This window comes from Pleurodeles waltl, chromosome 10, assembly GCF_031143425.1.
Source record: "Pleurodeles waltl isolate 20211129_DDA chromosome 10, aPleWal1.hap1.20221129, whole genome shotgun sequence".
In the NCBI taxonomy this organism is placed as follows: domain Eukaryota; kingdom Metazoa; phylum Chordata; class Amphibia; order Caudata; family Salamandridae; genus Pleurodeles; species Pleurodeles waltl.
Genome location: NC_090449.1, coordinates 838,439,323 through 839,016,038, shown reverse-complemented (window position 1 = coordinate 839,016,038; position 576,716 = coordinate 838,439,323). Strand labels below are relative to the sequence as shown.

The 576,716-nt window shown below is 44.1% G+C and overlaps 3 protein-coding genes across 5 annotated transcripts; 1 reads left to right on the top strand and 2 right to left on the bottom strand.

Annotated features, from left to right (window-relative positions):
• Positions 1–99,542: 99,542 nt before the first annotated feature.
• ZDHHC3 (zinc finger DHHC-type palmitoyltransferase 3) lies at positions 99,543–176,539 on the bottom strand. Of its 3 annotated transcripts, none has more exons than XM_069211516.1 (7): positions 176,254–176,539; positions 168,975–169,301; positions 159,175–159,299; positions 156,197–156,293; positions 126,740–126,821; positions 116,878–117,008; positions 99,543–100,233 (listed from the first exon to the last, which is right to left on the bottom strand). In XM_069211516.1, the coding sequence occupies exons 2-7, from the start codon at positions 169,275–169,277 to the stop codon at positions 100,075–100,077; spliced, it is 897 nt and encodes a 298-aa protein (XP_069067617.1). In that variant the 5' UTR covers positions 169,278–169,301; positions 176,254–176,539; the 3' UTR covers positions 99,543–100,074. The 3 variants fall into 3 exon arrangements, with proteins under 3 accessions (XP_069067617.1, XP_069067616.1, XP_069067614.1); XM_069211515.1 differs by having other exon boundaries at positions 176,379–176,538; XM_069211513.1 differs by lacking the exon at positions 176,254–176,539 and adding an exon at positions 176,004–176,127.
• Positions 176,540–176,943: 404 nt separating this feature from the next.
• EXOSC7 (exosome component 7) lies at positions 176,944–247,681 on the top strand. Its single transcript, XM_069211517.1, has 8 exons — positions 176,944–177,128; positions 187,598–187,699; positions 193,305–193,399; positions 202,334–202,499; positions 211,476–211,546; positions 237,907–238,030; positions 245,351–245,506; positions 247,479–247,681. The coding sequence occupies exons 1-8, from the start codon at positions 177,072–177,074 to the stop codon at positions 247,581–247,583; spliced, it is 876 nt and encodes a 291-aa protein (XP_069067618.1). The 5' UTR covers positions 176,944–177,071; the 3' UTR covers positions 247,584–247,681.
• Positions 247,682–249,748: 2,067 nt separating this feature from the next.
• Positions 249,749–421,948, bottom strand: TGM4 (transglutaminase 4). The gene is made up of 14 exons (XM_069211512.1): positions 421,898–421,948; positions 410,788–410,967; positions 377,002–377,108; positions 353,376–353,508; positions 346,476–346,594; positions 333,224–333,331; positions 320,806–320,980; positions 320,371–320,509; positions 299,915–300,018; positions 293,240–293,491; positions 285,970–286,260; positions 281,942–282,108; positions 254,009–254,145; positions 249,749–251,279 (listed from the first exon to the last, which is right to left on the bottom strand). Exons 1-14 carry the CDS (start codon positions 421,911–421,913, stop codon positions 251,138–251,140), a joined length of 2,070 nt encoding a protein of 689 aa, XP_069067613.1. The 5' UTR covers positions 421,914–421,948; the 3' UTR covers positions 249,749–251,137.
• Positions 421,949–576,716: the final 154,768 nt, after the last annotated feature.

Sequence of the window (576,716 nt, the reverse complement as noted above, 5' to 3'; positions counted from 1 at the left end):
ATGCCTGTCTGTGCCAGTGTTGAGGTATTTGTGGTCTAGTTGTCGTTGTGTGGTTATGGGTGTTTTGGTGGTGTGTGTGTTATGCTGTATGTTTGGCACGTATCTGCTTGGCTTTGTGTGTGTATTGGGTACTTGGCATTGACGTATTTTGTGTGTGCCTGTGTGTGGTATTTGCTGTGTGTGCGAGGAATGTGTGTTATGTGTGGGCGTGTATCACTGCCATTTCCTCCACTCTGTGCTAGGCGTACTTACGTTTGTCGTCTTCGTTGGTGTCAGTGGCCCTGGAGGTGATACAATGCTGGGAAGACTTGCAGTTTGTTTGCCATGGCGGCAGCGGGGGGTCTCTTTTTGTACTTTCTGTTTCCGCCAGGTTTTTCGTCGCAGCCAGTCCGCCCTGGATACCCTGTTGGTGTGGTGACTCAGAATATGGTGAAAAATGAACATTGGCTTCCGCCAGCCTGAAGTTGGCTTCTGCCGCCGGATGCTGCTCATCGGTGGTGGCGATGAGTTGTCTGTGTTGCATTGGGTTCACCTCCTTACTCGTTATATGGGGATCTGCACCACCACCCTTGCAGCAGTCAAAATACCACTGACGGTGTGACTGTCAGGTTACCACCAAACTTGGGATGAGGGCCTAATTTTCATTGTGGGAATCTTCACAGCAACTTTATCCAGTGGCTCTGAAGCTATGATACCTCCTCCTCCACTGAACTTCTACCTTCTCAGACATTTTTGTTGAAATTTCTTCCAAATCTGAAGGTAAGCACTGACTGAGCCCTATCCACTTCTAGTACCCTGACTCGCAGCCATATTTTTTTTACTTTGACTAGGTCTCATACAACTAGATGTCTGCAGTTGGCACTTTGATATTTTAAGTGCTAGTTTTTACCTCCAGTTCTACTGATTTTTGTCATTTTGGCATAAATAATTTATAAAAATTTACTCTAATGCTAAATTGGTGTGGGATTTTTCTTGTGGTGCATTTTCACTTTATTGTTGTTTGTATGCTGCATAAAAACATTTTACACGTTGCTTCTAACTTAAGCCTGCCTATCTTTGTGTCAAGCTACAAGAAGGTTAAGCACAGGTCAATTTGGTGACATTTGTGGTTCACCCTGACAGAGACTGTGACTGTTCCTTGAGCAGGGTTAACACCCCACTTAACCAACAACCCAATTTCTCTCATGCATGCAACTTTGGTAGACTGCCTGTCTCCCTGTTTAAATTTGTTGGGAGATAAACTGGGATTTCAGCAGGTGAACCCTGTCTACTTTCAGTTCAGCAAAAGTGCAAATCTAGTGTGACAGATCCTCCGGCCCATTTTCGCACAAACAACAACCAGTTGGGGCTTGCTTCTTCTGTCAAGGTGGGAGATGTAGCATAGAAGGTAGTATACCCAGATGATGTTTCAAACATTTCTCCTTTATGTACCTAAAATTACCTTGGCTGAAATATACTTGCTCAGCTAATGTTCGATAGCCATTGATCGTCACCCAGGCATGGCTATGACCTGCAAATCTGGCTTATCTTCCACCAGTGAGAGTCTTTTAATTGGCCACCAAGCCTGTATCTTGAAGACTGCATGACAGTCCAGTATTTGCAAATGATCCCTGAAGGAAACTCCTAGCTGGCGATGTGTCTCTGTGCTGCGGTTCCAGCCAGAGTAGATGGTTCAAAGTGTTGGGGGTGGCATTCCTGATCTTGTGCGAGCAAGCTATGTAGGCTCCTTGCCTGGACAGAGATGGCTTTAATAGGCCAAACTCTAGCTAGATCTGTGCTGCCAATTCTAATTTGGGATGCCGAACATGATTCTGTAGATCTGGATTAAAGTACTGTCCAATGTTTTAGACTCCCTACCTCTCAGCTGTTTATTCCCATAACGGACTGTTGATAATATTTTGAATTTGGTCACTGTAGGAAAGTACCATCTTTCTTGGCATGTTACCCCAGTTTGTGGCCTAATGTGTGTGTTGTCAGTAGTGCTTAACTGTGTCACAGAAGTTCTGCTAACCAGAACGTCAGTGCTTATGCTCTCTCTGCTTCCAAAGTAGTCACTATAGTTTAGTGACTTCATTTACCACTTCCAATTGGCACACTGGACCCCCCTTATAAGTGCCTAGAATATGGTACCTAGGTACCAAGGGTATTGGGGTTCCAGGAGATCCTTATGGCCTGCAGCATTTCTTTTGCCATCAATAAGGAGCTCAGACAAACCCTTTCACAGGACGGCCACTGCAGCCTGCGTGAAATAGTGCACACACTATTTCACAGCCATTTTCACTGCACATACAAGTCACCTATATGTCTAACCTTCATTTACTGAAGGCTAGGTGCAAAGTTACTAAGTGTGAGGGCACCCTTACACTAGCAAAGGTCCCCCTACGCTGTCCACAGCCAATTCCTCAGACTTCGTGAGTGCGGGGATACCATTACACGCATGCACTACATATAGGTCAATACCTATATGTAGCTTCACAATGGTAACTCCTAATATGGCCATGTAAGGTATCTAAGATCATGACACTGTCCCCCCATTCCAAATCTGGTATTCAGGGGCCAATCCCATGCATCCTGGGGGCTCCACTATGGACCCCCAGTACTACCAAACCAGCTCTCTGAGGCTTCCACTGCAGCTACAGCCGCTGCCACCTCACAGACAGGGTTCTGCCCTCCTGGGGTCTGAGCAGCCCAGTCCCAGGAAGGCAGAACAAAGCATTTCCTTTGGGAAGAGGGTGTTACACCCTCTCTCTTTGGAAATAGGTGTTACAGGCTTGGGAGGGGTAGCCCACAGAGCGTCTGGAAATGCTTTGAAGGGCACAGATGATACCCTCCTAGCAAAAGCCAGTTTCACTGGTTCAGGGACCCCCCCAATCCCTGCTCTGGTGCGAAACTGGACAAAGGAAAGGGGAGTGATCACTCCCCTGTCTATCACCACACCAGGGGTGGTGCCCAGAGCTCCTCTTGTGTGACCTTGGCGTTAGCCATCTTGTTTTCCAAGGTGTGGGGACAGTCTGGAGATCTGAGTGGCCAGTGCCAGCAGGTGACGTCCGAGACCCCTCCTGATAGGTGCATACCTGGTTAGGTGGCCAATTCCCCTCTCAGGGCTATTTAGGGTCTCTCCTGTGGGCTCCTCTTCAGATTAAGCTTGCAAGACTCCTCCAGGATTCCTCTGCATCCTCTGTTTCAGCTTCTGACCATTGGATCAAACGCAGACTGCTCCAGGAACCGCTGTAACTGCAACAAAGTATCCAGGATGACTCCTGTGACCTGCAACTTCAGATCCAGGCAGCATTTGCAACAGTTTCCAAGGCGAGCAGGCTCTAAGGACTTCCTGTTTTTCACCCTGCACCTGAAGAACCAACGTAAACTCCTGTGGAGTGACGGATCACTTCCCTGCTCCTGCAGGCACCTTCTGCGATGACAACTGGTTGTCTAGGACTCCTTTCCTGACAACGAGCATGCTCCCTGGAACACAGGTGGTGGACCAACACAATACAGACTATCCTAAGGTCCAGCTATCCAAGTTTGGTGGAGGTAAGAGCTTGCCTTCCCAGTTTGCGACAGTACCTCTATGCACCACGTCATCTCCAGCTCCTTGGGCTTCTGTGCACTTCTTCCAAAAATTCTTCATGCACAGTGTAGCCCAGCCATGTCCCCAGCACTCCATCCTGTGATGCACAACTCGCTGAGTTCTTCTCCGGCGGCGTGCGACCTTCTTTTGTAGTGCTGCAGGAACCGCAATTTGCACCTTCTTTGTCCCAGTGTCCAGGGAGTCCCATAGGTGCTGCCTGGTCATCTGTGGGTTCCCTCCAGTGTTGGGAGCCCCCTCTGCGTCCTCAGTCAAAGTTGAGGCCCCCAGGTCCTTCCTGGGTTCAGGCAGCGCCATTTTGATGCAAACCATGACAATGCTTGAATACAAGGCTTGTACGAATTCAGCGCTGCAATTTGCCTGCATGTCTACATGGGACATCTCTTGCATCATGCAGGAACCCGCAGCCATCTTCTGTGGTGCTCTTCTGCAGACTTCTTCTAATTGGAGAATCCTCTTTTGCACCATCTTCTAGTTTGGCAGGGGCTCCTGTCCTTGCTGGAATCGTCTGTGACTTCTGGACTTGGTCTCCTCTCTTTACAGGTCTACAGGTCCAGGAAGCCACCATTTTTTTATTGCAGTCTTGCTTGGTTCTTGCAATAACTCTTATCACAACTTGTAGCGTGTCCTGAGGAAACTTGCAGTTCTTTACTCCAACTCTACTGGGCTCTGGGGTGGGATGTTTTACTCACCTTTGTGGTTTTCTTACACTCTCAGCGCCCCTCTACACACTACACCTGCCTCGAGGGGGAATTTATGATTCACATTCCAGTTTCTTAGTATATGGTTTGTGCTGCCCGTACGCCTATTGCATCCTATTGCATTCTATTGTGTTTTCTGCTGTTTGTACTATTCTGTGACTATTTACTTACCTGATTTTGATCTCTAGTGTATATATTGTGTATAATACTTACCTCCAGAAGGAGTATTGCCTCTAAGATATTTTTGGCCTTGTGTCACTAAAATAAAGTACCTTTATTTTTGGTAACACTGAGTATTGGCTTTTATTGTGTATAAGTACTGTGTAACTATAGTGGTATTGCAGGAGCTTTGCAAGCCTCCTACTTCGACCTAAGCTGCTCAGCTACCTCTAACAGCCTATGCTGCTAGAACACTGAATACATTTCACTAATAAGGGATAACTGGACCTGGTATAAGGTGTAAGTACCTCAGGCACCCATGACAAACTAGGCCAGCCTCCTACAGCCACCGTGAGGAGAGGTTCCTAAGTTGAGTATGTCAATTTGGATTTTAAGTTGCTGAATGTCACTGCCAATGCCATACCTTTTCTTGTAATCTCTTGTTTTTTGTGTGGCGCATTGGCCCCCTTCTCAATAATTATAACCAGATACTTATAATTGGCCGCCGGGTTAATTTCAGTCCGCCCTAAATGCAAGACTCTGGGTTTTTTCCTTCTGCAGTTGATGGACATTGCTTTGGTCTTCTCAAGATTGACTTCCAAGAAATTGCCTACTGCGTAAATGTGTATTGCATTTAGGAGACACTGTAGACCCACCTGGGTGTGGCTGGACAGGACAACGTCATCAGCATACCAAAGGCTGTAGAGTGACCTACCCCCCAACCTAGGGATGTGTAAATTTCAGCAATCACGTTTCTGCATTAAATCGACCATATAAAGATTAAATAGCATGGGAGCAAGCACAACCCTCTGTTTTAGTCCTTGGTAGTTGGAATTCACCTAGACCGATGCATCCCCACTACCAGTTTCACCTGCACCTAGCTATCTGTGTGGAGTAATATAAGCAGGCCCAGTAGGGGTTGCAGATTGATCCAGAGTTTAAGGGGGTTATTACAACTTTGGAGGAGGTGTTAATCTGTCCCAAAAGTGACGGTAAAGTGACGGAAATATCACCAGCCGTATTACGAGTTCCATAGGATATAATGGACTCGTAATACAGCTGGTCGTATATCCGTCACTTTACCGTCACTTTTGGGACGGATTAACACCACCCCCAAAGTTGTAATAACCCCCTAAGTTTTCTCCAGAGCCTGGCCCACTCGATGTTGTCAAATGCAGCCCTGTAATCAATAACGCAGAGGTGGAGTGGCTGCTTGGAAGACCTTGCATTGTGTTTGAGCGTTGTTATGGCCAGAATGTTGGTTGATGCGCCTGTGCTTACAGAAAACCTGATTTGATTGAATGGAATAATTGCATTTACTGATCCCCAGGCTAGTAATTCTTCAAGCAACATACCTGCAAAGTATTTTGCCTCAATGTCGATTAGAGACCAGGCGGTAATTTTGGGGTGGAGATTTGTCTCTGTTTTTGTATATCAGGGAGATGACTGAGCCTTTCCCAGATTGTATAATTTCTTGAAACAAAGAATGGCTTCAAGGTCACTGCCTAGTATAATGCATTGGTGTGGAAGAGAGGTGGTGAAATGCTGTTTGGCCCGGGGTCCCGATCCTCCCTCACTGTGATTAATGTTGCATAATTTCTAGGGTTTACTGTTAATCTTTCCCGTCATCTATGATGTAACTTAATCACACGTTCAATTAGTTATATGAACTTTTCAGGAGGATTTACCACCTGTGTTAATTTAAAACAGGAATTTACCACCTATATTAATAAAATAAGGAGGCCTCTTGTCCCAAGACCATTTTGGTTTTATGGCTAACCTCTTAAATGTTTTGAAATATGACAACAAATCTTGGCTGCCCTGTTTAAATCAGTGGATTATGTCGTTCCAGTAGTGCTATGGACCAGAAGGCTGCATTGTCACCTAAATATTTGATTACAAATGTGGCCTTAGATTGTTCATCAGGTAATGTAGATGGCTGACAAAGCATAAGCAATGTGTACTGATTCATGAATACTGCATATTATTAAGATCCATGTAAAAGGGTTTGGGTCAGTACAGAAACTGCTGATGGTGCAATTACTTGAATGTGCATCAAAAGTTTCCACTCAAGATACTGGCCCCGAAGGAAGCCTGGTGACATTCTGCTTGAAGTTGGGGAAGTGAAACGAACTGGGAACCCAAACACTGAAGGACATAAAATTGGTCTAGGACTGAACTCTGCCAAGGGGTTAGGATTCTAAAGCACCTCAGAGAAATGACTCTGTTCTAAAGCCATATCTTGTCTTAGAGTTTGATTCCCATTCTGAAGGGCGAGAATCATTTGTGCTAGTTTTTCTAGGGAGACTCATGAAGAATTAATGTTGCTCAGGCCTAAGAAAATCGTGGGTCAGTTCTTCGGTCAGAATGTAGACGTCTTGATACTAGTAGGACCAATGAAAAATCTTGCCAAAACTCTTCTTAACAAGAACCCTCATAAGTCACCTACTGTGATTAGCCACCTGCCTGCACTTTACCCAATCAGGGTGATATTCTTTCAAGTGATTTTATCTTATACTCTCCTCTGAATTTGCTGACCTATCCATTAATATCGATCTCGCAACATCTTGATACATTAATTTACCTGTCCCCCTGCAGCCAGCAGTAGCCTCTTTTTTTTGTCTGTTTTGGTGATATAGACTTTAGTGTACACACCCCTCAAGGTAAAGTGAAGTACTTTTTGTGATTCTGCCATTTTCAAATCTAAGTATTCCCATTTCGTTCACCTTCCTGTGATAGACCCATACACTTCATATTCAGTGAGTCACTAAGGGGCCATCCATAGGCTCTACAGGAGCGTCTGCCGCTCCCAACCCACCACTCCGCCAACAGCAGCAGCTGCAAAACGTTCACTAGAAAACGGTAATAAACAAGGTTTATCATTGTTTTCTTGTAAAAGAGGCAGGCCACGGGCTGTGACAAGTACGGAGGGGGAGTGCAAAGCACTGTCTCTCAGTGCGCATGTTTGTTTGGCCTGCCGTCTTGGGCCGGCCAAACACACATGCGCACTAAGCTCTCTCCAACACTTCAGCGCTAGCACTGCGTAGCCAGGTTGGAGACAGCAGGCACAGACTTGCACTCTGCCTCAGAGCGCCCTGGCTGGCACTCCGTCCAATCCTAACACTGCTTTCATGCTGCCAGCAGCGAGAAAGCAGCGTTAGGAATGGAGGCATGGCAGACTGGGAGCCTGTGCCTGTAGTCGAGGACTGAGGATCGGCGCAGCACGGCAAGAAAGGTAATTTTGTTTTTTAATAATTACATTTTCATTTTTTTTGTCTACTCCCCCCTGCACCCACCATGCACCGTGCCGCCCTGCCCCTGCCACAACTCGGGCTCTGCAGTTATTGAGCATAGAGTTGAGCTGCACAATCACTGTTGAGACACTCCTTTTGTTTAGACCATCTTCTTGCTTGAAGATGTTAGTGTTGGATCACTTTTGATATGTGAATATCAAATGTTGTAATCACACAACCCTGCCTCTGTAAAGAAGAGGCTCTGAGGTCACAGTCTTCAGTACAAGTTGGAAAGCCAAACATTCCTAGAATATGTCTTTTCTATTTCATTTAATTTTATTGAACCCTAACAAAAAATGGTGTCCAATGTATTCTGTAATACAGGGTTTTCTTTCATGAGAACATTGCCTTGGATCCTTTCTTCATTCACGGTTTCTGTTCGCTCCAGAGCTCGAATATGAAGCAGGATTATCTTACTGGTCTAGTTATTTTTTTCTCTTTGCTACCTGTGATACAGAAGAAAACGTCTGTTGTAGCTCATGTTCTCACTGTGCAGCAGAAGCAGGATTACCAACATTGTTCTCTATTTAGACCTTCCCAATTTGCTCCCTAAATGAGATTTTGGCATAGATGCAAGATATCTTACCCTGCTCTTGTCAACCCTTAAGTTTTAAAAAGCTTTATTAAGAGAAGAGATGGAACATCATGACAATAATTAACTGGAACATTTTGAAAATGTATAAGTATAATGAACATTATACTAATGTAAAAATCACAAAGAAATATAGCGCAAATAGCTAGGTTATGGAATAGTAAAACATAAGCTTATTTTAAGGGGTTTAGGAGTTTTTCTAGGAAAGGGAAGAGAAAGGGAGGAAAGGGGTGAAATTACTGGAACCACTTTTTTAGCAGATCAGCCTAACAGAATTGCATATATAAAAATAATCAATTGAACATAAACTAAAAGAAAATATCAGAAAAATGAACACATGAAATATTGTTAAAACAGAGACTTCAATAATGATCAAGGAGGTTTGAAATTGTGATATGGTCAAGGTTGAGAAGAGTAAGAGCTAGTATAGGTAATGTTTAAAACGGTAGTAAGAGGTCACCAAAGTCACTTAAAAGAATATATTCTGCATAATGTCTATCCAGTTTGTGATGATAGCATACTGCACACCACCAGATTTGGTAAGATGTTTTAGCTGTGCTTTTCCAAAAAATGGTAATCTGCTGAAAAACAATGGTGAGTAAAAGGTCCAGTAATTTAGAATTAGAGAAATCTGATTTCCAATCTTCGTGGAGGCTACCAAAAAAAAGAGAGATATGGATAAAGGAATGGAAACATGAAAATGTGGTTAATTTGTTTTCAAGCCCTATGTCGGAAAACCAAGGTGTTGGGGCATACAAATAACATGTGTTTTAGGTCACTTACTTCAAATGAACATGACCAACATTTGAAATTATCTCACCTAAAATAATGAGACATCAATTGTGGAGTAAGATAAAGTCTTTGATAAATAAAACATGCTGTCTGCATAGGAGTAGCCATACTAGACATTTAGTGAATTTTAAACCATATTTTATCCCAAAGAGAGGTTTATCCCTTGTGACAGAAATCTGAATTTTAAGGAGTTAGGACAATTACATTTAAAATTAAATTGGGGGAAGGAGAGCAGAGTACCATCATCAAATAGACCGCTAATCCAGTTAATGCCTTTATGTTTTCATGTTTTCCAGAAAGTAGGTCTATTATTTAGTTTGATCTACTTGTAACACTACATGGGTAATTAGTCAAATGAGATGTGATTTAACAATGTACCAACAGGTCCGGAGGGGAGCTCTCAACACAAATGTCAGACAATTGGAGAAGATAAACAAGGATGTTGAGAGTACTGGGCAAGATATTCCTGAAAAGAAAAAGGAGAAATAAGAGACTGTGCTATAGATACCCAAAGTGGTGTGAAAGGGGATGAGCCATGAAATGGACAAAAAGAGGCTTGACTAAGAGAAAAAGCCTTATGATATTTTTGGAGGTCTGGAAAATTCTGTGCTCCATTGCTTTTATGGTGTCTGAGTTTAGAAAGAGAGAAATTAGATTTATTTCTATTTTCTAAGAACTTAAATAAAAGTGAGTCAATTTTCATAACATATATTCCTGGCCTGGCCTGGAATAACAGAAAAAGTATAAATGGGGGTGATCATAATTTTAATGGAACTCATACAGCCCCACCAAGATAAGAAAAGAGGGTTCCAATTGGAAAGAAGAGATTCAATTGTATAAAGAAGGGCTGTAAGAGTAAGGGAATTAGCAGAAGAGATAGAGTTGGTGAATCAAATTCCTAAGTATAAAATTTTAGTAGGAGCCCAGGCAAAGCCACAGGAGCTCAAACACTGTTTAGTACAGTATTTATTCAGTGATACAATGTCAGTTTTATCAGAATTCACTTTATAACCAGAGACGTGAGAGAAGGAAGAGATATCTTAGGCAAGAACAGTTAAAGAGGTTTCAGGAACAGAAATGAGAAAGAGAATATAATCGGCATATGCAGCTAATTTTAACTGGTGCAACTCACATTGGAAATTGGAGATCAGCGAGTTTTGATGAAGTTTTAAAAGAAAGAGCTCCAATGCCAGAACAAATAAGAGGTGACAGGGGACGACCTTGTCGGACACCTCTTTGAAGTGTGAAATATGGAGAAGTTAAACCATTCATCATAACTGAAGCCTTTGGAGAATCCTACAGTTTGGATATGCAGGAAAACATTTCATGTCCAAAACCATACCACTGTAAGAAAACTCTAAACATAAAAGTCCAGTTAAGTTTATCAAAGAATTTTAAGGCATCTATAGTGTTGGCAGCTGAGGGGAGTGAAGGGTAGAGACTTTAGTTAAGACATTAAAGAATAGACTAGAATTATCAGAGCCCTGACCCCTTTTAATAAAACCAACTTGCTCTGGACTGATCAATTTGGGTAGAAAGGATTCTAATTGCAAAGCAAGAAGTTTAGCAAAAATCGTATAGTCCAAATTAACTAGAGAGATAGCCTGGTAATTTTTACATAAGGTGGGATCTTTACCTTATTTCAGAATGAGGCAGATAACTGTTTATGAAAAGGTGCCTTTGGGGGGATTAGCTAAAAAGGAAGAAAAGTGATGTAATATTTAGGTAGTAATGTGGAGGCAAAGTGGGAATAAAAGTCTACAATAAAACCATCAAGTCCAGGAGTTTTACCTTTCTTTAAGCGATGAAGAGCAGAAGGCACTTCAGAGAGTGAGATATCTTGTTCTAGGCAGGATAAATCAGGTGGAGAAATAGAAGGCTTGTCAAGAGTTTGAAGACAAGAATCAATATCATAATCAGTAGGGTGTTTTGGGGGTGTTAAAGAGATTTATTAAAAGATGTGAATCCATGTAAAATATCATTGTCCTAAATGATCTGGGAACCTGAGCTGGAATGTAAAGCTTTCACTTTTGTACAATCTTTCCGTATTTTGAGATAATTGATGAGAAGTTTACTAGATATATTATGACCACCGTAACAGCAAACACTGCTCTTATGTAGATATGTAGAGGCGTCTTTAGAGGAAATTTTATTAAAGTGAGGTTTGGCTGTAACCAGGTGATGGAAGATATTAGGTGCTTTGGAAGAGTAATAGAGATTTATTTTTCGTAGAGGCATAATCAATAATGAAGCCATGTACAGTAGCCTTAAAGATGTCCTATATCGATTGTGGTGAGAGAAGAGGGTCGTTATGAGTTTGGAAGAATTCAAAAGAAAATGCACGGAAAGAGGAAGAGATGTGGGTGTCTGTCAATGAGGTATTATTAAATCGCCATTTATGAGGTGGTTTATGAGGGAGCAGCAAGTCAAAGTTCACTATCACTGGGTTGTTAACTGAAATTACTGTTGGAGCAATTTCTCCATTAAGCAGATGTTTAGAAAGGTGTTTACTAAGAAATATATGGTCTGGTAGGGTGAGAGAGTCAAGTGATGAGGAAAAAAGTGTATTTACGGGTTGTTGGATTACATAAACACCAGGAGTCTACTAATTACCTTTGGGAGGTGAAAGAACAGAATTGTTTGTGCATTTTATGAGGGATGAACCTAATTCGGGATTGTCAATATAAAAAAGATCAATAATTTGATTACAGTCATTGGCTAAAAGAAAGAATCCATCATCAAATTTGAGACATTTTTTAATATGAGGCAAAACAAACAGTTGTTCTGAGTACGGCCATAGATATTAAATTCAGTTAAAGGAATTTTCTTAACAAGGAGCTTAGTAACAATGTAGCTACCCTCATTATTTGTTTCTTGTAAAAGAACAGAAACATCAACGTGCTTGTTACAAAGAATAATAACACCATTTTTCTTGGTTATAGTGGGGGAAACAAGCACAGTGCCCAAACCATGGACTCTTCAGTTTATGTGCTTCTAAATATGCTCCAAATGAGTTTCTTGGACTAGCACTGTATAAGGGGTATATTTTGCAAGATGGGAGATAATTCTCTATTGCTTTATAGGATTACATAAACCATTAATATTCCAGGTAATAACTCTGAATTGTAGTAAATTGAAACATTTAAAACCAAAAAGCTGATGCAAAAGAAATATTTATTTATATGGGGGTGGTTAAGAAAAGAATGGGAAAGAGAAGAAACGTGGCGGGAAGACATAAGGACATAAAATTGCAAAAGAAGATAGTACAAGCCAAAAACATGGTGAGTGAGGAGAGTATCTGTTTGGGATGATAAACAAGGAAGGCGTGGTGACAGCACATCACAAAGACAGATCCAAGGAACCACGAATGGCACACCACCATGAACAACAGGATGGTGACAGCAAGGCAATAAACATCCTGTAATGAGAAAAAGTTATTACTGAAGACAAGGAGAAAAAAGTGAGATAAATCATGTAAAGCTATATTACAAGGAATGAGAAAACAATAGTGTATATAAAACAAACACACATCAAGTTGAAGCAGAAGAGACACTTTCTGATAATTCAACAACTAGAAGGAGCAGCAATTTCCATGGAAGTGGGTGCGCTATCCTGAAGAAAGTTCTTACATTTCCCTGGATCTGTAACATTAAACGAGTTATCCTTATAGGTGACCTTGAAAGTACAGGGATGAAGCAGACCAAAACGGGCTCCCATGCTTCTGAAGGGTGGATGAAGAGAAAGACATTCTTTCAGTCTATCAGAGGTAGCATTGGCAACATCTTGTGTAAGAAACTACTTATCACAAGACCAAATATGTTGCTTAGTAGATTTGCTAGTTTGTAGGACTTTGAGAAGATCTATGTATTCCAAGAAAAAGATGATAATTCCTCTAGGTTTCAATGAAGGAGATTATTTACACCCTCGTCTATGAGCACAATGTATGTTGAATTTGGACGAAGAAGGAATGTTTAAAATTTGTGGAAAGAAAGTAGTGAAGATATAAACTGTGCCATTGCCCTCAAAGTCCTCAGGGCGACTATAAATAGGGAGATTATTGAGCCTGTTTCTATTTTCAAGGTCTTCAGCATGTTGTTTAAGGTAGGTGATCTCTCTCTGCATGTCAGTAATCTTGAACGTCTCATCCTGCAGTTCACTAATCATTTGTTTCGCTTTCTCATGTCTAGATTTCATGAAAGACCATCTTGCACTCAAAATCTGTGTCCTAATATTAGCTTCTTCCTCAAATGGGTGCAAAGCATGCATTTCGTCTAGCACAATTTCCATAGAAATGGAAGAGGATGATTTGTCGGGGGAGGTAGGGCCATGTTTAAGATGCTTGGTAGAGGCTGTCTGTTCGGCAGTAGAGTGAGATTTAGGAGCAGTAATAGACATATTGACCCTCATCACGACTTCAGCAGTCTTTTCCAAAGACAGCTGAAGCCGCCAGTGATGAAATACTGCCAGTGCTCGCGGTCTTAAGACCGCCCTAATGACTGATCTCTGAATTCTGCCCAAAATCGGGTGGAATTCTGAGACCAGTTGTGCTGGGGGTCAGTGGTGCAGAGGTGGTACTGCCACACCAAAAAGAGACTGCACACCATATTACAACCCGTAATACGGTGTGACGGTGTCCAGATGGTGAGGCGCTGCCGGAAGTGCCAGGACTCGTCCCCTCCCAGACGACCTCCTTTATGGACGAGGTAAGTGGATCGTTCGACAGGGGAGAATGTGTGTGTACGTATCTGCGTGTGTGAGTGCCTGTGTGAATGTTGTGAATGCAGGAGATGGGGGCGTTTGTGTCTGCGTGTGTAAATGTCATGCATGCGGGATTGGGGTGTTTGTGTGTGCGTGTCTGCGTGTTTGAGTGCCTGTGTGAATGTTGTGAATGTAGGGGAGGTGGGGTGTCTGTGTATGCGTGTATGCGTGTCTGCGTGTGTGGGTGTTTGTGGATGGGGTGGGGTAAGTGAGTGTTTGTGGATGGGGTGGGGATGAGTGACTGTGTGTGCGTGTGAGTGTTTGTGGGTGGGGTGGGGGTAAGTGAGTGTTTGTGGATGGGGAGAGGGGTGAGTGCGTGTGTGCAGGTGTGACCGATTGAGTGCATCAGTACGATTGAGCAGAAGGGAGGGGTGAGTGCATGTATGCATGTGTGTGTAAGTGGACGGGAGGGGAGTGCGTTTTTATGTGAGTGGACTGGGAGGGGAGTGCATGTTTGTGTGAGTGGACGGGGGTAGGGGAGTGTGTGTAAGTGTGAGTGGACAGGGGAAGGGAGTGCATGTTTGTGTGAGTGGATGGGGAGAGCAGGTGAGTGCGTGTATGCAATGCAGGGGGATGTGAATGTATTTATGCACTGGGGAGAGAGGAGTGAATGTATGTATGCGCTGGGGGAGGGGGGAGTGAATGTATGTATGCACTGTGGGATGGGGAAGGGGGATGTGAATGTATGTATGCACTGGGGGAAGGGGGAGTGAATGCGTGTGTGAGTGAGGTGTTTGTGTATGTATGTTAGTGTGAATGGGGGTGTATGACACGAGTGCATGGGTGAGTGGGGGTATGTTTGTGTGTGGGAGCATGTGAGTGGATGTGTGCGGTTATGTGGATGTGTGCGATTGTATCCTGTTGACAGGAATGCTTATTTCTGTTGCCAGGGTGCAAAACCGACAGATTTTTCTAGCAGTGCGACCGGTAGAAAAATGCTGGCAGTCTTCCACTTTGTGATACCACTAGCGGTATCACGCCTTCCGCCCTGCTGAATGTGCTCACCTCCAACCCGGCAGAACACTGTAATGTGTCAGGATGGGTGGAGGCTCGGCAGTTTGGCTTTGGCCAAACCACCAGACTTTTAATTTGGCAGTATTTTTCATTAGCCCGTCAGCGGTGACACCGCCACAGACGCCCTGGTGCTCTTCAGACCGCCAGGGTCGAAATGAGGGCCATTGTTTGAAGACATAGAAGTTGCCAATGGGTTATTGGTTTGCATTGAAAAGCAGTCTAAAGGAAGTATAATATATGGCTTTGCAGTGAATTTAGGTTTCCTCAGTCTCTGCATCCAAAATGGAGGAACGAATTTCAAGAAGAAAGAGCACTAAAGATATAGTCCTAATGTACTATATATACAGTATTTATAAGGACAGCAGTAAAAGTGCTAAAAGTGCATGAGAGGGAACACCAGTCCAAAAGGATGTAAGTCTTTTAGGTGAGGAACAAATGTTGAAATCTTTCCGAATGGAAAATCAAAAATTATCAGGTATTATCAGTCTATGATGTGATGGAAACATGCTGAGAATACCTCAGGAGGAAGAAAAGCTCTGTCACATGGCCAGCAGGGGGACAGAAACAGCACTGCTGAGATTAAATCAAGATGGCTATCCTAAGATGACAATTCTGCCCAGAAAACAGTGGTGAGTAGTATCAAAAGCTGCACCTCAGACCGCCAACAACATAACACCAATGTCCCCACCTCAGGAAGGGAGCAAAGTTGAAGTGCAAAAGAGCATGGAACTGAAAAAGGTTTGCATCACTTGGAGCTCCCTCAGGCTGTGGCTGTCCTCCTTGGGGTCATAGCTAAGCCCCCGCTCATGTCAATCGTGACCATGATAGACTTGGGATGATCTCTACATCATTTTAGCAGTCAACACTGACTCTTGTTGGATTGGGATTAGTTATTTACAGTTAATTACAGAAATTGGGCTACAAATTGATTATCTTCAGTCTCAGTCACTCCACATACCCCTTGTCCAGATGGCATCTGATGTTGTAGACGTCGTCACATTACCAAGGTCATTGTCAGATCATCTTGCTACTAAAGGCACAAACAGTCCCACAATCAGGCTTTGCTGATATATGTGCCCCCTTCCAATAAGTGGACATTTCTGTCTGCGAAATATTCCTTCAAATGTACTTTAAATCAGACTGTGCTTTACAAAACCAAAGCCTCTTTGACCTATAAAATTCTGCATAGCATTGCTAACTTCTCTGGAGAGAGCTCAATGGCAGTTTCTGACCTGGCCGCACGTCAGACTCTGCTTGGTATGATCTCCAACCGTGTCATCTCACGTGGCCCCATCAATCTACTGATGTCCACCATTGTTTCCTTCAGTGAGTATCTTGTCTTTCAAACAGCCCACTACGTTTATTGTGTGGCACCCTTTGGGTCTATCTGACTTGCAATGTAAACGATAGCTCACTGTAAACATTTGAGCAGGGAAAGGAAAAGTAACCAAAATTGTTGTGTAAGTCTCTTTTTGTCCAGCACACCGGCTCCCAAATAACAGAGAACACCATAAAGCGGGAAATCAAGAAAAATACACAGGTAACATTTGCAACATCATAAAAAGTAAAAGCGTTTCTTATTACCATGGGGGAAGACACAAGCTTAGCTAATGAGTTTCGAAAGTGATAGCGCGTCCAGTCCTTATAAATTACTTGTGCTTGGACACGCTGGAGGTCGGTGAACCTTTTAACCGAGTTGGGTTCTCCTCATCCAAAAATAGTCGGGTCACTCAAATCAATAGTCTGTAATCATTATAATCAATACCCAATACTAAATTAATAGATCAAACAACACATTTAGGAATCAATAACAATCGGTATTTCGACGCACCATGACCTTTCAGTCATGAATAACCACACCAGTTTATTAGAAGTTAATGAATGTATTTCCCTATATTAACAAAGCTAGCATGATATATGTGAGTCTCAAAATCAAATGGTATACATATACGAACATTACTAGCTGTCCATAGCGGCGGAAGAAACGCAATCTTCCCAAAATCTGGATTATAATGCACTCGGTTATACCAATACAAATCACTAATATAAGCAACTGAATTTGACTAATTGCATACATCGGTCAGCATAACAAGATTTCAATTTAGCATGGTGCATCAAGTGAATACCTCAACTAACCTCTAATTAGCATTGGCATGTGGGGCTTCATGCAAAATGAATTCAGTCAACACAAATTTAGAAAACTCCTAGCTTGGGCCCTATCAAAATAAGCAGTTGGTACCTAGGAAGGAAAACACAATGCATAATACAATTATCCTTTCATATTTACCAAATACAATCAGTATTCATGAAAAGTCTTCGTCCTTCAGGTATCGGTTCGATCAGCATGGGGCAGATTTTAAAGGGGGCAAAGTTAAGGGCAAGTTTCCTTGCGGCAGCAAGGAGAATGGGGTAAAAGTTACTGCATGGGCAAGACGGGGCAAATTAAAGTTAAAGTCTCTAGGGTGAGAATTCTCAAAAGTCTCTTTCTCTGGAATAGAGAAAAGGGCATCAAGATGTCGTCTAAGATGGCGTCTGGCATTTGGCTTCAAAAATGGCATCAAGGAAAAATGGCTGACTTCTCTTTGTCCGGTGGGTTTAAGTAAGAAACATTCCAATTTCTTCAGGGTCTTCCATTGGAGGGTTCATAGGGTGGCTTACTTTTGACCAATGAATAGTGTCTTTCTCCTAGTACTCATTTATGCATAAGGTGTCCTTGGAGCCTTGGAACACAAGTCGCAACAAAGTTTGCCAATTAATTTTATCTTAGTGCCTTTATTGTCTGCACCTGCAGGAGCTGACCTTGCATCAAAGAGGATGAAACCAGCCTAGCACGAAACCTTGAGATAAGTGTATTAGTCATCTCTACTGGAAAAATACAGCATTAAAGTAAAATAATATGTCTTTGTTAATACAAGTGAAAACCACGCAGTTAAATATGAGACCAGGCAACTAGGCCAAATCCTCTGCTAAATTTAAGCTAAGCATATAACAGTTTCAACAAGAAAATCATAGAATATATTTGCAATTATGACGGATTACTACATTTGTCAATTCTTCATGATTAATTAAGCCCGTTTATAATAATGGCGAACTACCCCGTGGGCACAATTTCCCACGTACATTATTTTTCTTTGCTAAAATCACACCACCTTACACGATTTTGGTTACATAATATATGAATATTTGTTAGTCCTTCTTTTTCTGCGTCATCAAAAGTACGGGGCCCGGTATTTCGCAGAAAGGTGTACACCAGTCACTTGCCATTAGGCTGGCAATATTTGTCTTGTTTACTTTCAGCTTAATAACTTAACATTCTTGGCATTCGGCTGTCACGGTGTCCATAAGTTGGGAATACAGGCAAGCACGCCAGATGCACTGGCGCACACATTCCTGTTTTGATGTATTTTTCATTCATTCTATATCTGAAGCAGCTGGTTGGCCTTTTCATGTGTGATCGCTTCTATTAATTGGTCATTGTCCATGCAGGTTGTGGATCTGTGAATTCAGTCCAAAAGCAAGTGGCTTTCTCTCAGTCTCTTGAAGGAAGTGGACAAGATCGGGAAGAGGACTTTCTATCACTTTTGCAATTCACATTGCTGTGATTGGCCGGCACCACTAATCCCCAAATGTATGGTACGCAACTGACAAACTACGTACCAACCATCTTGAAGACGAAGCTCCATAATGTATGTTTAGGGGCCATTTTAAATACAATGCTAAGGGCATAAGTCAGTTTCCCTCAAGCAAGGCATGACTGATGCAGACAAAATTTACCATACAGCAAACAATCCTTCAAAGCGCAATTTGCTGTGATATTGGCCGACCTTCATAAGGACTCGAATTCTTCACTACAGGATAGTGACCATCGGTGCGGGATTGAAAAAAAGGCGCACGTCATAGATAATATTCAAGCTAACAAAATAGTTGGGCACAAATTAAAAACAGAAAGATTAACAATTTAGGGCTCGTACATCGCACAATGTAAATCGCCACAATGGAGGCAGAATTCTATAAAAACCAATGAGCGGCCACCAAAGAGAAGCGTCAGTATAATTATTCTCAAGTAGGTGTTGCCACCTAGTGGACACAGCTCAAAATACAGCATATCATAGATATATTTTTTAATGGTATTTCGTATTATCAAAAAATACATTATCTATGGGGGAGTTCGATTACAGGTCATAGACAGAGCAGGCTTTAAAATAATGTTGGTAACACCATGTTAAACTTTATGCATAATCGGTCCGAGACAAGGAGCTCGAGGGACCTTAAAAAATGACACCGGCTGCGCAAGGTCATGCATGTCGATTCACCAAAATGCCACGGGTAGTCTAAGTCATATCACATCACATACCCGCCGTTTGCTCCAGTGCCTTCATAGGAAGTGACAGCATATGATTATTTTGAAGTATAAAATAACAGAACAGATACTAACACAGATCAACATCTATTTTATTTAGCACCTATTTAAATTAGGGCGCTCGCATAATAGGAACATAACATGTTGTTTTTTATGATGCATGAAAACATCCACGTTTGTTCAAAGAGGAAACACTGGGAACCCAACATATTTAAATCACAAAGACACGAATTATTGGTTCCTCTAGGTATACCCCAAGAAACAGGGTCAGACTGGGAACCAAAAGCAGCCCTGACAATTTTGTCAGACTGATGACGCAGAAATGAAGGTTTTACATTTATTAGCGCTTAAACGTAGTGTTGAAATAATCATGTGTGACTTTAACCGAACTAATAAAGATTGTACGGGAACAAAATGTGCCCTTAGAGTAGTTTGCCAACATTTATAAGCGTGCTTTATATAACGTAATGTATTAGAAGTGCACTAATCCGACATAATCGTAAACGTATACCACGATTTGCTTGTTTGAAATGTTTTAGCTTAGCATATATGACTTTAGTGGAGGCTTTGGCCTAGTTGCCTGGTCTCACGATTTAGATGCTCGTATTTTTCCAATGTGCTAATAAACGTGTATTTTTGCTTGAAGCTGTACTTTTCCACTGAGATCGTTCACATGCTTATCTTAAGGTTTCGTGCCAGCCTGGCATTTTTCTCTTTGCTCCAAGGTCAATCTGCAGGTGCGGACAATGGAAGCTCTGAAAGTGAGTTAATTGGTATAAAATGTTGCAACTTGCGTACCCGTCTCCAAGGATAATGTATGCTTAAGTAAAAGCTTGAGAACTGTTGTTTTTGATTGGACAATTTGAAGCCAACCTATGAACCCTCCAATGGAAGACCCTACTGGATTTGAACTGTTGTCTATTTAAACCAGGTGCACGAGAGGAAAGTGGCCATTATTGGACATCCCGCCATTTTGTAGACTTTGCAGCTACTATGGCCCATCTTGCTACGACGCCATTTTGAAAGAGACTTTGATGCTTTCTCTAATCGAGAGAATGATTCTTGCCCTAGAGACTTTAACTTTGATTTGTCCCTTTGCATGAAGTAATAGTTTATCTTGCCGCCGTGAGGCAACTGCCCCGTCCACCCCTGCCCCTTTGCCCCGTCCCATGCCGATCGAGAAACGGTACCTGTGAGACGAAGACTTCCTTGAATGCTGATTGTAATTGGTAAATATGAAAAGAAATTGTACAATTGCATTGTGTTTCTTTTAGGTAACCAACTGCTGATTTTTGATAAGAGCCCTAGCTAGGAGTTTTCTAAATTAATGTTGCTAAATTGTTTTTGCATGAAGTCCCACATGCCGATGCTAATTTGAGGTTAGATGAGGATTCCTTTTGTTGCACGATGCAATTTGAGACCTTGTTATGCTGACTAAATGTATGCAATTAGCCCATTACAGATTATAGTTTTAGTGATTTGCATTGCTATCATCGAATGCCTTGTTATTCAAATGCTGCATAGATTGCACCTGTTTCGTCGTTATGGACAGCTATTAATGTTCATTTATGTTTATCACTTGGTGTTGAGACACATCTATATTGTGCTAGCTTTGTTAATATAGGGAAATAAATTCATTAACTTTGAATAAACTGGTGTGGTTATTCATGACCGAAAGGTCATGGTTCGCCAAAATGTATTCTGGATTAATTGTTAAGTGTTATGTTGATCAGGGCATTGCTTATGTCCGTTATTGATTATTGATTTGATTAAATTGATTGATCTCGGGTGAAGAGAGTCCCACTTAGTCAAAAGATTCATCGACCCGAAGAGCGTCCAAACACAGGTAAATTATTAGTACGGAACGCTCTATCAGTAGATGGTAGCAGAGGATGGTTTAGGCTTTTGGGACCCCACTCGAGACATACATGGTGTTGAATTAACGGTTTAGACTTTTGGGACCCCACTCGAGACATACATGGTGTTGGATTAACGGTTTCGACTTTTGAGATCCCACTCGAGAAGTTGAATTAGATTTTCTTGGGTAAAACAGATTGACAGAATGATGATGGGCTAGGTCCACCGCGACTTTCCCGGGATCTCGGAGCTTGCGAATGGAGAGAACGGAGGTGTGAAATCAGCGTTGGCGGTACTAGTGATGGTATGAGTGAAGTTAGGATTTTGCGCTTGCACAGCTTATTGCCGCAGATTGTGTGAAAAGGTTGCAAGGATTTTAGAGAATAGCGGAGGTGCGACTCCGAGTGTAGGAGTAGGGAAGTCGTCGAACTTCATAGAAATAGCGGAGGTGCGACTCCGAGTGTGAGAGTAGGGAAGTCGTCGAACTTCATGTGCGTGTGGCGCTTTGTGCAGAAAAAGGTCCACGTGGTTGTTGTTGTTGAGACGGGCCCTGTGAGGTCAAGAGACTCCGGAGTATGTTGAAAAGTGTATGAGACACTTGTTTTATGTTGTGGTCTGGTCGGTTTAGTAGGTTGATCGGGCGTGGTCAACGAGTCGGTACGTGTGTTAAGGGAGTGAAAGAAAACTTTGACTTCGGGCTCTGACAAAATTCTAAGTGCACTAGAATAGATCATTGACAAGTTGAGAGCAGAGTCTGCGGGTCAGATTTGCTTGCGAAAGTGGGGACCGAGAAAGATGGAATAACTGCCGAGGCTAGTGAAAAATCCCTAAGGTCCTGAAGCAATTGTGTTACCCTTCCTGTAGTAAACCGACAGATCTGTTTTATTATACATTTTTTGGTAGCTCGCGATACATGCCAGAAGTTGTTACGAGAGGAGCTGAGTGAAGGAGGATTAGCCGCGAGGCTTTGTCACCCGCAGAGTGTGTGAGTGTGACGTCACTAGGAGCCGCGCTGGGATAGGTTGGTTGGTGAGAAGGGTCGCGCACGGATTGGACGCAGTCCGTGGGGCTCGATTGGAAGGGGAAAGGCAAGCGAAGAGTATTCCGGGAATTAAAGTCACTTATTGATTACAAACTTTGTGAAATAAAAGACGAGAAAATGAAATTTTTTAAAGCATTAAAGAGTGCGATGAAGGGGGAGTCTTACATTAAAGCGAGCGTAGGAGAAGAGACGCCACCCGAAGGTACACCAGCTTACATTGTAATGGAGGAAAAAGGGGTAGCTCCGTGCCTTTGGCTAAAGCAATGGCACAAGCTGACAGAGAAACATGGGAGCGTAGCGTTCCCGGTCCATGGGACATTCAATATAAGGATCCTAGAGAATTTGAGATTCGCGATGTACGACATGAAGGTACCTCCAAGGCCAGCACAGTTTGAGGCTCTAGCGATTTGGGAACTAATGGCTAGACAGCAACAGCAAAATAAGTTCGAGACCAGGATAAGGAAGGTAGAAAAGACACTAGCGGACGCTAGGTGGGATAATGCACAGAAGGTGTGGAGGTCAGATGTATTGCAGGGGATAAAATTGTTTCCCGCAATTACTAAGGAAGGAGAGGAGACAGGTAAGAAAGCTACCTGTAAGACAAACAGGAGGTGTTCCAAGGATAGAGAGGACGAGGAAAAGTTGAGAAGAGAAGAGGAGTTAGAGGATGAGGAGTTAATCATGCAATTGCTGAACGACCGTCCACCACCTTATGCAGAGAGTGGACAAGGTCCAAGTACCAGTTCTGCCCCTCTGGCACCGGTACAGAACAATGAAACTCCGGGTTCAGAAGCGTCATCGGGATCTAAGGACCCGAGTTTACTGTTCACCCCGCAGATACCGCAGGTTAGGAGAATATATCCAGATGTGCCCATGTTGAAAACAGCAGAAAATTATCAGCCGCAGGTCCCAAGGTACTGCAGCAGTGATAACAGTACGGGAATGATTCTAGATCCAACCGTAATGGGAGGACAGAATGGTCACAACCCAACATTGGCACAAGCTGAATCAACTCAGTTTTTGATGCCCCAAAAGCAGATGCAGGGGGGAAGCGCACATGCTCAGATGACGGGGAGTCAGACGGGCATGCTGACAATGATGACCCATAGTTTGGGAATGAACATGTCTCAGAACATGGGGAATGGACAGAACGCAGATGCGATATCCCTACCCATTACTGTAGGTCCACCGGTACCTTTGTATATACAGCCTAATTCAGGTATGAGCAGTCAAGGATCAATGGTGCAGAGCGGGATGGAAAGGAGGTGCATACAAAACACTCCAGAGACAACTCCGATAGCGGCTCTGCCAACTGGATCTGGGTCCTTGATGGAGTTTAGTCCCATATGTGCTCAGTCAACAGTGGTGAGGTCGAGTCCCCCACTGATGATACCGCTATCATCGAACACTGAAAAGTTGCCGCAACCATCAATGGCAGTCGATATGAATGCTACACTGATGGGGTTGAATGCGCAACAGCTGACACAGTGGTTCAACAGTCTGAATTCCACACAAAGCTCAGCCAGTGGGAAGGGAGAAGACTATTTGAATAGGGTCAGGTTGAACATGGAAGCACAAGAATTGGTGGAAGGGACTATGGGTGTGAATAGGTTAGAGTCCTACTCGGAAGAAGAGCTGAGGTATCTATGTCCCAGGATTACGAGAGAAGTGAACAAGGTACATAGAAGCTTGCAAGAAATAGCTGACAAAAACGGGGTTGATAACGAAACACTTGAGCAGGAGCTACAGGTTGGATTTCAGGACCACGGATTTTGAACACATGAGGTCAGCAGGCATGAAGGCGCACCTTAGAGAATTGCTGCAGAGTGCACAAGTGTGGAGGTGCTTAGACAAATGGGAAAGCAGATGGGTAAAGAGAAAGGAAAAGAGGAAAGACAGTGTTCCAGAGCTCAACGAGAAAAGACCACAGAGTAGTGATGCAGTAACCATGTTACCAATGAGGGAGACAGCAGGGGGAAAATTAATACATGTACCATGGCACAGAAGTGACATTCAGTCTTTTACGGATGATTTTCCCAAACTGAGAGAGAAACCGATTGAATGGTATCAACAGACTGATAGGTTTGTGAAGCTTGCAAAATGTCTCTGGGAAGACCTGAACACTCTCTTTGAGATTGTGGTTCCGGCAGATTTGTGGGAGGATTGCAAAAGAGCTGTAGGTTGGCCGACAAGTGAACCAGAGAGAGACAGGGATACGGGTGCACCATCACCTACGGTGATGAGCTTGTACTATAAGGTGATTGAGCATTTGAAGATGAAGGTTGCCGCGAAAAATGTGGATTGGCAGAAGATCGATCGAACTGCCCAAGAGGCTAAAGAGTCGATTCATAGTTACTATGAGAGGTTGTTGAAGGCGTTCAAGAACTACAGTGGCACGGAAACAATAGAGGCGAAGGACATGCTTCATTTTGTGTTTAGATTTGTGGAAGGGCTGAAACCAGAGATAAGTCAGATGATAAAGTCGCATTTGATTTGTTGGCAGTCGAAACCTATTGATGAGGTGTTGAATTATGCGAAATACTGTAGCGACGAAATTGAAGTGAAACAGAAAAAGTTGAAGGAGAAAGTGATGATGATGCAACTTAAAGCAGCTCAGACAGGTCTGCAAGGTTTGCAAGGGTTCCAACAGCAGGTACCGCAACCGCAGCCGCAGTTGCAGGGAAATATGATGTTTCAGCCACAGGCGAGAGGCAGAGGCAGAGGAGGTTTTGTGAATAATGGTCCGGATTTGAACACTGTTGTGACTCCGAATGGTGTGCAGGCATTGAAAAAGGTGATGCCGTGTCACGTGTGCGGAATTGTCGGACATTGGAAACGCGAGTGCCCGATGGTGGTGCAGGAAGGTGCAGGTGTTGGTCAGCAAAACAATGATGTCAATGCATTTCAGACAATGAGGGGACCGAAAATGAGAGGTCCAAACCCAAATTTTCAGACCATAAATCAGTTGCAGGGATTACAACCTATGCAGCCGCAGCAGATGCAGATGCCCCGTATGCAGATGACGCAAATGCAGCCAATGCAACAGCAGTTTCCCATGGTACCTAATCAGCAAATGCAAATACCTTTGGCACCAATGAGTCAGCAGCAAGTGATGGTTCCTCCACAGGTCTCGGGTCAGGTAATGAATACAAATGGCACCGTACAACAGTTCCCATTACACAGTGAGAGTGGAATAAACAATGTATGGGAGAGTGAAAGTTCAGGAGAGGAGGGAGATTGTGTGCTTGCGGCATCCTTTGAAGTTGATCAAAAGGGTCCATATGTAGAGGGAAAAGTAATGGGTCATCGTGTTTCATTCTTGGTTGACACAGGAGCCACACGTTCAACTGATAAGAGCATTGAAGTACCAAATTTGCCACTCTCAGGGAGAACAGTTCAAGTGGTGGGAGTAGCAAACAGGCACCTGACAAACCCAATTACAGATCCGGTACCAGTCAGCATCGGTAACTATCAAGGGTTACATAAATTTGTGGTATGTGACTCAAGCCCGATAGCACTGTTAGGGTGAGACCTATTGTGCAAGTTGGGATGTTCGATTATGTGTTCGAACGAGGGAATTAAAATTCAGACGAGCAGTGATGGGGAAGAAGAGGACAGTGTAGAGGGGGATGAGATGGAAACTGTCGATGAAGAGTATCCTCTGATTTGCCTTTTCCCGATGATAACTGAAGAAGATATTCCAGCTGAATTACGGGAAACAGTCGGGAAAGAAGTGTGGGATATGACAGGGAAAGAGGTGGGATTGATGAAAGGAGTGGAACCAGTGAAAGTGACTGTAAAGCCCAATGCAACCTTTCCCCAGACCCCACAATATCACATGGCAAAAGACACCCTCATGAAAGTTGCCCAACTCATTGACGAATTTGTAAAGCAGGGAGTACTGAAAGAAATGTTAAGCAGTCCATGTAATTCACCAATCATGGGACTAATAAAGCCGAGTGGAAAGGTCCGAATTGTACAGGACTTGAGGAAAATAAATGACATCATAATTAAATGTTGCCCTGTCGTACCAAATCCAGCTGTGATAATGTTTCAAGTCCCTTGCGATGGTGAGTGGTTCTCAGTCATCGACTTGTCACAAGCATTCTTTTCGGTGCCTCTTCATGAGGACAGCCAATTTCTCTTTTGTTTCAAATTCTTAGACAGAGTTTACAGATGGTGTCGAATTCCTCAAGGGTTTTCTGAGTCACCGTCAATATTCAACCAGATTCTAAAGAAAGACTTGGAAGCGTTAGAATTGCCATTCGAGTCAACCCTAGTACAGTACATCGATGACTTACTGATCGCATCTAAGACAGAAAGTGGCTGCACAGCCGATACCATTGCTCTGTTGAACCATTTGGGAAGGAATGGACACAAGGTGTCTCCTTCCAAGTTGCAGTTCTGTCAGAAGAAAGTGAAATACTTGGGTCACCAGATAGAGAAAGGGTCACGGAGAATAATGAAGGAAAGAATAACGAGTGTACTTCAAATGAGTCCACCAAAGACAAGGAGTGAGGTGAGGAAGTTTTTGGGGATGGTGAGCTACTGTCGTCAGTGGATCCCCAACTTTTTAACTTTAGCGAAGCCTTTACTGAAACTGACCCAGAAGGATGCCTTGGATCAAATTGAGCTGAAAGGAGATGAGATGGATGCTTTTATTGAATTAAAGGAATGCATGTGCAGGGCTCCAGCTTTAGGTATGCCTGATTACACAAAGCCTTTCACATTGTTTTGTCATGAGCGAGATGCATGTTCTTTGTCTGTCTTGACCCAAGCCCATGGTGGCGTAAACAGACCAGTAGCGTATTTTTCAGCTACTTTGGATCCGGTCGCAGCAGCACTTCCAGGGTGTTTGCGCGCCGTAGCAGCAGTTGGTATCAGCCTCACTCAGAGTGAAGGAATAGTGATGGGACACCCAGTAACAGTCATGGTCCCTCACTCAGTTGAGATACTTTTGACCCGCTCCCGAACGCAACACATGACTGGAGCAAGACTCACAAGGTATGAAACGGTAATTCTGGGCTCACCGAACGTGCAGCTGAAAAGGTGCACTACGTTGAATCCAGCAACCTTGCTTCCTGGTGAAAATGCTGAAATTGAGAACGCTGAAGACGTCGAGCATGACTGCCTTCAGGTGACTGAATTTTGCACAAAACCTCGACCTGACATTAAGGATACTAAGCTTGATGAAAATGACCAAATTGTTTTCGTTGATGGTTCATGTCTAAGAGATGGGATGGGAATTTTGAAAGCAGGATATGCTGTATGTACTGTAACAGGTGTCTTGGAAGCATCCTGGCTCCAAGGAGTCTATTCTGCACAAGTAGCAGAACTTGTAGCCCTTACAAGAGCATGCCAATTGTCTGCATTGATGAAAGTCACCATTTACACTGATAGTCAGTACGGGTTTGGAATTGTGCACGACTTTGGACAACTATGGTCACAGAGAGGTTTCCTGACTTCTTCAGGATCCCCAGTGAAAAACGGGGAGAGAATAAGGGAATTGTTACACGCCATTCAAATGCCAGCCGAAGTTGCAGTGGTAAAGTGTAGTGCTCATACAAAAGGACAGGACTATGTCTCTCTGGGAAATGCATATGCGGATCAAGTCGCAAGATTTTGTGCCTTGAACTGTATATTACACAGAGATGAATGGAATTCAATAAGTGAACCAGAACTCGAACCAGCTGAAGCATTTGCCTTGAAGGTCGTAGATACAATGGATGAACTAAAAGCATTACAGAATAACGTCAGGGAGGATGAAAGAGATTCCTGGATTAAATCACAATGTATAAAGAGACCAGATGAGTTATGGGTTTCAAATGAGGGAAAATTTGTTTTGCCAAATGGTCTGTTATCGCAGTTAGCGCGGTTCTATCATGGGCAGGCTCACCTAGGGAGAGATGCCATGATAAGATTGTTCAAAACTAATTGGTTTAACCCCAGATTCCGTCAAGCTGCAGAAGCAGTTTGCCATCGATGTGTCATTTGCCAGCAGATGAACCCAGGGAAGGGAACGGTTGTGAACGCGAGCCACATTGGTAGGGCGAGCGGCCCGTTCAGTAGGATGCAGATGGACTTCATTGAGATGCCTGTGCATGGAGGTCTGAAGTATGTGTTGGTGATTGTGTGCATTTTTAGTCACTGGATTGAAGCATACCCCACACGTAGAAATGACAGCCTTACAGTTGCAAAGCTATTGCTGAGGGAGTTAATACCACGTTTCGGATTCCCGATCTCTTTAGAATCAGATAGAGGAAGTCACTTCAATAACGAGGTGATAAAGTTACTTTGCGCAGCGCTGAACATTGAGCAAAAACTGCATTGTAGCTATCGCCCTGAAGCCTCAGGACTGGTGGAGCAGATGAATGGTACACTGAAATCAAGAATGGCGAAAATATGTGCATCGACAAATTTGAAATGGCCTGACGCGTTGCCTTTGGTGTTAATGTCAATGAGAAACACCCCTGACAGAAAGACTGGATTGTCTCCGCACAAAATTCTCATGGGCAGGGCTATGAGACTTCCTGCAGTTCCCGCAAACGCGCTTTTGAATATTACAGATGATATGGTGTTAGACTACTGCAAAGGTCTGGCTGACGTGGTTCGATCTTTCTCTCACCAGGTGGAAGCGACCACCTTGCCACCGATTCAAGGTCCAGGACACACACTGAAAGCAGGTGACTGGGTCGTGATAAAGAAGCACGTGAGGAAGTCGTGTCTGGAACCCCGTTGGAAAGGCCCTTTCCAAGTGATCCTGACGACAACTTCCGCTGTGAAGTGTGCGGGAGTTCCCAACTGGATTCACGCCAGTCACACAAAGAAAGTATTGTGTCCCACAGATGAGGAAGTTGAAGCGCTGAAACTGCCAGTGCCTGAGAAAACAGTGCTGAGCGCTGAGACAGAGCAAAACCGAACTGAAAGCGAACAGGCAGAAACAGGAGAGAGAGAGATGTTCTCTGAGGACGAAGCAACAGACACACTTGGGGAAGACCAAGGAGAAACCTCAGACAGCGACGAAGCAGCTGAAGGTGACAAAGAACCTGAAGCAGCTGAGGGTAGCAAAGAGCCTGAAGCAGCTGAAGGTGACAAAGAGCCTGAAGCAGCTGAAAGTGATAAAGAGTCTGAAGAAGGTAACGGTGACGAAGGGCTCGAAAGAGGTGAAAAAGCAGGAGAGCCTGATCAGAGGAGGGCTTTCCCAGAAGCAGACGGTACAGAAAAAGAAAAAGAGAACGTGATTGATTCCCCAGAAGGAGGGGATAAGGCAGAACAGAACAAAACTGTTCCAACTTCTTCAGAAAAGATCGCAAGTCCATCAAGTGGACACGGTGCAAAGAGGAGACTAAGTATATCACCAGTAAAACAAAGAACTAGAGAAAATTTGAACGACGGAGAAAGGCCAAAAGTGAAAGAGAAAAGAAAGGAAGTGTCTGTCGTGGTACCAACCTCAAGTGAAGGAAAAGACTTGGCCAAAGAGGAAAGTACCAGTGAGGCAGAATCGAAAAGAGAAGCAAAATTGAAAAGGAAAAGGATACCGAACAGGAGATATTCCGGTCCAGAATGGGCCTATGCAGTCAATGACGATTGGACTGACGAATTTGTATCTGTAAGCCTCGAGAACGAAGAAGAAGAGATACCAATAGAAAAGAAAAGTTTTATGGACAGTGTTGATTGAAAGGGTGATAAATGACATTGCTTGCTACAATCTAAAGTGATACAACCAGCTGAGACATTGCTAAACCGGATGAGACGCTTGCTGAACTGATAAAAGACTGAGTTATTGCCGAATTGAGACAAATGCTGCTAACCGATAAGTGATTGGCCTTCTTGAAGAAAACTGTGTGAACATTGCGCTCGTTCAGCTTTGTAACTGAATTGCTAAATAGTTTCTTTATAGGTGCTTCTAGCTCTCTGATTCTATACAGATCATGGCTACACAAAACAGTAGAATGAAATATTGTAAATATGCGTGTATAGGCTTGATAATTGCATGTGTACTAATAATAGTGGGAATAGTGCTTGCTACACGTGGAAAGGGTGAGAATGAGAAAATTGATGCTTCTACTTTTGCTCCTGTTACTTTCACTGAACTAACCGCATTGAAAAGACTAGAATTAGATGAGAGACACTTGCATGATAAGAAGGAACTTTCGTATAATGCTTTCTATCGCTTGCTAACAGAATATGTTGAGACTATGGATGCGAAAGATTGTTATGTGTGTACACAGATACCGACATCAGTAAAGGAAGGGGTGACTTATCACCACATGCCTCTTACATACGGGATTACATGTAGTATAGTAACTTCTAGATTTTATGGTCAAACTAACATACAGTATTTTTACTCAAATTATGATGTTACCTTTGCATATGTTCCTATAATAGCGCAGCTAAGCCAGATTGCTAAAGATTGGGATGCTAAAATAATGAGGGAATTTTTCGAGCCAATGCAACCTTTTGAAACGGCTCACGCTCATAGGGAAAACCTTACCTGCTCGCTCTCTGCAGTAGAAATAAGCTTTTTAGATCGCACAGATGATAGAAGGGCACAAATGAATGCGAAATTAGAAAAGGAGCTAAGTAAGAGGACTTCAGTAGATCATTATGATTTTGCCGCAATAAAAACACAAGGGAGAATAGCTTTAGATGCTTGGCATGTAGGGAAATTTTGTATATATCGAGGTGAATCTTATTATGACAACATTTTCGTAGGAGCGAGTGAGTGTAAACATACGTTTATCTTTAAGGCCAAATGGACATTCATGATGAACGGACTTGACCCTGTCATACCAGGTGTATATTACATTTGTGGGTATAATGCCTATTATCGTCTTCCGAAAGGATGGTGGGGGAGATGTTATTTGGGTATAGTGTTCCCAAAGGTTTATCAACTGGATGACCTATCGATGATTCCAAAGACATCTGGATCCCATCGTATCCAGAAAAGAGAGACCGCAGCTGCTGTGGTAGGTGATATATTTGGAGCCATGATTCCTTCATTGGGAGTTGTGTTGAATTCCATCAAAATAAGAAAGTTGTCTACTATAGTGGATAACATGTTGACAAAGTTTTCAGGTGCTATAATCCTGATAGATGCTGAACTTGCAGCGGAAAGAGCTATGACTCTTCAAAATAGGCTTGCCTTAGACATTCTTTTAGCAAAGGATGGCGGCGTTTGCAAAATGCTTGGTGCGCGCCACTGTTGCACGTATATTCCAGACAATAGTGTGAAGATTAAAACTATGCTTGCTAATCTAACAAAAGAGAGTGCAGATTTGAAGGAATTGAAAGAACCAGGAGTGTGGGAGAAGGTTGGAAAAGGACTTGCATCAGTGGGAAATTGGCTTGGTGGAATTTGGAATGGAATATTACTAAAAATAATACAGGGAATATTGATAGTAGTGATTTGTATATTTGGAATTTGGGGAATAAAAAGGTGAATAATAATGATTATGGAAAGAATTAAAAGAAGGAAGGAAGAGAAAATGATGAAAAGAATGGCAGAAGAATACAAAGCGAAAACTAGGGGAACTAAAAGGAAAAGAGAACTGACAGAATTTTAATGGAATTAAATTTGTGGAAATAGTTTGTGTGATGACAAGTAGTCATCAGAGGAGGGATTGATGCCGCAGAAATGAAGGTTTTACATTTATTAGCGCTTAAACGTAGTGTTGAAATAATCATGTGTGACTTTAACCGAACTAATAAAGATTGTACGGGGACAAAATGTGCCCTTAGAGTAGTTTGCCAACATTAATAAGCGTGCTTTATATAACGTAATGTATTAGAAGTGCACTAATCCGACATAATCGTAAACGTATACCACGATTTGCTTGTTTTAAATGTTTTAGCTTAGCATAACTTTAGTGGAGGCTTTGGCCTAGTTGCCTGGTCTCACGGTTTAGATGCTCGTATTTTTCCAATGTGCTAATAAACGTGTATTTTTGCTTGAAGCTGTACTTTTCCACTGAGATCGTTCACATGCTTATCTTAAGGTTTCGTGCCAGCCTGGCATTTTTCTCTTTGCTCCAAGGTCAATCTGCAGGTGCGGACAATGGAAGCTCTGAAAGTGAGTTAATTGGTATAAAATGTTGCAACTTGCGTACCCGTCTCCAAGGATAATGTATGCTTAAGTAAAAGCTTGAGAACTGTTGTTTTTGATTGGACAATTTGAAGCCAACCTATGAACCCTCCAATGGAAGACCCTACTGGATTTGAACTGTTGTCTATTTAAACCAGGTGCACGAGAGGAAAGTGGCCATTATTGGACATCCCGCCATTTTGTAGACTTTGCAGCTACTATGGCCCATCTTGCTACGACGCCATTTTGAAAGAGACTTTGATGCTTTCTCTAATCGAGAGAAAGAGACTTTAAATGATTCTTGCCCTAGAGACTTTAACTTTGATTTGTCCCTTTGCATGAAGTAATAGTTTATCTTGCCGCCGTGAGGCAACTGCCCCGTCCACCCCTGCCCCTGTGCCCCGTCCCATGCCGATCGAGAAACGGTACCTGTGAGACGAAGACTTCCTTGAATGCTGATTGTAATTGGTAAATATGAAAAGAAATTGTACAATTGCATTGTGTTTCTTTTAGGTAACCAACTGCTGATTTTTGATAAGAGCCCTAGCTAGGAGTTTTCTAAATTAATGTTCCTAAATTGTTTTTGCATGAAGTCCCACATGCCGATGCTAATTTGAGGTTAGATGAGGATTCCTTTTGTTGCACGATGCAATTTGAGACCTTGTTATGCTGACTAAATGTATGCAATTAGCCCATTACAGATTATAGTTTTAGTGATTTGCATTGCTATCATCGAATGCCTTGTTATTCAAATGCTGCATAGATTGCACCTGTTTCGTCGTTATGGACAGCTATTAATGTTCATTTATGTTTATCACTTGGTGTTGAGACACATCTATATTGTGCTAGCTTTGTTAATATAGGGAAATAAATTCATTAACTTTGAATAAACTGGTGTGGTTATTCATGACCGAAAGGTCATGGTTCGCCGAAATGTATTCTGGATTAATTGTTAAGTGTTATGTTGATCAGGGCATTGCTTATGTCCGTTATTGATTATTGATTTGATTAAATTGATTGATCTCGGGTGAAGAGAGTCCCACTTAGTCAAAAGATTCATCGACCCGAAGAGCGTCCAAACACAGGTAAATTATTAGTACGGAACGCTCTATCAAGACCAGCCCCCGGTCGGGGGTGGATGTTTGGGAGGAGGAAGCAATGCTTCTTTTGTTACCTGGGGGCGATATTGCAGCAGTAACAAAACAAAACTCCACTGCTGAAAAACCGGCTCCCACCCTTTCAACCTACCGGGAACACCCGCTGCCCGCTACGGCAGGTCAGGCCCTGCCAAAAATAAAATATGCTGGTAAATAACAGAAAAAGACACATAAAAACAACGGCGGCTTTATCCACCTGTATTAACATAGACTATATTTTGAATGTGACGCATCTCATTAACGTATTCCTTATCAAGGTAATACATTTTCATGATAACTTGTAAGGCATTATAAATCCATGCTATCATAGAAGTGGTGTTTTTTTTAATTCAAACGCAGTCTACATGTTTTTACAATAAAGGAAACTGGGCAGCATGTTGTTTTAAATTGCATTACATTTTCTAATCGATTTTTATTATACTCACTAAAGAGCACACTACAGTACTGATATTAACATAATTAAAGTGTAATGCTCCAAGTTGCAGTTGGGGCTGCAAAAAGTAAACCATGCGCACCAGGGCACAGATTATCTTTCTGTTCTTGGCATTGCCTTTGCTACTTCTGAGGCCAGGGGTCGCAAAGGCAGTGCCAGGGGTCGCAAGGTGCAAGCCAGTGGTCTCAGTTGCAACCCCTGGTGATCCCTAAATGACGTCCATGAGCAGGATTACTGTAAAGACCCGTTAAGAGGGAGACAAATTGTTCTGTAAGATACCTAGTGGAGCATTAGTATTTTTTCTGTATTTTTGTGGTATTAATGCACCTGGGTCAGAGTGAGGCCATATGCATTCCTTTCCCAACGGAAAGAACAACGTGAGGATATGATGCTAAGGCCAGAGCTGCCAACTTTGGAGCTACTGACCATGGTCGAGTCCCGGAGTTGGTTCAATCTACTTGGTTTTTTTTGTTGTTGTTTTTTAGCAAATCACTTAATTCCCCATGTGCCACAAAAATATATCTATATATACATATATATTTGCGTAGTGCAACAGAGGCCCAGGGAAATCGCTCCAATACATTCGAGCCTAGTTCGTACTATATAAAAAGCTGATAACACTGCAAACAATAAAAATAATGTAAGAAACAGAAGAATCGGATTTTTTTTTTTTTTTTAAACCTCTGGAGTAAGAATCTTGTTCAGTGCCTGCTGATGCCAATAAGTGAACTTTGCCTGTATCTGTTCTTCATGATGTCATCACCCAGAGGTGTAACAGAGGCCCTCGCAGCCCCTGCAGTGCGGGACGGGGGCCACCAGGTGTATCCATACCGGAGGTCCCTACTGGTGCGCGTGTGGGGGGACCCTTCAGCATCTCTTGCGGGGTGCCCCCTCAGATTTTGTTACGTCACTGTCACCACCTTAATTTGCTCTTCTTCAGGTTATTCTGATGTTCCGTAAATTCTACTTCGGATTTCCTGCAGTTCATCTACTCTAAACTTTTATTATCGGCGGGGGCTCCTTTTCTTTAACATCTGATCTACTGACCTCTTTGCTATTCATGTTTGCTGCTTGAATTAGGAATACAAACAGACCACACACTAAGCATTACTTTAATATAGGCTTCAAGTAGGATGAAAAAAGAATTAAGGGAGTTGATTAAATCAGGGTAATTAAAATTATATTCTTGTCATAGCATACCACTCCACCGGTGTGTTGGCTGTGAGCTCTGTTATTGAATACAATCATATCACACAGTAACAGAGGGGCACCTAAAACAAGCCAACCCTATTAGCTTTGCCAATGATTGTTAGTAGTATCAGATAAATGATTAACAACAATGATTTTATAGTGAATAATTAGAAGTTAAAGGGTATAAATTCGGAAAACATGGCACTGGGAATTATACATTAATAAGGTCTGTGGAGGAAGTAGTGGTCTTCGGACTGACTGTATCACTCCCATTATCTCTTCATCACTTATCTCTGAGGTCCCTGAATCAGACACGTATGTCCTTTTCCTCCCATCATCTTTCTGAAGTGCAGCATCTGAATATCCCAAACCTCATCTCATTTTCAGCATCCTTTTCACTCCGTCCAGAATGTCTCCTTCACTTCACGATCTCAAGCAGGCACACTTACAGGTCACTTGTTCTAGAAAGGAGATTGTCTTTGAAGTGGAAGGGTGTGGTATTAGAACCTGACCCTTTCTGTGCACCAGCAAACTTCCAAATGAGGCAGTCAGGCAATGGAATCGATGAAAAGGCTGCGAGGCCCCTACCCACGTTTCCAATGATCCTTCCTATCAAGTGATAGAGCGAACCGTAGTAATAATTTACCTGTGTTCGGACGCTCTTTAGGCCGATGAATCTTTTGACTAAGTGGGAACTCTCTGTACTCTTAATCGATCAGTCGCATCAAATCAATAATCAATAACGTACATAAGCAATACCTTGATCAACATAACACTTAATAATTAATCCAGAATACATTTCGGCGAACCCTGACCTTTCAGTCAGGAATAACCACACCAGTTTATTGCAAAGTTAGTGAATTTATTTCCCTATATTAACAAAGCTAGCACAATATATATGTGTCTCAACACCAAATGATAAACATATATGAACATTAATAGCTGTCCATAACGTCGAAACAAGTGTAATCTATGTAGCATTTGAATCACAAGGCATTCGATAATGGCAATGCAAAGCACTAATACGATAATCTGTAATGAACTAATTGCATACATTTAGTCAGCATAACAAGATCTCAAATTGCATCGTGCAACTTTAAAAGAAAAAATCCTCGCAACCTTTTCACACACCCTGCGGCAATAAGCTGTGCAAGCGCAAAACCCTAACTTCACTCAAACCATCACTAGTACCGCCAACGCTGTTTCCACACCTCCGTTCTCTCCATCCGCAATCTCCGAGATCCCGGGAAAGTCGCGGTGGACCTAGCCCATCATCATTCTGTCAATCTGTTTTATCCAAGAAAAATCTAATTCAACTTCTCGAATGGGGTCTCAAAATGCGTAACCGTTAATTCGACACCATGTACTTTAATAGTACAGGGTCCCAAAAGACGAAACCGTCCTCTGCTACCATCTACTGATAGAGCGAACCGTAGTAATAATTTACCTGTGTTCGGACGCTCTTTAGGCCGATGAATCTTTTGACTAAGTGGGAACTCTCTGTACTCTTAATCGATCAGTCGCATCAAATCAATAATCAATAACGTACATAAGCAATACCTTGATCAACATAACACTTAATAATTAATCCAGAATACATTTCGGCGAACCCTGACCTTTCAGTCAGGAATAACCACACCAGTTTATTGCAAAGTTAGTGAATTTATTTCCCTATATTAACAAAGCTAGCACAATATATATGTGTCTCAACACCAAATGATAAACATATATGAACATTAATAGCTGTCCATAACGTCGAAACAAGTGTAATCTATGTAGCATTTGAATCACAAGGCATTCGATAATGGCAATGCAAAGCACTAATACGATAATCTGTAATGAACTAATTGCATACATTTAGTCAGCATAACAAGATCTCAAATTGCATCGTGCAACATATGGAATCCTCATCTAACCTCAAATTAGCATCGGCATGTGGGACTTCATGCAAAAACAATTTAGCAACATAAATTTAGAAAACTCCTAGCTAGGGCCCTTATCAAAATCAGCAGTTGGTTACCTAAAAGAAACACAATGCAATTTTACAATTTCCTTTCATATTTACCAATTACGATCAGCATACAAGGAAGTCTTCGTCTCACGGGTACCGTTTCTCGATCAGCATGGGACGGGGCAAAGGGGCAGGGGTGGACGGGGCAATTGCCTCACGGCGGCAAAGTAAAACTACTATTCCATGCAAAGGGACAACTCAAAGTTAAAGTCTCTAGGGCAAGAATCATTAAAGTCTCTTTCTCTCGATTAGAGAAAGCATCAAAGTCTCTCAAAATGGCGTCGCAGCAAAGTGGGCCATAATAGTTACGAAGTCTACAAAATGGCGGGTATCGAGCTGGTAATGGCCTCAAAAGGGTGGTGGTGTAACTTTCTTCTCGTGCACCTGGTTTTTATAGACAACAGTTCGAATCCAGTAGGGTCTCCATTGGAGGGTTCATAGGTTAGCTTCAAATTGTCCAATCAAAAACGACAGTTCTCAAGCTTTTACTTAAGCATACATTATCCTTGGAGATGAGTACGCAAGTTGCAACATTGTCTACCAATTAGCTCACTTTCAGAGCCTCCATTGTCCGCACCTGCAAGTCGACCTTGAAGTAAGGAGAAAATATGCCAGGCTGGCACGAAACTTTAAGATAAGCATGTGAACAGTTTCTGGGGAAAAGTACAGCTTCAAGCAGAAATACACGTTTAATAGCACATTGGAAAAATACGAGCATCTAAACCGTGAGACCAGGCCACTAGGCCAAAGCCTCCGCTAAAGTAATGCTAAGCTAACGCATTTCAAACAAACAAATCGTAGCACACGTTTATGATTATGTCGGATTAGTGCAATTCTAATACACCACGTTATATAAAGCACGCGTATAAATGTTGGCAAACTACTCTGAGGGCACATTTTGTCCCCGTACAATCTTTATTAGTTCGGTTAAAGTCACACATGATTATTTCACACTATGTTTATGCGTTAATAAATGTAAAACCTTCATTTTCTGCTTCATCAATCCCTCCTCTGATGACTACTTGTCATCACACAAATTAAGCCCACAAATTTTATTCCATTAAAATTCTGTCAGTTCCCTTTTCCTTTTAGTTCCCCTAATTTGCGCTTTGTATTCTTCTGCCATTCTTTTCATAATTTTCTCCTCCTTTCTTCTTTTAATTCTTTCCATAATCATTATTATTCCCCTTTTTATTCCCCAAATTCCAAATACACAAATTATCACTATTAAAATTCCCTCTATTATTTTTAACAATATTCCATTCCATATTCCCCCAATCCAATGTCCCACTGAAGCAAGTCCTTTTCCAACCTTCTCCCACACTCCTGGTTCTTTCAGTTCCTTCAAATCTGCACTTTCTTTTGTTAGATTAGCAAGCATAGTTTTAATTTTCACACTATTGTCGGGTATATAAGTACAACAGTGACGTGCACCAAGCATTTTGCAAACACCTCCATCCTTTGCTAAAAGAATGTCTAAAGAAAGCCTATTTTGAAGAGTCATAGCTCTTTCCGCTGCAAGTTCAGCATCTATCAGGATTATAGCACCTGAAAACTTTGTCAACATGTTATCCACTATAGTAGACAACTTTCTTATTTTGATGGAATTCAACACAACTCCCAATGAAGGAATCATGGCTCCAAATATATCACCTACCACAGCAGCTGCGGTCTCTCTTTTCTGGATACGATGGGATCCAGATGTCTTTTGAATCATCTATAGGTCATCCAGTTGATAAACCTTTGGGAACACTATACCCAAATAACATCTTCCCCACCATCCCTTTGGAAGACGATAATAAGCATTATATCCACAAATGTAATATACACCTGGAATGACAGGGTCAAGTCCGTCCATCATGAATGTCCATTTGGCCTTAAAGATAAACGTGTGTTTACACTCACTCGCCCCTACAAAAATGTTGTCATAATAAGATTCACCTCGATATATACAAAACTTCCCTACATGCCAAGCATCTAAAGCAATTTTCCCTTGTGTCTTTATTGCAGCAAAATCATAATTATCTACTGAAGTCCTCTTATGTAACTCCTTTTCTAATTTCGCCTTCATTTGAGCCCTTCTATCATTGGTGCGATCTAAAAAGCTTATTTCTACTGCAGAGAGTGAGCAGGTAAGATTTTCCCTATGAGCGTGAGCCGTTTCAAAAGGTAGCATTGGCTCGAAAAATTCCCTCATAATTTTAGCATCCCAATCTTTTGCAGTCTGGCTTAGCTGCGCTATTATAGGAACATAAGCAAAGGTAACATCATAATTTGAGTAAAAATACTGTATGTTAGTTTGACCATAAAACCTAGACATTACTATACTACATGTAATCCCGTATGTAAGAGGCATGTGGTGATATGTCACCCCTTCCTTTACTGATGTCGGTATCTGGGTACACACATAACAATCTTTCGCATCCATTGTTTCAACATATTCTGTTAGTAAGCGATAGAAAACATTATACGAAAGCTCTTTCCTATCATGCAAGAGTCTCTCATCCAGTGCTAGCCTTTTCAATGCGGTTAGTTCAGTGACAGTAACAGGAACAAAAGTAGAAGCCTCAATATTCTCATTCTCACCCTTTCCATGCATTCCAAGTACAATCGCCATTATTGTTAGTACACATGTAATTACCAAGCCTATACACACATATTTACAATATTTCTTTCTATTGTTTTGCGTCATGATCTGTATAGAATCAGAGAGCTAGAAGCACTTATAAATGAAACTATTTAGCAATTCAGTTACAAAGCTGAGCGAGCGCAATGTTCACACCGTCTTCTTCAAGGGCCAGTCACTTGTCGGTTAGCAGCATTTGTCTCAATTTCGGCAATAACTCAGTCTTTATCGGTTTAGCAATGTCTCAGCTGGTTGTTTATTTCACGTTATATTGTAGCAAGCAATATCATTTATCACCCCTTCAATCAACACTGTCCATAAAACTTTTCTTTTCTATTGGTATCTCTTCCTCTTCTTCGTTCTTGATGCTTAGAGATACGAACTCGTCAGTCCAATCGTCATTGACTGCATATGCCCATTCTGGACCGGAATACCTTCTGTTCGGTATCCTTTTCCTTTTCAATTTTGCTTCTCTTTTCGATTCTGCCTCACTGGTACTTTCCTCTTTTGTCAAGTCTTTTTCTTCACTCGAGGTTGGTACCACGACAGACACTTCTTTTCTTTTCACTTTTACTTTTGGCCTTTCTCCGTCGTTCAAACCTTCTCCGGACCTTTGTTTTACTGGTGATATACTTAGTCTCCTCTTTGCACCATGTCCATTTGATGGACCTGCGACCTTTTCTGTAGAAGTTTGAACTTTTTCGTTCTGCTCTGCCTTGTCCCCTCCTTCAGGGGAATCGATCACGTTCTCTTTTTCTTTTTCTGTATCGTCTGTTTCTGGGAAAGCCCCCTTCTGATCAGGCTCTCCTGCTTTTTCACCTTTTTCGAGCCCTTCGTCACCGTTACTTTCGTCAGGCTCTGTATCACTTTCAGCTGCTTCAGGTTCCTTGTCACCTTCAGCTGCTTCAGGCTTTTTGCTACCCTCAGCTGCTTCAGGCTCTTTGTCACCTGCAGCTTCTTCGTCGCTGTCTGAACTTTCTCCTTGGTCTTCCCCAAGTGAGTCGGACTCTTCGCCCTCCAATAATATCTCTTTCTCTCCTGCTTCTGCCTGTTCGCTTTCAGTTCGCTTTTGTTCTGTCTCAGCACTCGGCACTGTTTTATCAGGCACTGGCAGTTTCAGCGCTTCAACTTCCTCATCTGTGGGACACAACACCTTCTTTGTGTGACTGGCGTGAATCCAGTTGGGAACCCCCGCACACTTCACAGCGGTAGTTGTCGTCAGGATCACTTGGAAAGGGCCTTTCCAACGGGGTTCCAGACACGACTTCCTCACGTGCTTCTTTACCACGACCCAGTCACCTGCTTTCAGTGCGTGTCCTGGACCTTGAATCGGTGGCAAGGTGGTCGCTTCCACCTGGTGAGAGAAAGAGCGAACCACGTCAGCCAGTCCTTTGCAGTAGTCTAACACCATATCATCTGTAATATTCAAAAGCGCGTTTGCGGGAACTGCAGGAAGTCTCATAGCCCTGCCCATGAGAATTTCGTGCGGAGACAATCCAGTCTTTCTATCAGGAGTGTTTCTCATTGACATTAGCACTAAGGGCAATGCGTCAGGCCATTTCAAATTTGTTGATGCACATATTTTCGCCATTCTTGATTTCAGTGTACCATTCATCTGCTCCACCAGTCCTGAGGCTTCAGGGCGATAGCTACAATGCAGCTTTTGCTCAATGTTCAGCGCTTCGCAGAGTAACTTTATCACCTCGTTATTGAAGTGACTTCCCCTATCTGATTCTAAAGAGATCGGGAATCCGAAACGTGGTATTAATTCTCTCAACAATAGCTTTGCAACTGTAAGGCTGTCATTTCTACGTGTGGGGTATGCCTCGATCCAGTGACTAAAAATGCACACAATCACCAACACATACTTTAGACCTCCATGCACAGGCATCTCAATGAAGTCCATCTGCATACGACTAAAAGGCCCGCTTGCCCTACCAATGTGGCTCGCGTTCACAACTGTTCCCTTTCCTGGGTTCATCTGCTGGCAAGTGACACATCGATGGCAAACTGCTTCTGCAGCTTGACGAAATCTGAGGTTAAACCAATCAGTTTTGAACAATCTTATCATGGCATCTCTCCCTAGGTGAGCTTGCCCATGATAGAACCGCGCAAGCTGTGATAAGAGACTATTTGGCAAAACAAATTTTCCCTCATGTGAAACCCATAACTCGTCTTGTCTCTTTATACATTGTGATTTAATCCAGGAATCTCTTTCATCCTCCCTGACATTATTCTGTAGTGCTTTTAGTTCCTCTATTGTATCTACGACCTTCAAGGCAAATGCTTCAGCTGGTTCGAGTTCTGGCTCACTTATCGAATTCCATTCATCTCTGAGTAATATACAGTTCAAGGCACAAAATCTTGCGACTTGATCCGCATATGCATTTCCCAGAGAAACATAGTCCTGTCCTTTCGTGTGAGCACTGCACTTTACCACTGCAACTTCAGCTGGCACTTGAATGGCATGTAACAATTCCCTTATTCTTTCCCCGTTTTTCACTGGGGATCCTGAAGAAGTCAGGAAACCTCTCTGTGACCATAGTTGTCCAAAGTCATGCACAATCCCAAACCCATATTGGCTATCAGTGTAAATGGTGACTTTCATCAATGCAGACAGTTGACATGCTCTGGTAAGGGCTACAAGTTCTGCTACTTGTGCAGAATAGACTCCTTGGAGCCATCCCGCTTCCAAGACCCCTGTTACAGTGCATACAGCGTATCCTGCTTTCAAAATCCCCATCCCGTCTCTTAGACATGAACCATCAACAAAAAGAATTTGGTCATTTTCATCAAGCTTAGTATCCTTAATGTCCGGTCGAGGTTTTGTGCAAAATTCAGTCACCTGAAGGCAGTCATGCTCGACGTCTTCAGCGTTCTCAATTTCGGCATTTTCTCCAGGAAGCAAGGTAGCTGGATTCAACGTAGTGCACCTTTTCAGCTGCACGTTCGGTGAGCCCAGAATAATCGTTTCATACCTTGTGAGTCTTGCTCCAGTCATGTGTTGCGTTCGGGAGCGGGTCAAAAGTATCTCAACTGAGTGAGGGACCATGACTGTTACTGGGTGTCCCATCACTATTCCTTCACTCTGAGTGAGGCTGATACCAACTGCAGCTACGGCGCGCAAACACCCTGGGAGTGCTGCTGCGACCGGATCCAAAGTAGCTGAAAAATACGCTACTGGTCTGTTTACGCCACCATGGGCTTGAGTCAAGACAGACAAAGAACATGCATCACGTTCATGGCAAAACAATGTGAAAGGCTTTGTGTAATCAGGCATACCTAAAGCTGGAGCCCTGCACATGCACTCTTTCAAGTCGACAAAAGCATCCATCTCATCTCCTTTTAGCTCAATTTGATCCAAAGCATCCTTCTGGGTCAGTTTCAGTAAAGGCTTCGCTAGAGTCGAGAAGTTGGGAATCCACTGGCGACAGTAGCCCACCATTCCCAAAAACTTCCTCACCTCCTTTCTCGTCTTGGGCGGACTCATTTGAAGTACACTCGTTATTCTTTCCTTCATTATTCTCCGTGACCCCTTCTCTATCTGGTGACCCAAGTATTTCACTTTCTTCTGACAGAACTGTAATTTGGAAGGAGACACCTTGTGCCCATTCCTTCCCAAATGGTTCAACAGAGCGATGGTATCGGCTGTGCAGTAGCTTTCTGTCTTTGATGCAACCAGTAAGTCGTCAATGTACTGTACTAGGGTTGACTCGAATGGCAATTCTAACGCTTCCAAGTCTTTCTTTAGAATCTGGTTGAATATTGACGGTGACTCAGAAAACCCTTGAGGAATTCGACACCATCTGTAAACTCTGTCTAAGAATTTGAAACAAAAGAGAAATTGGCTGTCCTCATGAAGAGGCACCGAAAAGAATGCTTGTGACAAGTCGATGACTGAGAACCACTCAGCATCGCAAGGGACTTGAAACATTATCCACTCGGCTTTATTAGTCCCATGATTGGTGAATTACATGGACTGCTTAACATTTCTTTCAGTACTCCCTGCTTTACAAATTCGTCAATGAGTTGGGCAACTTTCATGAGGGTATCTTGTGGCATGTGGTATTGTGGGGTCTGGGGAAAGATTGCATTGGGCTTTACAGTCACTTTCACTGGTTCCACTCCTTTCATAAATCCCACCTCTTTCCCTGTCATATCCCACACTTCCTTTCCGACTGTCTCCCGTAATTCAGCTGGAATATCTTCTTCAGTTATCATCGGGAAAAGACAAATCAGAGGATACTCTTCATCTACCGTTTCCATCTCATCTCCCTCTACACTATCCTCTTCTTCCCCATCACTGCTCGTCTGTATCGTTATTCCTTCGTTCGAACACATGATCGAACAACCCAATTTGCACAATAGGTCTCTCCCTAACAGTGCTATTGGGCTTGAATCACATATCACAAACTGATGCACCCCTTGATAGTTACCGATGCTGACTGGTACCGGATCTGTTATTGGGTTCGTCAGGTGCCTGTTTGCTACTCCCACCACTTGAACTGTCCTCCCTGAGAGTGGCAAATTTGGTACTTCACTGCTCTTAACAGTTGAACGTGTGGCTCCTGTGTCAACCAAGAATGAAACACGATGACCCATTACTCTTCCCTCTACGTACGGACCCTTTTGATCAACTTCTAAGGATGCTGCAAGCACACAATCTCCTTCTTCTTCTGAGCTTTCACTCTCCCATACATTGTTTATTCCACTCTCACTGTGTAATGGGAACTGTTGTACGGTGCCATTTGTACTCATTACCTGACCCGAGACCTGTGGAGGAACCATCACTTGCTGCTGACTCATTGGTGCCAAAGGTATTTGCATTTGCTGATTAGGTACCATGTGTAACTGCTGTTGCATCGGCTGCATTTGCGTCATCTGCATACGGGGCATTTGCATCTGCTGTGGCTGCATAGGTTGTAATCCCTGCAATTGATTTACGGTCTGAAAATTTGGGTTTGGACCTCTCATTTTCGGTCCCCTCATTGTCTGAAATGCATTGACATCATTGTTTTGCTGACCAACACCTACACCTGCACCTGCACCTTCCTGCACCACCATCGGACACTCGCGTTTCCAATGACCGACAATTCCGCACACGTGACACGGCATCACTTTCTTCATTGCCTGCACACCCGTTACAACAGTGTTTAAATCCGGACCATTATTCACAAAACCTCCTCTGCCTCTGCCTCTAGGCTGTGGCTGAAACGCCATGTTACCCTGCAACTGCAGCTGCGGTTGCGGTACCTGCTGTTGGAACCCTTACATCCCCTGCAAACCTTGCAGACCTGTCTGAGCTGCTTTAAGTTGCATCATCATCACCTTCTCTTTCAGCTTTTTCTGTTTCACCTCAATTTCGTCGCTACAGTATTTCGCATAAGTCAAGACCTCATCAATCGGTTTAGACTGCCAACAAATCAAATGCGACTTTATCATCTGACTTATCTCTGGTCTCAACCCTTCCACAAATCTAAACACAAAATGAAGCATATCCTTCGCCTCAATTGCTTCCGTGCCACTGTAATTCTTGAACGCCTTCAACAACCTCTCATAGTAACTATGAATCGATTCTTTAGTCTCTTGGGCAGTTCGATCAATCTTCTGCCAGTCCACATTTTTCGCGGCAACCTTCGTCTTCAAATGCTCAATCACTTTGTAGTACAAGCTCATCACCATAGGTGATGGTGCACCCGTCTCCCTGTCTCTTTCTGGTTCACTTGTCGGCCAACCTACTGCTCTTTTGCAATCCTCCCACAAATCTGCCGGAACCACAATCTCAAAGAGAGTATTCAGGTCTTCCCAGAGACATTTTGCAAGCTTCACAAACCTATCAGTCTGTTGGTACCATTCAATCGGCTTCTCTCTCAGTTTGGGAAAATCATCCGTAAATGACTGAATATCGCTTCTGTGCCATGGTACATGTATTAATTTTCCCCCTGCTGTCTCCCTCATTGGTAACATGGTTACTGTTTCGCTGCTTTGTGGTCTTTTCTCATTATGCTCTGTAGCACTGTCCCTCCTCTTTTCCTTTCTCTTTACCCATCTGCTTTCCCACTTGTCTAAGCACCTCCACACTTGTGCACTCTGTAGCAATTCTCTAAGGTGTGTCTTCATGCCTGCTGACCTCATGTGTTCAAAATCTGTGGTTCCAAAATCCAACCTGTAGCTTCTGCTCAAGTGTTTCATTTTGTCTATGTCAACCCCGTTTCTGTCAGCTGCTTCCTGCAAGCTCTTATGTACCTTGTTCACTTCCTTCGTAATCCTGGGACATAGATACCTCAGCTCTTCTTCCGTGTAGGACTCTAACCTATTTACACCCATAGTCCCTTCCACCAATTCTTGTGCTTCCATGTTCAACCTGACCCTATTCATATAGTCTTCTCCTTTCCCACTGGCTGAACTTTGTGTAGAATTTAAACTGTTGAACCACTGTGTCAGCTGTTGCGCATTTACCCCCATCAGTGTAGCATTCACATCGACTGCCATTGATGGTTGCGGCAACTTTTCAGTATTCGATGTTAGAGGTATTATCAGTGGGGGACTCGACCTCACCAGTGTAGACTGAGCACATATGGGACTAAACTCCATCAAGGGTCCAGATCCATTTGGCTGAGCCGCTATAGGAGTTATCCCTGGAGTGTTTTCTATGCACCTCCTTTCTGTCCCATTCTGCAGCATCGATCCCTGACTGCTCATACCTAAGTTAGACTGACTATACAGAGATACCGGTGGACCTACAGTAATGGGTAGTGATATTGCGTCTGGGTTCTGTCCATTTCCCATGTTCTGAGGCATGTTCATTCCCATACTATGGGTCATCATTGCCGGCATGCCCATCTGACTCCCCGTCATTTGGGCATGTGCGTTTCCTCCCTGCATCTGCTTTTGAGGCATCATAAACTGAGTTGATTCAGCCTGTGTCATTGTTGGATTGTGACCATTCTGTACTCCCCTTACGGTTTGTTCTAGAACCATTCCTCCACTATTGTCACTGCTGTAGTACCCTGGCATCTGCGGCTGATAATTTTCTACTGGTTTCAACATGGGCACATCTGGATATATTCTCCTAACCTGCGGTATCTGCGGGGTAAACAGTAGACTCGGGTCCTTAGATCCCGATGACGCTCCTGAACTCTGAGTTTCACTGTTCTGTACCGATGCCGGAGGGGCAGAACTGGTACTTGGACCTTGTCCATTCTCCGCATAAGGTGGTGGACGGTCGTTCAGCAATTGCATTACTAACTCCTCATCCTCTAACTCCTCTTCTCTCCTCAACTTTTCCTCGTCCTCTCTATCCTTGGAACACTTCCTGTCTGTCTTACAGGTAGCTTTCTTACCTGTCTCCTCTTCTTCCTTAGTAATTGCGGGGAACAATTTTATCCCCTGCAATACATCTGACCTCCACACCTTCTGCGCATTATCCCATCTAGCATCCGCTAGTGTCTTTTCTACCTTCCTCATCCTTGTTTCGAACTTATTTTTCTGTTGCTGTCTAGCCATTAATTCCCAGATTGCTAGAGCCTCAAACTGTGCTGGCCTTGGAGGTACCTTCATGTCATACATCGTGAATCTCAAATTCTCTAGGATCCTTATATTGAATGTCCCATGTATCGGGAACGCTACGCTCCCATGTTTCTCTGTCAATTTGTGCCATTGCTTTAGCCAAAGACACGGAGCTACCCCTTTTTCCTCCATTACAATGTAAGCTGGTGTGCCCTCGGGCGGCGTCTCTTCTCCTACGCTCGCTTTGATGTAAGAGTCCCCTTTCATCGCACTCCTAAATGCTTTAAGGAATTTCATTTTCTCGTCTTTTATTTCTCAAAGTTTATAATCAATAGGTCGCTTTTATTCCACAAAATTTGTAATCAATAGGTGACTTTAATTCCCGGAATACTCTTCGCTTGCCTTTCCCCTTCCAATCGAGGCCCACGGACTGCGTCCAATCCGTGTGCAACCCTTCTCTCCTACCAACCTATCCCAGCGCGGCTCCTAGTGACGTCACACTCACACACACTGCGGCTGACAAAGCCTCACGGCTAGTCTTCCTTCACTCACCTCCTCTCGTAACAACTTCTTGCATGTATCGCGAGCTACCAAAAAATAAAACAGATCTGTCGGTTTACTACAGGAAGGGTAACACAATCGCTTCAGGACCTTAGGGACCTTTCACTAGCCTCGGCCGCTATTCCGTCTTTCTCAGTCCCCACATTCGCAAGAAAATCTGACCCGCAGATCTACTCTCAACTTGTCAATGATCTATTCTAGTGCACTTAGAATCTTGTCAAAGCCCGAAGTCGAAGTTTCTTTCACTCCCTAACACACGTACCGACTCGTTGACCACGCCCGATCAACCTACTAAACCGCCCAGACCACAACATGGATCAACATACTCCGGAGTCTCTTGACCTCGCAGGGCCCGTCTCAACAACAACAACCACGTGGACCTTTTTATGCACAAAGCGCCACACGCACATGAAGTTCGACGACTTCCCTACTCTCACACTCGGAGCCGCACCTCCGATATCTCTATGAAGTTCGACGACTTCTCTACTTCTACACCCGGAGTCGCACCTCCGCTATCCTTTAAAAGAAAAAATCCTCGCAACCTTTTCACACACCCTGCGGCAATAAGCTGTGCAAGCGCAAAACCCTAACTTCACTCAAACCATCACTAGTACCGCCAACGCTGTTTCCACACCTCCGTTCTCTCCATCCGCAAGCTTCGAGATCCCGGGAAAGTCGCGGTGGACCTAGCCCATCATCATTCTGTCAATCTGTTTTTTCCAAGAAAAATCTAATTCAACTTCTCGAATGGGGTCTCAAAATGCGTAACCGTTAATTCGACACCATGTACTTTAATAGTACAGGGTCCCAAAAGACGAAACCGTCCTCTGCTACCATCTACTGATAGAGCGAACCGTAGTAATAATTTACCTGTGTTCGGACGCTCTTTAGGCCGATGAATCTTTTGACTAAGTGGGAACTCTCTGTACTCTTAATCGATCAGTCGCATCAAATCAATAATCAATAACGTACATAAGCAATACCTTGATCAACATAACACTTAATAATTAATCCAGAATACATTTCGGCGAACCCTGACCTTTCAGTCAGGAATAACCACACCAGTTTATTGCAAAGTTAGTGAATTTATTTCCCTATATTAACAAAGCTAGCACAATATATATGTGTCTCAACACCAAATGATAAACATATATGAACATTAATAGCTGTCCATAACGTCGAAACAAGTGTAATCTATGTAGCATTTGAATCACAAGGCATTCGATAATGGCAATGCAAAGCACTAATACGATAATCTGTAATGAACTAATTGCATACATTTAGTCAGCATAACAAGATCTCAAATTGCATCGTGCAACATATGGAATCCTCATCTAACCTCAAATTAGCATTGGCATGTGGGACTTCATGCAAAAACAATTTAGCAACATAAATTTAGAAAACTCCTAGCTAGGGCCCTTATCAAAATCAGCAGTTGGTTACCTAAAAGAAACACAATGCAATTTTACAATTTCCTTTCATATTTACCAATTACGATCAGCATACAAGGAAGTCTTCGTCTCACGGGTACCGTTTCTCGATCAGCATGGGACGGGGCAAAGGGGCATGGGTGGACGGGGCAATTGCCTCACGGCGGCAAAGTAAAACTACTATTCCATGCAAAGGGACAACTCAAAGTTAAAGTCTCTAGGGCAAGAATCATTAAAGTCTCTTTCTCTCGATTAGAGAAAGCATCAAAGTCTCTCAAAATGGCGTCGCAGCAAAGTGGGCCATAATAGTTACGAAGTCTACAAAATGTCGGGTATCGAGCTGGTAATGGCCTCAAAAGGGTGGTGGTGTAACTTTCTTCTCGTGCACCTGGTTTTTATAGACAACAGTTCGAATCCAGTAGGGTCTCCATTGGAGGGTTCATAGGTTAGCTTCAAATTGTCCAATCAAAAACGACAGTTCTCAAGCTTTTACTTAAGCATACATTATCCTTGGAGATGAGTACGCAAGTTGCAACATTGTCTACCAATTAGCTCACTTTCAGAGCCTCCATTGTCCGCACCTGCAAGTCGACCTTGAAGTAAGGAGAAAATATGCCAGGCTGGCACGAAACTTTAAGATAAGCATGTGAACAGTTTCTGGGGAAAAGTACAGCTTCAAGCAGAAATACACGTTTAATAGCACATTGGAAAAATACGAGCATCTAAATCGTGAGACCAGGCCACTAGGCCAAAGCCTCCGCTAAAGTAATGCTAAGCTAACGCATTTCAAACAAACAAATCGTAGCACACGTTTATGATTATGTCGGATTAGTGCAATTCTAATACACCACGTTATATAAAGCACGCGTATAAATGTTGGCAAACTACTCTGAGGGCACATTTTGTCCCCGTACAATCTTTATTAGTTCGGTTAAAGTCACACATGATTATTTCACACTATGTTTATGCGTTAATAAATGTAAAACCTTCATTTTCTGCTTCATCACAAGCAAACTGAATAATTAAACGTTAGGTTGCACTGGTTCATAGAGTTTTTAAGGTGGAAAAGTGACGTAGGGGGAGATTGTTAGAAGCAGGCAGCCTCTGTCACTACCTTAAATACTGATCAAGCCCCCTTCGCCGATAAGTAACATAATCTGAGGGGAAGACTGTAAGAGAAGGACCCAGGATTTATCATAGACCCTCCTACTCCTATCAATATCAAATATAAAATGCTAACGACTATCAGTTAACCTGATGGGATGAGATGGGTGATGTGGCAGAGGCAGTAAGGGGATCTGCTTCCAGCATCCCCCTGACTCCCACATCCGGCCAGATCAATTACATTGAAAATACACTTTTATTTTTACTACTGGGGGAGCTTGTCTCCACCCATACTCATCCAACCGTGCTCTATTCATAGTTGGCCTTTGTTCCCTCTAGTCTTGTCCTTCTCCCAAGCAGGAAGTAGTGCCCAGTGCTTAACAATGCAGGTTAGTTAGTCCCCAGGGCCCCAGTACCTCCTTTGCTGTCCTAAGTTGTTTTTTTGACACCACATTTTGTGTAGAGGATGGTGGGACAATTGCTAATGAACAAAAGGATTAGGGGGCTGCATAAGGCACCCGAGGGGGGGGGGGATCTCCATGTGGAAAAGGAACACATGTATGAAGGAGGAAAAGCCACATGTGAGATGGGAGAGGGGCACGAGACAAAAGACGGATGACAGAGTGATGTGAAGCCTGATATGGCTGAGATGAATGTCAAGGGACAAATTCAACAAATACGTTATGTGGAATTAGCAACAGACTGATTGGGAGTGGGACCAAGACATATTAGGGAGAAGGAAGCAAGCGGGACAAAAAGTAGGAGAGAAAGGCCCAGGACACACAATGAATGACCATAGAGCAAATACGTTATTCAACAGGTAAGAGAAAGAGAGGAGGCACACTATGGATGAAAGAGGGGCTCACGCATTCACAGAATTACACAAGGGAAAAAGATACAGGCCAGGTGAAAAGGAGATGACGAAAGGGAGATGAGTATGAAGCACAAAATGATTTCTAGACAAAGTCCAGATGCATCAAGAAATACAGTGCAAGTCTGATGAGAGATGAAGTAGGAGCCGGGGCGAGAGAGCGGACTAGTGCACAAGATGGACATTATTGAGGCAAAAAGACACAGGATGGGCAAGAGAGAGAAGTGAGGCGTGAAAGAATAAACAAGGACTACAGTGCATCACATAACTATTGAGACACTGTGGAAATAAAAAAGTGGGACAAGGTGAGGAGGAGAGAGGGGATCATGTCTCAAGATGGATGAGCAAGGGGATCACGGCAAAAGATAAATGAGAGTGGTAACTGGGGTATATCACAGATGAGAGAAGAGAAAAATGGCGGAAAGGTGAGAGTGAGAACAGAGTTGCAAAACGGTTGAGGAAAGGGAGCTACACACAAGCTGGATGAGAAGTAAGTGAAGTACAAGATGCAGAAGACCGCAGAGTGAGTTATAAGATGAATGAGAGAAGGGGGCAAAAACAAAATGAATGAAAATTTTAAACACGGCGCAAGATGGATGAGATGGTAGAGTCAGGAAGGGGATGAAAAGGGAAGTGGGAAAAGAGTGAGTGAGAGGAGAGGGCAAATCACAAGTTGGGGACAATAGTGAAAAACAGCAAAATATGGATGCTAGTGGGAAGCAAGATGAAAGATCTACGAAAGCGGAAGGTTCTCGAAATAGTTTATAGCGGGACGTGATGGATCAAATACACTAGTGAGAGGACCAAGACATCATGTGGGTAAGAGAAGCAGCTGGGGTATATGACAAACCAAACCGAGGCACAAGATGAATGATACAGTGGACTAAGGGACACAATGGATAAAATATAGGACGGTTACACATGATACATGAGGAAGGAGATCATGACACACAGTGGATGAGAGAGAGGTAAACCTCAATGCCGGATGAGAGAGTGGAGAGGAAGAAAACAAATGGTTGACGGAGCAAGGTGCAAGATGGATGAGACAGTGGAGGAGACACAAAAGGTGTGAGAGGAAAGTGGGGAGTAAAACAGATGAGATCGGGAACCAAGGGACATGAAGTGGGGTGGGTAAGATAAAGGACTGTCAAATACGATGATTGAGGGAGGAGATGAGGCATCAGGGATACAAGCCAGACAAGAGATGGATGAGAAAGAATATTGATTAGAGGGAGTAATATGGATGAGAGGGGACCGGGGCACAAAATAGGTGAGAGAGAGCGAAGCAAAGTGCAAGGCAGATGAGAGCAAGACCCAAGGAGAAGGATGAATGGGAGCGTGGACTGAGGCATATACTGGAAGGTGGAGGAGTCATCGGGCAATGGATGAAAGAGGACACTGGAGTTCAAGATGGGCGAAGGAGGGACCCCCAGGATAGTGTGGATAGTGAAGGCAGTGGCACACATGATGAGGGAGAACCTCCTGGTGCACAGTAGAAGAGCGGAAGATCATAACTACAAGAAAGATGAAAGAGGGGATTGAGAAAAACACAGATGTTAGAGGAGAAGTGCACAATGGATCAGAGAGGGAGCTGAGTCACAAAAAAGGGAACACAAGCAAATGATGGATAAGACTGATGACTTAGGCAAAAGACAGGTGAGACATAATACAAGTTAGACATAGTGACAATACAGCATCCCTGGTCATATGACTGATTAGTATAAGGTGGATGGAAGAGCAAACCCAGGCACAAAATGGATAGAGAACTCATTGAAGTACATAATGGGAGATAAGGAGGCCTGAAAGAAGAGTGTGAGAGAGGAAAGCAAGGGTCAAGCTCGATGGCAGATGGAGTGAAGTGGAAGATGGATACAACTGGGGTTGAAAGAGGCTTGATGAGAGAACTGGGTGAGGTGCAAAAAAAGAAGAGAGAAAGGTTACTAAAGGGCAAAATGGTTAAGCAATGGCACTGTAACACAAAGTAGATGAGAGAAGGGTTTGGGGGGATATAATGATACATAAAAAGGAGGAGACCAAGGGAAAATGGTGATAGAGCGGTCCGTACTAGTATTTTACCGGTACTTTGGACGCTCTTTAGGCCGATGAATCTTTTGACTAATTGGAACTCTCTGTACCCTATATCGATCAATTGCATCAAATCAATAATCAATAACGGACATAAGCAATACCTTGATCAACATAACACTTGACAATTAATCCAGATTACATTTTCGGCGAACCCTGACCTTTCAGTCAGGAATAACCACACCAGTTTATTCAAAGTTAGTGAATTTATTTCCCTATATTAATAAAGCTAGCACAATATAGATGTGTCTCAACACCAAATGATAAACATAAATGAACATTAATAGCTGTCCATAACGTCGAAACAAGTGCAATCTATGCAGCATTTGAATCACAAGGCATTCGATAATGGCAATGCAAATCACTAATACTATAATCTGTAACGAACTAATTGCATACATTTAGTCAGCATAACAAGATCTCAAATTGCATCGTGCGACATAAGGAATCCTTGTCTAACCTCAAATTAGCATCGGCATGTGGGACTTCATGCAAAAACAATTTAGCAACATTAATTTAGAAAAACTCCTAACTAGGGCTCTTATCAAAATCATCAGTTGGTTACCTAAAGGAAACACAATGCAATTTTACAATTTCCTTTCATATTTACCAATTGCGATCAGCATTCAAGGAAGTCTTCGTCTCACAGGTACCGTTTCTCGATCAGCATGGGTACCGTTTCGATCAGCATAGGAGGGGGCAAAGGGGCAGGGGTGGACGGGGCAATTGCCTCACGGCGGCAAGGTAGAACTACTACTTCATGCAAGGGGACAAATCAAAGTTAAAGTCTCTAGGGCAAGAATCATTTAAAGTCTCTTTCTCTCGATTAGAGAAAGCATCAAAGTCTCTCAAAATGGCGTCGCAGCAAAGTGGGCCATAATAGCTACGAAGTCTACAAAATGGCGGGTATCGAGCTGGTAATAGCTGATAATAGCAATAATGTCTACTTTCTTCTCGTACACCTGGTTTTTATAGACAACAGTTCAAATCCAGTAGGGTCTTCCATTGGAGGGTTCATAGGTTAGCTTCAAATTGTCCAATCAAAAACGACAGTTCTCAAGCTTTTACTTAAGCATACATTATCCTTGGAGATGGGTACGCAAGTTGCAACATTGTATACCAATTAGCTCACTTTCAGAGCCTCCATTGTCCGCACCTGCAAATCGACCTTGGAGTAAAGAGAAAATATGCCAGGCTGGCACGAAACTTTAAGATAAGCATGTGAACGATCTCAGTGGAAAAGTACAGCTTCAAGCAAAAATACACGTTTATTAGCACAGTGGAAAAATACGAGCATCTAAACCGTGAGACCAGGCCACTAGGCCGAAGCCTGCACTAAAGTAATGCTAAGCTAAAACATTTCAAATGGGCAAATCATAGCACACGTTTACGATTATGTCGGATTAGTGCAATTCTAATATACCACGTTATGTAAAGCACGCGTATAAATGTTGGCAAACTACTCTAAGGGCACATTTTGTCCCCGTACAATCTTTATTAGTTCGGTTAAAGTCACACATGATTATTTCACACTACGTTTACGCTCTAATAAATGTAAAACCTTCATTTTCTGCTTCATCAATCCCTCCTCTGATGACTACTTGTCATCACACCAAATCAGGCCCACAAATTTTATTCCATTAAAATTCTGTCAGTTCTCTTTTCCTTTTAATTCCCCTGGTTTGCGCTTTGTATTCCTCTGCCATTCTTTTCATAATTTTCTCTTCTTTTCTTCTCTTAATTCTTTCCATAATCATTATTATTCCCCTTTTTATTCCCCAAATTCCAAATATGCAAATTATCACTATTAAAATTCCTTCTATTATTTTTAACAATATTCCATTCCAAATTCCCCCAATCCAATTTCCCACTGAAGCAAGTCCTTTTCCAACCTTCTCCCACACTCCTGGTTCTTTCAATTCCTTCAAATCTGCACTCTCTTTTGTTAGATTAGCAAGCATAGTTTTAATTTTCACACTATTGTCAGGAATATATGTACAACAGTGTCGTGCACCAAGCATTTTGCAAACGCCACCATCCTTTGCTAAAAGAATGTCTAAAGCAAGCCTATTTTGAAGAGTCATAGCTCTTTCCGCTGCAAGTTCAGCATCTATCAGGATTATAGCACCTGAAAACTTTGTCAACATGTTATCCACTATAGTAGACAACTTTCTTATTTTGATGGAATTCAGCACAACTCCCAATGAAGGAATCATGGCTCCAAATATATCTCCTACCACAGCAGCTGCGGTCTCTCTTTTCTGGATACGATGGGATCCAGATGTCTTTTGAATCATCGATAGGTCATCCAGTTGATAAACCTTTGGGAACACTATCCCCAAATAACATCTCCCCCACCATCCCTTTGGAAGACGATAATAGGCATTATACCCACAAATGTAATATACACCTGGAATGACAGGGTCAAGTCCGTTCATCATGAATGTCCATTTGGCCTTAAAGATAAACGTATGTGTACACTCACTTGCTCCTACGAAAATGTTGTCATAATAAGATTCACCTCGATATATACAAAATTTCCCTACATGCCAAGCATCTAAAGCTATTTTCCCTTGTGTCTTTATTGCAGCAAAATCATAATTATCTACTGAAGTCCTCTTATGTAGCTCTTTTTCTAATTTCGCCTTCATTTGTGCCCTTCTATCATCTGTGCGATCTAAAAAGCTTATTTCTACTGCAGAGAGTGAGCAGGTAAGATTTTCCCTATGAGCGTGAGCCGTTTCAAAAGGTTGCATTGGCTCGAAAAATTCTCTCATTATTTTAGCATCCCAATCTTTAGCAATCTGGCTTAGCTGCGCTATTATAGGAACATATGCAAAGGTAACATCATAATTCGAATAAAAATACTGTATGTTAGTTTGACCATAAAACCTAGACATTACTATACTACACGTAATCTCGTATGTAAGTGGCATGTGGTGATAAGTCACCCCTTCCTTTACTGATGTCGGTATCTGTGTACACACGTAACAATCCTTCGCATCCATAGTCTCAACATATTCTGTTAGCAAGCGATAGAAAACGTTATACGAAAGCTCCTTCCTATCATGCAAGAGCCTCTCATCTATTTCTAATCTTTTCAATGCGGTTAGTTCAGTGACAGTAACAGGAGCAAAAGTAGAAGCCTCAATATTCTCATTCTCACCCTTTCCATGCACTCCAAGCACAATTGCCATTATTATTAGTACACATGTAATTACCAAGCCTATACACACATATTTACAATATTTCTTTCTATTGTTTTGCGTCATGATTTATATAGAATCAGAGAGCTGGAAGCACCTATAAAATAAAACTATTTAGCAATTCAGTTACAAAGCTGAACGAGCGCAATGTTCACACCGTCTTCTTCAAAAGGCCAGTCACTTATCGGTTAGCAGCATTTGTCTCAATTCGGCAATAACTCAGTCTTTATCAGTTCAGCAAGTCTCATCCGGTTTAGCAATGTCTCAGCTGGTTGTTTGTTTCACGTTAGATTGTAGCAGGCAATATCATTTATTACTCTTTCAATCGACAGAGTCTATAAAACTTTTCTTTTCTATTGGTATCTCTTCTTCTTCTTCGTTCTCGATGCTTAGAGATACAAACTCGTCAGTCCAATCGTCATTGACTGCATATGCCCATTCAGGACCGGAATATCTCCTGTTTGGTATCCTTTTCCTTTTCAATTTGGCTTCCCTTTTCGATTCTGCCTCGCTGGTACTTTCCTCTTTTGTCGAGTCTTTTTCTTCACTCGGGGATGACGCCCCGACAATTACTTCTTTTCTTTTCTCTTTCACTTTTGGCCTTCCTCCCTCGTTCAAACTTTCTTCAGTCCTTTGTTTTATTGGTGATATGCTTAGTCTTCTCTTTGCACCATGTCCATTTGATGGACCTGTGATCTTTCCTGAGGAATCTTGAACCTTTTCGTTCAGTTCTGACTTGTCCCCTCCTTCTGGGGAATCAATCACGTTCTCTTTTTCTTTTTCTGTATCGTCTGCTTCTGGGAAAGCCCTCCTCTGATCAGGCTCTCCTTTTTCGAGCCCTTCGTCACCGTTACTTTCGTCAGGCTCTTTATCACTTTCAGCTGCTTCAGGTTCTTTGTCACCTTCAGCTGCTTCAGGCTCTTTGCTACCCTCAGCTGCTTCAGGTTCTCTGTCACCTTCAGCTGCTTCGTCGCTGTCTGAACTTTCTCCTTGGTCTCCCCCAAGCAAGTTAGTCTCTTCGTCCTCAGAGAATATCTCTTTCTCTCCCGTTTCTACCTGTTCGCTTTCAGTTCGGTTTTGCTCTGTCTCAGCACTCAGCACTGTTTTGTCAGACACTGGCAGTTTCAGCGCTTCAACTTCCTCCTCTGTGGGACACAACACTTTCTTTGTGTGACTGGCGTGAATCCAGTTGGGAACCCCCGCACACTTCACAGCGGTAGTTGTCGTCAGGATCACTTGGAAAGGGCCTTTCCAACGGGGTTCCAGACACGACTTTCTCACGTGCTTCTTTACCACGACCCAGTCACCTGCTTTCAGTGTGTGTCCTGGACCTTGGATCGGTGGCAAGGTGGTCGCTTCCACCTGGTGAGAGAAAGAGCGAACCACGTCAGCCAGACCCTTGCAGTAGTCTAACACCATATCATCTGTAATGTTCAAAAGCGCGTTTGCGGGAACTGCAGGAAGTCTCATAGCCCTGCCCATGAGAATTTCATGCGGAGACAATCCAGTCTTTCTATCAGGGGTGTTTCTCATTGACATTAGCACTAAGGGCAATGCGTCAGGCCATTTCAAATTTGTCGATGCACATATTTTCGCCATTCTCGATTTCAGTGTACCATTCATCTGCTCCACCAGTCCTGAGGCTTCAGGGCGATAGCTACAGTGCAGCTTTTGCTCAATGTTCAGCGCTTCGCAAAGTAACTTTATCACCTCGTTATTGAAGTGACTTCCCCTATCTGATTCTAAAGAGATCGGGAATCCGAAACGTGGTATCAACTCCCTCAACAATAGCTTCGCAACTGTAAGGCTGTCATTTCTACGTGTGGGGTATGCCTCAATCCAGTGACTAAAAATGCACACAATCACCAACACATATCTCAGACCTCCATGCACAGGCATCTCAATGAAGTCCATCTGCATTCGACTAAAAGGCCCTGTAAAGAAATGGCTCCCTGTTGCAGTTACCCCCCACTTTTTGCCTGATACTGATGCTGACTTGACTGAGAAGTGTGCTGGGACCCTGCTAACCAGGCCCCAGCACCAGTGTCCCTTCACCTAAAATGTACCATTGTATCCACAATTGGCACACCCTGGCATTCAGATAAGTCCCTTGTAACTGGTACTTCTAGTACCAAGGGCCCTGATGCCAAGAAAGGTCTCTAAGGGCTGCAGCATGTCTTATGCCACCCTAGAGACCCCTCACTCAGCACAGACACACTGCTTACAAGCCTGTGTGTGCTAGTGAGAACAAAATGAGTAAGTCGACATGGCACTCCCCTCAGGGTGCCATGCCAGCCTCTCACTGCCTATGCAGTATAGGTAAGACACCCCTCTAGCAGGCCTTACAGCCCTAAGGAAGGGTGCACTATACCATAGGTGAGGGTACCAGTGCATGAGCACTGTGCCCCTACAGTGTCTAAACAAAACCTTAGACATTGTAAGTGCAGGGTAGCCATAAGAGTATATGGTCTGGGAGTCTGGTTTACACGAACTCCACAGCACCATAATGGCTACACTGAAAACTGGGAAGTTTGGTATCAAACTTCTCAGCACAATAAATGCACACTGATGCCAGTGTACATTTTATTGTAAAATACACCACAGAGGGCACCTTAGAGGTGCCCCCTGAAACTTAACCGACTATCTGTGTAGGCTGACTAGTTTTAGCAGCCTGCCACAAACCGAGACATGTTGCTGGCCCCATGGTGAGAGTGCCTTTGTCACTCTGAGGCCAGTAACAAAGCCTGCACTGGGTGGAGATGCTAACACCTCCCCCAGGCAGGAATTGTCACACCTGGCGGTGAGCCTCAAAGGCTCACCTCCTTTGTGCCAACCCAGCAGGACACTCCAGCTAGTGGAGTTGCCCGCCCCCTCCGGCCAGGCCCCACTTTTGGCGGCAAGGCCGGAGAAAATAATGAGAAAAACAAGGAGGAGTCACTGGCCAGTCAGGACAGCCCCTAAGGTGTCCTGAGCTGAAGTGACTCTAACTTTTAGAAATCCTCCATCTTGCAGATGGAGGATTCCCCCAATAGGGTTAGGATTGTGACCCCCTCCCCTTGGGAGGAGGCACAAAGAGGGTGTACCCACCCTCAGGGCTAGTAGCCATTGGCTACTAACCCCCCAGACCTAAACACGCCCTTAAATTTAGTATTTAAGGGCTACCCTGAACCCTAGAAAATTAGATTCCTGCAACTACAAGAAGAAGGACTGCCTAGCTGAAAACCCCTGCAGAGGAAGACCAGAAGACGACAACTGCCTTGGCTCCAGAAACTCACCGGCCTGTCTCCTGCCTTCCAAAGATCCTGCTCCAGCGACGCCTTCCAAAGGGACCAGCGACCTCGACATCCTCTGAGGACTGCCCCTGCTTCGAAAAGACAAGAAACTCCCGAGGACAGCGGACCTGCTCCAAGAAAAGCTGCAACTTTGTTTCCAGCAACTTTAAAGAACCCTGCAAGCTCCCCGCAAGAAGCGTGAGACTTGCAACACTGCACCCGGCGACCCCGACTCGGCTGGTGGCGATCCAACACCTCAGGAGGGACCCCAGGACTACTCTGATACTGTGAGTACCAAAACCTGTCCCCCCTGAGCCCCCACAGCGCCGCCTGCAGAGGGAATCCCGAGGCTTCCCCTGACCGCGACTCTTTGAACCTAAAGTCCCGACGCCTGGGAGAGACCCTGCACCCGCAGCCCCCAGGACCTGAAGGACCGGACTTTCACTGGAGAAGTGACCCCCAGGAGTCCCTCTCCCTTGCCCAAGTGGAGGTTTCCCCGAGGAATCCCCCCCTTGCCTGCCTGCAGCGCTGAAGAGATCCCGAGATCTCTCATAGACTAACACTGCGAACCCGACGCCTGTTCCTACACTGCACCCGGCCGCCCCCGCGCTGCTGAGGGTGAAATTTCTGTGTGGACCTGTGTCCCCCCCGGTGCCCTACAAAACCCCCCTGGTCTGCCCTCCGAAGACGCGGGTACTTACCTGCAAGTGGACCGGAACCGGGGCACCCCCTTCTCTCCATTCTAGCCTATGTGTTTTGGGCACCACTTTGAACTCTGCACCTGACCGGCCCTGAGCTGCTGGTGTGGTGACTTTGGGGTTGCTCTGAACCCCCAACGGTGGGCTACCTTGGACCAAGAACTGAACCCTGTAAGTGTCCTACTTACCTGGTAAAACTAACAAAAACTTACCTCCCCCAGGAACTGTGAAAATTGCACTGTGTCCACTTTTAAAACAGCTATTTGTCAATAACTTGAAAAGTATACATGCAATTTTGATGATTTGAAGTTCCTAAAGTACTTACCTGCAATACCTTTCGAATGAGATATTACATGTAGAATTTGAACCTGTGGTTCTTAAAATAAACTAAGAAAAGATATTTTTCTATATAAAAACCTATTGGCTGGATTTGTCTCTGAGTGTGTGTACCTCATTTATTGTCTTGTGTATGTACAACAAATGCTTAACACTACTCCTTGGATAAGCCTACTGCTCGACCACACTACCACAAAATAGAGCATTAGTATTATCTATTTTTACCACTATTTTACCTCTAAGGGGAACCCTTGGACTCTGTGCATGCTATTCCTTACTTTGAAATAGCACATACAGAGCCAACTTCCTACAGGCCCGCTTGCCCTACCAATGTGGCTCGCGTTCACAACTGTTCCCTTTCCTGGGTTCATCTGCTGGCAAGTGACACATCGATGGCAAACTGCTTCTGCAGCTTGACGAAATCTGGGGTTAAACCAATCAGTTTTGAACAATCTTATCATGGCATCTCTCCCTAGGTGAGCCTGCCCATGATAGAACCGCGCAAGCTGTGATAAGAGACTATTTGGCAAAACAAATTTTCCCTCATGTGAAACCCATAACTCGTCTTGTCTCTTTATACATTGTGATTTAATCCAGCAATCTCTTTCATCCTCCCTGACATTATTTTGTAATGCTTTTAATTCATCTATTGTATCTACGACCTTCAAGGCAAATGCTTCAGCTGGTTCGAGTTCTGGTTCACTTATCGAATTCCATTCATCTCTGAGTAATATACAGTTCAAGGCACAAAATCTTGCGACTTGATCCGCATATGCATTTCCCAGAGAAACATAGGTGGTCATTCTGACCTCGGCGATAAAAGGCGCCTACCGCCGGTCAGAAATCCTCCATAATCCCGCCGCGGTCGCGGAAACCCGCCACGGTCATTCTGACCCGCAGAAGGCAAACCTCCGAAAATCCGACAGCCACAACAGACCGCCAGACCAGCGGTCGGCGGAAAAGTGGAGGTGACAAAACCTCCACCGTCACGCCAACAGAAATACGCCCATGCCATTACGACCCACGAATCCACGCGGCGGTCTTTCAAACGCGGTATTCCATTGGCGGGACACACCGCCGCGGTCAGAATACACACAAACGAACAAAACTCAGCCACATTGGCCGATTTGAATACAACACACCTGATACACATACACACACCACTCCCACACACACAATACAATATAAAACACACACCCACATCACCCACAAACCCCTACGACCAAAAATTCTGAAAGAAGGCCAGAGCGAGACACCACCATCCACAAACTAGCAGCCACAGCCACTCCACACCATCACCCACACACTATCCACACACAAAACAACACACACGACCACACTCAACACACTCAACTACACATACTCCACCCCACACATCATACACACCACCCCATGGCACCCCAAAGACACCCCCGCTTCACAGACGAAGAACTCAGGGTCATGGTGGAGGAAATCGTTCGGGTAGAGCCCCAGCTGTTCGGCACACAGATCCAATACACCAGCATTGCCCGGAGGACGGAGCTATGGCAGAGGATTGTCGACAGGGTCAACGCTGTGGGACAGCACCCCAGAAATCGGGAAGACATCAGGAAGCGATGGAACGACCTACGGGGGAAGGTGCGTTCCATGGTATCCAGGCACAACATCGCCGTGCAGAAGACTGGCGGAGGACCCCCACCTCAACCCCCACAATTTACAACATGGGAGGAGGAAGTCTTGAACATCCTGCATCCTGACGGCCTCGCAGGAGTCGGCGGAGGAATGGATACTGGTAAGTTGAAGCTTCACTACTGCTTCCCCCCCACCTGCATGCCAAATCATACCCCAACCCTCACCCCCATCCTCGAACCCCACCCTCACCCCCACCCCCATCCTCACCCCCACCCTCACCCCCACCCCCATCCTCACCCCCACCACCATCCTCACCCCCACCCCCAGCACACCTATTCCCTGCCAATGTCTCACCATCACAACCCACACATCCAAAAACCTAGGCCTGCATGCGTCCACTAAGCATGGACACCCATCACCAAAGCATGCCCAATGCATATACACATCCCCCCCACAAGCCACCCTCACCAAAGCACCCACACACGAATGCCAGCACTTGGGGACACGGGAACCCACAGATACACCCATATGCCACACATTGAAACTATAACCATACCTCTATACCCCTGCAGGACCCGACCGTCAACACACCGCCGCGGAGGGCCCAGAATTCTCCACACCCCCCACCCAAGAGGCCGTCAGCGATGACAGCAGCTCTGTCGACCTGGACACCGATGACCAGCCCGGACCATCGGGGACCTCTGGACAGTCGGTTCCCCTCACACAGGCCCAGGCCACTACAGACCCAAACCCCTCTGGGAACACCAGCACAGCTCCCACCCAGCGGGCCCATGCCTCTGTCTCCAGGGCGCGTCAATCTGCGGTGTGTCTACCACTACAGGGCACCCAGGATAACCCACCACCCCAACAACAACAGGGACCTGGGGGCAGTGGTAGTGGGCACACCGGCCAGGGGGCAGAGGCCCAGGGAAACAGGGCAACTCGGAGGGCAGCTGTGCGACAGGGGGGGGACGGGCCCAGGGAACCCACTCTCCACGAGGCCCTCACCACCATCATGGGAGCATACAACCGCTCCCAGGAGACGATGGCGACGGTACTGGCCCGGTTCCAGGAGATCCAGGTACTGCAGGAGGAACACTATCGGGGGTACAGGGAGGACATCAGAGCCCTCACCTCCACCCTGGTTACCATGGTAGGGCTGCTGCAGGACCTCATCAACACCAGGACGGACACTCAACAACACCCAAGGGCCCCTGCCACTAGCCTGGACCAAGAACAGCCAACCACCTCCGCCGGCGCTAGTGGACAGGAGGCCCCCGCACAGCAGCAGCCCACCAGACCCCCACCTTCTGCAGGAGAAGAACCACCCCGCAAGAGGGCCCTGAGATCTCGCAAGAAGACAGAGTAGGATGTCAAGACCCCCGCCAGCAAAGGATACCACCTGATGTCATCCCACTGTCCCACATTGTCACCCTGTCCATCCTTGAACTGCCCATGCTCCATCTCTCCACAGGCCTCTGGACAATGCACCTGTGTGACTGTTACTCTGGACTCTGCCATGGACATTCCTTCACCATAGCCCCCACCCACTTGAAACCACCCATCCCATTTTGAGCACTTAAATAAACACCTATTTTGCACAAAACTATCTGGAGTCTGGCTGTGATTTCAATATATTGTAATTGACATGACAGTGCAAATATGTCCTTGTACATAGTGAAGTCAACAAACAGCTGCCACAAAGCTGTAGTCCATGGGGAAACGAAGCACAGGACTCGTAGTGGGGACCACAGATCTGAAATAGGGAGGGAAAAGCCACAACTCAGTCATCATACACTGGGGCAAATAGACAGGCAGCAGAGATGCAGGAGACTAGTTCACATTTACTAAATTATCTTTGAATTGTTACCTGTGTCCTATTGGAAGTACTGTTCAATGATTCTGTCCCTGTTGTCTGTTTCAGCCCCGTCGTCTTCCTCCTCGTCACTCTCCTCAGGTTCCACCGCTGCCACAACACCACCGTCTCGACCATCCTTCTGCAGGAAAGGCACCTGGCGGCGCAAAGCCAGGTTGTGAAGCATGCAGCAGGCCACGATGATGTGACACACCTTCTTAGGTGAGTACATTAGGGATCCACCTGTCATATGCAGGCACCAAAACCTGGCCTTTAGGAGGCCAAAGGTGCGTTCGATCACCCTCCTAGTACGCCCATGGGCCTCATTGTACCGTTCCTCTGCCCTGGTCCGGGGATTCCTTACTGGGGTCAGTAGCCACGACAGGTTGGGGTACCCAGAGTCCCCCAATAGCCATACACGGTGTCTCTCTAGCTGTTCCATCACGTAAGGGATGCTGCTATTCCTCAGGATGTAGGCGTCATGCACTGACCCTGGGAATTTGGCATTTACATGCGAGATGTACTGGTCAGCCAAACACACCACCTGGATGTTCATTGAATGGTAACTTTTTCTGTTCCTGTACACCTGCTCCCTGTCTCTTGGGGGAACCAAAGCCACATGGGTCCCATCAATGGCACCAATGACGTTGGGAATATGTCCAAGGGTGTAGAAATCACCCTTCACTGCAGCCAATTCGCCCACCTCAGGGAAAATGATGTAGCTCCTCACGTATTTCATCAGGGCAGACAACACTCTGGATAACACCTTCGAAAACATGGGCTGAGACATCCCAGAAGCAATTCCCACTGTTGTCTGAAATGAACCACTTGCCAAGAAATGGAGTACTGACAGGACCTGCACCAGAGGGGGAATCCCTGTGGGTTGGCGGATGGGGGACATCAGGTCGGGCTCCAGCTGGGCACACAGTTCATGTATAGTGGCACGGTTAAGACGGTAGGTCAGGATAATGTGGCGTTCTTCCATTGTCGACAGGTCCACCAGCGGTCGGTACACGGGAGGATTCATCCGTCTCCTCGCCAAACCCAGCGGACGGTGCCTAGGAAGGACAACATGGAGCACACAGTCAAGCAACCCACAGGTACGTAACCACAGCTAGCACAGTAAACGATTCCCTATGCAGTGAATGGCGTGTCTGAGTGGCTATGCAAGGCCTAGGCCTGTGTGACGCAGTTGAAATTGAGCCATGTGGACCCTCGAAATGGCGGCTGCCTGACCTCTGAAGTGTGACAATGGGATGTGAGGTCAATGCGCTGGCGTGGCACACCGCGGCGGGCGGCGGGCGAAGACCGCGGCGCGAAGCCGCATTGGTTAACATTGAAGCCTATGGGTTTCAGGAGCCAATGGCGAAGGGCGCCGGCGGTGGCGGTACGCACCGCCGCGGTACGCACCGCCGCGGACGTGACCGCCATTTTCTATCTACTTATCCACTTGCGACTTGAACTTTCACAGGAGAGGACCTATACTGCAAGTGTTGCTGTGACCTCGGTCTGGAAGGGACAATGGCTGCTGCGCCTGGGGAAAGGGCCCCTGCCTTCACTGGAGAGGAGTTGGAGAAACTTGTGGATGGGGTCCTCCCCCAGTATGCGCTACTCTACGGTCCTCCAGACCAACAAGTGAGTTTAATTCAATCTGGATTTGGGGCCACTGGCTGGCTTGGGGGCCTGGCGGGGGGCCTGGCGGGGATGGGGGGGCATGTTGGGCCTGGTGGGGGGCCTAGCGGGGGGCCTGGCGGGGATGGGGGGGCATGTTGGGGCTGGCGGGGGGCCTGGCGGGGATGGGGGGGGCCTGGTGGGGGGCATGGCGGGGGGCCTGGCGGGGATGGGGGGGCATGTTGGGGCTGGCGGGGGGCCTGGCGGGGATGGGGGGGCATGTTGGGCCTGGTGGGGGGCATGGCGGGGGGCCTGGCGGGGATGGGGGGCGTTGGGCCTGGCTTGGGGGCCTGGCGGGGGGCCTGGCGGGGATGGGGGGGCATGTTGGGGCTGGCGGGGGGCCTGGCGGGGATGGGGGGTATGTTGGGCCTGGTGGGGGGCATGGCGGGGGGCCTGGCGGGGATGGGTGGGCATGTTGGGCCTGGTGGGGGGCATGGCGGGGGGCCTGGCGGGGATGGGGGGCGTTGGGCCACTGGCAACGAAAATGCAGACAAACTTGAACGTGGTATTTCTCCCTCCCTGTACGTGTCACATAGGTCCGCGCCCATGAGAAGATCGGGATTTGGCGTGCCATCGCCAAGGAAGTCCGGACCCTGGGGGTCCACCATCGACGGGGCACCCACTGCCGCAAGAGGTGGGAGGACATCCGCCGCGGGACCAAGAAGACCGCCGAGTCTCTGCTGGGGATGGCCTCCCAACGTAGGCGGGGTGCCTGCCGTCAACTGACCCCCCTGATGTTCCGGATCCTGGCGGTGGCCTACCCTGATTTGGATGGGCGCGTGAGGGCAGCACAGCAGACACAAGGGGGTGAGTACAAGCATTATCTACTCTGTTGTCGCGCAGTGGAGGTGTCTGGGTGGGGGAGGAGGGCTGTGGGTCCCCCTAGGCCAGGGCGATATCTGTAGGCTGGGCACTCCCGTAAGCCCCTGTGTCCCCAGCCACCACCCTCAGTAGTTTGTCAGTACAGCCATCCCTGGGCCGTGTCATCCATGGGTGCAGTTGTCAACTCTAGGCGTGTAGGGCATGTTCCACGGAATGCGTAGCGGACCCCAAGTGCGCAACTTAGTGCAGGGGGCATCTGTGTCTGTCATGTCCGCTAACTGTACCGGAGATCCATGTACTCAATATCCCTTTATTTCTCTCTCCCCCCCCCTTTTTGTTTGTCTTTCTGTGCTTGTGTGCATCAGCATCATCAGGCGGAGGAGAAGTGGCATCGGGGCAGGAGGGAGCTGCATCTCACATGGCCCAGGAGGGCCATGCCACAGAGTCAGACTGGACCAGTGAGACGGAGGGCGAGGGGAGCTCCACAACGGGGACGACTGGACCCTGCAGCGACACGGACACATCCTCGGAAGGGAGCTCCCTTGCGGGGGTGGCACCATCCGTGCCCCCCGCCATTACAGGTACAGCCGCCACCCAGCGCACCATCTCCGCCCTCCCAGCAGCCCCTCAGCGTTCGCCCCGTGCCCGCTCTGCCAGGAAGCCGGGTATCTCCTTCGCCCCAGGCACCTCAGGCCCTGCCCCTGTTACCCCCGCTGCCCTCAGTGAGGAGGTCATTGACCTCCTCCGAACGCTGATTGTTGGGCAGACTACCCTTTTGAATGCCATCCAGGGGGTGGAGAGGGAGGTTCATCGCAGCAATGCGTACCTGGAGGGCATTCATTCGGGTCAGGCTGCCCATCAGCGATCGTTCCAGGCTCTGGCCTCAGCACTGACGGCAGCCATTGTCCCTGTCTCCTGCCTCCCTCTACTAACTCCCTCCTCCCAGTCTCCTGTTCCTCTGCCTGTCCCACCCACACCATCAGACCAGCCTGCACACACCTCAACACCCAAGAGAAGCTCATCCAAACATAAGCACCACAGATCACGCAGACATTCACACACGCAACATTCCGATGCAGACATGCCAACAGTCACTACCACCTCTGTGACCCCCACCTCCTCGTCTCCCTCCTCCCTCCCTGTGACGTCTACACTCACACCTCCATTCACCTCACCATCAGCCAGTGTTTCCATCACCAGCACACCCTCCACTCCAGTCCGCACACGTGCAGTCACCACCCCAACTGCCATTTACACGTCCCCTGTGTCCTCTCCCACTGTGTCTGTCACCCCCTCTTCCACACCACACAAACGCAGCCACCCACCCACCCAACAGCCATCCACCTCACGACAGCCTATCCCTCCTGCACCTGCACCCAAAGACAGCAAACGTGACTCACCTACAACCACATCCTCTCCCTCCACTCCCATTCCCACTGTACCTACCAGTCTCCATTGTCCCAAGAAACTCTTCCTCGCCACTGCTAACTTCTTTCCTGACCCTGAGCCCCCCCCTCCTTCTCGTCGGGGTAAGAAGAGCACCTCAGCCACCACCAGCCCTGCAGCCCCCTTGACAAGGGTGCAGGGGTATTGGAGCCCACCAGCCCGCATGTCTGGATCTTCGCCCAGCAGCAAGGGGACAGCCAGCCCACCCCCTGGGAAGAGGAGCAGAAGGCGGAAGGGGCGCCGCAGGAGCCCGGCTTCTACATCCCCCCCGGACACCACCCAGAGACAGTCACCAGCCACAGCTCCAAAGGGAGGAAAGGGCCACAGACTCCCGACTAAGGAGGGCAAGGGCAGCAAGTCGGAGAGGTCAGGCAGCAGGCCTGCTGCCCAGGAGGAGCCCACCACCCCCATAGCCGCTGCCCAGGGAGGACCCAGCCCAGCTGGCCAGGAGGGCCCCACCACCCACAGCCCAGGTGGGCATTGAAGGAGCACCATCCCCGCTGCCCAGGAGGGCACCACCAGGCAATGAGCAGTTGGCCATAGACCGGCCGCCGTCTCAAGCACCGCTGAACTGGGCCCCGCCGTCTCAAGAACCGCTGAACTGGGCCCCGCCGTCTCAAGAACCGCTGAACTGGGCCCCGCCGTCTCAAGCACCGCTCCGCTGGGCCCCGCCGTCTCAAGAACCGCTGAACTGGGCCCCGCCGTCTCAAGAACCGCTCCGCTGGGCCCCGCCGTCTCAAGAACCGCTGAACTGGGCCCCGCCGTCTCAAGAACCGCTGAACTGGGCCCCGCCGTCTCAAGAACCGCTGAACTGGGCCCCGCCGTCTCAAGAACCGCTGAACTGGGCCCCGCCGTCTCCAGCACCGCTGAACTGGGCCCCGCCGTCTCAAGAACCGCTGAACTGGGCCCCGCCGTCTCAAGAACCGCTGAACTGGGCCCCGCCGTCTCCAGCACCGCTGAACTGGGCCCCGCCGTCTCAAGCACCGCTCCGCTGGGCCCCGCCGTCTCAAGAACCGCTGAACTGGGCCCCGCCGTCTCAAGAACCGCTCCGCTGGGCCCCGCCGTCTCCAGCACCGCTGAACTGGGCCCCGCCGTCTCAAGCACCGCTCCGCTGGGCCCCGCCGTCTCAAGAACCGCTGAACTGGGCCCCGCCGTCTCAAGAACCGCTGAACTGGGCCCCGCCGTCTCAAGCACCGCTCCGCTGGGCCCCGCCGTCTCAAGAACCGCTGAACTGGGCCCTTCAAGGCAAGACCCGCTGAACTGGGCCCTTCAAGGCAAGAAGCGCTGAACTGGGCCCTTCAAGGCAAGAAGCGCTGAACTGGGCCCTTCCAGGCAAGAACCGCTGGCCCTTTGGCAGACGTGGCAGGGCAGGATCTGTCTCGGGCAGGGCTGCAGGATGTCCTCTGGCCAACATGCCTCCTCCAGTGGCAGTGGGGTCTGTTATGGACTGTTTGGACTGTGGCTTTGCACTCCCCAGGATGGCCCAGTGGGCAGGCCACCCACTGTATGGACTGTATGGACTGTGGCTTTGCACTCCCCAGGATGGCCCAGTGGGCAGGCCACCCACTGTATGGACTGTATGGACTGTGGCTTTGCACTCCCCAGGATGGCCCAGTGGGCAGGCCACCCACTGTATGGACTGTATGGACTGTGGCTTTGCACTCCCCAGGATGGCCCAGTGGTCATGGAGTCCCCTCGTGGATCTGGCGTCGTGTACTCAAGTGGCTGAGGTGCCCCCCCTTCCCTTCCCCCTGAGGTGCCTGTCCTATTTTCTTTCTGATGCCCCTGCAGTGTTCTCTCCGTGGAGTTCTTGTCGTGGGACTGGGCCTTGCCCCTTTGCACAGGACCCCTGTGGTCCACGGACAGTGGTTGGACTACATTTAGTAGCTGTATATATTTTGTACATAGTTTATTTATTTATTGGGATTACTGGTGTCCATATTTCAATATATCTGCCCGTTTATGATCTCTTCTTTTGGTCTTTGCATTATTTCGGGGGGGGGGGGGTTTGTGGGTTGTGACAGTGATCTGTGGGAATGCATTGATGTGTGTGTTGTAGTGGGTATGGGTGGGTGGGTGTGTGCCGGTAATCTTTTCCCTCCCCTGTGTCGTAGGTGCAGTACTCACCGATGTCTTCCGCGCCGCCGGGCGTGCTCCTGGTACATGAGCAGGTATAGGAGTGCGGGGATGACCTGCAACTCGGGTTCCATACTGCCGGAATCTCGCGTGGAGTGCGTAGAGGTGAGCGTTTTCCCGTTCGTAGTCTGTTTCCGCCGTGTTTTTATCGGCGGTGCTCCCGCCCCGGAAAAGGTGGCGGATTGGTGGGTCGTGATAGGGTGGGCGGTACATTGTCTGCCGCCTGGCTGTTGGCGGGGACCGCCGCGCTGTTTGTTTGTTCCGCCGTGGCGGGCGGAGTGTTAATGCGGCGGGCTGTGTTGGCGGTTCCCGCCAGGGTCAGAATTGCATATTTTGGACCGCCGGCCTGTTGGCGGCTTGGCCGCCGCATTATCACCGACCGCCAGGGTCAGAATGAGGGCCATAGTCCTGTCCTTTCGTATGAGCACTACACTTTACCACTGCAACTTTGGCTGGCGCTTGAATGGCGTTTAACAATTCCCTTATCCTCTCCCCGTTCTTCACTGGGGATCCTGAAGAAGTCAGAAAACCTCTCTGTGACCATAGTTGTCCAAAGTCATGCACAATCCCAAACCCGTATTGACTATCAGTGTAAATGGTGACTTTCATCAATGCAGACAGTTCACATGCTCTGGTAAGGGCTACAAGTTCTGCTACTTGTGCAGAATAGACTCCTTGAAGCCATCCCGCTTCCAAGACCCCTGTTACAGTACATACAGCATATCCTGCTTTCAAAATCCCCATCCCGTCTCTTAGACATGAACCATCAACAAAAAGAATTTGGTCATTTTCATCAAGCTTAGTATCCTTAATGTCCGGTCGAGGTTTTGTGCAAAATTCAGTCACCTGAAGGCAGTCATGCTCGACGTCTTCAGCGTTCTCAATTTCGGCATTTTCTCCAGGGAGCAACGTTGCTGGATTCAACGTAGTGCACCTTTTCAGCTGCACATTCGGTGAGCCCAGAATTATCGTTTCATACCTTGTGAGTCTTGCTCCAGTCATGTGCTGCGTTCGGGAGCGGGTCAAAAGTATCTCGACTGAGTGAGGGACCATGACTGTTACTGGGTGTCCCATCACTATTCCTTCGCTCTGAGTGAGGCTGATACCAACTGCTGCTACGGCGCGCAAACACCCTGGGAGTGCTGCTGCGACCGGATCCAAAGTAGCTGAAAAATACGCTACTGGTCTGTTTACGCCACCATGGGCTTGAGTCAAGACAGACAAAGAACATGCATCACGTTCGTGGCAAAACAATGTGAAAGGCTTTGTGTAGTCAGGCATACCTAGAGCTGGAGCCCTACACATGCATTCTTTCAATTCAACAAAAGCATCCATCTCATCTCCTTTCAGTTCAATTTGATCCAAGGCATCCTTCTGGGTCAGTTTCAGTAAAGGCTTTGCTAGAGTCGAGAAGTTGGGAATCCACTGGCGACAGTAGCCCACCATTCCCAAAAACTTCCTCACCTCCCTCCTTGTCCTTGGTGGACTCATTTGAAGTACGCTTGTAATTCTTTCCTTCATTATTCTCCGTGACCCTTTCTCTATTTGGTGACCCAAGTACTTCACTTTCTTCTGACAGAACTGTAATTTGGAAGGAGATACCTTATGTCCATTCCTCCCTAAATGGTTCAACAGAGCAATGGTATCGGCTGTGCAGCCACTTTCTGTCTTTGATGCAACCAGTAAGTCATCAATGTACTGTACTAGGGTTGACTCGAATGGCAATTCTAATGCTTCCAGGTCTTTCTTTAGGATCTGATTGAATATTGACGGTGACTCAGAAAACCCTTGAGGAATTCGACACCAACTGTACACTCTGTCTAAGAATTTGAAACAAAAGAGGAATTGGCTGTCCTCATGAAGAGGCACCGAGAAGAACGCTTGTGACAAATCGATGACTGAGAACCATTCAGCATCGCAAGGGACTTGAAACATTATCACAGCTGGATTCGGTACTGCTGGGCAACATTTGACTATGATGTCATTTATTTTCCTCAAGTCCTGCACGAGTCGGACCTTTCCACTCGGCTTTATTAGTCCCATTATTGGTGAATTACATGGACTGCTTAACACTTCTTTCAGTACCCCCTGTTTTACAAATTCGTCAATAAGTTGAGCAACTTTCATGAGGGTGTCTTGTGCCATGTGGTATTGTGGGGTCTGGGGAAAGATTGCATTGGGCTTTACAGTCACTTTCACTGGTTCCACTCCTTTCATCAATCCCACCTCTTTCCCTGTCATGTCCCACACTTCCTTTCCGACTGTCTCCCGTAATTCAGCTGGAATATCTTCTTCAGTTATCATCGGGAAAAGACAAATCAGAGGATACTCTTCATCTACCGTTTCCATCTCATCCCCCTCTACACTGTCCTCTTCTTCCCCATCACTGTTCGTCTGTATTGTTATTCCTTCGTTCGAACACATGATCGAACAACCCAATTTGCTCAATAGGTCTCTTCCTAACAGTGCTATCGGGCTTGAGTCACATACCACAAACTGATGTACCCCTTGATAGTTACCGATGCTGACTGGTACCGGATCTGTTATTGGGTTCGTCAGGTGCTTGTTTGCTACTCCCACCACTTGAACTGTCCTCCCTGAGAGTGGCAAATTTGGTACTTCACTACTCTTAACAGTTGAACGTGTGGCTCCCGTGTCAACCAAGAATGAAACACGATGACCCATTACTCTTCCCTCTACGTACGGACCCCTTTGATCAACTTCCAAAGATGCTGCAAGCACACAATCTCCTTCTTCTTCTGAACTTTCACTCTCCCATACATTGTTTATTCCACTCTCACTGTGTAATGGGAACTGTTGTACGGTGCCATTTGTACTCATTACCTGACCCGAGACCTGTGGAGGAACCATCACTTGCTGCTGACTCATTGGTGCCAAGGGTATTTGCATTTGCTGATTAGGTACCATAGGTAACTGCTGTTGCATTGGCTGCATTTGCGTCATCTGCATACGAGGCATCTGCATCTGCTGCGGCTGCATAGGTTGCAATCCCTGCAACTGATTTACGGTCTGAAAATTTGGGCTTGGACCTCTCATTTTCGGTCCCCTCATTGTCTGAAATGCATTGACATCATTGTTTTGCTGACCAACACCTGCACCTGCACCTTCCTGCACCACCATCGGGCACTCGCGTTTCCAATGACCGACAATTCCGCACACGTGACATGGCATCACCTTCTTCATTGCCTGCACACCCGTCACAACAGTGTTCAAATCCGGACCATTATTCACAAAACCTCCTCTGCCTCTGCCTCTGGCCTGTGGCTGAAACGCCATGTTTCCCTGCAACTGCGGCTGCTGTTGCGGTACCTGCTGTTGGAACCCTTGCATCCCTTGCAAACCTTGCAAACCTTTCTGAGCTGCTTTAAGCTGCATCATCATCACCTTCTCTTTCAGCTTTTTCTGTTTCACTTCAATTTCGTCACTACAGTATTTCGCATAATTCAACACCTCATCAATTGGTTTCGATTGCCAACAAATCAAATGCGACTTTATCATCTGACTTATCTCTGGTCTCAGCCCTTCCACAAATCTGAACACAAAATGAAGCATGTCCTTCGCCTCAATTGTTTCCGTGCCACTGTAATTCTTAAACGCCTTTAACAACCTCTCATAGTAACTATGAATCGATTCTTTAGCCTCTTGGGCAGTTCGATCGATCTTCTGCCAATCCACATTTTTCGCGGCTACCTTCGTCTTCAAATGCTCAATCACCTTATAGTACAAGCTCATCACCATAGGCGATGGTGCACCCGTCTCCCTGTCTCTCTCTGGTTCACTTGTCGGCCAACCTACCGCTCTTTTGCAATCCTCCCACAAATCTGCTGGAACCACAATCTCAAAGAGAGTATTCAGGTCTTCCCAGAGACATTTTGCAAGCTTCACAAACCTATCAGTCTGCTGATACCATTCAATCGGTTTCTCTCTCAGTTTGGGAAAATCATCCGTAAAAGACTGAATGTCACTTCTGTGCCATGGTACATGTATTAGTTTTCCCCCTGCTGTCTCCCTCATTGGTAACATAGTTACTGTATCACTGCTCTGTGGTCTTTTCTCATTGTGCTCTGTAGCGCTGTCCCTCCTCTTTTCCTTTCTCTTTACCCACCTGCTTTCCCACTTGTCTAGACACCTCCACACTTGGGCACTCTGCAGCAATTCTCTAAGGTGTGCCTTCATGCCTGCTGACCTCATGTGTTCAAAATCTGTGGTCCCAAAATCCAACCTGTAGCTTCTGCTCAAGTGTTTCATCTTGTCTATGTCAACCCCGTTTCTGTCAGCTGCTTCCTGCAAGCTCTTATGTACCTTGTTCACTTCCTTCGTAATCCTGGGACATAGATACCTCAGCTCTTCTTCCGTGTAGGACTCTAACCTATTCACACCCATAGTCCCTTCCACCAATTCTTGTGCTTCCATGTTCAACCTGACCCTATTCATATAGTCTTCTCCTTTCCCACTGGCTGAACTTTGTGTGGAATTCAGACTGTTGAACCACTGTGTCAGCTGTTGCGCATTCACCCCCATCAGCGTAGCGTTCACATCGACTGCCATTGATGGTTGCGGCAACTTTTCAGTGTTCGATGTTAGAGGTATTATCAGTGGGGGGCTCGACCTCACCAGTGTTGACTGAGCACATATGGGACTAAACTCCATCAAGGACCCAGATCCAGTTGGCTGAGCCGCTATCGGAGTTATCCCTGGAGTGTTCTCTATGCACCTCCTTTCTGTCCCATTCTGCAGTATTGATCCTTGACCGCTCATACCTAGGTTAGGCTGACTATACAGAGGTACCGGTGGACCTACAGTAATGGGTAGTGATATCGCATCTGGGTTTTGTCCATTTCCCATGTTCTGAGGCATGTTCATTCCCACACCATGGGTCATCATTGCCGGCATGCCCATCTGACTCCCCGTCATCTGAGCATGTGCGTTTCCTCCCTGCATCTGCTTTTGAGGCATCAAAAACTGAGTTGATTCAGCTTGTGTCAATGTCTGGTTGTGACCATTCTGTCCTCCCCTTACGGTTGGATCTATAATCATTCCTGCACTGTTGTCACTGCTGTAGTACCCTGGCATCTGCGGCTGATAATTTTCTGCTGGTTTCAGCATGGGCACATCTGGATATATTCTCCTCACCTGCGGTATCTGCGGGGTGAACAATAAACTCGGGTCCTTAGATCCCGATGACGCTCCTGAACTCTGGGTTTCACTGTTCTGTACCGGTGCCGGAGGGGCAGAACTGGTACTTGGACCTTGTCCATTCTCCGCATAAGGTGGTGGACGGTCGTTCAGCAATTGCATTATTAACTCCTCATCCTCTAACTCCTCTTCTCTTCTCAACTTTTCCTCGTCCTCTCTATCCTTGGAATACTTCCTGTCCGTCTTACAGGTAGCTTTCTTACCTGTCTCCTCTTCTTCCTTAGTAATTGCGGGAAACAATTTTATCCCCTGCAATACATCTGACCTCCACACCTTTTGTGCATTATCCCACGTAGCATCCGCTAGTGTCTTTTCTACCTTTCTCATCCTGGTCTCAAACTTCTTCTGCTGTTGCTGTCTGGCCATTAGTTCCCAAGTCGCTAGAGCCTCAAACTGGGCTGGCCTTGGAGGCACCTTCATGTCGTACATCGTGAATCTCAAATTCTCTAGGATCCTTATATTGAATGTCCCATGTATCGGGAACGCTACGCTCCCATGTTTCTCTGTCAACTTGTGCCATTGCTTTAGCCAAAGGCACGGAGCTACCCCCTTCTCTTCCATTACAATGTAAGCTGGTGTACCTTCGGGCGGCGTCTCCTCTCCTACGCTCGCTTTAATATAAGACTCCCCCTTCATCGCACTCCTAAATGCTTTAAAGAATTTCATTTTCTCGTCTTTTTATTTCACAAAATTTGTAATCAATAGGTGACTTTAATTCCCGGAATACTCTTTGCTTGCCTTTCCCCTTCCAATCGAGCCCCACGGACTGCGTCCAATCCGTGCGCGACCCTTCTCTGCAACCAACCTATCCCAGCGCGGCTCCTAGTGACATCACACTCACACACACTGCGGCTGACAAAGCCTTGCGGCTAGTCCTCCTTCACTCACCTCCTCCCGTAACAACTTCTTGCATGTATCGCGAGCTACCAAAAACTAAAACAGATCTGTCGGTTTACTACAGGAAGGGTAACACAGTTGCTTCAGGACCTTAGGGACCTTTCACTAGCCTCGGCCGCTATTCCGTCTTTCTCGGTCCCCACGTTCGCAAGCAAATCTGACCTGCAGACCTACTCTCAACTTGTCAATGATCTATTCTAGTGCACTTAGAATCTTGTCAAAGCCCGAAGTCGAAGTTTCTTTCACTCCCTAACACACGTACCGACTTGTTGACCACGCCCGATCAACCTACTAAACCGCCCAGACCACAACATGGATCAACATACTCCGGAGTCTCTTGACCTCGCAGGGCCCGTCTCAACAACAACAACCACGTGGACCTTTTTATGCACGAAGCGCCACACGCACATGAAGTTCGACGACTTCCCTACTCCCACACTCGGAGCCGCACCTCCGCTATTTCTGTGAAGTTCGACGACTTCTCTACTTCTACACTCGGAGTCGCACCTCCGCTATCCTCTAAAAGAAAAAATCCCTCGCACCCTTTTCACACACCCTGCAGCAATAAGCTGTGCAAGCGCAAAACCCTAACTTCACTCATACCATCACTAGTACCGCCAACGCTGATTCCACACCTCCGTTCTCTCAATTCGCAAGCTCCGAGATCCCGGGAAAGTCGCGGTGGACCTAGCCCATCATCATTCTGTCAATCTGTTTTACCCAGGAAAAATCTAATTCAACTTCTCGAATGGGGTCTCAAAATGCGTAACCGTTAATTCAACACCATGTACTTTAAGAGTACAAGGTCCCAAAAGACGTAACCATCCTCTGCTACCATCTACTGATAGAGCGGTCCGTACTAGTATTTTACCGGTACTTTGGACGCTCTTTAGGCCGATGAATCTTTTGACTAAGTGGAACTCTCTGTACCCTATATCGATCAATTGCATCAAATCAATAATCAATAACGGACATAAGCAATACCTTGATCAACATAACACTTGACAATTAATCCAGAATACATTTTCGGCGAACCCTGACCTTTCAGTCAGGAATAACCACACCAGTTTATTCAAAGTTAGTGAATTTATTTCCCTATATTAATAAAGCTAGCACAATATAGATGTGTCTCAACACCAAATGATAAACATAAATGAACATTAATAGCTGTCCATAACGTCGAAACAAGTGCAATGTATGCAGCATTTGAATCACAAGGCATTCAATAATGGCAATGCAAATCACTAATACTATAATCTGTAACGAACTAATTGCATACATTTAGTCAGCATAACAAGATCTCAAATTGCATCGTGCGACATAAGGAATCCTTGTCTAACCTCAAATTAGCATCGGCATGTGGGACTTCATGCAAAAACAATTTAGCAACATTAATTTAGAAAAACTCCTAACTAGGGCTCTTATCAAAATCATCAGTTGGTTACCTAAAGGAAACACAATGCAATTTTACAATTTCCTTTCATATTTACCAATTGCGATCAGCATTTAAGGAAGTCTTCGTCTCACAGGTACCGTTTCTCGATCAGCATGGGTACCGTTTCGATCAGCATAGGACGGGGCAAAGGGGCAGGGGTGGACGGGGCAATTGCCTCACGGCGGCAAGGTAGAACTACTACTTCATGCAAGGGGACAAATCAAAGTTAAAGTCTCTAGGGCAAGAATCATTTAAAGTCTCTTTCTCTCGATTAGAGAAAGCATCAAAGTCTCTCAAAATGGCGTCGCAGCAAAGTGGGCCATAATAGCTACGAAGTCTGCAAAATGGCGGGTATCGAGCTGGTAATAGCTGATAATAGCAATAATGTCTACTTTCTTCTCGTACACCTGGTTTTTATAGACAACAGTTCAAATCCAGTAGGGTCTTCCATTGGAGGGTTCATAGGTTAGCTTCAAATTGTCCAATCAAAAACGACAGTTCTCAAGCTTTTACTTAAGAATACATTATCCTTGGAGATGGGTACGCAAGTTGCAACATTGTATACCAATTAGCTCACTTTCAGAGCCTCCATTGTCCGCACCTGCAAATCGACCTTGGAGTAAAGAGAAAATATGCCAGGCTGGCACGAAACTTTAAGATAAGCATGTGAACGATCTCAGTGGAAAAGTACAGCTTCAAGCAAAAATAGACGTTTATTAGCACAGTGGAAAAATACGAGCATCTAAACCGTGAGACCAGGCCACTAGGCCGAAGCCTGCACTAAAGTAATGCTAAGCTAAAACATTTCAAATGGGCAAATCATAGCACACGTTTACGATTATGTCGGATTAGTGCAATTCTAATATACCACGTTATGTAAAGCACGCGTATAAATGTTGGCAAACTACTCTAAGGGCACATTTTGTCCCCGTACAATCTTTATTAGTTCGGTTAAAGTCACACATGATTATTTCACACTACGTTTACGCTCTAATAAATGTAAAACCTTCATTTTCTGCTTCATCAATGGATAAGAGAGGGGTGAGAAGAATAAGAAGAATGAGAAAGGGGAGAGAGGCACAAGATGGATAAGAGAAGGGACCTAAGCAGAAACCAAATGAGAAAAGAAAGCAGGGAACAAGTGGAGTGAGAAATGGAGTTAGATGCAATTAAATAGACAACAGACTAAGTCATATGGCCAGTGAGAGTGGAGTAAACAAAGGCACAATGTAGATAAGAAAGGGGACTGTGCCCCATGAAAGTGTATGGGAGAGGAAGTGGCATTACGGACTGAGGTGCTGACTTTGGAACTGGGGAACCACGTTTGTGACCCAGCACTGGCTCAACATCCTGTGGTTTTGAGAAAATAACTCGATATCCTTGTGCCTAAAAAATGATTCTAACCATGTGTAATGTAACTGGTGCTTATATAAAGTGCTCTAATTCCCAAAGCTCCAATGCACACTACATACAATTGTCAAAATAAGAAAAATAGTATACAAGGAGAGATAAGAGTGAGGTACAACTAGGTCTGGGTGTAATTTTAACTATTCCAGCGTAATGTTGGTAATTTCGCATCGTGAAATTGCTGAAGTAATTACAGAGATTATGCCATGATGCCACATCGTGTTGCCATATAGGTAAAATCATACCACAAGAAGCACTGAAACAATGAGTTAAACAATTACATGAACACAATCATCTTTTGGCGAGCCTGATCTTGTGAACATGATCAGAACGTTAAGCATTTCCAACTCAAGTTTTTTTTAACATGGGTGGTCACTTGTCAGCATTTCGGGGAGATGTTTTATTCAAGCGCCTTGGAAATTAACTCAAAATGCATTCTTGAGTAGATACTTTACACAAATGATCATTCTGTTAAATATTTTGTTATTTTTTAACAGGAAGGAAGTGTCACAGAGCCTGGGAGGTTATTGTACATACAATAACAACTTCCTCCTTCTGTAATGAGGACTCATCCCTCTGCTTAGTTCAACTCTAGGTCACTTTGAATTTTGATTTTAGAGGGAAAGCATCACTCTCTTTTGGACTGCAATTTCCACTGCATCTACACTCCTGTAATCTTCAATAATTTTTTTTGAAAAATCAAGTCAGTTCAGCACAGCACTTTGGAAAAAGTGTGTTTTTTGAGGGAGGGCAAGCACCCCAGTATTTTTTTTTTCCTTTCCTTTTTTTTTTTTTTTTGTGGGTGGGCTAAAGTCGTAGAGTTTGGACTGGTGTATGGGGCTCATGAGATTTTTTTAAGGGAAAATATTTGCACTTTTCGGAAGATGGAGGGGTGGATTTAAATATACTTTGACTCTATTTTCTTGTGTGGAGTTTGCAAATTTTGTACTGATTTGTTTATACTTTTCCTTGGATGTTGTATTACTGGTTGTGGCCTAGTCTGCCTTGCGTTTGACTAGCTGCATTTTTGATGTACTATCTTTCACATTCTGAATACTGCTGTGCTAGATGTTTTAAAAATATATATATTTTAGGGGTGTGGATGGCTATGAATCAAATACAAAATATTATTTGGTTTACAGTAACCATAAAATCATACAAACATATGTTGAAATCAACCAGTGAAGTGCATAATTTCTCTTTTCCAAAAATTACAATCAGGAATGTGTGCAAATAACTATCAGATGATCAGTAATAGAGGAATACAACAAGCAAACTTTATCTGTCCTTATTTGCTCTCCAATATCTAGCCACTAAAATATTAATCTAAAACTTGAGATCACTTAACCTGAGAACAATTATATTCCTGCTCCGTCCTCACTGGCGGAGATAAACAACTATACAATATCAGCAGATAGTTAATCATATGATAAAATGCAAAACCTCAATATATAAAATTATAAACACTTTTATATTTGAACTTAAAAGAAAAAATCTAAACAAAAATCACTAATCAATAGATCTTTAAACACATGGAAATTCGACACTACACTGTTGTACATATTAAATCAGTCTGGAGCACTTGTAAATAAGCCAAAACCTCTTTACATTTCCTGATATCAAGAATTATCAAAAGAGGTAAGAATAACTGAATTATTTGTACTTTATAAAGCTCACAAAAAAAACGTGTAGTTGCGACTGCGAAGTGATTGAATTGCATGGAAAAGCTATCAAATCTTTCGCAACAAAGACTTTAGAAGGGTAAAACACCAAAAAGTGGGCCTAGCCCACTCTAAATCTAGCCAAATAATATCTCTGGTGGTGTGGGACGTTCAGCAGGTATGGCTCAATGTGAGGTGTTGTACAGAGGGGGAGGTAAGCCGCCACCATCCTTTTTTAAAAATCACACTCCCATCTTGTACCGACTATCTAGTTTAACAGTTCCCTCTTCAACAGAGGTCTAAACCTAGTTTCTCTAGACATCGGTTTAAGGAACAGGTCGGAAATACCAATGGCAGCCAGTTCACTTTTGACAAACATGCCAATTGATCTTATGTGCCTCTGTTAAATTTAGGCAGTCAATGATTACCATTTGCGTCAGCACTGCTTGAGGTCTGGACCAAATTGACAGTCAGAGTAAGGTTGGTGCCATCCTTACTGCGTCACCAATAAAATGTAAACCTAACACGTCATGCAATATAGTGGCAGGTATACCGGAAGGAAATGACTTTAGTCTTAGCAGAAAGTTTTTTTCCCTATTCTGCAAAAATACAGGGTCAATATACCCCCACACCAAAGCCCTATAGGTGACAATTTTCAGGTCTGGATTTATTTGCAGAAAGGCCCAGATTGGTCATAAAAGCCACAAAGCTGTTAAGGAGTATCTGGAGACCCCTCCCCATTTGTGCCATTAGGACGCAATCATCCACAAACATGAGTATGGGTAACTGTCATGTCACCATCCTAGGCGGATGAGCCGCAGCTTCGATCAAACACTCCTCAAGGCCATGAGGGTGCCACTACACAATTTTGCCCGAGATCCTTCCTAATCTTTATGTAGGAGGTGCCCTCCCCATTTGGCACGTACCTGACCCTGCCTTTTACATCTGAATGCAACTGGGCAATGAGATGAAAACATTTCGGATTAGCACCCTTACTTAACAGCATGGTCCACAGCTTCCCCCTTATTGAAAGCTGCATTTAAATCCATGAATGCTAACAATAGACAACCATCTTTGGCAACCACGCACTTACTCATTATTAAGTGCAGATTCAGGCACTAATCAACCATCCCTAGTCCCTGCTGCAAACCATATTGTGCCAGTCTTAAAATGTCTTTCTCATTAGCCCAGTTTTATAGTTGGTTGAGCAGGACTCTGCCTAATAATTTTGCTGTTGCATCTATTAAAGATATTGGCCGATGGCAATGCGGGTCGCTTCTATCTCCCTTTTTAAAGATATGCACAATTGTCGCCCGTGTGCTGGAACCCTGGGAGAGCTTTTGAGGGCTTGGCAAAGACTAGAGTGAGCTTGCAAGCAGGCATTTATCAAACCACGTGTTTGGTCTCCGGGGGCGTCGGCAGGTGCATGCCGTTAATTGCTCCCTTGCCTCTTTACAGATTTTGGAAACACCACCTACAACAGCCCTCGGATCCAGCTTGTCACTGAAAGAGAGCTCAAATTGGGCCCTTCGATTCACCACAAGTTGGACTAGGAAATCTTTTGGGTTAACATCCTTCCACTTCCATTGGACCCTCTGTTCCTAGTGTGTTTAATTGGGCAAGCCATCCTACCCACCAGTGTCAGGGGCAACTCCACATTTAGACTTAAGACCAACGGATTGTGGTCACCAATTGCACAATTCAAAATCCGGAAATCTAAAACCTTCCACGAACAGAGCTTGGACAGAGCAACGTATTCAACGATGGAGCCACCACCTCCCCTGCAAATGTTACTTAGTGTAAGATCTCACATGCCACAATATCTATTCCAAGGATAAGGTCATAGGCCATAAGAAACCTGTTCAGTTTATCGCCACATGGGTTGAGAACAAAGAGTGAAATGTTAGAAAAATCTTTAGCCACTAAGGGCCAGATGTAGCAAAGGGTTTTTCCCATTCTGTGTCAATGGGAAAATGTGTTCGTACATATGGCCTTAAGTTACAAAACGATCATCTGCCTATGAACAGTCTAAGATTAAAATCCCCACCCCAAAGTATTACATAATCCTCCTTTAGACTTGATAGGAACACGCTTACAGTGCAAGCCAGTGATTGAATTATATTAACATTACTGCTAATAAAACAAATTGTGATAAAAATTTATGAAAATTACTAATAGTGCACAAGGCAATAAACAGCAAATTATTTGAAAATATTGTGAATCCACATGGGTCTTCACCATTTTAGCTGCCCAGGTTGTATGTATTAGGATTAAAAGCTCACCACTATGATGCCATGGGAAGATGAAATTGCAGGTATGATCACTGATAAAAAGCCATTTATGTGAATATTAGATTGCGACCAAATTTCCTGGAGCCATACAATCTGGTGTTTTGCAATTATAGAGGCCCAGTTTCTATCAGCCAATTTACTACTGATGCCTGCAATATTCCAAATAACAATGGTGTCATGTTTGCGGCACTGGTGTTGTCTTGTACTGTCAAGGCCCATCAGGCAATAAACCACCTCGATCACCTTTTTAGTTAATGGGCCAAGGAGTAACTGAGTATTAGTTCCCATATCATGCCCCCTAACTTCAGGTCGTAAGGTATCTTGAAGTTGACCGTTTATTGATGGATTGAATAAACCATGTAAATTGGATGAATCAGAAATGCTGTCAATTGATTCTACATGGTGTCCAAGTCCCATGGATAAAGTTCCTACAGGCTCTGTCGCAGACCTCCTTGACAGTCAATCAACCTCTTTCAAAACAGTGAAACGATTGTGTACCACTATAGTAAACCCCCTGGTGTCTGTTGGCTTGCACATGGGTTTTGACTTATAAAAATAACCCAGGGGGACAAGCTGAATTCTTTCACGGCAGCCTTCGAAAATTACAGTCTGTCCACTATATATCCCATTAGTCTTGTGTCACGAACATTAATTACCACACAATCTCCTGGGTCCTTTTTACAGGTATAACCCAACCAATGCACCCTCCGGACCGCTATTTCTCCATTTGCAAGGACATTCCGTGTGATGCATCTAAGGGTGGTGTTCAGCCAGTGGATCACCTTGTTCTTCATCTGTTGGTCTGATTCTTCTTGGGCTGTGTGCAAAGGTGGGGCATTCTTCACACAACTACATATGGCTTGCACTTCCGGGAAGAGCTGTAGTGTTTACAATTTTATTTTTAGGCTCTTTCTGATGAGGCCGACATTCCAGGTGCTGCAATATCAAACTTTCCATTATGGCCCTGATCGGGCCAACACTTAAGGACTGGGTTGAGGTGACCAGATATGCCAAATTGGCGTGTGGATGTTCTCTCATTTTAATAGCTTCTACAATGGCAGTTGTCACCAGAGATGTGGATTCTGCAAAGGAGGAGTCATGCCTGGTAGGCGTGGGCGGATCAGATGGTTTAAATTGCGAATTTATAAGGAGCTCCTTCCATGTCCTATCAATGCTTTGTAGAGCAGCTGTCAGGGGGACAATAACCTGACAAGTAATCCTTTCAGACAGGAAGCTTCCCCACATAGGCTCAGTAACTTTGTCTCTCCCTTTTGCATTGCTGAATGCCCCTTAATCCCCTGCAGTGCTTTTGACTCTGGAGCCCTTCCCGTATTCACTGGTTGAGCTGCTTTCTTACGAGTCTTCCAGTTCCTCTTAACCTCTTGCCCTGTATGTAAAGCAGCTTTTTTCCTTTTATTGGGTGGGGATGTTACAATGTCCCCATTGGAGGCTTGATTAGTGAGATGCTGATACCGCTCCTGTTCGATGGAAATATCCGTCCTCCAAGGACAGGGTTCTGCAAAGTCGGTCCTAGAGAGCCTGGTCCATGCCAGATTTTTAGCATATCCACATTTAGAAAAAAGGTGTTTCAGAAATCTACAGTTTTCTGAATATGGATATGCAAAAAATTTGGCATGGAACCGGCTCTCCAGGACTGACTTTGCAGAACCCTGCCCCAGGAGGACACAACAGTTCAGTGGATCTGCGGCAGTTTCCCTGAGCTCGTTAGTTTTCCCACTCCCACGTCAGGACTAATAATTCAAGTCAGTTGTTAGTGGGCTAACACTATTATCGTTGCAAGGTTGAAGTGTCCAAGATTTCCTAACAGCCTACAGCCTCTCTTCCACAGACTCAATTACAGAATTATTTGCCGTCATGGCAGTGGTCAGGTAATTAGTAATTGAGCGTGGCCCTTGCTTGCAAATGGCATTCGCAACAAAAGCACTGGCTTTCCTCTTACCCATAGCTCCTTATCGTCAGAGTCTGGCAGGAACCAGCTGTCAAGTGACAGATACCTTGCATCAAATGGGGTGGCCTGCGGGAAAAGGCAAGTGCTAGGCAGTGAAGTGCAGGTGTGCTGAGGACAAGGGCCTCCTCCTGCCCCTGATAATCCTGGAACTTGCAGTCCCCTGCTCCGGCAACAGGCATCCCACACCAAGAGAAGCGTCAATGCACTATAAAGTGCAAGGCAATAGAATGCACATGCGCTAAGGACATAGGTTATTTTTGTCGACATATCCCTGTTGTTGTCTTAGGGTGGCTCCTGGAGTCCAGACCCAAGTAGCCAGGCATTTTCCTTTGTTCGCAGGTTAATGTGTTTGCCTACCAGTTTTTTCTAAGTTTGTGTGAAATGCCATCAGGCTCTTTGTGGTGGGGGAATCTTCAAAGTTAATTAATTTTCATTTTTTACATTGCTGATTTCATAGTGTTGATGAAAGGGAAGTGGCATGTTTAGGCCCTACCACAGCGGTCCCCTGGGTATGGATGGACACTATCAATTACTTAATTAATGTATTCAATATTTTTGCCTTGCACCCCCCACTTCCCATAGGACTCTCATGGCCCGGGATGGCCACAAGCAATTATTTCATTAATTTCTATGATTTGTCCCTGCAATCCCTGTCCCCGTAGGGGTTCTACGGCCCAGGATGGACACCAGCAAGTATTTCATTTATTTATTCAATATTTCTTTGCACCCTTGCCTCTCATATGGTTGCACGGCCCTTGATGAACATCAGAAATTATTTAATTAACTTATTTGATTTTTCCCTGCTCTCCCTGCCTCCCACAGGCATCCTATGGACCCTTGTTGGAGGGACGCAAACTAGCACTTTCCTGTGTAAAGTCCTGAAAACATATGCAGTTTTATGCATGGTCTGGGTACACTATTGTTTTTGTTGAGATGATGATTTCACTTGTTTTTCGTTTGCTATATTAAGATTGCTATATCCACTTTTCATTTACAGGTACACAAGACATCACACATGGTTCCAATACTGAGAGAAGTCTGTGAATTAGTTGACAGTGACACCTGAGTCGTCCTCTGCTAAGTGCTTCTGCTTGTGCTAAATGCAAACTGCTGGTGCTAAGACGATGGTGCAGAAGGAGGAGGTTTCTGCCAGGAAAGGGGCAAGTGGGGAGAAGAAGCCACTTGTTGCCACCACTTGTATCAAACCTTTATCCTTTTTCAAGAAACACGATATACATGCTGAACCCTCCTCTGGGCAGGAAGAGGCTAGGAGGATCCGTCCTGCATAGGAGGCACCAAGACCAAAACCTAATCCCATATCTCTCAGTATTGCAGTCATGGAGAGTAGTGAAGCTGAAATGTAATTTTCTCAGTAGCAAACCAAATCATTAGAGAAAAGTTGACAAGCGGAGCCACAATCAGCAATCCATCTTAGGGAACTAGGAGCGGAACAGGAGGTTGAGCTCCTTGCAGAGCAATATGTTGTTCAGAGTGCTCTTCAATCTTGGGCTTCACGATCGCCAGCAAGAAAAAGAACAAGCATTTGCAATGCAATGGGTCTCGCATTTGTTTGAGTTAGAGCTGTTCGGGTTGTGACTTTATAACTGCCTCATATTTGGTCTTTCCCTGACTTATAATTCCAGTGGCCCTACATATAAATAAAGAACTTCCATTTACTTTTTTCCTCTATCTGCAGCTATAAATGAAAATGTTGCCATTTAGCATCTTAATTTAAATCTGTCCTGCAAGTTCCTATAGAATACCACTTTCACCACCCCAACCTCGGTTGCTGACTGGTAGGACAATTCTCAAACAAAAGACACAAGAAAGTAATTGAAGAGTAACAGGAAAAATCAATTAAAAGGGGCACCCAAACATATCAAGAGTGTTCAAACAGTCATAGAGTAATAAGGATGTCAAATTGCCCTAAATCATGGTCATAATTGCAATAAGGAGAGATTAACAAAACATATACAATTATGGTACAAACAAAATAGAAATTTTTACCTGAAATAAACTTTTGCCATTAGACTGTAATGCTCAAAAAAGCCCCTAGGTGACACCGCAATGAAAACTGTGTGTACAGAGAGGCATGATGCAATGTGCTTTGCATGCCATCAGGCACACAGTACATATTGTACAAACTGGAATTCACTAAATGAATGTGCGCAGGCGCAGAGCGCTCCCCTTTCCGTGCTTTCTACCGAATGTAAAACTCTTTTATGTTCTTGTTTAAACACTGTCGTTTATAACAAACGCTCCCAATGCAGCAATATAACCTGATTTACAAAGTTTAAACACTTCTATATGTTAAAGAAACATTTTTATTTTTGAAGTCTATATTTTTTTAAGTGTTTATTGCACAGTTTATGCGCCAAACATTTTCAGAGCTCGGCTTGTGCATGGGTCATTGAGCCCAGTCTGACCCTCGGCTGAGCTCGCCCTCTTAATTTGCTGGTTTGCTCCTGTCTAATTCCAACTACATTGCCACTTGTACACCTCTACCTCAAACTTGGGCAGAGCAACAGAATACGTGCCCGTTGACCAATATTTTCTGAAGCAAACACACTTTTATAGTATTTAAAGTTGTGAAAAGCGTACTAAAAGACTTCTAATCTCTGCCCTCATAAGAGGCGGTATTTGTCTGCTTTAGTTAGAGGTGAAGGGTAGAGATAGCATGCATGAGAGAGTGAGGCTAAGCCAGGGAGAGAAACAAAATCAGTGTGTGACTGCGTGAGAGAGCACCAGAGGGCGCAAAATGGAGGGAGACAAATTAAGGCGCAACAAGAAAGAGGGACAATGAGAGACAGAACATGGACAAAGAGAAAAAAAGAGAGGGAGGGAATGAGTAAACAAGAGAGGCAAAAAGATAAGGAGAGGGACACCAAGAGAGAGAACATGAGTGTGTGTGCGGGAGAAAAGTGGAGACAAATTAAAGAGGCAAAAAGAGAGACAGATGAGAGGGGCGCAAAGGGGAATGAGCAGGACAATGAAGGCACAAGTGAGATAAAAATAAAACAGAGGAAAGAGAGGGCACTAGAGAAAAGGATGCAGTGAGGGGGGCAGTATGATATAGGAAGAACACGAGAGAAAGAGATATGTGAGACAGGCAGGGAATTATCAAAAGTATAATAACAGACACAAACTAGGCATTTATTTTTTTAGAAAACGTGCACTTCTTTATTAATAAGAAGCTTTGTGTTTGTTAGGTGCGTGCCTAGACAGTAACTCAGTTCTTACGATTCTTTCTGGACCCGGGTACCTATTGCAAAGTTGAACAAAGACCCCTGTTTCACCACAGTTAACAGGGACCTTAACTGCCTCTTTAACTGCCCATTGGCTGCATCGCTGTTAGATGGGACAGGCTTTTCAGCGATAGCCAATGAGATCATAGGAGGTACCTCGTGGTAGTTTTCAGATTATGCAGCTGCATTCAGAGCCGGCAGATGAAACGCATAACATTTAAACTGTTAAGCAAAATGGGGGTTCAGGGTATTCACTTTATTCCTGCAACCTTTATAATCAAATCAATGAGTTACCACAAGTTACTTATTTGGGCAAAATGCGACGCAGGCTCGACCCTAAAAACTACCATCCCCATCTTCTCCAAGCCCACGTCTGATGATCTGGACATGGACTGGACATTGATGGAGTCCAAGGCGACCCAAAAGACACAAGGGAAAAGGAAGATTCACGAAAACCTTGCAAGTGAGCAAGGTGCTGACGATGAGTTTGTGATCATCAATGGCGAGAGTGCAACAAAGGAAGTGCAGCCCACTTCTATTCAACCAGCTTGAAGGCATATGGCTACATTCACACTGCCAGCCTACGTATTTGCAAGACTCCAGAAACCTGCAGCCACCACTAGCACCCCTTTGACAGTCACAGCACATCCTACAGAAAGGCAAACAATAAAACCAACCAGCTTTTACCTCCAGTTCTTCAGACATTGGTACAATAAGAAAACTCTCCTCCCTGTTTGGGACTTCTATATTTAGCCAGCATGAGGATAGCCTTTCAATGTGCTCCGACTGTCAAAAGAAAGTTCATTGTGGTAAGCCATATGGTCACTACACTGCCCCATTTGAATGGGGTGATGAAGAAGAAGAGGATGCCAGCAGAAGCATTACATAAAGCAGCCTTGTGAATTTCCTCCAGTGTCTAATAATCACCCTTATCAACCGCAGCATGGCCCAAGGCACAGGGGGATACAGTACTGTATCTGATGCTGGCATTCATAGGCCAGTTTTAGAAATAGTAGCACAACAAAAACATCCTATTATTTAGGCTATATTTATCAAGGAGTCGCTGTACCACCAAAATCCAAAAAGGTCAATTTCTACAATGGGAAATAGGCTAAAATGTTAGGGCTTGACCTTCCTACCATTAACATTTATGGAGGAGTGAGCTTTCTTGAATTTGAGGAGGCCTCTACTGACAGTGTCTATGCCAACACTGCCTCATTACCTGCTGCAATTGGTTGGCAATGGTATGAAGCAGATTACTGTTCAGTCCACCTACAGAATGACAGACATGTGGACCAGTTGTCCATCAACCGCTTACGTGTGCAACTCTGCAACACAACACTCCAACAAAACATACACAACAACATCAATGCCATATGCAAGTGGCACAGATCTCGACACAACCCTGTCACCCACTCCAGCTCCATCCACCTCACCCAGCCAATAACATCACACACACATATACACGCTGTCTCACACACACACACCACTTGCAGCACGACAGGTACAGGTCCCCTTGCAATGTGCACACATGGACACAGTTGAGAGGTGTGAATGTACCATCATTGTGGTGCTAGCATTCAATTGCCTATGAATACTGGCACCATAATGACAGCTGTGTATGGGTGTGATGTGTTTTGGACCAGTGTGTCTCCACCTGTGTGTGACACACTTTTGTGAGTGTGCTGTCCAGTTGTGTCGAGTGGGAAAAGGGAGTGGAATGGGGGAAAAGGTCTGTTTTCACTCCTTCCCTCCCCCAATCCGCCAAGTCAGACTTGGAGGTCAGACTGCCACTTTTTCCTTGGCGGAAAGGCAGATCCAAATCTGCTCAGCAGCAAGTGTAGCTGTAGTCAACCCATCAGCCACTCTTACCTATGGCAGCATCGACGGCGGAGGGGATTCCTTGGTGGAATCGGCAGGACTCAGGCAGGCTTTCTTCTATGGGACCGCCAACATCTAAATCTGGCAGGTGGACTGCGAAGGCGGCGGGTGGGTTTTCAGTTAGAAAACCGACAGCGGGACTGTTTCTCACACCATCTAAACCAGGCCCTTGGTCTCATGATCAACATCTGTGCCTCACAGAGGTTTCCAGCAGGTAGAGGATGGTGTTCAGGGGCCCCACCAGCCCTGAGAAGAAGAAAAAAAAAATAAGGGTGCGGGGGCTGAGGCCAACATGGTAATCTCCTGCATTACCACTCTCAGATAGACAAACGTTCGGAAAGTGAAGCAGTCAAATGGTATCTGAGACCTTGGCGCAACAAATAAATAGGCAAACAGGGATTCCAACAATTTATTTATTCAGGGGACCACCGTTCACTACCAAAGTCTTAATTACATTTTCAACCTTGAAACAGGGATGGTGTGGAGTCTTGACAGCGCTCAAATAGGTTTGTGTTGGTGATGCACATCTATGCAACTCTTTTATGGGAGTCTTCTCCCTCTGATGTCGAGCATTGTGCAATGCTACTGCCACACCATGCACACACTGGAAAATGTAGTTGTAGCTAACTAGTGGAGGATGGTAAGGAACAGGCACAACTAGAAATCAAACTGGAAGCTAACAGCTATTCTGGGGATCTGGATCGGACTTGGCTCAGCCTTCGACTCACTCCAACAAAATTGCCTTGGCACAACAGATCACATGTTAATTCCTACTACAACAGCAAAGTGAAAAAACAATTAATTACAATGAAAACTGATTAAAATAAATCTATTCCAGGGAGTTGTTTAATAACCCAATGTTGAAAATGGCCTTTGTGCAGGGTTTTCCCCAATCTTTTCCTTCTCCTATTTTTTTTAGATCTGTTTTGCTGGTTTATTGTCTCTGCGTACTTTACCACTGTAGATCAGTGCTAAAGTGCAAGTGCTCCCTGTATAAAATGCATTGGTGATTGGTGTATCCATGATTGGCATATTTGATTTACTGGTAAGTCCATAGTAAAGCACATCAGAGGTGCCCAGGGCCTGTAAATCAAATGTTACTAGTGGGCCTGCAGCACAGATTGTGCCACTCACAAGAGTAACCCCTTAAATATGTCTCAGCCCTGCCACTTCAGTGTCTGTATATGTGTAGTCTTGCACTGCCAATTTGACTTGCCAGGCCCAAACCTTCCATTTTACTACATTTAAGGCATCCCTATGTAGCCCCATGGGCAGGGTGCAGTGTATTTAGAAGGTAGGACATAAACTGGTGTGTTGTACATGTCCTGAAAGTGAAATACTGCCAAATTTGGTTTTCACTGTTGCAAGGCCTATCTCTTCCATAGGTTAACATAGGAACCGCCTTTAACTATCTTTTAAGTGCAGTTCCCCATTGGGAGCAGGTAGAGATATGGAGTTTGGGGTCTCTGAACTCACAATTTAAAAATACATCTTTTGGTAAAGTTGGCTCTTAAATTGTGAGCTTGAAAATGCCACTTTTAGAATGTGAGCATTTTCTTGCTTAACCATTCTGTGCTTCTGCCTGCTTGAGTATTCTACGTCTGGGTCAGACTGACAGTTGGGCTGATGTGAATTCCCTCTAGACAGTGACACAAAGGGAGCTGGGGTGTAGCCTGCATATCCTGATGAGTCTCCTGGGCTAGAGAGGGGAGGAAGGAGCTGACACCTGAACCTGAAAGGGCTGTGCCTGTCCTCACACAATGCAGTCTCCAAACCCCTAGAGTGTGTCTGGAGTCAGGCAACAGAGACTTTCATTTGAAGCTTGCCTACTTCAAATGCAGAAAGGGGTATAAGTAGTGAATGCAAAATCCCAGACTTTTAGAACACTTTTGGACCAAGAGGAACCTCTGCCAAGGAGACGAGCTGAAGAGCTGGAGAAGTACTGCCCTTTGATGTGCGTGCTTTGCTGGGTTGGCCTGCAGTTGCTGCTTCTGCCTTAAAGAGGACAAAGACTGGACCTTGCTGTGTATCCTGCTTGTGAAGTTTCTCCAAGGGCTTGAAGTAGAGCTAGCCCCCAGTTGGAAGTCTCAGGGATATCAAATACTTCAGATTCATCTGCCTTCAGCACTGGGAACTATTTGTTTTGTGCTGCAACAGAAGAAAAACCACTGCGACTACACCACTGCCTGCACCATGATCTGACAACGCCACATGGAGCCGTGCCCCCAGGTCGCACTGCAACGCTTGTCTCATCAAAACCACTGCCTGACGCCGTCACCAAGCCGCTGCTTGACCAGTGGGCACCACACTCTGCATTGTCTTGCTCACAAAGTAGCCTTGGCATCCCAGACGACGACTTCAAGGGTCCAACAACCCCCACACCGACCTCTGGGACAGACATCTACAATGCCACACTCCGGATCTCATCGCGAGGATCACAACGCCCTGCATTTCCAAGGTACTGTTTGCCGGTCTTCCAGACAAAGAGACAAAGTAGCCAGTCTGCTGGCACCCTGGACTGTTGGATTTGTTGTTCACAACACCATAACAGCCGTAGACGGAGCTATCGACTTCAAGGAATTGTATTTTTAAGTTAATTCTTGCAAAATTCATATCTTTATTACAGTATGTGGCATTTTTCTCATTTTGGTCTTGTTTTACAAAGATAAATATTGTCTATTTTTCTAAAACTGGTGTGGTGTCCTTTTGTAGTGTCTTCACTGTATTACTGTGTGTTGTGTGCAAATGCTTTACACATTGCTTCTGAGATAAACCTGACTGCTCGTGCCAAGCTACCAAGGGGGTGAGCAGGGGTTATCTGAGCTGGGTATCTCCCTTATCCTCACTAGAGTGAGGGTCCCTACTTGGATTGGGTGCAAACCAACTGCCAACTAGAGACCCCATTTCTAACACCCAATATAAGTAGAACAAGAATACAATGCACCTATCAGAGAAAAGGTTAAAGAAAATGGTAGCTGCACCTAAGTGAGGACAGGTTTCTTCTTAATATTTAAATTATGAGTAAAACATTCACTTTTTTGTGTGTCAACTGTTATACCCAAAATAATACGTTTTTCCAATTTCTTTAGGAAAGAAAGGGTTGTCTCTGAGACTGTGGGGACGAATCAGGAAGGATAGAATGGAGAGTAAAAACATAACACACCCAAATGACACCGGACACCCACAGACCGCGCATGATTTTAGACTACTAATTCTACAATTCACAATTGAAGGATGAATGGTTTGCTAGACGAATGGAAAATTAACACTGGCATATTTAAGCCCATTTTCACACAAATGAAAATCAGGAGGAGAGTTCAATTTGGTCTTCTCCTCCGTTAGATCTTTCAGGATTAATGGATTTACTCTTATGTGTGGATAGGGTACTAACAGCATTGTAGCTACATCAATGCTATCCCTACTGTTGATTGAACCGCCACATTGCTTCATACAGGACCTTTGACATAACAAAAGACAAAGGCAGTCGCTATCCACCTTGCAATCTCCAGCTATAGGGAGAAGCTTTTTCACAGATAGCCAAAAGTCATAAATAGTCCATTAGTTTCAAGTGTCAACTCTTTCCTATGTAGCAGTGGAAGCATCTATGGATGGCTACCTTGATAGGTTTTAAAAATAAAATACTTCAATGATAGTAATTTGTTAAGGTAGAAATGCTACATAACCTTGGAGACAAACTTGGGATTTGTTTGCAGGTTTATTCAATGATTGTGAACCCTCAGGAGGGGCTCCTTGGTAGTAAAGGCTTGCATCTCACCAACTGTCATAGTGAAGGTGGGTGCCAGAAAAAGTACTACTTTCCACAAAATATTCTTGAAATCTACCCTATGAACGGTCAGGCTCTTGATGAATTGAAACAGTACTACATAAGCTCTCATGTGATAGTTTGTAGCTACACCATTGGAAAGGCTCTGAACAAACTCTTCAGAAACCTTAGACTATCCTGTGGGAGAAACAATGATTTTTGTGCAGACTGCCCAAACCAATTATTTTATGAAACATGACTCACCAAATTATATACAAGACTCGATTTTGATAGATGTGCATGGACCAAAAGATCAGATGTGGTGGTAAATATACTGCATGAGGTCCTTGCATCAATCAACACCAAACACAAAACCTACACTATTTAACTTGGTATAGCTTGGTGGTCGAAGCTGCTTTAGCCAAAGCGAGAACCTGCTAACGCTCTACCAGAAGTCTGGATGTGCTAATTATACATATTCAGGAGCTCTGCTATCATAAGATGAGGTTATTTGAGTGATTGCTGATGATGAAAGCAGCCGATGAAATAGACACGAAATAGGACAACACTAGAGGCACTTTGACTGTGAAGTTAGTGATGGTTCCTTTGACTACTCAGACACTATCGGTGTTGACGTTTCTGCTGGATTTACACTGCCCTGTCATACGATTGAGGTTTGACCAGCCTTTTGGAGACCTTGGTAAGACGCCCCACTAAAGTGAAGTCCAGAACTTCAAAAGAATGCACTTTATGAGACTCATGGCATTTAGAAGTCCCCATTTGGAAATGTTTATATGCCTCGTTCCATGGTGCACAGGGAGCACGCCTCACTAACTGATCCCTTGAAGTGGGGTATCCTTGGATGAAGATTTGATGAGGAAATACAGGAGATGCATCTCCCTAACTTTCGGGGTCTTTGTAGAGAATTTAAGGCAGACTTTACTGTGCTTGACCTTTTGGTTATAGTGAATGCACTACCAGCACACTTCACATGAGCCATCAGCAAACATCCTCTTTGCACAAAGCCTAAACAAGGCTATCAGAGTTTGTCATGCTGGAAAACGCTTTTATCGCTGGCCCAAAAATAACTTTCATGCTGGAAAAAATGTTTCTGGGGGATCGTAAAAGAAACCCATAAAAAAGATGAAGAAATGAATGCACAAAGAAGAATTAGCTCAAAAATACAACACGGTTCAACACAAGTTCAACACGGACTCCATTCGTACACGACAGGCAGTGGAAATCTGAAATGTGGTGGTCTCTATGGAGAGTAGACTTTAGAGCACATTGGCCTGCTTCGCTGGAGTTTAGATGCTTGTAGATAATGCAAGTTTACTAATAGGGCTTAGCAAAAAAAAAAAAAATCCGATGAATTGCAAAGGAAGCAAGAGCTCTTTTCCGATTGCTGAAAATGTTTTCTTTCACTACGTATCAGTGCTTAAATAGCTCTAAATTTCAATGATAGGGAATTTATGTTTCTTCATTACTGTGCTCAGGGGTGCCGTGTAATCTTCTGGGTTGTAGTTATAGTAATCTGGGATAAAGTACTCTATATTTATTGCTTGGGAAAGCTTATAAAAAGGAAAACTACGTCCTCTAGTTAGTTTAAGAAAGGCGGCTATCAATGTTCACCTCTCATTTTTCATTATCACCATCATGATTTATTTCGGATATTAAAATCAAACATCAGTACAAAACAACACTCAATATTATAGATTTTAAAAAAAAGTAAGAAAAAAAGATGCATCCTTAGTTCTGCATACAATCACTTTAAACAGACATTGTGTTTTGTTTGTGAAATTCTTAATTTCCAACAATACTTCTTTGGAATAAATTCAGGCCCCGGAGCAAAAGCAAGGTATAAGCCCACACATATTTTAAAGGATCATACAAGAAAAAAAAATCAAAGCCAGGCGGATAAAATTAAAGAAATTATTATTTGTTTTAAATAAACCAGGTCCCTCAATTTACACATTATCCACCAGTGCTACTGACTCCAAGCTTTAATGGAAAGCTCACTGATTAGGATTGGTCACGGAATAACTACAATTTGTGGGAACGGTATTGAAAGGGAAAGTATATTTTTTCAATATAGGTAACAAGCACCCTTCCCAATCACTCTACACTAAGACACTGTGCCAGCCCTAGGGCACCAGCTGAATATACATGCCAGTAATTTAATTATACAACAGGTAGAAATGAGAACCTACATTTAAAATACTTTCACACAACGTAAATAACAGTGCCTTTATTGCCTGATTTATTAAACAACCTCAAATGGCTGAAAGGCGGAGTTGGCAACATTTGTACGTTTGACTAAGTCAGCAATGAGCATTTTGCTCACCAAGCTATTTTGTTTTCATCAAGATGTGATTCTGCTTCTGCTTAGGGATTAAACACATTTAAGGTTCCTATCATTTGTTAGAGCAGCACATGCAACATCCTGTTTGGGCATATACTAGGGAGGATGCAAATAATGGGAAGGCCTATATTTCTAAATGCCCAGTCCAGAATTAAGTAAACAGTGCTAGTTACTTGAACTATTGTTGCCTCATGCACGTTCCTAATGATAATATATATTTTTTCACTTCAATAGTTCCACCACCACACCGTCCAAGTGGAAAATGTCCCTAGGTTTGATATGTGATCAACAGCATTGATCTCTAATTATTGGCTAAGTTACTCTGCCTTTTGGTAATGTTTCTAACAAGCATGGTCTTGAATTTTTTTAAACTCACATTGAGTTACAGAATGGGTTATTGTGAATTTAAAATTTTTCATGGGATCACTCTGCGCAGCTCAGTTGCAAAAATGAAGTGCGGTAATGCTGGAAACATCCACTTAATAAACACTCCACAACAGTAAGAGGCTGGAAGGCCAGTCTCACTGATAATGCCTTTGTTTCGAGGTCCAATATGCTGCAAAACAGAAACCCTTGTGAGGGCATTTTAGAGGATTTATTTGTCATGGGTCACTGGAGCAAGGAAGAAAACACCACCTTCTAGAAGATGGGCATTCAACAATAGCCAATGGAAGCAGGAGTCCGGTATGTACGATATCCACATGCGGTAGGTTAACATGAAACAGATCGAAATAGGAATCTGTTAAAACAGTGGTTCCCAACCTGTGGTCAGGGTCCGAGACTGCTTAGAAAATTAAATAATACTATCAGATTAGGTCCCCAGCTTTCAGCAATGATTCAGTGTGACAGTGCCAATAATTATTCAGTTGGGGGGTTCCTGGGTTCCGGTAATGATAAAGTGGAGGTCCAAAGAAGTCAAAATGTTGGGAACCGCTGTAAACAGTCAGTGGTAATCCAGAAAAGGAGATAGGTTACTGTCCTTGCAGTTTAACTTTGGATAACACTGCTCTAGAAGGATATCTCACTCTACATTATGCAATTATTTAAGGGCACTATCATGCAAAGTCGTAGAAGTAAGTAGATCAGGAATGTTGCAGAGATGAAGTCTACATACAAAGAAGGAATCAATGGGTTTAAACAATTATAGCGACACTCAGGATCTGAGATGGGGCAAACCTACAGATGATTACCAACTAATGCCGATAGAAATAGGCAAAACAACCAGTGGAGAAAGGACTAAGGAAGGTAAAACAATGTAGTATCTTGAATGCAATGGAAATTGGTGCAGGCTAGGTGTCATGAAGAAATGTGCGTCAACATGCTGGGCAGGATTTGATGAACTGCTTGCTTCAAACTATTGAATGCTACAATGTAGCACATAAAGTATATTTATATAGTCCTACCAGGACTGATGTATTTCTTTATGCATGCTACAAGACTGCTGTACAGTGGTGGAAATGTAGGGGCACTTTGTTAAACAAGGGAAAATCAACTGCCAAAAGGAATGCTTTGTGTTTGGTTCCTATTAAACTCCCAATTGTATGTTACAAGTCTGGACGAACCCCATGTTTACAACACTAAGAAAGGTAGAACACGGGGCAGCCAGAAAATCTAATTTCATTGCTCATTTTCTCTACGATTCCTGGCACTAACTACTGCATATTGCCTGGCTCTTCAAAGCTTGCCTTATCCTCTGCAGTATCCTCACCACCCACCTGCAGTTCGTGGAGATGTAATTCTTATGTGCAAGTCAGTCTATGACTCCCCCCCACACATTTGGCCTCTTCCGTCACCCGCCACATAGCATAGAAACTCTTAAATACCTTTAATCCACCTTGAGCCCTGAGCAGACAATGCCCTTTAACTGAGCACACATTTGTGGTATTCAAAACAGGAGTGGACCACTGCAGTGGCACCTTCTTTTGACCACAGTTCCTCAACCACTCCTCAAGAAACAGAGCTCTGCATTCCGCTCAACGAATGAACCATAGAACTGCTGCTGAAATGTCTGCCTCATCACTCAGTTCCACAAAAAACGTCAGATCACGCACCTTGAAATCTGCTCTGCAGAATATGCACAATGGCATGTTCCCTGTTACTGTCAGTACTGCGGGTTCACGTTAAACTTTGTACTCCATAGTGGAAGTTGTGCTCCTGCTCCATAAGACCTGTTTGAACCTTTCAGGCAGGGGAGGCGTCTTTTCGTATATCAAGTAGGTCCATGTTCAGTTGTTCCATGCTCTGCAACTAAGGTACAGTGTACAGAGCTAGGATTGGCATTAGGGACCTAATCTCCGTGGTGGGATATCACAAAAGGTAGTAAAAATCAGCTATCATTAGGCTATTCCTATCAACAAAATAACAAAGTCAACACTTGGTGCCTGCACTACGTGAACGCAATGTATCTATTATTATTTCTATAGTGAAACCCTAGCTGTGAACAACAGTGGACTGAACATTACATGGGGGTTGAGAAACTATCATAGATCGTACACACCATGTGGGGATTACACAAATGCACTTTATACACATTTAGGCACAAGGCGATTAAGTGATTTGCTCAGGAAAAACATGAAGTTGGGTCTAGTGCTGAGGGCGGGATTCGAACTTGGGTCCCCAGGTTCCTAAGGCAGCACCTCTGCATGTTTATTAGTCCTCAGAAATACACTCTAATTCTGACCACTGGAATGGTGTACTATATTTGACGGCTATAAGGTATCTAGGTGTCGTGCGTGGCTAACAGAGCTGTTAAGATCGTGTAAGATAGTAAATCACTTTGTGCGATAAGCATACTGTTTTCATTCTTTTGTCAGTAACCTGCAGTTGTATGAGATGAAAAAAACTTTATTTTATCTGACTTCCATGTGTTTCATAAAAATTATTTGAAAAAATATATATTGAAAAAAACAAAAAACGTTTTGAATTGGTTGACAAACCAGCAGGTATGTTTGAATAACTCAATACTTGAAGCTCCTTTACATGCTACAGTATTTCTTCTACAGGTAGGCACATTTCTGCCTAACTGTATGCTTTTTCCTAATGTACAACCACACTGTGCATTTTTGTTCCTGACTGGTCCAATGCATCCTGATTTACTACTAAACCTATGAAATACTATAGAACATATAAAATGACATACATATGGGTGAGGAGTGTGAGTATGTATCACACTGGCATTGTTATTTTATTAATGATTGAATGGAATGCACGGTTCTTCGAATTTCTTTCAAGTTCGAATAAAATATTTTAAAAAATAACCTTTTTGCCTTTCAGTCCCAGTATTACTGCTAACGATGAGGAGATGCAATTAAATTATTCACCATTCTTAATTAGGTCTTAATCAACTCACATTAAGGTCAGTTAGGTAGCAAGTACATTGCAAACGCAGTAGAGATGAAAATCAAACAGTGTAACAAGAGCATTGCCCTTACTAGTATGACTGTCACATGCCCTCAATATTATGATTGCCATATTGGAAAAGCAGAGAAAACCAAATGCTGTAAACCAACTATTAAAAAAAATATACACAATATTTGTCTGTATGGGCATTTCAGTGACAGGTGAATGGGTATAGCTTTTCATTTCTTTACACATTCATGAAAATTAGTAAAACATTAAAGCTGGAACATGTTTTTTTTATTTATTCCAGCAGCAGGCTGTTGGTCTTGTATTCCTCAGACCACATACTGGTACTGGTCGGTCTTTCCTTGGTCTGGTGTAACAAATGGACTGAGCCATGATATAGAAAACGGGTGGCCAAATACTGCTTTCAGGTTCATCCACTTTGTTTTTTTAGCCCATCTTCTCTCTTCTTTTTTTAATTGTTCTATTCCCTGAAATGAAAAACATTACACTTTAAGCGAAGCAAGTTTTAGCTGTTTCCCTGTAGAAAAATTAGATGATTTTTAAAACAAGTCAGTCGTGCCTTAATGGGTAGAAAAACCGATGCATGATACTCGCCTTAGTATAGTAAATCTTGGGTAACATAACATTAACAAACGTACAACTGGGCCGTGGCTAAGCCAGCCAATATGGCGGATCCAAATCAGTAATACTCCGCCATGGGCCCTTGTAAAATCCTTTAATCCCATTCTGATGGCAACATTATTAATCTACATTAGCCACCTACATCAGCCACCCTGTCGTACCCGGAGGGCGGCGGTGAAAGATCTGGCCGGAGTAGCGACTACTGCCCTTGTCCGATGCCCCTGATACTCGGGCTAGGGGGCGGCGTGCGTCCTACTGCGATAGGGACGTGCCAGGCTGCTGTAACCCACATTCTCCCTGCCGCAGTCGGCAGTGTGTGTAATCCAGTGGCAATGGCCCCAGAGGGATGCAGATGGGAGAGACGTGGCTGTGACGGGGGAAGCATTGCCACCAGCTGTGGTGACAACAGGCACCTGGACGGGGCTACAGTGGCCAAGGCCATGCGTGGCATGGAGACTGCCCCATTCTGGAGCTGCCAGGTTTGACTTCAACCTGAGCTCCAGGGAACTGCTGTGGCCTGACTGGCTGCGCCACACAGGTGCTGGGGCCCGAAAGGGAGAATGGGATGGGGTCCTCGAGCCTGGCCCTTGATTGGGACAGACACACAGTGCCAGACTGGATCCACGAGAGCGTCCCCAACTGCCAACAGGACGTGGTCGATCCAATATTGACTACTAAGTATGTCTGCCCCCTCTTGCTGCAGTGACGAGAGACTCGCAGCCATTACTGTGCGACCCCCGCCTGGGTCAACATACGGTTGCTGGTCCAAGCCTGGAGAATCCTGTTCTGCAACACACAAGCCCTTGCACCTTGAATTTGTTCCAGCCCATGTGGCAGAAGGCCGGAGCCCAATGGGGCCAACACTCGGGGTGCTGAGAGCGGTTAACATCTATAAGACTACTTCCCTATGACCGTGTCCCTCAACTCTCCCACCTCCTGACACACGATTGGACGGTGACCAGAATGAACCCCTGGAGACTTTTGCAACCTATAATGGATAGACAATGACCTCCCACGCTAGACCCACCTCACCCCCCAGCTATGACAAATGTGGTAATCATGACAGTGCAATGCAGACGCTACCTCAATGTCGGCAAATTAGACCAGGTACTAGCTGCAATTCCACAATCCAGACTGTCCATGGAGAGACAGCTGGAGACACGGACGACGAAGCTCAGTCTTCTACATAACAATCACCGCAATCTGGTAGACAAGGTATTCGAGGGAGAAAAAAAACAAAAAACTTTAACCGAAAGACATCCCAGGGTGGCGGAACACCAGGCGGAGCTAAGGGACCTCTGAGGTCACGTCCAGCAACTAGAGATGCGAGCAGATGACGCTGAGGGATGTTCCCAAAGGGGCAATATCAGGATAATTGGGCTGTCAGATGGGGCGGAAGGACAGGACCCCCTGTCCTTCCTCAAGACTTTGTTCAGATCCTTTACTCCAAGCTCGGATCTCATGCCCTTCTACACCCTGGAGAGGGGCCACAGGGGCCCAGCCTGCCGGCCGCCCCAGGGCACATCCTCCACCCCATTCTCACCAAGCACCTTTATTTCCAAGACAGGGATACTATCCTCTGGGCAGCCAGGGAGGTAGGCCACTGCAATACGAGGACAAGGCTGTGATGTTGTTTCCTGACTATACGAGCTGAACAACAGCAGGTTTCCTTTCTGGCAGTCAAGTGCTGCCTTTCAGCAACTGGGACCCCAGTATTCATTACTCTTCCAGCCTGCTTAAAGATTATCGTGAAGTAACAGTCACTTCTTCACCACTCCCACAGAGGCTGCAGAATGGGTGGATAAACTGGAAGATGGCACAAACACACGCAGCATCAAGACCACCCCACCTATGACGGCATCGTACAGCCGAACCACGAAAAGGACAATCCCTCAGAGAGCAGAAGCCACCTCCTCAGACTTGGAACAAATTATCAAGGAACAGAAGGGGGCACTGACCTTCATATAATACATGATAAGCATTCTGCATATTATGCTATGCTTCCCACCACCCAGCGGCCTACGCACCGCCTTGCCAATGATTTATAACACAGAGACGAATGGTCCAGATCCCCATGTGGATGACTCACCTCCTTCTCCTGCACAATAGCACTTCCTACGTCATCAGTACGAATACTTGCAGACACATGAGTGGCCCCCGAGCAGACTGGTTTCATAACCCTAGCCACCTGAACCCCCTACTGAGACAGTTGACACTGTATATGTAGAGTTTGGGCACCCCGCCTGTTGTGAAGTGCTCTCCTCGTTGTTTACGTCACATACATAAGCCCACCTTCTCTACACATAACCTCCCCACTTAACTTGGCTACACACTGAGAACCCCTCACACAGGCACAGGATGGTTTTGTTGGCAGGATCGGGCATGGGTCCTAGGATGAATAGGCCTCCTCTTCCCTTTCCTGCCCCTCATGCAACCTACACATGCACACAACCACGAAAGTCTGCTTCCTCACACTTAACGTGAGAGGTATGCACTGAGCAAGGAAACGATACGCAGTCTATTCATATGTACTCTGCCATAATGCCAACATAATACTCTTACAAGGGACTCACTCCTCTATGGAAGAACTGCAAAGATTACGCCGCTGCTGGCACAGGATCATCCATGCCACTACCTATTCCACATATACCGGTGGGGCACTGATATGGGTGAGGCTAGGTCCCCCTTCCTTTCAGGAAACAGGGGTTACCATTGACAAAGAGGGTCGATTTGTACTATTAGAGGGTAGATTTGATAGGAAGCCACTACTGATTGGCAAGATCTACGCTCCCAATGTTGACCAATGTTTGGGAGCGACTGGCAGAACTCCTTGCCTACAAGACATATCTTCCTTGGCTAATAGGGGAAGACTACAAAAGTGTTCTGGACACGGCCCTGGACAGATCTCACCCCCCACCCTTACTCTGCACACTTTCTTATTGGCAAACGTCAATTCCACACATGGGTGGAGCGCCGGTACCTCGGGGACATATGGTGCATGCTATTCCCCACAGTTAAATTCTACTCCTTCTACTCTGCGCCTCATCAGTTTTATGTCTGCCTGGAGCATTTTCTGGGCTCTAGCACTGTACTCCCCATTGTATGCCACTCTGATTATCTAGGCAGAATAGTGGCGGATCATGCAGCAAATGTAGTGGACCTGAACTGGCTACCCTCATGACCCCGGTTCCTCTCTGCTCCTTCAACATGACACGCTGGATGACCCAACCTCCTGTGATGCACAAGACTCCCACATACAGCAATATTTTGCGGACAATCACAGCACCACCGGAAGCCGTGCAATAGAGTGGGATTCTTTCTAGGTCATCACGTGGGGTATATACATCAGGGAAATAACGGGAGTTCGCAGGACACAGGAGGGCACGATAGGAGAGGCATGGCTGGCTGCCTTAAACAGACATGTCGATGACCGCACAAACATAACCACACAGCGTATCCAAGCGAAAGAGGCTTTTGTGTTTCAACTTCACAGCACATGCAACCAGGACCCACCAAGAAGGTGATAAGGCAGGGCGGTTGCTGGCCTGGTTAATGTAGCAAGACACAACCCCTGCCCCCCCCTACACCTACCCTCCATGATCAGCGAGATACCCTCCTTGTCTGGAGAGAGAGTCCCACGGGCAGGCAGTAGCGATACTCCAAGAATTTACCCAATATTTTATGTATATATTTATATATATATTACAAAACATACAAGATCTGTTAACACAACACAAACAACAGATCAGACACCCAAATTCAGCATCGCTCAATCTAGCAATCTGGCTCCTGAAGTCTTAGAATTCGGACATTCAAACCTTACACAAGAATGTATGGAGGTCATTAAACAAGCTAGAAAACCTACGACAAGACATTGTTACGCAAACAAATGGAAAAGATTTGTTTACTACTGCCACACTAATCAGATTCAACCACTACATGCCTCCACAAAGGACAATGTAAGCTACTTATTACACTTACAAAAGTCTAATCTAGCATTCTCTTCCATTAAAATACATCTCACTGCAATATCTGCCTATCTGCAGATTACACATACAACATCGCTTTTTAGAATCCCAGTCATCAAAGCATTTATGGAGGGACTAAAAAGAATCATACCCCCAAGGACACCACCAGTACCTTCGTGGAACCTTAATATTGTATTAACACGACTCATGGGACCACCATTCGAACCCATGCACTCTTGTGAGATGCAATACTGGACTTGGAAAGTAGCCTTCCTAATAGCTATCATATCACTTAGAAGAGTAAGTGAGATACAAGCATTTACTATTCAAGAACCTTTTATACAAATACATAAACATAAAGTGGTTCTCCGTACAAATCCCAAATTCCTACCAAAGGTCATATCACCATTCCACCTAAACCAAACAGTGGAACTCCCAGTCTTCTTTCCACAATCAGATTCAGTAGCCGAAAGAGCCTTACATACATTAGACATAAAGAGAGCACTAATGTATTACATTGACAGAACAAAACAATTTTGTAAAACAAAGCAATTGTTCGTAGCCTTCCAAAAACCTCATGCAGGTAATCCTATATCCAAACAAGGCATTGCCAGATGGATAGTTAAATGTATTCAAACTTGCTATATTAAAGCAAAAAGAGATCTACCTATCACGCCAAGAGCACATTCCACTAGGAAAAAAGGCGCCAAAATGGCTTTCCTGGGGAATATACCTGTGACGGAAATTTGTAAGGCAGCCACCTGGTCTACGCCTCATACATTCACTAAGCATTACTGTGTATATCTGTTAGCAACGCAGCAAGCCACAGTAGGACAGGCTGTATTAAGAACATTATTTCAGACAACTTCAACTCCTAAAGGCTAAGCCACCGCATTTTGGGGAGATTACTGCTCATTAGTCTATGCACAGCATGTGTATCTGCAGCTACACATGCCACCGAACGGAAAATGTCACTTACCCAGTGTACATCTGTTCGTGGTATGAGACGCTGCAGATTCACATGCGCCCTCCCACCTCCCCGGGAGCCTGTAGCCGTTATTAGTTGAATGAAAATTGTAAATTTGTAAATAAATATTATTTTAATACACATTATGTACATACATACCTACTCTATTGCATGGGCACATCTAGTATACTCACAACTCCTACCTCACCCTCTGCGGGGAAAACAATTTAAGATGGAGTCGAAGCCCATGCGCAATGGAGCCGAAAGGGAGGAGTCCCTCAGTCTTGTGACTCGAAAAGACTTCTTCGAAGAAAAACAACTTTTAACACTCCGAGCCCAACACTAGATGGCAGGATAATGCACAGCATGTGTATCTGCAGCTACACATGCCACCAAACATATATATACACATATATACACAAAGCCCGGCTGCAGTTCAACTGATGAAACTCACTGACTTTCTATCACGGATTGATATTCCATGTATTCCCGCGGCCACAAGGACAGAATTAGCCTCAATCCTGGTTCAGGAGGTCCGCCAGGCCACTAAGGAATTGGCCCGCAACAAATCCCTAGGCCTAGACAGCTTGCCACTGGAGCATTACTCCACCTTCGCATCCAAACTGGTACCACACCTGGAGGCATTATTAGAGGAGGCTCTACAGCTGGGTACCCTGCCCGGATTCGCCCAGGAGTCCCTGTTGACCTTGGTTCTCAAACTCCAACCAAGACCCATCCTCGCTGAGCGCCTCCCAGCCAATAGACATACCAGGAGCAGAATATAAAATACTAGGCAAAATCCTGGCAGGCCGCTTTTCTCAGATCATTTCTACTCTGGTACACGAGGACCAAAATGGCTTTGTCCCTGTGCAGACCGCTTCACAAAATCTTTGCCCATAGTCCAACATTCAGGACCAGGTGCGTGACTCATTCCACCATGCTGCAGCACTCATCTTGGACGCGGAGAAAGCATTCTACACATCATCTTGGGACTACTTGTTCCAGGTACTGGCCCACATGGGAGTCGGGAAGGGACTCCTGGCATATACCCACCTTCTGTACAATAGCCCCTCCTCTCGAGTACGGCTGGGTTTCTTCCAACTCATTCCCCATCCAAAGGGGCATACGGCAGGGTTTCCCACTATTTCCCCTACTATTTGCCGTGGCAATGGAACATGTGGCGATCCACCAGCATTGGGAGTGCAGCTACTAGGGCATCCTGCTGTCAGACAGTGTGCATGTGGTCTCACTATATGCTGATGACATGCTAATGTATCTCAGGGACACACAAATGACCCTCACCCCACTGCACAGCACAATGGAGGAATTTGCAGTAGTCTCTGGCCTCCAAATCAACTGGGCCAAATCCACAGTCTGCCCTTTACATTCAGGTGCATCACAGCACAATGTTGTGCTAGGCCACAGGCATCTTTGAGGGAGCCTGGAGGCGGTCCGCTACCTGGGAGTACGCCTCTACCACTTGCAAACGGACCTATATGAGGGTAACCCCCTTAGGGCCCTTGCTGGCATCTGTACACAGATGACATTCTCGCAGTCTTTCCCTCATTGGTAGGATAGCACAAGACGCCTATCCCTCTGAAGCTGTTATATTTCTTTGCAAATCTTCTGCTGGTCCTCCCTTGTGCCTTCTTCAAAGAGCTGGACACACTGTTGGGCTTCCTAATTTGGGGCACGCAACGTCACCGAGTGTCCCTCTCGAAACTGCAACTGCCATCGGATCGGGGCAGATTAGGAGCCCCTTCCTTTGCGGCCTAGTTGTTATCAGCACAGCTACAGTGGCTTTTGTGCTGGAAGGCAGGCTGATAGATAAGTGAGGCCACAGGCCCCGTAGCCATGATCACGATAGGCAGCTTGCTGTTCCTCAGGCTGACACCTGCCTCCCCCTAGCCCCTACATGTGGCAACAGCACAGACCTCTATGCTCCATATCCACTGACTTTCCCAAGACAGACCATGCTACACACCAAATATCCCACTGGTGGGCCTTCCTCTCTTCCCGAGATATTACACAGCACGCCTTCTAGTAACATGGACTGCGAATGCCCTTAGCACAATGGGGGACCTATAGTCAGACAGTCATTTACTCATTTGACCTGCTAACCACAGACGCCTTACCACCTGGAAAATTCCTCACTTAACAAATGCACAACGCGCAACTCCATCTGGACAGAATGGGGGCCTATAGATGCTGAGCCTCCACCACACCCAGTCATACAGACAATATACACCAAGGGCCCCAGGCGTCATCTTATATGTGGCTCTACAGAGCCATTAAAGACATCTTAGACACCACACTGACCCCACTCAGACTCCAGTGGGAGATAAAACTGTACAGGGAATTGAGCGATAGGGAATGAGAGATGGTGCTGGCACACCCCAAGAGAGACTTCCCTAACTCACGCTTCAAGAACATTTAATTCCACCCACTCCACAAGGTGTATCTAACTCAGCCTGCTTGAATAGATATTACCCTGCTATGCAACTGACATGCCCACGTGCCCCCCCTCCCCCCTAAGAAGGATGTGGATCTCCTCACATAATGTGGGCCTGTCCGATGTTACACCAATATTGGTCCACAATCCATGACAGTGAAGGAGGTGACAGAATTACACGACTTCTACACATGGGAAGCCTTTGCCCTTTGTATCTTCAAGCGTAAAAAAACCTCACAAAGTATGTTCCCACTCTGTGGCACTAACACCCCTGCTGCCAATCTGTACAATTACTTTGCACTGGTGGACACCCTCCCCACGCCCAGTAGAGGCTGGGAGAGGGGACTTGAATAAATTGGGTGTATTGGAGGAGTAAGCACTGGATAATGAAGACAAGTGCTGCCTCTGCCGCGTCCCATCTCCAATCACTGGCTGGAGATCTTTGCCCACTTCTGCCAACATCCCGGTGACGACACTGTCTCCTTGAGACAGGACACTCAATGCAATTTAATACTCGCAACAATCTCCCAAACCCATCAGTACAACTCTCCTCGCATAAAACAGAGATGCAGGATTACCAGTTCATATAGGCGACTCCCATCTCCCCCCAGACCCAATGGCCTGATTCTCAGGCGCCCCTAGGCTGAGTGCCCTTCTCTTCCATCCTTGTTACCTGAAAGGCATACAACACCTCTCCCTATTGGCAGCATCCGAGGATGCCCACGTATTACAGATACCACCAGACAAAGTCTTCATTCCCGTAACTGTATGACAGATGATGTTAATTCTGTTTCTACTTTGTATGGCTGATGCGTTGTCAACAGGCAGGTCGCTCCCCCCATCTGCCACGCAGCCCCCTGTGGGTTGAACCTCCGTTACCACTTTTGCCGCCTGACTACTCGCTCCCTTTTTTTAATCCCCTGAGCTTGTGCTTCTGTGCCACTTGTTTTTTTCCATTCTGTGCCCCTGTGTTTTGCTTTCTGTACCCCTGTGCTCTGTTGTCCCTCTCCCGCCGTCTTTTCCCGCCGTTTTTTCCCCGGGTTTTCCCCTGGGTTTTTCCCCGGGTTTTTCCCTTGCTGCTGAGCCCCTGCTGCCCCGCCCCTTCACTCCCATTGGCCGCCCCGCTCCCACCTCCCAGCTGCTCCTCCCTCCCTCTGCCCTCATATGGAGGCTGCGAAGTGGGCGCGCAGTGGGTGCGCCTAAGGCAAGCCCATCTGCGCCCGTCCGCGCCTGGACCGCACCCAGCATCAGAACCCCTGGAACCTGCACCCCCCGCAACACCAGACTGCACTACGACGCAAGCACCCTCCACGCACTCAACACCAGACGAGACCACCCCTGCTACCGGGCCACCCCGAAACGCACCCAGGGGCCTTTCATCTGCCGGAACTGCAGATTCACCAGCATCCAACCCTCCACACCACCAGCCAGAGAACCCAACCACCTCCGCTGCATCCTCCTCAACACCCGCTCCGCTCGCAAGCACGCCATCGAATTTTGGGACCTCCTAGACTCCACTGCCCCTGACGTTGCCTTCCTGACGGAGACCTGGCTGAACGCCACCTCAGCACCAGACATTGCCATAGCCATCCCACAGGGCTACAAGATCTCCCGCAGAGACCGCACCAACAGAGTGGGAGGAGGAATCGCCATCATCCACAAAGACTCCATCAAAATCTCAACGAACACCGATGACGCCCTCACCACTGCCGAGCACATGCACTTCCAGATCCACACCGACCCCAACACCACCCTCAGAGGAACTCTCATCTACAGACCTCCCGGACCCCGCCCACAGTTCAGTGACACCATCGCTGACCTCATCAGCACCCACGCCCTCGCTTCCACGGACTACATCCTCCTCGGGGACCTGAACTTCCACCTCGAGAACAACAACGACGCCAACTCCATCGCCCTGATCGACAACCTCGGACTCAAACAGCTAGTAACGACACCCACTCAGGCCGCTGGACACACGCTTGACCCCATCTTCTCTGCAAGCCCCTACGTCTCCTTCAACCACACCACCGAACCACACTGGACCGACCACAGATGCGTCCACTTCACCTTCAGAAAACCCACCACACACCACCGCACCAAACAGCTACCACGCCGCTGCTGGGGCAAGGTCACCGGGGACCAACTGACTACCGCCCTCGCCCTGAGACCACCCACCGACCCAGACACTGCCGCGACCAACCTCACACAGTGGATCAACGACTGCGCCAACACCCTCGCCCCTCTCAAGACCTTTACAACCAACCACACCAACAAGAAAGCCGCCTGGTTCACTGAGGACCTCCGTATCTCCAAGCACACCTGTCGGAAGCTGGAGAAGAAATGGCTCCACGACCGAACACCAGACAACCACACAGCCCTCAAGAGTGCCACCCGCAGACATCACCAACTCATCAGGACCGCCAAGAAGACTGCCTTCAAGGACCGCCTAGACAACAACGCACACAACACCAAAGAGCTCTTCAGCATCGTGAAAGAACTCTCCAACCCCAGCTCCATCACCAACGACATCCCGCCATCTCAAGACCTGTGCGACTCCCTGGCCACCTTCTTCCACCGCAAGATCACCGACATCCACGACAGCTTCAACCCCGACCCCCCCTCACCCACCACTGAGTCCACCACCCCTGCGACTACCACTCGCACCAGTCGCCTGACCGTCTGGTCCAGCGTCAGCGACGAAGACACCATCAAAACCATGAACTCCATCCACTCCGGATCCCCATCGGACCCCTGCCCTCACCACGTCTTCAACAAAGCCAGCGCAGCCATCGCGCCCCACCTCCGGAAAACAATCAACTGTTCCTTCGAGACAGCAACCTTCCCAGAAAGCTGGAAGCACGCCGAGATCAACGCCCTTCTGAAGAAGCCCAAGGCGGACCCCAAGGACCTCAAGAACTTCCGTCCCATCTCCCTGCTCCCTTTCCCGGCAAAAGTGACCGAGAAAATTGTCAACAAACAGCTGACCCGCTACCTCGAAGTCAACAACATCCTGGACCCATCCCAATCTGGTTTTCGCAGTAACCACAGCACCGAGACCGCCCTCATCGCCGCCACTGACGACATCCGGACCCTGATGGACAAAGGAGAAACAGCTGCCCTCATCCTCCTGGACCAGCAGCCTTTGACACGGTCTGCCACCGCACCCTATCAGCACGCCTCCATGACGCCGGTATCCAAGAGAAGGCCCTGGCCTGGACCACATCCTTCCTCTCCGGCAGAACCCAGAGCGTCCGCCTCCCACCCTTCCGCTCCAAAACCACCGAGATCATCTGCGGCGTCCCACAGGGATCCTCCCTCAGCCAGACACTGTTCAATATCTACATGGCCCCCCTCGCCCACGTCGCACGACAACACAACCTCAACATCATCTCCTACGCCGACAACACCCAGCTGATCATATCCCTCACCGAAGATCCCGACACCGCCAAAGCTAACCTCCACCGAGGAATGAAGGCCATAGCCGAGTGGATGAAGAACAGCAGACTGAAGCTGAACTCAGACAAGACGGAGGTCCTCATTCTCGGACCCACCCCATCAGCCTGGGACGACTCTTGGTGGCCCACGTCACTAGGCACAGACCCGGAACCCACGGACCACGCACGCAACCTGGGGGTCATCCTCGACTCCACTCTCTCCATGACCAGGCAAGTCAACGCCGTCTCCGCGTCCTGCTTCAACACCCTCCGTATGCTCCGCAGGATCTTCAAATGGATCCCCCTCGACACGAGAAAAACCGTTACACAGGCCCTCATCACCAACAGACTCGACTACGGGAACGCCCTCTACTCAGGAACTACAAACAAGCTCCTGAGACGACTCCAACGCATCCAAAACGCCTCGGCCCGACTCATCCTCGATGTCTCCCGCCGCAGCCACATCACAATCCACCTGAGAGGCCTGCACTGGCTCCCCATCAACAAAAGGATCACCTTCAAGCTCCTGATCCACGCACACAAAGCACTGCACAACACCGGACCCACCTACCTCAACAACCGACTCAGCTTCCACACCCCCACCCGAAGCCTCCGCTCAGCCAACCTCGCCCTCGCCACGTTCCCCTGCATCCGAAAAACCACCGCCGGCGGCAGATCCTTCTCCTACCTCGCCGCCAAGACCTGGAACACTCTCCCCACCATCCTACGACAGACCCAGGACCTGCTGGCCTTCAGAAGACTCCTCAAGACCTGGCTCTTCGACCAGTAGCACCACCCCTCCCCAGCGCCTTGAGACCCTTGCGGGTATGTAGCGCGCTTTACAAATGCAGTGATTGATTGGTTGATTGAATAAAACAAAAATACTAAATAAGAAAAAGAAAAGAAAAAGAAAAAAAAAGCCAAACGCACAGTTGGGTCTCGTTTTTCATTACAAACATATTTCCGGGTGACTTAAGGAAGCAGATATTGCTTTCACAATTGAATGCAACTGTTTTTGATGGAAGCACATAACAACCTAAAGGAAAAATCAGTTTTGTTTAGATCTCTTCCAGAAACACAAAAGTATGCAAATGCACACAACAACAGAACAAATACACTAACGCCACAAAGAATCCAACAATTACATCTACAGTTAGGCAACCCACTTTACAACATGAAGGCAACTTGAAAGTACTCAACAGAGGAAAGAGAAAAGTGTCAAAAACCTCTGGGTATGGAAGTCGGATAGGAGGCAGGGGTTAGGCAGGCTCTCCATGAGGTGGAAGAGCAACAGGAATCAAGAACCTGAAAGAGGGTATGTGTGAGTGGGAACCTGGGTACAGAAGTATGGGGCAAGCGAAAGTGTATGTAAAAATCTCTGGAAATATTTTTTTACATCACACTATTGCGTCTTCTTTTGCTAGATGTTACAGCAGTCTCCTGAACAGAATCTTCAATCAGGAATTAAGGAACGCTATTGGTTTCAGTAGTGGGAGAATGCCAGCTGCACAAAGCAGAACAAGAGTCTGAGCAAGAAGGTTACTGCAGCTGGTGGGCCTTTTAAGACTGTTGTAGGTCCTATACTTGCATGCTATTAGGAGCTATATAAAGAATCTTCAGTTTTTTCAGTAGAGACCTGCTGGTTCCCCTTCCTGAGAGCTCTCAGTAATGAGAAGTGGAAAATAAATTTGCTATCCGCTTCGCAAAAAGAAATTAGGAAAACACTGAGCAAAGAGAAGATTCAAACATGCCACTAGTTTCAAAGAATCAGACGGCCTGAAAATACACTAAACATTCTTTGAACGAAGACCCAGAATCGAACTGATCACTCAACACTGCAAATAATGTGTGGATTGCTGAAGAAAGGTCTGAAACCTGCCTTGTGTGATGGAATGAAACCAAGACTAGGCTGCAGTATTTGTCTTCGCCATTATGAGTGAACCTTTGAGTGCATCCTTCAAATACTTTTGCCCACTGTTTCCTGTGCCTTCTCAGAGTGGTAGAACCATCTGCCTAAGGAATTAAGCAAGATATCTGGATGTAACTAGTAGCCTGAAATTATTTACTGCATCAGCTTCTAGATGAAGAAAAGGGAGGTAAGCCAAGTTAATGTATCTCTTGGGCATGTAAATTCCTGGTGAATGCCACAGATGCCACCTTAGCGCTTTCCAGGAGTGCTCCGGCACAGTTAGATTGTGCCTCTGTAAAGTGCATAACAAAGCATGATAAAGTACCACCTGGCAGCGGTGGTCTTAGAATTAGGTTGGCATCTTTGTCTACAATAGTTACAGTATGTCAGCAGAAATGCAGATCCATGGTTAGAGCACTTTAAAAGCACAGAGCAAGCCTTACATCCAAGATGCAGTTTCTCTTTGGATACAGAGGCATGAGCAAGTGCAAAGGATAGGGGATGTCAACTTTCTTATTCAAATGTCATTCCAAAAGTATTTTTTGTGAGGAAGGTAGGGTGAATTCTAAGGGATACTCTGCTTGCTTAGCAAACAAGAATGCAGTCTTCAGCTCATATGGGCCCACCCTCTAATGTTTATGCATCAGTCTAACAAACATGAACACCATCTATTCCAACATTAAGTCACTCCAGCCCCTAGGGACTCGGGCGCTTTACCCATCTAGGAGGTGACATGTTTACATGTAATTCATGTGAATGGCAAAGCAGTCTATAACTGGGAGAGCTTCTCACCTCAAAGACAAAATTAGAGCTATCTGGGAAGGGGTTCTCACCTAAGTGAGAGTGGAGATGGATGTTCGGGCTTGACAGTCCAGAGTTGTCGATCCCTGCATAGCTGCTTAGTACCAGACACAATCTTCAATTCTCACATGAAAAAGGGAAAGGATGGTATCTTTGTTAGTCACTAGCACTCACCACTGGTACAGGCAACATAACACTATGAAGGGTGCCTTGAGTGCCACGAGTCACTGTAATGAACTGGTCAGAGTGTTTTGTTGTTAAGGAAGCAGTCCACCATCTGGTTGATTTATTGATGTTACCCTCTCAGAAGAAAGGAAGATATTCACATGCTGGAGCGCAGACCTATCCTGATGAACTGAAACCTCTTACAAGGCACCAAGAAGTAACTGAGGTAATTCACACAGAACTTAAAATGGAGCCAAAACAGCTTCTCTCTTTCATGCTGATCTGATGAAACAGTGATCCACGTACAAATCAGGGCTACCACACAAGCATGCCATTATCTTGATAAAGTCCTAGGGCAGCACTGAGATCATTCCTTATGGAAGAAGTATATCCTTATCCCCTTTCTGTGGGCGAGATAAAATCCTGAAATGTTTGAGCCTTATGGCCTCCTACGGAAGCTGTTGGGAAGCCGACTGAGAAACAGATGACCTGGATGAAGGCAGCTGTGGGAGCTGTAAAGCAGGGTGTGTTTTCCACACTAAGAAGATAGATACTCTTATTAGGACTACTGATGGTTGTAAACAATAGTCCCTCCCCTCAAAGTGGTAAGGACCACCTAAGGTAGCACACAGAGAGTCCCCAAGAAAGTCATTAGCAACCTGGTTGCCCTTTCCATTAAAGCCATTTGTCTTGGAGTGTCTGTTCATACTTAAAAAGGAGGAGGTTCCCGTCAGAGGTTCAGAGCAAAAAGTCCTTCACCTTATAGGTGGTCTTGATTGCAGCACTTGTAATGGACTCTGAAATTTGGCAGTAAGCATGCCAGGTTTTTCTGTTGCGCACTCATCAGTGGATGTTATTCCCATCAACTGGGCCCTTTCCTGGGCCTCTTGTAAAATATCCAAAGATTATACACTACACATGTCAAACATGAGCAACATAGATCTCATGGTCATGGCAATGTTGATGAGAAGGTCCAGGACATTACCAGTTTCTGCTAAGCAGTCTCCTTGCATAAGTCTGATTCCGGAGAGGAGGGGTTGTTGCCACCAGCACAAGGAGGCCATCGTTTTCCAGCAAGGAGGATGGAGGTCCTCAAAGCACTGTTCTTCCAAAGACTTGGCTATCTCTCCATGCCAGTTACTGGTTGCATTTGGGTAGCAGGCTCTTGTACCACTGTCAGGATCAGTGCTCAGATCCACCAAAGGTGGTCTAGGTGAAACATTCTTAGCATTATCATGAATGATCCCTGTGAGCTAGGTGGAGTGGTTTGGTGCAGATCTGGGCCCTAAAAATGTATCAGTCAGTGGCATATGTAGAGACAGACTGACAGGAGCAGGGGATTGAGCTAGGGATCTGCATAACTCAGTGGGGGCTGTACAACATTGTGTTTGGTGGGAATAGCACCAGAGTTTGCAGAAGGTCCAATGGAATTTGAGGGTGTTGATCAGCATCTTTGGCTTCCGGATACACAATGAGCCTTAAAACAAAGAAAACAGAAAAGATAAATTCTAAGCTCTAAGTGGGGTTCAGCATGGAGGTAAACCTCCACTTGGGTCAGAGGGACGTTGGGAGGGATATCTCACACATTGTGATAGATATAATCCAGGGCAGATGGATAATATAGGTTTTGCCCGACTTCCAGGGAATGCACTTTTCTTCAAAGACAGGAAATCTAGGGCAGAATACAGAAGAGTCTATCATGAGGACAGACTCTTAAAAGCTCTGAGCCAGTGTATATGCCGTGGAGACTGGTGTCCTCAAGTGCTTCCCTAAGATTGGGTTTGACAGGGAGCGTGGCATGGTTATGTATGCTTGAGCTCTGTGTAACCCCAGTGTTGTTGTGACCTCACTAGAGTGCAGATGTTGGGCAACTACTGCAAACAGTGAGTGACACAAGATGCAATGCATAAAGCTGAAACAGTGTTAAATAAGCAACCCAAGATGAACATTTCCTAATACTGAACACTACTGTTTTACTGTCTAAGAACTAATAGCAACATATTCTTACTGGTTTGCTACAGGGCAGTGGAAATTTCAGTGAGTGAGGACATGTATCAAATTACAGGAAAATGGACCAAAACATTATCACTAAATGTCTGTAAAATAGGATTGCTTCTAAACAAGAAAAAATATCCTAAATAAAATATGTAAAACAGAAGCCATAGGAGGTTAATTATTGGTGGTGCGTAGTGTACTGGTGGGAAAGACAAGGTATGACCGCAGGAGACATTTGTTTTCTACGATTAGATACAAGAAATTCCATGGCAAGGGAAAATTAACTACCTATATATAAGTACCAGGATGATTTCTAAGGGTTACATGCAAAGTTAAATAGAAGATTAGAGACCAGTCACTCAAATAAAAAGCAAAAAGAGTATTGGCTCAAATATGCCGTGTTAATTAATTGGACGGAAGTTAAGAAAAACACTGGATGGGATTCTGAATACACACAAGAGCACCACGCTAAAAGGTCACAATCAAAATGAAAGTATGGACACTATAGATTTGCTTTCACAAATGCCATGTTGTTAAAAAACAGTAAGTTGTAGCAACGTTTGTCAATAGGTACTACAAATGGTTACTGATTCGAATTGTCCACAACTTATCCGGATATATGAATTAGAAACTAAAGTCTGTGTGAACGCACTTAACAAATTTCTGTTCAATATGCTGTGTAAAAGTATTTCACAAAGATTTGATCAATGCCTTAACACAACAATAATTTTAAATGAAAACAGACTATAAAATAACAAGTAAAGGGAGAAAAAACTATGAAAAGGAGCAATACACTTACTGTTTCATCAGTACAAATGGAGTGCACCTGTGTCCCAAACATAACAGATGTGAAGATGAGGAAAAGAAGTCCCTCAAAACATAAGAGGATAAGGAGGATTACTGTTGTTGGTGGGGAGAAAGAACTGCATTCTGGGGAAAAAAACATAAGATGTAAACATAGGGAGCATAACATTATAGTCAAAACTGTAACATAGGTTGGTGGATGGTCCAAATAACTGAATTAAAAACAACTTGCCGGGGTTACACTTTTATTAAGTTTCTCAAACAAAGTAAAAGCCTTCCATAATTCGCTATATTCAAAAACTATAAAGTAAGGTGTAGGAAGCTGGCCTTGTGTGTGGTGAGAACCTATGGTGTTATCACCTTATACTAGGTCCAGGTATCCCCTATTAGTGAGGTGTAGTCAGTGTCTAGGAAGCCAGGCTCTCTAGAGGTAGCTATGGATGAGCAGCCAAGGCTTATCTAGGAGACATGCAAAGCTTATGCAATACCACTGTAGACACACAGCACTTACACACATGAAAGAACCACAGTGTTACAAAAATAAAGGTACTTTATCATGGTAACACAAATACTAAAAGACTATATAGGCAATACCCCAACTGGAGGTAATTAAACACATTACATGTACATTAGCAGTCAGGAATTAGCATAAGATGCAACAGAAAACAGTGAAAGAAATAGTTAGTAAAAAAAGGACCTGGGGGGGGGGGGGGGGGGGGGGGAGGGGGAAACCAAACTATATACTAAGAAAGTGGAATGCAAAAGTCAGGCCCTCGCCCAAGGAAGTAGAATCGGTAGAGGGGAGCTGGAGGAACTACAAACCCCAAAAGGTAAGTAATAGAGTGCCTCCCAGCGACCAGGAGAAGAGAGGTAAATACCTGGTTCTCCCCAAACCCACCAAAAGGACTTCAGAAAAGGATAATGCCAAGACTCAGACAAGACTGCAAGCAACCAAAGGTGGATCCTGGAAGAGGAAGACCTAGAAAGGAAGGGCACCATGTCCAGTTCACTTTAGAGTGTCTGGAGATGGCAGGGGCCACTACCCACCTGTCTGTGGATGGAGGACCAGGTCGATGATGGGCAAAGACAATCAGCAGTGCAGCACTGGAGCAGCTGAAGAGTCCCTGAAGTGATGCAGTCGAAGTTCCATGCCAGAAGAAGGACTGCAGTCGGTCAGTGGTGTGTAAAAAACACCAAGAAGCCTTGGCAAAGGCAAATGCTGTGGAAGAAGAAATGCGTAGCTGCAGGGGACCAGCAAGGTCCAAGAGCACCCAACCCAACCCCTGGGTGACTCTCAGCAGTGAGGAGAGCCACAGGGAGAAGAGGCAGCCCCCACAGGCAGCAAGCACAGGAGTCACGCTGAGGCCCACACAGCACACCTTGGAAGGAGTCCACGCGCAGGAGCAGCACGCAGAGGGCTGTGCTTCGCAGGGAAGAGTGCTGGGACTTCCCGGGCCTGAAGATCCCTTGGAGGAGATGCCAACAAGCCTTGGTAGCTCCAAGAGACGCGGTGCAAGGGAGTACTGTCCTGTGTGGAGAGGCAATGGCTTACTGTCTCCCAACTTGGACAGCTAGTAGAGAGGACGAAGTGGACCACTCCAGACCACCACCCGTGATGCAGGATCCACGCAGCTCTGGGGGAGTGGAGATCCACGCAGCGGTAGTCATTGCAGTTGGTGCCTGCAGATGCAGGGGAGTGACTCCTTCACTCCAAGGGAGATTTCTTCTTGTGCAGATTGAAGACTTGTCGCTCTGAGAGGATGCACAGCCGGAGAAATGTTACAGTTGCTGAAAGGAGCTGTGGAAAATGTTGCAAGCAGAGTCGTCGCAGTGGATGCAGACTGTTGGTTCCTGGAGGGTCCATTTGCAGTTACAGTGGCCAGAAGTAAATGATGCAGAGGAGTCCTGCTGGAATCTTGCCTGTGGAATCTGAAGACCCATCCTGGAGGTAGACCCTAAATAGCCCAGAAAGGGGGATTGGTCACCTAGCAGGATGACCACCCATCAGGAGGCGGCTGTGATGTTACCTGCCTGTCCTGGCCACTCAGATGCTCCCAGAGGCCTCTGCCCATCTTGGATTCAAGATGGCAGTATCAAGTGGCCACCTGGAGGAGCTCTGAGCACCACCCCATGGGGTGGTGATGGACAGGGGAGTGGTTACTCCCCTTTCCAAAGTCCAGTTTCCCACTAAAGGAGGGACAAGGGGTCCCTGGGCTGGTGCAAACTGGTTTATGCAAGGAGGGCACCAAATGTGCCCTTCAAAGCATACCAAGCAATGTAACCCCTATTTCTAAAGGGAGAGGGTGTTCACTCTCTCTCAAAGGAAAACCTTTGTTCTGCTTCCTGGGCCTGAGGTGACCAGGTGAAGCAGGAGGGCAGAAACCTGTCTGTAGGATGGCAGCAGCACAGGCTGCTCTGGAAAACCCTGCAAACTGGTAGGAGCAAAGCTAGGGGTCCTCTAAAGAGCCCCCAGAGTGCATGGAATCATACAACCAATACTGGCAACAGTACTGGGGTATGATTCTGACATGTGTGATACCAAACATGCCCAAGTTTGGAGTTACCATTATGTAGCTAGACACAGTTAGTGACCTATGTCCAGGACATGGGTAAAATGGCTTCCCCACACTTATGAAGTCCAGGAAAATGGAGCTGGAATTTGTAGGGGCACCTCTGCTCATGCAGGGGTGCCCTCACACACAGGTACCTGCACCCTGCCCTCTGAGCTAGGAAGGCCTACCATAGGGGAGACATATAGTGACCTAGTGCAGTGACCTGAAGTGAAAGGGTGCATGCATATTGTCATGCAGACTGCAATGGCAGGCCTGCAGACACATTTTACATGCGCTCTTATGGGTGGCGTAATACATGTTGCAGCCCATGGGGAATGCCCAGTGCCCTAGGTACTATATAGTGGGGACTTATATGGGGGCACCACTATGCCAAATGTGGGTTGTGTGATGTCCAAAAACAAACAAATTTAGAGGGAGAAAGCACAGTCACTGGGGTCTTGGTTAGCAGGATCCAAGTGAACACAGTCAAAACACACCGACAGCAGGCAAAAAGTGGGGGTAACCATGCCAATAAAGAGGGTACTTTCCTACATAAGGCATATTGTACATAAATAGTAAATCTCACTCCCTGCAGAAAGTGAGTTACAAATGTACAGCTTCACTCGTCCTTTACCAGTTTAATGGATAAAAAGCCTCAAAAAATGCAACACACCAAAAAAAAGAAATTGCATAATTGAATCTGCAAAAAACAATTTTTTTAGGAATATTGGAAAAACACTAACCAGCACTACCTTATCAGCCTACACATTAAATAAAAAAATGGTACACATATCAACATGTGTGGAATGGATCTTTCTTTAATGGAAACACAGTGATGGAAGGATTGCTTGAATGAATCTCGTGCACTGGTGACTGCTTAGGTTGCATTTCAGTACATCACTTTTTGCCCACTATGTCACTCCAGACAGAGACCAGCCATATGCAAAGCAGCGTTGATCATGGTCAAAAAGGAACAGTCCAGTCTTAAGTGCCACCTCAGGTCCCATTAAGAAGGGAACACAAGCAAGCACAGTCCAGTTTCAGCCTACGTAGGCCATGTCTGAAAGTACATAGGCCTCACCTGCTCTTCTTGCAGTAGACTCCCTACATGTGATCAGTGTGCCCAGACGTGACTTCTATGCTCTCTGTGCCACATAGTTCAAGCCATAAATCAATGATGAGGCCTACAGAGGCAGACAATATCTTGGAGGTTTGTAGCTGATGCTGACAGATTTCATAACCTCTTTCAGTGGGACACAGGGCAAGTAAGGGCTACTGGGCCAAAAAGAGGCGGTTGAGGCCTTTTATCACTGATATTTTGGGGCCTGACCTACTATGAGTCCTGAGCCACTGGGTCAAGGACCCCCTTTAACACTTAATTTCAGTAGTAGAGAAGATCGAGCAGTCCAAGGCTCAAGACTCAAAATATAGCAACCTCAACAGAAATAATAACCCGGCAGATACTTGCGTATGAAAAAATTTGTATTCATTTAGTGAAAGTGAAACACAACATGCACAAGCAATACAAAAAGTGATTCAAAGGTCGTCACTCCAGCCTTGTCAGAGTAGGTCCCACTAAGAGTCCAAGTCTTAGAAGTCTTGGAAGTCTAACTATGACTTATTAGAAGTCAAACTGTTTCTGAGCTGTAGCGCTGTGAGGCAAAGCAAGTTCACCCAGGACTCTCCAGCCCAGTGATCAGCCTTACCCAGTCACTCTGGTGTTACAATATGGAAGACACCAGGGGCGTACAGCAGTTTGGTGACAAAGTGAACTGGAGCGGATGGTGGAGATGAGCAGTAGTCTCATTGCTGCAGGCTAGGTAGCTGGTTGTTGGGGTGCTCTTTTAGATGATGCTTTAAGTTCTTCTGATCCCCCGATAGGTCGCAGGCAGGCACTCAGTTAGGGCTCCGGGTCCATGGGCCAGAGCCCTTTGGTGCTTTGTGGTCACACATTGTACATGACGACGGTCCACCCTCCTGGCATAAAATGCACGGGGCAACTGCCCCTGCAATTCACAGCCGCTCCATCTAGCAAATGGGATCGTCTAATTTGGTCTACATACAGGTAATGGCCCGCTCACTGCACAGCAGTTTCCTTCACAGTGCCCCCTACTGGCATATGGGGTCACAGTCTTTAGGTTGCACATGAGCAATATCCCAGTTAGTGCATCAGCTGCTTTCTCACGCTTGGCTGCAGGTATACACTTGCCATGATTTCCCACTGAACCTCCCTTCCTCCAGTCCCTCTTCTCCTCCCAAGGCCCTCTGGTTTCGGGAGACAGGCAGGCAGGCAAGCACTGGTACTCCAGACTGAAGGACATGTGGTCTTGATATCCCTAGGTGATGTTACCTCACCCAGCTGCAAGACTGGTAGACCTTGATCCCCAGTCCTTGTCACGCAAGGCAGAACTCTTGCTGAGCTTCTTCATGTCAAAGTAGAGCCAAGGTTGGCTGCTTGATGGTTGACTACTTGCGAGTTTCAAGCTTCAATTTTTTATAATCCATTTCCAGACAGAGATGTAATTTAGTGTCTCATGCTTTGAAGCTTTTGATGCAGGGGGTACCTCCTTTCAAGTACTCACTTCTCCGTCCTATCTTTTGCCCAGGAGGCAGTCTGTCACAGCAGGAGCAACACCTGCCCAGGTTGCCCCATAACACAGGGCATGGAAGTGACTTGTGGATAATAACTGAATGTCAGCCTCACTAATATATTCCTAACAAAAGTTTACTCTTTATGATTCCCTTATGAGCCACATTGCTTTCCCGAGATGTGCACTGGCCCCACAGATCAGTGTCCTTTTCAGAATCAACAAGACTTTCTGAGATACACAGGAGAATCATGCAACCCATGATGAAAAACAAGCACCAGAGATCAAGATTATCATTCCAGGGTTGTCTGTACTCTGGCTCAAGGAGTACCTGGCATGTCAGGCTGGATTGTTTCCTTTGGAGCAGGGTCAAGCCTGATTTGTATTGGGTCCAAACTGAGGTGGCATGGTGTGCAAAATAACGATTGACTCTGATGCGGCCTGAGTAATTACTATGGCTGAGATTAATTCAAGCATTACATCCATCACTTTTTTTTAATACTGGAGTCACTTGGGTAAGCACACAGGAAGACGTTCAACTCTCTTCCTGTCACCCCCCTGTCCTAGTAAAGTTATTTTCCTCTAAACGAAGACATGATTAAACTGAAACCAATTTAGACCGCAAGGCCATCACTGGAATTGACAGCTCTACATCAATGCATGCCCACATATAAAACGGCTTGGTCTGCAGGCACACATTTCTAGCAAAGGCACTTGTCACCATAAAAAGTCTAGAGAACACTGATTTAACAGCTGTCACTGAAAGACAAAGGCATCTTCAGTTGAGTGTATGGAGCTGTCAGCATGCAAGCACATAAAAACAACTGTGAATGCAACTGGCTAACAAAGAGAACGCTCATCTGTGGAAAAGTACATAAAGTCAAAGGGCATGCAGTTGTCCTTCCACTCCTGTACCATATGTAGTACGGCACCATCAAATAAACAAAAGAAAAGAGAGGCTGAATTCCGAAGGTTCAGCACTAATTCAAAGGGTTTTCCCTCCATTTCCAAATATACATTACTCCACCACAGTCACATCATGTCTTAGTATCTTTCATCCAAGAGGTAGTAAAGCAGAGCTGCAAATCAAACTCGCAAGAAAGTACTGGTCAGAAAAACGGTGAAAACACATGGGGACAGCAACTGTAACATTAAGGTACACTACAGGTCTCCCTTTTACTAAATGCTGAACATCAACCACATGCACCAGTTCATTTGTTGAAAGGAGACAACAGATTGTTGTGCAGTATTCTCAAACTTAATGACATTATAGAATGTTACAAAGTTTATCCAATCCTCATCTGGCCTGTGGTAGTTGACAGCTCCCCACATGCATTCCACCCAGATATCCATAAACACAGGACACTCAGCTGCATCTGCATCTAGATGGGTTTCTCTAGGTGGAGGGGTCTCTCTTACACTTCAAAGGCCGGTGGCCTGCCCTCACTCAAATGACTGATAACCCCCACAGGGCCCCTGGCAGACAAGGCTGGGTTGAAAGGAGAACTTGTGCACTTCAAAATCTCGCTCTGAAGTTTCCACCACTTCAAAGTCATTTGTGGGTATATATAGTGGGGGTCTGGGACTTAACAAACTCAGACACTTCTGGATCTACAACTGGACTGTCAGAATGACTGCTGTGCTGCTCAAAGGACTCATCTGGACTGCTATTCTAGAAGGGTTGCTATCCCGCTTGTTGCCCTGCTGTCTGCTGCTCTCTGACTCTGCTGGAAGGTCTCTGCCTTCCAACACAAGGGCTCTCTGAGGGTTTGTATTGAGCTTGCCTCCGGTTCTGAAGTCTCTGGGCCAACAAAGACTTCGACTATGAGCTCCTAGCTAGTACACTGACTTCAGCAACTCCAGAACCTGCACCGCTGCCTGCTCTTTAGTCCTCGCTGAATGCAACAACTATGGCCTGCAACGTAAGCCAGACATTGCTGCAAAGCGACATTCACGGAGTGATTGTGACACTGCAAATTCGACACATAGCTTCTTGACTTGCTGGACTGAGGGACCCCACTGGGTCACAAGGAACACACTCCCCACCACCGACGCCGCATCACCTCCCATGCAACCAGACCATACCAATGCCTCCCCTGCGTAGTGAACCGATGCCTCACCTCTATGGCCGCAGCGGCTCCAGTGACCCCTCAATGCTACGTTGTTGTTTCTTTGTTTTCCAAAGGTACGTGTCTGGAGTCCGTTCCACTCCGTGACTGCCCACCCCAATACCACGCTCCTGCGAGTTGTGTCAAACTGTTAGGAAGGACTTTGTCACAACATCAAACTAGCCCCATTTGAAGCTATTGTGTCTCTAAGCTCTATAATAGGATTTAATGTTGCAAAATGCTTACATAGGGGCAGTTTGCCTCCCTGTTCTCCCTCACCCATGGACTCACAAATCTGTGCATCCATGATATTGACACAGGGACAGTCCCCCTGTAAAGACCAGTATTTACAGGTTGTCAGAGAGGGTGAGAGCCAGCTGGGATGAACACTGGCATCACCTCCAAGAGGTGCTTCAGGCCCAGCAATAGGAAGGCCTGACAATCAAGGCCAGCAAGTGCCAGACTGGGTACGGTTCTGAGGTGTATTTGGGACACCTATTAGGTGGTGGCAAGGTGCAACCCCTCCAGGACAAAATTTAAACCGTCATGACATGGCAACTACACAAAACCCAACAATAAGTGAGAGCCTTCCTAGGCCTCACTGGCTATTATAGAGGATTTGTTAAGGGATATGGTACCATTGTTGCCCTCTTATCTGAGCTGACTTCTAAGAAGTAGCCCAGGTTGGTGAACTGGACAGAGACTTGCGTAGCAGTAAGAAACCAACACCTCACCTCTCTGGCCACAGCCAGGAACTGACGCCGCACCTGCCCCCAGAGACACCTTTCACTGTCTTTTGAGTTAAGCCTGCCTGCTCTGTGCCAAGCTACCGGAGGGTGAGCATAGGATAATTAAGGTTGTGTTGTGGCTTACCCTGACTAGATTGTGGTCCCTACGTGAACAGGGTGCATACCTTTGCCAACTAGAGACCCAATTTCTAATAGTATGAGAACAGGTTCTTCAACAATCATTGTGTGGTTTTAATGTAGTGTGATTGGACCTTCATGACAAAATTAAAACAATTATCTGCTGTTCACCGTTCTGTAATTCATACAGTTGTATCAACAGTGCATCATCAAGTGATCAGTATACTGATTACATTTTGCTAGAGGTTTTTCAAGTGTCATAAGACAGTGTCTAAGTTTCCAACCATTGTTTAAGAGATACAAGTCTTTCGTAATAACCACAACCAAGTAGGCACTGGCATTAACCCCTAACAGCAGTATGCAACCAAAACATCACATGGTGCATGTTCACTGATCACCCCAGAGTGTCTTATACCTCAGCAGGGATTTGGAAACAATTTAGCCATAGTTACCCAGTGCCAGAGACAAATCACCCAAAAAGGCTTTACAATAGGTGGTCGTTTGCAACTATGCACCTACAAATTTTATGAAATGTGCCTCAGATGTTGGTACAACGACAGTGGAAGTTTACCCGTGCATTCTAGTTATTTACAAAGAAACAAAAAAATGTGATGTGTGGAATGCCCGATATATTCTCAACCACAGGTAATTACTTGGAGACATATAATCTACTGTCTGAAGAGTCCAGCCAAAATTGCCTGTATGATACATCATTTTAATACATTTGGACACTGTTTTTAGAGAAGAGTGCATAATAAAGTTTTGAGGAGTCACTTTTCACAATTAGGGGAATAACATGATATCTTATACTAGTGTTTATTTTTAAATTCTTACACCAAACTGCTTTAATTAATTCAATGAGAACACAAGACCTATGGATGAGTTTGGACATGTGATACATATCTGTAAAGTGTAAACCTAGCTATGAAGCACTGGACTGTAAAGGGTGGGTGTTGGGGTACATGCTTAAAAGAGATACAAATGGAGGAGTACATCTTCACACAATATTGGCACTGGAAATAAACTAGTTATTATTTTCAGATTAGATGTGTTTTTCAAGTAGTGGGTCTTTCTTCCTTTCTGTAATGAAGGAAATAAAGGATATGGACCACTACAGATAAAATGTCTGTACATTGAAACAGATAGATGGAAAAGACTAAAGAGAAGATGGTAGTTAAGCAAAATTGGGAAATTAATATTTTCTGTTTTTTCAGTTTACCACATATCTGTGAAGAAGTGGAATGATAAATGTAGGGGCAAATGTGGCCTGCAAACATAGCATTTGAAGCCAAGTCTAAAGCTGCAAATATCAAATAATAGCGCCAAATAGGTATTTCTGTTTTGGTATTGGTATTACAAAGGGAGATTGCTGTTTGGGGACTGTGGATCTTACCACAGGTTATGATAACCTAATTTACTTCAACCAGCAAATGCTTTATATTCAGCCATCTTGGAATCATTATCAAGTTGTCATCTCTTTTTAAGTAATAATAATGAAGCACTGACAATAACTATACTTCTGCAAATCATGGTCATGAGGAAAGCCATGAGATATCGAGTCATGGCTGCCTTTAGACATGTTGCAAGGAAACCAGTTTGATAATTCTCTTCTCTACAATGTGCAAAGCTGTATCAGTGAAAATAAGGCGACAATCTGAAAGAAATATATACTAACCATACAAAGTATTTCAATCTGTTCTATGGTAAAAGTGCAATAGGAACACAAATGTACTTTGTACTCACTTGTCCAGTCTTCCTCAAAGCAATACAAGAAGTGGAAGCCCACCATAACTAGGGCATGTAAGGAGATTAGTGCTATATACATCTGCAATATAAAAAGTTAGACATGTAAATAAAGGGAGCAAACTATGGATTTTACTAAATATTGGACTGCAAACATGAAACATTATGTTATGATTTATGTTTCCTCTTAAATGATACAGTCAACCTGAATTCATCCTTTTCGCTATATTTTCAGCACAGACGTCGGAGGCTCTGTGGTGCTGAATCAGATTTACTTCCACCATAGACTGGCAATATCATGATAAAATGTCCTCACCAACTGCTGTTTTCCGGTATGGTCCATTCATGGGTAAACTCTGGAGGGCAGTATTAGAAATTAGGTCTCTAGTTGGCAAAGGTATGCAGCCTGTCCAAGTAGGGACCACAATCCTAGTCAGGGTAAATCAATACACAACCTAAATTATCCTGTGCTCACCCTCCAGTAGCTTGGCACACAGGAAGCACGCTTAATTTAGAAGGCAATGAGTAAAGTATCTGTGCAATAACTCATACAGTAACACAATGAAAAAACACCACAAAAAGTACTCCAAACCAGTTTAGAAAAATAGATATTTATCTAAATACGACAAGACCAAAACGACCAAATTTCAATATACAGAAGTCATACCACTTTGTAGAGTTTTTAAGTGAGTCCTAATTCATAGGAATCAATGGATGTACATCTATAGCACAAAGTACCTGGGTTGCGTCAAAAATAGAGACTCTGTAGGCCGTAGAGGAGATGAGGTATGGGAAAATAAGTGATGTGCTGATTTTTAAGGCACAGCAGAGGGAATGCTTTGATTCTTTCTTCGCAGGCAAGGCAACGCGTCGATTTGCCGGCACGCAGCTTTTGTTCCTTACTGCGGTGCGGGGTTTGATGAAAAATTGACACCCAGGGACGATGTGTGGAAAATCCAAATGCGCTGTAATGATGAAACAGTCGCTGAGTCGATTCTGCAGACACTGTCGGTTTTTCAGCTGCGATACAGGCAATGTGTTGATTCTGCAGCCATTGCATCAATTGTTCCGACAAGGTGGATTATCTCTCCAAGGTGAAGTCTTTGTTGGCCCTAAGACTTCTTAACAGGAGGCAAGCTGACAACCCCTTGGAGATCACTTTGGGGGGGGGGGTGGGGGAGGGAAGGGAGGGGGAGGCAAAGTCCTCCCAGCAGGGTCAGGGAGCAGTTGGAAGCAGGGCAGTCCTTCTGACAGAATACATGGGTCCAGAAGTGTCCAATTTTAGGGGTGGGGGGTCAAAGACATAGTGTGTATATATATATATATATATATATATATATATATATATATATATATATATATATGGAAAATGTCACTTACCCAGTGTACATCTGTTCGTGGCATTAGTCGCTGCAGATTCACATGCTGTGCACATCCCGCCATCTGGTGTTGGGCTCGGAGTGTTACAAGTTGTTTTTCTTCGAAGAAGTCTTTTCGAGTCACAAGATCGAGGGACTCCTCCCATTTCGGCTCCATTGCGCATGGGCGTCGACTCCATCTTAGATTGTTTTCCCCGCAGAGGGTGAGGTAGGAGTTGTGTGTAATAGTGCCCATGCAATGGAGTGAATATGTATGTACATAATGTAGTTTAAAGTAATATATTTACAAATTTACAAATGTTTAAGATCAACTTCTAAACGGCTACAGGCTCCCGGGGAGGCGGGTGGGCGCATGTGAATCTGCAGCGACTAATGCCACGAACAGATGTACACTGGGTAAGTGACATTTTCCGTTCGATGGCATGTGTAGCTGCAGATACACATGCTGTGCATAGACTAGTAAGCAGTTATCTTCCCAAAAGCAGTGGTTCAGCCTGTAGGAGTTGAAGTTGTTTGAAACAATGTTCCTAGTACTGCTTGACCTACTGTGGCTTGTTGTGCCGTTAGCACATCTACACAGTAGTGTTTGGTAAATGTATGAGGCGTAGACCATGTAGCTGCCTTACATATTTCGGTCATTGGAATATTTCCTAGAAAGGCCATGGTAGCACCTTTCTTTCTAGTTGAGTGTGCCTTTGGTTAATAGGCAGTTCTCTTTTTGCTTTAAGATAACAGGTTTGAATGCACTTAACTATCCATCTAGCAATGCCTTGTTTAGAAATTGGATTTCCTGTATGAGGTTTTTGGAAAGCAATAAATAATTGTTTTGTTTTTCGAATTAGTTTTGTTCTGTCAATGTAGTACATTAACGCTCTTTTGATGTCTAATGTATGTAGTGCTCTTTCAGCTACAGAATCTGGCTGTGGGAAGAACACTGGTAATTCTACTGTTTGATTCAAGTGGAACGATGATATGACTTTTGGTAAAAATTTAGGATTTGTCCGTAGAACTACTTTATGCTTGTGTATTTGAATAAATGGTTCTTGTATGGTAAATGCTTGAATCTCACTTACTCTTCTTAAAGATGTGATGGCAATTAAAAATGAAACTTTCCATGTTAAGTATTGCATTTCACAAGAGTGCATGGGCTCAAAAGGTGGACCCATGAGTCGTGTTAAGACAATGTTGAGGTTCCATGAAGGAACTGGTGGTGTTCTTGGTGGTATAATTCTCTTTAGGCCTTCCATAAACGCTTTTATGACTGGTATCCTAAATAGATAAGTTGAGTGCGTAATTTTCAGGTAAGCTGAAATTGCGGTAAGATGTATCTTAATGGAAGAAAAAGCTCGATTTGACCTCTGCTAATGTAGTAAGTATCTTACAATGTCTTTGGCAGATGCGTGTAAGGGTTGAATTTGATTATTATGGCAGTAATAAACAAATCTTTTCCACTTATTTGCATAGCAATGTCTAGTGGTAGGTTTCCTAGCTTGTTTTATGACCTCCATACATTCCTGTGTAAGGTCTAAGTGTCCGAACTCTAGGACTTCAGGAGCCAAATTGCTAGATTCAGCAATGCTGGATTTGGGTGTCTGATCTGTTTGTGTTGCGTTAACAGATCTGGTCTGTTTGGTAGTTTGACATGAGGCACTACTGAGAGGTCTAGTAGTGTTGTGTACCAAGGTTGTCTTGCCCATGTTGGCGCTATTAGTATGAGTCTGAGTTTGTTTTGAATCAACTTGTTTACCAGATATGGAAGGAGTGGGAGAGGGGGAAAAGCGTAAGCAAATATCCCTGACCAACTCATCCATAACGCATTGCCCTGAGACTGATCTTGTGGGTACCTGGATGCGAAGTTTCGGCATTTTGCGTTTTCCTTTGTTGCAAATAGATCTATTTGTGGTGTTCCCCAACTCTGGAAATAAGTATTCAGTATTTGGGGGTGAATCTCCCATTCGTGGATCTGTTGGTGATCCCGAGAGAGATTGTCTGCTAACTGATTCTGAATTCCTGGAATAAATTGTGCTATTAGGCGAATGTCGTTGTGCACCCCCCATGCCATATTCTCTGTGCCAGGAGACACAACTGTGTTGAGTGTGTCCCTCCCTGTTTCTTTAGGTAATACATCGTTGTCATGTGTCTGTTTTGACAAGAATGTGTTTGTGGCTTATTATGGGTTGAAATGCTTTCAGCGCTAGAAATACTGCCAATAGTTCTAAGTGATTTATGTGAAACTGTTTTTGGTGAGTGTCCCATTGTCTTTGGATGCTGTGTTGATTGAGGTGTGCTCCCCACCCTATCATGGAGGCATCTGTCGTTATTACATATTGTGGCACTGGGTCTTGGAAAGGCCGCCCTTCGTTTAAATTTATACTGTTCCACCATAGAAGCGAGGTGTATGTTTGGCGGTCTACCAACACCAGATCTAGAAGTTGACCCTGTGCCTGTGACCACTGTGATGCTAGGCACTGTTGTAAGGGCTGCATGTGCAACCTTGCGTTTGGGACAATGGCTATGCATGAGAACATCATGCCTAGGAGTTTCATCACCATTTTGACTTGTATTTTTTGTTTTGGATACATGGCCTGTATTACATTGTGAAATGCCTGAACCCTTTGTGGACTCGGAGTGGCAATCCCTTTTGCTGTGTTGATTGTCTCCCCCAAGTACTGCTGTGTTTGACACGGCAGAAGGTGTGACTTTGTGTAGTTGATTGAGAAACCTAGTTTGTGTAGGGTTTCTATGATATACTTTGTGTGTTGTGAACACCTTTCTAGCGTGTTGGTTTTGATTAACCAATCGTCTAGGTACGGGAACACATGTATTTGCTGCCTTCTGATATGTGCAGCTACGACTGCCAGGCACTTTGTAAAAACTCTTGGCGCAGTTGGTATTCCGAATGGCAACACCTTGAATTGGTAATGTATCCCTTGGAATACAAACCTTAAGTACTTTCTGTGTGAAGGATGTATCGGTATATGGAAATATGCATCCTTTAGGTCTAGTTTTGTCATGTAGTCTTGTCGTTTGAGCAGTGGGATTACGTCTTGTAATGTCACCATGTAAAAGTGATCTGATTTGATGTAGGTATTTAATGTTCTGAGATCTAATAATAGGTCTCAGACTCTTGTCTTTTTTGGGTATGAGAAAGTACAGAGAGTAAACTCCTGTTCCTTTCTGTTGTTTTGATACTAATTCTATTGCTTCTTTCAGTAGCAATGCCTGAACTTCTAGTCCTAGAAGATCTATATGTTGTTTTGACATATTGTGTGTTTTTCGGTGGGACGTTTGGAGAGAATTTGAGAAATTCTATGCAATAACCATGCTGGATAATTGCCAGTACCCAAGTGTCTGTTGTTATCTCCTCCCAATGTTTGTAAAATTGGCTTAGTCTCCCCCCCACAGGTGTTATGTGTTGGGGATGTGTGACTTGGAAGTCAGTGCTTGTTTTGAGGAGTTTTGGGGCTTTGGAACTTCCCTCTATTCTTTTGGAATTGTCCCCCTCTATATTGCCCCCAAAAACTTCCCCGCTGATATTGGCTTTGATAAGTGGGCCTTGCTTGTGAAGTTGTGGCCTTTGTAGGTTGATCTCGAAACCCTCCCCTAAATTGTGTTTTGTGAAATGTGCCTCTGCTCTGTGGGGAGTAGAGTGCGCCCATGGCTTTTGCCTTATCAGTATCTTTTTTGCCTTTCTCAATAGCAGTGTCGACTTCCGGCCCAAACAACTGCTGTTCATTAAAGGGCATATTCTGCATGGCTTGTTGTATTTCCGGCTTGAATCCTGACGTACGCAACCATGCGTGTCTCCTTATCATTATTGCAGTATTTACTGTCCTTACAGCCGTATCTGCTGCATCCATTGCTGACCGCATCTGATTATTGGAGATACTTTGTCCTTCTTCTACCACTTGTTGTGCCCTTTTCTGGAACTCTTTGGGTAAGTGTTCTATAAAATGATGCATTTCGTCCCAATAAGCTCTATCGTATCTTGCCAAAAGTGCTTGTGAGTTGGCAATACGCCATTGGTTTGCTGCTTGTGCTGCAACCCTTTTACCCGCAGCATCGAATTTGCGACTCTCCTTGTCTGGAGGTGGTGCGTCTCCCGAGCTATGAGAGTTTGCTCTCTTGCGAGCTGCCCCGACAACCACAGAGTCTGGTGTTAATTGCTGCGTAATATAAACAGGGTCTGTTGGCGGTGGCTTGTACTTCTTCTCCACCCTTGGAGTTATGGCTCTGCCTTTTACAGGATCCTGAAATATTTGTTTGGAATGTTTTAGCATTCCTGGGAGCATAGGTAAGCTTTGGTATTGGCTATGAGAGGAGGATAGTGTATTAAACAAAAAGTAATCCTCAATTGGTTCTGAATGCAAGGTGACTTTATGAAAAGCAGCTGCCCTTGAGACCACCTGCGTGTAGGACGTACTGTCTTCAGGTGGCGACGGCCTCGCAGGGTAACAGTCTGGGCTGTTATCTGATACAGGAGCATCATAAAGGTCCCATGCGTCGGGATCATCTTGACTCATTGCAGTATGAGTCGGGGATTGCATCAGTGGTGGAGTGGCTACCGGTGATGTGTGCATTGATGGTGGTGGAGATGGTGGTGGAGTTGTTTGTCTTGCCACCTTTGCCTGTGGCTGCTTGTCCTTTTCTTGAAAGGCAAGTCTTCTTTTCATCCTAATTGGGGGAAGAGTGCTTATCTTCCCTGTGTCTTTTTGAATGTGGAGCCTTCTTTGAGTGTAGTCTGGCTCAACTGATTCAAGTTCCTCTCCGAACTTATGTCCTTGCATCTGGGAGGACAATCCCTGTTTCTCTGTGTAGGACCCTGTTTTCGGTTCCGAGGCTAGATGTTTCGGAATAAAAATCTTTTTGGTCGCCTTTTTGGGCTCCGAGGAAACCTTCTTTATTTTCGGAGTCGTGGTGTCTCTGTGCCGAACCATTTCGGTGCCACTGTCTCGGTGCCGAATCTGCTCGGAGCCGCTGTCTCGGGCCAGAGATTGCTGTGTGGCGGTATCTCGACCGGAGTCGGATGACTTCGCCACATGCATGCCCTTTTTCGGTGCCGGTGATCGGTCACCTATTTTTCGGGTTAAGCCATGGCCTGTTGGTGGTGGCGTCCCCTGGGCTTTTGTTGTTTTCTCGTGAGTTTTATGTTTCGACGTCTTACTCACGGTTTTCGGCGTTTCTTCGGGATCGAGCTCGTCCGAGTCCGATTCCTGGACGGAGAAGGTTTCTTCTTCCTCCTCGAAACGCCCTTGTTCTGTTGGCGCCGACCCATCTGCAGTCTTCTCGCTCTTCGGTCTCTTAATGTCTTCATCGACCGAAACGCTCAACAGGCTTCACAGGTATCCTCCTTGTGCTCTGGAGACAGACACAAGTTACAGACCAGATGCTGATCTGTATATGGATACTTGTTATGACACTTTGGGCAGAAGCGGAATGGGGTCCGTTCAATATGCCTTGAAGAGACACGTGGCTGGGCCGACTAGGCCCCGATGGGGGATCGAAAAAACCCCAAAGGGCCACCGGAGCTCTTCAAAAGTCGGTGTCGATCTGTTGTAACTAACCCGATACCGAACGCAAACAATACCGACGAATTTTCCGAGATTCTAACTAACATTCCGACCCGAAACACGGAGCGAAAAGGAACACGTCCGAACCCGATGGTGGAAAAAAAACAATCTCAGATGGAGTCGACGCCCATGCGCAATGGAGCCGAAATGGGAGGAGTCCCTCGATCTCGTGACTCGAAAAGACTTCTTCGAAGAAAAACAACTTGTAACACTCCGAGCCCAACACCAGATGGCGGGATGTGCACAGCATGTGAATCTGCAGCTACACATGCCATCGAACATATATATACATACATACATATATACATACACACACACCCTAGTGTGCCTTTGAAGTGGGGGAAACTTCAAAGAGTGGTTTTGAAGTGCACCAGTTCCCCTTTCAACCGTGTCCAGTCTGCCAGGAGATCTGGGGGGTTGTCAGTCCTTTGTCTGAGGTCAGGCCACTAGCCTTTGAGGAGTAAGTGAGAGCCCCATCCACCCTGAACAGGAAGACCCATCAGTATGCAGAAGAATGCAGATGCAGGAGAGTGTCCTGCGTTTATGGCTGTCTGAGAGGAATTCACAAGGGGAGCTGTCAACCAGCACAGCCCAGACATGGATTGGAGAAAGGCTGTAAGGCACAGAGAGCAGTAAGTCCAGAGAAATGCCTACTTTTTAAGAGTGGGATTTCTAAAACAATAATGAATAATAATTTATTGTACAGATAATAAATTCCAAAACTAAAAAAAGCAATAAGCCAATCGAGAATAAATACCCTCAGAGACTAAATTCATGCTAAAAACACACCATAAATTAAACACACATGACATATTAAAAGAACACATTCCTGACTAAAAGTGTAAGACAATCCTGACCTATAAAAATAAAACAAACCACCCAACCCGGAACCCCACATAATACATAAAGACAAAATACATTGGCACAGCCCTAAAGTGCATGGTGCATTAAATAGAAATTGCACTAAACATCACCATATGCAGTTAGAAATCCTCGACCTAACCAATAACGGGCAATGTGGCAAGAGCGTGGAAGAGATTCTGATTATACCTGTTCATTGCTCGCAGTGCCATTAAATTTAGATTGTGCAATTTAAATAAATTTAGTCATTTAGCGTTTGGTTGCCTGGGTCCAAAGACTGGATGATAGCCTGTCGACAGGAGCGGATTCCCAGTTCATTCATTTGCTCCGAAGCAAAAATCTACGCTCCTTTAGTAAAGCTGGGCACAGTCAAACCACATGATAAATGGTTTTGTCCGCGTTACTACAGCCTCTACATGTCCCTCTGTCCCCGGGGGATAGCTGCCATTGGGGCAGATGTTTTTTTTTAAAAACTATTGCCCATCCTTAAGACCATGAAGGCATTTTTCAACCAAAACCCATAAGGGCAAGAGAAAAAACTAGAAGACGTACCTGGCTTAAAGGATTCAATTACTGCCCAGGCATGCTTCCGTTGAACGAGGAGGGAACAGTCTGAATGATAAGAATACAGTTGAGTAAGCCTTTTAAAGTCTAGTTTAGACAGAGAATAGGGGGATTACTTGCCCAAAGATCACCAGCATCTGGTCGCCGTTTAAATTCAACCAAGAAAGGAGAATAAGTACACTTTGATTTCGACTCAGTTATTTCTTGTCACAAGACTGACTCCGGGTGACTGTCCGTGGCCTGACACAATTCATAACAAAGCTTCAGAAAAGCACCAGCACCAACTGCCACCAAATCCGGAAGCCCAAATTCCAACCGTACCTGCACGGGTGAAGCCAGGAGCAGGACATGAAAGACTCTCTTGTAGATTTTATTGACCAGCCTATTTAACACGCAAGAGCCTTTGTCCAACAACATTTCTTGGCCAAAGGCCTGCAACGGGATAATCTTTGCTCTCATAACTTCCATCAGGAGAAGAAGGGTCGGCCCCTTTAAAACTTTAGATAATTTAGAGAAAGCCATCTGCAATGCCACAGCTTTGAGTTCAATTTCCTTCTTATGTTTAACAAAACTGCCCCTGGAATCTAAATGTACCCTTAAATATTTATAAGACTGGTCAAAAACAAGTTTACAGCTTTTATAATACCAACTAAAGCCCAAGTGTTTTTTCCTCACAAAGGAGATCACTTTTGTTTTAAGCAAATTAACTTCCAATTGATTCGTTTAAGTACAAGATGCAAGTTGGTTAAGCGGCCGTTGGAGGCCAATCTTAGTGCAACTAAATAGTGCAAGATCATCGACATAAAGCAGATGACTAAGCCCAAAGCAACCAACCTTGGGGGATGAGAGTTAAGAGTCAAGAGAGGTTGACATGTCTGCAATGAGCAGATTAAAAAGAAGGGGAGCAAGTACACAACCCTGTTTCACACCACAGGTGGTAGGAATTTTCCTAGAGAGGGAGCATGTAGGAAGTTGGCTCTGTATGCACTATTTCAAAGTAAGGAATAGTATGCACAGAGTCCAAGGGTTCCCCTTAGAGGTAAGATAGTGGCAAAAAGAGATAATACTAATGCTCTATTTTGTGGTAGTGTGGTCGAGCAGTAGGCTTATCAAAGGAGTAGTGTTAAGCATTTGTTGTACATACACAAGCAATAAATGAGGAACACACACTCAGACAATTCCAGGCCAATAGTTTTTTGAATAGAAAAATATATTTTCTTAGTTTATTTTAAGAACCACAGGTTCAAGATTTACATGTAATACTTCAAATGAAAGGTATTGCAGGTAGGTACTTTAGGAACTTTGAATTAGCAAAATAGCATATACAGTTTTCACATAAATCACATAGAGCTATTTTAAAACTAGACAGTGCAATTTTCACAGTTCCTAGTGGGAGTAAGAGTTTGTTAGTTTTTGCAGGTAAGTAAACCACCTATGGGGTTCAAGTTTGGGTCCAAGGTAGCCCATCGTTGGGGGTTCAGAGCAACCCCAAAGTTACCACACCAGCAGCTCAGGGCCGGTCAGGTGCAGAGGTCAAAGTGGTGCCCAAAACGCATAGGCTTCAATGGAGAAGGGGGTGCCCCGGTTCCAGTCTGCCAGCAGGTAAGTACCAGCGTCTTCGGAGGGCAGACCAGGGGGGTTTTGTAGGGCACCGGGGGGGACACAGGTCCACACAGAAAGTACACCCTCAGCAGCACGGGGGCGGCCGGGTGCAGTGTGCAACCACGCGTCGGGTTTGTAATTGAAATCAATGGGAGACCAAGGGGTCTCTTCAGCGATGCAGGCAGGCAAGGGGGGGGGGGGGCTCCTCGGGGTAGCCACCACCTGGGCAAGGGAGAGGGCCTCCTGGGGGTCACTCCTGCACTGGAGTTCGGATCCTTTAGGTCCTGGGGGCTGCGGGTGCAGAGTCTTTACCAGGCGTCGGATCTTAGAAGAAGGCAGTTGCAGTCACGGGGGAGCCTCTGGATTCCCTCTGCAGGCGTCGCTGTGGGGGTTCGGGGGGGGCAACTCTGGCTACTCACGGTCTCGCAGTCGCCGGGGAGTCCTCCCTGAAGTGACTGTTCTCCACAAGTCGAGCCGGGGGCGTCGGGTGCAGAGTGCCAAGTCTCACGCTTCCGGCGGGAAACACGAGTTGTTTCAAAGTTGCTTCTTTGTTTCAAAGTTGCAGTCTTTGGTGAACAGAGCCGCTGTCCTCGGGAGATCTTGGTCCTTCTAGATGCAGGGCAATCCTCTGAGGTCCCTGTGGAAAGCGTCACTGGAGCAGTGTCTTTAGAAGTGGGGAGACAGGCCGGTGGAGCTGGGGCCAAAGCAGTTGGTGTCTCCGTCTTCTCTGCAGGGTTTTTCAGCTTAGCAGTCCTCTTCTTCTTAGGTTGCAGGAATCTGAGTTCCTAGGTTCTGGGGAGCCCTTAAATACTACATTTAAGGGTGTGTTTAGGTCTGGGGGGTTAGTAGCCAATGGCTACTAGCCCTGAGGGTGGGTACACCCTCTTTGTGCACATCCCTAATCCTATTGGGGGAATCCTCCATCTGCAAGATGGAGGATTGCTAAAAGTCAGTCACCTCAGCTCAGGACACCTTAGGGGCTGTCCTGACTGGCCAGTGACTCCCCCTTGTTTTTCTCATTATTTCCTCCGGCCTTGCCGCCAAAAGTGGGGCCGTGGCCGAAAGGGGCGGGCAACTCCACTAGCTGGAGTGCCCTGTGGTGCTGTAACAAAGGGGGTGAGCCTTTGAGGCTCACCGCCAGGTGTTACAGTTCCTGCAAGGGGAGGTGTGAAGCACCTCCACCCAGTACAGGCTTTGTTACTAGCCACAGAGTGACAAAGGCACTCTCCACATGTGGCCAGCAACATGCCTGGTGTGTGACAGGCTGCTAGAACTAGTCAGCCTACACGGATAGTCGGTTAAGGTTTCAGGGGGCACCTCTAAGGTGCCCTCTGGGGTGTATGTTACAATAAAATGTACACTGGCATCAGTGTGCATTTATTGTGCTGGGAAGTTTGATACCAAACTTCACAGTTTTCAGTGTAGCCATTATGGTGTTGTGGAGTTCGTGCATGACAGACTCCCAGACCATATACTCTTATGGCTACCCTGCACTTACAATGTCTAAGGTTTTGCTTAGACACTGTAGGGGCATACTGCTCATGCACTTATGCCCTCACCTATGGTATAGTGCACCCTGCCTTAGGGCTTTAAGGCCTGCTAGAGGGGTGACTTATCTATACTGCATACGCAGTGTGAGGTTGGCATGGCACCCTGAGGGGAGTGCCATGTCGACTTAGTCTTTTTATCCCCACTAGCACACACAAGCTGGCAAGCAGTGTGTCTGTGCTGAGTGAGGGGTCCCCAGGGTGGCATAAGATATGCTGCAGCCCTTAGAGATCTTCCCTGGCATCAGGGCCCTTGGTACCAGGGGTACCGGTTATAAGCGACTTACCTGGATGCCAGGGTGTGCCAATTGTGGAAACAAAAGTACAGGTTAGGGAAAGAACACTGGTGCTGGGGCCTGGTTAGCAGGCCTCAGCACACTTTCAAATCAAAACTTAGCATCAGCAAAGGCAAAATGTCAGGGGGTAACCATGACAAGGAGGCATTTCCTTACAGAGCACCCATCACCAAGCTTAATACGGACCCAGGTGTTTGTATGGAGTTCTATGATAGCACCCAGGAGTACTGGAGGGATGCCCCAGTTTTGTAGTTTGGCCCACAGGGCACTCTGGGGGATCCGATCAAATGCCGCCTTAAAATCCACAAAACAACAATTCAGCATCAGACCTGACACAGTCACCCTGTCAATCAGAATAGAAAGTGCTAATAAATTAGTTGAAGTGCCTGAGCCAGCAGAAAACCACTGTTTGGACAATCGGAATTAAAGCCTTCAATTCAGCCTAAGCACGGAGATCTTGCTTCAAAAGACTAGCATAGAACTTTGCCTCATTGTCCAGCAGGGCTGTCATCCTAAAATTGGTGGGGTCTGACCCTGAACCACTTTTATGTAGAGGATAAAGGATGGCACCACGCCAGGACTCGGGTATTGTTGAAATAAAGAGGCAGTGCTCGAACAAATGTGCAAAAAGGTTAGCCTAAAAAAGAGGATCCCGTTTAAATAGTGCCTGTTGAAGGCCGTTGAGACTGGGGCTCCAAATTGCTTAGCCCTCCAGATGATATGGGGGAGACGTAATTGAAAGAACTTCCTCATTCCCTGCGAGGAAATTAAAGACTCAACAAGGGACACACATTAAACAAAGCAACATTCGATCTATGGGTCCCCTCATCCAGCAGCTTCCCATTCTGCTCGCTGGCAGAAAAGTGGGTAGTCAAGTAGGACATCCAAGCTCCTTCTGAAATATCGACAACACCAGTGCCCCTTTGGTTGCTATTTAAATTGTTGATAAGGGGCCACAATTTCATGGAAGTTAGCTCTTTGCTTGCGCTTAAACGTTTAGCCAAAAACTGACTAAGATAGGTCTGGTAGTCATCATAAACAGCCTTCCTATAATCTTTCCTCAGTTGTTTGTATTCAATGAATAAACACTCAGAATCGGGTCTTTTTCTAATTGCCTTGCTAGCCTATTACGCGCTTTCTTTAGATTCCTGGTTTCCCTAGAGATGACAATGGACCGAGATGGAGCGCAATTACGTGCAGATTGGTGGAACTTTTACCATAAAAGGCAAGAAAATTTAACCCATAACTTAATTGGGGTCACAGAGCCCGATCCCTCAGAGTCAAAAAAATTTATACATTCAGTCAATACTATGCCGCCAACAGAAGTATTCCATTTTATGTGCTTTAGTGACTCGAAACAAACACCACCACCCACAGCTCGCGTGACATCATGTACAGGAAATCTAGATTTGATAGAAACAATTTGTGGACAATGATTGCTCTCACTCCGGGAAGAAATCAGAAACCTTTCAATGAGAGGAAACAATTCAATACTGCAAATGGTATCGTCTAAATAGGAGCAGGATCGACTCTCTGATCTTGTCCAACGGGGGAAGGGCCGCGTCACGTAAATGGCCATTCAAGACTTTAAAGCCCATGCTGTTAAGGTGCATTACTAAGTACTCTCCCAACGGGTAATGCAGACAACCCTGGGGCCTTAATTGTTCGAGAATTAACTGCCGGTTACCACAATCAGGACCCTCAAGAGCCTCCACTGTATCCTGAAACAAGTTCGTATTAAAATCACCAGTTATAAGATAATTAGCACATGGGTATTCCCCAACTAAGTTGCCCACAATCTGCATCAGTCGAGGCAGCCTGCCCCTTTTTTCCTTGGTTCCGGGAACAATGTAAACATTAATTACTATGAGGGTCTGCTGTGCAGTCCCGTTCCTTACAACAATCCCCTGGATCCAGTTATCATCCCAAACCAGTGGCATTATACTCCCATTTAATTTAACAGTTAGATAGATGGCCAATCCTCCCTTGGCACGGCCATTCTGGCTCGTTCTATTGGCAGATTTCCATATTTCTAAATACCCAGGCAACGGACAGCTGTGCTCAGCCCAGGTTTCCTGGAGGGTGATTATATCTTAACTATTCAAAAATGTTAAAAGGTCAGCTGAGGCTAACTTATGCGCAACCCCATTGATGTTCCATGAACATACGGACAGATATCCAAGTGTTTGAACAGAACCACCCACCCATGGGGGTCAACATGGACGTTCATGCAAAAAGGGTAGATGGCAGCCAATTCCAATTAGAGGACCCCTGGAAACCAGAGCCGGTACGAGAAGTGCCATCAAAAGTAGAGGTGCCACCTAGGGCACTTTTCAAGATTGAAAAGGGCTTCAGTACTATGGGAGCCGTTGAACATTGGGATTCTGATAGTAACACAGGATAACCAGACTCCTTATAGGGAGTTATTGTGATGTCCCACGAGAAAAATAAATCTCTCTTAGAGAGAACAGACTAAGCTATTGTGGTAGAAATTAACTAAACCAAGGTGGTGTCCGTTGGATAGGGCCCCCTAGAGTCCAAGAATTCAATGAACGATATGTCCTTGGAACCAATGTAGTTACGATCCGGGGTGGCATTAAAGAGTCTTAAGATATTCCCCCTATTCAGTATGTCATGAGAGCCCCTGAAGCGATATTCTGGGGTAAACACAAGTTTAAGAGTTGAGCGTTCCGATGGAGTCGTGGCAGGACACAGGGGAATGAAGGCTGTAACTATTCCCCTACATTGAATAGGCCTGTAGGGCCCTCCCAAGTCCAGAATATCAGCAGAGACGGACCGGAGGCTTGGTGGCAAAATTAAAGGAAGGCTGCTTCTGTTATCAGATGGCAATTTAAAGAAAATGAAAGAACCAAAATCCAAAACATCACCATCAGTATTCCCATGAACAGTTTTGGATACAAACAGTGAGGCGCAGGGCAAGCAGGCACTCCACTACCCCAATGTGGGTCTACCGAAACCAACACACTGCCTAAGTTGCCTTTCTCGGCCGAGATCAAATGATCCATGAATAGGGGTTTAGTTTCCTGTACAGCAGTGCCAACTGAAGGGTCCTTAACAGGCTCAATCTGAAGAGGAAGGCCAACGTGGGAGGTCAACAAGGGATTGAATGGTGAAGTCGCCCTAGGGGCACCCTGCAACTGCAAGAGCTGCTGTGCCTCAGGATGAACCAACTGCTGAACATTTGTTGAAAATCCTTGCGGGGATTGCCTCTGCCTACTGTTACGTTGTTTACAGATTCTTTTTTTCCCCTCCTACTCAACGGAAGTTAAGCTACGGGATCAACTCCTGAGGGCGTTTGTTGAACTAAAGCAGGGTGAGCAGGAATGCAGGGAAAATGGGAAGAGGCTGGCACCGTGGACTCAAGCTCATATAAGGGAGGAGTCGTGGAAGCACCATTGGCCGCAATGACATGCTCCAGGGCTCCAGTACCAACTGGCCGAGGAAGATTGATGGAGGTAACACTCTTGACTGGAAGAAAATAATCGTCCAATGTTTTTGGCTGAGTGGGCCCCCGAGCCAAATCAGAGAGGGAGCTTAGATTCGGCGGGGGCACCAGGGGCACAGGAGCTAAAGATAGCCTCTTGATTTCACATACAACCAAACTTAAAAAGGTGGGTAAAGATGAAAGGCTTTCAATGATTGGAGAACAACAACATGTTGGTTGCACAAAATTGGAGCTTGCCTGTGCTCTAGTAATTAGCTGGTTGAGGTTTTAAATGTTTTGATCAATACCAGCTATGTAAGAGGCCAGTGTGCTCAGCAGATCAACTTGGACGTCCAGTTTGTTGGCATGATAATTCAACGCCAGCACAGTGGATTGGAGAGTTTACAAAAGCTGAGGCCAGGAGGAGCCAGTTACCATGATCATAGGAGAGGGCGCAGGGTTGAAATCCCTGCCAGCTGAAGACAAGAAAAGTCAAGGAGCAAATGTTCATTGAGCTCGCCTTTAATTAACTCAGTTGGCGGGCTGAGAGCAGCCCTGCTAGAAGACCTTACTGGTAACACTGGATGAATGCTGCCAGTTGAACTTCTGGTCCATTGGGCTGCCGGAGGACTAGATGACAGAGGGCTGCTGTGATCCTGTAGGGAGCCTACAGTAGGCCCATCCCGCCCGGCCAACCGATGGGAAACTGCTGGACAGGCCGCTAAAGAAGGAACCCACTCCCCTGCATTTAAAGAATGGTCACTGGATATAATAATTAGTGAAGGTTCGTGTTTTGGCAAAAATGCGGGCGGCTGGTCCTCATGAGGAGGTGAGTGGCTCACTTCACTGGGGGGAGATGGGTGAAACTGCACACTGGACTTGTGCCGCTGTTGTGAAATAACCACAAGCAACGGGTAAAGGATCGGTGACTGCAGGCTCCATGGGAACACTCAGACTTGACTACGACTTAATCTCCACACCATTTGCCAAAAGTTCGAACTTAGGTTTTTTCTTAAAGTAAGTCAGAAGAGAAGACTCGCGGAGCTTCGAGGGGCATGGATGCGGCGTATGGACAACAGAAAATTGAGACTTCAAAATTGTTGAACTAGGCGGATCAGCAGCCGGTGGAAGAAGTGCCGCTTTGATTGCAGTGGGTGAAGGGGGATAAGACCACTTTTCAGAGGCTGATGGTGAATGCGAAGTGGCATTACCCACATCAACACCACAGCAGCATTTCTTGCACTTTTGAAGATTTGGGTGCTCCTTCCTTACTTTACCAGATCTCATAGTGCAACAGGCTCCAAGCCCTTCCTTCAAATCTGGGGAAGCTCAGAGAAGGAAATATGTCGCTAAGCGTTGGTCAATAAATCCTTAAAGAAGCGCTTTGCGGCATTTGTTTTAAGATATCTGTGCTCCAATTGAAGACTTGCAGACTTGAAATAAAGAAGGAATGAAGGAGACCCGTTTAGGTTAAAGGGCAGAAGGAGACAGGAGGGCAGGGCAACATGGTCCAGACAAGCTGCACTGGCCTAACACCAGCTGCCAACATCAAAAACCAGTAACCTAAAGTCTATGCTACAGTTGTGTGCGCCCCGACACCTTCTCTTAGCCCAACTCACAGGATGTCAAGCACTTGCCTGAAGCCACTGTCTCATATGTAGCCCCGTCCAGGCAGTCCTGAGAAGTCCTAAGGAGGTCAATGTTGGCCCAGGCCCAGAAACCTCTTGTGCGGCCACAAAGGGGCCGTCTGCCGTGAAGTGGAGTGGCTGACCCAGCAAGGCCCTTGCGTGCCCCTTCCCCCCCCTCACTCCCCCAGGCCCAGGAGTCCCCGTACGAACAGTCCCAGGAGTCCGGGAGTCAGAACCAGCAACAACTGCCCAACGGAACCAGGCAAGCCAGGCAGTGGAATAGGGGGGGGGTTATGGAGGCGGCAGGAGATAAAACAAGGAAGTCGCCCCCAGCAACAGCGCTGCACTGCGCTCCCCAGACGGGGTTGCGGTTATTCCTGCCAAAAACAGGGCCGGGGGGCCAATGTAGCGTGGAAGCGCCTTTCGTGCGGGGGTCTTCGTGCGGGGTCGTCCTTACTGCCTCTCAGCCATTCGCAGCAGCTTCAGTGTCTCCGGCAGCGCGCGGCGAGCTCCAAGCTCCACCTCCTGGCGCCTCGGATGATGCTAATGACGTGATGCGTGTCTCTCGCGACTCTTGCTCTCTGCGTCTCTCGCGACTCTCGCTCTCCACGTCTCTCGCTCCTATGGAAGGTTACCTCCTTGTTGTTGATGCTATATCTGCTCTTGCAGTGGGGTACAGAACACGACTTGGGCATCCTAATAATGGTAAATCCAACTTCACCAGTAAGTAGGATTTCTACCTACCATTCCAACCATACCAAACATAACTATGCCACGCCTTTCTGGAGCAGTCCTCACAATAGTGAAAAACGACTTGGGGTGTTTTTCACTACCAGGACATGTAAAACTTACAAGAACATGTCCTGCCTTTTACATACACAGCACCCTGCCGTATAGGCTACCTAGGCCTACCTTTGTGCTGACGTATATGTAATAAAACGGGAGTTTAAGGCTTGGCAATTAGTTTTAAATGCAAAGTCAAAGTGGCAGTGAAACTGTACACACAGGCCCTGCAATGGCAGGCTTGAGACATGGTTAAGGGGCTACTTATGTAGGGGGCACAATCAGTGCTGCACGCCCTCTAGTAGCATTTATTTACAGGCCCTGGCACACGTAGTGTACTTTACTAGGGACCTACAAGTAAATCAAATATGCCAATTGGGTAGAGCCAAGGTTAACATGTTTTAAGGAGAGAGCACATGCACTTTAGCACTGGTTAGCAGTGGTAAAGTGCCCCGAGTCCTAAAGCCAACAAAAATAAGGTCAGAAAAAGAGAAGCACGAAGGCAAAACGTTTGGGGTGACCCTTCCGAGAGGGTCATTTTCCAACAGGCAGTATCTGTGAACGGAGATATTGGTGGGGTATCGAAAATATGGGGAAACACTGAAGGAAAAGAGATCTCTTCTGTGTCTTTCCCAAACTGATTTATGCCAAAGCATTGAAGTCTCCATTTAGAAGTTACAACAGAAAAGTATGCATTATGATAGAGGAAATACTTTGACACTTTTTGGTACCATTATCCAGAACATCCAGAACATAAAATATACTTATAGAAAGAAAATAGAGTTTTAATTTTCTTTTTTTTTTTAAAAAGGAGGACCTCCAGTGCAACAAGAAAATTCAATCTGAAGCCACATTCCTGTGAGTGAAACTGAAGCTTGTGTAACTAATTGAATTTGTTTTCTCTTTATCCCTGAAATACCTATAATTTCTTGCAAATTTAGAAGGTCAACAATTTCAAATGCTACATCTTTAAAGTGCATTTACAAAATCTTTATAGATACTGATTGAAGTTAGTAGACCTCCAAACAGATTGGTTGTTGCATACAGACTAATTGCAACTTCTTTGTGTCTGGACTGCGTAAAATCAAGAGCTAAGTCAGTTATGTCATTATTTATATCTGCTCTTTAAACACCTAGTGAGTTGTCAGGAGGGTTAGATCTTTAATTATATGGTTGATTAGCCTATTGACATATATATGTAGGGAGCGCAACTAAAGAATGTGTGCAGTTGTCCAATCAAGCATCACTAGAATTTTATCTAAAAAGATAAGTCAACCTGCAAACAAGATTAGGGACACTGATTCAGTTTTTTTCTATCCTAGGATAGAAGCTACCAGAGAGCTATGAAATCAGACATTCCAAACTTCAAAGATAATCTTGGTTTGGATTCAAATTTAGTCACAGTCTGCACTGTTCAGCTTTACATTTTTCTGGACTAGTCTGTTTTTGATTGTACTAGACTGACAGAAATAACTAAAAATACAGAAGATCTCACAAGGACAGATTATTCATAACCACGAAGTCAGATTCTTCAATGTCTGGTCCACAATTAGTGACCCCTCCTAATAAATATTAACAATTTGCTATCTGGGTCAAGAGACTATCCAACCCTAAGTGGAATGACACACGCCATATCTACATTAACACCTCTGCATGACCTTTGACTTTATGTACTTTTCCACAGCTGAGCGTTATCATTTCTCTGAAATGCCAGAGAGTACAAAAGAGATATCACACACCTTGAACTCCATAGGACATAACATGGCCAACACCTTGACTCTTTCTGTGCAATTCAAGATCCTTATTTTAGACTGGTGGAGCCCAGGAAAGGGATAAGGTGCAGATGCTACAAATGAATGTCTCTTAAAGATCTGTTTAATATCTGCTTCTACTTTTGCCTTCATGGCCACTGAGAACTGGGGTAACATGGACGTTAGCAGAGTACTAAAGAGCAAGTAGAGGGTTGCAGCTGTAACCCCCCACTGACATCCATGCCTGTTCGTCCATACTCTTGACTGGTGTTGGTACTGATCATTCACCAACTGGTGGTCAACCACGACTGATGGCTTGTCACAGGCTAGGATGGGATACATATGACCACCATCTGTTGAAACAACTCGTTCAGATAAATCCCTTCTGTTAACAAACCACTCTTTACCGGGCAGATGGGGATTTCACCTAGAAACATGATGTTTTTAAAATCTGCCTCACATACCATACAAGGTAGTACATTATATCAGGTTGAGGCACAGCTTACAGATACAGCTTCTGACGTAACTGGTGTGTCTGTGGCACATCTCCTAAATATCCTACAATCCCCTCTATGTAGCCCTTACATCTTACACTCTCATCCATGTGTATGTGCTGCATACCTTCCTTGACAGGGAAATTATTGTGTCTTTTTTTTATAGTGAAAAGCTTTTCAAAGTTCCAACTTTTCAAACTTCAAGCTTCCAACTGAGGTAAAGCAAAGGCACCATAAGTTTATAAGTTTAAGCTTTATCTAACACACACAATGGCCCCCCATAGACAAATATGCACAGCTCCAGAACTCAACGTCTGGCAAAAAAAAAGGGATAAACAAGACACACACTAACACAAACAGGTGAGGGCAAGTAACGTTAACAGGGTGATGTCAAGAAGGATTGCATCAGCGGCCCCTTTGCCATATCAGCCCCACAATAAATGTTTACTAGCAAATATCTGCCAATTGGTCAGCACATACTATGCATTTAATCATAATGAGATACTGAAGGCGCTGGCCATAGTGGGGTTCAAGTCTCCTGTGTAATGTCTACATTTGCTAAGGAATCCCATCATTAAGCTCCATGCAAAGGTTGCCCTGCATTGCTCATCATAATTACCTATTTGAGAACATCTACATAAATGCTGAAGTCTACTCCACAGCATTTAAACTCTTCTGTGCTGGGGACGTAATGGTTACGTCCACCGGCACAATGCTCCTGTGCCAAGGTCGTAACCATTATGTCCTGGCACATGAGCTCGGAGAGAGCGCTAGCTTCCCTCCCACTCCCCCAAGGCAGGGATGGAAGGGGAAGCTCTTCCAACCCCGATCCCCCCGACCCCTCCCCCCAGTGACATCTGATGACGTCGGCGCATGATCACGCGCTGACCTCATCAGAGGCCACCTCCCAGCATCCAGCGCATTTCTCTTCCGATCATGTGATGGGGGCCTGAGAGGCTTCAAAGGCAAGGATGGGAATTTCCTTCCCTCTGAAGTCTCTCAGAGCATTTCAGAAGCCAGGTCGTGAAGAAATCTGGCTGCTGAAATGCCCACTAGACACCAGGGATTTTTTTGTAAACGGAACTTGGCATAAGGGGAGCGACCCCTTGGGCAAGGGTCACTCCCGGGGGGGAATTTGTTTTCAAGGACTTTTCTGCACCCAGCCCCCAGCCCTCATCCTCCCCACCCCCCTGGGGCAGATCGGCCTATTGTTATTAGGCCAATCTGCCCCCGGTGGGCGGGCAGAAACTTCTAGGCACTAGGGATCTTTTTTGGGGGGGGTGAGGGGGTTTCTTCATTTTTTAGAGGTGGGGAGCGACCTCTTAGGCAAAGGTCGCTCCTCTTATATTTAGGCCATTTCTGCCCCCCCTTGAGGGCAGATCAGCCTATTCTTATGAGGTGAATCTGCCCCCAAGGGGGGGGCACATACCACTAGACACTAGGGAGTTTTTTTAAAGCAAATTTCACACAAAGGGAGAGACCCCTTAAAATAAATTTGTCTATTTTTTTTTTATTTATTTTTTTAAAGAGGTGGGGAGCGACCCCTTAGACAAGGGTCGCTCCCCTGGGGGGCAAATTGTATTTAGGCCATTTCTGCCCCACTTGGGGGCAGATCAAGCTATTTTTATTGGGGCGATCTGCCCCCCAAAGGGAGCAGAGACCACTAGACACCAGGGATCTTCATTTGTTTGTGTCAATTTCACGCAAGCGGAGCGACCCCTTAGGCAAGGGTCGTTCCCCTGGGGGAGGGGCAATTTTATTTTAGACCATTACTACAGCCTATTTTTATTAGGCCAATCTGCCACAATGGGGGGCAGAAACCACTTAGGCACCAGGGATTGGTGTGTGTGTGTATGTATGTGCTTTGTTGGTGGGGGCAGCCCCTTGGTCAAGGTTTGCTCCCCATGGGGGCACATTACTGTTGGCCAGATTGGTCTATTTTTGGAAGGCCCATCTGCCTCCAAGGGGGGCAGAAAGCCCGCTATAGACCAGGGAAGATTTTTTTTCTCCAAAATAAGTGGGTGGGGTATGGCCATACCCCCCACCTCAAATAAATGGGGCCAAAGTTGTTCTGCCCACCAGTGGGCAGATGGGGCAAAAAGTCTATTAGATGCCATGAATTTTAAAAAAAAAAAAAAAAAAAAAAAAAATGTGGGGTGGTGGCTACTAACCAGTATGGGCCTGGTTATGCCCCCAACCCAACTGAAGTCGGTAACAGTCTTTCAGCTCTCCCCCCACACACTAAAACATCTTATACCACGGCAAACAAGAGGATATTTGATTATTGTGGGTTTTGGTTTTACATTTGGGCCATGAGAGCTTGGCTAACTCTCAAAATCGTCCCCCTTGGAATGGTGAGGACTGCACTTTATGGACTTTGGGATGCTGCCATGTAGAAAAATCAACAAGCCCTAGACACATCTGAAAACCAAACACCTGGTTTATTCCAGGGTGGTGTGCTTCACACGCACCCTGCACCATTTTCATATCCACAATGCCCTGCAAACCTCCAACTTTGCAGGAAATCACACATTTTCCCACATTTTTGTGATGGAACCTTCAGAAATTTGCAGGAATCCACAACATTCCTACCACCCAGCATTGTCTCATCTATACCGATAAACATTCGGCAGCACCTGTCAACTTGAAAATGTGTTTTTTCAAACTGCCCTTTTGGACCCACTTTGTTTCCCCCTCAAATTCGACATGTTTTTGGCTCTTCCCCGTCACATGCACTTGGCCCACCTACATATGTGAGGTCTCATTTTTACCGGGAGATTGAGGGGAACGTTGGGTGGTAGGAAATTTGTCCTGGTGCGGTGATCCCACACAGCAATGTAGGAAACTGGGTTTTTTTAGCTAAATTTTAGGTTTACTGAGGATTCTGGGTAGGACAACATTGGAGGTTCCAGGCAAGTCACACACCCCTGGACCCCCCTGGGTGGCTAGTTTTCTGAAATATCTGGGTTTGGTAGGTTTCCCTATATGGCTGCTGAGCCCAAGACCAAAAACGCAGGTGCCCCCCGTAACCCCCACCCCCGCAAAAACAGTTAGTTTTGAGTTTGATAATTTTGATGTGTCCACATAGTGTTTTGGGGCATTTCCTGTTGCGGGCACTAGGCCTACCCACTAAAGTGAGGTACCATTTGTATCGGGAGACTTGGGGGAAATTTGTGGCGCCTCTCAAATTTCTAGAACTTTCTGTCACCGAAATGAGAGGAAAAAATGTTTTTTGGGCCAAATTTTGAGGTCTGCAAAGGATACTGGGTAACAGAACCTGGTCAGAGCCCACAAGTCACCCCATCTTGGATTTCCCTGGTCTTGTTTTAAAAAGTGCGCAGGTTTGCTAAGTTTCCCTAGGTGCCAACTAAGCTAGAGGCCAAAATCTACAGCTAGTGCACTTTGCAAAAAACATGTCCGATTTCAATGTAAAAATGTGATGTGTCCATGTTGTATTTCCTGTCGCGAGCATTAGGCCTACACACGCAAGCGAGGTACCATTTTTAATCAGGAGACTTGGGGGAACACAGAATAGCAAAACAAGTGTTATTGCCCCTTGTCTTTCTCTACATTTTTCCCTTCCAAATGTAAGACAATGTGCAAAAAAGACATCTATTTGAGAAATGCCCTGTAATTCACATGCTAGTGTGGGCACTCCGGAATTCCGAGATGTGCAAATAACCACTGCTTCTCAACACCTTATCTTGTGCCTATTTTGGCAAGACAAAGGTTTTCTTGATACCTATTTTTCACTCTTTATATTTCAGCAAATGAGTTGCTGTATACGTGGTATAGAATGAAAACCTATTGCAAGGTGCAGCTCATTTATTGGCTCGGGTTACCTAGGCTTCTTGATGAACCTACAAGCCCTATATATCCCCACAACCAGAAGAGTTGTAACGGTATATTGCTTTAAAAAATCTGACATTGCAGGAAAAAGTAAAATGTGGAGAAAAATTGCTGGTTTTTTTTCACCTCAATTTCAATGTTCTTTTATTTCAGCTGTTATTGTCTGTAGGACAACATTGTAGGATCTACACAAATTACCTCTTGCTGAATTCAGAATTTTGTCTACTTTTTAGAAATGTTTAGCTTTCTGGGATCCAGCATTGGTTTCACGCCCATTTCTGTGATTAACTGGAAGGAGGTTGAAAGCACGTAAAATAGTAAAAATGGGGTCTGTCCCAGTAAAAGGCCAAAATTGTGTTGAAAAATTGGGTTTTTTAATTCAAATCTGCCTGTTCCTGAAAGCTGCGAAGATGGTGATTTTAGCACCGCAAACCCTTTGTTGATGCCATTTTCAGGGAATAAACTACAATCCTTTGTCTGCAGCCCTTTTTTCCCCATTTAGTTTTTTTTTTAAATGAACTTTTCGCTGTATTTTGGCTAATTTCTTGGTCTCCTTCCGGGGAACCCACAAAGTCTGGGTACCTCTAGAATCCCTAGGATGTTGGAGAAAAAGGATGCAAACTTGGCATGGGTAGCTTATGTGGAGAAACAGTTATGAGGGCCTAAGCGCGAACTGCACCAAATAGCAAAAAAGGCTCGGCACAGGAGGGGAAAAGGCCTGGCAGCGAAAAGGGTTAAGGAGGACACACCAGAGGTTGCAGACAATATAACACAGGACTAAATGCACCATAAAAGGTGTGGGGTGTTTCTTTATTACCACTTAATCCCTGGGCTCAATTAAAAAAAAAACAAAAAAACACCTCTCCCAAAGTTTGTGGACTTTTGAAATTATTTTCAAAAATACAAATATTCCTGTAGACATTCTTTTAATATATTCCCCCTGTGGCTACTTCTAAGAGTGGAGGAGATATACAAGAAATTTCACCCCCACACTTGCTCAAAGTTAGGGGTAATTTTCACCATCCCACCTCACTGGTTCAAAGGGGGGTGGGGTGCAAATTAACCCCTCAACCCCACCTCCCAAAAAGTGCAGTGCAATTTGTTTATTATTCTCCTCCCCCCCCACTCCCAAATCATGGTTAGCTCAAGGATACGGGTAGTTTATCACCATCCCACTTCACTTGTCCAAGGGGGGCAATTTCCCCCTCATCCTTGCCTCCCAAAAAGTGTGCTGCTATTTTGTTTTTGTCTCCTGCTCCTCCTGTTAATGTACTCCCTTCCCTTACCCAAAATAAACAGGAGTGGGTACCACCTCAGAACCTACTTCAGGGTGTTTACAATGCTTAAATGGGTGCAAGGTGACCTACTCCTCCGTGGCATACATAGTGCTGCGTAGAAGCAGGTCATATGTCACTGGCCTGGTCACAATACTGCACTGGGTGCAGGAGCATGTGAATTCTAACCTACCGCTCCACTGTATTACACAATGGTAAACTGAGCAAGTTAAACATGACGACGTGAAAGGTGATCCTGTCCTCCGTGAGCTGCAGCACTATGACACCCCAATAACTTTTGAACCATTTGACTGATCTGTACCAAACATAAGACATTCTCTGTAGTCCCGAAAATGTTTTTAACTAAAAACTTTGGTGTAATTTAGACAATGGTGCAAAGGTTATTAAAGGAACCAAAAATCAGATTTCCTACGGAGTGAGCTGTCAACCTTAAATACATAAGTTGAATCACCTTTGAAAGAAATTGGATTATTATTTGGGTGTCAGGGGGTGACTATTCACCTGAACAAATAATCACAACCCTTGTAGGGGTGAATCCCCAAAGTTAATTAGTTAACCTGGGCTCAAGCCCCTGGTAGCTACGGCACATAGTTGACATGCTTAAATTAGGGCAAGGTGTAAATTATTTATGTAGTGCCAAAACAATACTAAAACAGTGATAAAGTCAAAATGAAAAACAGTAAAAATCCCAAACCAAATTCACAAAAAGAGTAAAATTAGAAAACAAAATGACACCAAAATCCAATAAAGGGAAGTAGAGATATTTATTTGTAAATGTTTTAAGTAGGACCAGCGACAAGAAGCACAAAGTGCCAAGACGAGTCAATGGTTGCAGTAGACTACACCTAACTGGAATTTGAGGCTAGCCGGAAAGAAGCATGGGTCGGATATACCAAACAAATTTGTTCTGGTCAAATATTTTTCCTTCTGGCTTTAGTCTTTTAATGCACTACAACAGCAAACTTCAAAAGCACCCCAGGACCTCCTGAGAGGCACCTAGAGACTCACAAGGTGTCAGCAGAGGCCAAGAGCAGGGACAAGTCCAGATCCAGAAGTCAACTGCTAAATGGGCAGTTGTAGCAAATGCCTCACATAGCTTGTTGTGTCCCTGTAGCCTGAAGAGGAGGTCAACCTTGTGACCCTTGGGGTTCACTTCTTTGTTCTGGGTGAAAAAGGAGCATCTCCAGTCCTTCAGGGCTCCATCAAGGTCACAGACGTCCCCTTCTGTTATTCCTCATGCACAGAATGTATTCTGAAGTGGATGCTTAGAAGTGCCACATTTTTGCCTGGCACAGGCTAGTTAGCAACACTAGGGTTTTTGGGTGACCACATAGTAGATACACAAGAATTGTATTGCCATCCTGCTTCCCTTTCTTTCAAGTGCACCCCTGTGTTCTATGTACAACCCAGAGACAAATGCCTGGTAGGACAAAGCAGAGTTCATCAACAACCAGACAGTGGCTATACAAGAATTGTCCTGCCATTCTATCCTCTGTCTTTCAAGTGTGCCCCAACGTGCTATATGCAAACCCAGAAGTCTTGTCAAGCAGAGATTTGACACTGTAATGTCACAAAGGATGCGCTCACAGTCGCCACACATTGCATAGTCGGTGAAGTTCTGAGTGGTCCTCGCTGCCCATTTAGGTCAACCTATTATTTGCTTCTGGAAAGCATTTCACATCTTTATCACACCTATTCCAAAGTTAATCCCTGGCTGTGAGACATTTGAGAACAAATGCAAATTAGCCTCCAAGAACTTCAGGCAGGGAATCAGAAACTTTCTAAAACAGTGAACAAAAGCTTTTTGGTGCTAGTCACAGTAAGGACATGTTAACATAAAATTTCCACATGTCCTAAATTTAAATACTGTGCACCCTACCTTGTGGGTGACGAGACCAACCAATGGATGACTCATTAATATTTAAAAGGGAGGTTTTAACCTGTCTTTTGACAGGTCGAATAGCAGTGTTTAAACTACCAGAGCCAGGCTACAAAGGAAGGTCTAAAGCCACATTTTACATTGTCATTGTAGTGCCTGGCAGCATAGGTACTGCAGTCCACTTGTGACAGGATCATGCTGTAGCATAAACTAGGGACTTGTATGTAAGTTGAATGTAGCAGTAAGGAGTATACAAATATCATGTTGAAAGGAGGAGAACAGGCACGTTATCACTGGTTAGAAGGTGTAAAGTGCACAGTTTTTTTCAGCCTGCAACAATACAGGGTCAAGCTAAAGGCACAAAAAGATGGGATGTTCAGACACAAAAGGCAGAATTGCTACATCCTCTTTAATCCACTTGCTAGGATGGGGTCTCAGTCATACACTATTGGTGTCAATGTATCCCTGCCCATACTCTATAGGCAGTATTATATTCCACACAATACAGCCCTGTGCACAATACCAGAAACCAAATTCTGCCAAATTTTAAAATTGGAATGACGGTTTTAATAAGTATTATTTTTTTGATTTATAGTAAAGCTATTGGAATAATGTGGCAGGGAAGGGCCAAATTATGCAGCAGGGTTAAATACATTATTCAGCAAGAAAAGTCAAAATTATGAGGCATTATGCAGCACATTTTGTGATTGTTTTACCTCATTTGTTTGTTATTAAACTTGTTAACACTGTCTGAGCAGTAGTTGCACTTTATTAATATCATTTTAACAGCTAGTATTGCAATAAGCTATAGAAAGGTGACCAGTCAACCTTTGCAAAGAGACCTCCACTGCCCAGCAACATGTGTACCTGCGTTTTTCAAAAAATGTAGAACCCTTGAGCTAGAAACAATTTGTTTTGGTAAAATCTTCAGATTATGCGGCAGGTGGCAAATGCAGAAAATCTACAATTATGTGAAAATCTCCGCTGCTGCAAAATCGCAGTGGCCCTGCATATAGTAATTAACTTTCCCAACTACAAACATAGCTCATGCTTACTTTCTCAACAGTTCTTTCACTTACCCTTAGTAGTTGATTATACTTTGGTTAAACACTTTCCCCATTTCTAAACTGAGTCCTGTTAAATCTAACATCAGTCTTAATGCCCCTTGGCACAGAAACCGAACTGTGTGTCAATCAGTATTTGACTCACAATCTGTGTTCGCTGGGTTCAACCTTCTGAAATCTTTTAGCAGAAGGCAAATGCAGCACTGAAAGGCAAGTAGAAAGGTTTTTTTGGAATGCAGCGTATTCTTCAATGGGGTCTTATTCTGAAAGGAACCAGTCTTCACAATACAAAGCAACCACCATACGTTGTGAAGAGGTTAGTGCATATCTAGGTACAGGGCACTGTACTCAAATGATTCATTTTAGAGTCCCTAGTTTCACATAGTAAGTATCTATACAGAACATGGACAAAAAAAAAAAAGGAGGTGTGAGGGTCAGAAAATAGGAACAGTTTTTGATTACCTTAACATGGTCATTGCCCCAACATAAATAAAACAGTCACAGGAGAGAGAAGGAATAAGGGTCCCACAAATGCATGTTGAGGTATTTCAAACTGCAAATACTTATAACCTGATGCATATCCTATTGAGAAAATATCAGAGCAAGAGTTGTATAGGAGAGGTTGCGTACTGTTTTCCTCTCTTTGTCTACTGAAGTGTAAAATGAATAGATTCAATGTAATACTTATCTCTGGCAGTTACCATGTTGCAAAGTGCAAATATCGATTGTAAATTGGGCATATGACACTCAGACCCTCAACAGTCTGAGGAACCGCACCCAATCAATCAGATGATACTTCACCACACCTTAGTTCAGACTTCATGATGATATAAGCATACACACACCACGTGATCATTGTGGCTAATCAGCTACATATCTAAATTTCCATTGGTAAAAATGTTCACCTGGTAAACAACTGCATTGCAGCCGACACTAGTCTACGAGTGCCGCTCAACAAAGCATCAAAATGAATAAACAGTGAAAAAAACAAGATTGAGAGATTTACACGAAGAAATGTTTTGATAAAACCGATGCAAAAGCAGATCTTAAAAAACATCTAAGCTGAATTACTAGAGCAACAAGAAGGAGCAAATGTAAAATTGTTGTAACAGCTCTCACTTACAGGACAAGCCCAATGCATATTCATCAACTCAAACATGCAACACATTTTTCAATATGCTGAATTCAAAACAGTGGAATCTAACGACAGAACAGTGTGGATGTCGTCATCCTTTAGATACATAGGCTGCTACTGCCCTGTTCCTTGTTGTTCATTCTTACAAATAACATTCAGCATTTACTTAACATTGGAACGAAGAAAAATCACAAATACTATTTAACATTTAAAAATAAATTCATTTCACAGTCTTGAATGATCAACAAATGAAGATTTACTAATAAACTTTAAAGAACAAACAAAGGCACATGAATTAATATTCAACATACTTACTGTAAACAACACAAAGAACTTCTGATTTGTCTCTCCAACACAGTTATTAACCCAAGGACAATGATGGTCCATTTTTCGAATACACCGCCTACAAACACTAAAAATAAGGTAAAATATTTTTGTGTTTGTCCCTAATACCATCAATCTTTGCTTAATTTCTCTGCAAAGGTTATTCCAATGCTTTAATTATACTTCTACCTTAAGATCCTATTAATCTTAAATTATGACACATTTGTTTACACTCAAATACAATATTTTGCTTCATGTAAATATGGGTGTGAATGCGTGATCCATTTCAAATTCAAATAAAATAATCAGCACCTACAGCATTATCAAGCATTTAGAAAAGTGATCCCTAAATAGACCATTTTCAAAAAGGACATTGATGAAAAAGAAAACAAAAATAGTCTCTCTGACATTATGTAATCATGCTACAATGTCAAATATTAACAGCACTGCGTTAGCACAGATTAAATCTGTCCATGTTACACATTCATATTACAAAGTGACCAGAATCCCTAAAATGTACAAACTTTACATTTACTTCAAACCAGTGAACACACCACATTAAAAATTCTTAAAACACAGGATTTTTTCAAATGAAGATTGCACTTTTATGCGTTAATTAGTTAGCTAGAAAAAAAGTCCTAGGGTTCAGGTATGTGATGTCTTATGAACAGGTCTTCAATATTTTGACTATGGTGCCATAACTTCAGCCCCAGGTCATGAGCTCTCAGGTCCCGAACTACCCAGCCCTCAAGTCAGCCACTCAGAGACTCAATATGTTGTTAACACACTTTTTCTGCATTTAATGGTCAGGTGCCTTGATCCTTTCCACATGCTATCTTGTGATCGAAGTAGGACACAGCCCACACATCTAAAAGGAATTTCATTCTTGGTGTGGTAGGAAATGGGTTCTGCCTATGCCGTGGCATTGTGGAACTTGCACTTACTTCTGTGAAAGGTGTGCCAAACACAAGGGACTGAGAGAAGAACCACATTGTGGGCATCTAGACCTGCTGGAAACATGACACCCTCAGTTGACACATTCAACAGAGTACAGGTGTCAAGGGGGATGATAGATGATTACTGGTACACTTATCAGAATGCATCAGCAGCTCTTCGAGATAAAGAAGGGTAGCACGACTATGTAAACTGCCACTCAGGTTACAGGACGCCTGCTGTATCTCGCTCTACAGCAGAATATCTGCACCTCCACTACTTGCATAAAAAAAAATAGTTTTGCTTCTTCTGAATGCAGTTTAGGATGCTTTGGACTACAACATTATAAGATTGATGAAACAGCCTAAATCTGTCCACACAAAAATGTAAAATATATGCAACATCTGCTTGCAACAAAATTGTTCTACTTTGCATGGCAGAAGCTTCTTGAGCATATGTTTGTGTGGAGGTTTGTTCAGCTAGTGAAGGTCAGGCCAGTTTGGGTTCAGGGTAATGAACAAAATTACAATCTGGAAGATCAGTCACTCTAGCGGCACAGTGCCTCACATTGGACAAATGGCAGATGTGCATGGGGGGAGTGTTCTTGCAGTGCTAAATTAAATGGGTTGAAAGGGCATACTAGTCAAGACAAAGCTACTATTCTCGATCGGGAAATCTTGTCACAACAGATATAGAAGTTACATAATGAAGGCAAGAATGTATCTGTCTATCACCTCTTCCCTTAGTTCCTAAAAACAGCTAATACATTGCAAAACATACACATCAAACTTTTGAAGGAGATGATGATATTGGTGTGGGATTTCTCGATGGATGGAACATGCACCTAAATGAAGGCATCCTAGCCGGTGGACACAAAAAGCTACATTGTGTGTCCTCATTGAGTCCTATGGACTAAGAGATGTCTGGAAGGAGTTACACCCAGCAAAGCAGGCATGAGTCGTTTTGGTAGTGTGCAACTTTTTCTGCAATCTGGATGTCTACTTTGTGCCAAGCACTCTTGCCCATGAATTGTCTCATGTTTTGATCTTGCTGAAGGCTTGTTTGACCACTTACCAACAAATCTCCTTACTGAACACACTACAAAAGTAGGCAAGTATGGCATTTAAAAGTAAGGGGCATTATCAGTCAATACGCTGATAGATTACTAGAAGGTGGAAGCAGTTCAAGATGAGCACTATCGGTACACTTGAAAATACCTTATTTGAACTAGTGTTTGTGAGACAAGTGAGAATCGTGCAATAACTATTTGCAAACAAGCTTAATTTAAATAAGATGGGGTCGGTAATATGTGAGTGACCATGCAGGGTTACCCCTCTAAATGGATAGTTAACAGTGCAGGCCAATGAATATTTCTCACCTCCCATCAGCCAGCAATCATGTTACCAGCGGATTATGCTTTAGGAAAGATTAGACCATTTTAAAATAAAAGCATATCGAAACTGAGGCTTGCTCAACAGTCCTCAGTCTCCAAGAGTAGATCAATTTGGAGGTACACTACAGGCAGACACCAATCCTTCTGTAATGCTGCACTGCATCAACAATCATTCACTGGGTATATCACAGCATAACATTTAGCACTGTGTGTGTTTTGTGTACAGTAGATTTAGAACATGAACCACTAGCAGTGCATTGTTCCTTAAAGGCAGATAAAATTACTCTTTCTTATACCTTGTTACCTTTACAAGTCAGTAAAGATAAGTTAGTCAGTCATTTCCAAGCATGGTGAAGATGACAACTCAAGGTACAGTTGCACGAAATAACCTGTTTCCAAAGAAAATCAGTCAGTGAATCTTGTTCACAGAAAAAAAAGTATGTAACCTGGAACTAGAGATAACATTTGATCACTACATCTAATGTTCATCCCTATCATGGCATACATTTATTGAACAGAAAATCAGTAGCTAACCTAGATCTTCAAGCTGGTGGAAAAAAGGTATGATGAATTGAAAACAGAAGTAGTAAAGACTGTCACAATGTAGTTTTGCTAAAACATTTAAACAAATGAAGGTACCTACCTACAGTGATGAGCTCTGTCTGGTTTAATGCTGCAGCATTTTGGACATTTGTAAACCACCTGGCCTGGCTTTAACTGCAAACTCTCAATGAATTCTTTCGTAGCATTTCCTTTGGGTACCGCCCCCTAAAAATCAAAGTACATGGAGGAAAAGCATAAAAGGTACTAAGATGTAGCTGCAGTTGATTAAACAAACTTGGTAGATAATTTGATGTGCTGACAAAACAAGGTCACAAAATAATATGAGAAGAAAACATGCACAGATGCAAATGGAGAAGAGGAAAATGTGGAATGACAAGTCTACTGAAAAAGCTTCCCTAGTGCAGTTTTTATTGGGGACCAGGATGAAATGTCTTAGCATGCTCCACTGCAATACTGTTAAACCCCGGTCATGTAATCCATATCTGGAAACCTTCTTGGATGAGTTCCTGGTAAAAAGGGCTACAAATTTAAGTGCTCACCTATTTCCCTCAAAAGACCACAAAGAACACATCCATTTCTGTCTGAGAATGAGATATGTTGCTCTCATGTTGACCATCTGAATCTGCCTCTATTGTTGTCAACCTTTAAGTCATATGACAGAAGAGCTAACCTGACTTCTTTTAGGGTCATGATGATCATTTTAAACTAATTAATCTTTTACTAACCATTTTCTTTGCACCACTCCTGAAGTTTGTGTTCCCCCACCCGTTAACAACATTTTGGTTATTATGTTAAAGTTTAGAAGTGGATGAAAGCACGGCATACCATCTTCTCATGAATGTTCCAATTTAACCACTATGACGATTTTGTTTCACACTACAAGAACTGAACTGTCTCCTATTTGTATTGTTGTGAAATCCAATAGTTGTTAGGGTCATCTTATATTGGCTTCATCCAGAAGGAAGGAATGTGGACTAAGAAATATGCAGGATGTAATTGCTGAATGATACAGCTTTCTTTTCTGATGAAAGGGTAATCATCTTCCCCAACTGTACTTCTGCTGCCACCAAACATGCATTGTTGTGACTGGTGCCATCCATCAATGCTAACTAAAGTTCACAGTAATGTACAAAAGGCCCAAAATCACCTTCATCAAAAGCTGCTCTGGCTAGTTGCTCACGTAGATACCAATTAACATTAATAACATCCCTTTTGAGATGTGGTTCAACTATCACTAGGCATTTGGTGAAAAATCTGTGGAATTACTTGATTTCAAAGTGTACTATATTAAACATCAAGCAATTCCCTACTGCAACAAAGTTGAGATGTTTATTGTGGTGTTGATGCATTACAACGCGTTTGTATTCATCTTTGAGGGAAATAGACATGAAAATGAATTATTTTCTTACAGTCGTTGTAAAATAAGTGTTTTCCCTTTCCAAAAGTGGTCTGAAAAAGGATGGAAAACTTCATAGAGAATACTGGGTTTATCTTTCCAAGTTTATTTATTGAAAAGTCATGACTCTAAAAACAGTGAAGTCGGAGAAACGATTATCAAGTTTCCAACTGGTACAAGTACAAAATAGTGCTTTATTCCATAGTCAAAAAATATGTAAAGTTGTACTTTTTATGCTCTGCAGGGATTTTGATGGCACAAATCTCAACTCCGATTCTAAAGGACCAACTGTTAAAAGTAGAGAAGCCTTATATCACACATATCATGCAGGAAACCATGGCGTTATTAAAACCATGATTCCTATGACTTCCATATCATACAGCCTACAACACACAATGTATCCCGGGATCCTCTTATTGCCCAGGATCAAAGCAACATGTATGGAACTGTAATAACACACAGAAGTCACTTCATCCATAGACCAAGGACCAGTCCACCTTTTTTGAGCTATCCTAACAGCCAGTGCTACAAGTAATGCAGAGAGAACTCTTCAGCACACCTTCACACCAGGTGGTCACCATCTCATTGCCAATGAAAAGGAACAAGCAACTGGGGTTCCCTGGTTCAAAAGGAACCTTCAGTCATTCTTTTAACTAATAATAAAACCAAGGTGCCGGAAGAGCAGCACACCTCAATTGACTGAGCACACTAGACTCGTGGCATGCTCAACTGCCATCATAACTGCAAAAATTCTCAAAATTAAACATTGGCGATCAATATCCACCACAAATAATATCTTTGGTAAGCAGCACTCAATTCAATGCCTTTAAACCACACACCTCACATACCTCAAAGCAGGAAGCATGCACAGAACACAAGCATGTACAAATCTAGCACATACTTTGGTGAGAAGGTAAGAAACAACCCTTCTGAGGAGGCCAAAACACAGAAACTGGTTCTGCATACTGAAATGATTTGCATGGAAGCTTTTATTCACTATGATGTTCAATTACCTTACTTTAGGGATAGGTATGGATGTTCGCCCGTGCTGAAGGGCCAGACAGAAGTATCCCAGTGTTGTCTGTTTCTACAGAGGGTCTTTATTTCAGTTTTGTTTGCACTTATGTTTAAGCAATTATGTCAAAAACTACTGGAGAGCCAGAAGGCAGCTATGGAGATTTGATGACGATCTTGGAAACTAATACACAAATGAGAAATAAATTGAGTGTCATTGATTCTTGAGAGTGCTTCACGTTGTAAAAAGTGACTGATCTATGACAGAGCATGGACATGAATGTTAAATAACACTGGTGAGCAGGAGAAGCCTTGCAGCACCGCCTGAGAGACTAATGCACTTATATGGCCAATGTTAAAGTGGTTTCTCTCTTTCGTGGAGAATCATTCTCTAAAACGGTACCTTCCACCCTTAACTTATTTGAACACTGAGGGTGAACTAATTTGTACACCATGTGGAACAACTGTCAATAGTTCTTCCTTTAACATAATCAGACTTGTGGCCTTCTATTTTCTTGGATCGAAGTCCAATTGTAATGTGGCCAGGCCCTCAGCGTCCTCCAAAAAGATGGACAATTGCCTAGCCAAATTCCAACTAATGCGGGCAAACCCCCAAAGAGAGTGAGGAAATAAGGAGGCCGATGATAGCAGGATAAAGTAATTTCCAATAGAGGCAGGACATAGGTCACCACAGAACTAACATATACTATTCAGCAAAGGTTCCTCCACTGTTCTCTGTGGTGGGAGTTCTACAGGGCTTAGCTATCCGCTCTGGGATTACATAAATTGGTGGCTCAGTTGCATTTTAGCTAGGTGTAATATCCTATGTATCCCAGATTTATGTGAAAAAAGAAGGCAAGTTTCACACAGAAATCATGCAAGGATTGGGTTATTGTGGCTGCGATGTTCAGATGCAGTAAAACGTTCAGCAAAGTAAGCAATGTTTTGGGAGCACTGAGGGCTCCAGAACAACAAAAAGGACGGGTTTCACATGTATTAACATCTTCCATACTTTTTTTTTTTTACTATGGGTTATAGTTGTAAGATTGCCATATTCTATAGCCGTTCTGCCAATCATGTTCAAGTTGTCTTGGAAGTATTTTCATTGTCCTAAGGGTCAAACCACTTTTTTCAGGGACCCCAGTCTGTCCTGGTAGTTTGGATGGAACATGGTTTTCCAGAATTGACCATAAATTGGTAGTGAAGGATTCTACTTCTTGTTTAAGATCAGTGTGGAGGGGTTCAATGAGCAGCCTAAGTGTCAAGTCATATGATATACATTCCAGATTCAATTTACTCCAGACAACAAACTGGGAAGATTACTGCTTACTGTCTTCTTTCCTAGAGATTATACAGTATCACCAAGTTTTATCAGCACCAAAATGGCAAGGATCAGATGTAACACATGCTTGTCATGGCTGGGCAGTGCATGATACACATTTCTTTTAGAAACGGCAATGGTACGGCTGAGGTCTGGAATATAATAACATATTTATTTGTACATGGGACACGTTTCTTCATAAATCTACTTGTCCTGTAAAGAAATCCACTTGTCCCTTTGGCGCCACGTAGTGCAGCAACAAATTATGACAGCAATCTTATTATACAAGAGCTCTGATAATAGCCTCTCTGATTAGGCCAAGGCTTATACTACAGTAGGGATTGAATACTAGCAATTGGTTGATTTTGCCATCTTTACTCAGATCTACATACTGGGGACTACAGGCAGCAGTAAGCAATAGTTTCAAGGTTGGAATGCTGTTTTGAGTCTGTGCAAACCTACTACCTTGTATGTTTTTCAAAGTTTACATCAGCTCTTCTCTAAACTTTTCCCATACCAAGAAAAGCTGGAAATTTACTGATGACAAGACAGAAGTAAAACCTTTTCCAGGATTGTGAAAAAAAAGCAAAACCTACACATGCATATTTGCTCATGCTAAAACACAGATCACAAATATTTTCTAGAAGTACAATTTAGCTTACTTCTGTAAATTCTTGTAAATTTATGAAATCCATAAATCAGCCCTAATGCAAGGACATAGACCATGGGTGCACATCTGTGACTTTCTGGACACCTATTAGGTCTGCATTAACCGATACCTTATGTTTTTACTAAATTTCTATCTCTCGATCGGCTGGTTTCACGGTGAGAGACTGCATTCTGCTCTTACACAAGGAGCATATCAGCACTCAAAATTGTGTTGTTCAGTGCTAGGGACTACTGTGTCAATATGTGCTTTTTAAGACCCAAAAGTATTTTTGCTACCTTTTATTTTTTTTTAATTTTTTTTTTAAAAGAACAGTGATGGCATGGCAGGTCCAAAAACAATTAGGTTTTAAGAAAAACATGTCACAACAAGACACTCATTAACAAAACCAAAAAGCCGACCACCAGTGTCAGTCCAATTGGCCTTTGCCAATGCTTGTTTATTTTCATGTTTCCCATAATCTTTTTGAAACTGGGTATATTGATGTTTCCATTCTAAATCGTTTTGACATATGAGCATGTATCAACACAGTTTACTAAATGATGCTTCAAAGAAATAGTACCTAAAATTTCATAATAGTTTACACACTTATTTTTCCTAGTTGCATTTTTTGTGAAATTTTATTTTGAAAGCAAAGAATCATAAATCTTTCTTCAAGCTTCTGCAAATATTTGCATTTAATCAGAGAGTATTCTGGGAGCGTTATACATAAGCTCATAACGTTAAACTTTGCAAACATGTGAACACTTTTTTATACTGGAATCCCGTCAGTAGTGCAGTCCGAGCATACAATATTTCCATACAGCACTCACCCTAATAATAAAGACTTCGCAATAATGAATCATAAATACAAGTTCGAACAGTGATAATATATCGATACAAATATGAACTTAAGTATAGAGAATGCCCTTCCCAGATCCATAATGTGGTACTATAAACTGGCAGCCAAAGATTTTGTGTTGCAGGGGCTAAGGTCTATTTGTCCCAAGGACAAAATAAACATGAAAACTTGTTGTCCTTGACCCTAAAAATATGCCCTGGGCATCAAGTGATAGAGTTCCAAATCCCTGTACGGCACTGAAAGGGTCAACAATATGCATGTTGAAATGCCCCAACTCTATCAACATGTACAAAATAAAGACTTCACCAATCATTTCAAAGATATTGGTAGTACCCGTAGGGGTATTTGGAGGTCTACAGACCGCAAACACAGTGTGTGACTTTGGGGCTGTAATACAACTGAAGACCATGAAATCCAAAAGGTAGGGAGTTCAACTTTGTGATGCTTATACATATTTAGATTCAAGGCATTAGTGGCAAATTAAAGTTACCTCACCCCCACATCTGGAGACAGTGCAGAAAATGTTACAGCCTTCCGGCACTGCAATGGTGATATCTGGAAAAGAACTAGCCAGAAACCAGGTTTCTTTAATAATAAAATGTTTCATGCGAAACCTTTTATCAGTTATTTGACTTCCAATTGGTGTCTTCAGAGTGACGTGAAAGGGAGCAGAGCACATAAGGTGGGCTTCTGGGCTCTACTTTCCATCCTGTATGCCAGATGACATTCTCAAAAGAAGTACTTCCCACTATAGTAAATTGTTGCCTATCTTTAAGACTAGATCATGCCAGACCTCCAGTCACACTGGAAGATATAATAATGAAAAGGACACTGCTCAAAACAATACCATCAAATGGCAACAAGAGGTAAAGCTGAAACTAACAAATGAAGTCCTGCATGTGTTTCAACTTGTATGTCCATCCATGACAAGGTTTGCACCACCCAGGAAAATGTAATGCAAACAGTGTGGCACACAGATACTTTCAGATCATGAAGGCCTCACACTAACACTCATCAAATCACTCTGAAGTCCCAGCCCCAAAAAGAATGCTTTTCTATTCTCCAAGTATGTACTGGGCATGCACATATAATGCAACAAGATCAGAAATTAACTGTTATGGGTCTGTCTTACCTGTATGAGTAGCAAGATATTTTTAAGAAGCATCTTGTATAGCACCATACCATTCGCTGACAACCTTCAACAGCATACCAGAAAAATGTGTAGTTTAGAAAATATGTAGTAAGTGGAAAGACTGGATCTACCAAACCTGCATGTTGTCCATCTCCTTTTATTCTTGTGGAAGATACTGAGGTATTACTGGGACTGACCCTTGACCCAGCTTTTATAAATGTGTTAATTAAAGAGCAGTACTGAAGCACTCTCCATTAAGTAGCTATGGAGAAAGAAAATAACACATCTTCTTATTTTCAATGCATTTTTCTTGTTTTGCTGTTGGTGCACATCAGACGTCACAACCTAACTCATGGTATAAGTGTTATCAACCAGTTTATTTCAGTCAGTCCAAGTTTGCATATGAACTTTTTCAAGGTGTTATCTGGTCTTTGGAGTTAGTATCTTAAGTATCCCATCATGTAAAGACTATGTTCCTCAACATCTGTCAGATAAACAAAATAAGCAAGTTAGTGACCCACAAAAAGGGAACGGCTTTCTCCCTAGACAAAAATAGAAAACTGACAGATCACCCTATAAGTCACCAGTGGGACTCCATCACTCTTTATTATATGGTGCACTTTACCTCCCACTGCAGGTCAACAAAAGTTGCACCAGTCAATGCTGGGGAAGGCTATGAAAATGAAACCACAGAAGGATCACTCCAATCTGCTAGTACCTTCATTAGCTCCCGTTAATTCCCAATTTCACTTCAATACCTTACATTTTTTACAAATGTATCTGTGGGCAGACACCAGCATACCTGACTGAGAAATTAAACGATTAGGTCTCAGTCTTGAACTCTCAAATGTTACCTAATTTTCCAAAAGTCATCATAGCATTTATGAGAAGGTTTTGCTTAACAACGGCGGGTCACTGTTACAGAATACAGGCCATTAGAAAATTAGAGAATAATGACCTCCAATTTAAACAAAAAAAAAAGCTTTACAGAGCATTTAGAGCCAGCTCTCTGATGCTATAATGGAAGACAAGAGTATACATAATCTATGCTGCAACGTTAGCGGCAGAGCCCTCAAGCAACTCTTTCCATTTGTGAGGCCGCTTCTGTAGACATGGAGCATACTTTCTCCTGTATTGCAACAAAATCCATGTTTGCTCCTGGTGTGATGCTTATTACCAACAATGCCCTGCTCAGTTCCATCAGCTACTACTTTCTCCATGCCCACAAGGCAACTTCATGACACAGTCTTGTGCCTCTCCTTTCGGTTAGCTTCAAGATCAAACATGGACAACGTTTATATATTTACCTTTTCTTTAGTGCTTACACACACAAATACATAAATACAGGTACACAACATCTACCCACATCTTTACATAGAAGATACACACACAAATATGTAGAGCAAGCAACATATCTGTTATCACCTAAGCTTCCCTAACATGTGTGCAGGAATGAGAAGCATACACTGCCCACAAGAAATCAGTTCAATTTTTAGTGCAGTCGACAGAGTTGGACACTGCTACTCAGCTGGAAGAACACTGCGCTTTACAACACACCTATAGCCAGGCCTGCACACAGTACAGGCAACAGGCACCCATTCACAATGACAACAAAATATACTGAATTATTTTATCCACAGCAAATCCGATCTCTTAAAGTAAGCTTCCTACCAACTAATGGCTTCCCCTTGCCCATTTCCTTTCTAGGGTTGTTGTGAGGGATTTTGGGAAACTGTGCTCCTATGAGAACTTCCCTGACCACCAAAGAACAAAATAACCCACCATTGCTAAGTGGTCAATGGCTGACTTATTTACTTCTTAGGCATACTAACATAAAGCTTTCAGATATCATCACAAGCAGTGGATAAATCAGAGTGAACACTCCGTTTAGAAAGACAATAAGCAGGGTTCCAATAATCATCTGGGGCTGTGGGCCTGCCCTGCCATCCCACAAAATGAACGTGCAGCAAATAAGTAACTTTTAGGTCGAGTGCGCAAGCGCTCTGATGTGCTGTAATCTATCTGTGGCTTTTAAACCACGTCCCCCACTATCACTTGTTCATGGGCTTGCCTTTCACAAATCCTTTATCATAATTGGTAAATGCTTTACGTTTGTCCCTCCTTGGAGCGATTCTGTTACCGACTTGGCCATCAACACCGTTACATGGATAACTGCACGTGTGCAGATAAGTTTGAATGCAAGCGAACAATTTTCCTTTTGTGTCGCTCCGCGTTCACGCTCATGGCTGCCGTGGTGCTTTGAATTGGCACACTTATGTAAATTGTTTCACTTTTCATTTTCAGTCCAGTTAGGAATATACACAGTTAATAGTTCTAACTCATGCAAACACGAGACCCTTTGCATTGTAAATGTTTGTTAGTGCTTTGTAATGATCCCCTCAGGAATTCTCATTTGGAAATAAACACAGATTTGCTGAAAAATTGTTCTGCCAAAGTGCAAAATTACCCCACCCAGCATTTTTCCTTACACATGAGTGCTGCACCTCAGCAGATGAAAAACATACAATACAACATGTTATCTGCCATTCTGAGGTACAGAACTTGGACTGGTGCTCTAATACTGCACCAGGAAATAACAAAACCTGCATTTCCCCAGCTGGGATGACAGCACCAAAATACCATGGGTCTGAGAGTGAGACATGGAGTTTTGGACCATTTATCAATTCAAACTTTTAAATTGTTAAATACTACATTTTGAGGTTTAGCTCTAGTGTATCCTTCCAGACTTTAATGGGGCACAGAGAAACAGTCTTTCACAGTGAAAGCCCTAGAATAACCACTGCACAGGATAAGGCTCCAATGTGACACTGATTCCAGCTCATAGGCGGATTACATTGCAAGAAGAATTGTGTGGTCTAGGAAATGAATTATCAATCTCAAACGCTTATTCTTACAAACTTCTAGCAAAATAAATTACATTTTTCATAAATATATGTTGTAACGTAGAATGTAAGGGTTACAGTGGGACTATGAGGAGTCAAAGGATGGTGGCACAAAAATAAACATGCAACAGTACATTAAATTACCCTATCATGCAGGTTTACGTTGCAAGAATGCAAATTGTTCTTCGTCTATTAGAAGTTGATAAATAATTCTGTTTCCAATGAAACTGCAGCTACCGGAAAGATTGCTGCGCCGGAGATCTTCAAAAGATTTGCTCAAAATGTTAGACATTGAGCATTTGTCTGTTAAGAAAGTGGTTTTGTTGAAAAAGAGGTCCTTGAATGGGATTCTCAATGAGGTCACCAAAAACTAAGAACAAGTAATGTTTTTTTTTCAAGCAGTGCAAGGAACAAATTCGTAGGTAGCCCATGCTGCTGTTAGTTAGCCACAGGTAGACGCTTTGAGAAACGTGCAAACGGAATATTAATATGACATCACTTGAACTTATCAAAAGATAACAAATAAAAACCCACATCAGCAGCAACGTGTTTAAGAAAAGTAAAGTTCAATCGAAATGTATGCATGTTCTGTCAAGTATACTTACTGGGTCCGTTAGCATTGCACGACTATGGGAAGCCAATGCCAGGAAAGCACATACGTTGAATATTACGCCATTAACTACAGTGTAAACAATGTCCCTTGATGGAATAAGCATCACACAGAGGACCACAAATTCGGCATAGATAACCAGCATCCATGTAATGACAGCACATGCAATACCACAGCCATCTCTTATGAACCACATCCTGTTCGAGTTGAGGGAAGGTGGAGGGACACAGTTGTCTGGATGACGGTATTCAGGTTTCCTTTCAATATCTCGGATGCGGTTGTTTGAAGTAAGCATCATAAGGTATCTTTTCCATACTTATATCTGAAATAGATATACAATTATTTCAAATTGGGAACATTCCTTCATGCATGTTTGTATTTTCTGTTAGACATTATCCCATTATCCATCATTTTCCATTTACATATCATTCTCCCAATCCCAACTGGTGCTCACACAGACTTTCTTGCTTTTGTTTCAGACTTCCCCGGATCTTTGTTCCCCCAATCCCAACTGGTGCTCACACAGACTTTGCTTTTGTTTTGTTTTGTTTCAGACTTCCCCAGATCTTTGTTATTTTTATCCGATCCCAAGGAACTTCAAACTCTAGCTTAAATCTCACAACCTGCGTCCACCTGAAATTTCTGTGACATCTGTACAATACACAATCTCTGAACCCTAACTTGCCACCCAACCCTCATCCAAAAGCTCCTGTCAATGTGATCAACTCAAAAAAAACAAAGCTTAAATCTGTCCACAAACCAGCCATGTTTAGAATGACTAACTTTCTAATACTATTCACTGTGAATATCTCAACCTGCATGGAACGGTAAATGTACAAAGGTTTTCAGACATACACCAAGTCAAATTGTTCAGCAAATGTCAAAAACCTCATAAGAAAAATTCCAGGACCTTGGTGGTTTTCCCTTCTGTGAGCTGCACACCACATTCCTCGAAAACATCCACCTAAGGGCATCACACATGTTTTCTTCTAAGCTTGTCAAAAGTATCTATAGAAAAGCTTTTTTTGCTCTAACATTTACTTTGGGCCAAAGTAGAAGACACACTCAACAAACATCCAAGCTCCTTTAGAAAGGATGGTAGGCTATGACTGTGTGGAGACCTTAGCACAATCCTCTGCACCTCCATCAAAATCTGTATTCTAACCTGGCTGTTGCACATAAAATCCACAATAACCATAATTAACTCTGAACAGTTTGTCAAACACTACTGCTAAACAATCTGGGATCAATTTACAGAGTTTATGTCCTTCTCATATACAAGCTATGCTTTCTTGATAGCTGAGGAATGTGCTGACAAACTAGCTAAAGAAGACAAGTGCATTATCAATGTTTCTGCTTACTTTAACCCGTGTTGCATAAACCTTCCAAAACTATTGCCAATCTTGTTAATCTACTAGGAAACGTGGCTCAGAATTTCCCTGTTAGATACCGTTATGACTGTTTTTTTTTCCTTGATGTAAAATTCCCAAGCAACTACACATTATGACCACTGGAATGTGAAATACCAAGGGGAATCAGTGTTTGCATACCAATCTGCATGTTTTTCACCCATTCCAGGACTTCTCCCCACAACCAACACACGTCAGCAGGTTCACCTAGCAAAGTATGCATGTATTTTACACCAACTACTTTTAATTATTATGCTAATGTATGCATTACAATTACAACTCAACACTTAATGAGGGTTTATGTCTTCAGCCCTTCTCAAAATTGCCCACTTTAGGCCAGCTGCTTTGGTTAGAGAGAACCCTTAGAGCTCCGAAGACTCTTCAAGATCATGAAATAGGAGAAGGCTGCTTTAGCATTTAAGAGTCCCACATCATGTCAAACTATTTACTATGTTCTGCTTTATAATGTTGCTTGATGCAGTGAAATCTAATGTTTGCTTCAGTGGAAATAGAGATTTTGAAATTAGTGTTTTTTTAACTGTATAGCTGCCTATTTCCTTTTAGTAACAGATGTTTATGGAGCTATTTATGTTTGTGAATTTCTGAGTCAGAAGGTGGTCACATTTTCATGTGCAGGAGTTGGGTCACTCAAGGCTGCCTTAAGTCATGAAAAGATCATTTGGCAACACAGGCCTGACTACTAATCATTTCATTAGAAAAGAAGAAAGAATGAACCAAAAGCTAGTCTAAATTAAGCAGGTACACGTATATGTTTATGGGACAGATGGAAAATTAATATGAACAAGCACTGCCACCACTGATCGGTCTGGCTTTAACGTAATAACCTATGCAAACACAGGCATGTACAAAGTACAGATTATTTGTGCCATGCCTTATTCAAAACTGCGTTGTGATGAGCATCCTATGTCTCTGTCCTGTTTCATATTACGGACAGACACGGGGAGTAAAAATGCAGCACTGCAAACTTGGTGAGCGAAATACTTGCTAAGTAATTTATTTGTATGTACTTCATAGCTAACAGCCTTGCAGCAAGGTGAAGCTAAGTGCTTTACAGCATACATCTTTACTGTAACAGTAGCATCTCAAATATGGAGTGCTGTACTAACAGGTGTAGAGTATGGTGCCTAGTCAGAGCCTCCTCTTCTGTCCAAGATCTTTTGCTGTCATGTATATTTCAGATTTACACAACAGTATAACTCCAAACAGTTATGTTAAATGAGGAGTGGTGGTGGTGCCAAACAGATGTCCCTGACCACAGCTGGAATTAGGGGCCAAAGCCAATCAGTACATGGGCCAGCAGCAATAGGGCCAGCATACAGAGTGGCAGGGGCTGAAGGTAGAACTCAGTGTCGAAATGAAGATCCCAGGAAAGCATCAATGTCACCTGTTGGAAAGAGGTTGGCATCTTGCCCTCAGAGTTCCCCAGCTGATGCACACAATGGCATTCCACTGCAAAACAAGGACATTCACAACCCATGCACCGCAATGGAAGGGTTACATATGAGGCCTGTGGGAAATCTGCCTTTTCTAGTCACCACAGATTTTCACCTTTTGCTAGACCCTATATTTTTGCTGACTTTTGAATTCTGAACTTTACTGCTGCTAACCAGAAGTAAAAGTGCCTACTTCCCCCCTTAAAACATGGTTAAATGGGTATACTCTATATTGGTACATTTGACTTATCTATACATCCCTGGTATAAGGTAAAAAATAAAAACCAGGACCTGGAAGTTAAAAGCCACTGGTGAATTGCAGCACCTATTGTGCCGTCCACTAGAGTGGCAGTTGCAAACTTGGCTTCAGCTCTACCATTATAGCCTTATTGTAGCAGTGTAAAAACTGAAATTAGATCTAGAAAAATAAACCCATTTTGACAAGTAAAAACTCTCCTTTTAAATGTTAATTAAATGTTAATCAGTGAGCCCCGTTTGGGCTTGTAGCTCAGAAGGCAGGGTGCAGGATTTATTAAAAAACAGGACATGTAGAAATGTAATGTTACACTGACTAACACCCAAAAGCTATTTTCACTGTTTTAGACCTAGCTGTCCTATGCAGAATCCAGAGTACAGATTAAAATACCAATTCTGTTTTTAATAAATATTAAGGAAAAGTAACTTGCAGAAAGTTACCTTTTCTATACCTGAAGTTCCTGGATGATAATTTGCATTGGCTCTCTGGTTTCTCCCAGTCAGTAATTAGCCTTGAATAGATATGAAATCTCTAATCCATTTTTTCTCCAATCAAATTACTCTGTTAGGTAATAAAGTGAAAGAGGTTTTCAAAACAGTAGTCTTTCTCCCATCCTGTTGCCCTCTGACAGCCGTAAGAGGCCTTTCAAATTTGTGTGAGCAATTCTAGAATTTTTTTAATAATAAAATCCAGGGCATTGTTGAAATTCCAAACTGCACTGCCCCTTATGATACTTTTGGCAGCAATGGTGCTGGTGATAGTAGCACTAACTCACCAAACACTGTGTCCTGTAGACTGTGTCACCTTTAAACTAGAGGAGGCTGAACAGGCCCTGGCAGGATTTAAATCAGGCTCACCTGATGACCCTTCTCTGGTTTGCATCCTGCAGCTGTGTCCTAGGGACATCAATCCCATTATAAATACATTACTAAACTGCTCTGTGCATTAGACAACAGTTGTGTTGTGCTGCTGAAAACAAGTTAAACTAATACCACTTCTGAAAAGAAAAAAAAACTTCAGCTCAATGATCTATTCGTTCAAATTTTGGGCCTGTTGCCATTCATTTGGCATTTGTTTCTAAACGGATGCTGATGATACATGACTGGCTATATCTCTCAAGAACCATGTTGGTCGACAATGGCTGGATTGTGCTTCGATACTCACAATGGTCAAACATTGGAAGATAACAGTCACCTTACATTTAACCACAAATTCATGCTAATCATGACTAAGTGCTCTTGACAGTCTATCATCTGCTACGATATGCTATGCTACCCGAAACCAGTAAGGTCAGGAATCTTTAACATCTAACTTCTATGCATCTTTGCATTGGTCAATACCTGTCACTCCCGGCTCAGGCTCCTGAACGGGATTCTGCCTTATTATTGTACACTATGCTTGAAGCTGTAGATGTGCTTGTATCTTCTAGGTCACAGATTTGAAACTAACTAACAGGATATTTCTGCTGGCGTGTTAATGAGAACCTGTAAATCCAACCACATATCTCCAGGTCAGCAATCTTTTCAATGGCCATTCATGAAAAAGCTTAATGTATTCAAATGGAATAAATCATAGTTCGTCCTGCGTACAAGAACACAGTGCTACTGGGCATGAGAGATATTTAAAAAAAATAAGAAGGTTCCATGCTGTTGTTTGCAAACCTTTTAGTAAAAATATGCTTTGTATCACCTTGTCAAACCCAGCAGCCACCTATTTAGAAATCAACATTCTCTGACCTGTAACTTACTAGCGCAAAACTCTTTGTGCTGAGAAAGACACCCTCTTTGTTCCCGATTAGGCTGCTGGGCAGAATAACATTGCCTGAAAATGCCCTTATCCTGACCTTTGTCTCATTCATGTTCCCTCCAACTGCAGAATAGGCAGGGTCAGAGCATCATCATAATTTCCTGGGTTTTTTCCATAAAGCCCATCAACATGGAAGTCAATCCACAAATGAACTCAAGTCTTCTGCAAGATCCTGTTCTCCACAAAAAAAAAAACAAAAAAAAAAAAAACTCTCAAAAGTTCAATTGGTCCTCAACAAACTCAAGTAACACAGGAGTTTCTAAATGGTTATTTGAAAAAGTCTTTATTCTTGCCCCCAAACCAATCGGGTAGACCCTCCCAGACCTCTCACTTACATTTGCCACACCTCAATCCCTCACCTACATAGACACGACCTACAACTCCACTGACCTCCCCACCAATTTTCTAGAAGTGACTCGTTCTTAGGTGACATCCTTCACATCCAACCAAACATATGAAAAATGTGACACTCCCCTCCCACTTAATCCATTAACTGCATGGTCCTCTCTCCATCACTCCCTTTATCTGCACACTACTCGATAAGGCAACCTTCAGTAAAATCCTCTTGTACGTGGATGATGCTGATACCACAGACCCAAGAGACAGCAAGTCAAGTAACTTAGCGGGAGTAGAGCTATGGTAGGTAGTAACCAGTGCATGCCTTAACTAGGTTCAGCCTGAGGAACAAAACCTGTTTAAAAACTTTTTGATTGTTTTAATATCTATTTTAAACTCATTCGTAGGTATTAGTGATTGAGACCAAAATGCATTCAGTTCATATCTACTAATCAAGATTTCAATGAACCTGGCAGATTTGCCACGTGAATTGCATGACCTCTCCTGCCACAGTAGAGATCAGACTAACCCAGTGACATCTCCTCCAGCTTTGCATGCAGTATGAATGTACATGGGGGCAGATTTGTCACATAATTTACATATGGAGTTCTTGCCGCATTCCAAATGCAAGATGGCACAAGGAGTGCCTTGATAAATTTTAAATAGAACCCTTAAGAGTGAAGCACTGATTCTTAACATCATTAATATCCAGACTTAGGCAGCCAAGCAGTAGCAAAAAAAGTGGGGCAATCTTTGAATTTAACATATATAATATTGTAGAATACAATGCTGCATTTCAATATAAAATGATTTTACACTACGAGTACATTAGAAAATTCTTTCACAAAGAAAGCAGCTTTGCAGCCCGTGACACACTGGTTGGAAAACAGGTACCCAAACAGTCAGAGGTTTGGATATTCGCTATGCAAGCAAAATCTACGCTCAATCGTGCTTCAACCCCATTGTCTTTACACCTCCAAGGTTTATTATCCCCACGCAACTAGGTGTTCATTTGCACAGTAACCTTTGTCTTTTTGCTAGCAGCAAAAGATTTAAACTGCATACTTATCAAATTAGAAACAGCACAGTTCTTACTTTTTTGACGAAACCCTTAATTTTCCTTACACACAAAACCTCTGGATATCATGATCTGGACTATTTAGCAGTCCTTCAGTGGGTCACACAGATAGAATACGTTCAGTGGACAAATGTTATTTCTGTTACCTTGAATTATATTTACCTCCGTGTTTGGTGAGCCTCGTGTTCTGCAGATATTTGTGTTCATTCGTGTACTTCGGCTAATTTAATTCATTGAGTGCTAGTGAAAAGTACTATTACAAAAATGACTGGAACAAAAATCAGTCTTCAATGTGTATTGGATAGCGGTGTGTATAGCAGATACACTTCACGTTTGTACTAGAGCCTAGTATTATATTTGTTATAATTCACAATAGCATAAGTTGTAAAGATTCAAGCACTGTGTTTAATGTTTTGCTGCAAATCGTTAAATATGCTTTCTATCTGGAATAGGAAACCCATATGCCCATTACTATAATTAATAATATGATTATTGCAATTAGCCTTAAAAGAAAGTTCAGCTACAGGAGTTCAAATGCATATCTATAGCCCTAAAACCTACCCAACAAAATCAACGGGCAGTAATAAATAGTCCCCCTATCCACTGCATTTTAATTTAAAGATAAAGAGGAACCCCGACAGGTTTGAAGCTAACCAATTCATTGTGTATCATTAAAACAAGTTACCATAGCCAGCAGCTTCCCTGTTCCAGTTGCCAATACAAGCAACTAATGGCTTCCTCCCACTGCCGCACAGCATCAGGCTTAGGTGGATGAAACCAGGAAGTGGCTAGAATTTGGGCACGTATTAGACTTAAGGTTACTTCCTCGAATACACCCGGCCTGCCGTACACGATCGTTTTAAACAGATGGAAACTGTTCACTCTTCTAAAATAAGATACCGAAATGAAATGTTCTACCAGTCGTGTACACTTACTTGACTTTGTAATGGAAACACGGTAAAACGCTGCCCGATCTTCTCAATACTAAATAAAGCATGAATACGAATTTATATTTGAGTTCCAAAATCCATCAGTGTCGATCGTTTGCTCCAGCTGATACCTGAAAGTGACAAACGTGCTTTTTGCTGAACGGTTTCCTTGGCAAATGCATCCTAAACCACGCGTCTTAGTAGTAGTGTAGTCATTACCGTCTACGATAACAGCGCTTACAGCTGTGAGCTTACACTGAAGCGGAAAGGGAGCAGGACAGCGTTCATTAACAAAGAACCGAGGCAACATAACGAGAGCCTTCCATCTTGGAGCGTGAGTATTTAGCGCACGTAAGGAGGCTTCCCATTAACTGATCAATTAAGAGAGAGCTATTAAGGATATAGCATACATTTTATGACTACTGATTTAGAATTACTAATATTTGTAAGGTTATAATAAAATACATATTTCAAAATTAAAACATTTTCTTGTAATTATATTTAAAAAAATAAAATATAATAGCTTTCTTGGCGTGTTTTGAAGACAAATGCGTCTTTTTTTAAATTGTTTGACCATTCCATAACGATTGTGTATTGCTTTCAAGATGGCCGAACGTTTTACGTAATTCCAAAGGCACACTGGAGGAGAGGTGGGTCGTTATCCTGGTTTCAGTAGTTGTTTCGCGAGTCATATGGCATCTGTGACAGATTATCTCGAGAGCCCACGGGTGTGTATATGACAGTGTCCCCTGTTGATGACGTTCCGAGCGTGTTTCCCAGTATCCGGCCGGGAAAAGATTGCGGCGTTTTCATTTGAGTGAGAGATGGCCTCGGTGACTCTGAGCGAGGCCGAGAAGGTTTATATTGCCCATGGAATTCAGGTAAACTCTGTACTATCTTCACCTCTGCAGACATGCAATGGCGGTAATCACACAAGATTTCTAAATAGGAGTTATTTAACGTGCAAGCGAGAGAGTATTTTGTTAAGAATTGTAGCGAGTAGTTAAGGTTGGTAATTTCAGAGTGGATGGTGAATGACCTCCCCTGAAGTCTTTTAAAGAGCCACTGACAGATTCTAAAGTGGTACAGAGTCGCGATGGATTTTTCTACTAATGTAAATTGAAAGCCCTCCTTGTGGACCGGGAGCTGTCTTAACCCTAAGGATTTGGTGCTCCTCAACAGTACCTGTCCAACAGAATTCAATGACAAATACAATGTAAATAGTAAAGCACGTTGGGCTTAAGAATGAAAACGAAACAAAAAATCTAATCATGAAAGTTTATCTAAAGGCTTCAGATCATTACAGAAGGTAAACCGTAATGGATAGAATGAGTTAATTCGATAAATACTATGATGCTTTGAATAAAATGCAGGTAATATGTAAACAGAACCAAACGCAGTTCAGCTTTAAGAATAACTCAAAGTTATAACTCCGAGGTCAGACGGGCAAGCAATTTCGCATCCCAAACATTAAGGGAGAATGAGCCCACAAGTCTCAAGAAGAGGCTATTTTTACAATGCAATAAAACCTTACATCAATATGATTGTACAAGGGTGTCACGATTTGAACTAATTAGGTTAAAGAAAGAACCATATCGTTTCCGACATCAGATAATTATATCTCAAAATAGTGTTTACAGGGTTGTTTATGCATGAATTGTCTGTTTACAGAGCGAGACAAAAACACAACTTAAAAAATGGCTGCAAGTGGTGCCAACCAGTTTAAAATCGAGACCTACATTAGCTAATGTTAAAATACATACATTTTCACATACAAGTTATTCTATTGTCGTATTATACATCCCAAGAAAAACTTTCCCAGTAGCGAGTGGGTATACCTAATGTCACTTTGTAAGTTAGCAGCTAAATACGAAATTTCCTAGCTATCGTGAAGGAAAGTTTCAATTCTATTAAGGACACGGAGGCGAGGATTATGCAGATCTTTCTTCACTTTTTATTAAACAGCAAGTTCAAAGTCAAACAAAACATGAACAAAAAACTACAAGTTCCATGAGCCCGCCGCCATGGTAACGAGTATCCAATGAGGTGCACTCCTTCATGTTGGTATAAATATCCCGAAATGCGTCACACTTCCTCGACTTCACTGCGGAAGGAATCCTGGTAGAGTCAATTGGTTGTAGTTTCGAAACCTACAAAAGAGGTATAATTAGATGCTAATCCAATAGAACACAGAAACATACCGAAGGCAATAAAGTCATGAACCTTAACATACATTTAAATATAAAATGTAAATACATCTGAATCAAGTGCTGCCTAATGTAAATTAGAATATGAGCAGAATAACAATAAATAAAGGTATAAACGCAAGTATACTACCTTGCTACGCAGATAGATGTAATCGGGAGGGAACATACCAGCGTAATGTATGTGGGTGGGATAATCCTCGCCTCCGTGTCCTTAATAGAATTGAAACTTTCCTTCACGATAGCTAGGAAATTTCGTATTCTATCACAGGACCGGAGGCGAGGATTATGCAAGTTCAAAGCTTACTCACCACTAGTGCGGCTGCTTCATGAATTGGTTTAAAGTAAAACTTCTTAAAAGTAGAATCTGAAGACCAATCAGCAGCATGCATGATGTCCTCTAATCTGCCCCCCACTTGTATGGCTTTGGAAGCCATAGCTCCCCGAGTAGAATGGGCGCCAAAAACTTGAATATCTATTCCTGCCTCAGAGAGAATCCATCGAATCCATCTGGCAATGGAAGGAGAAGAAACCGCCTTGAACGGTCTCTTTATAGAAATCAACAATTGATTCTCACCTGGAGGTCTACAAGAACTGGTCACTTCCTCATAGACTTTGAGACATCTAAACACAGATAGTTTCGGGGAATCAGGAAAAGCGGGATAGGATACCGACCTGGTATTAGTCTTTGTCCTCCTTGCAATAGTAAACGTGACTCCTTCTGGAGTAAAGACTCGAGCGGAAACATCCAGTGCTCTGATATCTGACACTCGCTTACAGGAAATGAGGCAGAGAAGCATGGCTAATTTGGCCGACAATTCTTTCGTCGACAAATACTGGTTGTCCCGCCAAGAGGATAAAAGATTAAGAACTAAGTCCACATCCCAGAGCTCCGATTATCTGGGTTGTGGAGGTCTGGAGAGTCTAATACCCTTAAGAAGTTTACATATCCAGGGATGCTCCCCGATCGGGAGATTGTTCAGGGGAGGGTGGCCCGCGGAGATGGCCGAACGAAAAGAATTGATCGTGCGATACGCCTAGCCGGATTTTGCTAATTCTGCAAGGAAATTGATGATGTCGGTAATACTGGCCCCCATGGGATCGCAGTGTTTGCCCACACACCAACGAGACCATCTATTCCATGCTGATCTATATCGTTTGCATGTACCAGGGGCCCAGGCCTGTGCGATGAAGTTATTAGCTTCCTGCGAAAGTCGGTTGTCTTGCCAACGATGCCGGAAATCTTCCAAGCTATGAGGGAAAGATGACCTAGAAGGACTAGAGGGTGACAGAAACCCGACGGATCCAGGAGTATTGAGGGAAAATCCGGGAGGCGAAGAGGACATTCGCACGAGAGTTCCAGCAGAGTCGGGAACCACGCCTGTGACCTCCACCAGGGGGTTATTAGAATCACCGTCGCCTCTTGGCGGCGAACTTGAGCAGCAACCCACGGGATAAGAAGAAACGGGGGGAAAGCATAACCCTGAAGGGTCCCCCAATGTTGGAGAAACGCATCTACTGCCGCCGCTCCCGGATCCGGACGCCAGCTGAAGTATAGGGGAAGCTGAGCATTCCAACGAGACGCAAAGAGATCCACTGAGCAGGGACCCCAACGATCCATGATCGCCTGAAAAACCGAGTGATGTAGTCGCCAATCGCTGGGATCCTGGAGAAACCGAGAATTCCAGTCTGCCCAGATATTCTGGGATCCCGGAAGATACTCTGCTGTGACTGAGATTTGGTGTTGAAGGCAAAAATGCCAAAAATCTTTTGCTAGTTCCGCTAGGGCTCTTGATCTTGTCCCCCCTAGACGATTTATGTATCGTACTGCCGATACATTGTCCATCCGTAGAACTACACATGAGACTTTGTCTCTCGTGAGAGATTTGATCGCAAATGATCCCGCCAGGAGCTCCAGGCAGTTGATATGCATGGTTAGTTCCTGCGGGGTACAGCGACCCCCGAACGAGATGTCCCCGCAACGAGCCCCCCATCCCTGGCGACTGGCGTCTGACTCGATCACCAGATCCGGGGCTGCTCCAAAAATGGCCCTGCCATTCCATGCCTCCATGTGGTCCAGCCACCAAAACAACTCCGTCCTTGCCTCCTGAGACAGGGAGATCAGCTCGGAGTACGTCACCCCTCGGCGAAGGTGAAACGCTTTCAAGCGTTGCAGGGCTTTGTAGTGTAGGGGACCAGAAAAAATGGCCTGAATCGAAGAGGAAAGCAGGCCGACCACTCTGGCTAACTGACGTAGTGAAATCTGGTCTCGTCGAAGGACTTTTCTCAGTTCCTTCTTTATCTTGGAAATCTTCGTCGTCGGGAGACTGAGAGACGCCGATCGGGAATCCACTAGAAACCCTAGGAAGATTAAAGATTGTGCTTTATCCAAAGCTGAAAAAGTAGCCACAAATTTTCCTAACTCTTTCACAAAAGGGTCGCCAAATAAATTGCCTTGGGCAACAGCCCCTGCCTCTGAGTTAGACAGGTCCCCTAACTTGGGGTCGATTTTGATCAATAAAGACCTGCGTCTTTCTGCAGAGATGGCACAGTTCGCGTTGCCCCGGAGACAAACAGCTCTCTGAGCCCATCCTGCTATGATGTCTGTCTGAAGGAGAGTGTTTGCTTGCTTGGCACGCTCCGCTAATTGAATAATCTGTGTGAGGGGACCTAACACATCAAGAAGTTTATCTTGGCATGCCCTCCAGGAGCGATCAATCCCTTTTTTTGGGATCCTTGGTATACTTGGCAAAAAACTTACACATTTTAGGGTCAATGTCAGGCGTAAAAGCGACCTTATCCGATAAAGACGGGCGTGGGCACTCCGCCCGTAGACGAGCTCGCACCACTTTGTCCAGAGGTTGCCTAATTTTGCTGGCGACATATTCAGCTACCTTGTGGTCTGGACGTCACTCCGAGGAACGCGGATGGTAGATACCCTCCGGTTCAAACATATCGGAGTCAGAATCGCCGTGATCCGAAGGATCTGGTAGGGTAGCACCAGGACGCCAAGGGCGACCTGAGTCGTCATCCAAAGATGATGAGTCCTCATCTGAACCTCCCATGAAGCCTTTAGGGGATCCCAAATCAGGGTTCCATAGGTGGTGAAGCATGTCACCCATTACCCCGGGCAAACGGCCCTCCCGGGAGGGTAAGCGCTTATGCGCGCGCGCACTCTTGGGGTTGGATAAAAACTCACCATCCTCCAGGTGCCCCGCGTCGCGCTTGCGCATTTTCCTGGGAGCCGAAAGGGTAGAGGAATCACCCTCCGCTCCCGTCACACCAAACATGCCCGTACCCCTGGACACCTGTTCAGTAAGTTTAGCTACAGTATCCCTAAGAGGGGCTAAAGCGTGAGAAATAGCCTGTGAAAATAAAGCGTCCACCCCAGGGGGAAGGGTACGGTGAGAGGGACCCTCACCTGGGGACATGTTGGTAAAAGGTTCATTCTCTTGAGAGGATTGCATAATGAGGACTGGACAGAGTATACACCCAACAAAAAATACATATAATATATAGGGTAAATCCCTACCCTCTCTGTCACTCAAGTAAAGTCAAGAAATAATGCCTTCCCAATGGGGTAATCCTTACCCAAACGGGTGTCACAGGTAGGGAAAAAACTGCACCAGAGGCACGAAAACGTGCTACTGAGGTAAAAACCCTCAATTCTTAAAGAAAATAACAAACGCGAGGTGCGAGCGCCGAGAGCTGAGAGTAACATGCTCTCTGACGCTGAAAAACGCAGCGCGCGCGCCCTCTGGTGGGCCCGACGCGTATTTAAACACGCCGAGGGCGAAACAGAAAAATGAAACGCTCGAGCGGAAACGTCTGTTCCGGACCGCTCGTAGCAACGAACGTTGCTATAACAATTAAATACACGGAAAACACAATTGAAGCAGTAACGCGAGCCAACAAACAAACTTCTAACCGGAGGCAGAAAAAGGCACTTATCTGACTCGCAGCAGTGAAGAAAGAGGAAGTGTGACGCATTTCGGGATATTTATACCAACATGAAGGAGTGCACCTCATTGGATACTCGTTACCATGGCGGCGGGCTCATGGAACTTGTAGTTTTTTGTTCATGTTTTGTTTGACTTTGAACTTGCTGTTTAATAAAAAGTGAAGAAAGATCTGCATAATCCTCGCCTCCGGTCCTGTGATAGAATTGGGGATCAGACATGCTGGTGGTAAATTGAAGAGTAACTAGCTATCATGAATAAGAATTCTACATTTTGTTAAGGACACAGAGGCAGTCTTCTTGCTTTTATTACAACAGTAACCAGTGGAAAGCTCAAATGTTTTTAAAAAAAAGAAAGAAATACCCACCAAAAACAATAATGACCGGAGAAAAACAGCAGCTTTGCAGCAAACAAAAAGAGTAACCAGTCATATTTGAGGCAGTGGTGAGGAATTCCTATAGCCCGACTCCCAGGATATATATAAAAGAAATACATTTAAAAAAATCATTTATGATATCTTGAACATTTGTCAGAGCCTCAGGCAATGGTTATAGAAGTTCAAAGCTTTTCAACCAGTGCTTAATTTCTAAAAAAAATAAAATACAAAAAAAAACAGAAAATGTAAGTGCCAGAGTCCAAGGTATTAATTAGCGTGCAACTGCATCTTACACTACCCACTACGCCTTCTAGTGGTGCAGATTGCTAGTACGAATGGCCAGGGCGTGCTGCTATTTTTGTTTTTTTAACCTACATTGAATTGCTAAACTCTGGTGTTCTGCTGAAAATAGGTAGACATCCTCGCCATGTGATGGTCTGTTGTAAATAAATGCTGGTGTCATTAAGTACTGATGCCAGTACCAGTGCAACTTGTGCAGGTGTACCACAGTAGAAAACAGGTAACTTATCAACTTATAATAAAATTGCATGAAGTCTAAATTCCAGTCAGTCGAACATATTATGTCCTCAAGCCTTGCTCCTAACATGTAAGACTTACGCCGTAGCAACCCTGAAAATACCTGCTTCTGACACGATCCATCTAACCTACGTAGCTAAGGTGGGGGAAGGGCCATGGGACAGCATAGGGATGTATAGAGGAAGTTAAGAGTTGATCATTTCATCCAGATGTATCTCTCAATTGTGCCGTATGTATTAATGACAACGCAAGACAATCTGTGATTCATGGCAATGCTTTGACATTAGTGCGGCTAGAGTTCAAATTGAGTACCATCTTCTCAATTAAATAAATACAGACATTACATTTGGTTTATTATCTACCAATTGTACGACAGGTGTTATCCACAGTGGACAAATGTGTCACACGGAAAATGATTGATCAGGAAAGGATAATATGGTACCATTCTTCATAAGTGTTCAGGCCGCTTTCTATGGTATTGCAAGGCAGGTGCTATTTCTATTCCATTTTCTCAAGAATCAGTTGTAAATTACCACCTCTTGGTTTCTCTGCACATTGAAAAAATTGCCAACTGATTTTATCCTCAGTATGATTAGCTATGATAAAGTGGGAAGCAAGTGGTACTGTGGGTATAATACACATAATCCTGCTTCTAAATTTGCTAATTCTAATTTTTGTGCATGTTTTTTGACCTATGTGTAGTAAGTTGCAGGGACACCGAACTCCATAAACTACATTGGTTGAGTTTCAATTCGAGAAGTCTTTCAAGATGTATAAGACCACATTATATAGAAATTTGTTTGTCACATAAAATGCCCCACTGTTTTTGTCATTACCCATAAATCAAGAATGTCTTGCTGCTTTGATTTTCAGTTAATGACAATTACAAAATGATCCCTCAAGGTTTTGTCTTTATTTGTGAGCATATGGCAATCGAACATTAACTCACATCTCATGAGTACGAAACAATGTTTAGATTAAAGCGCACAGCTGTCTTGTTTGTTAATATCATCTTTGGGCGCATTTGGAAAGCTTCCCTGGCAAAGCGTTCTGCCCATTGCTTACCATTGGCTTTGTGTTCTGCAACTTAAATGTGCTTGTTTTCTATTTGCTGGCTTTTTTTTGTTTTAGGCAGTGCAGCTTGAGTTTATCCCTTCTGTGGCCTATAACCTATTTACTGTATTCTTCCATTGCTCACTTTCTGTAAATGGGTCTTCAAATCTTGATCTTATCTTGTGACATTTGCTCTGCATTCAGAGACAGAGGTCAAGTTTCAGGCTCTGCCTTCTGAGAGAGCTTGGTGTTTATTTTTCTTTCCTCAAATTCGAAGTCAGAGGATTTAAGTGACAGCCACGCTGCCTGCTGATGGTGTACTGGAGTAAGGCTGTTCAGTGTTATTTTTTTTTAGCGTACAACAACATTTAAATGTCTGTAAATGAACTGTGCAGATACTTCTGAATATGCTAGAAATAGGAAAGCACAAATGAAGCAATTTTTTTGTTAATTCTGAAGTGCTGTCGAAACGCATATTTTAATACAATCAAAATAAATCAATAAACTAAGAGATGACATTTCCACACGTAATTTTTTTGTGCACTATATACTTTTATCAGTTAAACAATATATCTGTGCAAATGTATTGGTTATTTCAGTTGAAGATGTGTTGTCTGTAATGGCAGTGCACTACCACACCATGCATACTCCACTCTTCCCCACTTCACTGTACTCTACGCCACTTCACGCTTCGCCATTCCACCCTGCGTTACTGCACTCTACCCTGCACCACAACACTTTGCCACTGCACTCGATGCCTCCATACTCTACTCTGCGCCACTGTATTCTATGCCATTGGACTCTACCCTACTCTGCTATACACCAATGCACTCTTCACCACTGCTCTCTGTGTCTCTCAAGAGTAGGCCATTCCGTTTCATGCCACTCTGCTCTGCAACAGTGCCATCTTTGGCATTGTGCGCTAATCTGTAGCACTCCACTCTACACCAGTGCACTCTGCCAATCCACAGTACGCCTCCCTAATCTACTCTGCACCACTGCACTCTACACCGTTTTACTATATGCCACTGCACTCTACACTGCACCACTCCACTCAGTGCCACTTCACTCTATTCTGAAATAATCTACTCTTCGTCACTCCACGCTACTCCACTTTAGTCGTTACCATACACTGCTGCACTCTATGCCACTGCACTTTATGCTTCACCACTTCACTCTACGCCACTGCAGTCCACTCTGACCACTGCACTCTACGCCAGTGTACTATACACCACTTTACTCAAACCAATACATTACATGCCACTGCACTCTACGCAAATCTACTCTGCATCAATCTATGCCATTGCACTGTACGCCAATGCATTCTATGCCACTCTTCTATGCACCATGGCAACCAGCGACAGTCTACTTTGCAACACTGCACTCTCTGCCACTGAACTCTGCGCCACTGTTCGCTATGACACTGCACTATATGCCACTTCGCTCTGCGCCATTGCACACTAAGCCACTACAGTCACTCTACTTTGCACCCTATGCCACTGCAATCTACACTGCACAACTCCACTCTAAGCAGATGCACTGTACACCAATACACTCTTAGCCACTCTACTATGCATTGCTCCACTCTCTGCCAATCCACTTTAAGCCACTGTAATCTACTCTTCACCACTGAACTCTGCGACACTGCACTCTACACCACTTCACTCCCCTCTGAAATAATTTACTTTATGCCACTTTATTCCACTCTGCTCCACTCCACTGCAGTCTATCCTGCACCACTTGTCTCCTCTACACTACTCTGCTGTACACCACTCTACTCCACACCACTCTGTTTTATATTGATGCACTCTACGCCGCTGCACTCTACTCTGTACCATTCTGCTCTACGCCACTGACCTCTATGCCACTGCAGCCTATCCTGTGCCATTCCACTCTACGCCACTCTATGCTATTGTGCTGCACTCTACGCCGATGCACTTTACACCTGTTTACTCAAAACCAATACTCTACACCACTGCACTCTGGTCCAATCTACTCTGCACCACTGCACTGTATGCCACTATATGCAACTTTGTTGTACTCTGCACCACTCTACTTTATGCTACTCTGCACCACAGCACTCTACAACACTACTCTGACACACTGCACTATACACCGCTAAACTCTAACCTATGCTACTCTGTACCAGTGCACTCTATGCCACTCCAGTCTACTCTTCACCACTCTGCTCCAATGCACTGTACACCAGTTGCCTCTACACCAGTGCAGTCTATGCCACTTCACTGTATGCCACTACACTCTAAGCCAATTCACTCTACGCCACCCTAATCTACTGTGCACCACTGCACACATCGCCACTCCACTCTGACACTCCATTCCACTCTACTACACTCTACTCCACAGTACTCTACAACACTCAGCTCCACTCTCCGCAATACCCTGTATGCCACTCCACTCTACAACACTCTATGCAGCTCCACTCTGACACTACACTTCACTTCGCGCCATACCACGCCACTCAACCCCACACCACTTCACGAATTACTGCACCACTCCATAACACTCCGCTCTACGACACTCCACATTATGAAGCTACACGCCACTCTACGTTACACCACTAATCTTTAGCCATGCTGAACTGCAGCCAAGCTGGTGTACAACATGAATAAAACATATTGGTAAAGCCAATAGCTTTAGCATAGGCAAGACGTATTAGGTTTCCTAGTGCTTGTTCTTACTTATCTTCACCACAAACAAGAGGGGCAGTGTCATATGATTGATTTTTAACTCCGTGAATGTACAAAATGTACATTTAGCAGCCACTTTTGCGTAGCCCGTCTCCTTGTGGTTCATGGGGTAACTCTTGTTTCTGTTCCCTAGTGTGGGGGACACGGGGGGAGGGGGGCGACTGACTGTTACACTATACATGTTAGAAATACGGGCCAGACTCACGTTTCCTATATTTTACTAGAGATTAACCAATGCCATGTTATAAAGCGTTATTATTGTTTTCTTTTTTATTTGTGCATGGCATGAGTCAATGTTTGATAATCAAGCAGTAGACATGCTTGTTTTTTGTTCTCACTATTTATAAAACTGCCTATTAATTTTTCCAAAATCACAGCTATGATGCAGTTGGCTGCTAAATAAACAGCTGTATGAAGCTAAAATTGTGAATGATTTACTAAGTAATTTACAGCCTGTTCATTATTTAGGTATTCTAAATTATTCCTGCTAAACTTATATTTTTGATTTTGTAGGAGGATCTGCGTGTGGATGGTAGAGGATGTGAAGACTATAGGTGCATTGAGGTGGAAACTGATGTGGTATCAAACACAAGTGGATCGGCAAGAGTGAAGCTTGTAAGTGAAAAAGTGAATTTGCAGTAACTTTTAAATGAAGCCCAGATCTACTCTTTTAGCCAGGCAGTGAGGGAGTTTCTGAAAATTGCCTTATTCCCGAGTAACAGTAATCGCTAAATGTGAGCATTTTTTTGTAATGTGGCAAGTCTTTTAAGTACCAGTACGTACAAAATAAGCAAACACCATCTGCCACAATACAGGTGAATGACGTGCTGTTGTAGTGGATTGTACAGTGACGTGCTGTTGTAGCAGTTTGCACATGACTGGAAAGTGGCCTACTACATTTCAGATAGGATGATTCATGAACAAAGCAAATCATGTCTGGTTACCTAATATGATTGGTCATAGGAAACGAACAGTTTAGTTACTAAGAGTGTTACACAACCAGTTCTTACTACCAAAGGAATCGGTTGTTGGTTGGTTCCATGTCAAATTAGTGACGAGTACAGACAGAATTTAATGGAGACGATAACGTTGCGTAAACCTCTCAGTTAGAGGAATGAATACATGGAAATGATTTTATAGAGTGTGCCTGCTGCTCCATAAGAAGCGTCCTGGCGCTTTGCTGGTGGTGAAGTAGAAACAGGATTACACTTCCTGAAACAAAAAAGTCTTCAACTGGGCCTTAAACTTTCACTCGAAATAGACCAGAGATACCATGATAGAGAATTCCAAACGCTGGGACCTAAAAAAGAAAAAGGTGTGCCACCTGATCTTTTTTTTCGCAAGTTGGAGACACAGCAGATTTTGATTTACAGATCAGAGTGCCCTAGAGGAGTAATATTTTTTGAGCTTATGCTGGATACACCTTGGCCATTATGATGAAACACTCTGTACGTAACCATACTTGCTTTAAACTTCATTGTAGACTTAAGAGGCAACCAGTGAAGTTGCTTCAGGTCTTGCCCAATAGATTGTCTTTTTGGAATATTTAAAACAAGACGGACCTCAGCATTCTGGACTCGCTGAAGCCTGTTTAGCAGACCCTGAGAGACTCCCTGATAGAATACATTGGCATAATCCAATCTGGAAGTGATTGATGCATGTACAGTTTCTTTCCCGGTGGCCATAGGAAGATATTTTAAAAACTTTTGTTATGATTTTTAAAATCCTGAAACATTTAGAGGCAGTGGCCTACACCTGAAGCTTAAAAAGAAAGGGTCATATCCAATAACACCCACAGATTCCTGGCAACTGTTGTGGGGGTGTAGACTTGCCTCAGATCAGGAGGCTAAAGTCTCGTAGCATTGACTGGGAAAGGAATGCCGAACACTAAAATGTCTCTTTTGTCAGAGTGAGGTTGTAGTCAGCAACAGCATAAGACAACCCTGAAAGTCACATACTACAGTGCCATCAAGCTGTTGGAGTCAGCATAAGCGGTGTCTCATCTGAATATGATATGATGTTTGTGCCCTACCTTTGAACTAACTCTGCTAGTAGGACCTTATAGATATTAAAGGGGGTTGGGTTTAATGCTGAGCCCAATAGGACATTCTTTTATTTGAACTCAAGGACGTATGGTCCAACTTGATTTCATTTTTATAAAAAAAAACTAATTGAGTAAAATTATTAAGCAGGCTATTTCATTTCTTGGGTTTATTCAAACCTTCACCAAATGATGCACAAATTAGATTTGCAATGCTTTTTCAACGTGTAGCAGTTCATCCTTTACCATAAATCTTAACAAATGTAAACCACGTTGAATATTATCTCAATATTTTTTTCTCTTATTTGCATTGCTGGTTTGTGTACTGCACCAAAGAGCCAATGGGAATCCAACTGAAATTGTTTGAACTAAGAACGATTACAGTTGGACTATGTGTAGTGGATTTCCCATTAACCGTGCTACTATTAACTTGGGAAAGTTATTTAAATATTGTTTTTCATTCCTAAAAGACAAAGATCTGGTAAATGAGGAAACAATATGTTTTTTAATAAGTGATATCACTATTTCTTTCATCATAGTGCGTGTGAGGGAGAGATAACTGTATCTAGAACATGTTTAGACTTGGCTCTGAAGCCATACCAAATAACAGATATCTCATTTGCACCTTGGAACGTCAGAGTATTTTTAAAAAAGGTGGTCTGAATCCACTGATAGAAAAAATTTAATATACATTGAACCACAGCTGTTCCCACAGCAGGTAATGCAGATTTTCTACACCATACTATTGTTCAAAACTCTTTTAAGCCACGCTAAGAAGTGAAGGAAAAGACATGAACTTCAAATAAAAAGCAAAATAAAATTGGCAAAAATTGAGGTAAGCAGCAGTACGTTACGAGGCAATCTATTTGCCATTCCCAGGTTGTTAAAAAGATGGCTCGTCATTCTGCACGTACAGGGCTGTCACCAGGAACATGTGCCATCAAATCCTTCACCCAATCCTTAAACAGAACTTTGCTTTTACAGTTTAAATGACAAATAATGATCCTCTTTGTAATTGCAAGACCTTTAACTTCAAAAGAACCATAGCTTTGCATGCAATCTTTACACCAAGAATTTCCAACAGGTGTAGGAGGGCGGGGTCCATGCTACATTTTCAGAAGTTTAAAAACAATAAATCTAATCCCGGGAGAGCTACTTCTCTCTTCTGTGGCACAGGAGATTTTTAAGGTGAAACCTAGTTAGTTTCTGCACTGTGCCAGGTTGATTGATAGCTAGAGAAAAATGGACATGCTTCCAAACTCACCCAAGTTATCCCAGTCATTCGACATTACTGTGCTTTGAACGAGGGTATAGGTTGATTTCAACAAGTCAGTAAGTACTGAAAGTTGATAAAAATAAAGTACGTTTATGAGCCCATATCAAAAGTCTAGTGGAAGTCAACGTGTGCTCACATAAGAGACTTCAAGCAATTCAAGATTCAAATTGGTTCCCTTTCATTTTCTGCACCGTACATAAATAATAACCCCATTGAAATCACAAACGTGTGTTCAGGCAGGTCCTCAGTCTGTCCTCTGTGTGGAAATATCGAGGCCACTTTTCTTCACATGGGGTGGGGGGTCAGGTAGACTGTTGATCACTTATTAGGAGAAGAATTATATCCAGTCACAGCTGTACACTTGTAACTAACACCTAAACATTGCTTATTAACTAATTCTAAACCTGAGAAATATAAACTTGAGCGTAGGTTTACAGCACTTGTCTCTTATTGGCAATGTGTCCAATAACAATACTTTGTCTTCATAACTAGCAGTTATTAAACACTTAAAAAAAGCCTCTAGCTGGCCCTACTATGCTATCCAACCCCAGCCTTATCTCTCACCTCCCCTTGTTGAGCAAAGCGCTTGAAAAATTGGTCAACCACCATGTAATCTCGTTCCTAGAGCAAACCAAGGTGCTTCATCCTAGACAATCTGGTTTCTGACGTAGACATTTGTACTGTATAAACCCTACCATAAGTGGCAGACATGTTGAAACTTAACTGAGATCTGGGGAAAAATGCAGTCTGCATACTACTATAACTACCGGCTGCATTCAGTACCATCTCGCATGACATCCTGCTTCAATGGATCAAGGAATGTGGTACCTCCAATTTTGCTTTGGCATGAATTAAATCTTTTTTTAACTAATCGCCGCCAGTCGATGTTGTTGGGACCTTTTCATTCTCCCAAAATAAGTGTTAGAACAGTGGTCCTCGTTGAGTCCGGCCTTGTTTAATGTTTAAATACCCCCTCTAATTGCTCTTATCTCCTCCTTTGAAATAGAAACAACAGCTTATTCCAATGATACGCAGCTGGTTACTTCCTTAGACAGAGCATCTATCAGATTTGAGTTCGGTTTCAAAAGCTGTCTCACTGAGGTCCTCAACTGGATGCAAATCAACGATTTAACAAAACAGAGATTCTGCTGTTCGGTAAGTCTAACTCTTTCATGCCTGCTCAATGGTGGCCAGAACCTGTGCCGCCCCAACAGCCGTGATGGAAGTAGCGAAAAATCTCAACGTACAAGTTGATGGTTCCTTGTCTTTTCGACCCCAACCTACAGCCATAGCTGGCATGTGTTTTAGCTTTATAAATCGTTGAAATAAAATAAGATTTTCTCACATTGGCCGCTAAGAAGCCAGTGATCATTGCCCGCATAACCCCCAGTCTTTATACAGGATCTTCAAAGCAAACCCTTCATAAATTGCAAGTGGCCCAGCATGCAGCAACTAGACTGGTATTGAAACTTCTGAAATGATCATCTGCATCAACTGCGCTTAAGACCCTCCACTGGCACACAGTGCATAGAAGGGCTCTCTTCAAAATGCTGCAATTGATATCTAAATCATTCGGAGCCTTCTTATCTAATTATCTAGATTTACTCACTACAGAACTTCAAGAACACGTAGGCCCTTACATGAAAATCTTCTTAAACCCCCTTCAGTTAGAATGAAAATGTGATGTGGAAGATTCTTCTCATTCCTTGGCACTAAGGCATAGAACCAATTTCTCAGGCACCTTGGATTCATTGAATCAGAAGTAGCATTTAAAAAGCAACTAAAGACATCTCTCCTTTGCCTGGACGAGCTTTGCTATTCACTTGTACATTAATGGCAATTTTCTACTGTCTCATTCAGAATTCCAACACAAGCACGACGCCTGCGTCCGCGCCCGGATGATCCATGTCGGAGTGGCAGTTCCCTCTACAAGTACAAATTGAATCAGTTGTTAGTCTAAAGGTCCCACTGGAAAATGCATGGAAAAAAAATATGCTGGAATGGGTGTGGCTAAAGTGATATGAATAACAACAGTCCGGAGGGATGAGAAGCAGTATAGGATATAGCTACATGGGCAGACAAGATAAATGGACTTGTAGGCACTCTTGAGTCGTCATTGACCTGTTAGTGTAAGAAGAATGACATGGTTAGAAATAAACAAGCAAACTATTAAGACCTGTGAATTATATAGTACATTTCTATGAAAACGCTTCTCTAAGTTGAATATAGGCAATTTGGAAATTGTTATGTTTAATGCATTGAGTAAGATATAATGAAGCAATGGAAACTTATTTGTAGAGATTTGATGCAACAATATTTGTCTTGCTGTAACTTTGGTTGATATTGAAGAACTAATGAAAATCACAAGAAGAAAGTTAACAATTATATGTAGCTTGTTCTTAATTTTAAAGAGTGTCATTACAACGAACATGGAAATACTTATGCAGATTATTTTGCATTAAAGCATTCTAGTTCATTCTGGAAAAGCTACCTAATAAAGTGCTATGTTGCGAATAAACTAAAAATCTTCCAATTTCATCCAGAATTGTGATCCGTTCTTCAAAGTTCTGTACCCTGGTTGTATTCAATTCACTAACTTCCGTATTCACACCAACATAGGATTTATTGGAATGTATGAAACAAAAATTTGTTTCACATTGTGAAAAGTATATAAAATGGCCATAAAGATTGTGTATTTTGTTTTTTTATTTCAATGCTTTTCAAGACACTCAAAAAAATGTAGTTTCCATAAAACTCATTTTGTTAACATAGTGTATATTCATTCTGTAGTTTCTAAATCCATGTTAGATGGTATAAATTGAATTAGAACACTGTGTCTTACATATGTCGGCTTGCAAATGTTACTTCTTTAAAATGTTTTTCTTCCTCTTGTTGTCCCTCAGGGCCATACAGACATATTGGTGGGTGTTAAAGCAGAGATGGCCATTCCAAAACATGAGAGACCATATGAAGGTTATTTGGAGTTTTTTGTGGATTGGTTAGTACTAAAGCAATAAATGTATTTGCTCAAACTCTTGAATGGCCTTTGAGTAAGGCTGCAGTACAAGAAAGCACCACTATTGAATAAAAGTACAGAATTGACTGTGATTTGAAGGACAGTAAGTTTTTGTCTCTCATACAGCTGTTTTCAACATGTTTTGGTAATTATTTTCCATTTTTCACTGTCATTATTGGTATTCAAAAGAATAACTGGATATTCTTTTCCATTTCTCAAGTCCATGCCATCAATGGAAGGGGCTCCAACCTTGCCATTGTATGTTTTTGCATATACTAATTAATGCTTAATTTTTAACCCTTTCAGCACCCTTATGATACACTAAGATATGAATCCTGCCTCTTGTCCAGGGTATCCATATCCACCTAGCACAGTCAAGATTTGTTGTTAAGTGTGTGCTCCATTACCAGTGCAAACTGTCAAAGAATTGATAACATCTTACTCTATTCCATAAGAGTTGAAGAAATTGTGGATAACCTCATTAAATAGCAAAGCTTTTATGGTTCCCACAGAGCTATGAAGCTTTAGACCTTTATCCAAAATTATCATCCTACTAAAGGTTTTGGAGAAAGCCTCAACAACATATTCAGCTTTATTTGGAAAGGTCCTTGTAAGAAATGTTATTATTTGGAGTAAAATTTAATAAATGAATGAATTTTAAAAGTCCAATATAGGGTAACAGATTATGGATTTTTAAACTTTTAAGTAAGAATGACACGAAGATGCATAAAGTGTCATTGATCGCAGTAGACTAGACAAAGTTTGACCCTGATCGTGATGGAGCGCGGGCCTGAAATAACAACCAGGTTTTTCCTTCCGTCTGTAGTCCATTCAGTCACCCATCCAGCACAGCAATACACTTATACAGCCCCCAGGTATCTCAGAGAAGCACTTAAAGGCTCACATGGTGTCCAACAGCAGGATTCATTGTAGGTGCAGTTGGCATCGGTCAGCTGGGCAATTGCGGGAAAAGACCTTTTGTAGCTTGTATCCCTATGGCTTGAACGTGAGATCAACCTTTTGTCCTTTTCTAATCTTCCTCAGGTCCAGGACTGTTGTGAAGTTGGGTGCCTGGATGTGGCACTTATATGCCTGGCACAAGTTAGTGAGTAGGAATGACTCGTGGGCATGCCCTAATCTAAGCAGCCAAAATCCAGGGGCCAGCCCTATCCCTTTTAAACATTTTCAAGATGGCGAAAGACTTTGACGTCAATAAACTTTGGCTCCGAGGCGTGGATGTGTGTGTGGACAGTGTGCCATAGTAATCCTAGTGTCCTCCTATATCTAACACTAAAATCCAGTTTCGAGCAGGCACTCTACCCAAAATAAAGTCAGATAGAGACATCTGTTAGAACAAAGTAGGTTTTTCTAGAAACCAGACAGTGGATGCATAAGCACCTATTTTGAGTCCTGCATCCCTTCCTTATAAGGGCGTCCCCAGTGCTTACATGTAAAAACCCAGCATACCTGTCAATGAGGATTTGACACTACATTAGGATTTGACATTGTAATGTTGAAGACACCTAATGTGGTTGGAGCCTGCCTGGTTTGTGGGGGCAATGCCCACTAACATTTGCCTTTGACAGGGGAGGACTCTTTGCAGATAATCCAGTTCCTGAGCCCTTTCCCACTGGTCATCTTTTCAAGGCAACACTACCATCTCCCCACTCCCAGGCCTTTGTTCTCTATTCTGGCATACGTTTTTACACCTCTTCAAATGCTAATTACTGACTGGCAGAAGTGGAAAGTAAATGTAAATTTAGCCTCCTGGAACTTCAGACAGGAAAAGATATGTTCTAAAAGTTACTTTTCCTTAACATTTATCAAAAATACAACTTCACCATTGAATTGCACATGTCATAACTATTAAAATTGTTGTTTAATTATTTTTGTAGCTACTTCCATTCCAGAGATGGAATACTAATACTGTAATCTACACTTTGGTTTTCTATCTAAGGCAGCTAAGCCTAGCACAGTAAAAATAGCTTAAGGGCGCTAGTCATTGTAAAGACATGTTAACATTTAAATTCCTACATGGCTTACTTTTAAATACCTAGCACCCTGTCTTGTGGGCATTAAGGCCCACATAGTGGCGACTATTAATTATTTTTAATATTTAAAAATCACTGTTAGAAATGGGGTCTTTGGTTGGTTGGCTGTCGCATTACCCCAATGTCCAAGCAAGGACCCTCTCTCTAGTCAGGGTAAGTCACAAACAATCCAAATTATCCTGTGCCCACCCTCTGATAGCTAGGCACTGAGCAGTCAGGCTTAACTTAGAAGGTAATGTGTAAAGTATTTGTGCAACAAATCATGCAGTAACACAGTAAAAACACCACAAAAATACCCAACACAGTTTTAGAAAAATCTAGAATATTTATCTGAGTAGATTAAGGTCAAAGCATTTAAGGTTTGATAAGTACAAGTTGAAATATTACTTAATGATAAATAGTCTTTAGTTCTTAAAAAGCAATAAGTGTCTCTTGCAAGCACAGAGTACCTGGTTTGCATCTAAATTATCCGCACGGGACCGCAGAGGAGGAGATGTGTGGAAAACGGGGAGGTGTGCGTCGGTTTCTCCGGGCGCACACAGGCGATGCGTCGATGTTTTCCACGCAGCAAGGGCTTTGTGTCTATTTCCAATGCACGAGTTTTGATCCACTTCGGGGGCGATCCGGAGAAATCCTGGGCGTGCAGGGCGAAGTCACAGGAGCTGTGTCGATCCGGTGGGCGATGCGGGATATTTCTGTTGCATGGCAGGCGCTGCGTCAATTCCTCTCACAGGAAGTCGGGCTGTGTCATTCTGGCTCGGCTATGCATCTATGCAGTGGGCCGTGCGTCGAAGTTCCAGTCGCAGTGCTGGTGCTGCGTCGATCTCCACTCTGGGAGTGTGGCTGCGTCGTTCTGGTTCGGCGTTGCAGTGATTTTTCAACTGCTGGGCAGGCTGTGCGTCGATGTTCGCCGCACAAGGAGGTCTTTGCAGAGATGAAGTCTTTTTGGCCCCGAGACTTCAGAAAACAGGAGGCAAGCTCAATCCAAGCCCTTGGAGGGCACTTCTCAGCAGAGTTAGAGGGCAGCAAGGCAGCAGGGCAACAGCAAGGCAGCAGTCCTTTTCAGCAAAGCAGTTGGGTTAGTCCTTTGGGCAGCCAGGTAGCTTCTCTTTGCAGGTTGCAGGTTCTGGTTCAGAGTTTCTTTCCCAGTAGGTATCTTGTCAAGAGTTGGTAGGGTCAGAGGCCCTGTTTAAATACCCAAATATACCCTTGAAGTGGGAGAGACTTCAAAGAGTGGCTTAGAAGTGCACAAGGTCCCCTTTCAGTTTCATCCTGTCTGTCAGGTTCCCAGTAGGGGGTTTGGCAGTCCATTGTGTGAGAGCAGGCCACTGTCCTTTGACATGTAAGTGTTAGGCCCTCCACCCTCCCAGCCAAGGAAGACCCATTCAGTATGCAAATGTGTGCAGGTGTGACTGAGCATCCTGTGTTTGGGGTTGTCTGAGTGAAATGCACAAAAGAGCTGTCAACTAAGCCCAGCCAGGCGTGGATTGGAAGGCACCGAAGGATTTAAGTGCAGAAAAATTCTCACTTTCTAAAAGTGACATTTCTAAAATAGTAATATTAAATCCAACATCACCATTCAGCGGGATGTTTTATCACCATTCTGGCCCTACTCCTTTTAGACCAGAATCTTCTAAAAAAGTATATGAGAGTAGCCCTAATGTTAGGCTATGAAAGGAGCTGGCCTCACAGCAGTGTAAAACAAATTTAGGAGTGTTACACTACCAGGACATATAAACTACACAGGCACATGTCCTGCCTTCTCCCTACGTAGCATCTTGCCCTGTGGGGTACCTAGGGCCCACCTTAGGGGTGACTTACAGGTAGAAATAGGGGAGTTTAAGGCTTGGCAACTACTGTTAAATGCCAAGTCGAATTGGCAGTGAAACTACACACATAGGTGTTGCAGTGGCTGGCCTCAGACATGGTTAGGGGGCTACTTATGTGGGTGGCACAATCAGTGCTGCCAGCCCACTAGTGGCATTTAATCTACAGGCCCTGGGCACATGTAGTACACTTTTACTAGGGACTTATAAGTAAATTAAATAAGCCGATTGGGTATGAGCCAATGTCACCATGTTTTAAGGGAGAGAGCGTATGCCCTTTAGTTCTTGTTAGCAGTGGTAAAATGCGCAGAGTCCTAAAACCAGCAAAAACAGTTTCAAAAAGTGGCGGGAGGCAGGCAAAAAGTTGATGGTGACAACCCTACGGCTGTCCGGTCTAAAAGGCACGTTTTTTGAGCTGTCAAAAGAGTTTATCTTGACAAGTCAAATTGCAGCTTTTACAGTGCCACAGTCAACTACGCAGGATAGGCCTGACGTTATGTTTCTACTACTAGTAGTGGATGGCATAATAGGTGCTGTATTCCAAAAGTGCCATATGATAGGGACTTTTAAGTAAGTTAAATATACAAATTAGAAATATGCCATTTCAACCATGTTTAAAGGGGGAGTACAGGCACTTTACTCCTGATGAACAGTAGTAAAATGCACATAGTTCTAGAACCAGCAGAAGCATAATGTTCAGTGAAAGGCAAAAAAAAAACGGCGGTAACCATTCTGTAAATGCACGTTTTCTACAGTTCCACATATGGGGGGCCTGGCTGTCAACATTTAGACCTTCTTGTGGAATGGCACTCACCCCTTTAGTTTTACAGAGCATAATCCCCAAGATCATGGATTGGTGTAACACAGCTATTTTAATGTTAAAAGACATATCCTTGGCCTTCACACCCTTGATGACAAGACCCTGTGTTGATGAAGAGCAGAGCATGAGGTTGATGGGGAAGGGGTGGGCTTGCTGACAGGTGGCTTACATCATTTATAGAGGATCAGTTAGACCAGGAAAGAATCGTTGCAACTATGTAATCAACTCACTTGTGTTTTTGGGGTGCCACAGGGTCATGTTTGTATACACTGTTGTTTAATATGCGTATTTGGCCAACCACTGCATTAAAAAACTTAGGCCCTCATTATGGCTTCGGCATTCTTTTAACAAGACCGTTGAAGCTTATGCAGCCAGCAGACCGCCAGTGCTGTCGGTATGCTGGCCTCCCTATTAGGAGTTTTCCACTGGGCCAGCGGGCGAAAACAGAGTTTCCGCCCACTGGCCCAGCGGAAAACTCACCACAGCAGTGACGCACGCTCGTAATCTAGCTGGCGGCATTGTTGTGGTGTGCACCCGTTGCCATTTCACTGCCTGTCATTCGGGGAGTGAAAATCGTGACAGAACTGTCCATGGGGGCCCTAACACCCTCTTTCTGCCAGCCTTTGCATGGCAGTGAGACCACCATGCAAATTCTGGCAGAAAGGGGACTCGTAATCCTCAGGGCAGCGCTGCTTGCAGCACTGCCCTGGCTGATTGTCACCGCTCAGGCTGCCGACAGGTGGCAACATGGCGGTGCCAGCGGTCAGACCGTGGTACATCTGCCACGGTCATACTAGGGCTGCCGGACTGCCCTGTCCGCGTGGTCCAACCACCATTGCAAGTGTGGTGGTCTTGAAGTGTTGTTTTATAATCATGCAGACAGCTCTTGCATTATTGTAAGAAGCTGGCTATCTATGTAGTGTATCGAATGTAGGGGTACAGAATGCTCTTTGTACAGGCGACCCTTATTGGTTTACAGGGGTTTAAGTAATAAGCATAAATGCTCTCTTTTGTGGTAATGTGGATGTAGGAAGCTGGTTCTGTATATACTATATCAAAATGAGATATGGTGTGCGCAGAGTCCAGGGATTCCTCAGAGGCTAAAGTAGATAATACTAATGCTCTCTTTTGTGGTAGTGTGGTCAAGCAGTTAGGCTTATCAGAAGGTAGTGCAAAGCATTTGCTGTACACCCAGGCAATAAATGAAGCATATATTCAATAACTAACTCCAGGCCAATTGTGTTTATATAGCAAAAATATATTTTGTTACTCTATTTCTAGAACCACAAGATTCAGTTTGCAGGTAAGTACATTTGTAGGTTAGTATCAGACATATGTTTCAACAACACTTTGTTTCAACTTAGCAAGTTAAAAGTTTTTCGAATAAATGGCAATACTCACTTTTAAAAGTTGACACTGCAATTTTCAAACACAGTTCTGCGCGGAAGAAAATTTAGCACAGTTTCTAGGTAAGTACAGGACTACAGTTCCAGTCTCTGGGGTTAGGATGTCCACAGGTTGGGGTTCAAGTTAACCCCCAAACATCCACTGCCAGCAACACAGGGCCGTCTGGGTGCAGAGGTCAAAGATGATGCATGTTTTAAAATGGAGTCCCATGGAGACTGGGCACTCTAAATCAGGCCTGCTTGCAGGTAAGTACCCGCATCTTCAGAGGGCAGTCCTGGGGGGTTTAGGTGAGCTCCGGGGAAGCCACAGGTTGGCACCAAACACACACCCTCAGCAGCGCAGGGGCGGCGGGGTGCAGGGTGCAAACACAGTATCGGGCTTCCAATGCTTTCAAATGGGGGGGGACCCCAGGGGGCACAAGTAGGCTTTAGGCTGGGTCCAGGAGGTCGGTTTAGGATCAAGTAGGCTGGACGAGGAGGAGGGCCACCTACTGAATGTTGCTGCATTAGAGGTTGTATTGCCCAAGGCCAAGGAGCAGCAGGTGCAGGGGTACCATTTGTCATCAGGGAATCTTCATCTGGTTCTCTCTCAGTCAGGGGGTCCTCCGGTTTTAGGCTGCATTCATCATCATGCTGCACAGGAGGGGTCAACCCAGGAAGGACACTAGGTCAGAATTGCCTGGGGACCAGCTCTTAGTCGGTTGGGCCACCTGGACGTGGGCCGTGGGCATCAGGTGTGGAGTGGGCAGGACTCGCGGATCCGGGGCATTTCTGGAGTCCTTTGTTGTAGTTTTGATTTTGGACAGGGCCACTGTCCACGTGAGATCTTGGTCCTCTGGGGTGCAGACAGTGCTCTTGAGACTTTTAAGAGGTCGCTGGTCCTGCAGGATGCGTCGCCTTCTTGTAGCAGGGCTTCAGAAGCTGGAGACAGGCCTGTAGGGCTGGGACCAAGTCAGTTGGTGTCTTCAGTCTTCTCTGTAGGGGGTCTGCTTAGCAGCCCTTCTTTCTTCTTAAGTTCGCCAGGAATCTAATGAGCTAGGTTCAGGGAAGCCCTTAAATCCTGGATTTAGGGGCGTTGCAGGGGTCAGAGGGCAGTATCCAATGACTACTGTCCCTGAGGGTGCCACACTCTTCTGGTGTCCACTCCCTTTGGGGAGGGGAACACAGACCTAACCCTATTGCTCCCTGTCCTCCAAACCAAGATAGAGGCTGTTGTAAGGAGGGGGTCACTTCAGCGCTGGACACCTTCTAGGTGGTCACTCTTCCTTGTTTTCCTGAAATTTCCTGCCGGACTTGCTGCCAAAAGTGGGGCTTTGTCCGGGGGACAGGCATCTCCACTAGCTGGCGTGCCCAGCTGCACTGTAACAGAAGGCCCAAGCCTTTGAAGCTCACTGCCAGATGTTACAGTTCCTATAGAGGGGAGGTGTGAAGGCAGTGCAGGCTTTATTTCTGGCCACAGAGAGCACAATGGCTCTCACCTCATGTGGTCAGACACTCATCTGGAAGTGGCAGGCTGGCATAGACCAGTCAGTCCTGCACTGGAAGTTTGGCTAAAATGTAGGGGCCATCTCTAAGATGCCCTCTGGGTGCATTTTTCAATAAATCCAACACTGGCATCAGTGTGGGTTTATTGTGCTGAGAAGTTTTATACCAAACTTCCCAGGCTTCAGTGGAGCCATCATGGAGCTGCGGAGTTCATAATGACAAACTCCCAGCCCATGTACTTTATATGGCCACACTGTACTTATAATATCTAAGAATGGACTTAGACACTGTAGGGGCGTATTGCTATTGCAGCTGTGCCCTCACCTGTGGTATAGTGCTCCCTGCCTTAGGGCTGTAAGACTTGCTAGAAGGGCGACTTACCTATGCCACAGGCAGTGGTTTGTGAGCATTGCACCCTAAGAGGGGTGCCATTTTTGCCTTTGTCTTTTTCTCCCCACCAGCAGACACAAGCTGCAATGGCAGTGTGCATATGCTTGGTGAGGTGTCCCCCAGGGTAGCATAATACATGCTGCAGCCCTTGGGGACCTTCCCTGGTCACAGGGCCCTTGGTACCATGGGCACCTTTTACAGGGACTTAACTTGTGCCAGGGGTGTGCCAGTTGTGGCAACAATGTTACAGTTTGTGGGAAAGAACACTGGTGCTGGGGCCTGGTTAGCAGGATCCAAGCACACACTGTCAAGTCAGCATCAATATCAGGCAAATGATTTTTGATGAGGTCATCTTTTCAGCTTCATGCTTCTTCCAACACCTACAAGAGGCTTGCCTTCCCTAAAATGTTTTTTTTTTTTTTTTTTTTTCTTCTTCTAGTGACATCTGTGCAGACTAACTTGTCTTCAATGTTGACCCAATCATCGAAATACGTGAATCAGTGGCAATTCATACGTTTAGCTCTGCATTACCTGTTTATTGTGTAACTGATTTCGTTTTCACTATGGCTGCACATCTCAGGGACAGATTGTGTTTTCTCCTTTATTCTGCGTTGCAGATCAAAATTCTAATCTGTTTTGTCGCTTGACATCCCAGACATTTTCATTGGTGCCATCTCCACATACATACCTTCTGGCATTGGTTGGACAATTACAGTATTAAAGAATAAAAAGCAGTAGGGTTTAGTTTACAAAAATATCTGTCATTGTGCTAAGCAACATAAATTCATGTGTTCCTGAATTTCCAAAGCCTAACAACAAATCTAGTGTGATTAGATTTCGCTGAGCGTAAACTAGACCTTTTATGGGTGTAATTACAGTGTAATTGTTGTGAGAGAGTACAAACATTGCTAAAGTATTGTTCATTTTCCTATTTTCAGCTCTGCAAATGCCACACCAGAATTTGAAGGTCGGGGAGGAGAAGAACTTGGCACTGAGATATCAAATACATTATTCCGAATATTTAACAGTAATAGCTGTCTTGATCTGAAATCCCTCTGTATTCATCCAGGAGAGCATTGCTGGGTTCTTTATGTAGATGTTTTGGTGAGCGCCAACAGTTTATCATCCTCCCTTTTGAAAAATGTCATTAAATAATTTAAGGCATGTTGTATTGAAATGTAACTACTTTCCATATCTCCCAGCACATCCATCTTTCTTATGTTTTTTTTTTTAATGTTGAACATAAAACATGCTATAAGTAAACATATGCGTCTTCCTTCCATGGATGCAGCCTAATATGCAAGAGGGTTAGAGATGATCGAATAAAATATACATTCCCATTTAGACCCATAGAAGTTTCCCTTTTACTTAAGTCAAGAATGTCTCTGAGTTTGAGCTTCCAGTGACAAGAGAGAGCAGGACAGATACCACCCCATTACACCCTTCTTCGTCCCAAGCAGGAACACCTGTGCTGCTTCAACTTCCTTGTTTCCCAGTGAGCTCTGTGGGCCGAGTTGAAGAACTTAGGTAAAATATCCACATTTCTAGCTTTCTCTCCCTCTCCAATAATGACGTATTCTTCCTTTGCTTTTATGTGGCATAAGTCTAGAATTATCAGAATTGGTCTTATTTTTATTGCCAGCTGATTTAAGCAATGCGTTTTGCTGCATCAACTTTTTCTTTTCTTTTCTTTAAATGTTTTAAACCATGCTTCCCTAGCACTTGGCTGTTTAAGGGAAGAGATTAACAAACATTTTCCTGAGTTCCCCTTTCTTTTTAATGGTTAAGTATTCTCTGTGTTACGGTCCTGCAAGAGTAATGGAGAATGAAAGACCCACTCCTTGTGCATCATAACTTTGTCTCCCAGACTTCTGGTCTACAACCTTTTACTCTGCATAGTCCCAAAACAACCCATTTCCCCATGTGCATTTCTTTACCAGATAAAAATTGGAATCCTAAAACCACCCAATGGGACAAAACCTCCATCTCAGTTAAAGAAAATGTAAAAACAGCACCCCAGGCTGTGAATAATTATTCCATCCCAGCATGAAGAGACCAGCACATTGGGGGTCATTCTAACCCTGGCGGTAAAAACCGCCAGGGCGAATGACCGCGGTTGCACCGCCAACAGGCTGGCGGTGCACCGCTGGGCATTCTGACCGCGGCGGTTCAGCCGCGGTCAGAAGCGGAAAGTCGGCGGTCTCCCGCTGACTTTCCGCTGCCCGTCAGAGTCCTCCATGGCGGCGGAGCGCGCTCCGCCGCCATGGGGATTCTGACACCCCCTACCGCCATCCTGTTCCTGGCGGTTCGCCCGCCAGGAACAGGATGGCGGTAGGGGGTGCCGCGGGGCCCCTGCCTTGCCCATGCCAATGGCATGGGCACGGCAGGGGCCCCCGTAAGAGGGCCCCAAAAAGTATTTCAGTGTCTGCCTAGCAGACACTGAAATACGCGACGGGTGCAACTGCACCCGTCGCACCTTCCCACTCCGCCGGCTCAATTCTGAGCCGGCATCCTAGTGGGAAGGTTGATTTGCCCTGGGCTGGCGGGCGGACTTTTGGCGGCCGCCCGCCAGCCCAGGGCAAATCTCAGAATCACCGCCGCGGTCTTTCGACCGCGGTGCGGTGTTCTGACGGCGGTACCTTGGCGGACGGCCTCCGCCGTCCGCCAAGGTTAGAATCACCGCCATTGTGTCTTTAACAAAACTGCAATAAGTTCTGTATTGTGCTGCAAATGAGTGTGTAATATAGCCCTTATTGCCATCCATATTCCTGTCTGTATTTTGTGTAAATAATAAAAAGTAGTAATGATGATTTTCTTTTTTATGGAACATAAAACAGATTAAATAAATACGGATAAACACTGAGGGAAGTACAAAAAAAAAATACCATTAGACCAGGAACCTTAATCACTGTAAAATACTTCAACTCTGAGATAAAGAGCATTGGTAGCTCCACACCCTTGTTCGAAGAAGGGTCTTTAAACAATGATGATGCATCCATCAAGTAGACCTGAATCCAGTAACTCACAAAAATATTTCTTCTTTCAACAAAACTGACACTTTTTAGAGTTCTCTATACATTGGCCTGCTGTCTAACTTAAGCTTCTGTTTTGCATAGCCTTTTTCCCCTGTCTCCCACTTTATGCAGATAATTTTAGATTTCCATTTCTTCTTTCGATTTGTGATGTGCATCTTTAAAGCAAGGTGTGGAAGGAAGTCATTTTCTGAGCAATGACACTCACCAAACCTATTGTGTGGAGTCTGGCAGATACCAGCAGTAAGTCCCCTAGCTCGTGGTGCCTGCAAAGCCTGGCTAATGAATGTTGTGCACTAAGGTTAAAGGGAGAATTTTTGATCCACTGAAGCAGAATAGGTGTGACTGGACAAGCCCATCTCAGTCTCTTTTGTTTGTGATGGGCTGCAGGGAATTACGGAGCATTGCATAATTTGTGGCTGGCTATCCATTTGCTGATAGTAGAAATGACAGACTTGAAAAAACTTAATGAGTGAAGCCCAAGGCGGACCCCAAGGACCTCAAGAACTTCCGGCCCATCTCCCTGTTCCCTTTCCCGTCAAAAGTGACCGAGAAGATTGTCAACAAACAGCTGACCGGCTACCTCAAAGTCAACAACATCCTGGACCCTTCCCAATCGGGTTTTCGCAGTAACCACAGCACCGAGACCACCCTCATCGCCGCCACTGACTACATCCGGACCCTGATGGACAAAGGAGTAACAGCCGACCTCATCCTCCTGGACCTATCAACAGCCTTTAACACGGTCTGCCACCGCACCCTGTCAGCACGCCTCCATGACGCCGGTATCCAAGAGAAGGCCCTGGCCTGGACCACATCCTTCCTCTCCGGCAGAACCCAGAGCGTCCGCCTCCCACCCTTCCGCTCCAAAGCCACTGAGATCATCTGCGGCGTCCCAGAGGGATCCTCCCTCAGCCCGACACTGTTCAATATCTACATGGCCCCCCTCACCCACGTCGCACGACAACACAACCTCAACATCATCTCCTACGCCGACGACACCCAGCTGATCATATCCCTCACCGAAGATCCCCACACCGCCAAAGCTAACCTCCACCGAGGAATGAAGGCCGTAGCCGACTGGATGAAGGACAGCAGACTGAAGCTGAACTCAGACAAGACGGAGGTCCTCATTCTCGGACCCACTCCATCAGCCTGGGACGACTCTTGGTGGCCCACGTCACTAGGCACAGCCCCGGAACCCACGGACCACGCACGCAACCTGGGGGTCATCCTCGACTCCACTCTCTCCATGACCAGGCAAGTCAACGCCGTCTCCGCGTCCTGCATCAAGACCCTCCGTATGCTCCGCAGGATCTTCAAATGGATCCCCCTCGACACGAGAAAAACCGTTACCCAGGCCCTCATCACCAACAGACTCGACTACGGGAACGCCCTCTACTCAGGAATTACAAACCACCTCCTGAGACGACTCCAACGCATCCAGAACGCCTCGGCCCGACTCATCATCTTTGTCCCCTGCCGCAGCCACATCACACTCCACCTGAGAGGCCTGCACTGTCTCCCAGTCAACAAAAGGATCACCTTCAAGCTCCTGATCCACGCACACAAAGCACTGCACAACACCGGACCCACCTACCTCAACAACCGACTCCGCTTCTACACCCCCACCCGAAGCCTCCGCTCAGCCAACCTCACCCTCGCCACAGTCCCCCGCATCCGAAAAACCATCGCCGGCGGCAGATCCTTCTCCTACCTAGCTGCCAAGACCTGGAACACTCTCCCCACCATCCTACGACAGACCCAGGACCTGCTGGCCTTCAGAAGACTCCCCAAGACCTGGCTCTTCGACCAGTAGTACCCCCCCCTCCCCAGTGCCTTGAGACCCTCGCGGGTATGTAGCACGCTTTACAAATGCAGTGATTGATTGATTGATTGATTGATTCATGGCTAGCTCACAGTGGACAGTTCACCTTCAGGAGCACAGGGCGTTTGGCACAAGATACTTTAAGCCCTTCTGTGAACAACAAACTGCTAAAGTATGTTTGTGGTACATGTATGTCCAAGTTATGGATCAGTGAGAAAGTTGGTTTAAGAATGGTATTTTTGGAATGATAAACATGCTTTTAAATTATTGGACTGTTGCGTATGATTTATCCATGGCAGCCATGCAGAAAGCATCAGGATAGTCAATTGAAAAGAAAACCAGTTTGGCAATATCCAAGAAACTTATCTGGAAAATGTTCTTCCTGAATCCATTTAGGAAAGACAGTTAAACTAAAATATGTACTGATAAGTGCAGTTTTGTAATAGATGGTTAAAGTAAGCTGGTAATCCATCTCTTGAAAAACTGCAACATGAAATTAAAAAAAAAAAAGTAATGCACAGGTAGAGTTTTCTAGAAATACTCAGAATTGAGGGAGAATTAGTTTCACAAAATCAGGAGAGAGGATACCTAAAATGAACAGGCGAATCCCATGGATTACCTATGGGTCATTGAGTCTGCAGAATTCAAATCCCCACCAGCCTTGATGCAAATCTGGGTGCTAGTTTGCTGTTTTAGATTTGGGTGCTGGGGCAGGGATACTTGAAGGACACCTAGTGTTAGTGACAGTGTGAACTCTGTCAGGGCAGCAGTGGTTTACATGACCATCAGGACAGGCACATGGTTTGTTTGCAATGATGATCATTTCCAGTGTTAGTATGTTTCCTTGTGCCACATGTGCATCACAGCACACAATGGGATCCATTTCTTTCATGGTGTGTTTGTTTTGCCAAGTACTGGTTCCTGTTTACTTTGTTAAAATAGGTTCATCTTTTAAGTCCTCTATCTTATTGTAATTTCCTTGGTTTCTTGTATCAGACCCTGATTTTTGGTTTATGTAGCTTGGAATCAGATCATGGTAGTATTCTTACCCTGTGTTACCTTGTGAAAGATAGCATGACTTCTAGAAAATCAAGGACATGTCTATGGCATCCAAGTAAGAACAGCTGTGCTATGTATAACTCGTTCAGTCAGTATTGACTTTCTAGCCACTTGAGATGATAGGCATGACAATTGACCAATTGTCAGTTTTCTTCACAATGTTAAAAAATGAAGGCCATGTCCTCCTACATTCATTGAGGTTCTTTAAATATCATTACTGTTTTCTAACACAATTCAGCTTTGGGTATTTTTGGAATGAGTGTGTCATGCTTTATATATTGGCATTTTTGTTAGCTGCATGAATGTGCAGATTGCTCCTGCTGCATGTTGAGAGTGGCTTCCACATAATTAGTCAATCATGCAGTATGTGAAGGGAAAGAGTATGAACCTTATAGTAGAAGTAGGAGTTGTTTACAATTTGAGGTCATGTGCAAAGGAGAATCAATCTCCTTCTGCCAGGAACTCGTGATTGGTCTCTGGAAATATGTTTCCTGTCATCGTGAGGATTACTGAGGGCACTGCAGTGAGACGAGACTCCTTAAGTTTTTTCCTGTAGCCTCAGAAAAGGTTACTCACCTTCCCATTTTTAAGGGGTCTAGTTGAGAGTTAGACAATTTCACACTTGCGTGAGAGGGAGCTTGAGAATTAAATTTGGCATTGGCCAGATAAGGTTGACATCTATACAATAACTTTGGAGCATTGGTCTAAAAGTAGGTTATTGGGTGTGATAGTGATTAGAAAGTTCCCCACAGTATAATGTTTGCCATCATCAAAACGTTTAAACAACCAACTTGCTAGATAGGAACCATGAAGATGTTACAAGAGCTGCAAACGAAATTGGGTAAACTATTTTTAATTTAGTTTCACATTGACATTAAGTACTTCATCAATCACAAAATAGATTCTGAGAAAAGTAGATTGTGTGAACTTAGAAGAAAATTATGTATTAGTTGTTGTATGGCTCACTCAGATTTTGGTGTTGTAGTGTCAGGGTACTTGGCTTTGAAAATCATATGTTTCCACATTTGAACTAGTCCTTCAGATCTTGTACCATTTGTGTTTCAGACCTGAAGAAAAATTGAGTTCTAGAACCTATAAAAAAAAGATATGGTTTTGTGGTTCTCTTAATATTACCCACATCCACAAGTCGCATTAAGTACAGCCAGGGAATCAAGGTTACTCTATCTTAAAGCTCACCCCAAAATCTATGCGGCATACGAGTGGACTGTGATGTAACACGAGGAATAATGCCTCATCCCTATTGCCCATCATATAGGAAGAATGGTATTATTGTATATAGCAATGCAACTTGTAACTACAGTAGTATACACTTTAACAGGCAAGTAGGACACAATATAAAAATGTAACTCTCCAGTGTTAGATATTTCAGCAGTACTAAGGATAAACTGGAAAAGTGACCCCCATCGGCCTGTGGTCCATTGTTCAGAAACGACCTAGAGCATACTATGTGTGGAATAAAATTGCTGCAAGGGTGTGTGATGCATGCACTCCCCCAGGGGTGTAAAATGTGTGTTTTTTGTTTTTTTGTTTTTTTTGTTCATGAATCAAACTCTTTGAATATTATTGTGTTGCCTTGGCCTTGGGATAGATCTTTTTCAGATATCGGTATATCATGCCTGCCAGTGATTGGATGTGCTTTGGCTTACATTGCAGCTGATGATCTGTAGAAAATATCGTAGCTGACCAGATGATGTAGCGGACATTGTTTTAATGCTGTGCCCAAGCTAGGCCATTCCATTTAAATATAATTAACATTAGATCTACCTTTGCGGTATCTGTAGCCATGCTTGTGGGTCATTTATCAGATTACTCTTACATATCTGATATAGAAGCAAATTGAGAAGGTACAAGAATAGAGGTGGAGGTGCAAGAAAATACTACATCTGTGTGGGAAATGGTTGACTGGAGATTTGGCAGTGATAGGAGCTGAAAAGAGGGGACAGAAGTCAGTATTCTGGTGTACCTACACAGCAAAATCTCTCCTTCCTCTACCCTTTTTTTGGGCCGATCTTTTAACTGGCTCACCGTGATTATGAACATTCAGTCCTTGTAAACATAAATATATTATTTAAAGCTGTTCTTTGAAAATGTATTTCATTTAGCACTGTGAGTTGTCTACTGCCTAGTTAGACAATGAAAATAAATTGGAGAGGACAGTGCAGGCCCCTGTATCATGTTGAAGACTCCTGTCTCAGTTCAGAGTTTGCCATCCCATATTATGAAGACATGAAGCATTGGATGCTCTGCTTGTAAATAGGGTTTGCCAATTTTTTAGCTAGCAGTCTGACAGTCATTTGTCTCTCCTTCTTTTGATTTCCAGCTACAAATGTGGCTTAATGGTTGCACCTGTGTTTTCATCATAAGGTCTTTAGAGTCCCATTTGGGTTCTGGCAGGAAGTGTGCATGAAACCATCCAGAAGAACATTCTGTTAGCTTACTTCGTGCAGCTATTGGATTAAAAGTGGAGGTCTCTACGTGGCCCTACCTCTGTGCCTTATCCCAAGGCCTTTCTTGCAGGCTCCTCTTTCCTCTAATAATGACAGTCCATCAAGGTGAAAACAGGCTACAAAAATTGAGTGAAAGTTTAGCGTGTCAGTAGGGGTCCTTCCTTTAGGGGCATTACATTCTGCCCTGATGTGTAACCAGCAGCTGCTTTGACTAGAACTTTAATTGATGGATGTAGGGACCTTATGTACCAACAGTATCTCAACCACCAATAAAAACTCTTCTAGCTGGTATCTCTCTCTTCAGCTAGCCCCGAACATTCTCTTACTGGAGTAATGATCACTCTGGTGATCTCGGAAGTTATTGCACACTGTGGGTTCACAGCTGTTAGTCCGCCCTTGGGTTGAGGTCTACCAGTTGTGCAAAAGACCCACTGCTTATGAAGCTGAAAGAAATTACCTACTTCAGTTAACTGCAGAGGTTTAGTGGCAGGTTATTCTAGTTTTGATAAAAAAAAATCTGCCATTTTTCCTAGGGCAAAGGATGAATGCAGCTTTTATGAAGTGACCAAATGAACCAGGTCTTGAAATTTTAAACTGGATAAAGGAAGTGCTTCAGTCATTCACAGGCTCTTTAAACTAATTGATTCAAATATGGGTGACCAGTGTAGAATAGTTTTGTTTGTTTACCAAAAAGCTGCATGGGTGACCAAGAAATAGTCTATTGGCAGCCATATTCTACACTACACTAATATCACATTATTTTCCAGCCACCTGCACGTCCATTGTTCAGTACCAGAAATTCATTACACCAAGTCCCTGAGAAACCATTTGTGAGTTATGTTTCTGTGGTTTAGGTGTTATAGCGTTTGTCAGAACTGTGGAGAAAGATTCCACTGACACACCAGACCATGTCTTACTTGATAATTTGCCCTGGGTATGGTTGCAGGTAGCATGTTGTTAGCTACTTTATCTACTTTAATTAAACGTAATCAAGCTTGTGGAGTTGCATTATAAGACCTCTGCCTTTACAAAATAATCTGAAGGCATTTTCAACTTGATTGCTTTGTTAGGCATTTTCAACTTAATTGATGTGTTCAGCATTCCTTACAGAGCCACTGAGAGGTCGCTTTACCATGATCGAAGGTTCCTAATATTCAAAATTCAGACACTTTGAACATTTGTGCTCTCCCACAACTTTGAGCCTTTAGATTTGCTTTTATTAATTCTTTATCATTTTAGCTTGACCTCATCAAGCTAGTTGGTTCCAGCCTTTTTAGAGACATGTTTCAGCTAATAAATACATTATCCTAAAGCAATGTAGTTATCCATTGTTTTATTTTTAAAGGTCTTGAGTTTTGTTGCATTTGCCACTGTGTCTCTGTTGAACTAAAAAGAAGCCTAGAGCATAGACCAGGTACCAGAGAGTGCCCTTGGTGTTTTTAAAATATTTCTGTCACATAATATGCATTTGATTTTGGGGGGTAAAGCAGAACAAAATGTGAGTCTCTCTCTCTCTCTCTGTTTTATTACCTTATGCAAAAGGGAGAAAAAACTCAAAAGATTGCATATTAACAGTGCTTTATTTTTAAATGTAGTTAAGTCACATATGCGAGTTTTAGAATACCAAATTCACTAATCAAATTTTAATCTGAACTTGCAATCTATTGACAACATTTATTTTCCTTTAAATCAGTTGTTGGAGTGTGATGGAAACCTCTTTGATGCGATCTCTATTGCTGCCAAGGCTGCTTTATTTAATACAAGGTAAGGGAAATGTGTTGTGATTTCCAGTATAAATAGCAAATATCTTTATTTTAAAATAATTTAACACATGGAAACAGTGAGGCAAAGAAAACATAATGCACAGTATTTTGATATTATCTTTGGGCGTCCAATCACGTTTAGAGTAGCTGGCATGCTACTTGTGGTGCTGTGGGTATCAGAACTCATTTGGTACTATCATGTGGTAATATGAGGATTATGGAAATATTGTTGAGGGCTGGTTTTCTCTTGACAAAATGAAAAGAAAGCCTGCTTGATGAGGGAAAACAAAAAATAAGACCACATCATTTTTAAAACAGATTACACTAAAGTTGCCCACCAGAGATAAAGATTATAGCAAGTGTCAAGGATGGAGGACTTCCCACCTCCTGTATAACTATTTGTCCTAAATACAACATAAAAAAAAAAAAAGTTACTGAAAATTAATTATTGTAGCAACATTATTGAACTGTACATTTGTATGTAAGATGTTTATGTTTCAACATCCATACCAATGTTTTCTCAAGCACCGGTTTCTAACAAACTGTTGTAATGTCTCATTTATATTACATAGCATTCATTGTTAATTACTTTGAAAGGATGTGTGAGTTAGACCCTCCCCATCATGTAGTATCATCCTCAGACTTTTTGCACTCTCCTCTCCACGTTTTTTGCTGATTTCGTTTTTCTTCTCTTTAGGACTCTGGGCATGTTACCACTGCTAAGCAAGGCTAGAGTGCATATCCTCTCTCCTTAAAACATGTTAACATTGGCTCATCCATAATTGGCATATTTAATTTGCTTCTAAGTCCCTCGTAAAGTGCACTACCTGTGCCCAGGGCATGGGCCTTTAAGTTAAAAACTGCCCACTTCAGTAGCACTTCAAACATTGCTCAGGCCTGCCATTGCAGCACCCGTGTGTGCAGTTTTAAACTGTCATGACATCCTGGCAAGTTAACCCTCTTGCCAGGCCAAGACCGCCTTTTAAATATATATAACCCACCCCTGAATTTGGCCCTGGACAGCCCAAATATTTAAAATGTAGAACATGTCCTGTTATTCTTTACATGTCCTAGCAGTGAAAAACTCGTAAATGCGTTTTTCACTACTGCAAGGCCTACTCTCCCATAGGATAACATTGGGATTACCTTATTACATTTTATAAGGGTATTTTCCAATTGGGAAGGGATTGGACTGGAATCACAATTTAAAATCCCAACTTTTTAAAATGATCTTTATTGTTGTTACAAGCATACAGGTATACAAAGGTTACTAGGACTGAGCATCGAAAACAGTGGAAGAAAAGTAAAAATGTCCCAGCAATAAGACCATAGCAATGTACCCACCAACCTCCCACCCCCCTTGCTCTTCTGTAGGACACCTCAAATAATAGAATAAACATTATTTCCAGAAAATGCTTTAACTTCAAACATCATGCCCTATCTGTCCGGCACATTCACTCTCATTAGGCTCCCTAAGGGAAGTTTTCACATAAATCAGCTATCATAGTAGCCCATGCTTTTATGTCAGCTTCTAGCTTACTATCCTTCTGAACATGCTTCAGGATTACTTCTGTGGATGCCCATTCAGAAATATCCCTGAGTCAGTCTGTATAGCGAGAGGGTACTGCAGTATGCAGTGTTTTGCCAAGATCAAGCCCAAAAGAAACAAATTCCTTTTAAGTTTTCTGTTAGAAGGGGGCGGAATTGGCCCTAGTATCACCTGTCTCGTTTCCAGTTGTATTTGACACTCAGTGGCCTTGTTCAAATTGTATAACACTGCCCCCCCAGCAATGTGACAGGGATTTACAGGTCCAAATTATGTGTATAAAGTCCACTATCTGGTGTCCGCACTAGGGGACAGACCTCAGACCTATCTGGGTAGATCTTGAGTAGTGTTTTTTGGGAGAGGTATGTTTGATAAATATAATTATATTGGATATGCTTAAATCTGACATTGGAGCTGATAAGGCGAACCCTGTAATATATGTGCACCCATTCCTTGCACGACATTGTTTCTTGTATTATTTCTGTGCATTTGTCCTGGACTGGGATTCGTGTATCAGATAGGTCATTACGTAATGCTTGATACAGATGCAAGACTAGGCAGCGTCCTCCCTCGAGCTCCAGTAGAGGTACCTAAGCACTGGAAATTTGTAGGGCATCCCAGAAAGTGGGCCAGAGCTCACGGACCTTAGCAGAGATTTTAGCGTATTGTAGATATTGACCAGTACTAAGGGCAAAGGATACCACTGTGTTGTTACGAGGGATGAAACTACCCCGCAGGATATGAGTCCCCTAGGATATAACATCTGCCATCTCCCCATTTCTGTACTGACATTGATTTGGAGATTCTGTGAAATGGCAGTAGAATCCAGAGCGGTAGATCCGGTGCGTACAGTGCTCTCCGGATCACCCATTTGACCGAACTGTCCCATATCTCCAAGAGCAGGCTAATCACTTAGGGTGTGTCAGGGGGAACTCAAGACCTGCACATCAGCAGTTGAGGAAGCAGGGTGACCCCGTGAGAACCCTTCAGTAAGATTTTCTCCCATGAGCCCCCAAATTGAGCCAATGAATAGCGTGCTCTAAATGTGCTGCCATGTAATGGAGCTCCATGTCGGGGAGCTCCAATCCTCCCAGGCTCCATGGCCGCTTGAGAGTGGAGAGTCTAATACATTTAGTAGCCCATAACAGATCGACAATCAAGCTATCAAGCACTCGGAAGCACTGTCTGGGGGATTGTGTAGAACGTGCCCTGGAGCACATAGGCACATCTGGGGAGCATCACGATTTTCACAAGTGCAATACGGCTCATAAGGGATAGATGCAAGTCCTTCCAGAATTGCACAGATGCACATAATCCCCCAAGCACCCTGTCCAGATTAAACTTCAAGAATGTCTCCTCAGTGGGCGCCAGACATATTCCCAGATAGTGGACATCGCTCAACTCCCTGGGGAGCCCGACCGCCGGAAATCTCTCCAGAGACCTTCCAACCAGAAGGCCCCACGGGTACAGTTTGGAATTTGTGGGCTTCACCTGAAGTCCAGAGAACAACTGAAGTCCAGGGAACTCCCAAAGCTCTTCCAGTAATATTGGTACAGAGTATGTGGGCTGCCTAAGATAAATCGGGGCATCACCGGCCTAAAGAGAGATAACATGATTCCCATTTCCCAAATTCAAAAACAGAAAAAAATCAAACTCATGAAGTATAGTGAAACTCAGTGCTACGGAGAGGTGAGGACTTGGGAGAGGGTGTGAGACAAAAGAAGCTCTGCTCCCTCACCGAGTCTACTCCCCTCTTCACTAAGGCTGCTCTTCGACATAGATTTTGTTTGTCTCCTTAATTGTATTACTATCGTGAAACATCCTCAACCCATCTACCTTTATATAATTCAATAATAGGCATAATTCTTTAGGAAATTATTGACAGGGTAAAGCTGCTCCAGTGAGTTCAGTCTCTGCGAGTATCACCGACCCCGTAGCAGGCCTGCGCTCCGTTGCGATCGGCCTGAACTTTTGACTGTCTCGGTCCTGCGCGACCAGATATCCCTTGTTGTCGCCTCTTATTTCTATGCGCTATTTCATAGTTAATTCTTTTAAACTTCATATCTCAAGTTCAAGTTATTTGATTTTTGCCATTTTGGTCTTGTTTTATTTATTAAATAAAGTTATATTTCTCTAACCAGGTGCGGTATCTTTTTGTGTGGTGTTTTCACTGTTTTACAGTTTGAAGTGTTGCACAAATACTTTACACATTGCCTTTTAAGTTAAGCCTGCCTGCTCTGTGCCAAGCTTACCCTGACTAGGATTGTGGTTCCTGCTTGGACCGGGTGCATACCTCTGCCAACCAGAGAAACAATTTCAAATATCAAGCATTTACATTTGTTATAACCTGCATAAATGTTGCTGCTGTACTAACAAGTATGCCATGAAAACCTTTCACATGGTGCAGCGTTGGGCTCTGCAAAGCTGGTGAGTTTGCAGCAGAACCTAAAGGGAGATTAGTTATGTTTTTAGCATTTGAATAATTGAGACAAGAGCAGTGGGTCACCGTCTGAACATTTGACAGGTATGTGGTGGACTGCCTCTCAATAGAAAGATGATATCTGGTCATGAGTGGCCACTCTCTCAGCAAAAGAAAGGGCTGATTCTGCACAGTGTATTGCGAACACTGTGCTGGTGGAAATCTGAAAGGTGGGAAAGTATAGGTGTGTGCACACCTTCTGTAAACAATACTGTTAAACAATCCTGCAGACACTCAAATAGACCAGACTTTGTTGAAAAAGACATATGGGCGTGGGTGCACGTCTTTGCTCAACTCCTAATTATTTATCGCTTGCTTTTCAATTCAGATAGCATGTGAGTTTATAAGTGATCCATTGCAGGAGAGCAATATAATATTTATAGTACCTTTTGAAAAGAGCTCTCCAGCAGAGGTATCTTACACAGATTTATGTGTGGCCAACCCTATCTCCTAGACAAGATGTAAAAAGGTGCTAATTATGAGTTCAACGTCTAACGAGCCCCGGGAGGAGAGTATACTGCAAGGCCAATGACTTTTGACCCTTTTGGATGGATATATTTAAATGCATGACACGTTTCAATATTTTGTGGAGAATTCCTGGCATGGCTTCGGAAACATACAGTAGAGCATGAATCTCCTAATACTGGAGAAACCAGCCCAGTAGTGTAGAAAAACTGCAGAGGGCCCCCCTTTAAAGAACTGAGAAGGTGGACCCCCTCCGGACTCACTCAAGCCAGGTACTGTGCTCAGGGGGCCCCCTAGAATTAGAGCCCCCCTGCACCGCGGGGGCTGCAGGGGCCTTTGTAATACCACTGAGCCAGTCTTGCATATAAGTAACTTCTTTGTGGTGTCTGGACAAGGACGTGTCTGCAAGCAACTTACTGCAGCAGTGCACATTTTTGAAGTGTGCAAACTAGGCAGACTGCCTTGTTTGCCTTTAACCCCTTTGCTGCTAGGCCTTTTCCCCCCTCAGGTGCCGGGCCTTTTTTTGGCGATTTGAGGCAGTTCGTTCTTAGAAGCTCATAACTTTTTGTCCACATAAGCTACCCACGCCAAATTTGCGTCCTTTTTTTCCAACATCCTAGTGATTCTAGAGGTACCCACAGTTTGTGGGTTCCCCGGAGGACACCAAGAAATTAACCAAAATACAACAAATATTTACATATATTTTTTTTAAATAATGGGAAGAAAGGGCTACAGAAAAAGGCTAATGTTTTTTTCCCAGAAAAATGGCATTAACAAAGGGTTTGCAGTGCTAAAATCACCATCTTCCCAGCTTTCAGGAACAGGCAGACTTGAATCACAATTTTGTCATTTTACTGGGACATACCCCATTTTTACTATTTTTTTGTGCTTTTAAACTCCTCCTAGTTAGTGACAGAAATGGATGTGAAACCAATGCTGGATCCCGGACAGCTAAACATTTCTAAAAAGTAGACAAAATTCTGAGTTCAGCAAGGGGTCATTTGTGTAGATCCTACAAGATTTTCCCTCAGAAAATAACGGCTAAAATAAAAAGAAATATTGAAATTGAGGTGAAAAAAACAGCCATTCTCTCCATGTTTTACTCTGTAACTTTGCAATGTCAGATTTCCGACAGCGATATACTGGGACATCTGCTTGACTCTTCTGGTTGCGGGGATATATAGGGCTTGTAGGTTCATCCAGAACTCTAGGTACCCAGAGCCAATAAAGGAGCTGCACCTTGCAATTGGTTTTCATTGTATACCGGGTATACAACAATTTATTTGGTGAAATATAAAGAGTGAAAAATAGGTATCAAGGAAACCTTTTGTATTTCCAAAATGAGCACAAAATAAGGTGTTGGGAAGCAGTGGTTATTTGCACATCTCTGAATTCTGGGGTCTCCATACTAGCATGTGAATTACAGGGCATTTCTCAAATAGATGTCTTTTTTTACACACTGTCTTACATTTGGAAGGAAAAAATGTAAAGAAAGGCAAGGGGCAATAACACTTGTTCTGCTATTCTGTGTTCCTCTGAGTCTCCAGATAAACAATTGTGCCTCATTTGTCTGGGTAGGCCTTATGCCCGTGACAGGAAACACAACATGGACACATCACATTTTTACATTGAAATCTGACGTGTTTTTTGGAAAGTGCCTAACTGTGGATTTTGTCCTCTAGCTCAGCCGGCACCTAGGAAAACCTACCAAACCTGTGCATTTTTTTAAAAACTAGACAATTAGGGTAATCCAGGATGGGGTGACTTATGGGGCTCTCACCAAGTTAGGTTACCCTGAATCCTTTGCAAACCTCAAAATTATGCAAAAAAAAACTTTTTCCCCCCCCTCACATTTCAGTAATAGAAAGTTCTTGAATCTGAGAGGAGCCACAAATTTCCTTCCACCCAGCATTCCCCCAAGTCTCCAGATCTTAATGGTACCTCACTTGTGTGGGAAGGCCTAGCTCCCGCCACAGGAAATGCCCTAAAACACATGGACACATCACATTTTCCCAAAGAAAACTGACCTGTGGTTTTTGCAAAGTGCCTACCTGTTGATTTTGGCCTCTAGCTCAGCCAGCACCTAGGAAAACCTAGCAAACCTGTGCATTTTTTAAAACTAGACACCCAGGGGGCCCCAGGATGGGGTAACTTGTGGTGCTCTCACCATGTTCTGTTACCCAGAATCCTTAGCAAACCTCAAAATTTGGCAAAAAAAAACACTTTTTCCTCACATTTCGGTGATGCCAGGTTCTGGAAACTGATCGAAGCCACAAACTTCCATCTACCCAGCGTTCCCCCAGGTCTCCCGATAAAAATGGTACCTCATTTGTGTGGGTAGACCCCTATTCCCATGAAAAAAAATGCCCCAAAAGCTGTGTGGACACATCAAAATTATCAAATACATAACAACCTGTTTTTGTGGAAGGGTGATGGGGGGGCTACTGCGTTCTTGGTCCTGGACTCGGCAGCCATCTAGGGAACCTACCAAACCCCAAAATTTCTGAAAACTAGACACCTGAGGGAGTCCAGGCAGGTGTGACTTGAGTGGGTCCCCCAGTGTTTTCTTACCCAGAATCCTCGGCGAACCTCAAATTTAGCTGTGTGGGATCACCGCAGGGGCACAAATTTCCTACCACACAACGGTCCCCTCAGTCTCCCGATAAAAATGATACCTCACTTGTGTAGGTGAGCCAAGTGCCTGTGACAGGGATGAGCCTAAAACATGTCGAAAATGAGGGGGAACCAAAGTGGGTCCAAAAGGTCAGTTTGAAGAAAAACATTTTTAGGCTCTGGGGCAGAATTTTTATCAGTATAGATGCGACAATGCTGGGTGGCAGGAATTTTGTGTATTCCTGCAGATTCAAGAAGGTTCCATCACAAAAATGTGGGAGAAATGTGTGATTTCAAGCAAAGTCTGAGGTTTGCAAGGCATTGTGGGTAAGCAAACGGTGCGGGGTGCATGTGAAGCGCACCACCCTGGACTCACCCAAGTGGGCAGAAATGGCCTAAGGTAAAATTACCACCCAGGGGACGATCCTTGATTTGGGGTTGCTCCCAATCTGTAAAAAATCTGTAAAAAAAAAAAAATCCCTCTTGCCTAGAAATGGCCTAAAGCCAATTTGCACCCTGGGGGAGCGACTCTTGCCTAACGGGTTGCTCCCCACGTGTAAACAAGAAAAAAAAAGATCCCTGGTGTCTAGAGATTTCTGCCCTCCTCACCCTCCCCCACCCAGGGGCAGATCGGCCTAGTAACAATTGGCTGATCTGCCCCCGGGGGACAGGAAAGGCCTTAAAAAAATGCCCCCCAGGGAAGTCGCCCTTGCTTCACGATCGGACTGCAGAAATGCTCAGAGAGACATCAAAGGAAAGGAAAAGCCTTTCCATTCCTTTGATGCCTCTTCCACCCCCAGCCCGTGATCGGAAGAGAAATGCTTTTGCATTTCTCTTCAGATCTGCTCTGGAAGCTGAGCTGCCAGGGAGGTGGGGGCGGACCCTGATGAGGTCATTAGATGTCACGGGAGGGGTGTTGGAATGGGAAGTGATTTCCCCTTCCATCCCTGCCAGTGGGAAGGGCGGTCCCAGGCCCTCCGTGGGAGCGCTGAAGCTTCCCCCGAGGGCCCATCCCAGGGTGTAGCGGTTACGTCCTCTGCACACGAGCGGTGCAACCGAGGACGTAATCGTTACGACCACGGCACACAAGGGGTTAATGGAACATTAATTATTTGTCCTTGTTTTTTCAGAGCATGGTAAACAATTGTTAGACCTGGCAGCTTTTTGGCGTGTCTCCCCTATCTTTTTTACCTTCTGACCTCCTATTTTTATGGTTTACGGGACTCTGTTTTTGCTGATTTATTGTCTCTTCGCACTTTACCACTACTGATCAGTGCTAAAGTGCAAGTGCTCCCTAGGTAAATTGTACTGTCGATTGGTTTATTCATAATTGGCATATTTGATTTATTGGTAAGTCCCTGGTAAAGTGCACCATTGGTGCCAAGGGCCTGTAAATCAAATGCTACTAATGGGCTTGCAGCACGGATTGTGCCACCCACATAAGTAGCCCTGTAAACGTGGCTCAGACCTGCTACCGCAGTGTCTGTGTGCAGTTTTAAACTGCCAATTTGACCGGGCAAGTATTGCTAGGTATCCCCATGGGCAGGGTGCAGAGCAAATAAAAGGTAGGACATGTACTGGTGGTGTTGTACATGCCCTAACAGTGAAATACTGCCAAATTTGGGATTCACTGTTGCAAAAACTATCTCCCTCATAGGTTAACCTGGGGGCTGCATTTAAATAACTTTAAGGCGCAGATTCCCTTTGAGGGCAGGTGGAAATATGGAGTTTGGGGTCTCTGAACTCACAATTGGAAAATACATATTTTAATGGAGTTGGTTTTTAGATTGTGAGCTTGAAAACACCACTTTTAGAAAGTAGGCATTTTCTTGCTTAAACCATTGTGTGACTCTGCCTGTTTGTGGATTCCCTACCAGGGTTAGTTTGACAGTTGGGCTGTTCTGAATTCCCTCAAGACAGTGGCAGAAGGGGGCCTGGGGCATAGCCTGCATATTCTGATGGGCTTTCTGAGCTAGAGTGGAGGGAGGAGTGGTCGCTTACCCCTAAACGCACTGTGCCTGCCCGCCCACAATGCAGTCCCCAACCCCTTGGTGTGGTCGAGAGCCTGGCCTGGACAAGCAAGGATCCTGCAAACACTTGAGACTTTGCTTTGAAGTTTGCCAATTTCAAAGGTAGAACGGGGTAGAAGAAGAAGACCCAAAACCCCAGACTGGTAGAATCTTTCTGGAATCAGGAGGAACCTCTGCCAAGGAGAAGAGCTGGAGGAGGAGTGCTGTCCCTTTGCTGTGTTGCTTTGCTGGATTGGCCTGCAATTTCTGCTTCTACCTTAAAAGAGATCAAAGGGTGAACTTTGCTGTGTATCCTGCTTGAAAAAGTTCTCCAAGGGCTTGAAGTGCAGCTTGCCTCCTGTTGGAAGTCTTAGGGACACTAAAGACTTCAGTTTCCTCGACCTGCAGCACTGGGAACTGTGTGGTCTGTGCTGTAAAAGAAGAAAAAACACTGCAACGCTGTTGATGAAGCCGCTGGCCTGCACCATGACCTTCCGTTGCCGCACGGGCCGCATTGCCTCGCTTGGCACCGCGACCCTGGTCTCACCGACACCATCATCGTACAACTTCACTGAGCCACTGCTCGCACCACGACGTGAGAGCCCCCCACTTAGGCATCGCCTGCTCCCACTGCAGCCTGGGCCTCCTTGACAACGCCGCTCCTGCTGACACCGGTGCCCGCTTCCTGCACCGGGCCTGTGGACACTGCTCATAAGGAGCACGAATCACCGTCGCGCACCACAGCCCCGGTCAACCGACTCCAGCACCATCGACTCCAGTGTCGTCAACAGCCGTCCCTGTCTGCACCGCGACCCGTAGACGCCGCCTGGAGCAGTCCTGCACTGCAGACTCGGCTGTACTGATGACAGCACTTCAGCAATGACGACATTGCCTGCACTGTGACCTGGTGACATCGCACCTCCCCGCTTCACGCAGCAGCCCTGGTCTCACCAATGGCGATGGATGACCGTCACCGAGCCGCTGCCGGTATGTGACCTGTGGGTACCCCACGTCACACCTTCCCATTTCTCACCGCAGCCCCGCCGCTATCCACGCCAGCGCTCCTGACTTCATCAGCCTGAAGTTCGATCCGCAACGCGTGTGACTTCAAGGTCCTGACGACTCTGGAACCGACACTGCGACACCAGTGACTCCGCTCTCTGGAGCTCACCACGAGGATCACAATGCCCTGCAAATCCAAAGGCACTGTTTGCAGGTCTTCCTGACACCGTAGCTGGCCCACAACACCACGGCTGGCCTGATTTGTTGGTTTCGTTGATCACAACGTCGTGATAGACCCAGATGGAGCTATCGACTTCAAGGAACTGTATGTTTAAGTTAAATCTTACAAAGTTCATATCTTTAGCACTGTAAGTTGGATTTTTATTATTTTGGTCTTTGTTTACAAAGATAACATTTTAGCTATTTTTGTAAAACTGGTGTTGTGTCCTTTTGTAGTGTCTTCATTTATTACTGTGTTTTTGCGCAAATGCTTTACACATTCCTTCTGAGATAAGCCTGACTGCTTGTGCTAAGCTACCAAGGGGGTGAGCAGGGGTTATCTGAGCAGGTAGCCCCTTATCCTGACTAGGGTGAGGGTCCCTACTTGGACAAGGTGCAAACCGACTGACAACTAGAGACCCCATTTCTAACAACTATAAATATAAACATATATATATATATATATATATATATATATGCACATATATATATATATAATATGTGTGTGTGTATTTTACCTACTATAGGTAGTTCTAGTTAGGCCTATGTTTCCATAAGAATAGAGTTTCCTGTTATATTCGGCACAGTGTGACGGTTATTCACAAAGTGTGCCAGTAATTCTTTTAGCGCTTGGAAAGTTTTGGAGTGATCGGTCAAGCAGGGGCCGAGAAAAGGGAACTGTCAAAAAAGTATGTTTCCCATGTTAATTCCTATGGGAGTTTTAAATATGGCTACAGCTCTAATCGCTGAATGGAATTGCACCATATTTGGCAGAAAGGTAGATTTTGTTCTGCAGATTGTGTTTTTTGTTATGTGGTGTAAATCCATTCAAGTAGATTTCGAGATATTAAAGGGAAAATAAATTTGTATATCTAGGGCCACTATTACTTTGTGACAGTCCTGCGATTATGATTAAGAATTTGCTAATACGCGCACCAACAGGAATGCTGTGATTGGCTGGCCACACCCTGAGCAGAAAGTTGCGGCCGAGTTGTGGAGAGTTGTGGTCCCTGTGGCGGAAAATTAAAATCAAAAGTACTATATGGGGTCAGGGTAGAGATACTCTGACCCCATGGCTTGAATATAGGAGTCTTATGAGTAAAATATGTTGAACAGTTTTTTTTCACTTGCGATATTCCTGAATTCACCGCAACCGTCAGCATGCCTCCTTGTAACGTTGCCATGAGTTGTGAAATATATACATTCACAGACTCATTTAGTCACTAATACATTCACTCATAGGCACACTCAGAGACTCCTGCGCCCACTCACACACCCACTCAGAGACATCTGCACCGACTCACACACCCACTCAGATAATCATGCACCCACTCAGATGCTCATGCAATCACTCAAACCCACTCAGAGTCATGCATCCACTCACGCATCCAGTGAGGTAGTCTTGAAAAAACTCACAGGCCCACTCGGAGACTCATGTATACAGGGTTGTGTGGTTATAGGAGATCGGTCAACCCCTGATGCATATGGCCAAAGACCATGAGTGGTTTGATGGCGTAGGAAGCTGGCCTGGTACACCTTATATCAGGTCAAGGTATCCCCTCTTAGTGAAGTGTAGGCAGTGTCTAGAAGCCAGGCTTTCTAGAGATAGCAGTGATTGAGCAGCCAAGGCTTATCTAGGAGAAATGCAAAGCTCATGCAATACCATGGTAGTAACACAGCACATACACACATGAAAGAAAATACTCAGTTGTACAGTAATAAAGGTACTTTGGAACACAATACCACAAAATATTAGAAGGGAAACCCTCCAATAGGAGGTAAGTAATACACTAAATATATACACTAGTAAACAGTGACAGGCATAGAAAAGGTTTGAAAACGGTGCATATAGCAATAACCAATAGGGACTCCTGGGGGAGCCCAAACCATATACTAAAGAAATGGAATGCGAACACAGGACCCCCACCTAGGGAAGTGGAATGTGTAGAGGGGAGCTGGGAGTACTAGAAAACCACAAAGGTAAGTAACAGTAGCCCCCCACCCCCTACCCCCAACAACCAGGAAAGCTGGAGTAAATCACTGGAATTTCCACAAACCACCCAGAAGGAGGAAAAAGAAGAAAATAAAACACCCAGACAAGACTGGAGAAGATGATCTGTGGAGAAAGAGAGGACCGTGTCCAAAAGTCACAGTGGAGTCCAGGAGGAGCAGGAGCCACTACCCACCCTGCTGTACTTGCAGAAGTTGCTAGACTGTGAAGAACAGGTCAGCACTGCAGCCCTGGAACTGGAGAAGAGTTCCTAAGGGATGCAGCAGATGTACCACACTGGAGTGAAGATTGCAGATGGGTGTCAGTGCAGGAATTCCACCAACAAGCCTTGGCAAAGGCAAACTCACAGTTAGTGGAAAAGTGGTGCTGCCGGGGACCAGCAAGGCCCAGCAGGACTCAACCCTGGAGGGGGAGTCACGGGAGACCCTCAGGGGCATGGAGAGTCCACAAGAGCAGAGGCAGCAACCACAGGAAACCCACAGGACAGGAACACAGAAGTCGCAGAAGGAGCTCACTTAGCACTACAGGAAGGGATCCCACGCCTCAGGAGAACCACGCAGAGGGCTGCATCGCAGGAAGGAGTTCTGGGGACTAGAGCTACACGTCGCCTGAACATCCCTAGGAGGAGATTCAAACAAGCCTTGGCAGCTGCAAGAGACACTGGGCACGGGGACACTGTCCTGCATGGGAAGACAAGGGCTTACCTGCACCAAAGTTGGACAGCTGGCAGAGAGGACCAAGAGGTCTGCTCCTGACCACTACCCATGATGCAGGTGCCACGCAGCTCAAGATGAGGGGAGATCCATGCAGCCAGTCATTGTTGCAGGAGTGCCTGTGGATGCAAGGGAGTGACTGTAGGAAAGTACCATCTTTCTTGGCATGTTACCCCCATTTTGTACCTGTATTTCAGTATGTTTTTGCCTGTCTCACTGGGATCCTGCTGGTCAGGACCCCAGTGCTCATAGTTTATGGCCTAATGTGTGTGTCTGTATAGTGCATAACTGTGTCACTGAGGCTCTGCTAATAAGAACCTCAGTGCCTATGTTCTCTCTGCTTTTAAATTTGGCACTATAGGCTAGTGACTTCATTTATCAATTTCAGTTGGCACACTGGACCCCCTAATAAGACCCTAGTATATGGTACCTTGGTACCCAGGGCATTGTGGTTCCAGGAGATCCTTATGGGCTGCAGCATTTCTTTTGTCACCCATAAGGAGCTCAGACCCTTTCACAGGACTGCTTCTGCAGCCTGCGTGAAATAACGCACGTTATTTCACAGCCATTTTCACTGCACTTAAGTAACTTATAAGCCAACTATATGTCTAACCTTCACTTGCTGAAGGTTAGGTGCAAAGTTACTAAGTGTGAGGGCATCCTTGTACTAGCAAAGGTGCCTCCACATAGTTCAGGGCCATTTCCCTTGACTTTGTGAGTGCGGGGACGCCATTACATGTGTGCACTACATATAGGTTAATACCTATATGTAGCTTCAAAATGGTAACTCCAAATATGGCCATGTGAGGTATCTAAGATCATGGAATTGTCCCCTCCATTCCAAATCTGGTATTGAGGAGCCAATTACATGCATCCTGGGGGCTCCACCATGGACCCCCTGTACTGCCAAACCAGCTCTCTTAGGCTTGCACTGCAGCTACAGCTGCTGCCACCTCACAGACAGGGATCAGCCCTCCTGGAGTCTGAGCAGCTCAGTCCCAGGAAGGCAGAACAAAGCATTTCCTTTGGGAGCAGGGTGTTACACCCTTTCCCTTTGTAAATAGGTGTTACAGACTGGGGAGGGGTAGCTTCCCCCATGCCTCTGGAAATGCTTTGAAGGACACAGATGGTGCCCTCCTTCCATAAGTCAGTCTACACCGGTTCAGGGACCCCCTATCCTCTGCTCTGGCGCGAAACTGGACAAAGGATAGGTGAGTGACCACTCCCCTGTTCATCACCACCCTAGGGGTGGTACCCAGAGCTCCTCCAGTGTGTCCAGACTTCAGCCATCTTGCTTTGCAAGGTGTGGGGGCACTCTGGAGGCTCTGAGTGGCCAGTGCCAGCAGGTGACGCCAGAGACCCCTCCTGATTGGTCCTTACCTGATAAGGTAGCCAGTCCACCTCTCAGGGCTATTTAGGGTCTCTTCATGTGGGTTTTCTTCAGATTCTACTTGCAAGTTTCCAGCAGGAATCCTCTGCAACTACTACTTCATCCTCTGACCTCGGATCAACCGCAACCTGCTCCAGGAACCGCTGTAACAGCAACAAAGTATCCGCAAGGGATACTTTTCTTCTGCAACTTCAGCTCCAGCCAGCAACTGCAACAGTTTCCATGGTGTGCACGCTCTGAGGACTCCCTGTCTTCACCCTGCACCAGAAGGACCGAAGAAATCTCCCGTGGGCTGACGGAGTCACTCCCCTGCTCACGCGGCACCTTCTAAGTCGACGACCGGTTCTCTTGGACTCCTCTCACAGCTACGAGTGTCCTCCTTTGAACACAGAGAGTGGACCTCATCGACACAGACTGTCCTGAGGTCCTACTGTCGCAATTTGTAGGAGGTAAGACCTTGCCTTCCCCCAGAACAGCAGTACCCCTGTGTACAGCGTCTTCTTCAGCTCCTGAGGCCTCCGTGCACTATTTGCAAAATTAATTCATGCACAGCCTTGCCCAGGTCCCCAGCAGTCTATCCTGCGAGGCTCAACTCGCTGAGTTGATCTCCGGCGGCGTGGGAACTTCCTTTGTAGTGCTGCACCAACCGCATTTTGCACCTCCTTTGTCTCCGTGTCCTGGGACACCCTTGGGTGCTATCTGGTGCTCCGAGGGCTCTCTGAAGTGCTGAGAGCCCCCTCTTCCTCCTCGCACCGAGTTGAGGCCCCCAGGTCCTTCCTAGGTCCAGATAGCGCCTAGTTGACGCAAAACACGACTTTGCCGGAACCAAGGCTTGTTGGAGGAATCCAGCACCAAAACTCACCTGCATCCAACTTCACAACGTGGGACATCCTTTGCACCATGCATCTTCCTAGGGTGCATTTTTGCAATCTTCGTCCAACCGGGGACTCTTCTTTTGCACCCTCTTCTGGGTTGGCAGAGACTACTGTCCTTCCTGGAACCTCTTTCGACTCCTGGGCTTGGTCTTCTTCCTTGGCAGGTCTTTAGGTCCAGGAATCCACTGTTGGGTGTTTGCAGACTTGGTTGGTTCTTGCAATAATACCAATCACGAGGGGTAATGTGTCCTAAGGAAACTTGCAGTACTTTACTCCTGCTTTTCAGGGCTCTTGGGTGGGGTAATTTACTTACATTTACTGTATTCTTACTCTCCCATTGATTCTGCACACGCTACACTAGTCTAGGGGGGAATTTGTGATTTTCATTCCACTTTCTTAGTATATGGTTTCTGTTGCCCCTAGACCTATTTTCTCCCACTGCATTCTATAGCATTTCCTATTGTTTGCACTGTCCTATGACTAATTACTTGCATTATGTTGGTGTCTAGTGTATAGATTGTGTCTAATACTTACCTCCAGAAGGAGTATTGCCTCTAAGATATTTTTAGCACTGTCAACCAAATAAATACCTTTATTTTTGGTAACACTGAGGATTGTCTTTACTTGTGTATAAGTACTGTGTAACTAGAAGTGGTTTTGCATGAGCTTTGCATGTCTCCTAGTTCAGCCTAAGCTGCTCTTCTGTAGCTACCTCTATCAGCCTAAGCTGCTAGAACACTACTACATTTCACTAATAAGGGATAACTGGACCTGGTGTAAGGTGTAAGTACCCAAGGTACCCACTACAAACCAGGCCAGCCTCCTACAGTGACTCCTTCACTCCAAAGGAGATTCCTTCTTTTTCTTGTGCAGGCTGAAGAGTTGCTGTCTTCTGGAGATGCACAGCCAGGGAAATGTTGCAAAGCTGACAGGAGCAGTGGAAGCAAAGTTGCAGAAGAGTCTTCTTCGTGGATTGCCGCGTTGTTGGTCCTTGGAGGGGCCCAGTCACAGTTCCAGTGGCCATCATTCAAAGTGGGGGTTGCAGAGGATTCCTGCTGGAATCTTGCAAGCCAAATCTGAGGACCCATCCAAGAGAGAGACCTAGCCAGGTAAGCACCCATCAGGAGGGGGCTCTGTCACCTTCCTGGCCTGGCCAATCGGATGCTCTCAGAGTACCCTGCCAACCTTGGAAACAAGATGGCAGAACCCATGGACCCTCTGGAGGAGCTCTGAGCACCACCCCTGGGGTGGTGATGAACAGGGGAGTGGTCACTCCTCTTTCCATTGTCCAGCTTCGCACCAGAGCAGGGACTGGGGGTCCCTGAACCGGCGTGGACTGGTTTATCCGTGGAGGGCACCAAATGTGCCCTTCAAAGCATACCAGTGGCATGGGTAGGCTATCCCTCCCAAGCCAGGCACACCTATTTCCAAAGGGAGAGGGTGTTACCTCCCTCTCAAAAAGGAAATCCTTTGTTCTGGCTTCCTGGGCTTGATCATATGAAGCAGCAGGAGGGCAGAAACCTGTCTGAGGGGGGGCAGCAGCTTGGGCTGCCCGGAAAACCCTGTAAGACTGGTGGTAGCAATGGTGAGGGTCCTCTAAGGAGCCCCCAGAGTGCATGGAATCATACTTGCAACAGTACTGGGGTATGATTCTGACATGTTTGATACCAAACATGCCCAGATTTGGAGTTACCGTTATGTAGCTGAACATATGGCCAGTACACGTGTAAAATGGCATCCCCGCACTCGCAAAGTCAAGGAAAATGGGCCTGACTTTGTGGGGACACCTCTGCTAGTGCAAGGGTGCCCTCATTCACGGGTACCTGCACCCTGCCCTCTGGTCTGAGAGGGCCTGTCATGGGGTGGCTTATAGTGACCTGTATTGAAAACGGTTGCATGCCCCAGTTTCATGCAGACTGCAATGGCAGGCCTGCAGAACCGTTTGCAAGGGCTCCCTAAGGGTGGCAGAATAACTGCTGCCGCCCATAGGGATCCCCTGGTACTTCAGTGCCCTTGGTACCTAGTTACCATATACTAGGAACTTACATGGGTGGACCAGTATGCCGATTGTGGAAAGAAAAATGTACAGTTACCAAGTTAGAAGGGAGAGAACATAATCATTGGGGTTCTGGTTAGCAGGATCCTAGTGAACACAGTCAAACACACTAACAAACAAAAAATGGGGGTAACCATGCCAAGAAAGAGGGCTCTTTCCTACAGGTGGTTATAGGGGGTTGGCCTCTGGGTTGAGCCGCAGGCCAGGCCCTGCAGCCATTCTTTCTGCACACAGCCAAAGCCGTGCGTGGCACGGGGTTAGGTAGTTTTAGCGGGTTGGCTGCATTGCATCAACATAAAGTAGTTAAAATTACTTTTAGAAAACCATAGAACTTCACTGAAAAAAGCAAAAGGTTACAGGGACTTTATAGTTAGGAAATAGAATTTAAAAAAACATAGAAATTCACTTTAAAAAACAAAAAAAAAACAAAGGTTGCACAGACCTTATAGCTAGGATCTGAATTTATTTGCATAAAGCCATAGCGATTCAGTAGTTATAGTTATGATTAGCTCAAGTAACTAACTCGTACCGAAAGGTAACTATAACTTGCGACCCCCGTCGTGCAGTTTTTTTAATGAATAATTTTACAACAAATGTTAGTGATATTATGAATGATACTACAAAAGATGTCCTGAATGCTGTAATATCTGGAGTAATTAGCAGTGCATAGCGAGGGAGCGAGTTATATTTACTTGAAATAACCCTAACTGTAACTGCTGAATTTCTGTGATTTTATGCAAATAAATTAAGAACCTAACTATAACGTCCCTTTAACCTTTGTTTTTTTCAGTTAATTTCTATGGTCTTTTTAACGTAATTTGAATTGCTATGCATTAAATCAAACACCACTGCACATGGCCTTTGGCCATTCGTCACGGGGTTGGCTGCAGAACCGGCCTCTGGCCAGGCCCTTCAGAAAACCCCTAGATTGAGAAATATTTTGAAAAATTGAAAAAAATATATTTGAGAAGTACAAATAGTGAGATTACCTTTATGTATGTACCTTAAATATTTGAAGTTGAACAGACTTTAAAGCTGAGATATGATAACTGACACACCTAGACTGGAACCCTCAACCTTCTTGGTGAGGTTCTGAGAATGTAGCCACTAGGCCACAAGTGATTCCTTATTACTCTGTGTCCAGACATATGTATGACATTCAATCCAAAGCTGGTGATGTGAAAAAGACATAAATGCTCCATCACTATGAATATTTAACATTCAAAACATGAGTAAATAACAGACACTGCCATGAAATACTAGGATTTGAACCTCCAACCTGCCCAGTGACAGTCCAAGAGCTTTACCAGTAGGCCAGAGGTGACTGTTCTGCTATGCATCAAAACCTAACTATAACATTCGTAGCAAACATCTTGCTAGTATGACGCTTTGAAGTTATTGTATCGAGAGACATTCCATTAGCAATTTATTTCTCTCCCTCTTCCATCCCACTTTTTTGGGGGAGCCTCAAGGTCTCCGCAGTCTCAGCTGTTTCCCGTCTCCTGGGGGAGCCCTCATTGCTACCGCAAGAAGGGAGCTGTTTTAAAAAGCAACTCCCTGCTTGCCGGAGCAATGTTCTCATCTCTTGCCCTGCACACATTTTTGCCTGCAGGGAAAGAGGTGAAAACTCCTCTTTCAGCAAGCGGGAGCTGTTTGACAGTTCTCGCTTACTGAAAGTGGAGTTATGTTTGCTTTTGCTTGGTAGGAGCTAACGGCTCCCGCCAAGCAAGAGGAGATAGCTACCTCCCGAGGGTTGGCACCTCTGGGAGGTAGCAGGAGCAGGGTCTTGGGAGTTGGAGGGCTCCAAGAGGGGGGTCTCACAGCCCCCTCCACGTTTTTAATTTTACCCTGGGGAGTTGGTGGTCCCGCGATGGACTCCCTGTCTAATTAGTTCTGTAGCCCCAGGGCTCTAGAGAGTTGAAAATTTTTGTGAACATTTGTCAAACGGTGCCAAAGATATAGGCACATCAGAGAATGCTTTTTTATGGAAACAAGGTCCTAAATATAACTACCTATATATAGGAACAAAAACAAAGGTTACAGCTTAGTTTTGTTTAGGAAAAAATAGTTTCCCTATGCAAACCAAGTTTAAACTACTCAAACTTTTAATAATTTTAAGTTATAGTTATTACTCATTTGCAATTTAACCACCACCTTCAAATTATCATAAGTAGTGGACCTCATTATGCGCTCTTTTCTGCTGTCTAACCAGACAACAGAAACTATAACTCACCACTCACTTCTTGTGCATTGGTGAAAAAACACTTTTTAGAACCTCCTTTTATTTGTACGGTCACTTAAAAGTTCACCACAAAAATGTACATCTTCTCAAAATGTAGAAAATGCTTTGGGCCTGGAAAGTTTTGTGATGGTTTGTCAAATAGGTGGAAAGTTAACAGAGAGCTGATATCCTAGGAATTCCTTTGGGAATACTAGCTATGCAGAGTGGCAATCAGAGCTATTGTGATTTTCTTTTTTCTTCTTTTTGTCTATTGCATTTGGTATGTGTTTGCTTATTGATTTACATAATCATGTGACCATAAATGTCTTTTAGTTCTTCATGTAGCAATTCCGAAACGTTGCCTATGCATTCTAGTTTCTTTGTTGTGCTTCTTTGCTACATAAGTAGGATTATGCCACATAAGAACCCCAACGTGAATGAAAGCCAATCGTTGTTATAAAATGAAGATCATATATATATTTTTTTTTACTAATGACCAATTATTGTGTAGGGCATAACTAGGTCAATCATCTGTTTTGTTGCACTGGAGTACACAAGGAAGATGGTTTTTGTTTGGCTTGTTGGGCACAGGTTTATTTTGTTAGCCAGAGAGCATGCAAAGAAAACCTATGTGAAGATGTATTCTTTTTGTTATATATTTATTTACAGATTTCCATTAGCATGTGACCATAAATGGGTCTTTCTGTTGTTCATATAGTAAATCTGACACTGTACATATGAAGTCTAGTTTATTTTTTAGACTTCCTTGATATTTTTATTAGTATTGTGCTACAACATATCACTAAGTTGAAAAAACCTTATAACTTAAGAAATATTTACTCTACTTGCCTGCAGTACCCACAAGAATCATCTGCATTCCCTACTATCTACTGCTGCCAAATTTCAGGAAATTCCGACTGGCGGATTTTGCACTATGCAAAATACAAAAATCTATGTAAAATGCACTCCCTTTTTTTCCTCCCCCCCCCCTCCCCTTTACCAAACGCCCAAAAACTTTTAGTACTCTGTTGTTATAAATTGGGTTTCTAGTTGTCAGAGGTATGCACCCTGTCCGAGTATGGACCACAATCCTAGTCAGGGTAAGTCAGTTACACACCATAAACTTACCTGTACTTACCCTCTGGTAGCTTGGCACAGAGCAGGCAGGCTTAACATAGGAGGGAATCTGTAAAGTATTTGTGCAGCACTTAAAACAGAAACACAGTGGGAACGCTACAAAACACTCCATACCAAGTTAGAAAACTAGATTATATTTCTGTGAGTAAAACAAGACCAAAACAATAAACATCCAATTAGTAGAAGTCGAGATCTGAATATTTAAGGAATAAAAGAAACTGTAGTTCTTAGAAGCATTAAGCACCAACCTGGGCTATGTGGTCATGCTAGATCAGGCAAAGTCAAGAGTACAGACCGACTGCGATGGAACGTTGACCAGCTACTGGTACCAACCTTGCCCCGCTGATTTCCTTGGTTTTCTGGATCAAAAATGTACATCATATTGCCGATTATGTTCAGTGAACTTAACATTTCTGGATAGGAATTACTCGTATTGAAAGAAACAATTAATTATTTGCTAAATGTTGTCCTCATTTAGGGCTCAGAGGTCAGTGCAGAACTGAATTCTGCCATTACTCTTATTTGCCAAAACAATTGGTGACACCCACTGGAATGGTTCTGATTCTTTTATGATGCCTTGTGAAAGGAGTTTCTGTAGTAGTTTTTGCAAGTCCTTCTTTATGCACAGTGGCACACTCTCTCTCTTACATATCCATTCTGTAGTTTGTGATGCAGGAAGCCTGTTAATTCTTCGGATCTACTTCTGAAGGCCTTAGGAAATTCACGGATCAGCAGGTAGCTCAACTTGTCCTCCTGTACTAATAAGACTAGATCCAGGCCATTTGGATTCAACACGATTTGTAAGTGTCTGGTCCTTCCACCCCAAAAACACATGCTTTAAGTTACATAGATCTTAATGCATGCACTTCTTCCCTTGAAGAATCCGCACAAAAGTAAGCAATTAAGTCAGTTGATTTTCTATCAAAAGCTGTAGCCCTAATGTCAGGGTTTTGTAGTGAGCCAACCAGAGGAGCAACTTTTGTAAAAAAAAGAACTTCTGCAATAATTATGGCATATGCAGATTCTGAGTCTACCATCATTTCTAAAGATGTGTTCAAGACTTGTAAGATGCACATCAGGGCTTATCGTTAACTCCCTCATGTAATAATTTATCTTCTCTAATCACTAATATAATTCCTTGGCTAGATTTCATCTTGGGTTCAATATCTTCATGGCTTATGTGAAATCTGAGCAACTCTAGGTCTTGGCAAATGTCTGCTCTCTTCTCTTTTTACAAACTCTGCCACAGTGTCTTGTGCAACCACACATATTAGAATCCTTACCTAGGGCAGGGCAATTCTTGTATAAAGCCAGATGTGAAGAGCTAACACATCGAAAGCATGAGAGTTTTGCTTATGCTTTACCTGCTTATGCTTTCTCAGGTTTAATCAGTACACTGCATATCTCACTGCTCTTATTTGTAAACTTGTCATCTTTCACTTCACGCACCCATGAAACTGATTGCTCTATGGCCTTGGCAGATTTTTCTTCTTTTTCTAACTTATAAATCAGTTTGCTGTTGGTATTGACCATCAGCTGGTCACAAATCATTTCACCTGTAGATTCACCAGAGTTACATGCCTTGGATAGTCCTCTCAGCACCGCAAGTCAAACGACTCCCCTTCCACTCAGAGTGATACTTACTGTGGGCTTAAACCTTAATTCCAGTCTCATTAATGCCTCCTCAAGGTCATCATATTCCTCCTGCCCACCATTGCTTTAACCTTTGGTAATGTGTGAAAAATATCTTGGCCCTCTGATCCCAATCCCAAACAACGTGCTAGGGTCCTTTTTTTCACTCAGCAGTCACTCTACCAGCATCAGTGGCCTCAAAATAGGTCTGGAACTATTATTCAGTGTTTCCATGGGACCTTGGAATCCTATTTAGTTTGCAAACATTTCTGTGGTGGATCAATGTGCATGCATACACAGAAAATATGGAGAGATGCTCACAATTATCTTAGTGCCTCAAGAAATGTCCACTCTCCAGCGTTGAAAAATGTTTCATATAGAATGTCACCAAAACTTATTGTGCTGCATACATTCTATAGAAGTTGTAGGATGCAGCACAGACAGTTTGGCTATCACACTGTTAAACGATGAGCGCCGTAATAATGGTTGGCCGCAGGAACTTCAATGAATGTGGGCAATACAGCAGTCATTCTTGTCCTAGGAGACTGCAAACAGCAAACCAGATATGGAAGCAGGAGTGAGGCGGAGTGGGTACGGCTAACGTCTGAGCCTTAGCTCTTCTGATGGCGGTAAGCAGGATGGTAATGGCTCACCAGGAGGGGTGACTAAATGCGTTGGAGTTGAGGGTTCCTAGCGTAGCTCCTACGCTTGCATCTCACCGGCTTAATTGTCATTGATGCAAGGAGGCTGCTCTGATGTCAAATTCAACTCACCTTGCTAAGTGGAATGTACATTGGCAAAGTGTGGTGTGCCACAGTTCACTGATTGAATGCTCACAATTTGTCAGTCAGCACAGGACACAGGGTAGAGATCCTGTTTCTCTGCACCAATGTAAGTAGTGTTATAAAACGAATCAGGTAAAACATGCTTCTTTTATTAGATGTGCTGACAGAATAGATCCTTTAATAGAAATTCTAACAGGAAAGCTCATCAAGTACATAAAATGTATCACAGCCTAAACTCTCATATTTTCCACCCCAGCGTTCCATGGAACACACTATCTGCAAGGCGACTGGGAGGGAGAGTCCTGATTTTTGGCCTTTAGCATGTTTTGCCTTCCTTATTTCTGAGAAATTAACTTTGTTGTCTAGGGTAACACAGTAAAAAATGGTAATTCAAGTGGCAAGACAACAGGCTACCAGGTGCCAGTTAAAAACAGATACCTCCAGATGTTTACATTGGATACCTAATAAAATGTTTAAATAGTGAGATTTTTCCTTGTCCAGTCTGTCTTTTGTCTCTCATCTGGCTGGAGGCTGATTCATGCAAATACTGGCTGTTTGACCTGGCCCTTTTACAGGGTCATTCCCCAAACCTTTTGCCTTTTTCCTCCTTATTTTTCTGACCCTTGTTGGCTGACGTTATGACTCTGAGCACTTTCTCACTGCTAATCAGTGCAAAAGTGCAAGTGCTTTCCCTTGTAAACTTGGTATGATTGGCTTATACCTAATTGGCGTACATAATTTACCTATAAGTCCCTTGCTAGTTCTATACCCAGTTCCTGTAAATTAAATTATACTAGTGGGCCTGCAACGCTGCTTGAGTCACCCACTGAAGTAGCCTTTCCAACCTATCTCAGGCCTGCTAGCGCAGGACCTGACTGTGCAGTTTTCTGCCACAGGGACCTGGCATCTAAATGTATTTGCCAGGCCCAGAACTCCCCTTTTACTACATATGAGTCACCACTAAGGTAGTCCCTAGCTAGCCCTATGGGCAGGATGCTATGTATGTAGAAGGCAGGACATGTGCCTAATAATGTGGCCTGTCCTGGTATTGACAAACAGCCTATTGGGTTTCTCACTGCTGTGAGGGCTGCCTCTCATAGGATTGCATTGGAAATGCCCTGCCTTATGTGTAAGGGGTATTGTCTGATTTATGAGGGATAACGTAGGCATGTTTGGTATGGTTGTAATGGTAGTGAGAAACGTTGCTTACTGGTGTAGGTGGATTTTTTATTATCATTACAGAAATGCCACTTCTAGAAAGAGAGCATTTCTCTGTGCTTATGACTATGGTGTTTTGCAGCTTGACTCCAATCCACGTCTGGGCAGAGTGACAGTTGGGCTTTGTGCATACTTTTCAGTCAGCCTGTACACAGGGAGGGTGGAGGTGTCACAGAGGTGCATCTACATACTGAATAGTCTTCCTGGGCTGAGAGAAGGGAGAGGCGGGGCACACCTGCATTTGTTAAGGCTGTACCCTTGCCTCACACAATAGGGTTGTTTACCCCCAACTGATGTTTGGAGCCTGTGCTAGAGGAGAGAGGGGGCACTCCTACAACCAGTTGTAACTGGTTGAAACCCCCTCTCCCAGTTGAAAATGATTTGCAGAACTGAGTATGAGTACAGGGGAATTTTCCCCACAATTTAGACATGAAGACTTGAAGAGACTTAACTGAAACTGGACAAGGGACACAGGACACTGCTGAATGGACTCACCAGGACCCACCTTGGACTGCTGCTGTGCTGACCTGTGACCTACCTGGTCACTAGGAGGAACTGCCACCATCTGCATCCCTTGTGCTGGCCTGTTGTTTGGGCCTGGTAGCCCTGTGCTGCCCTCCCATCTGTCTCCAGGGACAGGGTGCTGTGGCCCCTGACCCCTGTAATTATTATAAGCACGAGAAGTGCTTCATTTTTCTGCTCTGCATAGCGCCATGTGCAGCGCTGTGCTCGTGAGTCACCAAGAAGTTCACCGCTGCGACCCGGGCTCATTAATTTGCCCCGAGCACCTAGGAAGCGCCTACTCCTGCTGAGCCGCCGCTCTGTGTAAAGCGCGTCTTTAGGAGGGCCGAAATCACCTCCGCACCCCGGGTGTTGCTGTTGACAAGCGTGTCGCCCTTGTGCTTCCGAAAGTGCCCTCAGGGCTCCAACAAAGGAAAGAAAGGAGAGAGCGCGCTCCAACTGTGCCCCGGGGTAAAACGCGCTCTAAGGAGCGCCCCCGGGGCACAAGCAGGCACCTGCTTTGGTGCCTACACACTGCTGCGGCCCAAGCGGGACAAGAGAAAGGAAAGAAACGTCGGGCGGGGAAGGAAGCCTCCTCCGAGGCTCCCTGCCCCACTGGAGCCCCCTTTTGTTCTGTGAACGGGCAGGGGGGAAAGGAAGCCTCATCAGAGGTTCCCACTACCTCAACGAGGCAAGCGCGGGCGGGGCGGACGCAGCACAGGTCCCCTTCCTTTCTCCCCCATAGTTTTGTTGGGCTTGTCTTGCTCCCCCCTCATTGGAGGGCCACACATTAAAAGCAATACTCAACACAGGACCAGAATACCTAAACAGATGCTTATACTTTCACCTACCCACCAGACACCTACGCTCTGCCTCACTTGCACAAACTTCTCACGTCTGCAGAAGCAAAACTGGAAGTTGTTCATTCTCCTACATCGTACCCAAGACATGAAACAACCTCCCTCAGCACAGCAGTGCTTTCTCTTCACTTCTTGAGTTCCACAGGAAGCTGAATACCTGGCTTGTCATATAAGCACCTTGGGATCACACACCTGCACATCTTGCCCAAGCACCTGGATACCCTCTTGGGTGATTAGTGACTATACAAATCAACATAACATAACATGGAAATATACAAGGAACGTGTAATCACCAGCCATACGTGTCCCTGCCCTCTCCTTTCTGCTTTCTGCAGATAACCCACCTACCAAGCCAGTTGTATTTTAGTTATATATCTTGGTAGAAATAGAGTGACTGGAAGATACACTATGGAAACAAACTTATATGTGGGCTGTACATGCACCAAGGCTTGCATTTTTCCTGTTTGCTCTTCTCATGTCACAGGACATTGCATGAGTCTGCTGTGTGCTGTGCTAGAGGGAAACATAGGACTACTGCAGATTTCTTGTACCGTCAATACTTCTCCTTTGTAATCATGTCAACTGTTCTGAGAATGTTTTTAACAACCGACGTTCTTCTATATTAATAGGATTCCCAAGGTAAGAGTTCTAGAAGATGAAGAAGGTTCCAAGGAGATTGAACTCTCTGATGATCCATTTGATTGTATACAACTTAATGTGGAAAACGTACCATGTATCATCACTGTAACCAAAGTGAGTTAATTTAAATTTATTGTTTTGGAAATTTCCGTGTAATATCATTAATTCAAAGGTAACATTTTCTAAACTTACAAATTAGTCTTTGTTATTGATGCCCTTCTTTTAAATATGCACAATGAGGAGAAGGAGGAAGGGAGTTGTTACTTTTCAAAGCCCCAGTTTGTGTTTACTAGGTTCAGTTCTCAATGACTGAATATGTGCTTCCTGTGTACTCAGTTGGGAGCCTTCAGTATCCAGATTTGTGTTGTGTTAGTGGGCAAAATCCTGCAACACAGCCAGCAATTCCCATTTAACTGGCCTGGCGCCTGAAAGGCTGCTGTTGGGCTCTGGTAACTAACTCAGCTGTAGTGTTGTATTTTGATTTAAAAAAAAAAAAAAAATTAACCATCAACCAGGAAGGTCTTACGTTTTGGTCTATGCTGTTTGAGATACTTTAGTTGTTGTCCACTGTATTGTGTATTGTGTTCATGCCAGGCTTTACATTTCACAATACCGAGAGCTATATTACTGCACATACGTTCCCTTCTTTTCACAAGTCTTTTTGAAAAACAAATGTCCATGTGACAGTTCTCTAAAGGGCGGCTCTCATCAAAGAGAGGACACAAGCATTGGCAAAGCCAAAAGGTTTTGCCTAGGCGAGATCTATTTGTTTTGTAAGTGATTTTTTTTTTTTTAAGACATGTTTCGCAACATTTTAGCACACCCAAATCCCATAATGTTATGTGCTTCATTAGTGATTTGTGATGAGACAGGCTGTCTTTATGACTCTACAGACTTCAGTTATAATTGTTGACACAGAGTATCTAACTATCATTCTCAGATTCACATGCACCCAAACAAAGTTAAGCATCTTCTAATGTACTGTATAGAGCTGTGTTGTGATACTTATACATACTCTGCTTTGTGTACAATACCACCCACACCTTAGCCCCAAGTTTGCCTGTATAATGCATTTCGAAAGAGCCAGAGTTGGATGAGGGTCTTAGTGTTAACCACCACTAAATCGTAATGCAATTTGAACAAGTGCATTAGATCCAGGAAATGTTGCCTTAAGTACATTTACTGTTGTATCAAAGAGCATTAAGTTACTGAAAGCATCTGTCCTCACCACTCAAATGTTTACCAGTAGCAAATTTTAGCTCTGTTCACTTTAAATTTCCTTATGCCCTTTTCTCCTTTTGGCATATTCCATTATAATCACCACTGCCCCTGATGCTCGAGGCATCAGCCAATATTCATTCAGCCTCATATCTTGAGTTGAAAATGGAGCGTGTCCTCTTGCCCTCCCTTCATATACGTTCTCAAAATAGTTCTCCTTGCTTTAAGATTTCCTTAAATGGTTAACCCATGAATCTTGGTCAACAAGCCTGTCTTGCATACCCAAGCCACATGCTTAAATTGCACAATTACTGCTGCTTCGCATTTTCAAATTCATTCTAAAGGATTGTGTTCTAAACTTGCAGTAAAACGTCTACCCTAAATATCTTATGATGCAGTCGCATTACTGCTGGTCTGTTTTGCATCCCTGGTAATATAGTACTAGGAAACTGTTAGTTGCCCTAATATTTATCTCAGTATATCATATTGACTTTACCAAGTAGAGACCTTGAGATCTTATGTTAACATTGTGTTAGCTGCCTGTATTTACTATGGCCTCGTTATTATTGCCACTAGAACTGCTGTTAGTAAAACTATTTTTTACTTTTCCTTCTGCTATATTGTATCATTTGACAAATGTAGTTATCTTCTCCATGCCCTACACTGCTGACTACAAATGTATGCATCTTCTTGTGCCTTGCTTTTGTACTGTTACTTTCCATGAATTATGTATCTTTTATGTGTAATACTGTTGAAATGTTTCTAACTACACATGTATTTATCAATTGTAATCTTATTAATGCATAAACTATCTATACACATCCCAAACTGTCTGCAGATCTTCATATTCTCTTATGGAATATTTGTTCTAAAGTACTCTGTGACCGTCAAGGGTTTAGCAGTACTATATCAAATATAAAATAAATAAGTGTAAGAAATTGGATTATTTTGGTGTGGGCGATTACTCACCTCATGGAATATTCACTACCCTGCTGTACTCTTAAAGTCAGTAAATTAACCTGAGCTCAAACCCCAGTAGCCATGGCACAGAGCAGACAGGCTTAAATTAATACAGAAAGCACTCATGCTGTCACAAAATGATAATAATAATAAAGTCAAAGCATCAAGCAGTAAAATTCCATAACCAAATTTGAAAAATAGAGTACATTTTAATAGGTAAAAATGACACCAAAAAGAGATTCAATAGGGGGGAACCAGAGAGATTAATTTTTAATTTTGTAAGTAAAAGTAGCATAAAAAATGCAACGCACCAATGGTAAACAATATTCATGGTAGACCAGACCTAGGTGAAATTTCAGGTGCAGGTACACAAACCGGGTTCTACCCGGATGGAGGTTTACATTGGGGCCTGGGGCCTAGGGCCTGATTTAGAGTTTGCCACATGGGTGACTCTGTCACTTATGTGACGGATATCCCATCTGCCGTATTACGTTGTCTTTGAGATATAATGGAATCGTAATACTGTGAACGGGATGTCCGTCACGTTTGTGACAGAATAACCCCATCCGCCAATCTCTAAATCAGGCCCTTAGTCTCAAAAGTAGAAGTCAAATCATTCAGGGGGAAGGCAGAAGGCTGTGTCCGCGGAGGGTTCCAAATTGTCAAATGACCATCCCAGTAAAGTAATTGATTTAGGCGGACAAGGCGCAGAATGGGAAAATTTGAATTTAACACCTAAAGAAGCCCTCCCACCAGTCTCGTATTTATGGAGCTTTTGCATGGTCAAAATTCCTATATTCAGACTTAATCTCCTTTTCGGAGGTCGGATTCCTCCAGCGAGGCAAGGCTGAGGCCTCTATCGAACATGGGCTCCACAAGGCCGGATTCCTTCTCTCAAAGGTCCCACTGAATCTGAATTTCTCCTGTGGAGAAGCTTAAGCGGAAGAAACCTGTTTCTTCGGCCCAGTGGCAGTGAACCTTGTGCATCTTGGCTTGGCACATTGGTCCTGCGAAGGTTTTCAACCCTTCTTTCTTCTTGAGGTCCAGCAGTGCTTTGAGAAGAGTGCCAGGGTATGCTACTTTTATGCTTGGCTCTAGCGTGGTGGTAGAGGAGTCTGTCATTGATCAATGGGGTAGAAGTTCCCAGTGGTATCCCTATTCACTTTTGTAACAGTTCCTGTCTGCCCTACTGCAAACCATTTCAGAGTTCCTCTCCTAATGGTGAAACCTTTCTCCTCTTGTATGTGGACAGGGTAATAAGCATCCTCTCCTCTGTGGCCACTCCAAACCATTTCAGGGTTTGGTGCCTGCCTTACTGAGAAGACAAAGGAAAGGGCATTTCCAGGTGTCATCTACATCTGCTTGTGACTGGGGAGGCCTCTTTGAAGTAAATTAAGTTCCAGAGAAGCACACACCTTCTCACATACAGACCTTTGTCTGTGCTCTAGGAGCAGTATTAGCACCTCTTCCAGGGCCATTCCCCAGCTCAGTGATAGTTGGAAGCATGTAAATTAGCTTTCAAGAGTTTCCTAAAGTGAAAATCTAACTTTTTCTAAACATTGCTTTTCCCCAATATCTGTTAAAAAAACAACTTCACCATTGAGTAGGGATTTTAATAAAGAGTTTTAGAATCGTATTTTCTTGCTGGTGCCAATCTTGAGACAGCACAATTCATATTTATTATTGCTTCCAAGTGCATCTATATGGGTGAGCGAGCCTCCCTACATTAAAAATAGATTTTTGGTGCTAGTCACTGTAAGGACATAATAACTTTACATTTCTACAAGGTCTACTTTTAAATGCTATGAACTTTGCCTTGTGGGCTACAAGGCCTAGACAGAGTGACCAATGAGTATATGAAAAGAAGGTTTTTACCTAGCAAAAAGGATTTATTTTGACAAGTTGCTGTGCACGTGTTGCACCATTAATCAGGCTACAATGGTAGGCCTGAAGCCATATTTGCACTGCCACTATAGTGGGTGGCATAATTGTTGTTGCAGCTTGCTACTTGCGATTACCGTCTTGACCCTGGGTCCATTCTGTGCCATATTTTAGGGACATGTAGGCAAGTTAAATATACCAATTAGAAGTAAGTGGATTCAACCATATTTGAAGGGAATGCAAGGCACTTTCCTACTGGTTAGCAGGATTAAAGAGTAGAGATTTTTTAAACTTAGCAAAACAGATGGTGCAAAATTATGATGGAACAAGAGGTAATTTCTACATCCATTTTAGGACTCTTGCAGGAAATTGGTTGGCAAGATGTTTGCTCTGTGGTCTTACTCTGAGGCTTCAAGGACCAAGAGACTCTTTTGTAAATTCTGTATTACATACTCAGACATGCTTCCAAATATTTCAGTTTACAGAGTGAATCACATACCACATAGACCCACAATGAGGTGAGAACTCCTGTCGATAAGCAGATTAGTTACCATTCCTATAATTGTTGGAAGAACTTAGGACAGCATCCCCCGTCTAAAATGCATATGTATATATTCTTCTATCTCCTGGTATGTAATTTGCCTGCTGAAAAGCTCAAAAGCTTTTTTTAGTTCTAAACTCATTTCGTTCTCCCCAGAGCAGTTAACTAATATTTGGGTATATTCTGGCATTTTGAGAATAACACCCCAATTGGGTGCACCAACATTCACATCAGACTTTATGTAGACAGAGAGATAAAAATAGAAAATGCTGCAGAAGCTCACGGCATTTGAGAGGAGAGGCATTTTCACACTGAAGGCTTGATTTACAAAGGTAATTTACATATTTCAATAAGTTTACTACTTTTTGGTATTCATAAATTGTACCATTGTAGTAACTTACTCATTTGTAGTAAGTCCAGAACTACATATGGCCAACCACTGGTACTGCAAGATGCTCCCATACAAAATAATGGAAGCAGGGGCTTAACACTTAACTGTAAGTTACTACAAAGGTGACATTTGTGAATACTGAAAAATAGTAAACTTACTGAAAAGTGTAAGTTATTACAAGAGTGCAATTTGTGAATTTAAAACTGCCTGTCCTCAAATTTACATGAAGGTACAGTTGCCAATTTGTTTGATATACAACCATGATTTTTACAACCAGTTATCCAGCGCTTCCAACAATCAAGTTTCCTGAAATTTGGCATCTCTTTATATTTTAATTGATTTGAGGATTTGTTTTTCTAAAATTCAGCTGTGTAGATGATTGGACTATACTAGAAATTCTAAAATATTGGTCACAACATAGGACTAGAAAGGTATGCAGAAGCTAAACCACTGACTGCTACCCATATTCCAAGGTCTTTCTCGGCTGTATGACACTGTACAAGTACACACCCACGGCATGGGCAGACAAGGAAAAAAAGTGGTGGCGGAGAAAAGCAGGGTGTGAAGTTGTGGATACTCCAAAACACAAACTGCAGAGCAGGAATTATAGATAAGTTATATGACAGCATCATACCACACATCCTCCCCCCATAACAGACATTGTAAAGCAAGAAGGAAAAAGAAAATGCATTCCCTCAATTGACAACAATTCTGTTGAAGTTCCAAATGTGCCTATCATCCATCTTGGCCTCTCCTCTGAACTCCTTTGTCACTCTGTACGTTTTGCTTAAACCAGAGACACTTCAGACTCCTTCAGGCAATTGTTTTTCACTAAATCACCAACATTGATGGACGGAAACTTGACAGCTTTACGAAGGTCATACCACTCTTTCTTTCTTGTCAGGAGGCCTAATTCCAAAACATATTTCTGAACACATGGAGTCCTGCAGTACGTCCCCACCTCAGAAGGCTTCACACTTGTATATGGTTTGTGTTTTTGGAACATCTCACTCCTGTAGGAGTTATGCCCCTATTAACAAGAAACTTCTCCATTTTCTTTGAGGCTAATTGAGCCCAACCTCGTCACAAATGTGAAGTTGCGTGTGCATCGCAAATCATCCATGCATTGAGGGTAAAATTATGATTTATTGGTAAGAAGCAACTCCAGCTACAACCTGTCAAAGTGCACCTAGTCAACCACCTTTCACAGTTTTCAGTTCAACAATAAACAATTCATTAGTAACAATCTAATGGGAATGAACTACTTTGGAGATATCCAAGGAAGAAATGAGACAATAGGAACAAACTACGGAACAGGAACTACACATAAATTATATAACAGATTACCACACAGGAGCAAAGGCACAATGCACAGTAAAAAAACAAAAGGAACTAATGGTATTGTTACATAGTACAAACATTTGTTTTGCACAGTAGCCACCCCATCAGTAACCATAAAACCCAACAAGCAGTTGTGGTGCAATCGGTCTCGCTTTTGCTCGAGTTAGAGCTATATTAGCTTTGTAAAATCCTAACTGGGCTTTTCTTGTCACATAAACTGAAAATGAAAGGTAAAACAGTTGACATAAGCAAGCCAATTCAAACCGCCACCATGAGCGCAAAGGAGAGAAACAAAAGGAAAAAGAAGTTCGCTCGCAGTCAAAGTTATCGGCAAAAGTGGAATCATCCATGTAACAGGGTTGATGGCCAAGGCGGTAACAAAACTGTCCTAAGGAGGGACAAACGTAAATCAGTTACCAACAAAAACAATGGATTTTTGAAAGGCAAGCCCATGAACGAGTGATAATGATTGGCGTGAGGTGGGCGTGGTTAAAACCCAAACACATACCAACACAACAGAAAAGCAGTGCTTGCATGCTGCTATGCCCATCCTAAAAAAGAAAGGTGGGGGTCGCCCTTGCTATAAAAAAACTAAATTTAAAAAAAATAAAAAGTGGTGTGAGGCGCTGAAAGGAGTTTCATTCTGTCAGACAATTAGAACTATGAAGATGAGCCACGGAACCAGCCTTTTTTCCATTGCTGGGTCAAGGTGTGCATCCACTTCCTATCAGGATAGGTCAGGGAACAAGCAACAAAGCAATGGAAAGAAGCATTGTAAGGAAGAGGGAAGCCAATGAACGAAACGCATTAGTAGCAAGGTCATTGTGCATGTGGCAGTGAGCATCCTGCAGTTAAAAGTCCTTCGAGCGACAATGAAGATTCTGAATAGTGGGTTTCTCGTCTAAATAAACATCAAAAAGGGCACCTTGTAGATTGTGCTTTGTGGGGGGAAGGGTTGTGTATAAGGACTTGTATGAGCAGCGTCTATGGCGTTCTTCCAAATTGTAGATAATATGAAATCAGTAGATTATAGAAATATGTTTCAATTTAATTATCTTGCTGTTTAAACTAAATAGTTGACTGACGTGTGCTTTTTTCACAGATTGGTCATAGGCACGTGGTGGATGCTACCGTGCAGGAGGAAGCCTGCTCCTTGGCAAGTCTTCTTATATCTGTGACCAGTAAAGGTGTTCTCACTTGTGTAAGGAAAGTAGGAACAGGCAGCCTCGATCCAGAAAGCATCTTTGAGATGATTGAGGTACAGTCCATTATTTTGTTGCCTCCTAAATGGGTATTTTTAGTGATTTATGGTCAGCCTATTTCCATTAGTATTCGAGCCTCAACGCATTTCCCAGATTATTGATTACTTTTGTGTTTGTTGAATTAGCCGTTCCTCTCTGAATTAGCGTTCTCCTTCAGAGGATCTCTGTTGATAACCGTGACACTGACTATTCCTGCACACTTGTGAATCCCATAGCCGCTTCTCTCTTTCGCTGCCTCTTTCCTGACCCAAAATGGATATTTGACAGAAAGAGATGACATTTTTCAAAAATTATTTATTTTTTCTGTCCAAGAATGGCAGACAAACTCACCCCTAAAATACATTGAGCAGTAGAGAGGGTTTTGAAAGGTTTGAGAAAAAGCACAAAAGGTTGAGAATGAAGACTACTTACATTGCGTACCCTTATTTCAACATCTCGTCAGAGGTAGTAAGCGCTATATAAATACAATTATAATATATATACAGTTGAAGCCTGCAGTGATGTATGGCTATACAGCTCCCTGATCATTAGCGCTATTCTTATAATATTGAGTTGGGGTACTATATCAAATATATAATATACAGTGTGTAAGTGTTACTAGAATTTAAAATCTTGTTGCTGGTAGCCTGTCTTTCCTTTGTATTAACTGTATATTCTGGAGAATGTCATCAAGGAAATAAGTCTGCCAGTGTTTTGACCTTCTGCTGCACATCTTCTGTTGTCTACATTTCTGTGAGCACGACTTCTCTACCTCTGCGCTTCATTATTGCACCTTGCTGGCTCATCCTGCCTTCTTCAGATCGTTTTCATCTAAGTTAGGATCACACTGACCTCTGAAATTTCAGAAATACATGTGGCACGTCTCATCCTATTTACTCCACTGACGGACACATTCCCACATCTCAATCCCATTGGGTTCTGCTGCTGCCCATGTACTTTTAGGACCACTAGTCTCAGAATAAAGACAGGGATGGCCTGCACGTTATATTTTTCCATTTGAAGAAGCTAATCCTGGTAAGAAAGTGTGGCTTCTCACTCTCTATGCTAGTGTACATTACATCTGCCCAAAAGGTTAAAGAGCATCTCAGAGCTTATGGTAATTGAAATCTTACCACCGCAACAGAGTCCAAGTGAGTGTCCTCTTGACAGACTGACTCACAAGAATACCAGCCGCTTAACAGAACGTACATTAACACACTGCACACCATTTTGTTGTTTTTGCTTCTAGTGGGCTGTACCTGGATAAGACTATCATATGTATGGCCCTAAATGTATCTGTTAGGTTCCAGATGCATGCACATTTACAACACAGGGTCCTGGCACCAGTGACCCTGTAAGTGTTTGCTAAATGTTGCCACCTTAGCAGCCATATTGACTTAACCAGTTTTACTCTCTGCATTGCCAGAAGCCACTCTCATGTTCTTTGTCCCCATATTTTCCTTCCTCGTTGCCTTTTTCTACCCCTTTTCTGTGCTTTCTCTCCTTTTGCCATCTCCTGACAGTACTGTCCTGCACAGTGACAAGAGTATCCATTTCCCTTAATTTTCTGCCTCTTTTCTTACCCTTGCATCCCTTGTAATGGTTGAGCCAAATCCATTGGGTCAGATGAGTGGACTTTCTTTCGACTTCATAATTTCAGTCAATACTGTCTATATTTCGTTCAGTGGCCTTTACCTTTCTAAGTTTGTTTCCTGTGCCTTCGTTTAAGGGTGCCAGAGGTCTATACCAAAGGATAGTTCAGATTGATGTAAAAGAGTAAAGCCATTTTAATAGCTAAAACCCCTTGTCTCCAAATACTTTATCATAATTGTTTGTATTGTTGGCTAGGTACTATGTGTTCACAGGAGCCTGCTTATACAGAAAGGCAATTGTGGTTTTAATTAATGTGCCCTGAGCTATACGTGGCTGATATGTTGTAATATTGTTAATTGAATTGTTTTCACACCTCACTGTATTTGTTCTTTGCAGACGGGAAAGCGAGTTGGCAAGTCTTTACATGTATCCTTGCAAGATGCTTTGAATAAGGAAGAAAGTATGGGGAAAAAACGACTTAAAGTTGGGTTTCTGAGATGAATTGAAAAATGTAATAAAGTATATTTGTATTTTTTTTTTTTTTTAGGAATGTTCATTGAAAATGTTTGCAAAGACATATAAATATATTTTTGTCTTTATGCTTGGTATTGTGTTTTTTGGACAATAAGATCAAACTGATGTCTAGATTGTATGACAATTTTTTCAGAGTTCATTATAAAAATACATCACAGACTTAGGCTTATCTTCGATAATTTAAACTATTAAAACACTTAAACGAAGCCTTCCTATCAGTATTTGGTTAACGTTTGTGGCTACCTTACAGACCCATGAAAATGCATTCTGAAATTAGTCATGCATTCACACTTCTAACATTTATATAATTGTAAAAAAAAGAAATGAGGGGAGTGGGTTGATGATCCACCAAGTAAACAAGTTCTGGGAACAGCAAAAGACTAGGGAGAATGGAAAGAAAGCTCTGCGACCACAGCTAAATGACTAAGAAGTCGTCAGCTCATCCTACTGTGACTGATAGTGTGTTTGGCAGATGAACCTTTTTCTCAGTGACTCTGGAGGCTGTGCAAACGCGACACAGATCATGTCGACAGTTGTCAAACCTCTGTGTTCTTATAGTGGTTAGTATGGTGTTCCTGTACACTACTCAGAAATCCAACACCCAATCACCTCTAAATTGCAGTTGTTGTTTCATGCCACAGGCACAAATGGTTTCTTGACCTTTTCACTTCTGGTGATTCTCACTGAATGACTAATGGTATCCGGGGACCCCAACGTAAGTAATCTCTATTATTTGAACCACAAAACAGTACACAAAAATAAAGACATGAGTATACCTGAAACAAATACGCAAGTTATGAAATATTTTACTTAGTTCGTGCAGATAGAGGACTGCCCAGGTTTGCTTTCTAGTACTCACAACCAGGCAGGATTGGGAAGAGTAATGGGTGGCACTTTGGCTCCACATAGTTCCTCGAAAAACATTACCACATTGGTTGTCTGTGTGAAAACATAGTGGTACATCACCCCAATACTGAAAACCGGGAAAGTTGAAGGAGCCTCATGGTCTATTGTTACCATCATTGTATGTTGTAGGGAAGGTTTTCACTTAAACAATATGTGCCATCCTCCCCTGTATTCCCCCCCCCCGTAGACTCCTTAGTTTTGAAGGTAATCAGTGTTTTTGTGAATGTGTTTCGTCGAGGGTGAGATGTACCAGAGTCACTGTGGCAGGAGCAGTGGTTTCTCTGGGTGTGGGAGGTAAGTCTTTTGAGTGTTCTTGAAGGTGTCTACATACAAATGTCTGTTCCAGTTCTTAAGGGATGGCAATAATTGACTGCCCTGTAGGTTTCTGAAGACTTTATGGCCAAGATTGACTACAGATGTTTATATCACATAAGCATGTTAAGGGCATCCTACTGGAAACTAAGCCAATAGAGGGGCAAATGTTTATTTTCCATATAGCTTGTGTGCAGCCTCAGGTCTGGGACGTAAATGTGTTGGTCATTGTATGAGAACTGACCTCATTAAGGGAGAAAGAACTATTAGAGTTGGACCGTAGCTGCAGCTCTGATTTTCGCTATCTGCCCACCCAGAAAGGTCAAAGGCATAGTTACGTTCCATGATGCAACATCCCAATGCAGTGGTGACAAGCTCATTACCAAACCAGGAGGATCTGGCTTGGTTAGTTTAGGCTGGACTGTTCCCATTTAGAGCAGGATCAAGACTGATTTGCATATGGCTGGGTCCTATCTGAGGTGGCATGTTGTGCAAACAAATAGTGAACTGGGATGCGGCTCAAGTAATTACCAGTGGATTCGTTCAAGCATTCCATACTTCACTTTCTGTATACTTAGTGGTTTTTTTTGTATACTGAAGAGCTTACTTTCACAGAGCTCAGCTGGGATTCTTGCCCAGAGGTGCGTGATATCATGGGGAGGGGACTGAGCATCCTGACGGTTAGCAGGTGCTCGAGTTTGGAAATTCTACAAGTGTTGTCAGCTTTACCGTTTAGCCTAGTGTGTCTAGGAGATTCATTCGCTTGTGCTTACCTTAGACTCAACACCTCTTGCTGATTAAGAGGACAAAATAGGCTTTCTAGCAAGTACATAAGTTAGTTATTGTTTACCAGAATTATGGTGCAGCTAAATTATGGCTAAGCAAAAAAAAACTACTTGCACTTGTTTATTATTCAATGTATGTCTTTATTTTTCTAGATTTTAAGTAAAGATCATCTGTAGCATGTACTGGTCATCACCCCTCCAGAGAATAATACATTTTATTATTAATCATGGAATCATTGTCTACAAAACCCAGTCATATTAATACTACGATTGTATGAATCGAAGCTGTGAGGAGAAATATGTTTTAGCAGGATTTGACAGGCTTTTTATTTTCATAAACATTACATTTTGAATAGCTCTACAAAAGCAAGATTAACGAAAAGGTACCGAGGTCAAACTATCGTAGGTAGGGTTTCGCAAGTATTTAAAATATTGCTTGTAAATGTAAGCACACATCTATTACCTTTCCCTTAAAAAAAAAAAAACATTTTGCAGTGTTGCTAGTTAAACGACGGCTACCCATACCCATAGGCCATTGCTGATTTCACTAGTCACCCTCATTAGGCACTTATTTTGATCCAAAATGCAACGGCCATTACCATATATTTTTGGAACATGGAAGCATAAATTCTCTAAAGGAAATGTGGAGTTTGCTGTTGTCAGTGGTTGCCGTGATCATTCGCAACAGATGTAAGTGATCATCCGATACTTGTGAAGTAGCTCTACCTGCAAACAGTGACTTGTGTACAAGATCACATTGTGCGTCAAGCACAGAAATGAAAACTCCAGACTCGAATAATTGCTTTAAACACCGATGTATGCCTTCTTCCATGCTGACTCCCCAAGTACTTTGTTTGGTACCTAGAGCACGAGGTAAGTGGTGGGAGAGATGGAAAGAGAGAGCACACATGCATATATGCTGGCATAGACACTAACTTACATAGGTGAGAAGCTTTCTTAATGTTGACATGCAAAATTCAAGTGGTTCATTGCAAAAATCAGAATCTGAAAACATGTTTCTGCTTGGGCCTATGCTCACCACGCTCATTAAAAGGCTTTCACACGTTCTCATGGATGAGATTACAAACTAAATATATAAATGTATCCAACGCCTGCATGTAAATAGGTTTTTTTCATGCTCATGCAACAGAAATATCAGACAAAGGCAAAAGAAACGATGCTGAAGTTGTTCAAACTTCTGTCACAAGCTACAACCACCCAGTTGGTAGAACAATTGTATTGCTAATGTTTTCATTATAGCAACAAGATGTCACTGAAAATACTTATAATTTTTTCTTACACCACAAGAATAACTGCATGTCACATCATTAAACTTAAAATCTGATCCTCTGTGTTTTCACAAGAGAATGTAGAACTTTCAGCAAGAATTCAGATGTAAGCTGGCAAATAGTTGATTGATATGCCTACAAAGTGTACTTCAGTCAAGAACCACAATACATTTATTGACATGCACATTAAGCCACACTTGCTCTTTTCTTTGTCACATTGATGATGTTCCTATTCTGCAATGTCTATCATCCTCTCCGCCGATATCCCTTTCACCTGGGTAGAGTTCATTTTGGCCACTATTTTCTTCTTTCCAGCTCTTATTGGAGCACAGATTATTTTGCATCTGAAAATTCCGCCTGGGGGCACTTTCCTATACATACATAAGCAGAGCGGAGGAAAGAAGTCCAAAAGATTAGATTGTTTCAGTTTTCTGAATTTGCTAAAAAGTAAATTACCTCACACAAGTTCTAAAAACAGAACAATAAACTTTATACATATAGTTATTCACAAAGATAAAAGTAAAAATAAGTACCAGTACATATCTGTTCCTATTTTAGTTTGGAAAAATTTACTAATTAGAATAGGAAAGAATACACAGAAAGATCGTCCCTTCTTTAGTTACAATTGATGCCATGAAAACAATCCTGCCAGAAATAAAGGGTATACGAAATATACTATCAATTTCCTCCATAGACTCGCTTTAAAAGAAATCAGTACATAAGTGATGCATTTTTTGTGGAATGTCAAAAATTTAGAATTTCACTAACTAGCCGGATTTCAGCAGCCACAGCAAAGGACTTGTGGGAGTCAACCTCCTTGATCCTGCCATATAGCCTTTACAGTCAAATACTCAACATTCAGATTTCAAAAAGAAGAAAAAAGATATAAGCCGGATTGTAACGGGAGCTGTTATACAAATGCTTCCACTATGCCATTTCATGGTACTAGCACCATCCTAAGTTTTATATGGTACCAGTGTGCGATATCTATCAGCATTGGCTTTCATTACTGCAGATGGCACACAAACAACAAGGGAGATTTACCAACTTTGCACCTGTGGTAGTTTTTAAGGAATAAAAAATGCGAAAAATAGCATTCTACTGTGTATAACAAAAGAATAATTTGTGTTTTTGCTCTGAAGTTTTGTGAGGCCCAGCATGGAAATAACTTCAACATTTACAAGATTTCAACTTATCTAGACAAATTGCTTATTTGTAATTATGCAGTTGTTTCTTAAGATTTTTATGAGCTTCTCGCAGCTCACACTTTCTGATCTCAGGGCACCTACAGTATCTTTTCATTTCAGCACGCCTGGGACCATGGGGAGGGTTGGAAGTGGGCAACGGGATTTCCTTGGTCTCTATTTTCTTCGCAGTCTTCTGACATTGTATGAAAGAAGTTGTCAAACCCTTTACCGAATTATATTCATTGTATAGATTCTCATTTGCTGCAGCTAGAGTTGCTTTCATTTTAAAAGAAACAGTTGGTATCTTTGGGTGGTAATTATGTGCATGGGCATTACTTTTTAATCAGCATTTTGTTTTGTTAGGATATTTTATTTTGAGCAAAAAAAATATTAGATCTGCCAAGAGGGCATATCTAACCGATCTCCATTCTTTATACCCTTAGACAGAATAAGGTCCAAACGATGGCCGGTGATGGGATCATTCTTAATAATGTTAGATTATGTGCATCAAAAGCTTCCTCCACATCCATTATAAGGGGTTGTGTGAAGGAAACCATCCAGATTTTAAAATCCCCACGCCGGCAAAGGTTAACAGTTGTGATGCAAGCAGATCTTTAAATAGGTTCATAGAGTGGTTTATATTCCCTGGGGACCAATAAACTGTATTGTTATAGTGAGCAAGATATCGAGGCTGTAGCTATTTTTATGCTATGTATTTATAACCAAGGCAGTGAATAGGTGCAATCACACATTAGGCACAAACGTTTAATAGCACAAATCAGATTAATACAATATGAGGATCTACCTTTGCCTATGCTAAGTGCTAGAAAGAACTGCCAGCAATATATTTTACAATTTGAAATATATTTGGACCCCTTATCTATTAGATTGATTATATTTATATCAATCGGCATACTTAAGCAAATGGAAGAGGGAAAAATGTAAAGACCTTTTCGGAAAGTGCCACTATTGTGATAATATACATTCACAAAACAAAGTATTTAATGTAATATAACAGTACGATGCCAAATGTAATTCTATTATAGCCAGCTGATTGAGGTGTGTTCCAGTTGTTAAAAGCCCTGACTAGAGTTATAGCCCCGAACCTCGGATGAGTGCCTGTAACGAAGGAGAGGGCCTTTAACAACTGATATAGCCCGAGGCAGAAAGGCTATAACGCTATAAGAACATTCCGCACACTAAGGGTAGTATATTCTAAATTAAAACGGGAGAAACATAAAGACAACCATTGGAATGTTGGAGCAGAAGGGTTATACCAGCTCTTATAAGCCCAGAGCCACTGCATTACCTTCAGTGGAGCTCTCAACACTCCAATGCTCTAATACAAAATAACTGATTAAAGTTCTACCTCAATACAATTCCCTTTATTTTTTCTTCTATTTTCTCTAATTCATTTTTCTTATTCCTCAGAGTGTGAAGAGAAATACCAACCAAATCGTTGTTGGTCAATAAATACTTCATAATATTAAACTGCTCAGAATATTACATTTTCTGCGAATTAAATGATATAATTATACAATACGGTAATATAACAAAGAAAGGATTACAAAGTGCCTTTTATAACCACAGGATGTGTACTACTACACGTTTGATGGCAATTTCATTTAAGGAATGCTGCAAGAGGCAGCTCTGGCAGAACCAAATTGCATGGGTTATTGTAGGCTCGTCCCATGGTTAATATTTTTTTTTCTTGGACTTTGAATCATCTCACAATGTTGAGCCTTTTCAGCAGATTCTCAAAAGGCTGTTGTTCGGTCCACATGGAGCGGAAAGGCCTGTTCATTATTATTACGAGGTGTAACACTAAGTATTTCCTGCAGAAACACAAACTAGTGTGATGCTCATTTTAATATTTCATATAGTTTTAATGGCTTATTGTGCAGGTTTCTTACCCTTGGTCAAAGGTTTCCAATTTGAAAATTCCCAAGCCTTCCACATGAAGTTTGCAATTTTCCAAAGGAATGCTCAGTGAGTTTTTAAACGTAAAGCTGCAAGTGAAGTCTTGACCAATCTTTGCGGTCTCTGGCATCTGAAAAATAAGAAATAATGATATCACAAACAATGAAACGTACCTTTAAAAAAAAAAAAAATGGAAAGGAAAACCCGTTTTGTTTTGGTGTGAACTACAGTTGTGTGTTCAATAGCCTTACTGCTGAAGGCATTGGCAGAAAAGACTTCTCCACGCCGTGGGCTTAGTTTCTGTCTAGAAGCACTTAGTAAGGTGCCACTAATTGTGGCGTGCTACCCCACAGGCAGGGAGTATTGCTTTTGCTCAATGTATTATAATCTGCCACATTCTCAAATAAAAAAAGCACCCCAGCATTCACCATATGTTACCGATCGCAAACCTGTAACGTGGGTACCAAGTGCTGATATATTTTTTTGTCATGTTGTGTTGCTTAAATGATTTTGGGGATTAATATGATTTTTATTATCATGTTTACTGTCATGTATGATTATCTTTATTTTATTTAATAAAAACGAAGTTTTACACTACCCATATTTTAACTCTAAAAACACTTTGCTACCTCTAAAGATTACCTATCCCTGAATCCTAAAAACCCCTTACTACTCGTAAACGCTGCCAAACTGCTTAGCTTCCAAAAAAACTCAGCCCTGTATCCCCTAAAAACATTGTCATTGTTTGTTTAAAAAAACCATATCTTAACATAAGAATGATTAAAATATATACCTGTATAATAAATTAAATATTATATTTACCTCATAGTTAAAATTAAGTAATATTCCTTGTATTCAGTATTGAGTATCATTAATGGAATTACTAATTCGACTGTTAATTTACAGATTAAATATAATGTAACATTAAATTAATTTCGAACTCTATTACAAAATACCCTAAATCATCATATATATATATACATATATATATATATATGTGTGTGTGTACTTGTATATTTTGCATACATAGGTGTTCACAGACATATATGTATATATGTGTGTATATAGTTACGCAATGATAATGGAAACACAAGGGGCCATGTAATTCGGTATTTAGAGCAAGTGTACTAATAAACGACAATCACACATGTATTACCACAGGGAAAAGTTAAACTTCAAGATTATTATCAAAGTACAGCAAATCGTACTTGAAAAAAACACTTTTTAACAGTTGCACAGATTGCATGTAACACATATTTTACACAGGGAAGCTACTCTTGTCACAAGGTCTCTTCAATGTGATTTTGCCATACTACACAACATTTAATCTCTTTGCATCTCTGCAGTGGTTAAATATAAAAATGTGAAAACAAATACATGAAAAATAGCATGTATAAACCATATATGCAGGTGTGCAGAGCTTAATCTATTTACTGCCATTGCTGAGTAAGTGTGAGGCTTTCTCATGAGTCATGGTCCCTCTCTGCACTGTATAATGTTAAACTATTTCTAAATGTATGCAAAAAAGTGTGTGTGTGTGTGTGTGTGTGTGTATATATATATATATATATATATATATATATATATATATATATACACATATATATATACAGACGCATTTGGTGGTATATATGGCAGTCGATACACATGCGTGCCATTATCCTGCCATCTAGTGTTGGGTCTGGAGTGTTACAAGTTGTTTTTCTGCAAAGAAGATGTTTTTAGAGTCACAGGCTCGAGTGACTTCTCCCTCTCAGTAATACTGCGCATGGGCATCGGTTCCTTTGTTAGATTGTTTTCTGTCCTCCGTCGGGTTCGGACAAATTCTGTGCTCCATCTTCGACTCGCTCCGATCCAAGACTTTCTCTCCTCCCTTTCTGTTTGACGGTATTGTACATTTGATCGAGTTTTCTAACTCACATCGACCGTTTCTCACCTGCTGGTTCCAGTTTTTTTTTTTTTTTTTACTGTACACCTTTCAGACTGTTGGGCCTTGAAACCTTTGACACCGGAGAGAATGTAAGTCCGATGAAACAGACACCATTTCGGTTCTGCCCTCGGTGCCATTTGAAGTACCCTTGAACCAATCGTTATCTGGTGTGTAACTTTTTCCTCTCGACGGGCCATTAAGAGGCTACCTGTGAGGTGTGTAGCTCATTCCAGTCTGAGTAGATGCTCCGAGACCGACAAGCTTTGTAGGCTAGATATGGCAAGCAAATCTCCAGATGGCAGCCCGAATATTTTCAGGGAAGTGCATGCACAGGAGGAGCCCCATCAGGAAGCCGTCTCCATCTAAGATACAAATTCAGACATCCAATCTGACGTTGAGAGCCAAGAAGTCACTTTGGCACAAACCGTGATTACATTGGCCCCTCTTACCACAAAACCTCCAAAAAGACGCCATACCGAGGTCACTGGACCACCTCTGCAATCAAGCCATGGTCAGTCTCAGAAAGAAATTTTGGATGCCACGCCCATTGGCTCGGCATCGAAAACATTGAGGATTGTGGCTGCATCTTCGGCTCCAACCTCATCAACACCAAGCACTCTGCACTGATTGCATCGGTTACAAACCGACAATCTTTGGATCCGAGTTCGGCACCGAAAAAGATCTGACTGAAAATGTTGCCGCAGAAAACAAAGGAATGTGTTCCTTTGGATCATTAGGACTCAAGCCACTCCTCCACCACTCTTTCACCTATTCAACTCTTATTAGAGGCCGTGGATTGCTAGACAGCGCATAATATATATTCAAAAAGGCACAGGACTAATTTTAGCTTCCCCTGCAGTTACTTTTAAAAGGAAGCTGACCTTCCAAGAGGCACTGGACACCTCACCACCTAAAAACTCCCTAAGAAAAAGACTGTTTCCACTGAGATGCTTGTTCGCCCTCTTCCCCCTCCTCATCATCCTCCTCCTCCTCCTTCACCTCCACCTACTTCTCCTTCCCCTCATTCTCCCATTTCTCCAACTGAGGTAGACTACACTCCACAAGGTTCACCATTATTTGATGAACACTATTTAACCCCTTCTGTGCCGCGGACGTAGTGGTTACGTCCCGCGGCACAGTGCTGCTGTGCCGAGGACGTAACCACTACGTCCTCGGCACACAGCCCAGAGGGAGCGCTCTCGCTCCCTCTGTGTGCTTCCCCCCCACCCCCCCAAAGTCAGGGATGGAAGGGGAAGCCCTTCCCCTTCCACCCACGACCCCCCCACCCCCCCATAATGACGTCAGCGCGCGATCGCGCGCTGACTTCATTATGGGGATTTCGCCGCACAGGAAGCCATTTGCTTCCTGTGCGGCGAACGGAGAAGAGGTGAGTTCCTCTTCCCGGTGGGTGGGGGGTTTGGGCTAAAGAGGCACCGGGGGAAAGGAAAGGCTTTTCCTTTCCCCCGGTGTCTCTTTGAGCATTCCTGCTGCCCGATCGCATTGCGATCGGGCAGCAGGAATGCCCACTAGACACCAGGGATTTTTTTTTGTTGTTGTTCTTTCCTGTTTCTTGTTGGCGGGGAGCGGCCCCTTGGGCAAGGGTCGCTCCCCTTGTGGGGGCAATTTGTTACGGCCATTTCTGCCCCCCTTGGGGGCAGATTGGCCTACTTTTTAGGCGGATCTGCCCCCAAGGGGGGCAGAAACCACTGGATCACCAGGGATTTTTATTTTCTGTGCATTTATGTTGGGGGGGGGTGCCCCCTTGGGCAAGGGGCGCCCCCCCCAAGGGGGCAGAGAACTGTTGGCCTTTTCTGCCCCCCTTGGGGGCAGATCGGCCTATTTTTTTTAGGTCCATCTGCCCCCAAGGGGGGCAGAAGCCACTTAGGCACCAGGGATTGTGTGTGTAGTGAATGGGGGGGCGCCCCCTTGGGCAAGGGTCGCTCCCCTGTGGGGGGCATGTCCTTTAGGGCCATTTCTGCCCCCCTTGAGGGCAGATTGGCTACTTTTTAGCCAGATCTGCCCCCAAGGGGGGCAGAAAACACTAGATCACCAGGGTTTTTTATTTTTATGTGTATTTATGTGGGGGGGGTGCCCCCTTGGGCAAGGGGCGCCCCCCCCAAGGGGGCAGAGAACTGTTGGCCTTTTCTACCCCCCTTGGGGGCAAATCGGCCTATTTTTTTTAGGTCCATCTGCCCCCAAGGGGGGCAGAAGCCACTTAGGCACCAGGGATTGTGTGTGTAGTGGATGGGGGGGCGCCCCCTTGGGCAAGGGTCGCTCCCCTTTGGGGGGCATGTCTTTTAGGGCCATTTCTGCCCCCCTTGAGGGCAGATCAGCCTATTATTTTTAGGCTGATCTGCCCCCAAGGGGGGCAGAAACCACTAGAACGCCAGGGATGTTTTTTTATGTGTTTATTTTTGTGGGGGGGCGTCCCCTTGGGCACGGGGCGCCCCCCCAAGGGGGGCATTGACCTGTTGGCCATTTCTGCCCCCCCTGGGGGCAGATGGGCCTATTTTTCTAGACCCACCTGCCCCCAAGGGGGGCAGAAGCCACGTAGACACCAGGGATAGTGTGTGTGTTAGTGGATGGGGGGGGGCCTTGGGCAAGGGTCGCCCCCCACTTTGGCGGCACATGTACCCAGGCCATTTCTGCACCCCTTGGAGACAGATCAGCCTATTATTTTTAGGCTGATCTGCCCCCAAGGGGGGCAGAAACCACTAGAACGCCAGGGATGTTTTTTTATGTGTTTATTTTTGTGGGGGGCATTGACCTGTTGGCCATTTCTGCCCCCCCTGGGGGCAGATGGGCCTATTTTTCTAGACCCACCTGCCCCCAAGGGGGGCAGAAGCCACGTAGACACCAGGGATAGTGTGTGTGTGTGTGTGTGTGTGTGTGTTAGTGGATGGGGGGGGGCTTGGGCAAGGGTCGCCCCCCACTTTGGGGGCACATGTACCCAGGCCATTTCTGCACCCCTTGGAGACAGATCAGCCTATTATTTTTAGGCTGATCTGCCCCCAAGGGGGGCAGAAACCACTAGAACGCCAGGGATTTTTTTTTATGTGTTTATTTTTGTGTGGGGGCGTCCCCTTGGGCACGGGCGCCCCCCCAAGGGGGGCATTGACCTGTTGGCCATTTCTGCCCCCCCTGGGGGCAGATGGGCCTATTTTTCTAGAACCACCTGCCCCCAAGGGGGCAGAAGCCACTTAGGCACCAGGGATAGTGTTGTGTGTGTTTTTTTTGTTTGAGGGCTGTCCCCTTTGGCAAGGGTCGCTCTCCATGGGGACACAGTACTAAAGGTATTTTTTGGCTTCCTTGGGGCAGACAGGCCTATTTTTTTAGTAGGCCCATCTGCCCCTATGGCAGAATCCACTTAGGCACCAATTTCTAAAATGTTTGATGGTGGGGTGTTTGTCAACTGAAGAAGTCTTTGCATTTGTGATAAAAAATCTTTTCCTCCTTTTTGTTCTAGTTCAAAGCTTTTGCTTTATTTGCTGTGGCTCCTTGCGGTTTTGGCGGTGGTTGACCTGCAGTTTGCACAGTTGCATGTTTTAGGTAAGTAAAAACAATTTACTCCAAAGGAGTATTGTTGCCATGCATGAATGACATGTTTGTAGGGGGTGTACTAAATGCAGGATTGTGTATGAAATTGTCCTTAGGTTTGTGCACAATGATATTTGTTTTGTCTTATTTCTAATTTGCCTTTCTTTCTTTCTTTTTAGTGGGATATCATTGGTGATTGCTGTGTAGTTGCTGGTGAATCAAGCTTTTTCAGGCAAGTGAGCGGTATAGTTTTTGAGTTTGTAACTCTTACTAACAAAGCTACACTTTGTTACTTGTCTTACACAGTGCTGGTTGTTGGTGGTGAATTTGTCCAGTTAATTTTAGCAGGAGAGATCATGGCTAGCCGCAGGATGACCGCTCAGCAGGTGGTTGGTATGCTTTTTGAGTCACAGTCTGATCATGACTATGAGACGGACTCTGCATCTGAGGCAGAGGAGGAAGTCAGAGATTCTGGCAGTGATGTTTCTGTTGGAGGGGAATCTTCTGATGATGAAGCCACACTCAGTGCAGATGAAGGTTCTGTTTTAGAGGAGGACATTGATGTGCCAATAGTGCAGCAACCTGGGGCTGAAAGGTTTCCCGTTAGAAGACCTGATGTCTGGGTTGCCCCAAACATGGAGCAGCCAGAGTTGCCTGCCTTTACTGGTCTCCCGGGGTGTAACGCCAATACAGAGAACTTTATGCCTATCAATTTCTTTGAGTTATTCATGGATGATGTGTTTTTGGAAGAGATTGTTGAGCAGACTAATTTGTATGCGGAGCAGCATTTGAGGGACAACGCTGCTAGACTTAGGCCACACTCTAGAGCTTCCCAGTGGATTCCCACAAATTTGGAGGAGCTAAAAAAGTTTTTGGGTTTGACTTTTTTGATGGGGTTGATAAGGAAGCCGTCACTGGCTTCTTATTGGTCTACTAGTCCCTTGATGGCAACAGCTATATTTCCAGCTACCATGAGTCGTAATCGGTATTTGCTTCTTCTTAGGATGCTGCATTTTGTTGACAATGCATTAGCCTTGCCACGAGATCACCCAGATTCTGACCGTCTTTTTAAGATTAGGCCTGTCCTTGATCATTTTGTAGATCGGTTTTCGGAGGTCTATGTTCCAGGCAAAGAGATAAGTGTGGACGAGTCTTTGGTCCTCTTCAAGGGTCGTTTGGTTTTTAGGCAGTACATTCCTAGCAAAAGGGCACGATATGGAATTAAATTGTATATGCTGTCTGAAAGTAGGACAGGATATGTGTATAGTTTCCGTGTGTACACTGGTAGGGATTCCAATATTGACCCCCCTGGTTGTCCTCCCACTTTTGGAGTTACTGAGAAAATAGTGTGGGATCTTGGTAGACGACTGTTCAACAAAGGTCACCATTTGTATGTAGATAACTTCTACACTGGTGTGCAGTTGTTCAAGGAATTGTTTAGAGTGGACACAGTTGCTTGTGGCACAATCCGTTCTAACCGGAAAGGCTATCCAAGGGAGCTTGTCTGTAAAAAACTTGAGAGGGGACAGTGCTGTGCCTTGCGGAACGAGGAGCTGCTAGCTTTGAAATTTTCAGACAAGAGGGATGTCTACATGCTAAGTACCATCCATGATGAGAGTACTTCCCCTGTGACTGTTTGGGGCCAGGTTGCTGAAGTGCGCAAACCTGTGTGCATTTTAGATTATAATAAGCACATGGGAGGTGTAGATAGAGTTGACCAGAGGTTGGAACCTTATACTGCTATTCGTAAGTCTTATGTTTGGTATAAGAAGTTAGCACTTCACCTCTTCCACTTAGCAACCTTCAATGCTTTTATTGTGTTTAGGGATAGGTCTCCAGACTCAAAGATGACATTTGTGAAATTTCAGGAGTCAGTGATAGAGAGCCTTATTGTGGTGGAACAGGCCAGAGTTCCTAGAGAAGCAGTGGTGGAGGATGTGGCTAGATTGAAAGATCGCCACTTTGCTGAGCACATTCCTCCCACACCCAAAAAAGACTTTCCAGCTAAGAAATGTAGAGTGTGTTTTCGAAGAGGTATCCGGAGGGAGTCTCGAATGTACTGCCCAGATTGTCCTTCAAAGCCTGGGCTGTGTGTCGGTGCTTGTTTTAAGAATTACCACACCCAGAAGAATTTCTGGGAACAACCATGAGTGTAAACTCATGTCTGTTTTGTATTTTCATGTGTTTAGTTTCATGGTTAGCATTTCTGTCATGTTGTTAGTTAGAGCTTTTGTGTTTGTTGTTTTGTAATTCTTTCTACTTAGTTAGGGGTTCCTCTGTTTAAAAAAAAAAAAAAAATATGATGCCATTGTGTGTGGAGTGGGGCTTGGCTGAGACTGTACATATTGACTTGATGTTGGCTACTGCAACACACTGCCAGCCAAACACCAGTCCACACACTCCCATCAGCTGGTGTGATTGTTGTATCAGGCATGTGGGCGTATGTAAGTGATGGGCCCTTGAGTGGCGCTGTCTGTCGATGTGAGTGTTGTAATGTGCTGGGCCCGTGGCTGGCGGTGTGAATGGCCTTGTGTGTGTCATGTATGAAAGTTGTGTGAATGGACTTTACAGCTCACGAGCTGTGAGTCATTGGTTCAGTTTTTTGCCTTTCAGTTACTAACAGTGCTTTTCATTTTTGTGAAAGCTCTTGTTAGTAAAATTTGATCCACTGAACCATCACTCACCCTCGTGCCAAATCCAACCAGTATGTGTGGTAAAAATGACCAAACCTGCTCCGCTGTAATCCGGCGTCGCAGCACACCTATGACACGCTAGGTGCCTCAGGTGGGACCCCGATGATGAAGCATGCCACCAACTTGGTTGGTGGGTGAGGGGTCTTTTTCACATAACCTAAGTGTGTTTCTTTTCAAAATTTTAGTGTTTGGCACATCACGGACGTATGTGGGCACATCAAAACGATATATTACAAAACTACCTGTGTTTGGGGGGGAGAGGGCACCTATGTTTTTGGTCCTGTGTGCGGCCTTCATCTAGGGAAACCTACCAAACCCAGACATTTTTTAAAACTAGACACCCCAAGGAGTCTAGGGAGGAGTGGCTTGCGTGGATCCCCCAACATTTTCTTACCCAGACTCCTCTGTAAACCTCAAAATGTGCTTAAAAAAAGCATATTTTCCTGACTTTTCTTCGTACGATCACCACTCCAGCACAAAATTCCTACTCCCCAGTGTTCCCCTCAGTCTCCCAAATAAAATGACACCTCACGTATGTGGGTCCCCAAAGCAGAGTCAGTCTAAAGATGTATAAAAGAATATGTCCTTATAAACTCGCAGTACTATCCCCTGTATCTCTACAAGTTTTGGGCCTTATTCTGTTGGAGGCACCTGGCCCACCCACACAACTGAGGTATCATTTTTATCGGGAGACTTGGGGGAACGCTGGGTGGAAGGAAATTTGTGGCTCCACTCAGATTCCAGAACTTTCTGTCACCGAAATGTGTGAAAAATGCGTTTTTTTTTGCCAATATTTGAGGTTTGGAAAGGATTCTGGGTAACAGAACCTGGTCAGAGCCCCTCAAGTCACCCCATCTTGGATTCCCCTAGGTCTCTAGTTTTCAGAAATGCACAGGTTTGGTAGGTTTCCCTAGGTGCTGGCTGAGCTACAGGCCAAAATCTACAGGTAGGCACTTTGCTAAAAACAGGTCTGTTTTCTGTGATGTGTCCACGTTGCGCTTTGGGGCGTTTCCTGTCGCGGGCGCTAGGCCTACCCACACAAGTGAGGTATCATTTTTATCGGGAGACGTGGGGGAACGCTGGGTGGAAGGAAATTTGTGGCTCCTCTCAGATTCCAGAACTTTCTGCCACAGAAATGTGAGGAACATGTGTTTTTTTAGCCAATTTTTGAGCTTTGCAAAGGATTCTGGGTAACAGAACCTGGTCCGAGCCCCGCCAGTCACCCCTCCTTGGATTCCCCTAGGTCTCTAGTTTTCAGAAATGTACAGGTTTGGTAGGTTTCCCTAGGTGCCGGCTGAGCTAGAGGCCAAAATCTACAGGTAGTCACTTCGCAAAAAACACCTCTGTTTTCTTCCAAAATTTTGGTGGTGTCCACGTTGCGCTTTGGGGCGTTTCCTGTCGCGGGCGCTAGGCCTACCCACGCAAGTGAGGTATCATTTTTATCGGGAGACTTGGGGGAACGCTGGGTGGAAGGAAATTTGTGGCTCCTCCCAGATTCCAGAACTTTCTGCCACAGAAATGTGAGGAACATGTGTTTTTTTAGCCAATTTTTGAGCTTTGCAAAGGATTCTGAGTAACAGAACCTGGTCCGAGCCCCGCCAGTCACCCCTCCTTGGATTCCCCTAGGTCTCTAGTTTTCAGAAATGCACAGGTTTGGTAGGTTTCCCTAGGTGGCGGCTGAGCTAGAGGCCAAAATCTACAGGTAGGCACTTTGCTAAAAACAGGTCTTTTTTCTGTGATGTGTCCATGTTGCGCTTTGGGGCGTTTCCTGTCGCGGGCGCTAGGCCTACCCACACAAGTGAGGTATCATTTTTATCGGAAGACGTGGGGGAACGCTGGGTGGAAGGAAATTTGTGGCTCCTCTCGGATTCCAGAACTTTCTGCCACAGAAATGTGAGGAACATGTGTTTTTTTAGCCAATTTTTGAGCTTTGCAAAGGATTCTGGGTAACAGAACCTGGTCCGAGCCCCGCCAGTCACCCCTCCTTGGATTCCCCTAGGTCTCTAGTTTTCAGAAATGTACAGGTTTGGTAGGTTTCCCTAGGTGCCGGCTGAGCTAGAGGCCAAAATCTACAGGTAGTCACTTCGCAAAAAACACCTCTGTTTTCTTCCAAAATTTTGGTGGTGTCCACGTTGCGCTTTGGGGCGTTTCCTGTCGCGGGCGCTAGGCCTACCCACGCAAGTGAGGTATAATTTTTATCGGGAGACTTGGGGGAACGCTGGGTTGAAGGAAATTTGTGGCTTCTCCCAGATTCCAGAACTTTCTGCCACAGAAATGTGAGGAACATGTGTTTTTTTAGCCAATTTTTGAGCTTTGCAAAGGATTCTGGGTAACAGAACCTGGTCCGAGCCCCGCCAGTCACCCCTCCTTGGATTCCCCTAGGTCTCTAGTTTTCAGAAATGCACAGGTTTGGTAGGTTTCCCTAGGTGGCGGCTGAGCTAGAGGCCAAAATCTACAGGTAGGCACTTTGCTAAAAACAGGTCTGTTTTCTGTGATGTGTCCACGTTGCGCTTTGGGGCGTTTCCTGTCGCGGGCGCTAGGCCTACCCACACAAGTGAGGTATCATTTTTATCGGGAGACGTGGGGGAACGCTGGGTGGAAGGACATTTGTGGCTCCTCTCAGATTCCAGCACTTTCTGCCACAGAAATGTGAGGAACATGTGTTTTTTTAGCCAATTTTTGAGCTTTGCAAAGGATTCTGGGTAACAGAACCTGGTCCGAGCCCCGCCAGTCACCCCTCCTTGGATTCCCCTAGGTCTCTAGTTTTCAGAAATGTACAGGTTTGGTAGGTTTCCCTAGGTGCCGGCTGAGCTAGAGGCCAAAATCTACAGGTAGTCACTTCGCAAAAAACACCTCTGTTTTCTTCCAACATTTTGGTGGTGTCCACGTTGCGCTTTGGGGCGTTTCCTGTCGCGGGCGCTAGGCCTACCCACACAAGTGAGGTATCATTTTTATCGGGAGACGTGGGGGAACACTGGGTGGAAGGAAATTTGTGGCTCCTCTCAGATTCCAGAACTTTCTGCCACAGAAATGTGAGGAACATGTGTTTTTTTAGCCAATTTTTGAGCTTTGCAAAGGATTCTGGGTAACAGAACCTGGTCCGAGCCCCGCCAGTCACCCCTCCTTGGATTCCCCTAGGTCTCTAGTTTTCAGAAATGCACAGGTTTGGTAGGTTTCCCTAGGTGGCGGCTGAGCTAGAGGCCAAAATCTACAGGTAGGCACTTTGCTAAAAACAGGTCTGTTTTCTGTGATGTGTCCACGTTGCGCTTTGGGGCGTTTCCTGTCGCGGGCGCTAGGCCTACCCACACAAGTGAGGTATCATTTTTATCGGGAGACGTGGGGGAACGCTGGGTGGAAGGACATTTGTGGCTCCTCTCAGATTCCAGCACTTTCTGCCACAGAAATGTGAGGAACATGTGTTTTTTTAGCCAATTTTTGAGCTTTGCAAAGGATTCTGGGTAACAGAACCTGGTCCGAGCCACACAAATCACCCCATCTTGGATTCCCCTAGGTCTCTAGTTTTCAGAAATGCACAGGTTTGGTAGGTTTCCCTAGGTGGCGGCTGAGCTAGAGGCCAAAATCTACAGGTAGGCACTTTGCTAAAAACAGGTCTGTTTTCTGTGATGTGTCCACATTGCGCTTTGGGGTGTTTCCTGTCGCGGGCGCTAGGCCTACCCACACAAGTGAGGTATCATTTTTATCGGGAGACGTGGGGGAACGCTGGGTGGAAGGAAATTTGTGGCTCCTCTCAGATTCCAGAACTTTCTGCCACAGAAATGTGAGGAACATGTGTTTTTTTAGCCAAATTTTGAGGTTTGCAAAGGATTCTGGGTAACAGAACCTGGTCCGAGCCACACAAATCACCCCATCTTGGATTCCCCTAGGTCTCTAGTTTTCAGAAATGCACAGGTTTGGTAGGTTTCCCTAGGTGGCGGCTGAGCTAGAGGCCAAAATCTACAGGTAGGCACTTTGCTAAAAACAGGTCTGTTTTCTGTGATGTGTCCACGTTGCGCTTTGGGGCGTTTCCTGTCGCGGGCGCTAGGCCTACCCACACAAGTGAGGTATCATTTTTATCGGGAGACTTGGGGGAACATAGAATAGCAAAACAAGTGTTATTGCCCCTTGTCTTTCTCTACATTTTTCTCTTCCAAATGTAAGACAGTGTGTAAAAAAGACGTCTATTTGAGAAATGCCCTGTAATTCACATGCTAGTATGGGCACCCCGGAATTCAGAGATGTGCAAATAACCACTGCTTCTCAACACCTTATCTTGTGCCCATTTTGGAAATACAAAGGTTTTCTTGATAGCTATTTTTTACTCTTTATATTTCAGCAAATGAATTGCTGTATACCCGGCATAGAATGAAAACCCACTGCAGGGTGCAGGTCATTTTTTGGCTCTGGGTACCTAGAGTTCTTGATGAACCTACAAGCCCTATATATCCCCGCAACCAGAAGAGTCCAGCAGACGTAACGGTATATTGCTTTCGAAAATCTGACATTGCAGGAAAAAGTTACAGAGTAAAACTTAGAGAAAAATTGATGTTTTTTTCACCTCAATTTCAATATTTTTCTTTTTCAGTTGCTATTTTCTGTAGGAAACCCTTGTAGGATCTACACAAATTACCCCTTGCTGAATTCAGAATTTTGTCTACTTTTCAGAAATGTTGCGGTTTATGGGATCCAGCGTTGGTTTCATGCCCATTTCTGTCACTGACTGGAAGGAGGCTGAAAGCACAAAAAATCGTAAAAATGGGGTATGTCCCAGTAAAATGCCAAAATTGGGTTGAAAAATTGGGTTTTCTGATTCAAGTCTGCCTGTTCCTGAAAGCTGGGAAGCTGGTGATTTTATCACCGCAAACCCTTTGTTGATGCCCTTTTCAGGGAAAAAACCACAAGCCTTCTTCTGCAGCCCATTTTTCCAATTTTTTTTAAAAAAATGAAATTTTCACTGTTTTTTGGCTAATTTCTTGGCCTCCTTCTGGGGAACCCACAAAGTCTGGGTACCTCTAGAATCCCTAGGATGTTGGAAAAAAAGGACGCAAATTTGGCATGGGTAGCTTATGTGAACAAAAAGTTATGAGGGCCTAAGCGCGAACTGCTCCAAATAGCCAAAAAAAGGCTCGGCACAGGAGGGGGAAAAGGCCTGGCAGCGAAGGGGTTAAAGGAGATACCACCAAATCAGAATCCCTGGGATTCTTATGATCTGGACCCAGTTATTAATACTGATCCAGAATTGCATCCTTCTATACCTTCCCCTCCAGAGGATACTACCAGCTACCAATAAGTTATTGTTATGGCAGCTGCATACCATACTGTATCTTTACATAAGGATCCTGTTGAACAGGATTCTCTATTTGACACACTTACCACCACACACAGGGACACCCAATATCTCCCTGTGCTCTCAGGTATGATGCAGCATGCAAATGACATTTTCCAAGAGCCTAGCCGTTCAAGAATAATAACTCCAAGGTTAGGTACAAAATACAAACCAGCTCCTTCTGATCCTTTATCAGATCACAAGTGCCCCCAGACTCTATAGTTACTACTACCACCAGGAAAAGAGCTAATAGCCCGGCTACTGGAGACTCTTCCCCCACCTGGCAAAGAGAGTAAAAAGATTGATGCAGCAGGCAAGAGTAGCTGCGAAGCTGCTAATCATTGGTGGATAGCTCTACTCTAGATATGACAGAGCTCACTGGGATGAAATGTAGGATCTCCTCTAATATCTCCCAGAGGAGCATCTCAAACATGGCCAACAAATTGTCGAAGGGGCAAACCATTGCTGATAACTCAATTAGATGTGCGCTGGATGCTGCAGATACCGCAGCACGTGGCATAAACATAAGTTTCCTAATCAGAAGACATGCAAAGCTTAGGTTCTTTGGGTTAAAGCCAAAGGTACAGCAAGCGGTTTTAAATATGCACTTTAATAAAGATCACCTCTTTGGTCCACAAGTTGATTCCACCTTGGGAAGACTACAAAAGGACTAGGGCACTGCAAAGGCCATAGGAGCACTTCAGTCACAGGTACAAAGAAGATTTGTTTGTCACCCACTCTCTATAGAGGGAGTTACAAATCAACAGCTTCATCAGAGCTTTCCATCTCTCAAAACAAACAGGCCTCAGGTTCCTATACCAGAGGCTCTATCAGAGGATCATTGAGGTCATAATTTCAGAGGCAGAGGCAAAAACAACAACTCTCGGAGCTCAGGTTCTACAACAAAACACTGACTGTCTCAACACACCCAAACCCCAAATAACACCAGCTGGGGGACGTCATCACAACTTCTATATCAATGGACACAAATAACATTGGACCAGTAGGTCCGCTCCATTTTCCAACATGGTTATTGCATGGAGCTCACAACCACACCTCCTAGTATCCGTCCTCGCACAACTCACAGAAGAGGTACAAGCTCTGCTTTCAAAAGGGTCGATAGAACCAGTTCCACCCAAATATCAAGGAACAGGAGTATATCAGCTATATTTCCTCATTCCAAAAAAAGGACAGGTCACTCAGACCCATCTTAAATCTCAGGCCCCTAAATCAGTTAATTCATTCAAAACATTTTCACATGGTCACTCTTCACAATGTCATTCCACTCTTTCAACAGGGAGATTTTATGATAGCTCTAGACCTCAAAAATGCATACCTTTACGTTCCCATCCAAATATTTCAGGTTTGTGATTGCCGGCAAACATCAGTTCAGAGTTCCACCTTTTGTTGTCACAACTGCTTCCAGGGTATTTACCAAATGCCTATTAGTGGTTGCAGCACATCTCGGACGATAAACGATTCATATCTTCCCATACCTGGACGACTGGCTTATCAAAGCCAGCACATTGCAACAGTGTCAGTCCCACACACAAATTACAGTGAAGCTTCTTCACAGATTAGGGTTCGCAATAACCTCTGTAAAACCTAATCTACAACATCTCCAGGTTAAACCATATCTAGGGGCCATTCTCAACACTGAACTAAGGTTAGCATACCCCAATGCAGCTCGGATACAAAACTTCCAACATCTGCTTCCTCAGTTTCAATAGAATCAAACTGTCATGTGGCTCTTAGGGATAATGGCATCTTGCACCGGCATCGTACCCTATGCCAGACTCCATATGCGTCAGCTACAGCACTGTCTGTCTTGTCAGTGGTCTCAGTTACAGGGTCGACTTGAGGATCTAGTGTTGATAGACTGCCAAACTTACCACCCTCTACAATGGTGGGACTCCACCAACCTCTTAAAAGGGTGGCGAGACCCTGTGCTTCAATTCATTCTGACCACAGATGCATCTTTGACAGGTTTGGGGAGCACATCTTCAAAATTTCACAGTGCATGGTCTTTGGGATTACCCACATCGTTCAAGCACACACACATCAACTATCTGGAGCTTTCAGCAGTATTTCTAGCCCTCAAAGCTTTCCTATCTCACCTCACACGCAAAGTTGTCTTTGTCCGGATGGACTATGGCAGCAATGTATTATCTACAAAAACAGGGGGACACAATACTTCCAGTTATCACAACTGGCACAAACAATATGGAAATGGACTCATCACCACCACATTTGCCTACTAGGACAGTATGTTCCAGGGACAGAAAATGACTTTGCAGACCTGCTCAGCAGGAGACATCAGCAAGTCCACGAATGGGAACTCAACCCACAGGTCCTTCAAAAATACTTCCAAAGGTGAGGAAATCCTCAAATAGATCTTTTCTCCACTGAAGAAAATGCAAAATCCCCAAACTTCTTGTCCAAGTACTCTCACCCTCTCTCCAAGGGCAATGCTCTATGGATGAATCGGTCAGGGATATGTGCTTACACTTTTCCTCCTCTCCCATTCATTCCATTTCTAGTTCACAAGCTCAAACAGACTTCATGAACTATGATCCTGGTAGCGCCCACATGGGCACGTCAACATTGGTTCACAACACTTCTGGACCTCTCGGTAAGTCCCTCACAAGAAGCTCCTCAGCAGGCCAGATACTCACACAGAACCACAGACAGATCAGGCATCCAAATCACTCAACCTAGCAATATGATTCCTGAAGTCATAGAATAGGGTTATCCTAATTTACCTCCTGAATGTATGGAAATCTTGAAGGAGGCATGCAGACTGATAACTAGAGCATGTTATGCAGCTAAATGGAAGCGGTTGTCTGATACTGCCATTGCAAACACATTGATCCAATTAAGGAATCTGTTCAAGAAATTGTTTGCTACTTGCTTCCTTTGCAGCAAACTAACTTGGTTTACATATTGATCAGATTACATCTTTCAGCTATAGCTGCATACTTACAAATTAGAGAACATATTTCATTGTGCAGAATCCCTGTTATTAAAACGTTCATGGAAGGACTTAAATTCTGCCTAGACTTCCACCTATTCCATTGTGGAATCTTAATATTATACTGATTAGGATCATGGGCCCTCCATTTGAGCCACATCACTCATGTCCTGTTCAGTTCCTTTCATGGAAGGTAGCTTTTCTGGTTGCAATCACATCACTTAGACGTGTCAGTGAGCTCCAGGCATTAACTCTAGAGAAACCTTTCTTTCAAAGTCATATGGATAAGGTGATCCTTCGCACAAATCTAAGATTCCTACCAAAAGTGGTGTCTCAATTTCATATCAGTCAGACCATTGATTTGCCAGTTTTTTGCCCCAGAACCTGATTCAGTAACAGAGAGGACACTCCACACTTTAAACTTAAAGAGGGCACTCGTGTACTATTTTGACAGAACAAAAGAGTTTAGGAAAACAAAACAACTTTTTGTGGCTTTTGCTTTGCCATTCAAGGACAATCCAAATGGCATAGCTAGATGGTTTGTTGAATGTATGCACAAATGTTATACTAAGGCAAAAAGACAATTGCCACAAACTACTAGGGCACACTCCACTAGGGGAAAAAAAGGCGATACTATGGCATTTTTGAGAAACATGCCTTTAGCTGACATATGCAGAGCAGCTACTTGGTCTTCAGCACACATTCACAAAGCATTATTGTGTGAATGTGCAAGAACGACAGCAAGTAAGTGTAGGACAAGCTGTTCTAAGAACACTCTTCCAAACAAGTGCAACCTCCACAGGCTAGCACCTCTTTTTGGAGGGACTGCTTTACAGACTATGCAAATCATGTGTATCGACAGTTATTGAACAGTAAATGTTACCTACCCAGTAGGCATCTGTTTGTGGCATGTAGTTTTGTAGATTCACATATGCCCCCCTCTATGGCTATTGCAGTTACTGTACAGTTGTATAAAAGTGTACATATGTAGATACACTTGCATGGACATCTCTTTCTCCATACTTCCATCTCATTCCTGTTTCTCACCTGCCTGTGGGAAAACAGTCTATCAAAGGACTCGATGCCCATGCGTAGTATCACCAAGAGGAAGGAATTACTCGATCCTGTGACTTGAAAAGCATCTTCTTCGAAGATAAACAACTTATAACACTTTGAACCCAACACTAGATGGGGGAATAATGTAAAGCATGTGAATCTACAGCACAACATGCCACCACCAGATGTCAACTGGGTAAATAAATTTTTTCATACATACATATATATATAGACACATATACATACGCGCAAAGGCACAAGTATATATATGTTTGGCACCACTGGGGACTCTTGGATCCGATACCGGATCTGGAATGACACTCGCCTTGCCACCGGTGGTGCGAGCCTCATTTTCATACCTGATGATCCAGAGCCGGAACCGCTTGGTACGATGCCGATTCCGACTTCCACGGTGCCAACGGACCAGATCATTGTTTGAGTTTTACTATGATCAACCAGGCACAGGTGAAGAATGGGAGGGCTCTCAGGATCCTATAGAGTATGGTTTGGAGCAAAAATGGACTGGTGTGAGGAACTAGGAGAAGCCAGTGGACTGGACACCTCTCAAGAAACTGGCATGCTCTCACCTCCTACTGTGGCTATGGAGGAGGGAGCTTCGTATGCTATGGTGGTGTGTAGGGCAGCTGAGGTCTTGGACCTGGATTTGCCTACAGTGCCGGTCAGGACTAACCTCCTGACTGAGGTACTTCAGCCAGGGGTTTCCACATCGGAACCAATGTTACCCTTTAACAAAGCCCTCAATTATGTCCTGCTGGGGAAGTGGTCCAAAACCAGCACAGGGGCTCCTGTAAATAGGACAATTGGCTGCCACCGCCATCGCCCAGCTCCAAATTATCATAGTTTGGTCACCCAACACCCCACCCCAGAGAGGTTGGTGGTCCAGGCCTCCACTTCGCATGGTGCCTTCCCTTCTGCTCCCCTGGAAAGGGAATCCAAAAGGCTGGATCAGCTTGGGAAGAAAATGTTTTTTTCCTTCAGCCTGGCATTGAGGTCTGTAAACAACTCATGCCTATTGGGCCGTTTTTCACATACTTTATTTGATACAGTGGCACTGGTGCTGCCACAGGTCACGGAGGGTGTGCAAGACACACTCTCACAAGCTGTCAAAGATGGGAGAGATGCAGCGAAGTTTACAATAGGGTGTGGTTTTGACACGACTGACTCACTGGGTAGGGTGATTTAATTGACGGTGGCCCTTTGTCGCCACGCCTGGCTTGGTATATCTTGCTTTTTGGGGGATGTCCAGGCAAACCTAATGAACATACCCTTCGATGCCTTGTGCCTATTCGGTGAAAAGGCATATTCGGCGCTAGAGTGCTTCAAGAATACTCAGGCTATAGCCAGGTCCTTGGGCCTCTCAGCGCCCCCTGGCCAGCAGTCTGCCTTTTGCCCCTTTCAAGGATTTGGAAGGGGTGGGGTACCACGCCATCCACAGACCAGCCACCGTCCTCGGTCAGGCCAATATCCTGTGCAAGGACGAAGTTGTGGTACTTTCAGACCCAGAGGGTCTGGCCAGAAGTCATCCACCCCCCCAGCCCCTCTCCTAACCAGCGCCCAAGTCCATCTAGTATGATTCTGCAAGACCACAAGCTTCGAGTTGGAGGGAAGATTACATTTTATCTCCCTCACTGGCGATCCATAATATCGGACAAATGGGTCTTGCAGATCATACAGAAGAGCTATTCCCTCTCTTTCCAGTCTTTCCCTCCCTCTATGCCTCCATTAAAAGAACGGCTGATGGAGGATCACTTCATCTTGCTCTGTGAGGAAGTTATGGCTCTCTTGGTCAAGGGAGCTATGGAAAGGGTCCCCGATGTCAGAAGTAGGCAGTGGTTGTTGTTCCCATTAATTTCTGATACCCAAAAAGAACAAGGGTCTTCACCCTATTTTGGATTTACAGGACATCAATCTCTTCCTCAAAAAGGAGAAATTCAAGATGCTCACTCGTGCTTAGGTGTTGTCTGCCCCAAACCAAGAAGACTGTATCGTAGCACTGGACTTGCAGGATGCATATTTTCCCTGCTCACAGGCGCTACTTGCGGTTCATGGTGGGTCACGAGTATTTTCAGTTTACTTGCCCCCTTTCAGTCTCACGAGTGTCCCTCGGGTGTACACAAAAGTGATGCAGTGGTAGCAGCTCATCTGCACAGGTTAGTGATTTATGTCCTCTCCAACCTCGATAACTGGCTGTTGAAGGCTCCTACACCCCAGGCTCTCGTCACTCACCTTCCAGACTACAGCAAACCTCCTGCATTCACTGGGGTTCACTATAAACGTGTCAAAGTCACACTTGACTCCCTCTAAGAAGCTCCCTTTAATTGGAGCTATTCTGGGCACAGTGCATTTTCTTGCTTATCCTTCCGAGCAGTGAGTCCAGGGTATTCAGGGTCCTCTATCCTGGATTTTGGTGACACAGACTCTGGGCTGTTGGGCCTCATGGCCTCCTGCATCCTGTTAGTCAAGCATGCCAGAAGGCACATGAGTGCTCAGCAATGGGACCCGAAGTTCCAGTGGGCACAGCATCAGGGAAATCTTACTGACATGGTTCAGATCTCAGAGGGAACTGCAAAAGACCTGCAGTGGTGGTTAGTGAACTGCGATTGGGTCAGAGGCAGACTCCTCTTCCTTCCTCAGCCAGATTTCACAGTAGTGACAGATGCGTCACTTCTAGGATGGGGTGGCCATCTGGGAGCAGTAGAGATCAAAGGTATCTGGTGGAATGGACTCCGTATCAATTTACTGGAGGTCTGGGCTATCAGAATGGCAATAAAAGTATTTCTTCCTGTTGTAAAAGGGAAGATAGTGCAGGTGTTCACGGACTACACTACCGCAATGTGGTACTGCAACAAGCAGGGCGGTGTGGGGTGGTGGACCCTTTGTCAAGAGGTCCCACATCTCTGGACATGGTTGGAACAACAGGGCATAACCCTGGTGGTTCAACACCTGGCAGGTTCTTTGAACGCATGGGCAGACAAACTCAGCCATCGATGCCTAGTGGATCACGAGTGGCGTCTCCATCCGGAGGTGACGCAAGGACTCTTTCAGCAGTGGGGAGAGCCTTGGTCAGATCTGCTCGCCTCCGCAGAGAACGCACAATGTCAGAAGTACTGCGCGTTGGATTTTCCAAAGTGGAAATCGCTCTGCAACGCTTTTCGTCACACATGGAGTTCAGGCTGCCTATACGCATTTCCCCTTATACCACTTCTGTCCAGAGTTCTCAAGAAGATCAAAAATGACCAGGCCCAAGTAATCCTAGTGGCTCCGGACTGGGAACAGAGAGTCTGGTATCCCGAGCTTCTGAAAATGAGCATTGATCTGATCAGGATGCCCCTTCGGGAGGATCTTCTGTCGCAACAGCAGGGGAAGTTTCTCCACCCAAACCTGTCAACTATGCATCTGCATGCATGGAGATTGAGTGGCAACAGTTGATGGCCTTTGACCTTCCTTCCAAAGTATGCAAAGTTATTTTGGCAGCCAGGCGTCCCTCCACTAAAACGGTATACGCCTGCCATTGAAAACGCTTTGTATATTATTGTGCAGAAAGATCTATTGATCCTCTTTCTGCTTCTCTTTCTGACAGCCTTCTCTTTATACTATCCATTGCCCAGCAGGGTTGCCTCTAGCATTCTCAAAGGCTATCTTTCCACTTTATCGGCGTTCCTTTGGCTGCCTGATCAGCCTTCACTTTTCAAGTCTCCTATTGTACACAGATTTCTTGCACATATGTTTCCCCCCTACACCCGTTGTTATGCCTCAATAGGACTTAAATCTGGTCCTCACACTTCTCATGTGTGATCTCTTGAGCCCTTACTCACCATCAAGACAGCCTTCTTAGGTGCAATAACATCTGCCAGGAAGGTGAGTGAGATGCAAACTCTTTCATCTAAGCCACCGTATCTCACCATGTTCCCATACAAGGTAGTTCTCAGAACTACCTTCTCAAGGTGGTGACCCCATTTCATTTGGGTCCTAATATTACCCTGCCTACCTTCTTTGCTCCACCACATCCCTCTACGGAAGAGGAGCAACTCCACCTACTGGACCCAAAAAGAACGTTGTTGTTCTATCTTTACCGCACAAAATAATTTTGGGTGGATGACCAACTCTTTGTGGGGTATGTGGGAGCAAAGAAGGGTCAGGCAGAGCAGAAACAAACCATTTCACGCTGGGCCATTCTCTGCAGCAAGATCTGCTACACACTGGCCAAGAAACAGACTCCTGAGGGCTTGAGGGCTCATTCCACCAGGGGCAAAGCTGCTACCACTGCGCTAGCACAGGGTGTTCCAGTTCTAGATATCTGTCAGGCAGCAACGTGGGCATCCTTGCACACGTTTGCAAAACATTACTGTCTGGACAATCAGGTCCGGAGAGATGGACACTTTGCCCATTCAATCCTACAGGACTTTCTAGTGTAAGAAGATCTACCCGCAGCCCACCGACAGGAGGTTATGGCTTGTGTATTTATTCTAAAGATAAGTAATCTGCAGCTAGAAGTCTCTATCAGATGAATAAGTTACTTACTTTCGGTAACCCATTATCTGGTAGAGACTCTATCTAGCTGCAGATTCCTTACACCCTCCAATGCCTCCTCGCTTTGTAGATATGTCTAATCGAGTCAGAGATTGTCCCTTTCAGGGCCCTAGATTTTTTTTTTTTTTTACATAGACAAACTGTTAGTTCTATTCATGGCTCTGTGCTTCTGGTGTGTTAGTTCCTGGAAAAAAGATGACGTACGCATGCTGGAGTGGTACCTTTATAGGTGACTGTGACCTCATAGATGGCTCCAACGACGCCACGTGGATCAGAACGATGTCACCTGACGGCGCACGCAGGGTACTGCTCAGCAAAAAAATCTGGATTCCAAGCGGACACCAGGAAATTCCAAAGGTATGGAATTTGCAGCTAGTCAGAGTCTCTACCAGATAATGCATTACCGAAGAGAAGTAACTTGTTCATTAGCACCATTTCACAAAGTATTTGGGGAAAAAAAAAGGTTCATCCACTTCAGCTACTTCCTGGAAACTTCCCGATTGGTCTGTCAAGCAGTGGCCTAGAAATAGAAATGAGGAGGGGGTTCCCAAAACACATTTTCACCATGCACTTTCCAATAGGAACTTTAGAAACGGCTACAGCCAAAACAGCTGAACAGAATGACTCCAAATTAGGTGTAAATCTGTATACTAGTTTTTGGGAAATTAGGGTTCAAGGTGTATAGACATCTAGAGACACTGGAGTTCTGCTGAACTGGCTGATCAAGAGATACGATCTGAATGGCTGCCCCACATCAACAAAGAAGTTCGGCATTGATTTTAGACGTCTGGTACTCAGTCCCTGTGTCCTAAAACAACAAAATTAAAAATTACTGAATGGGGGGGGAAGCGTTGGGCTAACTTGACCACCTAGACATTGTAGGGGGACCTCTTGGAGCAAAAATACATATAGATAGATAGATAGATAGATAGATAGATAGACAGACATATATATGGATAGACATATTTAACACATAAAATTAAAAAAAGGTGGGTCATCCTTTTTCAATAAAATCACTCATGGAGTGGGGTGGCCACCCAGGGGTTGCTGCACTTTAAAGCTTTTCATTAAAATATGGGAGGGGTGCATGGATAAGTCCCCTTCCCTGATATTTTATCTGCCCCCAGGAGCCCTCTCCTGGGACCCCAATAACATTTTATTTAAATTTGGGGAGCGCATGTGCGTGGTGCCCCCACTATGCACAGTGTTGTAATCAATTATGTAATGTGAGTTGTCATAGAACATGTCATGAGTGATGTAATATATAAAGTATAAAGCAGTGCATGGTTGGAGCGCAAGTTATAGTTACTTCGGTTAACTATAACTAGTGAATTTTATGATTTTTTTTGTTCAAAAAGTAACATTTTAACTGACTTTTTCACCAAGTTATGTCACTATGACCTTTTGGTTTTCAGTGAATTTCTTGAGATTGTTTTTAATATAAAGTAAGGTATTGTAACTATACCGAAGTATGACATGACTTTACCCTCTGTTTTTTCAATACATTTCAAGGGCTTTTTTTTTTTTTTAATGAAATAATATTTTATTACCATACCTAACTAGGAATACCCCCTGCCGTGCTTACCATGGCTGCACGCAGCAATGGGTTGGCTGTGGATCCTAGCATTGGGCCAGGCCCTGCCCCCAACCCCACCATGCACTTCCTTTGCAATTTTCAGACTTGGGGTGCTGTGATCAATATTACAGCACTAAACCCATAAGCATTCTGAAAAATTCAATCACACAAAAAACAATCAGCAAACAAGCACTCTTCAAGCTCCTCACACACCCCACACCTTACAAATCATTGCTGCCACATACTTCATCAAAAGCACACCACCACCACCAGTCTACGCAGACTAGATCTAGCAGAAGTTTCTTCTGCCTCACGTCAAAAGCCTGGAATGGCCTGTCCCTGCCCATCAGATGCTCCTTTTCAGTTCCTGAATTCACCAAGAAACTGAAGAAGTGGCTGCTCAGCTAGCCTCAAACCTCGCTCTGACCACGCAATTCCTGGTTTAGCGCCAGGATATTCTCCTGAGTGAGTTCTACGCTATAGAAATAAACTTTGCACAACATAACATAATTGTGAGGGTGGTGGTGCCATGGATCGAAATGGCCACAGGTCTCCTGCTCTCAAACTATACCCCATATTTCTTTGCTGGGAATGGTGGCACAACCTAAGGGCAGAAAGATGCCCTACAGGTTTATACAGCTGGCTCTCCTCCTGGCTAAGAGATGGGTGGCCATTAGCTGGATGTTAGTTTGGTCGCACCAGGAGGATCACTGGGTCCGAGATGTCCTGGAATGGGCGATAGGGGATAAGCAACACCTTAAACTGATTAGATATGACAAAAAAGCACAGGACAACTTTGCAACTCAGGTAATGTTATTGGAACAATTTCAATGGTACAATAAGGATGATGGTTTTGATTCTGAGGTGGATGATGCTACAGATGTAGGGGATTGAAACGTGCTTAACTGCCGAATCTGGAAGGGATATCTGCTATTCCATAGATGCCTCTTATCGATTACCTGTATCTGACTCTAATCTTAATTTCCACTGTATTGACCACTTGCTTCCTCCTGCATTTGTACATATATTGATCCTGTATTATACCAGGCTGCGGTGGGAGTTGGGGACACATGATATGGGCAACTAGTTTGCTATCGATTTGGCTATAATGTTTCATTCTCTGTGCTTTCTGTCTGACATCGTAAACTCTAAAAATAAGGGTGGTAAAAAACGTGTTGCAACCATTTAAATCTGTATCGGAACCTTTGGTAAACTACACCTACTTGCGAACACAGGTTTATTCTCCAAAAAACAGCAGTGAAGTACTTGTAATATACTACGACTCACTGATACAGTGTCAATAGTTCATGTTCCTTTTGGGATTGCTTTATGTAACGTAAGATTATAATAATGTCTTTGTAGAATGAATAGCTTCAATACAAATTACTGCTTTGAAACCTATACAACTTCTGGTGGAACTGAAGTGTATTGCTGTGATGTTGGTTTGACTGTGGTTACAGTAACCATGCCCTTGATTTTGGAACTGAGAAATACTGAGTAACATTGTCAGAATTATTCTTGCTGTTCGAAATATTAAAAAGTTGGATGCAGTTGTGGTGGTCATAAGTTCAAGTCCCACTAAAAATTCTTAGATAGTTATTCACCGCTGAATACTATGCAGTCTGTGTTGCCTCTATATTTAATATTTTCTTGATTTTAGAATCATCTGGTTTGTTGTCTGACATATTCAGGACAACAAATCTAGCACTTCAAACAGACTGATGATAGGTTTTCTTCCTTAATTTGTACATCTTTTATGAAAGAGGCATCACTGACGTTGAACTCAGTGTACACGAGCGATCAATGCTGGCAGAACCCTCGAGGCACATACATGTTAACGGGTATGCTGCTGTCTTCGGAAAACATATAAAAAATGCCGTCAAGCAAGAACGTGCCCTGAAAAGCTAGGAGACATATGAAACCAGTGAATCTGCCAGCCCTCAAAGCAAAGGCCATTGACTGTGCAGGGCTTTAAGTTCTGTTCGATAAGAGTACAGCCTGTGTGGCTCTCTACGGTTGAGCACTCAACATATGCTTCTCCTGCCACTCTTGTGTGACTGAGTCAGCTGGCAGAACATGTATGTGTGCAGACACCTTTGCTTCACATTATTCAGTCTTCCAGGTGCAGGATCAGGCCTAAAGGAGCAAAATGTGGTCTTTTAAGATAAATACAGTTAGTCAATGAATGGCTGTTCTGTTGGCAGATCCAAAATGTAAACGACGCTTTCAACAATGCAATGGCTGAAGGTTGGGACCCATAGCCCTACTCTAAGTGCACTGACTTGTAGGCTGGTCCAAAATGTGAATGACAGAGTAAGCAATAGCTGAAGGATGCTGATCCAAATCCCTTATATGCATTTTCCATTACTTGAGCACTAGTGCATAGCTGTAGTTTTAACATCATACCTAACAAGCAATCACAAGGCACTATGTCTAGGCTTTATTGGCCAGGGGCACAGCTATTGGCATTTACAATGCTTGTTTCCTTTAGAATGCATTTGTTTTTATTAAGTAAAGTTTAAAACAAAATGTATAACAAAAACAAAGGACATGTTGGCTCGCTGGCCCTGGCATTGCAGACAATTGTTTTAGGCAGATGTGCAGATGAAAAATGTCGTTACTCTAAGTCAAGAGAACCAATGTCAAGTGAGCTGATACCTTTGCCCCTGCTATTTGCCGTCATGGGCAGTAGTGAAGTGTGAAGGACGATTTAACATGCAAATGGATGAAGACCACTGAACAAAATCTCCTCTGTATGTATATTATGTATGATTTATTTTTGTTTGGAAAGCAATTGTTTTGCAAGCCAGCTAGAGTTGTCCTAAAGGTCAGACTAGAAAAGGCTGGTGTGCAGGACTATCAAGGAATGGCGAGAGGGCAGTGCCTGGGAGAGGAGAGAAGTTGAACAAAAATAAAAGAAATAAACCAAATACTGTGCTAAATCAATAAACCAAAAAAATCTTAAGGGCACAAAAAAAACTGCACATAGCAGGAATTATACAGATCACTGTTAAAATCGAACTCATGAAAAACTAATGAAAAAAAATTACAATGAAGGCTAAGCTCCAGCGGTGACCCCTCCATTAGGGCAGAGGAGAGTCGCCCCACTGCTGCCAGTGCCACAATAGGTGAAAAATAAAATGCTAATAAAGTGAATTTATTACCATTTCACTTTTCGCTTTCCCCAGACCGAGCTCTGTTTGTGGGCGGGCCACTGCTGCTGACTGGCGGCAGGGGAGTCCTGTTCACTCCACAAGTTTAGGGTGAGAATGTCACTTTCGCCGGCCATCTTGCAACAACCAGCCTGACTTGCAGCATAAACGAGTCTCTCAGCTGTCTAAGACAGCTTGGTGGAGAACAGGCAGAGGCCATTAGTGCTTGCAGGAGCGTCGGGGCAGTCCGCTCCAGCCAATCCTGATGGATGCTACTCTTATGCTGATTACATTATCAGCAGCAGGAGAGCAGTGTTCAGCTTGGCTTAGAAACCTGCTGCAGACCAGACCAGAAATGAGGGACTGAGCCAGTGCATGCAGTGTGTGAGTACATTTTTATTTTATTCTTTTTAACCCTCTGATGCTCTGTAAGACTCACACTTCTACCTTCAGCCTCAACACCAGATTTCTTAGTTGTGGTTTGTTACAAACTATGTTTATAACAAGCCATGACTAACAGCTTTGGCGTTGACCTTACACTGCTAGTCTGTGGCTGCCCCCCCCAAATATTTGGGGTGCCAGCCGCCAATGCTACACTTTCTCCATTATCCCTAAGGTACAACATATGAGGGGAACAGAGTAAGCAGTGGCAAAGCCAATAGACCTGGCAAAGTTTATAAGTCTGACTTCAATTTTGAGTCCTGACTAAAATATTTTTGAAGCCCTGCTGCAGTGAAAGAACAAAGAAAAACCGCAGCTGGAAATGGTGCATGTATGAGATTACAAATTTAATGTGCGATTATGTAGCGTTCCTTTGATTAAATAGTCCCTAAAGATTTGCTTTCAAGCACTTAATTGGTAGATGAACGATACACCAAACAGCTAGTAGTTTAAGATGAAGTAGAAATACTACTTTGGGAGGGCCCAAAGCCCACTCTATTTAAGTAATTGGTAACATTAGGTTGCAGATAACCGCCTGTCAAGCCTTTCGCAAAGATTGGGGATAAATTAAAGGAATGATATAAACTGTTTCAAAGCAAGAACATAGCATCCAGTGGCATTTTAAGTGTGCAGACTGCTGCTAGGGCGCGATGAATGTACAATAATACGCTCAACTTTTGAAACGTATCCACTTACGTCAACGGTGATAGGTGGATACTGGAAGGCTATGATCTTTTCCACGCTGTAGGTTTGTTCGCTGCCCACAGCTTCAGAAATAACATTCACTTTGATTTGAAGTTCATCTTCAACTGTAACTAATGCCTTCATGTACACGTCTGCAGGGATCTCAACAGGCACAGAAGCTGTCAAGAAAAGAAAACATCAATAATAGTTAATTAAGTATAGTACGTGCATAATAATGCTTAGTAAATATGGCTGAAAATCTAGACCAGATCGCATGGATTGACCCAAATGCTAGTGCATTCATATTGAATAGTACATATGACTGAACCCAGGCCATGCTACATATATTGCACCATGGCAGGTCTCATTTTGCACCAGAATTTTCATATTTCATAAATTGCACCAGACATTTGCAAGTGGAAAACCAACATCCGCGCCTAGCTATTAGTGCAATGTTGGCATTTTGCTGATGTCGATTGAATTGTCAGTGTAACTGTCTGTGCAGCATTGTACAGATGCAAGTTTTGTAATCCGAACAGGGATTTGCCAGCTAAACGTCCTAATTTTCATACCCTGGGCAGTTATCTAGTATTTCTTTAAGTGCACTGGGACTTCTGTTCCATTGCACCCCAGAAAAAAAAAAAAAAATCTTCTGTGATCGGAACCATCCCTTGTTCAGACTTGCAGAGAATCTTGGACACATTTTAGTACCCGTTAAGTCTATGCATCTTTTAGAATTTAGTACAACAAGGATTGGCAAAGCCAATAGGTTTCGCCTATCCGAAATCTATTGGTGTGTCAATGTTTTTTTTTACATATTATGCAGCAGTGCGAGCTGCTGATTGGGTGTGTGTAGTGTATTTGTTTGAAGATCACTCAGAGCATGTTGTGACCATGAGTGATTGTGTTTTGAGTGTGTCAGTGTGAGTCGGTGGAATATGGATAGGATTGTGCACGAGACAGAGTGTGTAAGAGAGCGAGATTGAGGGAAGTCTGACTGCAATTATGTGTGTTTGGAAGTGCTTGCCTGTGGGTGCAAGTGTATGAGCATTTGTATCCTAGTGTGAGTGACAGTGGGTCTAATTCAGCTCTGTTGAAAACAGTAGAGTAGCAATGGGCTATGAGCACTGGTAGAGAACAACTGTCATTTCAGTGAAGTGTGGGAAGCATTGACTGTGGTTGTTGAAGTGAGAGGCTCTCTGCAGTGTCAAGGAGTGGCAGTGGGAGGTTCGAGAGGCTGGAGTGTAAACCCTTAACAGCACTGGCCTCACCTTCTTTCCCTTCGAATGACGGGCACAAGTCTGCTTGGCAGAGCAGAGGAAGAGGGTGTTGAGGCTTCGCTCACCCTCATTCCTACTGGAACTGAATGACATTGATTGTACTCCACTGGTCACCAGCATTCATGGTCCCGCCATCACCTGTCGTTCACTGACAGTGGGAACCGTAGGAAGAGGGAAGGTGAAACCCTGAACGTGTGGTGTGTTTTATACCAATGTGTCTCCTGAGGCATTTTTCTTTTATTAGAATCTTCTGCCATAATAAGTAGAATGTTACAAGGCCTTAAAGCCGACTGCAGTGGGGTATCGCCGCCACACAAGTGATGGCTTTAACTGGACCATACAGTCCACTTTGGCGAATTTAAGGCTACATTGAGTGCAATTAGTGTCAACATTGAAGTGGCTCTCACTATCTGTATGAGATGTTCTCAGAGAAATTGAGTGTGGGAAATGAGTGATGTAGACAGAAATTATGAATGCGATTCCTCCTAAAACATTTATCGGGTCTTTTGGATTCCAAATTAGTGAAAAAAATTCAATATAAATAAGTTGTTGACATGACTTTGTAAAGTTGCCTCACTGAGGGTGTAACCAAAACGTTATTCTTGGCTTTCCTCTGATATGGTACACTTTGGGGAAATGTCATGCTACCTTCTCCAGCAGGCCAGAGCATGTCCGTCCTACATAACAGAAACCTATCCAGCCACAGATCCAAAGGTTCCTGATGTTACAAGAGCCCTCTATTCAGACAGAGATCAATGCCAAGCTGGATGTGGGCAAAAACCCTGGTGCAGGTCAAAAATGTTAGTCACTGGGAGAGAAGGCAGTCGTAAAGCCCAATCTAAGGTACTTCATGACCATAGAGCATCCAGATAATGGACTCATCCAACAGCTTTGGAAAACACTAGTGGAGAGTTGAGTGGCCACAATAGGACACAATATGGTTGCATTGGTGGAAATACAAAACTCTTTATGGGTCTTTAGAGTCAGCATTGGTCACCACTATTGACAGAAGGTAACATTTCAAAAGATATGAAAAACAAAAAAAAGAATATGCAAAATGCAAAATGACTTATAGCACCTGTGATTGCTCATCTAGAGATGTACACCATCTGTTGGGTGCACTGCCCCTAAGGGCATTTTTTTCATGAATGTGGTGTGGACAAAGTAGGCACTGCATACATGACAAAGTTTCCTCGCATCCCTACATCACATAAGTATTTTTTGCAATGCACACCTGCACCTGAATTCATGAGAATCCTGTAACAAAACAATTTTTCACAATTGCCTTAAGGTAAAAATTGGTTTTCCTGAATGCTGTAAAACGTTTTACTAACTCTTCTTAAGGCTTTACCTCTGCTTTGCCACAGAAACAAGGGTGAAGGCGTCCTTTCAACTACCTGGCAGATTAAGGCCAATAGCTATGCAGATGTTGGTTACATGCTGAACACCTGGCAATTCACAAAGGTCGAGGCTGACCAGCATTGTGCTGCCCCATTGGCCATTCCACAAAGTGCAAATCTTAATCTGAACCAGAGATATTAGCATTTGATGCATTATGGTTGTGCACGAAGGGTTTTGTTTATGGTCCACCATATATATGTTAACACTGTTAATCAAGTAAATCGAGAATTGTAATTTGTATTCATTTATTTATAAGTTGCCACATTTACCAGAAGAGAATCTGGATTCACTTCAGCAATATAAAGAGGAGGACACAGCTCTAGAACGACAGATTAATGTGACAGAACGAATGTGAAGAAGGGCAACACATTACATCAACGGGAAGGTAGTAATGAGGAGGGATGTGATTATGCTGGTTGGTTGTTGGAGGACTATCATATCAGTTGAGAAAACAACAGTGTGCACTGCATTACACAAGAGGGTGCCTTCCATACAATATACTTTTATATGGCTGGCCTTCATAAAGATGGTCCAAGTACGTTTCTAGGAAACAAGGTTGAGCCACATCTGCTGTAGCCAACTGGTTAAGAGCTCTCATGGTTAATGGTTCAAGCCAGAGGTAAGGTCTTTGATATATATGTGTAAGTGTGTGTGTGTGTAATATTTGTGTGAGTGTGTGCCTGTTTGTACAATATCCAGAGAGAGGTATGGAGAGAGGGCATTTAAAAGATCAGTAAAGTCCGTGGAAGAAGAAATACAATACAGTTAGAACACTGCACCCAATGAGGTAAAATATTCAACATAAACACGTAAAGCACTATTTGAATAGAACATTCCTCCTTGGAGGTTCTGGCATTCTGGGATTTTTCAACAATGATTGGACCAAGTTTTGGGTGATATGGTCAGACTGACCTGATGTTGCATCTGTGTGCACAGCGATCAGAGTGAGGGTCTACAAGATGACCTAGTGACTTAAACAGTTGCTGCTAACATTGGTAAAAGCAACAGTAGACTTTCATCTTTCTGAGACTGGTAATTTGCGTACCAATTGCGAACCATTAATTAATGGAATAAAAACAGATAATATCTAAAGGTATGGTTGTAAGCTAATACAAACGTGATGGAAGGCAGAAGGATATATTGAAACACAATCATGTTAGCCGAGAAATGAATCTTCCACTGGGCTGAGACAAGATGTAATTGACAAAGTCTTAAACCAAAGAGGCCACTGGAATGAAGCCACTGGCTGAAAGAGGCTGACCCAAAGCCCACTCTATGTGTATTGTTAGCAGTAAATCTGTCTGGCAGCTGCACTATCAAAACCCAGATGTAATTATTATGAGAAAGGTTTCATAGTACCTTGATTCTCTCCAAGCTCGATGGACTTCTTGATGGATGCAAGATTTGCTATAGTCTTCCCAGTGTAGCTCTGCAGCTGACAGCCGACCGTGAGATTTATTGTTTCTGGCTGCGGAGAATCTTTGGTAACCTTAATGTCAAGAGCAATAGGATTTCCTGGAAGCAAAGTTTCTTTGTGTCCGATTTCCAGATGAATAATAGATGGAGGAGGAGGTGGTGCGAATGCAAAGCAGTTTGCTGTTTTCAAATGGGAGCAAGCTTTTTGCATGGAGTTCCTTTCTTCTGTAGAACCTAAATGTAGGAGAAAGATATATTTTCAAAACAAACTAATTTACATACGTGGTCAAAGCAAAAGGTCCTCATATAGAGAAGATGAGAAATACAAATTTGGAGTTAGTGGTTTGCAACATATTAACACCGTTTTACTATTTGAAGTAATGCAATATTACACCAATAGCAGTTGCGTTGATCCATATAAAAATGTGCATTAGTACAAGCAAATACCTAGTAGTAGCTCTGCTGAGTTTAGTTCCCGAAAAACATGAAGAAACAATATTTCCTTACGATATTCTCGATTTAAAGCTAAATTTGGGATAATTCCACAAACTCCAGGTGTGATAAGATTGATTCTGATTTGTGGAATTACTATGAATTACTATGAAATTCCCTGCCAACTATAAGCGTAGGCCCTAAAACCTCAATCATTTTTTAATACACATAATGTCAAGATAGAATATTTGCTTGAATAGATCAACTAATAAAATATTGTTTATTATAATTTGTGATGTCATCGCAATCTGGATGCTTAGATATTTTCTGAAGTCTTCAAAATTCAGTTATTTACTGCTATGATAAAACAACTGTAGGAAAACAAAAGTTGTTTTTCATTGTTATCCTATCAGGGGAATTAGTCACTCGTGGCACCCTGCCTTCTAAACCCTCCCTTAGATCTCCACAGGTGAGAGGGAGGTGCATGCACCAACGGCCCTGACAGCCTCAGGTCTTCCTGTCCCGTAGTGACAGAGAAGCTGATGCTGCACTGACAAGTAGCTCTCACTCAGCATGTCAGCATGGTGCTGGCCTGCCAGTCTAAGGGTGAGAGCACAGCTTTGAGTAGGGAGGGGGAGAAAAGACAATTTGGGGTGGTGGGTGAGTGGCTGTTGGTCTGGATTTTTGTAATATGAGTGAGAGGGGGAATTATGCTCAGCAGATGATTGCTGCGGGTGGCAGGAGGCCAGGTATTTTTTATGTTTGGGAGATGGAGGGAATATTTGCGCTAAGGGTAGTGTGGGAGGGTGGTAGGATGCCAGGTATTTTTTTCTTAATTTTGTGTAAGGGAGGCGATGGGTGGTCTGAGGAAGTTGGGGAGGTTGGCTGGAACCAAAGCATATCATCACAGGACAGAGGGCAGAGGCAGGTGAGGCCAGGCACGGTATGGTTTCTCCAGTTGCTCCTGAAAGTAGGGTCAGATGATTTTGTGGGCACACAACATATAGATTTATGGATGGGTAAAAGTGATTACTCTGCATGTTTTTCACATTGTTTTCTGAGTGACATCATAGACAACTCAAACTTTGTTGTTGTTCCCTATTTCTTGCCACTCAGCACCAGAAAGCAAAATGTTTGGGCCCCATACTAAAAAAAAACAGAAACCAGAAACAGCCATTCTTGAATGGTTAAGGTGGACATTGAGTTGCCTCAGACTGAAAGGCAAGGTGGGTTCCCCTCTACTGTGAAAGGAGAGGAGCAACAGACACATGAGGAAGAATGAAACTTTCCATCCAGGGTGCCTTCTGTCGGAAAGAAGTGTAAATGTGTTAATGGTTAAGCAGCAAATCTAAATGCTGCCTGGGGATTTAGTTAATAGAGTTAACTTAAGGGGAATACCAGTTCTGGAATGCGTCCTTTCAATGTAAACCTATAAGAAAGGTTTTGCATTGGGTACAGTCTGATTGCTATTACTAATCTTATAACTTTTGAAAGGTTGTAAGAACTCGAACACTGAACATTTTTCACATTTGTGGCACCCTATCTTCTAGTATTTGGAGACTTGTACTCTGATTAATATATTATTCGGCTGCAATAGAGTATCCTATGCTGTGTGTAATTCTTTTGGTAAACTGACTTACATATTCACAGTGCTCTTTGCCACAAGCTGTGGCGTCATAGCACTATACATTTACATGCCACTAGTCTCCATTGAACTAACCTCATTTCAAATCAGTGACCCTCGTACTAGAAACAAAGACATCTGAATTGATTGCATTAACTAAATGCGCTTTCCTACCAGGGCACTAGAGTTTCCAAAGATTAGTTGAACTTGCATTTACTTTTCATGTAAGGTGTGTGCATTATATTCATGTAAAAGACCAAGAAATAGTTAACCTATTTAGCCACGTTTCTGACCCCGCCGACCACTCATTGACCCTGCCCCAATGTAGTCACCATCACAATTCCCATACTTTTTTGCACTTGGATCGCTACTCGGAACTCCTTTGTGAAAAGCATCCCTGGTATTCACTGATATCCAGTCTACTATTATAAAGGGCAGGAAGACAGACAAGAACTGTTGCAAACGTAGGATTGTTAGCTGATGAGTTTCCTGCAGTAAGTAGGTCAGGGAATGTTACCGCTCACTGACTAGTTTACAGGATAAACAATACTACTCTACATTAGCTCATCAGCATACTCTAGACCTGGGAATATTTTGAAGAAAGAACAATTCCATTGCAACCAGCCTATGAAGCCTACACAGGAATTTCTTTCCAAGCGTGAGTTGGCTGGCTTCCTGTCCTGCCTTAGGCAAAAGCAGAGTCACAGTTCATCAAGAAGTAGGCTGCACCGGACCCTGTAGGAGCTCTGCTAGAACACAGACCTGGTCTCTAGGAGTCTTCCTTGAGTTTTGTTGGAGAAACCACAGTAAAATTTTCAGATTCTCTTATATGAGACACTTGCGTTCAGAAAAGGGCTTGGAGCCAGCCTGTCACTCACCATTTGTTCGTTTGCGAGGCGCTCTTCCTAACAGCCTCGTAATTCGTCAAGGAACGCCTGGTATTGTTTCCGTTCCTCTGTGTGTAGTAGGGATGAAGCACTAATTGATTTCAATTTAATTAGTGCCTGTCCACTACTCCGACGTGATTGAGGTACTACTTTGTTCTTTTTAACTTCCAGTGCCCCGCAAATAGAAGGCTTGTGCCTGGCAAAAATGTGCCCAGCAGCAAACAAAATAGCAAAGTATTTTCTTTAAAGCTGACTTTCTTTTATTTTGTTAAGTCGTGTTTTAGCAGTTTCCACTCATGTTTTGTTTTGTTTTTGCTCATGGGCGCTGTTGTCAAAAGATGACAATTAACTTAATCGAAAATATGCAAGACCTATTGCATTGCAAATGCTTGTTTGGCCCTGTCACCCAACTTATCCGACCCTCTGGAGCTCTGGTCAGCTACAGCTTAACGTTTGTCCTACTAGAAATTTCGGGGAAAAAATTAAGAAAATGCAAACATAATGCCTAGAACCAGGTCATGGAGGCAAAGTTATCCCTGGAGCAACATGACCCTAGTCACTACCGAGTTCGATTTTGTCCAACTTGGTTCTTTTTGTGCTAAATCTGAAAGCTAAACAGTTTCCATAATTTATTTTAACCTTTGCGCCTTCAGTGTGCTTATTACAATGTATTTTATTTTGTATTTTTTATGGGGGCATTTTAATCTGTTTTTTCTTAACTTTAGCCTTATTTGGTACTGCTTGAACCTATCAGACATTTCTCTAAGGAAAATCCTGCTACTTGTGTTACACCTACAAGCGGGATGAGCAGAGTTTTCCCAGGCAACAATGTTTTAATCTAGCAATAGACTGACTTGTTAAATTGGTGGGGTAACACCTTCTGAATTAATGGTTAAATTGTTCGTAATGGCTCTGACCATTGACACATTTCTCTGGTAGTTCAATGCTAATAGGGTACATTGGATTAGAAGTGTGATTATTAGAATTATTTAAATGCAAATAGTCAAACGTTTGACTTCATCCAACCTTTCCAATACATCCATTTTGCAAAAATGCTTTTTAATGTGAACAGCAGGCATCCCAAAATTGTTGTTTAATCCCTTGTAATTACGTTTACTGTAAAATTAACAATACCGCTCTATTAAGTGGAAGGCAGTCTTAATTTGTACTTAAACATGGCAACTTTATTTGGTTTCTCTTGTTTTCCAAATGTTTACTTCCCAGTGGTAACAATAGTGAGGCAGAACAACAAAGTCCCTACATATGGACTTCAATTAGTATTAGAAGAGCACATCTGCGACCTGTCCTTTGGGGGCTGTGGGGCCACCCCCCCCCACCTTTAGCTCCTCAAGAAGAGTGTCTGTCAGGCTGAGCAAAGGTCAGCCTGACAGACACTTCATTTTCAGGTCAGGCAGCCAGGAGTTAGACATGCACTATTTGTGCAGGTTCCTGGCAGCCTGAGCTGAACTTAGACGGGCTGAAGAAGTCACAGCCCTGTGGGCATGATCTCTTCAGCCTAGCAAAGGGACCTTGAGGCCTTCACCCTCATGATTAGTGGGGATCGTCACCGATTGCTTCCGACATCGGTGATTCAATTTAAGCCCTAAAGCGCCCATGGCCGAATGTCAATCAGTGACACCTTGTCACAGTGTGGGGTGGGATTAGCAGTCTCATTGTCCCCATCCCAGTATATCAGTATATGACGAGTTGGGCCTGCTGCCTTCCCTCATTAGCTGGCCTCAGTTTAGCCAGTGAGGGAAGGCAGCAGTCCCAGCCCCCCTGGGACCTCCGAGGCAGAGCTGAAGATAAATGTGTGTGTGGTTTTTAAATGAATATTTGGTGCGTGCGTTTATGTTTGAATATTTGATAATGAGTGTTGTGAATTGATGTGTGTGTATGCGTGTGTGAATGAAAGAGTGTGAGTATCCATGTGTGCCTGTGTGTCCCCTTCCTCCTAAAATTAGGAACAAAAACCTATTTAAGGTGCATGTGCGGTGTCAGGTACTGCACAAAGGTGAGTTCATTTAACAATTTATTTTCGATGTGTGTTTCTCTCCCTAGTTTCAAGTTTCTGGCTCAAGTCTAAATCTATTTAGCATGAGGATGCACAGGATTCCCATATCCTTATGCATCTGTTCTTTTTTTAATATACATTTTAGCATGCATTATGTTCTCCCTGCTGGAATCTGATATATTTAATAGGTTTGGACCGTGAAACAAAGTTTATATTAGCTGTCTGTGTAGCTGAACAAATTGTAATATCTTTGGAGAGTAAAAATGTATTAAACCTTTATTCTATAAAATGTTATAGAATGTTGTAAAACAATTCAGCCTTCACCAATGTACAACAGCCATCCGAGACTGTCCGAATTTCAAGGGAAGGACTATTGGAGTTGCGCTCATCTGCAGTCCAGATGGAATAGAATGGAAATGGAATGGAAATACCATTTGGTTTGACAATGCAGTTTGAAGCATCTCTTGTACAAGCAAGGATCAAAGAAGCCTTTGGCTTTACTCTCACATGTGCTCCCCTAGATACGAAGGGAATTTAGCTTACCCACCTGATACGTCGGGCGGGAACCTTGTTCTAAAGGGAGGGCTAATTCTCACCTCTGTGTTCTTAATAGAATTGAAACTTTCCATTACGATAGCGAGGAAATTTGTCATTATTGCACCTCTTTATCTCAGGTGCCTCATGAGAATAGGTCAAGTTGGGCCCACACTACTGATGTGTTAGACTATGATATTTAGGGGTCCTTTTTGGTCGGCGTCTAAAAATTCCCTGTGGTCAAGGTGTACTGGGAGGCTAGCCAGAGAACATGCAAATATGTTTGGTCACTTGTCACAAACAGCTTGTTCGAATTTAGTAGTAATACATTTTTAATTTACATGAAGTTGTTCCTTTCATATTTTATAAGCTTTGAACTGTATTTCAATTGAAATTCTTGCATTATTTCCCTCCTTGCAAGAAAACACAGCTACATACGTCGTGAAGTGGGTCCACAATATTGAAGGATAAAAAAACTATGGGGCATATTTATACTCCGTTTGCGCCGAATTAGCGTCATTTTCTTCGACGCAAATTCGGCGCAAAACTAACGCCATATTTATACTTTGGCGTTAGACGCGTCTAGCGCCAAAGTATGGGCAAATAGCGTCATTTTTTAGCGTGAACGCCTTCCTTGCGTTAATGAGATGCAAGGAAGGCGTTCCCGTCTAAAAAAATGACGGCGACGCAAATGCGTCGTATTTATACTCCCGGGCAAAAATCACGCCCGGGAGTGGTCGGGTCAAAAAACCCCGCATTTGCGCCACTTTTTAACGCCTGGGTCAGGGCAGGCGTTAAGGGACCTGTGGGCTCAAAATGAGCCCACAGCTGCCCTCCCATGCCCCCAGGGACCCCCCCTGCCACCCTTGCCCACCCCAGGAGGACACCCAAGGATGGAGGGACCCACCCCAGGGACATTCAGGTAAGTTCAGGTAAGTATAATTTTTTTTTTATTATATTTTTTTTTTGGCATAGGGGGGCCTGATTTGTGCCCCCCTACATGCCACAATGCCCAATGACCATGCCCAGGGGACATAAGTCCCCTGGGCATGGCCATTGGGCAAGGGGGCATGACTCCTGTCTTTACTAAGACAGGAGTCATGTAAATGGCGTCTGGGCGTCGTTTAAAATGGCGCAAATCGGGTTAAGACGATTTTTTTGCGTCAACCTGACTTGCGCCATTTTTAAGACGCCCTAACGCCATTTTTCCCTACGCCGGCGCTGCCTGGTGTACGTGGTTTTTTTCCACGCACACCAGGCAGCGCCGGTCTGCTTGCGCCGGCTAATGCCATTCAATAAATACGGCGCCCGCATGGTGCTTCAGAATGGCGTTAGCCGGCGCAAAATTTTTTGACGCTAAACTGCGTTAGCGCAGTTTAGCGTCAAAAAGTATAAATACGGGCCTATATACATAAGAATCATCTTTGCCATGAATCTGGATGATTCATGTGGCCAGGTTGTGGAGGGAAGTTAGACATCGTACATGTAAAGACATTTGACTACTTGCGCACACATCTTTACCAGGACTTTTACAAGCTGTATTTCTATTTGCACACATAGCCCTAAAAATATCAGCATGAAACAGGAAACTAAAGAACTCAAATCGAACATAAACAAAGAACATTCCTCACAATGGTGTGGAGGTGCTGCAAAATGTTACTTTTTTTAAGAGAACAGTTCATTAATTGTGGTCCAAAAATATATAACAGGCAACAGACTTACCCTCTATGAACTTGTACTGTGAAGTTATGTCTTCCCTTCTGTTCTGATTGACAGCTTTGGTACTAATACACTTCCCAATGTTGCATCTCTCCTCGTGCAACTGAGTGATTTGTTCTTCTTCATCCACTACTTTTACCATCCAAAAGATCTGGTCTGCATTAACCTCAGCAAATATAAACTTTGAGTCATAAGGTAAATACACCTCTCCGGTTTTAATGGCGTTGAGGGGAGAAGGGCCACACTGAAAAATGCCTATTGTGGAAAAGTTGTGGAAAAATTTCAACTGTTTATTCTCAGGTACAACTTGAAGACTCAGTTTCATTTTAGAAATAGTAGATGTGACAATTTCGATTGACCTCAAACAAACCCTGCCATGGTCAACTAATTTATTTACTATTTTACTTTTATGGGATATTTATAAATCATGATCTAATCATAGAGGACAGTAGTACACCGCCCATAGCAACAAGGCTCACAGTCAAAAAGTCAGAATAGAGAAACAAGCAAGCATGTTTACTATAAGTACTCTTGACAATAAATGTGAACAAACATAGAAAACACACAGCAACTCGGTGTGGTAAACTATCTAGGGAACGGAGACAGCCTAGGATGGTAGGGAGATTGTTAAGAGGTAGATTTTGAGAATTTTCGTGAATTGCCTTACTGAAGATGGATGTCGGAAGTTTTAAAGGAGGCAATTTTAGAGCCTTATTCTGTATGGCGAGAAAAGCCTGTTGGTGTGCGTGTTTGTTAGACTTTTCATCCTTGGCGTGGTCTCCCTTAACTTTTTGCCTCGGTTCCCCAGGTTATAGGCGTGTGCTGGACCCTGATTTTGCTGTTTTTATTACTCTGGGCACTTTACCACTGCTAACCAGTGCCAAAGTGCAAGTGCTCCTGTTTAAAATGTGTATGTAATTGGTTCTCCATGATTGGCATATTTGTTTTACTGTTAAGTCTCTAGTAAAGTGCACTAGAGGTGCCCAGTGCCTGTAAATCAAATGTTAATAGTGGGCCTGCAGCACTGGTTGTGCCACCCACACAAGTAACCCTGTAATCATGTCTCAGACCTGCCACTGCAGTGTCTGTGTGTGTAAATGTGCACTGTAAATTCGACTTGGCAAGTGTACCCACTTGCCAGGCCTAAACCTTCCCTTTTCTTACATGTAAGGCACCCCTAAGGTAGGCCCTAGGTAGCCCCAAGGGCAGGGTGCAGTGTATGGTTAAGGTAGGACATATAGTAATGTGTTTTATATGTCCTGACAGTTAAATATTGCTAAATTCGTTTTTCACTGTTGCAAGGCCTGTCCCTCTCATAGGCTAACATGGGGGCTACCTTTAAATCTGATTAAAGTGTAGATTCCCTTTGGGAGCGGATCGACATGTGGAGTTTGGGGTCTCTGAGCTCACAATTTAGAAATACATCTTTTAGTAAAGTTGATTTTAAGATTGTGCGTTTGAAAATGCCACTTTTAGAAAGTGAGCATTTTCTTGCTTATACCATTTCTGTGACTCTGCCTGTTTGGGGATTCCCTGTCTGGGTCAGTTTGACAGTTGGGCTGGTTGCACCTCACACTAGACAGTGACACAAAAGGAGCTGGGGTGTAGTCTGCATTTCCTGATGAGCCATCTGTGCTAGGAGGGAGGGGAGGAGTGGTCACTTACACCTGAAAGGGCTGTGCCTGTCCTTAAACAATGCAGTCTCCGACCCCCTGGTGAGTGTCTGGGGCTTGGCCTGGGCAAGGCAGGATTTCACATTCAGAAGAGACTTTACTCTGAAGTAGGCCTACTTCAAAGGAGAAATTGGGTATAAGAAGGGCACCCAAAACCACAGACTTTAGAAACACTTCTGGAACCAAGAGGAACCTCTGCCTGGAGAAGAGCTGAATAGCTGAGGAAGAAGTGCTGCCCTGCCTGTGACTGTGTTTTGTGGAGCTTTCCTGCAGTGCTGCTTCTGCCAGAGTAAGAGGGCAAAGACTGGACTTTGTGTGCCTTCCATCTTGTGAAGAAATCTGCAAGGGCTTGATTTAGAGCTTGCCTCCTGTTGTTTGAAGTCTCAGGGACAGCAAAGACTTCTCTCTGCCAGCACCTGGAGTCTCTGGAGAAACTCCTGCTCTGACAAGTGGTGCCCTGTCCAGTCCCTGGGCCCTTGAAAGGAAACCTGGTGGAAATCCAAGGAAATCGACTTCGGACGACTTCGGACCGACGCCGCTGCTGAATCCGGTGACACCGTCTGCACCCGACGCCGTGACCTTCGCTGGAACGCGACGCTCTTCGCAGGCCCGACGCTGCTGCAGCCTCGCTGAAGTCCGTGACTCCGTGGAAGTCACCGCACCACGTCGTGACCAACGCCGCTCGAAGTGCGCGGATTCAATGTTTCGCACAGACGCCGCGATCCCCGTCTTCGCGCATCGGCTTGTTTTCACTCTTCGCCAAAGGTACTGTACTTGGGGGTCTACGCGACTCCGTGTCCGGCGCCGCTGGTGTCGGCTTGTTGGGAACGACTCCGTCATGACGCCGTGTTAACATCTCATCGAAGCATTTTTGTTTCTAAGTGCTATTTTTGAGTTTAATCTTAAAAAATTCATGACTTGTGTATGTTGGATTTTTGTCGTTTTGGTCTTGTTTTGTTTAGATGAATATTTCCTATTTTTCTAAACTGGTGTTGTGTCATTTTGTAGTTTTTTTTTATTAAGTTACTGTGTGTGTTGGTACGAATACTTTACACCTAGCACTCTGAAGTTAAGCCTACTGCTCTGCCAAGCTACCATGGGGGTAAGCAGGGGTTAGCTGAGGGTGATTCTCTTTTACCCTGACTAGAGTCAGGGTCCTTGCTTGAACGGGGGGTAACCTGACTGTCAACCAAAGACCCCATTTCTAACAGTGTTGATTGAGAATGTTTTGTTTTTCCAGCCTGGACATTGGTCTTCTAGAGCGTGTGGGTTGCCAGGCACGTTCAATATAGATCAAAGATAGTCAGGTTTACCTAAATGAAGTGCCAATGCAGAGCACACAACAACGTTTTTAGTGGATTGTCCCAGGAATAGAAAGACAATGCAGTTGTTTCAAGTTGTTGATTAGTTGAGCACCCAAAAGAAAAACAATTTTGATTGCTGTCAGTAATAACGCTAGTGGACCAGTGGAAAGAATAGTGTGTGCTCTATGAATGTAAGACAGACAGGGTCCTGGACAGTGGAGTGAAAATGAGGGAGGAAGTTCTTGATTTTTTGCACAAAAAAGATTAGCAGCCGCTCTTATTTAAGAGGTACTGGCACCAAAGGAAATGACAATAACTGACTATTAACCCTCTGGCAATGTTTTCTGCATGAAACAACTTTCCCTTATGAGAATATCAGTAATAATGGAACCAATAATAATGGCCCTAATGAGATACGTACATATCATTTAAAGCTGTATTCAGTCGAAATACATTATACTAGTCAAACTGGGTGGAAAAGCTTGGCCCAGGTTTCTACAAAACCTATAGGACGTATTTAGAGTTTGGCAGTCGGTTTACTCTGTCACAAACGTGACGATATCCCATCTGCCGTATTAGGGTCTCTGTAGGTGATAATGGTATCATAATATGGTGGACGGGGTATTCGTAACGCTTGTGACAAAGTAACCCTATCTGCCAAACTCTGAATCAGGCCCCATATCTTTATTCCAATGTCAACATTTTTGTTCCAGGTTAGTACGTTATTCTGTATGTATATGTATGGTATTTATATTGTACAAACTTAACAGAAAGGCAGAAAGAAATGCTTTGGAGGGTCAAAGGCAAACAGTCAACATGCACTAAGAGAGGTAGCTTGTGTATGGACCATTACTGTGTTAAGCTTGCCATTCAAGTCAGCAGCTAGGGGAGCCTGTGCAGTACCATCAGGGTGGGGTGATGTGGTCATGTTTCATCCAGGGTGCTCCTAAGGGGAGCCAGTATGGATTAAAATTTCAAGAGGGTTTCCTAGATACTCAGTGAAGGACAAGGTGTGTCGCATAGAATATTTATGAGAAAGAAAGACATGAAAGCAAGAACAGTTTAAACTAGCTTGACTAAATAGCCTTATGTATAATGAAGGCATCGCTCAAGTCACTATAACATTAAGCAGTGGGATCTAGTGAGATAAATCTGAGATCTGATACATTTACTTTGTTATTTGAAAGATTAAAAAGCACAACCAAACCCAGGAAAAGGACAGATTAGTGCAGCACAACCAAAACATTATTGTTTGGTGTTTTCTCTGACAGTGAATAGCATTCTGGGATTTTTTTCATCCTAAATTTAGCATGTTAAATGGAAAACTACCAGAATGCATTAAATATAGGCCGAGAGGATTCAATGGCAAGTGCCCTAAACTATGGCTACAAGACCCCTATCAACCTCTTCTGCAGCCTTTAAAAGTTATTTTACAAATGTAGTACACGTTTACAATTGGGTGGTTCCAGAGTGCATTTGCCCCTTCTCCAGGGCAGCACTGGATCATGGCTATGAGAGTCAGGGGATACATGGAAACATAGTAATAATAGCCTTGCGCCAAACAGAAGGGCCAGAAAAGCATAGCCAATGTCTGGGATAGTGGTGTTTGCAGTGGAGGCAGGGGGTTAATGCCTAAGGCTTGTGAAAGGTGCCTTTTTGTGGCTCTTAAGGCACCACTGTGCTATGAGATGTGTTCCCATGTGCTAAACCGGCAAAAGATTTGAAAAGGCATCATACGTTTTGTGGAATGGACAGTCTTGTACACATTCCATAGCATCACTAAATGAGCATTGTGGTGCTGGTTAAAGGGTGTCTAGCTGCTCTTCAAGTTGAGCACAGGATGTAACACCTTTGTTGCAGTACTGTTTAAGTAACAGTAATGCTCTGCAGGGATATTTTTATGAGGCCTGGGAGAAATGTTAATTACACCGGAGTAATGAAGAGTAATTTCAGTAATCACACATTACTCTTGTAATCCAAAATCAGCATTTAGTACAGCTTTCTTAGCATGAAATGAATCTTTGGTCCGTTTTGGATTCAAGAATGTTTTTTGCACTAAGATAATAGTGGTAAGTGCTGGATTATGCTTCTCACACAACTACACATGATTATGAGTATAGAGAGAATTACGCCAGTTCCTCTAGTTTTTATCTTGAAAGAAAATATATATTTAAGAATATCCTCCAAACGTCTTGCCTCATGCCACACCTTAAGAAGTAGCAGAACCATGGAACTTCACCAAGAATTAAAAACAAAGCAATAGCATTTGAAGTAAAATAGGAGAGAGGAACAGATACCCATCTGGGTTGAAATTTGTGAATTTGTGATGTGCACTGTACAAAAATATTTCTTGTGTTTGACTTATACTATAAGTTTACTCCATGTATAATAAGGATATTGGCCAAATATAAGGTGTACGTGACAACTGATGTGCCCTTAGTAATGGCTATGGTGCAAGAGCTGTGAGGCCTAGGGAAGGGTACCTTGGGCTCATAAACCTGGAATATCGATGTGAGGCCCAGGGAAAAGGTGCCCTACCTCTTGTGTTGGTCCACTGTTGTGAGGCTCTGGGGAAGTGGCTCCCTTCTCCTGGGTCTTGCGGCACTATACCATGGCTGCAGTGCCTAGGGGAAAAACCCTCTCCCCTGAGCCTCTCGGTCATAGTCTAGCGCCCTATTCACCCCACTGAAATAGCCACCACACCCCTAGAAGAGTGAGGTGCAAGGTTGAGACACATTTTGCTCCCAAGAATAATATGGATGGGGGAGAGGCAGAAGAGGAGCAAGCTGAGTAGGCAGTGATAAATCTGAGGCGAGTGCTGTGGGCTATGAGACATGTTAGTAAGGCGAGAGTGGGGAACTAGGCTGCTGCCCACAATGCACATGCCGAGCGCTGGCCCTATTGATCTGCCTCTCCCAAGAGTGCACTACTGATGTCACTTGTGCTGTCCAAGAAGAAGGGAGGCAAAATATCATAACTTCACTTCCCAGGCTCCTTCAGTCACAATGCTGTACTTAATTAGTGTATAGATGAACCTTGCATGCTCTACCATTGAGAAGTGTATTCCACATCTTTGATGCTGAACAGAAAATCTAGTTATGATAGTTACTGGACCGCAGTTGTCATGTGTAGGTTTTTATTGGAAGTGGATAATTTCAGCAAAACATATTATGCTTTGATAACGTTTCACACTTTTTATTACTGTGTATGTGTGCTGCACAGTACAGCACACATGTATTTAAAAGGTTTTGAGGAAAGAAAACGTTCTCTGATATTACAGCTACCTCAATGATGCACACAGTTTTGGGGCAAAACCTTGTCTACTATTTTTAGGCAGCAGGGATTTGCTTCTAAACCCACGAGTGGTTACATGGGAACATCCATGTACCACTGAACGCAAGTCCTCTTGGCACAAAGGAACACAAAGTAGCAAGTAATGCTACTTTGTGTTAGTTTGGGGCTACTTTCTAGTGCAAAGTGTGTTTTGCGCTGGAAAGAAATTCCCCAAATCAACACTTTGTGTCAGTTTGCATCACTTTTGTATCACAAAACCGGTCCAATGATTCATCCAGAATCATAAGAAAGAATTGGCCCATTAATGGTCTGTGCAGCCAGTAGAGAGCACACGTTGAGCAATAACGATGCTGCTACTATTTCAAGAGGTTAATAATTTTTCACAATTAGTTTTGAGCCTGACTTACCTTGACTTGGCTCCTGAGGGGTAGCATCAATTGCTTGCCATCCATCAAATCCTTTGGGCAAGTCTGGTCTTTTCATCCACACATCATTCCACACGTGAAAATTCCTACAAAGAGAGATACAGTGTTGCCAAAGGAAAATTTGTTATTCTTAAAGTTAATGTGTATCTTAAAAGGTTTATTCAGTCACAATAGTGGTGAACTAAAAACAACTGATTTGGTGGTACCTTTGACGATTTTCTGCTTTGTGATTTTCAGATAAAACCAACTATAAGCAACAAAACATCACATAAGAGAACATTTCCTGTGCTGTAGAAAAGGGCAAATGTAGGAAGCTGGCTCTCTATATACTATATCAAAGTGAGGTATAGTGTCCACAGAGTGGAGTGCAGGGGTTCCCAGGAGGCAACAAAAGATAATAATAATGCTCTATTTGTGGTAGTGTGGTCGAGCAGTTAGGCTTATCAGAGTTTAGTGTTAAGCATTTGTTGTACACACACAAGCAATAAAAAAAATGCACATTCAATGACAACTCCAGACCAATAGGAGTTTATATATAAAAATATATTTTTGTTACTTTATTACTAGAATCGCAAGATTCAGTTCAGAAGTAAATACTGTTGCAGGTAAGTACATAGCATAGACATTAATGTAACTTTGTTTCACTTTAGTCAAGTAAACAGTTTTTAAGAAAACAGAGAATATCTATTTTAAAAGTGGACACTGCATTTTCTGAACAGTTCCTGGGGGAAGAAAATAAAGTACAGTTTTAGAGGTAAGTACACGACTTACAGTTCCGGTCTCTGGGCTATAGGTAGTCCACCGTTGAGGGTCCAAGTCAACCCCAAACACCCACCACGAGCAACACGGGCCAGCCGGGTACAGAGGTCAAAGTTGAGCAATTTTAATGTGGGCTCCTATGGAGACAGGTGATACTTGGAATCAGATTTGCCAGCAGGTTAGTACCCGCGGCTCGGAGGGCAGACCAGGGGGGATTCGAAGAGCACTGGAGGGGCCACAAGTAAGCACCAGCCGTGCACCCTCAGCGGCACAGGAGCAGCCAGGTGCAGGGTGCAAACAGGATGGCAGGCTCCCAATGCTGGTCTATGAGGAGGGCCCAGGGGTCACTCAGAGGCTGCAGGCGAGGTCCAGGGAGGTGTCTCAGGCACACCACTGGTCAGACAGGGAAAGGGGCCACCTGTTGATCATTGCAGTACTGGGTGTCGGTTTATCCAAGGCCTGGGGACTGCGGGTGCAGTGGGTCCTTTGGCATCAGATATCTTCGTCTGGAGCTTTCGCGGTCAGAGGGGGTCCTCAGGATTCCCTCTGCAGGCGTCATCGTGTAGGGGTGGAGGGGTTGACCCAGGGTGAGTACTTGCTCAGAATCGCCTAGGGACCCTCTCTGGCTGTGTAGACCACCTGGAAACAGCCCGTGGATGTTGGGTGCAGAGTGGTCAGGACTCACGCTTCTGGAGTGAGGTGGGAGTCCTTTAGAAGAGGTTTCTTCTTCTTTTTTTCTTTGGACAGGGCCACTGTCCATAGGAGTTCTTGATCCTCTGTGATGCAGGCAGTCCTCTGGAGGTTTTCCAGAGGTCACTGGACCTGCAGGATGTATCGCCTTCTTGTGCAGGTTCTTTGAAGCAGGAGACAGGCCTGTAAGGCTGGGTCCAAGTCAGTTGTTGTCTCCTTTCCTTCTCTGCTGTGGTTTCAGCTAAGCAGTCCTTCTTCTTCTTGTGAGGTCATCACGAATCTGGTGAGCTGGGTTCAGGGAGGCCTTTAAATCCTAGATTCAGGGTCAGAGAGCAGTAGCCAATGGCTACTGCCCCTGAGGGTGGCTACACCCTCCTTGTGTCCACTCCCTTTGGGGAAGGAGGCACATTCCTATACCTATTGGTCCCTGTCATCCAAACCAAGATGGAGGATTCTGCAGGGAGGGGGTCACTTCAGCTCTGGACACCTTAGAGGTGGTCTCAGCTGAAGTAGTCACTTGTCCTTGTTTTTCTTAAGTTTCTGGCCGAACTGGCTGCCAAAAGTGGGGGCTTATCCGAGGGGTGGGCATCTCCACTAGCTGGAGTGCCCTGGGCCACTGTAACATGAGGCCTGAGCCTTTGAGGCTCACTGTCAGGTGTTACAGTTCCTGCAGGGGGGAGGTGTGAAGCACCTCCACCCAGAGCAGGCTTTTTTTCAGGCCTCAGAGGGCACAAAGGCCCTCACCCCATGAGGTCAGAAACTCATCTGCAAGTGGCATGCTGGCGCAGACCAGTCAGTCCTACACTAGAGGATTGGGTAAAATACAGGGTGCATCTCTAAGATGCCCTCTATGTGCATTTTTAATAAATCCCACACTGGCATCAGTAGGGGTTTATTGTGGTGAGAAGTTTAATACCAAACGTCCCAGTATTCAGTGTACCATTATGGAACTGTGGAGTTTGTTTTGACAAACTCCCAGACCATATACTTAATATGGCCACACTGCACGTACAATGTCTAAGAATGGACTTAGACACTGTAGGGGCATATTGCTCATGCAGCTATGCCCTCGCCTGTGGTATAGTGCACCCTGCTTTAGTGATGTAAGGCCTGCTAGAGGGGTGACTTACCTATGCCGCAGGCAGTGTTTTGTGGGCAGGGTACCCTGAGGGGGATGCCATGTTGACTTTGCCTCTTTATCCCCACCAACACACATAATCTGCACAGGCAGTATGCATGTGTTAGGTGAGGGGTCCCTTAGTATGGCACAACACATGCCGCAGCCCTTGGGGACCTTATCTGGTCACAGGGCCCTTTGTACCACTGGTACCTTTCACAAGGGACTTATCTGTATGCCAGAGGAGTGCCAATTGTGGAAAAAATGGTACATTTTTAGGGAATGAACACTGGTGCTGGGGCCTGGTTAGCAGGATCCCAGCACACTCCCAGTCAAGTCAGCATCAATATCAGGCAAAAGGTGTGTGTGTGAGGGGGGTAACTGCAACAAGTGCCTGTTTCCTACAGGAAACATCAGTTTTTGCTGCGCTTTATGACGCATATTTACTGCTTTGGCACCATCCGGTGTTAAAGGAGTACATATGTGATCCCTGTTTCTTACCATTTTTCTGTGATGGATGATGGATGCTCTATCTATGCCCCATTTGGGATATGGTAGATCATGCAGTCTCCCCTTGTAACCATCCACAATGTACCTGAACTCCAAGGACCTAATTGCACTCCCCTTTTGGGAGCAAGGCTCACCAAATATGGCTTTGGCTCACAGTTCACTGCATGTTGATGTGTGGTGCCCATCAGGTTGGCAGTTGGACTCTGAGTGGAATCTCTGTCCAGGGTAAGTGGAACCATCATTATGTCATTCTCATTCACTGAAAGCTTTGCTTTCTGAAAGCTCAGGCTTGAGGATTGTGGCAAGAAATATTACTGCACACAAAAATACCTCCAGAATCAAAGTCCTCTTATAAAGCACTGCATCCAACACTCCTTATCGTGTTGGTCTGAAAAGCATGCCTAGAAGAGCCATGTGTCCTCTTACAGAGGTATCAGATGAGATTTCATGAACACATTCAGAGGCCCTGTGCAGCCTCAGAATGGGTCCAAGCATCAATGTGGCTGTAATGTTATTGCCTACATCACATAGATTATTTTGGAAAATCTACAGATTTGTGTATGGGCTGTACACACTGATGTAAAACAGACTAATTATACAGCTCCAGTATCACCAAGTTTAACATCCATTTGCCAATCTTCCATGTCAAAATAAAACTTGGAATGTATGTGTTGACGGTGCTTGACACTCAGCAACATCAGCCAAGTTAATGAGAACATATTGAGTTGTGCCTGTTCTTTCCATCAAGGTGGAAAATACCCTGGGACTGTGCAATCTGTGCATAATACAAAGATAAAGTGCCTTGCGGAATCCACGGGACCTTAGTCCCTGAATGCCTTTAAATTAGTGTACCCCACTAATGCTTGGTAAAAAAGAATGTTTAGTGCTCCTCACTCTGACTTTCAAATAAACACACAGTCCAATGGGCACAGTCCAAAAATGTAAAATTAATGTCATATACGGTGTGAACTTCATAGGAAAACCATGTAGGGCATGCTGAAGGTCATGAGGTTTCTTTCATACCTCAGCTATTGTTTCTTGGAACAGCCTAGTTTGCTGTCACCCAAGGACCTAGAGCTAACAGTATCCATAATAAATCCTTCTCATATGTCTCCCCTTTGACCAGGTAGAGCGGATCGGGCAGTAATAACACACTTATTAGCCCAAAACCTTCTGGCATCTTGAGACAAAAAAAGCAGTATGACACTGGCTTGTAATCACAGAGCATGAAGTACTCTATTGAAAATTTATATTTAGTCATTCTGTGCCATTAAAGAGAAGAAGTAGCAGAAGGAACAGAAATATACCCACCATTGAGCTTTTATCTGCTGCAGTAACAACTTAATAAAGTACAAAGCCATCTCCATTCCGGTACTACTTTCACATGCTTAAAAGAGAAGTTTAATGCTAATAAATGAGAGAGGGATGGCGTTGAGGGAAATAATTAACATTATTCGAAAGAGCAAATTCAGAGAAAGGGGTAAAAGAAGGAAGTTCAGAGCAAACTCAAAGAAGGAAGAATTGACAATAGGAATGAACAATTTTTCATATGCCTTGAAAACATACAAGCCCAGCGATTGTTTTACTTCGTAAGAAAGAGTAAACACTGAGAGACACTGATTTTTACAATTTTCTGAAACATTGGAAACCACAGAAAAATCCAAGTGAAATTAAAAACAAATAGAAACTGGAAACAAGAAAGCCTAACTATTAAGCATTACACAATCAATCAATCATAATATGCTATACCTAAATATAGTTTTACCTAGGATTAATCCAGGTTTTTTTCCTCGCCATAGTTTTAATGGTGATCTCCAACCTAACATAAGCGAATTTAAGGATCTCAAAGTCCATATTTGCATACCATAAACCTTGGAAATCTTGAATGGAATTCAATCTGCCTCTTTGCTAATGTGTTTCTGCTCATATTCACACCCGCTGCAATAGCATTGACTTAAGCATTTACTTAATTATGAGCTTAATAACTGGGGGGGCTATTCCATTAGAATTACCTGATCTTTTTGATCATCAGATGAATTCACTGAAAACTGTACACTTCTTGCTTCCTCCAGCAATTGTAGTACCAGGTCTAGTACCTGCCACAGCTCTTTTAAATCTCTCTCTCTCATCCCTTGTGCAACCTCCCTCTTCTCAGTTATGTCAACCATGTTCCAATTCTCATACATTAGTAGCATCTGTCATTGTGTCATTCTGATTTCGATGTTTTAATTACCACAACAGTAATTCAGATGGTTGATGACTAGACTTTCCAGGACTATGTCCAATAAACTGAACGTTGCAAAACATTCATAAAGTTGTGGTCAAATGTACAGAAGTTAAAAATAACACCCCTGGCAATGACTCTCCTATTGACTGTTAGTAATCCTGACTGAAACTATAAGGTTCCTCAGGTCCACAACATTGGAAATGTCCATCTGGCACACACAATGCCATTAAGGGATAAGCCTTGCATTCCAATGCAAGAAATCTGTGTCTGACTAATTCATCAAGTCTATAGCTCAATTAATCCCCTGCACTTAGTCATTGAGGAAGGGTTAAGCTCCAAAACAGACAAAAGGAGAAAGGACTGAAGACGTGATGTTCTCAGTATATCACACTGTGAAACAAAATATATCCTGAAGAAAACAGGACTGAAAAAATAAAAGAGAACTAATATCAAAAGTATTAGCAGTTAGTTTAGCCTTAAAATCACCACAAATGAGGTAAAAGGATTTGATATATCTAGGAAGGTGATCAACAAATGTAAAAATCTGGTCAAAAGTAAATTTATGGTAGGCAGAAAAATCATTGTTGCAAAAATGTAATAGATATAAAAATGGGTACACCACCCCTCAACTGCAAAAGCTTGAAACCCCTTACTATTAGTGGGGATTGCTACCCTCCAAAGAAAGTTTAAACCAGGACTTCAGACCCTCCCCTCTCCTTTGGATCTACCCAAACTGGAGAGAATAGTGGGCATAGAAAAACAGTGGTAACCATGTTTGTATAGTGAGGTAAGGGACCAGGTTTCCTGTAAAAGAACCACATCATACTTCTCAATTGGGAAAGCCCAATCAGAACTTCTCAATTTGGAATGGATGCCAGCAATGTTGCCACTGATGAATTTAACTAAAGTAAAATCTGGCAGAATAGATACAGAGTCATGAGCAGGTGATGAGAAATACTGTTGAAAGGGGAGAAACATTTGATAAAACTGGAAAAAGCGCATGCTCAAGTCAATCTACAATGAATAAACGTTGCAGAGCCTGGTATCTATTGGTTAGGGTAAAGTCTGGATTAGAGAGAAAGTGAGCGCGAGGAGGCCACGTTGGCCTGGGATTGCTAAATGTTCCAGATGCAAAATTAATCAAATGGGTGGCTTATAAAAATAACCAAAAGATAAAGGCAGGATTTAACTAGTAATGTTAATACATTTTTGTAGAAAAGTCCTCCTTTTTGCCCTGGTCACCCCCAAACTTTTTGGACAGATACTGGTGGTTACTGACTCTTGGCTGTGCCCTGGGTACTGCTTACCAGTCCCAGGGCCAGTGCTCTGTGTAAAGTGGATATGTAAATTAGGCTAATTATAATTGGCAGTATTAACCTACCTATAGGTCCCTAGTATATGATAGGGCATGTAGGTTTGGGGAACCCAAGCATATGTAGTTCACCCATAGGTGCAATGCTAAGATGCCCAGCACCATTTTAAAGGCAGGCCTCCTTTGATGGCTGCTTTTAAACTAAAGTTATATGCAAATTCGACTTTGGAATTAAAAGTGCTTCCAAAGCCTTGAACTGCCTTATTTTTACATATACGTCACCCCTAAGGTGTGCCCTATGTGCCCCTAGGGTTGGGGATCATGTAACTATAAGCAGAGACCTTATAAACTTGTTTTATAAGCCCTGGTGAGGTACAATAGACAAATTTATATTTCCCTCACTGTGGCCTCCATAGGCTAAAATGGGGAGACTTCATTTTAATTAACTAAGTCTCCCTAAGTGCCAGATACTTCAGGTTTGGTATCAAATGAATTGTTAGAATACATCTACCAACTTACAATTGTTGGATTTAATATAACTAGTTGAGGTAAAGAGGTTTAAACTCTACCTGAAAAAATGCCAACTTCAGCTCTGTAGTGCCCTTGTCTGATTGACCAGCCTCTGGCAGCCTGGCCAGGCTGCCTTGTTGAGGTGTGAAGTGGTCTGGGTTGAACACAAAGGATGTGCCTGGGGAGGAGAACTACCTCAGCAGAAGGGTAAGCAGGAAGGAGTGAGGGCTGCCAAACTGGTTTTCAAAGTCAGTGAAGGGCAGTTGAAGCAACCTAGCACCTCCCTCACATCTTGCAACCCCAGACAATTAGGTGCCCTCTTGATTAGATCAGGAGAGGGCAGGAGAGGGGAATTTTAGCCACACCAGTAGGTGGTCTCAGCCAGATGTACCCTCTAAAAATCAATTTCAGCCATGATGGATTTTTCAAGAATGTTGCTCCCTCAGATTGATTTTTGCCACACTTCCCAGGAAGTGGTCATCACAGGGAGAAGGACCCTGCATCTGAATGTAGAACCGGGACCCCCCTGTTTTCCACCCAGGAGCGAGGATAAATATGGCAGAGCTGCACCCACACCTCAGATCCCTACAAGGAAGAACATCAGGAGAAGAAGGACTGCCCTGATGGACCCCTAACCTGCACCTGGACACTGCACTTTGAAGGACTGCACCAGCTGCACACTTGGGCTCCACCATAAGAATGACTTTGCCTGGCTTCAAATGGTTCAAGGAGGGACTCCCTGTTTGCTACATGTGAAAAATTGCTAATCAGAGTCCCCTGTCTCAGATCCTGAAAACACTGACCAGCTGACCACTGTTCAGTTGCCAATTTGAAGTCTGAGCCAGTTGCATTCTGGGAGTTGTAGTCCGCACCCTCAAGGAGCAACTCAGAGCTTCTGGAACCTTGGGGTGAGCAGTGGACTCCTAAAAGACCTTCTGGAAGAAGATCCAGAAGATTGGAGAACTTTTTGGAAAAAAGCTCCATAGAGGTACTGACCTGCCACGGCTACTCTAGCCTGCTTGCCTGAACCGCAACCCCGCCTGGCTTGCAGGTACATCCCACTGAAGAAAATCTTTGAAAAAGTGACTAAGTCCGAATGTAGAGAGTTGACTGGGACCTCCCGAGCAGTGTATCCGAAGAGGGCTCCAGGGACGTTGAATCAAGATTCAGATTCGGCCCGGTCGAAGGATTTTCATCTCGAAAAATCATCTAAGTCCGAATGTAGAAATCTTCACTGAGGGCTCCTGTGATGCAGATCTGAAGAAGGGCTCCAGGGAGGTCGGATCGGACTGGCAACTTCGTCCCGCTGAATAAAATATTCAAGAAAACAACTAAGTCAGAAGGTGAACTTTTGACTGGAGCCTCCTGCTTGCTGTAGCCGAGCAGGGCTCCATCGCGGTCTGCCTTAAACTTTTACTTTGCCCCGGTCGAAGTGTGACCAGATATTTGTTTCTAAGCGCTAAAAAAACACTAATTCTTTAAAAATTCATTTCTCCGGTTCCCTTTATCCGATTCTATTCATTTTGATGTCATTTTAAAGCTAGAAATATGACTAAATTAGTTTTGGATTTCTAAACGGTTTACTGTGTTTTATTTAATTACTGTTTTGTGATACTTGAATGCTTTACACTTTGTCTCCTAAGTTAAGCCTTGTGGCTCGTTGCCAAGCTACTAAGGGTTGAGCTGGGGTTCATTTATTGAGACCTAACTGAACCTAGTGGGGGTTAGTGGCCTATTGCTAAGTGTAGGTAGTTACCTGCCCTTACCAATAATTCCCTTTCCAACAATTTTTTGTTAAACAACAGATTATGTGCATGAAGGTGCTGTGTTCTTGTAATTCATTACAACACAACCCCTTCAAAGGTGTTTGGAGTCATGCCAACACAGGGAACTCTTCAAACAGAAATAATCTGATTAATTAAGAGTGTGTGATGCATAGCCCTTGTGCTTCGTTAACCAATATAAAACCCTGTTTTTTAGATGTTCAAAGTCCTCAGCAGTATTTTCAAACAGAACTGGGACGTTCGCTAAAATCAGAACATACGGACCGGATGAGGGAGGCAGGCTCAGAGCCCCAGAATGTTGGAGTGATGCATTAATAACGCCACCATCTTTAGGTGTCCTAGTATGGATTGTGCTTACCAGACAGCTCAATGGGACCGCTTCAAGGGCAATTACAGCCACAACAAACACCCAGGGGAGGAATAAGTTGCCCTGATTGCAACAGAAATTCATTGGAATCAGGGACAGCCATGGGGAGTACAAGTTGAATTGGCCCTGAGGTGGCTGTGGCTAGCATAGTCAGAAATGGGAAGAGAAGTGGTAGCAAGGCTGCAAATATTCCTTTTGTTAAGCTCAAGAACGCTAAATCTGTGGTTAATAAATTCCAATTTGTCAACTAAAGGATTAAGGAGCTCCTTCAATAAATCCGAAACATTGATAAAGAAATCATGCATGCCGAGTGGCACCTCAATATCAGAAGTACGGTGGCCCTTGTTACTGTCAAAACAATTGTTGACTTTAGTTGTAGGAGGAAAAAGATCATGCTTTCCATTCTTTTAATGTTTGCTCGAAGGCTCAGTGAGGGAGAAGGGACCCAATGGGGTAACATGCTGACCAGAGGCACTGATCACAGAGGCAGGGGGAGGGATATTGTAGGGTGCTGGAAGAGCAGGTTCAGTCGAGGGGGGCTCCAGAAGAAAATTCAAGGAATAAGCACCACTCCTTAAGATCAGTTTCTTTGTTGATAACTCCAACAGCGTGATCTAGAAAGGTTTTGATAGTTGTGCCTATGTTAGTGTTGGAAACACAACTCGTAGCTTTATGCTTACACAGAACGAGGCAAGTAAGGGCAGCCAAATGAAGGAAGAGGGGCCCGACCAGCCACTAATGGGCGCAGACCGGCCCGCCCACGAAGCAGGTGCTTCCCACACTGCGGGAAGAACAATGTGCATTTAAGCACCAGGCACCAGCCCCCAGCCTCCAGTGGAGTGCACCTGAGCACTATTGTCCGTGTGGTCCTCCCTTTCCCACAGTGTCCTTGTGGAGTCCTGTGCAGTGGGAAGATCAATTTGCTTAAAACTGCAAGGCCAAGTCCCCAGCCTCCTACAGAGTGCCCCTGAGCATTATCATCCTTGTGGTCCCCTTCTTCCTTGCAGCATCCTTGTGACAATCCACACCGCAGGAAGAACAACATGCTTAAAAGTGCGAGGAACCAGCCACCAGCCTCAAACCTCCTTTTGGGCGTACGGACTGTTCTTGTGCTTATATGGCAAAGTCGCTGGTGCTTACACATGCTCAGAATGAGTGCTTGGATTACTAAACTCCAAGATGGCCTAGTTAAAAGCATATGAGTAATAGTCACAATGGGCTTTCGGCTGCAACCACCATTGCAATTAGCACAGCATGGATGAAGATCGGTGAGTGATGCGGAAGACTGTTCACCACACACGCCAGTTCCTCCTCTGTTTCTCTAGTCATGTGATATGCTAGAATGATAACAGAACAGCCTGCCTAAAGCTGGAGGAAAATCTGTTCCCTAATCAAGAATATGGAAAAGTTCCTCATTTCCATACGGCTGTATGTGAAGGGGATTCAGGCTTCCAAAAGAGGAGAATGCCATTTTGATGGGAGGCTTTGAAAAAGGTTTGCACCAAGGTGGTCAGGTACGTTCTTTAAAAAGGGATTGGATTTTGGCAGGCATTATGGTAGGATTGGGTTTGGGAAGTCTTAAGGTACTAACTAGTAGACAGGATAAAAAGAGCGCATAACAACCAACTCCCCAGAACATTCTTAGCCTGGAAGTACATCTGTAAAACTGGAGAAACTCAGCCGGAAATGCTGGGAAAAGAAGCCTGAAGGACTCCTGAACTCCTCTTGCACCTAGGGACTGTTACTGCCCTTCAATGGCCATCTTGCTGGCTTCTTGGTCACTGCTACAAGGACACACAAGGCAAAAGGAGAAGATTTCGTTTTTCAGTTATGAGGTGATGAAGGCTTTGTGAGCCAGGATAGGGGAGGGACATGGTGCCTGGAAGTATGCCCTGGTGACAAAGGGATTGTATGAGAGACTGGAATGACATTCACACCAACAAAGAAATATTGAGACGTAGGTTCTTATTAAATGTTTAGCAGATGCAGACCATCAGTTATAAAGTGAAAGATGCACTCTCTGGCATGTTTAGACTACATATCCATTCTAAGTATGGTGGATAGGACTTGTATGTGGATGTCCTACATCTGTTGCATCTGCCAAAGTCTAAATATGCCCTTAGTGATTTTCAGGCTGGAGGACAGCTACAAAGCACCAAATCTCATCAAGACAGGCATAACTTATCTAGTTTGTTGCACCTTCAGTTTATTCACTCTTGTATGAGGTTACTACAGGACCTGTGAATAGAAGTCCCTGATCCCCTAAAGTCTTTGTTGGCTCAAGGCCCTGATTTGCACCATTGGAAATAAAAAAGACCCAAGAAGTGACTAAGTTCACACTTAGGGTTTAAGACTTCCATTGAAGCAACCTCAGTGGCTAAGAACTCCAACTTTGTCCCGATCAGTTTGGCTGAAGTGGGAAATCAATTACATTGTATCTAAGTGTGAGGGCCCCTCATCCTCCTTATTATGGATTTTGGGAACCAGAAAAATACGATTTTCTCAGGTAAAATCTTTCACTGATGTGACAAGGCTGACCATTGCTCCAAAGCATTTGCCCTCAAATTGTGTTTATGGGCTTGATTTTGATTTCAGCAGACGGGTTACTCCATCACAACGGTGACAGAGTAACCCGTCCACCAAAATCTAAATCAGATCCTATGTCTAAGTCACCTGCAAACATTGCCCTGATTGGTCCTTCTGTGTATCTAGAATTGCCCGCTGATCATGGCAGAGCTACCAGTGGTTAGCCACAGTTTCTCATTAAAGTGTGGTGACCTAACCAGGTTGTGTTTTGTTAAGTTGCTAGACATAGGCCTCCCAACTTAATACCCAATTTCTAACACAGTTAAAAAAAATCAAGCACTATTCATAATGGTCATTATGTTCTGCTTCAGTTAAAATAGAAGCTAATTTCAAAAGCGCCTTGGAAATGTGCTTACAATTTCATAATATTGCTGCTATGCTTTCAAATTGCGCAAAGGAGAAACAGCTCTTGCAGGGTTATTATTTCCACTAAACAAATATTCTTATTCAAATGCAAATTAGTAAATATAAAAGGCATGTAAGTCCAAACAAGCAAAATGTGTATTTCACTCAATTGTTGACTATTTCCTACATTGACTTATGCTATGAATTGTTTTCTTTTGTCTTATGTTTTTTACAGCACACCATATGCCATTTTCGGGGCCTATTGACACTGTCTCACAATGTTTGATTACAGAGTATCTAACTGGAGGGTTGTTCTAATAGTCTCAGACAATGCATACTTTCAAAACAACCCTGAGTCTCTGTTCTTATGTGTCGTCTTTTGGTTGGTCCATCACCCTGGTTCTCATGGATGTAGTGGTGAGTGGAAAGGGTGGCAGTACCATGTGTAAATCATTCTCAAGACTCTGGTAGCAACTGTGAGCAACTAGCATTCCTCTAATTGGATTTTTGTGAGTCCCTACCGGCATCCTATGCTTCCCTATCTATCCCTGTGTGGCTGCGATCAACCAATCAAGGTTCCACCTCTCTGCTGCTCTGCAGTATGTAAAAGACATTGATGAAAGAACTAACAATACTATTGAGCACTACCGTCATAATACTAATTATTACCTAATGCAAAACATTCAGTCAAAACGTTTGATGAGAAATGTACCTAAATTTACCCTGCACTTCAACCACGCCCACAAGACTCCACAATTGCATACACTTGCACCTGCTCACTCTCCAAATAAACCACAGAAATCTAGGACTTGCTGCACGACTATACCCCGGACACACTTTTCCTTACAGAAACCTGGCTGAACCCTGACATCACCACATCCCCCACCACCGGCTACAAGATTGCCCAGCAAGACAGACTTCACAATCTGGAGGTGGAACTGCCATCATCCACAAGAACACCAAGGACAGACTGACCAAACTGGTCATTGAGCGTTTCCCTGGGAGGCTGGAATAGTGGGGGGGGGGCACCTTTGTTACTGGGGATGGGTTTTGTAGCAGTGCAGCAGTTTTAAAAGCTTTGCAAAGTTCCTTGTATATCAAACATTTTCAGGCAACAATAAAATTGCCTCTATAACTATGGTGATTAATGTACCTGCTAGAGAAAGATTGGAGTTTTGTCTAGTGGCAGTTTTCACTCATCTAAAGTAGTGCCGAGGGTTAATATGCCCGCTCCATAGAACATGTGCTATACAGATCACAGAACATTATTTTATGTGCAGTTCTCAATGGGATACTGCTTTTGTCACAGAGATCTTCTTCATAATTTACAATCATAGTCTAGCACATTGACTGCAATTAAAGAGCCGCATACAAAATGCATGGTACAGGTTACAAAGTTCTGTTTTTTTCCCAGTCTTTGATTATCCTAATTTTGATAAATAGATTTGTTTGGGTAGAAATAGATTGTTATTAATAAAGTCAACCCTGACCACTGTGGTACATTCTGAATCCCGAGTTTATGCTCCCCCAGATCAAGCACTCTTAAAAAAATGCCTTCCAGTATGGATGACGTGAATCCAACACCTTGTAGTGCCCTTTGTGTTATGTAACATTTTCTATTCACTGATTTAAGAATGTATGATCCATTGTCTCTGTATGTGATGTAAAGTGCTCTAACACCCTATGCTGGTGAGGCAGGCACCAATAAACAAATGAAATGCATGTGAGAGTGGGGCTATGGAGAGATGAAACGCACTGTTAGAGGGTGATAGAGCCGGAATCATTGAAGTGCCCCAAAAAAGATTTCCTTAGGCTAGTGCCATATCCAAGAGCTGTATCCTATAATGTCATCATTTACTATGCTTTAAAACTAATCAATTGAATATATAATGAAAAGTGTGTTGTAGAATACACCATTTTTGCCCACATTTTCTTTGGGGGAGAGAACCTCCCAAGCTCATTGTAGTGTCAGGCTCACTTGCTATGGACGCAACAGGGGCTGGACTGACAAAATTCACCAGGCCTGCTTCGGGTTCCCAGTCCAGCCCTGAAGAACACCATCAGTTGCACGACACCCATGGACACATTATCATCTAACTTGAAAGACCTGTTGTTCAAGCTTCATGTCACAGCCAACTTCACCCTAAGTGGCATTATCATCTACTAACCACCAGGACTGCATAACAACTCCACAGACACCATCATGGACTCTGTCATACCACTCACCCTTGATGCTAGCAATTACATCCTACTCGAAGACTTGAACACTCACCTGGAAGACCATGCTTACTCTAAGTCATGAGCACTCATCAAAGATCGTGGGATCACGGGCCTCACCCAACTAGTAAAGGGACCTATGTATGTCACCAGACACCTTCTAGACCCTCTTTCCACCAACTTTGACAACAACTGAGTCAACGAGCCCACATCAGTCCCCTGGAAAGATCACACCCCTATCAAATTCAGCATCCCTGTCCCGGTCCAATGCACATGCACCACCACCAGATCACCCTGCCAAAGCTGTAAAAGCATCACTGACAAGGACTGGAACTCTCAGCACCTACAGACCCGAACACAGGAACAGCCTCCCCAAAGCCATCAAGAATTTCAACAATTGGATCACCTCCTGCTTCTACTTCATGGCATCGCTCATACACAGCAATATAACAAGATCCAGACCCCATTTGGTACATGGAGGAACTCAGACTGATGAAACACCACTGCTAACAACAGGAGCGCAAATGGAGAATGAGCCACGCCAAAGCAGACAGGAGCGCATTCAAATCCGTCCTAAGACGATACCACCAAATGATCGCACCACCAAACACGCTGCTCAGCTGGAGTGCATCGATGCCAGCACCAACAGAAACTCTGGGCATTTTAACACTGCAGACCAGTACTAAAGTGCAAGTGCTCTCTGTCTAAATTATATGGTGATTGGTTTATCCATGACCGGCATATTTGATGTGCTAGTAAGTCCCTAGCATAGAGCACCATGTGTGCCCAAGGCGTGTAAATCAAATGCTACTGGTGGGCCTGCAGTACTGAATGTGCCACCCACAAGAGTAGCCCTATAAATATGTCTCAGACCTGTCACTGCAGTGTCTGTGTGTGCAGTTTTAACTGCCAGTTCGACCTGGCAAGTGCACCCACTTGCCAAACCCAAACCTTTACTTCTACTACACGTGGGTCACCCTTAAGGTAGGGCCAATGCAGCCCCATGGGCAGGGCGCAGTGTATTTAAAAGGTAGGACATGTAGTAGTGTGTAAGTAAAATACTGCTACATTAGGTTTTCACTATTGCAAGGCATATCTCTCCAATAGGTTAACATGGGGATTGCCTTGAAATATCTTTTGAGTGCAGCTTCCCATTGGGAGCAGATAGAAATTTGGAGTTTGGGGTTTCTGACCTCACAATTTGAAAAAAAAACACTTCTTTTAGTGTGTTGGAAAATGTGTTATTGGTAAGGGCAGGTAGGTACCTACACTTAGCAATAGGCCACTAACCTCTACTTAGGTCCAGTTAGGTCTCAGTAAATTAAACCCAGCTCAACCCTTGGTAGCTTGGCAACGAGCGACAAGGCTTAACTTAGGAGACAGAGTGTAAAGCATTCAAATATCACAAAACAGTAATTAAATAAAACACAGGAAACAGTTTAAAAATCCAAAACCAATTTATAAAAATAGATTGTATTTTTATCTTTAAAATGACACAAAAAATGAATAAAATCGGATAAGGGGAACCGGAGATATGAACTTTTAAAGAATTATTGTTTTCTAGCGCCTAGAAACAAAAAGTGCCAATCTGGTCATCTGGTCGCACCTCGACCGGGGCAAAGTCAAAGTTTAAGGCCAGTCCGGCTTGGCTACAGCCCATGGGAGGCCTCAGCCAAATGTTTACCTTCACACTTAGTCGTTTTTCTGAAGATTTTCTTCAGCGGGACGAACCTGCCAGTCCAATCCGACCTCCTGGAACTCTTCTCCGGATACGCATTGCGGGAGCCCTCGGTGGAGATTTTTACCTTCGGACTTAGTCGTTTTTTCGAGGTGAAAATCCTTCGACCGGGGTAAACCTGGATCTTGATCCGACGTCCTTGGAGCCCTCCTCGGATACGCTGGCTGGGAGGTCCTGGTCAATTTTCTACGTTTGGACTTAGTCTCTTTTTTGGAGATTTTCTTCACCAGGACGAACCTGCAAATCAGGCCGGGTCGCCGTTGAGGCAAGCCGGCTAGAGTTGCCGCGGCGGGTTGTCCCTCTATAGAGCTTTTTTCCAAAAGTTCTCCAAACTTCTCCAAACTTCTGGATCTTCTCCCAGATGTTCCTTTAAAGTTCTTTTGGGGTCCACAGCTCACCCCAAGGGTCCAGAAGCTTTGAGATGATCCTTGGGGGTGTAGACTACAACTCCCAGAATTCACCTGGTGGCTATTCACTACAAAGAGGGAAAAACGAATTTGGCTGTTTTTACCTCACCAGGGCTTGTAAAACTATTTTTATAATGTCCCTGCTTAGAGTTACATGGCACCCAGCCCTAGTGGCACATAGGGCACACCTTAGGGGTGACTTATATGTACAAGTAAGGTAGTTTGAGACTTTGGAACTACTTTTAATTCCAAAGTCGAATTTGCACATAACTTTAATTTAAAAGCAGCCAACAAGGCAGGCCTGCCTTTAAAATGACACTGGGCACCTCAGCAGGGCACCTATGGTTGCACTACCTATGCTGTGGTCCCTAAACCTACATGCCCTACCATATATTAGGGACTTATAGGTAGGTTGAATTAGCCAATTATAATTAGCCTAATTTGCATACTGATTTTACACAGAGCACAGGCCCTGGGACTGGTTAGCAGTACCCAGGGCACCATCAGAGTCAGGAAAACACCAGCAAAAAGTGGAAAATAGGGGCAAAAATGTAGGGGGCCTCTGCAATCAGCCCTGTTCTCTCACATAGTGAAGTTGTTTTTTGGATTGTAAGTTTGAAAATGCCACTTTTATAAAGTGGACATTTGCTTTCTTAACCATTATGTGTCTCTGCCTGTCTGCTGGAATACATGTCAGGATGACAGTTGGGCTGTTTTTAAATTCACTCTAGACAGTCACAGAAAGGGAGCTGAGGTGTGTTGTGCATATCCAGATGGGTCTTCCTGGGCTAGAGTGGAGGGAGAAGCTGACACCTTCATTTGAAGGGTTTGGACTGAGTTTGCCACCTGTTAGAAGTCTCAGGGACATCAAAGTCTTCATCTGCCAGCACCTGGGCTCTCTTGCTGAGAGTCCTGACTCGCCAAGTAGTGCCAAATCCAGTTCCTTGGCCCTTGGGAGAGAGTTCTAGTGTAACCAAGAAGAAACAAGCACACTGGCTCCAGAACGACTTTGGAACCAGCATCACTGACAGAATCCGCAACGCGCCCTTCACCGGAGCCATGGTACCCGCTGAGTGCAAAGACTGTGAACGACGCTGCAGGACCGATGCCGCTGCAGCATCACCAAACTCCCTCCACAGCGTGAGACCTGAGTGCCATGTCCCTGATGTCCATGACACCTGACTCCAACTTTACGGCTGCGCCTGTCGCCTCGTGGTGTGATCACAACACCGCGAAGTCGACACCTCACATCTTGACCGGCTGGATTCATTGGCCCTGCCAGATCGTAAGGAACTGATGCCTCACCACCGACGTCACATCACCGCCACCGTAAAGAACTGACACACCACCTCCCCTGCCTAGCAGTAAGGAACCGATATCTCTACTCCCCAGTAGCAGTAAGGAACTGATGCCACAATGGCTCCAGTGACACCTCACCTCCCCGTGCAACGTCTTTATTTAATCGTTTTCAAAGGTACTGTGCATGGGGGTACATGTGACTCCATTACCAGCCTGCACTCCTTCGCTAGTGGTGTCAGACTATTGGGAACGACTCCGTCAATGATGTTTTGATGACCCCAGTTGGAACTATTGTGTTTCTAAGCACTTTATTGAGATTTAATCGTTAAATATTTGTATCGTTGGTTGTGTACTTTGGAATTTTGTCGTATTAGTCTTGTTTTACTCAGATAAATATCGGCTCTTTTTCTAAACTCTTGTGGAGTACTTTAGTGGTGTTTTCACTGTGTTACTGTGTGTCTGTACAAATCCTTTACACATTGCCTTTGAGATAAGCCTGACTGCTTGTGCCAAGCTACCAAGGGGGTGAGCAGGGGTTAACATAGTTGTGTGGCTCCCTTAACCTGAACAGAATGAGTGTCCCTACTTGGACAGGGTTTAAACCACTGTCAACTACAGACCCCATTTCTAACATATCCGACCTGGTCACATGCAAGCTTGACTATGGGAACACCCTCTATGCTGGGAACAACAAATAACTCAACAGAAGGCTACAGACCATTCAGAACTCCGTGGCCAGAATCACTCTCAACCTCCTAAGCCACACTCACATCACACCATACCTGAAGTAGCTCCAATGGCTCCCCATTCAGAGATGAGTACAGTTCAAACTCTTTACCCACACTTTCAAAACACTTCATCACAATGGCACAGCATACCTCAACAATCGCATCTGCTTTCACACACCTTCTAGACACCTCTGCTCACCTTTACTCCTACTTGCACAAAACCCATGCATACAGAAAACTAGATCTGGCAGACAAGCCTTCTCCAACATCGCTCCTAAAGTATGGAATGATGTGCCGCTACACGTAACAGCTTTCTCCTCACTTCTCGAATTAGCAAGAAGCCGATGACGGCTTTTTGAGTAGTCGCAATAGGAGGATACCCTCCTGATAGTGTGCTCTACATCTCGGAATATAACATAGCATACATTACATAACATAAACCTACACAACAATCCAGACTAGCCTGGGATAGGTTGCACTGGTTAGGAAAAATATTTTGGCCACCTTTCACTCTCTGATATGACACAAATATCGGAAACGATTGCTACCTACTGTCAATTTGGCAAGCAAGATAGTTGAACATCATTTTCAAGAGCAACTGCCCCATTTGTGATGCGCTCAAGTAATGGGAAGATTTTACAAACCATGGAACATTTTCTTTACATTACCCGTTGCACATTTTACTTGATAAAAATCAATATAAGAATATTCACAAAAATGGTGGGAAGTGTTTGTCTAGCATCATCTACTGGGATCAAAAAAATTATTTTATTTTGTGGGAGGTGGGGTGCAGTCTTAAGCCATCAGAGATGCTGCTTTGGAAGAATAAGAAGTTTCTGTTTCTGTTTTTTAATCAAGAAGGACTGAAGAAGAATGCTGGGACTTGGGTGCTGACTACATTAGCTTGTAAAGGTTTGACACAGTGGGTGAAGGAAGGGTTAAATGGAGGAGATACAATTGTTCACGTTTGCAGGTGCCCAATTCACCTAATAAACAGAAATGATGCGCATGCAGATACAGGGGAAGCTCCGCCCAACACATTTGTTGGTATTGAAGGCCTCACAGTACAAACGCCCAGAATGATCCACCCATTGTAGGCTCTTTCTGAAACCTAAGTTGGAAAGAGGTCATGTTACTTTGTTACATTCTGTGGATGATTTGGCATGAGTTCGGAACGTAAAGTAACAATGTTTTCTGCACCGCTGAAATGCGCAATAGAAATTAGAATATTCAAGGAGGGAGAAAGCCAGTGATGGTGAGTGCTAACAATAAGCTGGTAACGTTGGAAAAAGTGAAAGGAGTTACATTGTTAAAAATAAATTGCAGGATGGTTGTAGATCAGGCTTCTCTCAGGATTAGCTCACGAGTGGGTGTATTTTCAGAACTCTTCAAATGATCTTTGGAGAAAAACGGCTACATTTCCAAAATGTATTTAACACTGATTAAGGGACACATCGTGTCATAAAGGAGAGTTATTACTGTTATTATTACCTAGGCTCAAGGGACATTGCAGATATGGTCATATATCATCTATGTAGAAGCATTCCACATTGACAAACACTTTTTTCGTTACTGTTGGCATACCTGATGATGCTGTATATGGTGGCCCCTAATGTAATCTTGTGTAGTGTGCTCACTATTACAACACTAATAATGTTAGTGATGATTTTCTTTGAACATAAGTAATTCTTATTACAGAAAATGTTGAAGATCTCTTTTCCAAAGGTTTGTATTTGGGCCATGCAGTCAACAAAAACGTGGTTTGGTCCAGCTTATTTAAGTAGTCTGCTTACCTTCTGGGCAATGGTCTACCTTGAAATATGTTAATGAAAATCCACTTACCAAACAGAGTCCGACGTCCAATCGTCTATTTTTTGTCCTTTTTCATTTAGATAAATGTCAACTTTAAGATTTTCTTCAGTGTCATGCGCTGAAGCAAAATTTGTTACACTTCGAGCCGGTATCCCTAAACACCGCATCACTGAAAAATGAAGGAATAACACAGCTGGGTGCCATTTAATTCTTCACCACATCTTACCACTGAAAAGGTCCCATTAGAAATTAACACACAACTTAAATTTTATAAAAATTTGTTGAATGCAACATGTACGTCTTGTTGTGTACAGGACCTGCAACAATCTTTATTTAGAATGGTGGCACAACAGCACACATCACAGACACACAAACACATATTATCTATTTTCAGGTTGGTTATGTCAATATGATTTCTTACTTCATCCGAATTTTTATGCAAACACTGTGGAGAAAAATACTCACCAGTTGTAAGGACACCAGAGAAAACCCAGCACTGGCCATATAAAACAGGCTTTCTGTTTTTATAGTATTGCTGCAAAATGGCTGCGCTTCCTGTCCAGCTCAGAGGGGAGACACCCCCAGGATATTTTCCTGACCAGTTTCCAGTAAGAACGCCTGCATCATCATTTGAATTAACCTAGAAGAGATAGATGAATGCTATTACCGTTAAGTGAAAATGACATGACTGAATGCACAAATACTTAATTTAGGAGAATAAACGTATTGCTTATATTCTTTCCAGGCTTACCGTCTAGCGTGTAAAATTTCTTTATGGTTGTGACATCACACTAAAGAAAAATGCACAATTGTCTTCACTAATGTGATATAGCACTGAGTTAGAAATTAGGGTTGCCTGTAGGTTACTATCTTCCTGTCAGCAGAATCCAGACAGAGGTATTCTGCACCACTGGTACCTTCTTTACATGGCCAGAGAGGGCCCTGTGAGTTCTCAAAAAGTGGTTGCAAACAATATGTGCTTTGGTTTTGCATTAATGATAGTGAACATCTCAATGTGTGTTCCAGGTTCAACAATGGCCTATTTTACTTTAGGATTTGCTGTAGTGGACCGTGAATATATTTCTACTTATATACATAGCGGTTGGAAGCTGGAAGATATGGGATAGATGCTCCCATGAAAGACAACAAGAACAACTCTCTTGCCCACTTCTTCTGCTTCTCTGTTGTTTCTTCTCAGGGCCTGTCCGGGGAAATACACATTTCTTTCCATTACTGTAGGCCTCTGATTATGTATATATCCAGCTGCACATATGCAGTGCTCACCACAATGTATTTTGGGAAGAGGGCAAATTGTGCTGTTTTGTAAAATGCCTGTGAGAAGGGAAATTCCAACTTCGGGGATAGTATTTTCAATCTTTATGGATGCACTAACTCTATTTGGATGTTGAGTTGGTTTCCAAATGCCAGGATTTGGGCATAGAAGCACTACTGGTGTACTCCACTATTGCTATATACTTTATGAGTTTCCAAATGCCGGGATTGGGACATAGAAGCACTACAGGCTTACTCCACTATTGCTATATACCTTGTGAGTTTCCAAATGCCAGGAGTGGGACATAGACACACTACTGGCTTACTCCACTATTGATATATACTTTGTGAGCTTCCAAATGCCAGGATTTGGACATAGAAGCACTTCTGGCTTACTCCACTATTGATATATACTTTGTGATGTAGAAGTGCTCAAGTGGCCTCAGGGAGCCCAAAGAAGCAGGTGCAGCACCTAGAAGCCTTTTTTTTTTATCCTTCACCAGAGGTTAGAGCTGGGCTGCCTCATGGAGCTACTGCTACAAAAGGATGTGAGCTGAATGGTGACTTCACTGGTCGAGTAGAATCTCTCCAGGTACCAACTTTTTTCGTTTAAGCCTTGTCTGAGTAACAGTTGGAGCACCATGTCGGCCAACATGCTATTCAGAGTAAGAAGAATAGACCAGTTGAGCTCTTTGAGCCTTTTGCATTGCACATCACAGCTGTTTACCATACTGTGATCTGCCCCTTTCGTCATCAAGGTTGGTCCCCTGTGTGAGGAAGTGCTAAAACAGAGTCTGAAGGGCCCTTAGTTTGCATATTATCTTCATTTTAAGGGGCCAACATGATGTCACCCACAACCAGAAAATTGGTTTATCATCCTGGATCATGCTACTCCATTACTCGGACACTGAGATAGTTTATTTTTTACTAGTAGGTTCTCTTACAGAGTCATTTGATTGCAACAGCCTTTCTCTTCATTTGTTGTCATTGTTCGCAGTGAGTAGTATAGCCACCACCAGAAAAGGCTTGTGAAGTTTTCCTGGGATCTTCAATTTTACCGGGGTATGTTGGTGATCAGGTAGGCGCTATGAATGGTATATGTTTGTGAAAATTACTTGAACCATTTCACTTTTAAAATAACTGTATTTGCATTGTGTTTTCTCACTTTAAGAGTGTTTCAGTGTATGCGATTATTTAATGATCTCAAAAGGTATATGATGTTTATAGGCAGTTGATGTGGTGTTATTACTTTATTGTGTGACATTGCAGTATTTAATTATGTATTGTGTTTTCTATGGTTTCAACCATTAGTCCCCATATTCTAATGTAAATTTATTAATATATTTTCAGAGAATATTAAAGTGTTATTTATTTTCAAACATTTACAAAACGTGCAAAAACTCACAACTCGGGCTGTGTTGTGCTGTACTTAGACTCATCATCACCGCACCTCCATGTTCAGCATCATCTAGCTGGTCAATTAAATAGGCTTGGACAACTTTCACTTGCAAACCAAGTAGCCAATGAGAGGATTAGCAAGAAACACCAGCTCTCTCATATTTGGTTAAAACTATTTCTGCAAGGATCAGGAAAGATCTCAAAGCAAGGGCAAATTTCTACTGATTATCTCCTTCTTTTCCATGCTGCCTACTTTACTTTCCAACAGGATAACAGAGCCTACTTCACATTCTTATCATAATCTCCATGTACTAATGACATTGGGTCAGTGATGATCAGGTTTTCCTTCCTAGATGGCTATCTTGGTTTGGGCCACAGATGCCTAATCTCAGACACTATTTTGACCTCTTTGCTAACAAGTCTATTTTCAATTTCATCTGATCTTATGGAGAGCATCTAATCAAGCCATCTATAGCCTCAAGGCCCCCACTGTACTATCTCATTGAGAAGTCTTTCTTTTGGACCATTTCCTTGCTCCTCTTCTTTCAAATGCAAGTTATAGGTGTGCAGACTTGAGGTTTTCAGAGTCTTTAAATCTTTTCAGAGGAAGCTGAATTTAAGGAATTGTGTTGCAGTGCTGGGACAGCCAAGCTATAAATGCATGCACCTGGTTAAATGATAACATGTTATGTTCCTTGTAGGGCTATGACAAGGTGGGAGGAGAGCGATCCACAATCATCCCTGCTTTCCTAGCACCCAAGGTAGAGTTCTTCACACTGACACTTCTGGTATCCCTTTACTCACACACCACCCGTTTTGCCCAGAGCTGTAGTATGTTCACCTAGTTTATAGAAAGAGACACTTCAGCATGACTCACTCAAATGGACCTCAATGACCTTAACTTTCCAGTGTGCCAGATTCACTAACCTTCAGTCTCCAAAGAAGTTGAGTCATAATGACCTAGATTTGTGTGGTATTCATTCTTTATCATTCTTCTCCTCTGCTCCTTCTCCAACCAAGGAATTTATCTTTTCCAGCAGCTCGGCCACCTGCATTTTCTATTCCAGGTGTTTGAGTCTTAAAGCTATGCCAGGAATTGCATAGCAACTGTGGTTCCACTAGAACCAAAAAGAGCTCCTTCATGGAGGTCACTGGGAGAGGTCAAACTGTATTATTTTGGTTTAGATTTCTATTAAAGGCTACCAAGTAATGCAAACTATAACAATAGGCTTCCTTAGTGTATGGTATAATTTGATGGCTTAAAGAACAAAAGTGAATGGGGGAATGAATGAACGAATACATAAAATAATGGAAATCATGTGCTCTAGTTCTCAATCATGAATGTATACATTTTTGTTTGAATGTTCTTCTGCAAAAAATGTTTTACTCATTCCAACCCCTAATTGTTTCTTCCTTCAAATGTCAGCTTTATTCGGGTTGGAGTGGTGAATAGGGCTTATGGAATGGTCTGACAGATGATTGCGAGGGATGTGTTTTTTGACTGTTATGCGTCCGTCTTATGTGCTGCTGGGTCGGTTTTTACTCTTGCTTTCCACAATATTACAAAAACATTGCCTCCAGAAAGCTCTAGTCCATGCAGTCTTTGATATCTTGCACAACACTTATACATCATGTATTTATAGGTTCAAAGCAGCCCAACTGACAAACATGGGCTACTTTTTTAGCCAACTAATTCACTAATGGGGGCACTTTTAGTTTGGTAATTTTCATGTGATAGTCTTAGACCTTGCTATTTACTCCCTCTCCCACTTGTTATTACAGTCTTTTTGGCACCGATAAATGACACTATGATTCGCGTAATGAGCTTATTTCACTATATGTTTTCCAAATCTGGAGAGCATCACTTTGCAAATAAAATATCCCTTTCAATTCAAGGTCCAGTATCTGGGCCTCTTTCATCTGTGAATGTTAACTTTTTATTCAGTTTATCAGATTTTGGAAAATCCCTTTAACTGAATCCTAGACAGCAGTCAGTGAGAAATGGCTGAGCATCTAAATATTTTGAGTCAACAATAATGACTTTGTGGGTTCAAGATATATGGGTTCATTTAAAGAATAGCCAGGGCCGGGTAGCAACCCGTCTGTGCTGAGGCCTTCCTGGGCGCACACTTTATTTAAATTTCATCTGCTTGGATCTTTCGTTGACGACTTCACCATGACCCTGCTCTTCAGCATCCTGGCCTTGTCGAGTACCATTTCGGTTCCAGCTTTCAGCTTGTCCCTCTGATGACTTTTCTCCATAAAAGTTTCTAAGCCTGTAGGTAAACTTTACACTGTAAAAAACCTGGGGCATATTTATGAGAGGATTGCACTGCTGTTACATCACTTCTTGTGATGCAGCGGTGGCGCAAACCTCTCAACCTATGGCTTTCAATGGCCTCATATGTATGGAGTAAGACAAGTCTCTGCGTCGCCTTACTCTGCACCAGGAAGGCGTTCCATGGACGTTGCATGGGGTTTCCCAAGAAACCTCCCCAGATTTACAAGAGTCTGTAAACATGGGGATGCACCAAAAACCTCATGCCTCCTGAGGTAAGGCATAACAAGGAGAAATATTTTTATTTTTCCTAGTTTTTTCCTCTTTCCAAGTGTGCTGCATTCTGCAGAGGAAGAGGAAAATGCCTCATGGGGTTGGTTTTGTGCAGAAAGGTGCCCCTTCATGCACAAAACAATCCTGCCAACAACATAGGCACTCTTACACCATGGTGCCAGTGTGCCTGCATTGATGCTAGGCTGCTGAAACGGCGCCAGCACAGAGGGAAACGTCAGGAAGTACTGTATATATAAATACAGTGCATTCCTGCCCTTTCACTTTGGTGTAGGGCAGCACAGCAACATGACTTTCTGCACTGTCCTACACCAGATCCCCATAAATCTAGGCCCTGGTACCTGCATGTGACCCCCATTCCATCACGGTCTGCCTTAACTTTTGACTTTGACCCAGTCTTGCACGACCAGATAATTTTGGTTCGCACTTTTTGGCACTATATTTTATGCAAGCTTTAAAAATTCATATCCCTGGTTCTACTCACTGGATTTTTGTTGTTTAGGTGTCATTTTATTTATTGAAACATTCTTGATTTTTTTTTTGTTGGGTTTCACCTTATTACTGTATGAATGCTACATAAATACATGACACACTGCTTTAAACAATGCTTTTACATTAAGCATGATTGGCGATGGTCTGTAGCGCGATGGTGCACATCTTTAATGACCTTAAGCATTCCATATACCAACGTGTAAGCAATCTGGATATCATTGGGCATCATACCAGTCCTCATAATCTGATGAGCGTTGCATATTCATATTTCAAATCAGAACATCCTAGTGTCATTAGTTTTTTTAACTCGTTGCTAATGAAGCTTGCACTTGTTAGTCTACTATTGGTACATTAAAATTACAATACCAAATTGATAAAGTCTTTAAAAGTTTTCACTTTTTTTATCCTTGTTTTCTCAATTAAGGATGCTGATAAAATTCTATTTATTCAAGCTGAATCGTGGAAGGTTAAAAACATGAAGCCCCATAAAAATGCTATTACTCTTTAATTTTGGCTGCAACAGAAATAAAATGGGGGATTGTTTTAAGGTAGCAGATGACATGATCTTCATTTGCTCATCTGACAGGTAAAGATATAATAGTGATGCCCACCAAATATTCCACTGTTTGTTTCTAGACGTGGACATCTGATAGATACTTCTTGTTGCAGATTCCTTACCATAGAATTTTCCCCCAGGCATCAGACTGGATACCGAGATTTTTTCTTCGAGCAATACCCTTGTGCGTCGGTAGGTGGCGTTGGTCGACTCCGCGGGCGTCGTTGGCATTGTAGTCACTGTGATGACGTCGGGAGTAGTACATAGACACTGCCTCAGCGCAGTGACGTCAGTTCTTTTCTTTCTGCGCCATGACCTGATCTGGAGAGAGCTACTCTGGTCTCTTTTTGCCCAAGTTCGACTGTTTTGTTGAGTTTTTTTGTGAGCTTTTGGTGCTTCGAGGTGTCCCGAAGACCAGTTTCAAGACGTGCAAGGACTGTCACCGCATGATGTCGGTGACGGATTCGCATCAGGTCTGTTTGAGGTGCTTGGACCGCAACCACGACCTGAAGTCGTGCTCCGAGTGCCGGGCCATGCACCCGAAAGCCTTAGGGGAGCGGTCGCTCAAGCTCATGGCGGCCCGGTGCTCGACTCCATGTAGGTCCTGATCTCTCTCTCGGGGAAGGTCTCGAGACTGCTCGCGGAGCCACCACCATTCTTCTTCCTCCAAGTCTTCGGTCACAGGCAAGAAGAAGAAGTCAAAGCGGTCCCGTCACCCTTCAACTTCATCCCATCGCTCGGCTGATGCGACGCGGAAGGAGCATTGACGCTCAAGGCCTCTGTCTTTGGAGCCTGCTTCTGGGTCCGCTCTGCGCTTCTCCGAATTTCCCGGAGTCTGAGCGACCCCTGTCCAATTAAAGGAGTTCTATTAGGTAATGCGCCTCATTTTTGGGCAGGCTGACCCAGAAACGGCACCTTGGGGACAGGGGGTTTGGTCGGGGGGCCTTCGGGTTCCGTGCTGGTGGCTTCGGCTTTGGCCACCGAGGTCCCCTGCGGATCCATTCACGGATCCTCACGGTTGTACCACTGAGACCTTTCCCAGCTCGATTGTCGACGCTCCTGATAGACCATAGATGTCAACCTGATCCTCATCCCCAACCACTCCGCCTCTGTCTTCTATGGGGCCTACTTACCCCAGGTCAGATTTGGACCCTTTTCCTTATGGGTACGAATTCGGGGAAGGATTGGAGTGGTCCCTGGACCCTTATGAATACAAGGATGACCCTACTTTGGATTGGGCACAGGAGTTGGATGAGGCCAGTGGCCTGGACACTTCTCCAGACGCTGGCATGCTGTCTCCTCCTGCCATGGCTATGGCGGAGGGAGCGACGTATTCTATGGTGGTCAGTAGGGTGCTGTGGTCCTTGGCCTTGAGCTGCCTACTGTACAGGTCAGGTCAGATCTCCTGATGGAGGTGCTTCAGCCAGGGGCTTCCACATCAGAGGCCCTTCTGTCATTCAATGAGGCTCTCACTGATGTTCTCTTAGGTACTTGGTCCAAACGCAACACAGGGGCTCCTGTGAACAGGACTATTGCACGCTGCCATAGGCCCACCCCGAACGACCCTAAATTCCTGTCCCAACACCCCACGTCTGAGAGTCTTGTCATCCAGGCTTCCTCTTCCACAGGCGCATTCCCTTCCACACCCCCAGATAGGGAATCAAAAAGGCTGGAGCAATTTGAGAAGAAGATGTTTTCTTCCTCCAGTCTCGTGCTTTGGTCTGTGAACACTGCATGCCTTTTGGGACGCTAGACCCACTCTTTGTGGGAAACGGTCGCGCATGTTCTGCACAGATACCGGAGGAGGCCTGTGCTATCGTCTCCCAAGCTGTCACCAATGGGAGAGATGCGGCGAAGTTCACGATCCAATGTGGACTGGAGACAACCGACTCTCTGGGCAGATCAGTTGCTTCGACGGTGGCCGTGAGATGCCATGTCTGGTTGTGTACTTCTGGTTTTTCGGGGGATGTCCAACAGTCTCTTATGGACATCCCTTTTGATGGCTCTGTCTCTTTGGAGGCAAGGCGGACTCGGCCTTGGAAAGGTTCAAGGACTCCCGGGCTATGGCTCGGTCCCTTGGCCTTTCCACTGCCCCTCGCCCCCAACAGTCCACCTTTCAGCCCTTTGGTGCCAATGGAAGGGGCTCCCTGTTGCGTCCTCAACCCAGCCACCATGCCACCCATGCTGTTCAGCTTCTGCATGGCCGGGGACACGGAATCCCATGTGGGAGTGGGACAAGGAACCAGGGGTCTGCCCAGTCCACCCCTGCCCCCGCTGCAGCCTCCAAACCCTCCTAGTCCGTCCCCTCACTCCGATCCAGTTGGCTGCAGGATTCGCCATCACCTGCCCCACTGGGAATCCATCATTATGGACAGGTGGGTTTTGCAGATAGTTCGAAAGGGCTATTACCCTCTCCTTCGAATCCGCCTCACCAGCCATGCCTCCATCAGTCAGCCATCTTCTGAAGGATCATTTAGCAGTTCTCCCCCAGAAAGTCGTGGCTCTCTTGGCCAAGGGAGCCATAGAGAAGGTCCCTGTGCCAGAAGTAGGTCATGGTGGTTATTCCCACTACTTTCTGGTGCCGAAAAAGGACAAGGGCTTAAGTCCTATCCTAGACCTTCGGGACCTCAATTACTTCCTCAAGAAGGAGAAATTTAAAATGCTTACCCTGGCTCAGCTCCTGTCTGCCTTAGACCCAGGAGACTGGATGGTAGCGTTGGACTTGCAGGACACTTATTTCCACATTCCCATCCTGCCTGCCCACAGACGTTACCTGTGATTCGTGGTAGGTCAGTTTACCGTGCTCCCCTTTGGCCTTACCAGCGCTCCTCGGATGTTCACAAAAGTGATGGCGGTGGTTGGTTTTAGTCTTCCCCTACCTCGACAACTGGCTGTTAAAGGCAGACTCGCCCCAGAAAGTCATCTCCCACCTTCACACTATCGGCAAGCCTCCTGCTCATACTGAGGTTCACTATCAACATGCCAAAGTCACACCTGACTCCCTCTCAGATGCTCCCTTTCATCAGAGCTGTTCTGGACACAGTGCAGTTTTGGGCTTATCCTCCCAAAAAGCGAGTCCAAGATATTTGTGCTGTGATTCCGATCTTTCAGCATCTGTCTTGGATTTCGGTGAGACTGACTCTGAGGCTGCTGGGCCTCATGGCCTCCTGCATCCTGCTAGTAATACATGCCAGATGGCATGTGCGGGCTCTGCAGTGGAACTTGAAGTTCCAGTGAGCGCAGCATCAGGAAAATCTCTCCGACGTGGTCCAGATCTTGGATTGGACTGCGAAAGCCCTGCAGTGGTGGCTTTCGAATCCGTATTGGGTCCACGGCAGATCCCTCTCCCTTTCCCAGCCAGATCTATCCATAGTGACAGATGCGTCACTTCTGGGTTGGGGCGGCCACATTGGAGAGGCAGAGATCAGAGGCCTCTCAGAGGGCTCCATATCAATCTTCTGGAGCTCCTGGCGATCAGGCTTGTGTTGAAAGCATTTATTTCCTCTCTTAAAGGGAAAGTAGTGCAAATGCTCATGGACAACACTACAGCCATGTGGTACTGCAACAAAGAGGGCAGGGTAGGGTCCTGGACCCTTTGTCAGAAGGCAGTATGCCTCTGGACATGGCTGGAGCATCAGGGCATTACCATAGTGGTTCAACATCTGTCGGGCTCTCTGAATGCCAGAGCAGATGAACTCCACCATCAATGCACTGACGATCATGAATGGCATCTCCATCCGGAGGTGGCGCAAGGTCTCTTTCAGCAGTGGGGAGAGCCTTGGTTAGATCTGTTTGCCTCCCCAGAGAAGGCGCAATGTCAGCTGTTTTGCGTGTTGGAGTTTCCAAGGACACACTCGCTCGGAGACGCTTTTAGTCTTGAGTGGAACTCAGGCCTCCTTTCCGCCTATACTATTTCTGCCCAGAGTTCTCAAGAAGATCAGGAATGACCAGGCCCAAGTTATCTTGATGGCTCCAGACTGGGCACGGAAAGTATGGTATCCAGAGCTATTGAGCACGGCCACCAATCCTCCATCAGACTGCGTCTTCGGGTGGATCTTCTGTCGCAGCAAGAGGGGACGGTTCTCCACCCGAATCTGTCCAATCTCTGCCTTCATGCGTGGAGATTGAGCAGCAGCAGTTGATGACTTTTGATCTTCCACCCGAAGTCTCGATGTTATCTTGGCAGCTAGGCGTCCCTCCACCAAAATGGTATACGCCTGTCATTGGCATAAAATTGTGGCATGGTGTACCAACCTATCTGTTAATCCCCTCTCTGCTCCTCTTTCTGAGGTTCTTTTGTTCATTCTTTCTTTGGCCTAGCAGGGCCCTGCTTTGGGCACCCTTAAAGGGTATTTATCGGCCATTTCTGCCTTTCTTAGGCTACCTGATCAGCCCTCACTCTTTAAATGTCTGTCAATCGATTCCTTAAAGGTCTCACCCATTTTTTTCCTCCCACTCCATTTATCATGGCCCAGTGGGACCTCAATCTTGCCGTTTATGACTCCTCACTTTCAAAACTGTCTTTCTTGTTGTCATCACTTCTGCTTGCAGAGTGAGCTTCAGGCTCTTTCTTCAAAGCCTCCATTCTTGTCTGTGCTCGCTGACAAAGTGGTGTTGTGCACTAAAGCTTCCTTTCTTCCCAAGGTTGTTATGGCTTTTCATGTAGGCCAGTCCATCACCTTGCCTACTTTTAATGCACCCCCACATCCTTCTCATGAGAAGTAGAAACTCCACCGTCTGGACCCAAAAAGAGCATTTGCATTCTATCTAAATCATACTAAAGATTTCCGGGTGGACGATCAACGCTTTTTCAGGTATGTGGGTGCGAAGAAAGGGAAGGTGATGCAAAAACATACCATCACTCGATGGGTACTTCTTTGCATCAAGATGTGCTACGCTTCGGCCAAGAAGCAACCCCTGAGGGCTTGCGCGCTCATTCCACGACAGCAACTGCTGCTTCCACTGCGTTAGCATGTGGAGTTCTTGTCCTGGATATCTGCCAGGCAGCTACGTGGTAATCCCTGCACTTGTTTGTTAAACATTACTGCCTGGACAGTCAGGTCCATCAGGACGGCTACTTTGATCGTTCCGCATTGCAGGACTTTCTAGTATAACCTTGGTTCACAGCCCACCTCCGAGGATGGCATTGCTTGGGTATCTATTCAAAGGTAAGGAACCTGCAACTAGAAGTCTCTATCAGATGTACAACTTACTTACCTTCGGTAACGTAATATCTGGTAGAGACATATTCTAGTTGCAGATTCCTTACCCACCCACCCATACTCCCCGCTTGTAAACTGATTTCTAGGGACGGGGATTCTGCCTTCAGGCCCTCAGCTGTGGCGCATCAATCTCAGTTTTCTTAGCGGGTCTGTGCTTTGGCGTGGAAAGTCATTAAAAGAAACTGAAGTCAGTGTGCTGAGGTGGAGTCTGTGTACTACTCCTAACGTCATCACGGTGACTATGATGCCAACGACGCACACGGAGTCGACAGACGCCACCTACCGTCTTGCAAGGGTATTGCTTGAAGAAAAAAAAACTCTGGATCCAGTCTGACGCCCATGGGAAAATTCTAAGGTGAGGAATTTGCAACTAGAATATGTCTCTAGCAGATATTTCATTACCGAAGGTAAGTAACTTGTACTTCACTTCACATCTATTTTAAATATGAGGCTCAAAGTTTGTTTCTGTTCCAAAAATGTGATTTTTTATGACAGACAAATGTCAGTGATATTTCAAGATATACATGAATGCATGACTTAGGGCCTGATTAAGAGTTTGATGGACAGGTTACTTCATCAAAAACGCGAGGATATCCCATCCGCGGTATTACAGCCTCCATAGGCTAGTCTGGGATCGTGAGATGACGGACGGTATATCTGTCACCTTTGTGCGGAGTAACCCCACTGCCAAACTCTAAATCAGGCCCTTAACATCTGATTTATAGTTTGGCAGAGGGGTTTACTTCGTCACAAACGTGACAGATATCCTCTGTGCCTTATTACAATTCCATTATAGCCTATAGAGCTTGTAATAGGCAGATGGGATATCTGTCACATTTTTGACGGAGTAACCCCTCTAGCAAACTCTAAATAAGGCCTTTACCTATCCATTGATTGCCCTGGGCGCACCTCTGTGTCCCTCACGATGTGCAATACATTTATCAACTTTGAGGACTCGAATCTCTTACTCAATGTCTTTTTTTTTTTTTTAATGAAAGTATCTAAAAACGTCAATGACGTGAAAAAGATGAGGCAAAACAATTCTCTGTTGAGTGCAGTCGAAAATAAAAAGTTCAACTTTAACATCTACAACAGCCCTGTTTCCAACAGGATTGGATTTTCCAACCCAAACTGCGCCAATTGTTGAAAATGATAGGCCTCAGAGATGGTTAAATATATTTAAATAATATATCTGGCAATAAATTGAAAGCCCCTCCACTGCTGTCAGGTCGCAACATATTGTAATTATGGGTTAACAAATGAATCAAAAGTGGAGAATGCAGCGTTTAATCAAAGTGTATTTACAGAGTGAAGCTAAGGTATAACGAGCGCACTTTTCCAGCTATAACTGAAACTCATTTTTAACAGACTTACCAATGCAGACATTGCTCTGGACACGACCACTGGATCCTTTCTGACGTTACATTTCAAACCACTTTTATCCAGTAAATACATACACGAGTCCAATATGTTTTCTTCAAACTGTTTTTAAAATAGAATAATGTCAGATTAGATGGATATATTTCGATACTGTCCTTCTAAGCTATTTTTTACAATGTGTAACCCTCATATCATGCACATTATTTAAAAGCAATGAAAACTTGAGTCCCATAGAGCTTGAAATTGCTTTGCATACCCAATGAAAAAATAATAATATGACCTTTGTCCAAAATATTTACATTTAACAGGCCTCAAATACTGATATAAACTCTTTTTCTCAGGGATATTTTTAAATACGTCTGACTAGTTTTATTATTCAGATGGTGTATCCTTAAATTACTAAATTTCACAGCACCGTGTTTCGATTGTATATTTGACTCTGTTCAGCTGGTATGGAAACGTATGCTTTGCTACTGAGCCACTTACTTACAGCATGCACAGAACAATCAATTTATTGTAAGCAGAAACTAGCGGCACTTAAGGAAAAGCATGTCAACAGTTTAAACAAGTGGACTTCACACTGAAAAGATTTTCCTTTCCGAAACCAAAGCAAACGTCATATAAATAAATTAACCAAGTTAAGAAAGGTATATTTTTGTTTACAATATGACCAGCCTTGCCCAGAGAAATGTAATGTTGACAGGGATATTTTCATTAGAATCGTCTATCCAATGACCCTTGTACATTGAATTAGTGCCTAATTTAATGCAGCCACTCTGATGCATATTTGTAGACATCTATTTTGGAAATAGATTTATGCCATTATTACTCGCCCTTCAGTTGCACTTGAGGAAAGAATTCTAATTTGTTTGAAATTATTATAACAGCACATTGAAAAGGCTAATGTGCACATTTACAAGCCCCTGGCGCCACCGGAGCGTCACTTTTTGTGCTGTGCACTGCCCCGTATTTACAAGGCGGCGGTAAGCAAATCGCCATTGAAGATTGTTTCTGTGCAGGAAGGAGTTCCTTCCTGCACAAAAACAATCTCCCCTGCAATGCAGCCATCTTTGCACCACAGCGCAAGGGTGGCTGTATTGGCGCTCAGCAGCTAACTTAGCGCCTGCGCAGGGGGAAACACAGGGATGCACCATCTTCTTTTAAATACAGTGCATCCCAGCGTTTTAGAAGTGACGCAGCACAGCGCTGGCAATTTTGGCGCAGCAGTCACGCTGAGCCACTTCTAGTAAACCTGCCTCTAAATATTTGTCAGTTTGCTGAGAAAACAATCTCTCTGACTGCGGAGGTAACTATGCAGTGCATAATTTGAGCCGGTGGTTGCATGTGGGGCACACTGGCATTCATCTTTGGGGACTGACACTTAGTTTTGCTTATCAGACATTTACAAAGAGCAAGAGAGTGAAAAATACCCAAGGGGGAAGAAAGAAAGAGGAAGAGAAAGACAGAAAACGCTTCACAAAGTGAGAAGCAGTGATGGTAATCCTGCATGAGTGGATAAAGGGGAAGGTAGTGGATTTAAGAGGTGTCAGGTGGAATCAAGGCTATGCAGCCTTAGCATTCGGTGTGCTGACATTAAATAAGGGGTGGCCGCGTGCTTTTGAGCAGAGCTTTGGGCACTGACACATTCATTTTCAAATTAAGTGCTGCCGCTAAGCTAAGAAGTGCGGTGGCACTTAAATAAGAGGTATTTACTGAGTGTTTCATATCAACATCTGTCACATATTAACTATTGGGGAATTTATTTTTAGAGGTTTTGGGGTGCACTGAGTGAAAGGGTGTCATAAGGCGAAGTTATTGTCTCAAACCTATGACTGTGATTCTCATGTGTAATATGGACAACCATTCTGTTTTAACAGGTCTGAGATATTGGTTCCTAAATAAGTACCTCCAAAAGCTCAAAGCTGGGAAAGATACTGTTTGCAGTTTGATGCAGCAAGACCTTTAGACTGGCTAACCTGCAGCGCTTATTGACATTCTTTCTTTGATGTGTTTTCACACAAACTAGGTATCTCTCTTTCACCATTGCCCTCCTGTAGCAGAAGGGCTCTTCTCTCATGGGGTCTCATGCACATAGGTTTTATGGTACCCAATTTTACCTTAGTAGGAATAAGAAGTAAGTTACAAGAGTACATTCCAAATCATATTCACAATTGCATAGAGTGTGTTTATAGGCTACGAATGGCTCAGGCATAGCCTGATATTAGTGGAGGAAAAGGAGAATGTTTTTCAACTTGAGGAAATGATTTTCCTTTTGTAAAAACATAAATTGACATTTGTAAAAAAAAAATCATGTCACAATTCATTTACATTTTTTACCTACTAAGTGATGTATGTCACATAATGAGTATCAACTCAACAATGTAAGTGGTATCAAATAGTATTGCATCCACGAGATCAGGTGTAATTCCTGTTCTCTATCCGATATGCTTTTATTGTTTTCCTTTTCTACTGAACTGAGTCACAAATCACCCTCATAGCCCACAATCTAAGACTGTGCTAGATATATAACTTTGGAAGTCATCTAAGTCACTGCCATACTCTTTGTATGGAGATTCTTGCTTGTACTTCTTCGTCTGATGGCTTATTTTCTTCAATTTGTAAACAAGGATATGTTTCAAGTAATGAATGTGTTGCCTCTGCCAGCTGTTACTCTGGTGCTTTGTTCATCTAAGACAAGGTTAGAAAAGAATGCTGAATTTATATCCCTGGTATTGATCGCTTAACCGCACTAGGCCATACTCTTTTAGAAGTCAAGACTCCTGAGCACTTGTGGTGGTCTATAATAATGACCAAATACTGCCCATGCTTTGGATTTTTCCTATAGAACAGACACTGACATGCATCTAGTCAAGCAGTATTCAATTTTCCAGCACTTGCTTAAGAACTGAAACAGGGCTCATTTCATGGCTATAATTTACTTTTCTGGAACTAGAGAATTATATTTAGGCTATACATGAAATGTTGCACTTCACTGTATGCCTCTGGCAATGTGTGTGCCCAGGGTCTTCAGGTACCTCTGAAATTCTCTGTTTCACGAAAGCCATGCATGACCAACAGCTTTTCAAGCGTTGGAGAACTGTTTCTGCCAACCCCAGGGATGCCAATCTAAGGTTAGGACAATTTAGAAATATAGTTCTCCCAGGCACATTGGTGATTCCCAGGATGCTTCTCCATTCTCTGAGAGCAGTCATCGCTAGTTGTAGGTACTCATCTTGAGCAGTGACATCAATAATTTCATCCAACTTTTTGTGTATCCAGTAGACCATCGTATGTGCTTTTCAGACTCTTCTTCTGTGCATTCAGCCTCAGTTTCTAGTTTGAAAAGTCTCAACAGATAGAAAAATATTCTACTCATGGCCCATGCTCCAACTCAAACTGATATTCCTGTAATTAAAGGATTTATTTTTTGATCCGTGGAGGACAGTAAGGTTCAGATCCTGGGAATACAGGTAAAACAATTGTGTGTTCCAAATGTCTTACCCAACATCAATATTCACTCGCAAATATTTTCTCAGTCTGCCTGTCATTGACATTGAGGATGAGGGCATTGTGCCAGCATTGTTTGACATCGCACATTCCTGGATGAACAGTATCTTTCAGCATTTTTTCACAAGTTGTCTTCATCCCCAGAGACATTCTTATGGGTGTTTATCTTGCCGCATGCCACGTATTTGTGCTAATTTGGTAGACATCCCAATTCCTGAAGAAGCATGCATTCCCAGAAGCAGCACCCTAGTTTGCTTCTTCCATACCAAGCCTTCATACCGGCCAACAAGTTTATATATGCAAGAATGCTACAATACTTTGCCCCATGTCCGAATGGATGCACACAATGTTTTCATGTGGGTTGTTCTGATGCAGGAAAGTTAATGAGATCTCTTCATCTTCTGGACAGCAGGTGCATTAGAGCCCCCACACTTTGCTCCGCCCCCCCACGAGCAGTTCATGGACGCTGAGCTGCGAGCTGAGTAGGTGCTGTTTTTGGAATCGATGACTAGATGATTGGAATCGGTGAGCGCAGAAGGTGGATGGCTCCCCCCATTAGCCCCGCAGCACTGTGACCCCCTATGGATTCATCCGAGTTTTTTCTACTCGCCTTTCAACTGCAGCCGACAGCAGATCGTCCCTGTGTGTAGAGGTGAGTCTGACCCACCTCATGGAGTCGAGACAGGGCAGGGCTCACTCCTGGGGAGCAGCTGTAGTTAAGGAGGGCGCAGGAGGCCAAAGAGGCTACATCAGGGGAGTGGACAGGGGTTCCCAAGACCCCTTTGAACTCATGCGTTTGTAAAGTTCTGAGGAAATCAGGCAGGAACCCTTTAAGGACATTTTTTCACAGCTCACCTTATCTTAGGTTTGGAGCAGCCACAGGCAATATTTTATTTGGCACCAGGTAGTGGTTGTGAAATCACCCTGCTTTGGCGAGGAGTCAGTCTCTCTTATCACTTTCTTATCACTTCCTTACTACTTCACACAGCTTAGCTTGACTTCGGACTGAGCTCTTTTTAGTGATTACTACTGAGAGCAGTAGAAGGATGTTGCAATTTCCTTTCTATTGCGTACAGACAGCTGTGCTCATATTAATTATATAGACTAGTAGCATTTTGTAACACAATGCAAAAATGACATTCAAAGCAGCGCCCACTTTAGTCACCACCAATGTCCAGTTCACCCCCACCCAGAGGTCGAAATGTGGGGGGATCCAAGTGAAAGCACGGGGCGACAGGGCTAGCCTTAATGCACAGGCCTGGATGGAGGTTAAAACCAGAGAGATACTTGAGGCTGGGCGTTCTGAAATGCTCGATAGCTTCAGTGGGAGTGAGAAAGGTTCAAAGTGACCAACTGTGAACTATCCTCAGATGACTGTGGCAGGCCCTCCACTATCAGTGCCAGAATACACGGATAGTAATATCGAATTTGGAGCAGGTAACAGTGGGGAAGGAGCTCTGTGCCAGGCCAACCTTAAACCATACCCACTCTTTTTTAAATCAGCGAAGTCTAACACAGGAATAGCTTTGGTACTCATGAATTCAGACCCAAGCCAGCAAGCTCAACAGCGAGTGTGATAGAGTCATCTGGTGGGCAGGTGGACATGCAAGCTATGCCCCAGGTTGGGAGAGAGGATGGACCACAGTCCCTTCCCTCTCAGGCCCCAGTTGTGACTCCTGGACTGACCATAGGAGCTGCTGAGTTACTGGTACAAACTCCCCCAGAACATGGAGAATCTCAAAAAGGACCAGGTTGTGCATCAGGAACTGGGGGTAGTGGCGGCCAACTTGTCCAGGTTATTAAAGGCATGCTTGACACCGTCCTACTAGAAAGAAGAGAATTGAAGATTTCACAGGTGCACGAAATTGCTGCACTCCACGAAAGACTGACAAAGATTGAAGAAAATATGACTAAGTCCCGTGGGAGATTGAATGAGGCTCAAACTAGAATTTCCAATTTGGAGGACAAGGTGACATCGCTGCAGCAAGCAACACTCCAGCTTGAGATATCTCCATCTTCAACATGTCTTTCAGTGAATAGCATTGCTTCTTCACAATGAGGCAGTATGGTTTGGCAGACAGAAACGCACAAATGAGCTGGACCTTCACTCCACCCCCCTTCATGGATCGCCATTATGCAGGTGCTGGTTTGTTTCCCCAGTTTCACATGTAAACTGTGAATTGACTCTGTAACATTTTGTTTCTTTTTCACACTGCCCGGGGGACCAAATTGGACACTGTAGGCCACCGCTGAAACCCTAAATGCGTTCAACACTAGAGTTCTGCAAAAATAGAAAAACAGCATGGATGAGGACATAGAAAAACTGAGAATGCAAAGACTGGGTGAGTGCTTAAGTATTGCATTTGGGGATACGCATAGTGTTAAGGGAGGCAAGGGAGGCAAGTGATCCAAATGGCAGCTAGGTCAAGCACACCAGATAATCCGCCTCCTGCAGTGTGCAAACCAAACCAAGCAATCTATCTATTTCCCAGTTAGCAGCATACATCAATGGCAAAGAAGGAACCAATACTGAGCACCTGCAGTTCTCTCTCTTTACACAATTACATGTTACCAACGTTCTTCACGAAGTGCACAAGCGGACAACTGGATGGTACACAGCAACGCATTCTGAAGCAAACTATTAAAGTCCCTATTACGATCTAGTGCAGTCAGATGTTTGCACCGAACTGAGATTACAAATAGGGCAATAACACGCACTTTTGTCTGCACAAAATTTGCGAGGTAAAATCTGGCACAATTTGTGAGCAGAAACACTAGAACATCCTGTTTCACACGTCAAGACTTGAGAAAACGTATGGTATTACAGGGTTATTCCAGATGCAGAGGTGTGGAAGCAGTGGTAATACCTCACACTGTAAACATTGCATCAGCGGTGTCAGTATTACCCACATGTAGTGTTGTGTAATATTAGCTCCCAAATAATGAATAAATTGTGATTAGGATGTGAGTGGGTGGCTGTTTGTCCACAACATGTGACATTATGTCAAGCCCTAACACATCTCTATCTTCCAGACCACTACTGCATTTTGAATTGAATTTGTCTGAGCTGATTTCACATCAACACCAATGACATGGTAGTAATACGTTCTGCTTTTCAGTTCATGCATAATCCTTCATAAATGTTTAATAAATGGGTTCCCTGCATAATTATGAAAATATGTTCTCTTTTTATGGCCAATGTTAAATATTTATAACTAATCGTTGTTGTTACTCATTTATCTTAAACAGTTGACAAAGCCAACAGTACTGACAGGTTTTAGGTGTTTGTCAGTTGTTGTGTTATATTTCTGGATGCAATAACGTCTCAGAAGGAAACCAAAATGCATGCTGGGAGGTGCACTCAACTTTTTTCATCCCACTTAAAGACCTGTCTGCACATATTTCTGTATGATTGATTGCAGCCAGCACCTATGGGTGCTTCAGTGTGCCTGGTTAGAGCATTTTCTTCCAAGTTGATGCTGCCTGCAGTGCAAGACACTGGATAAGCACACACTTTAAAGGGCCAACCGTTGTGTCCTGTTATTTCTTGCCAAGGCTATGGAAGGTATACCCAGGGTGGTTACACTCATGGATCAGTTTGGCACTATTTCTGGCCTGCGGATCTACTGGCAGAAGGACCTCATGTTACCGCCCACCCCTCATATGCAGCAGCCACCTGGCCTGCACTGACTGAGTTGGGAGGGCTCTTGCGTGAAATACCCTGGTGCGAAGGTGGCAGTCAGATCGTTCCGTACGGGGGTGGCCTTTTGGAGAACCCTTTCACTTTCGGTGGCTGGCAGGGTCGCAGTTGCTGAAATGATAGTGCTCCCACTGCTGTTATTATTTCTTCACAACATTGCCCATATTGATCCCAAGCAGCACCTTCAGGGAGATGGACTCACTACAAGTGGGACTGATCTGGAGCATGGGGAGGCGGAGGGTCGCTCTGAATAAATTGCGCAGGCCCACCTCAGATGGCGGTCTTGCGGCTCCTGACTTTGAGCTTTACTACGTGGCAGCCCAACTTCAATGGCTCAAAAAGTGGTTATATGCTTTATTGCAGGTGGGAGTAGGGACTTTGCGGACACACCTGCGTTACACATGCTACTCCAGTTGCTTATGTTCCCAATGCTCCCAGTGGCAGATGGGGGTCTAGAGCTATAGACCATCCGTTGCTGCTGGCAAAGATGTTTGCAGTGCAGAAATGTCCCCAGATCCTCTACGCCAAAGCTACCGCTGCAGTGCCTGGAAGTGTTGGGCAGGAGGGGGCACTGATGGAATTGGTGGATTGGCATGAGAGGGGACTTTCAGAACTGGGGGATCTTTTCAGGGACAGAGAACTCCTGCAGTTCAAGAAACTCTCACAATTATTTGACATACCCCACGGTCACTTTCTCACATATCACACAGCTGCACGCACCCTGTGAAACCATTGAGGGGTAGGCCGATGTAACCCTTGACTCATAACAGCAGTAATATCTTTTGCATGACATTGGGGACAACTAGAGCTGTCACTCACTTATATCAAGCCATGCTAGTAATTATTAGTGGACCACTAGATACCCTGAAACACAAATGCAAGGAGGATATGGCCATCCACATTTCTGATCAGCAGTGGTCTTCTGTCCTTACCAATACATATACAGTTTCACGCATGCCCAATTTAAGCTTATCAACTATTAATTTTTGCATGGAGCATATCTTACACCGGGCCAAATCAGGAAAAAAATTGACACAAGAGATGCACATTTCCCCCGATGTGGGGAGAAAGGGGCTGAGATGTTTCAAATGGTATGGGACTGCTCTGCACTGCACAATTATTGGAGGGAGGTGCTTGGCTGTGTAAATGAAGTTAGTGAGGGATCAATACCCTATTTCACTCACGTGTGTTTACTGGGTGGCTTCCTGTGTCCACATAAGCATACATTTTCTACTAGATTTGTCGATTGGCCCTGGTATTAGGCAAGAGGGAAATTACTATGCGCTTGAAGGCAATCTCTGCCCCTGAACTGCATAACTGGAGCTGCGTTGGTTCAATGGGCTGAATGTGAGAGCAGAGTACTGTTTCAAGAAATGAGGAGAGGGGGATGCACGACTGATAAGGCCAGGGCTTGGGAAGCCCTGTTGGATAACCTGAAGGCACTAGCTACTGACTCCCCTGACACTTCCATTGCGCTCATTGTAGGGGTTGAGGAGGTTTAAGAGCTGTAACTGGAGTTAAGAGGGGGAATGTGACAAGTAAATCTGGTAGATCTCTGCAGCACGTTGTATTATTGTCTTTAGAAATTGGCTTGTCATGTAAGACATTCGGGAAAAGCAAGGAGGCAGGGTAAAGAGGGTGGAAGGAAGGGGGTGGGGATATGACTGGGGAGGTTATGTTGTAAGCAAGGCCACTGTTGACCTGACCTGTAATGACACAACATAGCATAATAACACAATATAGCATAGCATAACACAACATAACAGAACATACCATAACTTAACACATAACACAACATAGCATAACATAACACAACATAGTATGGCAGAACACAACATAAAATAACACAACATAACAGAACTTAACACAACATAGCATAGCATAACACAACAACAAAACATAACATAAGATAACATAGCATAGCATAACATAACACAATATAGCATAGCATAACAGAACATTAACAACATAGCCTGGCATAACATAACACAATATAACACAACATAGCATAGCAAAACATAGCATAGCATAACATAACACAACATAACACAGCATAACATAATACAACATAATACAACATAGCCTAGAATAACATAATACAACACAACATAGCATAGCATAACATAACACTACATAACACAAATTAGCATAGCATAACACAACATAGCATAGCATAGAATAACACAACACAACACAGCACAGCATAACACAACATAACAGAACATAGCATAGCATGATATAACACATCATAGCATAACATAACCACAACATAGCATACCATAACAGAACATAGCATAGCATAACAGACAACAGCATAGCATAACATAACAAAACATAGCATAGCATAACATAACACAACATAACACAACATAGCCTAGCATAACATAACACAATATAACATAATTTAACATAGCATAGCATAACACAACATATTACAGCATAACATAACAAAACATAGCATAGCATAACATAACACAACATAACACAACATAGCCTAGCATAACATAACACAATATAACATAAGATAACATAGCATAGCATAACACAACATAGCATAACACAACATAGTACAGCATAGCATAACATAACACAATATAATACAGCATAGCACAACATAACACAACATAGCACAGCATAACATAACACAACATAAGACAACATACCATAACATAGCACATCATACCATAGCATAGCATCACACAACATAATACAACATAACATAGCATAACACAACAGAGCATAACATAAGACAACATAGCATAACACAACGTAACAAAACATACCATAGCACAACATAAGACAACATAGCATAGCATAACATAACACAGCATAACACAACATAACATAACATAACACAACATAGCATAACATTATGCAATATAGCATAACACAACACAATATAGCATAACATAACACAACATAGGATAGCATAGCATAGAGGAAAGATAAAATAATGTTAGAAAAGTACACAAATAGATTACCCTCAAATATTGCTAATCTTGAAAGTCTGTGTTTATACAACACAACTTTAAATCTCAAAATATTATATCCATTATTATATTCCTTGCACATATATTCCTTTACTATGCATTTATGTATCTATGTATCTATTTATTTATTTATTTATTTATTTAGTCCTACTGTAGAACAGGGTATTGCGTAGGCTCTCATTATTCTAATGAGACTACTGTATTTTTAGCAGCAAGATTGTCCACAGTGTGGGAGACTGAGTCTGACCCATGGTGGGTGACACCTGTCGCTCCAAATCCGGGCTTTGCTCCGGCTAACTAGCAGTGCCTTATCCCTCCCGAAAGGTAGAGATGATTGGGCAGCCGAGTGCATAACATATCATACTTCTCAGGGAAGTCGTGGTCACTCAGGTCGCATCCGGTTCTCTCATTCACGATTCGGTCCCATACATATATGACAATAAGAGCAGTATAAGTTTTAAAGATTGGTTTAATAAAACAACTGCATTTTAGATAGATAGCTGCAATAACCAGAACGACACAACACAACAATATTAAAATGGTGATGATGAGAGTGAAGCATAAGAATAATGCTATCATATTGCCACTAGAATCAATGGGCTATTTCCTATCTAAATCATATTTTGAGCACAAAATGTTAAGCTCTAATCCTGCCTTTCAGGTTCCCCCGGGAGGACATCAACCCTCATACCTGTGCAAAGTCCTGTAATCTGCGTCAGCATCTGCAGCGAAGCATTCAGCATACAGTTGTGGTTCCCTGGCTGGAACCTCCCTCTTGATGTGTAATGGGACTAGATAGTGTTTTTATAATTAACACAGCTGATGTTCTAAGAAAATGTCCCTACGTAAGGATATGTATTTTCTACGCATGTTGGAGACTAAACTTCTACCACGTTTATCGGCAATGTACCAGACTGTAGCCTTGACTGAAGCACAGAGTGATCAAGAATGTGTTGTTTGAGAACACAGTGCTGGACTAAGCAAAACAGTTAGATAGAAGAAATTAAAACAAGACCGTAAAACTGGTTATTGTTAAAATAACAATGCAAAGCTGAATAAAATATACCTAGGTCAAGGTGCACAGCGGCCTAGTGTATTAAACTATCGTGCATGGAGCTATAACTAAAAGGCTACACAACAAGGGGAAAAACATAAACTAAAAAAACAACTGTCTTGTAAGCTTTACTCCATCTCCCCATTATCCTATACCTCTATCAATCTATCCTCCATCCCCACTCTCTGTCTCATCCCAAACCCATTCTACTACTATGATCTCCAAAATAACCCTGTGTAAGTTCTTCCCTGCTCTGCTGCTCCTGGCTCTCCCCAAACCTCAGTTTACTACTATGATCTCCCAAACAACCCTACTAAATTCTCCCCCACATCTCTCACCTTTGACTCATCCAAAACCCCTTCTACTACTATGATCTCCCTAACCCCTTTCTACAGACTCTTCCCTCCGCCTTCTCTCCTTTCCTCATCCCAAGCCTCATCCTATTACTATAAACTCCCATTTAACACTTGTGGATTCTTCCCTCCTCTATCCCTCCATTATTCTATTCAAACCTACCTACACAAACACATATCCTCTGCTCAAATCAACTCATGCCATACTAATACTGTACTCATATTTCCCTATATTAATCCACTATTTATCCGTTTAATTTCTGGAGTATCTTGCTACACGTGGAAAAGTGCTTGAACACCTCATCAGGGGTAGTAAGCGCTATATATTACAATTACAATTACATAACACAACATAGCATAGCATAACATAACACAAGATAGCATAACACAACATAGCATAGCATAACACAACACAGCACAGGATAACATAACACAACATAGCATAACAACACAACATAGCATAGCATAACACAGCATAGCATAACATAACACAGCATAGCATAACAACACAACATAGCATAACAACACAGCATAGCGTAACATAACACAACATAGCATAGCATAACACAACATAGCATAGCATAACATAACCCAACATAGCATAATATAACCCAACATAACATAACATAACACAACAAAGCATAACATAATCAAACATAACCCACATAATTCCTCACCACAGCACATACATCCACGCCATTCCAAACCAAAACACATGGGTGAAAAACATTGTCGTTTACAATACCAATAGCTCTAACTCTAGAAAATGCGAGACCGATTGTATTGCAAATGCTTGTCCTATTTGGACACAGTAGTTGTGCGCTGCTACTGGTCCAATCATTTTTTGCCATTTGCTCGCTGCCATCCGTCACCTCGCTCTATGCATTTTTGCATCCCACCTGGCCCCATTCCTTTTACATTCCCCCCTACACTTTCAACTCCACCACTCCCACGTCCATTTTTTTAACTACCCCCTTCAACACTCCACTCCTTTAGCTCCCCATCTCGTGCCCCCAATTTTTAAAAACCTTATAACAATTATTTGTGCAAGCCTGGAACCTGCACATTGCCATCAGTCTGCTCAGTATTTCCCCAATGTGCGGCATCCCACACATATTGTATTCTGCACATACATTTGGCTTTGTTTCCCAAGAAGGCTTTACACAAAGATCCTAGTAAAGCAGTACTACTTTCAAACATTTTATATCAGACATATAGTTAAATAACCATGGAACAGTTGAGCAGGTTGACTAACAAATAATGGAACATGTATGGGAGAGAGAACAACGCTATATCTACTAAGATGTTCCGCTGTTTACCCTGCGCTGACATGCACAAGTACAGACATGCTTACACCATAAATATTGATCAAAGTGTTTACTTTCCCTTATGCAAGTAAAAGTGGGTATCAGAAAAAACAGATCATTCACTTTAAATATGTTAGGTGTAATAAGAAAAATACATGACTTGTATATCCCAAAAGTTGCTCAGGTGTTAAAACTGAAAATGGATTTGGTCATCGTGATTAACATACCAACTTAGGGTAAGTATTTCTGGTTGACATTTTCTTGACAATACCTCCGCCTTAATTAGTGTAGCAGGATTAACAACACTTTTTGCAATGGTTTTGGTTTTACAGTACCTGTCCAAAGTTCCAAGGTCTTCCGTTTATGCTGTGCTGCGATCCAACATATATGTATCCAGTGTCACATAAAACATATTCATTTCTCTCTGCATTGTCCGGCATGAAGACATTATCATCTTAAGAAAATATAAAGCTCATTAAAAATTATTAGTCTTCTCAAGTTGACACCAGAAGTCAATCCAACAACAGAAACATCTTAACCTCTATCCAAAAATAGTTGTTTCGTTTAAGTTGCACTCCTGTGGTTACTGTGCCTGTTTGCAGGCTATGATCCCATGTCTTCCACTCCTTCTGCGGCAGCCTACGATCTGAATGCCCATTACTCTTGTCAGTTTGTCAAATTCCCCCCCTTTTACCACATATTTCCAATGAACTATTTCCAGGAACTCCAAAATAACCCTCAAATATCCGTCTTAATCCTAGCCTCTAAATGGTCCAACCCCTAAGGGACTGTGTCAGCCTTGATTATTGATTTCCCCCCTGAGAGACAATCTCCTTACATCCTGGCAGCTTCAGTGGGGGCTTTGGGATTACCATATCACTTATTTATTTTGAAGTTGTATTTCCTTGACTAGGCCTGATTGAGTGTCAAATGAATTCACGTAAGAATAGCTATGATACATAAGCACTTTCGGTTTGTTTAGTTTCAACAGGCTGAGTTTAGGTCAAGAAACAAAGCAAGAAAGCCTGTTCATAGCCGGGATGTCCCTTGTCCCCACTTCTCTTACCCTTGGCCATCGAACCCCTGAAAGAATGGATCCATAAGGATGCATTATTTTCGGATCTAGAATGGAGTGACTTACCAGGGTACTGTATCTTCCTATATGCTGATTATGTGCTCATCTTTATTGCAGCACCCTGCCAAACGGATCCCTGTGTGTCACAAATATTGGCACTATATGAAGAGCCCTCTGGTCTCTGAGTGAATTGGAATACATCCTATTTAATACCTTTTCACTTTGTTACAGAGGTGTCATGGCAACCACAACTCTAGATTATACACACTGGATTTAAATACTTATGGATCACAATGGCACTTGATCTGCAGAAAGAGATGAAATGGCACCATACAGTGACACAAAAAAGACATTTCTGGCTGGGGGACTGGCTCCCCTCTAGTAACAGAGCACTGGAATACCGGAGATGGGATAGCATCTGGATATCTAAAATGGGTGACATCTGGCAGGAGGACCATATGAAGTCTGTTGCAGACCTACAGATGCATAAATCCCAATCTCCGTTTCCTCCAACTCCCATATATTCTCGAGCCCCTGTGGGACCGATTGACATGCCTACCAGAATAGAGCCCCGTAGAGGCCAGAATAATGCTGAAACCCCTGAGCAACACTTTACACACATATACCATAGACTACTGGCAAACTCCCTGGATCCATTGCTGCCCCTATGTGAAGCCTGGACCATTGATGTGTGCCCCTTCGATGATGATGGTTGGTGAGAAGCCTGGAAGGCAACCCGCACACTAGCCATTTCTACTAAACTTCAGCTTATTCTGCTTCAGTATTTCTACACAATATTTTACACTCCTGACCGGCTATACCAAATTAAATAATTCAGTTCTCCAACCTGTACTAGAGGTCAATCTTCACTGTGCATCCTTTTCCACATGGTTTGGGAATGTTCTGTCTTCCAGCCATAGTAGAGAAGAATCAAATGAGCAATGACCTCAGTGATGGATTTTCCAGTTGAACTGTCAGCTAAAACTGTCCTGCTGGGGCTCATGGAGGATATGGCAAGAACACACTGTCTCAACATACTTGTATTAGCCTTGTATACTTGCTGGCCAAACACAATATTGTGAAATATTGGAAAGCTTGACATATGAGGACTGTGGATCTGTGGATGGGGGATACCTAATTTATACACTTTGTTTGAGAATGTGACTATGTGGCTTCTCACCCCCACTAAAGGGCCCTTGTTCCTGAGTCGAGATCACTGCTGGATGGGATTTAGGATATTACGTATGTTAATGCTATGTTCTGCATCAGTCACTACATTGCCCTTTGCTTCTATGCAATAGTTCTATCAGTTCTATCATATTCTCCTTGTGTATGAACTGTGTATTATGCACACACCATGTACATGTCTCTAAAAATAAAACAATAAAAATGGTAGGAAACAAAGAAAGGCTCTTTAGGATTATAGATTTTACTGCCAACTGAAGGCAATAAACTATATGACATATGTGGTACTAGGTAATCCGAGCCTCGTTCTTCCTTTTAGGTTCCCTACTGTTCTGCAAAGAGAAAGAATGGACGTTGTGGGTCTGTCTGGTTCCTCTTCAGGACTCTAGTAAATTGCATTCCTCTTCAGGCATATTAGGCCTCTGGATAGTAACATGACTTAGCCCGACCTCTTTGCATTGAAAGGCAATGATGACAGTAAAGCCTTGGGCTGCAATGTTCACAATCTTTATCTAAAATGACCCCCCTCCATTCACAGAAGAAATTAGTGCACCTCATCCTCCTTGGGAATGAGTGGTCACCTGGCAACTACTCTGAGAACAAGCACTTTAGTAGTCCCCCACTCCAGTCCACCTTTCATCTATGGAATTCATTGTTGCTTATTTATCCTACCCTGCTGCCACACGTTCCTTCCTGTTATTCCATTCATACTCCTCCACAGACAGGCACAATAGCGACCTGCCCAGGTCTCACTGGAACCCGTAATGTCTCCAGGCTGTATGGTGTGGGAATTGGTTGGGGGCGGACTTTAACAACTTTTTCCGGTGGAGGTAAGTGCATTTTCAGTGAGCTACATGCAACAATAATGTTTACTCGTCCATCTGAACCAGAAATATTTTCTTCCCAGTCTAAGATCCTTCAACAAAAACCCAATTTTGCCACTGTACAATTCTGAGGAGAGAATGAAGGCAACTCTCCAAGGTGTGATTGAAGAGTTACAAAAATGTAAGCACTGATTAGGGAGCTTCTACTTCCTCTATTGATTCTGATTAATTTTCTTCTAGGTGGCGTTGAGAGTGACAGTATCATCTAAATGTTCAATTTAGATTGGAAGAAGTAAGAAAGGGCATAATGGGACTAACAAAAAACAAGGTTCCTGGTCCAGACAGGAACCAACCTAATTTTTATATTAATGATATTGAGGTATGGGCCCCAGTATTAACTCACAGTCTAAATGTCGCAGTCAGGGAGGGACTTCCTCGGCTACTTCCTTCATTGTCCCAGTCTTCAAGAAGGGGGATAAGGATAAGCTCCAATGTAATAAGCCAATCTCCCTGATCATCTCGGCTGTTGAGGTCACAGGGTGGGTTCTTTAGGATAGATTAATCATCTGGGCTGACAAACACAACATCTTATCTGACCTACGGTATGGATTCCAATCTGGTAGAACGACTATCAGTCAGTGGCTAAAACCTAGACATGGATATGAGTAAATACACAGTGGCCTGTTCAGGCTCTATCGATCTAGCTTTTATAGCTCTTACCTCAGTCTTTGACCGGGTAAAATGACATAAATTGTGGCAAATTATTTTGACAATGGGGGTGCACCCAGATATTGTTTGTTTTTTGAGGGACCTTCATGCTAACACTGTCGGTCAGTTAGATATACAAATTATCTGCACTAGAAGGGGGTCTAGACAAGGGTGCATCTATGCTCCAATCCTATTTAGATTATACATAAATAGGCTCAAACAGGTTTTAGTGGACATCCGATCAGACTGTCCAGAGATAGGAATATGCTGCCTTCCAGTTCTGCCTTATGCAGATGATGCTGTTTTAATGGTCAAGACAGCGAGGGACCTACAAATCTTAATGGACAATTTCGTGACATTCATGGATGAGCTTGATTTAACAATCAATGTCGGCAAATCTTTTAAAATACTGGCAGGACCCCACTAACACAAATCTAAAAACATTAACGTGGATACTCACAAATTATCTAAGGTGATTGCATTCCCATATTTGGCATTCTGTTCGACTCAGACTGATATCCCCTGTTCCCAGGAAAAAATATACATTTGCAAGGGCCAATGCCTCAATATTCATCTTTGCCTCCAGATTGTGTGGAAAACTCATTAGGGTACTAATCAAGGATTTGATACATATATATGGAGGGATGAATTGTTAACTAACCTGGATGGAAAGGTCAAGGCAGATCGCAATTGGGTGAGAGAGCATTTTATAAGACAGAGGCCAGGAGGTATTACAGAAACCCACTGTGAATGGGTACATTATTCTGAAAACAGTCCAACAAATGGAGCCCTATCTGAACCAGAAACCACACAAAATAGCTGTAGTAGAATTTCATAGTAACTGTTGTCCTGGACTATTTATGAGGATAATTAAAAGCAGCAGAATGTTATATTCATCTAGCTGAACCTATCTTTCCAGATATGCTTTCAATGCCAGAGCAAAGCAACACTCGAGAATCCTTTCATCATTTTCATCAAAGTCTAATTGTCTTTTTTTTACAAACTTTACAAGTACAAAATGCAAATAGGTTTCTCACAGCATCTGTTTTTGACTTTGACATATATACTTTTTTGAACTTTTTTAAACTCCGTTTCATGTAGTTTGACAGAAGCGTGTTCAATGGATGTTGTTATTCTAGTACGCAGACTTTTTAAATATATTTGAGGAAGGGACTGGTGTGGACTTGGAGGCTTATAATGAAAAATATGCTGTAGCTGTATGAAGGGTTCATCCTTGCAATGTCATATACTGTTTTTTAAAGAAAGGTAACAGATGTATATCATACTAAGAAGTGCACCAGGGTGGGACAAAAACTTGGTATGTAAACTATGTTCTACAAGTTTTCTATAAATTTATGAAGGATGCTCACCCCAGATCAAAGTTAAAGACAAACATTATAAACATGTTCACTAAGAGTGCTGTGTTAAATCCATCTTTAGTGTTTTTCCATTACATTTTCACTATGTGAAGGTATCACAAGCCTTTTAGAGAGAGGTCCTGGCACTTTTATTCTTTATATATGACGAGTATTTAGATTGCAGTTCATGTGCTGGCAGCTAAATCTTTTCGTCTTGATTTTGTCTGACCTGGTTTGTGTGCTAAAAGGAGCCTTGTTATGAGGAATTGGAAATATTGCAGCACATATTATAGAGACTGGCATGATTCCCATGCTCCTGGTGCCAACAGAAAGAGGTGCTTCACTTTTGGTCTAGCTTAGTAGTATCAAAGAACAATAATTTGGGGCGCTTTAGAGGAAGAATCTCCACTTGTACCAATATTCTTAGTCTAGGTATTGAGACATAGGCCGTTTACGTTTGCAAAGGTGTTAATATTCTATTGTACAACTACCAGAGGCTGGTATGAGGTTACTCAGTTATTTGGCGGAGAAAGGGATCTTACTTGTGTACTAATATGATTGTTATATAATATTTGTATGCATAGTGTATTCCGCCTTTAGTGTTTATAGCTGAGGTTTAGGATAGGTGTGTGAGCCTCAAGTGTTGCACAGATTGACTAAGTTCCTGTGTTTATAGTTCTTCTGATTCTACTCCCACCTACATTTGTGGATTGGTATTAAGCCAAATGGGTGGCTGTAACTGAGGTACCTGCAGGGTCTCTGCCGCTGACCTCCCAGGTCTGTTAATTTTTTTTTTCATGCTTGAGTGGGAGAATTTGTGTGGGCTGTACATCTTGGGTGAAACATAAGGGACATTGTTCTACATCATACATTGTATGATGAAATGTAGGGAGCCATTTGAGCGTACCCTGGGAAGCCTATGGTCTCAATTGTCTCAAATACCAATTTCTATAACTTGGTGGTTCTTAACCTGGGGTCTGAGGGTCCCCAATAGTCCACCTTGTCTACACGAGAGGTCCACAACAGTTTACAAAATTAAACAATATTAGCAGATTAATAAAGTACTAAATACAATATTTCACAAATTGTGGGGAGACGTTTGTATCATATTTCTGTATTTATGTGCACTGTGTTAAGGTCCAAATCAAAGAAATCATTTAACCCAATGTCCCTGTCTTTCAGTAGTGATTCAGCGAGGGTCCAAAGAAGTCAAAAGGTTAATAACCACTGATACACTTCATGAAAATCCTAGCTATATCTTCCTTTTTCCAAAAGTGGTGTTGAACCCCAGGACTATCTTTTGCATGCATTTTGATCTCACGTGAATCACACCCATCAGTGGCGTAGCGTGGGTTGTCAGCACCCGGGGCAAGGCAAGTAATTTGCGCCCCCTAACCCGTGGATTTTCCCAGGGCAAGGCAAGTAATTTGCGCCCCCTAACCTGTGGATTTTAACACTCAAGTCCCCCCCCCCAGATGTTGCGCCCGGTGCGGCCGGCCCCCCCTGGATCCCCCACGCTACGCCACTGGCACCCATGACTAGGGCGATGTAACTTTAGTGGGAGTTCAGATCTCCTCGCTCTGACTGAAGGTTGACAAAAATCCCCAAGAAGGCCCACTTTCATTGTGAATATTTGCGAGGTTATGCTCAAATTACTACCAACGTTAATATTACTCATCAGCTGAGGAGTGACCCCACTACAAATAATCAATAATTAGTGTAGGACTGTGTGCACGAGGCTCGCTACTTCACGACATTTGCAGCCATATATTTTCTCCCAGTATGTCATGATTCGCCATCATTGTTTTTCTCTTTGTTCTGCCAGATGTTCTGTTGTCAGTGATACACACAAACTCTGTTTTTGTGTGAATAAACTGGTAAGAAGGACTAGATTTCACTGTGAGTCAAGCATTTTAATTGCTCTTGAGTAGATAAACTATAACTATCCGGGGAAAACCATTAATGGAAGCACAAAAGATTAATATATCTCTGTTAAATGTTATGATAGGTCAGAATCCTATGTCATTGAAATACAGTGAATACTAAGCGAATACATAGCAAAGACATTTTGAATTGTTCAATTACCTGGGCACCAGGGGTTGAATAACACGTAGACCGCATTATTTCGAGGTGTGAAACTAACTCCTTTTCCTGTCTTCACCGTCATAAGATATTTTCCAACGATGGCATCAGCTGGGCTTCTCACAACAACAGAGTACTAGAAGTAGAACACATTGAATGTGTGTGATTTATGAGTATTTTTCAATAAGGGTAGGAAAATAAATTATGCAAAAGAATATACATTTGGTTAGAAAAAGGCAAGGGCCACTAGAATTATGTGACACGAGAAGGCGAGATTGTGTTGCCGAGTACACTAAAGTAAGCGCCAAGCAAAAGCAAATTATTCCGTATAATGTACTGCACTATTGGCAGCATGATTTCACAATTTTGTCAGTTTGGAACACATTAGTACTGACTGGGCAAGCGTTTTACCTCATCAGTACCTTTTAACCCTCGAATACATCAATTAGAAACAGAGAGATGACCAGTCAACTTTTGCAAAGTGTCCATGACTTGTAGCACCTTTTTATCTACTTCTGATGCGTTTGAGCTAGAAAGTGTTTTTAAACAGATAGACCCTCTCACTATTGTGATAAAACATTTGTCATTTGCATTTTTTGGGTACAGCCAGTGTTATTAAATTATCTATCATGCCTTTTTTGTGCATTGGTAAAAGGTTAGTAATATTAATATTCTCTGTCGTGTTACAAACTGAGGTTGTGGAGTGCACTTTTGATATATATTAATAGTTGAATATTATTTTCAGGATAATTTCCCTAACTAGTAGCAGACTAAATATGTTACACTAGGCGAACTTTCTTTGTAGTACAAAATTTCACACAAAAGGGTATAATCTAATTGCATTAATGATAAAATTTGGCTACAGATCATTCACATTGATTCATAATAGTTCTCCGTCGTTTTTCTGGGGTCACTGTGAGATTTCATTCGTAATTCTAAGAACATTTGCACTTTCAAGTGTGCTTTGCACCTGAAACTAAGGGCCATATTTATGTATTGTTTACGCAATGCAATGCAACAAGGCACCTTACTGCGCTTTGCTGCATAAAGGGGAGATGGCAGGAATGCACCATATCTATCAAGATATGGCACATTCTTGCCCTCTCTATGTGCTGGCGGACATTTGGCTGCTTAGTGCCAACGCAAGCACCCTTTCACCATGGTGCATGGGGGCCTAAGCTGTAGGCAGGATTCTTTGCTCAGGAAGGGACGCCTTCCTGCACAAAAACAATCCATTGAGGCTTTATTCTTTTTCTATGTGTGCTGCAGAATGCAGCACACATAGAAAGAGGAAAAAAATGAGGCGAAATAAAGATACTTCTCCATGTTATGCCTCCCCTGGGAAGGTGTAGCATTTTTATGCATTCCTAGATCTGCCACTCATGGTAAATCTCAGAATGTGCCAAAGCCAATGGGTGGATGCATGGGAACACCCATGCTCTACCCATGGAACCCCAGAGCAACACAAGGCAGTGGCTTGTGCAGCCTCAAACTTCTCAAGATTTACTAAGCACCAGAAAGAGGTGGTCTTGTATGGCTTCGTAAATCTCATTGTGTTTTGGGTCACCCTTGCGCGGTGTAAGGACGCTGCAAAACTTCGATAAATGTCCTTAATGTGTTTAGTTAGGGCAGACTTGGGTGACTCCCTTGCTAAAGAAGGACTCCTGGGGTTCTTCAAGAGGTAATTATCATCTACTCTAAAATGTACTTCCACTTTAACAATGCAAAAGACGGTGACATTCATCTAAACACAAACTTTTATTGAAATAAACAATAACCTCGGAAACTCAGAATCAGGTTTTATACCCAACTGAGGTTTTCACACATACTTACTTGAAGTCCATTTGGTGATTGTGTACATTCTTGGTGGAGCTTAGTAGCTCAGGTAACCTGCAGTGCTCCTCAGGGCTCTTGCCAGTCTCCACAATATTTCAAGTGGGCAAAATTTGTGTTACACCAGTGTAATCTTGTGTAATTTCTCAAATTTCATGTTACACTTGTTAAGCAAAATTGCAGAAATTAAGGGGCATATTTATGAGCCCCTAGCGGCACAGCAGCATCACTTTACATAATGCTCCATTGGCGCTAACCTCTGCTCTATATTTACAAGGAGGTGTAACGCCACTTTTTGTGGCGTTACACCTCCTTGTAAATATGCGCCCCTCCGACACAGTTATCTGCGTTGGAGGGGTGTGCAATGGGTGTTGCTGTGGGCATCCCGCTCCTTTAAGCCAGCTCTGATGCACAATTTGGAGCCTAGCGCTAATGCAGACACCCTTGCACCATGGTGCAAGGGTGCCTGTGTGGTTGGCAGGATTGTTTTTGTGCAGAAAGGGACACCTTCCTGCACAAAAACAATCCATGGAGACCTTTTCCTCTACCTATGCGTGCTGCAGAAAGAGTAAAAAATGTAGAGAAATAAAGATATTTCTCCTCGTTACTCTCACCTGGGGAGGTGTACAGTTTTGTCGCCTTCCCAGGTTTAGAGATCCTTGAAAAATTTGGGAATGCATCAAAATCCATGGGTGTTGTGTAGGAAAACCCACAGCAAAGCCTATCGAATACCCCTGACACAGTGTAATGCAACGCAGCAACTTGGGCTGTGTTGCCTTACACCATATCCATGAGGCCTTGGCCTTGTGTGGCTTCATAGATATAGGTCTGCACTCTGTGCTGCCGGAGCATCAAAACAATTGACACACCGGCGGTGCAAGCAGTTTGTAAATATGCCCCTGAGTTTTTTTCTTATAAAATTGATAACATTTTGATAAAAATATTTTGTAAGTTTATTTTTCGACATTATGAAGTATATACTTGTATTGGCTTGCATTTTTCTTTTTGGTTTTTGGTAACTGTCTTGTATTATTTTATTGGGATACTTAATAACATTAAAATCATATTATTATTTAGATTACATTTCCAACAGTATTTAATATTAGGTTTGTATATAATTTATTTTATTTTTGAATGCTATTTATAGACAGTTTTTTCATGGATTACCTAATATTTGTATACATTTATGAAACACTTATTTTGATATTTAACTATTTTTAAAAAATGTAAAAAATGTTTTTAAATTTTCGATTAGTCAATGCTGTTACGTTTGGAGTGAGAATACTAAATCTGAAAAGTCTAACAGTTTTCCGAATATGGTTAAATTTGAGAGTGAGAGTAGCAAATCTTCCCTCCAAAATCCAACTCTTTCCCCTGTGTAGCTTGAAGTGAGAATTGTAAATGTTACCCCCATAAAGTGTTTTTAAATTGTGTAATTTATAAAATTAAAGTAATTTTACTCTGAAGCTTTTTTAATTTACTTCTATATTTTTATTAACTGCAATTTTATTTGGTATACACATTTTCTAAACATATCTTGTATTATATACATTTTTTAATAACAATAATTATTAATAATCATAACAATTCTGTTGAGGAATATCCTTTATTAGTTAAAAATTATACTTTGTTTACAGTATAGACTTTCAATGTACATAAGTGTCTGTATGTAAGTTGCCTTTCCCCTTCCTTAAATTACTGGAAGTTAATTTGCATGAACCTCCAGGTCCAGCCTTCTGCAAGCTCAAGCCCTGAAAGTGACAAAGACTTGGGTGTGGGGAGGTGTTTTTGTTTCTCTTGCACAATGACCATTTGGGCTGTTCCCGGAACTGAGTTAACCTCAAAGAGGCCTACCCTCTATCATCCAGATATCAGATGATACCTAAACAGTCCCCTTCTCTGACTCCATTAGTCAGGCAGGATCAATTCCAGGGGAGGGAAGGGGGGCTACCCTCAGGCCTGGTTTTCAGTGACTATAAAGGAGAGTCTGCTCATTTTCCTGGCTACACCTGTGAGGCGGACTCACTGGCTCTCCAAAAAAGGAAGAAGAGTTTAACCATCGTGCTTTTAGGCACAGAAGAGCACTGTGGGATTGTTTACAGTGTGGCACATAGGAAATGCAGCAAAAGTGGTCAGGATAACCCTTGTGATTTTTTATCTCATTGGTTAGGAAGGTGTCAACTCCACCGACAAGCTTGTGCCAGGCACAAAAGTGGCATCCTCAGAATGCTTCTTAGAACACCCCTGTATTTGAGGAGGATCAGGAGATGAATGAACCTGCTGTCTGAGACCTAAGAAGTACCCTTATGGTCTGGACCTGCTCTCTTTTGAATCCAGGAAAAAGAAGTGGGCTTGTAGGGTCATATAGCTGACCTCCAGCTACAGGGACACAACAAACAACAATATGCCTTTCCTGAGGATATCCAGTAGACCAGTGCCAACTGGATCTGCCCTGGACCATGCTGCTGGCCTGTACTGGAGTGAGTTCTGACCCCCAGGTGTTGATCCTGGGGTCCTGAAACCCTTGCTAGGTGTGGCTGGACTCATACCACCTCTGAAATCCTGGGCCAGGGACTTAGAAACCTTTTGGCTCCAAAGGCCTCCAGAGGATCAGGACATAATAGGGATAAACCTGCTAAGCCCATCAGACCAAGACACTTTGCCGCTGGCCTGAAGGCTCAGGTTTCCCCCACTCAAAGCTTTTTCGCAATGGCACATCTTCATCAGAGGGAACTCATGAAGATGGTATCCAGCCTCATAGAGCCCTCTTCGGGCACTGCCCTCATCCTTGCCTAGCTGGAGGAATCCGAGCTCCAAAAAAAGTGACTAAGGGCCTCATTCTGAGTTTGGCAGTCATGATATCGGCAAATTCACAGTGACGGTTAGACTACCATGGCCGTGGCAGTCTGACCGCCATATTATGACTTTGGCGGGCGGACCTGCCTGAAGACCACTGTCCCCACCATGATCATAGATCCCGACGGGGTGACTGCGGTTGGACTTGTAATCAGCCATGGTGGCGCTGAACTCAGCGCCGCCTGGTTGATTACAACCCCACATTCCACCAGCCTTTTCATGGCAACGACCCTGCCATGAAAAGGCTGATGGAATGCCAGTGCCGGGGACCACAGAGGTGCCCCTGCACTGCCCATGTCCATGGCCATTGTTTTATTTGTTTTTGCTTGACTTTTTTTTTTTCTGAAAGGGATCATTAATTTTGTACACATTTATTGGCTTTTGGATGGATTTATTGGATTAAGAAGTTGTACTAGAAGTTTTATTTTTTTGTTTTATGGATACTTGCAATTGTTTTTTGTTCTTCTCAATTTAATTCACACGAACTTTAGTAATTAAATCATAAGTGTAAGTTTAATTTATGTATTAATGTTATTGAATCGTAAATATGAATTTGTTGATATTATATATGTTGAATTAATTTGTATTAAATTATTTTTAATCATGAAAGGGTTTCTGTAAATGTGATAGAGAAATTGAATATTTATTACTGCAATTTTTAATTAGCAAGTTGAATAATTATGCATTCCATTATACTTTTTAGATTGATAGTTAGACATTAGTATAGTGTTATTTATAATTGACTATATGTGTTTCAGTTATTTGGAAGGTTTACATTGTGCTGTTGTTTAGTATGGTGGTTTCAAAGTAGGGTCCTTGCTGCACCAGCTAATCTTGTCTCTGGTATGAACACAATGAGCAGGCATAAAACACCAATAGGTGCAGAATAGGTTTTACCTTCTCTCAGGACCAAGTAGACATGTCTGCTTTAAAGTGTGGATCCAAACCGTGCCAAAGTACTAACAGGGCCAATGTGCACATGTAGTTGTTAGATGTAAAATAATATTTGCTTCTATGCTATGACCCAGCATCATTTCATTTTACAATAGATGACTCCCTTTCAATCGAGATGCGGTACACCCGAAGGAGGGGGTGATGAGGGGGGTTGAGTTTGAAGCCAAAGCATGGGGACTCATCTGACCATGGCACTCAGTGGCTTTGGCCTTAGCTACTGGGGTTATTGGCTTCACCCCAAAGTGGTAAGAGACTTCTTGGGGCTGTGTTGGGGGTCACACCAAATGGCTGAATTATGTGCAGGGAAGGCCTCACCTACTACAGGCTCCTGTGTGGGTCTCAAGGAGCTACAGAATCCAACTTGCATGGAGGTGACAAGGCAGCATCTGACTGAACACTGTGGCCATAGTAAATTAGGGTCTGCTCAAACCTAGGTATCTACAGTACCAAAGAGACTGGAATGAACCAATAGCTTGCATGTGAGGCATGGCATGGTCAGAAGATTGTGCAGTCACAACCTATTGAATCTCACTTTAAGCATCTGTACAAATGACCCTTAAATCCCTTACATGTGTACCCAATAACCCAAAGGGATGAGGGAATCCATTGGCTTTTAGTATATGGAGAGCAGCATCGAGGGAAAGGAACTGTGCAGGAGAGGGCTGTTTCTATGTACGTCTCTATGTGCATTGACACTTTTAGGACAGATGTACGCAGCCTTTTACCAGTCGCAAAAGGACTGGGCCGTTGGCAAACGATAAAATGCTTTTTGGCATGTACCAACCCTATTTTGTGAGTCGCTAACCTATTACCGAATCGCAAAATAAGGTTTGTGATTCACTATTACAAAGGGGCATGTTAAGGGCGTCCCTTCCTAATAGTGAGTTGCACTAGTAAGCAGGAATGTTTTGGAACCTGGAATGCGGTCGCAAAACACTTGCAAATTATCACCAACTTCAAGTTGGAGGTAAGACATTTGCAAATGGGAAGGGGTCTCTAAGGGAATGCCCCTTTGTGAATGTGGTGCCAACATTTTTCCCACGGCCCACTGCCCACTCTAAAAAAATGAAAAGAAAAGTTTTCATTTTTTTTTTAATGCATCAAGCTTTCCTTTAAGGAAAACGGGCTGCATTTAAAAAACTGCTTTATAGAAAAAGCAGCCACAGACATAGTGGTCTGCTGATCCCAGCAGGCCACCATCCTTGTGACTGCCCGCCATTCCCCTTGGGTTGCGAATTGTGACCTGCCTCATGCATATTAATGAGGCAGGTCCCTTGCAAAGCATTTGGGAATTGCTAACATTGTTAAATACACTGTAGTACATAGCAATTCGTGATTTCCTAATAGCGAATCACAAAAATATGCTATTAGGAAATGCAAACAGAAGTCTATGTACATCTGGCTCTTTGTCCCTTTTCCTCATACCAGCTCTTATTTATAATGGAGACCTTCTTTACAGGAACTGTGAGTTTGTGTCTTACTACTCTAACCCTACCCTGGATGTCTATGCGGGGCCTCACTTCCACTTTGGATTTTTGTAGCAGTGATCAGAAGCTGTACCAGATGGATAAGGTTTTTTTCTTCTTGATAGAGTAACCCAGCATTCTATCTCAATCTACCCTTTCTGCCCTGTTTTCCTTTGGCCTGATCATCTCCACTTGTACTAGTACTGAGTATTTTAGGCACTGGGGAGGTGACAGGGCTGTCTTGTGGTGTCCATCTTAGCCCCACTGGCTTACAATGAATAGTACTCAGTGTAATGAAGATTACCAGTAAGTAATTGGAGCAGGTTACTCAGTGTAATGAAGATTACTAGTGAGTAATGTAATTGGAGCAGGCGGAACAAGAACTTGAGTTAGCACTTGAGTTACTTATCTGTATGAGAGGCCGCAGTGGCATCAGGATGTGCAGATGTAGGTACTACAAATTAGTGTTTTTCAAAGATACTACTAACTGAGATAAGGAATGAGTTCTTTAGTGGAGTGTGTGGTAGGGGGCAGATATGAGCAGTCTGCATGAAGGGCAGCTGGGGCGACATTAGTTTGGGAGTGGGAAAAGGGCACCTATTTTCTTCTTTAGTACTCTGAATTCTACCAGCAGCAGAAACTCACAAGCATACCCTGAAGGTCTTCGGCAAGGATGATGAAACAGCTAACACAATATTCTGAGAAACACTGGAGTCAGTAAGTGTGCACATATTCAACACATATAGGTCTGGGCTGGTATGTAAATGCTTAAATCAAGTTTTTTGCCCTACTACAATGTCATCACTATAAATGAGGTTCAGGCCTGCGTGTCCTTGACCTGAGGTCATCTGGTGGAGAAATAAAATACAGCCTGCCGAAGTGATCCCAAGTCTGGCTTGCCTCACCACAATAATCTGGGTGAGGCCTGAGATAGCAGTTGAGCAGAACAGCTTTTGAGGAAAGGAGCATCTCGCAGACAAAGCATGGTGTAATAAAGCATGATTGAGGAGGTAGTTGCAGTGCTGCTGCTTCCTCTCAAAAGAGGCACAAGGACTTGCCTGTGTTGTGATGTGGAAAATTGTTGATGTCAATGTGTAGCCCTGCAATGAACTGGTCTCTATGTTCGCTCCCTATTACTACACTCTTATTATGCATGATTATTTGGTTTAAAACTGCAATATTCCGGTACAAAGGTTGAGATGGTACATTTAAACTTGCTTACAGGCAATGAGAAGGTACCACCACCATCCATGACCATCTTTTGCTCCAAAAAAGTCCGTATTGCAGACCATCCAGGAGCAAGACATGGCGATACTGAATGTTGGGTTTTCTGCCAAACATTGCAAGGTGCAGGAGAGGTTCAGGAAATATTGTCAGCAGGAATCTTTGCAGGGGGCTCAGAGCAGATGACAGTATGAATGACCAATGAATGGCTCCAGTACTTCCATTTACTTGAGTGACCACTCATAGCTGCTAGTCTGGGTGGCTTCCCTGTACAGACTTCTTATGTGGGTGTCAAACACACAGGGTAACATCTACTTCAGCTTAGCTGCCATTCACTTATATTTTTATAAGGCATGCCATGTTAGCTAGAAGAAATGTCTTGGTTTTTTTCTTTACAGTAATAGAAAACAAAATTTTGTCTTGAAAAAATACCTTTGTTAGACTAACTCATCTCTTTGAATAATAACTTTCAAGACCAAATTAGCTGTATTTGTTCAAGGAATTTTAGTGCTCTGGGGAATAGCGAATTTTGATATCCTGAAAATTCCCCAAACACATACAGGTATTGGCAAAGTCAATAGGTCTTGGCTCAGCTGAGCAGTGGAAGACGGAATGAAGATAGCATGTCAGAGGGAGACAGGAAAACAGAGGGTGAGAACAAGGCAACATGCACTCCAAATCAGTGCCGAAAGTAGAATAAAAAGACAAATCCCCTCAAGTAAGCAGTTGAAAGATACGGCTTTTCCAACCAGAGTACTGTGACACCGAAATGCTCCTGGGTGGGATAAACAGAAGAATATGGAAGATAGCCATCAAATCAAGAACACACAACTAAGACATACAACAAAGTCATCAAATCATAAGCAAGGGGCTAACTCAAAACCCACTCTAATGGGCATGTTTACAAAAAGGTGGCGCATCAGTTCTGATGTGCCACTTTTATTGCGTTCCCCCCAGCTAATGTCACCTATTTACAATCCGGCGCACCATGGTGGTCTCTAGGACAATAGCATAACATTTTTTGACTCTAATATGGTGCTTTGCTGCACTAGTATCAAAAATGTTGACACTAGTGCAGCAAAGCACAAGAAGCCCGTTGATTAAAATAGGTGTGTCATTTTAATGCCTGCTATGAGCAGGCGTTACAAATGATGGGAAAAAAAATGCACAGTGAAATGTTGTAAATTTCACTGCGCCATTTTTCTTAGGCCTGCGTCGGCACGTCCCTCTTGCATACATTATGGCTGGTGCAGGCATAATGTGGCGCAAGGGTTTACAAAGTGGCGCAATGTAATTATTGCGCCACTTTGTAAATATGGCACAGGAGAAAGGCCTCCTTAATGCCGCCTTAGCGTTAAAATGAATTACACTAGGGCGGTGCAACATGGCGCTAGGGGCTTGTAAATATGCCTCTAAGTTTATTGGCAAACAATAGATCTATTTGCAGACAGCCAGCTGTAAGAAAAACCTACAAAGGGCACTTTTTGAAGCATTTGCAATAATTACAGGGCATTAGTGGGTGGAACAAAGGAACTGGTATATAGAAGTTCTGTCTGTGCACATATGCCTCTTTGGCAGACATCAATGTGGAGCAGAAAGATAGCAGCCAAACGTCTGACTTAGGCAAATAAAGGTATCAATAGTTAAGTGCGCTTTTTTTATTTCTGTTTTGGTTTGAAAACACAGTACTTACATTAGTACCTTAAGGGATGCAAGTGCTAGTACTCTGTGTTGATAGAAGCCACTACAGCCTTGCCTCCCTTACTAAGGTTAGTCCTCATTCTTTCCTGATGCGTTGTCTTCCTTTAATCCATACTTGAAAAAGAAAATACACTAGCAGCCGACAGCTGCAAATTTCAAGGCGGAGGGCGTGGGGAGGGGCGGGGTTGCGGGTGGGGGATAAATGAAAAAATATATCATTATAAGAAATATTAAAAAGTATCTTTTCTCCATTGTTGCCGCCTGCTGCATTGCTCCTCTGGTCTTTTTCTGTTGTACCATCGAATGCTGGGACACCAGCACAGGCTCCCCAGCAATCCTATGCATAGCAAGTAAGCAGCATCAGGGTTGGTCTGAGTGACTTGGAGTGCCACTCAAACACAAGCCTAGGGTCTGTGCTGTTTCTCCAGCCCGGATGCACATACAGACAGGCTGGAGAAACCTAAGTGAGCATGTGTGTTTGGCTGGCCTGAGACGGCAGGCCAAACACACATGCGCACTTAGTGCACTCTCCCATCCTCCCACCTCCCATAGCCCAGCCCCACCCCGCCCTACCCTGAACACACTGCTGGCCAAGCTAGCAGATGAAAGATAAAACGATAATTAAATATGGTTTTGCCTTTCATCTCCTGGCTTAGCCAGGAGGGGGTGACACTCCTTCGCCATTGTGATGGAGCCGCCCCTGAAATACGCAGGAGATTTTAGAAACCTAGGTGCTCATTTGAAAAGACAAACATCTGTGGAAATAAATAAACTGTGGGTTATAACTGCCTCTAACTATAGTTTAGGCTTTGAAAGGAGCATGCACTGAACTTTCCCTGCTTGTTTGAGTTGGTCACACAGGGGGAGACAGCTCAGGTTTCTAGGGCTATCATACCCCTTATTTCGTAATGCTGCATCATGGAGGACAGCACCACGTGCAACAAGTATGTTGTGCGCATAGGGAAAGAAGGCAAAGGAATAGACCTCCAACCCCCCCTTTTCTTCAGCATACTGGAGGATGCAAGGAGAAAGATAGGAGAAGGAAGAAAGGAAAGGGGACAGAGTTACATCAGGAAAGATGGAGATGTCCATTGGCTAGGAAGAGACAACAGAACGATACAGGTTGAGGAGTTATCAGAGGGAGAAAGTTGGCAAAAGAAAGGTGAACCAGGGGTTAATCTCAGCATGTGATTTCCGGTGCTTGGCACCAGCACTTAACTCTTTTTTGCAGCACTAATGACAGTCCTTCACAGGTTTGAGATGAGCTTGACAACAGTGTTAAATAATTCAATATAGATTAAAAATGAATAATACTATGGATGGCTTGGCATAGTCAGAATTGTCACCCTTGTAGGAGTGTGATTGTTAGTAGTTGTATTGGTACTGCCATTGGCAGCACTGGCAGGGGCTATGAGTGGTTAAAGTGGCAGTGGCCTACTGAGAAGTGCCCTGGCGCTTACTTTGTTTTTCAAATTAAACACCTGGCAAGGTCTGGGACTGGAGAGACAGCAATGAAGATGAGAGAGTGAGCATGCAAGAGGGATAAAGAATCAGGAAAAAGAAAGAAGGGAAAGACCACTGTTATATGAGAGAAAAGTCACAATAGAGGATGAGGAGAACAACATATATGTACATGTTTTTATGAATGGTGAAGGGTGAGGAGGGCAAAGATATCCTTTAGCAAACACCTATGCGCACTCTGACACAATATAAAGGGCTTTAATGTATATTTTGCACAATATAATGGCACACAGAGAAAATCTTCTTCCTATTAAATGCTTGCATCCTAGCTGCTCCTTAAGCCCCGCCCCAACAGTGGGCAACCAGGGGGTTTACACATTGTTGTGACGTCACCAGGGGAAGTAGTTGCTTCCTCTGTCTCCTAACAAAATTTTCAGGTGTCTTGAGATCCAATTGCGGGGGTAGAATTGCCATCTTACCCGCCTTTTTCTGCCAGGTATCCACAGATGTGAAGAAGGTGGGAGAAGGCGAGTAGCTCAGTGCCTGTACCAACCCCCTTTGGAGGGGTTCTATGCAGACTCATGCTGACAGGGCAAAACAAACCACACAAGCAAGAACTCTCACAATGTTGCTGTCAGAATAGTGCTGGCTACCCACTCCCAAGCAGACAGAGAAGAGAGAATCTTCAGGTGTGAGTTGCTAAGATATCATAGAAAGTGTGTGTGTGTGGGGGTGGGATGATTGGGTAGGTGGCAGGAGGCCAGGTTTGTTAACATTGGAGAGCAAACCAGATTATGTATGGCTCCTCTATTACTCCTCTGGCTCTAACTATTATTCACAGTTAACCATCTATAATTCTGTATATTGAAGCACTTTCTTATGTTTAATGCATACCAGTGATGCTGCTGCTGTAACGAGTCTGGAACAGGAGCAAGGCTGACTTGAAACATATGTTAATCTCATGCATTTTGGGAAGGCAAACACCATGCTTGCACAAAAAGATAAGATAAGGTGAGCCAACTGGCTGCTTACTGATGAGAGCTCGGAACCTCCCCACATAATCTGTGTGTTGCTCATTCAGGCATTTATATTGCTTGTAGTCCCGGCTTCAGCTGTGAAACTGAAGATATTTTTTAACTAGTGCTGTGCGAAGTTACATAATTCATGCAACAACTACCGGGGCTGTTCAAAAAGGTAACTCACTTGTGAGTAATTTACACATGTAAGTTTACTCTGGTCCACATTTGATTAGAGTCGAAAATGCACCCTGCTCCCATGCCACATAGTGTATTTATGAAAAAGGGCACCCATAATAACACTACAGTATTTACATGTTTCTTTCACACTTTTTTTGTTGATGAGAAAACTAATGAGACCTGCACAAGCTGACATGTAGCTAAAGAGGCAGATAGTGGCATTCATTTCCCCATACTTGTGTGAAAAAGATGGTTAACATGGTACCGCAGTGGAGACAGGCCAAGTGAAACACATCACAGGAGTACAAGGACATGTTGCTCATTGCCCTGTAAACGATTACAATATAACCTTTGTCAAATATCACCTCCATTATTTACAAGATAATTGTTCATGTGCGCCATTGCTTCACTACTAGAAATGTGACTATCACGGTGAGTGTTGTGAGAACATTATAATACTGGGAGTCTGCTATTCCTGTATAAAAGCTGTTTGAATGGAAAAGCTCTTTGAATGGTGATGGATATGCATGCCTGGAGCACCAGCATCTGCCTCCCTGCTGTGACCAGAGGACCATGTGAGGAGGAAGAGAGTGCTTGGAGGGAGCCCTCTCTTCCCCCACTTGCAAGGTGTGACTTGTGAGGGCGCTGAGTGTGTGCCACCTCTGTGGGGAACAGAGTCTGTGTGTCTGCTGATGGGATCTTTCCTTCTGCTGTCAAGTGGACCACCTAAGCAAAGTGTGAAATTGATGGACCATTTAGGACCACAGCATCAATGGGCTGTCTGCCTGTGGTCCACTCAAGTGGACCCTTGCACCAATCGGTGCTTCTGCCCATGTGTCTCTAATGTCAGGTACCTATACACCGGGTGGGAAGGCTATGAATATTAAAGGCCATTACCTTGTGCTATGTGTATAAGTGAAGTGTAGCACATTGTGATAGCTGCTAGAGGACAAGAAGTCAGTGAAGACCTACAGCTGGAATAAGGAGGGCTTCAGCTTAACTGGCGAAGTGCAGTGCATTTTCAGATCCCTTTCCTGCAGCAATGAGACTACCACTCATCATTGACCCCAAAGCGGAATCACCAGACGGCTCCAGGGAGCTAATGTGCTCCTGGGCCTTCCAGACCACAGAGCACCATGGAGGATCCTCCTCTGACTATCTTGCTATGGCACTGAGACACTTTTACTTTGAAAGTCATTGTGGAACGTCTGAGACTTGCACATGCTAGCAAGGCTTAGCCTGTATATTGCCTCACTTTAAATGAGGTATAACCACAGCTGAACACCCGGGGAGAAGGATTCAGGATTCAGGATCCTGTCCAGTCAGCTCTAGAGTGCTGACCTCACGAGGACACTTTATATTATTTGTGTTGCATATTTCACTTTGTGTACGTATTAAAATGCTACTTTTTAAAAAAAAAAGCAAGTATTTGGTAGGACACTGATTTAGTGGGGTTGCTGAACATTCTCTGAGTCTTGAGCCTCTGTTAACAATGTACCTACCTGCCCCCAAGAAACCTTGGACTGCTTGAACCACGCTACCATTTAGAGTCAAATGCTGCAGGGGTAGTTCTTGGCCTAGTTATTGAGAGACCATAGTAAGCTCGGCCCAGGGACATCATGAGTTAAAGGCCTCGACCCCCAAGGTTGGGCTCAGCAACCCCTGACAAAAGCTTATCTCTAATTTCGAACAGTGATCAGTAGAAAGGAGGAATTCATAGACTCTTTCTGCACATTTCTACCTATTCTGTGCTTGCCCATTTTTTTTATCTTATTTACAATAAACTGACTACACAAACATATGTTCTCTTTCATATGAAAATGCAAGAAAGCAAGGATGTCAGCAGTTATTGGAAAGTTAATCCTGTGATCAGGCATTATAAGGAATACAGGGCCTCATTATGACATTGGCGGTAAGTCCCGCGGTAAGTCCCGTTTACCGCCATGCCGACTGCCGCCAACATACCGTCGGCACAGCGGTTTTCTGCTACCCATATTATGATACAGACATAGCACTCCATCACTATACAGCCACACACACAAGTCCACCAGCCCAAAGGTCAGTGATAAACTGCTGGTACCAAAATCCACACCGTTACACCAACAGAACTACGCCCACAACATTATGACCCATGAATCACCGTAGCGGACATTCAACCATGGTAAACCATTGGCGGTACATACCGCAGCGCTCAAAATACACACCCACATACAAAACAACACCACATTGGACAATTTAAACTACACACAACTGACACGCATAGACACACCACACCCACACACCCACACCAATAAAACAAACACACACACACACTACCCACAACCCTTTACAACAAACAAACATTGACAACAGAGAGGGAGAGAGACACCCAGAGCACCCACAGAACTAGAGCCACAGAACATCATCACCCATACACCATCCAGGCACCTTATAGCACACACCCCAACACATCACCCCACACACCCTCACACACACACCACACACACTACAACCATGGCACCACAAAGACACCCCAGATTCTCTGAGGAGGAGCTAAGTGTCCTAGTGGAGGAAATCATCCAGGTAGAGCCACAGCTATTCGGATCACAGGTGGAGCAGACATCCATTGCTAGGAAGATGGAGCTATGGCGGAGAATCGTGGACAGGGTCAACGCTGTGGGACAGCACCCCAGAACAAGGGATGACATCAGGAAGAGGTGGACCGGCCTACAGGGGAAGGTGCATTCCGTGGCAGCTAGACACCAGATAGCAGTACAGAGGACTGTCGGTGGACCCCCACCTCCTCTCCCACAATTAACAATATGGAAGGAGCAAGTCTTGGTACTCATGCATCCTGAGAGCCTGGCAGGAGTGGCAGGAGGACTGGACTCTGGTAAGTCAACTCTATACTACTATCATCCACCCTACCTGCATGCCATCACATGCTCCCACCCCTACCCTCACCCCATAATTCCCCCACCTCTCATACACCCCACCATCACAACCCACCCATCCCAATACCAAGCCCTGCACGTAACACCAATGCACGGACCCCCATCACAGACCTGCATGGAAACACATAACTAAATCATGCACATTAGAGAGAATCACCTAGCCCACAAAATCACTACTCACACAAGGCAAAGCTGACAGGGCAATCACAACCATAGAGGACAACACACCCATGCACAAGATGTCATACGCAGAAACAATAACACTGCATTTACAACCCCACAGGTCCCCCACACAATGTTACCTGAGAGGAGGTGCTAGCAACATCCAGTCCCCCTACAGAAGAGGCCCACAGTGATGACAGCAGTGATGACAGCAGCTCTGGACACCTGGATCTGGATGACCAACCTGGCCCATCAGGGATCTCCCGACAGTCGGTTACCCAGGCACAGTCCAATACCACCACAGAGCCTCCCCCCTCAGGAAACACCAGCACATCACCCACCCAACGGGCCCATGCCTCTGTCCCCAGGACACACCAATAAGCAGTGTGTCCACCACTAGAGAGACCCCAGGCCACCCCACAAACACAGGACGATCAGGGACCTGGGGTCAGTGGCAGTGGGCACACGGTGCAGGGGACAGAGGCACAAGACAACAGGGAAGCTGGGAGGACTGCTGTGTGACAGGGGGAGTACAGGCCCTGGGAACCGTCTCTCCATCAGGCACTCACCATTCCCAGGAGACGATGGGCCAGATACTGGACAAGTTGCAGGAGACCCAGCGGCTGCAGGAGGATCAGTACCTAGGGATCAGGCAGGATGTGAAGGACATCCACACCACCCTGGTCACCATTGCAGGGGTGCTGGCCGACATGGCCAACACCATGAGGGAGGCAGTGGCACACCACCAGGCCCCTGATACTAGCCACACCGATGAATAGCCCTCCACCTCCGCTGCCGCTAGTGGACAGGAGGCCCTGCCACAGGACCAACTGTCCACCAGCACCCCTCCCCCTGCAGAAGGAGAACCACCATGCAAAAGGTCCCTGCGATCCAGGCAGAAGCCAGAGAACATTGCCAAGAACCCCACCAGGAAATAGGACTTTCCTGATTGTCACCCTTGTGTCCCATTCTGTCACTCTGTCCACCTTGAACTGCCATTGCTCCCATTCCTATGCCCCGTTGGACAATGCACCTGTGATACAAATAGACTGGACTCTATCCTGGACTTTCCTCAACCATCAACCCAGCCCATTCCACTACCCCCGCTACTTTTTAGCACTTAAATAAACACCATTGAACAAAATACAAGTATGGAGTCTGTCAAATTATTGAAATATGAATTTGTTTAACAAGCTTGAAACACTGCAATACAACTGTACAGGAATAAATACATAGGAATAACCTGTAGTAGGCTGCAGTCAACACACCAGGTGCCAGAGTGGGGCACAGATATCTGAAAATAGAGATGCCAAAGGGTACAGTAAGTAGACATATAATTGGGAGAATCTGCCTGCCATGTACAATGTTAAACACAAAACTGTCAATGTAAAGTGAAGTTACAGTGTCTTACCTGTGTGTCACTGGAAGTACTGTTGTATAATTGCTGTTCTGTTGTCCTCATCCTCTGCCTCCTCATCTTCACTGTCCACAGGGTCCACTGCTGCCATATGCCCATCTCCAGCCTCCTCCTCCTGCTGAAAAGGCACCTGTGTCTCAAGGCAAGGTTATGCAACATGCAGCAGGCCACGATTATCTGGCAGAATTTCTTGGGTGAGTAGTTCAGGGATCCAGCAGTTAGATGGAGGCAACGAAACCTGGCCTTCAGGATGCCAAATGTCCTTTGTATAATTCTTCTTATTCGCCCATGTGCCTCATTGTAATGATCCTCTTCCCTTGTCCTGAGATTCCTCACAGGGGTCAGTAGCCATGAGAGGTTGTGGTACCCAGAGTCACCTGCAAATATCGAGGTATATCTGTTAGACACACACTAACCCTTATGGCCAACACCAACAACCACTGGGAGGGAAACAGGGCGCACCTATTAGCCTCACCCGGTGCCTCTGGAGTTGAGCCATCACATATGGGATGCTGCTATTCCTCAGGATAAAGGCATCATGCACAGGAAGGACAGGAGGCATGGTGCGGGGACGGATTCTGAGCCCCCCCACCAACCATGGCAGTTCAGCCGTCCAAGGCTGCAGGGGAAGGGTTGGAGCCTCCCCCCACCACTACCTGCACCACCACCAGCACCGCCACCAGCACCAGTGCCAGCAGCAGCAGCCCCAGTGGGCAGCTGTCCAAGGCTGCAGGGGATGGGCTGGATCCTTCCCCCACCACTGCCACCAGCACCACTGCCAGCAGCAGCAGCCCCAGTGGGCAGCCGTCTGAGGCTGCAGGGGATGGCTGGAGCCTCCCCCCACCACTGCCAGCCCCGACACCAGCCCTGCCACTGCCACCACTGAGCAGCCGTCATCGCTGGGCGGCAGCGTGTAGTCCTGCCTCAATGGGCTGTAGTGCGTCCTGGACCCTGCAAATCCTGTAGGTGTGACACCCAGGTGAGAGACTGTTACCTTGCACTCCCCAAGATCTGCATCACAGGGCACAAGGCCCCCTCCAGAACCAGTGGAAGAAGCCATCCACTCACCCCATCCCTGCCAGGATGAAGCACACTGGGCACAAGGCCCCCTCAGTGGAAGAAGCCATCCACTCACCCCATCCTTGCCAGGTGAAGCACACTGAGCACACTGAGCACAAGGCCCCCTCCAGAACCAGTGAAAGAAGCCATCCACTCACCCCATCCTTGCCAGGATGAAGCACACTGGGCACAAAGCCCCCTCCAGAACCAGTGGAGAAGCCGCCCACCAGAGAGACTGTGGCCTTGCACTCCCTAGGACCAAGCAGTGGGCAAACCACCCACCAGAGAGACTGTGGCCTTGCACTCCCTAGGACCAAGCAGTGGGGAAGCAGTGGGCAAACCACCCACTAGTGAGACTGTGGCCTTGCACTCCCCAGGACCAAGCAGTGGATAAGCCACCCACTAGAGAGACTGTGGCCTTGCACTCCCCAGGACCAAGCAGTGGGCAAACCACCGACTAGAAAGACTGGGGCCGTGCACTCCCAGGGACATCGCACAGGGTATGTAGCCCCCTCCAGGACCAGGGGTGTTGTATCTTCTTCCGGCTGAGGTGCCCCCCCATTCTTCGTCCCCCTGAGGTGCCTGTGTATTTTCTACCTGATGCCCCTACAGTGTTCTCTCCGTGTTGTTGCAGGAGTGAGGTGGGGCCTTGGCCTATGTGTAGTGGCCCTGTGGCCTACGGACATTAAGGACTGGGCAGTGCCCCTCCATTTGTAAATATGTGTGTACTTTTTGATAATGAAGCACGTATTTATACTATTTTATCTTATTACACTCACTTTAATCAATTCCTTTTGTCCTTGCTTATTCCTGAGGGGGACGGGGTGGATATGTAATGTTGTTGCATGTGGTTGTGTGTATGGTGTTGGCGGTGTTGCGTGTGTGTGTCACTGTCTTTTTCCTCCCCCCTCCCCTGTGTGCTAGGTGGCAGTACTAACCGTAGTCGTCTTCACCGCCATTGATGTTTGTAATGCAGGAAGAGGTATAGCAGCATGGGGAAGATGTGCAACTCGGGCTCCAGGGCGTTGTGATTGTTCCCTGAGTCTCCAGAGGTGAGTCCTTTGCCTTCTGTGTTCTGTTTCCACCGTGCTTTAGATGTCGTTGGTACCGCCCCAGAAAAGGTGGCAGATAGGCCTGTCTTAATTCAGTGGGCAGAACATTTTCTTCCGCCTGGCTGCTGGCGGTTGCCGCCATGGTGCTTGTTTCTACCGCCATAGCAGTCGGTGTTTTAAAGCGGCTGTCTGTCTGGGTGGTTTCCTCCATGGTCATAATTCCTTTTTTTTCACTGCCGGCCTGTTGGCGGTATTACCGCTGCTTTATCACCGACAGCCATGGTTGTAATGAGGGCCACAGTATCTTCTGCATTATTTCACAAGGATATTGCAAGTCACCACTGAGTGTAATAACCTATTGTAAGAACGAAGTCAATGGGCATGAACCTCTTCAGTGGCTTGCAATATCCTTATAATGTACAGCAGAAGTCTTTTATCTCATATATTTTTTCCCACTCACTGGTAACAGGTGCGCAACCAGTAAATAACAGCATTTATCCCTCTGTAATGTTTTTGTTCATTGGGGAAGGGATTGTGCATACCCAACTCTGACAATTTGGTAAGTAAAGTATCAGAATGAAGCCAGTACTTTTAAAGCAATTTAGCACTACTTGCAGAATCAGAAATTGAAGTCTCTAATTACAAAGTTTTCGTCAGTAATCATATGAAATCATCGAGAAATAGGGGGCTCTGACCTGATGGTTTATTTATTATACCTAATAACAGACAACAGTTGTCGATCAATATTTGAATTCGGTACAGTTGCTAAGGAATGTTCAGTTATGTTTTTCAGCCGGCGTCCTGGGGTCTGCCTTACTCCTCCTACTGCCCTACTTTTCACTTTCCAGGTTTGGGTTTTTAGAAAGATTTTTGTAGTTTGATGGCGCCATCTGCTGGAAAGTCCTTAGTATGATGGGAGAGCGGCTGACTCTGCTCCAATAACAGCGAACAATTATTTGGTACTGATGAAGAAATGTTTTAATGTTTACGACTGGGAGAACATTTATGGGGTTTCAAGTGAGCTTTTAAAAGGAAGGTTCCACTTTACACTTTTTGGTGCATTTTATGGACTACAAAGCAAAATTTCTGGCTCATCCAGTTATTTTCCTTTTTCCTGTGTAGCTTAAGCAATTTTTAGGTTTTGCCTGCACAACGCTTACGCTCTGCGAGCGGCATCTCTTGTAATAAAAATGAGGCTAAAACAGACTTAGAGCCTGTCTGTTACTTACCTGTACCTATCGTTGCTTGGCTTAGACGTCACCCTTGTTTTTTTGCTTCCTGCTGGTCAGCGCCTCCTGCTTCCTCGTGGGACTTCGCCTGGGTCTCTGCCATGGAGCCTGTGCCAAGTATTGCTTCCTGTGGCCATTGTCCTTCTACTGCAGGAACTTTTTTTTACTTTTCTACTCGCCCTGCTAGAGCGCTAGAGTCCATCTCCTTCTTCCGTGCCCTCCTCCCACTCTGGGTAGTGTTTTCAATCCTGACCATCTATTTCCATCCACTTAGCAAACAATTAAGTCAGGTCCCCAAAATTTTTTTGAATCAGTAAATGACATCCAAAAATTCCATTCGGCTGCGTCTTTGTGTTCCCTTTGGAAAATTATATTTCTTTAACTACCCACTGTTAACATCATTCAATTGTTAATGCACTCTAAAGTGCTAGAGAGCTTTCATAACCATTCTGCTGTGACGGGAAGGAACAGTGCCATGGCAAGGTGTGGTCAGCAGAGAGTTTCCCTGAAACACCATCTATCTATATCCATCGATTAGGCGAATCAATTTTTTTGCAAAGTATTTTTCTTATTTTTTTTGTGGTTCATTATGTTTTGTATTGCATCTACAAATGCGGTGGAGGTTGCTCTAGAATGGACTGTAGCACTGTTAGAAAATGGGATGTTGGCTGACTTGTTTGTAAACCTTGGTCAAACAGCAGCCACTGTCCTAGTAAGGGTTAGTGTTAGACAAACCCTAAATTAACCTTTTCTCACCCTCTGGTAGCTTGGCACAGAGCAACCAGGCTTAACTTAGAGGCAGTGTGTAAAGTATTTGTGCAACACCTCAAACAGTATAACTGTGAAAACACCACACAAAAAGATACCATACCAAGATAGAGAAATAGTTCTGAGATGTGGTGAGGCTACGGTGTGAGATTCTGATGCGTTGATGTTGAGGATCTTGTCCACGGAGCTTGAAATGTGAAGATTGGTGTTGAGGATGTATTGTGCAGTCGAGGCGATGCACCAGTTCCGATAAAGAGAGGAGCTGCAATTTGGAGTTTTGGCATAGTCGTCAAGGCTGCTGTAGATCAGGATGGGGATGCGAGGACCTCGTGGCAGGGAAATGTGGGGAACAGTGGTGGTACCAAAGTCAATGCGTCAGGACATATCCATGCAGCAGCAGCGATGTGTCGGTTCTGATATAAGATGCTCTGCTGAGGTGTTGCACTGGTTTAGTAGATGATGCGTCAGTTTTGTTGGAGTAAACACATTAGGCCCACTTCCAAGGGGCCAGGTCTGGGGTAGCACCACTTGGTAGGCAGTCTCCCAGAGGGCAGAGTGCAGGTGCGGAAGCAGAGTGGTTGAAAGTATTTTATGTCCCTGAGACTTCAAATCAGGGGGCCAGCCAACTAGCCCTTGGAGTTCCTCTGGGTTCAAGTGATGCAGGTGCAGCACTTCTCACAAAGACAAGAGAACAGCAGGCAGCACAGCAAGCCGAGAGTCCAGCAGAGTTGCAGTCTTCCAGCAGTACAGCAGTTCTTCTTCCTGGTAGAGTATTCACAGGTCCAGATCAGAGGTGTTCTGAAGTGATGGTGTCAGAGGTCCAGTACTTATACTCAGTAAGGCCTTAGAAGTGGGGGAGACTTCAATGACAGACACAGGTGCACAGAGGGACTGTCCTTCCTGCCCTGGCTACAGACTCACTAAAGGGGGTTATGCAGTCCTTTGTGTGGGGACAAGACACAGCCTATTCAGATGTAAATGAGGCTGTGCACAGTTCAACCCTCCCAACCTCCCAGGATGGCCTATCAAGTCACACCTAAGCTCCCATTGAGTTTTGACTGTCTAGGGGGATTACACAATGCCCAGCTGTCACCCACCCCTGACAAGTGATCAGAGACAGGCAGCAGGAAGCAATTGGCTAAAGTAAGAAAATACCAACTTTCTGAATGTGGCATTTTTGGATTTGCAATTTAACATCCAACTTCACCACAAATTGTAGGCCTGAAACATGGTTGAAGGGCTACCTAAGTGGGTGGCACAATCAGTGCAGCAGTTCCACAAGTAGCATTTAATTTATAGGACCTGGGCACATGTAGTGCACTTTACTTGTGGCTGGCTTATAAGTAAATAAAATATGACAATTGGGGATAAGTCAATATTACCTTGTTTAGGGGAGAAAGCACAAGCGCTTTACCACTGGTTTGCAGAGGTAAAGTGCACAGAGTCCTACTACCAGTACAAACGTGGTCAGAAAAATGGAGGAGGTAGGCAAAAAATTGGGGGAAGACCACCCTAAAGCTGTCAGGTTAAACAAGAGCAAAAATTGAGAGGCGAAGATGTGGCATAACGGCCTGAGCTGCCGACTTTAGCTCTGGACATCCAGGTTCTAGTATCAGAATTAGCTCCACATCCTCTAGTTCTGGGCCATTCACTAAATTTCCCAATGCCTAATGAAACAATTAATGTATTCTTTTTTATGTAAATGCCACTCATGTAAAGTACTCCAAGTCCTTTGGGTCGTATTCGCAGTATATAAAACAGTAAATAATATTTATATATATATTCTGCATGAAATGTAATATGAAGGCCTGTGATTACTCCACTGTGCCTCTTTCCATTGTTTCATACACACCCTCTTCCCACGTGTTTCTTAGCTTCCTCAGCCACCCTGCACTGGTTTTAGACATATGCTGTGCAACATGGCTTATAGGAAAAAAAGCGCTATGACGTGGTCAATGCTGGCTGCATCAGTTCGTCAATCTTGCTTTTTTTTTTTTACTTTATTCACTTTTGCTGTACAGCATGTAAAAAAACATTGACAAACCAATAGCTCTTGTATAGGTGAAACCTTTATGGTTTGGCCAATGCTTGTTTTCCAAATTTCAAGGCTAAAAGTTAACACTTAGCAGTGCCATCTTTCATTGCCTTTGCCAATTTGACACATATGAAGTAGAATTATGGAGTATATCATTTGTTATTTATTGTGAATCTATTAGCATGAGTGCTCCATTTAAAGCAACAACGTGTTATGTGCAAAGCAGTACGCCCTTATAACAAGCATTTTAAGGACAAACACGTGTAAATGGCAGATACATTACCTCTGAACCACAATTTTTCGAGATAGTGGCATTCCAGCGTTTCGAATCTGGGGCAGATTTTACTTCTATTTCAACAAATGATTCATTTGATTGACTTGGTTTCTCACCTAAAACATAAATATGCATATTCTGGTCAATGGTCACAGCTTTAATAAGTAACATGAGCAAAGACACAGGTCGTCCCTTGTAATATTGTGCAAACGTTTACATATGACATACTCAAATTATGCATTAGTCGATATCATAGAATTTAATTTTGGGGTAAAATTGGAAAAGGCGTAAAGTTAATCCATTAATGAGATATTTCTAAGACATGTATGGATTTTGACAAAAAAATCTAATCACTGAAAACCTATTTTTCAAAGAAAAAGAGCAAACTGATTATGCACTTGTTTGTTTTTTTGGTAATAAAAAGTGTTAGTTCAGTTTAAACAAAGGTTACGAAATGGCTATTAAATATACGCAAAATGTAACTGTAACAGCTTCCATATTCCATCATCCCAAAGACATCTCAGTCCAGGGTTACTTATAAGTAGTTCTGGGAAAGTGCTAAATTTTGCATGCTCCACTAGTTTTCTGTATGAATGTAATGCCATTTTTTCTCTGGTCACTTGGAAACTGCTAAACAGTTTGCTTTGCTCATGATTTTCCCCCTCAGCATGTAGAAAGACTATCCATTGGACTTATCTAACTGTTAGGTAGGCACATGGTACAATGGCACAGGAATAGCACCAGTTGCTTAAACGTGAGGTGTCGCTTGTCGGCTGCAGAGTACAGTTACACCACTCACATAATTGAAATTAAAATCATGACTTCACACTGCCACTATAACAGTGAACTGCTTCCATCGCCGATTGGATGAACAACAGTCGCCTGAACTCAACTCCGACAAGACGGAAGTCCTCATCCTCGGACGCACTCCCTCGGCCTGGAACGACTCATGGTGGCCCTCCGTCCTCGGACCCCCACCCACCCCTGCCAGCCACGCAGGAAACCTCGGCTTCATCCTGGACTCCGCCCTCACCATGTCCAAACAGGTCAGCGCCGTCTCCTCCTCCTGTTTCAACACCCTTCGAATGCTCCGCAGAATCTTCAAGTGGATTCCAACAGAAACCAGAAAGACGGTGACCCAGGCCCTCGTCAGCAGCAGACTTGACTACGGCAACGCACTCTACACAGGCATCCCAACCAAAGACATCAAACGACTCCAACGTATCCAAAATGCCTCCGCCCGACTGATCCTCAACATACCCCGCCGAAGTCACATCTCCCCTCACCTAAAGGAACTCCACTGGCTCCCGGTAGACAAGAGGATCACCTTTAAACTCCTGACCCACGCTCACAAGGCACTTCACAACACCGGACCCTCCTACCTCAACACCAGACTTAACTTCTACGCTCCAACGCGTCAACTCCGATCCGCCAACCTCGCCCTCGCCATCGTACCCCGAATCCAGCGCAAGACATCCGGCGGCAGATCCTTCTCCTTCCTTGCCGCCAAGACCTGGAACTCTCTCCCCACATCTCTCCGCCAGACCCAGGACCTCCTCGCATTCAGAAGGCTTCTCAAGACCTGGCTCTTCGACCACTAAATCAGCAGCGCTACCCCCCCCCCCTCAGCGCCTCGAAACCCTGACGAGTACATAGCGCGCTTTATAAATTCTATGATTGATTGATTGATTGAACTGCTGTGAGTTCAGCAGCAATAGGCACATAGCCAAGAAAAACGTTTTTAAAAAGCCTATTTGTAATATTAGCTAGTCACCTACAACTATTGCTTTGAAGCACACAAAGTTTTGTTGCATAATGTACAATAAACCTTAGATTTAGATGGCATGCACACAGGGCACACAAATATTCTTTCACTGCATAGGCTATGCTAGCTCTATGCCTACACATCTATAGGGACAATCCATGGTAAGCCCACCATTTCCCCCACACTTTGTCATGCTTCTAAGGACATCCACAGGATTCATAAATCAGCTTTTCTTGCTGTGCACACCAGTCAATGCCAGTTCACCACACTGGTATTGAGGAGGTACAGGCTGCTTCCCCAAGCAGGCTATGTCTGTTTTAGCCATTAAACAGGCCATCCCTATAAACGTTTGATCCACACGCAGACCTCCTAGTTCCTATATCAGCCCCAGCAGTGCTATCCTGGGGGTTAACCAAATCGGATGCCCCAAGACCTTTGAGATCTCCCACCACTGCATCCCAGGACAGTACCATGCCACACGGAAAAGGTTAGCAACAGGAAATCTGCATCATGAATACACAGGACAGGCATCAGGAAACATATGTTGTATGCGTGGCAGGGACAGATAGTTTGTGTGGAAATAATTAATCCGTATCATATTCAGGCACACAGATATTGCTAGCTCCCTGAAGGCCAGGCATGCCTCTCTCCAATCATCATCATCTAGTTCACCTACTCAGCCCGCCCGTTTCTGCCGAAGAGATTCAAAGCCGTTCTGGGCATGAATAATCAAGGACTGCTAAATCTGAGTTATCACTTTCTTTCCCATATGCCCGATTAGTATCTTAACCTCAAGGGGGCTATATTCTGGGAGATGAGTGTCTGGGGGGGTGGTGTGTCCTTAGTGCATGCCATATCTGAAGAAAACAGAATAATTGTGTGTTTGCTAGACCGCATTGTTCTTTTAAGACCTGGAAGGACATCAGATTATCTCCTTTGTAAATATATCCCAGGTATGTAATAGCTATTCAGTTCAACTGGTGAAATCTCTTGAGCATAGAGGGCTGTTGTAGCCGCATGCCCTTCTACAAGGGGCTTAGTCCCACTAAGCAGCAATCCCATTGAATCAGGTGCAAAGCTGCTTTCTAGCAATGTATCGCCACACAAGTGCTTGAGGGCCCATCCTGAGACACATGGCCCCCATACAGTTGACCAAGAAGCCCTTCAAACCCCAGCAAATGAAGTTCTAGGTGATAGGCTGGGTCATCCCACCCTCCAGTAAACCATTCACTGATGGGTATCATTTGTGTGGCTAGGCAGTATGTATAGATGTCTGGCACTTCCAACCTCGCAATCAAAAGGCGATTTCCACACCAATCTGAAAGCCAGTCTATGGCACCCTCCAGCCCATATGAAGGCGGTAAGTTTAGAGGTCAGGGAAAGGATGTGGGTGTATAGGATATGGGAAACTCATTAAGACATAAGGGTAGCGGGGGAGCCACATCATCCTAAATATTGCATTATGCCCTATAGAGTTGAGCGCAGGTCATTCCACCAACACAGGTCTCAGTCAAGGGCCAAGGTCAGGCTTCATAAGTGAAGCTGCCAGGCCGGATCTGGGAAGTGTGATATGTTTTGCCATATGGGGATGTCCGGGCACCAACATCACCCATCAGCGTCCCCTTTCACCTCCACCAGGATAGACTTATTCGCATTAATGGGAAGACCAGAGGCCTCACCATAAAGACGAAGAATCTCCAGACATCGTGGACCAGAGGCTGGAGGGTCCCCAAGGAATAAGAAGATGTTGTCCGCATACAGTGCCAATCGATCTTCAAATCCATTCCCCCACTTCCATCCCATTATCTGTGCATCACAGTGTAAAAGGCACACCAATGGCTCTATGGCCAAGGCAAACAATAGTGGGGAAAGGGAACACCCCTGATGTGTCCCCGGTCAGATCAGAAAAGGGGAGGATAGTATGCCGTTCATCCAGACTTGAGCCATGGGGTTGTGATACAGGAACTGAATCATTTTTTGGACTGTTATTCCTAGGCCCAAGCGCAGTAAGACTGCCTCTAAGAAATCCCAGGAGACGGTGTCAAAGGCTTTACAGAAATCCACGAGGAGGAGGGCCAGCTTGACATCAAGCCCTGTTGCTCGGAAGAGGGCCAAGTGGACCCGACGAATGCAATGGTGTGTGCTTCTACCCAGCATGAACCCACATTGATCCGGGGAATTAGATGGGATAAGGTGTGGGCCAGCCAGGTCACCAGAATTTTAACATAGATCTTAAGGTCTGTATTAATAAGCGATTTTGGATGGTATGAAGAGCACTGGTCTGGTGGCAGGATGACAACAATGGTGGCACAGTCCAAGTCGGGGAAGAACGATCCCTGCTGAAACGCCTCTGGATAGGAGCTAAGCAAGTGGGGCGTCAGAATGGAATGGAACATGTTATACTACTCAATGGCGTAGCCGTCAGGTCATGAGGTCTTCCCCGAATGGAGTTCAGATATGCTTGTATACACTTCTTCCCTTGTCAAGGGTTAGTCTAAGTCATGGACCAGGAAAGGAGGAATGGGGGGCGATGGAATATTCCAGAGAATAGACTTCCCTACTTTCAAGGGGTTACTTGAGTTGCTTATGTAGAGATATCATGGTAAAATGTTGCAAAGATCTGAGCAATTGCTGGCGCCTCCTCCTGAAGATCGACCAGCAGGTCCTAATTGCCGTCACCATACTTGGGGAGACAATATGGGTCGCCAACCAGTATAGCAGTTTGCCAGATTTAACCCCTGCAACCTAGACTCTTTGGGCAGAGGCCCTCCAACACTGCTTTTCCTCCTCAAGAGAAACCTGCCACAACTCGGCCCACACTAGCACCAGTAGGCACTTCCACTCACCAGTCTCAGAATGTCAGGATCGGCATTCCAGATTTTGGGGGTCATTATGAGTTTGACGGACAGAAAAGTCCAGCAGTCAGGTTGCTGCCAGGGCAGCCGCCTTCCACAGGCCCCATTACTAGTTCTCTGTTGGGTCAGCGGGCGAAAACGGTATTTCCGCCCACTGGCCTAGCGGTTAACAGCCTACAACATTGCTGCTGGCTCATAATTGAGCCAGTGGCAATGATGCACTGGTTAGGGTGCACCAGAACCCGTTGCGCTGTTCACTGACGGGGCTGGCCATGGTGGCCCCTGCACTGCCCTTGCCAAGTCCATGGGCAGTACAGAACCCACTCTGGTGCCCCCTGCTGCCCGTTTCCGCCAGCCTTTACATGGAGGTGCTACTTGAAGCGATGACCTGGAGGATTAGGACTGCCAGCACTGCCAGCACCGCCAGTCCCTCCTGTGGAGGTAAACTGGCGCTGCTGGTGGTTCGACCATGGCGCAACTGCCATGGTCATAATGTGACTGTCAGACCGCCGCCAAAGCGGTTTGACCACCACCGCGACCCTGGCGGTCTAAAGACTCCCAGGATCGTAATGAGGCCCTAAGTATCCTACTTTCTAGGTCGGTCACCGGCTCTCGCTGCAGAGACTCCTGCTGCCTCACATATCCCTTGATCAGTCCTCTCATAGAAGGTTTACATGCTGCCCAAAGTGTCATCTTTGACAGCACTGATCCATCATTAGTCGGGAAAAAGGCTTAGAGCTTCTCCACTAGAAAAGTGGATCAATCAAGAGGCTTCAGGTGCCCCGCACTGCATCACTGAATACCTATATCGTCACTTTTGAGGGCTGGCTGCATGAAAACCTGAAAAGTAAGGGCACAATTAAAACAAAAAAGAACATTCTCAGCACAACCAACTGAAAACCCCCTAACTCACCCCACCCTATTCTTCTTTCCATTAAGCATCTGTCGCCCTCAACCAAAGCATATTGAGTCAACAAAAGAATACTTGAAATAGATGCTAAGGCTGACAGTGCATAGATGTTAAAGAAATCATACATCCCATCCACGCTGGTGGGTAAAGTGACATGGAGTTCAACATGCTTCCTACCCCATTAGTGGAAAATCACATACATTGTCCAACTTCACTTCTCCACAAGCACAAGTACATTCCACCTCTCATGTCATCATTACAAGTACTCTTGTTCAGCCTCATGTCTTCTCCAGCTGTTTCATCTTCTACATACGCCCAGTTCAATGCCAGGACTGTCATTCCAATGAGGCTGGAACATCATGAAGTGAGCAAAAGAGCGGCGGATTATGTGTGAGGGCTGCATCCAGGTTCATCACCGTCTCCACCTCTTCCCCTGAGGGGGGCACCTAGCTGTGTGGTCGGCTCTCGCCGAGTGGATCTTGGCCTCTGTGAGCAAGATTGTTTCTTCCTCAACCTGCATGTCAGGGACAGCGACCCAACTCCTCACAACCCCATGTTCTGTTGATCTCCTTGGCTTAAGGTTTGTGACGCTCGCCTCTCTGTAGCTCAGTCCCAGGCTTGTTCTGGCGTATCAAAAAAATGTGTGGAGGATTGGAAGATAACCTTGAGGCGGGCCAGTAAGAGAAGCATGTATCAGAAACTGAAGTACGAATTTTCTATTTCACTGACTCAAAGGATCTGGCTTCTGTTGCACTGCCCTAGTATAATCGGGAAATATAATTAATCTTGAGTTCTGATGACAAAGATCTGGCTTGTTCCGAGCCTCACACAGGATTGTGTCATGGAAATTTAGGATCCTCAATATCACTGGTCAAGGCAGGGCCCCCACTGGAGGCCTGGGAGCAAGGGAGCGATGCACTCTTTCAATGACAAATATGCTGAAAAGCTTGTCTGCTGAGATCTAGGAGGGGAACTAGGCATCAAGAGTTGTGGCCAGGCTGAGCCCTTCAGACTCTCAGGAAGGCCAACTGGGTGCAGGTTATTCTGCCGTGAATGGTTTACAGTGACTTCTTCCCTCTCATAGAGTGGTGTGACTGAGGCCATTAATTTGGACACTTGGCTTTTAAGTGTGATCACTTCATCTTCGTTGTAGAGATCCATGTCTCCGCTTCATTTACCCTATTAGTCACTCTACGCAGGTCCTACTGCAGCAGCGCAAGGTCTATCCAGAGGCCGTCAACCTTATTTTCCACTGCCTCACTGGGATCCTGGAATCCTGGAATCCTGGAATCCTGGATCACTTTGAGGATTGTTTGTAGGTCTGACGTGGATTGGGGGGGGCAGGGGCATGGAGGCTCCTGCTGTCTCCTCCTTGCCCGATGTGGGAACAGTGTATTGGTCCATTTTAGTTTGTGTCGGTGTGGGTAGAGGAGGTTTGCTGCGTTCTGTCGTCCAGTGGCCCCCAGTCCGGTCGGCAGAAGGCAAGTTTGTTAGGGACAGGTCTGCTTGCAACCAGGAAGCACGAGCAGCCTGTCCTCATGGGAGGTCCCTTCTATCTCCAACCCAAGACAGTTGCACCACAGGAGTCAGAAACTCATTCAGGAAGTCAATTTACCTAACAGGGATGAGGTGAGACGCGACCCTATAGCCCACCAGCCTGAGGCAGCATACGCAATCCGAAGTCTCTCGCAAAAGCCTTAAAGATGGATTTCCCTCAATCCCGGCACAGCCCAGTCAATACTACCTGGGTAATTCCAGTGGCCCAGAGCTGCAGAGAAGTAAATGTCCACGGTTGGAGTCTCGACCCCAGAGGATTTCGTGGATGTGTGATACGGGGTCAAGTGCCATCCTCTGTGGCAGATCCATGCAGGAGGGTCCGGTGGGATGCAGTGGGGCAGACCTCAAGGTGGTGATGGGATGGGAGGAACACTGGACAGGCTCTGAGTAGAGGAATTGGTAGAGCTGTGCCTGGTGGCCCAGCTGGAGAAAGAAGAGGCTGGTTTAATGGAACATAAAGACTTGACAGCAAGGGGTTGTTGCAGTGGCACTTGGCCAGAAGTGAACTGGTTGGCCGGAGTACCTAGGAGGCAGCAACAAGGGCTGGAGCCAGTCGCAGTGGAAGAACTGCATGACTCTCAATGCAATGGCTATGCCCCTGTTGGGTGAGCAGAGAGTCTGGATTGATTGAAGGGTGCACTGCAAGCCTGTGAAGTGAAGCGCTACACCATGGGACACAAAAATTCAAGGGAGGTGAGAGTGGAGCTGATAATAACTGTTTGAGCTCACAGTATACGTTTGAGGATGGTGACACATTGACTCGAGAAGGTGGCTGATATTGGTGGGCTGAGGCACCCTGTTACAAATGAGGTCTTTGGTTGGCAGTCAGGTTACCCCTGTCAAAGCAAGGACCCTTGCTCTAGTCAGGGTAAAAGAGAATCACCCTCAGCTAGCCCCTGCTTACCCCCTTGGTAGCTTGGCATGAGCAGTAGGCTTAACTTCAGAGTGCTAGGTGTAAAGTATTTGTACCAACACACACAGGGGCATATTTATACTCTGTTTGCGCCGGAATTGCGTTGTTTTTTTTACGCAAATCCGACGCAAAGCTAACTCCATATTTATACTTTGGCGTTACACCCGTCTAGCGCCAAAGATCTTGGAGTTTGCGTCATTTTTTAGCGTGGACACCTACCTTGCGTTAATGATATGCAAGGTAGGCGTTCCCGTCTAAAAAATGACTCCAAGGCATGTGCGCCTTATTTAAACTCCTGTGCAAAAATGACGCACAGGAGTGGGCGGGTCAAAAAAAATGACGTCCAGCCGCTTTTGCGTCATTTTTTAATGCCTGGTCAGGGCAGGCGTTAAGGGACCTGTGGGCTCGGAAGGAGCCCAGAGGTGCCCTTCCATGCCCCCAGGGACACCCCCTGCCACCCTTGCCCACCCCAGGAGGACGCCCAAGGATGGAGGGACCCATCCCAGGGAACTTAAGGTAAGTTCAGGTAAGTATTTTTTTGGTATTTTTTTGTGGCATAGGGGGGCCTGATTTGTGCCCCCCTACATGCCACTATGCCCAATGACCATGCCCAGGGGACATAAGTCCCCTGGGCATGGCCATTGGGCAAGGGGGCATGACTCCTGTCTGTGCTAAGGCAGGAGACATTTCAATGGGGGTTGGGAGTCAAAACAAATGGCGCAAATCGGGTTGAGGCCAATATTTTGCCTCAGACCTGACTTGCCCCATTTTTTGACGCCCAAGCTCCATTTTCCCCTACGCCGGCGCTGCCTGGTGTGGGTCATTTTTTTTGACGCACACCAGTCATCTGCGCCGGCTAACGTCATTCAATAAATAAGGCGCCCGCATGGTGCTTTGGAATGGCGTTAGCCGGCGTTAAAATTTTTGACGCACAACTGCGTTGGCGCAGTTGTGCGTCAAAAAGTATAAATATGGCCCACAGTAACTTAATGAAAACACTACAAAATTACACAACACAGGTTTAGAAAAATAGAAAATATTTATCTAAACAAAACAAGACCACATCAACAAAAATCTACAATACACAAGTCAAGTTATCAATTAAAAAGCAAAAAGAGTCTTCATATAGTTTTAAACATACACTAACACTGTTAGCGTGAAAATGTACCTTGGGTGCGTCAAAAATAACCCCGACGGGCGAGTGTGCGTCAAAAAGGGCATGCGATGCATCGATTTCACTCACGAGCGAGACCTTGCATCATTTCTCCTTTCGTCGGGTCGGGGCGCATCGGTTCTTTTCTCCGCAGGAGAGAGATGCGTCGATTCGGTCAGCACTCTCGAGTCCGGGCAGTCCTTGCATTGTTTTTACACGCCCAGTGGTACTTGCGTTGGAAATCCAGCAGCACGATGATCCGAAAACCACATAGCGCGGGTTGCGATCCTCCAGCCTCCGTTGGCGATGCTGCAGGTTGTTTCTTCAGCTCTGTGCGTTGATTCTTAGGTCGCGTTGCAGTCGAGTGTCGATTTTCAGCAGCGAAGCCGGCGTTGTGTCGATTTTTCAGCCGCAGATCAGAGTCACGTCGATCTTTTCCCCGCACGGCATTTTGTGAGTGGATTTCTTCCTCTTAGGCTGCAAGCTTCTCCTTTCAGGGTCCCAGGAACTGGATGGGCACCACTTGGCAGAGTAGGTGTCTCTCCAGAGTCTCCAGGTGCTGGCAGAGAGAAGTCTTTGCTGTCCCTGAGACTTCAAACAACAGGAGGCAAGCTCTAAATCAAGCCCTTGGAGCTCGTCACAAGATGGAAGGCACACAAAGTCCTGTCTTTGCCCTCTTACTCTGGCAGAAGCAGCAACTGCAGGATAGCTCCAGAAAGCACAGTCACAGACAGGTCAGCTCTTTTTCCTCAGCTTGTCAGCTCTTCTCCAGGCAGAGGTTTCTCTTGGTTTCCAGAAGTGTTCTAAAGTCTGTGGTTGTGGGTGCCCTTCTTATACCCAATTTCTCCTTTGAAGTAGGCCTACTTCAAAGCAAAGTCTCTCTTGAATGTGAAATCCTGCCTTGTCCAGGCCAGGCCCCAGACATTCACCAGGGGGTTGGAGACTGCATTGTGTGAGGGCAGGCACAGCCCTTTCAGATGTGAGTGACCACTCCTCCCCTCCCTCCTAGTACAGATGGCTCATCAAGAAATGCAGACTACACCGCAGCTAACTTTCTGTCACTGTCTAGTGTGAAGTGCAGCCAGCCCAACTGTCAAACTGACCCAGACAGGGAATACACAAACAGGCAGGGTCACAGAATGGTTTAAGCAAGAAAATTCCTACTTTCTAAAAGTGGCAATTTTAAGCTCACAATCCAAAAACCAACTTCATAACAGATTTAGTTTTAAATTGTGAGCTCAGAGACCCCAAACTCCAAATTTCTATCTGCTCTCAAAGAGAGTCTGCACTTTAATAATATTTAAAGGAAGCCCCCATGTTAACCTATGAACGAGGTAGGCCTTGCAAAAGTAAAAAAACGAATATGGCAGTATTTCACTGTCAGGACTTGTAAAACACATCATCACCTGTCCCACCTTTAACAAACACTGCACCCTGCCCATGGGGCTACCTTGGGCCAACCTTAGAGGTGCCTTACATGTATAAAAAGGGACGGTTTAGGCCTGGCAAGTGAGTCCACTTGCCAAGTCGAAATGTCAGTTAAAACCTGCACACAGACACTGCAATCCAGGTCTGAGCCATGTGTACAGGTCTACTTATGTGGGTGGCACAACCAGTGCTGCAGGCCCACTAGTAGCATTTGATTTTCAGTCCCTGGGCACCTCTAGTGCACTTCATGAATAAGCCAATTTACACATACATTTTACATAGAGCACTTGCACTTTAGCACTGGTTAGCAGTGGTAAAGTACCCAGAGTAACAAAAACAGAGTCCAGCACACATCAAGAACCTGGGAAGCAGAGGCAAAAAGTTAGAGGAGAATACGCAAAGGATGCCAAGTCTAACACCTACATACTCACAAAAGCAATGGATTCAAATTCCTCTTGAAGTGAAATGAGAGGAAAAATAAATAAAAAAATACGATTTAGTCTGGCAACTAGATCTCCTGCAACGGTTAAACAATGCATACTGCTTAAGTTAATGCTTGTTTTGCTATTATAATAGTGCTTCATTCACAAATATTCAATGAACTCGAGAAAACTGCGTCGTTAATCGTACTACAAAACCAAAGTTCATGTCAGTTCACATTACTTTTAAAAAAATGATTTCATACGTTTTCCTTGTGGTTTCACGTTTGGCGTAAAACATGGGGCTCGGGCAGGCAGCGACCTGTATTCCACTGTTAGTGCAATCTATGAATATAGTCGTTGTTATCTGTTGACGTAGGTTTTCAGGTCTGCACCATGCAGTTATTGTCTGGAATGCTCATTTGGACAAGTGGAAAAAGACTGTTCCCTACTGCGGATTAGGGGTGGAGTGAAAGGGGCACTGTAAATAGTCGTGCACTAGCACAAACTCTAAAATGAGGCTGTAGCTAAGGCGCCAGCCGCCCAGAGGGTGACGAGTCTTGACTCGTGTGATAAGGTGCTTGCATTTGATAATACAGGCAAATGAACTGTAGCTTGACAGACAGGTTATAAGATATATGTCTTGTAACCTGCTCAAACGTGCCTCCCACGAGATACGTTCTGAGCCACTTGAATCGGATGCGGTGGGCATTTCTGCCTCTAAGCAACATAAACCCAGGGACGATATTTCATAACTGTGCTACATAGCCTAACACATTAAAAAAACTAAATTAGATTTTTATGTAATCGTTCACGCAAGGCAATGCCTGTCTGTGATTTTACTACTTTTACTGTTTAAAAACACAATAAAAAGAGTCATAAAAAAGGTATGGTTTGCTGCATCAGTGGAAGAGCAACAAAGGCTGTCACTCAAATGCTTCATGCATGTTGGAATATTTTTCTTATATTCGTTTTGACCCTGTATCTCTTAATTAAAATGAGTGGATGAAGCCCGTACTTCTTCCCCACTGGTGTAGTGAGAATATTTTCTCTATCTTTTTGAGGGAAGAGTGGGTATTGAGTGGCCGTACCCAAAGCTCTACTCTGAAGCTGCGGCCGTCGCCATTAAATGGAGGCACACCAAGGAGGCTGCATAGGCTGCAGTCTTAAATCCACCTCGAGGCGCTTTAACCCATTGCGAGGCATACCCTGCCCTTTATCTGTTTCTTGAAGGCTCCTGCTTTCTCCCTTTATGACGGTTTACAGTCTGTCTTTTGCGGCCTTTCTCCTTTCTGTGTTTTCTCTCTCTTGATCTTGGGAAATGTCTGAGGAGTAAAAATAAGTGCTGCCATAAAATAATTGTTTTTGCCCCCCACAAGCAACCCCCGACTCAAATTAAGCATCACTATGTAGTAAATTTACTAATTTCAGTATTTACAAACTGTAAATTTACTAAAAGTGTAAGTTACCTATTTCCAAACCCAGAGTAAAGCAATTGTCTTACTCTAGTGTGGGTGGGATGTCACTTCCAAAACCCATCCCTGACCTTCTTTCAGCCCCTCTAAATCCTCCCTAATCACATCCCCTTTAACAGTAAGTCTGCCCCGTTTCGCCATTACCCTCTCACATTTACTAAAATCTATACTTACATTTTCGGAGACTGCACAGTCGGGATGGAGAAGTCCACACATATAAGTGCAGGCAAAACTACAAAACTTACTAAGTGCACTTTGAGAATCAGGCTTAATGTGTAGGGCAACAAGAATCAAGTTTTGTATGCAGGGAGAAATGAAATGAGGAGGTATGCATAAAATGAAATTGTAGATGGGTAACTGACAATAAGTTACCCATCTTTTACCTCAGCTTCTGTAAAACATCATAGAAATCTCAAACTTCGCTCTTCTGTATTTGATGTCACCCAGAACCTTTCTGTGAAAAACATCCCGTTGGTTAGCTATAATTCTATATATTTTTTGTTTTCCAGGGGATTCCCATGTTCCGATGCTGGCTTTGTGAAGAAACCTCTTACAGAAAGTGAACTGGAGATTAACTGCTTCAGCTCTAGGGTGCAAGCCAGAGTCCTGCAATTTCTTTATGTTATAAAATTCCAGCCAGCCCTGTTGGAAACACAAAGGGCAGTGCACAAGTCTCCCTTTCATAAGGACTACTAGAGTGTAAGTGAACCTAAGCACTGATGATTTTCCTCACCACCTTTGCACTCAACAGCATGTGTATCATCAACGTAATCGTTCCAAGGAGTGTACACCACATCTGGTGATCTTTCCAATCAACTTAAAAGAGAGATGCCATTTTCAATCCTATGAAATCAATAGGAACCTTGAGGGTAAAATAGACCTTGTAACCTCTGAAATATGCAGTAACTTAGAGTTTAACCCATGAATTACTCTTCCACTTTTCAAAGCCTCTTGAGAAACTATTCTACAGACCCGAAAGTTCTGCGAGATGGACAGTGGCCACATATTCATAAGTAGGTTGGCTAATTTAGACATTTCTTTTGTGATGTCTCAATTATCATTAAAATAAATCTACATTGTGTTAAACTCAGAGCCACAAACAGATGCCACTATCCCTTCCATCTTAAGATTTACTATTGCTGAACAAGTTGCTGCAGACTTAATGAGATCTAATATTGCTTCTGTGAGCATGGCTGGCAGAAACAATAGTCTAATTTCAAGCACACAACATCTGTTCCACTGCTGCCTAGGAGTTTGTGTTTTTGTTATCTGGATCACGAAAAAAGGGAAAAACTCACCCTTTGTCTGTCTTAGTCAACAGAGTGACATCATTTTGTAGAATTTCTGGACTTAACCCCTGTCCATCTGTCCACATGACACAATTGCAATGATGCTAGTTGTGTATCTGTTCTCTCATGAAATCATACAGTTTTTCATATATTCACTAAATGATAGCATCGAAATGAAGACTAGACTCCTGTTGACAGGCTATGTAAACCTTGTGTAATATACCCACTGGGGCCTCTCGTTAGGTTTATTCCATGCTGTTAGTATGGGGCCCTTGCACTAGCTATAGGTTATAGGGCCCATGGTCTGCCTCTCTGCTCCTCACGGGGACCAACTCTTGATTGTACTGTCTCCCAACTAACCACCACCTACTGGAAATTTCCACTCATGGACTTTCGTTCACACAAAGCAGCTTGCCACCCAAATTCCAAATCAATCAAGAGTATCATGCTTTCTTCCTTGACGTATTGTTAACTTCATTGCAGCAAAGAACTAAAAGGGAGTAAGGAGGAAAGTTTTAAGCGCTTACCCTCCTACACAATCACGTACCTAAAGCCAAACAAAAACCCAGTCCTTATCTCCTAGATTAACCCTCCAGAAAAAGTCTCTGGGAAACTCATTAGTTTTCTTAGAAAACCCTCACCCACGAAGGTTATCCTTTGGTGGCATGCTTCATCATTGGGTCCTTCCCATTCCGCTGTGGAACGAGGTGTGCTATGACCAATGGATTACGGATCACCCCGTTTTAACCATACCCCCACTAGGGCGGTTATTAAAACATTAGTTTATACAGGAGGCAAGAATTTTAAAATCTATTTTATGACCCCCCACTCCTATTACACACCATCATAGTGGTTCACATATAAAGTGCTTGAACGTAATTCTTTGTCACAGCACACCTAGTTCCGCAGCGGACTGGGAAAGACCCAATGATGAAGCACGCCACCAACTGGTAACCCTGGTGTGTGAGGGTTTTCTTAGGAAACTAATGTTTTTCCAGAGATTTTTTCTGGAGAGTTGACTTGTAGATGAGGGCTGGGCTTTTTGTTTGTCTTTAGCTAACTTAATTGAAGGCCACCAAACGTATGGCTTGTCAGGTGCTCAGCTGCCCCTGATACCATCCTGAACCTCGCACATGCATGCTCACACACACCTATGAAGAAGGTGACCCTACGCAAGGAAAGATGTGTATTTAAAGTAAAGGTCTGTTAAAATCCAATTGGTTAAAGAACCTGAGCTGGATAGATATGAAACTAGGCATGCCTGCAGAAAAAGTGATGTAGGAGCTCAAGCTGAATTGTACAGCGGGCCTTTTCATTCACCTACCGTGGCCAGTCCCTTTGGGCATTGGCCCTTAACAAAGAAGTGGGGAACAGAGGAAGTATAAGATTTGAAGTCATCTAACTAATATGATAGAGACAGAATAAATGTTCTCTGATCCCCTTCTGATTAAGCGATACAGCTGGTAAGAAACCGAGGTGGTAATGTCCTCATGCGGATATCGAATTGGCATTAGAATTACTTCTAGACATTTTGGGTCTCCAATCTGAAGGAATACCGCAGTCTTGGGCACTGTAAGCACAACAGATTAGATCTATGCATGCTATTGCACTGGATAGTTTCCGGTAGACATTTAAGCTGCAAAAGTAGAAACAGCTCAGCAGTCAAGCAAGCTCTTCTGCTACTGTGTTCAAGGAAGGTTCATAAAATAACTTTTATTGCCCACCAGCAAATTAACAGTAAGGAAGCACGGATACCCGTAAACACAGGGCATCTTAGTGACATAGATACAAAACCAAAAGAACACTCAACAACACAATTTTCATGAGTCCAATACGGCAGTGTAAAGCATTGCAAAGCCTATGATTTGTACAATGGATGTATATAAGCATGTAAGGAAACCTTTGTTCACTCATTTTGAGTGTGTAGTATTTTAAGTATGCATGAACTTAACAACACAACAGTATAAACAAATTGTGCATGGCACTTAGCTTTGACATTGTTCTTGCATCATAATCATAACATATTTTAGATATGATGTAATGCCTACATAAATTCTGAGGTTGTTATACAGTTCCTCATTACTCAAACAAATGTATACATTTACATTTTCATGTTGCATTGACCAAAATTGAAGTAGCAAACAACATGAAATACAGTCACTTTCACATTTTATGACACTCCCTAATTTTCCATGAGTTGAGAAGAATATATCCTCAAAATAATTTAGTCATGCCTGATGTTTTCCTTTAGTAATATTACCAGAACACTTAGGGTTATAAGTGGGCCGGGGGAAATATTAATTATGTCGGAGTAATTTCAGTAACTACACATTATTCTTGTGATGTGAAATTACCGAAATTCTGTGATCACTCTAGCTTGAGTCATTAAAATTAATTTGGTGCAAAAATCCTACTCCAGTAGCTCAGGAATAATGAACTAAGAGCCAGTGAGTGGCTGCTGGCTATTGCTGTTCTTGTCCTGTAGCATTTAGTGCAACATGCATCCCTGGGCCCACTTTGGACACAGCATTGTATTTTACACCATGAAAATAGAGCTAAATGATGGATTACACTTCGCACCCAATTATGCATAATTACAAGTAATTTTGTGGTAATTACACGTAATTATCCTAGATAGAATTACACCAGTTATGCCCACCTCTAGTGATTAGAGCACATGATGGGGTAACACTAGTAATCTAACTTGAAGAGACCTTTGTGCACAACTTGATACTGGGGCCCATCACATGTTTTTATTCTAAGCTTGACAATGAAGTTGTATACAATTAAGAGTGATTGGGGTGACCAGTATATTTTCTTGCAAAAAGAATAAAAAAAGAGTAAAATATCAACATTATTTCCAATTTTCAAAGAATTAATTTCTATCATATCAACATCTTGGATATTTTCACCTCAGTAGGGGACAAATAGTCTTAGTGCAAAGTGACCGAATGATTATGATGTAACATTGATGGTGTCACGGGCAATCAAGTTTGTAATCTAAAAAATAGAGCATGCCTAAAGATTGCATTGGAGGTCAGTAAAATATGTTTTCATCATGCAATATTTACTGAACATGCCTTTCAGGGTCGTACAATGTGCCAGAAGCAGACTTTGAAATTACCATGCCAGAATGGTGAATGATAAACTCCTTTTGAGTACCCTATATTTAACAAGGAAGATATGAAGAGAGCGCAGTGAGTACAGGTTTGGTTAAGGATCATCAAGGGGTCAGTCCAGATTGTACCAGTATGTGCCAGCTGCCTCTTCCTCCAGTCTCATGAAATGCCCCTAGCCAATACTAAAGACATCATAAAATTGCTTGCAAAGCAAGAGTTAGAGCTATAGGAATTGGGTGCATCACTTGTTCTGCACTCATATGTGCTAACCTGATCCTAGGCCCCAGGCCGTACATTCCGCTTTAGACAATGAGATATAGCTTGGTGGATAGTTGTTCTCTGCTGCCAATTTTTGGCCTTTTTGGAGACTAGCCCCCAATTTTCTCATTCTCGCACTTACTCCAAGAGCCCATCCCAGTTACTCATACCCCCTTCTGGCTGTGAGCCATGAGTTTATGGTCCCGGTGCCCGTAGTTCCTTGGAAGTTCACCTTGTTCCTCTACTGTGGGCCACAAATTGTGCCAGCTAGGTGTCTCGCTTCTCTGTGTTCTTAGCAAATACCGAGGTAACTGTGAACCTTACACTGCTCTACTGGCTCTGGGTTGCAGCTTGAGCTTTGCATCATAGGTAACCGTGTGCGTATTCAACTACACATTACCAACTTTGCTTAACAATGGACAAGAGAAGCCCCGTGCCCTGCAACTGAATTTACCACGTTTTACTGCCAATAAATTGTGCCTCCTACAATGGAACGTTACTTTGTACAACCCTAGCTCGATACCCAAGTAAGATCACTCGTTGCTTATTTTTCATCACCCTACTGTTTCACCTCAGGTGCCCCTTGATGGTGTGCAACATGTCTAAACAAAAAATGCAGAGACAACTGCTATTCATTGATGTAGTAACTGCAAGTTGAAATTGTACCAATGAGTACCTGCAAAAGCTTAAATGTGAGGTTGGAATTTTTGATCTGCTCTGTGAAGGACATCATCTCTGAAACTGTGAATGAGGTGCAATTATTTGATAAGACATAGCCTCATTTCAATTCCAGCAGAAAGCAACAAGCAACATAGAAGAGGCTGGCGGCTGTAGAAGACCAACTGATTTGCAATTCACTTTGAGCAATGTGGAACTAGAAGACCACAGCAGGCATAATAATGTCCGATTTTTTAGCATCCCTACAATGAGATGGGCAAGATACTCTCTCTTGGTGACCCTTAGCCCTGAACTACCGGAACAAGAATTGTCAACGCTGCAGACAGGGTCTGTTCCCACCACCCCAGTGAAAGAGGCCCACAGGAAGGTCAGTTTCTCCTTTCCCAGACATCCGAAAGTTAGACAGATTATTATGTGAGCTACAAAAAGTCCTTTTCCTGCACAAAGTAAAAAAAATGTATGTCTCTGCTGACCTTTCTCCTGATCCTAAGTGGAAGAAGAGCTTGTCTTGGCACTCCATCCTTTGCACCTATCCGATTTCGGCTGCTGGAGTCAGCCACATTGCTTTTTACACATAAGGGGGGATCCAAAGAGTTCAATGAACCTGATGATCTACACAAAATCCCTGGGCACTGTTGAAACATCTATGACAGCTGTCACCCAGCCCCCTAGTTGTAGGGTTGCAGATAGCATTGCATCAACAGGCAAAGGAGTAGTCAGATAATTAAAATATCCCCCACTTAGAAGTAAAATTCTAATGACACAGAATTTGCGAAGCAAACCGTCCTAGAATAGTTCTGATAGAGCGTTTCCGTTCCTAATAAATAACCTGTATTTGGACGCTCTTGGGTCGATGAATCTTTTGACCAAGTGGGGCTCTCTTCACCCGAGAGTACTCAATTTAATCAAATCAATAATCAATAACGAACATAAGCAATGCCCTGATCAACATAACACTTCACAATTAATCCAGAAAACATTTCGGCGAACCATGACCTTTCGGCCATGAATAACCACACCAGTTCATTCAAAGTTAATGAATTTATTCCCCTATATTAACAAAGCTAGCACGATATAAATGTGTCTCAACACCAAATGATATATGTAAAAGAACATTAATAGCTGTCCATAACGGCGAAAAAGATGCAATCTATGCAGCATTTGAATAACAATGCATTCGATAATAGCAACGCAAACCACTAAAACTATAATCTGTAATGGGCTAATTGCATACATTAGTCAGCATAACAAGGTCTCAAATTGCATTGTGCAACAAATGAATCCTCATCTAACCTCAAATTAGCATCTGCATGTGGGACTTCATGCAAAAACAATTTAGCAACATTGATTTGGAAAACTCCTAACTAGGGCTCTTATCAAAAATCAGCAGTTGGTTACCTAAAAAGAAACACAATGCAATTGTACAATTTTCTTTCATATTTACCAAATTCAATCAGCATTCAAGGAAGTCTTCGTCTCACAGGTACCGGTTTCGATCAGCATGGGACGGGGGCAAAGGGGCAGGATGGACGGGGCAGTTGCCTCACAGCGGCAAGATAAAAGGACAAAACTACTACTTCATGCAAAGGGGCAAATCAAAGTTAAAGTCTCTAGGGCGAGAATTTCTTAAAGTCTCTTTCTCTCGATTAGAGAAAGCATCAAAGTCTCATCGAACATCAATTGGCATCGTAGAAGATGGCAAAATGACGAAGTCGGCAAGATGGGCCATAATGGCTAATGGGCAATAATGTTCGATGTCCTCAATGGGTAATGGCAAATGGCTAATGGCCAATGTCCGATGGGTAATGTCCGCTTTCTTCTTGTGCACCAGGTTTAAATAAACAACAGTTCAAATCCAGTAGGGTCTTCCATTGGAGGGTTCATAGGTTGGCTTCAAATTGTCCAATCAAAAACAACAATTTACAAGCTTCTACCTAGGCATACATTATCCTTGGAGTCGGGAACGTAAGTTGCAACATATTTTACCAATTAACTCACTTTCAGAGCTTCCATTGTCTGCACCTGCAGATTGACCTTGGAGCAAAGAAGAAGATGCCAGGCTGGCACGAAACCTTAAAGATAAGCATGTGAACCGATCTCACTGGAAAAGTACAGCTTCAAGCAAGAATACACGTTTATTAGCACATTGGAAAAACACGAGCATCTAAACCGTGAGACAAGGCAACTAGGCCGAAGCCTCCACTAAAGTTATGCTAAGTTAAAACATTTCAAACAAGCAAATCATGGCACACGTTTACGGTTATGTCAGATTAGTACAATTCTAATACATCACGTTATATAAAGCACGCTTATAAATGTTGGCAAACTACTCTGAGGGCACATTTGTCCCTGTACAATCTTTATTAGTTCGGTTAATGTCACACTTGATTATTGCAGCACTACGTTTATGCGCTAATAAATGTAAAACCTTCGTTTCTGCGTCATCAATCCCTCCTCTGATGACTACTTGTCATCACACAAAACTATTCCCACAAATTTTTTTCCATTAAAATTCTGTCAGTTCTCTTTGCCTTTTAGTTCCCCTTGTTCTTGCCTTGTATTCTTCTGCCATTCTTTTCATCATTTTCTCTTCCTTCCTTCTCTTAATTCTTGCCATGATCATTAGTATTCCCCTCTTTATTCCCCAAATCCCAAAGATGCAAATTAGTACTATTAGTATTCCCTGTATTATCTTTAGTAATATTCCATTCCAAATGCTACCAAGCCAATTTCCCACTGAATCAACTCCCTTTCCAACCTTCTCCCAAACTCCTGGTTCTTTCAATTCCTTCAAGTCTGCACTCTCTTTTGTTAGATTTGCAAGCATTGTTTTAATCTTCACACTGTTGTCTGGTATATACGTGAAACAGTGACGCGCACCAAGCATTTTGCAAACGCCGCCATCCTTTGCTAAAAGAATGTCTAGGGCAAGCCTGTTTTGAAGAGTCATAACTCTTTCTGCTGCAAGTTCAGCATCCATCAGGATTATAGCACCTGAAAACTTTGTCAACATGTTATCCACTATAGTAGACAACTTTCTTATTTTGATGGAATTCAACACATCTCCCAATGAAGGAATCATGGCTCCAAATATATCTCCTACCACAGCAGCTGCGGTCTCTCTTTTCTGGATATGATGAGATCCAGATGTCTTTGGAATCATCAATAGGTCATCCAGTTGATAAACCTTTGGGAACACTATACCCAAATAACATCTCCCCCACCATCCCTTTGGAAGACGATAATAGGCATTATGCCCACAAATGTAATATACACCAGGTATGACAGGGTCAAGTCCGTTCAACATGAATGTCCATTTGGCCTTAAAGATAAACGTATGTTTACATTCACTCGCTCCCACGAAAATGTTATCATAATAAGATTCACCACGATATATACAAAATTTCCCTACATGCCAAGCGTCTAAAGCTATTCTTCCTTGTGTTTTTATTGCGGCAAAAGCATAATTATCTACTGAAGTCCTCTTACTTAGCTCTTTTTCTAATTTCGCATTCATTTGTGCCCTTCTATCATCTGTGCGATCTAAAAAGCTTATTTCTACTGTAGAGAGCGAGCAGGTAAGGTTTTCCCTATGAGTGTGAGCTGTTTCAAAAGGTTGCATTGGCTCAAAAAATTCCCTCATTATTTTAGCATCCCAATCATTAGCAATCTGGCTTAGTTGCGTTATTATAGGAACATATGCAAAGGTAACATCATAATTTGAATAAAAATACTGTATGTTAGTTTGACCATAAAATCTAGAAGTTACTATACTACATGTAATCCCATATGTAAGAGGCATGTGATGATAAGTCACCCCTTCCGTTACCGATGTCGGTATCTGTGTACACACATAACAATCTTTCGCATCCATAGTCTCAACATATTCTGTTAGTAGGCGATAGAAAACATTATACGAAAGTTCCTTCTTATCATGCAAGTGTCTCTCATCTAATTCTAGTCTTTTCAATGCGGTTAGTTCAGTGACAGTAACAGGAGCAGAAGTAGAAGCATCAATTTTCTCATTCTCACCCTTACCACGCGTTGCAAGCACTATTGCCATTATTATTAGTACACATGCAGTTATCAAGCCTATACACGCATATTTACAATATTTCACTCTACTGTTTTGTGTAGCGTACCTAGTCATGATCTGTATAGAATCAGAGAGCTAGAAGCACCTATAAAAGAAACGATTTAGCAATTAGTTACAAAGCTGAACGAGCGCAATGTTCACACAGTTTTCTTCAGGAGCCCAGTCACTTATCTGTTAGCAGCATTTGTCTCAATTCGGCAATAACTCAGTCTTTTATCAGTTAGCAACGTTGTCTCAAATCGGGGTTAAGAGTCAATCAGGTTATCAAAGTCTTATCAAGTTAGCAAATGTCTCATCTGATTTAGCAATGTCTCAGCTGGTTGTATCACGTTAGATTATAGCAAGCAATGTCATTTATCAGTTTTTTTTTGTTTTTTTTTCAATCAATAGCGTCCATAAAACTTTTCTTTTCTATTGGTATCTCTTCTTCTTCGTTCTCGAGGCTAAGAGATACAAATTCGTCGGTCCAATCGTCATTGACTACATATGCCCATTCTGGACCGGAATATCTCCTGTTTGGTATCCTTTTCCTTTTCAAGTTTGCATCTCTCTTTGATTCTGTCTCACTGGTACTTTCCTCTTTGGCCAAGTCTTTTTCTTCACTTGATGTTGGTACCACGACAGACACTTCCTTTCTTTTCCCTTTCACTCTTGGCCCTTCACTGTCATTCAACTTTTCTCTAGTTCTTAGTTTTACTGGTGATATACTTGGTCTTCTCTTTGCACTGTGTCCACTTGATGGACCTGCGATCTCTTCTGAAGAAGTTTGAACAGTTTCGCTCTGTTCTGCCTTGTCCCCTCCTTCTGGGGAGTCAATCAGGTTTTCCTTTTCTTTTCTTGTACCGTCTGCTTCTGGGAAAGCCCTCCTCTGATCAGGCTCTCCTGCTTCGTCACCTCTTTCGAGCCCTTTGTCACCGTTACTTTCTTCAGGCTCTTTGTCACTTTCAGCTGCTTCAGGCTCTTTGTTACCTTCAGCTGCTTCGTCGCTGTCTGAGGTTTCTCCTTGGTCTTCCCCAAGTGAATCGGTTGTTTCGTCCTCAGAGAATATTTCTCTCTCCTCTATTTCTGCCTGTTCGCTTCTAGTTCTGTTTTGCTCTGTCTCAGCGCTCGGCACTTTGTTATCAGGTACTGGCAGTTTCAGCGCTTCAACTTCCTCATCTGTGGGACACAACACTTTCTTTGTATGACTGGCGTGAATCCAGTTGGGAACTCCCGCACACTTCACAGCGGTAGTGGTTGTCAGGATCACTTGGAAAGGGCCTTTCCAACGGGGTTCCAGACACGACTTCCTCACGTGCTTCTTTATCACGACCCAGTCACCTGCTTTCAGTGTGTGTCCTGGACCTTGGATCGGTGGCAAGGTGGTTGCTTCCACCTGGTGAGAGAAAGAGCGAACCACGTCAGCCAGACCTTTGCAGTAGTCTAACACCATATCATCTGTAATATTCAAAAGCGCGTTTGCGGGAACTGCAGGAAGTGTCATGGCCCTGCCCATGAGAATTTCGTGCGGGGACAATCCAGTCTTTCTGTCAGGGGTGTTTCTCATTGACATTAACACCAAAGGCAATGCGTCAGGCCATTTCAAATTTGTCGATGCACATATTTTCGCCATTCTTGATTTCAGTGTACCATTCATCTGTTCCACCAGTCCTGAGGCCTCTGGGCGATAGCTACAATGCAGTTTTTGCTCAATGTTCAGCGCTGCGCAAAGTAACTTTATCACCTCGTTATTGAAGTGACTTCCTCTATCTGATTCTAAAGAGATCGGGAATCCGAAACGTGGTATCAACTCCCTCAACAATAGTTTTGCAACTGTAAGGCTGTCATTTCTACGTGTAGGGTATGCTTCAATCCAGTGACTAAAAATGCACACAATCACCAACACATACTTCAGACCTCCATGCACAGGCATCTCAATAAAGTCCATCTGCATTCTGCTGAACGGGCCACTCGACCTGCCAATGTGGCTCATGTTCACAACCGTTCCCTTTCCTGGGTTCATCTGCTGACAAATGACACAACGATGGCAAACTGCTTCTGCAGCTTGATGGAATCTGGGGTTAAACCAATCAGTTTTGAACAATCTTATCATGGCATCTCTCCCTAGGTGAGCCTGCCCATGACAGAACCGCGCTAGCTGCGATAAGAGACAATTTGGTAAAACAAATTTTCCCTCATTTGAAACCCATAACTCATCTGGTCTCTTTGTACATTGTGACTTAATCCAGGAAGCTCTTTCATCCTCCCTGACACTATTCTGTAATGTTTTTAGTTCATCCATTGTATCCACGACCTTCAAGGCAAATGCTTCAGCTGGTTCGAGCTCTGGCTCACTTATCAAATTCCATTCATCCCTGAGCAATATACAGTTCAAGGCACAAAATCTTGCGACTTGATCCGCATATGCATTTCCCAGGGAAACATAGTCCTGTCCTTTTGTATGAGCACTACACTTTACCACTGCAATTTCGGCTGGCATCTGAATGGCGTGTAACAATTCCCTTATTCTCTCCCCGTTTTTCACTGGGGACCCTGAAGAAGTCAGGAAACCTCTCTGTGACCATAATTGCCCAAAGTCGTGCACAATTCCAAACCCGTACTGACTGTCAGTGTAAATGGTAACCTTCATCAATGTAGACAGTTGGCATGCTCTTGTAAGGGCTACAAGCTCTGCTACTTGTGCTGAATAGACTCCTTGAAGCCAGGACGCTTCCAAGACACCTGTTACAGTACATACAGCATACCCTGCTTTCAAAATTCCCAATGCATCTCTTAAACATGACCCATCAACAAAAACAATTTGGTCATTTTCATCAAGCTTAGTATCCTTAATATCAGGTCGGGGTTTTGTGCAAAATTCAGTCACCTGAAGGCAGTCGTGCTCGACGTTTTCAGCGTTCTCAATTTCAGCATTTTCACCGGGAAGCAAGGTTGCTGGATTCAACGTAGTGCACCTTTTCAGCTGCACATTCGGTGAGCCCAGAATTATTGTTTCATACCTTGTGAGTCTTGCTCCAGTCATGTGTTGTGTTCGGGAGGGGGTCAAAAGTATCTCAACTGAGTGAGGGACCATGACTGTTAATGGGTGTCCCATCACTATTCCTTCACTCTGAGTGAGGCTGATACCAACTGCTGCTACGGCGCGCAAACACCCTGGCAGTGCTGCTGCGACCGGATCCAAAGTAGCTGAAAAATACGCTACTGGTCTGTTTATGCCACCATGGGCTTGGGTCAAGACAGACAAAGAACATGCATCACGTTCATGACAAAACAATGTGAAAGGCTTTGTGTAATCAGGCATACCTAAAGCTGGAGCCCTGCACATGCATTCTTTCAATTCAATAAAGGCATCCATCTCATCTCCTTTCAGCTCAATTTCATCCAAGGCATCCTTCTGGGTCAGTTTCAGTAAAGGCTTTGCTACAGTTGAGAAGTTGGGAATCCACTGGCGACAGTAGCTCACCATCCCCAAAAACTTCCTCACCTCCCTCCTTGTCTTTGGTGGACTCATTTGAAGTACACTTGTTATTCTTTCCTTCATTATTCTCCGTGACCCTTTCTCTATTTGATGACCCAAGTATTTCACTTTCTTCTGACAGAACTGCAACTTTGAAGGAGACACCTTGTGTCCATTCCTTCCCAAATGGTTCAGTAGAGCAATGGTGTCGGCTGTGCAGCCACTTTCTGTCTTAGATGCAATCAGTAAGTCATCAATGTACTGTACTAGGGTTGACTCGAATGGCAATTCTAACGCTTCCAAGTCTTTCTTTAGAATCTGATTGAAAATTGACGGTGACTCCGAAAACCCTTGAGGGATTCGACACCAACTGTAAACTCTGTCTAAGAATTTGAAACAAAAGAGAAATTGGCTGTCCTCATGAAGAGGCACCGAAAAGAATGCTTGTGACAAGTCGATGACTGAGAACCACTCGGCATCGCAAGGGATTTGAAACATTATCACAGCTGGATTCGGTACTACAGGGCAGCATTTAACTATGATGTCATTTATTTTCCTCAAGTCCTGCACGATTCGGACCTTTCCACTCGGCTTTATTAGTCCCATGATCGGTGAATTACATGGACTGCTTAACACTTCTTTCAGTACTCCCTGTTTTACAAACTCGTCAATGAGTTGGGCGACTTTCATGAGGGTGTCTTGTGCCATGTGGTATTGTGGGGTCTGGGGAAAGGTTACATTGGGTTTTACGGTCACTTTCACTGGTTCCACTCCTTTCACCAATCCCACCTCTTTTCCTGTCATATCCCACACTTCCTTTCCGACTGTTTCCCGTAATTCAGCTGGAATATCCTCTTCAGTTATCATCGGGAAAAGGTTAATCAGAGGGTATTCTTCATCAACAGTTTCCATCTCATCCCCTTCTACACTGTCCTCTTCTTCCCCATCACTGCTCGTCTGAATTCTAATTCCATCGTCCGAACACATAATCGAACATCCCAATTTGCACAATAGGTCTCTCCCTAACAGTGCTATCGGGCTTGAGTCACATACCACAAAACTATGTGTCCCTTGATAGTTACCAATTCTGACTGGTACTGGATCTGTGATTGGGTTCGTCAGGTGCCTGTTTGCTACTCCCACTACTTGAACTGTTCTCCCTGATAGTGGCAAATTTGGTACTTCAATGCTCCTAACAGTTGAACGTGTGGCTCCTGTGTCAACCAAGAATGAAACACGATGACCCATGACTCTTCCCTCCACATATGGACCCTTTTGATCAACTTCCAAGGATGCTGCAAGCACACAATTTCCCTCCTCATCTGAACTTTCACTCTCCCATACATTGTTTATTCCATTCTCACTGTGTAATGGGAACTGTTGTACTGTGCCATTTGTATTCATCACCTGACCCGAGACCTGTGGAGGAACCATCACTTACTGCTGACTCACTGGTGCCAAAGGTATTTGCATTTGCTGATTAGGTACCATGGGAAACTGCTGTTGCATTGGCTGCATTTGCGTCATCTGCATACGGGGCATCTGCATCTGCTGCGGCTGCATGGGCTGTAATCCTTGCAGCTGATTTATGGTCTGAAAATTTGGGTTTGGACCTCTCATTTTCGGTCCCCTCATTGTCTGGAATGCATTGACATCATTGTTTTGCTGACCAACACCTGCACCTTCCTGCACCACCATCGGGCACTCGCGTTTCCAATGTCCGACGATTCCGCCCACGTGACACGGCATCACCCTTTTCATTGCCTGCACACCATTCGGAATCGCAACAGTGTTCAAATCCGGACCATTACTCCCAAAGCCTCCTCTGCCTCTGCCTCTCGCCTGTGGCTGAAACACCATATTTCCCTGCGGTTGCGGCTGCGGTATCTGCTGTTGGAACCCTTGCAACCCTTGCAAACCTGTCTGTGCTGCTTTAAGTTGCATCATCATCACTTTCTCTTTCAACCTTTTCTGTTTCACTTCAATTTCGTCGCTACAGTATTTCGCATAATTCAACACCTCATCAATCGGTTTCGACTGCCAACAAATCAAATGCGTCTTTATCATCTGACTTATCTCTGGTCTCAGCCCTTCCACGAATCTAAACACAAAATGAAGCATGTCCTTCGCCTCTATTGTTTCCGTGCCACTGTAGTTCTTGAACGCCTTCAACAACCTCTCATAGTAACCATGAATCGACTCTTTAGCATCTTGGGCAGTTCGATCAATCTTCTGCCAATCCACATTTTTCGCGGCAACCTTCGTCTTCAAATGCTCAATCACCTTATAGTACAAGCTCATTACCATAGGTGACGGTGCACCCGTATCCCTGTCTCTCTCTGGTTCACTTGTCGGCCAACCTACAGCCCTTTTGCAGTCTTCCCACAAATCTGCCGGAACCACAATCTCAAATAGGGTGTTCAGGTCTTCCCAAAGACATTTCGCAAGCTTCACAAACCTATCAGTCTGTTGATACCATTCAATCGGTTTCTCTCTCAGTTTGGGAAAATCATCCGTAAAAGACTGAATGTCGCTTCTGTGCCACGGTACATGTATTAATTTTCCCCCTGCTGTCTCCCTCATTGGTAACATGGTTATTGCATCACTGCTCTGTGGTCTTTTCTCCTTGTGCTCTGGGACACTGTCTTTCCTCTTTTCCTTTTTCTTTGCCCATCTGCTTTCCCATTTGTCTAAGCACCTCCACACTTGTGCACTCTGCAGCAATTCTCTAAGGTGCGTTTTCATGCCTGCTGACCTCATGTGTTCAAAGTCTGTGGTCCCGAAATCCAATCTATAGCTCCTGCTCAAGTGTTTTGTCTTGTCTATCTCAACCCCGTTTTTGTCAGCTATTTCTTGCAACCTTCTATGTACCTTGTTCACTTCTCTCGTAATCCTGGGACATAGATACCTCAACTCTTCTTCCGAGTAGGACTCTAACCTATTCAAACCCATAGTCCCTTCCACCAATTCTTCTGCTTCCATGTTCAACCTGACCCTATTCAGATAGTCTTCTCCCTTCCCACTGGCTGAGCCTTGTGTGGAATTCAGACTGTTGAACCACTGTGTCAGCTGTTGCGCATTCAACCCCATCAGTGTAGCATTCGCATCGACTGCCATTGATGGTTGCGGCAACTTTTCAGTATTCGATGATAGCGGTATCATCAGTGGGGGACTCGACCTCACCACTGTTGACTGAGCACATATGGGACTAAACTCCATCAAGGACCCAGATCCAGTTGGCAGAGCCGCTATCGGAGTTGTCTCTGGAGTGTTTTCTATGCACCTCCTTTCCGTCCCATTCTGCACCATTGATCCTTGACCGCTCATACCTGAGTTAGGCTGAACGTACAAAGGTACCGGTGGACCTACAGTAATGGGTAGGGATATCGCATCTGGGTTCTGTCCATTCCCCAGGTTCTGAGGCATGTTCATTCCCACACTATGGGTCATCATTGCCGGCATGCCCGTCTGACTCCCCGTCATCTGAGCATGTGCGGTTCCCCCCTGCATCTGCTTTTGAGGCATCAAAAACTGGGTTGACTCAGCTTGTGCCAATGTGGGGTTGCGACCATTCTGTACTCCCATTACGGTTGGATCTAGAATCATTCCCGTACTGTTGTCACTGCTGTAGTACCTTGGGACCTGCGGATGATAATTTTCTGCTGTTTTCAATATAGGCACATCTGGATATATTCTCCTAACCTGCGGTATCTGCGGGGTGAACAGTAAACTCGGGTCCTTAGATCCCGATGGCGTTTCTGAATTCGGAGTTTCATTATTCTGTACCGGTGCCGGAGGGGCAGAACTGGTACTTGGACCTTGTTCACTCTCTGCATAAGGTGGTGGACGGTCGTTCAGCAATTGCATGATGAATTCCTCATCCTCTGACTCATCCTCTCTATCTTTGGAACACCTCCTGTTTGTCTTACAGGTAGCTTTCTTGCCTGTTGCCTCTTCTTCCTTAGCAATTGCGGGAAACAATTTTATCCCCTGCAATATATCTGACCTCCACACCTTCTGTGCATTATCCCACCTAGCGTCCGCTAGTGTCTTTTCTACCTTTCTTATCCTGGCCTCGAACTTCTTTTGCTGTTGCTGTCTAGCCATTAGTTCCCAAATCGCTAGAGCCTCAAACTGTGCTGGCCTTGGAGGTACCTTCATGTGGTACATCGCGAATCTCAAATTCTCTAGGATCCTTATATTGAATGTCCCATGGATCGGGAACGCTACGCTCCCATGTTTCTCTGTCAGCTTGTGCCATTGCTTTAGCCAAAGGCACGGAGCTACCCCCCTTTCCTCCATTACAATGTAAGCTGGTGTACCTTCGGGTGGCGTCTCCTCTCCTACGCTCGCTTTAATGTAAGACTCCCCCTTCATCGCACTCTTTAATGCCTTAAAAAATTTCATTTTCTCGTCTTTTATTTCACAAAGTTTGTAATCAATAAGTGACTTTAATTCCCGGAATACTCTTCGCTTGCCTTTCCCCTTCCAATCGAGCCCCACGGACTGCGTCCAATCCGTGCGCGACCCTTCTCTGCAACCAACCTATCCCAGCGCGGCTCCTAGTGACGTCACACTCACACACACTGCGGCTGACAAAGCCTCGCGGCTTGTCCTCCTTCACTCAGCTCCTCTCGTAACAACTTCTAGCATGTATCGCGAGCAACCAAATAATAATAAAACAGATCTGTCGGTTTACTACAGGAAGGGTAACACAATCGCTTCAGGACCTTAGGGATTTTTCACTAGCCTCGGCAGTTATTCCATCTTTCTCGGTCCCCACTTTCGCAAGCAAATCTGACCCGCAGACTCTGCTCTCAACTTGTCAATGATCTATTCTAGTGCACTTAGAATTTGTCAAAGCCCGAAGTCGAAGTTTTCTTTCACTTCCTTAACACACGTACCGACTCGTTGACCACGCCCGGTCAACCTATTAAACCGACCAGACCACAACATAAAACAAGTGTCTCATACACTTTTCAACATACTCCGGAGTCTCTTGACCTCGCAGGGCCCGTCTCAACAACAACAACCACGTGGACCTTTTTCTGCACAAAGCGCCACACGCACATGAAGTTCGACGACTTCCCTACTCTCACACTCGGAGTCGCACCTCCGCTATTCTCTAAAATCCTCGCAACCTTTTCAAACAATCTGCGGCAATAAGCTGTGCAAGCGCAAAATCCTAACTTCACTCATACCGTCACTAGTACCGCCAACGCCGATTCCACACCTCCATTCTCTCCATTCGCAAGCTCCGAGATCCCGGGAAAGTTGCGGGGGACTTAGGGCATCATCATTCTCTCAATCTGTTTTACCCAAGAAAAATCTAATTCAACACCATATACCTCTTGAGCGGTGTAACCGTCAATTCAACACCATATACCTCTCGAGTTGGGTCCCAAAAGGGCGAAACCGTTACCTCCCGAGTGGGGTCCCAAAGGGCGAAACCGTCCTCTGCTACCATCTACTGATAGAGCGTTTCCATTCCTAATAAATTACCTGTATTTGGACGCTCTTGGGTCGATGAATCTTTTGACCAAGTGGGGCTCTCTTCACCCAAGAGTAATCAATTTAATCAAATCAATAATCAATAACGAACATAAGCAATGCCCTGATCAACATAACACTTCACAATTAATCCAGAAAACATTTCGGCGAACCATGACCTTTCGGCCATGAATAACCACACCAGTTCATTCAAAGTTAATGAATTTATTCCCCTATATTAACAAAGCTAGCACGATATAAATGTGTCTCAACACCAAATGATATATGTAAATGAACATTAATAGCTGTCCATAACGGCGAAAAAGATGCAATCTATGCAGCATTTGAATAACAATGCATTCGATAATAGCAACGCAAACCACTAAAACTATAATCTGTAATGGGCTAATTGCATACATTAGTCAGCATAACAAGGTCTCAAATTGCATTGTGCAACAAATGAATCCTCATCTAACCTCAAATTAGCATCTGCATGTGGGACTTCATGCAAAAACAATTTAGCAACATTGATTTGGAAAACTCCTAACTAGGGCTCTTATCAAAAATCAGCAGTTGGTTACCTAAAAAGAAACACAATGCAATTGTACAATTTTCTTTCATATTTACCAAATTCAATCAGCATTCAAGGAAGTCTTCGTCTCACAGGTACCGGTTTCGATCAGCATGGGACGGGGGCAAAGGGGCAGGATGGACGGGGCAGTTGCCTCACAGCGGCAAGATAAAAGGACAAAACTACTACTTCATGCAAAGGGGCAAATCAAAGTTAAAGTCTCTAGGGCGAGAATTTCTTAAAGTCTCTTTCTCTCGATTAGAGAAAGCATCAAAGTCTCATCGAACATCAATTGGCATCGTAGAAGATGGCAAAATGACGAAGTCGGCAAGATGGGCCATAATGGCTAATGGGCAACAATGTTCGATGTCCTCAATGGGTAATGGCAAATGGCTAATGGCCAATGTCCGATGGGTAATGTCTGCTTTCTTCTTGTGCACCAGGTTTAAATAAACAACAGTTCAAATCCAGTAGGGTCTTCCATTGGAGGGTTCATAGGTTGGCTTCAAATTGTCCAATCAAAAACAACAATTTACAAGCTTCTACCTAGGCATACATTATCCTTGGAGTCGGGAACGTAAGTTGCAACATATTTTACCAATTAACTCACTTTCAGAGCTTCCATTGTCTGCACCTGCAGATTGACCTTGGAGCAAAGAAGAAGATGCCAGGCTGGCACGAAACCTTAAAGATAAGCATGTGAACCGATCTCACTGGAAAAGTACAGCTTCAAGCAAGAATACACGTTTATTAGCACATTGGAAAAACACGAGCATCTAAACCGTGAGACAAGGCAACTAGGTCGAAGCCTCCACTAAAGTTATGCTAAGTTAAAACATTTCAAACAAGCAAATCATGGCACACGTTTACGGTTATGTCAGATTAGTACAATTCTAATACATCACGTTATATAAAGCACGCTTACAAATGTTGGCAAACTACTCTGAGGGCACATTTGTCCCTGTACAATCTTTATTAGTTCGGTTAATGTCACACTTGATTATTGCAGCACTACGTTTATGCGCTAATAAATGTAAAACCTTCGTTTCTGCGTCATCAGTTCCATTCACCCTACATTCAGTGCTTAATTTGAGCCGGTGGTTGCCAGTGGGGGGCACCAGCATTTATTTTTCAGCAACAGATGTTTTTCAAGTTCAGGAGAGGGGAATGAAAAATGGGATAACAAGCACACCGATAAAGCAGGAATATGCAAGAGTGAGATAAATGGACAGCGATTGTCTGGTAGTGGATTAAAGAAGCATGAAGGTAGATTTAATACTACTCAGTCCTTGGTATTCAGCCCGCTGACTTTTAATTGCTCCTGTCAGGGGCATGTGAGCAGGGCTTTGGGCACTGGTACTTTTTCCTTTGCAAATGAAGCATTGCCTAAATTCACCTATCTACTCATTCATCTTCCCGTCCTTCCGTCAACCTCCAGTTATGCATTCTTTCACTTTTCCAACCTAGCATCATTTCACACTTCCATCAGCCCTTTCACTATTCTATACATTCCTCCACACTCATTTATCCATCCTGTCACACGTCCGTACATCCACTGCTCTATTCAGTAGCCTTCTATCGATCAATCCTTCGATGCCATTGTTCCATCCATCCTTGACGCTCTCTTCCTTTGTTCTTTTTACCCTTCCTTTATCCTCATTCCCTTTTAATTACTTCCTGTTTTGATTCCTTCATTTCACATTTTCTTTCTTTCACACTTTTATTTTTCACAGGCACTCAGTACTTGAAATTACCTGCTAATTTTAAAATACAGAAGTCAACAAATCACCGGCCTTGTGGTAGCAGTTTTGTATGTAAAGTTATCACGGAACTGTGGGATGGCCAATTCACACATGTGGTCGAAGGATGTTTTGAATGAGGGCGACTCTGTTGTACGCTCCTGCAGGGAAAGGGGAGAACCTAAACATATTTTCTAATTGATTTTAGGACTGAAACAAGAGTGAGGTACCAAGTGTAAATCGCCACTAAGTTACACAGGCAAAGTTTTTTCCATGCGCCTACCACACTTACTGCTATTTGAACTGGGACCTACATTAACAGCAATGGCTAATGTCTCAGCGTTTATGAGAACCTATATCCTATTCACAAATGTTGAAGCAGGGACTGCAGGAATGCAGAGGGGGCCCCACCCTTTTGGGTTCCCCCATTAAGGCCAAGGCCTAGGAATGTGGGGGAGAAATGGAAGACTTGTGGGCCCTCACCACATTTATAGTGGGATCCCCGAAAGTTTTCGTCACTGATCATATGTGAAGGTACATTCTTATCAACTCTAAATTGAAATATAATACCATTGTGTGCTGTTCCCTTTAAAAAAACAAGCTCCAAGGAGGTACTTTCTTACCCACACTAAACTGGAGTATGACAGTATCATTTTGCCCCGGTTCCTTGTTAAAGACAAGCTTCAAGGAGAACTCTTGGCCTCTGCGTACTATCAGACACGAATGGTAGAAATCATTAGTGTGGTGAAGCTTGCTGTTATGTCCTTGTAGAAAGTCAACACTGTTGATTCTCAGACCCTTTTCTGCAAAACAAACGGGAAAAAAAGGATCAAAATACATTTATGTAAAATAATTTCCTAGTGATTTATAATTCATTGCAACAACTTTAGCATATACATATTCCTCCCTGGGGCTTTCATACAAAAGTATAACTTCCCTACCTTCTGACATGAAATATTTGATTTTTTCTTGTGCTACAATCTACTACACATAGACTGGAGTTCTCAGAAATAATGATACACAGATTAAGCTTTCAATATTTATCGTGCTACAAATGCTCACTAGCAATCTTTATCAAAGAGAATCCTAGCCATTCTTACTTTTTATTTTAACAGACTTTGGGGGTCATTACAACCCTGGCGGTCCAAGACCGCCAGGGCTGTTTCGACGGAAGCACCGCCAACAGGCTGGCGGTGCTTCCTGGCATATTACCGCTGCGGTCGCACCGCCAGGGCCGGCAGTTTTCCGCCACAATGGCCCCGGCAGTTGTAATCCGCCAGGGCAGCGCTGCTAGCAGCGCTGCCCAGGGGATTACGAGTCCCCGACCGCCAGCCTTTTTCTGGCGGTCTGAACCGCCAGGAAAAGGCTGGCGGTACGGGGAGTCGTGGGGCCCCTGGGGGCTCCTGCACTGCCCATGCCACTGGCATGGGCAGTGCAGGGGCCCCCTGACAGGGCCCCATGCGGCTTTTCACTGTCTGCTATGCAGACAGTGAAAAGCACGGCGGGTGCAACTGCACCCGTCGCACGGCCGCAACACCGCCGGCTCCATTTGGAGCCGGCTCCCATGTTGCGGCCCACATCCCCGCTGGGCCGGCGGGCGGAAACTTGGTTTCCGCCCGCCGGCCCAGCGGGGATGTCCAAATGGCCACCGCGGGAGTGCGGCCGCATTGGGGGCCGCACAGCGGTTACAGCTTGGCGGGAGGCAGTAGCCGCCCACCAATGTTGTAATGACCCCCTTTATTCGGTGATGGTGAGTCCACACCTGTAGGTAAAAACACCAGGGGGCATATTTACAAGTCCCTAGCGCCACCAGAGTGTCGTTTTTTGTGACGCTCCGGTAGCGCTGTGCACTGCACCATATTTATAAGGCAGCATTAAGCCACTTTCTGTGGCTTAACGCCACCTTGTAAATATTGCCCCTCCGACTCAGTTTTCTGTGGCAGAGGGCATGCAATGGGTGTTGCTGTGGGTGTTCCACCAGAACACCCATTGCTTTTGATGCTGCCCCAGATTTAGAAGAATTCGTAAATTGTGGCAAGTTCCAAAACTAACCCCACACCAGGGGTGGCGTTAGCATGGCGCAACAAGGGGAAATACTTTATGTCTCCTCGTTTTTGCTTTTTCCATTTGTGCTGCTTTCTGCAGCACATATAGAAAGAGCAAAAGGCAATGAATAATTGTTTAAGTGCAGTAAGGTATCCGTTCCTGCACATAAACAATCATTCATTAAAGATGATTTGCTACTTCTTTGTGTGCTGCATTCTGCAGCATACATAGTTGTGCAAATCGACATTGTAGGTTGTTTATGTGCAGGAGGGGATCCCTTCCTACACATAAACACTCATTCCCTTCAACACAGACACCCTTACACTATGCTGCAAAGATGCACTGTCAGCTAAACTTAGCGCTAGCGCTAGGGGAAACACAGGGGTGTACCGTATTTTTGTAACTATGGTGCATCTCTGCGTTTCAGAACTGACACAGCGCGTTGCTGCCAATTTTGGCGCAGCGGCTCATTGCACCAGTTCCTTGTAAACCTGGCCCCATGTTTGTTCATTTAAACACCATTGGGCATGTTCACAAACTGTGTTTGTAGTATGTGTAGTAGTTCTACTAAAGTACAACTCATGTTCTACAAAATGCTATTCACAAACCTGTGTGCACAGACCTCTGCCTCTCCTATCTTTTCTATATGAAGATCTCTGCCATTTCTTAGTAGTAATTGAGGCAGGAATCTGTGGGAGTAGCTGGAAAATCAGCAATACTTACTACCAAATGGGAGGGGATTAGAAAGTGAAAATGAGGGGCTTAGGGTGGGGTAAGCAGGTTTAAGGGAGGACACGCAAATATATGTACTCTGTCACAAAAGAGTAGGCCTTTGCTATTCACAGACTTCAAGTCTTAAGGGGCAAAAACAATCATAAATGTACCCCAGACCAGGCTTGGTGTAAGTTCAGCACCACACATCGCCACTAACAGATAGTGCAATGCACTCCCATAGAAAAAAGTGGAGGCAGGCACTCAAAAGAACACCCCATTGAAAATGTTGTTAAATAAAACTATCTATTTTTAATCTATCTATCTATCTATCTATCTATCTATCTATCTATCTATCTATCTATCTATCTATCTATCTATCTATCCAAAGTGTTCAATGAACCTGATGATCTACAAAAAATCCCTGGTCACTTTTGCAACATCTGTGATAGATGTCACCTAGTCCCCTGGTTGTGGGGTTGAAGAGAACATTGCATCGACAGGCAAAGGAGTAGTCAGAAAATAAAAATATCCCCCACTTAGAACTAAACCTCTAATGATACAGAATGAGCAAAGCAACCCGTCCTAGAATAATTCCATTCACCCTACATTCAGTGCTTAACTTGAGCCGGTGGTTGCCAGTGGGGGGCACCAGCAGTTAATTTAGGGGGCCAGCACTTATTCACGAGCAGGAGAGGTATACCTATTTATCTATCTATTGTTAATCGTTATATATAATTTTTAACTGTTTTATTTAAAATACAAAAAATGAATTTAAAATAATTAAATAAAACTTTAAAAATTCCAATCAATTGGTATAATGCATCCTGTCACTCTCGGAGGACCACGCCACCCTGAGAGCCAATTTCAGCAATGCCATGACCAACATTGCAGAGTGGATGAGATCCAACTGCTTGAAACTGAAGGCAGGCAAGACAGAAGTGATCATCTTCAGAAACAATTCATTCCCCTGGAATGACACCTGGTGGCCTGTTGAGCTCGGGCAAACCCCGACCCCGATTGACCACGCCTGCAACCTCGGCATCATCATCAACAGCAGTCTCACCTTTAAGCGTCAGATAAACACAGTTTCCATCTCATGCTTCCTCCTCCTCTTCATGCTATAAAAGATTATCAGATGGATCCCCGTAGACTCTAGAAGAACAGTGCCGCAGAACCTCATTACCAGCAGACTAGACTACGGAAATGCACTCCACAACTGCCTCCAAACCATACAGAACTCCACAGCAAGACTCGTCCTAGATCTTTCCAGATGCACCCGCATCACCCTGCACCTCAGAAGCCTACACTGGATGGCCGTGAAAAAGATGTGAATTTAAGGTCCTGAGCCTCCCCTTCAAAACCCTCCACAACAACGGACCCAAATACAACAACCACTGTATGATTTTCCACCAACCCACTTTAGAACTCTGGTCAGCCCACCTCGCCCTCGCACACATCCCACGAGTCCGCTGGAGCTGCATCTGAGGCCGCTCCTTCTCCTACCTTGCAGTCAAGGCCTGGAACGATCTCCCCCTCCACCTGTGAACCTCTCATTCCCTCCCGGACTTCAGGAAGAGGCTCAAGACCTGATTCTTTGGCAAGAGGCCGTCAGCATGAAACATCACCCCCCATCAAGCCGTGCTCTACAAATACTGATTGATTGATTGAAACATTCAATAAAAAAAAAAAAGGTAATTACTTAAACAATTAAAAAATGTATTTTACAAATATGCACTATATATATATATATAAAGTGTTGGCGGGTGTTTTTTTATACATCATTTTAGATAATATTAATAAAAATTTACATTAATATATGTTACTTTTTTAGTTAATTTATAAATTATAAACCATTTAATTTAATGTGCTTATACATTGTAACATTTTATTTTTTTAGCTTCAGGTTATTAATAATTATTTTCAGTTAATTATTTTTTTTAAATTTTAAATGAAAACATTTTATTAGTGTTTTAAAAATCATCAAACTCATTATGTTTCTCTATACTTTACCATGGGACGATCTCCGCCCCGGTTGTGGAGACCTCTGAATACATGTTCAAAATAACTAGTAATAAAATTACACTCTTGTTCTGGTGCGCTCCAACCCATTGAGGGTGAGGAGACATGTAAATCTGTAACTACTAATAAATTGACCTTCAGTATTGGTGAGTAGCAAAAAAGTATAAGGTTGCTACTAGGTACATAACTCAGTTTATACGTGAGTAAATCTAGATGTGTCAGTTTATGATTGTGAACAGGCCTCAAAGGAGAACAGAGATCTACACCTGAACATACTTTTATGGGCTTTTTCTATTTACAAACATCCTCAGTAGTATGCCTCAAAGGCTCACCAGGCACAGGTTTTCAGGCGTACTGCTGGGAATGGCATGTGACATCTGCTGAGAAGTTATTTTTCTCTGTAGAGAAAGCCCCAATAAATCTGGAGGAGATCCATCACTCTTCTCATTCTGGAAGGGATCTTACTTACATGCTGTGTTGGATTAAATAATTTAGCATTTCCAGGATGAGTTCAGAGACCCCAAACTCCATGTGTCCATCTGCTCCTAAAGGGAATCTACACTTTAATCATGTTTAATGGTAGCCCCCATGTTAACCTATGAGAGAGATGGGCCTTGCAACAGTGAAAAACAAATTTGGCAGTATTTCACTGTCAGGACATATAAAACACATTAGTATATGTCATACCTTAAACATACACTGTACTAGGGACTTACCAGTAACTCAAATATGCCAATCATGGAAAGCCAAATACATACACATTTTATATAGGAACACTTGCACTTTAGCACTGGATAGCAGTTGTAAAGTGCCCAGAGCAACAAAAACAGCAAAAACAGAGTCCAGCACACATCAACAACCTGGGAAACAGAGGCACACCAAGGATGCCAATTCTAACAGTTACCATGTTTAGGGGCGGGAGCACAACCACTTTAGCACTGGACAGCAGTGGTAAATTGTGCAGAGTCCAAAAACCAGCAAAAATTTGATCAGAAAAATGGAGGAAGGCAGGCAAAAGGTGGAGGAAGACACCACTAAGGCTGTCAGGTCTAACAGGTGTATATTGAGTTAACAAATCATATCGTATTGATATTTAAGATATTTCAAATTTTCTGGGGCTTCTTTCAGTACAGTTGTGGAAATAGTCTTCCTATATTTGCCAGTCCCTTTCTGCCCCTACATTCTCACATTAAAAGAGTGTTATTTTTTTAAAGAAATGTCGTGCCCATAACTTTAACGGATAAAGCTTTCGATAGCTGTATTTCATTTATGACTCCAGTGGATATGAATGGCACATACGGCCATTCAGTTCAAATCTACTGTCATTGCCCACAAGTACATGGACAGCACTTCCAGGAACACAGCTGTCATTGAGCTCTCCTGATTCCGTTCTACTGTGGCTTTCTGACTGCTGGAAGCGGAGGCTGAATCATGGGCTGCATCCATCTCACAGAAACAACCCAGGTCCGCTGCGCCATTCAGAATGACAACCTGCCTGCACTGCCTGCAACTTTGTACTTCTTACCCAATATGGAGTGTTGTGCAGTTAATCCGATTCCATAGGATACATTAATGCAGCATTATTTAATTAAAGAGCATTTACTGTCCATTTGAATTCATACATCATGTGGGTCACATTGTTAAGTAGACTAAGGAATACGCTTTATCGTTAGAGAAAAGACTTCTCAATAACAGTGTTTTACCACCATTCATATTCCATTTACAGTTAATTGATGATTTATATTATTTGGTCATTTGCACGAAGTGGAGACTGATTATTAATTAAATGGTCACATCTCATTTAATTCTAACCTCTCATTCACCATACGATCTTTACTTCATGTCGCATTTATAGCATTTAATAAGACAACTCTGATCGACGCGCAGTTCCATTATTTTTATAGTGTGGATTTTTTCTTACGCATTTTTGTTGATATATTATACATTTGTATTCGGTTATCTGTATAATATAATGCTACTCCGTTAATGCACTGCTGTAACCTGAAGCTCTGCTGCCCTTTAGTGAAACCTTTTCTATTTATACACTGTTTGTGAAACAAAATGCATGCACCTGTTAATCTGGCACCATCGCCCAGTTTACACATCTTTTTTAAAGATGTCGCACCCTTTTGGAATCCTCTGCTCAAATCGATCCCTTTAAACTTGTTTGTTGACCCTTTTTTTATCAATCCAGTCACACCTTCTGTTCTCTGCAAATGCTTGCAGCATTTATTTCTGGCAGTGTTCCAGTTTAAAGCACGTTCTGTTCAAGACTTGTCACTACACTAGGCAGGGTGCAAGATTAAAGTCCCTTCTAAAACAAATATTGATAAAACGAATAGGTGCGACTTTTTCCAGTGCAAAAAATTAGTGTGATCATTATGAATACTTGTTTGGGGTTTGGTCCTTATATGATTGTGCGTGGTTCCTGCTTGCAACAACACTTATAATAAGCAGACATAGGAAAAGCCAATAGGTCTTTTCTTATAGCCTTAGAACCCGCCGTAGCGGGCTCTACCGGCTATTAAAGGCCCGCTCCCGCGTTAAATGCCCGAGCCAAAGGCGAGGGCATTTAACAAGGGAAACGGCCTTTAATAGCCAGGTAGAGCCCGCTACGGCGGGTTCTAAGGCTATTAGAACATTCTGCCACTCAGGGCAGAATGTTCTATTTAAAAAAACAAATTGCTCAGGGAGCCCGAGGGGATTAAAATCCCCTCGGGCTCCGTGAGGCTTTGCTCACAGCTGCTGCTGTGAACAAAGCAAACATTGGAATGTTGGCACCAGTAAAAGCCCGCAGCACTCCATTGTTTTCAATGGAGCTGCCAACTTCCAATGTTCTAATATGTGTTTATTCATGTTGTGAAGTATCAAGGCTGGGGGGGAGGATTAGAAGGCAACGACCGGTTGGGGAATGGATGCAGGCAGGGGTATAGGACAAGCCACAATGGGGGACTGGTCAAGCAACAATGGGGGGAGGTGGTAGAGGGAGAGGGAAAGCAATGAGGCTGGCGGTAATGGGTCAAAAAAGCAATATGGGGGTGGGGAAGGCAAAACCGACAGGGCAGCAATGCAGGAAGGGGATGGGGACAGTGGTGTAACTAATGTCCCCGCAGCCCCCGCAGTGCTGGAGAGCTCCTGTGTGAGTTCAGAGGGGGCCCCTCCATGTTCTTTGCAGGGGGGCCCTCTCAAGTTTGGTTACACCACTGGATGGGGACCGAACTAGGCAGGACGGGAGGAGGGTGACAAGGGTCAACCTACAACAGAAGAAGGGGGCAGAGCAATCCTCAATGGCAGGCAAATACATGGGAGGGGCTGAGAGATGGAGCAAGCAGTGATGTAGAGCAGGAAAGGGGACTAAAAGAGACAGCCTGCAAACACATGCACTCTTAGTTTGTGCTGCAAGTAGGACAAAAAATGTAGCCCAGGCCAGAAAACATGGGCAGCAGAAGGACACTCACAAAGAAAGGAAGCAGAACTTTCGTAATGATCCAGTGGTGGGGGAAACACACAAAGAAGCAGTAAAGCAGGCATGGGTGAACCAACTGAGAGTCAACACATAATAGTGATGATGAAGCCAACCAATGGTAAGCAATGAGCAGGCTCTTAGCCACCTTTCTGCTTTCAAAATGTCTCACATGTGACAGTGCATGTGGTGTCTCAGGTGAGACCTAATAAGAAGAAAGTAAATGAGAGTGGCAATAAAGCTTTGTCTCCACTATTTGTTTCTGAAACAAGTCATTGTTTTACAAATAGAGTTGAAACAGTATATGAAAGCATATATGGTACGGTATGGTATAGTAAGGTATGTCTTTGTAAAGTATGGTATGGTACGGCCTTTCATTGTATAGTGCAGTCTGTCATTATATAGTAGGCATTATATAGTATGATATGGTATGGTATGGTCTGTGATTATATAGTTTGATATGGTATTATTTGTCATTGTATAGTATTATGAGATATGGCCTGTCATTGTATAGTATGGTATGGTATTGTGAAGGTTTAAAAATGGACGGGGTCTGAGCCTCTTTAAGCTAACAAAATGACTCACAAGTGACACCACATGTACCGTCTCAGGAGAGACGTAATAAGAAGCAAGTAAATGAAAGCGACAGTAAAGCTAAACTATGGTATGTTCTGTCACTGTATAGGATGGTATGATTCTGCCTGTCATTTTATGGTATGGTATTGTAAGACCTTTTATTGTATGGTATGGTAGGGTATGATATGGTGTGTTATCGCATAGTATAGTATAGTACAGTACAGTATGGTATGATACAGTATGGTGCGGTATAATGTGGTCTGGCCCGACATTGCATAGGATTGTATGGTATGGTATGGCCTGTCATTATATATTATGGCATGTTATGGTATGAGTGAAGGAATCACGTTTTGTAAAATTAGAAATGTAAGAATGGTATGACTTATCATTGTCATAGTACAGTGTGGTATGGTATGACTTGTTATTGTATAGTATGGTATTTTATGGTACAGACTGTCATTGTATACTATGATACGGTATGGCCTGTTATGGTATGTCATTGTGTGGTATGGTATAGTATGGTGTGGTGTGGTATGGTATGGCCGGTTGTTTTACAGTATGGTATGGTATGTTAGAGTTTGGTCTGTCATTGTATTGAGTTGTATGGTATGGCCTGTCATTGTATGGTATAGTATGGTATGGTATGTCCTGTTATTGCATAGTATAGTACGGTTTAGTATATTATGGTATGGTATGATATGGTATGTATGGTTTGGTATGGTCTGCTATTGTATAGTATGGTATGTTAGTGCCGCTCATTGTATGGTATGGTATGTTACTGCCTGTCATTGAATGGTATGGTATGGTGTGGCATTTCATTGTATAGTATTGTATGCTATGGTATGGCCTATCATTGTATAATATGAACTGTATGGCCTTGTATTGTATAGTATGGTATGGGATGTCATTGTGTACTATGGTATGGTATAGTATGGTAAGGTACATTAAGGTACTGTATGGTATGGCAGGTCTTTGTACGGTATGGTATATTAAAGTATGATCTGCCATTGTACTGAATTGTATGGTATGGCCTGTCATTGCATGATATAGTACGGTATGGTATCTCCTTTTATTGCTTAGTTTGGTATGGTTTGGTATAATGTGGTATGGTATGGTGTGAGATAGTTTAGTATGGTATGGTATAGCCTGTCATTCTATAGTACAGTACGATGTGGCCTGTCAGTCTATAGTGCTGTATGCTATGGCATGGCCTCTCATTGTATAAAACGGTGTATGCTATGAGTGTAGGAAAATTTTAAAGAAAACAAGCGATTAAAATGCATAAATGCTTTCCTGCTGTTAGCCACTAACAACAGTTTTACATCCAGACGTGCATTTTGTCAGCTGCCTAGAAAAAATAAACTAAGTTAATTGTACAAAATGCAGCTCTCAAAGAGACAAAGAATCTTTCAATGAGTAGCTGTGAAAGTCAGTCGGTGAATTTCACAGTATTCGCAGATGCATAAACCTTGGAGCAACATCAATATTTAAGTATTCATTTTTTGTCGCTCCTTTAGAGCGCAGGTATATCACAGCACTTTTGGAGTAGACAAAATGTGTGTTTAAGAGCTCTGGAGATAGAACCACCTCGTGGTGTAGATCTTAGAAAAGGCTGTCTGGGAAGGCATTCAAGGGCAGCAGATGTGGTAAAGGGACTGTGTATTTTATTAATTGTAATGGGGCATTTAAGGGGGAAGAAAGGGAATGAATTGTATCTGAATGCAGAGACAGTCAATGAAAGTAAAATGGCTACAGTAGAATGTGGTGTCGGGGCAGGTTAAAGTAAGGAAAACTCTAGTTAAATTATTGTTGGCGGGAGACAGAGCAGTAGCAAGGTAGGATGGATGACAGGAACGGAAGGTGGTGCAAAGCAAAACAACGCATTGTTGCATCATGTTGGGCATGCAACAATACAGGTTAGGAGGGGGAAGGAGAGAGACAGGAAAAGGGGGCGATGGCCTGCAAACACAAGCACTCTTATGAAGTGCTGCAAGGTAAATAAAAAAAATACCACTGAGAGAGACCGACTGGTAAAAGGGCACTGGCCGCCAACAGAAGCAGTCCTGGGTCCATGCTCCATGGGACAGACAAGCACATGAAGAGGAATTGAAACTTGCATGCACTGACTGAAGAGAAGCAATGCAACGATAGTGACAGTAAAGCCAAACTCTGGTCAGTGATTGGCAGGCTATAGGCCCCCTTTTAGCTACCAAAATGTCTTGCAAGTGACAGTGCATGCACTGTCTCAGGCAAGACCTAATGAATTGAGAAAACCACATGAATAAGCCTGGATCTAGAATTATTGACACTGCAGGGTACGGTAATTCAGGGGCGCAGAATTACTGTAGTACTGCCTGGTCCTCAATTGGGAATGGGGAATTACAAGGCAAACCAGTGTTTGTGCAAATATTCTTGCAGGTTCTTCTTTCATTCTATTAATCTTTTCCCATGGACATTTCACAATTGTTTTCTGGTTAAATGTGCCTATGGAAGGACCCGAAAGGTTCTGTTTCCCTTCAACGTATATAAATTTGATTTTGGCAGAATGTCCTCTCTGAGAGAAAAATTATTCAGTACAGAAGTTTTGTAAGTAAAACAAAATCTAAAATAAATTTAAGCGAAGGACATTAAATAAGACTTGACTATAAAAATAATTTACGACAATAACTGGCAACAACTGCCAGAATGGATCTGTTTTTGTCCTCAAAACGCTTTCTGAATGTAGAACGACGGCATGGGCATAGACACAACTATTAGGAGTTCTCTGTTCTGCATACATCAACATTTGGAAATACATTGGATTCTTGCTGCATAAATATGAGACTGAGATGTACCAGATTTGAGATCCTTTCCTCCCAGCTCCCGCCCACGTCGCCTAAATTTTGCAGTCAATAGGAACACTTAACGCCGCTTACCTGTTGAATGCTGCATTGTGCTTTGTGCCTTGGTTTGCCTTGCACAGCCCGTCTCCTGTGCTTGAAAAAAGGACCAACTGCTTTATAATCGTCGGCGCTTGCTCTGTCAATAGAAATCTGTTTAATTAAAAGATATTGACGTTAGCATTTGACACTTCAAGGGACAAGTACAAGCATCTTTGTCAAGACTCCAGGCCATATTATAATCCATCAGCTTTTGACAAGAGGCCGGTAAAACCAGCCTGAAATGACAATAGTGCCTCCGTTCATTTTTTGGAGCAACAAAAGAACTTGCTAGGCAAGGCAGTTCAAATATTTACATTAGATAATCTATGGACTGGCTTCTTATATTTCGATTGCTCTGCTGGTAAGCGAATTGGAGTTCATGTTTTGAACCTTGAATTAGCTTCATCTTGGCATAATAGAATAACGCTATTAGTCAATTTTAAAATCTAAATTGCAGTGGTGACAGTAAATGAGCGCCCTAAAATGGACCGAGCAAACCAGTGAAACGGCACACTACTTTTTCCGGGGTTTAAAAACCGGCTCACCAAGAGAAAACTCAACAAGCATTTGCAATGCAATCGGTCTTGCTTTAGCTCGAGTTAGAGCTATTGTTAGAGCTATCAGCATTGTAAATTCCTAACTGGACTTTTTTGCCACATAAATAGAAAATGAAAAGTAAAACAGTTGACATAAGCAAGATGATTCAAAGCACAACGGACGCCATGAACATGTTTTGTGAAGGAGACACACAAAAGGAAAAGAAGTTCGCTCACAGTTAAACATATTGTCAAACGTGCAATTATCCATGTAACAGGGTTGGTGTCCAAGGTGGTATCAAAATCTCCCCAAGGAGGGACAAACATAAAGCTTTTTACCAGTGATAACAAAGGATTTTTGAAAGTCAAGCCCATAAACGAGTGATAGTGATGGGCGTGCGGTGGGCGTGGTGAAAAGCCCACAGATAGATTACAACAGGTCAAAGCCATTGCCCCCTCGACCTAAAAACTGACCCACCAGGCCATAAAATAGGCACATACAGTGATTCATGAGACCAGTCCATTGGGCACTGCCTGTTTGCCCTATAGGCTTGTACAACACTGCTGCAACAGTCATTCACCCTTCCACAGTTAAATCTCTTCCAATTAGCAAGCCACCAGGAGCCATATTATTCATAATACCGTTCTGTACCTTACACAGGCTCAGAAGAGGGGCCCACATCCTTTTCAAACAACACTGCGCACTGTCCAGCTCATGTGCTAATTTGGTATTAGGTGTTAGTGAAGGAGCTGTAGCTTAAAAACTGGGATTAAATGGAGCCTCCACCGGTCAGACTGTGCCAATACAGGAGTGGGCCACAGTCATCCTTGTTCATCAAGTATTCATAAACCTCTAAGAGCCAGCTCAGGTCATGCACCCATGAAGTAGAAATGCTAGTACCAGAAGGATCTACAAGGTCTTGCTTATTTCTTATGAAAGTCAAAATAACCCAATCAGGAAAAATAATGATAATGCATGAGACAAGGCATATTACCTTAGGATCTTGAACATCAAATTAACACATTATTTCATTTGGATCTGGTATTAAAATGGCAACGACCAAAAAATAGTCAAAATTGCAAACCAAAGGCACAGATTTTCGTGTAGAACAATGCACTTCATAGATGCCTGTGGATTTTTCAGATCTTGGACATTTTGCTAAATGTCCTTATCTTTTTTCGAATGTTGGGCATTTTTTTATTTCTAGCTACATTTGTGGCACTAAGAATATCTATAGTGTTGGAAAGTGGAGTATTAGTAAGAGCAGGTAAGTACCTACACTTAGCAATAGGCCACTAACCTCCACTTAGGTCCAGTTAGATCTCAATTAATTAAACCCATCTCAACCCATGGTAGCTTGTCAAAGAGCGACAAGGTTTAACTTAGGAGACAAGTGTGTAAAGCAATTAAAAATCACAAAACAGTGAATAAGTAGAACACAAAATGCAGGAAAAATCCAACACAAATTTATAAAAATAGATTATATTTTTATCTTTAATTTGACACCAAAATAATTAAAATCGGATAAGGGGAACCAGAGACATGAATTTTTAAAGAATTAATGTTTTCAAGCACATAGAAGCAACTAGCGCTCAAAGGGTTAAAAAAGGTCACACTGGAAAGGGATAAAGTCGAGAGTTTAGGCCACCCATAAGGTACACTGTTGCACTTACTTTCAGAAGTGTTTCTTGATTCAGGAAAGTGTTCCACAGCACCAGCCAAGGGTTCAAAGGCTCTGGTTTGCCTCTTGAGGTCTGAGACTACAACTCCCACAATGCATCTTATCAACTATGGAGTTGCTTCAAATGTCTCCAAACTTCTTGGTCTTCTTCCAGAGGTCCTTTTTAGGTCCTTGAAGTGTCCACAACTTGATCAAAGGTTCCAGAAGCTCTGAGTTGCTCCTTGGGATTTGGGACTACAATTCCCAGAATGCACCTGAATTCTCAAATGGCCACTGGACACTGGTCAGCTGGGCTCTGCTCGCAGGACCTGATGCAGGGGACTCTTGGTAGCTCCTTTGTACCTGTAGCAAACAGGGAGTCCCTTCTTGAAGCAGTAGAAGACAGGCAAAGTCCTTTTAGTGATGAAGCCCAAGTGTGCAGCTGGTGCAGTCCTTCAGAGTGCAGTGTCCAGGTGCAGATCAGGGGTCCAGCAGGTCAGTCCTCCTTCTTCTTTGTCTTGTTCCTTGTAGGGATCTGTTAGGGATTTGAGGTGTGGGTGGAGCTCTGCCGTATTTTTCCTTGCTCCTGGGTGAAAAACAGGAGGGTCCTGGTTCTCCAATTAGATGCAGGGTCCTTCCCCCTCTGATGATCACTTCCTGGGAAGTGTGGCCAACATCAATCCCAGGGAGCAACATTCTTCAAAAATCCATCATGGCTGATTGAAACTGATTTTTGGAGGTTACATCTGGCTGAGCCCAACCACTGGTGTGGCTAAAAATCCTAAACACATCCCTCTCCTGCCCTCTCCTAATCTCATCAAGAGGTCACCTAATTGTCTGGGTTTGCAGGATGTAAGGGAGGTGCTGGGCTACTTGAAATGTCCTTCCCTGCCTTTGAAGACCAGTTTAGGAGCCCTCCCCTTCCTTCTTCTCCATCTGCTGAGGTAGTTCTCCTCCATCAGGCACATCCTTTGTGTTCAGCCCAGGCCACTTTACACACCTCATCAAGGCAGCCTGGCCAGGCTGCCAGAGGCTGGCCAATCAGAGAAGGGCACTACAGAGCTGAGTTGGCAACTGTTTAGGTAGAGTTTAAAACTCTTTACCTGAACTACTTATATTGCTTCATATTGCGAGACGCCGCTTCGGAGGGTAGGTCGACAGTGACGGACCTGGAATATTAACGCAATGTGTTTCCAAGTCCCCGAAACGTGCCTCTCAAGGAGCCCTTTCCTGACTAGGGGATGGGCGACCTGACAGTGACGTAGCCAGTTTTACTTAAAATGTAAGTGACCGGTATATATATTTAATTTTCGTCACATTTTTTCCCCTTTTTAATTGGAGAAGAACTGTTATAATAATTCCCTTTTTTGGTCCTGATGAAGCGTCACTGGATCCTTAAGGACCACACGACGCGAAACATGTCGACCCTAACCTGAGGGTACTGTTAAAATTACAGACCCCGGTAGCTTCTTGCTCTTTGAAAATAATTGAGCATCAACACTCAGTTTATTACTTTCATTCTTTGATTTTAATCTTGGTCTTCATCCAAGTATATTGATTAAAGGAACATAACATTTTCGGGATGAATAACCAATTTTAGTCTTACATCTTATTCTCTCCAAGCGTATGCTGGTGCCTGAATATAGGCATACCTGTCTGATGAGTTACCATTAGAACAGTACGGCTGAGTGCTTCCCTTTTTAGGGAAGCCCGTCAGGCGTTGCAGCGCCGGTCTGGCGAGGAGCAATTCCCAATGATGATGCCAGCCATCCATTGTGATGCTTGAGGGTTTTTGCTCCTGACACCTCGGGTGCCCTAGGTTATTTGAGCACGTTTGGAACAGTGTACCTTTTGTATACTACTTATATTACATCCAACAATTGTAAGTTGTGGGATTTATTATAACAATTAATTTGATACCAAACTTGAGGTATCTGGCACTTAAGGGGACTTTGTTAATTAAAATAAAGTCTCCCCATTTTTGCCTATGGAGGCCATTCACTACAGTGAGGGAAACACAAATGTGGCTGTTTCACCTCACCATGGCTTACAAAACTATTTTTAGAAGGTCCCTGCCTATAGTTACATGGCACCCAACCTACGGGCACATAGGGCACACCTTAGGGGTGACATATGTAAAAATAAGGTAGGAGGGGACAAAGACCCTACATATTGATTAGTGGGTTTATAAACATACAGGGCCATTGAAAAAGAATGCAGTGAGAGTTGTTTGATGTAGGCCCCTCATTATTTTTAGTATTTGCCATCAAATTGGAATACAACCTTTTACCTTCATTTCCATAGATCATAGGTGCATTTCCCATATTAAAGTAAAAATATTTTTCCAGATTTTCACATATTTTCCTGCAGATCTGGAGTGCCTTTATCTTTAAAGAAATCATTCTAACATTGTTCCTAGAGAGCTTATAGGCCATGCATTCTCCATATAGGTTAAAAAGTGACGCCTAATGCCGGTCTATCTCATTTCGTCAGTTGAGATGAGGCTTTACTCCTGTGCACAGTTTGACATACCTGCTAGTGTGGCAATGCTACTCTGGGATCCAAACATTTCGTTGGTCTTCTTTAGCTAATGATTGTTGCATTAATTAACAACCCTATTTTCTGCACTTTGAGTATTACCACAGAGAATGTCTTACAATGTTTTGGCAAAAGCGATTACTACAAATTTTATACTGCCATTTACTCTCTTTGTAATTTAAATTATGGGACGTACATATGACGCAAATTATGTCACATCGTTATCTATGCACAGCATTTTAAAGAGTGAAATCTATGTTGTAAAAAGATATGGTATCACCGCACACTATCTTCCTTCTATCAAAGACTTTTAGCTTGAGCAAGACTAATACTCTGAGAACAGCTTGCCGCTTTCATTTGCAAATGTCATCATGATATTGAGCTTTTGGCGGTTTGAGGAAGTTGTTTTTGTCTGTCTAAAAAGCTCATTAATAAATAATTGAAGCATTTAATGCTTTTCATATATAAAATGCTTTGAAAATCTGTGGCATGCAGTGCTACATGATTGTGTAAAATAAAAATTACAAATCACGAGTGGATAAATTAAAAAAATACAATAAATGAGCAAAAACACTGGAAAGGCTGTTTCATTGCGTCTCGCAAATAAGTGGATCCCCATAATCTGTGAAAAATCCTAAAATTCCTGGCAGCTACATCGAATAACGGCAGCATTATTATGCAGAACCTTCAATAAGGCATATACTGTCTTTTATCACTTTGAAACACCAACACATATAACTGTATGGTCAATGACCAGCCCTATACAGCAACTAGTGACGCAGTACAGTCCTAAAAGGAACCCTAATGTGGACACACAGGCTGGGAAAAAGGTCAGGGAGACACTGACTGAAACAACCTACGAGTCATGGGCATTGAAGTCGAGAAGCAGAATGCCGCTCATCACTTCTGACGTATAGAGGGTGTCAAGGGTCTAACACATGCAAAAACAAGCACAGTTGCTGTAGAGGCCACAGCGATAAGAATGACACGGACCTCGATTCAACAGAGAGCAAACTTTATTTTAATTTCTCGCTCTCATCATAACTGACCCTGCCTGTTGCGGGGCATCCCTCTCTCCACACATGCAATGTCCGGCACAGAGGAAGTGGAGTCACCACCAAGGGGTTGACTTTTAGACTCCCCCGGGTTCTGCCTCTTACATGTTGCCGCCCGGACGACGACACTACAGTTGTCAAATAAAGACCGACTAAAGAAGCAAACACACACTTCTAGTTAGTGACAGATTCAGCTGAAATCCGAGATGCCATCTCACCATTGATCCCACCTCTGAGCAATGTACTTCAAAAGCATACAGAGTACGGTGGACGGGATGCTCTCTTAGCTTGTTCCACAAAATGCTTTCATCAACATGAATGACAGTTGTACTCAAATCTATGTGGTCTGTGATACTTTGGCAGCACATCATCAGCCTGCACCCGAGCCCGCTGAGTAAAACAGTTGAGAGAAGCATGCTGATTCAATGCGCCACAGCCACCATAAGCGTGAAAGTTATTGTCTCCCTGCCTGAGACTGAATATCTAGAAAGGATCCCTGTTGAGATAAAAGGCAAACCGCAACCGGAGAAGGGGCCATCACAGCTGTAAAATGAATGTCGGAACGATGCCTGCCGGAACAACGAATGCTCGTTGTTACCACTAATGCCTTTACCACAAATGCCTTAACAACGATTTTTTGTAAAGGCATTCCTGGTAAAGGCATTAGTGATGGGCATCCATTGTTCCTGCATGCGTCCCCCATGGCCCCCCACCCCCACTCCTAAAAATTACCGCGACTCCCCCGTAAAACCACACCAACCCCCCTACCCTTCCCCCCAAAACTACCCCAACCGCCCACCTCCTCCCTAAAATTACCGTGACCCCCACCCTATCCCCAAAACCTAAAACAACCCCAACCCCCACCCTATCCCTGAAACCTAAAGTACCCAAGCCCCCACCCCTAAAACTACTCCGAGCCCCCACCGTGCCCCTAAACCCCACAACCCCCCACCCCGTCCCTAAAATTATCCGACTCCCCAACCCACCCCTAAAACCTAAAACCCCAACCCCCCACCCCCGCCCCCTGCCCCTAAAACTGAAAATACCCCAACCCCCACCCCTGCCCCTAAAACTAAAACTCTAAATCAAAAAATGATGATGCAACTATTTAAGCCAGGGCCAGCTTTACACCAGGAATGGGCACAATCATAACTGTAAAAGCAATAGTATGGCAAAAATGAAAAACGTTTTGCTAGGATCTGGGGCACACTATGCCAGAAATCACCTCTTGTCTGTGAGGGGGTAACTTAGGGTGAAGCAAGTAATGGGTGGTTAGCTGTGACCTACAGTCTGGGGATGTCCATGCATGACAGACGCATTTTCCTCACTGCAAAAAAGCAAGGATCAAAACACTGACACATATCGAATTATCAGCATTTTTGTGTATTGTTAGAAATGGGGTCCTTGGTTGACAGTCAGGTTACCCCCTGTTCAAGCAAGGACCCTCACTCTAGTCAGGGTACAAGAGAATCACCTTCAGCTAACCCCTGCTTACCACCTTGGTAGCTTGGCAGAGCAGTAGGCTTAACTTCTGAGTGCTAGGTGTAAAGTATTTGTACCAACACACACAGTAACTTAATGAAAACACTACAAAATGACACAACACCGGTTTTAAAAAATAGGAAATATTTATCTAAACAAAACAAGACCAAAACGACAAAACATCCACAATATACAAGTCAAGTTATTATTAAAAATGCAAAAAGAGTCTTTAAGTAGTTATAAACACACACTAACGCTGTCAGCGTGAAAAAGTACCTTGGGTGTTTCAAAAATAACCCTGCACGGGCGAGTGCGTGTCAAAAAGGGCTTGCTATGTGTTGATTCGACTCACGAGCTGTACCTTGCGTCGTTTCTCCTTTTGCCGGGTCGGGGCGCGTTGTTTCTTCTCTCTGCAGGAGAGTGATGCGTCGATCCAGTCCGCACTCTCGGGTCCGGGCAGGCCTTGCGTTGTTTTTCCACACCCAGCAGTACTTGAGTCGGAAATCCAGCCGCACGATGATCCGAAAACCCCGCAGCGCGGGTGGTGGCCTCCCAGCCTCCGTCAGCGATGCTGCTAGTTGTTTCTCCTGCTCCGTGCGTTGATTCTTCGGTTGCGTTTCCTGCGAGCGTCGATACTCAGCTGCAGAGCCGTAGGCGTGTCGTTTCTTCAGCCGCAGATCCGAGTTGCTTCGATCTTTTCCCAGCACGGCATTCTGTGCATGGATTTCCTTGTCTTTAGGCTGCCATGTTCTCCTTTCAGGGTCCCAGGAACTGGATGGGCACCACAGGGCAAAGTAGGAGTCTCTCCAGAGACTCCAGGTGCTGGCAGTGAGAAGTCTTTGCTGTCCCTGAGACTTCAAAAAACAGTTGGCAAGCTCTAAATCAAGCCCTTGGAGATTTCTTCTCAAGATGGAAGGCACACAAAGTCCAGTCTCTGCCCTCTTACTCTGGCAGAAGCAGCAACTGCAGGATAGCGCCACAAAGCACAGTCACAGGCAGGGCAGCTCTTCTTCCTCAGCTCTTCAGCTCTTCTCCAGGTAGAGGTTCCTCCTGGTTTCCAGAGTGTTTCTAAGTCTGTGGTTTTGGGTGCCCTTCTTATACCCAATTTCTCCTTTAAAGTAGGCCTACTTCAAAGTAAAGTCTCTTTTGAATGTGAAATCCTGCCTTGCCCAGGCCAGGGCCCAGACACTCACTGGGGGTTGGAGACTGCATTGTGTGAGGGCAGGCACAGCCCTTTCAGGTGTGAGTGACCACTCCTCCCCTCCCTCCTAGCACAGATGGCTCATCAGGATATGCAGGCTACACCCCAGCTCCCTTTGTGTCACTGTCTAGTGTGGGGTGTAACCAGCCCAACTGTCAAACTGACCCAGAAAGGGAATCCACAAACAGGCAGAGTCACAGAAAGGTATAAGCTAGAAAATGCTCACTTTCTAAAAGTGGCATTTTCAAGCACACAATCTCAAAATCAACTTTACTAAAAGATGTATTTTTAAATTGTGAGCTCAGAGACCCCAAACTCCACATATCCATCCACTCCCAAAGGGAATCTACGCTTTAATCAGATTTAAAGGTAGCCCCCATGTTAACCTATGAGAGGGTCAGGCCTTGCAACAGTGAAAAACACATTTAGCAATATTTCACTGTCATGTCATATAAAACACATTACTATATGTCCTTCCTTAACCATACACTGCACCCTGCCCTTTGGGCTACCTAGGGCCTACTCTAGGGGTGTCTGACATGTAAGAAAAGGGAAGGGTTAGGCCTAGCAAGTGGGTACACTTACAAGTCGAATTTACAGATAAAAATACACACACAGACACGGCAGTGGCAGGTCTGAGACATGATTACAGAGCTACTTATGTGGGTGGCACAACCAGTGCTGCAGGCCCACTGGTAGCATTTGATTTACAGGCCCTGGCACCTCAAGTGCACTTTACTAGGGACTTACTAGTAAATCAAATATGCCAATCATGGATAAGCCAATTACATACACATTTTGTAAAGGAGTACTTGCACTTTAGCACTGGTTAGCAGTGGTGAAGTGCCCAGAGTAACAAAAACAGTAAAATCAGAGTCCAGCACACATCAACAAGCTGGGGAACAGAGGCAAAAAGTTATGGGAGACCACGCCAAGGATGAAAAGTCTAACATGTATATTATAAGGAATTACAAAATTGTGAGTGTATACTAAAATGTTAACAAAGTACATAGTTGCTATCTTTGATGACAGAAAGCAGGTACCATATTTCAGTGACCTATTTTTTCCCAAAACTCTAGAGGTCTGATTATGAAGTTCACGGACTGAAAACCGGTCCACCAACTTCTTAACAGGGAAGCCGCCACCTACCGGTGGTATTATGGACTTCCAGCTAGGTCAGCGGAATCCTCAGTTTCCGCCCGCTGGTCTAGCAGGAAGCAGCCTACAGCATTGTATCTGGTTCACAATCGAACCGGCGGCAATGCTGTAGGCTGCTGGGTGCACCAGCACCCTTTCAATGTTCACTCTCTGCATAGCAGACAGTGGACATTGCGATGGTGCTGGCCAGAGGGGGCCCATGCCAAGTGCATGGGCAGTGCAGGGGCCTCCCTGGGGCCCTGTGCATCTGTTCTCCACCAACAGTTTCATGGCAGTGTTACTGCCATGAAAACGCTGGTGGATAACACAATCATAATTTCAAGGGCAACGCTGCTCTGGTGATTAGGATCGCTGCCACCGCCAGAGCGCCGGGATCCAGGGTCCTGGTTGAGCTGGCACTCCCATTGCGGCACCAATTGCCAGGGTTGTAATATGACGATTGGACCTTCGCATTGGCAATGGTCCGACTGCCATCCCCAAACCTGCTGGTACTGAGACCGACAGGCTCGTAATGAGCCCCTAGGTCTTTCTTTGACATTGAATGTTACAGATTGAATGGAATCTCATCACCGATAGTACTATTCTGAATGAATCATGTGTTTTGCTAAAATTAAAATATCCCAAGGTAGCCAGCCTGGCATTCAGAGTATGTGGTGTGTAAAAGGAATTGGGACCAGCCTGTATTACTTTAAGATCTAAGGTGTTATCTAGCTAATTTTATTTTGGCTGGGAATTCTAATGGAAGTTGGAGTAGGCGGAATGAAGGTATTGGCTTGCTGACAAAATTCTGCAACAAAGTTTACATTTTGTTTGGAAATAATATCTGAACTGTGTCAAATAGTGTATTTAGAGCTGAGCACACATCAGTGACTTGCATATGGGCGTGTTACCAGCAGCCCTGACAGTGGATTTGGAGTCCCTTCAGTCAAGATTCAACCTCAAAGTCAGGTTCAGACCTTAGGTGTGCCACTCACAGTTCTAAACTCTACATAATGGTATAAACTATATAAGATTACTCAAACTGCTTAACTATTCAAAACTTAAAATAATTAAATGCTGGCCACTTATCACAGTGTGGATTTGCAGTGCAGCCATCCAGCCCATATCCAGCTCTTAGCCCCCGCTTTCAGGGATAGAGTTTTGACCAGTCCTTGCAAGTAAAGTATTTTATGGTCTGGCCTGCCTCCAGTTCCACCTTGTTCTTATCCTGCCCATGTTCTCTGCCAGCACTGTAGCTCTTTCCACCCCATTGGTTCAGTGCTCACTGTCCCAATGGAATCACGCTATAACTGGCTAATAAGCCCTTACCAGGGCAAAACCTTGCTGCACTGCCCTTCCTCAAAGTGAAAAGGCAGGAATTCACCATATTTATAGCATAAGGCACATTCTTGTCTTTTTCCTCTGCGTTGGCGCACATTGGGCTGCCTAGCATCACCGCTGACGCCCTTGCACCATGGTGCAAGGGTGTCTGCATTGCATGCATGATTGTTTTTGTTCAGGAACCTGCACATAACCCATCCTGGATGGCATTTTTCTCTTTCTATATGCTCTGCAGAATGCAGCACACTCAGAATGAGGAAAACAAGCAGAGAAATAAAGGTACTTTTCCTCATTGTGTTTCCCCTGGGGAGGCATAAGGTTTTGGCACATCCCCAGATTTACAAGGTCTTGTAAATCCGGGGATGGGTCTCTATCCATGGATGTTGTGCGGAAACACCCACCTCAGTTCCCATGGACTGCTTCCCTAGCACAGAGTAATTCAACACAGCGATTTGCACTGCCTAGCCTTACTCCATATCTATGAGGCCATTCAAAGCCACGCAATGTGGCTTTGCGTGGCCTCACAGATATGATCTGGTGGTTTGCACCATCACAAAAAGTGACACAACTGTGGCACATGGGTCTCCTAAATATGACCCTAAGTGTATATATATCTTGATTGAAGTGGTAGTAGAACCGCTGTATGTGGATCAACTTTCAGGATAGTAGAAATTATAGCGTGTTCAAAGTCAGATAATTTCACTTTAATCTGTGTCTTCAAAATAAAATCATAAAAGACACAATAGAAATAGATTGTAAATGTAATTGATCCATAGAGTTTCTCAAAATGGATAAAAACAACACCTCCTGGTAAATCCACAGAATTCCTCATTTGTTTTTTAATTATTTAATTTATTTTAGTTAATATATAATTTTAGGTTTTAGTATTGTGGGTATCATGGTTAATACATTTTCAAAATGTAGTTTTTAATTTTGAGTGAGTTTCTTTTTTAACATGTTTAGAGATTTATAGTGTTGTAGCGGGTTACTGGATTTGTAGGAGGAAGGGCACAATTATTTAAATTAAAAATATGTTTAATTTACTGTTAATCTTTTATTGTTAAATAGTTTTTTAGGCACTTCTTAGGATCAAATCTGTTTATTGTGTTTAAAGGGCAAAAAATAATTAAACGTACAAACATAGCTCATCGTGGGACATATATGCAAGATATCAGCACAGTAGCAATCCCAAATCTTCACACAGAAATCTCTCTCATAGTCAGAGGATCACACCCCTCGAGACCACCCAGCTAGTCTTCTCAGTGCAGGATCATGTGTCCATCGGCGTTGCCCAATAATCCTCAGAGGCACCAGTCCCACAGATGAGAACACATAAACATACAAACATAAACATTTCAACTATGCCTCCCTCCGAGAAACCATGTCATCATCCTGTCACTCCTCATCTCAACCCATTGCATCATCCAGGCTCATCTACCTCATCCGACCTCCTCCCCAGCCTTCTAACCAGGAATTCAAATCAGCCTCAAGACTCTCAGGTATAACGGGCATGTCAGATCAGTGAATTCTGCTGAGAGAATCCGAAGGAACGGCTTCCACAATTCGCCCAAATCTCCTGCCCGCTGCTGAGAGGCTAGCATGATTTTCTCCATGGCCAAGATAAACCACAGCTTCTGGAGCCATGAGATACGCGTCAGGACTCTATCTGTACCCCAGAGAGCTAGGATCAATTGCAGCGCTACGTTAAGTGCTAAAGCCATCTGTCTCCCTTTTAAGCACTGTAAAGGAAAAGTAAGGGAAGTAGGCAACCCCAGTAAGACGTACAATGGAAGTCTCAGGATTTTAACTTGGAACACTGCATCAATATCATCTAGAATGCTTTCCCAATAGCGATGTAGCTTGGGGCAGTGCCAAAGCAAATGCGTAAGCGTACCCGTAGCTCCGCACCCCCTCCAGCAAAGATCCGACTTATCACGGTTCCATGCTTGCACCCGCGCTGGAGTGTAATACCAATATGAGGCGACTTTATATGATGTCTCCGTTCCGGCTGCATTGTATACTGTGTGGTTTACTCTATAGAATATGCTATCCCATTCCTCATCTGAGAGTTCTCTATCCAGTTCCCTCTCCCATCGCAACTGCCCTTTTGACTTAGGCTGATGGCCTTCCCCTTGCAATAGCCGATAAAGCTCTGAGATGATTCTCTTATCATCCTTCTTTAGCAACAGCCATTTCTCAAATGGCGTAAGAGGCCTGTCTATCAGAGCTCTGTTCGCCGGCAAGAGAGCCCAGTGTCGAACTTGATAATACATCAATCTATCCACCTCCTCTAGGCCGTATGGGGGTCATAGGGGACGGAAAGGAAGTCAGCCCTAGACGGCAAGCAACCGCATCCCATACACGTAACGCTGTTCCAGTAATCGGGGAAGAATAAAGGCCCCCCGCCCTATGCCGGCGCCGGAGCCAGGGCTCCATCCATATATGAGAGCCTGCCACCGCTTTGTCCATAAAACACCAGTGTTTCTCCGTAAGTGGGCGACTCCACTCCACAAGAAAGCGCATCTGTGTTGCCTGAAAATATCTCAGGAGACATGGTATCGCTAAGCCCCCACTGCCCTTGGGACGATATAGAACCTGCCGCGCTGTGCGAGGGGCTCCATATATAACGCAAACAAAAGGGGGGAAAGCGGGCACCCCTGCCTGGTCCCACGCCCCACCAAGAACGGCCTAGAAAGCACGCCATTAACTCTGATCGCCGCTCTAGGGGACCGATAGGCACACTGGATCCAAGATCTAAAGCCCGGGCCCATACCGAAACGCTCCAGGACCCGGAATAAATATGGCCAATGAACCCTATCGAACACCTTTTCGGCATCGACAGAGAGAAAAAGCGCCTCTCTGCGGGATCTCTCTATTTTATCTAGCAAATGCAGAAGGCGCTTCGTATTGTCGCCACACTGTCAATTCGGGATAAAACCAGACTGATCCGGATCAATAAGACCCGGCATATAAGGATTAAGGCGGTGAGCAAGGATCCCTGTAAATAGCTTAGCGTCAATATTCAGAAGCAAGATCGGCCGAAATGAAGCGCACTCCTCCGGGTCTTTACCCGGTTTAGGTATAACAGTAATAGTAGCATCCAGCATACTCGGCGTCAGGGTTCCCGTCATCTGAAAGGAGTTAAAAAGCCTCACCAGAAGCGGGGCGAGCTCGACACAAAAGGTTTTATAAAACAGTGCTGTGAACCCGTCAGGTCCGGGGGACTTACCGCTCTTTAAGCAGGAGATAGCCGATATAACCTCCACCAGCCTTATCGGTTGGTCCAGCAGGGACGCCTCTCGCTCACCAAGAGGAGTAATTGCTATGCCCTCTAAATAAGAATCCAGGGCCGCGTCATCCCGCTCATCCACCGCGTACAACCCCCTGTAAAATCCTGCAAATGCCTCTGCAATCTGATCGCTCGTGCAGACCTCTTCGCCCGAAGAAGAACGGATCAATTTAACCGCCGCCGCCGCACGCTGCGCTCGTAACCGATGCGCCAGTAGCTTTCCACATCTATTGCTCCTAATATAGTATTTGTGCTTAAGTTGTGCTACCGCGTACTCCGCCCTATCCCAGTGGAGTCGTTTCAGCTGCTGCCTTACCTTCTCTAATTTGCGCCAAATTCTAGGCGCGCCAGTGGATTTATGGCAAGGCTCCAGAACAGCTACCCTCTGCTCTAGCCTCTCCCTCACCTCCCTTCTCGCTCTATTATCCCTCGCCGATAATGCCATCACCTCGCCCCGCACTACCGCCTTCATCGCCTCCCACACCGTCTCCACAGAAGTACCACCCTCATTGTTGAAGCTGATATACTCCCTAATCGCACGACGAAGCAAGTCCACCGATATCTCACTTTGAAGCAGGGAGTCCCTAAAGCGCCAGCTCGGGGTGCCTACGTGCTCTATCTCCATGGCCAGCTCGACCGTGATAGGGGCATGATCCGTCATGGCCCTGGGCTCAATCGTAGCCTCCCTAACCCGGGACATAAACTCATGCGAGGCCAGAAAGAGATCGAGCCGTGCATATGTCTTGGTCGCAGCTGAGTAAAAGGAGTAATCCCGGAGTGTGGGATGCGACTTCCTACAGACGTCCTCCAGCCCACACTCCGCCAGCCATTGACGCCCTATCTCCGACAACGCTCCAGTCTGCCCAAAGCGCTCGCCAGAGCGGTCAAGCTCATTATCCATCACCAGATTAAAATCTCCCCCTACCAAAATGGCACTATCAGGCGAACTAAGTATAGGGGAAACTGACTGTCTCAGGAAGGTCTCCTGCTGGGAATTCGGAGCATAGAGGGAAGCAATGGTAAAAGATAAGGCCCCAAGTCTAATTCTAATAGCCAGGAACCTACCTGAGACTTCATGTACCTTCCCCACTATCTCCCCAGCAAATGTCCTCAAGAGCAATATTGCCACTCCTGCATGTTTTGTGGTTGCTGAGGACCAGAGCTGCCTAGGGAACCATCTGGATCGCATACGGAACGTATCCTTAAATAACAAATGGGTCTCTTGTAATAGACAGATATGGCTCCCTGATTTCTCCAGAGCGGACAATATCGCTAACCGCTTGGTTGGGTTGTTAAGCCCACAGACATTCAAACTTAAGCACTTAATTGTCATACCACCAAGGGGAGGAGATCGCTCAGGGGGGAGAGAAACCACTGAGGGGCCAGAACTCAGAACAGCATCTCCACCGCTCCAAGTAACATGACCGACCCATTAGAGCCCATGATGACCAAACCCGCAAGGAAGCATACAAACATATATCTAAAACGCACAACAGGTGCTCATAACAAAAAGGTCCTCTCACACCCATTCCCAAGAGGAAAAGTCTCCACACGGCTGTAGAACCACACCAGATCACCCGTTAGGTCCACTGCCTCCGCCGCCCAGGCCCTCCCACAAGAGCACAAGCCCGCAATAAGCGACCCCTTGTTAAACAATGGCACCCCGCCTTCCCCGCCTAGGCACTTGTCCCAGCCGCTACACTGCTTACTGCCGACTGACGTTCAAAAATCCATTCCGACTCCGTGGGGCGGCACTGGTTCCTCCTTCTCTCCTTCCTCCTCCAGCGCAGGTGATCTCCGTCCGTCGGCCCAAGACTCGTGTCCGAGCCCCGAGCGTCTCCCTCCAAGCTCAGGATCCGGCGAGCCTTCGATACCGTCTTCAGCTGGTGAAGCTGGTCCTCCCAGCGGAAAAAAAGGCGGAACGGGTGTCCCCATGTATAGGATACAGCATGTGCCCATAAGTGCTCTGTGATAGGCTTGAACTCCAGCCGCCGCTGTAGTGTCCGAACCGACAAGTCCTGGTATAACTGAAATTGATGACCTCTGAAGTGGACCTGCGGGGTATTGCGTGTCCGCTGCAAAATGATTTCTTTCAGTCCGTAATTATGGACGCATGCAAGGATGTCCGGCGGGCGGTCCCCAACTCCCCCGGCACGGCCCACACGATGTACTCTGTCCAGGACAATCTCCTGGGATGCTTCCAGGTCCAGCACTGAACGAATCAACGCCACCACAAAGTCTCTAATGTCATCTTTCTCCGCTCCAATTGGCGCTCCTCTAATGCTGATATTATGTCTGCGCGAGCGGTTCTCCAAGTCCTCCACTGTCATCTGAAGAAGGTCCTGCTGCTCCCGCAAGCGCAGAACCTCCTGCTGCAAGACCGCTACCTCCTCGCCTCGGGCCGCCTCCCTATCCTCAACCTGGGCTATCCGCTCACCCAGGGACGAGAGGTCCACCTGCAGCTCCTTCACCTCCTGCAATATATCTTTACGGAGCTCCTGCAGGTCCCCACGGAGCGATTCAATCAGGGAGGCTACGAAGCCCTTCGTGACCGGTGCCGCGTCCTCCTCCGGCGTCTCCTTCCTTGCTTCAGGGGACTCCGCGGCCAGGGGATCTTCAGGGCCCCCCCCAACGCTGGGCGCCCCCCGTCAGCATTTCTCTTACTGTCCGGTCTCGCTTTGGCTTGGAGGTCGCCATATCTATGACCTCTGACAGCTACTGCCCAGGAATTCAGCCAGGCCCCTGCGCACCAACAACGGGCTCCGTGCCCCCAAGATGGGCCCCTCACCCGCAGGAGTCAGCCTCTTCTCCGCCGTGCACTCCACCGGGCCACTCCCAAAAGCAGCTCGCTTCCGCGCCAGGCAGGGTCACCACAGGCTGTCTATGCCTCCAGATGGCATCCGGGGCCCCAAGCGCCACCACCGCCGCTGAGCAGAGCCCCCCAGGGGGGTCCTCTCCCCGCCGTCGTCTTCTCTTAAGGGCCAGCTCTCAGGGCCCAACCAGCGGGCCTCGCCGTCTCTCCTCTCTGGTGCCGAGCCCACCAGAGAGGTCCCGCCACCAGCCCGTGCTTCAGGGGGTCTTATCCCCTGCTAAGGGCCCCGCCACACCACCGCCGTCTCCTGGCTCACCTCTCCGCTCCGGGCCCACCTCCCTGAACGGGCCGCAGACCGCCGCTTCTACCAGCCACCAGCTCCGGCTCAGCAGACGCGGCCCCTCGCGTGCAGCAGATCAATCTCGGGGCGCCTTTAATGCACGGGCCCCCGGTGCCCGACAGTGCTAGGCACCCAGCTGGGATCCCACGGGCCTCTCCAATCGGGGTCGAGCAGCCGGATCAGGGCCCAGGTGGCGGAGCACGGACCAACGTGCCCGCTCACGCCGCCATCTTGGCCACGCCCCCTTTTAGGCACTTTTTAAACTGTTATGTTATATTTTGAATTTTAAATTTCAGTTTTATATTTTATTTAGTTTTATTACTTGTTACAGTTTATTTTAGTAGTGGGTTGTTGAGTTTGTAGGGGTATAGTGTGGGAAGGTAATTAATGTTATAAAAAAGAAAATGCATTGTTAATCAGTTTGTAATTGTCAATTCATTATTTAATTTATTATTAATTATGTCAATAGTGTATTGCTGATTTATTTAAGCTATACATGTGTAGTGGGTTGTTGGGTTTGAAGGGGTATAGGATGGGAAGTTCATTAAGTTATAAAAACATTATATATATTGTTAATTTGTTTTTAACTGTTATTAGTTATTTAATTGATTGTTAATTATATAAATAGCTTAACACTGATTTATTAAAGTTTTATTTTAGGTGTGGGATTGCTGGGTTTGTAGGGGAATAGAGTGGCCATTTTAAATAAATCATTATGTTTTTTATTTTAATGCTATTTTTTGTAGAAATCATTTAATTGTATTATTATTAATTATGTATACAACTTAAATTATTAATTATTGTGTATCTGTTGGAATGTTTTATTCTTTTTAATAAACACTTTTCTTTATATATGTTTATTAAACATATTTTTAAATACTCTGTTATTTGTTTAATTGAGGCAGTTGCTATGAAAAAAATATATATTATATTTTTTATATGCATTTATATGTATATGTCATTTATTGATTGCAGATTAGTTAGGTATAATGTTTTCATATTTATATTTTAATAGATTTAATTTATTCAATGGGATGTGTTTGTGAAAATTCGTTTCTGAAATTATTTTTGTACTTACATTTTTTGATATTTTTATTGGAATTAAAGAAATAATTCAGTTTTTCTTTCTTTCTTTTTTAAATTATATGTTAACATTTTGTGATACATTTATGTATTTAATTCTGTATACTGTAATTTAATAATAGGTTGTAGCAAGTGTTCAAATTTTATTTACTAATTTAATAGGATTTGTAATCATGTATGCAATTTTTTATACGTAAAACACTTTCCCTGCTGTTGTCTAGACTGGAGTCTGAATAGTAAATTTAAGCCCTCTGAAGTCCAACACTTTCCTTACTGTTGCATTGACTAGAGTAGAAATAGTGAAATGAACGGCGCCAAAGTCCAAAACCTTTGCTACTGTTGCATATACTGGAGTACCAATAGTAAATCTAATATTCTCTGAGTCCAAGACTTTTCTGAATATTACTTAAATACATTTCATAGTATTATTTGTTTATTATTTTATTTTTTGTTTTATTTGTTTTCATGTTTAATATTTTTAGTAAAGCTGTTCTTTGGTGTTTAACATTTTTAAAATGTGCATACATAGTTATATATTTAGGTAGGTATGTGCTTTATAGTAGTACATTCATAATGTTAAAAAAGAAAATGAATATAATGTAAAATATATTTGTATTAATTATGTTACTATATTTGGGGCCAGATGTAGCAAAATTTTGCGAGTCGCAAATGGCCCGAATCGCAATTTGCGACCCCGCAAAATCAGAGATGGGATGCAAAAACCCCATTTCCGAATCGCAAATTGCGGCGCAAGCCATTACCGACTCGCAAAAATTGCGACCCCATTTTGCGACCCGCAAATAGGAAGTCGCAATTTGCGAGTCGCAAACCATATGAAATAGCCACTCGCAAATTGCGACTAGCCGCAAAAAGCCCATTTTGCACTTCCAATTTACCACTAACTCAGAGCAGGTGGTAACCAGAACCAAAGTATAAAAGGAGACCCAGAAGGCATCTGGGTTATTCAAGATGGTGGAGATATATGTGATAGCAAGGAGGATGAGAGCCCACGCCGCACAGCAGATGAGGAGGAGGAGCCAGAGACAGGAGAAGATATACAGAACCAGACAGACACTTTTCCAACAAACTGAGGAGGAGATATATGATAAATACAGACTCAGCAGTGCAGCAATATTAGAATTAATAGATCTACTCAATCCGCAGCTTCAACGCCAGACTGTCCGCGGCAGCGCCATCCCCACACTTGTGCAAGTGCTATGCTCACTGCACCTCTTGGCCTCGGGTAGCTATCAGGAGGTCATTGCTGTGGCAGGTGGGGTATCTCAAAGTGCACTCTCACGGTTCTTGAGAGCATTCCTAGATTCCATACTCACACACATGTCCAGATACATATACCTACCCAGGAATGAGGCAGAAATCAACAGCACCAAGTCGGAATTCTACAGGATTGCCAACTTTCCTCATGTAATAGGGTGTGTAGACGGGACACATATACAAATATTCCCTCCTGCAAATCTGAAATATCTGTTCCGCAACCGGAAGTGTACCCACTCACTGAACATCCAGGTGGTATGTGACGCCCATTATGTTATAACTGACATGGTAGCCAAACTTCCAGGGAGTACACATGACTCCTACATTTTCAGGCACAGTGGGATACACCAACGCCTAGAACGTGGGGAGTTTGGAGACGGATATCTCCTAGGTATAGCTGAATACACCTTGCAGACATACACACAGGTCAATGTGGAACCCATCCATGCCCAGCTAACATTGTTTATTTTTGCCAAACAGGTGACAGTGCATATGCACTATGACCATGGATACTTACCCCGTACTTAACACCCAGCAATGAGACAGAGAGGCGATACAACAGTGCACATAGGAGGACACGAAATATTATAGAGAGGACCTTTGGACTGTTGAAGGCAAGATTCAGATGCCTCCACAGAAGTGGAGATGCCCTCCAGTATGCCCCAATAATAGCATTCAAGATCGTTGGCGCATGCGCTATACTGCACAACATTGCCACCAGACGTGGGCTACATATCACCCCTGAAGACCCAGATTCGGAGGATGACGAGCAAGAGCTACCACATCGCCAGCCTGGGGATAGAAGCATTGCAAATCAAGGCAGACAGAGACGGGACCACATTGCAAACCAATACTTTGGAAGGTACGTGGTAACTGTCACCACACACACGAATGTCACACACAAAGAGCCCAGGTGTGAAGTGGAACAAACAAGAACTTTAATGAAGTGAACCAAAAAACTATTGAAATGAACTATAGATCAGGGGCTGTAAAAGTCCACCTGCTATGAGGACACATTAACCTCATGTGCCTCCATTGTTTGTTAGTGCGTAGCTCACATCCTACGCCTTGAACGCCCAGCATGGCTGGTGCCTGGAGCGTCTGCAGATCCCTGCCGTGCACTTCCACTACGCAAGACCCTGGTGTCTGTGGCAGCTGCACTACTTATAGTAGAGCCCTCCTCACTGTCTTGCGGCGTGTCTGCCGCGCCCCTAGCCACCTGTCGTGCCTCCATCATGTCCACAGCGTGGCTTATGCGTCCCAGACCGCGAGCCACATCGCTGGCAAAGTGGCCCATGTCGACCTGTAGGCTGACTGTGCAGCGTGACAGCCCTGTGGTATTTACAGCCAGGCGGACGATGGAGGCAGCCATGCGGTCTAGTCGGTGGATTAGTTGCCGGTCACGGAGCCTTGCACCCTCTCTCTCCGTGACAAGTTCAGCCACTAGTTGTCTGATGGAGAGTGCAAGGTCACCTACATTACTGTTCAGGTGTTGTAGCTCTGTGTGGACCTGTGCCAGCCCTGTTGTCTGATTCCTCTCCATTCGCCGCATGGCCCCTGAAATCAGTCTCATTTGCCTTGTCTGCAGGTGCTGACCTTCGATGAGTGCAGCCTCGGCGGCGGACATGGAGGCGTCCCCTACATCTCCCTGTGACACCGCAGGGACAAGGACACGTTGCCTGCGACGCGGTGGTGCATCTGTGTCCTGTTGGCTGGCACTGTGGCTGGGACCGGGTGCTGGGTCTACCTCCACTATGGCCACTGGTGCATCTGGAGGGGACTGTGGTCGGTGGTGCAGGTACCTGTGGTGGCTGCTCCTGGGTCCTGTGCTGCCTGGTGGCTGACCTCTGACCCCTGGACGGTGTGGCTGGTGGTGGTGTCTTGTGGGAGACCTGTGGGACATAGGGAACACACTGTCAGTATCTACCATCTGTTGTATGCTTCCTATTAAACTGTTGCCTAGCAGCTGCCTACTGGACTACATTGCCCATAATGCACCATTCTGGTGGCTGCTACTCTGAAATGGAGCTATTTTGGATGTGCATGCTGCTGTGTACTAGGTGGGTGGGGGTATGGCAGATATGGGTGAACATGCATGTTTCATGGTACTCACTGTTTGATGGTCCTGGCGCTGACGTGTCCAGCTCTCCTATTCCAGACACTGCCTCTGGCTCCAGGGTCTCTTGCACTCTTTCCTCCAAGGGTGTGGGTGGTGGTACGGTAGATGGGCCTCCTCCAGTGCCCCTCATCTCCCGCTCTGCCACCCTCTCCTTGGTCCGGGAGCGCAGGTCATACCATCTTTTTTTAAGTTCATCAATGCTCCTGTGGCTCACCCCCATTGAATTCACCTTCTCCTGGATTTCCATCCAAATCCTCCTTTTCTCCAGCTCAGGCACACTGAGGGCTGCTCTTCCAAAGAGTTGATCATGGTACTGGCAGCATTCATCCGTCAGCACCTCCAGTTCTTTTTCAGAAAATGTGATCTTCCTCTATCTGGCTGATTCCTCCATTGTTGCTGCTGTTCCTCCTGTTGGCTGTTCAGCAGTTGGAAGTGGGTGTGGTCCTCACTCCTCCCAGGTGTATTAGTAAACTTCCTGGCTGTGATGTCATCATCAAGAGCCAGGAAGTGTTTTCCAGAGTGTTCTGCTGCACCTGCATGCAATTTGCGGCACAGTCGCAATTTGCGACACCCACTCGCAATTTGCATGTTCGGTTTTAGCGATGTCGCAAAAAGCGACCTTGCAAACAGCGGACTCGCAATCTGCGGTGCGACTTCATTTGCGAGTCGCAAAATGAGATTGCTTATTCTTGCTGGATACCTGCTTGCGAGTCGGAAATTGCGAGTCGCAAAGACTCGCAATTTCCGACTCGCTATTTTTTTCCTACCTACATCTGGCCCATATTTATGTAAACACACATATATGTGAGTGTGTTAAAATATATATTTATATTTAGTATTACCTATTAGTGGAATTTATTTAGTTTACAGTATATTTTTTTTTTTCTGATATTTTTGTACTTACCATCATAAGTATAGGAAAACAATGTAGTGGTAAAATATATTTATGGCACAATATTTTTGTCAACGATACCGCTTATCATAATATTGTGTCATTGATCCCTGTTGGTGAAGCAATGCAAGTCAAACCTGTTTAAAATTCTTCCCAAATCAAAGTAGATGTAAAACATACTTGTGCATCTGTTTGTAAAATGGGCAGAACGTAACAAAGTGAAGAATATCATGTCTGGAGACCATGTGGCATGCCCATTGTGCAAGGTCATTATATTTGCTACAGTATGTAGGAACATTTAATAAATGATGGTACAAATTATGCCTAAACCATGTCAAAGTAAAATATGGTGATGATTAGGCATATCATGCAGTAAGTAGCGCTCAATGAAAGGAGTGTTCTTTAATAGCACATACTATTGTACAGTTGTTTTCAGTAAACCATGTGAGTTCCTCTCGTACTGCTTCCAACACAGAAAAACTTTCTTGTCCAAGAACAATTAACTCAGGATACTCATATAGTTTAGGTCTTCCCAACTTGTGAAGCAAGGCTTAAAATAACTCAGCCAAGGGAAACTAGAGGTATAATCAAGGCCAAAGCAATCCTTAATGATAAGTTGATTGAAAATAGCTCCTGATTTGACCTATACTGTAAACCATAAAATCAGTGAATTTAAAGATATCTGTTCAATACCCCAGATCCAACTGCTTATGGATAATAAATGAGGCACAACCCTGGGGCAAAGATAATACGTATATCAAGAATATATTTTCAACAATTTCTAAATGGGAAAGGTAGGCATATCACCAAATGTCACTACCATAAGCTACAACAGGCATACATTTAGCCTTTTTAATTATCATTATGGCATCCGCAAACTTGCTGCCCAGCCTAGCCGCAAAATCAAAAACAGTTGTGATACTTCTCGAAAAGGCATATTCCCTTGCCCTTAACAAAGGAGACCAAGCAATTGCTTAATCACAAGTCATACAGCGATAAGGAAATTAAGTAACCTTGCTGATTAGGTTGCGACTTAGGGAGAAAGCTTTTGATTTGTTGGTTTTGAACCCCAATACCGTGATGTGAGATTTCTTGGAATTTTACTAAGATCCAAGGCATCCATAAAGCTTACACATCTATGACGAAGGAGTTGGAGTCCGAGCGCTGTTCTTTATATAAGAACAGTGATATCAGTGTAAAGTAGTGCATTATGGGCCACCTACCCACCAACGGCATATCCTTCCCTCCATTGACTAATACCTGCTCTAATGTATTGATATAATAATGGGTAAATGAAAATGGCGCTAAAAGGCATCTCTGCCTCATGCCCCATCTATGGTTAAAAAGTCTTGTGCACTCACCACTCTCCATACCTAATGAAAGCAGCTAAGACAAGGTGCACATTGTGCAAAAAATAAATAACATTGGCCTCCACACCATTGTCCAGCATAATTGACCACTGCACCCATGTCCACCATAATTGACCACACTCATCTCTGTGGACCTGATCTAAGGCTGAACTCAGATCAATAAATGCCATGTGCAGAGAACTTTTTGTCTAGCACATATTTACTTGTGACTAAGTACAAGTTGTCCACTTCTCATCCCTGGTCTAAAACCATATTGTACATCAGAAAACATGTGGTGCTTCCTGGCCCAAGTCATCAGTGGGCTTAAGACCATCCTCCTTATCACCTTGACAGCTATGTCAATCAGTAAAATGGGATGACACAAGCAGGGGTCATCCTTACTGCCGGCTGGAAGAACATACTTGACTGTAACAGTCATATAGATGGCAAGAGGTGGCACCCATAAAGAGACACATGATTTAAACAAATCGAGCGTGATCCCTTCAGGGCCCTGTCCTTTGCTACCAGGTTGCCCACTTCTCTGACTTCCTCCCACTAGAAAGATCTTGCATATTGCTAGTGGTGCAAAGAGTGGGGTGTGATTGAAATAGCAAGTCATGTGGAATATAAAAAGGAAAACATAAAGAAGGGCCAAAATACCACCTGCATTATCCAAACTGAATGATGATTCAGACAGCAATTTCTTCTCTCCTACTTGCAGGCTCACCGATTAATTTGGAGCATGGCCCTCTGGCCTTTGTGCCTTCTTGGGCAGGGGGAGAGCAACAGAACCCCACCACTAGGTTGATGTACCATTGCGTTTATCATACAAACACTGCTATCTGGGGGTGAGATGGAGCTTAACAAGGTCTTGTTATTACTCACAGTTGCAATGAAAGATCCTCCATCGTTGTTGCACTGCACCTATCTTATCTTTTTTTCTGTGAACTCAAACCCAGCTCTTTTTCAACAGATATAGGCGGTCATTCTGACCGCGGCGGTCGCCGCCCGCCAAGCGGTTCCCGCCGAAAGACCGCTCCGCGGTCAAAAGACCGCGGCGGCCATTCCGGCTTTCCCGCTGGGCCGGCGGGCGACCGCCAGAAGACCGCCGGCCGGCCCAGCGGGAAAGCCCCTTCAACAATGAAGCCGGCTCGGAATGGAGCCGGCGGAGTTGCAGGGGTGCGACGGGTGCAGTGGCACCCGTCGCGATTTTCACTGTCTGCAAAGCAGACAGTGAAAATCTTTGTGGGGCCCTGTTAGGGGGCCCCTGCACTGCCCATGCCAGTGGCATGGGCAGTGCAGGGGCCCCCAGGGGCCCCACGGCACCCGTTCCCGCCATCCTGGTTCAGGCGGTGGACACCGCCAGAAACAGGCTGGCTGGAAGGCGGTCGGAATCCCCATGGCGGTGCTGCAAGCAGCGCCGCCATGGCGGATTCCCTGGGCCAGCGGGAAACCGGCGGGAAACCGCCGGCTCACCTTTTCTGACCGCGGCTTTACCGCCGCGGTCAGAATCGCCCAGGAAGCACCGCCAGCCTGTTGGCGGTGCTTCCGCCGCCCTCCGCCATGGCGGTCATGGACCGCCAGGGTCAGAATGACCCCCATAATTTCCTCAGTAATAGCACTGATTGCAGAGGACAAAAAAGACATGATATAAGATCCCTTGCTGGGTGCTTCGTGTCACTTGGGGCAGTGGGGGCTGACACTTACCCATGGTTTTAGAGATTCGAATGCAGGACCAAGAAATGTGGCTTTGTCCTGTCCCAGCTTGGCACAAAAGGGTGACTATAGTCTGGCCCTTGGCTCGGTCTTTACCGAGGCTGTGCCCAGGCATGTCTCGCACCACACACTGCAGGAGGCACTGATCAGAGCGGCAATGCACCTCCCACATGCCTCCTGGACACTCAGGTTTCTGGACATTGCGGCCCTTGGCCCTAGTAGGGCCGAAAAGAAGCTTGTTTTTCCCATGCTGTGGGGTGCTGCAGGCACAAATCAGTGCAGTAAGGTGGTCCTCCCACCCCGCTTGAAGACAAAGGCTTCTGAGCATTGTGGTTCTTGGCCCTAGCAGGGCCCAATAGAAGCTTGCTTCTCCCATGCTGCAGGCTGCTGAGGAGCTTAGCAGCATGGTGAGGTGCTCCCGCCACTCCTTAACACACAGGCTTCTGGGCGTTGTGGTTTTTGTAGATATCTGTTTCCATGTGCCAGATTTGGAGGTCAGGCCAGTATGACCTTCCACTTTGGCTCAGGTGTAGTTCTGAATCTTCACCAGAGTTTGCAGAGTGAGGCTTCCTGCCTTTGTCTGTGTTTGCAGTTCGTCTTTCCACTTTGTCTATCCTAATTATATGGTCACTGTCATTAAGATTGCATGCTACGTGTGCATTCTAATTCTTTATTCCTGCTTAATCATTTTACCTGTTTTGGTGAGGTCCTTAAGCCTTACCACCTAGGGCTGTCATCCATGGCAAAAATTTTCAAGAGCTTCTATGCACCAACAATCCTCGGCCCCCATTGCAAGTAGCCAAGGATATGTGTAGGTACCCTTCAACCAATTGGGGAATATCTGGGCCATCACGAGTGGGATCCTGAAGGTCTACTAAGAAATGTCAGATTACATGATTGATAAATAATTGTGGGTCCAAGTCCACAAGTAAGTTATCATTTTGGCTTGGACTTTCAGCCAGAGATTTTGGATGCTCACGGTGAAAGTAAACAATTCTGTGGTGTTCCGGCCTATCTCATGATTGCAATGTGGCAGGCAAAAGTTGTTATTGCCCCATCAGAGTTAAGCAAACTCATAAATAGGGCCTTAGACTATTATAATGGATTGCACTACAGAATATGAATTAGATGGATTTGTTAATTGGGTCCCTCTGCCACATCGTACTTTATTATTATTTGCTTGCTCTAATTTCCATTGCTATTTGCTTGCATTGCATGGTTCTTAGTGTTTACAGAACACAGGAAAATGCCCAATTATTGGTAACTGCCAGAACTGCTCTTTTTCTCCCTTTGCGTGATCTACACTGAGTCTTTATTCCACTCTCTTATCCCACAGAAGCTCTGAGCGTAAATGTAAGGTAGACTCATTTTACAATTTCCAGTATTAATAAAGGTATCCCTGCCCACAAATCTCCCTGTGGTGCTTTTTGTCACCCCCTTTGCCTGTCTAACACAATTTTTCTTGATGTAGTTATGAGTGCTCTCTATGTATTTTTAGCCTTCTCCATTCAGAAAAACTTTACATTGGATTTTCTTAGTTTTACTATAAAACTCCTCTTTTAACCCCTCGGGTGCCTTGGACACAACGGTTACGTCCTGGGCAGCACTGCTCGGATGCCCAGGACGTAACCATTACGTCCAAGAAGGGGCCCTCAGGGTAAGCGCTAGTGCTTCCTCTGTGGGCCTCACACCCCTCTTCCCTGGGCAGGCATGGAAGGGGAATCGCTTCCCCTTCCACCCCCACCCTCCCAACCCCCCTGTGGCATCTGATGATGTCCTCAGAGAACACGGATCAGAAGAGAAATGCAAACACATTTCTCCTCTGATCACATGGAGGGGCCGAGAGAGGCATCAAAGGAAAGGAAATGCCTTTCCTTTGATGTCTTTTTCAGCATTTCTGCTGCCCGGTCGCGATGTGATCCGGCAGCAGAAATGCCCATTAGAAACCAGGGAGTTTTTTTTTTACATATTATGGAATGAGGGCAACGGCTGCTCCCCAGGGGGGCAAAATATTCTTAGGGCTTTTCTGCCCCCCTGGGGGTAGTTCGGCCTATTATAATTAGGCCGATTTGCCTCCATGGGGGCAGAAACCCCCTAGATACCAGGGATATTTTAGTTTTTTGCTTACTTTATTTTTTATACGTGGGGAGCAACCCTGTAGGCAAGGGTCGTTCCCCTGGGGGCCAAATTTGTTTTAGGCCATTTCTGTCCCCTCTTGGGGGCAGATCGGCCTACTTTTATTAGGCCAATCTGTCCCCAAGAGGGGGCAGAAACCACTAGGCACTGGTGATTTATTTTTGCGCCAATTTCACGCAAGGCGAGCGACCCCTTAGGCAAGGGTCAATCCCTGGGGGCAAATTTATTTTAGGCCATTTCTGCTCCCCTTGGGGGCAGATAGGCCTATTTCTATTAGGCCGATCTACCCCCGGGGGGCATTAGGCACCAGAGATTGGTGTGTGTGTTTTGTTTGAGGGGCAGCCCCTTGGGCAAGGGTCGCTCCCCATGGGGGCACATTACTGTTGGCCATATCTGCCCCCTTTGGGGACAGCTCAAGGGGGACAGATCAACATATTTTTGGAAGGCCTATCTGCCCCCAATTGGGGCAGAAAGCCCACCAGAGACCAGGGAAGATTTTTTTTTCCAAAATAAGAGGGTTGGGATATGGCCATACCCCCACACCAAATAAATGGGGCAATTACCCCCGATCCACAACCCGGGGGCAGAAAGTCTTCTAGACGCCAAGGAATTTAAAAAGCAAAACAAAAAATAGTGTGGTGGTGGCTACCAACTAGTATGGGCATGGTTATGCCCCCACCCCAACTGAAGGGGGTAACAATCTTTCAGCTCTCTCCCCTCACACTAAAACATCTTATCCCACGGCAAGTAAGAGGACATTTGATTATTTTGGGTTTTGGTTTTACATTTGGGCCATGAGAGCTTGGCTAACTCTCAAAATCATCCCACTTGGAATGGTGAGGGTTGCACTTTTTAGACTTTAGGACGCTGCCATGTAGAAAAATCCACAAGAGCTAGACACACCTGAAAACTAAACATCTGGGTGAGTCCAGGGTGGTCTGCTTCACATGCACCCGCACCATTTTTTTACTCTCAATGCCCTGCAAACCTCTAATTTTATTGGAAATCACACATTTTTATATTTTAGTGATTGAACCTTCCGCAATCTGTAGGAATCCACAAAATTCCTACAACCCAGCATTGTCTCATCTATACCGGTAACAATTGTGCCCCACTTGTCAGCCTAAAAAAAACGTTTTTTTCTAAGCGCCTTTTTGGACCCACTTTGGTTCCCCCTCAATTTCTACATGTTTTTGGCTCTTCCCTGTCACAAGCACTCGGCCCACCTACACAAGTGAGGTATCATTTTCACAGGGAGACTGAGGGAAACGTTGAGTGGTAGGAAATTTGTCCCGGTGCAGTGATTCCACACAGAAATGTGGGAAAAATTTGTTTTTTTTAGCTAAATTTGAGGTTTGCTGAGGATTCTGGGTAAGAAAACATTGGGGGATCCACGCAAGTCACAACTCCCTGGATTCCCTCAGGTGTCTAGTTTTCAGAAATGTTTGGGTTTGGTAGGTTTCCCTATATGGCTTCTGAGCCCAGGATCAAAAACGCAGGTCCCCCCGGCAAAAAGAGGTCATTTAGAATTTGATAATTTTGATGTGTCCACATAGTGTTTTGGAGCATTTCTGCAGGCACTAGGCCTACCCACACAACTGAGGTACCATTTTTATCAGGAGACTTGGGGGAACACTGGGTGGAAGGAAATTCAGCGCTCCTCTCAGATTCCAGAACTTTCTGTCACCGAAATGTGAGGAAAAAGTGTTTTTTTTGCCACATTTTGGGGTTTGCAAAGGATTCTGTGTAACAGAACCTGGTTATAGCCCCACAAGTCACCCCATCTTGGATTCCCCTAGGTGTCTAGTTTTAAAAAAATGCTCAGGTTTTGTAGGTTTCCCTATTTGCCGGTTGACCTAGAGGCCCAAATCCACTATTTGGCACTTTGCAAAAAACAGCTGTTTTCTTTGGGAAAATGTGATGTGTCCACGTTGTGATTTGGGGCATTTCCTGTCACAGGCGCTAGGCCTACCCACACAAGTGAGGTACTATTTTTATTGGGAGACTTGGTGGAACGCTGGGTGGAAGGAAATTCGTGGCTCCTCTCAGATTCCAGAACTTTCTGTCACCGAAATGTTAGAAAAAAATTGTTCATCTGGCCACGTTTTGAGGTTTGCAAAGGATTCGGGGTAACAGAACCTGGTGAGAGCCCCACAAGTCACCCCATCTTGGATTCCCCTAGGTGTCTAGTTTTCAAAAATGTGCAGGTTTGGTAGGTTTTCCTAGGTGCTGGCTGAACTAGAGGCCAAAATCCACAGCTGGGCACTTTGCAAAAAACAGCTCTGTTTTCTTTGGGAAAATGTGATGTGTCCACATTGTGTTTTGGGGCATTTCCTGTCATGGGCGCTCGGCCTACACACACAAGTGAGGTACTATTTGTATCGGGAGACTTGGAGGAACGCTGGGTGGAAGGAAATTTGCGACTCCTCTCAGATTCCAGAACTTTCTGTCACCGAAATGTGAGGAAAAAGTGTTTTTTTAGCCAAGTTTTGAGGTTTGCAAAGGATTCTGGGTAACAGAACCTGGTGAGAGCCCCACAAGTCACCCTATCCTGGATTCCCCTAGGTGTCTAGTTTAAAAAAATGCACCGGTTTGGTAGGTTTTTCGAGGTGCCGGCTGAGCTAGAGATCAAAATCCACAGCTAGGCACTTTCCAAAAAACACATCAGTTTTCAATATAAAAATGCGATTGTCCATGTTATGTTTCCTGTCTCAGGCATTAGGCCTACTCACGCAAGTGGGGTACCATTTTTATCGGGAGACTTGGGGGAACACAGAATGTTATTGTCCCTTGTGTTTCTCCACAGTTTTCCTTCCAAATTTAAGATAGTGTGTAAAAGAGATGTCTATTTAAGAAATGCCCTGTAATTCCAATGCTAGTATGGGGACCCCAGAAATCAGAGATGTGCAAATAACCACTGCTTCTCAACACCTTCTCTTGTGCCCATTTTGGAAATGCAAAGGTTTATTTGATACCTATTTTTCACTCTTTATATTTCACCAATTGAATTGCCGTATACCGGTATATAATGAAAACCCATTGCAAGGTACGGCTCATTTATTGGCTCTGGGTACCTAGGGTTCTAGATGAACCTACAAGCCCTATTTATCCCTGCAACCAGAAGAGTCCAGCAGATGTAATGGTATATTTCTTTTAAAAATCTGATATCTCAGGAAAAAGTTACAGAGTAACACAAGATGATTTATTCAAACACTTTACTACAGTGATACCCATGAAAAATTAAATTTATATATATGACACACCAGTTATAAAATGTAGAAACACATTTCGGCTTGAAGCAATATTTACACCTATTTCAGCCATAGTTTTATATGTGAAAATATCTAAACCATGCTACCATTGGCAAACATTAGTTTAAAGAAAAAAAAGGTCAATGATTTATATGCTTGATTCTGTAATGTAAATATGGATTCAAGAATAATGAAACATGAGTCACTTCTCTTGAGCAAAATATTTGATCAAATACCAATGGAATACATAGTGAATGAAAGCTATTCAGAAATGCACTTCACCTGTGGAGTAGTTTATTTGGGGAAGGCCATCCATCAATGTCAGGTTTTGCTTTAGGGCACTGGGGCCCCACCCCTTAATTCTGCAGAAAATTAGAATGCACTGCCTAAGTTTTATATGGCTGCCAGGAGCTTGTTCTGAGCATGGTCATGAGGCTTTACTTGACAGGCATCCAGCAGTGCATGACTGCGCTCACCTTTTCACAGTGCTTAGGTTGTATAGCAAAGAGGCTCCAGCAGTGACAAAGCCCAGTGCTGAAGGAATTTGGTTTCACAGAGCGATGCATACTGAAGCCCTTTGTGATGACTTTAGACCATCATATCACTTGTTAGTGTTAGAATTTTGTTTTGGATGTCCGTCTTCAATGTTTACTTGAAGACAATTCTCACCAATTACTGCTAATGCATGTGAAGTGGCCTAGCTTGTGCATGAGGGTGAGACATGTAGCTTTAAGGCCCATATTTATACTTTTTGACACAAACCATCACCGTAGCTTAAACAGGAGGTCAGCCACCTGACCCATGGAATCATTTCTGGGGATCTGGGATCAGGGCAAGCAGGCCCAGCATACCTTTAGGTTCTTCAGACAGCATGGACACCCTTCTGATTCATCATAGGTGCAGAGGTATTCTGAAGGGTGGTCTGTAGGGGTCCACATTTTTACCCAGTGCCAGTCTGTGGGTTGAGGGCAATCCTTTGTCCAACTCCTAAGCCAGCTCCAATCAGTTCCTTCCCTCACACTGGATTTGGAGTGAGCCTAACTAAAGAGACAAAAGGGAGACAAGGCAGGCCATCTTCATCTGCGAGAAAACAGGGTAGGTATCCTTTGCAGCTCAGGAGGGCTTGGGTATAGGCATTGTGCCATCCTATCCTGTCAATGGAGGAGACCCCCTCCCAACACCTAGAGCCCTTTGTCTGCTGACTAGAAGCAATACACCTGTCACCACAGGAGAGCCATCAGGGGTCAGGTGACAGGAAAACCTTTTAGATTTAAGCCGAAAATTACTTTCTATAAGTGTAATTTCCAAAATAGTATTGTAAAATCTGACTTGATGACAATTCAGTAGGATTTAAAATTACTATTAAATAACACTTTACCACTAGTTAGTAGGGGTAACATGTGGTACAGAGTCCTATGGCCAATATAAACAGATCCAGTAAAAAATGCAAAAGTCCGGGGTTGGGGGAATTACCATGCAAACAAAGGTGATTTCCAACACAGACTGTTCCCCTTCTCCAAAATACATGTCAAACCTTTAGTACAACCTTAAGTTCTTACGGTTTCTTTTTTTGAATTGTGAACAGACATTTGACCCCGAGTATCCATTCAACTGAATGAGAAGGAACAATCTTTTTAACTGGTAAGTCTTAACTGGGTTGATATGTGAAAACAGGGCATTCTTCTATGGAGCCCCAAGGGGACAGTAATTCAGTTTGAATCACACATTTTTCAACATCCATCCTCTAAGTCAAAGAGCTCATTTTAGATAAGTAGTGTATTTTATAGTGAGTGCCTTAACCACCACCCCAGGCATAATCATGTTTCCTCTTGCCTAACTCTACATTGTACAATCTACCTTACATAATCCCTCACACCAGACCTCGCTCTAATGCTAATTGTTATCCCCGTACATAACCTAAACCTAGCCAGACATTTCTCTAATACCTCCATCTTTTACCTCAACCCTTACTGTTCATTTTAAGCCTTTATGTGACCATCTCTTGTATGTAACTTATCTCTCTACTCTTCTACTTTTAAGCTCTACGTTTTGTAACTCTACCATGACAATACTTATTTTGTATCACAAATGCATCATGCCAAAATTGTCAAACCTATATGCCATTTTTGTGGGCCCTTACCTGTGATACTTGTGACATACAGAGGTACGCTTTGAACTACCTTGACATAACAGTTGCTAGTCAACTTAAATCAAAATAACCTCCATACTTAGGCATCTTCAGAAGGAAGTGAAGTGCAACTAGTGATGTTGTGAATATTCAAAGGGGGGTTCTTTTGACAAAGTTGAATAAGACTCATAAGAGCAATATTTATTGAAGGCAAACGTTGGATATCACAAAAGGAAGTAGCATGCATGCACTGATGCTCTTAATAAAGATGGCTGCTGTAGCAGACTGTGCACTGAATGCAAACAATTATGTCTGAGGCAGCTCATCGGCTTAAATAGGAAGGGTTCATCCAGCTGTCAAAGTACATACAACATACTGGATGACTAGAGTTATAGTTTTAGCTACCAAAATGGTTGAATATATAGGGATGAAAGGAAATTTGTGTCAGACAGAAAGCCCATAAATTTACTAATGTCCTGAAAATGGTGTACACAGACAATGCTACACAGCAATGAGTAGGGAGGCACTGATGTGAGCAGGGGCGGCTCCTCCATGGGGGCGGAGGAGCGTCGCCCCCCCGCCAGAAGCGACAGCTGCAAAACATTTACCAAACAATAATAACAAACTGTTTATTATTGTTGTTTGGTAAAAGGGGCTGGGCATTGGGGGTGATGTGGACTGAGGGAGAGTGCACAGCACTCCCCCTCAGAGCTCATGTGTGTTTGGCTGGAAGTCTCAGGCTGGCCAAACACACATTTGCTGTAGGCTTTCTCCAGCCCAGAAGCATGGCTTCCAGCGTGACCGAGGATAAACTGATCAGTTTCTCCTAGGTACGGGGGCAGGGGAGGCCAGGGAGGCATGAAAAGGAAAGGCTTTTCTTTTCCTTTTTATGTCTCTCTGAGCATTCCTGCAGCCGGATCGCACATCGATCGGGCTGCAGGAATGCTCACTAGCACCAAGGATTTTTTTTGTTTTGTTATTGACATAAGGGGATTGACCCCTTAGGTAAGGGTAGCTCCCTAGGGAGCCAAAATATTTTTAGGCCATTTCTGATCCCCTTGGGGGCAGCTTGGACGATTTTAATTAGGTCGATCTGCCCCCAATGAGGTGCAGAAACCACTAGGCACCAGGGATTTTCTTTTTGTTTTTATAGATGAGGAGAGTCCCCTTAGGCAAGGGTCACTCCCCTGAGGGGCAATTTGGATTTAGGCCATTTCTGCCCATCTTGGGGGCAGATCGGCCTATTTTACTTAGGCCAATCTGCCCGCAAGGGGGGGCAGAAACCACTAGACACCAGGGATTTTTTTTCTAATCAATTTCATGCAAGGGGAGGGAGTGACCCCTTAGGCAAGGGTCTCTCCCCTGGAGAAGGAATTTGGGGCAGATCAACTTGCCTATTTTAATTAGGCTGATCTGCCTCCAAGGAGGGCATATACCACTAGGCACTGGGAATTATTATTATTATTTTTTTTTACAGACGGGGAGCGATCACTTAGGCAAGGGTTCCTTCCCTGGGGGGCAAATTCATTTTAGGACAATTTTGCCCCCCCCGGGGGCATATCGGCCTATTTCTGTTAGGCCCAGCTGCCCCAAGGGGGGCAGAAACCACTTAGGCACCGGGGATTGGTGTGAGTGTGATTTGTTTGGGGGGCAGCCCCTTGGGCAAGGGTCCCTCCCCATAGGGACAAATTACTGTTGGCCATTTCTGCCCCCCTTGGGGGCAGATCGGTCATTTTTTGTAAGGCCCTTCAGCCCCCAAGGTGGGCAGAAAGCCCACCAGACACCAGGGAAGATTTTTTTCAAAAAAAGAGGGTAGGGGTATGGCCATACTCCCTCCCCAAATAAATGGGGAAAAAATGTATTCTGCCCACCAGTTGGTAGATGGGGCAATTTAACCCTGATCTACTTCCGAGGGGGCAGAAAGCCTACTAGATGCCAGGGAATAAAAAAATAAGAAAAAAAAATAGTGGGGTGGTGGCCACCAACCAGTATGGGCATGGTTATGCCCCCACCCAGACTGAGGGGGGTAACAGTCTTTCAGCTCTCCCCCTCACACATTAAAAGATCTTATCCCAACAGCAAGGAAGAAAGCAAGAGGACATTTGATTATTTGGGGTTTTGATTTTACATTTGGGCCATGAGAGCTTGGCTAACTCTCAAAATCATCCCACTTGGACATTTGGACTTTGGGACGCTGCCATCTACAGAAATCTACGAGAAGTAGACATATCTGAAAACTAAACATCTGGGTGAATCCAGGGTGGTGTCCTTCACGTGCACCTCGCACCATTTTCTTACCCACAATGCCCTGCAGACCTCCAACTTTGCTTGAAATCACACATTTTCCCCACATTTTTGTGATCAAACCTTCCAGAATCTGCAAGAATCCACAAAATTCCCACCACCCAGCATTGTTGCATCTATACCGATAAAAGTTCTGCCCCACTTGTCAGCCTAAAAACTTTTTTTTCAAAACTGTCCTTTTGGACCCGCTTTTATTCCCCCACAATTTCAGCATGTTTTTGGCTTTTTCCTGTCACAGGCACTTGACCCACCAACACAAGTCAGGTATCATTTTTATCGGGAAACTGAGGGGAACGTTGGGTGGTAGGGAATTTGTGCTGGTGCTGTGATCCCATACAGAAATGTGGGGGGAAATCTGATTTATTTAGCTAAATTTGAGGTTTGCTGAATATTATGGGTAAGAAAACACTGGGGGATCCACACAAGTCACACCTCCCTGGACTCCTCCAAGTGCCTAATTTTGTCTGGGTTTGGTAGGTTTCCCTAGATGATGGCCACAACCTGGACCAAAAATGCAGGTGCCCACCCTGGAAAAAGAGGTCGTTTTGTAGTAGATCATTTTGATGTATCCACATCCTTCAGTTATTTTCAAAACACAAATTGTGAAAGGACACGTACTTAGGTTATGTTAAAAAGACCCCTCACCCACCAACCAAGTTGGTGGCATGCTTCATCATCGGGGTCCCACTGAGACACCTAGCATTTCATGGTGTGCTGTGACGCCTGATTACAGTGGAGCAGGTTTTGTCATTTTTACCACACATACTGGTTGGATTCAGCACAAGGGTGAGTGATGGTTCAGTAGATCAAATGTTATTAACAAGAGATTTCACAAAAATGAAATGCACAGTTAATAACTGAAAGGCCAAAAAACTAAACCAGTGACTCACAGCTCGTGAGCTGTAAAGCCGCATCAAGGCACCAACCGCTTTACAGTCCATTCATACACCTTTCATACATGACATGTGTTAGACTTTTCATCCTAGGCGTGGTCTCCCTTAACTTTTTGCCTCTGTTCCCCAGGTTGTTGATGTGTGCTTGGACTCTGATTTTGCTGTTTTTGTTACTCTGGGCACTTTACCACTGCTAACGAGTGCTAAAGTGCAAGTGGCCTGTTGGACTTTTTGCCTTACACAGGGTCATCCCCAGTCTTTTTGCCTCCTTCCTCCTGGTTTTTCTGACCTCTCGCTGTTGGCTCTAGGACTCTGAGCACTTTATCACTGCTGACCAGTGCTAAAGTGCAGGTGCTCTCCCATCTAAAGTTGGTATGATTGGCTTATACCTAATTGGCATATTTAATTTACCTATAAGTCCCTTGTACAGTGGTATCTCTATACCCAGGGCCTGTAAATTAAATACTACTAGTGGGCCTGCAGCGCTGCTTGCGCCACCCACTGAAGTAGACTTTCAAACCTGTCTCAGGCCTGCTAGCGCAGGGCCTGTGTGAGCAGTTTTCTGCCACAGGGACCTGGCATCTAAATTTACTTGCCAGGCCCAGAACTCCCCTTTTACTACATGTAAGCCACCCCTAAGGTACGCCCTAGCTAGCCCTATGGGCAGGGTGCCATGTATGTAGAAAGGCAGGACATGTGCCAAGTTGCGTGGCCTGTCCTGGTAGTGACAAACAGCCTAACTGGTGTCTCACTGCTGTGAGTGCTGCCTTCTCATAGGATTTCATTAGAAATGCCCTGCCTTATGTGTAAGGGGTATTGTCTGTTTTATGAGGGGTAGCGTAGGCGTGTTTGGTGTGGTTGTGATGGTGATAATAAATGCTGCTTACTGGTGTGGGTGTATTTTTTATACTATCACAGAAATGCCACTTCTAGAAAGTGCACATTTATCTGTGCTTATAACTCTGGTGTTTTGCAGCTTGACTCCAATCCACGTCTGGGCAGAGTGACAGTTGGGGCTTTGTGCATACTTTTCAGACAGCCTGTACACAGGGAGGGTGGAGGTGTCACAGAGGTGCATCTGCATACTGAATAGTCTTCCTGGGCTGAGAGAAGGGAGAGGCGGGGCACACCTGCATTTGTAAATACTGTGCCCTGGCCTCACACAATAGGGACGTTAACCCCCCACTGATGTTTGGAGCCTGTGCTGAAAGGGGAGAGGGGGCACTTCCAGAACCAGTTGTAACTGGCTGGAACCTCCTCTCCCTACCATTGTAAAACACTGTAAGAACTGACTATAGGTACAGGGGAATTTTCCCCACAATTTGGAGACTCTTGGAATCATCTTGGAACTGGACACCAAAGGCTGAAAGGACTCACCAGGAACCGCCATGGACTGCTGCTGCTGTGCTGACCTGTGACCTGCCTGGTCACTGTGAAGGACTTGCCACTTGCTGCCTTTCCCTTGTGCTGGCCTGTAGCTGGGCCCTCCACCTGAGGACCTTGTCTTAAGATTCTGCTCCCCAGGGGCATGGTGCTGTGGCCCCTGACCCCTGCATCCATTTATTCATGAGGGATGCTTCTCCGTGGTTGCGGCTGCCATAGCGCTGATTGCAGCGCGCTTATGGAGCCTTGGGAGCTCGTAGGCTCCTTGCTGCATTGTGCCCCTTTAAATAAGATCACCACAGCGGGCCGGGAAGCTGGAAGAACACTCGCGCACCGCATCGGGTGCAGGCGAGTGTCTGCTCGGGCCCCAGGAGGGGTCTGATCTTCTTGTGGCTTCACGGCAGGACCAGGGGAAGGCGCGGGGAGTGCGCCCTTCCCCCTGGCCTCTGCGTTAGGAGCAGGACGCTCCTTTTCTGCTGTTAGGTAAAATGGGCTTTATTGTGGGCCCCCCCCCCTTGGTGGAAGGGCCAGTGGAGGCCAGGGGGGGCCCCCAGAGATCGCGGGGTCCAGGAGGAGCCTGTCATTAAACCAGAGTGGGTGCTTGGTGCCCTCCTCCTCCCCTAAGTTGTTTTTGCTGGCTTTGGACCCCCTTGTGAGGGCCGGTTGAGGCCCTGGGGGGCCCCCAGTAATCACAGTCCCCGGAGGGGCCTGTCTATAAAAGAGAGGAGGTGCATGTCACCCTCCTCTGACCCCAGAGTATAAGGGAGGCCCCCGTTTTGTGCATAGGAGCACCGGGGGCCCCATTGTTCGCCTTCTAGGCACTGGAGGTGCCTTCATCCAACCAGGTACTGTTTAAAGGACCAATATAGTTGCAATCCAAAGTTCCTTCTACAGACTTTTGTTTGATTCATATATTACCTACCTGCGTTTGATGTTTTTACATATGTGTATGCAAATGTTCCTTTTATGGACATGCTTGCTAATATGTTTTTCTAACTTGCCATATGTTTTCTAATGTTCCTACTATGGGCATTTTATGATATTCTTATGACAAGTGCTGTAATAACGTGTTTTCCTGACTACTGCTTATGTTGCAGAATACTGAGTAACCTGTGTGTTATGTGGGACTACTGCTAGGTTGCAGAGTAACTAATGTGTAACATTCTGACAACTGCTAAGGTAGCAGGATAGTACTGATATGTGATGTTTGGTCTGATAATTGCCTTGTGTACAATACAGTATATTTTCATATAATCTGGTGTTGTGTTTCCTTTGTGGTGGGGATATTGCGTCACGTGTGTTGTGTGTGTTGTGCAAACACTTTACACATTGCCTACGGGTTAAGCCTGACTGCTCATGCCAAGCTACCAAGGGGGTGAGCAGGGGTTATCTTGGACATGTAACTCCTTTGCCCTGATTAGAGTGGGTAAGTTCTGCCTGGCTGAGGTGCATACCCTAGCCAAACAGAAACCCCATTTCTAACATGGCCCATAACAAAATGTGTATGTAATTGGCTTATGCATGAATAGCATATTTGATTTACTAGTAAGTCCCTAGTAAGTGCACTGAAGGTGCCAGGGCCTGTAAATGAAATGCTACTAGGGGGACTGCAGCACTGGTTGTGCCACTCACATAAGTAACTCTGTAATCATGTCTCAGACCTGCCACTGCAGTGTCTGTGTGTGCAGTTTTAACTGTAAATTTGACTTGGCAAGTGTACCCACTTGCCAGGCCTAAACCTTCCCTTTTTTACATGTCAGACACCCCTAATGTAGGCCCCAGGTAGCCCCAAGGGCAGGGTGCAGTGTATGGTTAAGGTAGGACATATAGTAATGTGTTTTATATGTCCTGACAGTGAAATATTGCTAAATTTGTTTTTCACCTTTGCAAGGCCTGTCTCTCATAGGTTAACATGGGGGCTACCTTTAAATCTGATTAAAGTGTAGATTCCCTTTGGGAGTGGATGGACATGTGGAGTTTGTGGTCTCTGAGCTCTGATAGAGCGGAACGAGGTAACAATTTACCTGTGTTCGGACGCTATTTAGGCCGATGAATCTTTTGACTTAGTGGGAACTCTCTGTACTCTTAATCGATCAATCACATCAAAATCGATAATCAATAACGAACATAGGCAACCCCTTGAACAACATAACACTTAATGATTAATCCAGAATACATTTCAACGAACCCTGACCTTTCAGTCAGGAATAACCACACCAGTTTATTGCAAAGTTAGTGAATTTATTTCCCTATATTAACAAAGCTAGCACGATATAAATGTGTCTCAACACCAAATGATAAACATAAATGAACATTAATAGCTGTCCATATCGTCGAAACAAGTGCAATCTATGTAGCATTTGAATCACAAGGCATTCGATAATGGCAATGCAAAGCACTAATACGATAATCTGTAATGAACTAATTGCATACATTTAGTCAGCATATCAAGACCTCAAATTGCATCGTGCGACATATGGAATCCTCATCTAACCTCAAATTAGCATCAGCATGTGGGACTTCATGCAAAACAATTTAGCAACATCAATTTAGAAAACTCCTAGCTGGGGCTCTTATCAAAATCAGCAGTTGGTTACCTAAAAGAAACACAATGCAATTGTACAATTTCCTTTCATATTTACCAATTACGATCAGCATACAAGGAAGTCTTCGTCTCACAGGTACCGTTCTTTGGTCAGCATGGGCACCGTTTCGATCAGCATGGGACTGGGCAAAGGGGGCAGGGGTGAACGGGGCAATTGCCTCACGGCGGCAAGGTAAAACTACTACTTCATGCAAAGGGACAAATCAAAGTTAAAGTCTCTAGGGCAAGAATCATTTAAAGTCTCTTTCTCTCGACTAGAGAAAGCATCAGAGTCTCTCAAAATGGCATCGCAGCAAAGTGGGCCATAATAGCTACGAAGTCTGCAAAATGGCGGGATGTCCGATGATAGAGAGCGAGATTCCTCTCGTGCACCTGGGTTTTATAGACAACAGTTCAAGTCCAGTAGGGTCTCCATTGGATGGTTCATAGGTTAGCTTCAAATTGACCAATCAAAAACGACAGTTCTCAAGCTTTTACTTAAGCATACATTATCCTTGGAGATGGGTACGCAAATCGCAACATTGTCTCCCAATTAGCTTACTCTCAGAGCCTCCATTGTCCGCGCCTGCAAGTCGACCTTGAATTAAAGAGAAAATATGCCATGCTGGCACGAAACTTTAAGATAAGCATGTGAACAGTTTCTGTGGAAAAGTACAGCTTCAAGCAGAAATACACGTTTAATAGCACATTGGAAAAATACGAACATCTAAACCGTGAGACCAGGCCACTAGGCCAAAGCCTCCGCTAAAGTAATGCTAAGCTAAAGCATTTCAAACAAGCAAATCGTAGCACACGTTTATGATTATGTCGGATTAGTGCGATTCTAATACACCACGTTATATAAAGCACGCATATAAGTGTTGGCAAACTACTCTGAGGGCACATTTTGTCCCCGTACAATCTTAATTAGTTCGGTTAATGTCACACATGATTATTTCACACTACGTTTACGCGTTAATAAATCAAAACTTTCATTTTCTGCTTCATCAATCCCTCCTCTGATGACTACTTGTCATCACACAAATTTTGCCCACAAATTTTATTCCTTTAAAATTCTGTCAGCTCCCTTTTCCTTTTAGTTCCCCTAGTTTGCGCTTTGTATTCTTCTGCCATTCTTTTCATAATTTTCTCCTCCTTTCTTCTTTTAATTCTTTCCATAATCATTATTATTCCCCTTTTTATTCCCCAAATTCCAAATACACAAATTATCACTATTAATATTCCTTCTATTATTTTCAATAATATTCCATTCCAAATTCCCCCAATCCAATGTCCCACTGAAGCAAGTCCCTTTCCAACCTTCTCCCACACTCCTGGTTCTTTCAGTTCTTTCAAATCTGCACTTTCTTTGGTTAGATTAGCAAGCATAGTTTTAATTTTCACACTATTATCCGGTATATAGGTACAACAGTGACGTGCACCAATCATTTTGCAAACGCCTCCATCCTTTGCTAAAAGAATGTCTAAAGCAAGCCTATTTTGAAGAGTCATAGCTCTTTCCGCTGCAAGCTCAGCATCTATCAGGATTATGGCACCTGAAAACTTTGTCAACATGTTATCCACTATAGTAGACAACTTTCTTATTTTGATGGAATTCAACACAACTCCCAATGAAGGAATCATGGCTCCAAATATATCACCTACCACAGCAGCTGCGGTCTCTCTTTTCTGGATACGATGGGATCCAGGTGTCTTTTGAATCATCGATATGTCGTCCAGTTGATAAACCTTTGGAAACACTATACCCAAATAACATCTTCCCCACCATCCTTTTGGAAGACGATAATAGGCATTATGCCCACAAATGTAATATACCCCTGGAATGACAGGGTCAAGTCCGTTCATCATGAATGTCCATTTGGCCTTAAAAATAAACGATGCTTAGAGATACAAACTCATCAGTCCAATCATCATTGACTGCATATGCCCATTCAGGACCGGAATACCTCCTGTTTGGTATCCTTTTCCTTTTCAATTTTGCTTCTCTTTTCGACTCTGCTTCGCTGGCACTTTCCTCTTTTGCCAAGTCTTTTTCTTCACTTGACGATTGTTCCACGACAGTCACTTCCTTTCTTTTCTCTTTCACTTTTGGTCTTCCTCCCTCGTTCAAACCTTCTTTACCCTTTTCTTTTATCGGTGAGATACTTAGTCTTCTTTTTGCACCGTGTCCGTTTGATGGACCTGCGATCTTTTCTGTAGAGGTTTGAACTCTTTCGTTCTGCTCTTCCTTGTCCCCACATTCAGGGGAATCGGTCACGTTTTCTTTTTCTTTTTCTGTATCGTCTGTTTCTGGGAAAGCCCCCTTCTGATCAGGCTCTCCTGCTTTTTCACCTTTTTCGAGCCCTTCGTCACCGTTACTTTCTTCTGGCTCTGTGTCACTTTCAGCTGCTTCAGGTTCTTTGTCACCTTCAGCTGCTTCAGGCTTTTTGCTACCCTCAGCTGCTTCAGGTTCTTTGTCACCTGCAGCTTCTTCGTCGCTATCTGAACTTTCTCCTTGGCCTTCCCCAAGTGAGTCAGACTCTTCGTCCTCCAATAATATTTCCTTCTCTCCTGCTTCTGCTTGTTCGCTTTCAGTTTGCTTCTGTTCTTTCTCAGCACTCGGCACTGTTTTGTCAGGCACTGGTAGTTTCAGCGCTTCAACTTCCTCATCTGTGGGACACAACACCTTCTTTGTGTGACTGGCGTGAATCCAGTTGGGAACCCCCGCACACTTCACAGCAGTAGTTGTCGTCAGGATCACTTGGAAAGGGCCTTTCCAACGGGGTTCCAGACACGATTTTCTCACGTGCTTCTTTATCACGACCCAGTCACCTGCTTTCAGTGCGTGTCCTGGACCTTGGATCGGTGGCAAGGTGGTCGCTTCCACCTGGTGAGAGAAAGAGCGAACCACGTCAGCCAGTCCTTTGCAGTAGTCTAACACCATATCATCTGTAATATTCAAAAGCATGTTTGCGGGAACTGCAGGAAGTCTCATAGCCCTGCCCATGAGAATTTCGTGCGGAGACAATCCAGTTTTTCTATCAGGAGTGTTTCTCATTGACATTAGCACTAAGGGCAATGCGTCAGGCCATTTCAAATTTGTCGATGCACATATTTTCGCCATTCTCGATTTCAGTGTACCATTCATCTGCTCCACCAGTCCTGAGGCTTCAGGGCGATAGCTACAGTGCAGCTTTTGCTCAATGTTCAGCGCTTCGCAAAGTAACTTTATCACCTCGTTATTGAAGTGACTTCCCCTATCTGATTCTAAAGAGATCGGGAATCCGAAACGTGGTATTAACTCCCTCAATAATAGTTTGGCCACTGTAAGGCTGTCGTTTCTACGTGTGGGGTATGCCTCAATCCAGTGACTAAAAATGCACACAATCACCAACACATATTTCAGACCCCCATGCACAGGCATCTCAATGAAATCCATCTGCATTCGACTAAAAGGTCCGCTTGCCCTACCAATGTGACTCGCGTTCACAACTGTTCCCTTTCCTGGGTTCATCTGCTGGCAAGTGACACATCGATGGCAAACTGCTTCTGCAGCTTGACGAAATCGGGGGTTAAACCAATCAGTTTTGAACAATCTTATCATGGCATCTCTCCCTAGGTGAGCCTGCCCATGATAGAACCGCGCAAGCTGTGATAAGAGACCATTTGGCAAAACAAATTTTCCCTCATGTGAAACCCATAACTCGTCTTGTCTCTTTATACATTGTGATTTAATCCAGGAATCTCTTTCATCCTCCCTGACATTATTCTGTAGTGCTTTTAGTTCCTCTATTGTATCTACGACCTTCAAGGCAAATGCTTCAGCTGGTTCGAGTTCTGGTTCACTTATTGTATTCCAATCATCCCTTAGCAATATACAGTTCAAAGCACAAAATCTTGCGACTTGGTCTGCATATGCATTTCCCAGAGACACATAGTCCTGTCCTTTCGTGTGAGCACTGCACTTTACCACTGCAACTTCAGCTGGCACTTGAATGGCATGTAACAATTCCCTTATTCTTTCCCCGTTCTTCACTGGGGATCCTGAAGAAGTCAGGAAACCTCTCTGCGACCATAGTTGTCCAAAGTCATGCACAATCCCAAACCCGTATTGACTATCAGTGTAAATGGTGACTTTCATCAATGCAGACAGTTGACATGCTCTGGTAAGGGCTACAAGTTCTGCTACTTGTGCAGAATAGACTCCTTGAAGCCAACCCGCTTCCAAGACCCCTGTTACAGTACATACAGCATATCCTGCTTTTAAAATCCCCATCCCATCCCTTAGACATGAACCATCAACAAAGAGAATTTGGTCATTTTCATCAAGTTTAGTATCCTTGATGTCCGGTCGGGGTTTTGTGCAAAATTCAGTCACCTGAAGGCAGTCATGCTCGACGTCTTCAGCGTTCTCAATTTCAGCATTTTCTCCAGGAAGCAAGGTTGCTGGATTCAACGTAGTGCACCTTTTCAGCTGCACATTCGGTGAGCCCAGAATAATCGTTTCATACCTTGTGAGTCTTGCTCCAGTCATGTGCTGCGTTCGGGAGCGGGTCAAAAGTATCTCAACTGAGTGAGGGACCATGACTGTTACTGGGTGTCCCATCACTATTCCTTCACTCTGAGTGAGGCTGATACCAACTGCTGCTACGGCGCGCAAACACCCTGGGAGTGCTGCTGCAACCGGATCCAAAGTAGCTGAAAAATACGCTACTGGTCTGTTTACGCCACCATGGGCTTGAGTCAAGACAGACAAAGAACATGCATCACGTTCATGACAAAACAATGTGAAAGGCTTTGTGTAATCAGGCATACCTAAAGCTGGAGCCCTGCACATGCATTCTTTCAATTCAACAAAAGCATCCATCTCATCTCCTTTCAGTTCAATTTGATCCAAGGCGTCCTTCTGGGTCAGTTTCAGTAAAGGCTTCGCTAGAGTGGAGAAGTTGGGAATCCACTGGCGACAATATCCCACCATTCCCAAAAACTTCCTCACCTCCTTCCTTGTCTTAGGTGGACTCATTTGAAGGATACTTGTAATTCTTTCCTTCATTATTCTCCGTGACCCTTTCTCTATTTGGTGACCCAAGTATTTCACTTTCTTTTGACAGAACTGTAATTTGGAAGGAGACACCATGTGTCCGTTTCTTCCCAAATGGTTCAACAGGGCAATGGTATCGGCTGTGCAGCCACTTTCTGTCTTTGATGCAACCAGTAAGTCGTCAATGTACTGTACTAGGGTTGACTCGAATGGGAATTCTAATTCCTCCAAATCTTTCTTTAGAATCTGATTGAATATTGACGGTGACTCAGAAAACCCTTGAGGAATTCGACACCAACTGTATACTCTGTCTAGGAATTTGAAACAAAAGAGGAATTGGCTGTCCTCATGAAGAGGCACAGAAAAGAATGCCTGTGACAGATCGATGACTGAGAACCATTCAGCATCGCAAGGGACTTGAAACATTATCACAGCTGGATTCGGTACAACAGGGCAGCATTTGACTATGATGTCATTTATTTTCCTCAAATCCTGCACGAGTCGGACTTTCCCACTTGGCTTTGTTAGTCCCATTATCGGCGAATTACATGGGCTGCTTAACACTTCTTTCAGTACTCCCTGCTTTACGAATTCGTCAATAAGTTGGGCAACTTTCATGAGGGTATCTTGTGGCATGTGGTATTGTGGGGTCTGGGGAAAGATCGCATTGGGCTTTACCATCACTTTTACTGGTTCCACTCCTTTCATCAATCCCACCTCTTTCCCTGTCATGTCCCACACTTCCTTTCCGACTGTTCCCCGTAATTCTGCTGGGATATCTTCTTCAGTTATCATCGGGAAAAGACAAATCAGAGGATACTCTTCATCGACCGTTTCCATTTCATCCCCCTCTACACTCTCCTCTTCTTCCCCATCACTGCTCGTCTGTATTGTTATTCCCTCGTTCGAACACATTATCGAACAACCCAATTTGCACAATAGGTCTCTTCCTAACAGCGCTATCGGGCTTGAGTCACATACCACAAACTGATGTACCCCTTGATAATTACCAATGCTGACTGGTACCGGATCTGTTATTGGGTTCGTCAGATGTCTGTTTGCTACTCCCACCACTTGAACTGTCCTCCCTGAGAGTGGCAAATTTGGTACTTCACTGCTCTTAACAGTTGAACGTGTGGCTCCCGTGTCAACCAAGAATGAGACACGATGACCCATTACTCTTCCTTCTACGTACGGACCCCTTTGATCAACTTCTAGGGATGCCGCAAGCACACAATCTCCCTCCTCTTCTGAGCTTTCACTCTCCCATACATTGTTTATTCCACTCTCACTGTGTAATGGGAACTGTTGTACTGTGCCGTTTGTACTCATTACCTGACCCGTTACCTGTGGAGGAACCATCACTTGCTGCTGACTCATTGGTGCCAAAGGTATTTGCATTTGCTGATTAGGTACCATAGGTAACTGCTGTCGTATCGGCTGCATTTGCGTCATCTGCATACGGGGCATCTGCATCTGCTGCGGCTGCATAGGTTGTAATCCCTGCAATTTATTTATGGTCTGAAAATTTGGGTTTGGACCTCTCATTTTCGGTCCTCTCATTGTCTGAAATGCATTGACATCATTGTTTTGCTGACCAACACCTACACCTGCACCTGCACCTGCACCTTCCTGCACCACCATCGGGCACTCGCGTTTCCAATGACCTACATTTCCGCACACGTGACACGGCATCACCTTCTTCATTGCCTGCACACCCGTCACAACAGTATTAAAATCCGGACCATTATTCACAAAACCTCCTCTGCCTCTGCCTCTGGCCTGTGGTTGAAACGCCATGTTTCCCTGCAACTGTGGCAGCGGTTGCGATACCTGCTGTTGGAACCCTTGCATCCCTTGCAAACCTTGCAGACCTTGAAAACCTTGCAAACCTGTTTGAGCTGCCTTAAGCTGCATCATCATCACCTTCTCTTTCAGCCTTTTCTGTTTCACCTCAATTTCGTCGCTACAGTATTTCGCATAAGTCAAGACCTCATCAATTGGTTTCGACTGCCAGCAAATCAAATGCGATTTTATCATCTGACTTATCTCTGGTCTTAGCCCTTCCACAAATCTGAACACAAAATTAAGCATATCTTTCGCCTCTATTGCTTCCGTGCCACTGTAATTCTTGAACGCCTTCAACAACCTTTCATAGTAACTATGAATCGATTCTTTAGCCTCTTGGGCCGTTCGATCAATCTTCTGCCAATCCACATTTTTCGCGGCAACCTTCGTCTTCAAATGCTCAATCACCTTATAGTACAAGCTCATCACCATAGGTGATGGTGCACCCGTCTCTCTGTCTCTCTCTGGTTCACTTGTCGGCCAACCTACAGCTCTTTTGCAATCCTCCCACAAATCTGCCGGAACCACAATCTCGAATAGAGTGTTCAGGTCTTCCCAGAGACACTTTGCAAGCTTCACAAACCTGTCAGTCTGCTGATACCATTCAATCGGCTTCTCTCTCAGTTTGGGAAAATCATTCGTAAAAGACTGAATGTCGCTTCTGTGCCATGGTACATGTACTAATTTTCCCCCTGCTGTCTCCCTCATTGGTAACATGGTTACTGTCTCGCTGCTCTGTGGTCTTTTCTCATTGTGCTCTGTAGCACTGTCCCTCCTCTTATCCTTCCTCTTTACCCATCTGCTTTCCCACTTGTCTAAGCACCTCCACACTTGGGCACTCTGCAACAATTCTCTAAGGTGTGCCTTCATGCCTGCTGATCTCATGTGTTCAAAATCTGTGGTCCCAAAATCTAACCTATAGCTCCTGCTCAAGTGTTTCGTTTTGCCTATGTCAATCCCGTTTCTGTCCGCTACTTCCTGCAAACTTTTATGTACCTTGTTCACTTCTTTCGTGATCTTTGGACATAGGTACCTCAGCTCCTCTTCCGTGTAGGACTCTAACCAGTTCACACCCATATTCCCTTCCACCAATTCTTGTGCTTCCATGTTCAGCCTCATCCTATTCAGGTACTCTTCTCCTTTCCCACTGCCTGAACTTTGTGTGGAATTTAGACTGTTGAACCACTGGGTTAGCTGTTGCGCGTTTACTCCCATCAGTGTAGCATTCACATCGACTGCCATCGATGGTTGCGGCAACTTTTCAGTGTTCGATGTTAATGGTATTATCAGTGGGGGGCTCTACCTCACCAGTGTTGACTGAGCACATATGGGACTAAACTCCATCAGGGACCCAGACCCAGTTGGCTGAGCCGCTATCGGAGTTATCCCTGGAGTGTTCTCTATGCACCTTCTTTCCGTCCCATTCTGCAGCATTGATCCCTGACTGCTCAGACCCGAATTAGGCTGACTATACAGAGGTACCTCTGGACCTACGGTAATGGGTAAGGATATCGCGTCTGGGTTCTGTCCATTCCCCATGTTCTGTGGCATGTTCATTCCCACACCATGGGTCATCATTGCCGGCATGCCCATCTGGCTCCCCGTCATTTGAGCATATGCGTTTCCTCCCTGCATCTGCTTTTGAGGCATCATAAACTGAGTTGATTCAGCTTGTGCTATTGTTGGGTTGTAACCATTCTGTACGCCCCTTACGGTTGGGTCTATAATCATCCCTCCACTGTTGTCACTGCTGTAGTACCCTGGCATCTGCGGCTGATAATTTTCTGCTGGTTTCATTATGGGCACATCTGGATATATTCTCCTAACCTGCGGTATCTGTGGGGTGAACAGCAGACTCGGGTCCTTAGATCCCGATGGCGCTCCTGAACTCTGGGTCTCAGTGTTCTGTACCGATGCCGGAGGGGCAGAACTGGTACTTGGACCTTGTCCATTCTCTGCATAAGGTGGTGGACGGTCGTTCAGCAATTGCATTATTAACTCCTCATCCTCTAACTCCTCTTCTCTTCTCAATTTTTCCTCGTCCTCTCTATCCTTGGAACACTTCCTGTCTGTCTTACAGGTAGCTTTCTTACCTGTCTCCTCTTCCTCCTCAGTAATTGCGGGAAACAATTTTATTCCCTGCAATATATCTGACCTCCACACCTTCTGCGCATTATCCCACCTAGCATCCGCTAGTGTCTTTTCTACCTTCCTCATCCTTGTTTCAAACTTGTTCTTCTGTTGCTGTCTAGCCATTAATTCCCAGATTGCTAGAGCCTCAAACTGTGCTGGCCTTGGAGGCACCTTCATGTCATACATCGTGAATCTCAGATTCTCTAGAATCCTTATATTGAATGTCCCATGTATCGGGAATGCTACGCTCCCATGTTTCTCTGTCAGTTTGTGCCATTGCTTTAGCCAAAGACACGGAGCTACCCCTTTTTCCTCCATTACAATGTAAGCTGGAGTACCTTCGGGCGGCGTCTCCTCTCCTACGCTCGCTTTAATGTAAGTCTCCCCCTTCATCGCACTCCTAAATGCCTTAAGGAATTTCATTTTCTCGTCTTTTATTTCACCAAGTTTATACTCAATAGGTCACTTTTATTCCACAAAATTTGTAATCAATAGGTGACTTTAATTCCCGGAATACTCTTCACCTGCCTTTCCCCTTCCAATCGAGTCCCACGGACTGTGTCCAATCCGTGCGCGACCCTTCTCTCCAACCAACCTATCCCAGCGTGGCTTCTAGTGACGTCACACTCACACACACTGCGGCTGACAAAGCCTCGCGGCTAGTCCTCCTTCACTCAGTTCCTCCCATAACAACTTTTTGCATGTATCGCAAGCTACCAAAAACTAAAACAGATCTGTCGGTTTACTACAGGAAGGGTAACACAATCGCTTCAGGACCTTAGGGACCTTTCACTAGCCTCGGGACTTTTCACTAGCCTCTGGCCGCTATTCCGTCTTTCTCAGTCCCCACATTCGCAAGCAAATCTGACCCGCAGACCTACTCTCAACTTGTCAATGATCTGTTCTAGTGCACTTAGAATCTTGTCAGAGCCCGAAGTCGAAGTTTCTTTCACTCCCTAACACACGTACCCGACTCGTTGACCACGCCCGATCAACCTACTAAACCGCCCAGACCACAACATGGATCAACATACTCCGGAGTCTCTTGACCTCGCAGGGCCCGTCTCAACAACAACAACCACGTGGACCTTTTTATGCACAAAGCGCCAGACGCACATGAAGTTCGACGACTTCCCTACTCTCACACTCGGAGCCGCACCTCCGATATCTCTATGAAGTTCGACGACTTCTCAATTCTACACTCGGAGTCGCACCTCCGCTATCCTTAAAAAGAAATCCTCGCAACCTTTTCACACACCCTGCGGCAATAAGCTGTGCAAGCGCAAAACCCTAACTTCACTCATACCATCACTAGTACCGCCAACGCTGATTCCACACCTCCGTTCTCTCCATTCGCAAGCTCCGAGATCCCGGGAAAGTCGCGGTGGACCTAGCCCATCATCATTTTGTCAATCCGTTTTTCCCAAGAAAAATCTAATTCAACTTCTCGAATGGGGTCTCAAGATGCGTAACCGTTAATTCGACACCATGTACTTTAATAGTACAGGGTCCCAAAAGACGTAACCATCCTCTGCTACCATCTACTGATAGAGCGGAACGAGGTAACAATTTACCTGTGTTCGGACGCTATTTAGGCCGATGAATCTTTTGACTTAGTGGGAACTCTCTGTACTCTTAATCGATCAATCACATCAAAATCGATAATCAATAACGAACATAGGCAACCCCTTGAACAACATAACACTTAATGATTAATCCAGAATACATTTAGACGAACCCTGACCTTTCAGTCAGGAATAACCACACCAGTTTATTGCAAAGTTAGTGAATTTATTTCCCTATATTAACAAAGCTAGCACGATATAAATGTGTCTCAACACCAAATGATAAACATAAATGAACATTAATAGCTGTCCATATCGTCGAAACAAGTGCAATCTATGTAGCATTTGAATGACAAGGCATTCGATAATGGCAATGCAAAGCACTAATACGATAATCTGTAATGAACTAATTGCATACATTTAGTCAGCATAACAAGACCTCAAATTGCATCGTGCGACATATGGAATCCTCATCTAACCTCAAATTAGCATCAGCATGTGGGACTTCATGCAAAACAATTTAGCAACATCAATTTAGAAAACTCCTAGCTGGGGCTCTTATCAAAATCAGCAGTTGGTTACCTAAAAGAAACACAATGCAATTGTACAATTTCCTTTCATATTTACCAATTACGATCAGCATACAAGGAAGTCTTCGTCTCACAGGTACCGTTCTTTGGTCAGCATGGGCACCGTTTCGATCAGCATGGGACTGGGCAAAGGGGGCAGGGGTGAACGGGGCAATTGCCTCACGGCGGCAAGGTAAAACTACTACTTCATGCAAAGGGACAAATCAAAGTTAAAGTCTCTAGGGCAAGAATCATTTAAAGTCTCTTTCTCTCGACTAGAGAAAGCATCAGAGTCTCTCAAAATGGCGTCGCAGCAAAGTGGGCCATAATAGCTACGAAGTCTGCAAAATGGCGGGATGTCCGATGATAGAGAGCGAGATTCCTCTCGTGCACCTGGGTTTTATAGACAACAGTTCAAGTCCAGTAGGGTCTCCATTGGAGGGTTCATAGGTTAGCTTCAAATTGACCAATCAAAAACGACAGTTCTCAAGCTTTTACTTAAGCATACATTATCCTTGGAGATGGGTACGCAAATCGCAACATTGTCTCCCAATTAGCTTACTCTCAGAGCCTCCATTGTCCGCACCTGCAAGTCGACCTTGAATTAAAGAGAAAATATGCCATGCTGGCACGAAACTTTAAGATAAGCATGTGAACAGTTTCTGTGGAAAAGTACAGCTTCAAGCAGAAATACACGTTTAATAGCACATTGGAAAAATACGAACATCTAAACCGTGAGACCAGGCCACTAGGCCAAAGCCTCCGCTAAAGTAATGCTAAGCTAAAGCATTTCAAACAAGCAAATCGTAGCACACGTTTATGATTATGTCGGATTAGTGCGATTCTAATACACCACGTTATATAAAGCACGCATATAAGTGTTGGCAAACTACTCTGAGGGCACATTTTGTCCCCGTACAATCTTAATTAGTTCGGTTAATGTCACACATGATTATTTCACACTACGTTTACGCGTTAATAAATCAAAACTTTCATTTTCTGCTTCATCAGCTCACAATTGAAAAATACATCTTTAGGTAAAGTTGATTTTAAGATTGTGTGTTTGAAAATGCCACTTTTAGAAAGTGAGCATTTTCTTGCTTATACCATTTCTGTGACTCTGCCTGTGGATTCCCTGTCTGGGTCAGTTTGACAGCTGGGCTGGTTGCACCTCACACTAGACAGTGACACAAAGGGAGCTGGGGTGTAGCCTGCATATCCTAATGAGCCATCTGTGCTAGGAGGGAGGGGAAGAGTGGTCACTCACACCTGAAAGGGTTGTGCCTGCCCTCACACAATGCAGTCTCCAACCCCCTGGTGAGTGTCAGGGGCCTGGCCTGGGCAAGGCAGGATTTCACATTCAAAAGAGACTTTACTTTGAAGTAGGCCTACTTCAAAGTAGAATTGGTTAGAAGAAGGGCACCCAAAACCACAGGCTTTAGAAACACTTCTGGAAACAAGAGGAACCTCTGCCAGGAGAAGAGCTGAAGAGCTGAGGAAGAAGAGCTGCCCTGCCTGTGACTGTGCTTTGTGGAGCTATCCTGCAGTTGCTGCTTAACCAGAGTAAGAGGACAAAGACTGGACCTTGTGTGCCTTCCACCTTGAGAAGAACTCTCCAAGGGCTTGATTTAGAGCTTGCCTCCTGTTGTTTGAAGTCTCAGGGACAACAAAGACTTCTCTCTGCCAGCACCTGGAGTCTCTGGAGAGACTCCTACTCTGCCCTGTGGTGCCCATCCAGTTCCTGGGACCCAGAAAGGAGAAGCTGGCAGCCTAAAGAAAAGGAAATCCACGCACAGAGCACTGTGTGGGGAAAAGATCGATGCGACTCCGATCTGCAGCTGAAGAAACGACACGCCGCAGGCTCCGGAGCTGAAAATCGATGCTCGCCGGAAACGTGACTGAAGAATCGATGCACAGAGCAGAAGAAACTACGTGCAGCATCGCTGACGGAGGCTAAGAGATCGCAACCCGCGCTGCGTGGTTTTCGGATCATTGTGTCGCTGGATTTCTGACTCAAGTACGGCTGGGTGTGGAAAAATAACACAAGGCTTGCCCGGACCCAAGAGTGCTGACTGGATCGACGCATCGCTCTCCTGCAGGGAGAAAAAACAACGAGCCCGACCCGGCGAAAGGAGAAACGACGCAAGGTCCCACTCGCAAGCCCATTCTGACGCTCACTCGCCCGTGCTGGGTTATTTTTGACGCATCCAAGTTACATTTTCACGCTAACAGTGTTAGTTTGTGTTTAAAACTACCTAAAGACTCTTTTTGCTTTTTTATTGATAACTTGACTAGTGTATTGTGGATTTTTGTCATTTTGGTCTTATTTTGTTTAGATAAATATTTCCTATTTTTCTAAACTGGTGTTGTGTCATTTCGTAGTGTTTTCACAAAGTTACTGTGTGTGTTGGTGCAAATACTTTACACCTAGCACTCTGAAGTTAAGCCTGCTGCTCTGCCAAGCTACTAAGGGGGTAAGCAGGGGTTAGCTGAGGGTGATTCTCCTTTACCCTGACTAGAGTGAGGGTCCTTGCTTGAACGGGGGTAACCTGACTGTCAACCAAAGACCCCATTTCTAACAACATGCACAAGACCATTCACGTCGCCAGCCAGGGACCTGGCACATTACAAAGCTCGCATCAACAGACAACGCCATTCAAGGGCCCATCACTTTCATACGCCCACATGCCTGATACAGCAATCACACCAGCTGATGGGAGTGTGTGGACTGGCGTTTGGTTGGCAGTGTGTTGCAGTGGCCAACAGCAAGTCACTATTTACACCGCCAGCCAAGTGCTACTCCACGCACACCGCCAGCCAAGCGCCACTCAACGCACAACGCCAGCCAAGCGCCACTCCACGCACACAGCCATCACTTTTTTTTAAACAACAAAGAAACCACTAACTAATTATAAGTAAGTACACAACTACAAACATAAAAGCTCTAACTAAATACATGACAGTAATGCCAACCATGAAACTGAACATGTGAAACAGGCAGTTTATCCTCATAGTATTTCCCAGAATTATTTTTTGTGTGGTAACTCCTGAAACAGCTGGGCACACACAGCCCAGGCTTTGAAGGGCAATCGGCGCAGTACATCCGAGTCTCCCCCCCGGATACCTCTTCAGGCATACACTCTAAATTTCTGAGTGGGAAAGTCTTTTTTGGGAGGGGGAAGAATCTGATTAGGAAAGTGGTGATCTTTCAATCTAGCCACATCCTCCACCACTGTTACTCTAGGAACTCTTGCATAATACACCACAACAAGGCTCTTCATTACTGACTCCTGAAATTTAACAAATTTCATCCTTGACTCAGGGGAACAATCCTTGAACACAATAAAAGCATTAAAAGTTGCTAGATTAAACATCAACTTTTTATACCAAACATAAGATTTATGAATAGCAGTGTAAGGTTCCAACCTCTGATCTACTCTATCAACACCACCCATGTGCTTATTGTAGTCAAAAATGCACACAGGTTTGCACACTTCAGCAACTTGACCCCAAACAGCCACAGGTGAAGTAATCTCATCAGGGATGGTAGTTAGCATGTACACATCCCTCCTGTTTGCAAATTTCAGAGCTAGCAGCTCATCATTCTGCAAGGCACTGCACTTTCCCTTCTCAAATGTTTTACAGACAAGCTCCCTTGGATAGCCTTTCTAGTTAGAGCAGATTGTGCCACAAGCCACAGTGCCTACTCTGAACAATTCCTTGAGCAACTGCACTCCAGTGTAGAAGTTCTCTACATAAAAATGGTGACCTTTGTTAAACAGTCGTCTACCAAGTTCCCACACAATTTTCTCACTAACTCCAAAAGTGGGCAGACAACCAGAGGGGTCAGTACTGGAATCCCTACCAGTGTAGACCCGAAAATTATAAACATATCCGGTACTACTTTCAGACAGCATATACAATTTAATTCCATACCGTGCCCTCTTGCTAGGAATGTACTGCCTAAAATCCAAACGATCCCTGAACAGGTCCAAAGACTCGTGCACACTTATTTTTTTGCCTGGAACATACAACTCTGAATACCAATCTACAAAGTGATCAAGGATAGGCCTAATCTTAAAAAGCCAGTCATAATCAAAGTGATCTCACGGCAAGGCTAAAGCATTGTTAACAAAATGCAGTATCCGAAGAAGAAGCAAATACCAATTACGTGTCATGGTTTCAGGAAATATAGCCGTTGCCGTCAAGGGACTAGTAGACCAATAAGAAGCAGTGACAGCTTCCTTATCAACCCCATCAAAAAAATCAAACCCTAGAACTTTTTCATCTCTTACAGATTTGTGGGAATCCACTGAGTAGGTCTAGCCTGAGGCCAAAGTCTGGCAGCGTTGTTCCTTAAATACTGCTCTGCATACATATAAGTCTGCTCAGCAATCTCTTCCAAAAATACATCATCCATAAAAAACTCAAAGAAATTTCCAGGCAAAACGTTTTCCCTATTTACTCTACAGCCTGGGAGACCAGTGAAGGCAGGCAACAGTGCCTTCTCCATGTTTGGGGCAACCCAGGTGTCTGGTCTTCCAATGGGAAACCTTTCAGCCCCACGCTGCTGCTCTATTGGCACATCAGTGTCCTCCTCTAAAACAGGCCCTTCATCTGCACTAAGAGTGGCTTCCTCATCAGAAGCTTCCTCTCGGACAGAAAACTCATTGCCAGAATCTCTCAGTTCCTCCTCTGCCTCAGATGCAGAGTCATTCTCATAATCAGGGTCAGAAGACGATTCAAAAAGCATGCCAACAACCCGCTGAGCGGTCACTCTATGGCAAGCCATGATCCTTTCTAAGAAGTGTAACTTGACAAATGCGCCAACAACAACCAGCACTGTCTAAAATAAGTAATAAACAAAGTGTGGCTTTAACACAAAGAGTTATATACTCAAAAACTATAGCACTCACTTGCCTGAAAAAGCTAGACTCACCAGCAACTACTCTGCACATACACAGTAATCACTAATGAGATCCCACTGAAAAGAAACAAGAAAAGCAAATTAGACATAAGACAACACAAATATCATTGTGCACAAATCTAAGGACAACTTAACACACAATCCTTTTAGTGCACCACCTACAAACATGTTATTCATGCATGGCAACAATACTCCTTTGAAGTAAATTGTTTTTACTTACCTAAAACATGCAACTACGCAAACCACAGGTCAACCACTGCCAAAACCGCAATGAGCCACAGCAAAGGAAGCAAAAGCTTTGAACTAGAACAAAAAGGAGAAATAAACTTTTATGATCACAAATGCAAATACTTTGCCAGTTGACAAACACCCTGCCACTAAACATTTAGAAATGTTCCCTGGTGTCTAGTGGTCTGGGGGCAGACAGGCCTAAAAAAATAGGCTGATCTGCCCCCAAGAGGGCAGAAATGGCCACCAGTACTGTGCTGAATGCCTTGCCCAAGGGGCCGTCCCCCCGACACAAAACAAAACTAAATAAATCCCTGGTGCCTTAGTAGCTTCTGCCCCCCTTGGGGCAGATGGGCCTAAAAATAATAGGCCGATCTGCCCCTAAAGGGGACAGAAATGGTGTAAAAAATAGTGGCCCCCCTTGGGGAGTGACCCTTGCCCAAGGGGCAACCCCCACACACAAAGCACACACATGTCAGAGTCACCAGATCCTCGGGGTCTGTGCACGTTCCCAACACTTCCACCACAAGACAGCTCCAATACTCTGAATAGATTTGTCACAAAGTCTAAGAGAGTCCAAGTGGGGAAAAGGGGATTAGGAAGGGAACAGCTGGGAAGGAGACCTGTAGGAAGCAAAAGGTTAAAGCACACAATATCAAAATTACATCTCATGAAATCAGTACTATGCTATGACTCTAGACATCATCATTCTGAAAACATGAGCAACCTAAGAATACTCTAAAATGACTAGGCTTTTAGATGACTGAATGCCCGTAAGGGAATCGAGAGAGGTTAGATAAAACTTTCAGATTCAAGTACTTTCTTTAGCATGAGAATCAGGAAACAATCTGATTAATTTCTGAACTATCATATGAATCTCATTTTAAGATTACATATCAGGAACACACAGCATTACATCTAGAACTCTGGTCTCTTTTTTGTTCTCTCAAAGCATTTGAAAGTAAATTGTGCACATTGCAGGTTTTCATAGAAGTATTAAACACCATAGAAGAATTGTGCACCATGAATAACACAACATAGATTCAAGAAATAAATCACGAATACTTCCAAGTAAATGCCTTAAGATGGCAGTGCACACTGAATAACATGAATTGAAACACAAGGAAAGAATTGCGCGTCTTGCCGATTCGAATGCCACCATGAAACAGCCATGGAATGGTAGCGTGCAATGAATATCACAAATTAAACACAAGGAAAGAATTGCGCGTCTTGCCGATTCGAATGCCACCATGAAAACTGCCAAGGAATGGTTGCGCACAATGAATATCACAAATTAAACACAAGGAAAGAATTGCGTGTCTTGCCGATTCGAATGCCACCATGAAAACTGCCAAGGAATGGTAGCGCACAATGAATATCACAAATTAAACACAAGGAAAGAATCGTGCGTCTTGCCGATTCGAATGCCACCATGAAAACTGCCAAGGAATGGTAGCGCACAATGAATATCACAAATTAAACACAAGGAAAGAATCGCGTGTCTTGCCGATTCGAATGCCACCATGAAACTGCCAAGGAATGGTTGAGCACAATGAATATCAAGGTTAAATCACCATGAAGCGAATCGCGCATCTTGCCGATTCGAAGAACCGCATGCAAATGCGAAGAAAAGTCCAAACGCACATTCACACGCGCTAGAGACCCGTAACTTCTCATGCAAAGATTAGGCCCAAGAACTCGAGAGTCATCGATAACGGAGTCGGGGGCCCAGCCCGACCTCCATCTTACCGCCCTGATCAAGAATCACCCAGCCGAGTGAAAAGGGCGAGGCCTGGAAAATCAAAGTAGGCCACCGGAACAGGAGCTCAGGAAGCTGCTGCTGCTCTGCACCGGGACCTCCGAATAGTGAGCATGTGGAGCTGGGCTGGCTCCCTTTTATAGAGTCTTGGCCCAGCCCACAACCACACCCAGGCATGCTTCAGGGAAAGCTTCTAGAAGGCCCTGGAAAGGGACCACACCCTGACTCACTTTGAAAGCCTGCAGCAATACATTGCAAATGAACAGTATTTATAAGCACCTTAAGAATGAGTCTTCAGGATTGAATTCTGCAATGCAAAAGATTAAACAATAACATATCAGCACAATGCATAAATTACATTATCTTGAGGGTGTTGGGTGTTTGCATTCTAGTCGCCCGTAGAGCGCGCACTTTCCTGGTGTTAACAGTACTCCTCTCTCCCAGATGCGCTCTAGGGCCTGGTTTGTCTGGATTGAGACAATGAAAGCATCTCACAAGTACTGGAGCATGAATATCAGATGCGGAAACCCATGAGTTACTTTTAGGGCCATAACGTTTCCATGAGATTAAGTACCATAGGTTACACCCTCTCAATTTAGAATCCAACACTTTCTTGACTTAGTATTCTTCTTCCCCCTGTACTAGAACAGGAGCCGGATGAGGGCGGACCTTTTGGACTGCTTTTTTTTAGAGGGAAGTATGGAACACTGGATGAATCCGTAATGATCTTGGCAATTGCAGTTTATAGGTCACAGGAGTAATTTGCTTAAGAACAGTGTAAGGACCTATGAATTTGGGGTTGAACATGTGCTTCTTCTTGAAGTCTATATGTTTTGTGGAAAGCCACGCTTTGTCACCTGGTTGATACTGCGGTCCCTCACAATGTTTCTTGTCATAATGCTTTTTGTATTTTTGTTTGGCTTTTTCTAAATGCTGTTGAATCAATTTCTGGGTTTGATGCACATGTTGAATGGTTTCTGACACAGCTGGAGTAAGAGAACTTCCTTGAGGAATTGTGATGGGCAAGGTGTCAGGATGATAGCCAAACAAACCAAAGAAGGGTGTAACGCCAGTAGAAGTGTGGAAGGAGTTGTTATAGGCTAACTCAGCTAACCAGAGCATTGATGTCCAAGAATGAAGTGCTTTTTCAGCGCAAGCACGTAGGTATTGCTTCAAAGTCTGATTTAGTCTCTCAGTTTGACCATCTGTTTGAGGATGGTGGCTAGTAGATAGTGTAGATGTCACTTGGAGTGTTTTACACCATGTCTTCCAGAAGTTGGAGGCAAATTGCGACCCCCGATCGGAGAGGATCACTTTTGGCAGTCCATGATAACGAACCACTCTATTCAATAATATAGTTGCCAGTTCACTAGAGGTGGGCAATTTCTTACAGTCAATGAAATGTCCATATTTCGTGAGACTATCTACTACCACCAGAATTACTGAATGCTGTTGAACCTCTGGCAGACCAGTAATAAAGTCTAAAGAAATGTGCTCCCACGGACGACTTGGGGTTGGGAGTGGGTGTAACAAACCTTTCGGTTTTGAATGACTTGTTTTAGTGTGAGCACAGACTTCGCAGTTGTTTACCATTGTTTTTACATCTTTTGTTAGGGTAGGCCACCAAAAATAGCGTTGGATTAATTCAAGAGTTTTAGGAGTACCTGGGTGACCTGCCGTAGGTATAACATGCAACCAATGAAACACTATCTTGCGAAGTTTGGTAAAGGGCACGAACAAACGAGCGTCATGAAAGGGTAGTCCTTGCTTGATTGACCTTTTGGGATCTGCTTGAGCTCACGTCTGCCATTTTTCAACAGTGAATGAATTGCGGATGTCTTCAAAGAAATCTTCAGTTTTTATGATACATAGGACCTTGTCAGGAGCAATGATAGCTCTGAAGGTTTGAACTGCAGGCAACATGGTAGACTCTTGGCGGGTCAAGGCGTAAGCTTTGCGATTATCTTTACCAGGCCGGAAGGTTACCACAAAATCAAACTCGGCAAAAAACAGCATCCAGCGTAATTACTGAGGAGTCAAAAGTCTGGCGGAACTCATGAATTGAAGATTGCGATGATCAGTATATACTGTGACAGTATATTTGGCACCCAATAAATGATGTCTCCATTCTTTAAAGGCGTCACGAATTGCCAGAAGCTCTTTTTCAGCAATGACATAGTTCTGTTCAGCTTCATTCAACTTCCGAGACATGTAAGCTACAGGATGAAGTTGACCAATGCCTTTGTTTCGTTGTGACAAGACTGCTCCTATCGCCACATCTGATGCATCAGCTTCCACTATGAAAGGTCGATCCGTATCTGGATGAGTCAAGACTGGGGCAGTGGAGAAAGCTTCTTTCAAAGTTGAAAAGGCTTGATCGGCTTCTGGGGACCATACAATTTTTTCTTTCTTTCTTACTAGCTCAGTAATTGGAGCCACTGTCTGGGAGAAATGATTTATGAACCTCCGGTAAAAAGTTGCAAACCCCAGGAAACATTGTACATCACGAACAGTCTTTGGGGTGGGCCAATCAGATACGGCTTTTACTTTCTCTTCTGCCATCACCATACCTTGAGGGGTAAGGATAACCCCTAAAAGCTCAACTGTGGTAACATGAAACTCACACTTGGTTAGTTTGCAATATAAATGGTGCTTACGAAGGGCTGCCAGAATTTTCTTGACATGTTGGACATGTTCATTTTCATTGTCTGAGTAGATCAAAATGTCATCAATGTAGACTATGGAAAATATATCGAGGTACTCTCTAAGAACGTCATTCAAGAAAAATTGAAATGCTGCTGGAGCATTGCACAGACCAAAAGGCATGACGGTGTATTCAAAAAGGCCATATCTTGTTTTGAACGCTGTTTTCCATTTGTCACCCTCTCTCATTCTGACCAAATGATAAGCACCTCGAAGGTCAAGCTTCGTGTAGATTTTTGCTTTCTTTACTTGTTCCAGTAGACCAGAATTAGGGGCAAAGGATATTTGTTCTTGATGGTGATTTTGCTCAAACCCCTATAGTCGATACAAGATCGAAGTTCTCCATTCGCCTTTGGAGCAAAAAACAAAGGAGAAGCTGCGGGAGACTTAGAGGGGCGAATGAAACCATTCTCTAAGAATTGATCCAAGTATTTTTGTAAATGTTGATTTTCATGTTCTGACAGGGCATACACATGACAGTTGGGAAGTATTGCACCTGGGACTAGATCAATTTGACAGTCATAAGATCTATGAGGAGGTAAGTTCTCTGCTTCTTTCTCATCAAATACATCTTCAGAAGACAAATACTGTTTGGGCAACTGGACTTCTTTCTCTGCGGCAGTAGCTATGTAAGAGTTGCGAACTTCCGATTTTTGAGTCCTTTGGAAACATCGTTCTTTACATAGCACAGATGAGAACACGACCTTTCGTTCTGCCCAAGTAATCTCTGGATTGTGATGAGTTAACCATGGCAAGCCAAGGATAATCCCATACTGGGGAGCATGGATCATGTCAAGGATAAGTTTCTCTTTATGTTTCATTCTTTGATTTTTATTTTCACAAATCACCGACAAGGGGACAGTCTGAAGAGTTACTGAACCTCGAGTGAAGAGTTTTCCATCGACTGCCTGAATGATTTCTGGGGTCATCTTTTCAATACATGGGATCCCCCATGCAAGAACCAATTTGGCGTCAACAAAGTTTCCGGTAGCCCCAGAATCGACTAGAGCCTTCTTGAAATAGGTCTTTTTCTTAACCTGAACTCTTATTCCCAGTTTGAGATGTCTAGATTGTGAAGGGTCCACGGTGACACCCAAGAGCAACCCTTCTCTGCATCTTGGGTGTTTTAGTTTTCCGACTCGACTGATACATTGGCTGCAACCTTCTGAACTGGACCTCGCATTTTCTTTGGTTTGATTGAACAGTCTTTGACGAAATGATCTTTCCGCCCACAATAGAGACATTGTCAATTTTTTCTGCGTAGGTCTTTTTAATCTTTGGTCAAAGGTCTCCTGATGGTTCCAATTTCCATCGGTTCAGGCGTTCTTTATTTTTGAGTTCTTGAGTCTCTGTTATCTTGAACATTCCAGGAATATTTTTCAGTTTTTTTACGCGTTCCTTTTCGTTCAGATAAACGGTGATCAAGCCTCAAGACAAGGTTTATTAATTCTTGACAGTCTGTAGGTTGCGGGTCGATTTGCGCTAAGATATCTTTTAATTCCTCTTTGAGTCCCTTGTAAAACAAGGCCGCTTGTTTTTCCTCTGGCCAGGATGTCTCAGTGACCAGCTGATTAAATTTGATTAAATATGACACTAAGGGGGTGATTTTGTTTCTGGCGGGCGGCGGAGGCCGCCCGCCAGAATTCCGCCCCCATTATACCGCTCCGCGGTCAGAAGACCGCGGAGGGTATTATGAGTTTTTCCCTGGGCTGGCGGGCGGTCTCCAAAAGACCGCCCGCCAGCCCAGGGAAAAACTCCCTTCCCACGAGGATGCCGGCTCGTAATCGAGCCGGCGGAGTGGGAAGGTGCGACGGGTGCAGTGGCACCCGTCGCGTATTTCAGTGTCTGCAAGGCAGACACTGAAATACTTTGCGGGGCCCTCTTACGGGGGCCCCTGCCGTGCCCATGCCATCGGCATGGGCACGGCAGGGGCCCCCAGGGGCCCCGCGACCCCCCCTACCGCCATCCTGTTCATGGCAGCTTTCCCGCCATGAACAGGATGGCGGTAGGGGGGGTCAGAATCCTCATGGCGGGAAGGATTCCCCCGAGCAGCGGTAAGTCGGCGGGAGCCCGCCGACTTGCCGCTTCTGACCGCGGCTGAACCGCCGCGGTCAGAATGCTCGTGGGAGCACCGCCAGCCTGTTGGCGGTGCTCCCGTGGTCGGTGGCCCTGGCGGCCACCGGCCGCCAGGGTCAGAATGACCCCCTAAGTCCTGATTCCCCTGGCGTAAGTCTAATAGTTCACGATCTGCTGACAGTGTTACAGTTCTACGATCAAAAACTCGCTCAAACTCATGAACAAAGTTTCTCCAGTTGTACAACAGGGGACTATCTTTACGCACAAGAGGAATAGCCCAGGTAGCTGCATCTCCAGACAGATATGATAACAAGAAAGCTACTTTGGACTGGGCATCAGGAAAAGTATGTGGTCTGCAGGTGAAGTGTAGTTCCACTTGAACCAGGAAAGATTGTGCTTTCAAGAGGTCACCTGAGAAACGTTCTGGAGGAGCTAAAGGAATGGCTGAAGGAACATTGAGGGAAATGTTTGTCGGATTACCTCCAGAAGTCTGAGAAGAAGTACCTAGCCATGACACACCTGTGGGACTTTGTTCCTTCTTCTCTACCTTATACTGTAACTGAATCACTCTCTCAGCTAAGCTATTTGTCAAATCTTTTGATGATACCACCTCTGACTGGAGCTGGGTGATAGCCTTGACTAGCTCGTCCAGTGTGGTCCTGCTGAGAACATACACAAACCAGGAGGATAATAATTTGTGGGCTCACTATTCTGTCAGAGTCACCAGATCCTCTGGGTCTGATGACGTTCCCAACACTTCCACCACAAGACAGCTCCAATACTCTGATTAGATTTGTCACAGAGTCTAAGAGAGTCCAAGTGGGGAAAAGGGGATTAGGAAGGGAACAGCTGGGAAGGAGACCTGTAGGAAGCAAAAGGTTAAAACACACAACATCAAAATTACATCTCATGAAATCAGTACTATGCTATGACTCTAGGCATCATCATTCTGAAAACAAGAACAACCTAAGAATACTCTAAAATGACTAGGCTTTTAGATGACTGAATGCCTGTAAGGGAATCGTGAGAGGTTAGATAAAACTTTCAGATTCAAGTACTTTCTTTAGCATGAGAATCAGGAAACAATCTGATTAATTTCTGAACTATCATATGAATCTCATTTTAAGATTACATATCAGGAACACACAGCATTACATCTCGAACTCTGGTCTCCTTTTTGTTCTCTCAAAGCATTGGAAAGTAAATTGCACACATTGCAGGTTTTCATAGAAGTATTAAACACCATAGAAGGATTGTGCACCATGAATAACACAACATAGATTCAAGGAATAAATCACAAATACTTCCAAGTAAATGCCTTAAGATGGTAGCGCACACTGAATAACATGAATTGAAACACAAAGAAAGAATCGCGCGTCTTGCCGATTCGAATGCCACCCTGAAACTGCCATGGAATGGTAGCGCGCAATGAATATCACAAATTAAACACAAGGAAAGACTTGTGCGTCTTGCCGATTCGAATGCCACCATGAAACTGCCAAGGAATGGTAGCGCACAATGAATATCACTAATTAAACACAAGGAAAGAATTGCGCGTCTTGCCGATTCGAATGCCACCATGAAAACTGCCAAGGAATGGTAGCGCACAATGAATATCACGAATTAAACACAAGGAAAGAATCGCGTGTCTTGCCGATTCGATTGCCACCATGAAACTGCCAAGGAATGGTTGCGCACAATGAATATCAAGGGTTAAATCACCATGAAGCGAATCGCGCATCTTGCCGATTCGAAGAACCGCATGCAAATGCCAAGAAAAGTCCAAACGCACATTCACATGCGCTAGAGACCCGTTACTTATCATGCAAAGATTAGGCCCAAGAACTCAAGAGTCATCGATAATGGGGTTGGGGGCCCAGCCTGACCTCCGTCTTACCCTTCCTGATCAAGAATCACCCAGCCGAGTGAAAAGGGCGAGGCCTGGAAAATCAAAGTAGACCACGTGAACAGGAGCTCAGGAAGTTACTGCTGCTCTGCACCGGGACCTCTGAATAGTGAGCACGTGGAGCTGGGCTGGCTCCCTTTTATAGAGTCTTGGCCCAGCCCACAACCACACCCAGGCATGCTGCAGGGAAAGCTTCTAGAAGGTCCTGGAAAGGGACCACACTCTGACTCACTCTGAAAGCCTGCAGCAATACATTGTAAATGAACAGTATTTATAAGCACCTTAAGAATGAGTCTTCAGGATTGAATTCTGCAATGCAAAAGGTTAAACAATAACATATCAGCACAATGCATAAATTACATTATCTTGAGGGTGTTGGGTTTTTGCATTCTAGTCGCCCGTAGAGCGTGCAGTGTCCTGGTGTTGACAACACACACACACATACAAGATCCCTAGTGCAAAGTGGATTCTTCCCCCCTTGGGGGCAGATGGACCTAAACAAAATAGTCCGATCTGCCCCCAAGGGGGGCAGAACTGCCCAACAGTGCCTTGCCCCCTTTGGGGGGCTACCCTTGCCAAAGGGGGTGCCCCCAACACAAAAAAAAAACAAAGGAAACAAAAAACAAATCTTTGGGGTCTTAGTGGGGACAGATGGGCATAAAAAAAATAGGCCAGTCTCCTTCCAAGGGGGTCAGAAATGGCATAAAATATACTGCTCCCTTTGGGGACCGACCCTTTCCCAAGGGGCAAACCCTCACACAAAGCACACATACACACACACACAAGATCCCTGGTGCTAAGTGAATTCTGGCCCCATTGGGAGCAGATGGGCCTAAAAAAGCAGGCCGATCTGCCCGCAGAGAGAGGAGGAAATGCCCAACAGTGCATTGCCCCCAAACACACAAAAAACAAAGGAAACAAAAAAAACTCCCTGGAGTCATGGTGGCTCCTGCAGCCCCTTGGGGGCAGATGGGCCTAAAAAATAGGCCGATCTGCCCCCTAATGGGGCAGAAATGGCATAAAATATATTGCCCCCTTTGGTGGCGACCCTTGCCCAAGGGGTCACCCTCCCACACAAAGCACACACACAAGATCCCTGGCACTAAGTGGATTCTGCTACCCTTGGGGGCAGATGGGCCTAAAATAATTAGGCCGATACTGCCCAGCAGTGCATTGTCCCCTTTGGGGGGCGACCCTTGTCCAAGGGGTCGCCCCCCACACAAAACAAATCAAAGAGCAAACATCCCCGGGGTCGCTGTGTCTTCTGTCCCCATGGGGACAGATCGGCCTAAAAATAATCGACCGATATGCCCACAAGGGGGTCAGAAACAGACAAAAACATTATGCCCCCTTAGGGGAGCGACTCTTGCCCAAGGGGCCCCTCCCTGACACATAAATCATTACAAAAAACAACATAAACAAAATTCCTGGTGCCTAGTGGGCATTCCTGTTGCCCGATCGCATCGCAATCGGGCAGCAGGAATGCTGAAAGAAACATTGAGGAAAAGGAAAACCCTTTCCTTTCCCCGATGCCTCTTTTAGAGGAATCACCCCCACCCCCAGCTGTTTACCTTCTTCTCCCTTGACGCGCTAGAAGGAAATGGTTTCCAGCGCATTGGCTGGCCTCTAATGATGTTAGTGGATTGCCCTTCCAGCCCTGCGCCCTGGGCCCTCGGGGGGAGCGCTAGCGGTTTCCCCGAGGGCCTGGTGCAGGACATAATGGTTACGTCCTGGGCACCTGTGCGGTGCTGCCCACGAAGTAACCGTTACGTCCAAGGCACTCAACGGGTTAATTCAAGTATATGTATTTAACGTCCACAAATGCCTTGTCAACAAGTTTAATACCACTGAAATATATCACAACAGTGATCTCTACCTATTTTGTTTTCTTCTAGGTTACTAATTAGAGTGGCACAAAAGATTAGGATGTAGATTCCACACTTCCACAACAATGTTCTCTATTTCACAACAGGTCTATCTGGCAGAGCACCTGCCCAGAGCCAGGTCACAGAAGAGACACCCACTCTACCCCAGGACCAAGCAGTCAGGGATGACAACACTCCTGGTCATCTGGATGAGGATGCCAGTGCTGATCAATCTGGTCAGCCTGTGTAGATGGCTACAGTGAGTCTCTCTGGGCCCACAACAATACCTCCCACCCTAGATCTAACACCTCAACCAAAATCATCTACCACAACCTGTGTATCTAATACAGATATGACCTTTGTGTGCCTCCCTGCGCTAGATGAAGCAGCTGCAGAGGGACATACACCAACAGATGGAGGCCTATAACTCTAACATGGGCTCTCTATTTGAGGTGCTGCAGGACATTCACACATACCAGTGCAGGGCATTACTGGCACCATCTACCTGCTCCTGTTGTCCAACTACATCAGTGCCATCATCTGCTGAAGCCACAAGAAGGGAGGCCCTGCCAGAGGAAGACACACGTACATACATTCTTGTCCCTGCAGCTATGGATCCCAGACCTCCACCACCACCTGCTAGAAACCTCAAACCTAATTTCCTCCAGTGTGTGTAACTCATTCACTCTATGGACTATTTCTGGACACATTTACCTTTCTGATGGCAGTAGTAATTTGGACATTTGACTCCAAATAATTTTGCAACTACAACTATGGTTTCATTCACCATGACTGACATCTTCACTTTTCAGTTTTCCTGTTTGTTTTTCACAATGTTTCTTTTCTCCTTGTTCACTAAAATAAAACAAATAGTCTGAAACTCTTTGCAGTCTGTAGTATATCTCACATCTATCAATGTATTTATGTACTTCCATATGAACTTGACAATATAATATCTACTAATATAATAGATAATATCTAATATCTACTTGTGTAAGCATGGATATGTTGGAAATACACAATGTTTAACTCAGGATCACAACCGTGTCCCACCAAAACATACATACAAGTGTGTTCTCATATAACATCTTTAGTCCATTGCACCAACAATAGCCTGCCATTATGTCAGAAACATAGCAAATCATACATGACACTAATAATCTGTGCTAGTGGTCACAATGTAATTTGCAAGACTTAACAACATGGAAGGAGGGTATACATGTGCCAATTTCCTATGAAATAGGCACAATAAAATTAGTCCATGTCATGAGCTGGAGCCATATCGCCTAGCGGACAAAGGGAATTCCTCATCTATAATACTAATAGACAAACACATGGCAGTACTACATTTTCTGATCACAGGATCATTCCAATCCATATTTCCAGTATCTGGTGGAGTGTCACCAACAAATATCTATTTTGTGCTACAAGCCAATGTGAAGGGAGAGTAGCATTATTTGGCTTCACAAAAGCATTTTGTTGGACCTCATGATGGAACACATTTTGCATTTTGACCACCACATGACAAGGAACAAGTCCAGTGGAGTCCTCATAACTTTCATCCTATCACTGTGCAAGCTGTCTTGGTACACGATTTGTACACCCAAAGTCTGTGTCTGTTATGGACAGGAACAACCTATGTCCCCATTGTTCTTCCAAACAGCATCATATACCTGCAAATGTCACAACTCTTCAAATGATGATACCACGGCGAATTACCTAAAACAGACAAAAACAAAACAATTAGCTATCAAACCATATATATGACAATTAACATAGTCAAGTCCTGGAGAACGCAGTCCATGACAAATATCTGAGCAAAACGAAGCAACACAAACAAATTGACCATGTGTCATAACCTTATACAAACACCTTTCACCTAGATTGCCCTTCTTGATATTTTCCTGTAACATACTCCTCTCATTGTCACAACAAGAGCAGTTGTAACAGTCAAAGTTACAACAGTCAAAGTTATGACACATGACAAAAATACTTACACTAATGAGAAAAAGGTTGGTGATGAGATCTTGATGCAAGTCAGCTCCTTCCTCCTCACCAGTATCATCATCATTTGGCATTCAAGGATCCTCACCCAGTGGCACTTCAGGGTCTCCATCCTCTGCAATATAAGGGATTTTCCATCGCAGGGCTAGGTGTGGAGAATGCAGCAGACCATGGTGATCTGACACACCTTCTATGGTGAGTAGAGAAGGGCTCCCCCAGTTTTGTCCAGACTTGTAAATCTGCCTTCAGTGGCCCAAAAGCCCTCTCCACTGGCTGCCTTGTTCTTCCATGGGCCTCATTGAAGTGGACTTCTACTGGCGTTATTGGATTCCTCAGAAGGGCCAACAACCATAGCCGTTTGGGATAAGCTGAGTCTCCTAGATGGAAGACGGACGTAAGTGAAACAATACGTCACACACTTCCTGCTTATACTACCTGACATCACACACACAAAGTTAGGATAGATCATAGTTACCAACGAGCTAGGCCCTCTCCAGCAGTAGGTCCCTGGCTTGCAGTGGTACTAAGGCAATATGGCTGCCCTCATTGGCTCCATCTACATGTGGTAGCCAGGCTAATCCATAGAATCCAAACCTCACGTCTGGGGAACTGGATGTAACTGTCCAGGTGTCTCATCATTGCCGAAAACACATCTTTTAGTACACAACAGAACATTGGTTGTGACATACCACCACATATTGCCGCTGTGTAATGAAAAGAAACTGTTGCTAGAATGCAATACTGCCATCACGTCCACAATTGGTGTGATACACCATGTGGGATTTGTGTTTTGAGGCAGGAGATCAGCTTCCAACTGATGACATTGATCCAGTAGGGTTTTCCTATTCAAACAAAACTTCTAGATGATATACCTTTCTTTCGTGGTCTGAAGGTCTGGAAATGGGCGGTACACTGGAGGTTGTTGTCTCCTCCCTCTCCCAGGGTACCTATGCGTGAATTGAAAACAGTATATGAAAGTTGTTCACAATGTCCACAGTAAGAAATGTGAAGAGTAAGCCAAACCTCATGTGACAGTACAGAACTGTTTCATATAGCAATATACACATATTACTTCAAAAGGCTTTTTTGTGCAACATCCCTCACCAAACCCCATTGTGGTCTCAACATGTGTCTTGACCATTACTGTGCAAAAAATACATCCTGGAGGTACTATTTGCACCCCTTTTGTATAAACATTTGCTTTTGGACGAAATAGTGTCCATGGCGGTGCACACTGCACCATGGTGATCTAGCCTATATGCACACTAACACACTAGACAAATGAAAAGTGGAGTCAAATGTAAATGGCAATGGCATTGTACATATTTACATGTGTAACCCCTCATTTGAAGTGGTGGTGACGCAGTTAACAGTCACCAATACAGTACTTTCACCCGGTAAAATGGCCGCAGTCTGACCTCGAATATTGGACCTTGTACATCTGACACCAGCGGCAGAAGTCAACAGCGCAGTGGGCAGTTGAGTCCACAACAGACACAGTCATAGGCGAACATTGGTGATTGTGACAATAGAGGGCCAATGGCTGTGTGCGTATATGCTGATGACCACGTACGTCAAGTACATGTATGCCGTGGTTTGAAAAATCACTTGCCTCCTGACACTGCTGTTACCTCCTCCATTTTTAGCTGCTATTTGCCACCTCTGGGAGCAATCTCTGAAGAGGAGCTGGAGCTCCTGGCTGATGAGGTCCTTTCCCTGTATGGTCAGCTCTATGGCTCACCAGAACATAGCCCCCCCCCATTGTTGATAGGCAATGCGGCCTTAGGTGTTTGCAATACTGCATGGTGCTGTTTTGTGCCATCCCATTAGGACGGATGTGTGTCTGAATTTTCATGTCATAGATGTGCACACAACAAACAGGAAAGGTGTATTGGCTTTTAAGAATGCATTCTAAGAATGGTGTTGTCACCAGTGCCAAGCAGGATAGGGGATGTTCATTGAGTTATATGTATTATTATCATGTGTACATTTGTAGTATATATCTACCAATGCTTTGGCCATGATTCTCTTCAACCTACTTTTCTATGCTACATGTACTAGGTAGTGGAGCTATCTCAGTACAACTTTAATTTTACTATCTTGACAATGAACATATGAGGGAGTATCCCAGAAAAGAATATCATCGGTGTGAACTGAGCCTTTGCATGTGACATGATTTCTGCTACAGCACCTATTGCAGCTACATTATGGAATCACTTGCCAATCATCACATCATGATGTTGTTTCAGAGAAATTAGCATTAGCTGAATTCAGGGGCTTGTGTGGACACTATGGAAATGTATATTTAGCAGCCGTCATATCTTGTGACATCAGTTCAGTATAGTATGCTACAAGGCTAAAGTTTACAAGGTGATCAGCTTTCCTAGTAAATGCATTCGGATGGAGTATAGACAAGCTAATTCATGGTGTGGGAACTTTTGTGGTTATGACATCACTGGGCCAAATTGTTTTCAGCTAATGTAGCATGTATGCATGTGCTCATGATAATGTTGAAGCCCCTGTAATGAACCATGCAGCTGGAGAAATCTGTGCCCTTCTGTAATGTTTTGTGCTTGAATCTGATGGTCAGGTGTGTTCATGCAGATGGAATCAACCATTTTTTATGCACCATTTCAGAATATTCCTGAGCAAGCGAAGGAGACAGGGCCAACATTGTTGGGGAAGCAGCTACCCACAGTGGTTCAGGTTATGACTCTATTGACACAGAAGGGCCCAGTGGCCAAGAGGGTGTGGGGAGTGCAATGAAGGTTGCGAGCTCAACATCATCATCTTCCAAGTAATCCTCCAGTGGACATTACCGAGTGGTGGTGAACCCCACAGACTCTGTTACTACTTCACCCTTGTCCGCTATCCCCAGTTCCATATCCACCCTCCCTATTGCTCCCTACCCAGTTGGCCAGGAGGGAGGAGGCTATTGAGAAACATCTCTGTGGGTCAGACTGCTATTCTGAATGCCATCCAGGGGCAAGGCAGCCATCTCCAGCAGATGGTGGCCTATCTGGAAGGCATTCACAGTGCAATGTCTGGCCTAAAGATCTTTTCAGACTCTGGCCTTCCCCCTACCAATACCCTATTCATACCTGTCCAAAGCACACACAGACATTTACACACACCCACTCATACAGACCGAAGCAGCAGGTCCACACATAAGCACAAACACAAAATAGGCACACATCCAAACAGACAGACACCACACCCACCACTACACCCACAGACACCCCCACCGCCATCACATCCACAACCACCACTGACAACACCAGACCCACATACTCGCACCTCTCCCCATCACATCCCCACATAGCACAGATGACAGTACACAAACATGCACACACCACACCCCACCACCAGATCCACACTCACCACAGACAACACCACAGCCACATGCACCCCCACCCCATTATATCCATTCACACACCACACACAACCACACACACTGTCACCAACACCTCAACATCCACAACACCAACACTTGCACTTTCACTGCAGCAACATCCACAGATCCACCATTCTGTTTGTACACACCGAGGAAACACAGGCCCACACAATCAAGCACCCAACAGACAAAATTAATACAAGACACAACCATACTTGCAGCACATATACCTGACACACATGCACCTGCACCCACAACAGACCTAAGCACATCAGATACAGTCACTCCCTCTCCCTCCAAGACCTACTGTTATGTTTTACTGTGTGACAGACTGGTAGAATCCTCAGCATGTCACAGAGAATTCTGCCAGTCTCCTAGTTCTTTTACTGTGTAAGGTTCTGGGGCAGTTGATGTGAGCTATTGGGTGATCTGCCTGCTTCGGTTGATTGGTTCCTAAATAAAGGCGTACACTTTGAATCCTGTGTAGCAGTCTTTACAACACTGGCGACGAGGGCCTGAGAGGAGACAGGCCTCACCATCAACCTCTCCTTGAACCCATGAAACAAGAAGAATCTGTGGTCTTACCTAGTTTTCGTGTGATTTTGATGCGGCACGCTGCGAGACTAGCTGTTTGAAGTCTTGGTGAAACGCTGCCTTGGTCTTGGAGTGCGTGATCCCTTGTGGACGTCTCCAGAATTGGATATTTGCTGCCGTTTTGAAGGACGAGTGGATCCTTTCCACAGTGCCCGACGGCATTGCACGGGCGGCGACGGCGATTGGTGAGTGAGCACTTGGTGGCGACTGAAAACGCGCATGTGTTTTAGACGGCAAACGCGCATGCGACCGACCACAGTGCTGGTGTGAGATCTGACGGCATTACACGGGCACCAGCAGCGATTGATGAACGCGCGAGCGCCTGACGTGTACAGTTGTCAGAGCGCAGCTAGACCATATCAATGGAGACGCGTGCCGTTTCCTGCGATAGCCGCGAGTGTGCCTGAGGCATACATTTTTCAAACGGCAACTAGACTGTGTCAAAGTAGACGGGTGTCTTTTCCTGTTTCCCTGCCAAGTCATTTTGAACAACTAGACTGCATCAGTCACCGCCATCTTGGATGTATGTTACCAAGTCATTATTAAACAACTAGACCGCATTTGTTGCCAAAGTTTATTTCCTGGAAGTTATTCTATAGTGATTTTTGCAACTTTGTAATTTATTTATTTTCTTCTTATCCTTTATATCTATACTCACAATGGCAACAACTTCAATGCCACAACCACCTGCTTTCCTATCTGAGAAAGGTAAACCCATCTTACCATGGAAGCGTTGAAAAAATTTGTTTGACTCGTATCTGATAGCAACTGGGGGTGAAAAGTTTTCTCCAGCAAGGAAACAAGGTGTTCTGTTACATAATTTAGGAGTGGAAGGCAGGAACATATATGACAGCCTTGAAACATTGCTAATTGGAGGAACAGATGGAGAACCAAGAGATATTTATGAAATGTCTGTAACAATGTTAGCTAGACATTTTGAATCTAAGCTCAATGTAGTCTTAGAAAGACACAAATTTTTCGCAAGAATTCAAGGAAAGACAGAGTGTTGGGAATTTTGTTGCCGCATTACATACCTTGGCGCATACCTGTGACTTTGGTGACATCACTGAGTCCATCATCCGAGACCAACTTGTACGCTGTACTAATAGCAGGCGGGTCCAAGAGAAACAAAGAATCCTGATTTGAGGGAGGTCATAGCTATAGTAGATGGAATGGAAAGCACTAATAGCTGGATTACAGAAATGAATGACCACGAAACTTGTAGTGCCCCCAGTTCAGATGTTATGAACATGACTCATGGACAGGATGAAGTTTTCAAAGTGGGCATTGACAACAAAGTTTCTGTTTCCACAAGAGAAAGAGGAAAGGAAAACAAGGACACTGGAACACGGTGCTATCGCTGTGGCAATCCAGGGCATTCGGCTAATAATCTAAACTGTTATGCTAGAAATTCTATATGCAGGAAGTGCGGCAAGAAAGGCCATTATGCAAGGGTTTGCAAGGGTGACAAACAATGGAGTGTAGATTCTGTTACAGAGAATGTGAACAGAATGATATTTTGTGTGAAACCTGAGATCAACCAGATGGTAGAGAATGTTGAAGTTGTGGATGAAGGACCAATAATTATGCCCAAATGCTCGGTCAGGATAGATAATAAAGTGGTCAAGGTTTTAGCAGACTCAGGGTCACCATACACCATGATGGGTGATAAGAATTGGCAAATGATATTTGGAGATGAGTATGGTCCTCTGTTAAAACCTGATATCAATCCTGTGAGTTACAGGGGAACTAAGATTGATGTAGTAGGTTACAAGGTCATGAAAATTCAATTCCAAGACAAAGCAACGGTGGGCAAGGTTTGTGTGGCAAAACGTGGGGATAACCTTTTGGGCTGGCACCATCAACGAGACATGGGTATTAAGTTGGATCCCAACTCTCCTTGTCAGGTCATGGTAGTAAACAATGGAAATATTAATTCTGATATCCTCGAGGAATTTCCCACAGTCTTTAGTGATGTTTTGGGGTGTTTAAAGGACTTTGAACACAGAACTATACTCAAGAGTAATGCCATTCCTACTGTGCACAAAGTGAGAAGAGTTCCCAAGTTGATGATGGAGCCTCTTAAAAGGGAACTCAGAAAATTACTGAATTCAGGGGTAATTGAAGAAATTGAATCTTCTGAATGGTTAGCTCCGGTTGTTTTAGCACCCAAGGAAGGCGGGAAAAAGATTTGTATGTGTGTAGACCTTAGAGATCTGAACAAACATATATGGGTTGATCGCCAACCCTTACCCAATATTTCAGAGTTGTCAGGCTTGGGCAGTTCAAGATTTTATAGTGTTTTGGATCTCTCGTCAGCTTATCATCAGGTCATTCTACATCCTGAGTCTAGACATCTCACTTCTTTTGTAACACTGTTGGGTGCATACCAGTTTCTGAGAATGCCATTTGGTCTAGCTTCGGCAGCCGCTTGTTTCCAACTCATTATGAAGAAGGTTCTAGGGGGAATGCCTGGTGTATTGTTCTTTCAAGATGACATCTTAGTGCATGGGAAAACTTTGAGTGACCACGATAAAATTTTAAGAGAAGTATTGAGCAAGTTGGCTTTGTCAGGACTGACTGTGAAGAAAGAGAAATGCAAGTTTAGAGTTACTGCTGTCACTTATTTAGGCCATACTATTTCAGGTGATAGCATCAAACCCAAGTTGGAGTTGGTAGACTCCATTATCCAGGCACCTGAACCAAAGGATAAGGATGGAGGCAGGTCCTTTTTAGGACTGGCTGAGTACTACTCCAAATTTATTCCAAATTTTTCAAGTAGGATTCAACCTCTGAGATCTCTATTGAAGAAAGGAAATGACTTCATCTGGTCGAGTGAATGTATGTCTGCTTTCATGTTTATTAAAAACAGTATTGGTAAGATGCCCACCTTAGGGCATTTTGATGTATTTGCGAAAACCATATTGCATACAGATGCAAGCATCAATGGTTTAGGAGCCGTTTTAACTCAGAAAGTGAGTGGTGAGGAAAAATTAATTGCTTTTGCTTCTCGATCTCTTAAGGGAGCAGAACAGAATTATTCTGTTATAGAGAGGGAGGCTTTGGCATGTGCTTGGGCAATTAGACATTTCAAATTTTATTTGTGGGGTTTGCCTTTTGTAGTAAAAACTGATCATAGGCCTCTTATCCAGATATTCTCCTCAAAGAAAAGTGAGGAATTAACACCCAGAGTAAAATGATGGGTGGAAGGTTTGATGGAATATAATTTCCAGGTGGAATACATACCAGGCACGAAAAATAGTGTAGCTGATTTTTTATCACATGCTTCTATCGTTTGTGAGGAAGAAGTGGAGGAAGATGGGTGCGTAATCAGTTGGGTCAGGGAAGTGGCCATTTCTGAAGAGGAATGGAGATGTGCTAAGGAGCAGGACCCTGAAAGGAAAGTACTTGAAGAATTTATTGTAAAGGGATGGCCAGATCTTAAAGAGGTTCCTGTTCCTCTAAAAGAGTTTTGGAACGTAAGAGAAGAACTTTGCTTTTCTAAAGGTGAGATATTCAGAGGTACCAAGACCATACCACCTTTCGGTGTGAGGGAAAAGACAATCAACTTGGCTCATGAAGGCCATTTGGGCAGGAGTTTAACCAAGTCAAGGTAGAGAGAGCTGTACTGGTGGCCGGGTTTAAATCGGGAGGTAGAGGCTGTGGTGAAAGACTGTGTATTGTGTGCACGTAGTGATAAGAGAAAATCTGTAGTCAAAGCTCCGCTTTCCCCTGTTGAAGTACCTGAAAAACCCTGGAGGAAGTTAGGGCTGGATTTCATGGGTCCATTCCAGCTATTACCTGCCAATGAGCGCTATGTCATACTTCTTGTTGATTATGCCTCAAAATGGGTGGTGACAAAGTGTGTGGGCGCCTTAGATACTAAAGTTGTGATTGAGTTCCTTAAAGAGGAGTTCTCTCGAGAGGGTATACCTAGTCACCTTGTGACAGATAATGGAGTGCAGCTGACATCCCAGGAGATGCTAGATTTCTTGAAATCGTTAGCTGTGGTGCGCTTGAGGACTGCTCTATATTTACCTCAGACTAATGGTCTTGCTGAATGTATGAATAGGATGGTAAAGTTTTGTGTTCAGGAGGCTGTGGAAACTAGAACTCCTTTGTCTGACCTTCTAAGAGAAATGTGGTGGGCACATCGCAGCACTCCTAATGCCATCACTGCGATTGCTCCTTTTGAGTATTTGAGTGGTAGGAAGGGCTTTACAAAAATGAACCCAGCATGGATGGAGAGAGTGTTGTTACAGTTTGAACAAGATGGTGAGAAATTCAACAAGGGGCCCAAGCTCAGAAGAACTTATCAGCAAAAATATAAATCTAGGTATGATTTCAAACAGGGTGCTTCTGAGGTTAAATGGGTAGTGGGTGAGAATTTGTTAGTAAAGAAGCCTAGTTTTGGGAGGAAAGGTAGTTCTGGATTCATGGGTCCGTTCCGTAACAAAGAAGTGAGAAGGAATGTAGTTGTTTTAGACAACAATGATGTATGGAGCATGTCTCGGATTGTAAGATGCCCATTTGTTGATTTGAAATCATCCTACTCGTCTGACGGGCCTAATGTGCCGATGCATCATTCAGGCAAGTTCAAAGCTCCCATTAAGTGGAAAAGAGGTTCTAGAGTTCGATGCAAACCTCAATGGATGAAAGACTACGCATCCTGAGTTTATTTTTTAATTTTTTATTTTTTCACATTTTATTAGTTGTTCTTCTATTGTTTTTGTTTCTTTGTTGCAAATAACTGTTGTCTCCTAGTTCTTTTACTGTGTAATGGGAATTTTGGGTGACTGAAGGTTCTGGGGCAGTTGATGTGAGCTCTTGGGTGATCTGCCTGCTTCGGTTGATGGTTCCTGAATAAAGACGCACACTTTGAATCCTGTGTAGCAGTCTTTACAACACCTACTCCTACCCATTTCCAATCCTAAGTACCCTATTAAAGATCCTTCCTTTCCCGTGGCCATAAACCCTCCCAAACCTCAAACCACCACTCTCAAAACCTTTCCACTCCTCCCACACCCAAGACCACCTCTCCCACCTCCAAATCCACCCTACTATCCACCCATCTACCCCTTCCAAGTCCAAAGACACCCCTGCAAAATGTTTTTCCACCCCTTCCAATTCTCACACCCCCCTCCTAAACATAGGTCCACCCCTTCCTCTTCCCAACCCACCACTTCTCATACCAAGGATACCACTCCCAAACATCCCCTACCCAAATGAGACCTTTGAGGTGCTTGCCATGCCCAATTAATGTCCCTTTGTGAGGAGGTTACCTTTGCAGTGTCTTTTGAGGCAAGTTTGTTTGCACAGCAGTGTGCCCACACCATTTTTAGCTGGATTGTCCATTGACCATTGCAGTTTTTCCTGAGTTATTTTAGGAAGAAAAAATAAAGATCCTTTTGTTTTGGAACACATTAGTCATTGATTTACTTTTCCTTAGCTAGTTTTCTGAACCTACCAATGTTTTCTCAATTAGATTGTGACACGATGTCAATGTGTATACACATTATGGCAGGATATACTATACATATGTTTATAGTGTACCTTGTTATGTACATGCACAATTTAATGTTATTGATAGGCTTTTCTGGGCAGACATTCATCATTGTGCCGAGCACTTGCACCACCTAATTGCTGTGGTTTGATACATTGGGACTGTAGGTGTGTTATTGTCACCCTAATTGGTGATCAAAATGACTACATCTGTACATTTAAAGTTTGGGAACAGTGCAGGACTTACAAAGGTCAAGGGAAACTGTTCCATTGATGGATTTGTGGGATGTAGTCAAATTTGGCCAGAGATTCATTTGGGTTGTGTTTCAAATAGTAAAGATTTCAGCTTGTCTTGTGCAATGTCAACCTCATCTTGCTTGCACTTAACCCTGTGGTGTACGTTGGACGTGTTGAATGTGTGCAAGTTATTTGCTAATCCGCATCTGGAGGGAGGTTGGTTGTCATGCCTTTTTGTCTTCTTTTTGGGACATGTGTACATTGTTCTGTGTGTACCTTACACCTACTTTAGTTGTATGTAATGAATGCTGTTACCGATGTGTTTGTTTTAATATCTTGCACCTACACATTGCACACATGTGCATGGCACTTGGTGATGTTGCGGGATGTCCCTGATATACTTTACGCCAGGGGGCCTGCACACATAGAATTTTGGGGGATGGGCATAGTGGACTGTGACCCCAGGGCCCAGAATTTCAGGGAAGGGCCATGATTGAGCCAAGTCTGTTCTACAGAGAGCGTTTCCATGATGACTTTGCAATACTTTCTAGGCAGATTGTTTGCATTCCATTTTACTAAACATATTTTTATGTGCCTGATGTGTGAGAGTCTATTGCAGTAATTTTGCAGAGAAGGTGTGTTTCTGTCTGCTGTTGTGTTACAATATTGTGGACATACATCACTATCCATGACTATTAGTTAAACACACATTTAACATTTAGAAGAGATGTGCCTGAGCAGTGTCAGTGACTTGGCCAAAGAGGGCATCAAAGAGCTGATCATACAGTGGAAGCAGTTCCAAACAGGGACCCACAAAATAGGTTTAACCCAGGATCCAATGCACCTTAAGTTGTATCTGCCTGTGCATCTGTTAACTGAGGAGTCAGTGGGAACAGGTATGACTGTGGATTACTGTTGGTTGCGTCCATGACAGTGTAGGTTTCGGATGTCATCAAGCAGCAGCACCAGCAAGACATGTACTATCAGCTTCATAGCGGCAGAGGACATGTGCAGGTGAAGGTGAGTTTCTGCCTTATATCAGTTCCCTACCGCCAGCTCAGGTCTGGAGGTTTTACCGCCACAGTCACATCGGCAGGAAGGGGCATTGTGATTGACCCATGGTGAAACTGGTGGTCTGCCCCCTGAGATATGGATTTGCCTATACCGCAGCCGTCGTGTTCATGATTTCCTGGCAGCGACTGCAGTGCTACCGTCTATGCACACACTGGCTTCGTGACTGGGCAGACGACCAAGTTGGTGGGCCAGGAAACCAACGCTGTTTCAACAGCAGCACCCTTTCTGCCAGACTTGTAATCAGGCCCTAAGTTATTAGAAGTTAGGTGTAATCATTAGTGCAGACCATGTGGGTTCATGCAAATGGTTGTCAAGATGAATATCTAGGTTGGCAGAGATTAGGTAATGTTAGGGTGCAATGATAGTGGATTTTAAAGAAGTCAAGTGTGAGCCATTTGCAGAAATGCAATAACAGAGATTAAGGCCTGCTTTAGAGTGTGGTTACTCCATCAGGGCAGTGGAGTATTGTTTTCCAAATTTCAAAATGACTGCTGCCCCAATGAACATCTCTTGCGTTTGCAGTAAATGTTGTCAAGGTGGTTCCTGCCAGTGCATTTAAAGTGTGACATACGGCACACTTTCAATTTCTTTTTTTATTGTCAAAAAGAAAAACCCAAAGCAAGATTATTTTTTTAAATAAAAAGAAAGCAATTACCTCATCACCATGGGAGTTTTCTACATATGGCAAAGGGGTCATTGAAATGTTTTTGCTTTTACTTACTGCAAAGTTTTGGATGGACGGTAATTGAAAGCCAAAACGTGTTGATTTGTTCACTCACTCTAAATAGGGTAGTCGTACAAATGGCATAACCTCCAATGTGCCATCTGAGGTATATGTCAGTAGCAGAGTGGTGTTGTCTCGACTACTTACATACTGAGGTCTGCCCAACTCTAAATGAGGAAGTCGGACTCTTTGTACAGTCAAAAGGATACTCTATCCCCTTTGCAACAGAGTAGTCTTTCTGCCACACTCTGCATCAGGCCCTTAGGCAGACAGGCATGTGAATGAGAGAAGGCTATACTTAGAAGGAGAAGTTACTCTGAAGAGAGAAAGGAGATGAATCAATCAAGAGTAGTAATTCTAGGTCAATGTTTCATGCAGGGTTCTAGAAACATTGGTATGAAGACCTCCGAGATAGTACACAGTCTGAGGGTGTAAAGTTTGAGAAAGAAGCAACACTATATATGGCCTTGTGTAAGGGAAGAATGCTTAACCATGCAAATCCAGGTGTTCATATCATTTAATGAGCCTGAGTCTGTTATACGCCAAGCCTAGGATAGTCTTTTAAACACAGTCTGGTACAGGATCTGTATACTGGACAAGGGAAGGTGGTACAGACTTGTTCGTCAGGAAAAGTTATTTTTAATAATCATCCTATGCAATTCTAGATCACTGTGCTAAAGGGTCATTTCAAGTCACTTAACAGGAGTTATTTAGCACTGGCTGTGGGCAGCTCACCAACACACTGTCAAATGTGTACTCCATGTTACCTAATTAAGTTCTAGGTTGCTTCTACACAATTGCAGCACAATCTCAGATATCCTAACTGGTAAAAGGTGAGATCCCACTTTTATTTAGTTATTAACTGTGTAATCGCGTGTCTTTGAATAGTTAGTATTTGACTATTAAGCATATAATCCCTTGTACTTGAATAGTTGAATACATCGTCCTTTGAGCATTTGAAATTCCAGATCCTCATACAAATATTTCAGAGACTTTAGTCAAGCTTGTAGATGTTATAGTGCTTTAGTCCAATATGTTGCATGGAGATAGCAAAACCGTGAAAAGAACTCAGCCCACACGTGTTTTGCCCTGTCGGAGTCTCCACCTAGGGCTTTCTCAAGGCTGTATCTTGAAGTCTGTCAACACTCGAAAATCAGATACTTCGTGTCCTAGGGCGCCGCCATTTTGGAATCTGGACCCCTATCTGCTTCGCAATCTCAGATATGTTTAGATTGCTGACATTCTTTCAGCTGGAGGGAGGAGACTTAAATACGGAAGTGGGGGGAGGGTGACAAGGTTCCTGTAGACATTTACATCAATCTTTTTCTGAGAGGAGATGCTGATTAGTCTCTCTGCAGCACTGTCATTCGGTATATGGTGGGGGTGAAGTGTGGGACTACAGTCTCTGCTGTTGAAGGCAAAAGGGACCTCTGGGGTGTAGACTGCCCTTTATCTTTCCCCAGATTACTATTTAAGGGCTGATTACACCAGCTGCAGAAAGGTCACACTTCTTTGTGCCTCTGCTATGGGTACTCCACCCTGTTGTGAGGAGCAGCACCCACCACAAAGACTGTGCCTGAAAAGCAGCCTAGATGGGACACGTGAGAGGAGAACCATTGTAAACCTACTGATGACATCTACACTGACATCTCTGCATGGTCTGATGGGCACACACGCAAATACACAGATGCATACACCAGTTCAGCTGTCTTGGCTATTTGCTGCTGATTTACTATGATGGTTAACCATCTGCTTTTTATCATGTTTTTGTCCTGTAATGTCCTTGTTGGTATGAACTGGTTGTTCCTTTTTAACTGGTGGTAATAGATTGTTTTATCATGTTTGTTAACTAGAACTTGCTTCCTGTTCTCTTGTAAAGTACTCTAAAGTCTTTGTGCCAGATCTGTGTTTTATACAAAAACGCAAATAATCATGTATAGAACAAAAGCAGCATCTAGCAGAAGTGGGCTGCAAGCTCTGCATACAGCTTTGTACCATGGGAACAGGGGAAAAGACATAGGGGGTCATTCCTACCCTGGCGGTCCGAGACCGCCAGGGTAGGGGACCGCGGGAGCACCGCCAACAGGCTGGCGGTGCTCCTAAGGGCATTCTGACCGCGGCGGTATGGCCGCGGTCAGAAAGGGAAAACCGGCGGTGTCCCGCCGGTTTTCCGCTGCCCTGAGGAATCCCCCATGGCGGCGCAGCAAGCTGCGCCGCCATGGGGGATTCTGACCCCCTCACCGCCATCCTGTTCCTGGCGGTTTCAACCGCCAGGAACAGGATGGCGGTGAGGGGTGTCGTGGGGCCCCTGGGGGCCCCTGCAGTGCCCATGCCAATGGCATGGGCACTGCAGGGGCCCCCGTAAGAGGGCCCCACTTTGAATTTCAGTGTCTGCATAGCAGACACTGAAATTCGCGATGGGTGCAACTGCACCCGTCGCACCCCTTCCACTCCGCCGGCTCCATTCGGAGCCGGTTTCCTCGTGGAAGGGTGTTTCCCAATGGGCTGGCGGGCGGCCTTTTGGCGGTCGCCCGCCAGCCCAGTGGGAAACCCAGAATGACCGCCGCGGTCTTTTGACCGCGGTACGGTCTTTTGACCGCGGTACGGTCTTCTGGCGGTTCCCGCTTGGCGGGCGGCTCCCGCCGCCCGCCAAGCTTAGAATCAGGCCCATAATGCTCTTCACCCTGTCCAGAAATAGCCGTTTCCGGTTGTTCATTGTTGCTGTTTCTTGTTTTTCTTAGCTTCAAAGATAGAGCCAGTTTTTCTCTTGTAAGTAGAAATCTTGGGCGACCCAATGAAATCATGGTCATGAGAGCATTCCTGGGCTCCCGACTTATTTACCAAATCTGGGAAAACCAGCGTTTATGTTTATATGGTGTTGTGAGGTGAGAAGTGACCCATTAGTCACAGGATTAGAGATGCAACATGATGACCCCGAATTAAGTAAAATTACCAGACATATATCCCCAGTACCAGATGCTGACAAATGAGGCTGCAGGTAGGACTAAATGAATTCATGAGTACATTAGAATACTGACAAGAAGAGTCTTATTCATTCTGAGTAATGTATGTCAATGGTAAAGGTTATCATTTAGAAAGATTGGAGTGCATTCAATGTAGAGTTAAAATCAGAAACAGCTCCCACGTTTGTCTTCAAGGATGCAGACAATAGAAGTGTATGCTTTCATAACTGCTGATGGGAGGTATTAAAAGGGCCACTGTCTCTTCAATCACTCCAGAACTCCTGATGGGAGATGTATTTCATTTTATTCATTAAAGGAGTGGATTATATCCCAGATAGGTTTGGCAAATAGCTCTTGTGTAGTTCGAAATTGATGTTTTGATTTGTGAAAGGTATAGCATCAATGAAGATCTATACCAAAAAATACCTTTAAGTCTGAATAAGACCTAGGACCTGTCATGCAAAAAACAATCAATTACACAGGTGCAACACACAACCAAATGGTTTCAGTAGAGTAGTAAAACAAAGTCAGGCCTGAAGCAACTCCCATCCTCATCGTGACCTTGAAATTAGTAGTTCCTTCACCATATGTACCTTGATCATTCATTCAGAGATGAAAAGAGATGCCCTGTCAATAATCTCTGAAAATCTTAAAGATAACAAAAGAGCTTCCTTGTAATGTTTACTTATTTATTTAATTGTTTTGTAAAGCACTCACTAGTGACGAAAGGACAATTCATAGTGCTGAGACAATGAGGTGAGGCTCCTGCAATCGCCTATTTTTCCCAGGTGGCTGAAAAACCGAGAATGGAGGGTTGTGGTCTCCGGATCTACGTTCGTTTTTTAGCTCTGCTACTTAGGGCCATGGAGTCACACTAATTTAATTTGCCAGAATCTGGAAATGTCTGAGTTTGCAAGCAGTCAAAATTAAGGGGATGTGAATATCAAAACCAAAAGAATCAGTAGATTTCCCTCAGCACACTCGGTGAATCTCGGATGTTTCATTCACTCAACACTCCTCAACTCCTCATCCATATGGCAAACTCTTAATCAAATAAACACCCTTGAATGTAAAGGTACTAGAAAAAAAACAAATATATATACATATATATATATATATATATATACATACATACATATATAAACACTGATTTTGGCGTGGTCGCTCCGCACCAAATGGCCGGTGGTGCTGAAATTGAACGCGCGCCACCCCTTTCTACAATACACACTTGCCTCTAACAATGAATCAGAGAGAGGGTCAGCACTCCAGAGCGTGTATTCTTAATGATTTATTGTGCAAGCACAACAGGATCGGCTGATGAAGGCAGTTATGATGCCGAAACGCGTTCCTGTTGTGCTTGCACAATAAATCATTAAGAATACACGCTCTGGAGTGCTGACCCTCTGATTTATTGTTAGAGGCAAGTGTGTGTGTGTATATATATATATATATATATATATATATATATATATATATATATATATATATTAATTATACATATTTCAAATCTGATTAAATCATACATCCATATTATTCGAGATTTGAAGTTAATACATATAATGACAATACACAAAGTTCATGACACATTAAAAGGGGAGAACTAAGACAGCCTATGCAATATGTCTTCGTTACATACACCTTTACTTTCCCTAGTGGGGAAATTAATTAACTCTGCTTAATATGTCCTCTAGATATGGTATCTGGGATATGATCCTGAATTAGTACCTTCGTTCTCACGTAATCCTTCACAGGACTACCAACCAAAAGTCGTTTGCTTTTGTTTATGTCTGAGTTTGGGACAGAAAGAGTGTGATTCGAACAACTAGAATTCAGATAGATCTCCCTCAAGACTCTCTTTTACATCTGTCTTGTTTACTCAGCTTTCACATACTGGATCTCAAGATGCAGTTGGGTGCAAAGCTGGGAAACAAGGTCTATGATTATTTGTGTCTGTGGCCATCACAGTATTTAAGGAAGTACAAAGTCATTTGAATTTTGTTTTTTGTCACTGGCAGCGAGGGAAGTTCCTAGAGCACTTTTGTGATGTGATCTAAAATTTGCAAGTTTAGCTAGAGTGTTGCAGCTTGCTTTTAAAGTCTTTGTATTTCAGGATCTCTTTCTTTGCAGTTGTGGCATAGATAGTATGATAGCTGGATCTTGAAAAGACCAGCGCCCTGGCACATACAGAGATACAAGACAAGGTCTGAACAAACGCTGCACCTAACTAAGGGCCAGATGTAGTAAGCCGTTTGCATGTCGCAAACTGCAAAAGTCACAGTTTGCGGCATGCAAACTGCCAAACGCGATGCTCATTCCCAAATTGCGAGTCGGTAACGACTCGCAATTTGGGAATGCGACTCGCAAATAGGAAGGGGTGTTCCCTTCCTTTTTTTTGCCACTCGCATCGCAATTCAGAGTTGCTTTGAGACCGCGAATGCGGTCGCAAACCAACTCGCAGTTACCACCAGTGTCACACTGGTGGTAACTCATTCGCAAAAGGGAAGGGGTCCCCATGGGACCCCTTCCCCTTTGTGAATGTCAAAAAAAATATTTTTTAGAGCAGGCAGTGGTCCTATGGACCACTGCCTACTCTGAAAAAAACGAAACCAAATGGTTTCGGTTTACTTTTCATTTTGCAACTCGTTTTCCTTTAAGGAAAACGGGCTGCAAAATGAAAAAAAACACTGCTTTATTTATAAAGCAGTCACAGACATGGAGGTCTGCTGACTACAGCAGGCCACCATCCCTGTGAGTGCAGGGACTCGCTATGGGGTCGCAAAATGCGACCCACCTCATGAATATTGATGAGGTGGGTCTTTGCGAATCCATATCGAGTTGCAGACGGTTTCTGAGACACCGTACTGCATCCTGAATTGCGACTCGCAAATTGCGAGTCTCACTGACTCGCAATTTGCGAGTCGCAATTCATGGATTTCCTACATCTGGCCCTAAATAACTAATGCCCAGGGCATACGAATTCATCAGGTGTAAAGTTGTGCCATTACTTGTAGAGTTGGGGTTCTCAAAGTGGAGGCGCTATTATGAGATATGACATTGTATTTCCTTTGTAGTCAGCAGGTACTGAAAGGCATCAATCGTTTTTATTTATTCATAAGGATTTAGGTAAATTTAGCATTGGAAATTCAAGAGACAAATAGAGCCCACTTGCTATTTTAATACAACGATAATTAGATAGTACAATGTTGCAAAAGGGGAACAAAAGCTTTGTTGTATGGGATATTTAGCAGGGAGAACAGACACATTTGCGCAAACAATACTCTGATAAACGCAGCATAAGAGTACATAGATTTTGTTTTTATTGTTGCTCAAAAAAATACAAGAAAGACTTTTAAGTTGTAGAAATCCATTGCTTGTTAAAGTTATTGATATTGCAAAGTAGATTGAACACACTAATTTCTAGCATGGCATTGGCATGTGAAAAATCTTTAAATTCAACACCTTCTGCAGACCTGGTTCAAGTTACTGAACCTGTGTGTGTTGTTAATACACAACATAGATGTGGTAAAGGTACTATAAGTACAATCTCTGGAAATTGTTTTGATTAGGGTTCAAAACTCATGGGGCAATCATCCTCATTGTCCAGCACAAGGTAAATGATGTAATGTTTGAAAAAAGTTCGGACATTTCAAACTAGTAGGCAGAAATGGTAAGGGGGCAATTATAATCAACAAGAAGTAATGTATTAATTTAGTTTTGAGTGGAAGATAATTTTTATCAGGCATGCATGTAGTTGAAGGACCCCTGTGTGATGGTAATGTGATGGTGATGTACATGTAAAGGATGTTAACCTCCGATGGTAAACTCACAGTCCCCTACTGCAATTTTATCAGACCTTCTTTGAGCATTTGAAAGATTGTGTAACCCTAATAGTTGCAGATATTAATCCTAAGGAATTTTGGGAAAACAATCTTGTCTTGGTTGGTTCATCACAATGCCTAGGTAGGAGTGAAACAACTATGGTCTAAGTGACAGTCAAAGGAAGGGATATTTTTTTGGATGGCAGAAATTGGCAAAAATGGGTTGGCTTTTAAAACAAGGTTCTGATAGTCCAGTAGTTCTTGGTGTATGCCCATTTTTGTAAAGGATACTTATGAAAGTCAGGTGGTAAAGACATTTTTCAGAAATGTCAGGAGGTTTTTCAGAGCTATGTCGGTATTTTGAGCACCATATCAGGCTTAAACGACAAGATGTACCTATAGTGCTTACATTGTAACCCGTGCCACTTAAAGTGAGAAGTGAAAAGAATACCTTATTGTACAAATTGTGCTCTGAAGACATTATTAAAGTGTGTGATTCATCTCAGTGCATATCCCCTGTTGTTGTAGCCCAAAAATGGTCAGGGAACTTAGATTTTGTGCCGAACTTCATAGTGTAAAGAAAAACATGTTTTGAATTGCCATTCTATGCCCAGGATACAAGATTTGTTGGCAAATTTGGGAGTGGTAGGAACAACATTTTTTCCTTCTATTGACCAATGCTCAGCATATTATCAACTATCACTTATGCCTAAGTCTCAAGAATCAACTATTTTCATCACACATTTTGGGGCTTTTAAATAAATATACATGCCGTTTGAGCTAGCATCAGTGGTAAGTGTATTAAAAAAATTAATAGACAACTTATTTAGTGGCATGCAAAGGGTACATGCAAATCTAGATTATATGCCCAAAGTCCAAAGAACATAACATAATTTTGGAACAAGTGATTTAGGGCCTGATTTAGATCTTGGTGGAATCAGTCCGCTGTCAGTTTTCTGTTGGATAATCCGTCAGCCAACTAGGCGGTCTGCCTGCTCTATGTAGATGCTGGGAGCCCATAGACAATAGTTCATCAGCGAACCACTTTCACCGCCAAAATTTACACCCACATCGACGGCACCATAGGCAAACGCAGCTGGTGGTGGGACAACAGTCAGTTTTACCACCGGGTCAGCCACAATGTGCCTTCCAACCGACGTAACTGTGTCAGCTAAAACTTCACACATAAAAGGGATATAAGCTCTAAATTTAACTTTTGCTTTTTTTCACTTCTCTTGCCACCATGGACATGATAACACAAGTCCTGCCCTTGCTGTGGATACTAGGTCATGATGCAAGTCAACCCCGTTGTCACCAGGACTGATGGTAAGTGACTGTTTTACCTGTTACCATGAGAAATTTCAGTGTACCTTAGCTCTGGACTTGTGCATGTTTAAAAATACTTACAAGCAATAGTACTATGATGTGAAATGCATATGTGTGTAACGTGGTAGTTTAAGAAACTTAAAGAAATACTGCTCTATATATATATTACTTACATTTACCAATTTGGTACTAACTGCTTTCATGCTAACAGACACGTACACAAAAAAACACATTAATCCCTAATTCGAAATGTGTCCATACAGATGTGTTTAATCATTCCCTAAACTACCATATCAGATTCATAAACAGTACACATAATTGTAACTTCGCAAATTCAATATAATGTAGTAATTGCACCACACAAAGCAACAAGTGGGTTTACATGAAATGCACATCCAATATCACCTCTAAACTTTAAAAATGTCATAGATGTATTAATGTTACTTTTTTTATATCATTATATTTCATTTAACTCAAAGGTTGTTGGTTTTCATGTGTAATGCATATGTGTTCATTATCACTTATCACTTGTAAATAAACACACCTGTATTCAAATGTTACAAAAGTATGAACATGAATTTGATGAATGCTTGCACCAAATTGAACATTTCCATTACAAATGTTCATCACTAATGTATGCACTATACAAATATGTCAAAAATGAAACCTGTTTTTTCTCACTGTCATAAAAGAAATTAAGTTTATGTTACTCACATTTTCATTGGTAACATTGACTTCAATCATCTACTTTTATTCACTAAATGATGGCAGTGCAAACGTTGTGAAAATAAAAAAAAATCTCTAATGAGATATGCCTCTCAAAATGCATGAAATTAAACAAAACTTAAATTTCCAATAACCATGATGCAGTGCATCAATATTTGGGTTTTTTGCCCAAGAACTTGCTTCTTAATTTCACTGCCACTGGACAACCTCCTCAGCAAGGGGCTTCTAGTGGGCAAAGCAGGCACCTCAATGAACCTGGGGTGGGTTTGGATTTCTTTTGGGTCAAGGACAGATAATCAGTAAAGGTGGGTAGATGTGAAGGAGCATAAGGGGTGGGAGAGGATGGGGTTAGGGAGGTAGAGGAAGCTGGAGTTGGTGTTGTGTATGTGTCTGTCTGTTGTGCAGGTACTTGGGGGCCTGGCGTATGTGGTTCATGTTTGGGTGTGTGTGTCTTGGAAGGTGTGTGGTGTTCAGGTGAGTGTGTGCATTTGTGTCTGTTGGATGTTGGGGTGTGTGCGCTTTCCTGTGAGTGTGTATGTTTAGATGAGATTTCTGTTGAGGCGGTTGATATGCTTGTGGTGAGTGTGTCTGAATGTGTTGTAGATGCATGTGTGTCTGGTGTTGGTTTGGATGTGTGTGGTTTTGTAGGTGTACTGTATTTAGGTGATTGTGAGTGTGTGCATCTGGTGGGTGTTGTTCAGCATGTAGGTGTGTGTGACTGGGTGCGTATGGATGAGTGTGATGTAGAGGTGGATGTTGGTGGTGTGGTGGTATGGTGGTATGGTGGTGGTGCATGTGTCTTCTGATGGTGGGTGTTGTGGTTGTGAGTGTGGTGGTTGTGTCTGTAGTGGTGGGTGTTGAGGTGGTTGTGGGTGTGGTAGTTGTGGTGGTGGTTGTTGTGGTGCCTGTGAGTGTAGTGTCAGTAGTGGGTGTATTTTGGATTAGTGTATGTGCGTGTTTTTGATGTGTTTATGTTTATGTGTGGGTATGTGACTTTTTCCTGTTTTGAGTGGGTGCATGCAATGAAGTGAGTGTGCTTTAGAATGGGGTGGTAGGTGTGATTTGGGATGAGGAAGGGACAGGAGTAGAGGCACAAGGTTGGGCCAGCTGGGGGCCTGCAGTCAGTGCAGAGGCTATCTTCGCAAATGATCTTTGCATGCCTGAGATTGAACTATGAATCTAGTATCCAGGAATGCAACCATCTGTTGCATTTGGCAACTAAGCCCCTGGATGCCATTCACAATCGCTGTCTGGGGCAGGAGGGGGCTGTGCATGTGGCAGAGGAGACCCAGCCCTTTTAGAGGGGTGGGTTTTGCCAACTGGGGGGGAGCAAGAGGGAAGGAAGAGATGGGAATCTGGGTGGCGGACATGGATGCAAATGCAACAAGTCCTCTCGTGTCTGCCACCACTAGGGACTGGTCTTCTGTGGAGACCTCCGAAGAAGATGTAGAGCTGGTGGCCTCCATGCCAGTCCCCTCACCCTCTAAGCCACTGTGTTTGTCTGTGTCTGATGTTTCTTCATCTGACACACAGTGGTTAGCTTCTCCCTGCCTTCATGGGCAATGTCTCCTTCACCTGCTGCTGCAGATGCTGAAAAGACACATACATCATTTTGATGACATCTGTGCAAATCAAAATGGGCACAAGGTTACCTAACAAAACATTTCTTAACAACAATTTTTCAACTGCATAAAGGTCATAAAACGTAGATATACTTTACCATTATCCCATGAATGTAGGGAATATATTAGGACCCATTTGTTCACAGTTTAGGAAATTACCATCATTAATCCCATTTAATTTTATATCATTTCACTTAAGTACTTAAAATTTCTCAAGGAATTGTTTAACACCTCTGAATGCTACAGATTGATTGTTTTGAATAGTGAACTCATGTCACAAAAATACATATCGAGTGAAAAAACTTTGTAATATGTACATTGTCCATCTGCAACTGTCCTTTCAATAACTCCCGTGCTTACACATTGATTCTTCATCTTGATATAACAAAGGACACAAAAATGTTGTTTGAGATACATATAACTCTGGCCCTGATTCTGACCTTGGAGGACGGCGGAGGCCGTCCGCCAAGGTACCGCCGCCAAATGACCGCACCGCGGTCAGAAGACCGCGGCGGCCATTCAGACATTTCCTCTGGGCCGGCGGGCGCTCTCCAAAAGAGCGCCCGCCGGCCCAGAGGAAATGCCCCTGCAACGAGGACGCCGGCTCAGAATTGAGCCGGCGTAGTTGCAGGGGTGCGACGGGTGCAGTTGCACCCGTCGCGTATTTCAGTGTCTGCAAAGCAGACACTGAAATACTTTGCGGGGCCCTCTTACGGGGGCCCCGCGGCACCCCCTACCGCCATCCTGTTCATGGCGGGTTTCCCGCCATGAACAGGATGGCGGTAGGGGGTGTCAGAATCCCCATGGAGGATTCCCCCGAGCAGCGGAAAGTCGGCGGGAGCCCGCCGACTTTCCGCTTCTGACCGCGTCTGAACCGCTGCGGTCAGAATGCTCGTGGGAGCACCGCCAGCCTGTTGGCGGTGCTCCCGTGGTCGGTGACCCTGGCGGCCACCGGCCGCCAGGGTCAGAATGACCCCCTCTGTCTCCAATCTGTTCACTTTCCTGTCTGTTTCAACTAAAAACGTTTGATACTACATTCATGTTTGTTGAAACACACTGGCTTATATGCACATTTGTGAGAAGGAGTAAGGCTTCATCCCAGTCTGCTACTGTCAACATGAACTGACTTGAATCTTGCAGTGAAAAAAATGTTATCAATTTTTTTGCTAAGAAATGTTGCCATTGTACTCATGTTCCTAGTCATTCTGGACCAGATGCTTAATATTGTTTGGTCATTTTACCAATCTACCAATATGAAGTCAGAAACATCCACTGTATCATCAGTGCATTCTATGCCATGTCACCTGTAATAGGGCCAACATTACCTCCTTACATTTGTGATGGAGCACCACATGACAAAATAATTAATTTGAGCCTGTTTGGGAAAACTGTCCCTCATAACATAGACAGACCCCTTTGATGCTGTTGTTGGGCTCTCAACTGCCCATCGAGATCTGGATAGGCCACCACATGTATGCTGCTCGGTAGGGGGACTGCTCAGTGTGCTGCGAATGAGCTTTCCACGTTGGGAGGACTGAATTTTTTTAATTGAATAACACATAAGTTTATTAGTTAATTAAAACCATAAAACTTTTCTTTCCGTATAAAAGTTTAACAGAACAATATTAGTGCAATAAGGCATTTACAGATCTTAATGAAAAATATATATATATATATAGAATTGCATTCCACGTAAAAAAAAATTTTTTTTTTGTTTTCTTTCTTTAAAAAGAACTTACCAATGCTATATGACATTGATATTGATAGGGCAACAAAGCAAACTTAGTATAGATAAGGCAAATATAGCTTTAAAAGGTCCTGTGTTTAAATGAAATTATATATGAACATTTTCTTCCACATTGAAATGTAGAAGAGAATAGAAATAGACCAATGAGACATTTTTTTAAAAAATATTGGACAAATTGGGAAGAGATCTTCTGTTGATTATGTTTGCCCCTACTTAAGTCTAATTGTTAGTACCAGACTTTATTACCAACCTGCTCAGCAACCCAAATCAACTACCTCGAAGCCTTCCTTTCTTTTATATATTCCAAGTGGGCTATAGGGATTTTGCTATCGTTTCTACCCTCCCTATGGCTTGGTTATTTCGAGAGGCTGTGATTTTGAGAGAGAAAATTTCCCAAAATTGAACCAGCCTAATGTTCAATATTGTGTTTCGGGGGTTAAAAGCTGCAATTAATGCTTGTCTGCAGGATCTAATTCTTAAGCTGTTTAGTTTTTTTTTCAGCAAGAGTCTCCTTTCAACCGCCAACGCTGGACACATGCAGACCACATGCACCAAGTTTTCTTCTGCTAGATGACAGAGACGGCACTCCTGGGGGCCTACTTGCCGCTCCTTCTTCCATTTTGGCAAGAGGTCTAGTGTTGGGACTTCACCCAGCCTAAGTCTGAGAAAGGAATGCTTTATTTTCCGTGAGTAGGAGCCAGCCATAAGTAGTGATTCTTTAAACATTTTGTAGGAGTTAAGGATCAACCAACTATGCTCCCTTTTGGTCAGTAAGTCCCTATCTTCTAGCCAGCTCTGTAGTTTGCTTGCTTTATTCACGGCTTTATTGAATACAGTTATGGGTAGAGACCGATCCCATACCTCGTCTAAGTTCAAAAGTCTCTTACTTTTTTCTAGATGCCTTATGTAGTTGCTGCTCCCTCTTTCTAGGATAATTTCCTGCCAGACTAGATAGGCTAAGGACCCTTTTAATGGACGACTCAGTTTGTAGCAGCATTTAATGTATGCCACGGGTCGGGCTAATGACTGTTTGACCAGCATGAATTCCAGTCTGACCTGGGCTGGCAAGGCCCGCCCTGGGAGCCGAAAAACACGTTTATAGGTCTTTATCAGAAGATTATCTATTAGACCTAATTCCATCCCCCTCATTATTTCGGTCCCATAGGTGATAGTTGGAAGTAGTTTCGCTCTCATTACGGCTGTTAATGAGTTCAGAGCCTGACCACAGGTTGAATTGACTAGCTTACAAAAGGCGTAATTGAGGGCCTGCGTCTTACTTTTTATTGCTTCTTTTTGAGGCGAGTAATTACCTCTGGCGTCCACCACAAATCCTAGGTATCTATATGATGTTACTTCCTGTAGGGTTTTCCCATTCATATGCCATTTACTTCGGCTGGTTGGCCTGCGGTTTAAGATAATCATTTTAGACTATTTATGATTGATTTCTAAATCATTAGATCCTGAGTATTCTTCTAATGCCTTTAACAATTTCTGCATGCCTATTCTGGAATTGCTGATTAGTAGTAGGTCGTCTGCATATAGCAGATTGGAAATTTGTTGACCGCCCAGTGAGGGAGAGTGGGAGGAATGACCATTTAACTTAGTGGGGAGATCTGCTATGTACAGATTGAACAGTGTTGGGGCCAATACACAGCCTTGCTTCACACCCACTGTTGTTTTGACTGCACTGGATAGGTGAGAGCCTTCCCCCAATTTCACCTTCACCCAAGTATCAGAGTATATCATTTTGATGGCGTTTAAAATAGAATGTGGCAGCCCCCACAGTAGTAATTTAGCCCACAATTTACAAAGGGAGACACAGTCAAAAGCAGCTTTAAAGTCCACAAAACATAAATAGGTTGGAGTCCCTTTTGCTTTCGCTCTATTTATGATCAGACCTAGCCCCATAAGGTTTGTTAATGTTCCTTGGTGCTTAGTGAAGCCGGTTTGGTTAAGGGGTAAAATGTTGTTATCTGTGATCCAGGCTTCCAGGTGAGTTAGCACACAGCAGGAAAAGTACTTGAGGTCAACGTCTAAAAGGCTGATTAGTCTGTAGTTACTTGGGGAGAGCGCTCTCCCACCCTTATATATGGGGTGGATTATGAGCCTTTCCAAGATGCCGGGACGTTGCCTGTTGTGAGCACCTCGATGAACACTGCAGCCAGGAAATTGGCCCACCTTTCCGTTTCTTGTTTGAATAATGCTTGGGGTAAGCCATTAGGGCCGGGGGCGCAGTCCATTCGTGACTTTCCAATGATTTTTAACAGTTCTGGTGCCGTGAATTTTAAAGGATCAGGGATATTGGATTCCCAGCCAATCTTATGCCCCTGCATTTGAGGGCCTTCTTCGATGGGCAGTTCTTTTAGATGGGACTTTAAATGGGATACCCATACTTCCTCTGCTATATTTGCATTATTGCCTGCTTTTGCACCATTGTCTATTGTGTTGATGATTTTCCAAAATCTTTTGGAGTCGGAGGTTTTGATCGCGAAATGTAGTTTGGCCCACAGGGCCTCCTGTTGGCCTTTTTTAAAGGTCCATAGATCCCTTTTGTACCATTTCCTTTGCTCTCTCAACGCGGTCAATATTGATCCGTTATCTGGACTTTTACGCAGTGACCTTAACAGTTTACCTACCGCTGCTTTCCTTTTACGCACTGACAGCGGTAAGAGTGAACTTTGGAGGTGTTTCAATGGTGCTCCCTTTCTTGTGTTTTTTAAGGAATCTTTTTTTACGAGGTCGGTGGCAAAAGACTCCCATACTGTTGTCAGCTTTGCCCCACTTGACTCTAGCTTTTGTAGGGCCTCATCTGCCTGGCTTTCAATGGTGTCAGAGGAGCATTTGAGTCGCTTTAGGTTTTCGGTGCCCAATGTCCCGGTTAGGACTACCGCTTTCTCCGGATTTTGTGGTGATGCACAGATCCCGAATACCTGTGGCTTATGATCACTTTCCGTGCGGTCCATGATGGTAAAGGTGTTTACTAACGTATACAGAGCAGGGGACACCAGGGTGTAATCTAGATAGGAGACCGATTTCCCGGAGAATCTTGTCCATGCTGGTGCAATATCGGGACACTTCCGTCCGTTTAGCACGAAGAGGCCTACTGATTCACAGGTGCGTATAAAACTCTCCCCTATTTTATCTTTCCTGCATTTGTTTGGGATGGTTTGGCTGGGCATTCTTGCCACTGTTTGAATGTGGTCCTCACTGGGGTTGTGGAACAAGCCAAGGTTGAAATCGCCCGACATTAGCCAGAATGCCGATTTTACTGTGCTTTTTATCCTTAACAGTTGCATTAGCAATTTGTTTGCTTCAATTTTTATATTTTTTGGATTGATGTATATGTTAACCAGAATCAATGGTTCCTGTGTAGTTTTCCCCCAACTGTCCAGCCGGAGTAATTGAAAGGTTTGGTCTTCCTCCTTATGCTCAGAGATTTTTACCAAAAGGCTCGTACTAATGTAGGTGGTTAGGCCTCCCTTCGGCCTTCCGGGCCTATTGGTTTTTCTTGCTGAGCTAAGATATTCCAAGAATCCGATTATCGGTATTGATTCCATTGCCCAGGATTCCTGTAGGAGTAAAATGTCGAAGGTACTGAAAAAATTAATTACTGCAGGATTCTCCAGTTTTGCCCGTAGGCCACCGACGTTCCAAGAGCAAATGGATAATATGCCGTATGTGGGTTGATCCTTACCTATTCAATTCTTGCCCATCAGTCTTGGTGGTAAATTCGTCGCTGCCCATTCCCTTTCCGCATATATTTGTTGACCCAAAACCACTCTTTCCTTCCCTTCTTCTCTCCATATTTGGACTGACAGCGGGTGCTTAAGTGGGCATTTCTCACTGGACTTTTCTTTAATGGGCCTGCTGGCTTGATGTACTCCTTTCAAAACTGACCATGTACCTTTGGGATTTCCCAGGGATTGTGAGTCTAGCAGCGGAGTTGGATAGCGCTCTTCTTTGTAGATGGTCACCTCAATGCCCGAGGCTTTCAATAGGTCCTTTCTTTTCATGATCCGCTTTGGGATATCTGGCGAAGAAAAGATGGTGAGTGTTGGGTCCGTTTGTTGGTTGCCTCTTGCTTGGATGAATTTTATTGCTGCAAGATCCTCTGAGGCTACAGACTGAAGATCCAGTAGGGCTTTTATGATTCTTAGAATAGAAGAGCGATTGAGAATATCTGTGGGGGACCTGGAGGTGTATTCTGGGATCCACAATAACTGGTGAGTGAACTCCTGGGCATTCGTATCTGATATAAGTGGCTGGTGTTGCTCTATATGCAGGTTTTGTTCCCTATAACCGTCTTCCCACTGACCAGTAATGGGCTTGGGTCCCTTGCTGCCCACAGTGGCCCATGTTAGTTGGGGGTGCAGCGCAGGCGTGATGGCTTTTGGTTTTATACTCTGGGTGCTCCTTGTGGAGCTTGGTCTTAAGTTCGTTGTTGAGCCAATTGCTGCCGGTGGCCTCTGGGGGGACATTATTGACTGGGTGTTGTCTGCTGAGCCGGGGATTGTTATCACATCTTCTATTGTATTGGAGCTTGTACTTATGTGGGCAGTAATGTCTTTATCATACCCTCAATTTGACGTTGCATGGGCCTTTGGTGATTCCTTTAGGCTGGTATTAGTGCTTTTTATGGCAGTTGGATGATGTAATTGTGCAGACTTCCTTCCCTTCCTTGCCCGCTTTCGTTCTCTTTTCGAAAGGATCCGGGTTGTGGGAGGCTCAGGGTTCCCGGTCTTATTGATGAACTGTAGCTGAGGATGATTCTCCATAGGTTCCATACTAGCACTTGCTAGTTGACGACTGTCAGCCGATTTTCTCTCCTTGCTTGTGGTTGATGTAACAGGTGCTAGAGAGGAATCGGGCTGCTGCTCCTCTTGTTTCAGCTCCCTCGGAGTAGATTTTAGCTTGGTGGCAAGTGGTTTAGTGCAAGTATCTTCAGCCTTCCGGGTGGAGAAGATTTCTTGGGAGGACTGCCTAGGCTAGACTTCTGATGACTTGCATGTCCAGTGTCGTAGGTCCTCCCATCCTTTTCGGCAATGTATGATGTGCCACTTGTAGACCCCCAAGGCCTGCACCTTCTTGGCGATAGCCTTCCATGTCGCCTTCTTCAGTAAGGATAAAAAATATATTATGTGAGGTTTTGATTATATTGCTGTGACACAATTTTGTAAAATTTCGAACACGCATTTATTAAAAGTTAGTACAGATTATTTACCAAAATGTTATTTTTCCTAGGAAATACTCATTTGTAGTGAACTGTGAAGTACCCTCATCACTTTTAATGTCCTCATTTTACAAATCCAGGGCACAAACATCATCTAGGTCAGGGGTCTGAAACATTTCTTGTAGCGAGAGCTACTTCTGATCAGTACAAATCATTGTGAGCTACTGAAGGCTAAACAACTTTCACATTGTTAGCACACACCCCTAAACACCACTTCATTGGCTAAATGCCTAATGTTTTCAGAGCCAGATACTATGGTTTGAACCACATATGATGACTAAGGGCAGTATGGAAGGGCTTCTTTGTGTCAGTGAGAGAACAGTTTTTGTTGATGTATGAGCAAGTGTGTGTAGGATTGGGACAGATTTGATTTGTACATCCCAAGCGTGTGTGCCCATTTCCCAGGGTCACACATGATTCCTTTGTACTATGGAACAGCAGCATATCCCTGCAAATGTCACAACTTGGACCTGGGAGGGACTGGCTTGTTGGGAAGTACAATATGACAATAGGATCATTTACTTTATTTATAGTTAAGGAAAGTACAATGGGATTAAATATGTTTGCTCAATATTTTTTTTACATTTATATAGGAGACTCAGCTTATCCTAACCAACCATGGTTGTTAGCACTGCTGAGTAATCCAACAATGCCAGGGAAAGTCCACTTCTGCGATGCCCATGGAAGAACACAGAGGCAAGTGGGGCAGTCTTTCAGGCTCCTGAAGGTTGGATTTTGCTGTCTGGATAAGACTGGTGGAGCCTTGCTTTACTCACCAGATAAGGTGTGCCAAATCACCATAACCTGCTGCATTTTGCACAATATAGCCCTGCAACGGAACATCCCATACATTGCAGAGGATAGAGACCATGAAGAACCACCGGATGAGAATGCTGAAATGCCAAATGAAGATGATAGTGGTAAAGAGGAAAGAATTGACGTATGTCAAGATGTTATTGACAACTTCTTCACATGAGTGTAAGTTTATATATAGTTATATTAAATGTAAAATCAGCTTGAGACATAATGAGCATGTCAGTCTGTGTTTGTGATAATTTAGGAATGGTTAGTTCAGTAAATTCCAGGTTAAAGATGTTTGTTGTTAAAAGTTTTGACACATTGACTACTGTGTTCATCAGGGGTGGGCGGAATTCATGGAGTTCTACTACACAGAATTCTGTGGAGTCAGATGAAAACTCCATGAGATTCAACAGGGTTTTGCCTGACCCCTATATTGACCATATACTAATTAAGTACTTTCCCAGCTCTACCATACAGGATGCATTTTAACATGTTTTAATAGAAAAAAACTTTTCATGTCTTTTACAAATATTTGTTTCCTGCATCCTATCCACATCTGAATAAGGATCAGCAGGTCCTTCAGGAAGAGTGCAGGTCTGACATGTACATCATGACTCCCACGGTACTGTGGAAAACCATCTACTAGTGTCGCGTAGGCGCTCATTATTTTAATGAGACTACTGGATTTGAGCGGCAGAATTGCCTGCGGTGTGGGGGACTGAGTCTAACCCACTACAGGTGACACCTGTCGCCCCAATCCAGGTTTTTTGTTCCGGCTAACTAGCAGTGCCTCATCTCCACCCAAGAGCAGGGATGATTAGGCAACCGAGCGCATGACACATTTGACTACTCAGGGAAATCGTAGTCACTCAGATCTCATCCGTTTCTCTCAGTTACATTAGTCTGACATCTACAAGGACAAGCAGAGGCAGTATATGTTTCAATAAGGTTTTAATGAAGAAACTGCATCTTAGATAATAAGTCATATACTGCAATAACCAGGATGATAAAGCTTGACAGGATTAAAAGTGTGACAAGGAGAGTAAAGCATAGAAATAATGCTACCGTATTGTCACTAGAGTCAATAGACCAATTCCTACCTAGGCTACATTAGAGCACAGCATGTTAAGATGTAGTTCTGCCCTTCAGGTTCCCCTGGGAAGACATCACATCCTATACCTGAGCAAAGGCCTGAAGTCACCATAAGCAACTGTAGCGAAGCGTTCAGCAATCAGCATACAGTCGTGGTCATCTGGCTGGAATCTCCCTCTAACGTGTATGGGACAGGGAAGTGTTTTTTATAATAAAACAGCTGATGTTCTGAGAAAATGTCCCTGCGTGAGGATGTGTATGTTTCTATGAATACCAGAGGCAAAGCGTAACCACGTTTACCGGCAACCTATCTTACTGAAACCTTGAGAGAAGCACAGAGTGAACAAAATGTCTTGCTTAAGAATGCAGTGTTGGCCTAGGCAAAGAACAGCTAGATAGAGAGAAATAAAACAAGACCACAAATGTGGCTATTGTTAAAATAATAAACAAAGCTGAATAAAATACATTTAGGTGAAAGTGCACAGCTGCATGCTTGGTTTTGTTAAAATAACGTGCATGGAGCTATAACTAAAACGGCTACATAACACTAGATGATGCACATGACTTGTAAAAATGAAGGGTTCCAGCAAAATCTGGTGAGTTATCCTTTTCTATCTCTTGTGCATCCTTCTCTTGCCCTTTCACACTCCACAGTATATCATGTATACTCATATAAATCTCTATGCAGGGTTTGAAAAGCACACAATAGTCTGATGCTCTGCTGTGATGGTGTGATGGTTTATTGGAAGTTCTTGAAGCTGACATTTTGTCCATCGAAACAAAAGAGATCTGATGATGCATTTTTTATTTAAATGCATGGACTACTCTACCGTGCTCTTTTCTCATCATGTTACACATTTGTAATTTACTGTAAAGAAATTACCTACTTAAAACAAGAAACATGCACTGATAGATAGCAGTGTTTATATATATGCTTCATTGAGAAAACATGCATGGAATGCGGATATTCTCTGACAGCTTGGGCAGTATGGAGCAGTGCTTTTGTTGTGGACAAAGCAGAGGTGGCTGGTGGAAGGAGCAGAGATCTGCTTCAGCCCTTTGCACTCTGTAGCAGAACAGTTGAGGTGTTCAGAGGAGGAGGGAAGAATGTGGAGGGCCTAAGGAGATGATACATGATAGTGTACAGGCCATGTGGCAAGACTACTGGTCTTAGAAACTGTTATGTAGTGGAATCTGGCTGTTCCACATCAAGACGAGGTGGTGGCTCAATACAATAGGCAGGAACAGTGAATAGAATGATTAATTCCACTGGTGGAGCGGAGCAGCAGAGTTTTTTTGATAATTTCGCGTTACAAGTGTAACGCAACATTACTTAATTTCTCCAAATCTGCCGGTGGAATTGAAAATTTGTCCCATGCTTAGTGTTCATTTAAATTGATTATCTCTGATTGTTCTAAGTGAATGAATCCTTATAACTACTTATAATTTGAGTCTATGTTGTCATGTAAAATAAATAAATTCTTCTTGTTTTTCTTTTTTAGGATTCTTCACCATGTCATCTTCATTTGGACATTTCAAAGTTGTGACATTTGCAGTTATATGCTGCTGCTGTAAAAAGGGATCATGGGTTGATCCGGAGGAAGACACACACTTTGGATGTACATATATTGTACAAACATAACTTGCAAAGTTATTGAATTTGATGTTCTTGAGATTGCAATAGACCTGTTTTCTGCTGTGTGTTGCCACTAAGGCAATATGTGCTGCTTACATTGCTCTAAACACATGTTTAAGTAGAGTCATGGCTTACTTCTCTCCCTACAGATTGGCTAAATCTTCATTTTGTGTTACGTGTATGAAGCTATTGATGTGGCTCATAATAGTGGAAAGAAACCTCTGCCAGCGCTAGTGGACAGGAGGCACCGCCACAGGACCACCACACCAGCATACCATAGAAGTTGGTTGTGACAGTACACAAGATTGTTGTATTGAAATGATCCTGTGGCCACAAAATGTAGTAGTACCATGATTTCACTATTGGTGTTATTGATGTGGATTGCAGATTGTGAGGCAGGAGGTCTGGGTCCAGCTGATGACATGAATCAATAATAGTTTGTCTATTGAATCTATTTATTAGGATTATATATATTTGTACATGGTTTCAGGGTTTTGAACAGTAAAATCACAACTGACACAGACTATTTAGGTTTTGCATTGGTTGTGATTTTTTTCTCAGAATTGTTTTAAAAAACTATTTCTTACAGATGTATGTAATCAATACATTCAGATTTTTGTTTAGTTATTCTTTTCCTTTTTGGAATTGGGAGAAACATTGCCTGATTGTAACTTTTTTTACATTAATTTTATTTATTGTTAGCTTTTTTTAAATAATGATGGAAGGAAGAAATAAAGAAAGAAAACACCACAAGAAATAAAACACCAGTGATTGACTTTGTGTTTTTTAAATTTATTAAACAAATAGAAGTAAACTTAAACATGTTAAAAAACAAAAAAATGGAAAACCCCAAACAAAACAGTCAACCATGGTGGATTCAACTATTTTTATAGAGGCTAAATGCTCCCTCTGCACCTGCTTAATGTCCCGAAGCCCTGTTAGGATCTGGCCCATCATATCTTGGGACTGATGTAGGGCTGCCAAGACTTGGTTGATTGCGGTTTGGGTGACAGTGTACTCAATGGCCTCACTTTGTTGGCCCACAACCCTGTGCCCTTGAAGCAGTATGTTCCATCCCACTAGATCCTGGCTAAACTGGATCTGGGGGGAATAACATGGGTGCTATATTTCTTTGGACACAGGACATGGAGGTATCCTGAGCCTGGGGTGTTGTTGCAGCTGGGGTAGGAGGTGTAGATGTGGACAGAGTGAGACTTACCAGAGCTGTCTGCCCAGACAGACCAGATGGACCAGCCAGCTTATCATCATCCAGACTTGCAGGATTGGTGTACTCACTGAACAGTGGTCTACTGGCTCTGGGTATGGGACCTAATATGGATTACAAACAATAAGAAATTTAGGGGGTCATTACAACATTGGCGGTAAAAGCCGCTTACCGCCGTGCAGAAGACCGCCAACACACCGCCGCACCCACGGAAATCCGCCACAGCTATTAGACCCACATCCCGAAATCCGACACCCACACAAGTCCGCCACACCAAAGGTCAGTGATAAACTGGTGAAAAAAAAAACTCTACCGTCACGCCAATAGAAATACGCCCATGCTATCACGACTCACGAATCCACGCGGCGGTCTTTCAACCGCGGTATTCCATTGGCGGTACACACCGCCGCGCTAAAAATACACACACATCTCCAAAACACCACCACATTGGATAATTCGAAAGACACACACCTGATACACATACACACACCACTCCCACACACACAATACTATATAAAACACACACCCACATCACCCACAAACCCCTACGACCACAATTGTGACAGAAGGCCAGAGAGACACTACAATCTACAACCAAGCATCCACAGGCACACAACACCATCACTCACATAACATCCACGCACAAAACACCACACACCACTACATATCACCACACTTATCACCACATACACCACCCCACACATCACCTACACCACCCCATGGCACGGCAAAGACACCCCAGGTTCTCGGAGGAGGAGCTCAGGGTCATGGTGGACGAAATCGTACGGGTAGAGCCACAGCTATTTGGCTCACAGGTGCAGCACACCTCCATTGCTAGGAAGATGGAGCTATGGAGAAGAATAGTCAACAGGGTCAACGAAGTGGGACAGCACCCAAGAAATCGGGACGACATCAGGAAGAGGTGGAACGACCTACGGGGGAAGGTGCGTTCCGTGGTCTCCAGACACAACATCGCGGTACAGCGGACTGCGGCGGACCCCCACTTCCTCCCCCACAACTAACAACATGGGAGGAGCAGGTCTTGACAATAATGCATCCTGATGGCCTCACAGGAGTCGGTGGAGGAATGGACTCTGGTAAGTCAAATCTTAACTATCATATCCCCCACCCTACCTGCATGCTATCACAGACCCCCACCCTCGCCCCCACCCCTATCACTCCAACTCCTCACAAATGTACCAATATCACAAACCACCCATCCCAAACCAAGCCCTGCATGCAAAAATAAAGCATGGACACCCATCACTAAAGCATGCCCACTGCACATATCCATAACACCCCCCTCAACCATCATCACACAAGCCCACACACAGGAATGCCAGTACTGGGGTACACGGTCACCCACCCATTGCACACCATGAAACACACAGATGCAATAATCATGCCTTTCCACCCCTGCAGGACCACTATCCAATGTCACCAGACAGGAGGTCCAGACATCTCCACCCCACCCACAGAAGAGGCCCACAGTGATGACAGCAGCTCTGTCCAACTGGGCCTAGATGACCAGCCCGGACCATTGTGGGCCTCGGGACAGTCGGTTCCCTCACACAGGCACAGCCCACCACAGACCTTCCACCCTCTGGTAACACCAGCACAGCACCCACCCAGCGGGCCCATACCTCCGTCCCCAGGACACGTCAATCAGCTGTGTGTCCACCACTACAGGGAACCCAGGATAACCCACCACCCCAACAACAACAGGGACCTGGGGGCAGTGGTAGTGGGCACACGGTCCAGGGGACGGAGGCACAGGAACACAGGGGAACTGGGAGGGCTGCCGTGAGACAGGGGGCGGACAGGCCTAGGGAACCCACTCTCCACGAGGCCCTCTCCTCCATCATGGGAGCATACCACCACTCCCAGGAGACGATGGCGACGGTCCTGGCCAAGTTTCAGGAGACCCAGTGCTTGCAGGAGGAACAGTATATGGGCTTCAGGGAGGAACTCAGAACCATCAGCACCGCCCTGGGCACCATCGTAGGGGTGCTGAAGGAGATACTCAACACCAGGAGGGACACTGTGGCACTCCAAGGGGCCCCTGACACTAGCCAGGATGATGAACTGCCCACCACCTCTGCCAGCGCTAGTGGACAGGAGGCACCGCCACAGGACCACCACACCAGCACCCCACCCCCTGCAGATGGAGAACCACCCCGCAAGCGGTCCCTGAGAACCAGGAACAAGACAGAGCATGATGGCAAGACCCCCGCCAAGAAATAAGACCACCCTGATTGTCATCCTACTGTCCCACTTTGTAACCCTGTTCATATTGGAACTGCCCCAGCTCCACTTCCTATGCCCATATGGGCAATGCACCTGTGAGACTAAAAGACTGGACTCTGCCATGGACATTCCTCCACCATCACCCCTCACCATTTTACAACCCCCCTCCAATATTTAGCACTGCAATAAACACCCTTGAAGCACAAAACAACCTGACAAAATGCGTTCTCAATTGTAATGTCAACATACCTATGTCACACATCTCAAGTCCATGAGGAATCTCAGCAGATGACACACGTTGGAAACCACACCTGTGAAACCGTAATGGAAATGTACAACTCATTTACCATATACTGGTTGAAATCGACAGACAGGATAGAGGCAGAAGTGTGAAAGTACTTGTAGTAGGCAGGAATGTTTTCTCACCTGTGTGTCACTGGAAATATTACTGGATAACTGAGTCCCTGATGTCAATGTCTTCTTCCTCTGCTTCCTCCTCATCACTGTCCACAGGCTCCACAGCTGCCACAACACCGTCATCTGGACCATCCTCCTGCAGAAAAGGCACCTGGCGTCGCAAAGCCAAATTGTGAAGCATACAGCAGGCCACGATGATCTGGCACACCTTCCCTGGTGAGTAGAATTGGGAACCCCCTGTCATATGGAGGCACCTGAACCTGGCCTTCAGGAGGCCGAAGGTGTGTTCTATCACCCTCCTAGTCCGCCCATGGGCCTCATTGTAGCGTTCCTCTGCCCTGGTCCTGGGATTCCTCACTGGGGTCAGTAGCCATGACAGGTTGGGGTAACCAGAGTCCCCTAATAGCCACACCCGGTGCCTCTGGAGTTAACCCATCACATAAGGGATGCTGCTATTCCGCAGGATGTAGGCGTCATGCACTGAGCCAGGGAACATAGCAGTTACCTGGGAGATGTACTGGTCTGCCAAACATACCATCTGTACATTCATGGAATGATAACTTTTCCGGTTCCTGTACACCTGTTCACTCCTGTGGGGGGGGGGGGGGGGACCAGAGCTACATGTGTCCCATCAATGGCACCTATGATCTTAAGGATATGTCCAAGGGCATAGAAGTCACCTTTCACTGTAGGCAATCCTCCACCTGAGGGAAAACGATGTAGCTCCGCATGTGTTTCAGAAGGGCAGACAACACTCTGGACAACACGTTGGAAAACATAGGCTGGGACATCCCTGATGCTATGGCCACTGTTGTTTGAAAAGACCCACTTGCAAGGAAATGGAGCACTGATAGCACCTGCACTTGAGGGGGGGATTCCTGTGGGATGGTGGATTGCTGACATCAGGTAAGGCTCCAACTGGGTACACAGTTCCTATATTGTGGCACGGTCAAACCTGTAGGTGATGATTAAATGTCACTCCTCCATTGTCAACAGGTCCACCAGCGGTCGGTACACCGGAGGATTCCCCCATCTCCTCACATGTCCCAGCGGACGGTGCCTAGACAGGACAACAGCGACCACAGAGTCAAACAACTCAGAGGTATGTACCCACAGTCTACACAGAACACGAAACATAATCCAAAAAGTTGCTTGTATGTGTGTTGAGTCTAGGCCTAGGTATGTGTGACGCAGTTGAAAATGAAGCCATGTGGGCCCCTGAAATGGCGGCTGCCTGACCTCTAAAGTGGGACAATGGTATGTGAGGTAACTGCGCTGGCGTTGTACACCGTCGTGGTAGGCGGTCGAAGAGCGCGGCGCAATGCTGCATTGGTTAACATTGGACCCTATGGGTCCCAGGAGCCAATGACGAAGTGCGCCGGCAGTGATGGTACGCACCGCCGCAGACGTCACCGCCGCGGACGTGACCACCATTTTCTATCTGTTCAATCACTCGATACCTGATCTTCGACAGGAGAGGACCTACACTGCAAGTGCTGCTGTGACCTCGGTCTGGAAGAGACAATGGCTCGTGCGTCTGGGGAAAGGGCCCCTGCCTTCACTGCACAGGAGTTGGAGAAGCTTGTGGACGGGGTCCTCCCCCAGTACACGCTACTCTACGGTCCTCCAGACCAACAGGTAAGTACACAGGGAGCACGTTGTATGGGCTATGCCTGAGTGGAGAGGGCTGGTTGTAAGAAGGAAGGGGCCACGGTTCTGCGTGCATGATGGACTGTGAATGCATATGCCACATGGCAAGGGTAGGGATGGGGGCCACTCACTTCGACGGTGCAGTTGCTAATGACTTCTCTTCTTCCCCTGTACATTTCATTTAGGTCAGCGTCCACCAGAAGAAGGATGTTTGGCGTGCCATCGCCAAGGACGTCCGGACCCTAGGGGTCCACCACAGACGGAGCACCCACTGCCGTAAAAGATGGGAGGACATTCGCCGCTGGAGCAAGAAGACGGCGGAGGCTCAGCTGGGGATGGCCTCCCAACGTGGGAGGGTTGCCCGTCGCACCATGACCCCCCTGATGTTCCGGATCCTGGCGGTGGCCTACCCGGAGTTGGATGGACGCTTGAGGGCATCTCAGCAGACACAAGGGGGTGAGTACAACATCATTCTGCAGACTTTGCGCGCAGTGAAGGTGTCTGGGTGGGGGAGGAGGGCTGTGGTTTCCCCTAGGCCAGGGCGAGTTTCGTAGGCTAGGCCCCTCCGTAAATCAGGCCATGTGGCACTCCACCCCACCTCTGTAGAGTGCCAAGTACAGGTATACATGCCCCTGTGTCATCTATGTGTGCAGATGTCGACCATAGCCATGTAGGCCATATCCCGGGAACTGCATCTGTAGAGCCCAACAGCGCGGCGTAGTGCAGGGGGCTGCTGTGTCTGTATTGTCCGCCAACGGTAGTCGTAAGCCATGCACTCAACCTGTCTTTCTTCTGTCATCCCCCCCTTTTTGTGGTCTCCCTGTTCTTGTGTGCATCAGCATCATCAGGCGGAGGTACAGTGGCACCGGAGCACGAGGGAGCTGCATCCCACATGGCCATGGAGGTCCACACCACGGACTCAGAATACACCAGTGGGACGGAGGGCGAGGGGGAGCTTCACGGCAGGGACAGAATCAGCAACCAGCGACACAGACTCGTCCTCCGATGGGAGCTCCCTTGTGGTGGCGGCAAAATTTGTGCCCCCCACTTCTACAGGTACAGCCACTACCCCCCCTACCAGCACCGCCCTCCCAGCAGCCCCTCAGCCTTCGCCCCGTGCCGGCTTCGCCCCAGGCACCTCAGCCCCTGCCCCTGTCACCTCTGCTGCCCTCAGTGAGGAGGCCATTGACCTCCTCAGGTCACTCACTGTTGGGCAGTCTACCATTTTGAATGCCATCCAGGGTGTAGAAAGGGAATTGCAACACACTAATGCATTCCTGGAGAGCATTCATTCTTGTCAGGCTGTCCTTCATTGAACCCTGCAAACTCTGGCCTCAGCACTGATGGCAGCCATTGTCCCTGTGTCTAGCCTCCCCCCTCCAACTTCCTCCACCCAGACCCAATCCCCTGTACCCTTGCCTATCCCAAGCACTCCATCAGACCAGCATGCACACACCTCACCACACAAGGGAAGCTCAGGCAAACATAAGTACCACACATCCCACAGGCACTCACGCAAGCATCACACACATACAGACACACCAACATCCACTGCCTCCACTGTGTCCCCCTCCTCGTCGTCTCCCTCCTCCCTCCCAGTCTCGTCTACACTCTCACCTGCATGCACTACCACTACATCCACTAGGTCCTGCACCAGCACACCCACCACCACACCCGCTCACGTACACTCACCACCCCCACTACCATTTACACGTCCCCTGTGTCCTCTCCCAGTGTGTCTGTGACGCCCCCTCCCAAAGTACACAAACGCAGGCACACACCCACCCAACATACATCCACCTCACGACAGCCTCCAGCGCATGCACCTGCACCCAAAGCCACAAAAGTTACACCTCCTACAACCAACTCCTCTTCCTCCACTCCCAGACCCCCTCCAGCTACCCGTCCCAGTGTTCCTAAGAAACTTTTCCTGACCAAGCTTGACCACTTTCCCACCCCCCTCCAATTCATAGGTCCTGTACTAGCACCTCAGCCAAAAAATCTCCGGGACCAGTGGTGCCTGTTGTGAGAGGTATGTGGAGTGCACCGGGCACCAGGGCAGCCGGTGTGACACGGAGCCACAGCACAGCCAGTCCCCCCCGTGAAGAACCAGAAGTTGGACAGTGCCCGGCGGGAGTGGGGGAAGACTCCAGCCAGCAAAGCCGCTCACAAGGGTCCCGGGGGGAGTGTCCACTCAGCTGTGACTCCTCCCATGGTGGGGAAGGGGCAGAAGAAATCGCCAAAGTCTGGGAGGAGCAGCACGGCGGAGAAGACCGCCATCATCCCCGCTGCCCAGGAGGCCACCGCCAGCCCAATCGTCACTGGCCAGGAGGCCACCGCCAGAGTCAGTGTCCAGGAGGGCAGCCCGATCGTCAGTGGCCAGGAGGCCACCGCCAGAGTCAGTGCCCAGGAGGGCAGCCCAATCGTCAGTGGCCAGGAGGCCACCGCCAGCCACAGCCCAGCTGCCCAGGCGGGCCCGCCAGCCACAGCCCAGCTGCCCAATGAAGGACCCCCAGCCCAGCTGGGCAATGAAGGACCCCCATGGCAAGCACCGCTAAACAGGTCAGAAACTTCAAACTCAAGCACCGCTGAACAGGGCAAGCACCGCTGAACAGGGCAAAGACCACCATGGCAAGCACCGCTGAACAAGGCAAGCACCGCTGAATAGGGCAAAGACCGCCATGGCAAGCACCGCTGAACAAGGCAAAGACCGCCAAGTCAAGCACCGCTAGCCCATGAGCGGCAGGGGCAATGACGCAACTGGGACCGTTACGGGGAGAGTGATGCACTCTGGGCACCAGTCCCCCTCCAGAACCAGTGGAGAAAGGCATCCACTCAGTCTGTCCTGCACAGGATGAAGCACTCTGGGCACCAGTCCCCCTCCAGAACCAGTGGAGACATGCATCCACTCAGTCTGTCCTGCACAGGATGAAGCACTCTGGGCACCAGTCCCCCTCCAGAACCAGTGGAGAAAGGCATCCACTCAGTCTGTCCTGCACAGGATGAAGCACTCTGGGCACCAGTCCCCCTCCAGAACCAGTGGAGAAAGGCATCCACTCAGTCTGTCCTGCACAGGATGAAGCACTCTGGGCACCAGTCCCCCTCCAGAACCAGTGGAGACATGCATCCACTCAGTCTGTCCTGCACAGGATGAAGCACTCTGGGCACCAGTCCCCCTCCAGAACCATTGGAGAAAGGCATCCACTCAGTCTGTCCTGCACAGGATGAAGCACTCTGGGAACCAGTCCCCCTCCAGAACCAGTGGAGAATGTTCTCCACTTGAGAGACTGTGGCTTTGCACTCCCCAGGATGTAACAGTGGGCAAACCACCCACTGTAGAGACTTGAGAGACTGTGGCTTTGCACTCCCCAGGATGTAACAGTGGGCAGCCCACCCACTGTAGAGACTTGAGAGACTGTGGCTTTGCACTCCCCTGGATGTAACAGTGGGCAAACCACCCACTGTAGAGACTTGAGAGACTGTGGCTTTGCACTCCCCAGGATGTAACAGTGGGCAAACCACCCACTGTTATCCACTTGGGAGACTGTGGCTTTGCACTCCCCAGGATGTAACAGTGGGCAGCCCACCCACTGTAGAGACTTGAGAGACTGTGGCTTTGCACTCCCCAGGATGTAACAGTGGGCAAACCACCCACTGTTATCCACTTGAGAGACTGTGGCTTTGCACTCCCCAGGATATATCAATGGGCATGGAGCCCCCTTGTGGATCTGGCATGGTGCACTCATCCGGCTGAGGTGCCCCCCCTTCTCTTCCCCCTGAGGTGCCTGTTGTATTTCTATCTGATGCCCCAGCAGTGTTCTCTCCGTTTCTGGTCAGGTATCTTGTGTGGGCCTCGCCCATGCATTTTAGGCCCAGTGGTCCACGGACAATGACTTGTGCATTACCTGCACTACTATTCGTGGTGTATATATTTTTTTATGTGTATATATATATATATATGTATATCTTGGTTACTGTATTTTGATATATTACAATGGTTCCACTCATTTCCTTTGGTCTTTGCATTCTTCCGGGGGGGTTTGGGGGTTGTTACTGTAATGTTTGGATATGCATTGGTGTGTGTGTTGTAGTGGGTGAGGGTGGTGGTGGGGGTGGGGGTGTTGCGTGTGTGTGTCCCTGTCTTTTGCCTCCCCCTCCCCTATGTCGTAGGTGCAGTACTCACTGTTGTCTTCGCCGCCGGCGTTGATGATCGTCGTACAGGAGCAGGAAGACTAGTGCAGGAAGTATTTGGAGATCCGGCTCCATGGTGTCCTCCTTCCTCGTGGAGTGTGTAGAGGTGAGTGTTTTCCCTTTGAAATGGCTGTTTCCGCCGTGTTTTTATCCACGGTGAATCCGCCCCGGAAAAGGTGGCGGATTGGTAGGTTGTGATACTGTGGGCGGTACATTGTCTCCTGCCTGTCTGTTGGCGGTGACCGCCGCGCTGTTTGTTTGTACCGCCGTGGCGGTCGGAGTGTTAAAGAGCTGTCTTTGTTGGCGGTTTACGCCACGGTCATAATTCCAATTTGTTTACCGCCGGCCTGTTTGCGGTCTTACCGCCGCTTTAACACCGTCCGCCAGGGTTGTAATGACCACCTAAACGTCAGTATTGACCATCAAATGTGCCTTCAGTTACAAATGAAGCAATCTAACAGTTAACAAATGATTAATGGAATAATTGGGCTTTTCTGTTATTTGTTTATGAATTACACATACATGTTAATTTATACACATGCAAACTTCAGAAATACTGATGAAGAGATGTCCTGAAAAGAAAAAGGTTATTTAAAAAGTGTGTATTACATGTACCAAACATCCAACCCAACAGAGCAAAGAGGAGAACTAAGAAGAATTAGTCATCATATAAACATTGCTAAGTAAATTGCTTATCAATACTACTTATGTTCAGCATGCAACAGGACATGATTGGCAATTTTTTAGTCAACATACTATGATTTGAAAAAAAAATTACATCAATTCAATCAAATGACATCAAGGTGGCAACATACTAGATATTCCTAAAAAATGACATTTTCATAGATAACATAAAATTGTGATTGTCAAATGCATAAAACTTTGACATATGTGCATATGTGGAAGAAAAGAGAGAATGACCAACATCACATTGCAATATTATTTTCCAGAGACATAAACAAGGCATCATGGTAGTTGTAGTCATTTCTATTCACATTAACGCTGGTAAAAATGTGAGTTAAACCTATCAAGTAATATATATGCAGTGAAAATGAACACACATTTACATCATGTACATACATATGTGAATGATGTAAATAGGTGAAAAGGACACTTTGAGCCCTATTCCTTCATGTGGAAATAGATGGAGTTTGGAACCTGTTTTCTTGAGTAGATCACCATTCATTGAAACAAACCCACAAACTAGGCAAATGCAAGGGATGATCGATGTAGAATAACACACATTATGACAACACATATTGAGCATTGTCAAAAAGAGAGATACAACCATAATCCTACTAATTTGTTAATAACAATATATTTTGATTGTTTTCATTTTTATTTATATGTTTTAATAAGGGATTAAAAACATTATTAACAACTAACTTAGGGGCAAAAAATACATTTCTGAGTAATGAGATATTGATAAGTCCACCATACCAGTCTGCACTCCCCCAGGGATTCCTGTCAAGACATCGTAATGTAGGATCTGCAAGACCTTCTCCTTCAAGGGAAAAAGATGTAATGGGGGGCTGGGAGAACCACCACCAATCCTCTGGGCCTCCAGATGTCACTTGGAGGCTAGGAAACACCCTCTCACCTACAGGTCATTCCACATCTTCCTACTTTCCTCCTGTGTGCGCAGGTTGCTTGCTACAACATTCACTCTGTCAACTATTCTGGCCTACATTTGCCTTTTCCGAGATATGATTGCCTTTTGTTCTTGGGCTTCAAACAACTGTGGGTCTACTGTGATGGTTTCATCCACCATGACTGATAATTCTCCATCTGTAAAACATGGATTATTTGTCCCTGCCATAGTGTTACAAATGGGTTCTCTGGTTGGCAGTCAATTTCTACTCTGTCCAAACAGGGACCCTCACTGTTGTCAGGGTAGGGAGATACACACCTAGGATAACTCCTGCTCACCCCCTTGGTAGCTTGGCACAAGGAGTCAGGCTTATCTCAGAAGCAATGTGTAAAGTACTTGTACGAAACACACACAGTAACACAGTGAAAACACCACACAAGGATTCCACACCAGTTTAGAAAAATCGCAAATATATCTAAGTAAAACAAGACCAAGATCTGAATTTTAAAGTAAAAAGAGTCTCAATCCATAGAAATCAATGGATGTGTTGTTTTAACACAAAGTTCTTGGTGTGCGTTAAAAAATAAAGCTGCAAGGGCAATGGTGCACCAGAAAAGCAAGCAATGCCTTGATTCCTTACTCGCAAGTTGGGCCGTCCGTCGGATCTTTACTTGCACCATAGGCTGTGCATCGATTCTTTACTCACAAGAAAGGCCGAGCGTTGATTCTGGGTGCGCAGCATCAGGTCCATGCGGGGATGTTGAAGATTTGATGCCAAGGATCAGTGCATGGAAATTGCTGATGCGATGTGTGAAGAGTCAGGGTTGAGAACAGGCGCTGCGTTGCTTCTCCAGACGTGAGGCAGGCGCTGCATCTAATTTTCAGCCACGGGTGGGTGGTGCGTCAGTTTTTCTGAAGCGCACACAGGTGTACGTGGATTTTCTCAGCATGTTACAAGCTTCTACATCTAAGGTCCCAGGGACTGGATTTGGCACCACTTAGCAAGTCATGACTCTCAGCAGAAGATCCCAGGCATTGGCAGATGAAGTCTTTGATGTCCCTGGGACTTCAGAACAGGGGACAAGCTCAGTCCAAGCCCTTGGAGAAACTTCACAAGCAAGATACATAGCAAAGTCCAGTCGTTGTCACCTTTAAGGCAGAAGCAGAAACTGAAGGCCAACCCAACAAAGCACACACAGCAAGGGGACAGCACACCTTCTCCAGTTCTTCAGCTCTTCTCCTTGCCAGAGGTTCCTCTTGATCCAGAAGTGTTCTAAAAGTCTGGGGTTTTGGGTCCACTACTTATACTCATTTCTGCCTTTGAAGTAGACAAACCTCAAAGGAAAGTCTCTGTTGTTCCTCAGGCCTGGCCCCTGACACATTCCAGGGGGTTGGAGACTTTGGAGTTTGTGAGGACAGGCACAGCCCTTTCAGATATAAGTGTCAGCTCCTCCCTCCCCACTGTAGTCCAGGAGACTCGTCAGGATATGCAGGACACTCCTCAGTTCCCTTTGTGTCAGCCTCTACAGGGAATTCACAAATGCCCAACTGGTAGTATGCCCCAGATGGGGATTCCACAGGCAATCAGAGGTTTAAGCAAGAAAATGCCCACTTTCTAAAACTGGCATTTTCAAACAGACATTCTAAAAAACAACTCTACCACAAGATGTATTTTTAAATTGTTAGTTCAGAGACCCCAAACTCCACATCTCTGTCTGCTCCAAATGGGAAACCGCACTTAAAAAAGATATTTAAAGGTGGTCCTCAAGTTAACCTACGAGAAGGATAGGCCTTGCAATAGTGAAAAACAAATTTAGCAGTATTTTACTTTCAGGGCATATAAAACACCCCAGTATATGTCCTACCTTTTAATTACACTGCACCCTGCCCCTGGGACTACCTAGGGCCTACCTTAGGGGTGACTTACATGTAGTAAAAGGGAAGGTTTGGGCCTGGCAAGTGGGTACGACTGCCAGATCGAATTGGCAGTTTTAAACTGCACACAGACACTGCAGTGGGAGTTCTAAGCCATGTTTACAGAGCTACTAATGTGGGTGGTACAATCAGAACTGCAGGCCCACTAGTAGCATTTAATGTACTTTACTAGTAAATCAAATATGCCAATAATAGAAAAGCCAATCACAAGTACCATATACACAGAGAGCACTTGCACTTTAGCACTGGTCAGCAGTGGTAAAGTGCCCAAAGTACAAAAAACAGCAAAAACGAAGTCCAGCACACAGTCAAAAATACAGGAAGCAGAGGCGAAACGACAGGGAAAACCACACCAAGGATGACAGGTCTAACAGTGAGTAACTTGAGAAAACGAAATAGTGTCCCACAAGTTGATGACAATTTTGAAAACAACTGAAAAATGAACAGAATAAGTAAAAAGTAATAATAACCCGACTCCTGACTGGCAAACCCAGCAGCAAAACAATGTTCTGCAGTGGAATGGCAAACAATCATGGTCTGAAATGGAGTGTGCTTAGATGTGTGGGTTGCAGGTGTTCACAATTGGCCAATATACATCAGGTGTGTGCTGCTTGCATCCATCCAAAAGCCAGATCCATAGTACAAGTTGAGCGTGTCCCTCGATGGACTCCCGCCATCAGTAATCTGCCGCCAGAGTAACACCAGCAGGGCTGTGAAACATAAATATGCTCAGCGCAATCCCGCCACCCTGATGGTGATGGAGTACTGTTAGCCAGAACTGAATTCCACAGTGTCAGCAGCGAGAGACCACTTACATGGCAGACTCCACTCTGTCGAGGCAGACGGAGGTTCAGCCACCATACATTTAAATACAGCATTCGGAACTCCGTCAGCTTGACTGAGTACTTGGAACTGCCATCACAGTGAGACAACAGAACTCCCATCAAGATCTAAATCAGGCCCTAAAGCACTTTTAGAACGAGGAATGACAGTGAGGTGCAGAAGTCCTTAATATTGTGCACACAAGAGGTTGATTATTTGGGCTATGCAATCACAAAATAAAAGAAAACAGGTGTTAAACCTATGGTCTGTTTAACCAAAGCCATCAGAGAGGCTACTTCACCTAAAGACAAAGATGGTCTTCACTCATTCTTAAGGTTAAGATAATATTATGCCCAATTGTGCATGGTTATGCTCAGGTTGTCCAACCTCTGAAATCTTTACTCAAAAAAGGGGTGAAGGTTGGGTGATCAACTGAGGTCAATGAATCATTTGATAGTGTGAATGTTCACTTGAGAACCTCCTGCATTAATGTCTTTGACCTCAGAGAAAAGTGCATGATTATTGGAGATGCAGGCTTATTGGGACAAGGTTCAGTCCTTAATGAATGGGTGCATGACAACAATCCTACAGTAACCTTTTCCTCTATAGTCTTTAAGCAACTGGAAATAATTTATAGTATAATAGAGCAGGAGGCACTTGCATTTAGGTGGGCAGTAGAGAAGTTTAAATGGTAAGTGTAGGGTACTGGTTTTGAAATACACACCAATCACAAATAATTTGTTTATATACTGAATTGAAGTGGTGCAAGCAAGGCTTCAACTAGACTTGTAAGATTGCAATCTAACTTTAAGACTATTATTTTATAGTCAAGTACCTTACGGGGCGAAACATTACAGGGAGGATTGCTTGCCTGGATACTGACACCAGTGAAGATGCATTAGAGGATACCGCATGTGTAGTGGTCGCCCTTGATGGTGTATGTGAATGTGGAGGCAAACTTACTGAAGAACAGTGGAAAACTGCTTATGCATAGGAAGGAAAGACATATGAAGTTATTGAATACATGAAGAATGGTTGGCCTACAGAATGTTGTTTGGTTGATGAATTGAAAACTTTTGCACAAGTTTTAAGTAAACTTTCACTTGTCATTGACATAGTCAAGAGACATGTTCTTATTGTGCTTCTAGAGTCCTTATAACATGATATAATTGTCTTTGTTCATGAAGGACATTACAGAAACATGTCAAAATGTGAAATAATCTTATTGTTGGCCATCTTTGTAAGCACAAGTTGTGAAGGTTGTTGATAATTGCTGTGAGTGACTGTTAGATAAACATTGGAAAACATCAGCAAAACTGTGCATTTAGTACCATTTCCTGGTACCCCTTTTCAGAAAAATTGCATTGGACTTCTCTGGTCAATACAACCTCTTGCCATCTGAGATGAAGTACTAAGTCCTATTGATAGAATATTTCTCCAAATGGATGTATTAGTCTTTTCGTCCTTTCGTAAGTCATCAAGTACTGATTCAGCTAATACATGTGTAGATCATGTGTTCAGTATAGGAGGCTCAGCAAAGAAAATTACCACTGACAATGGTGCACATTTTGTATCCGCTAAGATCATTGAAGATGCTAGGAAATCATCTTAATCTTATCCTGAGTTTGATTGGTCTGCATAGTTTGATGTGTCACATAATGGAGGTAAGCATCATATATTGACTGCTGTGCCACACAGGGGATTTTGTAGTTTGCAATTTCATGCTGGAGAAAGTAAAAAAGTTGACACAAATAACTCAAGTTCTCTTTTGCTTGACGTATTCTTCATCTATCTCGATTGATGCAGAGGATTGTGTAAGAGATGTCAAATGTTATGAGCCTTCAGACCATACTCAATCTGGTCAACAACCTTTAAGGAGAACAGGTGGTTGTATTGCCCTAACTCCTAAAACGTTTGATGAGTATTACATGTATAGATGTTATGTTACTTGGCACCTTTTTCATTTTTAATGTTTTTATGTAATCTGCTTTATTTCTAAAACCTGCATTCTTGTAATGTAAGATGCCTTACCCAGGTCCAGACCTGTAGAGCATTCTCTCCAGCAGGTCCTCAGTACTAGCTGTTAGGCAGATGCTGTGGATCTTCAGGGCTTGATGGCTGCTGTGTCAGTTGTGGGCTTATAATCCCGGAATAAAACCACACTAAAATCTGCTCAGCTTCCTGCCATGTCAAACACAACAGCAGAGTTAAGCCTCCAAGCTGGGTTTATTTGCTCTGAGGTTTCCCGCCTTGCCTGAGGTATGGTCAGCGTATCTCCGCAGTGCAAGAATCTGGAATAAGTGGAAAGGATTGTACAAGTAGGCAAAGCTCTCCATTATATGCTGACATCACACAGCTCTCTCATTGTGCCCCAGTCCACCTTGACACAGGCCTGATGTGGAGCAAGTAGTGTTTGTACAGTAGGACATAACTGTGAGCATTGCCAAGAAAACGGAAATAGGAGAACTTTAAGCATCTCACAGGGAAGAGGGAGGAGGCCCAAGTAGTGAACTCTGCAGAAGAGGCAATAAAGCATCTACCTTTGAGAACTTGTGAATGCAACCTAAAGGTGCCACCATGAGAAAAGATTGACTCCTCAGTCTGATTCCCAGATAATACAATGGCACTGTAGAGTTAACAAGATAAAATAATTAATAACTTAGGGTTTGATTTAGAGTTTGGTGAAGAGGTTACTCTGTCACAAATGTGACGGATATCCAGTCAACCGTATTACAAGTTCCATAGGCTATAATGGAATTGTGATACTACAGACATGATAACCGTCACATTTGTGATGGAGTAACCCCTGCCACCAGAGTCTAACTCAGGCCCATAGTACCAAGTTGCAAAGGCACACTGCTAATCAGTCCCCAACTGCCATGTCTGGAATGCCGTGCTAAATCTCCAGATTCTTACACCAACAGTGATTCAGCTATGCACTTCTCACACTTCCAGTATTCCTTTATAATACTCATCAGCACAAAACTCACTGTGCATCTTCAAATATGCTTGTAAAACTAATAAAAGTCTTGTCTAGAATCCAGTGCTACATCCCCAGACTCTCATTGCCAACACTGACTGAGCTATGCACTTCTCACACTCCCAGCATTCCTTTATAACAGTGGTTCTTAACCTTTTGAATTCTGTGGACTCCCACTTAATCATTACTGGAATTTGGTGACCTCCACTAAATCAATATTCAAATCCAGGGACTCCCACTGAGTCATTTATATAAGACAGGGACCAAGGCTTGATGCACCTTTAATGATTTCAACCTCTAAACAATATTGAAAAGTACAGAAACAAAATTCATTAAACAAATTGATGATTATTAAATATTTCATTGAATTCACAGACAAATAAAACACATTAAAATGGTCATTATAATTGGAAGGTTGAGTTTTTTTAAATTCAGCTGAGATCACTCATCTCCCATCCTATATGATTAATCGTTTGCACTTGTTCCACCAGCCAAACGGAGGACACAAACTTAATTTTTAGTCTTCAATTTCAAGTACATTTAGTAGACATTTTAAAATGTTCAGTTTTACATTTTTCTACTTTATTTATATGCACTTCCCTATTTTGTTAATTTTATTTAACATTCTTAGTAGTTGTGGATCACTTGAGTAGGCAATAAGGACCCCCAGGAATCCCTGGGACACAAGTTAAGAACCACTGCTATATAATATTCAATAGCACAAAACACACTGTGGGGCTTCAACATTCAAATATGCTTATAAATCTCTAACTAAAATGCTTCTGGATGCAGACTGGTTTAATTTATCCAAGCAGATTACCAATAAAAGCCCAGTATGGGTTTATACTTTCCCCACAAGGATAATATGGCACCCTAAGGCCAAGAGTGTTAAACGATATTCAGATCTTTCATCCCAGCTGTTGCCATCAGTCTCCTCCACATATATTCACTCCTTCACTTCTTCACCCACAAGCTATTGAACAACAAGCAAGGGGGCGGAAGGAGATAAGGATCCTGGAGCCCTGTTGCTACCTTTGTACATTTTTTGTATTTGAGACAACACCAAAGACAAGAGTGAATGTTTTTAATCCAGAGTCCAGCACAGTGCCCAGCTGATACTGCTAAGCAAAGAAAGCACAGTACAAGACAGCATCCGTGAGGGAAAACACACAAGAATATTTCATGTGAAAACAAAGGTAGGACCAGGGAGAAGAAGGAGGGTAAGCATAAATGGAATGTAGAGTACATGCAACACACCTTCTCCCTTAAAAGGGGACCGAAAATGGGAAGGCCGGAAAAACAGAGTAAGAAGAAAAATGAATAAAACCACAAAATAGTGTGAAGCTTTATAGCATTACATATCCTGGTACATATGGTGATAGGATTCCTACCCACAATCCTTAAGTCTAACAGAAGGAGTCTTAATTCTACCCATCTGTTTGACCCGGGAGGCAATGGATCATGAGGAGCATATGTGTCAGTCGGAGCAGTTTGAGGGCTCACAAGTACCTCCATCTCCACTCATGCAAAGGTCATTGAGAACACACTTAGTAATATCAGTACTAGCGCCCCTCAAAAGTTGTGAATTGATTCCCACCTTCACCAAGAAATCATTTGAGGATAGACTATTTTACCTAAACATCCACAATCGCTTTCACCACTCATCTGACATACCATTTGCTGCCATCCTGGTAACAACACTGCAGAAATTCACTTTCATAACTTTTATAGGTTTCCCATACTTGGAACAACTCTTTGCAACATGTTACAATTGGAGAACCTAACCCACTCACCATTTTGTTAATCAGAAATATACACATTCCTTTTGCAGTAATGTTTGGTTTTGCATCGACTTGTTTCCTGTCAGTTCTCTCCATCACCATTTTATCATCAACCATCTTACCAATCTTACTATGCCCTTTTTTCTTAACCCACCACCAATAAAAATTTGATGTAGACTTTGAATAATTTTAAAGGGTCACTTCTGTGGTCGATGGGTAATTCAATATATTCAACGTTTTTCACAAAATAATTTCTTCCATTCTTCTCCGTTAGAATGAGCCCAAACAATGCACTCCCTGGAGAGCACTATTACACCGTAGACCCGCCCTTTGGACATGGGGTCATACAAGTCTGTGGTGAAAAAATGTACAGCACATATCTTAAGAAATTCTTAATTTTGTGCAATGTTAATTGGATACCATTATCCGTAACTACAGTTTCCCCTCACCCCACAGCCCAAACGACAAGGCCTTGAATGAGGTGTAATTGACTTTAATAACAGGGTATGATTTTTGGCTGAGCCTGCATCTCTGGCCTTTTACACATACACCTTTCAGTGCTAATTCTTCCAGAACTTACTGGGCAATATCTTATATTAGGAGCAAAATGTGATCTTCTGACCACTAAATCTTCTACCCACCTATGTCCAGTGCATGATGGCCACAGCTTTTAGCTTTGCTCAGCAAGCTTCTTGTGCAGGGAGTAAGTGCCTAAAGCTAAGGTTAGTGGCCGTTCTAATAGAGCACAGCCTTAGGACACACGCTTTTTTCATTCCTGCAGACTCTCCTTGAAATTTCCATGACCCAGAGCCACTTCCCTCACCAGTGCCCCTTTCCTCAGAGACTGATAAGCACAGCCTCTAACCACAACCAGTGGTAAGCCTCTAACCACAACCAATGTTCTTCATATATGGGAAGTAGATGAAGAGAAAGCAATCATTTGCAATTGCAAAGCATTAATAGTGATATGTGAGGTCATTTAAACCTTGATGGGGGCCATGGCCTTTGCTCCACTGATGAAAGACTGCCCAACATATTATGTGATCCAGGTCTGATCTATGGGGGTCTCATTGCCTTCTGCACATCACCTTTGCAAAGCGTTTTTGTTTCTCAGATACAACTCCCTGAATAGGAGGCCTGTTTCTGAAAAACAAATGGCTCTGATATGCTGTAAGCTTTCTCCTGGCCTGTATAAGCCATTTGTATTGCCTGTTTGGAGCAGCCAACATTTTCCCTGGTTGTCCCCGGCTGACTAAGTGAACAGGATGACTTTCTGTAAAGAAATCACCTATGTCGAAGCAATTTAACAAGAACAGCTCCTTACGTATTGGAGCTTTCATTGGAGTTTAAGCCGTTTGTGTCCATTTGCTTAACAAATGCAGCACAGTTTTGCGGGGAATGCTATTGCTGATCAGGAGGTAGATCATTCTCCAGGATGTTCTAGGGGGACACAGATCAGAACAGGTGCACTACAAGACACCTTGTTTTTTCTAATTTATACTCCAGACAGCAGGCTGTGTGTCAGAGCACACTATACCAGTACACACGTCCAAATATTTTGCGTTGTGGTCTTCTGTGCTAGACGTAGGGCTGTTTGGACACTCACATCATGATTAAACATGTTCCCAACCTCAATGTTCTTCTTTGCATTCTGACAACATCAAGGCCATCGCAGGGGGAGGGATGGTGTAAGTGTCAAATCTATGCGTCACTTACTTGTACACTCCTTTGGATATTGACACATCCAACAAAATTCCATACATCAAACAAAGTACTGAATGCTGACAATCAATGGTTAAAATGAGCTGAACCTTTCATCTGTCTTCTCAGTTTAGATACTGTGTATCTGGAAAGAGACACAAGACGTCTCTAGCTAGACCTAAAACTTAATGTGAGCACCACCTGCTAGTAACCTTCGTAGATCATCTTCTGCATTGCCACATGGGGTGGGCCTGCCTGTCTCACCAGTGTCACATAGAGGTCATTTGACGACAAATGGGAGAATGCTCCAAGGTGGAAGGAGAGTTGAAGAAGACAGAGTAGGAAATATAAATCTGTCTATGAATAGAAGTGCACCAGATGGGTGTGGCTGGAGGAGAAGGTGTTTGAGAGAGGGTACAGAGGCTACACGAGATGAGAACATGGAGGTAATGTAACAAAAAAGGCTGGGCAAGATAAATTCAGGAGCACACAGATGATTTGTGTAACACACATGAAAAGAAAGATAATGAGTGCTGTGCAAGAATCAGTGCCTAATAGTGGTGAAACAGGGATTGAGCAAGAGACATACTTACAGCTAAATAGAGACATTGTCAACAGTGACAAGGGTGCATGGCATAACTGAGTAGATGAGCCTTAGAGGGATAGTATGAAAGACATACTGCCTGGCTGAAACTTTACATAGATGTGAAACAGAGGCATGACATGGAAGAGACAGACAGAGACTTATAGGGGGCACATGCCTAATAGAGACATTCAGAAGCTCTAAGTAATATACATGGAAACAGTAATACAGACTGAAAAGTGTGAGAGTCACAGCCTACCTAGTGTAAATATGGTGAAATATGAAAGAGGCGAGCGACATGGAGGAGCCATTTAAGCAGTGGAGACTTTGTGCCTCATTACGACCCTGGCGGCCGGCAGTAAGGTGGCGGTAAAACTGCCAACAGGCTGGTGGTGTTCCACCAGCTATTATGACCATGGCACTTTAGCCACGGCCATACCGCCAGCCCCTCCAACATACTGCCAGGCTTCCACCTGGTGGTCATAATCCAAAGGGCAGCGGTGCTCCGCCAGCCTGTCCACGGTGGTAAACACCAAAATGGAAAGGCTGGCAGTAAGGGGACTCGGAGTGCCCCTGGGGACGCCTGCACTGCCCATGCACTTGTCATGAGCAGTGCAGGGGCCCCCAGGCACAGCCCCATCGGGCATTTCACTGCCCGAATTTCAGGCAGTGAAATGCACGACGGGTGCTGCTGCACCTGCTGCACATCAACATTGCCGCCGGCTCTATCACGAGCCGGCTGCAATGTTGATGTGACTTTTCTGCTGGGCCAGCAGATGGAAACACTGTTACCGTCCGCTGGCCCAGCGGAAAAGTCATAATGGGGAGCCAGATATACCGCCAGCACTGGCGGCATACTGATGCCCGCAGCTCGGCGGTCTTTTAAGTTGTAATGAGGGCCTTTGTGAGGTGGCAAAAGAGATGAATGCTATGGAGTAGACAAACAGGAGCATCAGAGAGAATGTTGGGGGCTGTTGAAGAAGATGGGGGTCTGGTAACGTGAGATGCCATAAGAACAAGATTGTGGGTGGGTTTTAAATATATTGCAATTGGGTTTTGCTGAGACCTACATAGACTGAGTTGCAATAATTCAGAATAGAGGAAATGAAGGTGATGACTGCTGTCCAGTGCCTTGCCTGAAAACAAAGCGGTGTAACTTTTCATAGCTCGAGAAGAGGAAAGACAACAGCATATTCAACTGCAGATGCCTGGGCAGATACATTCAATTTCTTATGTAATTTGACAACCAAACTTTTTACTTGGATGTAGTTGCAGGGGTTGGGCCAAGGTAGGAGGGTCAGAAAAGAGTAGTCCAGAGAGAGGTAGCCCTGCCTACCAACAGAATATAAATTTCTTTAGAGTTCATTTTCAGTCACTTCTGGGCATCCAAAATGTGTCCTTGCAAAGACATTGTTGAATGTGACTTTTGCCTTGTTCAGGGAGCATTTAGACAAACAAGTAGCTGTATATCATCTGACTAGGTGTGACATTTTAGTCTAATGGATCAAAACAAGGTATGACAATGACAAAGAAGACTTCTTCCCTGCAGTTCCCAGAGAGTTCATTCTATACAACACTCTGGGCCGACTCGCTGTTTTCACAGCATTGCCATGTGGTTTGTGGGAGTGTCATATTTTCAAAAGGATAGCCGTAGAGCTCAAGAATGATGATCAGCTATCTAAGAGGAGATTTTGGTAGTAACAATACCCATGAAGGCTTCAGCATATGATAGTTGGGTTGGTTCACACTCTCTCTATGGAAATGTGAGTGAGTATTCTTTATTTTGTGTCCCATAGTGTGTATGTAAATAGTAATGAAAACACTTTCCACAATCACTGAAGACACTTAAGTTTGTTCATCAGTCATTCAAAGATAAGGCAAATTACAGCAGTGCTCTGATCTTTATTCCTGGAGGATACATGCCCACATTTAAAAGCATTCAAGAGAGAAACTTGAAAAAAAAGATGCGTTTTAATTTGCACATTAACATTGGAGGAGAGGACATTTTAAAAAGAAGGCATAACTGACAGCCTGTTCTGCTTAAAAGTCAGGAGTCTCCCGTCTAAATCAAGAGTGTTGTCATGTACGATGTCAACATTTTGTATTGATTATGCAGTTTGACATCATATTGCTGAAAGGATGTAGGCACCCTGCGGTCAATTTACTATGTCGATGTACATTACTGATGTCAGATTCTTCATGGGCTATTAAATCTGAACTGAATTGCTGAGGGGATCTGCATGGCACTCTATGAATTGGCAACCGCCCGCTGACTGTTGTTGCATCTCCCTCCCTCTCCCTGTAGCTCTCTGTTGTTGCTTTCCCACCCCAACGCCCTCCTTTGGCTATCCGTTGATGCTTCCTGCTCTCACTTAAAGATCATTATTTCTGTTCCCTCCCTCATCCCCTGTACCTCCCTCATATTGTTTGCTCACCTGCACTTTTTTAAACATAATGCACAGCATAGCAGGCTTCTGTGCAACATGGTTTAAACAAAAAGATGCCCCATGACTCTGTCAATGCTGGTCACATAATAGCATATTTTTTCTTTACTTTAAGCCATGTCGCTCAGAAGCCCACACTGCTGTGCAATATGTCTAAAACATATTGCCTTTGCCAACGCTTCTCTTTTCTTGAACAGTTGATAAGCATGTTTATATTGTATTATCCTAGCTTGCATGCTGTAGTGCACGTATGTTATTGAGGATTGTTGGAAGAAGATTCTATGGGCCTCATTACGAGTCCGGCGGTCACTGGACCACCAGACTCGGGGATGGCGGTTGGCCCTCCGCCAATGCAGCGGTCCGACCACCACGTTACAACCCTGGTGGGCGGGCTGCCAGCAAACCACCAATTTCGCCAGGATCAGAGGTCCCTGCTGACTGGAGGTTGGTGGCGGTCCTAATGCAAGCAGCGCTGCGCTGGGGATTACAACCTTTTTCTTCGCCAGCCTTTTTGTGGCGGTAGCACCGCCATGAAAAGGCTGGCGGAGAATGGGTGCAGGGGGCCCCAGGGGGGCCCCTGTACTGCCAATACACTTGACATGGGCAGTGCAGGGGCCCCCTTGGCCAGCACCCTTGCAATGCTTAGCAGACAGTGAACATTGCGAGGGTGCTGGTGCACCCTGGAGGCTACAGCATTGCCATCAGCTCGATTACGAACTGGAGGCAATGCTGCAGCTTGTTTCTCGCTAGGCCAGTGTACGGAAACTCAGGTTTCCCTCCCACTGACCTAGCAGGATTTTCTTAATGACACTGGTGGGGAGGTCGCCTTGTAGGCAGCGGCTTCCTTGTCAGAAGTTTGGCGCATGGGCTTTCCTGTCCATTAATCTCGAAATAAGGCCCTATGGGCCAGATGTAGCAAACTTCTAAATTGCGACTTGCAATTTGCGAGTCCCAGCGACTCGCAAATTGCAACTCGCAATTTGGAATGCAGTACGGTGTCTCAGACACCGACTGCGACTCGCTATGGGGTCGCAATGACCCACCTCATCAATATTCATGAGGTGGGTCGCAAATTGCGGCCCCATAGCGAGTATAGGCACTCGCAAACATGGAGGCCTGCTGTCGTCAGCAGACCTCCATGTTCGTGACTGCTTTCAATAAAGCAGTTTTTTTTTTTTTAAGTGTAGCCCGTTTTCCTTAAAGGAAAACGAGCTGCACTTAAAAAAAAAAAACGAAACCTTTAGTTTCGGTTTTTTTCAGGGCAGGGAGTGGTCCCTGGGACCACTCCCTGCCCTGAAAAAATATTTTTGGGTCCATTCACAAAGTGGAAGGGGTCTCATGGGGACCCCTTCCAATTTGCGAGTGGGTTACCATCCACTTGAAGTGGATGGTAACTGCGATACGATTTGCGTATGGTATTGCATACCACTCAGACTCGCAAATAGGAAGGGAACACCCCTTCCTATTTGCGAGTCGGAAATGCATTTTGCGAGTCGGTTCCGACTCGCAAAATGCATTTCTGCATAGCAAAGAGGCATTTGCGCCTCGCAAACGGCGATTTTCGCCGTTTGCGAGGCGCAAATCCTTTGCTACATCTGGCCCTATGTCTTAATATTAAATGTGAAATTCCAGAACAGTTTATATATTTATACTTTTAGGCTCAGGGACATTCAGAACTTCATCTAGACTTTTCCGTGAACTGAAAATCCTCCAATGTCTACAGGTAACTCGAAATATGGAGTGAATTGCACCAATTGAAATTACTCCAGCAGAGGATATTAATGTGGACAGCTTCAGAAAATAAGGATTTTCCATTTCCTTCAAACTCTAAATGTGGCACGTAAAGATTTGCCCAAATTTAGATTACTTTCAGCTAAATTCCTGAGGTTGAAAACACAGCAGATTAGACATTAGATCACATTCCTTGCCTAAACTGAAGAATTATCTCGAAAGCTTCATCCTCTGACAGTGGAAATTACATATGGAGGCATAAATCATTGAACGTTCATTTTACTTCTTGTGTTGTCATGTGTAAAAAACAAATGTACTGTACAAACATTTCCAAAGAATCGCTCTTCCGTAATATACTTGGCAAAGTAACTCTCTGAAATTATGGGGACATGGTTAAGGAACGGGACTGCCAGATGCCACATGCTTGCATGACAGTACAGAAGCATGCCTACATTTTATTCTTAAACAACAAAAATAATACTGTTCAAGAAGTGCTTGAAAAGCAGTTGCTTTTCCTGCACCTTTTTGGATTCTGAAAGATTCCATAGAATGTACGTACGTTTTAGAATGCGGTGACCTGTGTAGCACATGGGGACACATAGGGCTCTCACTTACCTCCATTCAACAAAGTCCTTTGGGTCCTGCCACTGTCTCACTCCAACAGCAATCCGCCACCAGTTCACCGCTTGCAGAGCTCTAACATCTAAATAAGGCAGGCAGATCACTGGTGACTTGATGGTCTTTTTTGGTCTGCCACTAACACCGCTTGGTGGCAACACTGCCTAGATCTAAATCAGGCCCAAAGTCTTTTGTATCAGAATAGACCAATATGTGTAGAAAAGGTTGTAAAGTACCTACAATTCTCCCTGACTTCAAGCTGATGATATCCTTTATTTAAATCAAGGCGAGAGAAGACATTTGCACGTTTCGCACCGTTCAATTGTGTTTTCATATCAGGAATGTGTGAACCTGGATGCCATTCTCTTTCAATTGCCTTGTTCACTAAACGCATATCCACACAGATGCGTACAGCTCCATCACTGTCCTTTTTGGGTACTACACTATCGGAGACACACCTATAGCATTGGACTAGTAGAACGCTCAATGATATCATGCTTAAGCAATGATTCAAGTTCCTTTTCAACAACTTTTTGTAAAGGAAATACAACTTTTCTGTGTCTTTGGGCAACAGAATTAACATCATCATAGATATTCAATTGTCCTTTTATACTCTTAAGGTTTCCTTAAAATAATAAAGAGTGCTGACTTACTATTTCATGATGAGCTTTCATACTGTAGTTCACTGATATCAGTCCCATGTCAGCAGCTGTGCTGAAACTGAGAACAAAGGCACTTGACGCTGTACCCTGAAGTATGTGTCAGAGTCACCAGATCCTCGGGGTCTGTGCATGTTCCCAACACGTCCACCACTGAACAGCTCCAAGACTCTGATAGATAAATCACAGAGCTGAGAGAGTCCAAGAGGGGAAGAGGGGATTAGGAAGGGGACAGCTGGGAAGGAGACCTGTAGTAAGAAAAAGGCTAGAACACACAATATGAAAATTATATCTCCTGAAATCAATACTAGACTATGATTCTAAGCCTAGTCACTCTGAAAACATGAACAATCTAAGAGTTAAGTTTAAAATGACTAAGTTTCAAGATGGCCGGATACCTGTAGGGGAATCAAGATGAATTAAATGAAAACTTTCTTATTCAAGTACTTTCCTTTACATGAGAATCAGAAATAAAATCCTGACTAAATTTTAAACCAGTCATATAAATCCTGTTTTGAGAATGTATACTAGGACCATACAATATTGCATCTAGAAACTCTGGCCTTCTGTGTACTCTTAAAATGTTTCAACACAAATTGCGCATATTGCAGATATATATATATATAGTAAACACCATAAAAGGATTGTGCACCTTGAATAACACAATATGGATTCAGGAAACAAATCACATAACTTGTCAACTCGAATATTACATAATAAATATCTTAGAATAGTAGCATACAATAAACAACATGAATTAAACTCGAGGAGAGAATCGCGCGTCTTGCCAATTCGAGTGTTACCATGTAAAATACCAAAAAATGGTAGCACTGTTAGAGGACAGTTCTGACCATCAGGTCTGCCCTGATTTTTCGATTTTTGACCACCTGGTTTTTGACTGTTTACTGTGAGGAAGCCTCCTATGAGGTGACTCCCGCACAATAAACACATGGTAAAATGGACTGCGCGTGTTAACCCCTGGTGTCGCCGTGCTAAGGAAAGGCTACTGTGGCGCAGCAAGGGCAGGAGGCCCCGGGCAGGTTACATGTGATCATGTGTGCGCATGGATGTGCACCCATGTGAGGGCTGTGGGAGGAGGATTCCTAGTGTGCGCAGCCTAAGAACTGCGCTTAGGTAGTCCTGGTGCAGGAGGAACTATGCAGAGTGGGTGGTGATCTGGAGTAGGTCTCATGAGAGGGGTGTATACGTGTGAGGGAGAGTCAGTGTGCTTACTGTCTTGTAGGGACACCCAGTTCAAAGCCAATGTCAGGGTGCTTAAGATATTTGCATTGGGGGGGATACTCCATTGAATGTAAATGGAAAAGGAGGGCCTAGGGTGCAACTCCAGTTCTCTGGGGTCCACCGAGACCAGAGTCACATCAAAGTACCCTGTAAGAAAAGAATGATGCAGTAGGTTACAAGAGCATAGTTGTACAACTTATGGGTCATCCAGGGATGTCATCTTTCTCTGCCTCAGCTCAGGATTAGGGCCAATTACTGCTCTGTCCAGTTGCTGGAGCAGGGCCTTGCATCAATCAGCCAGCTGTCATTCCGTGCCAGGAGCAGGCTGGAGAGGCCCTGCGAGGAATGTCAGGGAGGAGGGGCTGAGACTTTCAGAGCACATGTGGCAACTAACTCCTGGAGCATGCCATCTTGAGCTATCCCAGAAGACTGTGCAAGAAGGAGGGGACGGGGCAAGGAAGTGATGTGGCACATCTGGATAGGCCAGAGGTGCAGACCTGCTGGACACTTCCGCCCCCACTTAAAAGGTCCTGCACAAGGGAGAGCTCTCTCTCTTGGCTGTGCTTCACTGCTGGACACTGGGACTGCAGACGGGCATCATGGACAACTGGAAGGAAGAACCTCCTGACTGCCCTTGGGGCAGGGACTCTGCCCCTGAAGGATTCCAGTCCAGCGAGGCGAATGCCAGGGCCAGGCAAGCTGGCCCCCTTAACCCCCCAGAGGACTAGTTGGGAGAAGGACTGGGCTAGCGCAAGGAGAGCGCGCTGCCCAGAAGGAAAAGAGGGAACCCAGAGGAAAGATGGGCACAGGGAGTCAGTGGGACTGGCTCCCTGATGATCTGGGACCCTTCCAGGCCAGGAGGCCTAAGGAGAGTGGTCCTGGTGGCAAGGGCTTGTCACCAGGAGTGGAACGACACAAGAATGATGAAAATCGACCCTTGGGGGCCCGAGATATCACAAGACAAAGGATGGCGACCTTTGGGAAAACAGCTACGAAGCGCGTGGAGCTCCGCAGCTGCTTGAGACCGTGCCCCCAGGGTGGGCCAAGGCCTGGGGGCTGCCCAGGAGGGAGAGGAGCAAGGGGGGTGCCGTCGCACTCCCCCTCGCAGAAGAGGAAGGAGCCCCAGACCCCATCCCGGGGCCCCATGAAGCCTGGTTAATTTCTTGTTATCAGATGGGGGGGGGGGCGCTGTCGCGCTCCCCCCTGCCGCTGTGGGAAGGAACCCCAGACCCCATCCCGGGGCCCCCGGCGGCGAAGACAAGCCAGGGAGCGCCGTCGCGCTCCCCGTGAAGAAGTGAGGAATGGGGGGGCGCCGTTGCGCACCCCCCAGCAGAAGGGAAGCGACGGCGCTCCCCGTGAAGATGGTCAAATGGGGCCCCGGACCCCATCCCGGGGCCCCGTGAAGAGGCAGGAGTGGGGGTGCGCCGTCGCGCACCCCCAGCTGAAACGAAAGTCGGGGAGCGCTGTCGCGCTCCCCATGAAGGTGGCCAGCAGGGGCCCCAGACCCCATCCTGGGGCCCGAGCAGAAGAGGGCCTCGGGGAGCACCGTCGCGCTCCCCACCCAGGAGAGGAGGGGCCCCGGACCCCATCCCAGGGCCCTGAAGATGCAAGGAGGAAGGGGGAGTGCCGCTGCACTCCCCCTGCGTGGCCCGTCCGGCCGCGAGCATCTCTGTGTCTGCCCACTGGAGCGGGCAGACTCCAAAGCAGCAGGCCGGTTCCCGCAGCAGCACCCGGAGGTGCTGGCCGTGCGGGGAGTCGGCGGGGGCGGCCAGGGGTGGGCTCCCTGGGCCGCCCCCCAACGAGGGATCCTCTGTGTGGTGCGGGGGTGTCCGAGTGGGACCGGCACCCCCAGGAGAAAAGTCATAAGGAAAAGGCACAGCGGCTCTCCCCAGCGCAGCGGGAGAGCCGCTCATCAGTTATGCAGCTGCCCCAGCATGCTTTGCGGGGCAGGGGGCTGCTATTTGAGCCCCCAAAACGCCTGTGGTGGTCCCAGGGAGCTAGGGCCACCACCAAAGGAGTCCCAGGAGACAGGGGGAGCTGCAGGAGCAGCGCAGCCTCCCCCCAACATCGGTTGGTGTCCCCACCCTAGGTAGGGTGGGACACATGAGAGATAACCCCTCAAGGGTTGGATTGATATTTGAAGCACAAGCTTCAGTGAACTTTTGTTCCTGTTTGTGCAAGGGTGTCTACTATAGGTGTAGGTTGGTATGGCCCCATGTATTCTACTGTTATTTTATGGTCAATTAGGAGTAATACAAAAGTAATCTAAAAGTTATTTTGATGGTTATAATGCTAGAATTTGGTCTCATATGTTCCCTGATTATGCTAATTTGAATAATGATACTGACAGCCACCTCAAAGTATTTAATCACAAATGTAGATGTCATCATTGCACTGTACTGTTGAATACTGTAAAAATGTTCAAATGTCGCAAGGGGGCCACTGGGATTGTTTTGCCATGTGGATTGTTGGGTTATATTCTCCCTTGAGGAGACCTGAGAGATTACATAATGTTTGCCCAGAGTGATTCTCTCACTTTGTATATATTTGTAGATTGTTGCATAGTATTGACTAGTGTGTGTGAATAATAAATGTACTTTTACTTTCTCAAAAGAAAAAGCACAGACTGAACATTCATTTATTGAGAGTCATGCTTGTGTGCTCGTGAATCGGGATTACTAGCCCACACCACCTCCCTTGAGTAAGCCTTGGATTGCTCTGGAACACTGCCCTATGAGAGTCAAGCGCTACAATGGGGTGTTTGGTTCCCAGTGGCGGTCGTGTGCGGACTCGTTACTTGTGCAGGCCACACAACTAATGACCCACCTTCCAACAAGCACGCAATGAATATCAAAGTCAAATCATCATTAATCGAATCGGGCGTCTTGCCGATTCGTAAAACACGATGTAAATGTCAAGGAATAACAACTCACAATAAATAACAAGATCAAAGTACAATGAAACGAATCGCGCTTCTTTTGCCGATTCTTAAGCCACCATGTAAAATGTCAAGAAATGGTAGCGCGCAATGAACAACAAAGTTAAATGCTCATGAAACGAGTTGTGCGTCTTGCCAATTCGTAAAACATCATGTAAATGTCAAGAAATAGAAGCACGCAATGGACAACAAAGTTTAAACACCATAAAACGAATTGCGCGTCTTGCCGATTCTTAAGCCACCATGTAAATGTCAAGAAATGGTAGCATGCAATGAATAACAAAGTCAAACCTTTATGAAATAAATTGCGCGTCTTGCCTATTTGTAAACTACCATATAAATGTCAAGAAATGGTAGGTCACGCAAGTAATCTGTTACTCATTTAAGAATTAAAACCAATAATATGAAAATTCTAAATAACGGTGTCGGGACAGTCCAACCACCGTCTTACCGCCTGGAAAAATGATCACCAATGAAGGATTAGGGCAGAAGACTGGAAGATCCAAATAGGCCGGGACAGGAGCTCAGGAAGAAGCTGCTGCTCTGCACCGGGACCTCTGAATAGTGAGCACTGGGAGTTGGGCTGGCTCTCTTTTATAGAGTCTTGGCCCAGCCCAGAATCACGCCCAGGCATGTTGCAGGGAAAGTCTCTGGAAGGCCTAGGAAAGGGGCCACACCCTAACACACTCTGAAAACCTGCAGCAATACATTGCAAAGGAACAGTATTTGTAAGCTTATTAAAAATAAGTTTTCAGGATTGAACTCTGCAATGCAAAAGGTTAAACCACAACATATCAGCACAATGCATAAATTACTTTGTTTTGAGAGTGCTGGGTTTTTGCATTTTTGTCGCCAATAGAGCGCGTATTGCTCTGGTGTTGACAGTATGTGAATGGTCGCTTCCACTTTTGTCTCTTTTGCTTCATAGTTGCTAAGAATGAACCCTTACTTTTCAAAGACGTTGATGCAGCCCATGTGTACCCTTTTGTTTTTTATGTCATCATTTGTGGTAATCGAGATATTTCATTACATTTCTCCTCAGGCATATTATTTATCAACGCACCGCTATCAATGAAAAAATTTATTGCACAACAATTTATTTTCAATGTCATCTTTGGACAATGTTTGAATTTGTTGGGTGCCTTCTAATGTTGACTTTTCTTTTCTTTTCTCTTCACATGCAAGCAGTCCAATGTGTGCACATTACTCTGAGGTAAAGATTGACATTGCAGAATCACCTTCTTCACTATCACTCAATATTAGTACTTTATTGGGTGTCGATTTGTCTCAACTGATGTTGCAGCTTGGCCTCACTGGCATGCATCGAACGTCGCTTCTGGAACGTTCGGTCAGCCATTTTCTATTCTGTCCCTGACACACTTACACACTTACTTTTTCTATCTACTCACAAACCATCAAAAATGGTTCTTTTTACAACAGCCTGTACATATCTGTCAAATTGTGGGACATGTAACTTCATGTGGAAATGACAATCCACATCTGAAACACAACTTCTTTTTCTGTGGACACATCACCTTCTGTCCTTCAGCTTTGTGTTTCTGCTTGCTTTTCATGCTGATGACCGACTCACTTTGGGCAGCTCAGTCCTTCATGTCAGCAGCTTGTTGATTAGCACGTTCTTCAGCTCTGGCAGCCATGAGACCTCGCACCAGGCTAGGAGTTTATGTCAGCATTCGTTGTTTGAATTATTCTGACAGGCATCCATCAGTACCTTGCTTCTTCGTCATTAAACTAATTGAATCTGCAGAGTTTCATGAGCGTATCCAGTCTCTCAAAAAATTAATCCATGGTTTCACCAGTTCTTTCTCATTCTTAACTGAAAATGTATCTTTTGTAATCTACATTCAGCACAGGATTGATCTTGAGATTCAAGGCTTCTTTTTTTGACAGTATGTAACTTCATTAGTTTGCTGCATTTTCTTTATGTCTACTTTTACACCATCTCCAGCAAGATTCTGGATGTGTATGATAATCTTTTTATTAACTGTAGACTTCTTCCACATGTCAAATGATCAACAGTAGTGCAGGTGGCATCCGCACACATCAGGACCACCTTTAGGAATATGTTTTCAATGTTTCACTATAGCAGTTGGTTAGGCTTCCTCTTCAAACATCATGAGTGACAGTAGGGCAAACATTCTCACAACACTGCATCCGCAGAATGTCAGAATCTCATTGTCAGAAATATTGTCTGATATAATAGTTGTGCCTTAGATATCCTCCCACTGGGTATGGATTGTTTTTATTTAATTCAATGATGCGATATTTGTGTACACAATATTTTAGGACACAATATGTATGTCAGACACTCTTCTGACAATGATATTCTGGTAATACATCATATAAGACGATCTATTAATATGTAGCATGAACAACCATATAGGAAATTGCCTTTGCACCCTTTGCAACAACATCAGCAGTAGTGCATTAGTTATCCACAACATCATTAGTAGAAGTACAACAATCACCTGCTCCTCATAAAAGAGCAAGTACTACATGGAAAGCAGAAAGGCAACCTTCCTTTGTGACCTCCCCTACCAGTAGTACAGAAGATTCCTCCACTGATGGGGAGTAGGTATATGATGGCCAGCAGGAGAGCAAGCTTTCTCCATACACAGGCTTCTTTCACACATGAGTAGTATCCTTCATGAACAGTGGTTGACAAACCAATGCTATCTTCTCCCACATAAAACAGACACATCACAGGTGCTACGATAGAAAAAGGCTATTCCGGTGATGACTGATAAATTTGGCAGTCTTTCGGGGTATTTGATTAAGTATTAGAACATTGGAATGTTGGGAGCTCCATTGGGTGGTAATGCCCACTGCGTCCAGTCCTTATAAATTACTTATACTTGGATACGCCAGAGGTCGGTGAATCTTTTGACCGGGTTGAGCTCTCCTCATCCAAAGAATTGTCGGATCCCTCAAATCAATAACCATTTATAATCAATAACCAATGCTCAATTAGTAATCAAACAACTAATTCATTAAACAGAAAATCAGTAATTAGACACACCACGACCTTTCAGTCATGAATAATCACACCTGTTTATTAAAGGTTAATGAGTTTATTTCCCTATATTAACAAAGCTAATACAATATAAGTAAGTCTCAAAATCAAATGATATTCATATACGAACATTACTAGCTGTCCATAACGACGGAAGAAACGCAATCTGCGCAATATCTGGATTATAATGCACTCGGTTATAGCAATGCAAATCACTAATAAAAGTAACTGAATTTGACTAATTGCATACATTGGTCAGCATAACAGGATTTCAATTCAGCATGGTGCATCAAATTAATACCTCAACTAACCTCTGATTAGCATTGACATGTGGGGCTTCATGCAAAAGAATTTAATCAACATAAATTTAGAAAACTTCTAGCTTAGGCTCTGTCAAAATAAGCAGTTGGTACCTAAGAAGGAAAATACAATGAATAATACATTTATCCTTTCATAATTACCAAATACAATCAGCATTCAAGGTAAGTCTTCGTCCTTCAGGTACCGGTTCGATCACCATGGGGCAGATTTCAAAGGGGCAAAGTTTGAGTCAAGTTTTCCTTGCAGTAGCAAGGAAAATGGGGGAACCAAAAGTTATGGAATGGGCAGGACGGGGTAAAGTTAAAGTTAAAGTCTCTAGGGTGAGAATTCTTTAAAGTCTCTCTCTCTGGGATAGAGAAAAAGCATCAAAGTGTCATTTAAAATGGCGTCTTGAATCTGGATTCAAAATGGCATCAAAGAAAAATGGCTGGCTTCTCTTTGTACGGTGGGTTTAAGTAAGAAAACTTTCCAAATTCTTCAGGGTCTTCCATTGGAGGGTCCATAGGGTTGTTTCTCTTTAACCAATGAATAGTGTCCTTCTCTTAATGTTCACTTACGCATAAGGTGTCCTTGGAGTTTTGGAACACAAGTAGCAACAAAGTTTGTCAATTATTTCTGCATCAGTGTCTTTATTGTCTGCACCTGCAGAAACTGACCTTGCTTCAAAGGGGATGAAACTTGCCTAGCACGCAACTTTTGAGATAAGTGTATTAGTCATTCTACTGGAACAAATACAGCTTTTAAAGTTTAAACACATCTTTGTTAATACAAGTGAAAACTACGCAGTTAAAATTGAGACCAGGCAACTAGGCCAAAGCCTCTGCTAAATTTAAGCTAAGCATATAACAGTTTTAACGAGAAAATCATAAAATACATCTGCAATTATGACGGACTACTACATTGTCGATTCTTCATGATTAATCAAGCTTGTTTATTCTAATGGCGACCTACTTCGTAGGCACATTTTCTACACACATTATTTTTCTTTGCTATAATCACATTGCCTTATACGATTTTGTTGCATGATATATGAATGTTTGTTAGCCTTTCTTTTTCTGCTTCATCAATCCCTCCTCTGATGACTAATTATGTCATCACATTAAATCTTCCATCACAAATTTTATTTCATTAAAATTCTGTTTTAGTAATTTGGCATTTCAATCAATTCCCTTTTTCTCTTCACTCCCTTTGATTTTTCCCTGTAGATTTCTACCATTCTCTTTTGTTCTTTCTTTCTTTTCTATTCTTCTCTTGTTCCTTGATTTTAATATTTTGATAGCTTTCCATATTCCCCAAATACCTATTAAGCAAATTAATATTATTAATATTCCTTTTACTATTTTCAGTAATAATCCGTTCCAAATGTTGCTGAGCCAATTTCCCAAGGAAGCAAATCCTTTTCCAACCTTTTCCCACACTCCTGGTTCTTTCAATTCTTTCAAATCTGTACTATCGTTAGTTAAATTTGTAAGCATATTTCTAATTTTCCCACTGTTGTCTGGTATACATGAACAACAGTGACGTGCACTAAGCATTTTGCAAACGCCGCCATTCTTTGCTAAAAGAATGTCTAAAGCAAGCCGATTTTGAAGAGTCATAGCTCTTTCTGCAGCAAGTTCAGCATCCATCAGGATCATTGCTCCTGAGAATTTTGTCAGCATCTTATCCACAATAGTAGACAACTTTCGTATTTTGATTGAATTCAATATAACTCCTATTGAAGGAATCATTGCTCCAAATATATATCCTACCACACCAGAAGCTGTCTCCCTTTTCTGAATACGATGTAATTCAGACAGCTTTGGAAATTTCTTTAAGTCCTCTAGTTGATAAATCTTTGGAAATACTATTCCCAAATAACATCTTCCATACCATCCTTTTGGAAGACGATAATAGGCATTAAGTCCACAAATATAATACTCTCCTGGAGTAGCTGGATCTAGGCCATTTAACATGAACGTCCATTTACTCTGGAATAAAAACACATGTTTACATTCACTCGTTCCTACAAAGATTGTGTCATAGTATGATTTAGGTCTATATATACAAAGTTTCCCTATGTGTATTGCATCTAAATCTAGTTTCCCTTGTGTCTTTATTGCGGCAAAAGCATAGTTGTCTACAGATGTCCTTTTGTGTAATTATTTTTCTAATTTTTCCTTTACCATTTTCCTTCTATCTTCAGTGTGATCTAAAAAGCTTTTCTCTACGGGTGAAAGCAAGCATGTAAGGTTTTCTTTATGAGCGTGAACTGTGGAAAAAGGTAAAAATGGTTCAATAAAACCCCTAACTACTTTTATATAATAATCTCTTGCTACTTTACTCAAGTACTCAATTATGGGGGACATATGAAAATACGACATCATGATTGGAATAGAAGTATTGAATATACTCTTGGCCATAAAATCTGGTTAGTAACAAACTACATGTTATTCCATACGTAAGAGGCATGCTATGATATGTCACCCCTTCTATTACTGAGGTAGGTATTTGTGTACATACATAACAATCTTTCGCGTCCATTGTCTCAACATACCCATTCAGCAAGCGATAGAAGACATTAGAAGAAAGTTCTTTCTTGTCGTGTAAATATTTTTCGTCTTGTTTGAGTTTCTTCAAAGGAGTTAATTCTGTAGTAGTTTTAAAAGTAGAAGCATCATTCGCGTCTCTTTCATTCCCTCCATGCATTCCAAGAATTATTGCCATAATTATTAGTACACATGCAATTATTAGACCTTTACACATTTATTTACAATATTTCTTTTTATGTCCTTGTGTAGTACTGTCTGCCATGATCTATATAGAATCAGAAAGGTGAAGACACTTTATCATATCAAATTCGCAGATATATATATAAAAGGATGAACGAGGTCAAAGTTCACACGCTTTTCTTTAGCAGCTTAGTCTCTTATCGGTTTAGCAGCTTTGTCTCAAAATCGGTTTAAAAAGTCAATCAGGTTATCAATGTCTTATTCGGTAATGTTCATGAAATGTCACTTTTCAAGTACCAAAGTGTTGTTCTGCTTCTTCGTTTTCAAGACTAAGAGATAGAAATTCGTCTGACCAATCGTTAGTGGCTGTGTATGCCCATTCTGGACCAGAATATCTTCTGCTCGGTATTCTTTTCCTTTTCAATTTTGCATCTCCTTTCGATTCCCTTTCGCTTATGTCTTGTTCTTTGGCTGTGTCTTTTTCTTCATTCGATGTGGTTATGATAGACACTTTCTTTCTCTTCTCCATCAATTTTGGCCCTTTGTTTTCGTTCAATGTTTCTTTAGTCTTTGATATGCTTTGTCTCCGTTTCGCGTTGTTTTCAACTGATGGACCTGCAACCGGTTCTGGAAGAATTGGAACAATTTCACTTTGCTCTGCCTTGTCTCCTTCACCTGGGAGATCAGTCAGGTCTTCTCCTTCTTTTCCTGTATCGTCTGCTTCTGGGAAAGCCCTCCTCTTATTAGGCTCTTCTGCTTCTTCACCTGAGATAGGATCTTTGTCACCTCCTGAGGCTTCTTCTCTGTTGTCCTCAAAAGGATCGACTTCGTCTTCCTCAGAGAATATTTCTTCTGTCTCAATTTCTTCTTGTTCGCTTTCAGGCTCTCTTCGTTCTGTCTCAGTGTCTGGTACTTTCCTGTCAGCTGTTGGTAATTTCAATGCTTCAATTTCCTCTTCTGTGGGACACGTCACCCTTTTCGTGTGACTGGCGTGAATCCAGTTGGGAACTCCCGCACACTTCACAGCGGTGGTAGTTGTCAGAATCACTTGGAAAGGTTCTTTCCAATGGGGTTCCAAGCACGACTTCCTCACGTGCTTCTTTGTCACCACCCAGTCGCCTGCTTTCAGGGCGTGTCCTGGACCTTGGATCGGTGGCAAGGTGGTTGCCTCCACCTGGTGAGAAAAAGAGCGGACTACATCAGCCAGACCTTTGCAGTAGTCCAATACCATATCATCTGTAAGATTTATAAGAGCATTTGCAGGAACTGCTGGAAGTCTCATGGCTCTGCCCATGAGAATTTCGTGTGGTGATAGTCCAGTTTTTCTATCAGGTGTGTTTCTCATTGACATTAACACCAAAGGCAACGCGTCAGGCCATTTCAAGTTTGTGGATGAGCATATTTTCGCCATTCTTGATTTCAGCGTGCCATTAATTTGCTCCACTAGTCCTGATGCTTCAGGGCGATAGCTACAATGCAATTTTTGTTCAATGTTCAATGCTGCACATAGTAATTTGATTACTTCGTTATTGAAGTGACTTCCCCTATCTGATTCTAAAGAGATCGGGAATCTGAAACGCGGTATTAGTTCTCTCAAGAGTAGTTTTGCAACTGTGAGACTGTCATTTCTGCGTGTAGGGTATGCTTCAATCCAGTGACTAAAAATACACACAATCACCAACACGTATTTCAAGCCTGCATGCATAGGCATCTCAATGAAATACATTTGCATCCTGCTGAATGGCCCACCTGCTCTTCCAATGTGGCTCAAATTTACTACGGTTCCCTTCCCTGCGTTCATTTGTTGGCAAATGACGCAACAATGCCAAACTGCTTCAGCAACTTGGCGAAACTTGGGATTAAACCAATCAATTTTGAATAATCTAATCATGGCATCTCTTCCAATGTGTGCTTGTCCATGGTACAACCTAGCTATTTGCGTCAAAAGACTGTCTGGCAAAACCAATCTCCCTTCACTTGAAACCCACAAATCATCTGGTTTCTTTACGCATTGTAATTTACTCCATGAGAGTTTTTCATCCTTACTAACATTATTTTGTAGGAATTTCAATTCTTCAATTGTGTCTACAACTTTTAGAGCAAAGGCTTCATTTGGTTCAAGTTCTGGTTCATTTATCAAATTCCATTCGTCTCTGAGCAATATACAGGTCAATGCGCAAAACCTTGCGACTTGATCTGCATATCCATTTCCCAAAGAGCGCGTATTGCTCTGGTGTTGACAGTATGTGAATGGTCGCTTCCACTTTTGTCTCTTTTGCTTCATAGTTGCTAAGAATGAACCCTTACTTTTCAAAGACGTTGATGCAGCCCATGTGTACCCTTTTGTTTTTTATGTCATCATTTGTGGTAATCGAGATATTTCATTACATTTCTCCTCAGGCATATTATTTATCAACGCACCGCTATCAATGAAAAAATTTATTGCACAACAATTTATTTTCAATGTCATCTTTGGACAATGTTTGAATTTGTTGGGTGCCTTCTAATGTTGACTTTTCTTTTCTTTTCTCTTCACATGCAAGCAGTCCAATGTGTGCACATTACTCTGAGGTAAAGATTGACATTGCAGAATCACCTTCTTCACTATCACTCAATATTAGTACTTTATTGGGTGTCGATTTGTCTCAACTGATGTTGCAGCTTGGCCTCACTGGCATGCATCGAATGTCGCTTCTGGAACGTTCGGTCAGCCATTTTCTCTTCTGTCCCTGACACACTTACACACTTACTTTTTCTATCTACTCACAAACCATCAAAAATGGTTCTTTTTACAACAGCCTGTACATATCTGTCAAATTGTGGGACATGTAACTTCATGTGGAAATGACAATCCACATCTGAAACACAACTTCTTTTTCTGTGGACACATCACCTTCTGTCCTTCAGCTTTGTGTTTCTGCTTGCTTTTCATGCTGATGACCGACTCACTTTGGGCAGCTCAGTCCTTCATGTCAGCAGCTTGTTGATTAGCACGTTCTTCAGCTCTGGCAGCCATGAGACCTCGCACCAGGCTAGGAGTTTATGTCAGCATTCGTTGTTTGAATTATTCTGACAGGCATCCATCAGTACCTTGCTTCTTCGTCATTAAACTAATTGAATCTGCAGAGTTTCATGAGCGTATCCAGTCTCTCAAAAAATTAATCCATGGTTTCACCAGTTCTTTCTCATTCTTAACTGAAAATGTATCTTTTGTAATCTACATTCAGCACAGGATTGATCTTGAGATTCAAGGCTTCTTTTTTTGACAGTATGTAACTTCATTAGTTTGCTGCATTTTCTTTATGTCTACTTTTACACCATCTCCAGCAAGATTCTGGATGTGTATGATAATCTTTTTATTAACTGTAGACTTCTTCCACATGTCAAATGATCAACAGTAGTGCAGGTGGCATCCGCACACATCAGGACCACCTTTAGGAATATGTTTTCAATGTTTCACTATAGCAGTTGGTTAGGCTTCCTCTTCAAACATCATGAGTGACAGTAGGGCAAACATTCTCACAACACTGCATCCGCAGAATGTCAGAATCTCATTGTCAGAAATATTGTCTGATATAATAGTTGTGCCTTAGATATCCTCCCACTGGGTATGGATTGTTTTTATTTAATTCAATGATGCGATATTTGTGTACACAATATTTTAGGACACAATATGTATGTCAGACACTCTTCTGACAATGATATTCTGGTAATACATCATATAAGACGATCTATTAATATGTAGCATGAACAACCATATAGGAAATTGCCTTTGCACCCTTTGCAACAACATCAGCAGTAGTGCATTAGTTATCCACAACATCATTAGTAGAAGTACAGCAATCACCTGCTCCTCATAAAAGAGCAAGTACTACATGGAAAGCAGAAAGGCAACCTTCCTTTGTGACCTCCCCTACCAGTAGTACAGAAGATTCCTCCACTGATGGGGAGTAGGTATATGATGGCCAGCAGGAGAGCAAGCTTTCTCCATACACAGGCTTCTTTCACACATGAGTAGTATCCTTCATGAACAGTGGTTGACAAACCAATGCTATCTTCTCCCACATAAAACAGACACATCACAGGTGCTACGATAAAAAAAGGCTATTCCGGTGATGACTGATAAATTTGGCAGTCTTTCGGGGTATTTGATTAAGTATTAGAACATTGGAATGTTGGGAGCTCCATTGGGTGGTAATGCCCACTGCGTCCAGTCCTTATAAATTACTTATACTTGGATACGCCAGAGGTCGGTGAATCTTTTGACCGGGTTGAGCTCTCCTCATCCAAAGAATTGTCGGATCCCTCAAATCAATAACCATTTATAATCAATAACCAATGCTCAATTAGTAATCAAACAACTAATTCATTAAACAGAAAATCAGTAATTAGACACACCACGACCTTTCAGTCATGAATAATCACACCTGTTTATTAAAGGTTAATGAGTTTATTTCCCTATATTAACAAAGCTAATACAATATAAGTAAGTCTCAAAATCAAATGATATTCATATACGAACATTACTAGCTGTCCATAACGACGGAAGAAACGCAATCTGCGCAATATCTGGATTATAATGCACTCGGTTATAGCAATGCAAATCACTAATAAAAGTAACTGAATTTGACTAATTGCATACATTGGTCAGCATAACAGGATTTCAATTCAGCATGGTGCATCAAATTAATACCTCAACTAACCTCTGATTAGCATTGACATGTGGGGCTTCATGCAAAAGAATTTAATCAACATAAATTTAGAAAACTTCTAGCTTAGGCTCTGTCAAAATAAGCAGTTGGTACCTAAGAAGGAAAATACAATGAATAATACATTTATCCTTTCATAATTACCAAATACAATCAGCATTCAAGGTAAGTCTTCGTCCTTCAGGTACCGGTTCGATCACCATGGGGCAGATTTCAAAGGGGCAAAGTTTAAGTCAAGTTTTCCTTGCAGTAGCAAGGAAAATGGGGGAACCAAAAGTTATGGAATGGGCAGGACGGGGTAAAGTTAAAGTTAAAGTCTCTAGGGTGAGAATTCTTTAAAGTCTCTCTCTCTGGGATAGAGAAAAAGCATCAAAGTGTCATTTAAAATGGCGTCTTGAATCTGGATTCAAAATGGCATCAAAGAAAAATGGCTGGCTTCTCTTTGTACGGTGGGTTTAAGTAAGAAAACGTTCCAAATTCTTCAGGGTCTTCCATTGGAGGGTCCATAGGGTTGTTTCTCTTTAACCAATGAATAGTGTCCTTCTCTTAATGTTCACTTACGCATAAGGTGTCCTTGGAGTTTTGGAACACAAGTAGCAACAAAGTTTGTCAATTATTTCTGCATCAGTGTCTTTATTGTCTGCACCTGCAGAAACTGACCTTGCTTCAAAGGGGATGAAACTTGCCTAGCACGCAACTTTTGAGATAAGTGTATTAGTCATTCTACTGGAACAAATACAGCTTTTAAAGTTTAAACACATCTTTGTTAATACAAGTGAAAACTACGCAGTTAAAATTGAGACCAGGCAACTAGGCCAAAGCCTCTGCTAAATTTAAGCTAAGCATATAACAGTTTTAACGAGAAAATCATAAAATACATCTGCAATTATGACGGACTACTACATTGTCGATTCTTCATGATTAATCAAGCTCGTTTATTCTAATGGCGACCTACTTCGTAGGCACATTTTCTACACACATTATTTTTCTTTGCTATAATCACATTGCCTTATACGATTTTGTTGCATGATATATGAATGTTTGTTAGCCTTTCTTTTTCTGCTTCATCAATCCCTCCTCTGATGACTAATTATGTCATCACATTAAATCTTCCATCACAAATTTTATTTCATTAAAATTCTGTTTTAGTAATTTGGCATTTCAATCAATTCCCTTTTTCTCTTCACTCCCTTTGATTTTTCCCTGTAGATTTCTACCATTCTCTTTTGTTCTTTCTTTCTTTTCTATTCTTCTCTTGTTCCTTGATTTTAATATTTTGATAGCTTTCCATATTCCCCAAATACCTATTAAGCAAATTAATATTATTAATATTCCTTTTACTATTTTCAGTAATAATCCGTTCCAAATGTTGCTGAGCCAATTTCCCAAGGAAGCAAATCCTTTTCCAACCTTTTCCCACACTCCTGGTTCTTTCAATTCTTTCAAATCTGTACTATCGTTAGTTAAATTTGTAAGCATATTTCTAATTTTCCCACTGTTGTCTGGTATACATGAACAACAGTGACGTGCACTAAGCATTTTGCAAACGCCGCCATTCTTTGCTAAAAGAATGTCTAAAGCAAGCCGATTTTGAAGAGTCATAGCTCTTTCTGCAGCAAGTTCAGCATCCATCAGGATCATTGCTCCTGAGAATTTTGTCAGCATCTTATCCACAATAGTAGACAACTTTCGTATTTTGATTGAATTCAATATAACTCCTATTGAAGGAATCATTGCTCCAAATATATATCCTACCACACCAGAAGCTGTCTCCCTTTTCTGAATACAATGTAATTCAGACAGCTTTGGAAATTTCTTTAAGTCCTCTAGTTGATAAATCTTTGGAAATACTATTCCCAAATAACATCTTCCATACCATCCTTTTGGAAGACGATAATAGGCATTAAGTCCACAAATATAATACTCTCCTGGAGTAGCTGGATCTAGGCCATTTAACATGAACGTCCATTTACTCTGGAATAAAAACACATGTTTACATTCACTCGTTCCTACAAAGATTGTGTCATAGTATGATTTAGGTCTATATATACAAAGTTTCCCTATGTGTATTGCATCTAAATCTAGTTTCCCTTGTGTCTTTATTGCGGCAAAAGCATAGTTGTCTACAGATGTCCTTTTGTGTAATTATTTTTCTAATTTTTCCTTTACCATTTTCCTTCTATCTTCAGTGTGATCTAAAAAGCTTTTCTCTACGGGTGAAAGCAAGCATGTAAGGTTTTCTTTATGAGCGTGAACTGTGGAAAAAGGTAAAAATGGTTCAATAAAACCCCTAACTACTTTTATATAATAATCTCTTGCTACTTTACTCAAGTACTCAATTATGGGGGACATATGAAAATACGACATCATGATTGGAATAGAAGTATTGAATATACTCTTGGCCATAAAATCTGGTTAGTAACAAACTACATGTTATTCCATACGTAAGAGGCATGCTATGATATGTCACCCCTTCTATTACTGAGGTAGGTATTTGTGTACATACATAACAATCTTTCGCGTCCATTGTCTCAACATACCCATTCAGCAAGCGATAGAAGACATTAGAAGAAAGTTCTTTCTTGTCGTGTAAATATTTTTCGTCTTGTTTGAGTTTCTTCAAAGGAGTTAATTCTGTAGTAGTTTTAAAAGTAGAAGCATAATTCGCGTCTCTTTCATTCCCTCCATGCATTCCAAGAATTATTGCCATAATTATTAGTACACATGCAATTATTAGACCTTTACACATATATTTACAATATTTCTTTTTATGTCCTTGTGTAGTACTGTCTGCCATGATCTATATAGAATCAGAAAGCTGAAGACACTTTATCATATCAAATTCGCAGATATATATATAAAAGGATGAACGAGGTCAAAGTTCACACGCTTTTCTTTAGCAGCTTAGTCTCTTATCGGTTTAGCAGCTTTGTCTCAAAATCGGTTTAAAAAGTCAATCAGGTTATCAATGTCTTATTCGGTAATGTTCATGAAATTTCACTTTTCAAGTACCAAAGTGTTGTTCTGCTTCTTCGTTTTCAAGACTAAGAGATAGAAATTCGTCTGACCAATCGTTAGTGGCTGTGTATGCCCATTCTGGACCAGAATATCTTCTGCTCGGTATTCTTTTCCTTTTCAATTTTGCATCTCCTTTCGATTCCCTTTCGCTTATGTCTTGTTCTTTGGCTGTGTCTTTTTCTTCATTCGATGTGGTTATGATAGACACTTTCTTTCTCTTCTCCATCAATTTTGGCCCTTTGTTTTCGTTCAATGTTTCTTTAGTCTTTGATATGCTTTGTCTCCGTTTCGCGTTGTTTTCAACTGATGGACCTGCAACCGGTTCTGGAAGAATTGGAACAATTTCACTTTGCTCTGCCTTGTCTCCTTCACCTGGGAGATCAGTCAGGTCTTCTCCTTCTTTTCCTGTATCGTCTGCTTCTGGGAAAGCCCTCCTCTTATTAGGCTCTTCTGCTTCTTCACCTGAGATAGGATCTTTGTCACCTCCTGAGGCTTCTTCTCTGTTGTCCTCAAAAGGATCGACTTCGTCTTCCTCAGAGAATATTTCTTCTGTCTCAATTTCTTCTTGTTCGCTTTCAGGCTCTCTTCGTTCTGTCTCAGTGTCTGGTACTTTCCTGTCAGCTGTTGGTAATTTCAATGCTTCAATTTCCTCTTCTGTGGGACACGTCACCCTTTTCGTGTGACTGGCGTGAATCCAGTTGGGAACTCCCGCACACTTCACAGCGGTGGTAGTTGTCAGAATCACTTGGAAAGGTTCTTTCCAATGGGGTTCCAAGCACGACTTCCTCACGTGCTTCTTTATCACCACCCAGTCGCCTGCTTTCAGGGCGTGTCCTGGACCTTGGATCGGTGGCAAGGTGGTTGCCTCCACCTGGTGAGAAAAAGAGCGGACTACATCAGCCAGACCTTTGCAGTAGTCCAATACCATATCATCTGTAAGATTTATAAGAGCATTTGCAGGAACTGCTGGAAGTCTCATGGCTCTGCCCATGAGAATTTCGTGTGGTGATAGTCCAGTTTTTCTATCAGGTGTGTTTCTCATTGACATTAACACCAAAGGCAACGCGTCAGGCCATTTCAAGTTTGTGGATGAGCATATTTTCGCCATTCTTGATTTCAGCGTGCCATTAATTTGCTCCACTAGTCCTGATGCTTCAGGGCGATAGCTACAATGCAATTTTTGTTCAATGTTCAATGCTGCACATAGTAATTTGATTACTTCGTTATTGAAGTGACTTCCCCTATCTGATTCTAAAGAGATCGGGAATCTGAAACGCGGTATTAGTTCTCTCAAGAGTAGTTTTGCAACTGTGAGACTGTCATTTCTGCGTGTAGGGTATGCTTCAATCCAGTGACTAAAAATACACACAATCACCAACACGTATTTCAAGCCTGCATGCATAGGCATCTCAATGAAATACATTTGCATCCTGCTGAATGGCCCACCTGCTCTTCCAATGTGGCTCAAATTTACTACGGTTCCCTTCCCTGCGTTCATTTGTTGGCAAATGACGCAACAATGCCAAACTGCTTCAGCAACTTGGCGAAACTTGGGATTAAACCAATCAATTTTGAATAATCTAATCATGGCATCTCTTCCAATGTGTGCTTGTCCATGGTACAACCTAGCTATTTGCGTCAAAAGACTGTCTGGCAAAACCAATCTCCCTTCACTTGAAACCCACAAATCATCTGGTTTCTTTACGCATTGTAATTTACTCCATGAGAGTTTTTCATCCTTACTAACATTATTTTGTAGGAATTTCAATTCTTCGATTGTGTCTACAACTTTTAGAGCAAAGGCTTCATTTGGTTCAAGTTCTGGTTCATTTATCAAATTCCATTCGTCTCTGAGCAATATACAGGTCAATGCGCAAAACCTTGCGACTTGATCTGCATATCCATTTCCCAAAGAGCGCGTATTGCTCTGGTGTTGACAGTATGTGAATGGTCGCTTCCACTTTTGTCTCTTTTGCTTCATAGTTGCTAAGAATGAACCCTTACTTTTCAAAGACGTTGATGCAGCCCATGTGTACCCTTTTGTTTTTTATGTCATCATTTGTGGTAATCGAGATATTTCATTACATTTCTCCTCAGGCATATTATTTATCAACGCACCGCTATCAATGAAAAAATTTATTGCACAACAATTTATTTTCAATGTCATCTTTGGACAATGTTTGAATTTGTTGGGTGCCTTCTAATGTTGACTTTTCTTTTCTTTTCTCTTCACATGCAAGCAGTCCAATGTGTGCACATTACTCTGAGGTAAAGATTGACATTGCAGAATCACCTTCTTCACTATCACTCAATATTAGTACTTTATTGGGTGTCGATTTGTCTCAACTGATGTTGCAGCTTGGCCTCACTGGCATGCATCGAACGTCGCTTCTGGAACGTTCGGTCAGCCATTTTCTCTTCTGTCCCTGACACACTTACACACTTACTTTTTCTATCTACTCACAAACCATCAAAAATGGTTCTTTTTACAACAGCCTGTACATATCTGTCAAATTGTGGGACATGTAACTTCATGTGGAAATGACAATCCACATCTGAAACACAACTTCTTTTTCTGTGGACACATCACCTTCTGTCCTTCAGCTTTGTGTTTCTGCTTGCTTTTCATGCTGATGACCGACTCACTTTGGGCAGCTCAGTCCTTCATGTCAGCAGCTTGTTGATTAGCACGTTCTTCAGCTCTGGCAGCCATGAGACCTCGCACCAGGCTAGGAGTTTATGTCAGCATTCGTTGTTTGAATTATTCTGACAGGCATCCATCAGTACCTTGCTTCTTCGTCATTAAACTAATTGAATCTGCAGAGTTTCATGAGCGTATCCAGTCTCTCAAAAAATTAATCCATGGTTTCACCAGTTCTTTCTCATTCTTAACTGAAAATGTATCTTTTGTAATCTACATTCAGCACAGGATTGATCTTGAGATTCAAGGCTTCTTTTTTTGACAGTATGTAACTTCATTAGTTTGCTGCATTTTCTTTATGTCTACTTTTACACCATCTCCAGCAAGATTCTGGATGTGTATGATAATCTTTTTATTAACTGTAGACTTCTTCCACATGTCAAATGATCAACAGTAGTGCAGGTGGCATCCGCACACATCAGGACCACCTTTAGGAATATGTTTTCAATGTTTCACTATAGCAGTTGGTTAGGCTTCCTCTTCAAACATCATGAGTGACAGTAGGGCAAACATTCTCACAACACTGCATCCGCAGAATGTCAGAATCTCATTGTCAGAAATATTGTCTGATATAATAGTTGTGCCTTAGATATCCTCCCACTGGGTATGGATTGTTTTTATTTAATTCAATGATGCGATATTTGTGTACAAAATATTTTAGGACACAATATGTATGTCAGACACTCTTCTGACAATGATATTCTGGTAATACATCATATAAGACGATCTATTAATATGTAGCATGAACAACCATATAGGAAATTGCCTTTGCACCCTTTGCAACAACATCAGCAGTAGTGCATTAGTTATCCACAACATCATTAGTAGAAGTACAGCAATCACCTGCTCCTCATAAAAGAGCAAGTACTACATGGAAAGCAGAAAGGCAACCTTCCTTTGTGACCTCCCCTACCAGTAGTACAGAAGATTCCTCCACTGATGGGGAGTAGGTATATGATGGCCAGCAGGAGAGCAAGCTTTCTCCATACACAGGCTTCTTTCACACATGAGTAGTATCCTTCATGAACAGTGGTTGACAAACCAATGCTATCTTCTCCCACATAAAACAGACACATCACAGGTGCTACGATAGAAAAAGGCTATTCCGGTGATGACTGATAAATTTGGCAGTCTTTCGGGGTATTTGATTAAGTATTAGAACATTGGAATGTTGGGAGCTCCATTGGGTGGTAATGCCCACTGCGTCCAGTCCTTATAAATTACTTATACTTGGATACGCCAGAGGTCGGTGAATCTTTTGACCGGGTTGAGCTCTCCTCATCCAAAGAATTGTCGGATCCCTCAAATCAATAACCATTTATAATCAATAACCAATGCTCAATTAGTAATCAAACAACTAATTCATTAAACAGAAAATCAGTAATTAGACACACCACGACCTTTCAGTCATGAATAATCACACCTGTTTATTAAAGGTTAATGAGTTTATTTCCCTATATTAACAAAGCTAATACAATATAAGTAAGTCTCAAAATCAAATGATATTCATATACGAACATTACTAGCTGTCCATAACGACGGAAGAAACGCAATCTGCGCAATATCTGGATTATAATGCACTCGGTTATAGCAATGCAAATCACTAATAAAAGTAACTGAATTTGACTAATTGCATACATTGGTCAGCATAACAGGATTTCAATTCAGCATGGTGCATCAAATTAATACCTCAACTAACCTCTGATTAGCATTGACATGTGGGGCTTCATGCAAAAGAATTTAATCAACATAAATTTAGAAAACTTCTAGCTTAGGCTCTGTCAAAATAAGCAGTTGGTACCTAAGAAGGAAAATACAATGAATAATACATTTATCCTTTCATAATTACCAAATACAATCAGCATTCAAGGTAAGTCTTCGTCCTTCAGGTACCGGTTCGATCACCATGGGGCAGATTTCAAAGGGGCAAAGTTTGAGTCAAGTTTTCCTTGCAGTAGCAAGGAAAATGGGGGAACCAAAAGTTATGGAATGGGCAGGACGGGGTAAAGTTAAAGTTAAAGTCTCTAGGGTGAGAATTCTTTAAAGTCTCTCTCTCTGGGATAGAGAAAAAGCATCAAAGTGTCATTTAAAATGGCGTCTTGAATCTGGATTCAAAATGGCATCAAAGAAAAATGGCTGGCTTCTCTTTGTACGGTGGGTTTAAGTAAGAAAACGTTCCAAATTCTTCAGGGTCTTCCATTGGAGGGTCCATAGGGTTGTTTCTCTTTAACCAATGAATAGTGTCCTTCTCTTAATGTTCACTTACGCATAAGGTGTCCTTGGAGTTTTGGAACACAAGTAGCAACAAAGTTTGTCAATTATTTCTGCATCAGTGTCTTTATTGTCTGCACCTGCAGAAACTGACCTTGCTTCAAAGGGGATGAAACTTGCCTAGCACGCAACTTTTGAGATAAGTGTATTAGTCATTCTACTGGAACAAATACAGCTTTTAAAGTTTAAACACATCTTTGTTAATACAAGTGAAAACTACGCAGTTAAAATTGAGACCAGGCAACTAGGCCAAAGCCTCTGCTAAATTTAAGCTAAGCATATAACAGTTTTAACGAGAAAATCATAAAATACATCTGCAATTATGACGGACTACTACATTGTCGATTCTTCATGATTAATCAAGCTCGTTTATTCTAATGGCGACCTACTTCGTAGGCACATTTTCTACACACATTATTTTTCTTTGCTATAATCACATTGCCTTATACGATTTTGTTGCATGATATATGAATGTTTGTTAGCCTTTCTTTTTCTGCTTCATCAATCCCTCCTCTGATGACTAATTATGTCATCACATTAAATCTTCCATCACAAATTTTATTTCATTAAAATTCTGTTTTAGTAATTTGGCATTTCAATCAATTCCCTTTTTCTCTTCACTCCCTTTGATTTTTCCCTGTAGATTTCTACCATTCTCTTTTGTTCTTTCTTTCTTTTCTATTCTTCTCTTGTTCCTTGATTTTAATATTTTGATAGCTTTCCATATTCCCCAAATACCTATTAAGCAAATTAATATTATTAATATTCCTTTTACTATTTTCAGTAATAATCCGTTCCAAATGTTGCTGAGCCAATTTCCCAAGGAAGCAAATCCTTTTCCAACCTTTTCCCACACTCCTGGTTCTTTCAATTCTTTCAAATCTGTACTATCGTTAGTTAAATTTGTAAGCATATTTCTAATTTTCCCACTGTTGTCTGGTATACATGAACAACAGTGACGTGCACTAAGCATTTTGCAAACGCCGCCATTCTTTGCTAAAAGAATGTCTAAAGCAAGCCGATTTTGAAGAGTCATAGCTCTTTCTGCAGCAAGTTCAGCATCCATCAGGATCATTGCTCCTGAGAATTTTGTCAGCATCTTATCCACAATAGTAGACAACTTTCGTATTTTGATTGAATTCAATATAACTCCTATTGAAGGAATCATTGCTCCAAATATATATCCTACCACACCAGAAGCTGTCTCCCTTTTCTGAATACAATGTAATTCAGACAGCTTTGGAAATTTCTTTAAGTCCTCTAGTTGATAAATCTTTGGAAATACTATTCCCAAATAACATCTTCCATACCATCCTTTTGGAAGACGATAATAGGCATTAAGTCCACAAATATAATACTCTCCTGGAGTAGCTGGATCTAGGCCATTTAACATGAACGTCCATTTACTCTGGAATAAAAACACATGTTTACATTCACTCGTTCCTACAAAGATTGTGTCATAGTATGATTTAGGTCTATATATACAAAGTTTCCCTATGTGTATTGCATCTAAATCTAGTTTCCCTTGTGTCTTTATTGTGGCAAAAGCATAGTTGTCTACAGATGTCCTTTTGTGTAATTATTTTTCTAATTTTTCCTTTACCATTTTCCTTCTATCTTCAGTGTGATCTAAAAAGCTTTTCTCTACGGGTGAAAGCAAGCATGTAAGGTTTTCTTTATGAGCGTGAACTGTGGAAAAAGGTAAAAATGGTTCAATAAAACCCCTAACTACTTTTATATAATAATCTCTTGCTACTTTACTCAAGTACTCAATTATGGGGGACATATGAAAATACGACATCATGATTGGAATAGAAGTATTGAATATACTCTTGGCCATAAAATCTGGTTAGTAACAAACTACATGTTATTCCATACGTAAGAGGCATGCTATGATATGTCACCCCTTCTATTACTGAGGTAGGTATTTGTGTACATACATAACAATCTTTCGCGTCCATTGTCTCAACATACCCATTCAGCAAGCGATAGAAGACATTAGAAGAAAGTTCTTTCTTGTCGTGTAAATATTTTTCGTCTTGTTTGAGTTTCTTCAAAGGAGTTAATTCTGTAGTAGTTTTAAAAGTAGAAGCATCATTCGCGTCTCTTTCATTCCCTCCATGCATTCCAAGAATTATTGCCATAATTATTAGTACACATGCAATTATTAGACCTTTACACATATATTTACAATATTTCTTTTTATGTCCTTGTGTAGTACTGTCTGCCATGATCTATATAGAATCAGAAAGCTGAAGACACTTTATCATATCAAATTCGCAGATATATATATAAAAGGATGAACGAGGTCAAAGTTCACACGCTTTTCTTTAGCAGCTTAGTCTCTTATCGGTTTAGCAGCTTTGTCTCAAAATCGGTTTAAAAAGTCAATCAGGTTATCAATGTCTTATTCGGTAATGTTCATGAAATTTCACTTTTCAAGTACCAAAGTGTTGTTCTGCTTCTTCGTTTTCAAGACTAAGAGATAGAAATTCGTCTGACCAATCGTTAGTGGCTGTGTATGCCCATTCTGGACCAGAATATCTTCTGCTCGGTATTCTTTTCCTTTTCAATTTTGCATCTCCTTTCGATTCCCTTTCGCTTATGTCTTGTTCTTTGGCTGTGTCTTTTTCTTCATTCGATGTGGTTATGATAGACACTTTCTTTCTCTTCTCCATCAATTTTGGCCCTTTGTTTTCGTTCAATGTTTCTTTAGTCTTTGATATGCTTTGTCTCCGTTTCGCGTTGTTTTCAACTGATGGACCTGCAACCGGTTCTGGAAGAATTGGAACAATTTCACTTTGCTCTGCCTTGTCTCCTTCACCTGGGAGATCAGTCAGGTCTTCTCCTTCTTTTCCTGTATCGTCTGCTTCTGGGAAAGCCCTCCTCTTATTAGGCTCTTCTGCTTCTTCACCTGAGATAGGATCTTTGTCACCTCCTGAGGCTTCTTCTCTGTTGTCCTCAAAAGGATCGACTTCGTCTTCCTCAGAGAATATTTCTTCTGTCTCAATTTCTTCTTGTTCGCTTTCAGGCTCTCTTCGTTCTGTCTCAGTGTCTGGTACTTTCCTGTCAGCTGTTGGTAATTTCAATGCTTCAATTTCCTCTTCTGTGGGACACGTCACCCTTTTCGTGTGACTGGCGTGAATCCAGTTGGGAACTCCCGCACACTTCACAGCGGTGGTAGTTGTCAGAATCACTTGGAAAGGTTTTTTCCAATGGGGTTCCAAGCACGACTTCCTCACGTGCTTCTTTATCACCACCCAGTCGCCTGCTTTCAGGGCGTGTCCTGGACCTTGGATCGGTGGCAAGGTGGTTGCCTCCACCTGGTGAGAAAAAGAGCGGACTACATCAGCCAGACCTTTGCAGTAGTCCAATACCATATCATCTGTAAGATTTATAAGAGCATTTGCAGGAACTGCTGGAAGTCTCATGGCTCTGCCCATGAGAATTTCGTGTGGTGATAGTCCAGTTTTTCTATCAGGTGTGTTTCTCATTGACATTAACACCAAAGGCAACGCGTCAGGCCATTTCAAGTTTGTGGATGAGCATATTTTCGCCATTCTTGATTTCAGCGTGCCATTAATTTGCTCCACTAGTCCTGATGCTTCAGGGCGATAGCTACAATGCAATTTTTGTTCAATGTTCAATGCTGCACATAGTAATTTGATTACTTCGTTA

Excerpts from the sequence above, each read along its gene's own strand:
- EXOSC7 (XM_069211517.1), top strand. The coding sequence starts at position 177,072 with ATGGCCTCGGTGACTCTGAGCGAGGCCGAGAAGGTTTATATTGCCCAT. Across the intron at positions 177,129-187,597 it reads ATATTGCCCATGGAATTCAG|GAGGATCTGCGTGTGGATGG; the intron begins GTAAACTCTGTA and ends TTGATTTTGTAG. Across the intron at positions 202,500-211,475 it reads TTCTTTATGTAGATGTTTTG|TTGTTGGAGTGTGATGGAAA; the intron begins GTGAGCGCCAAC and ends CCTTTAAATCAG.
- TGM4 (XM_069211512.1), bottom strand. Across the intron at positions 320,981-333,223 it reads CCAGAGCAATGTCTGCATTG|GTTAATTCAAATGATGATGC; the intron begins GTAAGTCTGTTA and ends TATCTCTTCTAG. Across the intron at positions 282,109-285,969 it reads CGAGCTTGGAGAGAATCAAG|CTTCTGTGCCTGTTGAGATC; the intron begins GTACTATGAAAC and ends TTTTCTTGACAG.
- ZDHHC3 (XM_069211516.1), bottom strand. The coding sequence starts at position 169,277 with ATGATGCTTACTTCAAACAACCGCATCCGAGATATTGAAAGGAAACCT. Across the intron at positions 159,300-168,974 it reads GTGCAATGCTAACGGACCCA|GGGGCGGTACCCAAAGGAAA; the intron begins GTAAGTATACTT and ends TTTGATTTTTAG. Across the intron at positions 156,294-159,174 it reads GACAGAGCTCATCACTGTAG|TGTTTGTAGGCGGTGTATTC; the intron begins GTAGGTACCTTC and ends CCTTATTTTTAG.